The 576716-nt window shown below is 36.5% G+C and overlaps 1 protein-coding gene and 1 pseudogene across 3 annotated transcripts; both read left to right on the top strand.

Annotated features, from left to right (window-relative positions):
• Positions 1–81653: 81653 nt before the first annotated feature.
• LOC111719731 lies at positions 81654–82602 on the top strand (annotated as a pseudogene).
• Positions 82603–149028: 66426 nt separating this feature from the next.
• Positions 149029–549543, top strand: GLI2 (GLI family zinc finger 2). Of its 3 annotated transcripts, none has more exons than XM_031959941.1 (14): positions 149029–149171; positions 254021–254204; positions 432616–432721; positions 474789–474991; positions 475932–476117; positions 504009–504210; positions 507732–507945; positions 511193–511306; positions 519328–519459; positions 526263–526412; positions 534494–534658; positions 540866–541147; positions 543285–543621; positions 544710–549542. In XM_031959941.1, exons 2-14 carry the CDS (start codon positions 254054–254056, stop codon positions 547154–547156), a joined length of 4689 nt encoding a protein of 1562 aa, XP_031815801.1. In that variant the 5' UTR covers positions 149029–149171; positions 254021–254053; the 3' UTR covers positions 547157–549542. The 3 variants fall into 3 exon arrangements, with proteins under 3 accessions (XP_031815801.1, XP_031815800.1, XP_031815802.1); XM_031959940.1 differs by having other exon boundaries at positions 149029–149377; XM_031959942.1 differs by lacking the exon at positions 511193–511306 and having other exon boundaries at positions 149029–149377; positions 544710–549543.
• The last annotated feature ends 27173 nt before the right edge of the window (positions 549544–576716 follow it).

Below are 576716 nucleotides of genomic sequence, written 5' to 3'. Positions count from 1 at the left end.
CAGTTTACTTTGCTTTGTTTGTCCAGGCGCTATGCTTGCTGCTTGAAGGGACAAGTTATCTTTTACCAAGGATAACCACAGACTCCTAGAATCCCAGAGCTGGTAGAAACCTCAGGCTTTGTCTGGTCTACTCTCTACCTAAAATATATTCACTTCTGTATCATTTCTGACCAAAGATGTCAGTCTCCATTTAATTTTCCACACTACCTCTGCCCATACTTCACTGCCCTACCCTACCCCCTGACACCAGCAATATAAAGCTTTGGAGAAAGTGGGAAGAGAACTGCATCAGAAGCCAGAAATCCTGAGTTCAAATCCTATTGCTTCTTAATTACATTGAACAAGTCACTCAACATCACTGTCTGAGCCTCTATTTTCTTATGTGTAAAATGAAGCAGGTCAGACCTAGAGTTAGGAAGACCTGAATTCATATCCTATGACACTTACATATCTTCAGACACTTACTGACTGTGTGACCACTTAACTCTGTTTGCCTCAGTTTCCTCATCTGTAAAAATGAACTGGAGAAGGAAATGGCAAACTACATTAGTATCTTTGCTAAGAAAACCCCAAATGGGATCACAAAGAGTCATAAATGACTTAAATAACTGAACAACAACATAAAATGAAAATAATTGGACTAGATAGCCTTTAAATCCCTTCCAACATTAGATCTATGCTCCTGAGCTGAAATGGACAACTCAAATGTTTAAGCAATTATTACTCAGAGTAAGTCTGAATCTATCTCCCTGTAACTTCCACTTGTTAATTCTACTTTTGTCTTCTGCAACCATACAAAGTAAGTCTTATTCTCCTTTCTCATAATATCACTTCAGATATTTGAAGATAGAGATTACATTTCCTATTCCTCCATCTTTCCCCAATCTTAACATCCTTAGTTCCCTCTATAGATTTAACATGGTTTCCAGACCAATACTTTCCAATTTGTATTTACTATTCCTGGGTTGAAAAGAGAAAGTGTTTGTTAGGAAGGCCCACCAATTCCAGAATGGCCTTATTCTCAGATTCATGATTTTTAGTATCTTATGTCCACAGGACCTCATAGGAAAGCAATATAGTACCAGGAATAGAAAGAGAGGAGGGAACAAGTATTTGTTAATGCTTACTATATGCCAAGGCACTGTGCTGATCCTCACAATAACCTTGAGAAGTAGAAGCTGTTATTATTCCCATATTATATTTGAGGAAACTGAGGTAGATAGAAATTATGAGACTTGTCCAGAATCACATAACTAACAATTATTTGAGACTGGATTTGTTCGCGGATCTCCATGACTCCAGGCTCAGCATCTACCCACTATGACACTTAATTTTAAAATTAAAAAGACTTAAGTTCAAATTCTGCCCTTGAAAAATACTGGCTATATCACCTTGGTCAAGACATTTGACCTTTCAATATCCTGGGTAAATAGTAAAGGCTCAAAATTGCAAAGTGACAACCTTCATTGATAGAGGTTTCCTAATCTAGTAGTTCTATATACTAATGAAATCATAGGTCTAGTCTCTGCCTTTTTTCCCAGGAATTTGCAGTTAAATGACTTGCTTAGGGTTACATCTAGGAAGTATTAAGTGTTTGAAGCCAGATTTGAATTCAGGTCCTTCTGACACAAGGACTGGTACTCTATTCACTGTGCTATCTAACTGTCCCTGGGCAGCCCTTTTTTTCCGAGGATCATATAGAGGTGATTATGTTCTAGATAAAGGAGATTAGGCAATTCCTAATCACTAGTTCATCTGTATGACTAGAGGTATACCAATCACCAATCTTTTCTCTTCTTCTTTTCTCTCTTTCTCTCTCTCTTTCTCTCTCTCCCTCTCCCCTTTCTCTTCTCTCTGTTTATCTCTCTCACTTTCTCTTTCTTTGTTTTTAACTCTTATTTTCTCTGTTTATCTCTCACTGTATTTTTAGTTCTTTCTTCTTGATGTTTATCTCATTTTCTCTCTATTTTTAAGTCTCTCTCCTTTTACCTATGTTTATTTCTCTCACTTTCTTTTTATTTTTAACTCTCTTCTTTTTTGTTTCTCTTCACTTTATCTCTATTTTTAACTCTTTTAACTCTTCTTATCTCTATGTTTATCTCTCTTTTTCTTTATTTTTTAGCTTTTTCTCTTTTTTCTCTGTTTTCTTTCCTCTCTTGTTTTCTCTTTATTTTTAATTCTTATGTTTCTCTCTCACTTTCTAATTTTAATTCTCTTTATCTTTCTCCTTTTCTCTGTTTATGTTTCACTTTATCTCTATTTTTTAAACTATCTCTCTCTTATGTTTCTCTCTCTTTATTTTTTAACTATCTCTCATGTTTCTCTCTTTCTCTTTATTTTTATCTCTCTCTCTCTCATTCTCTCTCCCTACCTTCCTTTCTCCCTCCCCCTTCTTAAAAACTTCATTAAGGCTTTGCTTTAATTTTAGGATGTTCTGGTAATCTTTATTAAACAAAGAAAGGAGATGGTCAGTTGTTTTGTTTTGTTTTTCACAAGCAGGGTGGGTTTCCTTAGGTTATTTTGTCTTATTTTGTAGATTACCTAGTTGGCTGAGTTTGTTTCAGACATTCTACTTTCCACTGATAGGCAGATAAAGAATAAACTTCTACCAAAGGAGAGTATGCATGGAATGTTGTCAGATCCTTGAGCCTCCATCTTAACTTATGTCTCTCAAATCACACCATTATAATTTTTATATGATCAGAATGAGAGTCATTGGTATTAAGGGTCAAAATAAATAGGAGAAAGCTAGTCACTTCCAACACATAAAAATAAACAGTAAAATGATTATTGAGAGACAGAATAACATATTAGATAGAATGCTGAGACTTAGAGTCAAGAGACCTCACTTCAAATTTTGTTGCAGATGCTTACTAGTTGCATAACTATTTGCAAGTCTCTTTATACCTGAGGATCTCAGCTCTAAAATAGGGATCATAATACTAAAATTATCTACTAACAGGGCTGTTAGAAAGACACTTTGCAAAACATAAGGCATTTTAATATAACTATGAGCTAATATTTAATTGTTAAAACAGTGGTTACTTGGTTAGAGATATTTGTGGCCCTTCCCCTAAACTTGACCCAGGGACTGTCATTTAACATTAGGTTGTGATGACAAATGAGTTTGAACAAATGTTCTCTTCTCTTATTCGGTCAATTGTCCCCAGAACAAGAGACAATGGGGTAAGTCTCCCTAATATACATATCTTTAAAAAAGAAGCCTGAATAAGACCATTCTTTATGCTAGCATTCAGGTCTCTCAGGGTGCTTATACCAGCTAACATCCATGGTATGTTGAATAGGGTTGTTGTTTGTCCTTCCTTCTTGAAGAGGACCATGACATCAGGGAGGTGATGCCATGACATGCAAGTGAATTGGATTTAAGTGAGAGAGGGCTGTGCAAGGTCACCTGCATCACTTTTCCCTCCAGAGCCATCTGGGTCTAGTGGCAAGATATAGATCAAGATGACTGGAGATGGCCCTCAATGAATAGAGTGCACTGCACTTAAGAGTTATGAAGGCAGTTCAAATTTTGCTTCAGACACTAGCTCTAAAAGATCACCTGATCTTTCAAAATCTCAGTTTCCTTCCTTATAAATTTCTTATCTGTGATAAATATAAAAAAAGTATGTATAGAAAATTGCACATGTTTAACTCATATTGGATTACTTGCTGTCTAAGGAAAGGGATGGTGGGAAGGGAGGGAGAAAAATTGGGAACACAAGGTTTTACAAGGATAAATGTGGACAACTATCTTTGCACTTATTTTGAAAATAAAAAAGTTATTATAAAAATAAATATTTTTTTTGTTTGCAAAAAGGAGAAGATAGGATTAAATGGTCTCTGAGATTATTTCCAGTTCCAGATCTATTATCATATGATAAAATAGGAATAAATAGGTTGTTGTGAGGCTCAAATGAGGTAATATATAGGTAATTTGAGCCCCACAACCCATTGATAGGGGACTCTCCTCACTGGGTAGATCAATTCCCTGTACTTGCATCAGGGGCAAGGAGTTATGAAAAGTAGAAGAAAAGAGAATGCCAGGCTTTTGAATCACCAATTTCTTATGGTTTTAGAATTGCTTTAGGTTCTATAGTAAATTTGGACAACTCTGGTTCCAACTTTGAGAAAGATGGACAATACTAATTCCACTTCAGGTTACTGAAGAGAAAATAAGACTGGGAAGAAGAAGAGAGGGCTGGCAGTCTTAAACATGTCCCTATATCCAGTTCATTTGGATAAATGGATTGCTTTTCTACTTACTATGCCATTATGGAACTGGCATTCAGTGGGAAAGGGATCATGCCTTGGGGTCCTCCTTTCTCCCCATTAATAAATGGTTTTCTGAAGGATAACTTTGAATGTGGAAAACACATCTGCTATACTAATATTACTTAAGGGAACAATTAAGCATAATAGCTCAGTAACCCCTCTCTGAAGAGAGCAGACTGGTCAAGATTGTGGCCAAAGCCTCTTACTTCTGCCTTGGAGAAGAAAGGGAGGTGGGGAGAGAAAAGATTGAGAATGTGTACTCTATCTTTGAGCTACACAATGATACCCTTATGCTACATGTGGGGGATATCCATTACTACATCTATAAAGAAATTTGTTAAGTTAAAACACTATATAAATATGAATCATGAACAGACTATTCAGAAAACCATCAAACTCATTGAAGATATTTTGGAAATTAATTTTCAGATTAGGAGGTGGGATATATATACTTTTCTTTCATGCTCCCATAGTAGCTGGCATATAAACACACATGTATATACATGCATATAGATATATATGTTTATGTGTATATAGATATATGTGTATACACATGTGCACATACACACACATCTGTTGTTTCAAAAGGCTTAGTGCATTTTTGGTTTTAATAATATCAGAAGTATAAATACCAAAAACTTACAAAAAATATTTGAGAGTTTAGTTATTTAGTTTTATAATCAGTTTTATTAATTTTAATATTTCATTTCCCCTATTACAATGTAAAAATTAACATTTGATTTTTTAAAAAAATTTGAGTTCCAAATTCTCTTTTTTCCTTTCTCTCTCCTATTCCCTTCCATGAGACAGTAAACTATCTGATATAAGTTGCATATGTGTAATCATTTAAAACATATTTCCATCTTAGTCATTTTGTGAAATAAAATATAGACCAAGAAATACACACACATACACACACACACACACACACACACACACACACACACACACTGAAAAATAGTATCCTTTGATTTTCATTCAGATTCCATTAGTTCTTCCTCTGGAGATAGATAACATTTATCATCATGAGTTTTTTTGTGATTATCTTGGATCATTGTGTTGCTGAAAATAGCCAAGTCATTCATAGTTGATCACTATACAATATTGGTTTTACCATGTATAATGTTTTCCTGGTACTGTTAACGTAACTTTATATTTGTTCATATGCATCTTTCTAGGATTTTCTGCTCATCATTTCTTATAGCACAATAGTGCTATATTTAATTACAATCATATGATATATGCTATAACTTGTTCTCTCATTTCCCAGTTGATAGACATCCCCTCAATTTTCAATTCTTTGCATCAATAGAAAGAGTTGCTATAAATATCTTTGTATAAATAAGTTCTTCCTTCTCCCTTCTTATTTTTCTCTCTTTGAAATATAGAACTGGTAGTAGTATTGCTGGATCAAAGGGTACACAGGATTTTTTAGCCCTTTGGGCAAAGTTTCAAATTGCTCTCCTGAATAGCTGGAACAGTTCACAACTCTACTAACAACTCATTAATGTCCCAGTTTTCCCACATCCCCTCCAACATTTATTATTTTCCTTTTCTGTCACTTTTGCCTATCTGATAAGTGTGGGGCCATACCTCAGAGTTATTTTAATTCACATTTCTCTAATCAATAGTAATCAACAGAGCATTGTTTCATATAATTATATCTTTGATTTCTTCATCTGAAAACTGCCTGTTTACATTTATCAGTTGGATAGAATTTCTCTTTGTATCTCTTGTTCCTGGGGTTTGTTGGTGATATCAGAAATATTGATAATTTAAATGTGTTTAGCTTATGTTCTGCAACTTTGGTAAATTTGTTAATTATTTCTTTTTTTTTTAATTTTTTTTTTATTTAATAGCCTCCTTTTATTTACAGGTTATATGTATGGGTAACTTTACAGCATTAACAATTGCCAAACCTCTTGTTCCAATTTTTCACCTCTTACCCCCCACCCCCTCCCCCAGATGGCAGGATGACCAGTAGATGTTAAATGTATTAAAATATAAATTAGATACACAATAAGTATACATGACCAAACCGTTATTTTGCTGTACAAAAAGAATCAGACTCTGAAATATTGTACAATTAGCTTGTGAAGGAAATCAAAAATGCAGGTGGGCAAAAATATAGGGATTGGGAATTCAATGTAATGGTTCTTAGACATCTCCCAGAGTTCTTTTGCTAGGCGTAGCTGGTTCAGTTCATTACTGCTCCATTGGAAATGATTTGGTTGATCTCATTGCTGAGGATGGCCAGGTCCATCAGAACTGGTCATCATATAGTATTTTTGTTGAAGTATATAATGATCTCCTGGTCCTGCTCATTTCACTCAGCATCAGTGCATGTAAGTCTCTCCAGGCCTTTCTGAAATCATCCTGTAGGTCATTTCTTACAGAACAATAATATTCCATAATATTCATATACCACAATTTATTCAGCCATTCTCCAACTGATGGGCATCCACTCAGTTTCCAGTTTCTAGCCACTACAAAGAGGGCTGCCACAAACATTCGTGCACATACAGGTCCCTTTCCCTTCTTTATGATCTCTTTGGGGATATAAGCCCAGTAGTAACACTGCTGGATCAAAGGGTATGCACAGTTTGATAACTTTTTGAGCATAGTTCCAAATTACTCTCCAGAATGGTTGGATTCGTTCACAACTCCACCAATTTGTTAATTATTTCAATGAGTTTTTTAATTGATTCTCTAAATATACTATTATATTATCTGTAAAAATTGGTGGTTTTATTTTCTCATTACCTATTCTGATGTTTTCATTTTTTTTCTTACTATAGCTATATAGTATAACATTGAATAACAGTGCTAAAAATGGGCATCCTTACTTCACCCCCAATTTTGTTGCAAAGACTTCTAGCTTATCCCCACTACAGATAACGTTTGCTGATCATTGTAGGTAGACGCTACTTATCATTTTAAGGAAAGCTTCATTTATTCCTATTCTCTCTAGTGTTTTTAGTAGGGATGGTGTTGTATTTTTCCAAAGACCTTTTCTGCATCTAGTGTGATATGATCTCTGTTGGTTTTGTTATCAATATAGTCAGTTATGGCTCATAGTTGTCCTAATATTGAACCAGTTATAAATTCCTGGTATAAATCCCATCTGGTCATAGTATATAGTCCTTGTGATGTATTGTTGTGATGTTCTTCCTAATATTTTATTTAAAATTTATTTAAATTTTTGCATCAATATTTATTAGGGGAATTGGTCTATACTTTTCTTTTTCTGTTTTCACTCTTCCTGATTTAGGTATCAGCATCATATTTTGTTGTAAAAGGAATTTGGTAAGATTTCTTTTTTGCCTATTTTCCTAAATAATTTATATAGCATTGGGATTAATTGTTCTTTAAATGTTTCATAGAATTCACTTGTGAATTCATGTGGCCCTGGGGATTTTTTCTTAGGGAGTTCAGTAATGGCTTATTCAAGTTCTTTTTCTAAGATATTAGGTTTCTTATTCTAATTCCTTCTGTTAATCTAGGCAATTTATTTTTATAAATATTGATCCATTTTGTTTAGATTGTCAGATTTATTGCACATAATTGGGCAAAATAGGTCCTAATAATTGCTTTAATTTTCTCTTCTCTTGGTAGTGAATTCATTCTTTCATTTTTGATCCTGGTAATTTGATTTTCTTCTTTCTTCTTTTAAATCAAGTTAACAAATGGTTTATCTATTTTTCCTGATAAAATCAGCTTCTAGTCTTAGTTATTAGTTTCTTACCTTCAATTTTATTATTCTCTCCTTTGCTTGTTAGGATTTCCAATTTAGTGTTTAATTGCTGGTTTTTATTTTGTATTTTTTAATTGCATGCCTAGTTCATTGATCTACTCTTTCTCTATGTTATTAATATAAGTGTTTAGAAATATAAAATTTCCCTTAAGTACTGCTTTGTCTGCATTCCATAAATTTTGGTATATTGTCTCATTGTAGTTTTGTTAATTTTGAGTAGCATTTTTAAAAATGAACAAAGCAGGGCACCCTTTCATTACATAGTTCATGTGCTATAGTTTCTATGAAGACAATTTCTCAAATCAATAGATTAGTAGAGGAGTTCCTTAAGAAAAAAGCCAAATAGTCTATCTCTATCTGGCTTTGTTTTTGTAGGTCATATCAAAGTTATTGTATACGCATCAAAACTTCATTCCTTGGATGATCCTACAACTAGGATTATAAATGCAGTTCTTTTAGTCATTGAGCAGCAGCCGATGAAAGTCTTTACAAAGGTCAAAATCAGCTAGAGTGATGGATAGCTCAAGACATAAGAATTTTACCATGTTGAATTTTAATAAGAAAGATATCAATATTTTAAAATTTTAAATAATTAACCTTTCAAATGTTGATTTATGGAAGTTTGGAGCATTTATTCTGAAATTATTAAAGTTTAAAATTTCACCAAGACTTTTGGGATATTCTCTATGTATGTGTATGACTCATGTGTATTTTTATATATGATATATTCATTCATGTAAAATGCATATATATATATATATATATATATGTCATATAATATTTCTGGGATACAGTTTCCCCAAATGTGATAAGAGAAGGTTAGACTATATGATCTTTAAATCCTGTGATCTTAAAAGAGTAACATGATTTTTTTTTTCAGAGAGCCAAGCTGAAAACTCTAAAAAGCAACATAGGCTTAATCTGCTAGCTAATATCTTGGAGCAAATAATATATTTGTTATGAGTCATGGAGGATAAATTCCTTCATGAAAGGAAATGTAATGAGTATCAGAAAAACCAGAAGAAGAAAGCTCTGACGATCAGAGACTCATCTCCAGGCCTTCTGCAGGAAGCATTTCTTGAACCCACTCCTCCCTATTGCACACACCAACCATCACTGCCAGGATCTTCTCTCTAAGCTTACATTCTAACAACTATGTATATTTTCATATTATTCCCTCATACCAGAACAGAAGCTCCTTGAGGCTAAAATACTTTAAAGACCTTTTTTTCTTTTTATCTTTTGTTTGTGGCACAGTCCCTGGAACATTGGTTGGGAAGACATATCAGAATGCAGACTGAATTTCAGAAAAGTATAAAGTAGTTAAATAACTATCACCTCTCAGTTCCAGATTATTTCTTGTTATTATAAGCACATTTTCACACCCATAGTGAAGTTACATGTCATAGTCATAGGTATCTCTCACAGTTACATTGTCCCACTGAAATGCCACTTATTTCCAGAGGCTTCAATGTATTTAAACCATGTCGGTCCATTTCCTTCTGCATACTTTTGTATTGACTCTCTATACATCTGGGATACTTTTCTTCCTTACCTCTACCTCTTTTCAGTTAAGAGGCAGTTCAGGATACAGTAACTTGGTGTTTGATAAACTCAAAGACCCCAGATTTTAGGGCAAGAACTCACAATAAAAAAAAATCTTTCAGAAAAATTGGAAAGCAGTTTGGCAGAAACTAAGTATTGGCCAATATCTCACACCATACACAAGATAAATTCCAAATGGTATATGACTTATACATAAAAAATTAAATCATAAACAAATGAGAAGAATAAGAAATTACCTGTCATATCTATAGATGGGGAAGAGTTTATGACCAAACAAGAGATACAGAGGGTGACAGGAGGTAAAATGGACAATTCTGATTATATAAATGAAAAGTTTTGCCCAAACAGAGCCCAATACAGCTAAAACTATGAGATAAAGATAGATGGGGGGTAAAGTCTATGTAGGAAGTAACTCTGATAAAGGTCTAATTTCTAAGATATATATGGAACTGATTTAAATTCATAAAAAATAAAAGCCATTCTCTAATTGATAAAGGGTCTGAGTATATTAATAGGCAGTCTTTAGAGGAAGAAATTCAGCAACCATACAGAGAGTGTTTTAAATCAACAATAAAGAAATGTGATTTAAACAATTCTGCAATTCCCTCTCACACCCATCAAATAGGCAAAGTTGATAAAAATAGAGAATGTCAGATGTACTATTATGGAGCTATGATATGATCCCAACATTTTAGAAAATAGTTTGAAATTATATTCCCAAAGCTATTCAACTGTGTGCATTCTTGACTCACTGATACCATTACTATGTCTATACCCCCAAAAACATCAAAGAAAGAGGTAAAGGATCCATATATACAAACATGTTAATAGTAATGCTTTTTTGTGGTGACAAAGCGTTGGAAACTGAGGAAGTGTCCATTATAGAATGACTGAACACATTATAGCATTTTAATTAATATGAGAGAAAACTATACTGTTAAAAATGGTCTAGGAGATGGCTTCCAAAAAAGATTTTTATGAACTCATGCAAAATAAAGTAAGCTGAGTCAGGAGAACAATTTGCACAATAACAATAATATTTAAAAGACAATCCAATTTGAAGGTCTTAAGAACTCTGATCAATATCAAGGACCAACCACAATTCTAGAGGGCTCATTATGAACCATGCAGCCTACTTCCAGAGAGGTGAGGGATTCATAGTATAGAATTTGAAACATGGACAATGTTGCAATTTGTTTCTCTTGACTATGCATGTTAGTAATGGGATTTTGGTTTTCTTGCTTTCTTGGGGGAGAAAGGAGAGGGAGAGAGAAAAGACAGATTTTTATTTGAATTTTTAAAAAATTTAAATAAAGTTGCAGCTCAAGCACCAATTTCTGAATGAAACCTTTACTATACACACACACACATATTGCAAGAAAACACTAACATTTGGGAAAATCAATAAAATTTAGTTTGGAAAATGAGGTTTGAGCTGTAACTCTTAAAATTTTTAAAAATTCAAATAAAAATCTCTCTTCTTACCCTCCCTCCTCTTTTCTCCCCAAGAAAGCAAGCAAAGTAAATTTCCATTACAAACATGCATGTCTCTAGATGTGCATGCATATATACATATAGGTACATATATGCACCTTGTATATTTGTGTGTGTGTATATTTAATTTATCTTATATAATATTATCCCTCTCATTCAAATATAAATTCAATGTGACTAGGAATTCTAACATTCTTTGTATTTATGGTCCTATTGCCCAGCACAGTAGTGCCTGTGAGAAGTCAATTTTGGAGATGTTTTCAAAATACAAATACACAATTGTATTGTTGGTAAAACTATGAATTACTACAACCCAATCTTGAAAGGAATTTGAAATTATTCAAATAAAGTAGCTAAAATGGCCATATCCTTTGATTCATTGTATTGCTAGACATCTACATACATACACACACATATATGTGTATATATATATATATATATATATATATATTATATGCATGTATGTATAAATCAAGGAAATCTTTGACAAGAAAGGCTCCATGATTAGTTAAATATTTGTAACAGCCCCTTTTGTGGTAGCAAAGAATAGGACTCAAAATATTCATTGAGTAGGAATGACTAAGCAAATTTTGGTATGTGAATATCATGGAATAATAATGTTCTGTGGCAATAAATATGATAAATACACTGAAGCATGAACTACTTCAAAGTAAAGCAAGCAGAAGCAGAAAATCAATATACAATAACTCCAACAATGTTAATGGAAAGAACAACCACAAAACAAAGAAAATTAGTTGTTACCAAATTATCAGTAACAAACTTTGTACTAACAAAGAGACATGAGAAGACATCTCCTCCCCACCACTCTTTTGTAGAGATCAAGATTCACAAGGGTGTTACAGTGTATATAACATCAACTTTTCCCCTCTCATGTATTTACTAGTTTTGTGAAATTTTTTTTCTACTACTTTTTTTTTCATTTTTATCATCATCATTATTATCTAACATTTAAATATTATTTAAAGTTTGTAAAGAGTTTTACATATATTAACTCATTTGATCCACATCATAACCCTAGAAGACAGGGCTGTGGGCTCCGTTTTACAGGTGAAGAAACTGAAGCAGGCAGAGATTAAGTGACTTACTGATGGCCACCCAAGCTAGTAAGTGCCTGAAGAAGGATTTGAACTCAGGTCTTCCTGATTCCAAGTTCTGTGTTCTATCTAGTATGTTATCTCAATTCATATTCTTGTTTTTAGGGCTTTCTAGGAGGGATGAGCAGAGGAATACAGGGAGGAAATTATAGAGAATATAAAAACAAAAGATGTAATTAAAATTTACTTTGTAAAGTGTACCTTTCTAAATGAATATCTCTTTCCTGTTATCTTTTCCTCTTCTAGTATTGACATAAGCATAGACTTCCCATATTTTCTCCCTAAATTATCAGTTTCTAGCCCCAACTCCCCTCATAGTGATCACCAAGTAACAGAATCCCATTGGCTCATATTTCCATTTTTTGGATTGAATTTGTGATTTCATGGGTATAGGAAAATTCCTAGGGAAAAACTCTCTTTATGGGTGCAAATCTGCAATTGTTTTGCAGTCTTAGGGGATTGCCTTGGTCCCTGCCAGGTTAAATTATCATGACACTAGACCCAGAAAGGACCTTATACATCGTCTAGTCCAAATCCCTCAAGTTAAGTGATTTGCCTAGGTTCACACAGGTCATAAGTATCAATATTTGAACCTTGGACTAGAAGCCTGTGCTCTTTCTACTGTATCACATTGTCTCTGGGTAGATTTTCATGAGCTGAACCCAAGCTCCATCTCCCTGACCTAGCCTGGAAGCATATGTCTGAAACCCCATAAAAGGTTATCCCAGGTGATGAAGTCCTTGCAACAGATTTCCTCCCTGTAAGGGCATGTGCTTGCACAATAAATACTGCCCTTCGCATAAAGACGGTATGTACTGGAAAGATCTTGTTCTCTTTTTATCCTTATCTCCAAATTCCCTTATACTGTGTGTGTTTTGCTTGTATTCCTGATTTTCTCTGAGGGAGATCTCAGACTTGCATAAGCATTTGACTCACCTCCAAACCCAAGGTTTGTTCCAATGGGCTTGACTTTTCAACCTCTCTGTGTCTCCCAGCAAAGATGGACCGTGTTTTTGTACTGTGGAACATGCCAGGAATAGCTTACATACAGTACTTGCGGGAGAGTTCATGAAGAAGAGACCCTCAGATCTAGCCAGACATCTACAAAGGTACCATTAAGATGATGCACGTCTTTTTCCATGGAGCCTTGGGCAAGCCATTGAGCTTCATTATTCATTTTTTTTTCCTGAGGGAGTGTCAGGATGTGTGAGGGAGTGTCACATGTTCCTTTGACCAGTAAACAAAGACTGGGGCATCATTCAAATCTACAAGACTCAGGAATACTGAAATACAACCCCCATGTTCTTTTAAAACAAGACAGATCAATGGTGGGGTAGTTGCAGCCCTGTCTAGAGTCACATCCTTTAGGCATCCCTTTGAAGCTAGTGATTCTGTTACATTTTGCTCTTCCGACCCTCTTACATTAAGAAACTGTCAGATTCTCTCTAACTACAAGATCCTCTTCCAAAGAACAACAAAATACAAAGCAGAATAAATGACTGATTCAGAGCAGCACCAAATGTGAGACATCACAGAGTTCACTGTAGCAGAAACAAACAAGATTCATAGTCTACAGCTCAGAATTAAGTAGGGTCTTGGGCATAAATAGATCAGAAGATAGAATCTTTCTGGGCTTTTTGCCTATCAGCTCCCCCCTCCCCAATTCAGAGAACTCAGGGATGAGGTCCTGGAAGAAGGAAAAGGAAACCAAGGAGGCAATAATACCTTCCCCTGGTCCAGGTTTGGAGTCTCAAGATAGCAATCTGAGTTTGAGGACAGGCAATCCTCAATGGAAAGGAAAAATCTGAAGTATTTTCAAAGCCATGTGTGAAGACTTCTTGGGACATAACTTGAGTTTTTATGAATGTGGGTGACTTCTCTCCTCTGAGAACTTGATGCCTTCTCTCTCTTGAGAAGATTTTGGTTTAGAGGCATTAGGTCTATCAGAATTCCAGACTTTTCTTGAATGTGAGCCCACAATTCTCCCACAATTATTAGACCCTGAAGAATTTCATTCTTTCCCTTTTGATAATTTCATCCCTTAACACCATTAAGGCACCATCACCAAAATAATGAAACACTTGTAAAAGAAGCCCTGCTGGGTTCTTCCCCATTTTGATCCTTCCCAACTCTCTTTTCCCATTATTTGATAATTCTGAGGCAGCTTCTCTTAGCCTCATCATGTCAGAATGTGCCCAAGCCTAGCAAACTTGAATACATGAATGAGTGAAATCCCCCAAGTATGGGATAAAAAAATGTTTTCTTAGAGAAGAGACTTAGATGAAAACTGAATATAGTCAAGCATAGATAAAAACCAAGTCAGGTTCCCCTTGAGACAAAATCATTTTTCAGAGTTATTATTACTGATCTGGGCTAACTGGAAGGAGTAATCTAAATTAATGAGAAGCCTACTTTACTGAGTGATTTTAAAGACAGACCATTTTGTTACTTTGAAAGGCATACATTAAAATGACATTAAAGTGTGAAAGTAGGCAGCTAGCTGGCACAGCCAATAAAGTTCAATGTCTAGAGTCAGGAATATCTGAGTTCAAATGCAGCCATAGATACTTACTAGCTGTATGATCTCAAAAAGTCACTTAATCCTCATTTGTTTTCTCAATTTCTTCATTTGTAAAATGAATTAGTGAAGGACATGGCAAAGTAATCTAGTATCTTTGCCAAGAAAATCCCAAATAAAAATTAAATCAGACACATGACTGACAACATCCTTGTATTACTTCCTTTTATTTTGATATTGCTTAAATTTCTCCCCTTATCCTTTCTTTGCTCTTCTACCAGAGAGTCATCAAATATAACCATGAATATTTTAAATGACAAAAAAAGAAAAAAATCAACAAACCCAATCAATATACTGAAAACATACACGGTATTCCACATTGTGGATCTCCCATCTCTATAAAAATAGTAGTAGGGGAAGAATGTCTTCTCATATCTTTTCTTTGGGGGCAATGCTTGTGCTTTATAATTCTTCAATATGCATTTTCAATTAATTTATGATTAACCTTTCCATTTACATTGTTGTAGTTATTGTTTATATTGTTTTTTATTCTGCTTCCATCACTCTGCATCAATCCATATAAGTCTTTCCATTCTTCTATATTTTCATCACATCTTGCTATTAATAATTATTATTGTTGCTTATAGTAATCATTTGTTTAGCAAGGCTATTCTTTATAACAACAATGCAAAAGCGAACTTCAACCTTCCCCTTGAATCATTCCAAATCCTATACTGACAATGTTTAAATGAATGAGATATTATTGTTTTAGTTTACTTAGTCCAAAAATCCATTATAATTGAACATTTAGAGATGCAGTTTATCTTCAAGCTATCATGGTGGTCACTAGGGAAAAGCCTGACAGAGTGGACTTTTATAAATTTTCATTTCTACATGCACTATTTAGCACCCAATCTATGACATTCTCTGAAGAATGGAATGAGGAAAGTGTTTTGAAATATATCAGAAACAGCCCTCATATCAAACTTCTATCCCTGGACATATCTTAATTGAAGGTTAAGGCTGAAATCTGGTGCCTTTTCCCTGTGAGCACTATCATGATGAAACATCTCTTCACTCACTTTTCCTACATGCAATGCTTTCTCTCATCTCTACACCTTCACTCTTGTTGTTCCTGTTACATTTCAAGTTCTCTGAAACATATCCTGAGGCTGAGGCAATCTCAGTACAATCACCACATAAGAAATGCAACTAAGACTATATCTGAATAGCCTTCATCATCATAAACTCAGCCCATCTCAAATACAAATACTGAGCATAGCTACATTGCATAAGAAACCTGGGAGAGAGAAATGTGGATGTAAAACCTGCTCCACAGCTGCCTCCCCACCAGTCAGCACATCAATGAGAACATTTAGTGATATGCCATGTCAAGAAAACTTCCTAGGAGACCCAGATAATGAATGTAGCCATGCCTTTCCTAATCCCTGGAGGTTAGAAGTATAGATAGAAGTCACAAACTGTTTCATGTTATAGATGAGGAACCTGAGACCCAGAAAAGTTAAATAAATTGTCTAAGTTAATATAGTTAGCTAAGTGAAAAAAGCTAGGATTTGAATGCAAGTCTTCTGACTCCTTTTTACTATATTACAGGACTACTAATCAGTCCCAGGGTTTTCACTTTAGAGCCTCATTAATGGTAACTAACTCCTAGATCGAAAGCTTTTTCTAAGCACTTCCTTCTGGACATCTCTTCCTTCTTTCTAGTGATGGTTGCTTGATTCTCATGCTTTCAGGAGGCAGTTTTGAAATAGTCTTCTCCACTATTTTATTCTGAATAGCATTCAAAAATAGGATTCCTGTTGATTCTGTAATGCTACCGAATTTAAATTGCACATGGCCTCAGGAACTGACTTCTTCTCCCACCAAAGGACTCAGCACATGGGGAAACTATGCAGCAATCAGAGGAAGTCCCTTTCTGTAATCAATCACTCCTTTTTCCTCTTCCTATAGGGTCTTCATTCTTGTTCAAACCCAATCCTCTTTGGCATATCTTCTCCTTTCACCCTTCTGCCCCATTCTAAACTGATTAGGTTTTTCCTTTTCTCCCTTTGGAAATTCATGGAAGGAATGAAGAAATGTCTTGTGGTTTAATTATCTCCTTGCTATCAGTTTCTATCTTTCTTAAATGGCCAGCTAATTCTCCTCTACATGGCAGCAGTTATCCACAATATAATTCATCTGATCCTCCAGTTTCCATGAATCTTCTCTAAGTAAAACTCAAATAGACTTCCCAAAAAGGATATGTCATCTCTCCTTTCAATATTTAAAACATGTAAGTGTACATAGATATAGACTTAAAGATATATATATATATATATATATATATGTATCCATATGTGAATATATGTGGGTAGGTATAGATAGATAGATATAGATATGCATATTTATATCTATATATATATAGAATATGTAGATATGTACTTATAAGGATATGCAAATATATATCTGTGTACATATAGTTACATGTATATATGTAAATATGGACATATATTACGAGTAAAAAGTAACAAGTAATGTGTAACCAATCAATCCAGTCAATGACAAGGATTTGGCCACAGGCCAAAAATCATAGTTTGGATTTATTAAAGTCTGGAAGGACAGTACTCTCAGGTATTAAATACTGGAAAAATATTGAATTAGATGTATCTCTGTGACTTTGGGCAATAAACTAGACCTCAGAATAAACTAAATCTGTTTCCTCATCTATAGAATAGAGATTATAATAATATATTCCCTCATTAATTGTGAGAATCAAGCATCATAATAATGGGTATTATACACCTCTGGAAAGTCTAAAATGCTATATAAAGTTCAGTTCAATTAAAAATATTTTTACAACATCTATTATATACAACACACTATGTACTAGGTGATCAAGATACAAAGACAAAAACAAAGTAGTCATTGCCTTCAAGAAGCTTACACTTCACCATTATAAGAAAAAAAAATTCTATCCTTACTGGCAGCTTACAGATGGACTCAGAAGAATGACATAGGGAAACTCTAAATTGTATGATTCCTTTGTTCTTTTGCCATCCCAATGTCAAATGCTCCATTTTGTTTTTTATTATTTTATTACAACTTTCTTATCATCAGAAGATGTGATGCATTTTTTCAGTCAAAAATTCTGAAGAATATATATTAACATGTTTAAGGACTGCAATCCATATGGTGAAGGGCATTCGCCCCCTACACACACACACACACACACACACACACACACACACACACACACACTATCAGAAGCCTTGATCTTTGAAATGTTTGAGTAAATATTAAATCTTCGGTTTTCCAACTTCCTTTCACAACAGCAATCATGTGGAAAAGAAATTGAACTTGGTCAGGGTGGTCTCAGAGGGCAGAACTTCCACCAGGGTGTGGAAGCTTCACAGAGTCAGATTTAGACTTCATGGAAGGAAACATTTCCTAATGATTAGAGCTATCCAAAAGTGGAATGGACAGCCCCAAGGCTCTTGCTACCATCAGAACAGTGCATAAGGGGAAACACTGATTACTTTCTGCAGGAATATTAGGGGTCCCAGAAGTCGGAAAGTTATTCACATGTGGCACATGTTGGATATTATAACTGATCTTAGAATAGAAAGAGGAAAGCAGTGATGGTACAATCAAAGGGAAACCAGTGAATGTTATTTTGAGAGTAAAAAGTTTTCATTGAGAATTAGAAGAACCTAATAGATATAGATTATATTCTTTGCATTGCATCTCCATGCCATTTGAAAATGGCATGAAAGGAAAGAAGTATGTGTGTGTTCCCATATAGGTTATATATATATATATATATATATATATATATATATATATATATCCACCCAGACTTAAATAGTCCCTAAAGGAAGACATTTACAGAGATCTCTGGAATCTCATCTGCCTCTTTTCAAGAGAAACTTTAATCCTGCTGGAAAGTGGTTGAAGAAAGGGGGACAAGCCTGGATACTCTGCTCTCCTCAGGGAGTGGAAATAGGACTAGAATTTTTATCTCCATAAATATCACTAATTTGGGGGAAATTATTTTTTAAGATCATGTTACTTTCTTAGTCACTATCCCTCAAAGGAGAAAGTAGCATTTTTTGTACTTAAAAGTTTGGTCCTTCTTGTTCCTTCCCATTCCTGCCCCTCTGCCCCAAAAATGCCAATTAAGCAAAATTATCACAAATAATGCGTAAACTCATCATCCAAACAGATGGCAAATAGAAATCAGTGGCACAACATATGTTCTCTCTTTAAAGAAGGAAGGAAGATGGACTTCCAGAGCCAAGATGGTGGAGTGAGACAGAAACTCACCTGAATTCTCCAAAATTCTCTTCCAAATAACCTCAGAATAATACCTCAAAATAAGTTTTTGAATACTAAAGAGGTTTCCCAGACCAGGAAAGCTTGGGGAGCAATTGGATATCCACAGTGGGTAGGATACAGCGCCTGAAGTCAGGAAGACTAATCTTTATGAGTTCAGTTACTTACTAGCTGTGTGACCCTAACAAGCCACTTAACCCTGTTTGTCTTGGTTCCTGATCTGTAAAATGAGGTGGAAAAGGAAATGGGAAACCTCTGCAGAAATGACCATAACAATTCCAAATGGTATGATGGAAAGTCAGACATGACTGAAAAATAGCATGGACAAGAAGGGGAGAGGTTTAAAATCCCAAATGAGATATACATATTTCAACATGACTAATGTAAAAATTTGTTTTGCTAGATCATTAGTACTTACTGTGAAAACTTTATTTTATTCTTCTTTTTCTTTTTTCTTTTCTGTTCTTTTCTTTCTTTCTTTCTTCCCTTCTTTCTTTCCTTCCTTCCTTCTTTCCTTCCTTTCTTCCCCTCTTTCCCTCCTTCCTTCCTTTCTTTCTTCCCCTCTTTCCTTCCTTCCTTTCTTCCCTTCATTCCTTCCTTTCCCTCTTCCTTTCTTTCTTTTTTCCTTCCTTCTCTCCCTCCCTCCCTCCCTCTCCCTTTCTCTTTCTGTATATCTGTCTCTTGTTCAAATTTTCTTCCACAAAATGACTAATAGGAAAATGGGTTTACATGATTACACATTGTATAACCTATCAGATTGCTTATTGTATTGGGGAGGGGAGAGAAGAAGGAGAGAGGGAGAAAACTAAGAACTCAAAAATGTTTTTTTTAATGTTAAAATTATTTTTACATTCAATTACACAAAAATATTATTAGGGAAAAAAGAAAAAAGGAGTATTTCTCCTCTCCCAAGTTCCCCTGCCAACTCCATTGCTCAGGTTTTAGACATATTGGACAAGTCTCTTCTTCTCAATTATAAAATTGGGATATAAGACTAGAGTAGAGCTTCTTGTTCTTGTTCTTCCTTTAAGAGTTTTTTTAAACTAAACTTATTTGTACAACCATTTATTTCTCCCTCTCACTAACCTCCCCTCTCCAAGGGAACAACAAAATAAAATCTCTCACAGTAAGTACTGATGATCTAGCAAAACAAATTTCCCCATTAGTCATATCCAAATAAATATATCTCATTTGGGATTTTAAATCCTTGTCTTCCTGGCATGAGTAGATGGCATTATTTGTTTTCTATCCTCTGGACTCATGGTTTTATCATTGTATCCATCAGAGTTCTAAAGTGATTTCAAGTTATTTTTGTCTATAATATTGTAATATATATTGTTTTTCTAGTTCCATCCACTTTACTCTCCTAAGAACTTATTTTCCCAATTTGCTCAAAAACCATCTGTTTTATAATTTCTTATGAAATAATATTATTTCACTCTATTTATATATGGCAATTTGTTTAGTCAGTTCCCAATGAATGATTACCCTTTTTACTTCCCCATTTTGTGCTACTACAAAAAGAAACACTATGAATATTTTTGTCCATATGGGTCCTCTTCCTTTATATTTAATCTCTTCGGGTATATGGACCTATGAATGATATCACTGGATCAAAGGGTAAGTGCAGTTTACAAACTTTTTGGATAGAGTTTGAAATTGATTTCCAGAATACCTGGACCAATTCACATCAATTAATCAATCAATAAACATTTATCCAGCCCAAGCTCTGAAAACACAAAAAAGAGACAAAAGACAATTCAAATCCTCAAAGAGCTTATGATTTAATGGGGACAGTACATAAACAAAGAAAGTTATATATAGATAAGTGAGAAATAATTAAAAGAGGAAAAGTACTGGACTTAATCGGGGTTAAAGAATGCTTCCTATAGGAAATGGGATTTAATTTGGGATTTAAAAGAAAGCCAGAGAGATCAGTAATTGAAACAGAAGTGAAGAGAATGCTCCAAGTTTGGAGGACAGGTGGAGATAATATCTAGAGTTAAGAGACTGAGTGTAACTATATTGAAGACTATGCAATGAGGAATAAAATGATAGAAGACAGGGAAGTTAGGAGGGGTATATATTATAAAATTGAATGCATTTTTATGTTCCTAGAGTGGTTGTGGGGTGGGGATAGCGTGAAGTTTGAAATGATTAGGCCTATGTTTTGGGAAAAAAAACTGTAGTGGTTGAGTGGATTGGAGACAAAATGGATTGGGCATACTAATACCCTAATAATGTGTAAGTATGCCTGATTTTTTCTCTTTTAATATTTATCATTTCATTCTGTCATTTTTGCCAATATTATAGGTCTGAGGTAGAATTATTTAAATACCTATTTATTTATTCAATTATTAAGAGTTGTTTAAATATTCATTTATTTAAATATTAAGGATTTGGAGCATATTGTTTTTGATAGCTTGGGTCTCTTCCTTTGAATAGATCAGGACTTCTTAACCTAGGATCTGCAAACTTAAATATACACACATACATATCACTGTATTTCAATATAAGTAGTTGTCTTAGTAACCCAAAGTATTTATTCTATTCATTTAAAAAAATTATCGGAACTGCTAAGGTTTCATATGGATAGAGCATCAGACCTGAAGTCAGGAGGACGCGATTCAAATCCAGCCTCAAATATTTGACCCTACTAGCTATATGATCCTGGGAAAGTCACTTAACCTCAATTGCCTTGTCAAAAAATAATTATTATTATAGCTAAACAGAAGAATGGTTCATAGGTTTTCCTTGAAGAGAAAGAAATAGTAAATCATTTCTGCGTCTTTCTCAAGAAAACCCCAAATATAATCACCAGGGGTTCCTCCAACACAGGTCATTTTCATTTTTTTGTCATATTTGCCCAAGTGAGAGATGTGAGGTGGAACCTTATCTCTAATTATTTGTGATTTGGGGCATTTTTTCAAATGGTGGTTGATTTTTATTTTTTCTTTTGAAAACAGATATTCATATACTTTATCTATTGGGGAATAATTCTTAGTTTTGTGAATTTGAATTATTTATCTATTGAGGAATAATCCTTAGTTATGAATTTGAATCAATTCCTTCTATGTCTTAGAAAGGAGATTGTTATCAGAGAAAATACCTCAACGATTCTACCCAGTTACCTGCTTTTAACTACATTAGTTTTGTTTTATGAAATCTTTTAAAATTTTATATAATAAAAATTTTCATTTTTAGATAGATGCTTTTAAGTTTGAAGGTATCAGCACTGTTGTTTAATTTTTTCATTTAATAGTATATTTTTTCCTAATTACATTTAAAGATAATTTCCAACATTCATTTTTGTCATATTTTGAGTTTCAAATTTTTCTTCTTCCTTTTCTTTTTTTACCCCTCCCCAAGACAGCAAGCCATTTGATACAGGTTATACATATACAGTCATGTTAAACATTGTTCCATATTAGTCATGTTGTGATAGAAAAATCAGAAGAAAAAGGAAAAAACACAAGAAGGTTTTTTAAATTTTCAATAATCTCCACAAGGCATAGTTTTAGCAGTCAGATCACTGGGTCAAAAAGTATCTACAGTTTTGTACCTCATATGGTATAATACTAGATTGTTTTTCAGGAAGATGATGCCAAATCACAGTTCTTTGTAAACTAAATCATTAGACTATTCAATCAACCTAGCAAAAATTGTTTTATTTTGGACTGATGCTGGGGCAAGGAAGGAGTGCTGCCCTGGATTGGATACTTTCTCTGGATCACTGGAATGCTCCTTCAGGTGATATGTCAGAAGTTTTGGTTGTCTTGGGTAGATGTGTCACAAATTATACATAATTACCATGCTGGCGATCTTTGATGTAAGAACAGCAGGTGGTTATGTTCACATAATCTGAATAGGCTCATTGACACTGAACACAGGAAGGAAGATCAGAGCTCAGTCTTTTAGAATATGGCCTGGGTTCACCAGGACAGGTATTTCTAGTATAGGGACCTTAGTCCCTTGACCCAGAGGCCCCACCATTCAAGAAATGGTAAGGAGGTATCCGTATTAATCCTATTCAAAGGAGTGTTTTCCTGGGTCCAGGAGTTAGATCAGACCATTGAGACAAAAACCTAGAAGGAGTCCAAGATCTCTAGGAATTTAATTGTCTGAAATAGGACCATGCCTTTTGAAGGAACATTTTCCTGGAACAAGTCATTATAGCTGAAGGGAAAGAGAATTCTGAGGGCTGGGATGATAAGAAAAAAGTACTCCTGGAGTAGCAGATAGGAAATAAGCATGGATTGGCAAGGTGGACTTTTAGATACTCAGGAAGCCTAACTTCTGTCCCATTTGGAAGGGTGGGATCTTTGAGCTGTCATCTGTTGTCAGTGGTCTTAATAATGGCCCAGCCTCTCATTATCTCTGAGGTTATCTAAGCTACCTATTTAAGTAGCCTAGGGAAAACCCAAGCTTCTATGCCACGATTTAAGTTTAGTTTTGGGCAAAGGTGTCATGACTTTTGAGGTTTGATGATTCTAGCCTTGCTGTTCTACAGATAATTACTGTAAACTTTCTCCCCAGGTATTGTGGAGTAGTGGAGAGAGAGATGGCTTTGGAATCAGTAAGGCTTAAGTTTAAAACCCAAGTCTGCCATACATATGGCATATGACACTGGGTAAGTCATTAAATTGTTCAGTGAACTAGTCAACCCTCTGAGATATTAATTAGCCAAGAAGGTGACGATTTACATTGGGAAAGGGAATTTCCTCATCCAGGAGTTTCCTACACTAGTGAAATGGGTCCAAGCTCTATCACCCCTTCTTCTAAGGAGAGGAGAAAGGGAGCAAACTCCCAATGATGTATGAAGGCCCAAAGAGCTTGTAAAGGCTAGTAATCACAATTAATTGCTCGTTAGTCAAGTGAGAAAGCAACCCATTAGTACCAAACTGAAAATCTGTCAAATGTCACCTTGGTTGTGGAAGGCCTGACAACCCATCCTTGTAAAAATTATTATATATTATATCATAGAGATAGGAGAAGAGAGAGGAAGGAGAGATTTGATCTATAAACTTCATAGCTGCATCAGATAGGTGTTCCCTTGATATTAAATGGACTAAGGAAGCACTGGGGAAACAGAAAGAAAAAAAAGTGGGGGATATGGGGAGGAAGTATCAATCAAGAACTTTGTTATTTGTTTCCTTCTAAATCTGGATCAATAACTTTTATTTTGAGCTTCTTAAAAGATGGAGCAAAGCTTTGTCAAGGCCTTATTCTTGGTTGATGTTTAGATATATATTTTTTTCCAATAAGTAAGCCTTCCTGAGTAGAGATCATTTTAATTTTTGCTAAATATTTTACATCCCTTACAACCTGGTGAGATAGACACTCATCTATTTTATAGATGAGCAAGTTAAAGTTCAGAGAGTCTAAATGTCTTACTTAGGGACACACTGCTAGTATCAGAGATGGGACTGAAATATCTTCCTGAGGCTAAATATAATATACTACTCATGATCAGGAAAAAAAAGATAAATCAGGAAAATATATTTTAGTCTTTTTTCATCTGTCCTACCAGTAAACCATCCTATTATGTATTGAGATGAATGCTGTCATATCTTTCCCACAATGCTTTGTACATAGTAAGTATTTGATAAATATCTGTTGATACGGCATGAAAATCATAAGGAAAAAGTGAATTTGCAAAGGAATTTAGCTTTATAGAGCATGGGACTTAGAATGTCTCAAGGATGAAGAAAATGAGAAAAAAATGTTCTTTCCATACCTTTGGGGCTCATGCTGCCTCCCCCCCCCCCCAGCTAACTTCCTGAAATACCTATCCCTACTCACTGTTTCTAAATCCCTTCTTTTTACCCTCTTCTTGTCCTTCACACACAACCTGGAATGCCCTCCTTCCATCTCTCTGCCTATTCAAGTCCTACCCACTCTCTAAGGCTTAAATGAAGCCTTCTCTGTGAATCCTTCCTGACTGACTATTTAAGACCCATGATTTCTTTTTCCTGAACCCTTCATGGGACTTCCCTTTATAAAGACATCATTCATTTAGAATTTAAATGCTTTCTTATTTTCCTTCTCAGATTATTTTTATCTTCTTTCTAAATTCTATTTTTCTTGTGCAGCAAGATAACTGTATAAATATGTATACATATATCATATTTAACATATACTTTAACAGATTTAACATGTATTGGATTACTTGCCATCAAGGGGAGGGGGTGGGGGGAAGGAGGGGAAAAGTTGAAACAGAAGGTTTTGCAAGGGTCAGTGTTGAAAAATTACTTATGCATATGTTTTGTAAATTAAAAGCTATAATAATAATAATTTTAAAATAAAACAAAATAAATTTAAAAATTTAAAAAGAATTTAAATGCTAAATTAGGCAATGTTCTACTTAGCTGTGCTTTCTCCCTTAGAGTTTAGAATAACAATCTTCATATAGTAGGATATAAATATTTATTGAGTGACCATACTAAGTACTAAGTATATATGTGAACTAGCACATCATCTCATCAATTCCACTGAGTTAACACCTTGTTTCAAATACACTTCTCCAGAGTTCCAGCCGTCTACAATATTCAGTAACATTTTGTGATGGGTCTTTAACCATTGGTGAATCACTATGTATGTCTTGCATTGTTATATGACTTTATATCTCCATTTCTCATCCTCCAAACTACATTGCAAGCTTGAATAAAAAGCCATCTCTTCTCTTGAATGCTCTATGCTGTTCATTTTATTTCTGAGCACAGATATTCAAAATTATTTATTAACTGATTACCTTCCTACCCAAGTTTCTAGGGATGGCACTCTACTATTATTCACTTCTCCACTCCAATTAATTTTCTTTTACATCCATCTTTATTATAATAGTGATGAAGGATGGCATTGGTTCCAATGGCTCCCCATTGTACATAAAGTCCAGACTCCTTAATCTTCTATTCATGGCTCTCCACAATTTGATGCTTCCTTATTTTTCTAGGTTTATCTGTCACTACTGCCTTGATGTACTCAAGCTAAACTAGATTACTTGGTGTCTTGGATGAATCCAGTACTTTCCAAATTCTGCACCAGCTCAGCTCACACTTTTCCCTGTGCCTGCAACCCAACTACACACTTGTTGATATCTTAGCCGTCATTCTAAACACAGCTTAAAGGAATTTTCTTTTAAGCCTCTTCTCATCCTTCACTAGTGGAAAATTATTCCTTCTTAAAACTCACACAGAGCTTGTCCCACCTCTGACATCTTGGGTTCTAAGGGCCCTCCCACCTCTGACATCCTATGTTCTAAGGACCTAATTTGTATTTAAATTATTATATAACTATTTGAAAAGCAGTGTATTATTATGAGGAGTAGTACAGCATAATGAGGGCAGCTAAATGGTGCAATGGATAGATTACTGGGCTTGGAATCAGAAAGACTTATTTTTGTGAGTTCAAGTCCAGCTTCAGATACTTATTAGCTGTGTCACCCCTCAGGAAACCCACTTAACCCTATTTACCTCAGTTTCCTTATCTGTAAAATGAGCTGGAAAAGGAAATAGAAAATCACTCCAAGAAAACCCCACATGGGGTCACAGAGTTGGACATAGCTGAAATGACTAAACAACAACAAATAACATAATGAATAGAGAAGTGGTCTTTGTTGGAAAGATTTGGCTTCAAGCCCTGCTTCTGACAAATAATGGCTCTGTGGCTCTGGCTAAGTCAATTGAATCTCTAAATGGCAGAAAATGTCTGTAATGTACAAGGGTAGAAGTTTCTCAGTGAGAGCTTCTCAGACTTATGAAATTAAGATCAGTCCCCTACCCAAAATTAATATATTCATATACATGGAAGGATATATCTGATATAGAAGTAAAAATAACCAAGGTTATCTAGTCCAACATCCTCATTATGCAGATAAAGGAACTATGCATCCCAAAGAGATTAAGTGATATGCCCAAGTTCATACAGAGGCAGCAGAACCAAGGCTCAGAACCAGGGATCTCAAAAAATCACATGTTTTGAGATCAGGAATCCTGACTTGTATCTCCTCCAGCTACTGACAGCATCGTTCCTTCCATAGTAGCCTCTGGATATATGAGTGAAGGGCTCATGGAATGTGCTGAGACAGCTTATAGAGGGAAGCTGTTGGGATAGTAACTCGGAATACAGGATTTCCAGAGGCATCACAAAATTTACTAGCCACAAAGTTTTAATTTAATGCAAGTGATAAATACATGCCCAAATGAATTTTTTTTTTTGTATGGGGCCAACAGACTGTAAGAAGGTTACTAAATCATATAGCCTTAAGATAGGAAAGGAACTGATCCTTGGCAATAACTAAATCTGTAGTATCAAAGATTTAAGATGGGAGATGACCTCAAAGGTGAGCTAGTCCCAAAGGTGTGTTGGAGTCAGCCAACTGTTAATTTTTACTGTGAGCATTTACACCTAGGAAATCTGCAGCTCAGGGCTCCATTTAATTTATTGTTTGTTAATTTTATATAGGTATATGAGTTTGTGTATGGGCAGCTAGGTGGCAAAGTGAATAGAGGATCAGTCCTGTAATCAGGAAAACCTGAGTTCAAATCTGGTCCAGGCATTTACTAGTTATGTGACCCTTGCCAAGTCATTTAGCCCTATTTGCCTCAGTTTTTTCCTCTGTAAAATGAGCTGGGGAAAGAAATAGTAAAACAATCTTTGCCAGGAAACCCCCCCAAATAGGGTCATGAGTTGGACATGACAGAAAAAGATTAAATGACCAATATGTATATGTTTATGTGTATACACACTATATAGATTATGATGTATATACATACATGGTATAATAGTATATATATAGGTTGTGAGTAAATATATGTGTATTATGTAAATATATCTGTATATATACACATGTATGTACATACATTTATATACTGTATATATAATGGTTATATGTAATGTGTATACATATACTATATAGATATGGTGTATATATAATGTGTGTATATATATATATGATATAGATATACTATGTATTCCTAGTATACATGTAGATTATATATGAATATATACATGTACACACATAGACACATGTAAATACACACATAATATATGTGTAATGTGTATATGTATGCATACACCATATAGAAATACTATATTTATATTATGTATACATAGTATATATATATATATATATAGGTTATATGTGAATATATACAGATACACATATATTATATATATTTATGTATGTGTGTATGTTTGTGTTCAGGTCTGTTGCTCAGGTACTAAGTAATACAGGTGATAGTTGAACCCAATTTCTGATTCTAGATCCAGCTAACTTTCCTTAACCCGTATTGCCTCCTGGCAAAATCTCTCTTCCATGCATCCTCTGTCACCTTCCTCAGTTCTCCAAATATACTCTTTGCTCTCTTGACACCCCCTGTAACCATTGTTCTTCCTGTGCCTATCCTTATTTAACTAGTCTATGTACCACTCCTTCAAGGCCATGCTATGATAGCCTGACAAGCTAATTAGTGCTGAAGTATTACTTACTTTTTTCAAATAACTAGCATTTATTTTTCTCTCACTTCTATCATCTCCCCTCATTGAAAAAAAAAAGCCCAACATTCAAAAATGATGTTTAAAAAATCTTAATTGCTTAAACTTAACTGCTCCTTCACTCAATAGACTTTAAAAAAAAGTCTTGTGGACATAGTGCTTTCAGGAGGTGTCGGGATGAGATATAACTACCTATAGAGAGCTGATTGTTAAATTTTCAGTGTGAGCATTTATATATTGGAAATAGACAAACTATAAATCATGGCTTACTTTATCACTTAAGTGATAAACTATAAATCATGGCTTATTTTATCACTAAAGTGATAAAAAGAATATCAATAACATAGATTTAACTTAAAAGCATCTTTTATATATGTTTTCCAGAGAGCTGGTTGTTAAACATTTACCAGCATCTCTTTTGGCTTTACATATTTGAGAATATTGACAATGGTGAGCATTTCAAACACTATGACAAGTCAGTGGATAGAGATATTTTTGTTGGGCCTAAGCACAGCTCACCAGAACCTTTCTGCTACCTGTCTATGAAAGGAGAACCCCTCCAGGAATGCTGTTCTGAGCACTAGGGCTGCCTCAGATTGCTGCAGTTCAGTCTCCACAGTGTCTGAGAAGTAGCCATTGGATTAGAACCACGGTTCCTCTGGAAACTTGGAATGAAAGCCAGAATTCCAAATTCCAGGTGAGGCCTCCCTCCTGGGAGCCATGGACCAGCATACGCTCCTCGTTAAGTGGAACTAACATGATTGTCAAGAACACAGGTTTGGGAAAATGCCCTCTCTAGGGAATTCGGCCCACGGTTCTTTTCCACTTCATTTTTCTCTGGCCGAGAAACAGGTGGTCAGGCCACAGAGGGATCCCTTTGATTGCCGGCCTCCCCTGTTCCTGGAAAAAATATGAGCAATTGGAAGTGGGAAAGGGGTTCAGAAGAGGGAACAGAAAGAAGAGGCAGTGTTTGTAACCTGAGTAAAACCAAAACTTCTACCTAAACATTTTAGCCTGTAAATAGCTTAAGGGCCAAGATGAAGACTGACCTTACACTTGCGATTTGAGGAGTCCTGGAAAAGTCATTCCCTTAAATATTTCTATCACAGCTTGAACTTCCACCATTTGTTATTCATTTCTTTGAATTAAGCAGTCAGTGAGTTACCAGGCATTTATTAATGTTTATTGTATACCAGGCACTGTGATAAGCACTGGGGACAAAAAGAAAATTAAAAATGCAATCTCAGCTCTCAAGGAGATAGGGTCAGAGGCAACATGCAAATAAATATATACATAATGGATATATATATATATATATATATCAAATAGGAAATCATCTCTGAGAATAGATGTTGACAGTAGAGAGGAATGGGAAAGACTTATTTTATTTTTAATTTGTGGAATAAAACAAGAATTTCCATAACATATGATGTTTGTACATGATGATTGTACATGAAACTGCAAACTGACTATGTACAACTTGCTAAATAAATACTCATTTTTTTATATACAACAAAGTTATCATGTAAATTTCCTTTTTTACTTCCCTCCCCCTCACTTCCCAGAGATGGCAATCATTAGACACAAATAGGTATTTATCTATATAGAGAGACATATACATATACATATACATATACATATACATATACATATACATATACACACATATATAAAATTATTCTATACATATTTCTATTGATCAGTTCTTTCTCTGGATACAGATAGCTTCTTTTTCATGTGTCCTTTATAGTTAATTTATGTGTTTATAATAGTCAAAATAACTTATTTGTTCAAAGTCATTCTTAAAACAATATTGCTATTACTGTATACAATGTTCTCTTGGTTTTTCTTCTTGGGAAAGGCTTCTTGAGGAAAGGAGATAGATTGAATCTTGAAGGAGGCCAAAATGAGGAAGAAAACATTTCAATCATGGGGGATGGCCAGTATAATGCTCAGGGATCAGGCATATTGTGTCTGAGGAACTTCAAAGTCAGCTTAACTATATTATAGAGCAAAACTTCTTAAATTGAGGGTTGCAACCCTAGATAAGGCTATGTAACTGAGTGTGGGGATTGTGAAATTATGACTGATAATCAGTAAATGTTTTATTTGTATACCTATTTTATATATTTATATACCTGGGGTTATGTAAAAGTTTTTCAGGTGAAAAGGGGTCACTTTCAAAATCCCTTTGGTAACTGAATGAAGGACAGATTAAAGTAAGGGGGAAAGAAACTTGAGACAGGGAGAATAACTGAAAAGCTATTGCATGTCCAGGCATGGAGCTATCAGGGTGTATACAGAATGGTGATAATGTCAAAGGGGGAAAAAAGACATGAGAAATATGGAGGAGAAAATGAGAGGACTTGACCATAGTTTAGATATGTGAGGTGAGAGGTTAAAGATGATCCTGAAGCTTTCAGCCTATGTGACTGGGAGGGTGGTGGTGCTCCTAGAAGTAATAAAGAATTTGGAAAGAGGGGAGGGTTTGGGGGAAAGGATATGGAAAATTCTCTTTTGGACATGGTGAGTTTGAGATGCCTATGGATAGCCAGTCTGAGATGTCCAGAGGGTGTCTATGATTTGTAACTGCATCTCAGGATAGAAACTGGAGTTAAATATATATTTAGATTTAGGAATCATCTCTTTAGAGATGAAAATTAAACTCATGAGAACTAAAGATCAAATAAGATAGTTTAGAGAGAGAAGAGAGCCTATTCTCACCTTCCTGTAATTCTTCTTTCAAAATGTGAATATCTATGAGAGTAAAATCCCTGATAATTTAGTGTAAATAACTTGTAAAAATTATTTTCCCCAATAGCAGAATATCTCAATAGAATATAAGGTCTTTGAAGACATATAGTTCAGTAGAATATAAAGTTGTTTTTAAAAAAAACTTTGATTCTGTATTTCCAGTGTCTGGCACATATTAGGTGCTTCATAAATGCTTATTTTTCTTGAGATAATTGGGGCTAAGTGACTTGCCCAGGTCATGCAACTAGTAAGTGTTAATCATCTGAGGCTATATTTGAACTTAGGTCCTCCTGACTCTATCCACTGTGCAATCTAGCTTCCCCCTTCATAAATGCTTATTGAGGAAATTGAAGTTGGGGAATGGCTGAGAAGTTGGGAAATAACAGTTGGGGAATAGCTGAACAAGTTGTTGTATATCATTGTTAGGTGCTGCTATTGTATTACATGAAATGACAAGTAGAACATTCTCAGAAAAACCTAGGAAGACCTACATGAACTGATGCGTAGTGAAATGAGCAGAACCAGGAGAACACTGTATACAGTAACAGCAATATTGAATGATGATCTACTATGAACAAATTAGCTATTCTCAGCAATTAGATATGAAAAGTGACATCCATTTCCAGAGAAAGAACTAGGAGAGACTGAACACGATAGAAAATCTTTTTCCTTACTTTTTTTATTGGGGATGGAAGGGATGGAGGAAACTTGTCTATGTTTTCTTTTATACCATGACTTACATGGAAATGTCTTTTATATGACTACATATGTTTAAACTTTGTCACATTGTTTGCCTTCTTACTGGAAGAAGAAGGAAGGGAAGATGGATGGGAAAAAGTTTGGGACTCAAAATTTGAAAAAAAAGAAATGTTGAAAATTTTTATATGTATTGGGGAAAAAATAAAATATCAACTAGTAAAAGATTTTTAAATAAATGCTTATTGCTTAAAAAGAGAGAGAAAAGCATACAAAGACTAAGGTCAGACAAACAAAGTCAAATTTCAACAACTTCACTATTTTTTTCAGTCCCTACCTGTAAAAGAGAGACAATTAAATAGCTTGTTTTCATAGTCTCCCAGTGACTGGTCCCTCTGTTTTATATAATGAAAGCTAGCATTTACATAGCAAAATAGTCTACATATATTAATTCATTTGATCCTCACAACAGCCCTTTGAGTAGGTACTAATATGATCCCCATTTAAATAAAATGAGATGGAGAGGTTAAATTACTCAGATTCACATAACTAGGCAAGTATCCAAGGCAGGGTTTGAATTTAAACAATCCAATCCAGCACACTAGCCAATGTGCCACCTCTGTACTTGGTGAAGGCTAAGCAGCAAAGGCCTATTATGCATGGCCAAGGGCAACACAAGCTTTGAGGGAAAAAACTGGGACCAAGAGAGAACCTAATAAGTGGTCAGAGTTCCACATCCCCACCCTAAGGTTTCACGTTCTATTACTACCTGAAGTTAGATACAGTCCTGGCCACCAGGAGCAAGGAATCATTGTTCCTAAACAGAAGCAAGCAAAAAGTCTGGAAGCCAAGAAGAATGAGCAGAAACAAAATGTTTTCAGCAGTCCAAGCAAGCAAACATTCACAAGTTAAGAAGTGTGATCAGAAACCTATAGAAAGTTTGTCTAAAGGGTCTTCCATGCTTCCTGATGGGAGGCAGAAACTGATAGAGACTGGACAGAAAGTGGACTGTGCTGATCCTGTCAGGGTCTAGTTCTTTGAATTTAAGCCAACTGGGGGCTGCTTCTATCTTCTCCATATCAATATCCACTTCTTGCCAAGATACAGTGTGACCCATTTGTTCAATAGATTTTCTACAAAAGAGGCACTTCCAATTGATAACGTTCCACCAGCTTCCTCTTCTCACCTAACACTCTCCTTGTGTTCTCTGTTTTTTCAAAGACAACAATATCATCCAGCTACACCAGCCCAACCATGTAATTCATGTCAACAAGTACATTCTCCATCAGATACAAAAAAAGCAGCAGGTGCTCCAGACATACCTTGGGGCTTATTCTCAAAATGGTAAAATCCTGATTGGACATTTGAAATCAGTCTTCTTATCTCTTGTAGCCATCAGAATTTGATTGTTACTACATATATTCAAAACAGAACCCCTTGTTGCCTAATAAACAGGTCCTTTCTGTATATTCCTCTAAGAACAGGCTGTATTTCTTCACAAGTTGATTTTTCTCAATTTTACATGTGTTCTTTTTTCCACCCTGCCCCTTTCTACAACCAAACTGTTCACATAGGAATGGGCAATGATGTATGCTAGGGAGATTCTTGCAGCATACAAGTTTGAATTCCAGGCTCCGAAACTAAACTTTATGATGAGACTTCTCTGCTCTAAGAATTCCTAAAACAGCTTCACCTTTCCCCCCATTTTCTTTCTGCCCCATTCACCACAAGCCCTATACTTGAGGAGGCTACAGAAGCAGTGATCATTACCTTAGGGTAAATACTGCCAGAACCTCCTGAAACACTGCCTGATTTTATTTAGGCTTTTAGCAAATAGACTTGCTTATTTTCATAACTGATCCAATAGACATTTCCATTTCCCAAAAGGATTCAGTCTAAGTTCCTAAACATAGACAGATGTCCATACTTACTAAAACACATAGGAGAGTTACAGCAATTTCACCTGGGGACAGATTCCAAGCTTTCAAAACTTAGGTAAAGATAGCATTCCTAGGGAATCCCAATCTAGGAAATCCTCTGATTTAAATCTTTCTTGCTGCTGAACTGTAAAGCCCCACTCTTCCAGTCATACTTTATACAACTTCTTATAATGTCCAAGACACTGTAATGATTCCCTTGAGTATTCTTCTCTCCACAGTCAATTAGCTTCCTCTCTCCTATTTTGTCCAACACACTAAAGAGATGTTTTGAGATCCAGATTGACAGAATATGAGATAAAGTCTGACCAGAGAAGAAGAGACTGTAGGATCTATCCTTATGGGAAAACAAAAGGCCCTGAAGTCAAGAAGTTCCATGCTGCCCCTGCTTCTTCCATTTGCTGGGTAAATCAAGCCAAATCACTTTCACCTCTTTGAGCCTCAGTTTCCTTAATTGTAAAACAGAAGTGATAATACTTTTCTTAATTATTTCTCAAATAAGATCATAGTTGTGGGAGTGTTTTGTAACCTGCTTGACACTAAATGACTAAATTTCTTCAGTATTTCAACCTGTGATTTCCTACTATGGATGCTGCCTCCTCTTATAGATAAAACTTCATAACTTAATAGATGGTCTTTGAGTTGCTGTGGCTGAAAAATCTATCTCCTTGTAGCTGACCTGGTGAATCTCTTAGGTTGGTTTTCAGGTGACAGACATAAAAAGACTTTCACATATAAGAGAATTCCTGTTTTCAGAACAAAAACAGGATGGTCTGATAAAGTTTGTCTGTCTGGTTTTTTTCTTTCTGATTTATGAATAAGACAGAGTATTTGAAATCAGTATTATCAAAAGATGTACAATGTACATAGTGTATCTGGGAACCCTTAATGTAAACTCCTTGAAGGAGGGGCTGTTTTGTTTCTGTCTTTGTCTCTTTAGTACCCAGAATAGATACTTTTACATACCTAGTAGGCACTTAAATATTTGCTGTGGAAACAGTACAGGCCCTAGAGATAGGGATTCTGGGTTCAACTCCTACCCCTGATACTTACTATCTGTGACACTTTTTGGATTTTAGGTTTCTCATATTAAAAATGAGAGGGTAAAGCTAACTGACCTCAGAAGTTCCATTTGCCTTTAGAGTCAAGATCTTATGATTCAATTTCTTTGTGATTTCTAGCTACAGGATGAATTTGATTGAAATATATATGTCCAAATTACAAGAGAAACTCCCATTTGGAAATGTATTGGCCACCATTTTCTTTCAAGATGGCAGACTTAAGAACAAATAAAACTTAAATTATATCTTGACAGGTACTATTCATTTTCCAGAGTTGGTCCAAATCAGTTGTGTCTTACAAAAGTTATCATCAACAGAAGCAAAGAGATGAGGTGTTGAGTTTATAAATGGGGACCTGCATTTGTTCTATCAATATTCACTCCATTGAGAGAGGAAGAAGTAATGACAGGAGTTTTTAAGAGTCATAAGTCATCGGAGGAGAGCCAGAAGCTATAATATGACTAACAAGCAGCTGAAAGTTGTAATGGAGCAAAGGAGGAAAGAGGGGAGAAATGAAATTGGCTCTGTCCTCTTACCCACTGGAGGCTGTCTGGTCCAGCTTCACACCTGTTTGGGAGCAACTTAGTGTTACAACAAAATCATTCAGGATCAGAACAAGCCAGAATTTCACAAGCACAGAGTCCTAGCAAGAGTGTCTAGGAGGTGAGAACAGGAGTCAGGAATTTCTCAAGGGACAATGATCCTCAAGAAAATCAACTGAGACAATAAAAAAAGGTACTTAAACTTTCTTTAAAGGGCAAAAATATCAAATCATTCACTTAGCTAAAGTAAAAATAGGAAATATCTACTCAATAAATACAACCAATTACACACACACATACACACACCAGTTCTGTTTTGCCTGGTTAAGCAAGGGGAAAACAAAAATGACAACAAAATAAATGGATGGATGAATGAATAAATAAATGAGGAAGGAAAGAAGGAAGGAAAGAAGGAAGGAAAGAAGGAAGGAAGGAAGGAAGGAAGGAAGGAAGGAAGGAAGGAAGGAAGGAAGGGGAGGGAAGGAAGGGGAGGGAAGGAAAGGGAGGGAAGGAAAGGGAGGGAAGGAAGGGAGGAAAATGAGAGGGAGATGAGGAGAGAAGGAAGGAGGTCTTGGAAGAGGAAAGAAAAGAGGAGAGGAGGAAGAGAGGAAAGGAAGGAAGAGAGAAGGAGGAAAGGAAAGAAGAAAGGAAGGGAAGGAGAGAGGAAGGGAGGGAGGGAGGGACAGAATTTGTCCATGGAGGGAATTTCCATGTCAAGTGTTCTTAATGCCAGTGACATCACAGGTAAGAATTCTCCCTCCACCTATCTTCTCAAAAAAAAAAAAAAAATAAGGAAGCCAGAGTATTTTTAAGTTTTTACTATACACGTATAGTTTTACATGTAATTCCATGAAGTAAGTACTATAAGTATCATTATTTCTGTTTACCAATGAGAAAGCTAAGGTTCAGAGGGGCTAAGTGATTTGTTATACAGCTCACAACTGACTGAGTTGGAATTTAAAATCAGATTTCAGACTCCCAGTGTAGGATGTTTTCCTTTATGTTGAACAGGTTAGGCCCCGAGAGATTAATAATGTCCCCAAGGTCACACGGGTACTTGGTGCTTCAGGAAGCAGTGTAAGAGACCAAGGGATAGCCCAACCTCTGTAACCCAGTGGAAGAGGCCCAGGCTCCCAAGAAGAAATGTGAAGAAGCTTGCTAGCTCAATGGGGAAGAGTCCCACTAAAGATGTGATTTAGATTTCAGGATCCCAGAGGTTATTCCTAGACCTGAATTCTCACCCTGTGGAGGGACAGGCCAGTTGAATATACATGTGATCTCATTGATCTTCTGGAAGGAACAAGCAGTACCAGGTCAGTTTAGTGCCTTAGGGAATTACTGTTCTTTCCCTCGGCTGTTTGGTATGTGACACTTCCTTAGCCCCAAAGTCAAATAATATTTTTAATACCACAGGTAGACTCCACTTTAAGTAAAACCAAAATATGACCATCCAGATCTATACAAGAAAGTCAAAGGGTAGCTTTTTGTTTTATAAAATGACTCCCCGTGAGCTCCCCTTCAGAATTTTTAATCTTATTTACAAACTACCAAAAATATCCATCTACATGCAACCTTTTCTGATCAAGACTTACATATACTAAACTATTTGCTTTATACATTTCAAAACATCTTACATCTTTTACTCTATTTGCTACATAGGAAACATGGTATTATCCTTATTTTCAAATAAGGATATGGTATGACATAAAATGACTTGGTCAAAGTCACATAGTAGCCAAACAGGAGTTAAAATGCAGGTTTCACAATTAGCCTAGTACACTTTCCTTAGTACATGAAGTTCACCTGCATGTGGCCACTTGTTCATTCTGGTAAGAAATCTGAGGCTGTGGGATTAGTGGTCCTTATCTAAGAGACAGAGAACACATTTCTTCAGGCCCCTGAGTCCCTCATCATTCTGCAGCATGGCCTTGAAGGAGTTCAGAATTATTGAATCATTGAAACATATGATGTTAAAGCTGGAAAGGGCCTAAAAGATCACATAGTCCAACTTATGACGTGCTTGTTCCAAGCCGAGTGTTGTGCTAAAGCACTTGACAAACATTTTATTTAATCCTCAGAATAATCCTGGAGGGGCAGGTAAGACAGTTCTATCTGCCTCTGGGTGCTCTAAAAAGATTATAAAATCATTGGCTTCCAAGTTAGAACAAATCTCAGTGGGGTAGCTAGGTGTCTCAGTGGATAGAGTGAGCACTAGCCCTGAAGGCAGGAGGACCTTAGTTCGGTTTCAGCTTCAGAGACTAGACACTTATAGCTGTGTGATTCTGGGTAAGTCACTTAACCCCAATTGCCTGAAAAAAAAGAAGAGATCTCAGAGATCACTAAGATTAATGCCCTGTTTCATAGTTGAAGAACCTGAGGTCCAAGAGATGCAGGTAACTACTTCAAGGTCTCACAAGAAATAGAATAGTAAAGCCAGCTTTCAAAACCAGGTCATAGAAGCCAAGAATTGAGGAGTTACTTAGCTCTATCCATATCTGAGCAAGAATTCCATTGATAAAAGTATTATCCAACTTCAGCAGAAAAGCCTACAACAAGGAGACATCTACAATTTTTGGAAGAAATCCATTATACTTTTGGACAGTTCTAATTTTTTAAAAAGATATTGTTTATATTAATGTAAATGCCTCTATAAATTCTATGCACTGCTTCTGCCCTCTAGAGTCAAGCAGCTTTAATTTTAATCCCTCAACCATAGGTCCATAATTAAAATAAATACTTCTTTCTCTCTTTTAACAAATATTGTCTTATTTAATTCTCATAACAACCCTATAAAATGCGTGCTATAATAATCTTCATTTTACAGAGGAGGAAACAGTCAAGGAATTTTCCCAGGGTCAGTCAGGAAGGTGTGATGCTGGATTTGAACTCAGAATTTCATAACTCCGGGCCGAACACTAACTGCTCTTCCACTTCATTGGCCAAGTTTTGCAGGGTTGTATTTGGTCCACTGCACTGTGCCATCAAACTCTCTTTGCATCTTGATTCAGTCTCCCAATGTATTAATTATCCTTTCCAGCTTAGTCATCTGAAAATCTGACAAGTAAACCCTCTATTACTTCATCCAAATAGTTGATTAGAACATTAAATATCACAGGGACAAAGTCAGGTCAATAAAACATTCTACTAGAGACCTTCCTCTAAATTGGCATGGCCCCATTAGTTACTGGCCATTCAAGTAGCTCTGTAGTCACTGAATTGTACTATCAATCAATCATCTACTCCAAATCTTTCCCTTTTGCCAAAAAGGAAAACATGAGAATCTTTCTCAAATAACTCATTGAAATCTGAGTACATCACATTGACAACATTCTTTTATGTAACCAGGCTAGTGATGAAGTAGTTTGCATTGCCAAAATGAGAAACAATGTTTGTTTAAACAATGCTGGCTTTTAATCACTATTTCCTTTCCTAAATGCTCTTAAACTCTCCTTTCAAAAATTTATTCTAGATTTTGCCAGGAATAGAAATCAAGCTCATTGACCTATAGTTTATAGGTTCTATCTTCTTCTCTTTTTAAAAAAAATCAAGATGATATTTGCCCTTCTCCTGACCTGAAACTAAAGGAACAGTCCTTTTCTATTCTCTATGATCTTTCAGAGATCATCAACAGGGACTCAGCCAGTTGGGGCTTGTTTTCTAGAAGATTGTAATGTGGTCCAATGGGCCTAATGATTTGAACTTAGATAGTATAGATAAATACTCTAGTACCATCTCTTAAATCATCTTCAGTTTCAACTCTCTGTTAACCATATTTATTCTCTCTATATAAGGGATATTATATCATGTTTATAACGTGTTTCTATGTTTCTTTGGAAACTCTCTACTCCAGAATTCTGTATGAGCATGCAGAAAGAGATGACATCACCTAGAAAGGTTCAGGAGGCAAGGGAGAGAAGAAGCATGAAATACTGGAATTAGACATTAGCTATGTGATCTTAGACAAATCATTTAACTTCTCTTGGCCTCAGAAAAATGAGGAGAATGGATGAGATGACCTCTAAGGTCCCTCCATGATTCTAATGCTAAGTGCAAAGGCTGATGAGAGAAGAAAGGGGTAGGGCTGGAGAGAGTGCATTGTGGGACACACCTGTAATCTCTGCTCCTGGGGAAGCTGAGGCAGGTGGGTCATTTAAGCTCAGCTTTTTGTGCTGCAAAAGAATGCAGTGGGATTAGCTCATTGGGCCTTTGTACTGCTTAGTACCAATATGATGAACTCTGGGGGTAAAGGGTCCACCAGGCTGTCTAAGGAGGAATCAATATGTCCAAATCGAAATGGAGCGCATCTAAAATTATGTGTTGCTCAACAGTGGGGTCTGGCCTGTGAGTCACTATAGTAGCCACCTGGTTGAGACAGGAAGATTCATTCTAAAAAGAAAGGAAAGAAGGAAGAAAGGAAGGAAGGAAGGAAGGAAGGGAAAGGGTAGAAAGGTAGAAAGAGGAAGACAGAAAGAAAGAAGGAAGAAAAGAAAGAAAGAAAGAAAGAAAAGAAGAAAGGAAAGGAAGAAAGAAAGAAAAGAAGAAAGGAAAAGAAGAAAGAAAAATTATTTTAATTCTGCTCTCATAATTTTTGCACCATTTCATGTATCTTCCCATATTTCTTTTGATCCTTCATATTTGTCATTTCTAATGGTACAATAATTATTCCATTTTTAAGAAAGAAAGAAAGAAAGAAAAAAGGAAGGCAGGAAGGAAGAAAGAAAAAAAGAAAGGAAAAGAAGAAAGAAAGAAGGGAAGGGAAGGAAGGAAGGAAAGAAAAAGAAAAAAGAAAGAAGAAAGAAAAGAAAGTGAAAGAAAAAGGAGAAGAAAAGGAAGGAAGGAACAAACAAAAGGAAAGAAAAGAAAGGAGAAAAAAAAGAAAAAATGTGAGGAATGAAATATTCACAAAACTCTTCCATAAATGTTTCATGCCACCAGGGTGTGCCGACTCTGAGGATTTTTCTTTCCCTTCCTCTAATGCCAAACTTTGTATCATTGATATAGCCCTGTTGCAATCATAAAGGCTTTTCCCCATGCTTGCCTTTGCCAGCCTTTGGACTTTGCTGTGGATCACGGCTCTAGTTTGAGTTACACTTCCATAACACCAAGAACTACTGTGATCCAAAATTCTATGGAGCAGACCTTCAACAATAAGTGTACATGTTATACATATGCATTTGTTTGTATATATGCACATGTGTGTGTTTTTATATATCTGTATGTTTGTTCTCTGTGTGTGTGTGCCTGTTTATGTATGTGTGTGTAAAAGGGTGTATATCCTTCCCAATCCAAAAGATCATTCTCCTTGGAAGTAAACACTGAAGTACAATAACAAGTCATCTGTTTTCAAGATACTGTTCTTCTTTTGATCTTTCTCTTGTCCTTATGGAAAATGAACAAAGCCAAAGTTCTTTTTATTATCCTTAGCATTTGCCGCAGGCCTCAGATCATTCTGAAGCTTAGTATCTGTGACACTATTCTTCTGGAACCATAATACTCATTTACATTGATCTTTTGTTACTGTCCATTCTTTCATCTTCAATACTCATCTTTTGAAAATGGATTCTGGTCAATGTATATCAGCAACTTCAGTTTGTTTTTTATTATAGCTTTTTATTTACAAGATATATGCATGGGTAATTTTTCAGCAGTGACCCTTGCAAAACCTTTTGTTCCAACTTTTCCCCTTCTTCCATCCTCCCCCAGATGGCATGTTGATCAATACATGTTAAGTATGTTAAAGTATATGCTAAATACAATATATGTATACATGTCCAAACAGTTATTTTGAGCAGCTTAAGTTTCTTAAGGCAGTTCCATATTTTCTTCTAGTTGAAACTTTTGTGCTTATATCTTAAAAATTCCATTCTCAAGAGTTTCCCACAGGGCTGATGTATCCTATATTCTCTCAAATGAAGCAAGGCTTAAAGGAAATGAACAGACAAATTTATGAAATTGTTACAAACCACATGGAAAAAAGCTCAAACTTCATAATGATAGAGACCTACAATCAAGGCAACCTCAATATATTTTATCCATTAGAATAACAAAAACAGTTTTAAAAAGAATGAATCTAAGGTTGTGTAAACTCTGAGGAAACAAGCATTCTAATATATTGTTGATGGACCTGTAGACATTTAGGAGTGCTGACTTTGAGAGACCAATTACAGTATTCAAGATGTCACAAAACTGATAATATCTTTTAATTGTCCCTTTACCTAAAATTTTTCCTTGTGCCTGCTTCCCAGCTTTCCTAGCTTCCTTCAGGTCTCAGCCAAAATTCTACCTGAGGTGTATGGGGTGTTAATGGAGCTCTCTGGCATGTGGGCTTGCTGAGCCCTTTTCAGGGCTGCTCATCCACTTGTGGTGTCTACCTGTCACCTAAATTTTACCTGTGACTCGAAGAAGCTATAGCATGCTCAGTAGCCACACCCCAGTAAAGCTATCAGAGCAGACAGGCTAAATCAGATTGAGGTAGCCCCCAAAATGACATCAAAGATGCCAGGAACATAGACTAGCACTGTTTAATAAATGTCTGACAGTGATTGGCCCAATCATTTTCTTTGTTGTTCGGACTCCATCCCAATATATCATAAAGGAAACAAAAGGAATGATATGTATATAAATATCCATAATTATACCATTTTTAATAGCAAAAAAAGAAAACAACCTGTATGCTCCCAAATTGCTGAATAAATTATTACATTAGTATAATGTGTTATCCTGTCATTAAAATAAGTATATAATAATATATAAAAAGTTGTGGAACTCTGTGAAGGTTTGGGAAATGAAATAGATAGAATCAAAACACACACAAGGACTAATAACTGGTCTTTTAGTTAGTTTTTTTAGTAGAGAAGGAAAGAAGGGAAGAAAAAAAAGATGGTGGGGACCTTCCAAAAAAACTTCCTTTTGCTCATTCTTTTTTGTTAATACTTTGAGCCTATCTCCTCCAAGGCTGGGGAACTTGGATAAGATTATTCCTTTATTCTATGTTTGCTGTTTCTGTTATTAAGTTTATTTTTTAAAATTAAAGGTAATTATAAATATTGTGATTGCACAAGCCATAAACATCCATTGTTTACCAATAATTAATAAAATATGTACATGTTGATTTCGACATGGCCCTTAGAAATTACCCTCTTGGTCTCTTCTGAAATAGTTATCTGTGTATTGTACATTCATTTGTTTTTATTAACTTTGTTTACATGGTTGTAATAAGAGTGCACATTGTTCTTTTAATTCTGCTCTCATAATTTTTGCACCATTTCATACATCTTTCCATATTTCTTTTGATCCTTCATATTTGTCATTTCTAATGGTACAATAATTATTCCATTTTTAAAACATAATTTGTGCAATCCTCCAACCTCTGGACACCTGGTTTTTATCACAAGGGAAAATACATAACCCATGATATCATTGACTTAGGGAGCTCTTGAATGAGGAAACTCTCCCTATCAATGTAAGTTGGCAACCTCTTCTCTGCAAGTCAGAGAAGTTGCCTTATATCGAGAGAGTTGCATACAGCATTAGGTTCAATACTGAAACAAAATGAGATACTCACAAGCTATTCCACAGCTAACAAAAGGAAATGTACTTATCTTTAGTATTATAAGCATTCTTAACAAGGATACCACAAAACTCACAGCTCCTCTCCCTTTCTTATGGTCAGAGGCTCCCAAAAACCTGAATCAATGAAGGAAGGGTTTTAGTTTTAGCTAAAGCTTTGGCTCACTGGAGTATTCAAACTCCCAGAATATCTGTGATGCTCTCAGAGGAAAGATAAAGAAGTGTCCATGCAAACTTGATAGCGTCATTATGACAGCAAGATTCAAGGAGAAATATGGTTGACTTTAGAATGTTTGGTGCCAGTAGAAGTAGACATCAAAGGTAAGAAAGCATGATAACTGGAGTAAAGTGTGGGGAGGTGATGGTACGGAACAAAGAGCACAAAAAGAAGGGTTAGCTTAACTGACAAGGAGAGAAGAACAGGAGAATGGATAAATACAGAGAAGTCCCAAGGTCTAGAGGAGGGCAGATGAGAATGTTCATCTTGGAGGGCTTCATGATATTCCGATATGGCCTCATCTGCATGGGGATCTACTTGAGTCAATAAAAGAGGTGGGAAAATAGAATTAATTTTCCCCTAGCCAAATACACACTACATACCTGCTGAGCCCTTTCCCAAAGAAGGAAACTACATGGAGGTGATCCAGTCCAGCCATTATTTTTATTGGCCTCAGTAGCCTCGGATCATGCCTCATGGCTGGGTTACAACCCTTCGTCATTTAATGAAGCAATTACAGCCACAGGCATGAGGCCTGCAGAGGTGTCCAAGAATTCCCTGATCCCCTGACTGGATGATTGGGCCCAGCTTATGTCCTAAGAGGCTCAGTTCTGGCTAATGTTGGCTTTTGAAAAAGAGGAAGAATAAAAAGGGTACAGGAGAGGTCAGAAGGAATGACTGATTTTATAGCTACAGTGGATCAGCCACCCAAAAAATACTCTCTTTGTCATCTTTGGGGTTCGAGCCAATAATTACATCTACAAAGTTCTCTTCGAGAAGCCATGATGAAGGAAAAGGGTGGATCAGTTTGAAAAGATTTAGGGTTGAGCTGATGGCCTCATTATTAATGATAATCATCCCTCACTTACAAGGTTCTTCAAACTTTTCAGAGCACTTCTGCATTTATTATTATGTCATTAGACCTTCACAATAACCCTTTGAAATATATGGGACAGGTTTCTTTATTGCTGTCTTTGTCAATGGCACTATTATTTCCCTAGACACCCCAGGCTTGAAATCTTAGAGTCATATCTGGCTCCTTTCACTCCCTTTTTCCCTCCCACAAAAATTTTCTTTTGTAATATTCCTTGTTTCTCCACTTTCTACTGCCATCATCCTAGTTTAGGTCTTAATTTTCTCATGCCTGCATTTCTTTATGAGCCTTCTAACAGGTCACTTTGTGTCCATTCCCATTCCCTCTGCATTATCACTACCCCACACCGACTCATCCATCAGAATACTCCCAAGTTAATCTTCCCAAAGCTGAGTTTTCAAAGTAGCATTCCCCTGCTCCAAACCCTTCAGGAGATCCTCAACAGTAGTTAGAGACAAAACTCATAGTTTGGCATTTGATACCCTCCACAATATAATCCAAAGCTACCCTTTTAAGCTTTATCTTATACTACTTTCCTGGGTGACTGCTTGGCTCTAATACAATTAGACTGGATTATTACTACCACTATTTGAAGTTTGAGGACATGTCTTAAAAGAAGTTGTTTGGTTTCTTCTATAAAGCATAAGACTGATTTTATCATTGTTTGCTGATTAGTGGTGTCTCTTTGGGGAGAAAAGTAACAAGTATAGCAGTTTTTAGCATGAACAGCTTTTGATATAGAAGACTGTACGTTCCTTCCATGGACCCCAGAAAGGAGGAACCATTTCTATCAGTAGTTGACTATAATACCTATGTATTGGCTGGTCTAAATTCCTTTGGCATTCCCACCCAGGCTACCTAACTGACATCCAGCTACTACATCCTACTTATGATTACTTATTCTCAGGTTCTACTACCATGTCTTGATATGTTATATTCTGGCCATTTCAGCCTAATAGAGACCTTGTGCTTCATGACCCAAGTTTGCTGGCAGGATACCTGTTGGCAAATGGAGACTCCTAAATTATTTGTCCAAGCCAAGAACTAAACTGGGAAACCTACAGATTTCCTGAAGCTCTGCCAGCACCCATGAGTACTTATATTGATTTTTGTCACCCACTGTTCATGTCAGTCCTCCAGTGACATCTTTGTAATTCTCAATTCATATACAAAAAGAGCCCACTTCTTTCATTTCTGAGGTAAACATTGTACCAAAGCTTCTGTCTTTTACACTGTGAGGTAAATACAAAGGTCATCAATACCATGTGTTTTCAAATGACCAATTCACATAGATTAAGGGGTTTCTATGATGCCCCTAGACTTCAGGATACTTATAAGGGACAGATGATTCTTTCATGATCTTCCCAGCCAGATAATTTCAGACCAGGATCTTCCTGGTCTGAATTTTGGCAGAAGATCTCATGTATATGTCTGATCAAAATCTAGTGTTTTTAGTACTTTGCCCATTATAACACCTGACAGAACTAATCATACACTTCTGTAGTACTCCCCATCAACATCATTGGGTTTCCTGGTCCTTCATCTCTGAGACTGCTTAGCAGTGGTTCTCAAAGTGTGGTGCAGTGAATCCTGGAGGGTCTCTGAAATCCTTTCAGAGGATCTACAAATTTAAAATTAGTTTTTTTCTATTTATGATAAATATCTATTATGTAACCCATATTCTTTGGACATATTCTTAATAGTTGTTAAAACCGTAAAGATACTGAGAAAAAGAGTTTGAGAACCACTGGAGTTATAGCCATCCAAAGCACCCAAACAAATATGTCATTATAAAAGGATATTAAGTTCCACAAATATTTCCTACTTTCCAGCCTGGCTATCCCAGACAAAAATACTTGATGAACTCCAAGGAACATAAACTAAATTACAGGCTGTCCTATCCATGCTCTGTCAGATGATATTCTCAGCTGGAGGAAAGTTACCCAGAGCAGATTAATGAGGAAGAACAGTTTCAAAGCTAAGATCTCAAAAAGTGGGCAAAAGGCTCTGTTATATGACCAGTGATAGAGAGTAGTCTAGCAGAAGAAATAGAATGAAAGCCATGATCTGAAGAAGATAGTCTCTCCCAGAGAAATATGAAGGACGTGAACAGATAGAATTCAGAAACCACAGGATCCAACTCCAAACTTAAATACTTGATCTTTTCTCTCTCTCTCTTTTTTTTTTTTTTTTTTTTTTTTTTTTTTTTTTTTTGTTATAGAAAGTATCAGACACACTAAACTGTCTATGACTCCAGCATTAAGGTGTGATGGAAAGAGCTGTGGATTTAGAACTACAAACTTGCCTGAAGTCATCAGTCATTTCTTAGCCTCAGTTTCCACATTGATAAAATAAGATATCTGATGAAATGCTCTTTTAGAGTATCTACCAATTCTAAATCTTATGACAGGATGGAAATCTTATAGGCAGCTAAGGCTTCCTATGAGAAATAAACCAACAAGAGGAAAAACCTTGAACACTTAAAATGTTTTATTTATTTAGTCAGGATTTATGCCTCTTATAGCTTCCAAAAAAGAATCTGAGGCAACTATTGCTTAAATAATGCATAAATCACTATTATGTGCATCAGCTAGAATAGATATTTAAAGTGGATATTCAATTATAGCCAAACTCTGGAATGAAATTATTCACTTACTCCAGGTGTAATAAATCATCCGAGATATGTTCTCACCATGAGTCTACTTTATAGCTCCTTCCCTGCAGTCAGTACGTGAATAACCTCAGAGGTTAGGGATGGGCCCCCAAACATCCCTAACTTCCCTAAATAACCTGTTATGGAACTGTCACATATGAATTTATTTAAACCCTTCCTGAAGCTATCTGTATATTCAGTCTGCGCTGTTTGGGGTGGGAGGGTGGGGGTGTAATGAGTTCCATAAGTTTACCATCAGCTGTTTAAAATAGAACTTCCTTTTCCCTCCATGACACTTTGATGGATCCATGATTTCCTCAAGGTGGGTTCTCCCTCAACCAATGTAAATTGTGACCTCTCCACACCTTCTCATCCTGTGCAATTATCATCCATGCTATTCCATAAGTCTTCCATAAAGGATTTATTCAAAACACTAGAAGCCTTCTTCTGGTTGTTTTCTTAACCTAGGAATACCAAGATACTACCTTAACTGCCCATTTGCTCTCTTTAATTATTGCCAGATTGTTCCAAGTGTCCACACTATAAGTATGTATTTTAAAACACAAGTTAACCTTTTAGTGTTATAGATCCCTTTGGCAGTCTGTATCCTTTCTCAGAATAGTAATTTAAAAAAATAAATAAAATAAAATACAAAAGATGACAAAGGAAACTCATAATAGTGAAATAGTTTACAAACATGCATATATACATATGCACACAACATATGTATGCATATATACATGTCTATGGATACATTTATGTATATCTATGTATATGTGTGTATTTGTATATTTAAAAACAAGCCCTATTAAGAACCCTATGAATATTTCCTTTAAACTCTGAGGGATAGGAAGAGAGGAAGTATTAGTCATATTATTATGAGATTAAGTGAACATGTCCACATCTCTTCATCATTTCTGGGAACTCATAGAACAAATATATCATCTCTCAACTTTGATCTTTACATCATAATGAGTTATAATTTTAAAAAATCTGTCATAAAGCAGGGTATTCATCCCTATGACTAGTCCATTACTTTTTATAGTCATACTGGGTTCACTTTGACTTCTTTAGCCCCATTCTACTCTTTTCTTCCAAAGCCCCTAAAACTCTCAGTATCCAATGCCATTACATTGTCCCAGGGACTTATCCCCCTCTAACTCTCCTGAGTATCCATGCTATAGGATTCTGCATATGTCCAAAAATATTTCCTATAAGTTCTGGATGTAGGATGAGAGGTGTAATTATTCTCAGTATTATCAGATTAGGTGCATACCTAACTCTTCCATTGTGCCCACTGGAATGCCTCTTCCATAAGCAACAAATTTCCCCTAATCTTGCATCTATTCCTCTCTCATTCCTTCCATCTACTACTTCTTAATGAAAAACTGCTTTCTCCTCATGATATAGCCTCCTCCATGGCCACTCTTTCTAATACTGGACTTATCTAATATTGAAAACTATCTCACTGGTTAAAACAAAGGAGTTGGAGAATTCTGCCTCTTCTTCCATCACTCAATAATCTCTCTTCCTTTGAGGTTCACACTTTTCAAATATGCCACTCAATCAAAATTCCAGGGCTTTTCCTTTCTAATTATTTCCTATTTATTCTGTATGTACCTTGCCTTGCATATATTTGTTTGTTGTTTCTCCTATTATATTATAAACTCTTTGAGGGCAAGAACTGGCTTTTGCCTCTTTTTTGCCAAGCACTTAGTGCATGTACCTGGCACATAATAAACCTTTAATAAATGTTTGTTGAAATACTATATAATGATCAATTCTGATGGACATGACCCTCTTCAACAATGAGATGAAGCAAATAAGTTCCAATAGAGCAGTAATGAACTGAACCAGCTACACCCAGGGAAAGAACTCTGGGAGATGACTATGGATCACTACATAGAATTCCCAATCCTTCTATTTTTGTCTGCCTGCATTTTTGATTTCCTTCACAGGTTAATTGTACACAATTTCAAAATCCAATTCTTTTTATACAGCAAAATAATTGTATGGACATGTATACATATATTGTATTTAACTTATATTTTAACATATTTTACATGTATTGGTCAACCTGCCATCTGGGGGAGGGGATGGGGGAGAAGAGGGTTAAAAATTGGAACAAAAGGTTTTGCAAGGGTCAATGCTGAAAAATTACCCATGCATATAACTTGTAAATAAAAAGCTATAATAAAAAATAAATATTTGTTGATTGATTGATACTCTCCCAACTTTTTCATTGACTTATGGATTTTAACCATATTATATCTCTCAATTTTTGTCTTTTCAGCCTGAGTTTTAATTTTTTTAATCTTTCATAAAGTAGGTCACCCATTTCCATGATTGTTCAAGTTGTTTCTATTTGGGTCTACCTTTCCTATCTAACCAGTAGTATTCGTGAATGTACCCACTGCCCCTACCATTTGTTCTTGAACAAGTTCTCTCTCATGATTTCAGTTTCCATAAAATTTGAAGGTCAGAATAGATGACTTCTGAAATCCCTTCTAAGGCTAAAATCCTGTGAATCCTGCCTTGATGAAATCCCTGAGTCTGTTCTTTCCTGGGTATTCTCATTGCTAGCATTCTTATCCTTGGATCACTGCTGTCGCCACCTAGCTGATCTATTTCCTAAATTCTCTTTCTCCTTAAATTTTCCTATACATTGCTGCCAGATTACTCCTCCTAAAACAGCTCCTACCACATATCATTTGATGACCAGCTACCAATGACTGGGCAGATGAGTCATCCTACCTGAAGCAACAAAACACCCTATGAGAAAGACAGATGTCAGGTGGATCCCTCAGTCTCTATGTAGATAACCCAGGATTCAAAGCCCAAGAGTATCAGAAACAGCATATGCCCCAAACCATTTCTTGGTTCTATCTCCCCTTCCTCCAACCAAGCCATCTGTGGATGCTGTGCTGTGTTTGCCACAGTTATTTAAGTCATGAAAAAGAAAGTTTTCATCACAAAGGTCCTTGATTCTGTCAAATGATTATGCTTCAGAAATAGATATAACTTTTTGTCAAAGAAAATATTAGTGAAGATTCATTCCATTAATTCTGAAGCTTTTTCATGAAGGTTTACCATGGGACCTTCCTCTGACTTGCAGCTGAAACCTGCTGCCTTCCCCATATTTGAATGTGAGCTCCTTGAGAGCCCAGACCACCTAAATTTTCTGTTTCTATCTGCAGTGATCAGCACAGTGGTTGTCATGTGATAATAAATGTCTTATTGCCATTTATTCATTCATCAATCTTTTAGTTATTTTGTTTCCAGAACTTAGCACAATGCTATTTGAATGAATGGGAAGGATTGAAAGGAGGAAGACAGAGCAGCAACAGAGGCTTTGCTTAGTTTCCTGTATGATACTAAATTTTTCTATTGGTTTGGACAGAGGTAGCCAGTCAGATGAAGACATTTTGCATATGCAGGGATGGTAGTTGTCTAGATGAAGTGATTTGAGAGAGCTGAGGTCTCCCCAAGCATATCACTGATATCTGAAATGTAGTCATTAGTGATTCATTCTTTTTAAGCATTGTCATCTGGGAAATAGTTTATAATACTGAATCTCCCATCACCATACTGATGCACTAGAAATTTCCCATGCCTGAAATATCAACCTTTCTTTCTTCCAACTCCAAGAATCTCTAGTTTCCATACCAACTTCATTCAAGAGCCATCTTCTTCATAAAATCTTTCCTGATTCCCTCCCCGCAACCCGGGCTATCTGCTCATGTCTTCTCTGAAAATGTCACTTTTTTTTTCATTTTGTATTTATCTTAAATATAATTGTAGTTGTTGAGAAAATATAAGCTCCCTGAGGACACTTTATTTTTGTCTTTGCAAAATGCTAGTTGATGGATTGAAATGAGTTTGGGAGGAAAGCACATTAAGTTCCCAACATCTTAATATGAATAAATTTATCTAATCAGACCCTGAAACAAGATGAATATTGGGTAGTTATGACAAGTACTTATTATTAAAATGAAAAAGAAAAAAAAAACATGCTCAGAAAGAAGCCAACTGGAGTGCTAGATCCATTCATTAAATAATGCTTACTGAGTCTCTCCCTTGTGTAAGTTATTGTAATGGATGGAGCACTAACCATGGTATGCTGATAAATATTTAACAATCAGCTCTAAGTGGAGGGAGATGTTCACAAAACACACTTTTAAGTTTAAATCTTCATTGTTATCATTTTATAAGTCTGGAAAATCAACAAAACAATTAATCAAACCTTGAGTTGTAGCACTGGCAGATATCCAAAATGTAAATGCTCACACTGAGAATTTAACAACCTGCTCTCTAGAGCAAGTTTGAACTGGTTCCAAATCACTTCTCACTGTACAATTAATAGAATCACAGGATCTAGGAAGTAGAAAGAACTTTAAACATCTAATTGAAACTCTGTATTTGACAAATAAGTCAACAGAGGCCCAGAGAGATTGATTTGTCCAAGGTCACATAGGTAATTAGCAGGATGATCAGCTATAGAACCTCTGGCTTTTGATTCCCAATCCTGGAGCTTTGTCTTGAGCTAGAGATACAATAGCATCATAACTGAAATGCTAAGTTATTATTATATTATTAAACAGGGCTTTTTACAGAGCTTCTTAAACTTTTTCCTCTTGTGACCTCTTGTCACTTGAAAATTTTTTTACATGATTCTAGGTACACAGGTATATAAAATAGATATACAATAAAACAGATACTGATAATAAATCATAATTTTGTGACCCCTACATTCAGTTACAAGATCCCATATGAGGTCACAACCCACAGTTTAAAGAAACTGGATTATATAAGACTTTCTATATTGCTATATAATATAAGGTTTTATATAATAATTACATAATATAACAAATGGCAGTCTATGTTTAAAGAACAAAAGAGAGATGGAAACAAGTGCTAATGAGAGCTCAGAGAAGGAAAAAAAGGTCTTGGACTGGGATAATTAGGACACTTTAAAAATATTGATCATTTTGTAAACCTGAAGAACTCCTTGCATTTTAACTCCCTCCAACCACACATATGGCAACCCAGAGATGACTTAGTAGAAAAATTCTAAGGAGTTGTCCAAGATACATAGAAGTTATGTAAGCTCAGACAGCTTGTCATGAGCAACATTTGAACTCTCATCATCTTCATTCCAGGTCCAGTACTCTATCTGCTATGCGATGTTGTTTCTATAATGACAGGAACTGTTTGCCATTTATATAGGATATTTCAAAAGTCTTAGTGCAGTTTTAAGCAACACTTTGGGGGGATACAGTATGTAGAACTTTAAGATTTAGCAAACCGATTTAAATACATTATCCCATTTAAATATATTATCTCATTACAACAATACTGTATACTCCATATATTGTAATACCCATTTTATAGATGCAAACACTGAGACTTAAAGAAATTAAGCAACCTACTCATAGTTCCACTGCTTGGACTTATAAGAGGTAAAATTCAAATTCATACTTCTTTAGGAAAGTTTTATGGAAGAAATGGGACTTCAACTGGACCTTGAAGATTGGCTCATTTACCCTTTCCTCCCTAGTTTAGTTCAACTCATTTTAATCTATTCCTTTCTATTCATACCATTTTGGAGTGCCCAGCAGAGCATGTTAAGCAGCTGTCCAGGACTCAACATGCAATTATACACAAAGGGATATAATTTTTTTGCTATTACTTTTTACAGATGCACATATTTTAAACATCAGAAAATCCCACTCTCTGTGGCATGTAAGCATATATGTAATGTCATATGAATGGTCAAAGGAATAGTCAGTTCTCAAGGAAAGCAGTCCAAGCTGTTAAAACCACATAAAATGTTCCAAATCAGTAATAATAAAAGAAATTCAAAATTAAAACAACTCTGAGGTTCCCATCAGTATGGCAAAGCAAAAAAACCAATTGATGGAGGGGTTATGGGAAGACAACACAATAATTCGCTGTTGGTAGAAATATGAAGTCATCCAATTTTCATTCTGGAAAGCACTTTTGAACTATACCCAAAAAGTCACTGAACTCTGTGTACTCTTTTCCCCAGTAGTATCCACTAACAGAAATATATCCCTAAAATTTCAAATATGGAGGGAAAAGGCCTATATGTACAAAAATATTCATAGCAGCATTTTCTTGTTATAGAAAAGAATGGAAATAGAGTGGTTCCTGTCAATGGGAGAACAAATCATGGTATTTGAATATAGTGTGTAAAGGAATATTATTGCGTCAATAAATAAGAGGTGAATACAAAGAAACACGAGGTTAGTTGAATGAACTACAGTGAAGTGAACAGCAGAAGTTAAACAGTAACAAAAGCATTGTAAGAGGAAACAAATTTGAAAGATTTAAAAACCAGTTTGATCAATGCAATAACCAATTATGATGACAAACACCTGTTGATCAATTATGCTTCCTGCCATTTGGTGGAGAGATGACAGACTGTAGATACAGAATGAAATATCGTTTCCTTGTTCTTTTCTTTCTTTTTTTTGGGGGGGATGAATTGCATTATTATCATAGCTTCTCTATTTTCCTCACCCACATTAAACTCCCTGTTGTAAGAAGTATCTATATTCAAGCAAAACAAATTCGTTTTGCACTGGGACTGCTTAAGCTACCGAGAGGCAGATTCTGGCTTGAAATGAAAAGCTTCCTGATGATTAGAGAGATCAAACACAGTTACCTGTGTGAAATGCTTTGCAAAGCTTAAAACACCATCTGTGTTGGCTATCATTATTGGAGGAAATAGAAAACAAATTTTGAAGGGAGAGAATAGGGAAAATCTGGTATATGGAGCACTGATGGAGCACAATTTGTAGGGGGAATGAAATGGAAGAGAGGCATCTGGGAAACTAGAAGGCAACCTGAGGATATTCTGTCACTGTTTCCCTTTGTCTCTGTCTCTCTGTTTCTGTCTCTTTCTCTTTTTCTCTCTCTGTCTCTGTCCATCTCTCTCTCTGTTTTCTCTCTGTCTCTGTCTCTCTTGTTTCTATCTCTTTTAAGACTGGATCTCATTATTTTGCTTATCATGGAAGCCAGTGGCTCCACACAGCCCAATCCCATTGCTAATTGGCACAGAAGCTTTGACCTGCTCCATTTCCAGCCTGGGCCAGGTTGTCCTTCCTTAGGCAGCTTAGTGGCTTCCCCCTGGGGATGAGGGGTGGGACACACTTACAATATTGATGCCAGATTTAGTGCAGACATCCAACTGACTTTAGTCTAACTTTAGCTCAAAACTCCTGAACCTAAGTGATCCACAAGCTTCAGCCCCAGAGACTATAGGCACTGGCCACTATGCCCATCTCCTCCCCTCTTATGTAACAGTTATTTTCTTTTCCCAGGTTCATCTCCCTTCCCACCTCCTCCATGAAACCCGCTCAGATCACAGGGACCCATACTCTATTTCCCTTTCTCTTCTTCCTCTGTAGCACCTAGCTAGGGGCTGGGCACATAATGAATATTCATTGTACAAGTGCAGGTCTCAGGGATTGCCCTGAAAATGAAGTTGCCACAGGTAAAAATTAAAAACTGGTATTTTTTTTATAAATAAATGATAATGTATAGGATCTGAAGATAGGAAAACCAGGATTCCAATCCCACCTATGACACTAGCTGTGTGAACATGGCAAACCCCTGAATTTCTGTCTCATCATTTGTAAAACCTGGATTGTAATTATTTCAACATCTCTTTACACATCATTGAGGTTCAAATAAGATGATATTTGTGAAATGCTCTGCAAACTTTAAGACACAGCAAAAATATCAATTATTAGCATCATTCTCCAGACCACTGATTTCATTGATATAGGAAACACCTGGCAAGATCAGTACTTCTTTGCAATTTATAGACTTAAGAGATTTGCCACTGACAAGTTGACTTGCCCAAGATCACACAGTCAGTAGTACCAAAGATGGATTTAAACCCTGTTTTCCTGATTCCCAGAGAAGCCTCTCACTATAACTACCATTAGATGTAATGTACCATGCATAATCTAAGCTTCACACTCCCCACTCTCAATAGAAATACTTATACATCTTTTCTCTCTCATCTCTACCTACTCATATCTTGCCCATCCTGAAGGACCCAGCCCAAGACCCACATCTTCTATGCAGCTTTTCCTGACCTGACCACATCAGTCCCTCCTTCCTCTGAAATCCTACATCACTTTAAACAATCTATACCATCTTTTGGCACTTTATTCTATCCTACATTTTTTTTAGTTGCTTCTTAAGAAAATCATGAGGGAAGAAAAAAAGGAAAAAAGAAATGTGTTTTATAACTTTATTAATTATTTAAAAGGAAATTGTACATAACTGATTTGCAGTTTCATGTGCAATCATGTTTTTATTATACTTTATTAAAATTATTATTTTATTCCATATATTTAAAATAAAATAAAATTCCAAAAATTAATGAAATCATGGAATGTTAGAGTTTGAAAGGATCTCACAGATTATTTAATCCAGCAATTCTCAAAATTTTTGGTCATTGGACCTCTATATCCAGGAGTATGCCAGCAAAATATTTAATAACTAACTTTCTGGGAGGAAAAATGTACCTATGGCACACTTTTAAATTTAATCTAGATTATCAGAATTTTCTCATCACTTTCTAAAAATTAATCAAGCCCTGATTTGTACCATTTGCCAATTTTTGAAATCTAAGTTCTCTTACTGAAAATTTAACAATAAACTCTACAGAGTCAGTTTGAAATTGCTCCTGCCCATCCCTACAAAATTCTTACAATTGTTTATTTGGATTAGAGCTATCAATATTTACAACTTTAGAAATGAAAATTTTGGGGGTTGCATGTAAAAAATAGTTTTGACCTTGCAGACTTAGGATATCCAGATCAGATTTTGAAAACTAGTGATCTAGTCTAACCCCTTCATCTTACCAGGAAAGAGAAAACTGAGCCCTAGAGATCAAGTTCTTGTGATTCTCAATCCAGAGATCTTTCGATTATGTGATGCTATTCTGCTGGCTTCAGGAGATGCTTCCGGTTCCAGTCCCAGTACTGCCCCTAACTTGCCTTGTGATCTTATATAATTCAATCCCCCTTTAGGCTAAATGTCCTATAGCTATTAAAAATCTATAAAATGAGAGGATTTAACTAAACGATCTCAGAATTCCTTTCCATTTCTGACAGAGACCAATAGTGACCAGGCAAAACCTGATAAAGGTCTCTCCTGCCCTCCAGTGGGCATAGTCTTGAAATGCTGACATTAGCAAGAATGCGTTCTTGAAACTAATTTTTTCTACATAGGTGTACATAGGGTTATGGTAGCAGAGGCAAGAATGCACCACAGCAGATTTGTGCCATGGACCAAGCTACTTTCAGGTACCTCTGCCTCCTCTACTTTCAGATTTCCCTTCCCACCTTTATTTTTTTCATCTCCATTACCATTCTAAATATCTAAACTCATCCCTATTAAAAAAAATTATGCCATTTGCACTGAAATGGGAACTCTTAAAGATTCTAAATGGTAATGAAAATTCTAATGATAATGTAACATTGAAGAGGGTGGATTCTTAAGCATAAAATTTACATGGGCAGATTGTTGGTACCCATTTGTGGCATGTCAGGGGTTATGGGATAGAGAACTCAAAGAAGGGAGGCAGAGCTCCTACTCCAGGAATGGAGCATGTGAGAAATTTAATGTATGCATATTCCCTGCAATAAGAAGTTTAGTGATTTGGTACCCACGAGTCATACAGATCTCTTACGCTGAATATACACACATGTAGATATGCATAAACTCACATAGATAAATGATAGATGAGAAAGGGAGAGAGAGAGAGAGAGAGACAGAGAGACACAGACACACACAGAGAGAGAGAGAGAGAGAGAGAGAGAGAGAGAGAGAGAGATGTTCACATTGCATGGTGAAATGATAGAACAACCAGAAGAAGCCAATACTGCTCAAAGATTTAGAGGCCACCGAATTCTATTTTCTACAAAGTAAGGAATAAAATAAGATCAATAAGAGGATAGCAATCAAAGTGTCTATGAAGAAACCAGCAATTCATACTATAGGCTACCAAGATAGAATCAATTTCTCTTTCCGAGGTTAACCTTCTTCCCAAGGGGAAACAAATAGTCTATTAGCTAAATGGAGACATGAACTTTCCATTTGTCCCATTTTAGCAGGTAATTGGGGAGAAACACAAGTTCCTTCTGGTCACTCCACAGTCTCACCAGGCACACTCCATCAGTTCTTGGATGAATGGTAAAGAAAAAAGTTCACTTCTTAGCTTGCGTTTATCATTGTCTGGAGTTTGAGATTTTCAGTTTGTGGAAACAGGTGCAGGAAAGTTAGCAGTCAGAGGGCAGGCTGCACAATCCTGCCTGCCTTCTTTCCACATGGTGAGGAATAAATAAGGTTGCATATTCAAGCTTCTGACTTCTCTTTCCCAGAAGCATCCAAAAACATAATCCCAGAAATATGACTTCCAAAGGAATCACCAACTGATGAACTCTGGAGTTGTGTGACTCCTTTATTTCCATCAGGATGAGGATCCATTGAAACCAGAATTTATAATAGAATATAAAGCATGACAACAGGTGATCTAGAAGATATTTGAAGGTTCACAGTCCTCACTGGCCCCCTCCAAACCATGTCACATGTGTAAATTAAATACACAGCTTAAAACTGAATAAAGATTTTTAGGACACACACACACACACACATATATAAATATATATATATATATATATATATATATATATATATATATAATATGAACATAGTAAGATAACATGGAGTCATTGCAGAGAAAAACAGGGAGCTTGTCTGTGCTTTTCACTTAGTAAATGGGAGACAGCATTGTGTAATGGAAAAAGAATCCAGAGTATTGGAGTTTAAGGCCTGGCTTCTTCATTAGTTAGTTGTGCAAACTTAGATAAATCACTTTATCTCACTAAATATCATTTTTCTTTATAAAATGAGGGTAAGAAAACTTCATATTACCTAGTTCACAATGTAGTTCTGATGTTGCTGTTTTTCCTTTATTTTTGAAAAGGCCCAATGATATCACAGGTGACATCTTGACTTGTGCATGTATTAGATTAATTAAGGCACTGGCAAAGTCCTCAGCCTCACTGAATCTTCCAGAGTCAGCGAAGTCCAACAGAAAGACCAAAACCCTGATGGCCACTAATGACCTAGGATGTCTCCCCAAAACACTGAATCCCTTACCTTAAATAGCATAAATTCTAAAGAGAGGACAACATGTAAATAATTAGGTATACACAACATCTATCTACATCTATATTTAGATATACTATATATTTGATAGGTGGAAGACATTATGAAAGATGGCATTAGCAGTTAGAAAAACTGGGAAAGGCCTACTTTTAAAAGTAAGTTTTAGGCTAAGTCTTGAAGAATGCTAAGAGAAATAAGAAGCAAATGTGAGGGAGGGTAGAAAATGGAGATGAAAGCATCATTTTTGAGGAACTACAGATCAACATAACTGTCATAGAATCCCTGGAAGGAGTTAAAATGTAAGGAGAATATTAAGGTTCAAAAGAGCCAGATGAAGAAGGGTTTTGAAGCCATTGGAGCTCACATGAGGGTTGACATGGTCAGATCTGTATTTAAAAAAATCATCCTATATGAACAATTTTCAGATGAAGAAATTAAAGCTACCTATAGTCATAAGAAAAAATGTTCTAAATTAGCATTGATTAGAGAAATGCAAATTAAAACAACTCTTAAATTACTACTTCACATCTATTAGATTGACTAAGGTGATAGGAAAAGATAATGATAAATGTTGGAGGAGATATGGGACACTAACACATTATTGGAGTTTTGAACTGATCCAGTCACTCCGGAGAGAAATTTGGAATTGTGCCCAAAGGGCTATAAAACTATGCAAACCCTTTGATCCAGCAGTGCCATTACTAAGTTTGTATCCCAAAGAAATCATGAAAGAGGAGAAAGACCTACATGTGCAAAAATGTTTGTAGCAGCTCTTTTTTGTGGTGACAAGGAATTAGAAATTGAGTGGATGGTCATCAATTGAGGAATGGTTGAATAAGTTATGGTATATATGAAAGTAAAGAAATATTATTGTTGTATAAAAAAAGATGAACAAGTTAATTTCAGAAAAACCTGGAAAGATTTATATGAACTGAGGCTGAGTGAAGTGAACAGAAGCAGGAAATCTGTGTACACAGCAACAGCAAGATTGTGTGAAGTTCAACTATAATAGACTTAGCTCTTCTCAGTAATATAGTGATCCAAAATAATTCCAATAGACTTTGGAAGAAAATGCCATCTATATCCATAGGAAAAAAACTACAGAGGCTGAATGCATAATATTTTCATCTTTTTTTTTCTTGTTGGGTTTTTTCTTTCTCATGGTTTTTCCTTTTTGTTTTGTTTTCTCTCCCAACATGACATATATGGCAATGTATTTAAAAACCAGTGTACATGTATAACCTGTATCAGATTATTTGCTATCTTGGGGAGAACAAGGGAAGGAAGGGAAGGAAAAAAATTGGAATTCAAAATCTTACAAAAATGAATGTTGAAAATTATTTTACATGTGACTGGAAAAATAACATATTATTAAAATTAAATTAAGTTTTTAAAAATTATCCTGGAAACTGTGGAGTATAGAGAGACCCGAGGCAGAAAGATCAATAAGAAGGTTACAAAAATAGTCTTACATGGAAGTGGTGAAAGACTGAAGTAGAGTTATAGCTGTGAGTGATCATAAAGGAACATATATATGAAATGTTGTAAAGTATAAGTTACAAGATTGAGCAATGGATGTGGAGATTAAAATTATCACACCTAAAATGAGAGACTGTGGCAGAGGTCTGACCCAATCGCACTTTGTTAAAGAATTCATGGTCCTCTCTAATGAAATGGACCTCATATCTTCTTCATAAGCTTCTTCCAGGGTCTTATTGTTATAGGGAAAAATGTCCAGTCATTCTGGAACAGCTATACCAAATATAGAGTAATTCCACTGAATAAACAAAATAATGTCAGCAGGGTCACAAGTTGGATGAAGCAAGGAAGATCTCCACGTAAGATGGACAGGCTTCTCCTTAATTTGGACAGAAGGAAATGGTACAAGTTATCACAGTCAATGCCCTAAATGGTCATAAGATGATCATCTGCTCCTATACAACAAGTGATTGGTCTGGAGGTACAAAAATATTTTGGGGGCCTTACCATGTAGCTGTCACCTTTGCCCATCTGGGCTTGGTCATCATCACAAGACAAAACAAGGATGGAGAGTCTTTAATTAACTTCCTATGATTAATTCAGTGAATTAAGAATCTGCAGCCCACAGCTCTGGGGCCTTATATACAGAACTCTGATATGATTCATCAAGTTGAATAATATTGATAGAAATAGGGTAGGGGTCCAAAATGGATTATTTCTCTAATGGATCATATATGTAGGTTGAATACAAATGAAGAGGTGAGAAAAGCATCAAAACTGCAAATCCTGGTGACTGGAAGGATACAATTATTCAATACCTACCATTTGTCAAGCCCTGTCCTAGAACCTGGGACAAAAATGAAACAGATTCAACTTATCCTATCAGCACCCTCAGAGTCTGTTTAACAAAAGAGTGCTGCAAATGTAAGTACTGAACATAGCTAAATATGGATAAGAGCACTGATTCCTTTGGGAGACTATGAGAATAATGAAGTGATGGATTATCTGAATTCTTCAATAATACAGGAATCACACTGCAAAAGTATCACTGGCATTCAGGTGTCAACAGTACAGATGTTCACATCTGTGAAATGTTCAGCCACTCATGCACATGTTTTGCTTTGTCTTGTTCAAAAGAGCCTCACCTTACATGTGTAAAGTACATTATTTTTCAGAGTTCATCTATGCCTAATTTCTCATTTGATGTTTATATAAGGTATTTGTATGGCAGTTTATAAAGTTCTGTGTATGTAAAATTTCACTTATCTAGCACTTAGCATAGTATCTAACACTTGGTTAATGCTCATTAAATGCTTGCTGACTTTACTTACCCCAGTTTCCTCGTTAGTAACACTATGTCTAAAATTCACACAAGTATTATCACTTCATTAAGTTAAGAAGTTTAAATTTCCAGTTAAATTGAAAATGCATGGTGCATAATAGTAGTAGGTAGGGCACTAGAGAAGATGCCAGAGTAACTAGTTTCTTGGCAGAGTGCTATTTCTCTGAATTAACTCTCCTCATCTCTCTAGATCTTGGTTTACTCATTTATAAAAGTAGGGGATTAAACCAAATACTCTATGGTCTTTACCTTTTTTAGTTTAATCCATAATTATTCACTATCACGTTATTATTTTGTATCTTTAATGGCACTTAGCAGTCACTTACCAAATGCTTATTAATTGATTAGTTGATCAGAGGTAGACTTTGATCTGAGACTGATCTCAGAAAAATCTTAGAAAATACCTCAGAATTAAGAGGATTGTATGAAGATGGTAGCTTGTAGGACCCACAGAAGCCCAAATCCCATAGAAATTCCCTAGTAAAACTATTATCATGGTGCTTGACAGGCAATAGTAACTAAAAATGAACCAGTGGATACAATGAAAAAGACAAAGCAAAACAAAAGCCAAGACAATCAGGTAGAAATTCCATCCACTTTGGGACTGATCAAAAAACTGCTAGAATCCTGCAGAAGTCCTGAGCAGAGGCAAACCAGGGGAGATGGAAAACAAGGTAAGAAACAGCCAAGTCTTGTAGCAGGAGATAGGGCTAGACATTCCCTACAAAAGACAACACAACACTTTGCCACAGAAGCCAGGATACAGTAGGAGTTGACCATACCATCCCAGAAGTAAAGGAGCACATATCCCATCCTAGAAACTGATATGAGCTGTAAACAAAAGAAAATTATCAACACATTGAAATAATAATACCTTTGAGTTGGAGAAACTCAAGGGATATACCCAGAAGAGAGTAACTCTACAATTTTTAAGTTCAAATAAAGTCTCATGGAAAAGACTGAAGAAAAAGAGAAATTATAACTTAGAAGGGAGCTCAGAAGTCCCATAGTCCAATGGATATCTGAGCAGCAATCTTCATCATCATCAATATCATCCTTATAACTGATAATAATCTAACACTTTTAAGTTTTGCAAAGTTCTTTACATACAGTGTATCATTTGATATCATAACAACTCCACGAACTAAATATCTCGGGTGTCATAATTACCACTTAGAGATGAGGAAACAGGCTCATAGAGATTAATTGACTTGCCTAAGATCACTTATCTAGTAAATGTTGGAAACAGGCTTAGAATTCAAGTTCTCACAGCCAATTCTCATCCAATTTCAGCTTGAAGAGCTCCAGTGAGGGAAACTCATTCTCTTCTGAAGCAGGCAGTTCTATTTCCAACTATAATTCCATGCTAAATTTTTGGAAAATTTTGGTCTTTTATTTCATTAGTCAAAATTTGATGCTGAAATTTCTGCTCACTATCCTGGTTCTCTGCTCTTTAGGACCAATACCTTCTCTACCCCCATTCCTCTGCAAAAAAAAAAAATATATCTTCTTTCAGTTGAAATTCTTTCAAATATTTGGAAGTAGCTACTGTGTCTCTCCCCAATCTTCTTTAAGGGATAAGTTTTCCCAATTCTTTCAAGTGATCCTACTAAGGTGAGTTTTGAAGTCAGTTCAATATTCTGGTCCCCCTCATAGAGATGTCCTCTAGTTTATCACTTTCCTTCCTAAAATGTGGAGTCCAGAATGGATCATAATATTCTAGGTATACTATAACCAGAACTGAGGACCACAGAACCATGTGGTTCTTAATCTAGAAATGATAATAAGAAAGTATCATATTTTTGGCTCCCATGTCATACTACTGACTCATAAAAAATCTATAGTAGACTATAAACTATATAGGTGGTACATTGGATAGAGTGCTGGGCTTCAAGTCAGAAAGACTCATCTTTCTGAGTTCAAATCTAGCCACAGATACTTAATAGCTATGTGATCTTGGTAAAGTCATATACAGTTTCTTCATTGGTAAAATGACCTGGAGAAGGAAATGTCAAATCATTCAAGTATCTTTGCCAATAAAATCCCAAATGGAATTGGACATATTTAACCTATATCATATTACTTGCTGTCTTGGGGAACGGGAAGGGAACAAAAAAATTTGTAACACAAAGTCTTACAAAAATGAATGCTGAAAGTTGTCTTTACATGAATTTAGAAAAAAATAAAATTCTATTAAAAAATTAAAAACAAGTATCAGCCCTGAAATCAGGAGGACCTGAGTTCAAATGTGGGCTCAGGCACTTAACACTTCCTGACTGTGTGACCCTGGGCAAGTCACTTAACCCCAATTGCTTCAGAAAAAATTAAAATTAAAAAGAATAAAAAACACAAACAGTAACAGAAAAGAAAAGAAAGATAAGAAGGAAGGAAGGAAGGAAGGAAGGAAGGAAGGAAGGAAGGAAGGAAGGAAAGAAGAAAAAGAAAAAGAGAAAGGAAGGAAAGAAGAAGAGAAAGAAAGAAAGATCCCAAAAAAGGTCAAGTAGAGTCAGACATGAATGAAAAACTACTGAACAACATGAACAAACTAAGTTTTCCAGGTCCTTTTCATCATAAACTATGGCTAGTTTCACATGCCCCACTATGATTATTTTTTTTTAAACATAGGTGCACAATTTTATTTTTATCCCTATGTAATTTTTGTCTTTAGAGTCACTATATTATTCAAGTCATGCCAAGATGTTTTTGAATGCTAATTCTATTATCCAATTTTATCTGTACTCTTGATTAGCATGTCATATATGATTTTACCTAAAAAAAAGTAATAAAAAAAAGAGTTGAATAGTCCAGGGATATAGGTTGATCCCTGGTTCACTTCACTCGAGATATCTCTCTAAGTTGACATTGATCCATTAATCAACATTCTTTGACTTTAGTTATTTAGCCAGTTCTAAATCTATCTACTATATTATCAATAGAGGGAAAGAGGGAAGTGGGAAAATAGAAGATTAATGAAGTACTAGAAATTTGGTAATTGAAATCCCTCTTGGAACTAATTAAATATGATTCCATAAGTCTAAAAGGTGATCTCTTAGGCTTGATCCCCATAATTCTTTCTCCTACCCCATTTCTCCCCTCATGAGATATTCTTAATATCTCAGTAACTATCCCCTGTCCTGTCATGTAGCACAATTGGTGCACAAGCTCACAGAGCTTATCCTTAGATTTCATGGAGTTTCAAAGCATTAGTTATTCATGTAGAGCAAGAATTCAAATACCTTTCCTGGAGCTCTGGTGAGGCTTGGGAAATCCTGCAGCTCAAAAGGTCCTATTCCTTCTGAACTGAAAATTCTGCTCCTTGAGTCCAGCTGATTTATCCCCCTGGACAAGCCTGATCTCTAGAATTCAAATATATGAAGTCAACCTGACTTGATTGGAAAGTGAAGATGATTACAGGGAAGGAGAAAAATGATTCGGAAATGCCCATGGGCATTCAGTAGCCAACAAAGTTGGGTTAGTACAAATTGTGTCATCAGAAAGGCTTAAAATGATTCTCTCCCATTTGCTTATCCAAATATTTCACATCATTCATGGTTCAGTTCAAATCCTGCCTTGAAACAATTTTCCTACTCTTCTTGTTGTTTAGTTGTTTATATCTGACTCTCCATGATTACATTTGGGGTTTTCTTGGCAAAGACTCTAGAGTGATTTGCCATTTATTTCTCTAGCTCTTTTTACTGGTGAGGAAACTGAGGCCAAAAGAGTTAAGTGACTTGCTCAGGATTATATGACTAATATGGGTCTGAGCCCAGATTTGAACTCAAGAACAGAAGTCTTCCTGATTCCAATCCAAATGCTCTATCTACTGTACCACCCAGGCCCACATTGGTGTTTGCCTTATAAATTGATATTATTGAACATGTTAGAGCTAGAAAAACCAAGGTCATTTCTTCAAACTCTTCATTTTTGCAGATTTAGAAACTAAGACACAAAGTGAATGATCATAGATAATAGGACTAAAAGTTTGAAGAAATATTGAAGATATAGTCCAATTTTTTTTTGAGATGATGAAACTAAGACTGGAGAGTTACAGTAACCTGCTTAAAATAACACAGTAGGTTTTCAGTGGAGCCAGAACTAGAAGTGAAACATGCTGGATCCCAGTCCATGGAATCATACTGTCTTCCAGAAGATAGTCAACCATGAATCAGGAAGACCTGAATTCAAATTTTGCCTCAAATGCATTCTGGTTGTGTGACTCTAGATTGTCTTAGTTTCATCATCCTTAAATTAAGGATGATAATAGCATCTGCTTCTCAGAATTGAGGATCACAGGAGATATTTGTAAGCCATAAAGCACCATATAAATGTTAGTTATTATCTCCCATAACACTACTCACCTCTTATTACTCATATATCTCTTTATAGTGTTGCTTTTGTTTGTCATTTCCCACAGCTAGATTGAAAGTTTGTGGAAGGTCCTACAAAATACCTATGAAGGAAGATACCATTTGCATCCAGAGAAAGAACTGATAAATAGATATATACAATGGTTTTATACACAGACATATTTATGTCTAATGATCACTATCTCTAGGGTGGGGGAAGGAAGAAAAAACAGGAAAAATGTTATAGGATGACGATTATATATATTAAAGAAATAGCACAATAGAGTTGTAGTTTCATGTGCAATCATCTTTTTTTCCTGTACTACTCTGTTATAGAAATGCTTCTTTTATTTTTTAGGTTCTGAATAAATACATTTTTAGAAAAAAAAAAAGGAAAAAGAAAGCTCATGGAGGATAGAAATAAGGCTGACATTCCTTTGGTATTACACATAGTACCTAGCACTGGGCTGTACACCTAGAATTCACTCATTGAGTACTTTTTCAATGAATGAATGAATCAATAATGAACAAAAGAATAAATGGACAATAAATCATAGATAGTATAACAGTAGAAAGAGCATTCAAAAAAGGAATAAATCCAGCTGGATTTTAGTTCACCCCTAAATTGCTGCATGGGCTTTGGCAAATCATTTAACCTCTTTGAAACTGTTTCCCCAGCTGTCAAGGGGACATAATAATGCCTATTCTTGCCTGTTTCACAGGATTACTAAGATGATTAAATGGGATAATGTATATATGTATGAAAGCTCTTGGAAAAGTATGAATTATTCTATGAATGCAAGGGATTACTATTATAATGACAGTTTTCATTTATACAGTGCCTAAAGGTTTATATAACATTTTCTTCTCAGAAGTTTTGTGAGGCAGGTAGAGCAAGTTTTAATACTCTCATTTTATGAATAAGGAAACAGATGCTTCTGAAACCTTAAATGACTTAATTAAAGTCTCATAGGTATTAAGTGACTTACAAGAATTTGAATTCAGGCCCTCCAATTCTGAATCTAGTACTTCATCCACTGCAAATCTACTAATCAAGGGGCTACCACTACACTCTTGGAATTATCAGGTCCATAATTAACAACTATTGTTTTAAACCTTTTTCCATTTTCAAAACTTCTCCATTCATCTTTTGGCTGTCTCTGAGACTTCCTGTTGATGCTGCATTCATGGCCACCTTTTCCAGTGCTGGCTACACTTCTACTAATATCCTTGATTTATAGGTCATAGTGGGGGAGCCGGACTTCCCCTTGCTCCCTATTGTTACTTCCAGATTCTCACTCTACCACTATCACATAACAATCTCTACTATTTTAATATTCATTTAATTCATAATTTGTCATCCAATCAAGATTCTACTAGCTGTTATCTAAAGACCTCCAGGACATTTTCTTTGCTTCCTCAATGAATTCATTGTTCAGTTCACATCTATTTATTTTTTAATGTTGGGTTTTTTTTTTTTTTTTGGCATTTTTGATTTCCAATTCTCTTCCTCCCCACCCCATTCTTTCTCCACTCATTGAGAAAGCAAGAAATATCATAGTCTATTTCTTTACCTCAAATCTTGTTTTCAACTAGGGCATTTCAGCTTGTATATTGATGTTCCTCAAACACTCTAACTTTCAAATTCTTTAATCTACTCGATTCCAGTGATCTACTCTTCCACTCCAGCTCAACTTTACAGAGAGATTGTTATGTGCCCTTAATACTCCATTTCCATATTTACAAATTTATCTGATAATATTTTATTATTCCATCTTCCTTATGCTTTACAATCCCTAAACCTGTCCCTTGTTTTTAATGACCTCCATTCCTTCAAACTCTCAGTTCTTTCCAAGGCACCATACCTGAACTGGCTATATCCTCCTCCCTTCCCTATCTTGACTCTGTAGTATGTCAGCTCTCCAAAGCACTTCATCTGTACTTGAATCCCTTTTCCCCCTGTCTGAGTACCATTTAGGCCTTAATAAGTTCCACGTTGGATGAATCCCACCATGGCCTTTTTCACACTCATTTGTATGCTGCTCAGTGGAGCTTGGGAACAATTATGAAGTCATGTTTCCTGAGTCTACTTCAAATTTATGTTACCTCATAAACATAAGGTGCACTTTTTTCTCAAGTGTACCTTTCCTATAGCAAGAGAATCCTTTTAAATCCATTCACTATCCTACTCATTATAAAAAGTATTCCATACTTTTTAATTTCTTCTCAAACTTCATCATGGCACCCTTTTCCCTACTCCTTCAGCTGAGGACCTTGCCTTATACTTTACCAAAATATTAATAATAATAATAATATTCACCAAGAGTTTCCTCTACTCACTCTTAGTTTTCCTCTTACCTCTCTGAACTCTGACTCCACTTCTCAGTATCCTTTGCTGGATTTTCAACCCACTAACATGGGTGCCCCCAAAGCTACAGCATGTGTTCTCCATATTATCTTATTTAGCATCTCATCAACTCCCATGAGTTTGCTTATGATTCCCATACAAATCTAAACATCTAGCCCCAGTTTCTCTTCTGAGCTACAAACTCATATCACAATTTCTTGAACATCTCAAAACCAACATATCCAAAATAGAAACCATTATTCTTTTCCTCTAAACCTTGTAAACTTTCATAATATTTATGGAACACCACCATCCTCCCTTTCAACCAGCTTTACAATTATAGTGTCATTCTTAAGTCATTATTCTCATTTACTTCACATGTATTATCCCTTGCTATAGCTTCTCATTTCTCCTTTTATAACATTTCTTGTAAGTATCTCTTTCTCTCTACTCCCTCATCTGCCTCATTTAAGTTATCACAATAGCCTTCTGATTGAACTCCCTTTTTCAAATCTCACTCCATTCCAAGCCATTCTCCACTCAGCTGCCAAAATGATTTTCCTAAGGCGCAGTTCTGACCATGTCATCTTCCTACTCAGCAAATGTCAGTGGGGAAGCAGAACCAAGATGGTGGAGGAAAGACAAGGACTCACCTGAACTCTCTCCCAATTCCTCCAAATACCTTTAAATAATGATTCCAAATAAATTCTAGAGTGGCAGAACCCACAAAAAGATGAAGGGAAACAATTTTCAAACCCAAAACAATGTAGAAGATTGGCAAGAAAGGTCTATTGCACCATGGTGAGAGAGGAGCACAGTTTAATTGCAAGCCACATGGGTATATACTGGGTCCCAGGAAATCAGGAACAGGCTGATTGAATCAGTGGCAGTTTCCATATATTTTAGCCTAGATAGTAAGGATAAGTGGGTCAGAAGGAAATTTTGAGGAGCTCCTTTGCTTGTCCAAGGTGCAGGACTCTCCTGCATTGCCTATATATATTTGGATCTGCATCACAATCTTGGGTCTTGGTCCTAGTGAGAGGAAGAGCTATTATAGCACAGCAGAGTTTGCGGCTATAAGAAAGCAGAGCTGCTGGTTACAGTTCCAGAGTTGGAAAGAGTGCTTGTAGTTGCTCACAAAGCAGTGCACAGTACAAGAGAGTAGTAAACACACCTCTTCCTAGATTATATCACCTTGGAAGAGTCAAAAACTTGAGTTCCCAGAATTACCTCTGAAAACAGCTGCACAAAAAACCCTGAGATTTGGGACATAAACACTCCACTTGGGAAACAGAGCTCCACTTTACCAGAGAGTTCAAAGTTAAAAGATAGACTGGGAAATGAGCAAACAGAAAAAAAAATATTACCATAGAAAGTTATTATGGTTATAAGAAAGATCAAAACATACACTGGAGAAGAAGACAACAAATTTCCTGCATTCTACATCCAAAGTCTCAAAGAAAAAATATAGATTAGTTTCTTGCTATGGACAAGGTCAAAAAAGATTTTAAAAATCAAGTAATAGAAACTTGGTTCTCAGATTAATAAAAAGAGGTTGCGAAGTATATCTTCCACCTGGCCTTGGACATTCACTTCAGATTCATACTCTTGGTTTTCATTAGAGCTGGAATCCAACAGAAAAGAATACCTTGAAAAGAAGAATTGGACAAATGGGAAAAGATATTCAGAAATTCACTGAAAAGAAGAACTCTATTAAAAAACAGAATTGGCCAAATGGTTCACTGAAGAAAATTGGGCAAGTGGAAGTTAATGACTTTATGAGACATCAAGAAGCAATCAAACAAAATCAAAAGAATGAAAAAAAATAGAAAAAATGTGAAATTTCTCATTGAAAAAATAACTGATCTGGAAAATAGACCAAGGAAGGATATTTAGAAATTACTGGATTACCTGAAAGTCATGATCAAAAAATTATCAAGGAAAGCTTTCATGATATTATAGAATCAGAGGGAAAAACAGAAATTTAAAGAATTTACTGATTACCTCCTGAAAGAGAAGTCAAAATGAAAAATTCTAGAAATATTATAGCCAAATTTCAGACCTTCCAAATAAAGGAGAAAATACTGCAAGCAGCCAAAAAGAAATAATTAAAACATCATAGAATCTCATCATAGAATCATCATAGAATCTCAATCAGAATAACACATGATTTAGTAACTTTTTCATAAAAGAATCAGTAGATTTATAATACGATATTCGGAGGATAAAATACTTAGAAGATTACAACCAAGAATCACCTACTGTGCCAAACTAAATCTATAATCCTTCAGGAAGAAAACTGAATATCCAATGAAATAGAGGATTTTTAAGCATTCTTGATAAAAAGGCCAGAACTGAATAAACAATTTGACTTTTAAATACAAAATATAAAGGAAGCATAAAAATGTAAAATGAAGGGCAAAATCAAAAGGGATTCAATTAGGTTAACTGTTTATATTCCTACATGAGAAAATGATATTTATTACTCCTAAAAACTTTAACATTTTTAGGGTTGTTAGGAGTATACATAGACAGAAAGCACAGGTGTCAGTTGAATGTGATGGTATGATTATCTTTAAAACATTAATTAAGGGATGAGAAAAAAAGAATACTTTGGGAGAAAAGGAAAGAGAGATGTAGAATGGGATAAATTATCCGAAATAAAAAAGGCCTGAAAGAGATTTTACAGTGGAGGGGGAAATGGGGGAAATGGTAAAAGAAACAAATGAACTTAACTCTCATCAAAATTGTCTCAAAGAGAGAATGATATAGACACTAAATTGAGTGTAGAAATCTATCTTAACATACAGGAAAATAGGCAGGAAGGGAATAAGGGTGGAGAGTCGATAAAAGGAAGGGCAGTTTGGGGGAGGTAAGAAGTTAGAAGCAAAACACTTTTGATTAGGACAGGGCAAACAGAGAGAGAGTAGGATAAGTGGGAGAAAATAGAAAGGAGGAAAATATGTAGTTAGTAATCATTACTATGAAAAAATTTACCATGAGTTTCTTTATTAATGAATTCATTTCTCAAATGGAGTCAAATTATAGAAATGAGAGCCATTCTTCAAGTGATTAATGGTCAAAAATAGATCTTAGCCCAGTAGCTGGTACATAGCAAGCATTTTAATAGGTTTTTTTAAAATTGGCATTCCTGAAATGTATCATAGATTTAAATCTGAAAAAAGCATTAAAGATCATATAGAACAAACCCTTCATTTTGCAGATAAATATTTTAAGACCGGGAGAGAAATGAAACCCCCTGTCTAAGATCACAAGGCAAAAATGGCAGATAACAAATCCAGAATTTTTTCCAGTGCATCACAGGGTCAAGTTTATTGAGCACTTCTTTGTATTTAGCCCTAAGTAATAAGTTCAATTCTGGCTTCATTGCCCAAATCTGGACTGATCCAAGTGAAATGAATCCTAAACAGAGCAGCCAGGCTCGAAGCTGAATCCACTTGTTCTCTTTCCCACACTTGGAAGGCTCCAAACTTCAGAGGCAAGCTAAGGCTTTCCGTTTGATCCCTTAGCTGACCAAATGTGACATCATGGCGCCATCTGCTGGCCATTTGCATAACGCCGTCATAATTCAGGGTAGGTTTTTGCATGTAAAACATCAGGAATACATTTGTGCCGATCCATATAAATGGATGTGTCCCCAAACTCCTTTACATGTTTGAATTGGATAACATTCATGGAATGGTCGCTGTCCATCCTTGAAGCCTTTTCCAAACTCCATCCATCAGCTTTCCATAATCTCCCCCTTATGGAAAACGGATTTATCTCCGGCACTTAACTGTCTAATTTCTACCCCTCCTTTTGCTCTTAACCATTCAGCATATGCCATTTGTTATTTTTCTGGGACCGGGACTGGGAGTCAAAAGCTAATAATTTAATAGACTACAAGTTCAATTCTCAGTGGTTTGGGCAAGCATTCCTTCCTCTCTACCTAAAATTAAAAGTTGTATAGGTGACTCTTTAGGTCCCTCGCCATCCCACATCCTCTGGTCCAAAGTCTTGTTTCCCCAACTAAATTAACTCCTGTTGGGTAGATACTACACTATTGTCTTTACTGTTTCCAAGGATCATGTTTTCCCCTTCTTTGTATTCAATCCAACTATTAGACATTCATTAAGTAGCTACTTCCTAAAGGGCACTGTTTTAGATAATGTTAATAAGATGGAAAATGACATAGTCCCAATAAAACCAAGGTATGTACAAAAAAAAACCTATCTTATAGAGTTGTTGTGAGGAATTTGCTTTGTGAACTGTTGTATAAATGTAGATGTATTTTATCATTGTATAATTCTGTGATTAATGAAGACTTTCATCCTGCTCTGAAGAGTATTTGCCTTTCAGGAAATCACCTGAGGAAAAAGATCGCGATATTGTCTATCCAACTTCAATGTAACAAAGGAAGATTTTATAGATGTCATGTGTCCAGATTCTGTCCAAATTATCTTGGGTTAAAAAATATAAATGCAGGTCCTATTGTATTTTGCCCTTGTCAGGAACATCTGGAGTAGATGTAGTCATTTTCCATTGACTATAGTCAGTCTTTCTTCTTCTTTTTCTTTTCCTTTTTTTCCATCACCTACTCCTAATAAGAATAATAAGAAAAATGATGATAATAATAACTAAAATTTATGTAATGCTTTAGGATTTACAGAGCACTTTACATTTATTATGTTATTTTATCTTCACAATTACTCTGAGAGGTAAGCACTATTATTATCTCCATTAAACAGATGAGGAAACTGACCTATGTTGTAGCCTGCACAAACTTGTTTAATTTTCATTGTGAACATTTGCACCCCAGAAATTGGCAAACACTACAAATCAGTTTGATTTATTGTTTTGTTGACTGTCTAGACTTGAGAAAGTGATGGAGAAAATGTTAATAATGCAGATTAAACTTAAAGTGTTTCGCGGTTGTTTTTTATACCCACAACTGAGGCTGGGAGGTTAATAAGAGACTTGTTCAGAATTAGCAGAGAATAAATGTCTCAGGTCTTTCTGTCCTTTAAGCAAGCACCAAAAGATTTAGAACTCAAAGGTAGCTCAGAGGTCATCAAATCCCACCTCTTCACTTTATTATTACAGGAGGGGAAGGTAAGAGGATGATGAGGGCTAAGTGGCTTACCCAGGATCACACACAACTAGTAAGTGTCTGAAGCCACATTTGATTGCTGGTCCTCCTGACTCCAGTACCTGTACTCTATCCACTATGCCACTTACCTATTGCATATCTTTTCATATTAAACTGAAAACACTATGACCTCAAGATTTGAGTGATTTTTTCCCCCAGGTCACACTGGTAATAAATCAGAGTGCACAATTTGAAACTAGATCCTCCGGCACCAGATCCATCACTCTTTCCACTGCATACTCTCAGTCTTCTAGAATTCATATGCATCATTGCATTGATCTGTTCTGATATCCTCTACTGCGTCTCTCCCTCCACCAAGACTGTTTCTTCCAGGTTCAAGGAGGTCTCCTTCTTCCAACACCTTGGGGATTGTTGAATAAGTCTTTGGTATTCCGCCTTCTCAGTCCTTCTCCAAGTTGAAGCCCCTTCTCCTTCCCCCATCCTTTGTTGTTACAAACTGAAGTGCCCCAAGTATCCTAGTTTCTTCTTGAGCAGTATCTGAACTATCTCCAGGGACCTTCTCCAATTTACAAAGACTTTCAAAATCTCACAAGAGATGACTAAATGGGTTCCAATCAAGGAGGAAAAAAAAGGGGGGGCAGAACAAGCCGATGTTTTTTTTTTTAACAAAGAAGTTTTGTTGATGCCTTTTTATTTTGCCTCACAGCCATTCCCAGACATACAGTATCTCCTCATACTCCATGAAGCTACCAAAGAATTTTCCACAGCACAGGTACAGATCATATCATGCATACCCTCTCAGCTCGAGAAACTCCAAAGGCTTCCTCCGGCCTCCACGAGCAAATAACAAAGTGCTTTATTCACCATTCAAAACTCTTCATAACCTAACTTCCTCCCACCTTTCCAACCTTTTCACACTTCACTCCCTGAAACATACTTTTCAATCCAGTGACACTCACATCCTGACTGTTCTAAAACACGACACCACATCTCTTGAGCAATGAGTATTTTCTATGGCTGTCCCTCATGCATGGAAAGTTTTCCCCCCTTCATTTCAACTACTGACTTTTTTGACTTCCTTCAAATGCTACCTAACATCCTACTTGCTATAGAAAGACTTCTCAAGGTTTTCTTAATTCTAATGCCTTTCCTCTGTGAATTATTCCCTATTTATCCTGTATACTACTACAGCTACTCTGTATATATTTATTTGCATGTTATCTTCCTCCAATAGATTGTAAATTACTTAAAAGCAGGGACCATCTTATCCTTCTTTTTGTTTACATAACACTTAACTCAATGTCTGGCCCAAAGTAAGTGTTCAATAAATGTTTATTGATTGATAAGCCTTCCCTTGAAACAAAGAAAAAGTTCAGTAAAACCAAACAACAGAAGGACTGTATCAGATGAATTTGCAATTTTTCTTTATTTCTTGAAAGGAGGACAGGGGATCATCTCTTCTAGAGGAACATGGTTCTTGAGTTCTAGTCTCTTCTATTATTCTAATCTTTATCATTACAGTTAATGAATCAACAAATATATATTAAGCCCTTACTCTGTACCAGGAGCTGAGAATAGAAATAAAGGGCAAAACTAGTCTTTACCCTCAGGAAGTTCATTCTGATGAATGATAATATGTAAAAGAGTATTTACATACAAAATCCATATAATGCAAATGGAAGTGAATTTCAAAGGGAAGATGGAGTGGAGAAGGCCTCTTAAACAAAGTAAGATATTAGGTCATCATTTTAGCTGTGGTATTTTTTCATTTACTTAATTTTAGTTGTTGTATCCATTGTTTTCATGATTCTGCTTGCTTGATTATATAACAAATATACATTTCTTATAACACACTAATGTAGTCCATATTACATTCATCTGCACCATTTGTTTTGTTTTTCCACAATCAATGGACATGTCACTTTGTTTGCTATTAAAACAAGTATTGCTGTGAATAGCTCTAAGCTCATTCTTTATGGTTTTAAAGTGTGTTCTATTTTCAAAGAGTAAATTAAAAGATTATTTTTTGAAATTGAGAACTCATTGATTTCTAAATTCCTGCCCTTTGAGAGCAATTGGGAGCTGTCTTCCAGGCAGTAATAATTTAAAGGAAAACAGTTATCACAAGCCCCAATCATAAGAGGTTTGGATCTAAAGGTTAGAACTAGGTTTTCAATTTCTCTATTTTTAAAATTCCATGAACCAGACTTTCGTGGCTTTATAGAGGGGAAAAAAAAAAAAGAAAGATTCCCATTAAATTTAAAGATTCTAATGAAGAATTTAAGGAATGCCTATTCTATATTCAGTAATGCTCTAGCCTCAGTGGGAAATTATTATTATTATCATTATTATTGACATTTACATAGGCTTTAAAGTTTCCAAAGTGATTTATACACATCTCATTTTCAGTACACTAAAAAAGAAAGCCAATGTGGTCCTCAGCAAAGCATGAGAATATAAATATTCAAAATGCTTCTAGAATTTTGAGAGAAAGAGAAGAATCTAGGATTAGGGGACTGGGAGGTGCTGTTATTACTAGGAATGCTGAGAGTATAACTCTTTTAATGAAGAAAAACATTTAAGCAAAGCCAATGGAACAACCTACCATATCTGATTAGAATGGATGCCATGTGTCACATGTTTAGTTCCTTCTAGTACCAAGAGAAGGAAGATATATTTCCTTATCAGTTCTCTTGGACAGAGAATTTTTTCATTACAGTTCATCAGAATTTAGCAGCTTTTTTTTTTCTATTCTTAAAGAAAAAATACAGTATTAATGAATCCTGGACTGGGATTCAGTAGTCCTGGGTTCTTAGACCAGCTCTGTCACCCTCAGTGAGGGCTTGGTAAATCCCTTCATCCTCTTCAGCTTCCTCTATAAAATAAGGGGGATTAGATTATATTAGCTTTTTTTAGTGATAGGTAACTTCTTTTTTTTAATTAAAACTTTTTATTTACAAAACATATGCATGGGTAATTTTTCAACATTGACCCTTGCAAAACCTTTTGTTCCAAATTTTCCCTTCCTTCCCCCCAACCCCTCCCCTAGATAGCAGCTAATCCAATACATGTTAAATACATTAAAATATATAGTAAATCCAATATATGTATACATATTTATACAGTTATCTTGCGACACAATGAAAATCGGATCAAGAAGGGAAAAAAACCTGAGAAAGAAAACAAAAGGCAAGCAAACCACAATAGAAAGAGTGAAAATGCTATGTTGTGGTCCATACTCAGTTCCCACAGTCCTCTCTCTTGGTGTAGATGGTCTCTTCATCACTGAACAATTGGAAGTGGTTTGAATCATCTCATTGTTGAAGAGAGCCAAATCCATCAGAATTGATCATTATATAGTCTTGTTGTTGCCCATGTATAATGATCTTCTGGTTCTGCTCATTTCACTTATATTAGCTCTTTTTTTAAAAGCCTTTTAATTTAAATTTTTTAGTTAATAAAAATCTCTTTCCCATCATCATCCCATTATGAAGGAGGGAGAGACAGAAATAGAGAGAGAGAGACACACACACACACAGAGAAAGACAGACAGACAGAGAAACACAGAGAGAAAAACCTTTGCAATAAGTATTCATAGTCAAGAAAAACAAATTCCTGCTTTTTATGTCTAAAAAATGTCTTGTTCTGGTCAACTCAATAGTTGTTTTAAGATCCCTTCCAGCTCCATGATTCTATGAAATCTAAGTTTATACTTTTATCTCAAATTCTACAGCTAATTTTTTTTATTCTCCTATCTTTGCTTTCTCTCCCTTTCCTCCAATGCCTCTTTTCATTTAGCACAAGTCAACTCTGACCAAATAGGCCAGCCTTGTCCCTCTTTCACTTGCTGACATTGACTTTCTGGCAAAAATGAATTTGGGATTTTAAAAACCTGGTGTAATGGAAAGAGCTCTGTATTTGGAGTTAGAAGCTAGATTTGGCATCTGGTTCTTGTTTGCTAACTCGAGGTCAGTCATTTTACTTCTCTATGTCTCAGTTTCTTTAAAAAATGAATGTTCTACCTTTGCCTCATAGAGTTGTTGAGACAAAGGTACTTTGTAATCTATAAGAGTTATAGAAATATGATGTATTACTAATTTAAATCTTTTCCTATGTACTTCATTATATTTCCTGTTTTAAAAAATCTTTATTTTTCTTTTCCATCCTTGAGCTTTTACTTCTTGGTTTTCTTTACACAAATACTTTTTTTGCCCAAACCCTACCCCCAGTGGTTTTAACGAATCCTTTATATCCTTCCCTCAGGAATCACAGTTGGTATTCTTTTTTCTGATTCATTGACTAGCTAGGGAATTAATCTTTTCCATTTAGTAATGGAAATGGCACAAAGTTTGGTCTCTTGACTTTAAAATACTTTAAAACTTTCATTTTTTGTTCTCTTTAGTTCAGCTAGGCCTTGTGGTTCTCTGCTCCTATCCCATTTGCAAACGCCACCTCAGTTTATATTCAATTCAATTTAGCACTTACCAAATACCTACAAAGTATAAGATACTATACTTATTCCCCTTAATGGATCCAAGACATTTCTCTGGCACTTATTAATTGTATGACCTTATCCAAGTGACTTTTCTCTTTCCTCACAAAACAAAAGAGTTGGACTAGATAGAGCAAGGATTCTTACTCTTTTTTTAAGTCATAAACTTCTCTGAAAATCTGGTGAAGTTTATAAACCTCTTCTTTGAATTATGTTTTCAAATGCATAAAATAAAATAAATAGGGTTACAAAGGATATCGAGTTTACTGAAATACAATTATCAAAATATCTTTTAAAAACAAATTTATGGCCCACAGCTTAAGAATACTTGGACTAAATGATCTCTGAGGTTCATTCTAGCTCCAAAATATTGGAATTTTGTAAGGGTATGTCCAGCTAAGGCTATGTCCAGATAAAGACAATGTTTCTTTGAACCATATTTCCCACAAGGCTTTGAGATAAGCAGCTTCTAAGAGGGTGGGACACAATTCTAAATGTAAGCTCTTTAAGGACAGGAACAGGACAGGAATTGTGCCCTCAAGGAACTTATTGCCTAATAAAGGTAATAACACCAAATGAAATTAATATGGAAATACTATAGAATATATAATAAATGCATAAAATGGACTTAGAGATAGAAGTCAAGTCATTATCTTACCACTTCATTTTACAGATAAGGAAACTAAGACCCAGAGAGGCTAAATCACAGAGTCACACCTTATCTCGGGATAAGGGATAAAGAAGGGAATAAATATTTGGTAAGCATCTACTATTTGGCAGGCACTGTACTAAGTGCTTTATAAATATTGTCTCATTTGATTTGAGGCAAAATTTGAATTCAGACCTTCCTGAATATAATAAGTATCTAGGGTTAGGGAAGGGAACAGTATTTGATAAGCACCTATTATGTGCCAGGCACTGTATTAAGTGTTCTACAAATGTTGTCTCATGTGATCTGAGGCAAAATTTGAATTCAGGCCTTCCTGGCTCTAGTACAGTGCTCTGCTATACCATATACTCAGTCCTCTTTGGTAGATCTAGTTTCTTAGCTCAATACTCTCATTACTTAAGGACAAATTTCTTTATTAAAGGCTGAGCTCAAGGATTTATCCTTCACCCCCAATTTTTCTTCTATCCTTAATGTTCTTTCTGAATTTTTTATTCTACTAACCCTCTCTAGCTACATTTACATTACAATGGCCACCTAACATGTTTTTCTACCATTCCCTACTTTCTTGAGTTTATCCTTCATACCATGTTAGTAGATTCATATTTGTGTCAGTCTTTTGCTCAAAAAATCTTCCACCACTTGGTATTGTATCCCAAGTAAAATCCCACCTCTGAGCACATCCTTAACTTTTCCAATACCTTGCCTTTGCCCAAGCTACAAGACTATAAACTTCATGAAGACAAAATCATTTTATATAAAGTTTTATCTAAAATTTCTATATCTCTCAATATCTAGCATAGTGTTCTATGTGTGCTTGCTAGGTAAAATGAATGAATAAACAAATTTACATTTCTAGGTATAGTATTCATTCACATGAACATTACTACCACAGAACTACAGCAGACCACCAAGCCCTGGGCCAGTTGTTCAGGCTAGTATAACTAAGGCAAGACTGGGAACTCAGATGGGCCTGGAAAAGTGATCAGTGGTCAAGGATGTCCAAATCTGGAAATTAAGAAAAGACTGCTGATTAGAAGCACATCCATCTGAGCAGGAAAGTAAGAGCTCAAGTACTTAGTATTAGTTTTTTTCTTTGCCTCTGTTAGCCAGCAGTCCTGCTTTTAGTAGTCTTGCTGGGGTCCAGATCTCAAGAGCGTTCCTTTTCAAAAAAAAACACAAAAAAAACCCAAATACCAAGTGTAGCATTTGAACCTAAGGAATGTGACCCCCCAAGTGTGGTTTTACATGACATCAGGCTTTTTTACATTGCCATTGAATTCTCTATTATATTGCTGTCTACCCCCAAAAAGATTTCCAGCTGATAGAAGAGAGTGAGTTATAATCCTTTAGAGAGTCAGATGCTTGAGTCTCATCATAATTCAAACCCAGAGACAATTTTTGAACTTGTTTCTAGTCTAGTCCCCAGTAATATCCCCTAATGTTAAGAAATAATGTTTTGTTTTGTTTTTAGTTTTTTTTTGTGGTCTCTTACAATGTGCTTCACTTTGGGGGACCTCTTTCTAAGTTCCTCATAATGCTTTCTTAATCTTTCCGGTGATTCTTTGGGAATCTTCAAGGTATCTTCACAAGCAATACAATTCAGAAAACCCCATCTGGTTCATCCTTGTTAGTCTCAGGATTTAATAAGTAAGAGATCCAACTGCCTATTGTATTTAAAAGTGATCATGACTTAATTGTGGAAATATGTATAGAAGAATTGCACATGTTTAATATATATTGGATTGCTTGCTGTCTAAGGGAGGGGTTGAGGGAAGGGAAGGAAAAAAATACAAAATTTTGCAAGGGAAAATGTTGAAAACTATGCATACATTTTGAAAATAAAAGCTAAAAGAAGATCATGATCAAAACTAAACTTATTTTTTCTCCTCAAACTTTGTCTGATTCTAATTTCCCTATTAGCAATAAGAGTAATACTATTCTATCAGTGCTTCCCCTTCACTCCCCTTCACCTCTTCACTTTTTAACTTTGTTCCTATCCATATCCAAACTATTCCTAAAATCCTATCAATTTCTACCTTTGCAGCATTTTCAAGTAAATCCTCTACTATCCTTTGAGACTGCTACCACCCTGATGCAAGGGCTCATCATCTCTGTGCTTAGACTATTACAATATTTGCCTCAAGTCTCTCCTCATCCCAGTGCATCTTTCACTTAACTATCAAAATGATCTTTCTAAAGGATGACCAGATCATTACCCTATTCACTAAATTCTAGTGAGCCCTTATTATCTTCAGGACCAAATATAAAATTCTGTTTGATCTTTAAAATCCTTAATAATTTGGCTCCTTTCTAGTGAGAGAAACTATTTTACTATTATATTAATAACTAATTTTTAATTTGGGATTGAGGCTTTTCTCCTTTATTTCCTCATTTAAATCCCAATTTGTGAAGGAGAAAACCAACCAGAGTTGTCGGCATGGAAATTTATTCCCTGTTCAGATTGCTGGAGGGAGGGGACTCTCATGTCAAACCACATTCTCAGCAGAAAGAACTGCAGACATTTAGCCCACCTCCTCATTAAATATCTACCAAGCAGAGTTGATTTTCAATAGTCTTTTTGAATACCTAGTACATATCTTACCTAAAACATATAAAGATGTTGTTCAGATACTACTCTTCCATCTTTTGTTTGAATGATTCTTATTAATCAATCAAACAATCAACAAACACTTATTTACTAAACATTTACTATGTGCCAGGCACCCTACTAGTTATTCTGGATACAAATATTGAATGTGAAATAGTTTCTACGCTTAAGAACTTGAAATTGAATTATTCCTTGAAATGAGAGAACATGTATCGATATTGGTAGATACAAAATAAATATATGCAAAATAAATATCAGAAATACCAATTCACTCTTTTCCAGTCCTTCCCTTTCCTTTTTTCAGTATTTTACATCAGTGTGATCTCCTTCAATGAAAGTAGTCCCTCAAATTTCCAATCTGTATTCTCTCAATGAACTTCAGAAAATATAATATTTCTAAGGGACAATCAACTTGTCTCCTCCTTAGAGCATGTAAACAATGAATTGCCATTTATCTTATCCTATTTGGACTTGAAAAGTTTCTTTGATTTGCTGAATTTGCACATCATCTCACTCATATATGTATTCTTTGTAGAGATTAATATTTTCTCATAAAACTGTGTATATTTTTTCATGTGCTAGATGATTTTCCTTTTAGGGGAGGAATTACATCATTTTCCATTTTTTCATACTTCATCATGGATTAATAATAATAAATTATTCTAGCTGATACTTTTTAGCTAGCAAACTGTTTCCTTCTGGATGCTTGCAAGAGTTTCTCATTGAAATAGAAGCCCTGGGACTTAATAACTACACATTTGCATTGGTTTAACTTAAGGTTTTCCTCTGCTGGCATCCCATAGATTTTATTCATCTAAAACTTCATGGATTCTCTTTATCCTATGTTTTCAATATTAAAAGAAAATTTTCATACATGATTCCCAGTGACATGGTATTAAGTCTCTTTGTTTCATTATGTTTCTCTGGGACTTTAATAATTTTTAAATTGTTATAGCAAGTTTTACATTCAAGAACTGTTGCTTTGAATTACAGATACTTTTTGTCCTTCTAGTTTAGATATCTTTTGATTTTGCTCTAATATTTTTCTCCCATATGTATTTTGTGTTCTGTATTTGTATTTTTTCCCAAAATCCAATGCTTTGTTAATATTCTTCACCAACTGCTCTAATCAATAAATTCTCTTATTTAACCAGGATTTGTTTCTGCAGTCACATCCCTGAAACAAGATGGTAAAAGTCAGAATTAATGAATTTAGCTGGGTGCCTGGTGACCAGTGCTCCATTCAACTCAGATGGAAGACATATTGCCCCTTCATTGATCACTACTATATAGTTTATATATTTCAGTGTGATTCTACCCATGGCAGGTTCGAGGGTACTGTCAAGTCTGAGAATGAAAAGGTGGTGATCAGTGGAAATGCCATTACCATCTTCCAGGAGCAAAATCCCACAAATATTAAATGAGGAGATGCTGAAGCCAAGTATATGGTGGAATGCACTGGTGTTTTTATCATTATGGAAAAGGCCAGGACTCACTTAAAAACTGAAGTCATTGGGGTAATTATCTCTGTTCTTTCTGCTGATGCCCTAATGTTCTTGATGGGAATAAACCATGAAAAAAGGATAACTCCTTTAAGATTGTCAGTAATGACTCCTGAACTGCCAACAGCTTGACCTCCTTGGTCAACTTGGTGACAATTTGGACATTGTGGAAGACTTGTGAAGATAATAAATTGCACCTTTGGCAGGTTGTGGTATGATGAGCATATGCTACCCAAAACGTCCTTATTTCCACTTATGTTTTTAAGGGTGTAGTTAAGGTCATACTTGAGCTGAATGGGAAGCTTGCAGGCATGGCCTTCCATGTTCCTATTCCCAGTGTATCTATTGTGGATCTGACCTGCTGTCTGGAGGAATCTGTTAACTATAATAAAATCAAGAAAGTGATGAGTGCTTGCTTCATCAAACACCAGAAGGACCCTTGAAGGATATCTTGGTCTACCCAGAGGACCAGATTGTATCCTGTGGCTTTAATAATGTTATCTTTGGCTTTAACAATCATAGATCTTCATCCCCAATCAAAAGGGAGTTCCATGACTGGAGACTCCACACACACAACCTATGCCTTTATAGTAGGGGGAGAAGCACAGAGAACTACATTGTTTACCATCAATAAAGTTGCTATATTTAGTACAAAAATAGAATAAATGTAAATCATATATGTGTGTATATATATTTTACAAATAAGAAAGTTAAGGTTCAGAAAGGAGAAGAATCTATATATAGACCAAATAACAGAACCATATTATCTCCTGATTCCAATTCCAGGGCTCTTTCTACTACATTGCATTGCCTCTAGAAATCTTATTTTTTTGTTGTTATTAAAGTTCTTAATAAAATTTAAAAATGGCTTGTTGAGAGAAAAATAAGTTTAAAAAAGTACTGAGTTAACAACCATTTAACAACAGTTAAAATAAATCTAAAATTCCATCAATTTACCAAAAAAGAGTAAGACTATTTTACTATGATTGCTTTTGAACATATTGCTTTTGTAGTTTTAAAAATTAACTGCTTATCCAGCTCATGGTGCTTCTATCTACTGTGCCTTATATACATGTTTAATTATTTCCTTATATTTTTGTCTGATTATTTCCTACATACTAATTGTGATAGTATTTGCAAGTTTTCATTCTCAACTCTACAGACTCTCAATGGGTTGGGTTTTCTGGAAGCTAACTGAACTTGTTACAACCAGCCATGCTGTATCAGCCATACTTGTAGGTAAGTGAAGACATGCACTCATCACTTTTTAACTGGTGCTTTAGAGGAAATACCTGAGGCCAGTAATTTATTTTTTCAGGGCTATAAAAGCAGATTTGTTCTTTGAAATTTCGAGGCACTTGAAAAATAGTATCATATGACTATGGTAATTAGAAATATGATTAGTATTCAAAATAACCTATAGTCTATATACAAAGATATTATCATGGAAAGGTTGGAGAGTTTTTTTGGTTTTGTTTTTTGGAGATTTTTTTGTTTTTTAACCTTTGGCTATACAGATTTATTCTTCATTGCATAGAGCACATAATTTCAATCAGCTTGTAATATTCTAGTTAATTTCATATTTTAATGACTAAAATTAGTATTATTCTTGTTTAAAATACTTTAAAGCAACTCATTAATCGTTAATTCATGAATATTTAAAGTTTTTATTCACCTAACAGCATCATTTATGACACTTTCAAGTATTAATTTATACATGTTTTTAATAGGTTTCGCGTAAGAAATAAAAACAAAAAATAATCAAACTCCCAACATAATGTATATATTAGAGCATTAGCATTTAAATATGATGACATGAACCATTTTGCCTACCAAATTGCCAAAGCTCATGATACACATCTATAAAGACTTTTGTAACAATTAAGGTGGTTTGAACTCATCTTTTCTCTAGCATGATTTTTAGTCTCAAAAATAATGATAGAATTGCCTTTCTAATATTAGATAAATTAATAGAGCTTCGTATTTTGTAGAAATACAAAAGCCTGGAGAAAGGTTTACTTTTCAATGTGAAAGTAGGTTGCTTTCTTCATATGAATTTATATTTCTTTAGTTCTTTGGTGGCATCAATCTGCCTATAACTTCTATTAACCCAGATAACTACACATTCACATCTTCTTATTCTATATGATTTTCCACATTGTTCATCTATATGTCTTCTATAGAGGATCCAGCCAATATTCTTGGGGGCTTTTTCTATGTATTTTTACACTGAGTGTTCCATAACCAAAATTCAGTGTTTCTGGGTTAATTAAAAAAAATACTATATGCAGCCAAAAAAACATGTGTTCAATGTCAAGAAGCCACAACCAGGATCATATAAGATTTGAAAACTACAATGATAACTGAAAGTGTAAGATAGCATTCCTAAAGGTCAAAGCTTTACATGTACAATCAATCGAGAACAACTTATCCAGAAAAACAGAGTATTATCTCACAGAGGGAAAAAATAGACCTTTCATGAAATACAGAACTTCCAAGTATTATAAAAAAACAAAAGCTGAGTTGAAACTTGAAATATAAACAAAGGGGCCAAGAGAAAGATAAAAAAAAATACTAGCGAGAAATCAAAAGAGATTGTACGAGGATGAAGTGTTTATGTTATAATAGGAGAAGACACATTTTTCCTCAGAACCTTCATATCCTCAGAAATGAAACAGAGACAGAGAGACACAGAGAGAGACAGAGACACAGACAGACAGACAGACAGACAGAGTGGGGAGAGAAAAAGAAACAGACAGATAGACAGAGATATAGAGACAGACAGAGAGACAGACTAGGGAACTAATATAACTGACTGCCGGATTAGAAGTAGTTTTATTATGTTTTTATAATCTTAAGAAGAAAAGAAAGAAAAGAAATATACTACAGGAAAAGGGGGCACTTATCTCATGTAATCAAAATGCATAAATAAAAGAATACACAATAAAAGAATACACAAACCAGAGGGAAGAATTTAGGGAACTTCACTTTGATTTGAACCAGTCAAAAGAAGGTAGACTACACTCGCACATGCTTTTCCGCATGTGTGTGCGCACACACACACACACAATCACTTTGGAGTTGAAATATATTCAATCCAACAGAGAAAGAGGAGGGAATGAAGAGAATTGAGAGGAAATAAGAGAGAGAAGAAAGTCAGAGAGGTTGAAAGTACAAAAAAAGTTTTTTTTAACCTCAAGGGGTGAATTATGAAGAAAGTTTCTAAAAAAAAAAATGAATAAGAATCTGTGCTTATGGTCTAGTAGAGAAGGGAAAAAGGCAGAGTAACAGAAGCATATTGAATAAAAGCACAGAGCATTAAGGATGATCATACTTTTCTCTCGCCATCCCCTTATTCTTTAGGAAAAGATGCCTAGTATACCTTATCTCAAATTATACTACAAAATAAAAATCAGCAAACAGTTTGGGATTAGTTTAAAACATTAGTAGGACAGGAGCAAATTAATATAGTAGCCTAATGTTTGATTATCCCAAAGATATCATCTACTGAAATGAGGACATACTATCTGACAAAGATTTCTTGGAAAACTAGAAAGCATTCTAACCATAAATTAGAGTGAGAACAACATATGTTATACTAAGATAAGTTCCAAATGGATACATGAAAAGGTCATATCATTTAAAAAAATGATAGAAATAAGGGACAAATCACTTTTTAGATCTAAGGATAGAAGAAGAGTTCATGATTAAACAAGGGATAAAAAAGGCTACATAAGATAAAAATGACAATTTTTGGTTAAATAAAATTTAGATTTTTTTGCAAAATAATACAGATAAAATTAGAAATGAAAAAGCTAACAAAGAAAAATCTGCATAACAAATTTCACTGATAGATGTTTCATTATAGATGAATTAATTATAAGATTAAGAGGCACTTTCCAATTGTTAAGTGGTAAAAGGATATGGACAAGTAGGTTTCAAAGAAAGAAATCCCAGCCACAACTAGGCATGTGAAAGAAAAGTGCCCTAAATAACAAGAATTTTAGAAGTACAAAATAATGCAACTCTTAAGATTCCACCTCACATACATCAAATTGGCAAAGTTAACAGAAAAACTACATAAGTTAAAGGAGCTGTGGCAAAATATTTGCTTTCATACATTGTTGTTGAAGCTATAAGTTGGTCCAACATTTGGAAAGCAATTTTAAACTATGTCAAAAATTTACTTTGACCCAGCAATATCAAGACAGGTGGAATACCCTTTTAAAAAAAATCAAAGAAATAAGAAAAAAGACTTATATATACAAAAATGCTCATAGCAGTTCTTTTATATTGACAAAAAACTATAAATCAATTGGGATACCCTTCAAATGACTGAATGATGAAATGGAATACTAGTATATACTAGAGATAACAAAAGGAATCATTTCAAAGAAGCCTAAAAAGACGCGTATGAACTAATATAGGGTAAAGTAAGCATAAGCAGGAGAAAAAATTATACAATAACAAGTAAAAACAAACAACTTGAAAAGACTTAATAACTCTGATGAATACAGTGACCAACCATGATTCCAGAAGACTAATGATGACCTACCTACCGTGAGACAAAGAGGTAATATAGTCATGTCAAAATCAGTTATTCTTTTGTACAGAGCCTATTTGTCTTACTTGATTATGCGCATCTATTTCATGATTTTATTTTTTCTTTTCTTTTTTTTATAAATGTGAGGGATTTTTCACTTTTTTCATGATATATCTAAAGATTTTTGACCTTTTATTTTTTCCAAGTGAATTTTTCAATTATGTTTTCTAGATCCATAAAATAGTCCTTTTGGTATTTTGATAGGTTTGTCACTGAATAAGTAAATAAATTTAAATGGGGTTGTCATTCTTAATATTGGATTGGCCTACCCATGAACAATTAATGTTCTCCAATTTCTATAAAAAGTATTTTATAGTTGTATTCATATAATTTCTGTGTGTCTTGATTACATAAGTGATAAATAAATGCATGTTAATTGAAAAAAAATTTAAGAAAATTTAAACATACTCTTCTTCACTCCAGATAACAGAAACAGGACTATTGGCTAGAAATTGCAGAACAGAAGCTTTTGACTAAATGTCAATAAAAATTTCCTAAGAGTAATTAGAATAACAAGTAAACAAGCTGCCTTGTGCCATAATATATTTCCTGCCACCAGAGAAGTTCAAGGAGAAAATGAATGATCACATACTTAGTATATCAGAAAAGGACCTTATGCCTCATACAAGGGATGGAAGGGGTTTTCAACAGAAAAGTTCTCAAAGACAGGAAGGAAGAAATTATTATTGTTATTATTCACACTTGCATAGCATTCTATGCTTTACAAGGGGTGGATAGGGTGCACAGTGAATAGGTTAATGGGCTGGTATTCAGGAAGACTCACCTTCTTGAGTTCAAATTTGGCTTCACTCACTTACTAGCTATATGACTCTGGGCAACTAAGTTACCCCTGTTTGTCCCAGTTCCCCAATTTTAAAATGAGTTAGAGAAGGAATGGCAAACCACTCCAGTATTTTAACCAAGAAAACCCCAAACAACAGAAAGCTTATAAAGTAAATTTTCTTTACAATACTCCTAAGAAATAGATAGCTAAGATTTTATTAATTTTACAGATGAAATATAGATGAAGATGAAGATACTAAGTGACTTGCCCAAAGTAATAAAGATAAAAATAGAAAAACATGGGATTTGAATAAGGAATTTTTTATTACAAGTCCAATGCTCTTTCAGTGGTACAATGCTGTTGCAACTAGTCAAGATTTGTGTAATAATCTAGAAAATGGATAACAAAACTTGAATTATCAAGAGTTGTTTATAACCAGCAGTATACTGGTAAATGTTTAATATTTGTTTTCCAAAATTTAAAAAATGTCATTATGAAACACTTAAATTTAATATACATGATTAACATTATGCTGGAGCCAGCTTTCACCTGCTCATCAGAGTTGATTACTTATGCTTCAGAAATGATTGCTACAAGTTGGTCTTGATTTAGGGTTTTGTTGGCCATCCAAGCTTAAGAAAGTGTTGGGGAAAATGTTAGTCATGCACATTTGGTCACCCAAAACATAAAATGCAATCTTTGTATTGGTTGGATGAGCTGTATAAAACTGTGCTTTTGTTTAGTGCTCCTGATGACCAGTGATATATGCCTTTGAAGAAACGAACAAAAACTATTTATTCACTCTTTTATTCTGGCAGGAAATGTTTATCTTCTGAAAGCCAACTCATTCAGGAGAAAAGTTGAACTCCTAGTCTTGCTCTCTTTAGCAGTAACTCTTGGATTACACTAGGTGATGCAATGGATAGAACGCTGGACTTTGGAGTCAAGAAGACTCATCTCCCTGAGTTCAAATCTGGTTTCAGGCACTTATTAGCTGTGTGATTCTGGGCAAGTCACTTAAAACTGTTTGTTTCAGTTCCTCATCTGTAAAAATAGCTGAAGAAAGAAATGGGAAACCAATCTAATATCTTTGCCCCCCCCAAAAAAATCTACATGAAGTCATAAAGAGTTGGACACAACTGAAAAACAAATGAACAATAACAATAATCCTTATACCAACTCCTTTTGCAACATTATAATATGTAAAGTAATACCAAAGAATCTGTAAGCATTCTGACTTGATGCTGAATATCTAGGTTCAAATACCAGCTCTGTTATGAATGTGACCTTAGGTATGACACTTCTGAACTTGTTTCCCCATAAGTTAAATGAGGGGCTTGAACTAGGTAACTTCTAAGGTTACATAATGCTATGATTTTAGGATTTTGTGTGTGTGTGCGCGTGTGTGTGTGTGTGTGTGTGTGTGTGTGTGTGTGTTTATTTTGTGAGGTAATTGAAAGGAGCCATAACAGGAGAAGAAAGAGTTTGGGAAGGATATAGTATTTGAATTTATGTTGGTCACTCGGAATTTTCCTGTGAGATTATCTACAAGATTGTGTGATGGCTCTAGTTTTATCCACCACAAGGTGGCAGGACAGAATTAGGAATTGAAATGTTCAGTAGCTTCCAAATTAACAACTTGACAGAAGTAAAATGTTCTCACTAAAATTCTTGGAGAAGCAATTTCAAGCATCCTCTTTAAAAGAACACTTTAGTTTTTGCAATATATTAATGGGTTTTGGTTTTGTTTGGTTGCTTTTCATTTTTCCCCAGAATCATTAAATGACAGTATTTGTAACTTATAACAGAACAAAGGCAACACAATATATATTCAAAGATTATGTAATGCTGAAAAAATTATGGCATGTGAGAGTAATGAAATATTTCTGTGTTACTGTGCATTTTTATTAAGAATGGCAAATATGAAAACTGAAAGAAATTTAGGGATTCTTTAATGGAAATAATACATTGTGAAGAGAGTAGAACCTAAAGAAGGACACACACACACACACCATGAATATAAAAATATAAATTAATTCAATAAAAAAGTAATTTTTTTCTCATGTTAGCATCATATCTGATTTAAAGTCCATCTGTTTCTTCTACTAATTGTCTTTTCACAAATATGGAAATGTGGTTAGAAGAACTGCACATGTTTAACCTGAGGATTGCTTGCTGTCTTGGGGGTTGAGGGGAGAAAAAGATTTGGAACACAGTTTTGAAAAATATCTCTGCATAAGTTGGAAAAATAAATATTATTTAAAATAAATAATTTTTTAAAAATAGTCTTGTCAGTTTACACACACACACACACACACACACACACACACACAAACCAGCAATACCCTGAATGTGCTTTGTTAATATACACTTACTCAATAAATTTAAGTGCCTTTTATGTGGTAAGCATAGTGTCCAGTAATGGAGGGTTACAAAGACAAAAATGAAAACAACTCTATCTTCATATAGTTTAAATTTAGTTGACATGGAAACAACAGGTACACATATAAATAAATAAATACAAATATATTCAAAGTAAATATATCAGAGAGGGAAATACTTGGTGTGTTTTTTTTTTTGGGGGGGGGCACAATGTAGAAGGGATTGGAGGCAGCCAGATTGTACAGTGGATACAACTCTGGAGCTAGAGTCAAGAAGAATTCAGTTCAAATTTGACTTCAGACACTCACTAGTTAGGTGACTCTGGGCATGTGACCCAGACCCTTAACCTCTGTTTGCCTAATTCAATAGAGAAGGAAAAAAGCAAACCTCTCCAGTTTCTTTGCCAAGAAAATATCAAATGGGGTCAAAAAGAATCTGACATGACCAAATGACTGGGGGGGAAAAAACAGAAGGGATACAGGCTTATGTCAGCAGAGGTCCCTTCAAACCCTATGAATAACCAATGATAGGAAGAGAGAATTGTAAAGCCGTTAGTTTGAGGGTTTGTTGGGAAAGTATCTGTGAGGTCAAAAGAAAATGTGTTAACAAATAAAAAGTTAAATAAAGCTAACCAAGTTTATTTAAATACATACATATGCAATTGTGCGTTAGGACAGGTCTTCTTAAACTTTTTCAACACTGATGAACATTTTTTGCCTGAGAAATTTTTTACACAACTCTGAGCATATAGGTATATAAATAAAATATTTACTGATAATAAATCATAAAGAAATTTATTTCAAAAACCATTCTTTAGTATACACATGATTTTACCATTTATTAAAAGCAAAAGCAAATTTTCACACTGAGATGAATGTGCTTGTTTCTTTTTAAATGAGGAATTAATCTTGTTGGAATATGGACATAGAGCATCTTCAACATTTTTCAGAATTGATGGATATTTTGATTTTATAATTATCAATGCTGAAAATTCTGATTGACATAAATATGTAGAACAAAACGGCAGAAGTATGTTTAAGGCCATTTCAGAAACTGCTGGAAATTCTGTTCTAATACTAAATTAAATTTCATTTAACAATTTTTTTAAGGAAGGTCAAGTTTTAAACATGAGTCACTTGATAATTTGGCAAATTCTTCTTGAATTTTTAATGACAGATGACTGACATTTTTTATTTCAATTGAGTATAGTTTATAAACCCCACAATTTTTTTTAAAATCAAAACTTAAAGTTGAAGAAAGCTTAAATTCAAAACTTGAAACTGTGTCTCCAGATACTTCAGATGATCAATTATAACTTTTACAATTGGAAAGGTTATTTTCAATTACAAAATCATCTGTAGCCATAAACATTTCTCAAGAACTATTTTCCACCTTATTCTTACATATGTTAATTTTTAGTAAAACGTTCAACTTTATCTTTTAAAATAAATATATTACATTTTTTCTTGAAGCAGCATATTTAAATCATTGAGATTTTTAATATCCAGAGTTTTGAATAACAGTTTTGAAAAACATAAGTTATGAAAATATTAACAAAATAACATTTCTGTTTAATCAAAAATACTTTATCTTTCAATTTCAATAATCTGCTTAAACTTTGTCCTCTTGAGATCCACATTGGCTCTGCATGGAATAATAAGCTTTTATAATCAGAGTCCATGTCCTTGCAAAGATTTGAAAACATATGATTGTCAAGGATACTACTTTTAATGAAATTAATGATTTTGATAAAGTACATTATCTAACTCTGGTGATTTTTTTGGCTACAAGTTCCTCCTGTTGGATCATGCAGTGAGTAAAACTAATATATTCATTGAAGCCAGCTTTAATTTTTGCCACAAATCCAACTTTTTCACCCATCACAGCTCCAGGACTATCTGTACAGACTCCAGTGCAATTTTTCCAGTTTAACCTTTCATTCATGAAAAATTCTTCAGCTTTAAGATATATATCTTCCTCTCTTGTGTATCCTTCCAAAGGGCAACAAAACAATAATTTCTCATTTGTCCTTCCCTCATAAAACATATCTACATAAAATAATAACTGTGCTATATTAGAAATACCAGTTATTTCATCTAACTGAATCTCAAACTTTGGGCTGCCCTGAGCTGGTAATAAGCTGCTGGGATTGGTCATATTAATTTCAGAAATTCTTTTGGAAGCAATTTCATTTGATAAAGAAATTTTTATCAATTTCAGCCCCATATTTTCCCCATGAACTATATCTGACATTTTAATTATAACAGTGTCCAGTAATAGAGGGTTACAAAGACATTGTAACCTATTGCATAGGGCTTTTTAGTTTTTGCAATTAATTAAGAAGTTTCATCAAGATTCTAGTAAATCCTTTTTGTTGACAGTTACAAATTTCTCAAAATTTTGTTTTTCTTCATTTGAAGATTTTAAAACCCATTCAAAATCTCCCTTTGGTTTATTGCAGTATGGCAGGTATTAAGATATCATTTTAGTTTGACTGATTTCATGCACTCTGTAGCCAAAGCTTCATTACAAATTAAGCAGAGATTTTTCCATGCCATCATCATTGTTAAAAATAAATCTACATTACAAAAATGATTCAAAATATTTGGTTTTTCTTGTCAATATAGTATACTATAACTTGGTAGCAAATACTCTATATTTGTCATCAGTATTTTTACATCTTCTAAATTTAGTCATTTATTCATAACTGAAAAATATTTTTGTCCTAAAAGATAAATAAATCTTGCTAATAATGTTTTTAATAAATGGTAGCTTCAGTTTATGAAATTATATTTGTTTTTGTTTAATTAAAAGAATTTATATTCACACTTAGACATATAGCAGTGATGGTGGGAGAAATATTAAATGGCTTTTATTTTTTCTTGCTGCAATTAAATACTTATGTTTCTGTAAAAAAAAAGAGATAAATAGCAACTTTTAAAATCAAACATTCTCATACAATACAATTCAAAGATAATATTTTGATAGTTACATTCTAAGAAACAATGGTAGGAAAATATTAAAAGTCCTTTTTTTGTAATTAAACTATTATGTTTCTGTGATAGCAGAAAACTTCTTATGTACAATAAAAATACTACAATTCATAACACACAATAGCCTCGAATCTGAGCCAAGGTGTTTCTGGCAACATTCTCTGGCATTGCATGGTATGGTGAAATGTGTAGCACAAAGTACACTTATTTATGTATTCAGAACCAAGGCTACAATGAAGTAGCACAGTGCAAGAGGGACAGACATTACTGAAAACACATCAGATTCATTAAGTATCTTCTTTTCAATTAAATTTTGGTCATTACATTTTCAGAAACTTTTCTACTTTTGCCAAATTTTTGTAATGCTCCCCCACATTCAGTTACACAACCCTGCATGGGGTTGTAACACACAGCTTAAGATGCTATGAATTAGGAAACTTTGGATACTATAGTCCTACCTTTGCCATCAAGTAGCTATGTGACCTTGAATAAGTGATTTCATATCTATGAAAATCTTGGTTGCTTTATCTATAGAATAAGGTCAATAGGATATACTACAATAGGTGGTTCCTTCCAGTTATGTTTCTATAATTTAATACTAAGAAATGGTTTATGGAAACTGAGTGCATACCCATCAGTTGAGGAATTGAATAAAGTATAGTATATAAATGTAATAGAATATTATTGTTAAGAAAAAATCAACAGGCTGATTTCAGAAAGGCCTAGAGAGACATGAGTTGATGCTAAGAGAAGTAAGTAGAATCAAGAGAACATTGTACATAGCAACAATAAGATTATATGATGATCAACTCTGATAGACTTGGCTTTTTTCAACAATGAGTTTATTCAGGCCAATTTCTGATGGACTTCTGATGGAGAAAGCCATCTGCATCCAGAAAGAGGACTATGGGGACTCAATGTGAATCATAATGTAATATTTTCACCTTTTTTGTTGTTGTTTGCTGGTTTTTTCTTTCTCATTTTTTTTCCCTTTTGATGTGATTTTTCTTGTGCAGCATGATAAATGTGAAAATGTGTTTAGAAGAATTGCACATGCTTAACTTGTATTGGATTGCTTGCTGTCTAGGGGGATGGGGATGGTGGGGAGGGAGAAAGAAAAAATTTGGAACACAAAGTTTTGCAAGAGTGAATGTTGAAAACTATTTTTGCATATATTTTGAAAAGTAAAAAGTTATTATAAAAAAATCAAAAATGGTTTATACTCTATGGAAGCTCCAGGTTCTAAATTTACTCTAGAAAACTGGTCAAAATTGCAGCTGAACAAATTCAGATTTTCTATAAGAAAGGGCTTCCAAAAATGTAATGGCATCCCAGAAGTATCATGTATTGTTGTTGTTATTCAACTTTCATTTTTTGAAGAGCTATATTAGTATAATATATGTGCCTTGGAGGAGATTCAGTTTTGCTTTGTTTTTCAGAGTATGCCAATATATTTATTTTATTGGCACCTTACCCTTAAAAGGATACACCTATGATTTTCATCATATTATAGGACAGAAAATTAAGAGACAAAAAAGTGATGTGAGTTGCTTAATGTAATATTAGTTATTCTTACTAGTTAGTACCTAAACAGGAACTGGGATCTAATTTTTAAAATTCATATTTATACTGTACAACACTGGGAGATAAGTAACAAAAGAATTACTAACATTTCTACTACCCCTATTTTACAGATGAAGACATTAACGCTCAGAAAGAAAATAAATTACTTGTCTATAGACAGAATTAAAACTTGGATCTAAGACTTTTTTGGTTCTGGGTCTAGTATTCTTCTCTCTGAATTATATTGACTCCTTTTTCTTTTTTTTTTTTTTTGACTCCTTTTTCTTAAACTCCTGTCTCTCCTGTAGCATGTTATTCTCTTGAGTTGTTCAATACTTGGCTCTGCTGCTTTAATTATCTAGTCTTTATATCTCTAGACCTCAGTTCCCCCATTTGTAAAATGAAGGAAGTTGAGTAGATGAGTCCCTTTCATATCTAAATCTATTCTACTTTTCCTGTAGTACATAAATATTGGAAAACACTTCTGAAAAGTACCAGAATCTCTGAATTTACTGATAGTATCTTTGGTGTGTGTGTGTGTGTGTGTGTGTGTGTGTGTGTGTGTGTGTTTTAATTGAACTCTATAGTCATGAGCCTCAGACAGTTTGGTTGCATTTGTCTGGAGGTAAGAAACAGTCCTTAATAGATTTTGGCTTTATAGTTCCATCCTCATGAGACTTGGGAGACTCATTTTGTCATTCTAAAGTGGGTAGGTCTCTTGGACTTACATACAGCTCAGAAAGATGCCTTATCTTGGGAGTTAACCTTGATTCCAAGACAAAACACACATTGTTGAGGTCTGATTCTCCTGGTAACTCTCTGTCCTGTGACTGTTCTGTCACATGTCATGTCAGACATGACACTCAGGCTCTGCCCTTCTGAGCAGGGTTGACCCTGAACAGATGCTCTCCCAGCTGTTAAATAACATCCATAGACTAGTATTTGCATACAGATAACTTCCTTTTTTGCTTTGATCTCTCAGTAGGAAAAAGGAATGACCCTGAACATGGTCATGTAGGTGACAGACAGAGGCCCAGATAGACAGACATAGTATGGGCTGCAAGTAATCAGTCAATGTACTCAACTCTATATTATTTCAGCATTCAATTGAATGAGTTGTTTAGATTTTTTGCTTTTTTTTCTTTTTTCTTTCTAACTTCTGATGTAGTTACAAGAACATATTAGTTAATGGCAACATCTCAGATTACTCCTCAAAAATCAATGCTTCAGCTAGATACTTCTACATGATTCCTGAATATTACTCTTATAATCCTCAGATTATTCTGCACATTTCAACTAAAAATATTAGGTCAAGAATTAATTTACATTTTCTCTCCAGACAACATTGTTAAAATTCCAGAATTACCTCTTCTTTGAGAGAAAAAAAATAAACAAAAATATATTTGCCCCATTCATAGGTGTTTCAACTTTACCTTTAAGTATGTGTTCATGCCGTTCCCTGCAAATCCTTTTTATTATCTCTCAATTTATGCTCATTTGGAGCGTTTGAGATCCATCTCAAAACTTGCTTCTCAATTGAAGTCTGCCCAAATTAGGCCCTTCCACATTTCTGCTCCTCCCTCCAGTATTAATCCTTTCTTCTCAGTTCCCCAGCACTTACATAGTTTGTATATTAGAGCTGTAAGGAACTTTAGAAATTATCTCATTTTTACAGGTGAGGAAACTGAGAGAAAAAGAATGGAAGGAATTCTCCCAAGATCTTCCTGACCTGAAACAGTATCCCAATCCAGAATCCTTAATTCTTAGTCTTCTTTCCATTATACCACATTCTTTCATCTGTAACTATTACTTATCTCACCAGGTCTAATTACAATGTCCTTAAAGTCTAGATCAAACAAGATGATAGACTCACTGTATTCTGTGCTGGGTACACTTGTATGCTACAATGTACAGAGAATGGACTAAGGAAGGAGAGTGAATGGTATGAAGAACATGAGTCTATGGCTAGAGATAAACTAGAGAAGGACATTATTATGTAGAAGCTAAAAGACTGTGGATCAATCTGTATGTTTGTGGGATGGAATCCCAGACAATTTGAGGGGTGTCCGTTGTGGATGCTTGGTAATTTGAGGGTGATTTGACACGGATTCCTTGAAAACTGAGTTCACAGCTAGGATGAATATTGTTCTGTGGTCTTTTAGGAAAAATAGAGGATTGAATCAGAGCATTGAAGTGGGTACCACTCTGTCCCAGTCCTGTATAGCTAGCCAGCACTGCTGTCTCAGTGATGAGGTCCTTCCTATCATCACCCAATTCAGCAATTCTATCACAGAAAACAAACATTGGCTTCTTACATTAAAAAAAAATTAATAAATTAAGTCTTCTAAGGTTAAGTCTTGTTGTCTAATCAGGTCAAATCACCTAACCTCTCTAGGTGTCCACTTCTTTATCTATACAATGAGAGCGTTGATCTCCATAATCTCCATGCTCTCTTTCAATGCTAAATCTTATGATCCTATTAAGATGAGCATTGACAAAAGAGAGTGTGTTTAGAGGAAAACAACCATGGTATTAAATGACCAGAGCAGGAATTATTTAAGAGTAGATCCCTACTTTGGGAGGAAAGTAGGTTATATAAACCCAAAGTAGCCTTTAAATCTAAGGTCATGTTGCTATCTATTTATAGAGAATAAATGTTTTGTTAAGATATGACTAAATGCTGTGTATAGACTTATGAACATTTTACCCTTTCTCAAACTATTCATTACTTAGTACTTTCATTTAAAAGTATGCCCCACTCCTATTTGGGTTCTTTATATTAATAAACTGATCTGTTTGTGGCATTCAGAAACATTCAAAAATGTTGTTGGTGTAATATGGTGCTTTGGAAAGCCCACTATTGCAGGAGTTAAGGAATCTGAGTTTGAATCTGGATGTGCTACTTCTGTACTGTGTGACCTTGAAAAAGTCACTTCATTTCTCCAGATCCTACTTTCTTTATCTGTGTTATGAGGGAGTTATATTAGTTGACCTCTAGGTCCTTTCTAGCTTTAAATATACGATCCTATTCTCTTTTAAACGGATCTGTGGTGATATTTAAAGACAGCCGTTAGGTGGCAGCATTGACTAATGATCCAACTAGAAAAAAAATCAGTTCTTTCCCCTCTTTTTCCATCTCCATTAGCCAGTTATCTTCATTTCTAGTAACCAATTCAATATTGTTTTGACTTTTGTAAACAAGTAGAGACTATGGTTCTTTAGTTTTTCCAATCAGGTTGTCAAACTTTTATTCATTTCTCTGTCTTAAGGGCAATTTCTCATTAGTTGCACACTTTGGATTACATTCTACTATAATTACCCCTGCCTACTCCCTGCCCCTAGGAAAAGCTCATCACCAAGAAACTCTTCATCCTGGAGATTGGATCACGTTTGATCAAAACTCAGTAACTTCTGTCCCTCTGGTTGAAGGATTAGAAAAGGAAGTAAAAAATGTCCAAAGTCTCCATAAAAGAAGGCTCAGAAGTCCAACCAACCCTCCATTCCCTATCAACTACACTCTTTAGAATCCACTACACGATCACCATGCCCCCATGCTAGGTGTCTTCTCCCAACATCTTCACTTACTCTTCCCTTTTATAAAGCTTTATTTTTATGTGCAGTCTTCCTCAATCCTTTGATTCAGCAGTGCTACTACTGGGCTTATACCCCAAAGAGATACTAAAGAAGGGAAAGGGACCTGTATGTGCCAAAATGTTTGTGGCAGTCCTGTTTGTAGTGGCTAAAAACTGGAAAATGAATGGATGCCCTTCAATTGGAGAATGGTTGGGTAAATTGTGGTATATGAATGTTATGGAATATTATTGTTCTGTAAGAAATGACCAACAGGAGGAATACAGAGAGGATTGGCAAGACTTACATGAACTGATGTTAAATGAAATGAGCAGAACTGGGAGATCATTATATACCTTAACAACAATACTGTATGAGGATGTATTCTGATGGAAGTAGATTTCTTCGACAAAGTTATATAACTCAGTTTCAATTGATCAAGCATGGACAGAAGCAGTTACACCCAAAGAAAGAACATTGGGAAATGAATGTAAATTGCTTGCATTTTTGTTTTTCTTCCTGGATTATTTCTATCTTCTGAATCCAATTCTATCTGTGCAACAAGAGAACTGTTTGGTTCTGCACACACATATTGTATCTAGGATATACTGTGACATATTCAATATATATAGGACTACATGCCATCTAGAGGAGGGGGTGGAGGGAGAGAGGGGAAAAATCGGAACAGAACTTAGTGCAAGAGATAATGTTGTAAAAAAATTACCCTGGCATGGATTATGTCAAAAAGTTATTAAATAAAAATAAATTAATTAAAAAACAAAATAAAATAAAATTTGTATCCCCAGTGTTTGGTCCAATGCCTGGTACATAGTAGGTGCTTAATAAATGTTAGTTGCACTGTATTGATTTAAGGAAATAAGTCTTCTAAGAAAGTGAAAGCCAAAAGGATGTTGCCAAAAGGAAACACAGGTCAACTGCTCCATAATCCTCAGTGTACAAGTGAGGAAACTGAGACCCAGGAAGAAGTGAAATAATTTGTCACACTACTCCACCTATTGAAGAATCTCTATGTCAGTCCCCTTCTCTCTGCTTATGAGGTGACTGTCCTTGCTCAAATAAATCTTTGGCATCTTTCTCCCAGAAAGCCTCCTAAGTGTTACCTCTGCTTTTAGTCTCTCAGTTTTCTAATCCATTGTGAGTGTGTTTAACAACTGGGTTGGAGAGGGTCGGAGTATACATAACACACTTTTAAGTTTGATATACATTACTGAAAATTTCACCATCACTTTCTTAAGTCTAGACAATCAACAAAACAATAATTTAAGCCCTGGGTTATAGCGTTTGCCAATTTCAGAAATATAAATACCCATGCTGAAATTTTTAAAATTAATTCTTAGAAACAACTATGAACTGATTCCAGAATCCTATTCTCAGGTTTTATATCACTCTACTCAAAATTTTTCAGTAGTTCCCTATTGCCTTGAGAATAAAATACAGATAAAATACAGCCCTTTAGCTAAAAATGCCCATCTTAAGCTGATCTCTGAACTCTGAAATCCATCTCTCTTCTCCCACTCTTTGTACAGGTAGTTTTTCATGACAGAAATATCCTTTCTTCTCACCTCCTATCAAACCCTTGCTTTCTTTCAAAGCTGTATTCCCTTATTTGGCTGAACTCCTCCTTCTTCAAATTGCTTTGCATTTACCCAAATGTCACACCTGTCCTCCCCATCCAAAATAGAAGTTCCTTAAGAACAGTCTGATTTCTTTTTTTCTTTGCATCCCCAGAGGTTTGCACACAGTAATCAATCCATATATGTTTACTGAATTTAATTTAATTTAATTTAATAAATTGAAAATTACTACCTCCTTTTCCATAATTCCATGCCTCCCATTTCCCATTCTGTCCTTTTCCATAACTCCCTCATAGAGAAGATAAGGAAGAAATGGGAAGGAAACAGAGAATCACAGACCCTAAGCTGTGGGAAATGATAATGTTGTGGTTATGATAGGTCATTTCTCCCATAGGGACCAAAACTGGTGAAAAATGTACATTCAAGATGACAATGCTTGATTTCTCTGCAATGGGATAGCAGTGGTTCATTTTTTCCCCTCACATATATGGTGATATGAGCACTGAACAGCTAAGAACGTTCAAATCCCAGTTTTGTTATTTTTTGGTCATATAACCTTCAGCAAATTATGCCATCTCTATTAGTTTCCTTCTCAATAAAATGAGGGAATTAGAATAATTTCTTTTTTTTAATTTATAGAATAAAATGAACATTTCCATAACATAGTACAATAAAAATATGATTGTATATGAAACTGCAAATCTATTATGTATAACTTCCTATTCCTTTTAAATATATAATAATCATATAAACTTTTTTGCTTTTTTTTCTTTCCCTTCCTTCCCCTTGATCTTAGAGATGGTTACCATTAGATACAAATAGGTATATATTTATAAAATTGCTCTATATACTTTTAATTATCAGTTCTTTCTCTGCATGTGAATATGGTTTTTCTTTATATGACCTTTATATTTAACTTGGGCATTTAAAATTGTCACAATAGACTTCTGGGGGTGGAGCCAAGATGGGGGAGATGACACACATTTCTCTCTGACCTTCTCCTACTACCCTGACTAATTAAGCAAATTTAGCCTCTGAATTAGCTCTGGATCCGCAGAACCCACAGATATTAGGAATGCAACAAATTACCAGCAGAAGATAGTTTTGAAGATCGCCAGAAGATTTGTTTCCATTGGAACCAGGAGGGAGGCAGCCAGCACAAGCTGCAGAATACAAATGCCAGCTCAAACAGCACAGAGTCCCAGGGTGGTGCAGACTCCACAGGGAGGTTCAGACTCTTCATGGCAGAGAATCTATGGGGAGGAATCTACACCAGTGTTGGCTACTCTGCCCTGCCAAGCCAGTAGATAAGTAGAGAAGTTAGAAAACATGCAACAAAAACACAAAGATTTTTTTTTACAATGAACCCTGAAATGCCTGAGTCTCAGGGAACCTGGCCATGCCCACCCACCACCAGGAGTGAATCAGCACTGCAGCACAGCACAGATATATATATATATATATATATATATATATATATATATATATATCCGCTGCTTGTAGAGGAAGCTTGAGTTAAGGTCTAACTTTTTTTTTTTAAAAAATGAGTAAAAGTCAAATGAGCAGGACCAGGAGATCATTATATACTTCAACAACAATACTATATGATGATCAATTTTGATGGATGTGGCTCTCTTCAACAATGAGATGAAACAAATCATTTCCAATAGAGCAGTAATGAATTGAACCAGCTACACCCAGCAAAAGAACTCAGGGAAATGAGTGCGAACCACTAAATAGAATTCCCAATCCCTCTATTTTTGTCCACCTGCATTTTTTATTTCCTTCACAGGTAATTGTACATTATTTCAAAGTCCACTTCTTCTTGTTCAGAAAAATAACTGTATGGACATGTATACATATATTGTATTTGAACATATACTTTAATATATTTAACATGTATTGGTTAATTTGCCATCTGGGGGAGGGAATGGGGGGAAAGAGGGGAAAAATTGGAACAAAAGGTTTTGCAACTGTCAATGCTGAAAAAGTACCCATGCATATATCTTGTAAATAAAAAGCTATAATAAAAAAAAATAAAAAATAAAAAAAACGAGTAAAAAAAGTAAAGAGAACTCTTGACAATAGACAGCTTCTATGGTGAAAGAGAAGAACAGATATCAAGCCCTGAGGAGACTAAAGACATATTGTCCCTAGATGAAGCCCCAAAAGGTGATATAACCTGTTCCCTATCAGACAAGGCTCTCCTAGAAGAAATTAAAAAGGAATTTAAAAGAGAGCTAGAAGAAAAACGAGGAAAGGAAATGAAAAAATTGCCAGAAGGTTCGGAAAAAGCATATAACTCATTAAAAGATAGATTTGATAAAATGGACAAAGAAAACAACTCCCAGAAAGAGAGAATTTGTGAAACAGAAAAAGAAAATAACTCCTTAAAAACAGAATTTGTGACATGGAAAAAAATTCCATATAACAAAATAACTTATTTAAAAATTCAATTGGACAATTCAAAAAGAAGTTTTAAAAAGTAAATGAAGAATATAATTCACTAAAATTCAGAACTTAACAAATGGAAACGAATGACTGAAAGAGACAACAAGAAACAGTCAAGCAAAACCAAAAAAATGAAAAAATAGAAAAAATGTAAAATATCTAATTGGGAAAACAAGTGACCTGGAAAATAGATCTAGGAGAGACAATCTAAGGATCATTGGACTTCCTGAAATCTATGATGAAAAGAAGAAGAGCCTAGACACTATTTTTCAGGAAATCATCAAAGAGAACTATCCGGATGTCACAGAAAAAGAAGGTAAAATGACCATTGAAAGAATTCACCAAACATCTCCTAGAAGAGACCCCAAAATTAAAACCCCAAGGAATATTGTTGCTAAACTTCAGAACTATCAGACTAAGGAAAAAATATTACAAGCAGCCATAAAGAAACAATTCAAATACCGAGGAGCCACAATAAGGATTACTCAGAATTTATCAGCTTCCACTTTAAAGGATGGAAGGGCCTGAAATCTGATATTCCGAATGGTGAAGAAACTTGGAATGCAGCCAAAAATAAATTACCCTGCTAAACTGAGCATTTTCTTTCCTGGAAGAAGATGGACATTCAATGAAATAAGTGAATTCCATTTATTTTTTATGAAAAGACCAAAATTAAACAAAAAAATTTGACCTCCAAATATAGAATTCAAGAGAAGCATAAAAAGGGAAAAAGGAAAAAAAAAACTCTTGAAAACTGTTTCTGTTATGGGTATACACAGAAAATGTATGATCTGATTTTACTGTTATAATATAAAAAAGAAACTAGAGGTGGAAAGGGGATTGTAACAGAAAAAAAAGAGGGAAAGTGGAGGTAAAATGAGGGAAATTACATGTCAGGAAGAGACAAAGAAAATCTATTATAATTGAGGGAAAGAAGAGAGAGTGACGGATATTGTGTGAATCTTACTCTCATCAGATTTGGTTCAAAAAATATTAGCTATATTTGGGTTCACTGAGAAACATCTCTCACCTTATAGAAAAGGGGAAGGAGAAAGGCAAAAAGGGGAAGGGTAGGCTAACTAGAAGGGAAAACAGAAATAGTAGGGGGAAGGTATAAGAAAGGGAGAGGACTGCTTGAGTCAAGTAATGCTCATAAGTAAAATACTGGGGAGGAGGAAAAGGGGAAAAGGAAAGAGAAAAGTATAATTTGGAGTTAAGATGGCAGGAAATACAGAATTAGTAGTTTTAACTGTAAATGTGAATAAGGTGAACTCTCCCATAAAACGTAAGCTAACAAAATCCAACAGCAAGAGATACAAAGAGAACTTCCATTTAAAATAACTGTCAATGGTATAAAATATTTGGGAATCCATCTGCCAAGAGAAAGTCAGGAATTATATGAGCAAAACTACAAAACTGACAAATAAAGTCAGATCTAAGCAATTGGAAAAATATCAAGTGCTCTTGGATAGGTTGAGTGAATATAATAAAGATGACAATACTCCCTAAACTTATCTATTTATTTAGTATTATACCAATCAAACTCCCAAGAAAATATTTTATGACCTAGAAAAAAATAACAACAAAATTCATCTGGAAGAACAAAAGGTCAAGAATTTCAAAGGAATTAATGAAGAGAAAAATAAATGATCTAAAATTTCACTTTATAAAGCAGCGGTCATCAAAAGCATTTGGTACTGGCTAAGAAATAGAGAAGTTGATCAGTGAAATGGGTTAGGTTCATAGAACAAAATAATCAATGACTATAGCAATCTAGTATTTGACAAACCTAAAGGCCCCAGCTTTGGGGATAAGAATTCACTATTTGACAAAAACTGCTAGGAAAATTGGAAACTAGTATGGCAGAAAGTAGGCACAGACCCATACCTAACATCCTATACCAAGATAAGGTTGAAATGGGTTCATGATCTAGACATAAAGAATGATATTATAAACAAATTAGAAGAACATAGGATAATTTACCTCTCAGATTTGTAGAGGAGGAATGAATTTGTGAACAAAGAAGAACTAGAAATCATTATTGATCACAAAATAGATAATTTTGATTATATTAAGTCAAACAGGTTTTGTACAAACAAAACTAATGCAGACAAGATTAGAAGGGAAGCAATAAACTGGGAAAATACTTTTACATCCAAAGGATCTGATAAAGGCCTCCTTTCTAATATATATATATATATATATAAATATATATATATATATATATATAAATATATATATATATATAAATTGCCTTGAATTTATAATAGTTCAAGCCATTCTCCAATTGATAGTCAAAAGATAAGAACAGACAATTTTCAGATGAAGAAATTAAAACTATATGTAGTCACATGAAAAGGTGCTTCAAATCACTATTGATCAGAGAAATGCAAATTAAGACAACTCTGAGATACCACTACATACCTGTTAGATTGGCTAAGATGCCAGGAAAAGATAAAGCCAAATTTGGAGGAAATGTGGGAAAACTGGGACATCGATACATTGTTGGTGGAATTATAAATGCATCCAGCCATTCTGGAGAGCAGTTTGGAACTATCCTCAAAAAGTTATCAAACTGTGCATACCCTTTGATCCAGCAGTGTTTCTATTGGCCCAAAGAGGTCTTAAAGGAGGAACATAACCTATGTGTAGGACTCACATGTGCAAAAATGTTTGTGGCAGCCCTCTTTGTAGTGACAAGAAACTGGAAACTGAATGGATGTCCATCAGTTGGAGAATGGCTGAATTAAGTTATGGTATATGAATGTTATGGAATATTATTGCTCTATAAGAAATGATTGGCAAGATAATTTCCAAGAGACCTGGAGAGACTTACATGAACTGATGCTAAGTGAAATGATCAGAACCAGGAGATCATTGTACATGGCAACAGCAAGATTATACAATGATCAATTCTGGTGGACATGGCTCTTCTCAACAATGAGATGATTCAGTCCAGTTCCAATGATTTTGTGGTGATGAGAACCATTTACACCCTGAGAGAGGACTAAGAGAACTGAGTGTGGATCACCACGTAGCATTTTCATTTCTTTTGTTGTTAGCTTGAATTTTATTTTATTTCTCACTTTTTCCTTTTTGATCTGATTTTTCTTGTGCAGCAAGATAATTGTATAAGTATGTATGCCTATATTGGATTTACATATACATTTTACCATATTTAACATATATTGGATTATTTGCCATCTGGGGAAGGGGTGAGGGGAAAGGAGAGGAAAACTGGAATACAAGGTTTTGCAAGAGTCAGTGTTGAAAAATTATCCTTGCATATGTTTTCAAAATAAAAAGAAAGAAATGATGAGTTCAGTGATCTTAGAAAACTATGGAAGATTTGCATGAAATAATGAAGAGCTGATGATTTCTAAAGCATTTTCTTTTGCTCCTTAATTTTCATTTTCTTTGCCTTTTTTCCTACTTCCTCTGTCAGTCTCTGTCTCCGTCACTTCTCCTCCCTCCTTACTTCCCTGCTTTCTTTTCTTTCATCCTCTCCTTTTGTCATTGAAAAAGAACAGATTTAAACAATTTAAAGGTCAACTTCCTTTCCTGAAATGAATTTCTTCCTCACTTTGGTCTGTTAGAATTCACCATACTCTACTAGAATTCATATACTTTCTCTTCCACAAAACTTACTTTTATTCCACTCACCACAACACACTTGTTAAGGAGATCTCTCTCCTCAAACCACTTTGCACTATACTTTTATCAGAAATGATTTCATGGAACATGTTCTTTGGATCCTTGGGAATGGACAAACAGACCCACTGGCTTACTTTGCTGAAATGATGCAGCAACTCTTTTTTTTTTAAATAGTTTTTTATTTAGAAGTTATATGTATGGGTAATTTTACAGCATTGACAATTGCCAAACTTTTTGTTCCAATTTTTCCCCTCCTTTCCCCCTCCTCTTCCCCCAGATGGCAAGATGACCAGTAGATGTTAAGTATATTAAAGTATAAATTAGATCCACAATAAGTATATATGACCAAATCGTTATTTTGCTGTACAAAAAGAATCAGACTCTGAAATATTGTACAATTAGCCTGTGAAGGAAATCCAAAATGCAGGTGGGCAAAAATATAGGGTTTAGGAATTCAATGGAATGGTTTTTAGTCATCTCCCAGAGTTCTTTCGCTGGGTGTAGCTGGTTCAGTTCATTACTGCTCCACTGGAACTGATTTGGTTTATCTCATTGCTGAAGATGGCCAGGTCCATCAGAAATGATTATCATATAGTATTGTTGCTGAAGTATATAATGATCTCCTGGCCCTACTCACCTCACTCAGCATTAGTTCGTGTAAGCCTCCCCAGACCTTTCTGAAATCATCCTGTTGGTCATTTCTTACCAAACAATAATATTCCATAATATTCATATACCACAATTTATTCAGCCATTCTCCAATTGATGGGCATCTACTCAGTTTCTAGGTTCTGGCCACTACAAAGAGGGCTGCCACAAACATTTGTGCACATACATATCCCTTTTCCTTCTTTATGATCTCTTTGGGATATAAGCCCAGTAGTAACACTGCTGGGTCAAAGGGTATGCACAGTTTGATAACTTTTTGAGCATAGTTCCAAATTGCTCTCCAGAATGGTTAGATGTATTCACAATTCCACCAATAATGTATTAGTGTCCCTATTTTCCCACATCCCCTCCAACATTCCGCATTATCTTTCCCTGTCATTCTGGCCAATCTGACTGGTGTGTAGTGGTATCTCAGAATTGTCTTAATTTGCATTTCTCTGATTAATAATGACTTGGAGCATCTTTTAATATGGCTAGAAATAGTTTCAATTTCTTCGTCTGAGAATTGTCTGTTCATATCCTTTAACCATTTATCAATTGGAGAATGACTTGATTTCTTATAAATTAGAGTCAATTCTCTATATATTTTGGAAATGAGTCCTTTATCAGAATCTTTGACTGTAAAAATATTTTCCCAGTTTATTGCTTCCCTTCTAATCTTGTCTGCATTAGTTTTGTTTGTACAAAAACTTTTGAATTTGATATAATCAAAATTTTCTATTTTGTGATCAGTAATGATCTCTAGTTCTTCTTTGGTCATAAATTCCTTCCTCCTCCACAGATCTGAGAGATAAAACTATCCTGTGTTCCTCTAATTTATTTATAATCTCATTCTTTATGTCTAGGTCATAAAGCCATTTTGACCTTATCTTGGTGTATGGTGTTAAGTGTGGGTCAAAGCCTAGTTTCTGCCATACTAGTTTCCAATTTTCCCAGCAATTTTTGTGAAACAGTAAGTTCTTATCCCAAAAGCTGGGGTCTCTGAGTTTGTCAAACACTAGATTGTTATAGCTATTGACTGTTTTGTCCATTGAACCTAACCTATTCCACTGATCAACTAATCTATTCCTTAGCTAATACCAAATGGTTTTGGTAACTGCTGATGCAGCAACTCTTGATTGGTCTTCAAATGTCTCCGTAATAGGTAGATTGTTTGGATGAATGGTCATGAAGTCAAAAAGAATGTCCCCCTTCATAAGTTAGAAGAGCTGTAGAAAATGTTTATCCTCTTTCTCTTTGAGGCATCTCTCTTTTTACCATCTCTCTCAGGACAAAAATGTCATCAGCTTTCCCTTGAGAAATTGAGGGAATTCATCAGATAACAATAACTCTCCCACAATATAATTGAGTTATAGACTCAGTTTTATTCTGAGGGTATATTGAATTCAAAGAGAGGGATCCAGCCTTTTTCTCATACTCTCTGAATTGTTATGCCCATATGCCAGAGTAGAAAACTGGGGAAAATTTCTACAACAAAACTTAGTTATGGCTCACATTTAAGGTCTCCCTGGTCTTAGCCAAAAGATTTCTAAGCATGCTTTTAACAAATTGTTAAAACAAAATGACCCATCACATTTATACTCTCCCTGGAGATAAATACAACTTAGTTTGCTGAACATTCTCTCTGTCATATGTCCAACTTGTAACCATTATTGCTTTGGGGGGAAAGGGGATTTCCCTCCTTCTCTTGCTGGAAATTCAAGGTAGAACTGGAGGTTTTCTACAGTTTTTATAGAAAATTCTTATAGGAGGGATATTTCTTTTGAAACTGTAACCAATCATCTTTCATACAATAACTGCCCCCATTCCCAAGTCTGCTGTTTGTGAATTTAGCCATGCCTTTATGAAAGTTATTTGCATTCTCAACCTGTTTCTCTGTGAAGTGGGAGAGTAGGGTGAGTTGATTTCCTGTAGTGTGATGGAGGATTTCATAGGACTTTAAGGACCCTTAAAAATTATTTAGGGCAGCCCCTTCACTTCATATCAGGAAACAAAAGAGAAGTTAAACAACTTCACTATGGTTATGTAAATAAGTAATAGGAAGGAACTCAACTAGGATTAAACCCAGGTCTCCAGACATGATGCTGTTTCCACTATAGCACACTGGTTTTTTCTTATTTGTCCTAAAACCACCTCTGACTAATTTGTAGAGAAATAAAACATCACTGAAGACATTGGTTCTGTTTTGCCAGAAGGATGACAAATGCGACTTTCTCTTCATTCTCCTCATCTGGCCCCTAGTTTCAAGGTTTCTCAGTTCCCTAGTCAAAAGAAATTTTCTCAGAGCCACATGTTCCTACCCAAACTCCATCTGATTCTTTCTCAGACTTTCTGCATATTCTTGAATAAACAAAAAGAAAATGAAGAAATAAATAAGCCCAAAGCAATCAACAGAGCATATACAAATCTAATTATTTCCAACTGAGGTATATGAATCTATATTTCTCTCTGAAAGAAACTTTCTACTACACATTCAATTTCCAACTCTAACCTAAACCTTGATATTCCACCATTTTCCCAATCTATTACCTGGAATGAAGCTTTATGAATATGGAGACAAATGATTGCTTATCTTTCTGATTTTGTCAGAAGTTCCTCACAGCTTTCTTTAAACAACCTATTTCCAGAAATATTTGACTAGAAAGAATGGGTCAGAAAATGGATGAATAGGATTTGCTGTGGAATGGTTCCCATCGCTCTATTTCCCTCTCTTCAAACCTGGACTAGCCCCCATCTCCAAAGTGAACAATCTATTTTCTATCCAACTCTCTAATTCTCTATAATTCCCAATCCAACTATCACAAAAGCTAGGTTTACTTATCTCCGAAACAAATAGAGAAAGGCCTTGGTTTCATGAGAAACTTGGAAATTTCTGCAATCATTGAGCACTGAGGCAATATGGAAGACAAGAGAAAGAAAAGAGAAGTGAATGAGAAGTGTGGCTCTCCAGCTGCTCAGTGTAAACTAGCAAAAAGAATAGAGAACATGTGGCAACCTTTCCCTCAATGCCGGCAAGCTCTTTTTTTTTTTATTATTTTTTTCATTTTCTGCAAGCTCTTTAGATGGCTGTTGGTGCCCAGGCAGTCCATTATTTACTTATTTTAAACTAATCACCAATGACATGATTCAAGTTTCATTTGCTCTTCCTCTGTATTTAAGCCTGGCTTATAAATGGATCCAGAAATTGGATAAGCCTACAAGCATTTTTCTCTCATTCACTCAGCTCTTTACTCCCATCCTCCCAACCTTCTGGAAGAAGTCAGAGAGTGAAATAAAGAAGACTTTTTCAGAATGATACCAAATTGAACCACTAAAGAAGATTATGCAATTCCTCTTTTCTGAAATATTCATTGCTGTGCAGTTTTTTTTTCAGTCTTGTCCAACTCTTCATGATTCCTTTTGGGATTTTCTTGGCAAAGATAATGAAGTAGTTTGCCATTTCCTTCTCCAGTTCATTTGACAGATCAGAAAACTGAGGCAGACATGGTTAAGTGACTCATCCAGGGTCACACAGCTAGTAAGTAAATGAGACCAGATTTGAATTCAGGGAGATGAGGCTTCCAGACTCCAGGCCTAGCACTCTATCCACTGTGCCACTCAACTACCCCCCAGAAAGAGAAAACATTCACTAAACTATAATTTGAAAAATATCAGGAGAATTTGCTATATGTAATACACATATCCCTTAAATGGTGGTTGGCAGCTTCCAATTTCCATGAATCAAATCATCATCTCCCATGGACAATCATTCTAGCTATGTACTCTTCTTCATTTTTTGATTAATCTTTAACAGGTGGGAAGTTCTAACATTTTACTATTTCCTCCTTGCTAAATGAAGAGTGGCTACTGGGGATATTAATGAATAGCAGTATAGGCTAGAGATGAAAGAACAAGACATCAAAGCTGAACTAATGTCACTGTTAGTGATCTTTGAAAGTTTAAGGAAAAATGGGAAAAGTAGCATAGGCTTGAAGAAAGTCAAGTTTCCAAAAAGAGAAAATGTAATTAGAAAACAATGGTCTTGCTTATGATTCCTGGAAAAAATTAAAACACATTATCAAAATGGATGGCTTATAAAATGTCTAAAATGCACACATGCACACACATGTATGCACACATATACACACAATTACAAAGAGCCAACATGGGTTCATCAAAAACAGATCATACCAAACTAGTCACATTGTCCTTTTTTGACTAGATTACTAAGCTGAAAAATTAGGAAAATGTTATATATTGGTTTAACTTAGATTTTATCAAATCAAAAATTAGGAAAATGTTATACATTGGTTTAACTTAGATTTTATCAAAGCATTTGATAAAGTTTCTCATGATATTCCTATAGAAAAGATGGAGAAGTATGGACCTGGGGTTAGAAAACTACAGCCCTCAGGCAAACTGTTTTTGTCACAATACATAAGCAAAACTATTCTTAATTTATTGTTGCTTAGTCAGTCATGTCTGAATCTTTGTGAGTCCATGGACTATAGCTGTACATAGGGTTCTTGGCAAGGACACCAGAATGGTTGGCCATTTCCTTCTCCAGTGGATCCAACATCAGAGATTAAGTGACTTGCCCAGGGTCATATAACTAGGACATATCTGAGGCTGTATTTGAACTCAGAACTTCTGGACTCCAGGTTCAGTACTCTATTTCCTGAGTCACAGCTGCCTTACTTTGAGGACCATATGAGCACAATCAGTGGCTAGATTTTTCTTGAAAGCTGAGGTTTGCTGATCCTTGGACTAGACAATAGGTGGGTTCCTAACAGAGTGAATGATAGGACCCAAGGAAAAATCATCCATAGTTTGATGTCAACTTGAGAGGCCTTCAGTGGAGTCCACTAGGGACCTGTTTCTTGTTACTTTTGTTGTTCAGTCATTTCAGCTGTGTTTGAGTGCTTGTGACCCATTTAGGTGGTTTGCTGTTTCCTTCTCTGGCTCATTTTATAGACAAGGGGTTAATTGATTTAGACAAGATTCCAAACTATTAAGTGTCAGGCCACATTTGAACTCAGGTCTTTCAGATTCCAGATCCAACATCCTATCCATTGTACCATATAGTTGTCCTAGGACTGTATTTGGCTGAAGACTTTTAAATATTTTTACTAATGATTTGGATAAAGATAAAGATAAAGATAGTATGCTTATCAAATTACAAATGATACAAAACTAAGAAGGAGAACTAATATATTACATGAAAAATCAAAATTCAAAAGGGTTTTGACAGGCTAAAACATTGGACTGAGTCAAATGAGAACATTTAATTGAGATAAATACAAGTTTTATACTTGGGTGTAAAGGTAAGAGAGACAAATTTCAGTTCAGCATAAGGGGATTCTTTTTTTTTTTTTTTAACACTTAGAGCTATCTAAAAATAAAATGGGATGCTTTGGTGAGTGAAGTGAGTTCCCCATCACTGGAGGTCACCAAAGATAAATTCAATGAATACCTGTCCAAGATGCTGTACACAGGATTAATAATTTAATAGGGTTTATAGAAAATGACCTCTGAGATTTCTTATATTTCAGCTAATGATTTTGTGATTCTTTGTCAAGTAGTTAATTATTTTGCACCCTGGAGAGCTGCCTATTTAACGGAATCTTTGGTGAGTTCTTTCAAAAGGCAGAGAATCAATTAAAAATATAGTAAAATGATAAAAATCAAGCAAGATTTGAAATAAGAGATATAAGATGACACTTCCAATGCATACCTTCCTGAAGATGGAAGGTTTACAGTTGTTATACATTGCACGTATTTTCTGGCTTTTCAATGCACTGATCAATTGTGCTGATTTTTTTCCCCCTTTTTTTTTTTTTTTTTGCTTTACTTTTTATATGGGATAACTCTTGGGGAGTAAGAGAGATACTGTAAAAAAAATCCAGGAGAATGTAAAAAATAATAATAAAATTTTAAAGAAGCAAAGAATCATTTTGTAAAGCAAAAAAAAAATCACATCATAAATCACAGAGAGAGTTCTGCAAGGGACCTTAGAGATCATCTAATTTAATCCCCTTCTTTTATAGATGAGGAAACTGAGGCCCCAAAAGTTTAAATGACTTGGCACCAAATGAAATAGTGGCAAAATGAAACTCAGTCCTAAATCCTTTGATTCCAAAGCCAAGGTAATTTCCACTATCCCAAGCACCAGCTCAATTCTTGTAGCTAGGCAGACGTGGCCAGAGCTACATTGAATTGGCAGTAATTATGGCGAACATTTTCATAGCACTTTAAAGTTTACAACTTAAAGTGCTGTATGGACATCATCTCAGTGCATTCTCATAATGTTGTGTACTGTGGGAATTCTCCCTCTTTCAAAGAAGAGAAACCTGAGAGTCAGAGAAATTCCTTGACATTCCTGTGACCACAGAATTATTAATTGTCTAAATCAGGATTCCACAATAGATATCTAGTGATTGTCTTTCCTCTAAGATTTAGATGATAGATAGATAGATAGATAAATGTAGAGAGAGATAAACAGAGAGATAGATATAGGTAGACAGAGAGAGATATGTAGACAGGGAAATAGGTAAACAGAGAGATAGATATAGATAAATAAAGAGATCATAAGTAAATAGACAGATAGACAAACAGAGAGGCAAATAGACAGCTATAGTTAGACAGATAAGACAGAGAGACAGACGAATGGATAGACAGAGAAACAGAGAGACAGATACAGGTAGACAGATAAATAGATAAATGTCTTGTGTGTATATGTGTATGTGTATACATATATACATATAGCATGTAATAACTACCATTTATATAGTGCTTTAAGATTTGCAAAGTACTTGGAAAATATAATCTCATTTGTTCCTCACAATAACCCTGAGAGGTAGGTATTATTATTATTATTATTCCCATTTTAGAGGTGAAGAAACTGAGGTTGAAAGTGACTTGCCCAGAATCACACAGTTAACAAAATTTTTAAGGATATTATTTGAACTGAGGTCTTCCTAAGTCTAACATAAGCAATCATATCACTCAGCTGTTTTCTGAACATAATTATTTGCATGTTGTCTTTTCCATGGTCCTTCATGGAAGGGATGATGTTTTTTTGCCATTCTTTGTACCTCCAGAAATTATTACAGCATTCAGTAAATGCTTTGTTTTTGGTTTTTGGTTAAACCATACATTCTCTTAAGAACCCATGGTTGCCTACATGTCATAATGAGACACTGAGTAGCATTTTCACAGAGAAAAAAATATAAAGACAATAAAAATGCTTCCAATTTCTTTGAAACCTTTTCTTGACTTAATGTCCAACAAATTTTCATGTGGAATAGCTCGAGGATTTCATCACAATTCTGATTTTACTACATCCAGGAGGAAGTTCATTACTCCTCTGATACCTGATTTTTTATTTACCCTCATGGTACTATAGCACTGTGCTAAATCTTAGAAAAAGAAAGAAAAAAAATTAAGTAATCCATGCCCTCAGGGGATTTACAGGTAGGCACTAAGGGGGGAAAGTACAATATGGACTCAGACAAATAAATACAAAATATATTCAAAGTTGTATACAAAGTAATTAAAGAGGAAAAAAGCAATTGTACTAGGGCAGGGAAAGAGAGATCAGAAAATGTGTAGGAGGTGGCACCTGAGCTGGACTTGGGTAGATGTTGAAGGTAAAAGTGGAAGATGGAATGTCTTTGACAGGGAACAATTAAGAGGTAATGAAAGGGTTTAATGAAATAAAACATGAAGTAGGTGAAATCCAAATTGAGGTGAGCTTCAAATGATAGGCTGAACATTTTATATTTTAACAATGGAGGCAATAGGGAACTACTGAAGACTATAATTTGAAATATTTTTTTTAAATCTATACAGTTATGGCAAGCTTTATATTAAGAAATGTAAAAGGAGATATACAAGCACACATACATACATACATACATACATATATAAAAGAAGTTAAGTAAATAAACTAAAAATTATAAAGATCATGTGCCATTTCAGGAAATTGTTTTGTTTTGGTTTTTTTTTTTTTTTGTTAATTTATTTGGTTCTGCTTTATTAAAATGCATAGTAAAGAATGTGAAGAATTCAGAGAAACATGGGATAATTTGTATGAATTGATAAGGAGCAAACCTGAAGAAAAATATACAAAATGACTACTATATTGTGTTCATAGTTAGTATTTATGTACAGTTAGCATTGTACATGTTATCTTCGATGATCCTCTCAAGAACCTTGAAAGATAGGTACTGTAAATACTCCTATTTTACAGAAGAAGAAACTGAGGCAAACAGAGTTAGATTAATTGCTCAGAGTCACTAAGCTAGTAAATATCTGAGGCAGGATTTGAGGTCAGGTACAACACTCTAAAGTGCGAAGCCAAATACTGAGTAATTATTATGACCAGTTTCAACTCCAAAGAAGAAATGCTTCTCTCCTTCCAATAGAGAAATGAGGGATTATAGGGGAAGAATATTTTGTAAAATGTCAACCATAGTGTTGGATATTATTGTTTAAATGTGTTGCTTTGCTACAAGAAAGGCATTTGGAGGGGATGTATCCAGAAATAATTATGATCTAAAAAGGAAAGTCATCAATAAAGTTTATTTTTTTAAATGAGAGAAAGAAAATCTATAGTACAGTATATTAAAAATTTATGTGTGTATTTCCTTCTTATTTTGCATGTTTATTTGATTATTTGTTTAGTTGATAGTTATTAAGTTCATAATAAAACAGGTTTTAAATCTTTATTGTGGCAAAGGCCAGAAAGAACATTCAATTATGCTGGACATTTTATGACTCCTATTTTAATTAATGTGATCAAGAGGATACTTTTCTTTGCTCTTTCATTCAGAGAGAATGAAAGGTGATGGTCTCCCCATAGTGAATGCACTTCTGTTTTTTGACTGTCAGGATTCTGAGTTCTGCATGACCCTGGATGTTGACAATCTGCAACTAGGCAAGATGTTATCATAATGAAGCCCTGAATTGCATGGTTTGGTTTGCATCACTGAGTTTTGCATTATGTGTATTTAGCCTCTTGTGACCAAATGTTCTGAAGTCACAATGGACACAACAATTTTTTTTTGGGGGGGGGGTGATTACCTTGATTTATCCTTTATCTTTCATTTTTCTCTTTTTTCTTCAACCAAAAGATAATGAGAACAAGAAGGCTACCATTATATAGTATAAAGAACATTAAGATCTAAGTTCAAATCCCCCTTCTAATGACTGTTATCTAGATGGGTCCTTTTTGATCTAAGTTTCCTCATCTGTAAAATATTGGATGATGAGCTGGATAATATCTCAAATCTTTTCAAGTTCTATATCTGTGATCCTATGACTATGGTCTGGCCAACCTCTTGCTTTCCTCCCTGCTACACCAGAACAGACACCATGCTACTCTGACTTAACATTTTAGTTCTGGAACTCCTGATCTGGGTTTCTAATTGATAAATGCTTTATGTGGTTGTTATTATGTTTGATGTTTTTTTCCCAATTGTTTCTGAATCTTTGTGACCTTGGCAAAATACCAGAGTAGTTTTCCATTTCTTTCTCCAGCTCATTTTACAGCTGAGGAAACTGAGAAACAGGGTTGTTACTTGCCCAGGGTCGCATACCTGGTGTCTGAAGCCATAATTAACTTCAAGTCTCCCTGACTCCAGGCCTGGAGCTCTATCCACTTTATCATTTAGTTCCTCTGAGTGCCGTTCATAGACCACTTTAGCCAATCAGGGCTCACTTTACACTTTACACTTAGTACCACATGTTCATTCTTTCTCACCCCACTCCCAACTCCTTGTAGCTCTACACACACACAAAAAAAATCAATATAGCCATTGTTATAGAAAGGGATGTATCAGTTTCCAAACTAAAATATCCCTCTTAAGCCACCAGTATCCTATGTCTTTCCTCCTATTAAAGTATAAATACCATGAGGACAAAGACTTTATATTGTATTTTTATCCTCTCTTTCTCTCTTCCACTCCTGCACTTAGCACAGTATTTGCTATATAGTAAGTATTTAAATAAATGTGTATTCATTTATTCTTTTGGGAATTGAAAAATTAAAGAGAATCCAAAATAGGAAGGATATTAGACAAAACTTTTTTTTTACATTATCCTGCTCAAAGAAAAGTTACATTCAAAACTTAACAAAATGATACCTCTCATCTTTTTTTACATCAGCACCAGTACCAAGAAGATCCAGTACCTTCATGAGGTGCTATGGCCAAAAAATCATATTCTGCAAGTCAAGTTTATGATGAGCCTCTCTGAAGTTAGAAAAGCTTGTCCACAGATGACAGAAGATCCATAATCAGGGGTATATACTTGAAGTCTTCCTAGGTTGATAGAATCCATAAAAATATGTGCTGTGCTTGAATACTCTTCAAGAACGCTAGGCAAATTCTATATTACCATAAAGCATTGAAAAACATTAAATTTAAAATGTATATTTAAAAATTTATACTAGAGGATGTATAGCCTCATTAATAAAATACTATTGAAATGTACACTATAGGCATACCGTTATGTTTACATGTCATATTTAAATGTTTTCAGTTATCAAGCATTTTTCCCCCTTCCCACTTTTCTCTACCCATCATGGAAGGAAGGAAGGAAGGAAGGAAGGAAGGAAGGAAGGAAGGAAGGAAGGAAGGGAGGGATGGGGGAAGGAGGGAGGGAGGTAGAAGGGAGAGAGGGAGGGAGAAACAAAGGGAGGAATAAAAGAAGAAAAGATTGAAGGAACAAAGAAATGAAAGAATGAAGGAAGAGAGAGAGGGAGAGAGAGGAATGGAAGAGAGAAGAAGATAGAGGAAGAGGAAAGGAGGAAGAAAAAGAAGAAACTTTATATCACATAAGCACAATCAAACATATTCCCAAATTGGCCACATTCATAAATGTGTTTTATATCTTACATATGAATGCATCATATCTCCATTAAGAGGCAGGAAGAATGCTTCTTTATCAGTTCTCCAGAACCATGGCCATAATGCTTTTATGAACATATTCACCTTAATCACATAAATAATTATCCCATAGCTCTACTGTTAAGGAAATTATATTGAGGAGCTAGGTTTAATTAATCAATCAGTGAATTATTTGAGTCCCCTTATTTTTCTTCACCCTCTCTCTTTCCTTGTGCCTATCCTGGGTATTTTTTCTGCTCTTTGGCACTTCTACCCATAGGTGGGCAGGGGAATAGAAAGGGAGAAAATTCACTTCCACTAATTTGTTTCTTGGTACTAAAGGAGGAACACGGGCAAGGGAAATCTCCAAGTTCCCGAAAGTTTTCATTAAAGTTTCATCCCTCAGGATCAGAGATTCTTAATCTTAAGTTCATGAACTTTTAAAACAATAATTTGATGACAATATTTCGATATAACTGGCATCCTTTGTGATCACATGTATTTTATTTTATGCAATTAAATGCTGTTTTTAAGAATCAGTCCAAATGCTTCATCAAATTGCCAAAGGTGTTAATGACACAAAAAAACCCTGATCTGATTTAAAGCTAACTTGCTAGACTTCAAATTTCCAGCCACCCACTCCACAGAATGGCACACACCTGAAAATATTGGTAGTCTTTTCCTGCTTATGAATTACATGGAACTGAGAAATCGCACTTTTATAAAGAAAGAGCATGAGTCCACTTGGCAACTGTAGCATGAGAGAAGAAAACCAGTAAAGTCCAGAATAGAGAGGCAGAGTAGAAGACATAGTTCCCCAAATTTATAATTCTATGAACGCTAACTCTAAAGAGGCATAAATTGAACTTATTAATAAAATGGAGATACAAGGATTATCTGGGATCCTATCCATAACTGATATCTTCAATCTTAGAATTAAGAATTCATTGTCATATGGAAAAGACATTGATTATACATGCTTACCTATTTGACCTTATTCTAAGTCTCCTAAGTCTCCTCATCTACTTATTCCTTTCTCTCCAATTCATTAGTAAATAGGATTAATAATTCTTTTCATATGTTCTTTTTCCAGGAAATTTGTGTGATAACATATAGAGTACAATCCAAGAAGTTCCCACGTAATAATTCCCACACCCTAAATCTGTTGAGGGCCAAGATTTTTCTTAGTAGTAGCCAATAAAGTATCTAATAAATGGAACCCTGATAAATAAACCAACATTTTTTTTTTGGTCTGGAAAAAGTTAGTGGGAACTATTAAATATATTAACTGTCATGGATTCCTAGTAGAAATTCCCGAGTCATTAGATACACATAAAATGGGTACCATATGATGAATTTACAATTCTTGAAAAAAAATCTTTAAAATGTGAGGTACTTATATACTTATTTCTAAATGGCAGATGATAAGGATATATCCCCTCTACTCAATCTATTTTTCTTTAGCATGAAGGCACATGGATCTCTCAACTACTAGCAGAAAGAGAGAAAGAATTCTGGTCACTTTTCTTCTTTTCAGAAAATCAGCATATTCATTTCTGTCCATAAAGAGAATGCAAAGAGTCATTATGATTCTTACTGCTTTAATCTAAAGGGAAAAAAAGAGAAAGAAGCATGACAGAAGTATCATTCTCCCTTCCATGAGGTAGAAAAAAGAATAAGAAAAGTCCCAAATACTACTTCTGGTCTAATAAGATCATCTTTTTACCAGTCATGTTCCTTCCTGCTAGAATCTAGTGCTACTTGGTTCTGCCTTTTTGAGGATTATAGGCAACAGATTGTATGAATCTCATTCCATTGAATATAGATGAACAGAAAGAAAGAGACTAAAAAACAAGGATGATTGAAGAATGAGACATTAACTTTTTCAAGATTGGAGTCAGATTCTCTCATTCTGAATCCATCTTGATTTGAATAAAACACCATGTTTTTTATGTCGTCAGTGGGTACAAGAACTATTTTTAAAGAGGAAGTACAAAAACATAGGGCATCTGAGGCAAGAATGAAAGGAATACATCATTGAGATCTAGAATTGTGAGGTAAGAGAAGGAAAACTAAGTTCTGCACTCTCATTTTTCCAGAGCCAATTCTAAGTAGGAAGAAGTTGAACATAGTAAAACTTGTATCTAGGAATTACTTATGGAGTTGATTTCTCAGTGCTACTCCTGTCCTTCTATTCAAGGGATCAATCAATCAACAAGCATTTAGTAAGCACTTATTATGGGACAAGCATCCTTCCAGACACTAGAGATTCAGAGAAAAAAGGAAGCAGCCTCTGTTCTTGAGGAGTTTACATTCTATCTCCAATCCTGGAATCAAAGGGCTAGTGTCATATAGAAAAGACCCATAATAAATGTTTTCTTAATCGAATGCAGTTGTATTGAGAAGAAACCATGTCATCAACCTTTTGGGTTTGCCAAAGCAAGGACAGCTTAGAGTCCCACTGGTATGCCAACCATGAATGACAGATGGTATGTTGCACTTAAGTGAAAAAAGAATATACCAGAAAGGCATCTGGGCATGCATCATTCTTTTTCCTTCATCATGAAAGAAACATCAAGCCAAGAAGCTCCAATTTTTAGAAAAGCACTTAATGCCAGCCATAGCTCCCATCTCTGGCACTTACACCCTTTCATCAACCATATTTAGTTATCCGTTGCATGATATATTAGAATTGAAAGCACCAAGGGGGAACCAGGGGCAGAAGAAAAATATTTAATGTGTGCCCACAAATAATACCAAAGTGTCCACTTTCTGAAAATACAGAAATGTCATTCGCTGATACCAAAACAGATTGTCATAAAAGGAACTCCTGAAATGACCTGAAAACTGAATCACTATTTCCTATGTCACAGGTTAGTGAGAAATTACTTCTTTACAGCCTAACAATTCAAGGAATAATGACCTAACATTGCTCCACTGTGAATTGGGTCCAAGAGATATATTTTTGCAGGTAACAGCAAATAAGAGCCAGCCCGGCACAGTGGAGAAATGTATAAATCTCCGGGAACCCTGGAGAATTCACACATTTTGACATAAGCAATCTATAAGCACTATATCCAGGCTGAAATATCTGAGATCAGATTGGGAATGTTACTCGTTGCCCAGGCTTATACTTAGATGGAGCCAGAGGGACTCAGTCTAAGTACAATAGCAGGGTGTTTCCAGGTCTTTTCTGTCATTTAAGTACCTGCTATGGATAGAAATTTAGTAGCAGTACAAAGGATGGACTTCAAATCAGAGAGTCATAGGGCATCAGAGCTGGAAGGTACATAGAGTTCATCTCCATCAACCTCCCCATTTATAGAAGAGAACATTGAATCCTCAAGAAAGTAAATGAGGTGTCCAAGGTCTTCTTAGTGAATGAGATTATTCTGGTTCCTCAAAAGCAGGGAATGAGGAAAGGTAGTATATTATTTGATTGGTAGTTTCTAACAAGCCCCAAAGAAGAGGTATCTAGAACTAATTAGTCAATAAGCAATTTTAAGCATTAGAGAATATGGAAGAATACAAAAAAAATTATGGTGTTATCCACTCTTCAACAAACCTACAATGTAGTTGGAAATACATGATATAAGATATATGCTAATATACATATATATATAAAATTTTGTATGTATAGATATACTATGTGTATATATATATATGCATAAATTCACATTTGTGTACACATATACATATACACATATACACATATATACACATACATAAAACTGCTAATGGAGTTGTCTGGGGAGATCAGGGAAGACTTAGTGGTAGAGGTTGGATTCAAGGTGATCCTTGAGAAATCTGAAGGATTTGAAGAGGCTAAAAATATGGGGACAATTGTTGCTCTGTGACTCTTGGTAAGAAAAAAATCTCTGGGCAAAAAAAGGACAAAAAAAAATGTGTCACGTGTGTTCAACCCAATTTTGTAAAGAAATGAAAAAACCTGTCAATCTTCCAACATACACTCAGCAATATGTATGCACACATGTATATATGTGTGTGCATGTATGCTGGTTAAACCATGTTTGCTCAGTGTTAGTTTATATATATATATATATATATATATATATATATATACACATATATATTATGTATATGCTATTGGAGCTTAAAAAGGAGAAGGAATGGGTCAGTGAATATCACTTGGTTTTTTTCTGGAAAACTACTTTGTTCTGTTGTTTCTGGATAAACAAAGACTTTTCAAAAATACTCTTCCCACTTTATCTCTCTCTGCAATTCAAAACTATACGGGAAACAGAGTTGCCAACCAGCACTAGCACCCAGTGCCAGCAAAGGATCCCTTGTACTCTCTTTCTGACCAGTTGTCAAATCCTTTTATTAATTCTGGACAGAGAGCTCTCAAAGCTGCTGCTTTGCTGCCCCTGGCCTGCCCTAATCCTGGTGCCACAGTGCTTTCCTGCTGACCTCCCAAGTTGCCTTGGGCTTGAAAAATGTCTCTGTCCTTTTGCTGGCTCTGCTACTCCAAATGATTTGAAGAATACTTTTAAAGTTGGCTAGACAAGAATTCTGGAAAAAAATGTGTCTGCGCTGCTTCCTCTACTCCACCATTTTTGTTCTATCTTCCACTATCTCTAGAACATCCACTACATTAGCTGATGCCTTCATCACTTCTTAGCTAAGTTTATGGTAGTCTTCCTTGCTTCCTTCCTTTACTCTAATCCTTCATATGGCTGCCAAAGTGGTTTCCCATAAGCAGAGATCTTCTACTTTACAAACTCTAATGATGTTTTATTTCCTCTAAAATCAACTACAAAGTATTCCAAAAGTTTTAGTTCATTCTTAATGTATTAAGGTTCAAGATGGCACCAAAATTTTTAGAAAACCCTGTATAAACCTCTCACTTTAACATGTAAAACCCTTCACAGCTTGGCCCCAAATTGGTTTTCCAGTTTCTGCATATTGTTCCCCTTTCTTTGTGTTTCAATGCAGTTACTGACATTCTCTCTGCTTCTTATTCCATCTTCCATTTCTGTACCTTTGCCCTCAACTTTTGTCTACTCTTTCTTTATCTCTACCTTGAAAAATCCCAAACCCCTCACTTCAAGTTACAATTATATACCACCAGCCTTTTACAGCCTTTCATATTTCACTCCAACTGCTGTCTCCCCTTTCCATAACTACCTTTAATCTGCATTTATTCTTTTTTGTTTACTTTATACATACTCATATAAGTCATTGTTCTCTCTCCAGTTATTATGTAAATCTCTCCGAGAGTGGAGGAATGGTGATATTCTTTATATCTCTATCACCTTTAGATAACATAGAACCTTGCATATAGTAAGCACTTGATACATATTTGTTGAATTCTTGATCTTCATGGTTTTCCTTCTCTCTCCATTTTCCTTCCCTTTTTCTCCTTCCTTTTGCTGTGAATTTTATTTCTTGTCATTTTTCCACTCTTTAATTGATTTGTCTTTAATGAATGCAAATACATGCTTACTAATTTGCAAGGGTTTGTGGAGGATAGTGGATATATAGTTCATTAGCTATGCCCCTAAAATACAAGGGAAACAAAATAGTGATGGTGATGAAAAATTCACATATTTCCAATAAACAATCAACAAATTGTCATTGCTGGGGTAATGTACTTCCACACCATCTCTTATATCCATCTCCCTTCTCTTCACTCATCCACATTCAAGAGCCAGGCTCTTGTCATTCCTAAACTACTGTAAATTCTCTCCTAACTTCAATCTATCCTCCACACAGCTTCCAAACTGGAAAGCACATTCCCAAAGCTCATTACTCTCCTGCTCAAAATCCAAGGGTTTCTTACTTTGGGGATAAAATACAAATCCCTCTTTGGGGCATGTAACATTCTTCACAATATGGTTCTGACCTACCTTTACAGTTTTATTGTATCTTAATTGTCTTCACACACTATATGTCACTAAAGTAAACTAGTTTTCTAGTTACTTCTCATGTGAAATTCCATCTCCCATCTCTCAGTTTTTGAATAGGCTGTCCTCCATTTCTGGAATGGACTCCTCCCTCGCCTCCATCTCTCACCAAAACTCACCTCAAATGTTGCTTTTGTTCAGTTGTTTCAATCATGTCCAACTTTTCATGAACCCATTTGGGGGTTTCTTGGTAAAGATACTGCAGTGGTTTGCCATTTCCTTCTCATTTTATAGATGAGGAAACTGAGGCAAATAGGATTTTCCCAGGGTCACACAGCTAGTAAGTATCTGAGGTCAGATTTAAACTCAAGTTTTCCTTATCACAGACCTGGAGCTCTAACCATTGTGCCAACTAACTGACCCTCAGCTCACATATTATTGCTTATAAGAAACTTTCCCTCATTTCTCCCACCCTGCCTCTACCCAAATTACCTATTTTTTGTTATTGTATATATATTTGTATATGCCTATCTTATTTCTCCCAATAGAATCTAAATTGTCTAGGACAGTAGTTGTTATATTTTTGTCTTTACATCCCCAGAGCCTAGGAGATTGTCTGCTACATAGTAGGCACTTAATAATAAATGCTTATTGCTTGTTCACTAGATAACATTCTGATGCTAAACCAAGTTCAACAGAAATTCAGACAAGGAAAAGACCCATGTGTACCAGAAGAATCTCTTTTTACTCTTCATCTACTCCCTCCCTTATTTTAACTTTGTTGTCATCTTTCTTCTTCTCTTTATTTTCTCCTATTTATACCTGCCTTAATTCTTCCCCTTTCTCTGTCTCTACTTCTCTGTCTTTCTGTCTCTTTCTGTCTCTATTTCTGTCTCTGTCTTTCTTTTTCTTTCTGACACTCTCTCTCTCTGTCTCTCTCTCTCTCTCTCTCTCTCTCTCTCTCTCTCTCTCCGTCTCTCTCTGTTTCAGTGTGTGTATGTGTGTGTCTCTCTGTCTCTGTGTCTCTGTCTCTTTATCTCTCTGTTTTTGTCTCTCTCTCTTTTTCCTTATAGGAATAAGAAAAAAATTTGTTCTTGATAGGAATTAAGTAAAAAAGATAGCAATGTAGAACAAAGTAATAAAGATGTAATTATCCAACTCTGCCAGAAACACTGATTTGCTGAACCAAGGAACTACCCCATGTAGCCAAAGTTCACATACCTACATCCATAGGAATCCAGGAGATCATGGATTTCCACTAATTGCCACTGTAATACCGAAAACTAGGAATATATTAGAAGTTAAATGGAATTTCAGACTATAATGAAAATTACATTTTAAACCTTGAGCAATAGCAGGAAAGGAGTAATAAAAAATAGCAACTGTTTAACCTATGGTTTCTCAAGTTAGTTGGCTAGGTGTGAATGGAAAGTATCTGAATCATGAAAGAGCTAATAAAGGTCCTTATAGGTATCAGACCATAAAAAACTGAGACTCTTTCACTTTGGAGAAAGGTTAAACATAAATAAAAAACCAGCAGATGGTAGCAGAGAGTAATTGCCGCATGAAGGATGTCCAACAGAAAAAAAGCCATTCAATAGAGAACCTTCAACACTCAGAAGAGAATAGCAACAGTAGCAAGAAGACATCAGGAGAATGTTTCCTTCAGTGGAAACATTGTTTACTTAGCAATTAGAGGATGTATGTGGCTCCATAGATTCAGAGCTTTGAACTGCACTGAACATATATATTTTTTATGAATTTGTAAATACATGATACTTGGTCACATGTTCACTATATGTATGCTACTCTACATTTTTCTTAGTCACAGTTTTTTTTTTTCCCATTAATGTGTCATCTCTACCACAAATGATGTGATAATTATGATAGAAGTAACCCCTCAACTTTTTTAATAAGGACGTGAGATGGGAGAATCTAAGTTTCTCAGCCAATCTCAATTTGGCTGAGAAAGAGAAAGTTATGGAATAATAGCTTGAGGAAGTAGTGGTGAAGTTTTTGTTTGCTTATTTTGATGTTTTTAAGGGTGGGGAGCTTTGGGAATATTTGAAGAGAGAGAGCATATAGAGAAAAGCTAAATATAGGAGGGAGGGAAGAAGGGAGGGAGGGAGGGAGGAAGGAAGAGAGAGAAAGAGAGAGAGAGAGAGAGAGAGAGAGAGAGAGAGAGAGAGAGAGAGAGAGAGAGAGAGAGGATTGAAGGGAATATCCATTGGAGAAGAAAGATGAGATCAAAACACCTCATTACCTGGGATTTAGGAGGAGAGAGTGGGAGATGATGTCAAAGTACTTTTGGTTGAAAAGAAATGAAGATTAAGGAATTCAAGGTAAATGACCTCAATTTTCTCATTGGATAATGTAACCTTAAAATTGCTTTGAATAACTCGGTTTAAAACATTATTTATTTGCACTATGGCTTATGCTCTCTTTTCTTTTATGAACAGATACAATGTAAAGTGAATAAAATGAGAGCATTTAAAGGACCGAGACTTGAAGTAATGCTAGACCATGATGGTTTTTCTTTCTTCTCATTATTCATTCAAAGGAATGCAAGTCAACATTACTTTGCACATATTTACTTAGTTTTCTTTAGGAAAATAGGATCATGACAATTTGAGCTAAAAGTGACAAATGTTATCTAATACAATTAGTTTATTTCATAGATAAGGAAACTGAGATTCGGAGAAATTAAATTACTTGCCCAAGGTCACACAGGTAAAAATTTAATAAATAATGACAGTGATTCTGTCTACATATCCATCTGTTTTAAATTCGTACATATCTAGACTCATTAGGCAAGAGATGTCCTATTTAAATAAAAATAATAAAACCCCATTAAAATTCTTCAAAAGAGAGTTTTTGAGATCAATCCTCAGAAAAACTGGCTTTTTTTTGTTTTGTTTTGTCCATTAATAAGTCAGCTAAGCAAGAAAGGTTGATTAAAATACTAATGGGCTAACTTTCAAAGGAAATAAATACATTTATTATCTAAAAATCATAGATAGTCTATACATTACCCAGAGTCTCTTTGCTCAGCCACCATCAATGATCTCCAAAAATTTATGAAGAACAGGAGAGGCACTACAAAAACAGAGATAAACAAAAATGCTCTTTTTTTTTTTTTAAAGTAGACCCTGAAAACTATATACCAGTGATCTCTGGACTCATTTTTCATTCTTGAACATATTGTTAAAAGAATGGTTTGTGAACATTTGGAAGGGAAATAAGAAGCAGATAATTATTAAAAGCCAGTGTGGCTTCAAGAACAGACTAACTTCATTTCCTTTTTTGATAGGGATAGTAGACTGGTAGATCAAAGGAATACCATAGATATAATAGACCAGGATTTCAGAATAGCATTTGACAAAGTTCTTCCTGCTGTCTTTGGAAGAGGGGAGTGGAATGAATAGATTTGAAGTAGATAATTGTTTAGTAGATTTAGAACTGGTTAAATTACCTAAAGAATAGTCAATGATGGATTGAGTCAACCTGGAAAAAAGTCACTAGAAGAATATTCCAGGGATCTGTCCTTATCATCATGGTTGTTTAATATTTTTATCAATGAGTTAGATAAAATGATTGATAATATGTCTATCAAATTTTCATAGATCACACAGAGTTGGAAGATATCATTAGTATGATAAATAACAGTCAAAATCCAAAAAAATCTTGACTCTGTGATGTTGGGCCAAATCTAGTAGAATAACATTCAATGGGGACACAGCTTTACACTTGTGTAGTAGGAGAAATATTTACTAATACTGGAAGATCCCTATCACATGGGGTACTTCAAAAGGCAATGGAACGGTTATTTAAGACTTAATTGCTTCAGGGGCTAAGATTTGAACCACTGATTTAGCTTACTGGCTACTAAGACCAGTGCATGAGAAGTAGGACTTCCTCAGGTTGGGTGGACTTTTCTTTAGTCAATGAGTCAACACTCTCTTCTGACAACTGAGGGAAAAGAAGCTTTATCCTCCTGAACCAATGCTATACCTTTGCTCATTATGCTTTTTATGCAATTTTTGAAAAAAACTTCCTTTTATTAAATATTACACATCCTATTAGTGTCTCATTTCATTCTAACTCAAAAATTTATATAAAAATGAATATTAAAATTGCTTTGCATAAATTGGAAAAATAAAACACTATCTTCTGAGGGGGGAAGAAAAAAGGAAGGAAGGAAGGAAGAAAGGAAGGAAGGGAGAGAAGGAGGGAGGGAGGGAGAGAAGGAGGAAGGGAAGGGAAAAAGGGAAGAAGAGAGGGAAGGAAGCAAGGAAGGAGGGAAGGAAAGAGATAAAATAATCTTTATTCTGAAATAATTCATATTTTAAAGGGAGAGATAATGTGTAAATTACCTGTTATGTATTATACATTCATTGGATGGCTGTATACAGAGCAAATAGAAAGTTATTTGATAGAAAAAGCATTAGTGGCCAGAGATTGATGATGAAAGATTAATTTTACCTCTCAATAGAGAAGAGGTGGACTAGAAGTCAAGATAAAGCATTTTAGCTAATATGTACTGATTTGTTTTTGATTGCCTGTTTACCTTATAAAGAAGAGTGATACTGGTAGTGGAGGAGTAAAAATATAGGAAAAAAATAAAATACTAGTAAACATTTTTAAAAGACAGAAACTTCCAGGGATTGTTGTTTTTTAAGTATAAATGTGAAAAGCAAGCAAGTGCTCTCAAATCAAAGAAAGGTAAAGGACCACTGGTTTAGTTTATCAGTTGGAAAGCTGGCATGCAAAAGAACAGGAACAGGAGAATGGCTGGATTGATTGTCTTGTCCTCCATAAGTTTCAATTATTCATCTGTAAAATGAGGGAGCTGGACTAGATGAGCTCTGAGATCTTTTTCAGCTCCTAAACCTTGATATTGTAATCCTAAAATTTTATGAGAGTTTCTTTTAAAAATCATTTACTTTTAATTAAATGGGATCAAAGAAACTGGGGAGGGGGAGGGAAGAGGAATCTTCAAGACATTAAAATATGACAAATTAATTCACTATTTCCTTCTCCAATCATGATTCATTGTTCAGAAACAATCTAAATCCTGACTTTGGAGCCTGGTCTTTTTGGTACCCATGTTACAGAGCTCTCAGCCTGATAATGAGTTCCTTTCTTAAAGCATGGAAAAGAAAGAAATTCCAATTCTATTTCCATTTTCTCTCCCCAAAAGCTCTGTGGACTTCAGGATTTTTTTGTTTATGACCCAGAGACAGAATCAGAGAAGGTTGTTACAGCTGTAAGTAACCTTCTAACATATCCAACTTTGGGGGACCATTTTGTAGATGAGGAAACTAAGACCAAAGTATTGGATTGATTTACCCAAAGACATGCAGTGAATTATAGTGACCAAGGTTAGTGTGGATTAAAATTCAATCTAGTCAATTATCTATCATTAAAAGCCTGATCTGCTTGCTTCCTCCAGTTAAGGGCCCTTTAATGATAGCAGTTAATCAAGACCATTGCTCCTTTTTAACTTCTGTATCAATTAGCCTACCTATATGATGTAATTTTAAATTTAACTATATGTTGTCTTGAATTGTGTCATATTTATTAATCTTGTGTATTTTTTCATGCACATCAATCTTATCTTTTCAACATAAACCAATCAGACTTGAAATTCCTTAAGAATAGGAACTATGAGATCTTTTTATTTGTTTCAATAATACTTCTTTAAGACATAGCTATCACTTCCCAATAATAGATCCCTCTCTTGTAACAAAAACGTTGTTGGTTATTTTTATGATTTGTCCTTCATTTTCAAAGAGGGCTGGTAATATCATAGGTGATATCTTGAATCATGGGTAAACTGGATTTAAGTGAAGAAGGGTTGCATAAAGTCATCAGCTGTACTCTCTTTTCCAGAGTTATCAAAGTTCAGTGTCAAGACAAAAAGTCAGGATGACTAATGATGGACAGGGAAGCAATGAATAATCTTAGCATCTTTGATTTTTGACCAAGCTATAAGCCCTCCACAGTGGTTGATGCAGGTTCCTTCTTAGCTATTGGAACAAATTTTTCTTGTCTGCCCATTCTACTGGAGAAAGTCTTTAAATGCTTGGTATAGACATCCCTCTAATCCACTGACAGGTTTGAGGCCCACTGGTCACCCTCAACCCAGTTTAACCTGCCTGCTGAAATGTTTTACTAGAGAATGAACACTGTGCATACTACTGTTTCTTGGAGTCACAAATGAAAGCTGAGTGACAGATTTTGTATACCTGTATACCCCTGGATCATGAAAAATTTCTTGGGCAAACAGGGATCTCAAGTGGAAAAAGTTTAAAAAGCCCTGTTCTAGACTTTGAATCTTCTAATATAGATGGAAGCTTCCTCCAGGGGAATACAGGGTCCAGTCACAGTACTAGGAGACAAAAAACTGCTGTCCAAGCACCTTTAACTAGATGCATGATTCTAAGCAAGTCATTTCACCTCTCTAAGACCTAGTTTTCTCAATTATAAAAAAGACATTGTTGTCTTTGGCTTTTGAGAGTGTCATTAATGTCTTTTATTAATTAAATGATAGAAGAAGAAGAAGAAGAAGAAGAAGAAGAAGAAGAAGAAGAAGAAGAAGAAGAAGAAGAAGAAGAAGAAGAAGGAAGGAGGAGGAGGAGGAGGAGGAGGAGGAGGAGGAGGAGGAGGAGGAGGAGGAGGAGGAGGAGGGGAGGAAGAGGAGGAGGAGGAGGAGGAGGAAGGAAGGAAGGAAGGAAGGAAGAGAAAGAAAGAAAGAGAAAGAAAGAAGAAAGAAAGAAAGAAAGAAAGAAAGAAAGAAAGAAAGAAAGAAAGAAAGAAAGGAAGGAAGGAAGGAAGGAAGGAAGGAAGGAAGGAAGGAAGGAAGGAAGGAAGGACAAAGAAGGAGGAGAAAGAAGGAGGAAGGAGAGAAAGAGGAGGAAGAAGAAGAGGAGAAGGAGGAGGAAGTGGGGGGGGGGCAGTGGATGCTGCCCTGTCTCTGAGGTCCTTTCTAATTCTAATCTTGGTTTGACTAATTTGTTGTGTTTGTTGTTGTTGTTGCTTCTGTTGCTCCTGTGACTTGGAAGTTGTGGTACAAGGTGAGTCCCAGGAGAGAAGTAGAAAATAAGCTTTCTGAATGACCTCTGGATTCTCATTCATCTAGCTTTCCCCTGTCCCTTAGGATAGTTGATAAGAGAGAGAGATGGCTGCACGAAATCCCACAGGATCCTCATGTTTCAATTATAAGAGCAGGCATTGTTAGGAGTCCTTGGGTTCTGACAGAAGCCTCCTGAGATAAGGGATCAAGCTCCCATTGCAAACCTAGGCAGTCCTGTGTGTCTTTCCTTTCATTCCAATTGAGTAGGGCGGGGAACCCAAAAAAAGTTGGCCTCCCACACTCAGCTTTGGCTCAGGGATCTTTACAGGAATAGACAGGGAAGACCAGAGGGCATGTCAGCAGCCTGCAATGGGATAAAAGCAAATGGGGATGGGTGGATGCCAAATGTGGGGCTGCAGAGCAGAGGGGCTGTCTTTGTTTAGGGGGTTGAGAGCCAAGCAAAATTTCCTAGCAAAGAAATCCCTCCTCATACTTGCCTTTTCTCTTCTCTTGCCATCCTGAGCAGAGCTATGGAATCTGGGTGGAAGGACAGGGTTATGGCATTGATGAGGTAATTAAGCCCCTTCTTTGATGATGTATACTTGCCAAGTGGAAAGCTGCCCACCCCAAGCCTTTACTCATTCCCTGAATCCAACGTCTTTGGCAGCCAACTGAATTGTGGAGATGGCGATGAATCGATGATGAGTTCAGACCCTGAGCTCTCTGTTACCACCAGCAAGACGTTTATGTTAGCAATTTGATCTAGAGTTTTCTTGAAACTTGGAACTGCAAAAGGTCATTACTTGATTTCTGTAGACCAAATGTCTTTTACCCTGATCCCCACTATCAACTGTACCCAATTAAAATTAAATTATTGGAAAACTTGCTGGAACAAGAACATTCTACTTCCAAATTTCTAGTCAAAGAAAGTACACATACAAGACACATAAAGAATAGAAAAAAGATTTCTAGAAGGGGATGAAAAGATCAATTAGTCATAATTTTACAGATGAGAAAAAGAAGGCCCAAAGATTAAATAAATGCAAAATCTACATAGCTAGTTAATAACAGAGACTGGATAGTAATAGTTAATGACTAAAACTCTTGGTTTCTAGTCCAGTGGTTTTCTGTAAAAACTGGTGGGCATCTCATATACCGGCTGTCCTGAAAGCTCTTGTAGATTCAAAGCTCATTTTTAGTTATTTACTAACTCCCCCCACAACCACTTATACTTACATATCCCCACCAATATCTCTTTTATCACCAACCAAAGGATACATGACTCCAATACAGAAAACACTGATCATCTCTCTTGTCACTCTCCCTCTCCCTCTTTCCCTATTCCTCCCTCTCCTCCCCTCCTCTTTCCTCTTCCCCTTTCTCTATCTCTGTCTTTGTCTTTCTTTATGTCTCTCTGTCTTTGTTTCTCTGAACCTCTCCTTCTTTGTCTGCCTCTCTGTATGTCTCTCTCTCTCTGTCTTTCTCTGTATGTGTGCCCTTTTCTCTTTCTTCCTCCTTTCTCTTTCTATCCTTCCTTCTATTTCTATCTCTCTTTCGCTGTGTATGTTTCTATCTCCTTCTCTCTCCTTTCCCTTTCTCCTTCCCTCTCTTTTTTCTCTCCTTCCTTGTTTCTCTCCCTCTCTCCTCTCCTCAAATATTGTTTTGCCCTTAATATAAAAACAAAAAAACAAAAACAACTACAAAATTTGCCATCTGTAAGCTGTTACTTGCTTCAGAAATAGAAGTTTGGGGATCTGGTTGACTTCAGCCTTACATACAACTTCTTAATAGATCCCAGATCTCTACGAACCCTCCATTGTGGTAATAAGTACTGCCACTTCAGAGTCTTGAAATGTGGGGGTGGGGAACTTGTCTATTCTGAGTAGTGTTTGGGGAAGGCACATCAACCTGAGTTCCTGTGTAGGAGGGGCTTGAACTATGTCTCGAATACCATAGCTATTCACATACATTGAACAAGAGGCTATAAAGTATAACAGTAAAAAGCAGTGTTTGGGATTAAGATGACCTGCATCCAAATTCCTATTCTACCAGTTTTCACCTGGGGTTCCCCACTAGTGTATCCTTTTTCCCTAGGGGATTCCCATAATTAATTCATAGGATCACGGATTTAGATCTGGAAGGGATCTAGGAGGCCATCAGTCCACTTTCTTCCATTTACAGATGAGGAAATTTAGGCACAGAGAAGTGGTGACTTGCTCAGGGTCACATAACTAGTAAGTGTCTTAGGTCTTCCTGACCCTCAGTGCACTTGTCTATTTATTATTGTTAGCACTATTAGACCTAATAGTAAAATTATGATTATTATTTTCTTTCCCACAATTGTTTATCTATACTGTTTGGAAAATGATACAGGAAGACACACCAAAAAATCCAGTAATAATGCTTTGTTTAAGACTATCATGCTCTGAGAAACCAAATCCTACAACTAGAACTGGAAGTTCTCCTACCATCTTCAAATATCCCTTTCTCTGAGTCCCCTATTCCCTATTCTTTCTAATTCAAAATCTGACTTCTCCTCAAATGTTCACAAATTCATAAAAGGAAATGATCTTAAAGTCATTAATTAGCCCCAGTAAGTTATTCAAAAAGAGCTATTCTTCTAATCGGCTTTTCTTATTTATTCTTCTTCTAATGATTTAAAGGCAGCTGGGTGGTACAGTGGATAGATTGTCAGGTCTGGTGTCAGGAAGCTTCATCTCCCTGAGTTCAAATCTGGTCTCATCTACTTACTAGCTGTGTGAGCTTGGGCAAGTCACTTAACTGTTTGCCTCAGTTTCCTCATCTGTAAAATGAGCTGGAAAGGTAAATGGAGAGTTATTCCAAAATCTTTGCCAAATGGATAATCACTCCAAATGTGATCATAAAGAGTAAGACACAACTGAAAATGACTGAACAACCATACTGAAAGATTTAAATGAAGACCAATGATATCCAATGCAATGAGATGAACAGTAGTTTGGATTTGACCCTTTACTCTGTGACTATGACACAAGGAAAAGACCAATGACCCTGGATTCGAAGGATCTGAGTTCAAATCCTGCCTCCAAAATTTAACATTATGTGGAATATTATGAAAAAATCACTTTAACCTTTCTGGGACTTAGTTTCTTCATCTGTAAAAATGAGGGTATTGGACTAAATGACTATGTAGGTCTTTTCCAGCTGTGAACCTCTAATCCTATGATCTTTTTGGCAAGTTACTTAATCTCAGTTGACTCTCAATTCCCTCATCAACAATAACAAAATAAAGGCTGGACCACATATCTGGGATATCTCCCATTCTAAAATCTTGCTCCCCTCCATTTCTTCTCATCCCAAGGCATATAATGCTCACCAACAGCAAATGAGATAATATTTGCTTTGCATATAGTGGGCACTTAAAATTACTTATTCCCCTCAGCACATCCCCCCATATGTTCCATTCATTCTCAGCATTGTATATTCAATACAGAAATGGCAGGGTCTCAACTGCTCTAGGCTATATCTAAGAACTAGAAATTCTGCTTTGGAACACTGATAGTTTTCCAATAGATAGTTCCTTTTTTCCATTAAAACTTTCCAATCCAAAAGTGACCTCTTCCCACCAATTTCCCCAAAATGTAAATTATTCTAGGCTAATGCATTGCAAAGGTTTTAAGCACGAATTCACTCTGACACAGAAAATCAGCAATATCTCATACAAATGCTCCATCAATATAAATAAAAATGAAGCCTGGAACCAGAAGGAATGCAATAATGCTGCTACAATTGGAAGCATGGACAGAACCATGGCCATCTCTGGTGGGGGCCTCTCCCACTGTACTATCATTTGTATGACTGGTCTGGCAAATCTTGGCAATGACTTCTGTACTTTCTGTAACAGCCCACCTAAGGTTCTAGATAACTATTTTGTGTTAGTGATATTATGACAAACTCACATTCTTCCTGTCTTTGGATCTTAGTTGCATTGCTTCCCCCATATAGTTAGCATAGAGACTGCATCCTATCCCTCTTCTGTTTCTTTCAGCTAGCACAGTGCCCTCTACACTATAGCTCTTCAATAAATATTGGTGGCTAATGTTGATGATTTTTAAGTAGTTGAAAAAATAAAATCTAAAAAAATAATATTTACAATGTTGCCAATGCAACAATCAGATTTGGGTATTGTTGAGTAGATCAGATAGATTTCTGTGTCCAAAAAAATTTACCTGCTGTAGCTCCTTTTTGGAAGATTTACAGGAGGATAAAAAACAAAATCCAATAAATGAGAAGATAGAACAATATTACTGTAGATATTATTGATATCTAAACCCAGGATGGGGAATCTTTTTCCTGCTAGTGGCCATTTGGATAAATATAATATCATTCATGTACCATACAAAATTATCAACTTATAGAACTCAAGTAGTGAGAGGTTATTATGCCTAGATTTCAGTTCACCATCACCTGTGGTTGCCTTATGTTCCCTACCCCTGATCTATACTGTGCAGAGTTGTTATCCAAAAAAGGGGGGTACTCCGTATAAGATTGGCCAAAATTACAAGAAAAAGATAATGATAAATGTTGGAAGGAATGTGGAGAAAATCGGAACATCAATTCAATAATTGGTGGAGTTGTCAACTAATCCAATTATTCTGGGGAGCAATTTGAAACTATGCCCAAAGGGATTTAAAACTGAATCCCTTTTGATCCAGCAGTGTCACTACTGGGTCTCTATCCCAAAGACATCATAAAAGAGGGCAAAGAATCTACATGAGCAAAAATGTTTGTAGCAAATCTTTTTGTGGTGGCAAGAATTTGGAAATTGAGTGCATGGCCATAAACTGGGGAATGGCTAAAAAATTATGATATATGAATGGAATGGAATATTATTGTTCTATAAGAACTGATGCAGACAGATTTCAGAAAAGCCTGGAAAGGCTTATATGATTCTGAATGAAGTGAGTAGAATCAGAAGAACATTGTACACAGTAACTGTGAGATTATATGATGACTAACTTACCCCTTCTCAGCAATATAGTGATCTAAAACAGTTCCTTGAAATAGAATATGTCATGCTCATCCAGAAAGAACTATGGAAATTGAATGCAGATTGAAGTATACTATTTTCACCTTTTTTCTGTTTAATTTTTTTTCCTCATGGCTTTTCCCTTTTGTTCCAATTTTTCTTTCAGAACAAGACTAATATGGAAATGTGTTTAAAAGAATTATACATGTATAACCTAAAAGAAGTGGGGGGGGGGTGTTCTTCTAATCAGCTTTTTAAAAAAATTTTTACTCTATTCTGAAGATTTAAATAAAGATCAATGGAATGATATTATGGAATGACCTGGTTTTGGAATTACAGGACCTGGATTTGAACCCTGTCTGTTTGACAGTGGCACAGTGAAATCATATCCATGATATCATAGAACCATCAAAGTAAGAGAAAATGTGAATGCATGTTTATTTCATCAGAATTTTGAATCAGATAGTCCTAGTAGAAGCCAAGTGTTTAGAAGCTAAGTTTTTTTTTTCATAGTTATAGATTGGCCCAATGAGTAGTGGGGTGGGGGGAATGCTGTGTCCAAACAACAACAATAACAACAACTTTAAGAGTTGCAAAGTATTTTACAAGTATCTCATTTCATCCTCACAATCCTTTGAGATAGGTATTTTTATTTTTCCCACTTAAAGATGAGGAGATTGAGGTAGGGAAAAGCAATTGATTTGCCCAGGATCACACAGATAATAAGTCCTTGAGGATGAATTTGAACTCTCATCTTCCTGACTCCAAGTCTAGCACTATATCACGTGCACCACTTAACTCCCTCAAAAAAACCCAGATAATGTACCAATCTACTTCTTGTTAATCAGTATAGAATAGGAATGATTCATTATCTGGGTAAACTCAATTCTGCATGGATTCTTGAATTCTTTAGGAAAGATGAGGTAAGTCCTACCTCCAGCTTCAGGTTAGGGCTGAATGTAAATTTCATTCTCTTTAAATTAATTTATGTTCTGTTCTATGTGAAGTAAGGAGGAAAAAATAGGATGGTGAATTTTTCGCTTAAACTTCCCTTTTATGGCAAAACCATCTAGCATGAGCAATGAATTTTACACATAGAATTCTTCATTTTTATAGTGGTTTTGTAGCTCTACAATTTTAATATTGCATAAATTAACATGGAGCTAATGGAAAGGAGCCCTATATTTGGAATCAGGAGAAGCAAGTTCAATGGTTCTTAACTCCAGAAGTCCTATAATGAAATATCCTTCCCTCCACCACATCAATAGGGGGTAAACTATAGGATGAGGCCTATATTGCCACACATACATAGTCAATATTTATGCTTGTTTTATTTAAATGTATTTCTGTATTAAAGAAGAGTGTTATTTTGGGGGAGAAAGATGTTAGAAAGTAAAAATAAATTTTTACTGGGAAAAAAACAATGTGAAAATGGTTTCAGAATCTGCTATTTATTTTAAGCATGAAGTTTATAAAATCACATTACTTGTTTCCTCTTCTATCAGATGAAGGGGTTAGACTAGATGATCTCTAAGGGATGCCCTTTCAAGCTCTGGATTCTTTGAATACCATATAGTTTCCCACAAGAGCAAGAAAAGAAAGGAAACATGAATGTATTAAAAACTACTATTTGCCAGAGGTGCTAGTTGTCACTGTAAACCCCTCGCGCACCTGTGAGGGCTTGTCGGGCCTTTTCAGGGCTATTCATCTACCTGTGGTGTCCAAATGTAACCCATCTCTCACTTATGGTTGCAAGAAGTTGTAGTATGCATAATAGCCACACCCCCAATAAAATAGTCCTGGCAGACAAGCTAAGCCAGGTTAAGGGTAACCAGCAGCCTTAAAAACTGTCAGTAAGTTAGGATTATGTGGACCTATGGATGTAAAGGCTTTCCTCAAAGGAACAGGCAGATGAGAACAATTTGTTCCAATAGCCATGAAGTTTGAGCAGACACTGAAGATATCAAGATCATCCATCTCATCCTGGACCATCAGCAGCAGACTGACTTTTGTCTTGACACTACCTTTGATGAGTCTGGGAAAAAAGTGAGACTGATGACTTTGTATAGCTCAGTTTCACTTAAATCCAATTCAAGTCAACCCCATGATGTCACTGATCTTCTAAATCAAAGGTCAAACAGCAACTATGTGTAAATACTGTACTAAATGTTTACAAACATTATGTCATTCCATCTTTACTGCACCCTGGGAGGTAGATGTTATTATTATCATCTCTGTTTTTCAGTTGAAGAAACTGAGGCACATAGAAACTTAAGTAGTGTATATGAAATCACACAAATAGTATCTGAAACTTGTTTTGAACTCAAGTTTTCATAACTCTAGGCCCAGCACTTTATTCACTATACCACTTAAGGTCCTTCAGGATATTTCTAAAAACAACAACAACAACATTTCAACTCAAATATTAAAAGTTTAGTATCTTACTTACAATATTGATCTTAATAATTCTTTAGGCAAGGATATTATTGTTCTTAGCTTAAAACAAATTAAAAATAAGTGTACTAAAGTGTATGATTAAGACAACAATAAACTAATTTTCCTCCTTTTTAAAAACAAGAGCCACATTGTTGCAGATTGTCAGAGTTGGTGGGATCTTTGCTGTCCCCTTTGCCTGGAACCCTCTCCCTTCTAATCTCTGCTTCTTGGCTTCCCTAGCTTTGTTCATGTTTCAGCTGAAGACTCAACTTCTGTTAGTCCTGTTTGATCTTAGTGTCTTTCTTCTGAGACTACCCCTCCCCAATTTATCCCTTTTATATTTTATGTGTACATATTGGTTTGCATGTTATGTCTCCCATTATTCTGAGAGCTCCTCGAGAGCAGCTATTGTTGTTTTGGTTTTCTGTATCCAAAGTGCTTAGGACAATGCTTGGCACATAGTGGACACTTAATAAATGCTAAATGGTTAAATCACTAAAGAAGAAAATTTTAATCTGGAAATGATAATTATGACTGAAAAAACCCTATCCATGACAATCAAAGAACATACACGTTAATGAAATTAAATATTTTAACGATACTACTTTAGAGCAACTTTTAAAAGAATAAAGTGCAATTTAACTTTCTTACTATCACGAAACTTTTTTGAAGATCTGATTATTCTGACCTCATTTTTGTGAAACAGAAATTTCCTTTCTAATCCACATTGCTTTGTAATTGGGAACTTCTATGGAATCCCTATGATTTAAGGTAGTTTGGCAGAGATAGTCCCTCCATGGCTTCTTCTTCAATTTACCAAAAGAAGAAATGATGAAGGATTGGCAAGTAGGAGAGAAAAGGTTGACCCAAGAGAGATAAGAAGTAGAGGAGAAACAGAATCACACATCTGGATTCTCGTCCCTGATGGGACTGTGATTGTGTCTTCTTGGACAAATCTTTAGTCTTTTCTTCTTTGTTAAAAAGTAAGTAGTGGGTAACCTAGGGACCCTATATACTATGAGAATGAAAGCATCATGACCAGGTTCCCAATAGATAGAAGTAACTTTCTATTTTGGCCTTTTTAGAAGGCAAGTGAAATTGTCTCTCTCTTTTTTCACTCTTGTAGCAGTTTAAGTTAATTTGCATATAATACTTATTCATTTCATTATTAGGCCCTCTAGGTAAGTTGCCCTAGCAACACTCTGCAATCGGCAACTTTTGCTAACCCCCATCCACTATGAATCTCTTCAGTGAAAAGGATCCTGTTATTCAGGTAAGAATATTTCTAAGAAACCAAGGAGATTCCCTAGATTTTTATAGCACATCTCAAAAAATGGATCCCAAGAAGTCGATGCTACTTTGGCCTGTAAATTATAACTAATTCAGACTCTTATGGCTTGAGGGAATCCAGAGAAGAGGACAGCAGAATAGAAGTTCTAGTGTAGTGACTATAAAGACTGGAGTCCTGAATGTGGAATTAGGAAGATCTGGGTCGAAATGCTGCCTCTGACACTATCTGTGTGATTCTTTGATAATATCTCTGAACCTATTTACCTATCTACAAAATGCGGATAATAGCTCATACTTACATAGCCCTTACTACCTGCCAGACATTGTGCTAAATGCTTTATAATTATTATCTCACTTGATCCTCCCAACAACTCTGAGAGGTAGATATTATTATCACCATTTTATAGATGATGAAACTGAGGCAGAGAGTGACTTGTCAAGGGTCACCAACTAGTAAGTAACTAAGGACAAATTTGAACTTGTTTTGACTTCAAACCCAACACCCTTATCCCCTGAGCTACCCAGCTGCACTTGCCTTACAAGGTTGTGATGAAGCCTAAATGAGATTATGTGTGCGTGTATAAGTACAATGTAAACACATGTAGGTGTGTGCATATGTGTGTACACATTTGTACATACATGTGTGTGCATATATATATTCTAAAATGAAATATAAATATCAATTATTTCTAATTCTACCTTCTCATTCACAAATAAGGACAGGATTCTTCTTCCTTCTATATTTGCAATTTTCCCTTCTTGTCTGACTTAATTTTTTTTCCTTTGAAAATTCAGAGTAATGAATAGGTATAGGTGCAGGTACTACTAAAGTGGCTTGATTAGGGTTGATGTGACCAGGGACTCATTTCGGTTTCCTAATTTTCTCACCTCAAAGCTTGTCCCCAGTCCCATGTATAGGTAAAAGATTGGAAGCTACTCTCCAAAGACAATTACATTTTAACTTTTGAATAATGTTTTACCTCCCTTCTTTGCTCTTGAAAGATGAATTCCAAATCTCTACTTATTCCATCAACAGGGGTCTTCAATGAGTAAAGTGAACTACCCCACCCCCATCTACTTTCTTTGGGGTTTGCTCTTCTGCATTCTCAGCACATCCTTCTCAGGGATGATGCTGTTCCATCCTCCTCTTTTCTCCTCTGATTTATTCAACTGTATTGAGACATTGTCTTTCCCCTAATTGACCTAAGTCAAAATGAAGCTTACCTTGTAACCCAGGCACAAAACAAACCTCTGACACCTAACATTTAAAAAGACAAGCCGAAAGGTTAATGAAATAATGGATAATGGAAGAGGTGCACAAAGGAAAGAAAATGAGAAATACCTATCCACAAAGCTGAGTCAGATTCAACTCTTTTTTTTAAACTTTTTTACCAAGCCTACAAGCATGAGATTCAGTTATGAGAGCCATACCTTAGAGAAAGCATTGATGAGCTTAAAAGTGTTCAGGGAAGAAAGAATGTGATAGTCACAAAAAAATACAAAAATTTCTTGAATGTGGCTAAAGCAGTCCTCAGGGGGAAAATTATCCCCTTACAAGAATAAATTAATAAAATAGAAAAGAGAGATAATTAGTGAATTGAATTTGAATTTTAAAAATTAGGAAGTAACAAATAAAAACAAAAAAAAAGCACAAAAGGGGAGATATTAAAACAGAAGAGAAACAGGTAAGCTAAAATAAAGAAATGATAAAACTAGAAACAACTAAAAAGACTAATAAAGTTGATAAAAATTTTATCTAGTCTGATTTAAAAGAAGAGGGCAAAAATGAACAAGATAAAGTCACAACAAAACAAAAAGGAATAAAAAAATTATTAGACCTGCTATAAACAATTGCAGGCTAACAAAACTCAGAGCACAAAAGAAGTAGAGGATTACTCAAACTAACCGAACATGAATTAGAGATATTAAATAATCCAGTCTCAAGAAAAGAAAAGATAAACTAGCTATAAAGATACAAAAACCTGTGGTCCTTATGAATTCATGGGAGAATTCTATCAAGCTTTTAAAGAAGAATTGATATCAATAATACAAAAACAATTCTCAAAAATTGAAGAGGAAAGCACTTTACCAGATTCATTTTTGAGATAAATATACTCCTAATATCTAAACCAGGATTGAATAAGGCACAGAAGAAATCTAAATAACAGATGAATATTGATTCAAAATTTTAAAAATTAAAAAATTAAAAAAATTTTAAAAATATATTAAGCAGACTATAGTGATTCATCCAAAAAACAATTTATCATGACCAAGGTGGATTTATACCAGGGATTCAAGGATGATTCTCAATTGGAAAAAAATCAGTATGAGTAATCATAATAAAAACAAAAATATTCAAAACTGCATGATTATCTTAATAGACACAGACCAAAAACCTCTATGACAAAGTGTATCTCTTATTTACACTTAAAAACATTACAAAGTGTAGGTGTAGAGAGATCTTTTTCTTAATATTATAAAAAGTATCAAAACTGAAAGCAGTATCACATGCAATGCGGAGATACTCGACCCTTTCTCAAAAAAATACAAGAGTAAAGCAAGGATACCTACTCTTCCCATTATTAAGTCTCATAAGTCTTCTTTAGAGTTCTCTCTATACATCTCCATCTTTCCTTCCCAGACTGATTCTTTTGTGAAGTCAAATTAAGCCATCTTTTGCCTCAATTCTTATTTAACTTTCAATTGCTAAATGGGTATTGCTTCAGATAAACTGAGACTTGAAAAATACTTTAGCTTAAAAAGGTCAAGATCTCCTGCATCTGGGGCCATCTGCAATTGTCCTGACTTGTCACTAGTTTCCCATGACTAGGAGGAGGAAGTGATGCTTATGACTTTGCACAGCTCTGCCTCACTTAAATTCAGTTCATTTGCAAGTCAAGATATCATCCTCCTGATGTCATTGGTCCTCTTCTAAAACAGAAGGTAAACAACATCCTCAACAAAGTCCTGTACTTAATGACTCATCATGGTAAGGAAATATTTTCCTATGTGTTCTAGTGCTATAACAATGAGGTCAGTCAAGTCATTCTAAACTAAACCAATTTAAAGTAAGAATCTAGTAAATACATGTACAATTGATAATGGAGAACCAACAATAAATACAAAGAGGCTCATAACCCTAGGTGAAGTTTTTCTGTGATAACAATGCATGAGCATCATAAACTAAGGCATAGAATAGTTGAGATTTGTATGAGTGGGAGGATTATCTTTACAAATGAAATTTTAGATTCATTAAGCATTGATATAAATATATTATATATGTATGTATGTATGTATGTATATTATATATATATATATATATATATGAAGGAGTTGTAATTTGTTTAGTTGCTATAAATGGCTCTCCTGGTGTAGGAATTCCTTCTACTGATGAAGGTGACAACCGGACTATAATGGAAAGTCTTGGAGAACCATCTGAGAATCAAAGAAACCAGTCAGTGATGAAGGTTATTTCTCCTACCTCATAATGCCATGTGCAAGTATATTAATAAATTGTACATATATGCATGTAATATAGACATACACATTTATATTACCCTAAAACATATTTGACAATACTTAAATGAAAAAGGAATGGTAGAAAAATGAGAAATTTTGAAATTTTATGTTGATTTGCCTTAGAAACTTCAGATGAGGCAAATAAAATATTTTGTAACTTGTTATATTTAATTACATGATCCTGGAAAACATAAAACAAAGCTAAGCCAATACATCCATAGGATTTCAAAACAAAAAGGAACCTCCATACCACACACTAATGAAAGGAATTCCCCACTATAATATATTTGATATTATTTTGAAAACCTCCAATAAAGGAGAGAATCTGTGACCTTCTGAAGCGACCCATTCTACTTTTGGATGGTTCTGATTGGAAGTTTTTCCTGACACCAAGACTAAATTTTCTTCTTGGCAACTTTGACCCTTGTTCTCCATTCCACCAGTAGGAGTCAAACTGAGGAAACATAATGATTCCTTTTCCATTACTACCTATTTAATTGCTAAAAGGAATGAAGTTGGAGAGAATGGAAGAAGGGATGTTCAAGACAGACAGTTTATAACAAAGCCAAAGAACAGAAAATAATCTTTTGAACTTGCCCAGATATACATTCCTCTTTGATGCTGGGATCTACCCTTACGGTAAATAGATACAATATGAAGCACTGATATGAAACTTTGGACAGTTTTATCACTAGGTACTGACTGTTTGCTGATGTGGACACTGAATACAACCTGCAATGAAAAGTGTAACAGATAAAGAGAGAGAGAAAGGCAGATAAGGCAGACAGACACATAATCTCTTAAGTGTGAAGTTGAGATTATATGCGAATGGATATTCCCCTTTTCATTTGGCTAAGAAAATGTAATCTGTTTGGACAAGATCCTTGAAAGCAAGAATTTTCATTTCTGTTTTCCTACTTTGTAGCTTGGTGTCTGCAGCATAGTAGAGGCTTAATAAATATTTGTTGCTTGATTGAAAAGTCTCTAAGTGAATGAGGATGAAAAGGGGGAGATTTAGATTCAAACAAGCATTATCCTATTGTTCTAAGCATGCCTTTCTCAAGCTTTGTCTATATATTCTATTACTACATTCAAAGCATGTTGCTGGTGGCTTCTTTAGTGGGAAAGTCAGTGTTCAAACCCTGCAGAAGCCATGTAGGACTTCTCCATGTAGGTTGCCATGAGTGACAGAGTAGAGATTCAAACTGCAAAGAGAAGTCTATAAGCATGCAAAGTTTATCTTTGGTGCCTCCAGCCATGTTTTTCGAGGTTCTTAAGTTATATATATTCTTCACTTCTTGTCCCAGTCCCTCTTCTCTATGTCTTCATACTCCTCTATCTGGTTTCCCATCAAAATCAGTTACCAGAAAAGGATCTGATAGACTCATTAATAATGATAAGTTTTTTCATGAAGATAAAGTTTAATGTTGTACCCTTCCCAAGGGTATTTACATTTTAATAGAAGAAGAAGCCTAAAGCCAAAAGAAAGACTCTATGGAATTTCAGACATCAGCCAGACATTTGGGAAGACTTTGTGTGAGTGTGGGTGTGGGGAGAGCATAATAATTCTTGGCACTACTAAAATCCCACCATAACAGTGGACCATTTGCAGTCACTAATCTACTCTTCAGACTGACCCTTCCTGGTCTAATTGCTCTGTGCATGCGACTCTTATAAAATATATGACACTGTTAGATTGAAATTAATTCAAAGACTTCTAATATCTGGTTGGATTATATTTGCTTATTACACTTTAAATAAATATGACTTTTACCTGTACATAATTCCCTTCTCTGTCCTCGGCAATACCCCAGTAGCCAGCTTATACTCACTAATTGTTTCTTCAACTACACGTGTGGATCCTAAGTGGGGTATAAATTCCTTAAGAGTGGAGAGAGAATCTTTCTATATTTCTTCTTTCCCTTCTTGGTTCAGGACTATGTAACATGGTGTAGTGGAAAGGGCATTAGGCTGATAGCCAGTATTATTTACCTTACAATCTTGATTCTGCCACTAGCTACCTTTGTAATCTTGTGTAGGTCACTTTCTCCTAGCCTTTATTTCTTTCTTTCAAAAATGAGTGACTTGACTAAGTGACCTCTAAAATGTCCTCTAGATCTATGATTCTGTGAGTTCAAAGGCCTTTTAATTGAATTAACTTTATTTCAAATGACCGTTTATTTATTTGTTGCATTTTTATGGATTTTTTTTTTGTTTTTACATTAGTCTATCTCCATCCCTTATAACCAGCAAAAACAGTTAAGCAAAGCTACAGACTCACAGTATACGTATGCAATAGTGAATTTAGTTACAAAACAACAACAAAATAAACCCAAGACCAAAAACAAAATCCAGTAAAAACAACTTAAGTCTTCTTCATGATACCAAGTAGCTATTTCGTTGAATTTCATTTTTCAACTGGTTACTCCAGCATTATGTAGACCAGTGTAAATAAAATGGTGTCTGGCTAGCTGTCTGCCTTTCAGCTCATTTGAAAATGCAGGGACTTCATTTAGGCAGGCTGTCTATGATTTTAAAGGTCAGATTATTGTATTGCTTTGCTTTTAATATCCAACCCAATTCATTTCTGCCATTTAGTTAATGCCAAAGTGATACTAAGGTTGGTGGTACATGAAACCAAAACAGCTAGCTGATTTGCTAAGTGTATTCAAATTGTCAATTCAGGAGAAAAATAAAAGACTGATCATTTGTTGTTATATACACAGAAAGTTTCAAAATGTTATTTATTTTGGTCACCTCACATTCAAGCACCTTGGCTTCTCTATCCCTGTAATGGGAATGATGTTGATAGTTCCTCTCCAACCCCACTCCCACCTCAACTAACTACCTTCCTGGTAGGATTGTCAGGCTTGCTGGAGAACTGGCTGAAACTACTTCTTTCCTTCAAACTTCAGTTCCATGCTGGAACACCTTGTTCCATGCTGGTTTGAGAAAGCTCAACAGAGAAAGGTGAGAAACGAGCCTATTGTTCACAAAAGTGCTTTTTGATCCTGAGATGAAAGGTGCAGCTGTTTACAAAAAGGAAAATGGTTATGACTCAAATCTTGATTAACGCTTGGGAATGGCATGTTCTGGTTAATAGAAATTTCTGAGTAACTGAGGATCAATTACTAAATACCTTTTTCTTTTAATTTTTTAAATTGGTGCATTTTGATTTTATATATATGTATATATAATGCATATTATATATATATGTATATTTCTGAATATATTCTTATCCATTTGCCTACTTATTGAGCCAACCCATGTAACAGATTTTTACAAAAAAGCAAAGAAAGAGCAGTTCAGCAAATCAATGCATTGAATGCATCTGTTGTAATAGGCAATAATTTTCATCAATAATCCTTTACTTCTTTTTTCAGTCTTTGTTAGTGAAATACCTTCAACAATATCCAAACTTATTTTTTGGTCAGAAAAAGTAGTCTAGATATATGTATTGGGATAGACAATAGGTCTAAATTCTCAAGTGTCTAAATTCTCTACTGAGGATAACTCAGTGCTCCATAGGCATGGTCTTGGAGCTCAGAGAATGAAGAAAAGGATCAGGTCTGGAAGCCAAGGGAGAAGGAGTCGTCAGTTTCTAAAAAATGCTTACAAGTTTTTTTTTGTTTTTTTTTTTAACTAAGGACTTTTGATAAAGCTTTTTGAACCAATAGGATGCTTTATGCATATTGACTAGTGTTATCAATGCAATTTAATGTAATCTTTCCTTGATGACAAGATTTTTCAGTGACTCAGGGCAATCAGTTCTAAATATGAAATCTACAAAAAGGGAAAGAAGATATTGGCCTGAATTTGTAATAAGCCCAAGGCATTAAGCAAACCTGTGATTTTTGTTACATATATAAAACCCATTTATGCTTGTATAACAGTTTATAGAGTATTCAAACTGTTTCACTTTCACATACATCTCATTTTATCCTTATAATTTTGTAGGGAAGATATTATCTTAGTTTTATAGAGAAGAAAACAGAGGCAGGGAAAGGTGAAAATATTTGTCAAAGATCAAACATGGAATTTGAACTGAAGGTGGATTGAGCTAAAAACAGAACTTAGATTTTTTTTCTCTTACATGAGTTTTTCTTCCTTTATGCTGTGATTTGACCCATCCAAAACTTTACATACTTTTCAATATCAAACCTTTAAACTCTTAACATTAACTTTTTACTAATAGCCTAATCCCAAGAGGAAACACTTTTCCATTTTAGGAAAAGTTATATGAGGTGGCAATATTCCATTAGGAGTTGAACTTCACTAAGTATAGGAGAAAAACTGGTATCAATCCCAAATGGTGGGTTTTTTTAATGTCTTCACAAAAAACTAAGTAAAGAAAGCAAATGGGGAAAGTAATTGGAACAATCAGTCTATCTCAGTAATATTCCAACAAAGAGGAAGATGTGTATGAATAAGTACGAAACAGGTCACTGAAAAAAGAATGGGTCATAGAATGAAGGTTCTAGTTTACTTTTTCTGACTCCTTGGAGTCTGTATTCTGAAAGCTCAGAAGGAATTTGAATAAATACACTGGAAAGTGGTGAGTTTGTTCATATGTATTTTTAAAAGCTATTTCTCAAAATATGTTTTCTTCTTAATAAATACATTACCTTTATTCAGTACACACACACACACACACACACACACACACACACACACACACACCAAGAAGAACCAACAAAATATTTCTGGTTTTGTTCTAGCAAGGTCCAGAACTGAATTGTGTGTTTAAGGAAAACATATTTAGTATCTAATCATTCTAAAAATTTACAACACATTTTATCTTAGGCTCAGGGAAGCCTATTATTTCCCTCTTCTTGTGTTCTTGTGAGTTGGAGTCATTAAAAATGTTTTCCTTTTTAAATAAAATGGTTGAACGACAGACACAGAGATAGAGAGACAGAAACAGAGAAAGAGAGAAGAAATGAAATGAAACATGTAGAAATCTACTTACAAAAAACAATTGGATCATTTTTAAAAGTGTATATGAAGGGCACATTTATAGTTGAGAAAGCTGAATTTGTCAGGCTTTATTGTACTTATAATTTAAAACAACATACAACTGTAGAAAAAAAGACTAGAAGAAAAAATAGAAAGCCACCAACCAACACATTCTGAAAAGGTTTTCCAGAAGTAAGGAAATAATAGGTTTTATTTCTCTGGACCAGTTTTTTTTCTGCCGCTATTTTTGAAGTCACTGATAAACTCAACTTCATGAAATTAGAAAAGACAAGCATGAGAGGCCATGGAAAAGGTTGGTGGCATACCTGGATGGAAATGAGAATTCTTCACAGTTGCACAAACTTTTAGGCAGTTTTATGACCTGAATTTCCAAGCTGAGTATTTGCAATCTGTTTTTTAAAAATCAAACTAAAAATTGGGTGTAATGGGGATTCAATAGAACGTCAAATTACAAAGTTTGATTGAAAATGTCCCCTTCTTTTCCTGCTTGCTTCCCACTGCCATTTAAAAAATATTAATCAATCAGATTTTTCTTTTCTGTTTTTCCTCTGTTGTTGTTTTCTGATTATTTCCATCTGCTTGACATAACTGGAACTAGAGTATACTATCTTAAAAAAAGACACAAAACAAAATCTTGAAGGATTTCTCTTCACAACAGATTTCAGATGACAATATGTCAAAGATACTGATAGAGGAAGCTGGTAAATGGGGGAGGGGAGAAGAGAAAATTTAGAGACTCTCACCCCTAAAGGTGAGAATAAAACAAACTTCCAAGCACCTGTATCTTCCTTCTAGTGTCCCCTCCCTAAGGCTCTCAGGAAATCAGAAACTTAGCAAAGGTTGGGAGGGGGTTACATGACCCAGTGTTGTCCATTTCTACTTCTCCATTCCGATGTATTAAAAAAAAAAAAAATGAGTCGGGCCCATCTGGAATAGCAAATGGTGCAACTGGGGAGTGGGGGTGAGGGGAGGAGGAGAAGTAGAAGGAGAAGGATTAGATTGAAAACAGATCAGTTGGTGGATTTCTGCTCTGGAGATCATCTGACTTGAGTTAGCTACAACACCCCACCCCCCTCATTTAAAAAAAATGAGAGAACCCTTTTTCTTTTCTTCCTTCCTTCTTGCTTTCTTTTCTCTTTCCTTTTTCTTTCTTTCTTTCCTTCGTTTATTTATTTTTTTTTAACTTTTCCTCTGTGTTACACCATTCTCTTTATTTTTTTTTTTCTGTGCTTGGAAGAAAAGGCTTCTTTACTTCTCCGCTCCTCCTCCACCTCCCATCCCGGCTCTGCTGGGCCTCCTAAACTTCAGCCAGTGTATGTCTGTGCGAGGAAGTGTTGTTGTATGCGCGCATGATGTGTGTGTGTGTGTGTGTGTGTGAAAGAGAGAGAGAGAGAGCGGTCTTTATCTTAGATGTAGATGATGGATAGCAGAAGTACAGGAATGAGCCAGCAACAGCAGCAGACTTAAAAAAAAGAAAGGAAAAAAAAAAAAACCTCCCATCAATGAGATTTCGGAGAGGCGAGGGGGGTGGTTAGAAGAGGAGGAGGAGGAGAAAGAGGAGGAGGAAGACGAGGAAAAGGAGGAGGAGGGAGGAGGAAGAAGAGGAGGAGGAGGGAGTAAGAAGGAGAAGGAAGAGGAGGAGGGAGAAGAGGGCAGGAGTAGCGCGGCAGCCTCTGCGAGAAGGCGAAGGAAAGACAGTAGGATCTTCCACGCCCGCCCCCTCCCCGGTTCCCTCCTCCCCCGTCCCCCGCCCCCCGCCCCAGTGCTACCCCCGCCCTCTAGCCACCCAGCCAGCCAGCCTGCCTCGGATCGCACAGCAAAGTTGGGATGGGGGGCAGGAGCTGCAGCCCTACGCCAGAACAGACACCTGCATTATAGAGCAAACTTTTCTCTTCCTTGGTAAAGTTACATTTGCCTTTTTTCTTTCTTTAAAGAAAAAAAGAAAAGAAAAGAAAAAAAAAAAGGAGCCTTTTATTCTGTTTCCCCGGCTGTGTCCGGGCGAGGCGGAGCAGAAGAGCGCATGGAAGGGATGCTGCATTTCCCCAAAGGGTTCTCGGGGTAGACGGCCCCGGCCCTCTGAGTCCTCACTCGCTGCGCTCCTGCAGGTATAGGGCAGTAGGGGACCGGAGTAGAGAGGGAGGGGGAACGGGCAGGAAGGGACTAGAGATTGCTTGGGGAGGTGTGTGTGTGGGGGGAACTTTGTTGCGTGCTCTTTGAGGTTCCGGCGTGTTTAGGGCTAAGGTTACGCTGGGCGGCTGAGAGTTGAAAAATGGAAGGGGGAACAAGGAGTTGAAATTCTCGGACGAAGTGATGACGGGGTGGTCTGTATCCCTCTTCCTTGCGGGCCGGTTTTCTTCCCCCTTCCCCAATTGTTTTACCCCTCTTCTGAGAGATTAGAAAAACGGGGCGGGGAAGCTTTCATTTATCACTAGTCCTATTCCTTTACTCCCTTTGGAAGACACCCCCAGTTCAAGCCCTCAGCCGTTTAAACCACAAGCATTGCTATGTCCGTGTGAGGTTTTTGTCCCGGAGAAGGAGGTGGGATTGGAGGTTTGGGGAAATCTCTCTCTCTTCTCCTCCCCCTTACTTTCTAAGGTGATGAAGTCGCGGGAGGCGGGGGAGGGGGAGAGAAAAGAGGGGCCGAGAAACTTGGAACTTATGAGGCGGAGGTGGTTTGGAAGATCTGGAGCATGAGACTTGTGTATAGACTTTTCGCAGAAACTTCCAGCCCTCGGACCTTCCCCTCCTTCTCCCTGCAGTTTTCCTTGCTTTCTTTCTCTTTAAGACTGCTTTTCGTTCCCAAAGGAATCCCGTAGGAACCTGGCCACTCAGTCCCATTCCCTACTATCCTGTTCTGGCTCCCCTCACCCCCCCATCCATCCACACTTTCTTCCCTTTTGCCCCCATTCCCCTTCCACCTTTCCCACCCCCGGGAGGGGCAGTCTTTCAACAAGTATATTTGCTGAGGAATTTGAAAAATCCACTACTGCAACTTGATCTCTGTGTGATGGGGAGAGTCTTGGAGAGAGCTGGGCGCCAATCCTATTAAGGATTTAGAGAATTGAGTTTTCCCTGGACCTTGTGGCTTTAAGACAATTGTGAGGAGAGGAAAGTGTGTGTGTGTGTGTGTGTGTGTGTGTGTGTGTGTGTGTGTGTGTGTGGTTTGGGGGGGGCGTTGTAGAGCGGGGTTATGTATGGGGAGGGGAAGAAAGGGGGAGGAAGAGGAAGGGGGGGAAAGGGTGGGAAGAGAAGAAATGCGAGGAAAGCCAGCCTAACTGGGCGCCTTTTTTTTTCTTCGAGTAATTGCTGTCATTTCCTAGGAAACCTGACTTTACAGCGAAAGAGATTAGGACGAATCCCCTTACTTTCTTAACCCTACCTCTCTACCTCTAGAGGTGCAGATAGTGCTGAAACCCCAGTCAGTGTTCTTAGAACCCTAGGTTTAGGAAAGATTTTTTTTTTCTCTTTTCATAGAAACGAACACTAGCTGGAAAAGTGGAGAATGTGCATTCAGATAGTCTCTAAGGCTCCCAGAAATCATGTCTATACAATTGACCTAAATATGGCATATATTTGTACTCGCACCCATTTCCTTCCCCCTCCCTACTTTACCTAGTGTATATACATACTGCTAAAGGATATTGAAAAACCTACGCTCAGCACTGTGTAAGAGACCCCCCCCCCTTCCCCTGTTGAGTTTGTGAAGTTTTAATCCTGACAGCTTCTGATAAAGGGAACAGTTGTAAAACGTTCATATACTGTTTGCCGATGAGGCTCTTGGGGGTGTGCAAGAATTTGAAAGTAAACGTTTCCCTCGCTCGCTGCATAAAATAGTGTTTAAACAAATATTGTATTGGCATGCTCTGGGGGCTTGGTGCCAAAAAAGTAAAGTAAATAAACCGTGAAATCCAAAATATACAGCAGTGAAAGGCAGTGGAATAGGCTGATTTGTCATAAGTCTCACTGATTTGATCTGTTTGTTCTAGCTACCTAACATAAAAAGGTTTTCTTCTTCTTCCTCCCCCACCCCTCCTTTACTAGCACTAATTTACTTAGCTTTGCTGGGGGTTTCCTTTTACTCTATCCATTTTGACTGTGGACAGAATCCCTCTGTAGGCAGGGTTGGTAGCTCTGTAATTATTCCATTTGGGGAAAATGTATTATATAGCCAGAGGAAGGACTGGCGACTTGTGTTTAGGTGAAACTACACTATAGTTTTGAGAGTATGGATCTTAAGGTTTCGAAATACTGAATGATTGGATAAATTATTCTAAACCATACAAAAATTTTCCCCACCTCTTTATTTCTTTACCAATTTCTTTCTCTGTCTTTCTCTTCTTTCCTTTATCAATTTGCATAGATCAATAGGACTCTCTCTCTCTCTCTCTCTCTCTCTCTCTCTCTCTCTCTCTCTGTGTGTGTGTGTGTGTGTGTGTGTGTGTGTAATGCTATCTTCAGAGTTTTAATTTCATCCAGATACCACACATGATTTCCAAATGTTATCCATTTGGAGAATTTTAAGAACAGATTTGAGAGGGAGGGGGAATTATTTTCTCAGTGAAAAAGAGGAAATTTTCAGAAAGTTATCTAGTAATTCAGTACAATTTTTTTAAAGCATGATGTTCTCTTGGGGTCATGATTCATGCCTTGTCTGTTGTGACATGTATTCCTGCCAAAGAGATTATTCCTAAGTAAGTGGTGTTTTACCTCTACCCATTTCACATGCTTACGAGGAGCAATCAACAAATTTAGCTTTGAAATAATCAGGTTGTAGGTTACTCCTGTACTCATGGAATACATCACTTAAAAGATGGTCTTTTTTTCAAAGTAGGTCAGTGGGAAATGATTTCAAACAAGAAATTATAATTTCTTCTTCCAGAGGAAGAATTTAAAAGCAATTATCCTGAAGCTTCTAAAAAAAATTTTAAGTGAATTTAGTTTAGACATGTCTGTGCTTCTCAATCCTGAATTTTGGAACTTGTAGTTTATTTTTCATGTGAAGGATAAATTTGATACTAAAAATCCAGCTGATGTGGTTGAGACTTGAAAAATGATCTTTTTAGTCCAAGGCCATTTTAGCCTTCCTTTTTTTGGATTACACTGAACCTGAACATGCTCTCAGAGTGCAATGTTTGGTTTATCCAAACTATGCATGAAGTTGGGAGAAGTTTCATTCCAAAGTAGATTTTCTTTTTCACTGGAATGCCACCCCATTTACTTATATGTCCTTTAGTCCCATTTTGGGAAAGAGAATCCTTTTCAGGGTCCAATGGATTGAGTGAACATGAAGGGTCTGTTGGTAGTTGCTTATTGATTGGCTCTTCAGATAGTTGGTGTCTTGGGTACTGTAGCTGGGTTGTTTGCACTGCAGACTGAAAGATACACAAATACTTCATGCTTTTTGTATTCCCACAAGTGCCCTGTACACAGTGAAGTCACCCAATGCTGGATTAGTGAAACCAGTGGATTCAATGGGCAAGCAGACAAAACTGGATATTTGCCTAATAAATACCTTTCCAGTGTTTCTTCCCAGGAAAATCTCCATTCAATGGACACAAGAGATTCTCTTTAAATGGGTCTTAAAAGTTATAATACATACTTTTTAAGTGCAACTTGAACATATCCATCTGGCTTGTTAATGCTCAAAACCATAGCCTTGAAATTTTATTTAGCAAGAAATGGCAATACCTGGGTTTTCCTGGGCAAAAGTTTGTGCTTAGGTAGTACATTTATGCATCTGTGTTGCACTTTAAGGAAATGGAGCAAAAGAATTTTTGTGAAAGAAGCATAGCATGTTGATGGATTTTCTACTTGTTAAAAATAAAAGCAACTTTAGTTCAAATTACTATACTACTACATAAACAGTCTGAGTGGGGCACACTCAGACTACTGCCCTGGGGATTGATCCACAGCTCTTAGGAAACAAGCTATAGGAGGATCCTTGGGTTTTGTAGGAATTTGTTTGTTTTTTCCTTTTGATTGTTTATTGTAGACATAATATACATATATGTAATGTGGAAATTTTCCAACTAGAGAAATAATATTTTCAGATTCTAAAAAATATCTAGGCCAAAAAAATCATGAATGCATACATTTAGAACAATGATTAGAGCATGGAGAACATGCAGACACTGCTGAGAAAAATATTATGTAAATTTGAATGGAAAAAAATTTTAATTGTTTCAACAGATTTGCTTAGCTCTGGGGAATAAAGAAAAAGTGATTTGATGCAAAATATATAGATTTTTTAAAAAGCATGTAGTATACTGAGAATATTTAAAGTGGTCATTGGATCTTGTCTTTGAAAAGTGATAGTAGGTGCTCTCTTTAAGAACATATATATTAAATTTGGTAAAGTGGCGTAAATAGTATTTCCAATTACTATATTTAGAACTTAGAAAATTGCAAATAAAGAAATACTTTTTCCTAGTGTTCTTTCTTATACAAAACCATCATGAAATATTGCAAAATACTCTCACATTAAAAAAAAATCTGTCTTGGGGAGGAAGGAGAGGGAAGATAATTTTTGGAGAGTGAACAAATACTTTTGCAAGCCATTTTTGACATTTTGTTTTAATTTGAATAAGTTAATGTATTATGGGGTGTTTTTTTTTTTCCTTAAAGAAAACAAGTTACTGGGAAGTGTGTTTTAACTCTGAGTACCCGATTTCACCATTAGCATAAGAAAAAAAGTTTTAGTGCATTTACTATTGTATTGAATGAAGAGTTTCAACAGTCAGGCAAAAGAATGTGAAAGGCTGCAAAGAAATGATGGTCTATTCAGATTATTCAGCAGTCCAGAGCTCTGGTCATCTGCCTCTGAAATCTCTGATCGGGATATCACTTTTATCTTCCTGTTCCATTCTCTAGCCTTTTTCACACGTTCACTTTTGTCAAGGTTTATTGATCACGTTTTCTTCTCTGTAAATCTGTGGAAAATTTAATGAACCAAAAACAACAGTGGAATAAAAAGAACTTTTTATTCATTAGCACTAGATTGATTTTTCCCCCATTTTTCTTCAGAGGGCCCCTTACCTCCCCTGTGTGTGTATGTATGTATGTATATGTATGTATATGTGTAGAGGGAGAGAGGGAGAGTATTGTGTTATTACAGTTGTTACAGTAGTTCTTATAGTAGGCCCACTTCAATTTTGTTGGGGATGAGTGAGGAGAAGGGTAGGGAGAGTTTGAGTTCCTTTGAATGAGTACTCAGTTGACTTGGAAAGGGTTAAACGTGGTTATCTTGGTGATGGTAGCTGGAGAAACTGCTTTAAGAGATAACACCTCCTGCTGAAATGAAACTTTTTTTTACAGGTTGGTAATTAAAGACAGATCTCAATGATTACTGCCTACTAGTTTGTATTTACTATGTAAATATGTTTGGTTCGTTCTCTTCCCTCCCTCCCCCCAAATTCCCACAGGATTGATAGGTTCTGTGCTGCTACAGAGGGTCTGGTAGGGTTTTTTTTTTTTTTTTTTGACCGGGGCGAGGGAAGGGAGGGCGAGGGAGTTACAAATATTTGTGTTCCTCTAACTTACAAATAGTTTGAGTGTCTGGACCTTTCCAGGTGACACATTTAAGTATCTCCTTTTCTCTAAACTGTGCTTTAAAACCTGTAATTAAGCAAAGCTCCTGGCGTGATTAAGTTTTGCTGACATCCCTGTGTTTAGAGCAATTTACCTTTATGAAATCAGTTGAACTCTTGCTCTTTTGATGCTGGAGGCATTGTGCTTGAGTCTGGAGTGCAATTCTATTGTATATACTTAGTGCATTGCTGTCTCCTTTTTTTCTACACACACCCCCTTCCCAACCCCCACTTGGTTTTCCGTTTCAGCTTCTGGGAGGCACCCTACAGAAGTCTTGAGATTTGAGAGAGCTAGGAAGAGAAAGTCAAGGGAGAACATGTGCTAAAGAGATTTCTCCACCATCGATTGCCTTCCATAGAACATTTAATTACTTAATCGTCCGACTCAAATGCCGGTGAGCCCGTGGGTTAATAGCAAGGACGTAAAGCCTCCCGGTGCCAACATTCCTCATAATTTGCAACACATCGAGTTCCCCTCTTGTTATACGGGGACTTGCACACCCAGATTGTTTTTACAGTATACTAAACAATACGCGCATTGTTGCAGCTTTCAGAATAGGCTGCCCACCAGCAACCTTCAGCAAGTTGCAGGAATGGCTCAAACCTGTTTCATGGAAACTAAAGAATAGACAACCAGATCAAAATCTATTCAGTCTAACTTGTCTTTGTTACCTTGGTGTTGTGAAACTATGTGTAAGCGGGATTCTGAGACCCATTCAGCCTGGAATCCCGGCCTCTAAGGGGGAAAAAAAATCATAACTCAGCTACATCCCAGGCTGGAAGAGTATCTGTAAGAAACCAGGCTGCAAGACTATTAACTTTTGAAAAGGCGGGTTTTCTAACCCAGGCAATTGCTGCCTGCCGTTGGGCTGTATTCTTCTAGTCTTTCCTCCTTTCTAATGGACCTGCCCCAAGGCCCCTTCACTGAGAAGGGAATTAAATGTAAGTTTTCAAAGAGATTAAAGGAAGCATATTAAATGACAAATTTCAAGTGGGTTGGGTGAGCTGCAGCTGTGGGGCAATAGGGAACTTTTGATTGAGTCTGAAACTTTCTCTTTAAGGGACAAGTTATTAAGTTTCTTCCAGAAGACACCCACTTTTTAGCCCTCCCACCTCCCCACCTCAAAAGCACAAAAGGAAGGATTTCAGCTAAAAAAAAAAAAAAGGCATATTTTCCTCCGTTGATGTTGACCTGGAGGGTGCTATTAGGGCCCTCTCTCAGCTCCCTCAGAAAAGAAAGATCTGTTGATGACTGGGATGTTAAAAGAGCATCCGTTCAGAAGACCCAAGATAGTCCCTTTTCAGAGAGATCCTTAGCAATGCCTCTTTGTGTGGTGGACAATGCAATAAGTCAGGCCGACTTTTGAGCCACATTTATAAGGAACTGTAAGGGCCGCTGAAGTACACTTGTGTTAAGTTGAATTGATTGAAATTTAATGGCTGTTAGTGGCTATGAATGGTAATGATTTTCCAGCGTATCTTTGGCATACTTGACATTAATAACTGGAGTGTGTGTGAGTACATGCGCGTGAAGCAATAGCATTACTCATTTTTGAAGATGCCATTTCTTTGCCGCCCCCTTCCTCTTTTCCTTCTTCCTCCCCCTCAAACCTTTTTCCTTTTCCCCATAATTCAGTTGTTTAGATGATTTAAAAAAAAACAACAAAAACCTTTCACCACTGAACACGTACATCATGTCAACATAATTTTAAGCCCATGATTTTTTTCTCAATTCCTATATAAATCAGCCTCTAATATAGTGAATGTGATGAATTTGTTTTAGCTGCCATCATGAATTAATGTTATGCAAATAGAAGCTTTGCAGGTGCAATGATTTACTTAATAATTTCAAGTTTCTAATATTTAAGCTCATTCATTATGTTAGGAGTTAAAAAAAAAAAGTCTATATTTTTAAGCCTGGAATGGGAGATTGGTGTGCTTGTGTTTGCTGTGTAAGCAAACCTTGATGCCTACAAAACAGTTCATAGGACTCTGAGGGCTTCATCTATTTCTCCCATCTTTCTGGCTATCTTCTATTACCTCTCAGCTTCCCTTTGGTTGCCAGACACCCTCAGATGCTAACAGGGATCATCACATACTTACTTTTGCAGTGGAAGTATTAGAGGAGGGTGGAGAATTTGAATATCTATTATTTAGATGATTTGAGAGGGGTATTTGGAGGCACAGATTATGAATAGGTTCAAGAAAAGTTTGGATAAATTCATGGATGAATAACTATGATGAATGGTTTATTAAAGATCCATGATGAATAGAGATAGTAAATGCTTATTCATTCATTCATTCATTCATTCATGGAAACTTGGGAAACATCCCTGACCTTTGAGGATGAAATCAAGGACAACAATTTTCCCTCTAACTAGCTATGGGATCTTACTTCACTACTCCATGCCTCAATTTTCTCATCTGTGAAATGGAAAGTTGGACCATCTCCTAAGCTCATATGCTCTGTTAAAACATTCTTTGGTATCATTGTCAGAGGTAATAAGACATCTCAATCCAGTGCTCCAATTTTTATGTTCATTCTTTCCTTTTTCCTTGGCTTCTACTTTGATGGCAAGTATAGTGAAAGCTTATTACTAGAACACTACCTGTCCCCCTTTCTCTCCTCCCAGGACTTATACTAGCCAGATAAGTGAAGCAATGTAACTTTCACAAACTAATTGGAAAGTCTTAGGAGAGATTTAAGGAACATGTTTAAAAACCGGTATGGACTGAAGGTCTTCACTGTGTGATTGTGTTTTTAGACGACTTCCCAAAGGCTAAGGACAATCGAGGGGGAAGGCTGACACATAAATAAGTCTTGCATCTCAGAAGATAAGAATGGATTTTGACTTTATTTCTCAAAAAATTGAGGTCACAGCGGTCTGATGAGAGGTTGAAGGCACATCAGTCAAATTTTTCCAACAAATAGATGTGAGTTGCTCTTGTTTGATACATTGTGTGTGTCCAGTCAGTGACAGTATATTTAGGTTTGGCAATTACTGGCTCCAGGGGTCAAGGTGTGGTTAAATGTCTGTTCTTCACTGACCAAATGTTATGTATGGATCCTATTATTAAAATAGGGCAGGAGTGGGGAGAAATCCAAGCTAATATTATTAATACAATCCAAAATTTTCAAATGCAAGAATCAACAATTGAATTATTAAAGATTAAACATCACAGTTTTAATTTAACTCTAGAAAACCATGTTAGCTCACTCTTCATGCTTTTCAGTGTGCTTATACTAGAAATAAATCAACCCAAGTCATTAGGACCCTCAGTGAAATGAGATGTATTTATTTACTTACTACTATAATACACTTTTAGGAGAAAATGATAAGAATGAGAAAATACATTCAAAATTAGGAAGTTAATTCTTCAGCATCATCCCCATCCCTCACAACTCAATATCCCATACATACTTTCCCAAGCAACATTAAAACTTTCAGATATATTTAGTCCAGTATCTTATAGCTTCTGCTTCCACACAAACAGTTGAGGACAGTGAGAATTATTATTTAAAATAGTGGCTTAGGTGAGCTGTATTGGAGGGAAAAAGGCTAATCATATTCATTAATATGATTAATGACGGAAAATAGCCTTTAAAGATCTTTAAAAACTTACCAGTTACAAAGACTGAAACAAATAGAAATTTGGGGTTAGTTTTTGGGTATCCAGAATTTTCAATTAACCAATTCCATGAGTATTGTTTTATCCAGGTTTGATTGTTGTCAGTTTTTTTTTTCTATAAATACATGGATGGAGGGAAGGAGGGAGAGATGAATGGAGGATTGGATGGATGGATGGACAGATGGATATAGGGCAGCTAATGGTGCAGGTGGGGAAGTTGATAGAGCCCTAGGTCTGGAATCAGGAAGACTCATTTTCCTGAGTCAAATTTGGCCTCAGACACTTAGTAGCTGTGTGAGCCTGGGCCTGTCCTTTCATCCTGTTTGCCTTGGTTTCCTCATCTGCAAAATGAGCTGGAGTAGGAGCTACTCCAATATCTGCCAAGAAAACTCCAAATGGGGTCTAAAAGGAGTTGGAAATGACTGAAGACCAACAATAGATGAATGGATAGATACACATATTTAGACATATATGAATATATGAATGCATTTGCATCATATAATCACATATAAACAATCCATATATATATATTTGTATACATATTCATAACAAATATGTATATAGAGAGACACATATTGTCTATTCTACATATATGTGTGCTTCACTAGCAATTGCACACTTTCACATGTCACATTGCTTAGAATAGGTGTAAATTTGAACATGTAAACGTATCTTGGTCTTCCACACTTAAAGTATATCTATACAATGTTTATATAATACAGTATATATATATATTATATGGTAAATTTAAAGAATAATCTCTGAGTTGACATTTTATTGGCTGTCAGATTGCTTCTAAACCAATGAGTACTGCCTCCTTCAGATGTTGCTAGGAAAAAAGCAATAAGTAAGTTAATTAAATAAGTAAGTAGTGAAGAAAAGATTAAAAAGAAGGCTGTTAAAAAGCTGGGGGGGGGGGGGAGAGTGGGGAAGAAAAAATGTAAACATATTCCCTAGAAAGTCCCACTTTCATATGGAATTAGAGGTAGGCATAGTTTTGGGATGGGAAGGTAAGAGAAGGGACTGAGGTCTACATGAAACAGTTAAGAAATATTAGAAAAAATAGACACAACACAGATAAATTACACATCCATATAAATACATATCTACACACACACACACACAAATATACAGTTTGTTTCCTTTCTCTCCCTTTTTTCCTTTTTATCCTTTATTTTCTTCCCTTCTTTTAATTTATCTTTTTGCTTACATTTACACATATTCTGCCTCATTCATATTGACACAGATATCAAGCCACAGATAGTTATGTTCATGTATGGGCTCACTTTATGCACTCATTTAACTACCATGACTACAAGGCAAACATACATGTATTCTCATGGGTATACAAATACAGATACACTTGTACAATTTCGAATATATATAACAAAATACCACATAGATACTCAATACATTCAAATAATCAAATACATTGAACAGTGACAGGCAAAGGAACACCTGAATTCAAATATGACAGCATTTAGTAGCTGTTTGACTATGTCATATGTTTGTCTCAGATTTTTAACTGGAAAATAAGGATAATAACAGTACAACATCTATCAAGAATTGCATTGAAGACGGGGTGCTTATTACCTTCTATTTCCTTCCTTCTTTCTATGCCTCATCTTCTCAACAAACAGAGCTCACTGAAACTAGAGATTTTATCTCCAGAACTTTTACTCTAGGGCTCTATTGTCTTGAATGGGGTCTAACTTATCTAGCCTACTATACTGAAATAGTAGAAACATTGAATGTGTCAATTACTCTATTTTATTTACTATTTCAGACACCTCACTAGTCTGGAAGCCTTCACATCAAAGCTCTGATGCTTATGCACCATTCCCCTAAGTGTATTGTCTCCCCTATTTTGAATATAAACTCTCTGAATTAGAGACTGATTTTGCTTTTGCCTTGAACTTTAATATTATATTTGGCATGTTGTAAGGTTTAATAATTATAATGATAGGAACATTTTAAGGTCGGCAATATTCTGTACATGTATTGTCTCATTGGATTCGTCTCATTGGATTCTTATAAAATCCTATGAGATCAGTGCTATTATAATTTTACAGATGAGAAAATAGAAGCTGAACAAGGTTGCCAGTGACTTGCTCAAGGTCACATAGATAATAAGTGACTAAGGAAATATTTGAATGCAAACCCTCCAGACTGCTCTGACTCACTGCACTACCTAATTGTCTATAATTTATCTAATAAGTGCTTTTTCATTTATTCATTTATGCATATCTAGATCTGTCCCAGTCCCCAAGACAAGAGCACATTACACAAGAAAACAGAAGGTATGATCATAAAGTAATGAGACTCAGGTGAAACACTGATTAAACTTTAGCTTCCTAATTTCATGGCTACAACTACAACACATCTTAAAGAGGAGAAAGGGAGTTTAATGCTTTCTCCCAAATACTGCTTCTTTCTAATTCCACTTGAAAGTTAGAAGTTAGTTTTGAATGTTGGCTCTGCCTCTTATTGGCTATATGACTTTAGATAAATATTTGAACTCTGAATTTCAGTTTCCTGATCTGTAAAAATGGGTATAAGTATTTGCTACATTTAATTCCAAAAGATCAAATGAAATAACTACATTAAGTATTATAATCAGAAACATGAAATATGTAAATATGAGTTATTCAGATTTGGTTCAGAGGAGATTCTGTTTTAGTTTTATTTGTGTATGTGTGTATACATATATGTATACATGTGTGTGTGCATACATATATGCATATATATTCAAATATACAGTTTGGTTCAAATTATACCAAAATGGTTTTTGAACCATGAATTTGTTTTAAAATTCATGGAATATAGTCTTGCATCATCAAGTAATATAAGTATTTTTAGAAAGTGAATAATTAAAGTGAAAGTGAATAACAAAAGTCTATGTTCTTTTAAAAAAAAACTTAGTCTATTTTTTCTTTAAGGATTTTGTGGAAATCTTTCCAAAATGCATTAGAAACTTTCCTGTCTTTGAAAACAGAAAAACTAATCTTATTCAACTTTTTTCCTTGATGAATCAGGACAGGGGAAGGAGTGGAAAGAGCCCTTGACATATCTAGAAAAGCTATATTCAGACTCTGCCTTTCTGTTTAGTGCCTGTGTGACTGTGGGCAAATCACTTAGTTCCTCCTTCACAGAGTTGTTGAAGTGGGGAAGTATTTTGAAAATCTTAAAACCTATGTCAATTATTATTGAGAACAATTGTTGTAATTTCATATAATGCAGCAATGCCCTCAGATGTAGACGGGATAGATGACTTACATTCATTAGCCCTAAAAACTGCTGTTGTTTTTTTTTTTTTTTTTAGTTGACATTTTTTTTTTGCCTCCTCGTTCTCAGATGTCATTTCTTGCTGTTGTCACTGAAGTAGCCTTCACTACTATTTCACTCTTGTTGACTGCTCTATCCTAGGTCAGACGGCAGTTTGCCAGAGGAAAGCAGATAACAAGCTTGTTAAATCAGTACCTTCATTTTACATGGAATACAAAATCACTAGACTCTCTCATGAGTATCCAAGAATGACATTTTCTATGTAGTAAAGTGCATTGGCTTTTGACACCCATTTTCTTTGTTGATAAGGAGTAATTTTTGATTCTTTGAAGCATATATCTATGTTCTAGATAAATGAAGTTCTAGAAATCTGGTTATCATTGATTTAGTTCAGGTTTCAGAAAATTAGCATAATTCATTTAGAATTTTGCTTTATAGTATGGTTTTCCTAGAGTAGGTTCAGAAGATCATTAACTCAGAACTGAAAAAGGGAAATAACTTGGCAACAATCATATAGCTATTATGTGTCAGAATCAGAATTAGAATCTGTGTCCTCATTACAAATTCAAAGCTTTTTTTTTTTAAGAGAAAACTCTACAAATGAGACTCAAGAAGCTGTAGAGTGTGAAGAGGATGAAGCTTCATTCTCTATTTAAGAAGGGATAGAGTTTACCTACCAATGTTGCTGACTGCTAGCTCTTGCCCATTAAATGGGAGATTTTTAAAAAATGTATTACTTTTATTTTTGCTTTTAATTTATTATTGCTTTTATTTAAAAAACACCAATAGAGAATTCACTCCCCCCCCCACTCCTCATGATTACAAGACTTTTATGTTTAAAAACATAGGATATGAGGGCTGTAGATATTGAAAGTAAGAATCACCCCCATATTCTCTTTTAAAAAAGTTTGTTGCTGCCTTCTGTTTTACACTTCAAACATTCTTCAGTATGCCTCTTGCTCCCCTTCCTTATATCCTCTCCCACTGAATTTTAAAAAACATGGAAAAGTAATTAAAACCAATGGATAAAACAATCATATCTGATAGCATTTGTAATATTGTACACCCATAGCCCTGTCCTTCTTTAATAAGAATAATAATTATATGTAACATATAAAACTAATATTATATACAATATAATAATAATGATAGCTAGCACTTACAGAGTGCTTTAAGATTTATGAAGCACTTCACAAAATAATTCCATTTTATCCTTACAAAAACCTGATGAAGATAGATCCTATTATTATCATTCTTTTTTTTTTTTTTTAACAGATGAGGACTTTCCCAGGGTCACACAGCTACTTAGTGTCTGAGCCTGGATTTGAACTCAAGTACTCCTAACTCTGAGTTCAGAGTTCTATTCACTGTGCCATAAAAAGAGGAAAGTGCATTTCCTTATCTATTCTCCAGCACTCAACCTTACCCTCTGAGGAAGGTTCTCCAGATAAGCCATTTCACCCCTAGAGTAAGCTCTCATTTGGCATCTCTCTTTAGGTACTTTGTGCTCTGGACAATTTCCAATATGGCACATAACCAAGTCCATTTTCAGTGCAATTCATACAATCTGGAACTCACTATTCATGCTTTTGTCTTCCTAAATAACATCACCACAAAAGATTTTGAAGCTGGGTACATGTGTCCTGACTTGTTAAAGGATGGTAGAACTGAGATAGGAAAATAAGGATCTGTTTCCTCATCTGAAATAGGAGCAATGGACTCACAAGTCCCTTCTAGCTTTTGGAAATCAATGATATTCTTAGACTTGATGTAAACGGGTATATTATGTATCTCAATCTTCTATCGACTATAGCTCAATAGAACAATGAAAATTAGTGCCCATAATTATGAGTCTGAGGCCCTTGCTTTCAAAGTCCTTTTGAATTTTCAAAGGAAACCTATTCTGTTTAATATTTAGCATCCCTGCTGAATTCTATTCTACTCTGAATCATCTCTGATTTTATTAGCCTGGATTTTCTTATCACTACTGTAGATCATGACCCCTCAAAGACTTAGGAAGTCTTTCAGAACTGTTGTGGCTGAAAGATTTATTCCTATATGATCAAATAAGATCATATTTGTGAAGTGTTTAGCACAGTCCTTGGTCATAGTAGGCATTTCATAAATGTTTGTTTCCTCCTCCCTCTCTTCACTCAGTTTGAAAATCTCTCTAGAGTTAACTAAACTGATGCTTAAACAGTCTGTCTCTAGAAACAGTCTGTGCTCAAAGCATTTCTAGCTCAGCATGTAATTGTGCACCATCAGATAACAGAATATATATTTAGTGCTAGAAGGGATCTCTCATTTTCCATATGTGGAAATTGAGCCCTAAAGATGTTAAACACCTCACTCAGGATCATAATTTAAGTAAAGGTCAAAGATAGGATTTTAAGCCAGGTCTTCCTATGTAACTCATTCCACTGTGTCACCATAGTGTGGTGAGAGAACAAAGTAGGACTTAGTAGAATCTCTATAAAAACTCATAATCCATTTCTGTTGTCTATGACAGTTCTTACAGAGTTAGAATGTTCCATTTCCTCACCATTCTGGATAATGGAAAGTGTAGTACATTCTTCCAAGAACAAGAGTTTGGGTTTATCTCAGCTTCATAGTGGTATGGACTGGTCATGTATCCAGAAATCATGTGGAGTTGGTTGATTGGAGTAAGACATGACGTCACATCCTATTTCAGATAATTAGCTATGCGATTGGCTAAGTCACTTAAATTCTCTATGTTTTTCTTTATTCATCTATAAAATTAACAAGTTGGACTTGATGGCTTTCTGAGGTCCTTTCCAGATTTAAATCTACAACCTTTCTACAAATTCACCCACACAGAAATAGTATGCAAAAGTTAAGGCAAAAATAGATCTTCTCCACCAAAGTCAGCTTTTGTTTATGTGGGTTATGGCTTTGAATATTTTCCATTTAAAAATTTAATGTGATAACACATTTTAAAATATGTATTTATTAATTAATGTGGGTTAACAAGAATACCAGATAAATAAGAGAATAGATGTGTATCCATAGAATGGATTTGAAGGAATTTGTTGGCTTCAGTTGTTCAGGGTGAATAGAAGGAGCCTTGCATGAGGATTGGAGGACCGGTCATCTACACACAGAATCACCAAAGATGGAAGAGAAAATTGTGATAATTAAGTTAAACTGCTGTATCTTAGATAAGGAAACTGAGACCTAGAGACCTTGGATTCTAAATCAATGTTCTTTGCATTGGACTAAGCTGCTGTGGTTCCTGATCTTCCATTAATTCACTCTATGGTTTTAGATGAGTTAATTCATCTTTTTGGTGCCTTAATTTCCTTACCTATCAATTGGGGATCTTAATTTCTATCTGGTCCACAGGGATGTTTTGAGGATTAGATGACATAATAGTTTTGAAAGTACTGTGGAAAAAATTAAAAGCACCATTCAAAGGTAAAATATTTTTTTCCCTCTACTCAGAGGTCAGTAGTCTAAAGCCTCTTGGGCTTTTCCTTGCTACACCCACTACCTTTAATGTATTAACCAAATGATATTGCTCCCAGGCATAGGGGATAGTTCATGGTGGGGAGCGGGGTAATACTTATCCTCTGAGAGACAGCAGACCTGTAACTTTGCTTCCCATTAAAATGCCAGAGCATCATTGTAGAAGTTCATGCAAAGTTCAGTGTTTACTGGTGCCATTTGCTATTGTAGGACTAGGGTTTTAATAGCAGCCCTTCCTGTTTTTAGCTAGTTAGCTTGGAATCACTGAATCAGTCTCAATTCCTTGTAGTATGTTTCTGGATGTTGTGTTTTATCAATAACTGGAAGCCAGGCTTTTAGTTTCCTGAGATAAAAATTTAGATTTTCATCCTCTTCATTTCTCCTCCCTCCCCCTCTCTGTCTCTGTCTCTGTCTGTCTGTCTGTCTCTGTGTATGTGTGTGTGTCTTTCTCTCTATGTGTGTCTGTCTCTTTGTTTCTCTGAAAAAGATTTGGGGATTCTTGGCCTTTAAATGATTTTTAAGGTATCTTTTAGCTTTCTAAATTTATGACTAATTTTACTAGAGTTAAAAAAACATACACTATGTGCCAACCAATCTCCAAGCATTTATTAAAAGAAATTTTTGTGTCAGACACTGTGGTGGGTTCTTAAGACAAAAATGAAAACATCTAGACTAGGAATGTGATGATGAAAAATGACTCATTTCCTGCCTGAAATCCAATATGGAGGATATCATCTTCCCTTGTGGATCTCTTATAGTAGTTTGTTCAACTCTGAAATGCAAATTGTTGAGTGTTACTATTATCTGAAGTTTTCTTTACAGGCAGTAGTGTATAATGTAATAGTTCTTAACCTTTTTTTGACCTCATCATCTCTTTACACTCTTAAAAATTATCTAGGATTCCAAAGAGCTTTTGTTTATGTGGATTATGGCTATGAATGTTTGCCATATTAGAAATTAAAAGTGATAACATTTTAAAATACATATTTATTAATTAATTCAAAGATAATAGCAATAAACCCATTACTTGTCAGTGAGAATAACTTTTTTATGAAAAATAACTATTTTCTATAACAAATTTAGTGAGAAGAATGGCATTGTTTTACAAATTTTTGCAAATCTCTTTATTGTCTGGTTTAAAAGAAGTTGACTGAATTCTTTTTATGCTTCTGGATTGAATATGTTTCTATGTATTGTTTTGGTTAAAGTATGTGAAGAAAATCTGACCTCACATAGATATGTAGTTGGGAAAGGGAGGAGTATTTTAATTGGCAAATAATGTCTTTGTATTTAAATGAAAATAATCTTGACCTCATGGACTTTTAAAAGAGTTTTGGGCTGAGCTCACTTTGAGAACAGCTGGTATAATAGTTAGCATGTTAAAGTTGGAGCCAGGGAAGCCTAATTCATATCCTGCTTCTGATATTTAGATAATCTGTGTGACCCTAGACAAGTCAGAGTCTCAGTTTCCTTCTCTGTAAATGGTGATAATACTACCTTTCTTGCTAGGTTAGTTTGATGTTAAATGTTATGTTTATAAAAGCTTTTCAAACTTTAAAGTGCTATATCAGTGTCAGTTATTATGGATCATATTCCCTTGTAATTGACATGAGGGTAGAATTTAGATAAAATAGCATATTGATTAAACTTTGTCCCCCAAACCCTAGCACAGTGTACCACATATGATAGATCTCAATAAATAAATAAATACAGGGTCCCAAAAGTTTTACTGCAGTATAAACTTTAATAAGTTCAAAAGTATAAATGCAACAAACTTTAAAAATCATTTGAAATTTTAATTATTTAAATTTCTTGCAGTTATTTAGGGTTTTTATTCTGTGACACTTTCTGGGTGACCTTTTCTTAGATCTATAGGTTGCTCGAGGGGGTCTTCATTTATCCACTTCAGTCTCTTGGTCAAACTTTATTAATTTATTGTGGGATCATATCAGAACAGTTGTGTATTCTTCTAAACCTTATTCTTTGGATGATCTGAAGACCAGCATTACAAATGTTGTTCTTTCAGTCACTGAACAACAATTCATGAAGTTATAAAGTTCAAAGCTGACTAGGATGATGGATTTTAAAGACAGTGCTTATGTTAAATCTTAGTAAGAAATATTTTAACCTCTTAACATTTTACATCATTAACTTTTTGATTTTCTAAAGTTTGTAGCAATTATGTCTTTCAGTTATTAAAGCATAGATCTGCACTAAGTCTTTTGGGACAATGTGTTGAATGAAAACAGGCCATACCAATAAATAAATGTTACACAGAACAAGTAGGATATAAATGAGAGGGAAATACCAAAAGATAATCTCTAAGGTATTAGGAAAAAGAAGAGATCATTCCTTCATCAGAAGGATCCCATCAGGGGATGCTTAAGGAAAACCCAATAAAGCTATAATCCTTGAATAGAATCTTGAAAGAAGAAAGGAATTTCAATAAACAGAAAAGGAGGGATTATCTGCACCAATATCCAGAGATGGTAGAGTGTGGAATGAGGCTGGGAGACAGTTATTTGACTGGAATGTAAGATGTATGCCTAATATATAACAGGTACTTAATAAATGCTTATTGATCCATCCATTGATTATTAAAATAATGGGTCACAGATTAGAATCAGGTATAGAACCTTAGGTCACAAATTTAGAAATTTACCTTAGACCAATGGAATTTAATCTTGGAAAGGCGACGTATAGATATTTTTAATTTGGCAATTTATTAAGTGACTACTGCATGCAAGTACTACATTTGGCATTCAGGATCAAAGGATAGTAATCTAACCTATGATTTCCTTGCTTTAGGAAACTTGAATATGAGGAAATGCTGTACCAATGCAGGTCTAGTTGCCTGGGGCCCAAGAAAGTTAAATGCCTCGCCCAGGATTACACAGCTAGCATTTGTCAGACAGAACACTTAAAGCAGGTCTTGCTGACTCCAAGGCTTTATACACCATGACAGATATGCGGACAAAAGGAAAGCAGACCCTGACCTCAGAGCTTACATTCAAAGGGGGAGGGTAAAATGTGTATATACATAAGCAGTTTTAAAACATTAATTAGAATGGCATAATCAGAATAAACTTTGGGAATATGAATTTAACAGCATGTAGTAAGAGAGTTTGGAATGGGGAAAACAATGGCAACATAGAAATCCATTAGAAGGCTATTGCTTTAATTCAAGCTGGAGATAATGAGGGTCAGAATTAGAGTAGTGGCAGTGGGAATGGTATAGAATAATGACCATGGGAGATATGGGGAAATTACATTGCAAAGATTTTATGTCTCTGGCAAGATACCTAACTATAGGCATCTACCTCATGTGAATAAAATGAATAAGAAGTTATTAATATTTTTTATTGAAAGAGAGATTTTAGAATAAGAAGGTGGGGAAGGGTTAAATTTTTCTCACTTTATTTTTCATATTATATACACATATATAGATATGTATAGAGCACAAGGTATGAGGTCAAAAAGATCTGAATTCAAATCTAGCCTCAGATACCTAGTAGCTGACATCCTCTTCCCTATCCCCTCCCTCCCCCCTGGAAGTCACTTAAGGTCTATTTGCCTCAGTTCCTCATCTGTAAAATGGAGATACACTGGAGAAGGAAATGGCAAGCCACTGCAGTATCTTTGCCAAGAAAACTCCATGGGTAACAAAGAGTCGGAGAAGAATAAACAACTGAACAACAAATGTGTACATGTATGCATGTGTGTGTGTGTAATACATCTATATATACACACACATATAACTCATACATATACATAGAGTATATGTATATATATATATGTATATATACACATACATACACATAGAATATATACCTAGGTACATAAATACACACACACACACACACATATATATATAGGGAAAGAGAGAGAGAGCATGCAATAAGTTGCATATTAGAGGGTGGAGGAGTTGAGAACATAGCCTGTGATTTATTGAATTCAAAGGATGGAGTAGCAAGGTACTAAGCTTTTTCTCTCCCCATCCTCATTTCCCACAGGGAAAAGCTGCTTAATTTATTAGTCTTGAAATAGCTTTGATTGTCTACCCAAGGGCATGTGGAATTCTGTGTACTGTTAGAGATGAAAATTTTACTACCTCCTACACTGCATGCTAAGTCAATACAGATAAGACTGGCATCAAGATGGGAGTTTTCTACTTCACCCTGCTGGAGGCTGTGGTTATGTTTTTCCTTTCAGTCTCTTTCTGGCCAAGTTAACAGTCAACAGGTAGAAGTACTGATCAAGATTTTAAGTCCCAATTTTAGATCATAATATCATAGCCCTTAGAATCCAAAAGTATTTTAAATGTCACCTAGTCCAGAGTTTTCATTTTATAAATAAGGAAAATGATATCTATTTTGCCTAATGCCATATAGTCAGAATTTGAACTCAGGTCTCTGTCTCTAAATGCAGACCTCTTTGTACTATAGCACATTGTTTATGGAATATTTTAATTGGCAAATAAGACTCTCCATTATCTGGTTCTAACGTTATTTCATATTTTTGTCCCTTGATAATCAATTAATCAATCAATAAGCATTTATTATGTACCTGCTATTTGTTAAGAACACATCCTACATTTCAGTCAAAGTCACCACTAATTAACTATTCCCTGCTATCATTCCATACTCTGCCATCTTTGGATATTGATTTAGACTATTTCCTCCATCTCTGCTTGTTGATATCCTTTTCTTCCTTCAAGTTTCTATTTAACTGTTATATCTTCTACTGTGTTTTCCTTAAGCCTCCCCTGAAGAAAAGTGATCTCCTTCTCTTCATCCTATTTCCTTGGAGATTCTCTGTAGTAATCTTCTCTTAATTCCTATCCCATTCTGTTTTGCGTTATTTAAGAATATGGCATGCCTTCATTCATTCATTCACATACAAAATGTCCTAAAAGTGTTAGTACACCTTTATGCTTTAATAGCTTCAAAATATAAATGATTAGCTTGGGGGAATTGTAGGAAGTAAGGGTAGTAGACATGTGGCATGTAAATCCCATTTTCACCCCCTAATTCTTGGTTCTAAACTCCCAAGAAAAAATTCACACACTATTCCTACCTTTCAAATTTTTTCTTTCCCACTTTTTGTGCTCACTCCTACAAAGCCTCTGCTTATAGCAGCCCTTTTATGATAGGTATCTTCTCAATCAGCAGGTGATAGGCATCAGTCTTTATTGGTAGGGGCACTCCATTCTTTCCCAAAATACAAAGGCCATGCATCTAATTGCCTTATTAATAAGGGAATCTGGGCCCATGCCTTAGATGCCAGTCTTTTTCATTTGCTGCCTTCCATGCAACACTGTGTCCCTAAAGACACTGGCCTAGGTTAAATTAAAATAGAGAAATTTAGCTGGGATGGGCATAAAAGCTGATGAGAACAAAGGCTTGTTTGGGACATAGGAAAGAGATTCATATTCCTTGTTGGTCTCTACCCCCTTTCCTTCCTTATGTCCCCTAAATAGTGTGTGGGTTTAGAGTTCACATGCTTGTAATGATTTCAGAAATGAAAAACAGAGCCTTTGCACTACTGCCAGACCACAGGCTCCTAATAAGCGAGACTCAAAGACGGGCCTCCCAGGCCCTGGAACAGCCCAAACATGTACCATGTGGTGCCCTTCAGCCACCGATCCCCTCCCTACAGATCTAGCATCTCCTGCTCAACCAATCAGCCCATTAGCTTTAATGAAATCAACTTATTTTATTTGGCTTCTATGACATGGCAGGTTAGAGGTGATGGATACTGTGTTGGGCCCATAGCCAATCTCTTGATCCATCACTGTGCTGTGTTCCTGTTTTGGAGGGGATTCTTGCTTGTCTTTCCTGGAGATAACCTTTATGCAGGGTCCCAACTCCCTCATCTCAGTGTTTCCCCATTCATATGAGTGAAAGGACAGCAGAATCTCCAGTGGCCTTTGACTCCTAATTGAGGAATATCCTTGACTTTAGAGGAAGGGTGGCATAGTACGGTTGAATCTTTGGTGTTTTTAGATTGGTTTCCAGTTAGCACATAATACTGAGTTTCTTCTTTGTGTCCACTGCTATAATGTGGAGGATATATTTAGCTTTGGAAAGAGCATTGGTTCTTAAATTAGCAGACTTGGGTTCCAATCTCATCTTTAACACTTAACATCTGTACTGTCTTGGGATGGTTATTGAATTTCCCTGGCTTTCAGTTTGCTTATCAAGAAAATTAATTGATTGGACTAGATGGTCACTAAAGTCTCTTTCAGCTCCATGGTATTTGATTGTATCATTGGAAGAATATAACATGATTAATGAATAAATATTAAGTAACTACTACATACTAAACTCTGCTCATCATTGGGAGTACAAAGACAAACTGCATAAAGCCCTGGTTTGAGAAAGATCTGAGTTAGTTGGTCTAGGTGAAAACTTGTTAACTATATCACATAGGGGCTCTGAATAAGAAGAATTTAGGTACAGGTTGGACTATATATGGTTTCTGATTCTGGAGTAATGTGATTCCATGATTTTAGTGGATTTTAGGTGTAGTGGACATCCAGGCAAGAGGGTAGATCTGTATGTTTGAGTAGTTGGAGAAAGCTTCAAAGGATATGTGTGGGAGCCCAGAAAATTAAGTTATACCTTGGAGCAGTGGTGTCAAATTCAAAGAATTATAGGGGCTACTAAACTGAAAATAAGGATCCCTGTAGGCCACATATTGACTTAGAAAACCATTTATATTTGATCTATTGTATTTAATCAATTTTGTTAAATATTTCCCAATTACAGTTTAATGTAGTTTGACTGCATTCTGGAGTGTTGTGGGCTGCAGTGCTGAATTTAACACCCCTGTCTTAATGGATAGATAGATTGTTGGACAGGTGCACAGGAAGAGCAAGGTTTTGGGGGAAGTGGCAACTGCATGAAAAGAGATTGATTGGGGCTTGGTTTTTACTCTTAAGGGATGAAGAAGGATGGGGAGGGAGCTAAAATAAAGGTCTTTGAATTTGGGGATTGTTATTATATTTTTTGTACCCCAAGACTTAATATGATGTTAGTTTAGTAAGAGTCATAGTAAGAGTTAAATATATGCTTACTGATTTATTGCTTGATTTGAGGATGTGTGTTGGGGAATGGTAAAAAGGTTGAGGAATGGAAAGACACATAGAAGTGCTTTATATTCCTTTTTCATCTTCTTTCCCTTGAATCTTTTTTTTTTACTTTTCTGCATCTTAAATAATAAACTTTGCTAACAGCCACCATTAATATGATCATAGAGTCATAGATATAGATTTGAATTGGAGTTCCTGTAACTCAATTCCTTTATTATACAGATGAAAAAACTGAGCCCAGAAAGTTTACATGACCTGCCTAAGATTAAAGAAGATTTGAACTCATCTTCTCATTCCAAAAATAATCAGAAATATTGCATTTGTAGATTTATCAAACAATAATTATTTATTGAACATTTGTTATAAACCCTGAACTAAAGAAATGTTGAAGAATATTACCCATCATACCTTGCTAACTTGGTCATTAAGAGCAGGATGACTTGAAATTTAACAAGACTTCCAAAATATCTGCTTAGTGCAACATATTTAAGTCTTCCTAAATATCTTGGTTGGAATTTCCTTTTTGAGACTTGTAAATTGTTCAGGATAACAAATAATAATGTAACGTTCTTACCATTCATGTTGATATCCATTCAACTGTGGGCTCCAGATATTCATTTCTACTTGCCAGCTTGCTTTGCTTTACTACTCATTCTTCCTTGCATTAGGAAAGAAGCCTCAATTTCCTCATCTGTAGAATAAGAGAATTGAACTAGAACTAGATACTTTCTCTAATTAGGGATGCTAAACCTTCGGTCTATGAATTTTCTTTAAAAATACATATTTTGATACCTGTACTTTAGTAGAATAGGTTTCCTTCTTATATTTTATTGATTTAAAAAATTCATTCTGAGAAGAGATCCATAGGCTTCACCGGACTGCTAAAGGTATCTGAAATACAAAAAAACAAAAACAAAAAACAAAAAAAAAAAAAGGAATAAGAAGCCTTCCACCTCTACCACTCAGTTAGTGAGGGAGTGACCCACAACCAGAACTGTAAGTACCTTCACTGTATGAGTTGTTGCTATTCAGAAAAGAGAATGCAGTTGACTGAGTACCAGGTTCTGAGTGTCGGAAACATGCTCAGCTGGTGGAGATAGGACAAAAAGGGATGAGGAAAGTGATTTCAGCTCTTTTGAATGGTCCCTGCCTTTTGAGAACAATAATACTTATATTTGTAGTGTCTCCATCCATTTTCTTGTTTGATCATTAATCTTTGTTTTTGTGGAGAAGATATACTTATACATAAATGGGTTTTCAGAGAGTTGTGACTTGTCCATTGTCATGAAGCTTATTAGGTCTTCTAATTCCAAGTCTAGAACTTTTATCATATATATCCAGCATCCCTTTTGAAACCACAGGTTAAAAAAAACAACAACAACCTCAAGTTATTTTTTAAAATTCTGTGCTTCCCTGGACATCTCTAGTCTATTTGGGTTGCTGGGAAGGACACATCTGCATTTCACAGATATCATTATCTTATGTGGACAAATATTAGCATATCTAAAATGTAATTATACTTCAGTTCCCACTGGCCTGTGGCTGACAGGTAGGTTTCTAATCCACAATGATTTAGGGAAGGAGGAATTCCTCTCTATTGAAACTGAAACCTTAATATGAATAAATGACAATCTGGCATGGTAGAAAGCCTCACTATTAATCTGTTAATAAGAAGACCACCCTGGGGAATCATCCTTTTGATTTTGGTCTCTTCATTCAATCAATCAATTAACCAGGAAGTGTTTCTTGAGCCCTTACTATAGGAACAACCAGGGTGCTAAGTACATTTGGTGCACTGGGTAATTAGGAGAGAGGGAAAAAAAAGGAGAGCCGAGGTGAAAAGAGTTGGTTGGTTACTAGAAGAACATGGTCCTTGACCACTAGAAGCTTACAATTTTGTTGAGAGAAATAAAGCCTGTACCTGTGAAATAGAAGATAGTTGGGAAACAATTCTGAAGGAAATATATTGACTAAACCATAGGTATCAGTACAATTCAATGTTCCCTGTTTCAGGAAAGTTATAAAATGGTGCTAGTACTGTCTTCTTGAAAACCTTCTTTCTGTAGATTTTCCCCTACCCATATAATCCATAAATTTTAGTAGATTACCTGGATATAGTATAATGGAAAAAGACTGGAGTAAGAGGTTTCTGTTGTTTGGTTGTTTTTTTAGTCATATCTGACTTTTAGAGACACCGTTTGAAATTTTTATAGCAAAAGAATACTGGAGGGGCTTGCCATTTTTTTTCTGGCTCATTTTATAAATGAGGAAACTGAGGTAAACAGGGTTAAGTGACTTGCTCAGGTCACATGGCTAATAAATGACCAAGAGCAGACAAAAAGTCAAGAATATGAATCTTCCTGACGCTAGGCTCAGCACCTTATCCACTTTGCTACCTACCAAAATCACAAAACATGAATCCAAATCCTGGCCCTGCCACTTTCTACATGTGTGACTATTCTGGAAAGAGAAGATTAGGCTAGAAATATCTAATGCCCCTTCTAGCTTCTGAGCTCTGATTGTATATTTCCTTTGGACTCTACATTTATATTCCTTAATAGCCAAACAGAAGTTTGCACAAAGCTTTCTAGAACCTCCTCCTACCCTTTCCAAGTGTGAGGATTCATCAAACCTCACAATATAAAAGGGTGGATTAGTTACAACAATAAGCTTTAAGTTCAGTTCAATCAATGTATCATCATCATCATCATCTTTAATACTTAAAGTTTGCAAAACACCTTCCCTATATTTTTATTTTATCCTTAAAACAACCCTTATAGACATTCTGAGGCCTGCTACATGCAAGGCATCTTGTTAGGTGCTTGGTTCTAATCCCAGTTGTTACATTCTGATAAGAGTATGAGCTCCTACTAGGTGGGTTTGTCTCATTCTTGACATTGTATCCCCACAGCCTACAACAGAGCCTGCCATTTAATAAGTACTAATAAATTCCTGTTAATTGATTGATTGGACTGTTAATCTTACTGTGTGAGATTGGTCCAAGGGATTTAACCTCTCAGGCTTGGACTTCCTGTAAAGTATGGGGAAGAGACCCCCTTCATCTCCTAAGAATTTACATTTCTTTGATTCTAACTACAAAAGAATTGAATTTGGAGAGGCAGAGATATGGAACTATGTGCTTTGGGAAATATCTGCTGGTATAAGGGAAGAAGGAAATGCAGATGGGATAAAGAAAGCTCACATTGAGAAAGAGAGCTAAGCTGAGGATGTGTCTAAAATGGTGGAGTGGGGCCTTCCATAGAAATTCATTTTTTTCATCAGAAATTTATTCATTAATCATTTATTATATCTCAGGCAGGGATAAAAAAGACAAAAAGGAAGCAGTTTCTGCTTGAAAGGAGACCGTATTCTACTGGGGAGTAGGGTGGATAGATACAATAGTACATATTTAGTAATACAAACAAATTTCAAGAGAGAAAGTAAAATACATTTTGAGTGGGAAAGTGAGTGCCAGATTGGGAAGCAGTAAGATTAGAAAAACCTTTGGAAGGGGAAAGCTGGTTGGCTTTATAGGCTAGAAAGACAATTTACAAATACCTAGTACTTTATTGGGAGGTCACAAAAATAAACATAAAAGAAAACACACAATCAAGGACATTTGAACTCCTGATGTGCAAAAAAAATGATAACATGGATTTAATATTTTTTTTCTTTTTCTTCTGGTAAGTTGTGTTCAGACTTAGCTTCCAAAGCCACATAGTTTACTTAGCCTTGTAAATGGACCACCATCTTCGTAACTGGAAATTTTAGATTTTCTAGCATCTCTCTTTCTAGTAAGTAGGTCTTTTCTCTAGAATGTTCTTGGTCTTTGAGGGAGACTGTGACCTCAGATGGATGAAGGACACTGAGGTTTCTTTTAAATGCAATCATGAAGCCAGTCAGATGGTGGACCCCAGGAATGGCACTTCATAAATGTCTCCTCTCTCTCATCATTCCATTATTTGAGCTAGTTTCTTTTGTGTATTCAGCTTTGCTATATGTACACCTCATGCCAATTGGCTGAGCTTTTGAAGTTTTGGTTTTCTTTCAGTTGGCCCTTTTGACCAAAACCTCAAGGTTCAGTAAAATTACAAAGTCTATAACTAGATTATAATATTATTGAGTTGAGTTCAGGGCAGGAACCTTTTCTATCCTTCAGAGAGAATAGAAGATCTCCAGTTCCATAGGAGATCCTTGATAGTAGAGGTTATATATTTTATACATATATACACATAAAATGTCCAAGTAGAGGCCAAACTGGTCCAATTTGGAAAAGATTAGTGACGTTTATAGTTATAACACCTTTATTTTTGTTATATATTGTATCTAATGACTATTTGTGTCCAACCTGTGGCAGAGCATTCCGAGCTCATATTCTGATCAGTCACAGTTGGACACGCTGTAACTCAACCCTAACATAAAGTGCTGTCATTTTGATCTTCTTTGAGAACAAAGAACTACAACCAACTAACCAATTTTATCTAGTCATCTCTATGATTTATGTGATATGAAGTTTTTGGTCGGGAGCATAAACTCCATTTATAATATTGTTCCTGTAAGACAACAAAAGCTTTTGTTCCAGTTGGTAGTGGGGTTGAGCCCTTGAGTGACTGTTTACTTCCAGCCTGGGTGAGATAGAGAAATTCAATCTCAAAAATAAATTAAAAATAAATTCTAAGAAGGCAAGCAAAATGATTTAAATTGAATGCTTAGTTAATGTACTTTGACCACTTTGATGCTCTTTCTATCCAACAAAAAGTAGAACTTATCATGTTGTGAGAGAGCTTGGGTTCTTAAAAGTTACAAAAGTAGCTTATATCAATCTGGAAAGGTGTTGAATCAAGATTCAAGCCTAGGTAAGTTCAGTAAAGCTCACCACTTCAAAAGGTTGGCTACGAGGTAATTGTTTTTGTAGACTACACCAAGTCATATAAACAAATTTTTGTTAAAGAGTGAGAGGTTTAAGACTTGTATTGGTAAAAGAAAAATCCACCGTAATAAAAGCTAGTAGATAGGCAAAGAGATTAAGACAAAGAATATTTAGATTTAAAAGTCTGTGTGTGATTGACTTTTGTCAAATTATTTTTAATTTCTCAAGGTTTCAGTTTTCTTATCTTTAAAATTGAGTCCCTCTCAACTCTATGGAGTTTTGAGATGTGGCTAATATATTAGCTGATGTTATATTTATATTTTAAAATATAGTGGTGCTCTTTGTATAATTAGTATGTAGAGCACATTTGTATCCAATTTTTAACTTTTATAAGGGAAAGATTTTGATGTAATGTAGAAGGAACTAGTCTGAGATCAAGAGTCCTAGGCAATAAACAGCCCCTGCCTATTGTTAGTGACATATGACTCTGGAAAAGTTCTTTTATTTCTCTAGGCCTCAGTTTCCTTATTTGTGTTTAAAAAAAAGGGGGGGAGAGGTTTGGACTGATTTCTTAGGTCCTTTCCATCCCTAAAATCTTTTGACTTGGAGCCTTAATTTTATAATTAAAAAATTATTAGTGAGATTCATTGTTACCACATCTTTGTGTTACCTATTGCTGGTTATCTCTTTGATTTATTTGATACCAAGTTATTGGTCAGTAACATAACCTCCACTTATAACATTTATTCCTATAGAACAATAAAATCCATTTTATGATGATTCTTTTTATGACATTTTTTGGCAAAGTATTGTGCTAGAAAGCTAGAGAATACTTTCTCTACTTGATTGAATAGAGACAGAAGCTTATCTGCCTGCCTCTCTAGCCAGAAAAAAAAAAAAGTAAGGAGAATGACAGGCAAACAGTGATGACTCGTGGGAGAATGTTGCTACATGGATCCCTGTGTCATTCATCCATTCATTCAGCAAATGTTTATTGAATAATTACGCCCATCATTGTTGGGGATGGAGAGAGACATGAGATAATTGCCTCAGTTTTTAAAAGTTTATAGTAAAGTAAGAAAAGATGGACATTGGAAACATCCTTTAATTTTTGTTATTTTTTTTTAACTTTTTAGTTTACTAGGGTAATTAGGGTATTATTAGGTTAATATACTTTCCAATCCTCTCTTCAAGGCTAACTTGAAAGAAGACTCTTGACTTTTAGTCATGCATGTAGTCATCACTCCAGCCTCAGACTAGCTTGCTTGTCTGACACATGAAGTTTGGGAATATATGAAGAAGGAGGCAGGGTCGTTCTCCACTACTGCTTCCCTCCCATACCTCCCACCCCTTTCCACGTGGCTAGATCAGAGATCAGGGTATGGATGGTGAACATGGTGGCACTTGGCCAGATTCAAAAGATTGTATAGAAATGCAGAGTTGCAGCTGGCTTGTTTGTGTTTTGGTGGTGGTGTGGGTGCAAGAGAAGAGGAGGGACAGAGAGAGGAAGGATAGGTGATGATCCTGTTGTAACAATGAGTGGTCCCAACCATTAAATCACTATATTCTCTCCTGGGCATTGAAACAGAGTGTAAAGTGTAGAATGGAAGAGAAAGAGCATGAATCTGGATTCTAGTCCCAATTCTGCAGCTTACTGGCAACAAGGTCTAGGCAAAGTCATTTAATATATCTAAACTGAGGGGGGTGGTTGTTTTAATCTGTAAAATGGAGAGAATATGCATTTAGTTTACCTCATGAAGTTTTTTGAGGGGCATATTAAGTAATATTGTGGTAATGTGTTTTAGACTATTAGATAAATGGGAGGAGGAACTAAAGCTGAGATTTAATTAGTATAGGAAATTGCTGGATGAGGAAACTCCTTCTAACAAAGCATATTGGCATGCTCTCTGAAACTTAGAGAATTACCTAGACCACAGATTCAACTTGAGGCCAGAGGACTACCCAGACAACCCTCTGCAGTGCTACCACTCAACCAGATTAAGTTGTGAAATATTTCACAAAATGAATAATAATACGATAGGACAGTTATTTGGCACAACAAATAGAATGCCAGGCTGTGAGTCAGAAATATTCAACTTCCTGAGTTCAAATCTGGCCCCAGACACTAACTAGCTGTGTAACTCTGGACAAGTCATTTGATCCTATTTGCCTCAGTTTCCTCATCTATAAAATAACCTGGTGAAGGAAATGGCAAAGCATTCTAATATTTTTGCCAAATGGACCCAATGCCAAATGTCCAAGAAGAGTTGGACACAATAAGAAAAATGACTAAACAAGAAAAGCACATGGTCTCCAAATTAAGTACTTTTTTCCTCTTTTCTTTGTATTCCCAAAACTTAGTGAAGTATCTAGCACATAGTAAGTGCTTTATAAATACTTGTTAACTCAAATTTTTCCACTGTACCATGCAATCTCCTAGGTTTCTTTACTCCTGCTTCCTTAGTTTTTAACTGGTTTTATGGAGGATAGAATTAAAGACAAAAGGGAGAATGGTTGAATAAACACATACACACACCTACATACACACACACACACACACACACACACACATGAGCACGCGTGCATGTATGCATATATACAGGGCACAGGGCTAGTTAACTCTTGTCAGTAAAACCTTTGCTATTGAAACCAAAATCCCTATTTAGATTCTGTGTGGCCAATTAGCTTTCCTCTGTTCCATTGTTGCAGACCCATTCCCTAATCCATACCATTCTGTACATTCTTGTTTGGGCCACAAGAGAAACCAGGGGAGAGGAATAAGGGTTACCACAAAGGGAATCATCTCTACCCCAGGTAACACAGCTTCACATTCATGGCCCCAGAATTGGTAGGTGAAGAGCATCATTGTCATATTAAACAGACTGGGTATAATATACAATATGGTGGATAAGGTTGTGGATAGGCAGATGGCTAGCCTGGCCCTGTGCAAGAGGCTTTCTTGACAAATTATGTTATAAACACCATCTAACTAATTTTAATAGAGTATTTAATTACAATATGCAGTCTCAAATGGTTCCAGTGATAATATTTATGTCCTTCAATATACTTCTGATTTTAAGTTTCTTTAGTTACCATTTATCTCCTGGTCTGATAAATCTTGACATTCACTTGGATGTTTAATTTGTTTTCATGAAGATTTGATTTTCCTTCCTGAAAAAGGAGGCTGGGTCTCTAGACAGTTGTCTGTCCAGAGTCCTTTGTGATCTCTCTTTAAGGTAGGATGGGAGTGAAAAAGTAGAAAATGTTTATTTTTCAGGAATTCCAGTAATCTTGATCCTCTAGAAGACAATTGTGTGATCTTGGACAGTGAAGGTGGAATGTTGTAGTGTGGGAGATAGAGTAGAGAAAGCATGGCTATATGGAACAAAATTCTATTTCTATCTCTAAGGTAACCAGCTCATCTTTAAGTTATCTTTAAGATTTTTTCTAGCTCTAAATGTCTCTGATCCATGTAATTTGACTCAGGATAAGTTAACTTCTTTCTCTATCTAAATAAAGGTATTTGTGTGTCACAGTGTAGTACAAAAAGTGTGAATCTGTGCTAAGAAGACCCAGTTTCAAGTCTTATCTCTGATGTGAAAACAAATCACCACTTTATTGGGTTTCTGTATTGCTCACCTATAAAATGATGGTGTTGAATCTGGTGACCCTCAAGGTCCCTGCAAGGGCTAAACTCTGAATTCCAATGATTCCCTAGGCACAGACAACTACAGATCTCACCTTTCCTGAAGTTAGAATATTCAGTTACAAAAGGCTCTATGATTTGAACAACTCAGGAAGACTATCTTATAAAAAAAAAATATGCTCTCTCCATACGTGCATGGTCCATTGCCTAAATTCCTTGGTTCAGGACCTGAGTTCCTTGGGGATAAAAATGAACTTTTTTGAGTGATTCTCTCAAAATGTAAATAGCCTTGAGGAGACTGGGGGTAGAGGGGGAGCAAATAAGAGTAACACCTTAAGTCATTAATATCACAGAGTAAATAAGTTCAGTCTTTCCAGCTTCTTCTACCCCTAGACTTAGAGGGCTTCTTATATTTGAACTGATATGATGAATATGGAAATGTGTTTAAAAAAATTGCACATGTTTAACCTATATAGAATTGCTTGCTTTCTAGGGGAGGAGGAGGAGGAGGTGCGAAGAGGGAGAAAAATATGGAATATAAGGTTTTATGAAAATGAATGTTGAAAACTATCTTTGCATGTATTTGAGAAAATAAAATACTATTAAAATAAAAAAATTAACTGACAATTAAATTAAATTGGTCCAACTAGAGTTTCCTCTTCCTCCTCAAAATATTTTTACCTTTTCCCATCTTCTTTCTTGTCCAGATAAAAAGTAGCTAAGGCTTATTATTTATGTTTTTGATCCCATTTCTTCTTACTTCTTTCAGATCTTAACCTTTCATTCATTCTCTCTTTTTAATTTTCATTTTCTCTTCTACACTAGTTTCATTCCCTTCATTCTCCCCTCAACCAAGAAACATGCTCTGATCTCCCCTGCCCATAGATGCTTCAACACCCCTGAACTACTCAGAGACAGATTTAGCCTTCATTGTCAATCTTTTGGAAAGAATAGTTTGCATGTCTCACCACCCAGACATCTTTCAACCCTACCACAGTTTGACTGGTTCACTCTACTGCAACTCTACTCCACAGGGCAAAGTGGATAGAGTGAAAGTAATAATAGCTAGCATTTTACAAATATGATCTCATTTTATCCCCATAACAATGCTGAGAGGTAAATGCTATTATTATACCTATTTCACAGATGAATATAATGCTGCAGAATTGCTAAGCCCAAGCTAAGAAGCTTGCCCAAGGGCACAAAACAAGTGACTATCTGTTGTCTGACTTAGACTCATGTTTTCCTGACTTCAGGTCTGTCTTTTTGTATTCTGAGGCACATACATGTATCCCTTGGTGTATAGGGCTGAGTGAGAAAGATTTTGATTCAAATTCTGACTGACAATAGCTATCTGACTCTGTGCAAGTCACTTAGCCAATCCTCATGTATAAAACAAGAGAGGAAATAATTATTCACTTATTCTTGTTCTATTCCAACTCTTAGGAAAATCAACCAATAAAATTGGTTAGTTGTAAAATATCATAGTAGGCTCCCCATATTTCCTGGGAAGAAGTTGTTCAGGAAGCTGTCATAAGAGAAAAAAAGAAGAAAGAAAGAGGGAAAGAGCCTTGTCCAAATTCTTGTTTCTTGGATCCATAGTCAGCACAGATTCAGGCCCCCTCCCCTTAAAGGGATGAAGCGGCCCAATGGGCAGGGGAACCACTCTCTTCCAGAGGAAATGTAATGTGACCTTCCTAATGTAGGATCCTTTAGTGTTCAACAGAGGACAAACTAGATGCGACAATATGGGAGCGGTCTCAGAATGGAGACCCTAATGTAGGGAAAAAGAAGGGAAGAGAGAAAACTGGCCTGGAGCCCCAAGGCTAGAGTTAGCTTCTTACCCAGCATTATTACCCTTTTAAAAATTATGAATTCTTTTGTTCTGGTGGAAAACATCTGCTGGACAAACGCTCTTGGGAGGATTGGGGTCCAGGATATTATAAATCATTTGCAGCCCCAGAGCCTGCGCATCCGAATCTGTACAGGGCCTTGACCTCCCCAGTGGTGGGGGAGGGCCAAGAGAACACAAAGCATGCAAACTTGGTTCTCTTGGGGCCCATCCTTCCACAAGCTGGGTGGGGCCTGCATTAACACTGCCTTAGAAGAGAAACTTGGAGAAAAGTGAGCAGGAGGAGGGCAAAAGAATAAAAGACAGGAAGGAAAGAAAGAACAGAAGAAGAGAGGGAGGAAAAGAAGCACAGGGAAAAGGAGAAAGGGTAAAAGGAGTCAAGAGATTTGATGACGGGAAGAAGGAGGAGGAGAGGAGTGTTTTGGAGAAGAGTCTAAAAGGTAGAGAAAAAAGAAGAGCTCAAAATCATGGGAATTTTTTTTAAGCTCTAAAGGACTTCAGAGATCATCATTCTAATCTTCTAATTTTATAGTAGGAGAACCTGAGGTATAGAGAGAGAAATAATTATTTGCTCAAGGTCATATTACTGTATTATTGATAGAGCTGCATCAAAAAAAACAAAACAACAACAAAAAAAAAAAAACCTGTCCCAAAGCTAAAACAAAACAAGTCTCTAGATGGAGTTAGAGAGGAATAGAAGAAAAGGAGGAAAGGAGGGAATGAATAAAGGACAAAAATGTACTCTTGGAAGGGTGCTGTAAAGACAGCATATTCTTCCTGTTATGTCCCTTGTTGAGTTGTTTTTCAGATGTGACTGAATTTCATGATCCCATTTGGGGTTTTCTTGGCAGATACTGGAGTAGTTTGCAATTCTTTCTTCAGTTCACATTACAGATGAGAAAACTGAGGTAAATGGGGCTGATTAAGTGACTTGCCCAGATTTGAACTCATAAAGATGAGTTTATTTCTAGACCCAGCGCTCTTTACTGTGCCACTTAGCTATCCATTATATCTCTAGTTAAATTATAAACTCTTAAGGAATAGGTACCATATATCTAAAATTTCTTGTATCTTTTAATATATACATATAATATATATATATATATATAAAATCATTGCACAGTTGGTAATTGATTATAGATTAGATTTTTCCTGCATTTAATACTTGGTGGCAGGATGCCATAATGTTTATTAAGTTGGAATCTAGAAGCCCTGGCTTCCAATCCTAGAATAACTGTGTGTCCATGGGCAAATTTTAATCTTATGAGTCTCAGGCAGCTCTCTTAAGACTGAACTGTTTTAGATGAATTGCCATTTGTACTCATGGAGGGAATTCCCTTGGTTATGAAATCATAGATCCTTGGCAAACATATGAACTCCTAATGTATATATTTTTAACACTTAGTGGCTAGATAGTTCTGGTTAGGTTTCTGGTTTAGGAAAGGAAGAGGCTTTATTTTAATCTTTTTATAGGTTTTATGTTCAGTTCAATTTAATTCCATAAATATTTATTGAGCCCATCTCTGTGGTAGTTATGGGAAAAAAATATATATATATATGTATATATTAGATAGTTGAATAAAAAGGGTTTGGCTATGTTATAAGAACATCACATATATTCTTCTGCTGCTGCTGCTGCTGCAGTGCTGGTAGCATTCAGATATTCAGTTTGACCAGTGGAGAAGTTCTGCCAAGAAGCTCCTCAAGAGTGGCTAATGTCTATTACCAGTAGTTCATTCAGGCTCCAACTTGTAGTTCTCTAATGAGACTATTCCACAAGCAAGCATGAACTGCATTAACAAATGGATTAAGTATACTATCTGAAGGGGTTAACTGGGTATTATTGCGGTAATCAGGAAAATCATGACAATAGCTAACATTTATATAGCACTTTTTATGTTACAGGATCTATACTAATCGCTTTATAATTATCATCTCAGTTAAGTCTCACAACTGCCCTGGGATTTAGGTGCTATTATTATTCCCATTTACAGATGAGGAAACCAAGGCAAACAGAGAATAAGATATTTGCTCAAAGTCACACAGCTGTTAAGTGTCAGAGGCTGGATTTAAACTCAGCTCTTCCTGATTCAAGGCTCTATCCCTGACCCATTAGCTTCCCCCATAAGAACTTACCTACAAAACAGCCCAGTGAGATTGTTCATTCAGAGGCTTGAGTGAAACCTGCCCTTGAGATTCCCCTGATATGAGATGACTACATGTCCAAAAACAGGCACCTTGCAATTTTAAAGGACCCCCCCAGCCAAAAACTATCTGAAACATCTCAGCTGTGAGAGCCTTACAGCATCATATGAACACTATGTTCTTTCAATGCCTTGTGAGTTTTTCAGCACATAGCTTTTCCATTACAAAAGGGCCTTCCCTCAACAGCCATTCATTAAGAATCTACTATGTGCCATTTGCTAAGCACTAGCCCATCCTTATATTAATAACTTTCTAATATTATATGAGCTATCAATGTAATTCATGACCACATATATGCACAATATACATATGTGCAAGTATTTGTGTGTATGTGTACATGAATGCTCCATCCACTAAGCCAACTAGCTTACCTCCACATATGTGTATATATGTATACATGCATATATACATATACACATAAAATGTTTTGGGGATTTTAAGCTGAATCTTGTTTACTACTGTTGATAACAGAAACCCAAGTACAAGGTAATAAAACATGATGGGAAGATACAGAAAATATGAATTCTTCATTCAAGAATCTTTTAATCTTGCTGGGATGCTTAGATTTAAACACATGAAACAATTATAAATCAATGTTAGACATCCTATAACCAACACTCAGTGGTGTGATTCAGACAATACAGGTAATGGAAGTTCAGTGAAGGGAGAGAACAGAGATGGCAGAGTGGTAAAGAAGGGCTATGTAAAGAAAGGACTAACCCTGAGCCTTAAAGAGTATGCTAGATTTGAACTGGATGAGAAGAGGGAGGGAGTATCCCAGATGAGGAGGGGCATTGTGTGAAAAAGTAGAATGAATATATTGTGTTTTGGAGAAAGTTGGGGAAAATTTAGTAATAAAAAGTTAGGAGTAAATTAAAAATTAGGAGACAAAGTTTATGGACATCCCTAAGTATCATAGAACAGCTAGCTAGGTGGTGCAATGGATAGAATGTTGGAACTCCTGTGTAATCCTGGCAAGTCACTTCATCCTATTTGTCTCAGTTTCTTTGTTTGTAAAAATAAGCTTGAAGAGGAAATGACAAAGGAACCCAGTATCTTTGCCAAGAAAATCCCAAATAGGATTATGAAGAGTTAAATATGATGAAAAACAACAATGACAATAACAAATCATATTGAAGAATTTGGATATGCTGTATTGGGTAATAGGAAGTCATTGCAAGTTTTGGAAATTAAGTAGCGTAATTAAAAAGACTATCAAATATTAATGGATAATAAGGATTAGATGTGAGAAAAACTAGAGGCAGGAAGACTAGGGCATTAAATAAAAAAAGGGAGGTGGACATGAGGGCCATGTTCTTGATATGATGACTGGATTCTGGAGAAAATTGTTCAGACTGAAACTTTTTGGGGAAAAAAGGGCAATTGGATCTTCAAGTTGTCCATACATATCGGGTTTGTTTTAGCTTCCATTTTATTACCAGGAATGTTGTTTTGCACATCTCAAGGGGAGGGTCAGAATGCCTCTGCCTGGTAGGTTGCTCAGATCCCAGTATGCCAAGCCAATTCAGTTCAATGAAATTTAATTCAAACAAACATTTATTCCAATGGGCAGAACATCAGAGGCTTTCCATATTCTGTTACCAAGGAAGCAAGTCCAAGAAGCAGTTCCCTCTAGGCCTACTTGAAAAAGGAATAACTAACCTGTGAGCTAGGACACAAATGTTTGAAAACCCTTAATAGTCCCAGTCTGCAGAAAGGTAGCTATGCTTCCCGTAGCTGTGGCTTTCACAGCATCTGAGAACAGAGTGGAATTTATTCTTCCTAAACCTGATAGGTTATTTTATAGGAGATCACATTTTCCCCCTTGAAACCTGATTTATAGAGAATTGTCCTGAGGTTATATGAGGTAATGTCAAGTCTTTTGACAATTATCCCATTTTCTTTAACCTTTCCCCTTAGGTGTTCTTTTCTAACCCCATCATTATTTCTATTGCTCTCCTCAGGATCTTTTCCAAGTTCTACACAGCTTTCTGAAGCTGTGGAATTCCTCTCCAGAAACAGATTAAAGCCCCAAGAAGTGCCAAGGAAGGTGGGAAGATTACTTCTTAATTCTTATATTCTTGCCCTATTTATGTTACTTGTATTTGACTTGTAGAATTTAATAGAAACACGGGGTCAGTGAAGTTTAACAATGCCTAAGATGGAGATTCTCTTGACACCACATTCTATCTCTACCCCCGACTTTCCTCATCATGAACTATCACATTATGTTCCACTCACACCCCTGTTCTTACCCTGTTCTCCCAACTCATTTGAGACAGAGAGAGAGGGCAAAAGAGAGACAGAGAGAGAGAGAGAGAGAGAGAGAGAGAGAGAGAGAGAGACAGAGACAGAGAGACAGAGAGAGACAGAGACAGAAACACAGAGAGAGAGGCAGATAATGATTAAGTCCTGTTGGAATCTTTAATTCCTACTTATATACTATCCTTCCTATCTTTAAAATTCAGTCATTGGTAGTATTTTCTGGCCCTTATCTTCTGGTACTGCTTACCCTGGGAAAATAGAATTAAATTTCTTGGAGTATAGTTGCTCTCTTCTCTTATAAAGCACAGAATAGGCTTTTGGACTAATCACAATCCAATGCTCGCTCCCTTAGACAAAAGTGGGGAATAGAATTTTCTGTATCTGGGATAGTAAACTGCCTCAATTTACTTAATTTTAGTGCTTGTATCTGCCTCAACACTTGTTCTTGACCTGCAGCCCTATGACTGATGACATCTTGGTTTGAAATATATGCTAGACTCTTCTATCCACCTTATACTTAATTCATTGATTTTTCACTTGCCTGACTCCAAATGTCCTGATCTTGCTTGTGTATATTCTGGGATCTATTCTCCTATATCTTGGAATCTGCTTATTTCCTTAGTTTTTACTGTGGTTTCTCATATTTGTCTTGATTCCTCAAATCATCTATTAATCACATATGGTTCCTACCTGTGAAATTTATAGTAATAAAGTCAATCAATAAAAAAGTGCATAGAATTTAGTAGCAAGGTAATCTTCAGAAATGGGAAGTAGAAGATATCATATAATAAGCACTTCACTTTATCAATGTGAATATTAGTGAACAAGAGGAAAAATGCAGAAGGTTAAAATAGAGTAGGGGAAACAACACTAGATTGTGTTGTTGAATTGAGGTAGAGCAAACAGAATGATGCTCAGGATGGACTTCATTCAGCTTAATCGTCAGAGAAACTAGGAGTTACATACCTGGACTCAGTGGAGTCCGGTGGAAATTACTGTCTTGCTTCCAATGACTTGGGGTTGTCTGTGAAAGTTGTAATTTTACCCACTTAAATGCAAGGACCTTCAGGCTGGAACTGTAGTTTTGGGACAAGGTCAGAGGGAAATTGGGCACCTGCTCTTTCTCTATCTTCCCCTTTCCATCCACCAATCCCACCAAGAGGGTCATTATATTTGTAGGGTATGTTTAGATTTTGTTCCATCAAAGTTGTATGTGGACTCATCCTGATGGAGATGTAATAAAAGAACCTGCTCCCCCTTCCAGTTTCAAAAGGAGAAGGATGCATTTTAGAAAGTAACAGCCCCTTTTAGGTTGTTTCTTAGAAACTGCCTTTTCCTCTATCCTGCAGTTTCCTTCGAATGAAAATTAAAATTTAAAGAATCTCTCTCTGTGTGTGTCTCTCTCTCTGTCTCTTTGTCAGTCGAGTTGGGAGAACAGGGTAAGAGTAGGGGTATGAGTGGAACATAATGTGATAGTTCATGATGAGGAAAAGTTGGGGGTAGAGATGGAAGAGGTGTCAAGAGAATTTCCATCGTCACAAGATGATTTCTTTGCCCAGCCAAAGAGAACTGTTCCTAGAAAGTGTTTGTTTCCTTTATCTCGAAGGGGCAAATTAGAAAATTAGGCAAAATAGCAGAGTAAATCAAGGCCCAATGTCTTGACTAAAGCAGCAGTTTATCTTCTGCTCTGCAGAGGATGGCAGAGATTCATGTAATTAGAGGAGCCTGATGCTGTTGTGGCACTTAACATGTTCGGGTAATTCGGGGGATGGGGGTGATGGAGGGCGGCAAACTCCAAGCTGTCACTTTGCTCTGGAGCACAAATGAGATGGAATAGCTAAAGCCATCTGGTGTAATAGTCTTTAAAGAGCCCATGTATATCACCCTAATCCAGGCTTCCTCTCCCCAAGTCAGGCAGGGTATCTGATTTTCCCCACTGAGCACCAGCCTTGTTCAGGCATATGGAAGGCTTCTGGGCTGGGGATAGTTTCTCCCTTGGACCAGAACCGGGCCAAAGCCTTTGACGTATTCAGCAGCAAATATACAATCAAGTAACTTTTAAATCAGTAGCCAGGGCAGTGCTAGGTAATTGGGCTAGATACCGAGACAAAAAGATAATTGTCATTAGCCTCAAGAAGCTTATATTATCCTAGGGGAATACAATGAGCACACCACGTTAGCATAGGAAATCTAAGGAGGATGAAAGTGTCAAGGGGCCCCAAGATCAAGGAGAGTAAAAGTGCTAACAGGACCCAAGATCTGGGAGGATTTCACTGAAAATTTGACTGGGAAAGTATTCCTTAAAAGAAAGCTACAATGTAAAAGATCTCTCTTTTTCCCCCTCCACAGTACCTAGCACAGTGCCTGGAAAGTAGGAACTGTTTAATAAATGCTTGTTGATTAAATTTGAGAGGAGGTGAGGTTGTATTTTATTTTATTTTATTTTTTATAAAGCTTTTTATTTTCAAAACATATGCACGGATAATTTGACAACATTGATACTTGCATAGCCTTGTGCTTCAGATTTGCTCCTCCTTCTCCCCACCCCCTCCCCTAGTTGGCAGGCAATCCAGTATATGTTAAACATGTTGAAATATATGTTCAATCCAATATGTATAAGCATATTTATACGATTCTCTTGCTGCACAAGAAAAATCAGATTAAAAAAAGTAAATGAGTAAGTAAACACAATGCAAGTGAACAACAACAAAAAGAGTGTGAATATTATGTTGTGATCCACATTCAGTCCCCACAGTCCTCTCTCTGATTGGGAATGGCTCTCTTCATCACAAGATCATTGGAACTGACATCAGTCATCTCATTGTTGGAAAGAGTCATATTCATCAGAATTGATCATCGTATTATATTGATGTTGTATTGATACATTATATTGATATACAATGATCTCCTGGTTCTGCTCATTTCACTTTGCATCAGTTCATGTAAGTTTCTCCAGTCCTCTCTAAAATCATTCTCTCCTGATTATTTCTTATGAAACAATAATATTCCATAACATTCATATACTATAACTTATTCAGCCTTTCTCCAACTGATGGGCATTCACTCAGTTTCCAGTTTCTTGCCACTACAAAAAGATCTGCCACAAACATTTTTGCACATGTGGGTCCCTTTCCCTCCTTTAAGATGTCTTTGGGATATAATCCCAGTAGATATACTGCTGGATCAAAAGGTATGCACAAGTTTTGGCGATAAGAGAGGAAAGAGATTAAAGGAATTAGAGTAGGTAATGAGGAAACCAAATTATCGCTCTTTGCATATGATATGATGATATACTAGAGAACCATAGAGAATCAACTAAAAAGCTATTAGAAATAATCCACAACTTTAGCAGAGTTGCAGGATACAAAATAAATCCACATAAATCATTAGCATTCTTATACATCACTAACAAAATCCAACAGCAAGAGATACAAAGAAAAATTCCATTTAAAATAACTGTCAATAGTAAAAAATATTTGGGAATTTATCTGCCAAGGGAAAGTCAGGAACCATATAAGCAAAACTACAAAACACTTTCCACACAAATATAGCCAAATCTAAGCAAATGGAAAAATACCAAGTGCTAGTGGTTAGGTTGTATGAATATAAATGTAAAAATGACAATACTCCCTAACTAATTTATTTATTTAGTGCTATACCAATCAAACCCCCAAGAAACTATTTTACTGTCCTAGAAAAAAATAACAACAAAATTCATCTGGAAGAACAAAAAGTCAAGAATTTCAAAAAAATGAAGAGAAAAGCAAATGAGGGTGGCCTAGCTGGTATGAGATCTAAATCTATATTATAAAGCAGCAGTCATCAAAACCATTTGGTACTGACTAAGAAATAGAGAAGTTGATCAGTGCTATAGATTAGGTGTACAGAACAAAATAGTCAATGACTATAACAATCTAGTATTTGACAAACCTAAAGGCCCCAGCTTTTGGAATAAGAATTTACTATTTGACACAAAAATTGCTGGGAAAATTGGAAACTAGTGTGGCAGAAAGTAGTTATAGATCCACACCTAAACACTATCTACCAAGATAAGGTCAAAATGAGTTCATGATCTAGGCATAAAGAATGATATTATAAACAAATTAGAAGAACATAAGATAGTTTACCTCTCAGATTTGTGGAGGAGGAAGGGATTTATGACCAAAAAAGAACTAGAGATCATTATTGATCACAAAATAGATAAATTGAATTATATTAAGTTAAAAAGGTTTTATAGAAACAAAACTAATGCAGACCAGATTAGGAGGAAAACAATAAATTAGGAAAACATTTTTACATCCAAAGGATCTGATAAAGACCTCATTTCTAAAATATATAGAGATTTGACTCAAATTTATGATAATTTAAGCCATTCTCTAATTGATAAATGTCAAAGGATATGAACAAACAACTTTCAGGTGAAGAAATTGAAACTATTTGTAGCCACATGAAAAGGTGCTTCAAATCACTATTGATCAGAGAAATTCAAATTAAGACAATTCTGAGATATCACTACACACCTGTCAGATTGGCTAAAATGACAGGAAAAGATAATGACGAATGTTGGAGGGGATGTGGGGCACTGATACATTGGTGGAGTTGTGAATGGATCCAACCATTCTGGAGAGCAATTTGGAACTATCCTCAAAAAGTTATCCAACTGTGCATATCCTTTGACCCAGCAGTGTTACTACTGAACTTATATCACAAAGAGATCTTAAAGGAGGGAAAGGGACCCACATATGCAAAAATATTTATGGCAGCCCTCTTTGTAGTGGTAAGCAACTGGAAACTGAGTGGATGTCTATCAATTGGAGAATGGCTAAATAAATTATGGTATATGAATGCTATGGAATACTATCGTTCTGTAAGAAATGACCAGCAGGATGATTTTAAAGAGACTTGGAGAGACCTACATGAACTGAAGCAAAATGAAATTAGCACAATCAGGAGATCATTTATACATGGCAACAACAAAACTATATGATGATGATCTGATGGACGTGGCTCTCTTCAACATTGAGATGCTTCAAACCATTACACTCATGCTGCGATGAAGAGAGCCACCTATACCCAAAGAGATAATCATGGGAACAGAATGTGGAATGCAACATAGCATTCTCTCTCTCCCTGTTATTTGCTTGCATTTCATTTTCTTTTTCAGTTTTTTTTTCTTTCTTCTTGATCTGATTTTTTTTGTGCAACAAGATAACTGTATAAATATGTATACATATATTGGATTTAACATGTATTTCAACATGTATTGGCTTACCTGCCAGCTAGGGGAGGGGAGGAGGCGAAGGAGGGGAAAATTTGGAACAAAAGGTTTGCAAAGGTCATTGTCGGAAAATTTACCCATGCATATGCTTTGTAAATAAAAAAGTTTTAATATTAAAAAAAGATATGAACAGTTTGATAACTTTTTGAACATAGTTCCATATTGTTCTCCAGAATGGCTGGATCCATTCACAGTTCCACCAACAATGTATTAGTGTCGCAGTTTTCCCACATCCCCTCCAACATTTGTCATAGCCAATCTGACAGGTAGGTAGTGATATCTCAGAATTGTCTTAATTTGCATCTCTCTGATCAATAGTGATTTAGAGCACCTTCCCATATGATTAGAAATAGTTTTAATTTCTTCATCTGAAAATTGTCTGTTCATACCTTTGGCCAATTAGAGGATATATTTTAGAGAATCACAGAACTTGAGAATTTGAAAGGACTTCAACATCTACCTTATCCAATCTGTACATGAAAGAAATTCCTACTGTATATTATCTGATTTCCATCGTCTCCTGAACAGCCCTTTTGAACTATTGGATAGCACTAGTTGTAAGGGAAGTTTTTCATGAACAAATCTGGTTATTTTTTTTTCCCATTTCTGTTCAATACTCTTTGAGGACCATGACATCAGGGAAGTGATACTATGACATACAAGTGAATTGAATTTAAGTGAGGGAGATCACCAGCCTCACTTTTTTCATTTAGAACCATCTGGATTCAATGGCAAGCTCAAGACAACTAGAAATGGCTGGATTCCATTGATGCACTGTCCACTAGGAGTACATATACAATTAAAAGGATAGTCCTGGTTCTCAAGAAGTTTACATTTTAATGAATACATAAAAGGAGTTGAAAATTAGGAGTAGTCCTAAGAGTCATAAATCAAGTTTGAAGTGAAGATGATTGGTGTTAGTACTTCCTCAAACGGATTCCAGGCAGTAGTGGTGAAGATATGACCAGTTGTTAAACAGTGACACCCAGTACTACAGACAATACTTACTCCAAGTGAGTGTGAAAAGGTAAGAGCACCAGGTTCCTAATTTTATGGTTCATGACTTCCCAAAGTGTCTGTGAATAAATGTCAGTGGGTTTGTGAACTTGGGTAGAGAAAAATAATATGCCTTTATTTTCACTAGCATCTAAATGAAATTTACATTTCCTGAAATTATGAATTTAAAAAATATTCAGAAAATACATAGGGTTGCTCCATTAGGTCCATCACACAAAACAATTTAAAAACTTCTGTTCAAGATCTATGATTCTGTAATGGACTGGGCACCAGGTATATGCTTTACTATATTTATTTGTGCATTTATTTATTTGCCATTAATGAAATTCTACATTTTTTTTTTGATTCTTTGTGAATCTCAAGAGAGCCAAATAGCATCAGTGTATATGTTTGGAATTTATCCTTTCAACTCAATGTGTGCAAATTCTTCTGAAGACAAAGAGTGCCAGTTTCTAATTATATCCTTGTGAGTCAAAATGACCAACCCCCCCTTCCCCAAACCACACAACCTGGCGGCTTGGGAACACATGTGCCATCTTGTTACTTGGGAGGAAGTTTTGATGAACTTCAGATGCTTTTGGTGCTGCTTATGGTTAGTTGGAACAGAAATTTGGCTTATTAATAAAGTGTCTGTAGGGTGGAGCTGAGAAAAGACAAGTCTGGGCCAAAAAAAAAATCATTTTAAGAGGTACTTTTCAGCAGGTCTTACTCCAAGAGTTGGAATCGTCAACAAAATTGCTTTTTGAGAATTCCAAGACTCCCAGAGGGTCTGGCCAGCCCCAGCTTTTCATACCCCTGTCTGGTTTGTCAGGTGAGATAACAGTTTATCTGCATGATAGTATCTTGGCACTTAAATCACTTTCCCAGAAAAACTCCAATTATTCCTATAAACCTGTAGTGTTTTCAGCCCTTGTGATCTATTAGGTTCTGCAGGCTTTGCTTACTATGCGCATCAGGCCTCTATTGAATACCTATTGAATCCCCATTCCTGTCAAGGCACTATGGGGAAGTAAGAAAATGAAAAGTAGAAGGAACAGCTCCTACTTTAGAAGGGTTTATAATTTAATAGGAAAATATAATAAAACAAAGCAATTAATTCCTGTGAAGCGGAAAACAATCTGATTAGATGTGGTTTAGAATAGACTGTATGTGTATGTATGTACATGTACACAAAGTTAAAAATGAACTTTCCATTGAACTCGAAATCATGAACGGATCTAGAAATTTGAGTTTTAACCTTAATTCTGATACTTATTTACTATTTTAGACAACTCACCAAATCTTTCAGGACTTTGAGGAACTTTGAGGTGACTTGAGAGAAAACCTCTCAGCTTTCTATCTTTAATCCTTCAAAGAACAATATATGAGACAGAAGTACTGCCTCTGACACTTTCTGGTTCAGTGATCCTGGGCAAATCACAGAACTGCTCAATACCATCCCTAGGCCTGTACAGTATAAATTGTTGATGTGTATTAAGGCTCTTTCCTCCATTGAGAATTCCATACATCATCAGTGAAATAACAGATCTAAATCAAACATACCATATATAGTGTATGTACACATACACATATACATACATACATATATATACACATACATACATATATATGTACTGTGTGCATATACATGATGCAATATGGCATGAAGCACTTAACTGGGTAGAATGGACTAAGTAAATTGATTTCTTAGAAATTGCTTTGTTTTTTCTACTTTGTGCCTCTTGAGAAGAAAAGGATTGATACAATGTCTACTTTTATTGTAAGCAGAATTAAAAATCAGGAAAAAATTACATAGACAAAGTTTGTTTTTTTTAGAAAGGTCCTAATTTTGAGAAACCAACTCCATTTAAGTAATTCTTCTGTTTGCCTTAGTTTACTCCATTGTATTCCTGCCTCTCTTGGCTTCTGGGTCTGATATGCTCCCTTCTTCTGCATCAACCCCCTTGAAATTTCCCAGTTTTATGTCTCATACTCTCAAGGCAATGACAGCTCTTTATATAAGGTGACAGCCGGTTCTGTTAATCCAATGTTGTGTGCTCTGTCACAAGTCTAGAAGTCTGTGTCCTGAAAACATATAGGTATTAAACTGAAGCCTTCCTATTCTAACCCATTCATGACTGCCCTGTCAAACATTAGTTATTAGTAATAACTCTAATTATTAGTGACTTTAATTGGGGTGAGAGTGGAATGGGGAGAGGTTAGATAGTTCCCATGGGTAGGGAGGTAGGGGAGATATTTCAGGGCAGAAGGTGCCTTGCGGTTTCCCTCAGATCGGTGTTTAGGCAGCCACCCACTTCCCCTACTTGCAGGGCCAAACCTAATTGCAAGTCTAGTTTACACTTTGGTTTTTATGGTGTTTGCCAGTCTGTGGCTAGAGTGATTTTTGATTAAAAAGCAAAGAAGCTTTTTGGTTCTAGAACAATGAAAAGCTACCTTTCATTCCTTTCACCTCTAGGCAATGTTTGCAAATAATGCCCTGGGCTAGGTATTCTTAGTTGCTTGAAAATCTCCTGGGAGAAATCCTGAAGAGGCAGCCCAAATTTAACTATAATGAGTTGACTTTGATGATGAGATGCTAATTTGGGTGCCATTCAACTTGGCATTCTTTGTCCTAAGTGACTCACCATTCACGGGAAGAAGCGACCTTTGCCATAACACTTGGAGTTAGAATTTTGAACCCAACAGACTAATGCATTGCAGTTGATGTTATTCTCTTGCTTTTAAGAGCATGCTTAGACACAACCATACCCTATAGATATAAGGCCTGTCTGATCCATTTGAGTGATGGGATTTTGTGGAAAGAAGACCAGATTGAACATGAGAATTTCAGGATTTTCTGATATTGTATGAATTGATCATTTCTTATATTCATTTCTCTAAATTCTCATTGCTTGGGGTTGGGGACATTCTGATTTTTCTTTTAACAGCTTTTCATTCAACTCCTTCCCCTATTTCTTTTTTTTTTTTTTTTTTGAAAATAGGATCCTAAGACATTGTAAATGGAAGGAATGAGTTTATTTTTTTAAATAGTGATTTTGAATGAATGAATAATGAATCCTTAAGTTACTATATGCCTGGGTACTAAATACAGGAGAAACAAAACACTAACCTTGATAGCTCCTGCCTTCAAGGAGCTTACCTTATGATGGTGGAAGCATACACATAAATAGTAACTATATTGGTGAATGGGAGATGAGATATGAAGGGGACGAATTAGTTTGGAAATGATGGGGAAGTTTAACTATTAGAACCCACTGTCCCAGGGACAAATTCCAAGATTTAAGTGGAAAAGACTTGAAGAACTAAGGAGGAAAATGACCAGAGTTCAGGTATCATGTTTTGGAAACGACTGAGAAGTAACTTAGAAGTGGAGGCTTGATTGAAAAACATCTAAATTGTAATTTTTAAGTCTCTTTTTATACATAGACAGAATCTAGTCCATTGTACCTGTGAGGAAACTGAGGCAAAGACAGATGAAATAATTTGACTAAATTTGCAAGATAGTAAATAGTAGAAATTCATTTAAAACCAAGTTCTATGATTAAAATTTCATTCCTTTTTCCATTACACCATATTTTTCTTTCTCTCCCACTTGGCTCCAAAAAGAACTGACAATTGGTATCGCTCAATATAGCATTTGTTTATATTTTATTTTGTTTTCTTCTCTGATTATTTCCTCTGTGTGTGTGTGTGTGTGTGTGTGTGTGTGTGGAGAGAGAGAGAGAGAGAGAGAGAGAGAGAGAGAGAGAGAGTGTATCCTGTAAAGACAAGGACTATTTAATATATTTCTTTATTGTTTTGTTACAGTTTTGGGGAATATTTGTCTAATCAATGAATGGAGGGAACCATTCATAAGAAAATTATTAGTTTCTATTTTCTTTTCTTTCTTCCTCTCTACACTTCTGTTTTAAAACTTCAGTGAAAACTCCCAATTCTTTCTTCTTTAGGCCCATTTTGATATCAGAGGTTTAGAAAAAGAGATGAAGATCTCTAGTACATTTGAATATTGGCTTTGAACCCTGGTTGGTGTTAAGCATAAAATTAAATTCTATTGAATTGAATGTGGGACTTGGGGGCCCATTTTTAGTTTTTCCAGTTAATATATAGATGAATTACAAAATTTTAAGATACATTTTAATCATTACAATGAGGTGTTTTTTGGTGAGTCACAATTTTCCCAAGCAGGGGGATGGGCACCAATTGAGTCAGCACTTTGGCAGGACTGGTTATTCTTTTGTCCTTTCAGTTGGAGAAAAATAGACACATCAGTTATTTGTTGATTTATGATCATTTAAATTTTCTTTTTCATTATGAACTTAGCAGACATTAACATTTCAGTACACAAAGAACAAAAAAGAGGATTGCACAATTGCATAAATAATTGTGAACTGTTATTTATGCTTTTAAAGTGTATTTTAAATTCAATACAATAGTACCAAAACTGCCTTGCTTGCCTGTATCCCCTTCTGAACTTATTTCTATGTATTATTAATTTTTTTCTTTTTAAAAATCTCAATTCCTGCCAATATCCCTACTTCCCCTCTCTGCACCTCATCCCCAAGCCTTCCATTTTAACAAATATGTATAGTCAAGTAAAACAAATCAACATATTGATCATGTCTGAAAAATGAACATTTATTTCTGTACTTCTAGTTATCACCTCTCTCTGCCAAAAATTAGGAGGCATGTTTCATCATCAGTCTTCTGAAGTCATGATTGATACATTGTTTATTGTTCTGATGGCTTTTAGAGTTATTATTTCTTACGTTATTGTGGTCATTTTTATTGTTCTCCTGACTCTATTCTTTTCAATCTGCATCAGTTTAAATAGCTTCAGATCATTCTTCTTTATTTTTAAACTCCAGAAATGATTGCATAGACTTCTTGGTCAGCTCTTTCCGAGTGGCATGGTACAAAGGGCTGTACTGTTAAGGCAGGAGACATGCATTCTATTGCTAGCTATATCTCTTTACCTCAGGGTTTCAGTTTCTCCATCTATAAAATGAGAAGTTTAGACGATGAACCCTTCTGACTCTTAAGTATCTAATCCCATGATCTCCAAGATACTTTTCATCTCTAACATTGTGAAAGTATTTCTAGAATATGAATGACCTGAAAATTTGTCTGATTAACAAATGTGTGGCACTCATAAGGATCAGAATTCTTAATTTTCTGGTTGGCTAGAAGGAATGGGGCTTCCTGCCAATCAGCAAGCTTCCCTAGTGGGAAGGTTGCATTCTATTTATTTCATATACATATGCTAGTAATTCCATATAAATATTAATTTAGTTTATATTAATATATGCAAAATCAACCTATAGAGGTTACATATCCTGTAGATTCATTGCAAAGTTACAGCAACATCGACATTTATGTTAATGGTAATGAGCATTGGCGGAACTTTTTTTATTGCTTGATAGTAATGACGCCTAACTTAGTATTTATTATGCATTTTTTCATATGGTGCATTTGAGTTTTGAAACAGTCTAAATAAACCTATTCCCTATGTCTTAACTATTTACACGATAAGGAAGATGAAATAATCTGGACTTTTTCCTTTTTTTCTTGTGAGTGAGCTTTTTGTTTTGTGGGATAGATGACCCTAATGTTTTACTTTTCATAGTCTCAATGATATGCATTGTTGCTGTTGATGGTGATGGTCTGCATAGTTAGACTTGCTTTTTCTCTCCATGCTTTTTATGACTTCTGTGTCACAGGAACGACGGGAGTCACATACTGGGACCCAATATGTGTAAAATGGCTATTAGTATATCCATAATAAGAAGCAGACGATGACCCTAGAACTGAACAGAAATTGATCCACACAGAAATTGAACTAGCAACAGAATGATTGGGCAGTCTTCTAAGTTAAACAGAACAGCCAATTACTAAACTGCCTTAGGATAGGGGAGGAAGGTATCTTGGTCACACAGTAGAACCTGAGATGAACCCTTGAGGGTTCCAGTAGCCCACATGCTCATCCCCATTTTGGATCACCAGAAAAGCTATTGGGTTATTAGGCAACATGAATAGAAGTATAACTATCAAAATGAGGAAGGTCATAAACCCCTCTGGTTCCCTGCTCTGGTTAGGCCAAATCTAGAGAAGACTTTGTTCTTGACTCCACATTTTAGAAAGGACTTTAATAAACTGGAGCATACCATAAAAAAAAAAAAAAAAAAAGGATATGACAGTTGTCTTCAAGACATGCTGAAGAGGAAGTATGCTTGTTTTGTTTTGCCCTTGAAACTCCTTTTAAGGGTAGAGACAGTGTTACTATTACTATTTGTGGTTATACTTATAGATACAATTGATATTTGTCAAGTTGAATAGTGTCATGGTAGCTACAGCACTGGATCTGGAGTCAGGAAGACCTGAATTGAAATATGATCTCAGATACTTAATAGTTGTGGGACCAGGGGTAAGTTACTTAATTTCAGTGTCCTTATCTGTAAAATGAGGGTAATAATAGCATCTAACTTTGTGAGGATAAAATGATATAATGTTTATAAAGTGTTTTGTATACTTTTTTTGTTTGTTTTGTAAAGTTTAAAACAATATTATTATCATTGAATGGATTAGACTAACAACAGGCATACTCTAGAATCCTCCCTATTTCCTCTCCCAATCTTGCCTCTGAAATTTTAGTGTTCTACAAAAGGAGAAAAAAGTCTATTGCAATTTTTATGAAAATTGCTTTGTAGTTTTGATATTCATTGGTAGATTTACTTTAGGAATGCCTTAATTTCTTTTAGATCACAATTATATTAGCAAAAGAAAAGAATTAAAAAATGACACTGAAAAAGTTATTTTGAAAAGCAAACTGTGATTTTAAACAACAAATTTTTTAAAATCCCTTTTTCAAAAATTCTAAGCAACATTCATTTCTGCTTTTACTGTATTTTCAAAAGTCCTGTGTGGACAAGGTTTTAAGTATATTTCAGTATAATGCCCAACTTTTCTGGATGATGTTTCTTTGCATCATGATGTGGAGAGTTCAGAAGTTCACAGCATAGAGGGAAAGAAGTTGCTGATGAGTTATTATTGTTGTTCTTAAGTATGTCTGGAACTGAGCAAGCCCAATGAACTTGTAGCCTACAGTCCAGCTGCAGCTCTTTTAGCCTCTATAAAATCAGGAAACAGAGTACTGTGGGCCTGAGCTATGAGGACTCCTGGCTGTCCCCAGGGCATGGGCCTCTCTCCCCCATACAGTCTGGAATGCCTAATGAGCAGGTCCACCTGCAAACCTTAAAAAAAAAAAAAAAAAAAAAAAAAAAAAGGCTCTAAACTAATCCTCTCCTAGGAAAAGGAAAGACTTAGGAGTGCGTCCCAATTCATGGCCACTCTGAAACCATACTCTCTGCTAATCTGGCTACTATAGAATTAGTATGCTTTGATAATTGCTTCACTTAAAGAAAGACTGAACAATGTTGGAGAGGGTACCCAGTAGGACATTGAAATGATCAAGGGCAATGACAGGAGAAGCTGTTTTTTGAAGGCAGACTAGAGATTAGGATATTTTGGTCTTCAAAGACAAATGCTGAGCAGGGAAATTATTGAAACTTGTCAAGTCAAGAAGGACCAGAAACAGGAGAGACATTTAAGGAAAGAAAGAAAGAAAGAAAGAAAGAAAGAAAGAAAGAAAGAAAGAAAGAAAGAAAGAAAGAAAGAAAGAAAGAAAGAAAGAAAGAAAGAAAGAAAGAGAAAGAGAGAAAGAAAGAAAGAAAGAAAGAAAGAAAGAAAAAGAAAGAAAGAAAGAAAGAAAGAAAGAAGGATGTTTTGTTTCACACTATATATAGAAAACATATAATTTAGTGCTTCTTATAGATGATTTGGATTGAGGGTATAGATTTTTAGAAGGTCTAGTGAAATTCTTGGATGATCATTCCATAATGGCTTATTAAAGAAAAGTAGGATGTTTGGGTCATGTTCCTAACGTTTAAGGTTTACAGGAAAGATGACAACCAGAGACAGAAGTGACAGCTAAATGGACTCTTGAGTGTGGTGGAGCAATTTCTATGCTCTTGTGATTTTAAAATCACGTCATTCTACCTGCTAGCTCTCACAAAGAAATGGAATCTGGTTATGGGCAATTTGACATCTGATCAGTCAAGAGGTATTTACTTTTAAGGCCTACTGTGTGCTAGGTACTGTACTAGGTCATGCATAGAGACAGAAAGACAAACATGAAATGGTCCCTACTTTCAAGGATCTTCCATTTTATGGGGGGGAAACCAATAAATATAGATCCATTCTTTTTGGACTAGATTAGTGATTTCATCTAAGTAGAAAGACTCTCAAGAGTCTCTCTTAAAATGTGTGTGTGTGTAATAAGCCTGAAAGGGTAGGTTAAAGTGAGATTGGGAAGTGTTTCAAATGCCAGAAAGCAGTTTGTAATCCTCAATAAAATCCAATGGCTTCTAATCACCTCCCAGATTAAGTACAAAATCTTCTTTGGGCATTCAAAGGTCTTCATAACCTAGCCCCCTCCTACCTTTCCAATCCTCTTACATTTTCTTCCCTAACATGTGCTCTTTGAACAAGAGATACTGGCCACCTTGCTCTTTTACAAAGATCTCAAGGCATCAGACATTCTCCATGTCCAGAATACTCTCCCCTCTTCACATTCCATATTTCATATAATTCCATATTCTACAGGAAGCCTTTCCCCACTCTCTCTTAATGCTTTTCCTCTCTTAATTTTGTTCTATTTATTCTATAGATAGCTTATTTGTACATATTTGTTTGTCTCCTCCATTAGATTAAGAGCTCTCTGAGGACAAGGAGATTGTCTTTGATCCTTTATATTCTGTATCTCCAAAAAGGTGTTTATTAAATGACTGACTGATTATACTCCTAGTGTAATAAGGAGCCACCTGATTTTATTGAGGAGGGGATTGATGTGATGGGACTTGTGCTTTAGAAATATGAATTGACAATTGTGAGGAGAAGGGATAGGATACGTGAGGCAGGGAAACAAATTAGGAGATTATTGAAAAAAAGGTTATTGATTCATTATCTAAGTGCTAGCTATAGTGGAAGAAGGAACAGCCATGTTAAGTGACTCTTAAAGCTACCAAAGCACCTACCAAGAGGAGCGAGCTTGCTGGTAGTTGGTTCTTACTAGACACAGAGTGGAACATGGAGAAGAGCTTTATTTCATTTTGTAGTGCTTTCTAATGATTGGGGAGAAAAAAAAAGTTCACTAGGGAAAATGATAACTCTTCTTTGTACTCAGATGAGCAAACCCCCCTTTCCCCATGTCTGGCTGCCTGGTGAGAGAGGTCAAACAATTACAGTTCCCTTCGTTTCCTAGCCAATTGGGAAATTAAATAACATTTCCGTCAAAACTTTATTAGTAATTTTCAAGAAAGAGGTAATTGAAATTAAACTTTTTAATACTCTCACCAAATTGGTGTGGAGGCAGGGGAAACGATGGATTGTGTCTCCCCTCCTCCACACTTGCCATGTCTATTCCTTCCTGGATTGAGATGAACAATGGGCATGCAAAACTCTCCTTGATTTGACCCCACCCTATCTAGTCTACTTTAGGTCCTACTCCCTGATGCTAATACCTTTCTAGTCAGTTCCTTCACCAAGCTTCACTTTAACCTGCTTTGGCACCTAGGCCCATCCTTTCCCCTTCTGGGAAATCCCTTCTTCCTCTAAGAATCACAGATTAATAAAATTTGAGACCTGGAAGGAACTTCTGTGGCCCTTTCTTCCAACTCACACTCATAAGAAATCTCCATTATAACATACTCATCAAGCTTCTATTTGAAAAACTCCAAAGAGAGGGTACCTAGCCCTTCATGATGAAGCCCATTCTACTTCTGGACAGCTCCTAATATCATTCTTTTCATCAAGCTTAAATTTTCCTCTTATAACTTCCACCCCTAGTTCCTTGTTCTTCTCCTTGGGGTCAAAAGTCTAATCCTTTCCTGCATGTCACCCCGTGAAATAGTCAATGATAGTTATCATATCTTTCTGCCTCTCCTTGCCACTCCAACTCAGTCTTCTTTTTTCTTGGCTGAACATGTCCAGTTCCTTCAATAAATCCTATATGTCATAGATGATCCTAGCTGACCTTGTGTTCCAATGTGTTCCAATTTATCAGTGTCTTTCTTAAACCATGATGTCCCACTCTGAAAATAGTATTCCAAGTGGGGTCTGTCAAAACAGTGGAACTATTACCTCCCTCTCTTTTTGGAAATTGTACCCCATCTTCTTGGGTTCCATTATCATATTATTCCTACCATGTATTCTCCAAATTCTATGTTATGCTTTAAAGTATCAAATAAGTCCATGAAATCTTCCCTGACCAATCCAGGCCACACTGTTTGAGTTCAACAGTGGGCATGCCAGGCCTCCCTTAATCTGATCCCACCATTATCTAGTCTACCTTATCTTTTCCTTTAAAACTCAGAACACTTACTGTCCACACAATGCTGATTTGCCTTGACTAGATAAGTCTTGAAAAAACTCCTACTCCAGTTTATCTTTGTATGTATTTATCTCTCTTCTCAACTAGAGTACAAACTACTTCAAGGCAGGAGCCATGCATCATATTTATTCTGTCTTCTCCCCTTAGCCCAATCCAAGCCAAAGCAAATACTCATTGTAAATGATAAGCAAACATTTTTTTTTCACATAGATATTTGTTTAATAAATTAATTAGTCTTTTACTAATTCCTCTGACCAATGGCACACATTTAGAAGAAAGCTGATCAAAGTTAGCCTTGCTATAGTTATTATCCAGGCTAATTGTTCTACCTAAAGATGGAGAATGAAGCAACTTCTTTGACCTAATTAGGACTGTTCTCTAACTCTCTAAGTGACCAGCTATGTTATGACTTATAATTAATAATAAGACAGTTAGCTAGATAGTGTACGGGGAAAATTGAATTCAAATCTTCTTCAGACACTCATCAGTTGGATGACCTTGAGCAAGTCCCTTAACCTGTCTGTGCTTCAGGTTCCTCATTTGTAAAATTAGGAGTAATAATAGCATTTACCTCATAAAGTTGTTCAGAGCATCAAAGAAAACAACATGCACAAAATACTTTTCAAACCTTAAAACATCATAGAAATATTAATTAGAAAAAGCAGTAAGAGGTGTTGGATTTGTATCATTGTAGTATGCATTTTCTCAGTCGTTGGTGTTTGGAGAAACTGGATTACTGGAGGATGAAGAAGAAGGCAGAAATAAACAGACAACATATCTCTCTCTCTTGAGCTTCAGTGTCTGCTGCATTTGTTCTTCCTGAATTCAGAGAAGTTTGTGTGGTGGAATGAGCTCATTCCCACCCACCTAGTTCAGCTCTTCCTCTTGCTCAGGCCTGCAGCTTACACATTTGTCCTGATGATGTCACAATCAGGGTTAGCAGAGGCCCCTTTTAAACACATAGGTTTCCAGAAGGTGACCAGGGAACTTTCTCCATTCTCTCCAGTATACACAGAAATACTGTGAAAGTTAAATTGTGTCTGTGTGATGCTCAGACATCAGTCCCTTTTCCAGTGAATAACTATTCTGGAAATTTGGCATCATGTGTAGTGGAAGGAGCCCTTATTTTGTAGTCTGAGGATTTGGATTTGATTTCCTGCTATATTATTTGTCATCTGTGGGACTTTAGGCAAGTCACCTGCCTATACAGAAGAAAGGGCCACATTAAATGAACTGAAGTCTTTTGCTAGCACTAACTTATGAACATTTTTTTACTGCAGCCTGACCTCATTCAAACTTAGTTTAGACTTGGAAAACAGGTTGATATCAAGTGATAATCTCTCCAATTTGTCAGTGGGGAGACTGAAATCCCAATTGGAGAATTCCCTGATTAGAAATTCAGCTGACTGTCCCCTAAGTCACTCAGGGATCAAATGCCAAAGCAGGGTATTCTCAGCAGATGAACATGTCATCCAAGGGTCAACCCTGGTTGACTTAGTTTAAATACTAGGTTTTGCTGCTGCAGAAACAAATGTAAACATCTTTTTGGAATCCTAGTACTACTGCTGAATTCCAGGAAATCCAATTTTCCAGAGTTATATAAAATGACTACAGATGATTTATAGCTGAAGTGTCTGTGTACATGTGTATGTATGTGTATGTGTGGTAAAAGGGGGGAGTCTGTTTTCATAAACCACTAAAAACACACCTGCAGTTGGCTTTGTGTCCTCAGTATCTTGGTGGATACTTCCTGCCCAGGCATCTTTAGCCCCTAATGAAGGAATAGCCCACATAAATCCGATTAGCGGCCAGCAGAAGTGGTGGGGTTTTGTGTGTGTATCGTTTTTGGGTCTTGAAAGCATTGGAGAGACCTTTATTTTTGTGGGGTTTGTCTGGGAATGTCTCTGAGTCTGAAGTCCTTTTGATATTTGATCTAAGCAAAGGAGTATGACTTACCACTTCCTTCCCTTGCAGAAGCATTCAGTTCAGAGAATCACTCAAACTAGAGGAGGTATATGTAGAAGGATGGAAATGTTGAAAGGTACTGGGACTGAAATCCTTCCATCTGGAATGTGGAGGCAGGAGAACTATAGTGACTTAAGCAGAAGCCAAATACAAAGTAGCCTAGAATGCTGCTGGACTCTGCAGTCAAATGGTGAACCCTAAAGTTGGCCAAAAGGAAGTAGAAAAACTTTTTTAAATTCCCTTTAATCACACACACAGCCCCAGGACATTGAACTTTCTCTTATTTCCTTCAGATGTCTGCCTCAAATTTCCATATTCCCAAATTACTATATCCCTAAATTTCTAGCCTTCACCAACTCCTTACCCCCATATACCCAAATCTACACTCTCAACTCAGGTGTCTCTCTAAACTCCACATTTGTAATCCTCTTCTGTCCTTTAAATCCATCTACCTAAACATGTATATCCTTAGCCCTCAAATACTCAAATCTGTGTCACTGTCATACATACACTGACATCTAGCATTCATCTCAGACCCCCAATATCCTCATTTCTATGTTTGGAAGTTTGCATTTTCAGGAATTAACTGGAGGTTGTTGTTTAACTACAGAATGAAGATAACAGTAATAAGCACACAACTATAAGCACCTATTTTTCAAAAAGCAAAAAACGTATCTTCTACTTCCTTTGGTATATATGTTTGTAGTGCTAGAGGAGGTGTTAATCAGCATTTAAGTGCCTATAATGTGCCAGGTGCTGAAGATACAAAATCAAAAAAGAAAAATAATATTTATCTTCATGGAACTTACAAATTAAGGGAAAGGGGCAGGAGGGAAATATATACACACATATAAATAAATATAAAATCTGTGCAAAGAAGATATAAATTACTATGTAAGCAGGGCACTTGATGTTAGAGGATCATAACACTTGAGATTATAGGATCATAGATTTAGTTTTGGAAACACTTTGAGAGAACATCCAGTCCAGATCTTCCTTTCTTTTTACTATGCAGATGACAGAAGCTAGAAATTTTAAGAAGTGTATATGAGTTGAGAGTGCATTATGGGAAAGGGACCATTCTGAGAAAAGTCTTTGATTCAAGAGGTAGTTTGTTGTGTACTAGGAAGAGCAAATAGGACAACTGGTGAAGAATTGAGGGTATGTGAGGGAAATAACATGTAATGAGTTGAAAAGGGTTTGCTAGAACCATTGGATACAATGGTTGTTCAATGTTTAGTGTTTCTAGGATGGCTGGGGTTCTTTCAAGACAGATTGTGGTAAAATTAACTGTTATTTTCTTTCCCCTTTATCTCTCTTCCCAATACTTTAACAATAATCATCACCAATCAAGATGTTTAAATCATATCCAGGGACTCATAATATTCAGTGGAATGGAGAGAAACAGGAACTCCTGGGAAGCTAGAACTATAATTAATATCATTATTATTATTCAATATATATTAGAATTCATATAGAGTTTTAGGTTTCTCAAAGTGTTTTCCCAACACCAAAAGTTTGATCACACAAGTGTTGTTATCCCTAATTTGCAAATAAGGAAACTGAGTCTTTGAAAGGTTAAGTGATAGGGATAAGAGTCAAATCCAGGTCTCAATACCAACTTTAGATCTCTAACTACTATTTCACTCTGCCTCAATTTAAAAAAAAAAAAGCATTTTATCCTAACATCTGGGAAAAGTTGCCTGGTTAAATGTACTTGGCTTGCTCACCTTTTCACTGTGTGTGTGGTTTTAAGTCTATAATTTTGCACAAAAAAATAGACAGGGCAGAGAGAGCTGCTTCAGAATTCATTGCTTAGACCACTTGGCTAGAAAATGTTGGCAGCAACATTCAATATTGATTGAGCACTTACTACTGTGTTGCGTTCTATGTTAGGCAAAGTGATAAAATTGAAGAAGGCCTTTATTGTAAAGAAGTCTAGTTAGAAAAACAAGATAAATGTGAATATTATCAGACATACTATACTGTGACTTTGTATAATTATTCACAAGGGCAACTAGGCAACACAGCACATAAAGTGCTAGGCTTGGAGTCAGGAGACTCATTTTCCTGAGAAATCCAGTCTCAGACACTGTGTGACCCTAGGCAAATCACTTTACTCTGTTTGCCTCAGTTTCCCCATCTATAAAATAATCAGGAGAAGGAAATGGCAAAGCATTCCATATCTTTCCTGAGTATCCTAAATGGAATCATAAAAAGTTGGATATAACTTAAAATGATTGGAAACAATAATTATACAGTCAGAAAGGTTCATTGATCTAAAAATAGAAGGGACCTCATTTAGTTCAATACCCTTCCTTTACAGATAAGTAAATGTATTGTGGGATTCGAACCAGGGCATCTAACCCAGGCAAAGTTCCACTCTATAATCTCTCTGCCTTTGTAGCAGTTTTTCATGTGGTCCAATTTTAACATATAGTGGCCAATCTTTTGCTGCTAAACTTTCCAACTAACTTTCCAACTGGTCTTTAAAAACATCTGATTCCTATTGAAAGCTTTTGCAACTTAGTGGGACCTATTTTTTTTAACTAAATCTATGCTTCAGTGGAAAGGATTCCAGAGTCCAAGGACTTGAATTCAAATCCTCCCTTTGATTCATGTTAACTTTGACCATAGGCAAACTCTCCTGTTCCAAGCAAACTCCTTGCTCTTCCAAATGAAGAAATGGCGGCCTCTGAGGATCCTTTGAGAACACAGGATAACCTCTAGAACAAAACAAAGAAAGGCAAAGTAAAGTTGTGTTAAATTATATGGTGCAGACTATGTACTTATGAGTTCCTTTGCACTATGTTGTAAAAGGCTGTTTCCCCAAAATGAAGCTGAATGTATCTGTTTCCTGATATCTGTTAGGTGTCCTTGCCCCACTCCATCAAGAAATCTGCTGGGAATGTCCACGTCAGTGTTACCAATGTTCACAGTGAAGCAGATTTTGCCATTGGGAGGGAAAAGACAGATTCATTATATTTTAAGAGTAGTTACTTCTGAATTTCATCAATTGGAGTTACAGTGCAGGAGAATTTGCAAAGGTAGAATAAGCCAGAGGTTGTACTTGAGCTTATATTCTTCTGTAACCAAGTAGTTGGAACTCTACCCCTCCCTTCACTGCCTGCCAAGACTTGCAGCCAGGGTTGTATCTTCCCACCCCCATTTTCCCTTCAAGCAGATGACTTCATACCTACCTACAGCAGAGGAACTAGCTCTCCATGCCTTATGGCCATGATGGCCTTGCTTATAAGGTAAAGATGGCATTGTATGTCAGATATTTTGTTGTAATGTTACACCTACAGAAAAAAAAATAGATAACTCTGAAATCTTGGGGAAGAGTGGGAGAGAGTACATTATGTTTTGACATTAAAGTAGTATTCTTTAAAAAGCACCCTACAGCTAATGTTAGGGTTAGCTAATTAGAGGATGCCTGACTCATTGAGTGGTCCTGAGCTATGGGTCAGTGGATGGAGAGTCATGGGGAGGAGAGGAAGGGTGGGAGTGGAAGTATCTCATGTTGTTGGGAAGAAGTGGTTGGAGGTAGGTGTGTTGTAGATCTTATTGAAATTCTCAACAAAACAAAAATAATTTCTATTGTTCATACATCATATAATTCACAATTTGGGGTAGCATTATGAAGTTTTTGTTTTTACATTTCTGAAGGAAAAAAGGAAAGAAAGGAAAAATCTTTCTGGTCTGTTGCTATCAAGGAAAGGGCCAGGTGCACTTTAGCAAACTTAAAAGCATTCATTTATCATATGGGGCCTCAAGAGTCTATATCCAGTGACAGGCATGAATTGGGGCTCAAAGCATCAGATGAAAGAGACAGGAAAGCCCTTTAGATTCTTGGGATTCAGTCTGGGAGGATCCTGGCTGCCTTCTGTTCCCTGGGCTATCCTAGGCCTAGCCTGCTCACTTCTCTATGCTATCTATATGTGGCTGTGACTGCTGCTGCTCCTGGGTACAGACTGAAATTCTTATTTAAAGGGAGATTAGCAGGTGTTAAAAGAGAAACTTTGAAGTCTATCAGCACTAGAAAGGGACTGCCTCCCAGATCTAATCAGAAGAATTCCAGGAACTCTAGAAAAAAGAATGCTCTAGAGAAAAAAAAGGGGCCAATCTCAGAAGAATTTTACATTGTTTTTGTTTCTGAGCAGTTGACTTGGGATCTCTGAAACCCGCTATCTAAAAATGGGGAGGCTTGGAAGCACCCCATCCATTCTTCTCTTATATTGGCAGAAAGACCATTTCTTGGCCTCTGTGCCCAAAGATAGGATTGGAAATCCTCTGAGATTTCATCTGACACGTGGTTGGATTTTGAGGAACTGACCAACAAGATCAATTCCCCAAGAACATATTTCTCAAACCTAAGTTATATAGTCTGGCAAACCTGAGAATGGAATGGCTTCCTTTCAAACTGAGAACATCCTTATCACAATGGACACAAGGTACATCAGTATTCCAGAAGCCACTCTTTTTCCCCTTCGCTTCCCTCCACATGCCCCCCTCAATTTCTTCAACAGCTCCTTCGTTAGACACCAATTTAAGTCTTGTATAGTGATCAGCCATCTCTTCATTTGCAGCGGTTTTAACCTGCTGCGTCGGAAGCTGTAGCAATTAAATTTTAATTGAGATGCACGCTGCTTAAGCAGACACAAGACAGCTACAGCTATTGCTAATTAATTTTCTTCCAAAATGACAACATTTAATAATTATACTGCATGTTGCTAGTGTTATTTATATAGTATTAACTTTTTTTTTCCCTTAAGGCACATCCAATGTAGATGTAGTTGGCTGTGTTTTCATGCATGGCAACTGTGATTAGCTTCAAAAGTTGACTGGACATTTATGCTTAGTAAGTTAGTAAGAGTATAACAGGAATTGGGGGGAATATCAAACATTAGAACCAAGGTGTCTTCATTGCTGTGTAGACCAAGGACTTCATTATCCCACCACATCTTGATTCTGTGAAAATGGGCAAAGGCACTTCATCTGTTCAAGAGTCAGTTTCCTCATCTGCAAAATGGGAATACTAAGGATTGCCCAATGAGTTGCTAGAATACATTTTTTTGGTGAGGTAATTGGGGTTAAGTGACTTGCCTAGGGTCACATAGCTAGTAAGTGTTAAGTATCTGAGGCTGAACTTAAACTCAGGTCTTCCTGACTCCCGAGTCAGTGCTGTATCCACTGTGCCATCTAGCTACGCTGCTAGAATACATTTTTAATGTATTTTTATATTTTTTAATACATTTTAGTTTCACTGAGAGAATACTAAACTTGAAGTAGGAGATCTGGGCTAGAACTCCTGATCTGAGCATGCCTGTGTGACTCAGCAATTCATTTACATTCCTGAGTCTCACTTTCCAAATCTATAAAATGGGGAGGATATAAATATTAATACATATACTATCTTCCACATGCAATGAATGTAAAGCACTTTTATATAAACTATGGTGAGAGGGAGGTATGTGGTGCATATCTGTAATTTAATTAGTGTAGAGAACACTTGAATTAGAGAACTATCAATATAGGTCAGATGCTTTTATGTAATTTTGCAATTTAGAATTTGAAATAGTTGCCTAAAGAAAGATTAAATGACTTGTCCAGTCAATAAGCTAGAGACCAAAGTTAAAATTAGGACTTCTTGGCTCTGGATTCAGCTCTGTAGATTCTATCCATGAAATCACACTTTCCTTATAGGTCATAAAACACTATATACAAGCATGTACTTATAGTTAACTCTGCCTTCTCTCTCTTTCTTTGTCTCTCTGTCTTTGTCTGTTTCTGTCTCTGTCTCTGTCTCTGTCTTTCCCTCCCTCCTTTTCTTCCTCCCTCTCCTTGTGTCTGTGTCTCTCATCTGTCTCTCTCTTTCTGTGTCTCTCTGTCTCTGTCTCTGTCTCTGTTTCTGTCTCCCTGTCTCTGTCTTTCTCTTACAACATACACACACACATATATATAGTCCAGTATGACTATGTACATGCATGTGTATGTATATATGTAGTCTGACATTACCTGTTTTTGATAAAACCTTAGCAATTTTAAGTGATTGCTGCAAAGTATTCACAAATAATACTTTTAATAACATATTTTGGAGTTTTTCCAGGAGTAGGACTCATGATCACCTGTTCATCATTTGCAGATTCCATTCTTTTTCCTGTTTTGAAAACTGGGATACTATTTGCTTTTCTTTAGATCTGTCTTTATAGTTCTGGTTCTCCTCTACCTTTCCAACATTACCTTCAGTTAATTGCTCCACAATATCATTCTATTCTTTCTTTAAATACCCTGTCATGGCTCTCAGCTGAGTCTGGTGACTTGGGTTCACAGAGGAAAGCTGTCTGCCCATCTCTTTTATTATCTTGAATTTCCAGTCTTTGATAACCATTTTTCCCCTTTTCTATTCTTTCTCCTTGGAAGAGAAAAAAAAAAGAAAATGATAATGGACTAATTCAGCCTTCTTATTGTTATTATAACAATCTCTTCCAACTCCTGCTCCCCAGAAGCAGTTAAGTTCCTTTTTTAATCTTCCTATTTCCCCTAACAAAGCAAAACAACAACCCCAATTCCCATTTCCATTTTCCTTAATATTCAGTCTGCCTCAACTTATTTTGGTTCTTACATCATTATAGGATTGTGCTGTTCTTTTATATTTATCATTATCACTGATAGTAGATTAGTCATCAAGATTTATTAAATATTTACTGTGAGCCAGGCACTGCATTAAGGTCTTGAAATACATGTTAAAGCAGAAGGAAAGTTTTTTTCTTTAAACAGCTTATGTTTTAATGGGGTAAGATAATATGTAAAGGGAAGCTGAAAGGGTCTATCATTGGTCTATCCTTGTAGACATATTGATCTATCATAGTAGAGCAAAGTCTATGGAGTTGAGTCAGTGGTAGCCTGAAAAGGAATGGAGACATGTTTGCCGTGGGTATCCTCCTTAAAATGGAGATACTTCCAAGAAGAAGGAAGGGTAACATTGAAGTACAGTGAGCTTCCAGGGCAGAGAAATGTCTATGGTACAGTATCCAAAGTCCTCTAGAGATAATCAGTGTCACACAGCTAATAAAAATCAGAGACCAAATTTGAACTGGGGACTTCCTGATTCCAAAGCCACTATGACATTTATTTAGTTCCATCTATCTGTCATTTGTTTGATCTGGCTACTCACAGCAATCTCTTTAATAGGCTCTTTCTTTTCAGCTTTTTACTAGAACCAGACTCTCAGCCTGGGACTTGGTCAGTACAGTAACTGAAGGAATATTTTGCAGATGACATGGTTGGTTAAATCCAAGTACAGGATCAAGAGTTTAAAACTGTGGAATAGATATTTTGCTTTTCTGGGGAAGAGTTGCTTCTTCTGTAAAGAGAGGCAAAAAGAAGATAGCCCAGTGAAGCTTAAGATGAAATTCCTGCGGTACTTGGTCTAATTAAAATGGTCTACTTGGAGATTGAAGTCTATCTTCCACCATGTCCAGATTTTGGTGGTCAGATGAACAGTTTTCTTCAAGAAAGCTGACAGTAGGGACAGCTAGATGGTGTAGTTGATAGAGCACCAGCTCTGCAGTCAGGAGGACCTGAGTTCAAATCTGTCCTCAGACATTTAACACTTCCTAGCTGTGTGACCCTAGGCAAGTAACTTAACCCCAATTGCTTCAGGGAAAGAAAAAAAATAAAAGAAAAAGAAAGAAAGAAAGGTGACAATAAATGATTTTGTATATGGGAGGTGGATGAAGAAAAGGTAAGATCAGAGTGGGAGGTGCTTATGTGAAAGGGAGGAGCTAATTGCACCAATCACTCCAGATTCTGGAACCTAAGAGAACAACCAAATCTCTTGGTTTGATCTAGTCATTGCTTGTTCATAACTAACCTTAGGCCAAATTAATTCCCTTTTTTTTTTCACCTTTGCATTCCAACCCTTTCCTCTGTATTTCCTCTGAACAGTTTTCTTCAAGAAAGCTGACAGTAGGGACAGCTAGATGGTGTAGTTGATAGAGCACCAGCTCTGCAGTCAGGAGGACCTGAGTTCAAATCTGTCCTCAGACATTTAACACTTCCTAGCTGTGTGACCCTAGGCAAGTAACTTAACCCCAATTGCTTCAGGGAAAGAAAAAAAATAAAAGAAAAAGAAAGAAAGGTGACAATAAATGATTTTGTATATGGGAGGTGGATGAAGAAAAGGTAAGATCAGAGTGGGAGGTGCTTATGTGAAAGGGAGGAGCTAATTGCACCAATCACTCCAGATTCTGGAACCTAAGAGAACAACCAAATCTCTTGGTTTGATCTAGTCATTGCTTGTTCATAACTAACCTTAGGCCAAATTAATTCCCTTTTTTTTTTTCACCTTTGCATTCCAACCCTTTCCTCTGTATTTCTTTTCCTTTTATACATTGTATAAGTATTGTATGAGTGTTTGCATATTGACTTCTGTCTAAAACTTTTTAGTGTCTTATTTATTCATTCACTCAACTATTTGTTAAATGCCCACATACTGGTTATGTGACTCTATACAAATCATCTTTTATGATTGCCATCTTTTATGACTATAAGTTACAAAGCAGGGGCAGAACTTCTTTGATAGTGAGTTTTTTAACAATAATAGTAATTGTCATTATTATTATAGCCAACATTTAATAGGATTTTAAAGTTCGCAAAGTACTTTACATATATGTTAACACATTTGATCCTTGAAACAATCTTAGGTGATAAGTGACATTATTAGCCTCATTTTATAGATGATGAAACAGGCAAAGAAGAAAAGAAGGAAATAATCATTATTAAGCACTTACTAGGTACCAAGTACTATATTAAACACTTTAGAAATGTTATCTTATTTGATCTTCACAACAATCCAGGAAGATAGATTCTATTATTATTCCCATTTTGTAGTTAAGGAAACTGAGGTGGACATGGGTTCATTGGCTTTCCTCAAGTCACATAGCTAATAAGTGTCTTATCTGGATTTGAACTTAGGTCTTTATGACTCCATGACCAGTGCTCTACTACTGTGCTACCCAGCTGCCTCTTGGAAAGGAATTTTACTATTATGCCAATGAAGTCACAAAAAAAAGCAAAAGAAAAAATGTTTATTTTGCATTAAGCCCAAATTCATTCATTAGTGCCTAACTCTGGCACTAACTGGTTGTTTGACTTTGTGCAATTTCCTTAGTCTAATATAGAAAGAATAATAGTTTTAGTACTTCTTTGTAAGGTTTTTGTGAAGATTAAATGAAATAATTTATGTAAAGCAATTTAAGGCCAAATTAAATGTGACTTCTTGTTAGTGTCAGCACTTAGGTAGCAAAGTATATAGAATGTTGGATTTAAAGTCAGAATGATTTGAATTCAAATCCTGTTTTAGATACTACATGTTTGACTCTGTATGAGTCACTGAACTTATGTGTTTCAATTTCCTGACTCTGTAAAATGAAAAGATTGGACTCAATGGCCTCCAAAGTCTATAATTTGTACCTATAAATTGGTGATCCTATGTCTAGCAATGTCCTGTGCTGGAGATAGTACAAAGATAAGTAATAACTTACACTCGTGGTGCTTTGATTTGTGTTGTGTATTCTTAAATACCCTCCCTTCCCCCCCCCAGTTTTTTAAAACATAGATTAATTTATTCTATCCTCTATACCTTCAGGGTGCTGATAAATTATCTGATAAATTAAATCCTTGCTGGTAATGACCAATAATATCTTTATAATGCATTAGCCCAGATGAATCCAGAGGAAAGCTGTGATTTTAGGCTAGTTTGCAAATTGGGGTGGTATTTAGGGGCATGGAAAATTCTTCTGGACCTTTTAAAATTACTCTATGTGGAGTATGTGTGTAAGGGTAGATAAAAGGAGACCTATTGATTCTTAAAGAGGCCACTATTTTTTCCCTTGTAAAGGTTTACCTTTCTAGTTTCTTCCCTCCCACATGGCAGCAATGCAGCTTTGTGGGTGTCATGCTCTTGACTTAGCTCTTCTGTTGAATTGATAGATAGGAGGATGTCAGTAGCCCCAAACTCAAGGGCAAGATTGCTTCTTCTTCTCTCTTGAGTCAGTTCTTGAGAAACTGAGTGTAAATTAAATGTTTTTGAAAAGCTGTTTAGAGGGGAAAAAATATTTCACGAATCTTTTCCTAAATCAAAGAATCTTTTTTACAATTGCATGATCTCTGCAATTAGGTGCCATTGAGGCAATCAACAGACACTATTGGGGCAGCTAGGTGGTTCAGTAGTTAGTGTGCCAGAGTGGGAGTCCCGAAGACTCATATGTACTAACTGTGTGACCCTGGGTAAGTCACTTACCTTGTTTTCCTCAGTTTCCTCATCTGTAAAATGAGCTGGAGAAGAATATGGCAAATCACTCTAGTATCTTTGCCAAAAAAAACTCCAAAATGGGTTGTGAAGAAAGACAACTGAACAACAACAATGGAGCAGTCATAGAACCTTGCAAAAAAAAAAAGGGACTGAACTTGGAATTGCAAGACCTGTGTTCACATATCAGCTTTGTTGCTTATCTCCTGTGTAACTTTCGGCAAGACTCTTAACCTCTTGGGGTCTCATTTTTCTCATCTGTAAAATGAGGGAGTGTTTGTTAACATGATCTCAAAGGACCCTTTCCTCTCATATTCTAAGTTCTTTGAATCATTTCCCTACTTTGTGCATCTGCCTAGTTCTTTTGAGTCTTGTAGGTTTTTTCTAAAGCAGGACATGATGATATTATTATTATTGTTGTGGTAATCTATAATAGAATTTCTTAACCTGGAGTCCATGGACCCTTTAGGAGGGGATGTGTGGATAGATATCAGGGGGTCCATGACCTTGGATAAAGAAAAAAATGACATCTTTATTTTCATCAATATGTTACTGAAATTTAGCATTTCCTTCAATTATTTAAAAACATTATTCTGAGGAAAAGACCATAGACATTCCCAGACTAATATTGATGTATGATACCACAAAACCTAAGGATCCCTGATCTAGAATATTAAATGGTAAAAAAATCTTCATCAGTTTCCTTTCTATTGGTCCAGTAATGGGTGGGAAAGATTGTTGAATTTTTTAGAAGGGAGACATGGAACATTCATCCTACTTTATCCAAAATCATTCCAGACCTAGAACACATAGAACAACAGATAGTTATACATGGGTTGTCAATTTGAAATTATTTATAGTAAGTGTTGGCCTGGTGGTAGACATTGAGGAGAGTTTAGCCAGAAGATTTAGTTTAAGAAGAGCTTGTCTTATTAAAGAGCACACACACTGACATAATTGGAGAATTTTGCAACATAAAAGATGGGAAAATACCAAATCTGGTTCTGAGAACTAGGAATGATTGAATAAGGCCTAATGTAGGAGGAAAAAGATAAGGTTTATCTTGAAAAATTTTTTTAAAGATAATTAACTTATCCTTGAAGGGTAGACTAGATTTAAATATGTGGAAAGTAGTGTGTGTGTGTGTGTGTGTGTGTGTGTGTGTGTGTGTGTATGTGTGTTGGTGAGGAAGTATTTCATTCAAAGGAAGCCAATGGCTGAAATGGGTTAAATAAGCATGATATGTTTGGGGATGATGAAGAGACTAGATTGATTGGAGTATAGAATTTGGATAAAGAAATCAACAGAAGAAAACAAGATCAGTTTAGTAAGTCAGTTTAGTAGGGTAGTATTAGATTAGGGAAGTCCTTACTGAAGGACATAGACTTAATGCACTAAGCAATAGTCATAAGTGAAGAGTAGGAAGATGACATGATGAAAGTAGTATTTTAGGAACATTATTTGTAAGAAAAAATTCCAGGTATTTAATTGGACATCCTGCCTGTGAGTTGATTTTCCTTAGGTAGGCAGGTAAGAAAACAGTATGGTGTAATCATAGCCTCCTACATTCCTTAGCAATGTTTAGAGTTTGGGGGAAGAGGGGAAAGGGCTGCTTTTCACTGCCTTCTATGGTTCCCAGCAGATTTTTTTTTTGCACTCTGCAAATACTATGCTTTCTCCCTGGCTGCAGATGCAATTGTTCCAGGGGGAACGACAACCTCAACTTTGACGACCAAATTTGAGCCTCTGAGGCATCCCTGGAGCTAGAAGCACTGAGGCCACACATGGTGACCCTGGTGGAGGCTTTGAGGTTGTGTGGGTGGGGGCTGAGGGAAGAAAGAAGGCCAGGCCCAGCCTCATGATTTATCATCATACTCCACTGGGAGCTATGTCCAACCCGCTTCCGTGGGAGGGGAGGATGGATGCTGCAATGTGGAGTCGGGGAGGAGATTGTTGACAGTGCAATGGTTTGGGGAAGGGTTCTGTGAGAGAAGAGGTGAAACAAAGTGGTGGGAGAATCTTGGCAGGCCTTCTTCCCAGGGGGAGGGGGAGGAGAGGGGCAGACAAGGAGAGTTGGATGGGCTGAAATTCAAATGAAAGAATGTGCATAATGTTCCAGTTGTGCTGCAACAGGTTTGAAGAATCCAAGCTTCCCAGGGCTACTTTATGAGGAAATCAAGGGCTTATCTGAGTGAGGAGTACGCAGGGAGCTATAAAGTTTCACAGCCGATTCTTAAAGGGATACTCTCTTTAACATCACATAACTATACCCTACCCCTGCATGCAAGCCCCCTTTTTCCTCATCTGAATATCATTCCAACTGGAAATGGATCATAATAAGAAACTAAGACATTGCTCCTATAACGAATCCTATTCAGAAGATTTGACCAATCTGTCAGCTTGAAGGAAATGGCCATCTCTATTGCTCTGATTGAGGACAGCATGATGGCTAAGAGTTTTAGATTTGAGCAAGCCTTTCAAATGAGACACGTCTCATCTTGCACCCTTATCCCTTAGAAAGGTGGAATGAGGGCAGCAAGCTGCATTCTTCTGGGTTGGGTGGTAAATTTCCAAAAATGTGGGTTTGTGATGAAAAATTCTGACAGTCCTTGAGTATGGAGGAACACAAACTAGTTTGTTTTTAATGCCAAGTGAAGTGAAAAAACAGGCATCTGTGAGCACAGAGATGATGGTAACAGAAAGGGAGATGAGGAGGGAAATAAGAGAAGTAAAGGAGGGAGTGTTGGTATAAGTAAAAATTTGTACTTCCAAGCAAACTTCCCATCTAACTGGTTTTATTAATTGTAGAAGAAGCAACTCTGGCAGACAGAGGACTAATAGGTTGGTATTTGTGTTTGTGGGACCTAAGAGTCAGAGATCGATATAAAGACCACTGAAGGGAGTGTTGGATTAAAGATAGTTTTAAAAGAGAGGATGATCTAATATAATCATTAATGGGGGAGGGAAGGGAGAACAGAGGTACAGTAATAAACAGCACCAATCTTTGGCTAAGTAAGGCAAGACTCTCTTTAGCAGAGAGTCCTGAACTAGGAGTCAAGAAATGGGTCCTCTTCTTGGACAAATCACTTTTCTTTCTTTCAGATTCATATAAGATAACCTAAAATCTTTCCTGATGCGTCTGGAAGTGTTTTTTTTCCCATCCCTGAATTTTCCCTGAGCACTGTATATGTTTCTCTCTTTTGCTTCTAAAGCCTTATACCAAAAAGGTGTAATGATACATATTTCTGTTGTATTGCTCTCCCCCAGAAGAATGTAAACTTCTGAGGGCAAGGAATGTGTCCTTTATATTTTTACATCTCTGGTCTGGCTCAGAGTAGGTATTTTATTACTATTTGTGAATTAATTTCAACTTTTTCCTTTTGGTTATCTGTTTCTTCACGTGTAAAGCAAGGTGAAGAGAGCAGATGATTTTATAAAATTTCTCTTATCTCTTAATAGTCTGATTCTATAATCAATTCAGTCATCTAGCAAGCATTGATTAAATGCCTACTATATGTATGCCAGGCACTGGAAATACAAATATAAAGAGTAAAATCACTCTATTCTCAAGGAGCTTGCTTATAATTCTAAAGTAAGAGATCCCACAAAGTAGGGATTATAGAGTCCGTGTTTGTAACAGGATAGATTTGGAATGCTCCATGAGGATGAGGTACCCAGTGTTGTATGCAGCTCCAGGAAACAAGTGGGTAATCTGTACTGAGGTGTCTGTTTGGCTTTCAGAGATTTCAAGAGGGAGCAAGATGAGACGTGTCTGTAACATAGGCTCCTGTTGAACACGCATCCCGGAGGGAGGGAGGGAGTGATGGCACAAACTAGAACCATAAACATTACAAATGCTCCAACTCAGCATATTTGTAACTGATGGATTTTTCCCCTCCAGGCTTCGGTAAGGAGGACTTTTCCTACCATTGAATAAAAGATCACATTGATTATCATCAAAGACTGAATGACTGCCTATTAATTGATGTTCATTTTCCCCTTGATCTGGGTGGCATCTGCTAACTTTGTTAAGCTAGTTCATCAGCCCATCTCTCCTGGCAACAGTGTGAGGCTCCCTCTGCCCCTTGTGGCATCTCTGAGCTGCTAGTTATCACATTAAAGCATCATTCTTCTCCAATGACTCCAAATGCTCCTGTTGGAAACCCTGATTTAATCTTCACAATGCATAAGAGCAGCCCACAGAGTCAGAAGAAAATAATTAGAATTGTATGGGGTGGGGGTGGGGGGGAGAGATAGGAAGGGCAGGGATTTAGTAACTACTAGGTGTATGACCAGATAGGTAAATGTCTTTGTGTGTAACATAATGTCTCATTTAAATTTTATATTCAATCAATGAAAAAACATTTATTATATCTGTACTATGTGCCAGACACAATGCTAAGCTCTAGCAATACAAAAAAAGGGCATGGAATGGTTTCTGCTCTTAAGGATCTCACAGCTTAATGGGAGAGATGACAACATATATAAAGAAACACAATAAATTGAAGTTATTGGTTAATTACCAATGTTCTATGAGTATGATTTAACCAGTAAACAAAATAGTATTAAACACTTCCTGATGGTTAAAGTAAGTATAGGACGAGGTATTTGGGATGCATGTATTTAAATCATAGGCTTTTTTTTTTTCAACAGGCAGAGTGAGATTCTGGTATTTTCTACAAAGACTTAGTGGCTCAATAGAGCAAAATCTTGGCCTGTTCTTTGAAGCTTTGATAGAGATCCCATGAGAATCTGGTTGCGAACACCAGATTCTTTATAAAGAATATGCTTGGCTTTAACGGGGATAATGCCGCTTCAGCCCAAGTAAAAAAGGAGATATCACCCTTGGGCTCAATTTCATGTTTGGCCTGAACACCAAGGATGTCTCAGCAAAGCCAAGAACATTATCTGGGCAATTCGGGGTGTGTAGGGGGGAATCAAAACTTGCTGCTGAAGAAAAAACAAGGAGTTTGAGCTTGGACTGTTGTGAGAAATTATCTCTATGGGCCAAATTTTCTGGCTAATTATTTTATTCTTTGACAAAATATCTACTCTTGGCTGAGGCTGTTTTTTCATAAAGCTGCCAAAGAAATGGCTTAATCCCATTTTAAAAAACAATTAGCCAAACTGGTTGTTTGATATAATAGATTATAAAGTTTAATATTAAAAGTTACTTCAGAAATCATCTAATCTAATCTACTTGTTTTGCATATAAGGGAAATGAGGCCTATGGAGCCTCACAGAAATAAATTGTGTAAAGTGGTTACAAAAAAAAAAAAAAAAGATAGGATTTAGACCTAGTTCTGTTTTTAAATTTCAGGTCCCTGTGCCATTACTGCTGACTAATTACAGCCAGCTTTGTTCAAACAATCTTGAGTTTTAGCACCCTAAAGGAAAAGGATCTTAAATATTGTTAAATCTAGCACTTTTATTTTACAGATGAGGAGACTAAGACCCAGAGATAACATAGATAATGATTAGCTGAGTCAGAATCCAAACCCAAATTCACTGCTAGTTTCTCTGAATGGTACTAGTGAACCAGAGATCAGGCACACATTCCGTGAATGTCGTATTCTGCCTCATTCTTGACTTGCTAGTGTGGACACTGGGTAAACGTTTAGCAAGAACAAAGACTGTAAATGGGCTGTTTGCTTCCTCACTGCCCGATATGGTTCTGTCCCAAGAATTCCGCCCTAACCAGGACAGTTCAGCTGTAGAGGGTTCATTCATTCATTCTCTGGCCAGCTTTCTAAACTTGGTAGGGATAGAAGGACAGAGTTTCAATTCTGATGATATATCAGAATATATAGTCAGAATATCTTTTGTCTCTCTTTGGCCCTCAGAAGATCTGTAACTGTGGGGGTGGGAGGAAGAGGTACACCTTTGTTTGGGGTAGAGAGAAAAACATCAACAAAAAAACAAACCACACTTCTTCCCAAACACTAGACATCACTACATGTTGAAGGAATGTGTACTTGGCAAAATCTATCCCTCTTCCTCTCATCCTCTTACTTTTCCTTTTTACCCTTCTCTCTCCTCCCTTTCCCTCTCAATTCATAAATTCCTTTGGATTTATCAGAGGTATGGAGTGATATTGATTACGTGGGACATACTTAGAAATTATTATTTAAAGAGAAAATATACACACACATACATATGCATACTGCCATGCTTTAGCAATAGGGAGATAGATGCTGCTCTTATCAGGTGAGGCAGATATGTTGGCTCTAAAAAGTTCTAATTGCAAAGTTTTGGAGATGGACTAGTAAGGAAATCCATCAGATAATTTACTTCTTTATTATTGGAAATAAAAGACAAACACTTTTATCCTTATGTATCACCAAACAAAATTTCAGTCAATCTTTACATTTATCCTGTTATATGTACATATTTGAGAATAACTAAAAATAGATTCCATGCAAGACCACCTCATTTAATGTCTTGGGGTATGGGAGAGGAATGATGTAGTGTAATGAAAAGAATATGATTATGGAGTGTTACAAGGCGGGCTTGAATCCATGCTCCAGTGTTTACTGTTGTGTTTCTATGGTCAAGTCACTAAGTCTCAGCCCCAATATTCTCATCTGAAGCAAGGAACCAGAACTAGGTAATCTCCAAAGTCTTTCTTTCATTATTTTTAAGCCAGGAAAATCTTGAATTCATCTATCTTCATAGAACTGGTGTATGATCCCTGATCCAAAGGAAGACAAAATAGCATAACTTGTTAAGATTTAAGAACAGCCAAAAAAGCAACCCACTTCAAAATATCTCCTCTACCAGTGCTTAACATTATAACCTTAGGGATTAATTTCCCCTGACTATTACAGCATAGCCTTTTCCTTACATGTAAATGCTCTTGAGAGAGATAACACTCAGTCCCTAATAATACCCTTAGTGCCCATGACTTTATTAAATCTCTACTCCAGATAGGAGAAAGCTATGCAATATAATATACTAGAAGAGGTTGTGTATAATTTAGGAAGGTGAGATGGGGGACATTGAAATTAACTTTACAAGTCTTTCAGAGCTAGTCCTGCCTCTGGCCTTCATGTAAGATGGGACTGAACCTCTTATATAAATGTAGTAAAGCTCATTAGATTAATATGGAAACAAATACACACACACACACACACACACACACACACACACACTCAGAGAACCAAACTATGTGTAAAATACCCTCAAATTATTTGACAAGCAGGATTGGTAGATAGTTTCATTTGGCTTCCTTTAATACCACTGAAAATCCTATCTTTTAGTGGAAACCTTTTCAACCCCTAATAACTCAAATGTCTTCCTTTTGTTTATTATTTCTTCTTTGTCTTGTATATAGTTAGCTTGAAATATCTATCTACTTGTCTCCTCCATTAGATTGTGAGCCTCTTAAGGCCAGGGACTTTCTTTTGTTTCTTTGTATCCCTAGCACTTAGCACAATGTGATCTAATAATAGATACGGTGTGCCTGTATACAGTGGGCAATTAATAAATGTTTGTTTATTGATTGATTGAAAGTTGAGATGATCTAGTTCTGTTTGTCCTGTATTCATTCCAAGCTTAAATAATATTTTATAGGCTAATAGAATTGTCTCAATAATGGCCTTGATTTCTCTTTCCAGTGGTTATCTGGTTAAGCTGTAATTTCAAATGATTTCCTGATTGATGGATTAAACTTTTATGCAATCTATTGGTTCTCTCTGTTTCCAAAAGTAAAACAAACTAATAACTGCTGCTCCTCAATGGGAAAGAGAAAAGAATGAGTAGGGAGAAAAATAAAATTTTAGAACAGAAAGGGTCCTTAGTTATTCTCTGAAAAGGGACTTTTCATATGCAATGTGTGATATGGTCTAACCCTTCACAATATAAGCCTTAACATGAGGCATGCTTGCTAGTGTGAACCTCCTTATTTGCTTGCTTACTTATCTTAACATGCCCCCACAATTACAGGCCTAGGGTCCTATAGAAAGATGACTAGTGCATTGATGTATTCAAGTTTTCACAGGACCTTAAGAATAACCATTGTCAGTGTGATTTCCATTTACACAAAACCAACCACATATAAGGATTTTTGAATAATGAGCATAATCATTTATTTAATAAAAGAGAGCAAGAATAAATTTTAGGTTTGAAATTTGTAGAAAAAATTAGAAATTAAAGAAAAGCAAATACAAGAATATTATAATGATCATAATTCACACATAAACTTAGATCACATTTTCTCACCAATGTATTCAGTATCTGTGGAGAATAATAGGCACACACTTGCAAAAACCTGGCAGGGGGAACAAGAATGAGAAAAATATATGTATTTGGGCTAATTCACAACTCTGAACTTAAAGCCTTGATGTCATTGCAGAACATCTGCACCACAAGAAGGTCCTTCTTTGCTCTCCTGTTGCTATTATATGCAAATCTACTAATGGGAAAAGTTTTATTCTCCTCTCAAATTGATGAGGCAGTGACCAACTCTTTTAATTGACCACTATCCTTAAGAGGGCGTTGAGAAAGTGTATGCAGTTCTTGTTCAATCTCATCAATATAGCTCCTTCTCCCCATGCAGACAAACCCAGCCAACTTTTCACTACTAGGATTCTGTATGGTCCAATCATTGTCAACCACCTGATCCAACAGCAAATTATCTGGAAAACTTATATTTCTTTCCCTCTTTCCCCCTCACAAAGCAGAGAGGGCAGCAGAGAACAATTCCTTTTTTTCCTTGAAATTCAAAGCCCTTATCCAGTCAATTAGGAACTAGTTGCTGATAATTAACAACAGTAACAGCAACAACACAACAACAATAAGTAGCATTTATGTGGCAGGTTTAGAAAAACATTTTGCCTACATCATTTCATTTGATCTCCATAACCCTGTGAAGGGTGTGGTGTTATAATCCTGAGAGAAGGTTAAATGATTTACCCAAGATCATATAATTAGTTATGTATATGAGGCAAAATTTGAACTAAAGTCTTCCTAACTCTAAGTACTAGTCATGTAGGTAGTCTCTGGTGACCATTATGTTTATTCCGTTCAACCAAAGCTGGCTTTTCTACATCGTACTGTTTCCTTTTCTTGCCCTGATCTTCATTGTCAGTTTTGTCACCACTTTCAATCTTTCAAATAAAATGTTTCTAATAATCACAGACTGATCTCTCCCTTAGAGGTTAAAATATATGACTAACCTGCCCATCTATTTCTATTAGTAATAAAACCAACAGTACTTATTTAATCATCCAGTAGTAAACATCTATCATTTTGTGTTTTAACTTCTTAAACCATAAGAAGTTATATTCAATTAACCTAAAAGACCACAATGTCCATGCCTAAGATTTTCCTCAGTCCTTTTAATATTCCATATCTCAGAAAATGGTTTTTCTTTATACTTGTACAAAGTTTTACTACATAAAAGTTAATTTTTTCTGGCCCTTTCAAGCTACAAATGCTTTACATCCAAAAGGGATATCTTTCATCTTTTGCAAAGTGATTTAATCTTTTTTATTTATGCAAAAGTTCACTTTCTGCTCTTTTTGGCAACCAAAGTGCCTATATCTAATCTGAAAACTATTTATATATATAGATTTTTAGCATTAAAAAATTAAATAAAAGCTTACTTTCTGCTCCCTTTCAGTCAAACTGCTCATCTATAAGATATCTTATATTTCCTCCCAGGTTGATTTATTTTCTTCTTCTTTATGCAAAAATACCTTTTCTGTTCCTTTCAGTCAACAAACTGACTATAAAATGTAGCCACTGCGCTAGCACCCAGGATATCTTAGAATCAGCCGGAGTCAGGATAAGCAAAAGTCCTTGGTCTTTATTCTTGGTCTTTAGGGGTAAAAGTGAACAGGATGGAAGCAGAATCTCTGGGACTGCCTTATTCCTCGTCTACTGCCAAAGTGACTCTGGCTAGTCTTACTCCACCCCCTGGACCCTCCTACAATTCTCTGTATACACCAATCATTGAGTCAGCACAGAATAGTGAGAAGGGCCATTTTCCAAGCATATGCCCATAGAGTATTGTCCAATCAGTAGTTACCCTCAAGTGCTGGGCTGTCCTGACCTAAGTGCATCGACTCAAGAGTTTCAGCCTTCTACATTGAAATAGTAGTGCCTTATATATTGGTGGGGAAACAGACAGAAAATGGCAGTGACTTTCCAATGTCATCCAATGAGTTGATGGTAAAGTCAGAACTGTAATCCAGGTTTCCTAATTCTTAGCACAGTATACTTTTCACTGTATCATTCTGAATCCTTCCAAATATAATTTCAGGGTTATGTAGGTAAAAAGAAATTATCAATAGCAAGAAGCATATATTAAGTGATTACTATGTACCAGACTCTATATGTACTAAAAAAAATGGTTAAACATTACTGGTTTCAATTATAATTGTGATAACTTCTCTTTTTACCTATTAAGTGTCTCAGGGTCATTGTGTTGCCTCCTGATTACCCAGACCTCTTCTTTCCACAGATGGTTACTTCCCCATGCTTGCATCAGGTACATTACCTCATTCCATTCCCCCCCCTGTGATTTCAGCATTATAGGGAACGCCTGCAGAGGACCCTTTTCCATCAAGACAGATTAATGTTGTTTCTCTATTTCAAAGTTCTTAGAGAATTTCCTGGAGACATTGAGAAGGTGTCACTTCCCCAGTTGTAGAATTTGATACCATTCATATCTCTTTCTCACTTCAGGAACAGGTTGGTATCTACTATAACAAGGTGGCACAGTGGATAGAAACCACAGATGGAGTCAGATACCTGATTTAGAGAAAGGAGGGTTTGAGTTTTAGGGATTTTGCTAGATTCTTACTTAGATTAGGGAATTTAGATTCAAATCTGACATTCTGGGTAGGTCACCTATCCTATTTCTGCCTCAGTTTCTTCAATTATAACATGGGAATAATATTGTAGTGTTATTATGAGAATCAAATAAAATAATATTTATAAAAATGCTTAATGCAGTGCCTGGCACATAATAAGCACCATATAAATGCTTAGTCCCTTCCCTTTCCTTTATTCACTTGTTAGTCTTAAAAATGAAGTCTCCTTTGGGAATGGTAATGCAATGGATAGAGTACCAGGTCTGGGCTTAGGAAGACTCATCTTCATGATTCCAAATCTGGCTTCAGACACTTACTAGCTGTGTTCCCTGGCCAAGTCACTTAACCCCATTAGCCTTAGTTTCCTCATCTGTAAAATAAGCTAAAGAAAAATTGCAACCCACTCCAGTATCTTTGCCAGGAAAAAAAAATACCCAGATAGGATCACAGAGTAAACACTATGAACAACAACAACAACACCTTCCTCCAGATCCCTTCTTCTATCCTTTTTCTTTTTTAAGAACAAGTGTACCTTGGAAATGATAGGCAAAATCTTTATTAGTCCCACTTGTGCATGTCTTAACATGGCTCCAGCAACTAATAGAAAGTTGTCTTTTAGTCTCATTGTTAACCACTGTTCTTTCAAGCAATTGGATAGTTGTTTAAACTCACTTGCTTCTTTCATTTTACAAATTAATCTTATTGATGCTGATTGCAGCCATTTTGGTATGGGCAGAAAACCCATCCATTCCATCAGATTAAATCTGCCTTTGTGACAAAGAAAATTAAGCACAAACTTCCAGCATAGAGACTTCATCTGATAACTATTGACATTCTATTTTAAAAGTCCACCTTTCTGCTGGGAGGAGGGGGAGGAATATTTCATTATTAGTTTTCCAGGTCAAGACTTTTAAGTGATCTTTTCATTTATATTATTGTCATCATGCATATTGTCTTTTTGATTCTGCTTATTTTGTTTCTGTATAAACTCATACAAACCTTTCCATGGCTCTTTAACTTCATCGTTTATTATTTTTAGCTGCACAATGGTGTTTCATTATATTTTTATAGTTTCTTTTTTTCCCTCTAGCTATTTTGTGTAATGGGTGAGTACCTACTTTGTTCCCAGTTCATTGTTACATAGTGTTAGTAACTGATAGTATTTGGTCTATTTTTGTTCCTTTTTTTCTATCTTTGATTTTCTTAGAATTAGCGGGTATACCAAAGGGGAATTTCTGAGTTAAAGGGAATGGACAATTTAGGCACTACAGAATTGGCCGTATCTGTTCAATTTATAGTTCCATTAACAGTGTTTTATTGTATATAGTATGTCAGTGTGGCTTCCTTCTTACAGACCTGTCTACGTTGACAAGTACTGATTTTGTTTTTTGCCCTCTTTGCCAATGTGCAGATTTGAGAAAAAATCTTTAAGTTCACACCTTTTGGTCCTCTTGGAACTCTGTGTGACCCCTCATTTCACCAAGTAGAGGAATTTTATTCAGAAGGAATAATTCCTTTCTGGATGAAACAACAACAACAATCTGTTTCCACAGGTTAAATACTTGGCAATTTATTGATAGAGAAGAAAAGTATAGAATGGATGAGAAAACTTGAAAGAATCAGAAAAACATCAGTTTTGGGAAGAAAATGCAAATAAAGCTAAGGCAGGGCTTAGAATGCAAGAGGTCATAACAAAAGAATTGGCAAATCCTTCCAATATTGTCAGAAAATTGGAAATCTCAGAGAATAGATATTTGGGTGCTCAAAAGAAGCTGGAAGAGACCCTTCTAACACCCTCCACTTCCTGGGAACTTGGAAAAGATAATGTAATCAGACAGAAAATGGAATAAAAATGAAAGAGAAAAATTGGGTTGGGTTGCATTTCTCATACTCCTTGAAATATATTCTATTTGAGTTTTCTTTGGCTATGAGATACCACTTATTCTCTGTACTTTGAGAGATCACATATCCTGAAGTCTAGTGAACATTAGATCGATATTGGAGGGTCTGTAAGAAAGAACACACATTGACCCATTATGTACACTATTAATGGAGATATAAATTGAATCAATATAGCCAGTTCTGGAATGCCTAACCTGTCCCAAAATTCCACAGCTATGTATCTGATAATGCTAAGAAATTCAATAAGAAACAAAGATCCAACATATACCAAATACTGACAGTAACTCATATTATACAACAAAGAACTTGGAACAAAGTGTGTACCCACCAATTACAGAATAGCTGGAGGAAAAAGAAAGAAAACTTTTTTGTGCAATTTCCTCATGATCTAGAACTTGAAATGACATGGTTCTCCTCTCATCATTTCTAACAATTCCACTTCTTTGTAGGTCAAAATTGAGTCTTTCTTTCTTCCCTCCCAACATCCATCCTTTTCCCCTCCCTCCCTCCTTCTTTCCTTCCTTCCTTCCTTCCTTCCTTTCTCCCTCTCTCCCTCCCTCTTTCCCTCCTTCTCTCCTTCCCTCCCTCTCTCTCTCCCACTCCCCTCCCTCCCTCCCTTCCTTCCTTCCTTCTTTCCTTCCTTCCTCTATAGAGATGAAATTCTCAGTAAATAGAATTTAAAATTTTACTCTTGTTTTATGTTGAATAAAGTTAAGCACAAAGCTAGATAGATGAAGTTACCTCATCATTGTTATAGTTTGTTTCTAAGCAAGGTCTGTCATCTAAAGTACTATCTAAGGTAGCCATCTGTCCTTCACAGAAATATTTAAGTGGAGATCATTACTTTAAATTGCTTAATATTACAAAGTTAGAGTGAAAATTGGGGCGCATCACTCTTGGATCACTTAATTCTTAGTCTTGGGAGCTTTGTACTGTGCTACACACAGGATCCAGGTGTCAGGTTAACTTTATGTAAAAAGCAAGGAGTGTAGTATTGGTTAAGGACACTATAAAAATAATTGCTTATAAATTGCAAAATTGAATTGCATGATCTCTTGGTCACCCCCAGTTCCAAGGCTATATGATTCTCTGTAATTCCCATTAGATTCAGATAGGATTGTTTCTCCTACATCTGAAACGAACCTCCCTTCTGATAGGGGGTGTATCTCTTACATCTGATTGGAAACTTTGCAGAACAAGAATCATGTCCCTTCATTGATTAAAGTGATAAGAAGAATTAGGAAATATTTTATATAAGTAATTTTGTATATAATTACACACATATATTAGAATCATAGCATTTTAGGGCTGGAAAGAGTCCTCAGATCATTTAGTTTAATGTCATCATTTTACCCAAAGAAGTTAAATGACGTATCTAATGTCAGTACAATGTGACTCTCAGAGTCCATGCTGGAACATACATTATCTGACTCTCATTTTGATGGTATTTCTACTTTATTTCCACTGCTTCTGAATAATCACAAGTTTAAGGTGTGGAAAAGGACAAGGAGAATTCAGTGTGTAAAACCAAATTCACATGGTAACAAATACCAGTATTAAACAAAATGAAAACCAGGACTCTAGTGTAAGGGGAACAACAGAGGGGAATGCCATCCAATGAACTGAATATGCTCTCTCTGGATATGAACTGATCAGAACTCCTGATACTTCCTGGTGATTGTGATTGATTATTCTATTATAACATATTCCCAAAGGTGGAAACAACCCCTCTCTGGTCTCCTATATCTGTCCCCTATCAATTTTGTTTTGATATACTAGTCTATGCTTTGGGAGAAGGCATCTTATAAGCTGGGCCATATCCCAGTAAGTGGCTTTGCAGTCTGTGTGTCCTCCCCCACCCCAACTTTCCCCACTGGTCCTTATCAAATCAAGGGTGTCATCTTGTCCTCTTCATAAAGGTTGTCTGTCACCTTAAGGATATTCTAAGTGACACTTTTGATCAGTGGATAGGCCTGAAAAACAGCTTCCATCTGCGACACCCTAATTCATTAACCCAGACTGACTATGATGGTTTGAAAGAAGACTTTGATTTACGAAGCTCTGTGTAGACTTGGGTTTAAAGAACACTTTTATTCTCTCTCCAGAAGCCTTCAAAAGATTGAGCAAACAAAAGGTGGCTGATTGAGCCCTCATAAGAGAATTTTATTGAGAGGAACGGGAAAAGGAAAAAGCTCACACACAAGTTATCGAATTTTGTGTGTATGTGATGCCGAGTACTTCTCTATAGGATAAAGTTATAAGCTAAAGTGTTCTTTTTTATCCAGGGACTGTGTGTTGAAAGTCAGATATTAAGTCATTTCTCAACAAAATTGTGAATTATGTAAAGTTTGTCTTACATCAACCTGAATCACTTTTCCCCACTCCTACTTGTTTCTGATAATTCTATGTAATGTCCCAATTCCAAAGGGATTTTCACAAAGTAATTTCTACTAAGTCAATGACTTAAAGAAGGACTCCTCTTGAGAAAATTTTAATTTTAATTAGGTACTCTTGAAGGCAAAAAAAATTCATAATCTAAAGGAATATAAATTTGATAGAGGAATTGCAGTGTCATGGCAAAGTTATTGGAAGGTTTTTTTTTTTTTCTACAAGGTATAGATTGGCCATTTCTCTTTAAATAACAGCATATTATTGGCAGTTTATTGATGGTCTTCTTCACCTGCTTAAATGTTTGGCTACGATTAACCCCCAGGGAAATTGAGAGATATTAAGTGTTAGAATAGCAATGCATTAGAAAAAGCATAAGCTTTGAAGTCAAGAAGTTGTGAGTTTAAATTCCTCTTCTAACACTTACTTCCTATATGATTGAGAAATCCCCCTTTACTTCCTGGACCTCAGTTTCCTTATCTATCCTATCTATCTCTATCTATCCTTATCCTTATCTATCTTATCCCTTCTAACTTCAAATTAGAATGAGAAGGGTGGATTGTATTTTACTACTCTTTGAGATATTATATATATATATATATATATATATATATATATGCCTTCTTCAATTGAGGAAACAACTCACTTGTTGGTTTCTGACATCTTTTTGGCCATAATCGGTACCTAAACCTGTAAGACCACCTGTACCTAGAAGGAATTAGAAAACATGATTGATTTACCCTATTTACTAGTACCAATCTTGTTAACCTCTTAGCACTTAGACTGTGAACTCTATTTGCCTTTCTTGGACCTATAGTAACTGCTTGTTTATCTTCTTGACTTAGCTTACCTCCCTGGTCTTTATCAGTTATCTGCCTAGTCCTATCATTCCAGCTAGATCTCTTTACCTTAGCTGAACAGTCCTTCCTCTGCCCCCTTTCTTTGTCCTGTAATTGCTAATTGTTCTTAATATTTCATACTTGAAGAGGACCAATTACATTATCATTATTGGGGTCAAGGTATATTTAATTGTGACTGATCTGTCCAATGTGATCTCAGAAGGCATTACCATAGATTGAGCACAAATAATCCATTTGAATACTTGAGATGAAGATGTCTCTACATTTGTGCATTTCACATCTCTGTAGTACTGTGTAGTACTGTTTTGCTCATAAGCAAAACACATTTACTCTGGAGATGAAGGGATGAGAGTGGGGGACAGAGTAGGTTTGTAAATTGGGATTGAGCAAGATAATTATAAATATGTTGAAATGGATTCTTAAATGGAAAACAGCAAGAACCATAAGGGCATGTGCTCTCCCACCTGCCTCTAACTCTGTTCACGAAAGCAAGTTCACACTTGCAGAAGCAGAGAAGAGCTTTGTAATTCTGCACACTTTATGACCAGGTGAGGGCATAGGCTCATCATGCTTGCACATGTATGTATGGGTATGTCTGTGAAACAGACTACTCCTTTCTAAACCGTGGTCTTATTTCCTTGCAAGGTGAGCTCAGGATCCTCTTGGGAGAACCTACCTTTGGGATTTCCTGGTGAGAGGAGACGGAAGTGTGCTGTTACACTTGGCTTCTTAGGAATCAGTTTATACATCTGCAGCAGGTAGAGGAAGCAAAATTCTGATTTACTGGGAGGTTTTGGATTCTGGGAGAGACTTAGGAGAGCCAGCACCTCATGGCTTGCCAAAGGAAGCCCTAGGCCTGGGTGTCTAGCTGATGTTCTAGCATTTGGCAGAACCCACTGCAGAGGCACACACATACTAATGTGAGCAACATACTAATGTGAGTAACACCTGGGAGACTGAGAGTGTCAGAGAAGGAACCCGCCCAGAGTAGGGCAAAGTGTACATAAACATAGTCAAGCAATTTATGTCAACCACTCATCATCCTCTTATATTGTCTCTCAAACTTAAAAAAAAAAACTGCCAATGCAGTTCAGGTTTTATTTTATTTTTTACCAGCCTCTTTTCTCCTCAAGATACCCAGTAATTGTGAGTATGCGGCTTTCTACCCATATGCAATGAAAGCATGTCCATTCATTGAAATTAGCATTCTTTACCAATCACTAGACTGTTTCATTAGAAAAGGAACTGGTTGAAATCACCAACTTTGTTCACAAACAAACATAGTTTTAGATATTTATCTGAGTACAACCTGCATGGTTTCAAGGACTACATAAGCAGATCCATGGAGGTCCCTTCCAGCTCCAGGACAATCTCATTTATTTTTTCCTTTTTACACCCAGAGTAACATTCTAATGTTTCACCCATTCATCAGTTATTTATTCGACCATTTAAGAAGCATTTATTGAGTTCAAATTTGTACTATTGTGATAATAAGAAATTTTAAAAGTTGTCCCTGCCTTAAAAAGTTTAGAATCTAGGGGGAGTGATAACATACTTACAAATGGAGATGATAGCATTAAAATGTGTTAAGTGTCTTTCCTCTGTTGATTATTTCCTACTAATCCTTTATATAGCTTACTTGTACAAAGTTGTTTTCATGTTATCTTCCCCATTAAACTGTGAGCTTTTTGAGAGCAGGGATTCCCTAGCTTAGCATAATGCCTGGGCACATAGTAGGCACTTAATTACCATTTATTGGCTGGCTGAAATACAATTCTAGAGATCATAAAGATCAGCTCTGACTGAGCTCAGGGAAGATTCATGGAAAATTTGGTTTTTCGGTGTGTTGTTATTTTTCCCCCGAACGATGGCTAAGCTTGAGCAGCAGGTGGCTATGTAGAGGCTTATGTCCCAGGCACCCAAACAGTATGCTTAGATATGCGGAAGGACTAAAGCATAGAATTGTTCCAGGAATGAATTAGTTTCAATGGAGTATATAACATATAAAAGGGAACAATGCCAATAAGACTGGAAAGGACCTTGTGAAGATCTTCAGTCTGTGAAGGACCTTGATTGCAAAGCCCACAAGCTTTTTATTATTATTATTATTCAAGAGGATAGCAAGTGAATGACTTGGACTTTTCTGCTTTTAGGGCTTTTCCTGGGTCACAAAATCATTGGAAAAGAAAAAAGATCCTTTTAAGTACAATTCTCATGTGAAGTTCTTAAGTTCTAGGGATGATCAGCCTTGTAGAAACAGAATGCTTCTGGGAATCTGGTTACTACTCAGTTGCAACATTTTGAATTTGAAAATGTTTTTTATTCTCATCTATCTAGGGGCTCTTTGTAAATAGCAAGATCCTTTGGAATCAAGATGATGATGATGAGCTTGGTAGAGATGGGAAGTAAAACTTCATTTGGAGGGATGTGGAGAGAGGGAAAAGGAATTGAAACCCCCTCTCCTTCTCTAGTCACCTCTACCTTGGAAGTAAGGAGAACTAGAGGAAAAAAGGGGAGGCATCCACTGGCATCCACTCAGGAGTAGGAGACCAGAATGGAAGCCAGAGAAATAAAAACTGCCTGCTCTACCTTCTTGTCACCCCGCTCCCCAGCTGTCCTCCCGTGCCCGGCTTCACTCCTCCCTCATAGTGCTCTGCCGTTATTTCCCTTGTAGACAGTTAGCTGCAGCCTGTGTGCCCACGCTAGGTCTGGCAGCAGCCCAGACACACACGCACACCCCGGGGACCACATTAGTGCCCTCCCCTCTCACGCTTAGCGGGAGGGATTGTTTGACTTAAGCGCCCAGCCAGAGGGCAAGCTGTTTTCCCTCCCCGAGGCAAAGGCGACTGTTGTTTTTCTTCAAGCTCCGGGGCGGGAGGAGCCCCCCTCCTTAATATACAATGCAGCTGTTAAAATATCTAGGGTCTGGCGGGGGCAGGCCGCATAGCTGGCTCCTTGTTCCACTGGCAGACGGCTGCCTTGGAGTGCTGTGGCCAGATTTTATTGCAGCCTTCCTTGGACTGGGGCTGAGTGTGAGTGTCAGAGTCAGTTACCTAATCCCTCTATCGTTGCTGGAGCAGGGGAAACACCTCCAATCAAAGCCCAGAGATATGTTTGGGATTTGTGTGCTTCTCCTAGCACACAACTCCATAGCAGTTATTGAACCACAAGGACAGGAACGAAGGCGGAGTGATGGGAGTACTCGTGGATCCTTTGAGAAGCAGACATCAGGCTAGTTTGATTAGAGCCAATAAATCAATCATCAATAAACGTCTAATAAGTAGCTAGCATGTGCCAGGCACTGTGCTAATCCCCAAGTGGACACATCGAATAAAAAGAAAGTGTCTGCCTTCAAAGAGTTTATAATCTAATTGGAGAAGGCAACACACAAAAGAAAGCAGAAAAGCAGACGGGTGGATCCACAGGGGGTATTTATGGAGTCAAGACCAAGCATATCCTGAAGGAAAATGGAGTTATTTGGAAAGTTCTGACCCTTCTAAGGAAATAAGGTGTAGGTAATAAATTTGCTGTTTCATGTGCAATCATTTTTACTACTTTTCATTATACTAATGTTATGGAAATTCTTGTTTCATTCCATGAATTAGAAATAAAATAAATAAAACCTAAAAAGAAGAAAAATTAAAGGAAAATTTTGGAAAGAATTTATTGCTCTGCCCTCCAGTCCTTCAAAAAAAGGGGAGAAGCATCTGAGGGTGCAGGGGTGTTGAATATCAAAGTTGCATCTATCTGCATGATGATGAGCTTGTCCTGGAGGTGGGGGAGAGGGAGGTATGTTTCCTGCTTTATAGAACCCTGGTAGATAATGAGGAGCATAGAGAAGGCATTGGACTTAGTTGTTTGAATTCTGGTTGAAAGGCAAGGGGTACAAGATCATGGATCTTGAATACTACTCAAGAGAATATGAACATTACTCAGTAGACAATAGGGACCAAATGAAGATTTTTCTCCCCCAGCAGTGACATGATCACATTTGTGCCAGAAAGATTATTCTGGCAGTAACACACACATACCCATACACACACACACACACACACACACACACACACACACACACACACACAAATAGTTTAGAGGGAATACTAATGGATAGAAAGATCTTTTGGGAGGTTAAGTGATTAGTTCAAGTAGGAGTAACAAAGGCCTCTACTAGGGCTGTAGCTGTGGAACTAGAGAGCAGAGATGGATATGGGTAGTGTTGCAGAAAGAGCATCTTCAAGACTTAGTAACTGGATATGATTGAGATGAAGAAAGGGTAAGAGTCTTCAATATCATGTAGAAATTTTTTTTCTCTTTTCATACATCAAATTCTGCTAGGCTTAAGTTGTTAACTTGTTTTAGGTAGAGCAGCAGGTAGAACTAAGAGGTGGAAAAAATCACGGGGAAGAAGGTGGGAAGATTTTTCTAATAGTTAATAGTTTGATTTTGTGGAGCCCAGCTCTCTTTGGATGAATTTCATAACATAGGTGGCCTTGTCTGATATTCATATTTGTATTAATTTTATGTATAGGCAGTATACATAAAGTGTGTATGTATAGGGCAATATAGGGGTAATGTGATTAGAAGAGTGTTGGGGTAACACCTTCATAATAGGGAGAGAGCAGGAAAAAAAGGATTTAGATCTTGGGACTTTGCATAGGGGAGACTGGCTTAGGAAACATGTCTTACACAGTCCTAGGTGGCATGAACATGTCCAACCACCAGATTGGATTAAAAAGGGAATGAAGAAGATAATGTTATCTCCCCTCCCCTGGTTTTATTGTGAACCAATTTTTGTCTGGGTCATTGGGATTTAGATCTGGAAGAGAATTTTGATATCGTTTAGTCCAACACTCCTGTTTATGTCAAAAGATTCATAGAGATGGAGATAGAAAAACTGCTCTGATGTCTTGCTGACTACATGAAGATTGCCTTTCATTGAATGTGCCCTAAGAGTTAGTAAGTACAAAGCCAGGTGGGATCCAGAATTTACATCACTATAGCATACTGTCTCTAGACTGGATTTGGCAGTATAAGCTCATAGGTCCCCAAATGGTATAAATAATAAATTCTTTCTTGAAGTGGTTGCATTATTTGAACTTGCAGTGCATATTTCTAAGGGACTGGGCTTGGTAACCATAGTGTATATAATTATAACTTTGAATTGTGTAAGCTTGATTACTTTGAGAGATTCATTATTTTCATTAATTGAGATTTAGATAAGATGGACTGTGTAAAGTAGAAGGACTGTGGTAGCATTAAACCCTAGAGATCACTGAAACTTGCTGTCTATGGGCCAGGAGAGGAAGAGTGTTTATTTAAGAGAAAATACTGGGGATGGCTACTGGCTGAAGACTCTTCAAATGAATAGATGAGGGCTAGAGAGAGAGAGAGAGAGACAAAGATGGAGACAAAGAGCAGAAGCAGAAGCCACAAAAGATTTCTGGGACTGGGATAGTGACATGGTCATTGTAGTTAGGAGCTCCTGAATATTTTCTTCCTCATCTTAAAGTTTGTGTTGTTGGCCAGGGAGAGACAGCTTGGACAGGAAGTTTGTATTTCTTTCTTGGTTTATCTCTGTGAGGCTGTTATTTTGTATTTGAATCTGGACACAGGTTACACCACTGGGGGAATCTGGGCAGTAATGAGCTGTGTCCCAGATTCAGCCTAGTGTATGAGATCTTTCTGTGTTCTAAATCCCATGTCTTACAGATGTTCCCTAGGGTAATCAGGGACTGCAAAATGTAGAACTGCAAAGAAAGGAGAGAAAAGAAAGGAAATTTTGCCCATTTTCGATTAGTTTTTTTTTTTTTTTTGGTGGGGAGGGAAGGTAGGGGGGAGTACAACAGAATAAGGTGGGCCTTAGTGCATTTCTAGTAAGACAGGCCTAGGAATTCAGTGCTGTTAAGAAAGGACAACCTGATGATAGAAAGTCCAAGCCAGTAAGATTGGAAGACTTTCTAGGCATTGAGAATAAAAACAGGGACAGAAAATATAGGAGATATGTGTAGGAGAGTTGGTAGCCCAGATTGGCTTGAGAATAGAATATGGAGAACAATCATTATGAGGAAGCCTTGGAAGGTTAGGATGATATTCAATTCAGCAAACATTTATTTATCAAGTGCATTGTAAGGCATTATGCTAGTGCTTTAATGATACAAAGATGAAATAAGGAGTGAGTTCTGCCCTTGATACACTCTACTATACTATACTAGGAACAATAACACGATTTGCATCAGTAAATAGAATATGAGGAAGGATGGGCTATGGACAAAAAAAAAAAAAAAAAAAAAAGAGCTTCACACAAAGTACTTGAAGAAAATCTTGGAAGGGATGGAGTATGTTCCACTGAGGAAAGCATCCTGGAAAAATTGTCTCAATTAAGATTAGAAGGAAGAGAAAAACTTCTTTAGAAAGGAATATGACCAGAGTACACTTATGGTGTACAGAATGGTCTGCGTGAATATGTAGATTCTGGATGGGGAAACAGCTAATAGCTAAATTTGATTGGAACATAAATTTATGAAGGAGAATAAAGAGAAATAGTGATGAAAAAGTAAGTCAGACCCAGTTTGTGGAGGGCCTTAAATATTAGGTTAAAGAGTTTGAATTTGTGTTCCAGACCTTTGGTTTAAAGTGTGGGTTGTGGCCTGACCTCAAGAGGTGTTTGATCAGTTTGAGAGTGGGTCACCTGTATTTTATTCTCCTCCAATAGCCCACTGTATGGTTGTCTACAACATAAATATTCTGCCCTCTTCCTTTAGGGCATTTAAAACCCAGTATCCTTAACAGCTGTGTCCCCTATCACCCAGCCTCGCCACATTCTGGTCCTCATCTTAGTTTGTGGCTGAGGCAAAGCATTGCAGAATAACTGTTTTGTGAGGCAGTGGCCAATGAGTTAGCTGCATCCTTCAACTCATACATGCTTTTAGTTTTAATTTAGTGTTTTTTCCCCTGTGGTAAAAAAAAGTGAGTAGCGAAAAAAGAGCACACATGCTTGGTTACAATGTGTATCAAAATATCATTCCACTATCTTTCCAACTTTCAATGCAGCCAAAGCAATTCTTTGGGGGAGAGTATGGATCTTTAAACACTGTCATTACTAAAAGAAATGAGAACACATCAATGAATTGGGCATGACACTAAGAACAAACAAAAAACTAAACTAAACCAACCCCCCCAAAAAATCCAAACTACAAAAGCAACAAGTTGACTCCCCTCAAATAAAAATGAAAATTCTAAAGATTAGTAACTTGTTACATATGACCTCTTCTCCATAAACAAAAAAAAATCCTATTGAATTGGCAAATAAAACTAGAAACTTTTATTTTTTGGGGGGAAGGAGGGAATTATAAAATAGGCTATTAGCTAATTTGACAAAAAGAAATCAAAACTAAATTATCAAAATAAAAAATGTAAAAGGTGAATTCACAACAAATGAAATAAAAATTATTAGAAATCGTTTTGCTTAATTATATGCCAACAAAATGAATAAATGTAATACATGAATATTTACAAAATATAATATCTCAATGAACAGTTAACAATAAATAATTTAAATTCATACCACAGGAAAAGACATCTTATAAGCCAAAAAGATTTGTCTTTCAAAGAAAAACAAAACCACCCAGGACAAGATGAGTTTATAAGTTAATTGTATCAAACATTTAAAGAGCATTAGACTTTATTACATAAACTTATTGCAAAAATAGGGGGAAAGCATTCTACTAAACTCCTTCTGTGTGACAACAATCGCCTTAAATAGCCAAACCCCAGAGAGAAATAAACAGAGAAAGTGTAGACCAACAATTTTAATGAATTTCATGTAAAGCTATTGCAGAAATATTTTAAAAGTGATTACAGTAATGTATCAACAATATTGTAGACTATTATCAAATTGAGTTTAAACCAAGTACATAGGGTTCATTAAATAGGAGGAAAATTTTAAATACCATATTATTAACAAGGCCCTATATAAATAATTTGGTTATACCAATTGATTTTTTATAAAAAGCTTTTGGCAAAATACACAATGCTATATAATTTGTAATACAATTTTTTTAATACAAGAATAAATGACCCTTTCCTTAACGTGGTAGGCAGTAACTATCTAAAAACAAGAAATAGTACTTGCAATAGGGAAATTCTTGAAGCTTTTCCCATAAGATTGGAGTAAAACAAGGGTGTCTATTCTCATCATTAATAGTTGTACATAGAAAATGTTTATGTTTGTTGATATTTGATGAATTCTTTCATTAAAAAAGAATAAAAATCAAAGCAATGAGATCTTAAACTAATGTGGTGGCAGCATTAGTAGAGAGAACGAGTTATGGTAAATGAAATAATGAATTATATTTGGAAATTTAAAAGGCAAAGTTTCACATCTGGGTGACTGGAAGGAAATCAACAGAAACAAGAAAAATTAGGAGAAAGGACGTGTTTAGGTAAAACACAATGACTTTATTTCAGAATATATTGAGATTGAGTTGCATGTAGGATGCAGAAAGTTGAAGGTATGGGACTGGAGTCAGAGGTCCAATTGAGAAGACTCAGATATTGTTAGAGACATGGTATCACAAAAAGGCTAAGTTGATAGAAAGAGAATAGCTTTTGTAGTAAAATAATGTTATTACATTGTTTTAGACACTGAATTTGAGCTATAAACAGGATCAAAATTGAAGTATCCTCACATCATGTAAGTCTCAGGAAAGAGGTCTAGTTAGTCTGGAGCTTGAGAGGGAAGATGGAAGTGGAGATGCAAATTGAGAAATCATCTAGGCAGAAGTGGTAGTTGAAGTCATGGGATTCAATAAGATTGTCAAGGGATATTAAAGAGAGAGAAGTCTAAGAATGGAGCTTGAAAAACACCTTAAAGTATCTGAAAGTGAACGAAGAACCAGTGTATAAGCCTGAGAAAGAGAATGTACAGAGGCATGAGGACAACCAGAAGCATTGGGTGTGTGGTTTCACAGAATCCAGGGGAAGAAAGGTTTAAAAGGAGGGCATAGTTAAGTGTCACATACTGCAGAAAGCTTACAGAGTATGAAGAGTTCAAGAAGATTTTAAGAATTTTGTGAAGAGGAAGTTTATAATGCAGTTTGAATAGCATGTTAGAGGAGAGAAATAAAATTTTTAATGCTGTAATGATGAGTAGGGGAAGAGGAAGTAGAGCATTTTCAAGAATTGTAAAGGTGTAGAGAGTAAATTTTTGCATAGAGTAAAGGAAAGACTTTTTTTTGCCGCACTAAAGAAAACTGAGGAAACTTGTAGGCATCTGAGAAGGAGTCAGTGTGAGGAAGACAAAGTGCAGGAGAAAGAAAGAAAGATTGCTAGAAGGAGTTCTTGGAAGAAATAGGTGGATATAAGATCAAGTGCATAAGTAAAGGAATTGGAAATGAAACTTGACACCATATTTTCTGAGTAGAGAAGGTCTATAGCCAGATGACTTCAGTATTCTTAGTGAATTAGAAAGTTGTAGGAAATCAGCTTTAGTTCTAAGTATGGAAATTAGTGGTGAGAATACAGTTAAGAGATTTGTAAAAAGAAGAAACAAAAGTTGTGTCAATGAGAATAGACTAGGAGGATTTTAGAGTTGAGGGTGCAACTGAAGTTATACACCATAAACTTATGGCAGAGGACAGTATTTTCATGCCATGATTTTTCTTTAGAGATGCTCAGGAATCTCAGATGTTGTTTGTTAACATTATCATTTGTATATATGTCATAGTCTGATATGAGACTGTAAGCTCCACCAGGGCAAGGACTGTGTCTTATCAGACTTTGTCTTTTCTAGACCTTAGACCACATTTTGGCACCCTCAGGAGTAGAAGTAGAGAAATTAGATGATGATAGTTATTTAAGGACTAACAAATTGGGAGCGTACAACTCTAGAGAGAAAGAAATGTAAACTTCAAGGATTCCGGGCAGTGGCCAGCAATTTTGGGAAAGGATGGATATACTGGGGGGAAAGAAGGGTACAATCAAGCAGGGAATTCTTAGTGAAAGAAAATAATCGAGTAGCTTCTACCATATCACATTTCTTTTTCAAATGCTTTGAAAGCCATTCTTTTTATAATATAGCCCTGTAAGATAAGAAGTGAGGTATGTATTATACCTATTTAGCAGGTAGGGAAAATAGAGGAAAAGTGACTAATACTGTTCAACAAGCAAGTTAATGGTGGAGTATGAAAGCTATATCCTTTCAGGCTCCCAACTCCCAGGGGGCTTTCCATCCTCTAATCCTGCCTCCAAAGTCACAAGGTCGTTTACTACAAGCTAGTGGAAGAGAGCCAGGGGACTTTGGGAAGAGCTGGCAGAGCTTGTGCATTAGGAAAGGGGTCCCAAGAGAGTAGAGGGTGGGGGGCATGGGGGCATGAAATGGCACACATAATCTAAACTAATATGGAAAGTAGGTTAGGATACTTTTTCCTTGTCAATTCTGAAGCCTAGGAAGATAGGATCAAGCCTGGAGCTTTCTTCTTTCCTCCTTAATAGGATGTCCACACACACACACACACACACACACACACACACACACACACATATATATCACACATATCCATGCATATATATATACAAACATACATATACATAGAACATTCAGGTATGTGTGTGTGTGAGAGAGAGAGAAAGGGAGGGAGGGAGAGAGAGAGAGAGAGAGAGAGAGAGAGAGAGAGAGAGAGAGAGAATATAGAAATAAATAGACTAGTAATTCGTTCTCTGAGGCTTATTTGTAAAGTGAAGAGAAGCCCCAGCTATTAGATGTTCTTTCTTGGAGAAACTTTCTTTTTTTTAAAAGTTAAAATGTTTTTAATAAATGAACTCAGATCACAAGAGGAAAAATACTTTGAAAAGATATGAGCGCACAGGAAGAAAGAATTACAAAGGAAATTAACAACTTTGAACAAGATGTATAAAACCTTGCACAAACATCAAACTCCCTGAACATTGTTTGTTGTTGTTCAGTAGTACTGTGACTCCATTTTGGAGTTTTCTTGGCAAAGATCTTGAGGTGATTTGTCATTTCCTTCTAGAAGAAATGTTCTTACTGTGATCACCCTACACTAGTCTCTTTCATGATCTAAGTTCACCATGGGTATGTGCTGCTGCTAAACCAATTCCCGACCCCAGGAAATATGGCTAAAGGAACAATTTGCCCAAGAAATAGTTTCCTGTACATTAGGTTCCTAGATCTAAAGCCATAAAGGACCTCAGAAGCCATCAAGTCCAATGTCATCATTTTACAAATGAGAAAAGTGAGGCCATTGGAAAAGTTAAGTGACTTATCCTAAGACACACAAGTAGTTAGCATCAAAATCAGGATTTGAAGCCAGAACCTCTGACTTTAAAGTGAGTGCAGAGTGGGGGAGATGGAGTTCAAAGTTGTATGTGGAAAATAAATATTTTTCCTAGACATGCATATAATCACAAAATCTCAATCATTTCAGTTAAATTCAATAAACATTTATTAAGTATGGAAAGTATTATATTAGAAGGCTTAAACTTTGCTTAAATGTTCTAAATTTGTTGGAAGTACATTTGAAGATCCCCTTTTTACAAATGAAGGAACTGAGTCACCAAGGAGTGAATCACCTGACTCAAGACCACAAAATAAGGAAATAAAACAAGCATTCTGGTCTTGAGGACTCAGACTTCTAATTGTAATTATAAAGAGGTTAAAATTATTGTTATAACATGTTGCCTTTATAATGTACTTTACATACTGAGAATTTTCATATCTAGTATCTCGTTTGCTTTTCTTTCATTTAAAAAAAGTGTTTTAAACAAACATTTATTTTCTTTCCCTTTCATGTTATCTCCTCCTGCCATCATTGGGGAAAAGGGGGGAGAAAAAGGGAAAAAAAATCTTTTTAACAGATAACATTAGCTAGCATTCATATAGGGTTTTAAGGTTCTCAAAGTGCTCCTCACCACCACCTTGGAGCTATTATTATCCCCTTTTACAGAATGTGAATCTGAGAGAAATTACTAACTTTCCCAGAGTCACACAGCGCGTTAAAACAGGATTCAAACTCTTGTCTTCCGATTGTATTTGCTGCATCACTGAGTGACCAATTATGCACAATCAAACAAAACAAATCCTTTTCCTTTTTTTGGTGAAAATCTTGGTAAGTAAAGTAATGCAACATAGTATAATGATAATTATAACCCTTATTATAATTACAATTAGAGCTGAGGTCTGAGTTCTCAAGATCTGAGGTAGGTAGTATATGTTATCATCTGCCTTTTGGAATTGTGCTTGGTCATTGGATAAATTAGAGTTCTTTCTAATTTGATTTTCATAGACTCTGTGAACTACATTTTAGGCTAGATGTTGCCCCATTCATCTTTACAGATGAGACATTATTCACTTGTTGATATGGCATACGTTTTTGATTGGAAGGGGTTCAATGTTGTTTGGTCATTTTCAATTGTGTTTAGCTCCCTATGACCCTCACTAGGGTTTTATGGCAGAGTTATTCAAGTGGTTTGCTATTTCCTTCTCCAGTTCATTTTACAGATGAGGAAACTGAGGAAACCAGGTTTAAGTAACTTGCTCAGGGTCACATAGCTACCAAGTACCTATGGCTAGATTTGAATTTAGGAAGATGAGTCTTTCTGACTCCAGGTCCAGCACTCTACCCATTATGCCACCTAGCTGCTGAAGTCAGAGCACTTGAGTTCAAATCCAACCTTTGATGTTTAGTACCTTTTGACTTTGGACAAATCATATAAATTGTCAGCCTCACAAACAATTGGAGGGGGTAGGAACTATATTATAAGGATTGTAGAAGGATAATTGAATCATAGAACTTAAAGTCATAAGATTGGTAGATCGAGAGAATGAAGTATACCATATATTTGTATCTCACTTTAAGGCAACCTGTTATATGAAAACTAGATTATACAACCAGATAGAACCATAATCCTAGAACTGAAAGAGAATTTAAAGATTATTGGTGTCAACTCCCTCATTTTATAGTTAAGAAAGATGAGACCCAGAGAGAAGTCAAGTTACTTGCCTAAAGTCACATATATAGTTAAACCTAGGAATCAAACCCAAATCTTCAGACTTCATATCTAGAACTCAAATATTAGACACTCAAGTATTTGCTTTACAAATGGATTCTTCACCAAAGAATTTCCTTTAAATAACTGTACCTCAATTGCATTCAAAGTAAAATTTATCTTTTTTTTTTTTACTTTACACAGAATTGTTCAGAGATTCATATTTTACTTGCAAACAGATTAAGCATGTATAGTTGTTATGAAGGGAACTGAGTCAAATTTATTTAAAAAAAAAAGCCATGCCCCCAATTGATAAATGATCAAAAGATAGAAACTATGCTCAAAGGGCTATAAAATAATTCATGTTATTTGACCTAACAATACTAATACTAGGCATGAATTCCAAAAGAGGTTTTTTTTTTTTTTTTAAAGAAAAAGGACTTATATGTACAAAACTGGTTTTAGCAATTCTCTTCTCAAGGGAAAAAATGGAAACTGAGGAATAGCCATCAATTTGGAAATAAATTGCAGTATGTAATTATGATAAAATATTGCTGTTCTATGAGAAATGATGAGCAGGATGTTCTCAGAAAAACTTGGAAAGTCCTCCATGAACTCAAGCAAAGTGAAATGTGTCATGTACAAAATAATAGCAATGTTATGAGATGATGAGTTGTGAATGACTTGACTATTCTCAGCAATGCAATGATCCACAACTACTCTGAAGGACTTATAATGAAAAATTATTTCCATACCCAGAGAAAAACTGATTGTGTTTGAATACAGATTGAAGCATAAAAAAAAATGTGTGTTTGTATGTGATGATGCCTAGATGTATGTTAATGAAATATAGAAGTTGGCACAGAGATAGAGAGCAAAAGACACACAGAAGAAAGAGACAGAGAGAGGAGACACACAGAGAGAAAATAGATGGTGTACAAGCAATGGGCAAGGCAAGGTTGGAAAATAAAAGATGAAAGGATGGAATGATGGGCCACCAATAACTAAATTCAGATGGGAAGAAAGATGATATCTTATCTAAGAAGACATATTGAGCTGGGAAAATGGTGTGTTAATCCTTTGACTCCCTCATTAGATTAATTCAGAATAGTTGAGTGTCTGGGATTTTAAGTTCTATGATAATTCTTATTGTGCTTCTCAGGTTTGTATTTCTTTCTTTGAACTGTAATCATAGAATTTTAGAACTGGAAGGGGGAACCTTAGAATTTCCTGAGCTAATCTAACTCTTAATTTGACAATATCGATTTTCTATAAATTCCAAGGTCACAAAACTAAGGTCTTACAACACCCAGCCAGGGTAGGCACTGTCTTTCCTTCTCTTTCCTTGTTGATTTGTTGCTGTTGCTCTTTTTTCCCTCTTCCCCAGTTACTTTTCTAGGTTTTCCTCAGTTGGTAATTAAAAAAAAAAGTACCACTAAAGTGCTTTTCCCAGTGTATGGGGAGTTTGTTTATTTCTGTCACTTTCTGCTGATTAACAGTCCACATCCAAATCTCTTTTCTTTTGAAGCTTATCTTCAGGACCTGTGAGAAATGAAAATACAATAAACTCACACCTGGATCACAGTACAAGGAATCTAAAAAAGCTAGGCTATACAGTGTCCCTGGAGGGAACTAGCTTTAACATCAAAGGTCTGGGGTGTAGAGTGTCCCCTGGAGGGAGCCAGTCTTAATATCTCCCTTTTCTCCCCTTCTCCAAATAGCTTCTTAATAGACACAGAGAAATCCCTGTTTACTAGGGGATAGAGGAATTTCAGTCAAAGAAGCTTCAGCTAGTGAAAGTGGCCTGAACCTCTTCCCTGTTTACCCAGAAATTGTGTTAATCCCCTTAATTCCTGCAATTTAAACTGTCTCTCCTCCAGTCACTTCTCACCTCTCTGGGATTTGGAAGAATTGTTGAATCAAAGGGAAGGGTAAGGAAGGAGAAAGTGAGAGGTTTAGGGATCAGTCTGGATTGCAACTAGGGAAGATTCCTGAGAGAATCCCATATGGTGCAGTATTGTAATGACTTTCATTAGCCATTGAATAAGCCCATACATTTAGCCCAGAACTGAGTCAAATGTTAGTTAAACTAGAATAAAAATGGATATCTTTGGGCTGCATATTGACTAAAACCACAAATTAACATTATGTAAGTTGTAGAGTGTTTTTATTCTATTTTGTTAATCACTTCCCAATTACATTTTAATCTAGTTCTGTTTGCTGCAGCCCTGGGGGCAGTGACTTTGACACCTTAGAGATTCACACAGCCAACTTTTTTTTTTTTTTTTTAACCTAGTGGAGAGAAGCTAAATCACTTGCCTGAGGTCACACAGCCTACAGTTGTTAGAGCCCTGACTTCCATTGTAGTATCCTTTTTAGAGCACCATATATCAGAAGAGTGACTCAGAAAAAATTCATGCAATTATTCAAAATAATTTATCAACATCAATATGTATCTGGCTCAGGTAACATGTTGTAATGAAAAAGTGGATTTTGAAGTCAGAAGAACCAAAGGATCCCGTGGATCCTGGATGTATTTCTTACTATTTGTGTCATTTTGGATAAGGCACTTCACTGCTCTGAAGGCAGTGGGCAGCCATTGATTTTTTTTTTCTTTTGCAGTAATATTTTTTTTTCATAATTATAACTTTTTATTGACAGAGCCCATGCCTGGGTAATTTTTTACAACATTATCCCTTGCACACACTTCTGTTCCGATTTTTTCCCTCCCTCCCTCCACTACCTCCCAGATGGCAAGCAGTCCTATACATGTTAAATAGGTCACAGTATATCCTAGATACAATATATGTGTGCAGAACCGAACAATTCTATTGTTGCACAGGAAGAATTAGATTCAAAAGGTAAAAATAATCCGGGAAGAAAAACAAAAATGCAAACAGTTTACATTCATTTCCCAGTGTTCTTTCTTTGGATATAGCTGCTTCTGTCCATCCTTGATCAATTCAAACTGAGTTAGATCTTCTCTTTGTCAAAGAAATCCACTTCCATCAGAATACATCCTCATACAGCATCATTGTTGAAGTAAATAATGATCTCTTGGTTCTGCTCATTTCACTCAGCATCAGTTCATGTATGTCTCTCCAAGCCTCTCTGTATTCATCCTGCTCGTCATTTCTTACAGAACAATAATATTCCATAACATTCATATACCACAATTTACCCAAACATTCTCCAATTGATGGGCATCCATTCAATTTTCCATTTTCTAGCCACTACAAACAGGGCTGATACAAACGTTTTGGCACATACAGGTCCCTTTCCCTTCTTTAATATCTCCTTGGGGTATAAACCCAGTAGTAGTACTGCTGGATCAAAGGGTATGCACAGTTTGATAAAATTTGGGGCATAATTCCAGATTGCTCTCCAGAATGGTTGGATTCGTTCACAATTTCACCAATAATGCATCAGTGTCCCAGTTTTCCCGCATCCCCTCCAACATTCATCATTATTTTTTCCTGTCATCTCAGCCAATCGGAGAGGTGTGTAGTGGTATCTCAGAGTTGTCTTAATTTGCATTTCTCTGCAATAGCGATCTGGAACACTCTTTCATATGAGTGAAAATAGTTTCAATTTCATCATCTGAAAATTGTCTGTTCGTATCCTTTGACCATTTATCAATTGGAGAATGACAGCCATTGATTTTTATTTATTTATTTATTTTATTTATTTTTTTTTTTTTAGCAGAGGACGAAGTGACTAGAGCTGTGAATTAAAAAAAAAAAAGTTTTGTATAGAAGCATGAAAGATGGTGTGGAGGGTAGGTAGGTCTAGGCTAGGGGCTAGTTGGGACTTGGAGGCTACTTGGGAGTCTATTTCAAATAGTCCGAGATAGTCCTGATATTTTTCCATACTTTCATATACTTGCTCATGGTGTTATCTTAGATTATTTTCTATCAGTCTATCAACAAGCATTTATAAGGACCTACTTTGACAGACACTAAACTAGGCCTAGAAATACAAGTGAAAAGAATAAAATAATCTTACATTTCATTTTTATAATTATATAAAAATCCTTTTCTTTTTCAAAATTTTTTAGTTTTCAACATTCATCTTGTGTTTCGAATTTTTTCCCCCTCCCTCAACCCCTCCTTCCTCTCCTAGGCAACAAACAATCCAATATGGCTTAAACATGTGCAATTCTTCTAGACTGTCTGTCTAGAAGACAAATTCTTCTATTTGTAATGCTGAGCAAGAAAAATCAGATCAAAAGAGAAGGGAAAACACAAGAAAGAAAAAAATCCTAAGCAAACAACCAACAAAAAGGTGAAAATACTACGCTTTGACTCACATACAATCTCCATAGTTCTCTCTGGATGCAGATGACTCTTTCTATTCCAAATCTATTGGAATTGCCTTGAATTACCTCGTTGTTGAAAAGAGCCAAGTCAATGGCAATTGATCATTACATAATCTTCTTGTTGCTATGTACAATGTTCTCTAGGTTCTACTCATTTTACTTAACATCAGTTCATATAAATCTTTCCAGGCTTTTCTGAAATCAGCCTACTCATCATTTCTTATAGAAAAACAATATTCCACAACATTCACATACCATACATAACTTATTTAGCCATTCCCCAACTGATGGACATCCACTCAATTTGAATAATTACATCCTAATCACTAAAAAAGGGGCTGTTACCAATATTTTTGCACAAGCAGTTCATTTTCCCTTTTTCATGATCTCTTTGGGATACAGACCTAGTAGACACTGCTGGATCAAAGGGTAAACACAATTTTATAAAAGGATTACATTTCAAAGGGAGACACAAGTACATAAAAACATGTATATGGCATAAATATAAAATCTATAAATTCAAATAAATACAAAATAATGAAATACAAAGTAGAAATTAAAACTTGAAAGCATAGTTCAAGTCATCTAGCCCAATTCCTTATTTTTACAGATAAAGAAGTTGAGCCCAGGAAGTAAATGACTGAACTGTGATCACATAGCTAATGAGTAAAAGAGCTGAGATCTATAATAAAGGCATCTGACTCGAAATCAACTTTTATTTGTTCCACTATAGTCTGCTTTTCATTTCCTTTAAATTTTCCATAGTACATAGTACACTGTGTGAAGCACACAGTAGGGGTCCAACAAACACTTGTTGAAAAAACAAAGAATAGTTCTCTAAATGCTTTAGTTTTGAAAGTAAAGTACTCTGCCTTTCCAAAGTATCCCCCACTTCTTTCAGAATTTGTACCCTTTGCTCCAACCAGACATGTTTTTTTTCACATAAAACGTCTTCCTGTCTTTGTTTTGCACCTATTATTCTCTATAAAGATGATGATCTGTATTCCTTTCGTATGTGAATCAAAAGTATAAAAGAATGCTATACACATTGGAAGGGACAGGATAAGCAAATACTTAAATGTGCCAGGGAATGGTGACTATTTGGCTAAATTGCCAAATTCTTTTCACTGCAAATAATTATCTCCTATTTTGATTTTTTGTGAAGGTTTGGATTTTCCTTAAAATGGGATCCACCTGATCAGGGCCATCAATAGGGTGGGATGATTGAGCACCAATATCTATGAGTATACTTCCTCTAATGATGGTCTTCTAGCTATTGGACCCAATCTTAAGGTCCTTTATTGATCCATACGCCTGTAGCCATTAGAGAATCCCATCCTTCTCCCATTACCTGTCAGACATTACACCATGAAGGGCCTGAGTCTTTCTGTCCTTCTTCTATGTCCTTTACATCCTCTTTTACCATCCAGATAATTGCCTGGCATGGTTATACCTGATTGAGGCAAAACTTTTCTCTGCACAATCTTTCCCCAACTTCCTTGGCTCAGTGCTGAAATTCCTAATTATGGCCCTGATTTTAGTCCTACCTCTGTGAACTTCAGTTTAGTCATCTGTAAATTTATTGTTTTGGGATAGTTGACCTTTAAAATATGTTCTTGAAATAAGTCAATTGTAAAAAGGTTTACTAATTAGAACTTTGTTTCAACTTTTCAGAAACATAGTTTCCATAGCAAGAAGCTCTTCTGTAAAATCTTCAGCAATGAATAGGTGCAAAAGTGTGTGGGGAAGGAGGAAGGAAGAAGGGAAAAAGAAAGACAGAGACAGAGATACAGAGAAAAACAGAGACACAGAGACAGAGACAGAAAAGAGAGCTATAGAGACAGAGACAAGGACAGAGAGAGAAAGAAAAACATAAGAGACAGAGACACATACAGGGAGATACACAGAGATAGGAAGAAAGAGAAGATAAAGAGTGAGAACGGGCAGAGATAAGAGATAGAGAGACAAAGAGAGACAGATTGTTGAAAGGTTAGCTTTAACTCTAGTTTAGACCAAAGAAAACCAGAGAAACTCACTTTAAAGAGTCTCACCAGGGTTTAGGTTTCACTGATTTGTTTGAATTTTTCATTCTTTAGACAGAAAGAACTTTAAATATTTGTGGAGACAGGGTAGGTTAATGCGAAGAGAAAAAAAAATACAACCAAAAGGAACCAAGAGGTCTATAACATGTCTGGAAATCTGAAATATTTGAGTATCTTTATAAGTCACATGAGTCTCATTTGCTATTTGCTCTCAATTCCTTTTTTTACCCTCTATGGTTAGTCTAAAAAGAGTTGAGCCTATTGCAGGAATTTGAAGACACTAAATTTTGGTGACTCAGTGATTTCTGGATTTATTATATCGATGGAGGAGCAGAATGGTTTCTCCCTCCCTCCCTCTCTCTCTCTCTCTCTCTCTCTCTCTCTCTCTCTCTCTCTCTCTCTCTCTCTCTCTCTCTCTCTGTCTCTTTCTCTCTCTCTCTCTTTCCTCCAATTCTCCTCCAATTTCCTTACCACATATGCAGTACACAATAGTGGGAAAAAAGTATTAGGGGAATCTTGAGCTGGGGTTTACACTACTGGGCCTATCTCTGTGTGCTTGCAGGATCTTAAATTTATTTCATCCCACTTGGGCTCAATTTTCATATATATTAAATTAGGAGACTGATATTGCAGCTCTAAAATTTTGTGATTCTATATCTTGGATTTGTAAAATTTCTTCCTTGGAATTAGAATTAATTTGTCCCACTGAAGTTTGCTTTGCCTAGTAATTGGGGTCAAGGGATGGTTTTGTAGGGAGAGGAGATGGTTGAGGGAAGACCTCTGGACTGAAAGAGACCAGCTGTTTTTTTCTCTCCCAAAGGGAAAAAAAAATTAGAGGAAATTGGCTTACTTTTTGATTAGATATAGGAAAGAATTTCCTGACCATTAAGTACTTTTTAACATTGGAACTAGTGTCTGTGGGAGGCTATGCTATTTCCTCATTTTTTTTTTCTTTGGAGGTCCTTGAGAAATTTAGAATAAAGTTTAACTATTTTGAGTGCTCTAGGCAGAGAAATGGACTACATGACTTCTTGAAATACTTTCTATCCAGGCAATATGACAAGACTTCTGGGTAATTTATATAAACTCTGCCATAATGTAATATTCATAGTAATACCATCTCAGTAACTGGGTATAGCTCCAGCTACATTCTTCAAAAAAAAAAAAAAAAGATGGAGCTTGGAATAGAAGAAATAGAAGGGAGAAAGAAGGCTAAGAGGTAAGGGACCTAAGTTCTAGTTCTGACCCTGCTAATAATAAGCTTTGTCAATAAGTTATGGAATTAAAAGAATTTTAATGTTCAAATAGGTCAATTCTCCTATTTCATAGAGAGGGAAACAGAAACTAAGAACTTAAATTTTTTCTAAGATCATGTATCCAGTAAATGGCAGATCCCAAAAGGTATCCAGGAGTCTAGGAGGAAAAACATTGGCTTTCAAAGTGGATGATCTGGTTCCAAATACTAGATCTGTTATCAGCTGTGTGACTATGGGCAGTAGATCAATCCATTTATCAACAAACATTTATTAAGCACTCACTATTTGCTTAGTACAATGCTAGGCCATTTGGGGATACAAAGAAAAATTTTAGTTTCTCTGGGTCTCAGTTCTCTCTTTTTAAAGTTGAGAATATTGGTCTACTATGGCCTGGGGAATCCTCCCCCTCTTTCAGGAAAGATGCTTTAATTTCTAATATGGTAAATACTGATAGGTATATCCCCTATAAATTAATGTTCTCTGGGGAGTCCTCATTTTTTTAAGAATATAAAAAGATCCTAAGACCAGAAATTTTGAAAACTTCTGATTTGGATACCTAAAGTCTTTTCACTTGTGAATCTATGACTTGCTGACTCCTAAACCCAGTCTTCTTTCTACTCTGCCATGATGACTTCAAACTCTATATAGACCTCAGCTTCTTCATCTGTGAAATGAAGAGGTGTGGTTTCTATGATCCCTAGGATTCACTTTATGGTTCTTTAAATATATTTCTCTCTAAAGAAGCAGCAAGGAAACCTAAGAAACTCAAAAACAGTATCATCAAAAACATTGATCTCTTTGAAGATTAGAGAGATTTGGCAGCAACATTCAACATTTATTTAGACACAAACTCATTTATAAAATGTTATGGAAAAGGACAACAAAAGATTGTGAATGAAATTACCACACAAAACAGCAAAAGGCAATTTCAGAAGATGCTTCTGCACGGTATCCTAGTGCCACAGACTCAGAAACTTGGTAGTTGGGTCCTACAACCTCAGCTAAAAATGATGGTCCTATCCAGTCGATGTTCCTGGGGTGGTTGTTCAAGACCAAATGGATTTGAGAAGTGATAATAATTGTAATTAACTAATGCTACCATCCCAGTAACAAGGGAATGAAGTTAGTTACTTTAGAAACAATGAGGCTATAAATCTGGATTAGGGTTTCATGGATGGGGTTTTGGAGGCAACATTGCTAATCATTACTTTTCCCCCTTTTAGTCTTGACACAGAGAAATATGATGAGTATCTAAGATGGAAACTTCCACCTCAACCACTGCTGCTGAGAAGAAAGAAGCCAAAAGTGCAATTCTGGAGGGGAATGGTTTTACCAACACAGGAAAGAAAGCTTCTCCTTTAACTGTGGCAGCAGCGGCAGCGGCAGCAGCATCGACTGCCCAAGGAGGTACTTTATCCTTTGCACACTTTGAGAGCAGCAGGGGTGTTTTTCATTAGCCTGTTAGAATTTAATTAGAATGGTGGCAGATGTCATCAGGCCAGCATGCTGATTTTATTGAGAGAAAGAGAGAAGGAGGGCTCTGCTCTGGGGATTCCCAAGCACCCTGACTGACAGTCTGAGAATTTTCCCCCTTCATAGGAGGCCATCTGTGATCTAAGAGAATTGGGCTGTTCCAAACTCCCAGGGGGGCTCTGGGACATCAGAAGGTTGGGAGGGCAGAGGGCTGGGTGTGACACTCAGAGTTCAGTTTGCTCCTGAGATGTTTTTAGGGAGATCTGTGTTTCTGTGCTTGCTGGCCAGCCCTTGACTGTTTTGGAAAGTAATTGTCTCCTACTTCTCCAGGCTGTAATGAAAGGGTCAGGTATGGGATTCAGTATCTTTAGGTGAGTTTCAGGCCAAGCTAATTATAACAGAAGGACTATAAGAACCGCAGCCTCTTACTTTACTGCCTAAAAGAGAAATACTCTATGGTTTCCACTTGTCGGTGCCAGTATCCCTTTGGGAAAATTTGGCGGCAGTTTGGAGACCTCCCCTTGTTTCTGGGTAAGTCCATCTGGAAGCCACAAAACTATTTCTGTTCTGTCAGGAATGGAACGACCTAGATTGCTTCCACTCTCCCATTCATTTTGTCACGCTGAGACAGAAGAGATGCATTAAGAAGATTGCTTTAAACCGACCAAATAGTGGTCACGTGATTTAGGTTGCATGCTTTAAAGTGAAGTAGTTCTAGGCAAGTATTTGCTTCCCTCATCCATCGCCTCCCCTACTTCCTGACACTTTGCTTGAAGAACAGTAAGTTGAACTTGGTGATTTGAAGGACTTGTGTGTAGGGAAAACCTTCAGAGGTTCTCTCAGTTGTGATAGCTTTCTTGTTGGAATACATGCATACATGTATATGTATATATGTATTTTATGTGTATATATTATATATAGACAAATAAATAAATGTGTTTATATGTGTGTGCATATATATATTTATTAGAATGAGCAGGAGAAAAGAGGCTACTACAATTATAGAAAGTCAGCCTTGGAGAAAGGAAAACCTGATTTCAAATCCTGTAACTGACACATATTATCTGTATGATCCTGAATAAGCTATTTAAACTCTTGGTGCACCTGAAAGCTCTTTAACTGGAAGTAAAGTTACAGATTCACTTTCCTTCTTTTCTTTCAAAACAAAAGGGGAAAGAAAGGCTAAGATAAATGTCTCATGCCAATAAATGATAATTAGCTATAACTGACTCAAGACAGGGGGATATAAGTTAAAATTTCAAAACTGGAGAGAAAAACTTCTCAAAGGGTTCTCTCAAAACAATTCTCTCCCTTGCCTGAAATGCCCTTTCATACATCATGGTGTGGGGATTCTTAAACCGTGTATCTTCATGGCTTACATATTCTTGCATCCCCTTTGTGACCCAGAACAGATTTATTTAGGTTATACAAGTTAAGTGCTATAGATGATAAAGACCTCCTATAATGCTAGAGTTCTCCAGAAATAGGATAAAGGTAATGAAAAGGTGATATTTTCCCATTTGTCGTCATCCATTGGTAGTCTTTGCTTGTCTAACTCTGGATTGGGGTATTTCTGATAAGATTGTTAAAGTGGCAGGTCAAAGTACATATGAAATCTTTGAGCTGGATTCAAGTTAACCAAGGAAAAGACTTTTTGTGTATGTGAAGCAATTGGGGTTAAATGATTTGCCCAGGGTCACACAGCTGGGAAGTATTAAGTGTCTGGGGCTGAATTTGAACTCAGGTCTTCTTAACTACAGGACTGGTGGTCTATTCTTTGTGCTATCTAGCTGTCCCAAGCAAAAGACTTTTAAGGGGGGAGGGAAGAAAGCATTTTTGGTACTAGATACTGTATTGTCACCATCGCCACATGTAGAATATGGATCAAGTGTGGAATGAAAAATAGAAAATATATAGGAGTTCTTTGAATTAAATCATTGACCAGAAGAGAGATCTGTTTTCCTCCCTTTCTGGAAATCCAATTGATGCCCTTGTATTTTGACTGACAGTGGTTCAAAGAATGGTTATACACTGGAATATTTATACATGTAATAAAAATTTTACTTAGTGCTTGTTGTATCCAGGCATTATATTGTGTCCTGTGGAAACTGTAATCTAATGAGAAACCACTAAATTACACATACTTCATATATACATATGTATACATATATAGATACCTCTATTTATGCACATATATCTATCTCTACATCTATATGTCTGGTTGGATAGATATGTATGCACATGTAGCTTCATTGTAACAAGTGTCATTGCAGTTGTACAAAATGCTATTTAGAAGTCAGAGGAAATGTCTCTTTTGTAGGTTTTTAGGGGTGATCCAGAAAGTCTTCAGGGCAACATTCTTCTCAATGATATAGAGAAGGGTGTAGAAGCTGAACTACCTTGAGAAGGTAGAGATAAGAACTCTTATCTTTATTTTTCTGATAGGGATCAGAAAAGAAGATAAACTAATATGTATAGACACTGAATGAGAGGTTCAAAAAGATGATAGAATACTATATTTAACTAAGTGCTATGAAACTTAGGGAAAAATGCAAAATTCCATGGTGAACTTACATTCAGTAGATTAGCTTCAAATATAAAAAATGTGAACAAATATATAAAATGTGAAGGAAGTATGACCATATAGTAATTAGTAGGGAGAAGGTGTAGGAACTTTTGTAGAATGGACTGCAAGCTCAAGTTAGAGCTAATGTTGTCACTCTAACAGCCAAGCAAGATAATGTAATACTAATCAGCTCTGAGAGAGGAGTAGTGTTCAGAACAAAGGAAGTAATAATTCCGCTGAATTCTGTCCTAGGCAGATGCAAGAATATAGACAAGCTGAAGTGTAACTAGAAGAGGACAACTAGGAAGGTGAGAGCTCTTGAGATCTTGGTATTTGATGTTTAATTGAAGGAATTGTGAATGTTTAGCTTAGAGAAGAATAGGCTTTGGTGGGGGGGAGGGAGGGAGAATCTGATGTCTGCCTTCAAGAATTAGGCAATTCGTTAAGGAGAGAAAGGATTCGATTTTTTTTTCCTGCTTGGGTAAGAAATGAGGGCAGGAAGCAAAAGTTGAAGAGAAGCAGATTTGGATTCCATTTTAGGAAATGTTTCTAACAATGAAAGTTGACTCCAAATAGACCCCAAATAGGTTGGACTCTCTTGGGATGTTGGGGGTTCTCCCTTCCTGTTGATCTTCAAGGGAAGGTTGGATGACCACTTGTCATGGGTGTTTTAAGGAAATCTCCAGTTTGAGGCTGCATTGGTTAAATAGCCTCTGAGGTTCCTTCTCATTCTGTGATGCTGTGATTCCCAAGAGGTAGTGATTGAGCTAGATTATGAAAGAAGAATAAGATTTTGATCCACAAAGATTCAGCAAGGAGTGTATTATAGGTGGGTGAGACCTTTTGAGCAAGGGCAGGGAAGTAGAGAGATGCCAGGTGTATTTGAGAAATAGTGAGTAGATTAGTTAGGTTGGAGCATAGATTTCAGACATTTCGGAACAAGACACAGTAATTACTACTCTCTCTACAAGAGTGTGGATAATGTTTGCCTGGAGGCAAAGACTTGGACCAGTCAATTTTCATGATTTCGATGTTAACCTTTTAGTGTCCCTTTGGTCCAATTTTTCTATGATTCGCAAATCTTCTGATTTCTGCATTGTAACACAGTTGATTTCTTCAAAGTGTATGACATTGTCTCCTACATTTGCATCAAGCTGTCTGCTTTAGAATGAATGATTTACAAGCCTAAGATTTCTTGTCTTATTATCAACCAGTCTAAAAGTCAGAAAGGGAGTGTTTGAAGATGTCAGTAGAGGTGTGATGAAAGTATTATGTAATGAGATATAAAGAGCAAAATCTACAATTCAGGCAGGAGAAATGTGTTAATAAACTTCTTTAAAATACCCAGAGGTATAGTAGACCCTACAACCAGGATAGACCTTTTGCGTAGGTGGGTTTCTACATGATGGCATGCTTTAAAGGAACACTGCACCAGGTCATCCTGTCCCCACAACCTTCCTCCACTGTCTGTCATTGAGCCTGACATTCAACTGTTCTTTCCTTTTTTTCCTTCCCCCTATTAAATTGAAAATACCCCCTATGTGGGGTGTATTTTATCAAGGATTAGTTCAAAATTTAGTGTGATCATTTGGGTGAGGGTTAAATGTATTGCAAAGGTGACCACGTAGCTCATCTACTACATAGTGGAGTTGGGATGCCCATATAAGATTGATCTAATTAATGTAAAGAAGAAAAGCAGAAGATTTGGAGAAGGGGTGTGTTCTCTATGGTAGGTTCTTGTTACAGTCATAGATGCTGCCTTTATTAACTCAAAGAAACAAAAGATCCTTAGATCCTTGCCAGACATTATTTTCCTACATATAGGTTTCAACTTTGAAACACAAACTCTAAGCAATTATGTCCTCTTAAAACCTTGTAACATATTTTCTCAAATAGAATGCCTCTTAAAATATAGCAACACTTCCTTGTATTTTTAAAATGGCTTTACATTTATGATTTGTTTAGATCCTCACAATGTCACTGTGAAGCAGGTTGAAGATCTAATTGGCAAATACAGATGAGAAAACTAAGGTAGAGTGATTAAGGTTAAGAGACTTGCCTAAGGTCTCATAGCCAATCAGACAGTACCTGTGCTAAGAGTAGAATCTAATTTTCCCAAGCCTAGGCTTACTCCTTCTGATCATTAATGTTGTAACATATTTGAAAGTGCCAAACACACCAGAGTTCATTTTCCCTGGTAATGAAAATAAATATTGAAAGAATAAAGTACTATTGAGTTTAAAACTTAAAACATACATGCACACACACACACACACACACACATCCTAAAGTGTCTGTTAAAAGTAACTCCTAAGAAGAAAGCTGGACAAAGCCCTCCATGGTAAGTATTTCCCCAGGCCTTCTCAGCTGCTGGTCCAACACTCTGGATTCCATAAATCCTTAAAAACACATTTTGACCCAAGGTTCTTTCCCCCTTTAATTTTAAAAATTGTGTAATTTTAAAGGCAATTTGATTCAGATGTTTCCCATTCGTTCATATAGAAACCATCCAAATGCTGTCGTGCTTTCACCCTGGAAAAGGGTTTCTTCTTGCCAAAGAGATTTTGGAAACTCTTTTTTATTGAATTCTGTGTCCCTCAGCTGGGAAAGGGAGAATTAGCTATTCCAAACTCCCAGGGTTAGGGATGATTCAAAACACTAAGGCTGTGAATTGGGGATGGAATCTTGACAAAATGAAGACTGAATTTTCTGTTCTCTGTGAATTAGACTCCCAGCAGAGAGATGGGACTTTAAATCCCAACCTCAAATGAAATTTCAGAAAGCACACTACAGATCTCAAGATAGGCCCTCCCATGAGGATGGTTGATGGGGAGAAATATTCTCCTTGATCCCCAGATCCAGAAGATGCTGACCAGGTGGTAGCTAAGTCTGTGTCCAGGGGTAGACACTGGAACAGAATTGTTTACACTGGGCAGTTGGTGGTAAGGTATAAGCTGAAGTTATTTTAGTACCTGTGGGTCTGCTATATGGCAGGATTAGTTGCATGGGAAATTGCTTAGGTTTGAGTCAAGAAGTGAGTCTGTTATTTGTACGTATAACTCAAATGAATCTGATGCTGTTTTCATAATGGCCTGTGCTTATTGATCCAAGTACATCATTTATTTGTCAGTGTGGAAATCGCCTGGTGAGATGATGACAATGGGTTGCAGTTGATGCCAAAGTATGTACAAATTCCCAGCTCTGTAAGTTGTCCCACCAGGGTGTTTAAAACTTGCTGTGCTATTTGCTTTTCCCTGAATAGTCCTAGATTCCAAGCCTTTCTTTAGTGTTTTCTGCTATGCTATACGTTTCTTCTTTTTGTAAATGCACTTTCTTTCAGGTTTTATTAGGTTGGAAACTATTCTTGGAACCAATTTTCTCCCTTAAGATTTTTTTTTTAAATCTTGCTTTGGCAAATGACCAATTCCTGTTATACATCTTGATAGGATTGGGGCTGTTGCTTCAAAAAGGTCTCACCTATCCACAGAAAATTGTATCAGTGCTTCCCTCATGACTATGATTTCAAAGGGAGTGCCTTGGTTTGAAATTATATAAAAGCTCTTGTGTCTGGGATGATTGGAAACTTAGTGGATAATTTAAAGTTTTAAAATGACTATTGCCTAGCTTATCAATCTCCTTCTGGTCTTCATGTTACTTTATGCTGCTTCTCTCATGTCCCTCTACTGATTAGGACTTCTACTAACTTCTCTAGCCAGACTCATCTCTTTCAGATTTCTCATGCCTTTCCCCCCAAAATCCTGGAATGCTTCTCCTTTCCAATCCAAATGACACTTACCCATCCTTCAAAATCCAGTCCAAGTTTTACTTTCCTCCTGATTCCCTTACCTCTCTAGCCTGGGATAATAGAACCAACCTTCCAGAAGTATTTGAGGATAAAAGCAGATATTTGTAAAGTGCTTTGCAAGCTTTAAAGCTATGTATAAAAGCTAGCTATTATTAGTTTTTCTTTTCTCCATGATAAAGTGATCTCCAGATACCCTGTTTTCTAATTCTCTCACCATGCTGGCCACTATCCTCTACAGTTATTCAAATACATTTTTTTTTTGTGATAGATCGAGAATATGGAAATGATTTCAAGATTTGAGAATCTCAAACACTTAAGATACCAATGACTTAAAAAGTCTAAGGAAAATAATGACTTTCAGAGAGCCACTATTAACTTAAACTTCATTCAGGTAGACTAATGTCTCATTCATACAAATAAAAAAACTGAAGCTAGGACAGGTGAAGTCACTTTGCCCAAAGCCAAATCGCATAGACCATTGCTTTTACTATTACCCCATGGTAACTGCCCATGGTGACTAGAACTGGTGTGCTCCCCTACACTGACACCCCTTCCAGCCCAAACACCAACTTCCCAAATTGATGGTGTTTATGTTGGGAACATTTTTTCTGACGTCTGGCTCTGTCAAAACTAATTTTAGCATTTCTAAAGCTTGGTAAAAATACAGCCTCATTACTTTGATGTCAGAACATAGTTTACTATTAGTATATTCTGGGGTTTATCATTTTAGTCATGTTTAACACGGCTACACCAGGCATGCACTATTAAATCTGGCTTATTTTACATTCCTGTCCGGAATTATTTATTTGTAACAATTTCCTCTCTATCAAAAGACACAGCTAATGCTGCGTTTTAATGTGTTATTTACACACAAAATAACCTATTTACAACTCAGTATGCGCCGGAGGGAGAATAGATGGGGCCCAGCTCCCTCCGTTCTGTTATATCGGAGTTTAACAATCTGGATTGCTAATAGAACCATTTATCATGGGGTGGTAATTTATTTTATGTTAGTGGCCCAGGTCTCACTGCCTCTGATCTATGGAAATACTTTGTATATAATGAAGTCAAACAAGTCACTTGGCATGAATGCGGGAACTCCTGAGGTAGGCCAAGAGGAATTCCAAGGCTAGAGCATCTTTTCTACATAAATGGGTGGGCTTTATGAAAGGCACTAAACTTCACAGTCCTGGGATGTCCTGTCAGGGTCAAGAGTCAGTGCCAAGGGACTACTTTGGACAGAGGCAATAGAAAATCCATGAGACTTAGGTTAAAACTTGATTTAGTTCAGCATTTCCTTGGGAGGCAGACACCTAGAGATACAAATGGGGCAAGGGATAACAGGGCATAAGGTTCAGTGAATCCTGTTTACTCCTACCATAATTCATTTTGGTCAAGACCTTGCTAGTTCTTCTGAAGTGATGGAGGATATGGAGAGTTAGCCAGTCAAGAAATGCTTACTATATATAAAGAAGGAAAGATGGGAAAGGGTGAGATGGATGACCAGAAAAAATTTAATAGATGAGATAGGGTTTGACATAAGGGTCATAGGATCATAAATTTAGAGCTGAAGGGTACACAAGGGGGCTTCTAATTTTGCAGAGGAAAAATGGATGCCTAGAATTGTTAAACAGCTTGGCCAAAGCCTCCCATTGAGGAATTGACTGAAGTTTGGCTGGGAGGGCAGAGAGCACCAGAGAGGAGAGAAATCATGGGAGCCAAGGTACAGAGGCACTCAGGTAAGAGATTTAACTTCAGTTTCCTCATCTGTCACATGCAGAGTTTGGAATAGATGGTGTCTGATTTCCTTTCTAATTTTGTCTATAGTGTTTGAATTTTCTTGCAGGAGGGTGACCCTCGATGCTTTTCAGTTTCTAACATTCATTTTTTTATATGCTATGTGCAAAGCCCTGAATTAGGTACAAGGGGAAGCATTTTAATAAAGTGTAGTTTTTGCCCTCTAAGAGAATATAGTTTGGTAGTATAATAGAATGTATATAAAGATAAGTACGTTGACTTTGTAAAAACCATATAAGTGAACCAGTGAAGCACAGATAAATATAAATTAGGTGAGGTCCTAGAAGAGAAAATTCATTACTGACCCTCTCAGGGGGATTAGGTAAGACTTAGGAGGACAAGCCAGGTGGATCAGCTTTTAAAACAGGTGTGTAGGAATTCAATACATACAAAAGATTTAGGATATTCCAGGCTTAGAAAACAATGAAAACAAAGAAGTGGAGGTTGCAAAGTTCAGGTCAGCTTTAGAGGAGAGACTTCCACTTGGCTAGAGCACAGAATGTGTGGAAGGAACTGATGTGAAATCAAGATGGAAAGGTTATGTGGTGACATATGGAATAAGACCTTGAATGCCTGGTGAAGACATTTGAACTTTACTAAGTAAGCAGTTTGTGAGCAGAGGAGTGATACTACCAGATCTGTGTATGTATGAGATGTCAATCCTCCTTATTTCCAGTCTCTTCCCACTGAGATATTTTCAATTTGTCCTGTGTGTTCAGGTTGTTTGTATATAGTTTTTGTATGCTCTTTCCCATGTTGGACTGTGAGCTCCCTGAGAGCAGGAGGGATTTTTTTGCTTGTTTGCTTTATTTTGTTTTCATTTGGATATCCCAGAGTTCAGTATAGTATCTAATAGAAACTTAATAAATGCTTAGTGATTTGATTTGTCTTGGGGGCACGGAAAGGGAAAGGTTAGGACCTGGTTCCACCAGTATCTGTAGAAGAAATCATTGGAAAGAAATCTCCAAGAATTAGTCCTAGCATTCATGCTGTTTGGGGTCTCTGCTTCCCTGCCTTGCTTATTTCCCTGTCTGGTTTATTAGGATTTTCTCCCTCTATAGCAATAGAGCAGCTTAGGGGAAGTTTGCCTTTTTCTCCTGGGTGGTATGGCCATGGTTGGGACAGGAAGGAGAGAGTTGCCAAAATGGCTTGTGGGAAGGGATTTTTATCTTGGGAATGAAGCAGTTGGCTCTTGGAGCTCTGCATTAATCAGACATAACTGGGGTTTTGCCACTGCTTACTATAGGTGCAGAATTTCTCAAACTCTGTATTTATGAGTAATCTGGAACTTTGAAACCACAAGAGGCAGCTAAACCTCCTAGATCAGATATGGGATTCATTTGCAATGCCTTATTTTTTTTCTCTTATTTTGGGGAAAATGTATGTATTATCTTGTCTTGAAGAAAAGGAATGATTTGGAATGGGAATTCTTAACCTTTTTTGTCTCTGGTCTCCCTTTGGCACTCTGATGAAGCCTATGAACCCCTTTTCAGAATAGTTTTTAAAATAACATATGTAGGATCAGAAAAAAAAAACAATTATATTGAAATTTTTTCCTCATTCAAGTTCATAGTCCTTTGTCCCTGTAATCTTTCCACACATCCTTTGAAAATCTGATCTAGAAGAGGACCTCTTAAGTCCTTTGAGTTACCCAGGAGGACCCATGATCTGACCTTACACCTATGGGCTGCTGAGAACACTGAATCTGCAGTTGGAATACCTGCAGTACAATTCCGCTTTATTTACTTAACCTTGGGCAATTCCCTTGAGACCTCCAGCAAATCTTTCTGCTCTGAACCTCGGTTTCTTCATTTGTTTTAAAAAGTGGAATTGGACTTTGATCTGTATGGTCCCTTTCAGCTCTATATTCCATGATCCTAAGGTGGTATCATCTATGGGTAAACCCATTGTACTTCAGAATGTCTCCTTCACTCAGGGGTCTCCAAACTATTTGGCAATAAAGTTTTTTTTTTTTTAAAGCACAGCCTCTTAAGGTTCCTTTTTCAAAAATGCAGATACTCTAGAAAGGAAGGACATACTAAAAAGATGGGAAAGAACCCCTAAAAGATAGGTGGAAAGGACCAAAGATAAACAGGCAGTTTTACAACTTTGTTCAAGGCTGGCCCCACAAATACTTTTGTGCCTACCTGTGTCTCAAGCCCCCCTCCTCCTGCTGGGGAAGGCATGGTCTTTTCACTGACAGTCTTGTATACTATTTGACCTAGATGAGGGCAGTGTGGAAACCTGGAGTGAATCCCCTTATCTCTAGTAACGCTGGGCAAATTATTCACTTCTCAGGCATTTATTAAGTACCTTCTATGTCTCAGGTTGGGAGCTAGGTGGCTCTGTGAATAGAGCTCTAGGGCTGGAATCAGGAAGACTCATCTTCCTAAGTTCAAATTTGACCTCAAACATCTACTAGTTGTGTGACCCTGGACAAGTCACTTAACCCCATTTGCCTTGTATTCCTCATCTGCAAAATGAGCTGGAGAAGGAAATGGCAAACACTTCACTATCTTTGCCCAAAAAAAACCTCTTTTGGGGGGTTATGAAGAGTCAAACATGACTGAACAATAATAACAACAATGTCCCATGCACTCTAATTAATGGGCATATAAGTGGGCCTTTTACTGAGAATTAAAGAAAACTGGGGTGAGGGGAGAGGGTAAGAGTGAAGGAGACATAGATGAGGGAAACAAAGTTCCTAGCATGGAGACCAGGCAATGACAGTGCTTGAAATCTGAAAATGGGGTGTCTTGTTTGAAGAGAAACAGAATGCAGTATCATTAGATTACAGAATAAATACATGGAAAAGATTTTCCTGGGTTTTATTTTTCTTGTCTGCAAAACTGCAAACCAGTTGAGCTTTAAGGTCCCTCCAGGTCTAAAACTTAACTGCCACGCTCCACTCAAGTGCATGCTCCAAAAAGCTTGAAAATTTTCAGCTGATACGTGCCCAAGACCTCCAGGGAGTGAATATGACATCAATTTGTGTTTCAGGGTAGCCAGACAATAGCTGGGCCTCCCAGCAAACCACAACAGTACAGAAAATACTCAGCTGGCCAGACCCATTCTTTTTCTGTTCCATTCTTTTGATTTGGCTATATAAGGACAGAACTTTTGTGTTCTTGCTTCCTAGCAGGTGGACCAAGGACAGCCAAACCCGTTCTGATTCCTGCTTTCCCAAAAACCTTTGCAGGCCACCCATCCTTTGGAAAAATTGAAAAGGGAGTGTCAGTACTTATTTGAAGAGGACCAGGAACTGGGAGCTACCTTCTCCCTTCTCCCTTGCCCCTAAAAATCCAAACCAGATGATTCTACAGGTTCCAGAAGGCTCCTAAAAATAGCTAAAGTAGAAGGCCATTACTGAAAAAGTAAATAGTTACATTAAGGGAAGCAAGTTCTGGAGGCAAATTGTGTAAATCACTTTAAAGGCGAACAAGCCTCTAGTAACATCTAGTCTTTTATCACATAGATTAAGCCTTTTTTGACACTAAATAATTGATTGAATCCGGCTGAAAGCTTTGCAGCTGCATCTGGCCAAAACACTGGGACTTCTCTCCAGGTCAGGCAGGTGGCAGGGGGGAAATGGCCTTGAATGCCAATGCCTTAACCCAAGCCTTGGGCTCAGCCCCTGAAGAGTAGGATTTAGGGTATCAGAGAAAGCAAGGATGAAGTCTGAGAGCCCCCTCCTATGGAGAACTCAATTTTCTAGGCAGTAGAAATCTCCTTTTTGTTTTGACTTTTTTTTTTAAATTCAAGAATTTCCACACCCCCAACCCTTAGCCTTCACTACTCTGTTGATTTTTTTAAGGGTAAAGCTATAGACATGAAGGGCATTGTCAGAATAGTGGGGGATGGAAGGAAAAATGGGAAATTATTCATCACCATCATTATAATGGAAAAACGGTAACTTTAGAGTCATGGACTTGAATTCAGATTCTTGGTTCTGCCACTTTTCTACCTCTGTGACCTTGACTTAATCTTTTTGAGCCCGAATGTCTGCATCTATAAAATAAGAAGGTTGGATTAGATAATCTCTGTCAAAGATTCAGCAATTTTCATTGTGGATGACATTTGTGAGGGGGTTCTACTTTGCAATATGCTTTACACACATGATCTGACTTGGATCTGACTTCCAAGATCTCTTTCAAATCTCCATCTATGTAATCTCACAACTGTATATCCCAGGAACCCTTTTAGTCACTTATCATGATGCTCATTTTTTTGGATGAGGAGACCAAAGGTAAAGGAAATGGAATAAGGGCATAGGAACACATCTGAACCTTGAACCCAGTCCTTCTGACTCCAAATCTAAAGCTCTTGTAATTCATATGGTTACCACTTTCATAGGAAGGAAGGAAGAAAGCAGACATTTTAAAAGTGCCTACTAAGTGTCAGGCACTGTGTTAAATACTTAACAAATATCACATCTGATCTTCACAACAACCCTGGGAGAGAAGTGCTATTATTATCCCCATTTCACAGTTGAAGAAACTAATGCAGTCATGGCTAAGTGACAAGTAAGTATCTGAGGTTGGATGTGAATTAAGTTCTTTTTGATTCCAAGTCCAATGCTCTATCCACTGTGCCAGTTAGTTGTCTCTATAGAAAGAAATAGAATATTTGTTTTGAAAAGGACTATAAAGATCACTTATTCTACCATCCTTACTTTAGAGACATGGAAATGGAGGTCCACAGAGGGGAAGTGACTTGCTTAATATCTGTCACTTAGTGAAAATATGACTCTAAAAATCAGGGCTCTTGATTTTATAATGTCTTTTCCTCTATACCATGGTACACGGTATTTCTTGACTGTTGGTGCCTTTGACAAATTCTTTTTATTTATTTGGAACCTTATTGGAGTTTTCTTGGGAGTATGGAGGAAAAGATTTTGTTGTTGTTCTTGTTGTTGTTTTTGTTGTTTTTATCCAGACCAAAGGAGTGGAGAAGACCATAAAGGAGGTAGAGTGGAAGGAGGGTGAGAAGTTTCTGTTGTTATGCAAATGGTTACTGAAGTTTAGAAAATCTTGGTTTTCTTTTTTCTTCCCTGATAATGGAAAACTCAGAAGTGGAACCTTAAAAAGAACTGGAAATTGAGTGGATGCCTACCAGTTGGGGAATAGCTGAATAAGTTATGCTATGGATGTAATGGAATACTATTGTTCTATAAGAAATGATGAACAGGCTGATTTCAGAAAAGCCTGCAAAAAAATTACACGAACTAATGCTAAGTGAAGTGAACAGAACTAAAAGAACACTGTACACAAGCAACAACAAGATTATATGATGATCAAATGTGATGAACTTGGCTCTTTTTGAGAACAGATAATTCAGCACAATTCCAATAGACTTGGGATGGAAAGTGTTATCCACATCCAGAGACAGAGCTATGGAGACTGTGTAGATCAAAAAACATCCTTTTTTGGTTGTTATTTATTTGCTTGATTTTTTCATTTTTTTTCTTTCTCTTTTTTCACCTTTTGGTCAGATTTTTCTTGTGCAGAGCATGAGGAATATGGAAATATGTTTAGAAGAATTGCACATGTTTAATCTATATCAGATTGTTTTCAGTTTTCAGGAGGCTGGGGCAGGGGAGAAGGAGAAACAATTGGAACACAAACTTTTGCAAAGGTGAATGTTGAAAATTATCTTCGTATGTATTTGGAAAAATAAAATATTATTAAAAATTTTAAAAAGAAGTAGAACCTTAGCAATATTGTCAAGTTTAGAAAGTTTATCTTCGATCAGTCAGCACATATTTGTTAAATGGCCCCATACGTGAGGAATACAAAGAAGCATAGGTGATATATGAGCCTGACTTTTCAGGTTCCAATCTAGCTGTAAATAAAGGAGTTATTTATCATGTAATGGAAAGGACAGAAGATCAGGAGTCATGGAAGACCTGAGTTCAAATCTAGCCTTAGGCACCCACACTGTATTACCCAACACTACTCACTTACCTCAGTCTGCTGTAGTTTTCCCTTCTATAAAATGAGGATAATAGTACTACCCAGGGTTGTTGTGGGATTAAAATGAGATAACCTTCATAAAGTGCTTTGTGAACCTTAAAGAGCTAATAAATTCTAATTCTAATTATTATTATTATTAAAGTACCGATACAAAGATTTTTTTTTTTTTGGTGAGGAATATTACCATTAGTAGTATAACCTCCATCATTGTTCAAGATAATGCATGTGTGCAAAGACTGCCGCATTTAACGTACAAATGAGTTCAAAGGAGAGAGGGATCCCCAGTGACTCAAGTTGGCAAATCTGTGTAAAAGGAACATAAGTTTAGAGGTAGAAAAACCTTAGATATATCATCCTAATCCTTTGATTCTATTAAAAAAAAAAACTAAAGATAAGCTTAGGTGAACAGCTAGTAAATGGCAAAGCAAGAACTTAAAATGTGATTGTTTTCCCACCACTGCCCTGTAGTTTGAAGTGAATTGTGAAAGAGAAATAGATAAGACTCAAAGCCTTTTAGGAATAGGCTAAGGAAAGCTAAAGATTTTGGACTTTTTTCTATAGACTTTGGGGAACCACTAAAAGATTCTGAGTAGGTGTGATATGATAGGAGCAGGATGTCATTTGTAGATTTTCCCAAGCTTCTTTGTTACTAATGAACTGATGAACAATAGGAAGGGCTTGCATAGCAGTTCCTGAATTAATCTGCAGCCTGTACTAGCAGCAGGCTGCAGGTCATACATCAATATGCAATTAGCAAACTTATTGTACTTCAGGTATTGTGCTAAGTGCTAGGGATAGAAAGAAAAACAGAACAAAGTCCTTACACTCCATGAATTCCCACTCTAGTGGAGGAGACATTATATATATATATATATATATATATATATATATATATATATTCATATATTTATTATATATGTCTATGTGTACATATTTATTATGCATGTATATATGTGCACATACCTTGTAGCCCTTGATTATTCCACTGGACCATATGACAAGTGTCAAAGTTGGTTCCCTTTATCTATTTTAGGGCATAGATTTAGAACTAGAAGGGAACTCATCCAGTCCAGCCTCCTTATTTTTACAAATAGGGAAACTGAGATAGGTAAAGCAATTTGTCCAAGGTCACCAACCAGCACTGAACTCCTGTTCTTTGATTTTATATCCTATGCCCTTTTCAGTGTGTACTGCCTCATCTTTTAGCCAGCCTTACCTTGAGATTCTCCCAACTTATATGGGATGGTTCTTGAATAGGAGAACCTTCAATGATCTCATGATCAAAACATTTCAAACTTAGAAGGACCTCACAGAGTTTGCTTTCTGCTAAGATATCCTTGGAGAACACAGGATTATTTTTGCTCTATGATAAGTTTCCAGAGTAGGATTTAGTGAAGAAAGGCAGTATACTATCATAATTAAAAGTTGAAAAATTATACAGTACTAAATACATTATTATTACATTATAGTATCTCTTTGGCTAGGTAGAAGGGCAAAGTGACATTCTTTTTAATATTTATTTGTATTAAATGTTCAGTGGAAAAATTGTTAAACTAGGCAATTCTAAGACTACATATGAGTGTTTGCTTTTCAAAATAAATCTAGGGTTAAATATATACTTTACATGTTCTCAAGGGCCTTAGATGATAAAAAAAATACATCTTTAAATCATAAAGAGAATATTGAATCAACAGACATTTATTAAGCACTTGTTATGCTAGTCACTGGGGAACTTTAAGAAGCAGAAAGTTGAAGAATCATCAAATTTCAGAGCAGGAAAGGACAGTAGAGATCACATAGTCCAACTTTTTTGTTTTATGGCTGAAGAAACTGAGATTCAGAGAAATGAAGGGGCACTTGCCCAAGAATTTGAAGCCAATTAGAACCTAGACCAGCAATAGAACCAATATTTCCTTCCTCTTAATTTAGTGTTCATTCAAATCTTTCCTCTGCTTTACTGTTTCTATATGTTCCTTGTCCACAAGGGACTTTTTAAGAGTATGGAGCATGTACACAAAAATAAACTAATATTACAAGGTTGTTTAAGATGAATACAATAAAAATGATAAGTCTGTCCTAGGTATTGTTGCCTCCTAGAGAAAGGAGCTATTACTGAGGTCAGGGGAATTAGGGAAGGCTTTGGAAAGGAGGTTAAGACTTGATCTACTTCTTGAAAGAAGCATTATATTTTAAGTCATGGAGAGAAGGAGTTAAGTGTCTGCAAGAAATAGGGAATACAAAATGGCCAAGTTTTAAATACATATATGTTTAAGAAATTTGTCAAAAGGGAAGGTGTGAAGGAGGAGAGGAGTAGAAAATCAGGTCAGAGATGAGAAGTGGGGCCAGACTCTAAAGGACCACCAGTGGTAGGTGAAGGAGTTTGTCTTCTTTCTTGTAGACAGTGGAGAAATATTGAAGATTTTAGAACATGTGGGTTATTGCAGCTGAAGAGGGTTTGAGGAACGTTATGTTGGCAATACTGTGCCAGATGGCTTGGAAAATGTCTTATGGGATGAGTGGTATAATGTACTGAAGCCCTGATTAGGGTCATAAGCCATGAACCCCCTCTTTGTTCCAAACATAAGTGGGACATGTGAAAACATGATGACATCTTATTTATTATTTCAAAAACAGGCAGCAGAATTGCTGTGGTACTGTAATAATGCTAATGCTAACAATAATGATGATGACAACAATAATTATAATGTTAATATTTGATTAAAAATGCTTTGTTTCCTCCTACAAACTCATGAGTCCCCTAGTAACATTTCTGAGAACTGGGGTAGCAAGCTCTTGCTTAAGAGGTGAAATCATTCCCCACACATTAGTAGAACAAAGTAGGTTTAGCATTTGAATTCAATGTGCTGTGATGCTATTTAAGAAACACCACCTGAATTTCACTATATCCTCCAGCACTACTCATGAATTTAGGATGGAGAATATCTGGCCTAAATGCACAATTTAAATGATTTCATCTCTGTATAAGAGTAAAGAAATCGGGTTCCTTTGGTCTGGAAAAATAAAATAATGAAGAGTATGAACAAAAACTTGACCCCAAATATAAGGACACAAGAACTAGCTTCCCTCTCCCTATGAAGCATGAAAGAGGTAATTTTAGGAGCTGCCACCCTAAAGAGAAGGGGGAGAGTGTTTTACATGCCAGGGCATAAATTGTATTCTTCTAAGATGTGATACAGTCAGAAAACATAAATAAATTCAAAAAGGGGTTTTGATCAATTTGCAGATGACAGATTCATGACAGGCTACTAACCTAAATTCGTCATGATGCTGTCTGTGTAAACCTACTTACTCTTGTTCCGTCTTGTTCATCATTCTCTGTGTAAGGGTCTCTTTCTTGTTCAGTCAGAGTAAGTCTGAATTTTCAACCTTTAGGTCGACTTACCAAATCCCTAATCTTTTGAGGTTATTCTGGTTGAGTTTTTTCCTTTCCAAGTACATCTGAAGACTCCATCATTGTCCCCATTTGCTTAAAAAATAAATTGCAGACCTGGACAAAAACTTTGAGCACTTCTAATATACATTATATAATTTTTATTCATTAGGGTATTGTAGAAGGAACATCAGTTAAGAATTGAGATCCTATATACTGTGACATATTTAACATGTATAGGACTGCTTGCCATCTGGAGGAGGGGGTGGAGGGAGGGAGGGGAAAAATCAGAACAGAAGTGAGTGCAAGGGATATTGTTGTAAAAAATTACCCTGGCATGGGTTCTGTCAATAAAAAGTTATAATTAAAAAAAAAAAAAAAGAATTGAGATCCTAGTTCCAATCAGTTTGGATAGGGGGTAGGGATTAAGCCTGTGACATCACTGGTATTGAACTCTCAGATGAGGATGATCTTTCTACCATTGTAAGTCAGCACCCTATCTAAAACACATAATCATGGAGTGTTACCTAGAAAGTGCTATCAAACTCAGATAAAAGCAGGGACCATTAAACTATATATAAGCATCCCAGCAGGCTACATTTTGACTTAGTTTTAAAGTATAATGTTTTCTATGTTTTATTGTATTTTTTTTTGTTTTGTTAAATAATTCCCAATTATATTTTGTTCTGGTTCAGGCTGTTCTCTGAAGTATTGTGGGCCATGTTTAACACCTCTGGCCTAAACCCCAAGAGAATTAGGCCAGGCTCACATAGTTAATATGCATCAGAAATTGAGGCTGAATCCAGGCCTTCCTCAATTCAAGGCCAACTCTCTTTCCATTATATCATGATGTTCCCCTGGATATCAATAAGATAGCAAGAAAAAAAAAACCTCATGAATGCTGTATTCTGGTGGCAGATAGTATATTATATATTCCCATTTTACAGATAGAAAAACAGAATCTTAGACTTGTGTGATTTGCTCCTGCTCACAAATCTGGGCTTGGATACTATTTCTCTGACTCTAAATTTAATGTTCTCACCATATTATGCTGCTTCCCACAGATAATACTTTTAAAAGAACTTTGAAGAATAGAAAGCACCATACAATTGTAAGGGATTAGAAGTCATCTGATTCACTGCCTGAGCATCAGCAACCCTGAAAGAATTTCTGCCAGTGAAGATGGTTAAATGTTATTATGGTGGACCTTCAGAGAAGAATCTCTCAATACCCTTAAAAGCAATCATGATGCCATAATGTCTCTCTCTGTAAGGATCCTTTCATTTTTAATGTAGACTGGGGGATGGATGACAAGACCTTTACAAGTCTGATCCAGAAGAGTTTCCATAAATGGAAGCATTTAATGAGAAGTTGGTGCAGGGTGTTCAGGATAAACAAAAGAATATCCTGTTCACGTGTATGGCGTCCATATGTGTCCTTGAGCATTCTGTTCTTCGAGACTTCCCAGCTGCCCATGTCAGGGACATTGTTATCCTATTCAGCTCAGCTGTTAGAATAAAAGAGGAAAAAACAAAATACTTATAAGTTGTAAGCACTGCTTCTGTTAAAAAAAAATGCCTGATACTTTAACTTAGATGAAAATTTCTTACTTGTCTCGTACATCATTTAAAAATAAATTTTATTGATATCTTTTGTTTTTTTCTAGTCTCTGAATCTTTACCTTTCACCTCCCAGAGAGGCATCCCTTACAACAAATATTTTAATAACTATATTTCAACATTTTAATTTCCTTTGTAGTTCTTTGTGTTTTATGCATTTAAAATATTCTGAGAAGTGGTTTCATAAGCTTCATCACACTACCTGTTTTGCATCCATGATACAAAAAGAATTCCTTTTTTAAATAGGATCCCTTTAGATTTTTAATCAATGATCCTATAAATAAGCAAAATGATAATCAATGAAGTTTGTCTTTAGTGATTCCAGCATGAGACAGTGAGTTTTGAATCTTTTTCCTTTGAAGGAAAACCTGGGAACCACAACTGATACCTTAGTTAAACACAATCACTTTTTCAAGAAGAGCTAGCCTGAATAGAATGGGAAGTGAGAGGATGGTTGTTGTTAGATTTTGAGAGATGATATAAGGGAGTTTATTGATTAAAATAAACTGGTAATACTTGGGAGATAAAGATCAGCACAGATTCATTTTGATATTACTAGGTGACAACCATTCTGTAGAACTATTTAAAGTTATGCAAATGATGTGAAAATTCAACTTTGATTTATTTTTGTCACTTTTAAGCAGACTTTCTGCTATTAAGCAAATTCCCTCAGAGGTCACAGAAAAAAAAGAAAGGTTCCATATATGAGTAAAACACAGTAGCAATTTTTGTTGTAGCAAAGAAAGTGAAGCAAAGTAGATGAACATCAACTAGAAAATGGCTAAATAAACAAATTGTGATAGATAAATATAAAGTTCATAAGACCACAGGTTAAGAATCAAATTTAACCCAACCTTTTCCAACTCTGCCATTTTCCTTTCCATGATTTCACAGAATTAGTGTTCAAGAAATGATTGCCCTGTAGATTATGATAAATTGAGATAATCTCCCTATAAACTGATGCTGGGTAGTGATTTGGGAAGGCAATGAATAGAAGAGATGAAGGAAATTCTACCAGCTAGTTTTGGAGCTGTTTCAGTTAACATTAAGGGGTATCTTCACCAGAGTAAAGTATAGGACTCAATTCCATGAACTCTTCTGAATGCTTTTATTTTGTTGACTTTGCCTACTTTAATGATTCCAGACACGGGTTATTATTACGTTGGTGGTTGTTATTTTAACCCTTAGCAATTTTACCCTTAGCAAAATGGTAGAAGGAGGCCCAGGGATGGGGGGAGATATGTTCTGAGACAGGCCTTACACTTCCTAATGAGACCCTCCATCCTCCTCCAAATCCTCTAGGGATGATGATCATGATGATGGCATTTTAAAAAATCATAGTACTTTAATAATTTTAAAAATGACACTGCACTTACCTGCCAGTCTCTTCCTCTGCAAGCCCAGTTCTATGAAACAACAGATTGGAACGCGCATGTTCAGCACAAAAGACTACTTTTAAAAAGGCTATCAAAAAGCTTGTGCATTTAATTATCAGGAGATAACACTTGAGATCTTAAACAGTTCCTAGGGAGGTAGCATGCAGGCAGCTAATTGGAACAGTGGTTAGAAAATCTGGTCTGGAGTCAGCAAGACTCATTTTCCTGAGTTTAAATCTGGCTTCAGATAATTATTAGCCATGGCATCCTGGGGCCCTATTTGCCTCAGTTTCTTCATATGTAAAATGAGCTGGAGAAGGAAATGGTAAACCACCAGAGTCTTTGCCAAGAAAACTCCAAATGGGTTCAAAAGGAGTCAGATATCAATGAAATAACTGAACAAGAGAGGTAATGTGGCTTAGCAAATCTGGAATCAAAAAATAGGGTTTAAATTCTACTTCAGAAACTTTCCAGCTGTGTGATCATGGACCTGTCCTTTACTCTCTCTAAGGAGGGATGATAATATTTGTACGACCTAACTCACAGGGTTATTATGAAGAAGTAATTTGAAAACCTTAAAGCAACATACAAATGTGAAATATTATTATCCAAATTTTGAATGCATTGCTCAATATCTCGGTCATTTGCTTTCCCGGTCAGCAGCATATTAGAAACATCATAAGTAGTATTGTGACTTAGTAGAAAAGGGAGTGGAATATGAAGTTGCAAGAAATGAATTTGAATCCTGCTTCAACTGCTTTGCTGTGTCACCTTGGACAATTTACCATCCCTCTCTCAGCTTTGGCTTATTAATTTATAAAATAAGGATGAGATTGTTTTTACTACCAAACATAAAGCTTTTTATCAACAATCATATTATATATAAAATTCTTTGTAAACTGTCAAGTATTTACAAATTTGAATGATTGAATAATCCTAAAAAAGTCATTTCACTTCTCTGAGAATGTTTGCTTATCTCTCAAATATGGAAATTAAAACTTGTATTACCTACCTCAGTATTAATGAACGGAAAATACTGTAAACGCCAATGTACTATAGACATGTGAGCTGTTATTGTGATGTTATCAAAAAAGTATATTCAGTAATCAGTCAATAAACATTATTAAGTGCTTACTAAGTATCTGTTCTAAGTGTTTGAGATACAAAGAAGAAGGAGGAGGAGGAGGAAGAGGAGGGAGGAGGGAGAAGGGAGGAAGAAGAAGAGGAGGAGGAGGAGGAGAAGAGCAAGAATAACAAGAATAAGAAGGAAAAGAAGAAGAAAGGAAAAAAAAGAATGCTCATATGAGCTCACACTGAGCAAGAGACAGCAGGCAAAGAACTTTGTGCAAGAAAAGTTTTGTACAGGATAAACTGAAAACAATCATCAGAGAGAAGGTATTCACATTAAGGAAGATAAGGAAAGGCATGTCCTAAAAGATGTATTTTTTGCTGGGACTTGAAGGAAGCCAAGAAAGATAGGAAATGGATATTAGGAGGAAAGGTATTCCAAGTATGGAAATACCCAATGAAAATGCCCAAAGTAGGAGATGGAGTTTATTTGAGAAACAGCAAAGATACTAATATCACTGCTTCACAGAATATTGGGAATAGAATGGAAGAGAGGCATAAGAATATTGGAAAGGTCTGTAGTGGGGGGGGGGGCAGGTTGTGAAGGACTGAATGTTGGCAGAGGATTTTATCTTGATCTTAGAGACAATGGGGAGCCACTAGTCTTTGTTGAATAGGAGTGGTATAGTCGTACTTATGCTTTGGGAAGATTTAATTTGATAGCTGAATAGAAGATGGACTGGAATAGGAAAAGACTTGTGGCAGGAGACCATCCAGTGGTTTTGAGACAGTGCAAAAATGAAGTCCTGTACCAGAGTGGTGGTTGGTGACAGAGGAGAGGAGGGGATGTAAAGAGAGATTTTGTAGGTAATATCAATAGGACATGGCAACAGATGTGCTGGGGTAGAGGGAATGAGGAGTCAAGTATGACCCCTAGATTGGGAACGTGGGTAATTAGGAGAATGCTTTTGACATAACAGCAAAGTCTGGAAGGAGGATTTTTAGGAAAGAACATTGATTCAGTTTTAGACGTACTGAGTTTAAGATATTTATGGGACATATAACTTATGGTATCAGATAAACACAAAATTTCTATTAAAAAGGAGGACTACCCTGTGCAGCTAGGTGGAGCAGTGGATAGAGCACCAGCCCTGAAGTCAGGAGGACCTGAGTTCAAATTTGATCTCAGACACTTAACACTTCCTAGCTGTGTGACTCTGGGCAAGTCACTTGACCCCGATTGCCTCGGCAAAAAAAAAAAAAAAGAAAAAAGAAAAGAAAAGAAAAGAAAGGAAGAAAGGAAGGAAGGAAAAAAGAAAGGAAGAAAGGAAGAAAAAAGGAAAAAAAGATTACTATCTAAAACAGGGGGGAAGTCCTGAGTTCAGATGTAACCTTAAATTACCTACTTATGTGACCTTAGGTGAGTAACTCTGTTTGCCTCAGTTCCATCATCTATAAATAATATTATCTACTTTTCCTGAGTTATTGTGAGAATCAAGTGAAGCTATTACTACAAAGCTTTTAATACAATACTTGGCACCTATAGGTGCTATGCAAAAGTTAGCTACTATTATTGTTATTACCACTAAAAGACATATCCCTCCACGTTTTAAGTCTAGTTGTTTTCATCTGTTTCGGAAATGGTTGGTGGAGAAACTACTTCCACTGATGGACATCTGCTTTTTAAGAGTTGCCTGGGTTACTTGTGACTTGTTCAGGATCATAGAGAAACTTGGTAGAAATCGAACCCAGATTTCCTAATTCTAAGGCTAAGTACTCTATCCATTATACCACATTTATTTGAAAAATTCAATCAGTGGAAGACTTTATTTTCCCTTGATTCTGGAGGCAGAGAAGGTTTGCATTGCTCATGAGCTTCCTGAAAGCAGAACTCTTATTCTCAAGCTGTGCCCAGAAAGATACTTAATAGAGATAGTTTCATTTTCATCTTGACTTCATTTGCTTCAGCTTAGCATAAAAGGTCATTCCGATATGGAGGAAGCTACGAAGGTAGAGGCTGTGGCAGAATCCTGGATATTGGGGACGAGACTAATTTATAACCAGTCAGTAAAAATATATACAGTGAAATGAAACCCTCAGACATGGAGCCCAAGTGTGCTGACCATTGTAAAGATAAGTAACGGCTGTTATAAGATCACTTAAACCCTTACCTTTGGGATATAAAAGGGGTCTCTGCAGACAGTAAGTCTTTATCTAGAAATGTTTACTCATAAAAAAAACACATTTAGAATGGGGAGGAGAAAAGCATCCCCTATTGACGGGTGGTTTTCTGCCTTTTACAGCAGATGGACTGCAGCAGGTCCTTAACCTGGGCTGCAAATCACCAGCCGTTGAGATGTCCAAGCCTGACTGAGGCAGTGCAGTGCAGTGCTTCTGAGGATGGGAATGCTTGTGTGTCCACCCCTCCCACCTCCACTCCCCAGATCCTCTTTTGTTTCAGCTGCAGCCCCTCACATCCTCTATAGCCCAAATAAAGTGATCAAGAAATATTTATTTATCTTGCAAAGCATTGTATCGGATGTAAGGGAAACTGCAGGTTTCTTCTCTTAAATGTCTTATAATCTGGCTTTGGAGAGAAGATGAATACTCATGAAGGAAGATACACACGAAGGCCATCATGTGCCAAGCACTAAATAATTGGTTTTAAGAGCTTAGCTTTAGACCTGAAAGGATCTATAGAGGTAAGTAACCGAGTTCAGCTCCTTTATTTTATAGATGATGTAACTGAGGCAGAGAGAATATGAGACTTGCTCAGGATATAGATGTACCTGCTTTGGGAGTTCAGAAGAGAGACCCATCACTGAACTAAGAGAAAATGGGACATCAGTTAGGCTTTAAAGGGTAAGGAAGAAGAATACTTTGCATACTGTAGGTACTTAATAAATACATGTTGAAAGAATAAATGCTGAGATCTAAATGGATGGAACATTTCAGGCAAAGGCTAGATAGAGATTAAGAATGATTGGGGTATGTTCACCCTAGTGTGGTTGGAGTTTGCATCAGATAGTAAGGAGAGATTTTATACATTTCACCAAATTGAAGTCTGTGTGGAAGCAACGTCACCTATCAGTCTAGGAGAATATGATAGCAGAGTCTGTCTCCTTTGGGCTACAGGACTGCATCCTGTGTTTTTCTCTAAGTGTTTCCTGTTATATGTCTTGTTTGACATATAGCTCCTGACAAACCAGTGCTGCTACTTTTGGAAGAAAAGTTGGGAAAACCTTGGATTTCGAAGTAGTTAGTGAGTCAGCCAGGAAACATTGTATCTCCTATAAGCCTGGCACCTTGCTAAGCCTTGGGGATACAAATATAAAAAAGAAATACATCCCTTACCTTCAAGAAGCATACAGTTTAGTGGGAGAAAACAACATACATAAAAGGAAGCTGAAAAACTGAAAAGGTTAGGGGAGAAAAGGTTCCCAGTACAGACATGATGGAGAAAGCATGATGAAAAAATAAAAAAGAGGATAGTTTGGTGGAAAATAGAGATGGCTTACCTCCTTCTTAAATGGAGGTTTTAGGAGAAGCTCTTCTCTCTATCCTCCAGTCAAAGTTGTGGAGAGTATTGATGAAGTCTGAGTACCAAGGCTGATTTAGCTATGAGATGTGAGGTGGGTGGAGTAGGGAGTATATGGAGAAATCTAAAGGAGTGTGGACAGGTGAGAAATAGAAGTACATTCTACTCAGTTGAAAAGATGACTTCAGGAAGTCCTGGACTTCTTTTTTCATTTGTAAGAGTCTTAAGTTTCAAAATAGGATGAAGAGTTCTTGGAATGCCAGGCCATTGGATAGGTATCTTAAAGCATTAGATCACCTGCTTGTAACCTGTATTTTATGTCCCACACAGAAAAATGCCAAAGGAACAGATTAGTCCAATGCTACTAAGTATAATACTCTTTTTTGGTTGATGGGATTTAGAGCTGAAAAAGACTTTAAAACAGCATCTATTTCAATGCAACCATTTTGCAGATGAGCTAATTGAGGCCCACAATTTACTCAAGGTTACATGGGTAGTAAGTTGCAGAACTCAGTATTACTTTGTCAAAAATTAAAATTTCACTTAATGGTTACCAGCCTTTCTCAAATTCCTTTTCTTTTTAAAAAAAAATATTATATTAAATCTGCAATCATTTCTTTTGTTATTTTCTGACTAAATTTTTTCTTTTACAACTTTAGAAGTTCTCATGTTCTAAAAATAATTTTAAAAGCATTTTATATTTCAAACCTAAAATATGTTAAGACTTAAGAAAAACTTGGAACAAATTAATAGTCTGTTTTCTGTTTTCAAAGTATTTTAATTTTGAAAAATAAGCTTGACATAATGTTTTTAAACAACACAGGCTGTGAGACAAGACTAAAATTCTGTGGTGCCTGGGTACCCCAGAGGGACCTAATTAGTCCCTGATATGAGGCCAGTCCTGTAGTAGTTCCCTGCCTGGATTTCCTCCTCTCTAAAATGCAGGTATTCACATGGCTGAGTTAAGTTCAAACACATAGACAGGGTTGCACTTTGGTAAAGTAATTTCTCTCTTACTGCTGCTGATCATGGGAGAGAGCAGGCAGTTAGTGAATTGGAACCCAGTGATCATGGGACTGAGAAGCAGAGAGAGATGTGCTGCAAATACCCCAAAACACATGTGTGGTGGGAGAGAAGTCAGCTCCACCAGACATAAATTATGAGCAGCCATTTGGATTTAAACAACCTCCCAGTCTCTAGCCTGTCATTTGGTGTTGCCATTTGGATGAAGACTTCTTTCTTAAAGAAGGAAATATGATTTGCCTCTTCAGCCTGCCCCTCTGAGCTAATGTGAGCAGTGGTTATGATGAATGGTCTGGGCTGACCTTTTTGACTAGCAAGGACTAGTCTGTCTCTCTCTGCTCCAGGCCAAATGTCTCAGACACTTAGTGGAGACAAAGCCTGGACTAAGGCCAGGCCAGAAAAGGTTTGTCTTATTATATGTAGAAATTAGTTAAATGCTTACAGATTTGTGAGATAGGCACTGGGAAAATTAATGGGTCTCCTTTGCTTCTAAAAGAGACTGGGTATCAATACTTGTTGGAAATCCAGTGCTTCATTTTCTGTTCTTTCTGGTTTGCTGTTGCACAAGTGCTACTCTTTTATCCATAAAATATTGAAAGATGGAGGCCAGAGGGTCTCCAGTACATTGAGTAGCTGCCTCTTGCAGGATTTATGGCAGGCCTCAGTCAGGATGAAAAGGCTCAGCCATCTACCACAATGGAGAGAGTAACTACATTAAATGAGATCATGGCCCTACCTAACTATCACAGTGAATTGTTTATCTTGGTCTCATCTTCCCAACTAGATTTGTAAATTCCAAAAGATCAGGCTAGATGTGAAGACAGTTAATCTTGATGGATTAATATTTCTTAATGATCCACCTCATTCCAAGGGTCTATAGGGAGAGATGAATAAAACTCAAGATTAATCACTTTCACAAAAACATAAACTTCTAGAGTTTTAAGCAAATTTAGAGATTATTTAGCATAATCTTCCTATTTCACAGATGTAAAAAACTGAGCTCTGAGAGGAAGGTCCTTGGAGATGGGGCACAGAAAAGATACTTATTAGCTAGAGTTCTCAGATCAGACCTGGAGTTCCCAGGACAGAGGAAGAGAAAAGGGAAATGCCAAACTTTAGTTGCTTCATAATTTTTTCCAAGGCTAGTTTTGCTAGTATTCACTGATAAGAATAGAAATACCTTAATTTTATAGCTCCTTAACTATACATGACTTCATTTTATTCTCACAAATCTGTAAGTAAAAATAACAATAATAATAATAATAATTAACATTTATATTGCACTTATTATGTGTTCCAAGCACTGTGCAAAACATTTTGCAGTTATTTCATTTGATATTTAAAACAACTTTGAGAGGTAGATGTTATGATTATCCCCTTTTTTACAGAGTAGGTTATAGAAGTGATATAATTAGAGGAGTGCTGGCAAATATTTAGTAACTAACTCTGAGGGTAGGGGAAGAGTGAAAGAATGTATCTATATCAACACACAAGTTTAACCTCCATCATTAATATTTTCTCCAGACTTTTCTAATTTAGAAATCAACTAAACAATAAATAAAACCCTGGTTTATGGCATTTGCTGATTTCCAAATATATTTAAATACGCTGAAAATTTAATAATCAGCTCTTGTGAACACGTTCAAGCTAGCTTCAGTACACTGCTGGGTATGAAAGTAATATAACCTCATTTTACAGATAAAGACACAGAGGGAAAGAGAAGTAACACATATTTTCCAGGCTTACATAACTGGTGCAGGTGGTAAGGGCAAGAATTTTGACTCCAAGTACTGAATTCTTTTTCATTCAGGAACTGTATTACTCTCATCTTTGGGTCTTCCTCATCACTTCTCTTCTAAGACACTTTTCCACAGACATAGTATTAATTTAATAAAATTTCTGAAGACTAGTGCTGAATTATTTCCATAAAAGAGATTTCCCAGATAATTGAAGTTTACTTTTAAGTACAAAACCTTAAAAAAATTGTTTTATCATAAACTTTGTGGCCTTCTTCAATAGATAATCCAGAATATAATGAAATCCTTTTGTTATCCAGGTTTACCATTATGAACATCAATGATTATTCTGTGCTATAATATAATGATACCTTTTAGAGCTACTGTTTTGTAAAACTGTTTGTCCTAACACTGAATGACTTCATACTACTGTGGTTTTTTATTTCTTCTGTCTAGTTTTTATAATTATTCTGTCTCCTCCCTTATTTTCAAGCTGTGACTTTATTTCTCACCACTGTTTAAGTGACTGTTTCTAAGTTTTCACTTTTTCTAATTTGTGACTTCTGATATGAGACCAGATTAACAAAACTTGTTAGAATGAAAAATGAGTAAACAGTTTCTGAATGAAGGTCTGAGGGTCTTGTGAATAAAGTTCCTGAACTTGATCAAGTTAACTTTTTGACAGACATTTTGTGTGATTATAAGATCTTTTTTTATTTCTTCTAAGGTTTTGACTTTGATGTGGCTATATAACTTCTTAGTTCAGTGTCATTGTCATCATTTGCTATATTTGCAGGAATACTAATCAACATACAATTCCACTTGACCAAATGTAAAATAACTGATGCTCATTTCTGAATTGTTTCTCTTTCCTTTGTGCTGGGGGGGGGGGGGGGGGGGGGGGGGGAGGTGTAAATCTGTGTCAGGGGTAGAAAACTGTATATTTATTCACAGATATTAGTTATGTAATTTTTTGCCTGTTCACCATGAGAAAGAAAAAGGAATATAAGACATGATACTTTCCTTAAGAAAAAAAAAAAAAAAAAGATCCACATATTTAAAAAAGTGTGTGTGTGTGTGTGTGTGTGTGTGTGTGTGTGTGTGTGTTTGGATCAAGTTGTTTTCTTTGCCTAGTGAAATTATGAGCAACAGTAGGGGGAAACTTTGGCAATGGGGTAGATTTTAGTAGAATGTTTTAGCATTTTGATGAAACAAATCATTTAAAAAAAAATATCCACTGAGACTGTACTTAAAGGTGTTTCCAAGGCATGTTACCATGACCACATAGCACTGGTTTTCTTTCAACTCAGTATGAAAAATTTCTCAGTATAATAATCAACAAGTATCTCTTAAGTGTCTACTATGGATCAACCATTGTTGAATCTCTGGACATACAAGGATAAAGGGTGTAACCTGGTCCTTTCCTATCTTTCCAGCCTTCTGATACTTTATTCCCCTCCACTTGTGATCCCCAGTTACTAGCCTTTTGCTAGTTCCTTAAATCAGGGTGCTTTATCACCCATCTCTGTTTTGGAGTTGGCTATGTCCTTGAAATGCTGTGTTGCCTCCTCACCCTCACCTTCAATTTTTCCTAACTTCCCTGAAAGAATCCTACCTTCTGAAGAAGACATGTTCTGGTCTCCCTCCACTTCCACTTCCACCCTCATTCCTCATGTCTTATCTATAACATATGCATTTAAGTATGTATGTATTATACAAAACAAAGTAGATATATATATATATACATGAATATATTAACAAAATTTTGTATATTTATATATTATTTTCTCCATTAGAAGGTGAGCTCTTCAAAGTCAGGGATTTTTTTTTCAAAGTCACCAGTGCTTTACATTGAGCCTGGCATATGGTAGAAACTTTTTAAATGACTGATGGAAATGATTCTTGCTCTCAGAAGGTTTCCATTCTACAAGGGGGGAGAACACTCTAACATAAGTTGAGTTTGAGAATTCTCTTTTTCCAGCTCTCCCCTACTTTATCTCCTCACTTCTCCATTTCTTGTCTTGTATAATATCTTAGTTTTTTTAATATCTGCCAACTTAAAATTAATTGCATTTCTTGGTTCTATGAAGCCCCTCTTCAAGGGGAAGTAAGGGTGAGGGACAGCCTTCTTTTCTGTTATAGTTAAAGAAACAGAGAGCCCTGAAAGCTGGAGAGGGTTAAACAACTGAGCCAGCTGGTGAGCATTAGTTCCCCCCCTTCACAACCCCCCTTTGCAGTCGATAACGTCATCACCATGATGCATAAGGCTAGGAGAAGGGTTTGTGGCACGAGAAGGTTTGGAGCCGCCTTGAGGATCTCCTCAGGGTGCCCTCACGGCTTTAATCTCCTGCAGTCGCTGGCCCTAGCCTCCACTCCTCCACAGAAAGTGCCAAGGTAGGCTGGCTGGAGGGGGTCAGGAAACCAGGAGGCAGTCCCTATGATATCTCGGACAAAGAGATAATATCATATTTTTTGCCCTTCTGTTACATTCTGGCTGGAGCTAAATAGTTCCCGTTCAGGCTTGAGCATGGCCAGAAACAACTTTGTGAACTTTAAGCAGCCCAGCATGTGGGTGGGGGACTAAGGGGGTAAAACTTCTCTTTCTTGGGCTCTAACTTTTTAGCTTTCTTTGTGCAAAAAAAAAAAAAAAAAAGAATCCATAAGTAAAACAAATCTGGCTTTTTTTTTTTTAAGTTTTAGTATTTCCCTTTAAAGAAAAAAAAACACAGTTAAGAGTAGGAAAAAACTTCTGGTTTCAGGGAAGATGGTGAGATGACTCCCTTCTAGGATGGCCTCTTAAAACTTACAGCCCAGAATGCCTGCAGAAACAATTTGCTTAGGTGCTTTAAGACTATCTTACTCTAAAGCTGTTTGTGACCATAAGGAGTTTGAAAGAGGATGTCATTTGCTTACTTGGTAACTTGCGTGTGGCCTGTGAGTGGTTTCAGATGCTTGGCCAAAACCAAATGATCTCTCCTTAAGGAAATTTGAAAAGTGAGCATGCGGGCCAAAAAAGCCTCCGCTGAAATGACATGTTCCTTCCTGACCTGTTATCTCTTGGAGTAAGCCTGTCTGAGGCTGCTCGCTGGCTGTGAATCAGGAGAGAGGGAGAGGTCTCCAATGGGGAGGGGGAGGATGAGGGAGCCCTCCCCTGTTTGCTCAGCAAGATGCTCCAATATGGGTTTAATTGCCTCTTGGACTTAATGGATTGTGTTTTGATAGGAAGAAAGAAGGCTATGGTATGCAGTGTATTTTCTGATTTTGATTGAATGCTTGGAGGGCAAGGGGGGAGGGAATGGCCAAATTAGGACATGAGCCAGTGCTTCAGCAAAGTTATACAAAGAGTGAACTTCCATGGTGAAAGAAACTTGCAGATAAAACTGAAATTTATGAGGGAGGTAAAAGGAAATTTCAGCTTTTTGAAAAGGGTTTGGCCTCTCTCTCTGGTACAGAGCAGCCAAACCCTGCTGACAGGTTTATAAACAACAGGGGTATGACTCTAGCAGCTTGCATGTTGGAATTGGCGTTCTCTTCTTGCCCCTTCTTTTATGGCTTAATAGGCGTGTGATGGAAATCACCTGGAAATCTATGTTATGTCCAGCAGGATGGAAGAATTAGGAAATTGTCTGTATGGGCCCTGCTGAGCAGATCCGGTGACTCAGCCAGGATTTTGCCAGGATCCTGCCAGGTGGAGGCCAAGGGGCAGAGAGAGATGGGAGCCCTGGAAAGAAAATGGAACTCATGGTGAGAGGAGAAAATTGGAGATATGGAGTGAAATGTCTACACCCCCCACTTCCCCCCAAGTGAAATCATTTGGAATACTTGTGCGCAAGCAAATGAGACTCGAGCTGTGATTGACTGTAAGGCAAGGTAAATCCATTTCTCAGTAAACCAATGTGACTTTGTGGTGGTATGGGTAAAACAAAGGAGTCTTCAAGGAGACTATACAAAGAACACTTTTAGCAATACTTATTCCAACAAAATAGTGAAATGAAGTTAGATTAAAATAAAGGACATTGTCAAGAAATAAACAATCTGTAGTCTGGCCAGTAAATGTCCTTAGGGGAGGGGTCAATGTGGGATGGACAGATGAGATTGGGATAGGAAGAGAAAAATGGAGGAGAGGACATTACAGGTGAGGGATACACAATTTTGGAGCTAAGAATGAGCTTGTTACATTTGTGGGACTATGAGGACACCAGTTGGGCTGGATTAGTACTAAGAAGGTTGGGGAAGGGTTATTGTTTATGCTCAGATTATGTGTCTTGGGAAAGTGGAGCTTTGAGGTAACTATTCCTCTACTTCTACCTCACGCATTTTTGACCCAGAGGAAAAATCAATATTTGTTGGGAGTCCTGACTTCTCTTGAATCTCAATCAATTTTAATTCACTCAATAACACTACTATTCCCTTCTGCCTCTGTAGAGTGAATCTTGAGTTAAATTGGATTGCATTTTGTGCCCTCCAAACTTACATTCTGGGGGTTAGAAATGGCTTTTGAAAAGTATGCTTCTTCCTCATTGGTTCTGTGCTGTCGTGCATGCATTGATGTGTAGCTGTAAAGAGCGATTAAGGGGAAAGTCAACCTTCAATTCTGACTGCAACCCATTCTGATGTTCTTTTATGGCACCATGCCCTATACGTAGTAGGCTCTCAGTAAGTGTGTGTGGGTGATGAATTACAGATCTGGACTTTATGAATAGTCCTATCTGAATGACCATGAACTGGCTGTTCAAATGTCTGGAGGCATTTGGATAAAATCAAATCTTGCAAGGCACATTGGGAAATTGCCCAGTCTCCTTTACTCTGACTGGCTGATACTGAAAACCACATGTTCTTCTAAAGCCTGAAAAACATAACCCATCATCTGATGCACATGTGCTTAAACTGGTGTGGGGAATCAGATTTTTTTTATACCTCCCAAGTTAGTAATGATTTTAAAAAAAAATCATATCCTCATTTTAGCATTAGAAATGACCTTAAGAGATCAAGTTCTAAGACCTTGTTTTATAGACAAGGAAACTGAGGTTGATTGATTTGCCAGAGGTCACAGAAGAGTATGTGGCAGAGTTGAAATTTGAAACAAAATCAGCTGACTCAAAGTCAAAAGCTCTTTTTATTCTTCCATGAGAGATTGTCCTACCTTTCCCTTGTTCTTGTTCAGTCATGTCCTACTCTTTGTGATCCATTTGGGGTTTTCTTAGAGAGATACTGCTATGGTTTTCCATTTCCTCCTCCAGCTTGTTTTTTTTGTCCCGAGGCAAACAGGTCTAAGTGATTTTTCCAGGATCATGCTGCCAATAAGTGTCTGAGGCTAAATTTGAACTCAGGAAGATGTTCTATCCACTGAGCCACCTAGCTGATGTTGAATATTTGAGCAGATCACCATGGACTATTTGATGATAGTCTTCTTACAAAATAGATATAAATATATTCTGTATAATATTGCTCCTAAACAATGTTGTTTTAGACAAACAATGTCAAAACATCAGAAGCAAATGGTAATGTTGTAAAGCATTAGTGTTAAGATCATTCCACTGAACAACCATTTTTAAACATTGTTCTTAATGAACCGACTCCTTTAATGTCATTTTGCTCAACTATTGCCATTTCCAGGGGCCAGTTAATGACATTAAGTGAACCATATCTATATTGCTTAATAAAAGGGAAAAAATCTTAGGTGTAAATGGAGAAAATTTTGAAAATTTGGCTTGTTTTCTCTAATTTTTTCGTTAAATTCCAAAGCCACCATTTCCCTTCCCATTACCCCCACCCTCCATGCTGTTTCACAGAATCTACCTTAAACACATACTCCATTCCCAAATTTATTCTACACAAAATGGCCTTTGTGTTGAAAGTAAGACAGGACATTTGGGGGGGGGGAAGTTATGGGCAAGTGCAAACAGTGGGTTGAAATGAAAAGCGAGTTGCTACCTTAACTCCTGTGTTATATGTGCTATAAAATGCAAGGTGAAGAGAGGTACTAGGCATCCCAGCAATGACACTATTATATTCCCACCTGATTCCAGTGTAGTTCCAAGGAGAGGTATTTTACGTTCAGTTTGGCCCACATGGTCTTTGGTATGCCGTTTAATCCCCAGACTTAATGAGTTCTGTGGGGAAGCACCACAGTAGCTAAAGATCATTTACCTGAATTGCTTTTTAATTTCTCCAATGGGAAGCTTCCAGTGAAGCAGTATAATTACATTATAATTTACAGCAATTCCAAATCTATAAATTAAACCATAGTGTTGGGGGAAGGGAATGGGGGGAGGGAAAAATTCCCCTATCATTAAATTATTCTCCCATTCCTGGGTAGATTTTGTTAGAGCTCAACAAGAAAGTATGAGAGGAGCAATGATGCTTCTTATCTAATAAATACTGAAATCTGACCAAGTGACTTTTAGTTCGGGGGGAAGCTCTGGTATAAGCTGACCTGTGGGGGGGGGAAAGAAAAATACATAATTTAATATCCCCTTCTGATCTAATCAGGATGTAAGTATTTATCATAAAACACTGAATCTTCACAGGGATATTAAAGTATAACGTGAGATATATGTATAAATATATGCATATATAAACATATAGGATATTCATTATTTGTACATAATATTTAACAGTATTTATCAGTGGTCAGCAACATTGATAGAATGCACCTTTGTTACCATGTATCTCATCCTATCTTTTGTTTATTGATTTTAAAAATTACTCAGAGTTCCTATTCTACATACAGAACAGTGCTAGCTACTGTAACACTTCAGACTTTAAATGATCTGTAATCTTACTGCAGTGGGTATTACCTCCAGTGGTACTGATTATAACCCAAGCAGACTTTATCCATTCTTGTGAGTAATTTATTCCTTTTACAAATTTTCCATGGAGATATTGGAGATGTTATTCTATGGGATATCTTCCATAAGAGCAGTACAGGTCTTGGACTTTGCATTTGTTATCTTTCTATCTTGCATCATGACATCCTTTTACAATCACACATTTCCTTGATGTTATCATTTATTCCACTTCTTGTATGCTGGTTATTTGGATTATGCCAGAATGTCTTTATATCCATTGTGTGTTTCTCCTTTGACTTATAATTTGTTTACTATTTTGATTCTTTGGAAATAGTGAGGTTTCATGATTTAGAGTCATGTAACATCATAGAGAGAATATTGATATTACAAATATGGATGGGGGGAAGACAATGTCTTTGGATTGTTAAAACTATGGAATTTTTCCTCTGAAATCTCCACCTTTTGAAATTCTTTCCATCCCTGACTTAAATGCTACTTCTTTCAGGAGATTTCCTTAGATTATTTTATTCAGAAGTGATCTCTCCCTCCTCTTAATTTCCTTAGCTCTTATAATTTGTTGACACTTATCCTGTCCTGCATTCAGTCATGGTTATTTGTGTTATCTCAGCCCTAGAGGTTCTTCGATGCTAAGACCTGTGACTTTTACATTTTTGTATTCCCCTCTCAAGGGCAGCTAGGTGATGTAGTGGATAAAGTGCTGTGCTTGGAGTCATAAAGACTTACTTACTAGCTGTGTGGCTCTGGACAAGTTGCTTAACCCTGTTTGCCTCAGTTTCCTCATCTATAAAATGAAATGGAGAAAAAAATGGCAAGCCATTTCAATATCTTTGCCCAAAATACCCCCTCAAATGCGGTCATGAAGAGTTGAGAACAACTAAAAAGTGACTCAACAACAATGCCCCTCTCTGGTTTGCCCATAGCAGGTGACCAATAAGTATGGCCTGATGAAAAAATGAAGGTTGAATGAGGGACAAAAATAATGTCATGTTATAATAGTGAATAGATTTTTGGGAAGAGGCACACAATAAGTTTCATAGAGGAATGGAGAAAATGATCTAAGATGGTGATCAAGTTTTGACCATTTTTGAAAAGCATTTGGTTTTAAGAGATAGTTTGATGGGTTCACCAAAAAAAGAGAAGCTTGAAAAGTATGTGTTTTTTTCTATTTTTTGTTTGTGTGATAGAGTTTTATAGTACTTTCATCCTTTTTTGTTTTTTTTTCTCATGTGTTTTTTTCTTTTGGTCTGATTTTTCTTGCACATGACAAATATGGAAATATATTTAAAAGAATTGCATTGATTTAACTTGCATCAGATTTCTTGCTCTCTTGGGAAGGGGGAAAGTAATGGAGGAAGAAAGAAAAATTTAGAACACAAAGTTTTACAAAAATGAATGTTGAAATCTATCTTTACATGTACTTGGAAAAATAAAATACTCTTTTAAAAAGTCAAAGCTTTGACCTGGGAGCCCACTGATACATTTCATAGAGCTTGTTCTGGTCCTGATTCATCACTTCAATCTCTCTGTGATTCAATTTTTACAGAAGTAAAAGAATAAAAATAAACTCTGTCTCTCTACTTTGGAATACCAAGAAATAAAATGAAATGCCATGGTGAACCCTGCATTAATTGGAATAAAACTAACCAAGAACCTCAATCAGAACAATTTTTTATTCAACTGTTGGCAGAAAGAAGCAAATTAAGGAAATGGACTGATATCAGAAGAGATTGAAGAGGATGAGATTCTCCTAGACCTAAGAGATGGAGAAAAGAATAGAACCTCAGTTATTTCTGAAAGATTAAAAAAAGGAGAAATTTTCCCTTAGAAATTAAACTGAAAGATATTTGGGGTTTAAGCTCCATCAGAAAATTCCATTGCCTTTATCTTCCTATCCATTTTTCTAGTACATATAGTTGGCAGGCATGTATTTAACTATAGATGCGAGAATAGTTCATTTAAGAAATGGCAAAGGCATTGCGGGGGTTAGGAATGTTATCATTTGAGCAGGTATAAGGTTGTTAAGTGGGAGGAATGGATAGAGTGAAAGAGTGTACTTAGCCAAAGTGGTGAGTAGATGAGTGGGAAGAAGTGAAATCTTTCTGTCAGCCAGACATTCTGATACTCTCCATATCTAGGCTTGACAATGAACCATTGAAAATGGGAAAAAAGAATATTCATTCTGTGGGGCCCATTTTGCAATATTTTACTACATTTTACTATGAACTGCCTATTTTGCCCTGCTATCTCATCCCCCAACAAAATACTTTAAAACTCTGCTCTCAAATTAAGGCATTTTCCCCCATCAGGCAGCTCTAAGGCTACCCATGATCTCTGTGACATTTCTGCCCATGAGGGCTGACACTCTGAGATTACTGAACATCATTTGGAGGATGCCAGGCTCCTCACCCACATCCTGCCCTTGGGGTTTGTGACTTGACTCCCACTGATTGAAATAAACCACATCTGCAATCCTGCCTGGGAGGATGCTGGCTTTCATAGTATAATCAAGGCTAGGGAATCTCAGAAATCAGATTCGAATGCTTCTCAGGCACATGTCTCTCTGTTACATCTGAGCACTGTTACTTTGTTTGTGGTGGTCCAAGAATGGACCAGGAGGGAATTTTTTGGAAATAGTGGAGGTGAAAAGGAGGGCCCCGCCAATGATCCCTAACTCTTGAGCATGAGACAAAGCTGCCCAAAGCAGCGATTGGATATTATTTTCCAGTGAGACTGTGGGGCTCAATCCAATTTGTTGAGGGCAGCAAAAATACTCAAACCAGTATTAGTGGCTTAGTAAGGAAGGAAATTTTGGAATACTATGTCTGTGTCAAAGGGTCACATTAAATGAAGTTATATCTTGTGCCCACATATTTGATGACTTAGAACCAAAAAAATGGTTCCTTAATTTGTAAAAAAAAAATTTTGCTGAGAAAGCAAAAAACTGACAGTCATTTGGCAGCATCAACATCATCCCTTTTATTTGTTTGTACAGTATGTTAAGTTTTTCAAAGCAATTTTATATCCATTATCTCATCAAACTCTCACGACAGCCATAGTGAAGGAAGCATACATTAATATCCATAGTTTAGTGGATAAAGAAACAAACTCCCCAGGTTTGAAGATTAGTGTATCAGAACTGTAATCCAGAGCTCTTGTACCAAAGTCCAGTGTTTTCTGGGTTTTTTGCTTGTTTTTGTTTTGTTTTTGTCTCTGCTCTCATTCATGATCTGAATGATGGCATTAAACCATATGGAATTGAAGACCTGGGTCCAAATCCTGGCTTGTAGGACTGAATTTCTCCTACTCTCAATCTTTATCTATAAAATGGAAATAATAATGCTTGTCTAACTACCTTAGAGAATTATTATGATAATGATTAAGATGGTGGCTTTCATCTAATTTAATGCATTATTAAGTGCTACTATAACTCCCCCCCAAAAAAAACCCTACTAAAATACTTTCTTTTTAGGAGATAGATTCTGCTCTGGGCATCTGTTCAAGTTGTTAGAATTTGGGAAGAGAAAGTCACTGCTTTCTAGAGGCCAGAAAGTCATCCCATCAGCCAGTATATCAGGCATGTTTATTAGGTACCTTCTGAGTAGAGACTCTATTGTTCTAGCTTCTATGAAACATTATAAAATTATAGGTTATATCCAGAATGAATTTTAGCAGCAATCTAATCAAATCTCCTCATTTTACAGATGAAGAAACTGAGACTCAGGGAGCATCAAATAACTTGCTCAAATTTACCAAGGTGGTGTGTACTCTGCTGTTCTTTAGCAGTATTGACTTGTCCGGTGCCTTTGGTGCCCTAGTTCCTTTTTACAGATGAGGAAACTGAGGCTAATAATGTCAAATTACTTTCCCAGGGTCATATAAGTGTCAGAGGCCAGATTTTAATTCAGGAAGAGTCTTCCTGACTCCTGGCTTCTGTTGTAGCCTTCTATAATCACCCTATCCCAGTTCCTTTCTCTGGCCAAATGAGATAAAATACACTAAGTGCTTTGCAAGCCTTAAATTGTAAATTAATAAAAATAAATAAATTAAACAATAAAACCAAAATTCAATAAGTCAAATAAATCTTAAATTATAAATAAATACTAGCTATATATATATATATATATATATATACTTTAATACTTTAATATAATAGCTAATATAATAGGGTCTGCATCACTCATCTGTAGCCTTTAAAAAAAATGTTTCTTTTTCCTCTCTAAGTAAATTAATGGGGTCCTTGAGAGGAGGTGCAGTGTCTTCCACCTCTGTGTATCAACCAAAGTGTTGTATAGCAGAGCACTGTGATCTCATTATATGCTTAGTAAATTATTTGTTGTGACTACTGTAGAGATAGTGAGTAGTAACTAAGTTATATAGATATTTAAATTATAGTTTCCCATTGTTAGAATATAAGTTTCTTGAAGGCAAGGGATATTGTACTTTTGTATTTGTTTCCCCATTGCTTAATATGGTGCTTGGTACATGTTAAGTACTTACTAAATGTTTTTTCACTTATTCAGGCAGTTTCCTCACAAAAACCATGTGTACAAATAGATCATGTTCTGTAGGAAAGGAGATTGAGCCACAGAGAAATTAGCGGATTCTTATAGGTTATACAACTACTAAGTAGCAGTTCTTGAGTTCTGGTTTTCCAACTCCAAGCCTAATATTCTTTTCAGTATATTTTGAAGAGTGTGTTGGAGCTAATGATGGCATTTTGAGGGAGGTAGGAATTGAGTGGCTTCTCATGTCATATTATTTTCTTATCCATTCATGTGTCCTTTTTGTTGTTGTTCAGTTTTGTTTTTTAGTTCTGATTGTTTCCATTTGGAGTTTTCTTGGCAAAGATAGTGAGTTGTTTTGCCTTTTTCCTTGTCTAGCTCCTACAGATGAGGAAACTGAGGCAAAAAGGATTATGTAACTTATCCAGGGTCACATAACTAGTGTCAGAGTTGAACTTAGGAAGAGTGATCCTGACTCCAGGTCTAGGACAATCTGCTTGCGCTATCTAGCTGCTTCATCCATGTAAAGTTTTCTTGCTTCTTGCCTTTTTTTCTACTTCCCTTGGCTTTTAATTTATAGTTGGTGATTTGTGTGAAATAAAAATCAGTGTACACTGATGTGCAGATATTTATACCAGTTAAGAAGCCTTGCTTATTAACATTTATAAATTTAATTTAAAAAATCCCTTTACTTTCTCATTCTTCTTCTCCCTACAGTCTGCTTCTCCTGTCAGAACTTCTTCCTCTCTTAGGATCTTAGTCTCCACCCTCTGAATAAACAAGTACACATCTTTGAGGTAGTAGAGGTTGGAGGAGTCTGCGGTCCATAATTTATATATCTTTCTAGTCTGGAGGATTGTTTGGACTGGGAAGTATTGCTTTAGACTTCACTCTGAGATGTCATGGAAACATGTAGTGGACTAAGTCCTTAATGAAGTCTAAAATGTATTTTAGTTGTATGTCAGATAGTCCAAACTCTTTCAAAATTTATCATGATAAGGACATTTGAAATGCATATCGTCAAGTTGACATGGTTATTATTTGATAGGAAGAACTTGATAGAATAGACCCCAAAGAATGAATCCATTCCAATCCATCAATAAGCATTTGTTAAGCCCTTAAAATGTCTTCTGCGGAAGGTTCAGAGCAATAAAGATTTAGGTTCCTTAAGTTCCAGGAAGGAGATGGTCTCTTAAACTATACAATTGCTTAGAAGCTGGAAGGGATGGAGATAATCAGGTCCCACCCAATTCTTTCAACTAGCAGGTGAAGAAATGGAAGCTCTTCAGAGAAGTAAAGGGGTTGAAGTTTGCTTTCTTAGTTAGTGGTAGAGCTAGCACTCTCTTAAGGCTTTTGCTCTTCTTTCTACTTCAGGGCGCTGCTCTGAAACCAATTGTTATCCAAAACAGAACCCTACTATTTTGGCAAGGAGCTCCTCCTTTCCTTTTGGCTCTCTTTGGTCCACTAGCAGAAGACTGTCAACAGCAGTGGAAAATTATGGCCCTAATTCCCTTACATTACCTATTACTTCTACTCATTTTTACCACCGGGCTTCAGGCTGACTTTTGAGAGCTACACCCAAGAAAAGATGTTATTCTTCCCCTACCTTTTTTTTGAGCAGACTATTTTTTCTTCTGTGTAAAAAGAATTATGCTCCAGCATAAGCTCATTATGGACTAGAGGAGGTTATTTCTAGAAATAGCAATTAAAGATTCCCCCCCCAATCCCTTTTGCCCTTCTAGAGTTTGTATAGGTTTGTAAAGCCATTACCTTCACACCAACCTGCAGCTCAGAGGAATTTAATTTTTTTTCCTTTTTTTCTAACACTGCTTTTTCTTTTTTTGAAAGAGAGAGAAACAGAGAAAAAGATAGAGATAGAAAAGAGACATGTAAAGACAGATAAGGGAGAAGAGGGGGAGAAAGAGAAAGAAAAATATAGAGGCAGAAATTGATAGAGAAGAGAGACATAAAAAGAGATGGAGAGAAGAGGAGGGAGGAGAGACAAAGAGAAAGAGACAGGGAGAGATACTGAAAAGCAAAAGTTGGGGGAACAATAAAGGAAAGAGAGGGATAAGAGGGGGAGAGAAGGAGAGAGGGAGAGAGAGAGAGAGAGGGAGAGAGGGAGAGAGAGAGAGGGAGAGAGAGAGAGAGACAGACAGACAGACAGACAGACAGACATTAATAACAGCTGAATCTATTCAACAAACATTTAGTGAATTGGAGTGGAGATGCGGTTTTTAAACAGCCCTCTGACAAAAATGAAAAGATTTTTTTTTCTTCAGACACTATAATTTGACTAATAATTCCAGTTCTCTTCTTACTAAAAGAGGCCCCAATCAGAGGCTTTTACATCTAGCTCCTGAAGCTCACAGTCTATGCTCTCTATGCTACCTCAAAATTCTCTTAAACAATAATATTTCAGTTCCTTGTGGTGAATTCCTATATGAGAGAGAGAGAGAGAGAGAGAGAGAGAGAGAGAGAGAGAGAGAGAGAGAGAGAGAAGCTGTAGATTAAACAAAAAAACCTTATTTTATTTTACTTTTTGTACTGTATATACACTGTAATAATACTCTGAATGTATTTCTAATCACAGTTAACCTAGTTTCTTGGCTCTGATTTTGCCAGTTGCTTTCCAGAACTTACTCTTCAGGAGGACATGGAATTACTATGAAATGGAAAGGCCACCAGAGAAGGTACAGCTGGAGCTGTCATCTAAGAACTGGATATTCTGGGAGCCAAGCTCAAACTTGGATAAGGTTTCCTTTGTAGAATTCCTTAAGTCTCAGTTTAGAAAGAATCTTCCATGAGTTGAAAAGACAAGAGCTTTGCATGACCACAATAAAAAGAGAGAGCATTGGTTCTGGATTCAGGTCTTGGTTTCAAATCTGACATCTGATGCTCATTCCAGAGATGATCCTGGGCAAGCCATCTAATATCCCTGGACTTCAGTTTCCTCAACTTTAAATAAGAGTTGGATTAGTTGGCCACTGAAGTCCCTAGCAGGAGAATTCCTCTTCTCTCTCCCAAGAGGATTCTGTTCCTCCCTCTCCCCTTTCCCTCTCTTTCTTCTCTCTCCTTTCTCCTCACTTAATCTTGCAATCAGATAGATTTGGGTTATTTCTGGCCACAATCGACTATTAGAAAAGGGAAGGAGGAGGGAGAAGAAAGCTAGAACCAGTAGGCCAAAACTCCCATGCTGACCAGCAGAGGGAAAGCTGTGCTTTCAACTGAGCAAGTTAGGGATACTTTGTCTTCAAATAAAATAAAAATAAAAATGAATGGTTACAAAGCCCCATGCATACACTTTATATATTTTTAGCCATTTGATCCTATATCAAACTGATTAGATAGAGACCACTAGTGTTGTAATTCTCATTTTATAGATGAATAAATAGACTCAGAGATTTTCAATGACATGCAGAAAATCACATAGCAAGAAGCAAGTCAGTTCTCACTCAGGATCCAGTGGTGTTCCCATTGTATCTATATTGCCTCCTGAACATGTTTGTGTATGTATCTGTGCTCGTGTGTGTAACTACATTAATTATGTGGATTAATTATATTACAAATATAATCAAAAGAGAGGGGAGGGATGGACTGAAGGGAACTGAAGAATGAGACCTACAGTTTCAAACTTGACACATGTATTGGTTTATCTTATTTGAATATGCTTATTTGTAAGAAGAGAGGGCTTGTATCTCTCTCTCTCTCTCTCTCTCTCTCTCTCTCACACACACACACACACACACACTTCCCTGAGATTGGGAGTAGGGGAGGAGGAGGTGTGATTTAGTAGATAGATTTTTTTAAAAAAGGAATGAAAACCGGGTTATTTCTACCTTCTGAATCCAATTCTCCCTGTGCAACAAGAAAACTGTTTGGATCTGCACACATACATTGTATCTAGGATATACTAGGACATATTCAATGTATATAGGACTGCTTGCCATCTAGGGGAGGGGGTTGAGGGTGGGAGGGAAAAATCGGAACAAAAGTGAGTGCAAGGGATAATGTTGTAAAAAATTACCCTGGCATGGGTTCTGTCAATAAAAAGTTACTATAATAAAAAATAAATAAAAAAATAAAAAAAAAATAAAAAGGAATGAAAAGAGTCAAAGTAGAAAATTTAAAACATGACTGAATAAAACAAAACAAACAAATAAAAAAAAGAACATGATTTTCCTACTATCTTGGTAAATTTAATATTCATTTAAAAAACATTATATAAGAACAATTCATATTTTCATGTGAATCCTTTGGTTCTTCTTTGAATATTTAAATATTTGTGAATGATTGAACTCATAATAGAGGGAAAAAAATTTTTAGATGAACACCTTCATTTATTGGATCTTGAATAGTGTTGAGAGCATGTTTTCATCTACATAAGTATACCCAAGCCTTGTTAGCTTGCCCTTATTAAATAGATATAAGCATAGTCCAATGGAAAGAAAACTGGATAAGGAGTGATAGGAGCTAAGTTCAAATCTTCAGTCTTTTACTTATTACTTTATATAACCTTCAATAAATTATTTACAGTCCTAGTTTACTCATCTGAAAAACGATGGAGATGGATTAGAAGACTTTTAATTCCCTTCTAGCATTGACCCTGAGTAAGATGTGGGTTTTAGCTCTTGCTATGTGACCTTGTATATTTCACCAAAAATCTCTGAACCTGTTTTCTCATCTATAAAATGGGAATAATGAATTCCTATAATAATAATAACTCTGACAAAATTTTGCAGAGTTTGAAATTAAGAGCTCTTCTTAAGTCTTTAAATGTTGTTATTCATTCATTTTCAGTTGTATACAACTCTTTGTGACCCCATTTTGGATTTTCTTGCTGAAGATATTAATTTTATATTTTCTTCTCTGGCACATTTTGCAGATCAGGAAACTGAGGCAAACAGGGTTAAGTAACATACTTACACAGCTAATAAAATGATTTGGTACTAATCTCATAGACAAGAAAAGAGAAAACATTTGACTCAGTTTATTCTATAAGCACGTTTGCTCAGTGTTTCAACAAATTCTCCTCACAGAGGACTAATCTAAGGACTTCTTTCTTAAGAGTCTACAAACAAACTTACAGAAATAGTTGGAAGGAAGCTCATGGTAGGGAAAAAAGAGGTGGAAATCTTGGCTTAATGTCCTTTTCTTTGTATTAGGCTCTTGGTCTGTTGAAATATGTTTTTTAAAAGATGCTTCAAGTTATTATGAATCATTTCCCCTGTGGCTTGCACAGAGTTTGGTGTGATTGGGTATTCTCCCTCTTCATGAGCAAAATCCTTCTGCTGTTCTGAGTTCACTCTGAAGAAGAATAAGACCTCCCTGAAGGTTGGCAGAGGTTAAGGTGGTAGGGAAAACGTAGGAGATGAGGGATAGTAGAAGTCTGTTATATTGCGGGTATGTTGTGAATAAGGAAATACCTGTTACAATTTTCTGTGCTAGTTTAATACAAGACTAAGTTCCAGGTGCACAAACTGAATGAAATATTGGTTAGGTCCAGAAAGTTAATAAAACATTAATCAATAAAACATTGAAAAATGCACATCAAAAAATAAATAGAAGTTCAGAAGAGGATACAATCAATATTTTGCTACAATCTTGTTAAGTTTAATAGGCACTTAAAAAAAAACAAATCCAGAATCATGTAACATTCATATTTTCAAATGTAATCCTCCTTTTGAATATTGGAAGTTTTTTGATGATTAAGTTAATAATTTTTTTTTCTCATACAGGAAGGTGATGATGTTTCAATGCTCAGAAGAGTCAAAAAACTTAAGCTTATTTATTATATTAATTATAATTATACACATTCCTTGCATTATTTCCATTTTACTTAAACCTAGTCATAGAATAGTTGAATCCCAGACCTTCAGAGGAAGTTAGAAGCATGAAATCCCATTACGCTGTAATAGGTTTCTTAGAAAAATATTGAGTTCATCAATCAATCAATCAGTAATATTTATTACATACTTATACGTGCTAAATTCTGGGGATACAAGGACCAAAAATAATAGTTCCTGCCTTCAAGGAGCTTATATTCTATCAGTAAAAGAAATTAATATTTTAATTTGGTTCATACTTTAGCAAAACAATTTAGTTTGGGGCTCAATTTTCTGTTTCAGGGTTTTGCTCTGGAAATTCCTTGCCTGATTTCACCAAATTTTTGTTCCACCAAGGCACCTGCCAACAGAGTTTTACTGTATTCCCATAAACTTTACATTTGTTCATAAAGCCCTTAGAAAATATCAGTGCTTAATCTATGAAGATTGAAAGGAAGAAGTGTTTTGTTTTCCTCTGAAGACTCAGAATTTTTTTTTTAAGAAAATTGAGGTTGGAGGTTGATGGGGAAGGACAAAGAGAAGTAGAGTTACAAAATGTCTCCTAGATATGTGAGTCATGGCTTAATAATTTTGAGTTTAAGGGGGTCCAGAAATGATTAAGGAAGGAAAAGAGAAAGTGTAAGACTCTTACAACAAAGGACTTGGGTTCTAGAGATTCAGGTGGAAATTATTATCTTCCTTTTGTTGCTGTTTAGTTATTTCAGTTGTATTTGACTCTTCATGACCCCATTTGGAGTTTTCCTGACAAAGATACTGGAGTAGTGTTCCATTTCCTTCTCCACTTCATTTTACAGATGATGAAACTGAAGCAAACAGGTTTAAGTGACTTGTCTTGGGTCAAACAGCTATTATGGGTCTGAGGCCAGATTTGAACTCAGGAACATGATTCTTCCTGACTCTAGATCTTGAGCTCTATCCATTGTACCATGTAACTGCCTTACATTATTATTCTCTAGGCAAGTAGAATTAACTCAGCCTGGCAGGCCACCATTGGAGCAGAAGGTCATTTCCTCAAAATTGAGATAACATGAACTCTTAATGTAATATAGGAGAAGTTGGCAAGTCTTTGACATCTTCGTGTGTTTTTTCAGTGATAGTAAAACAAAGAAATATTTTGCAGTGTAATATAGTAGAAAAAAGTACAAATTTAAAAGCAGAAGTGATTATTGTTCAGTCATTTCGGTCATGTTTGACTCTTTTGTGATCCCATTTGGGGGTTTTCTTGGAAAAAATATTGGAGTGGTTTTCCATTTCCTTCTCCAGCTCATTTTACAGATGAGGAAACTGAGGTAAGGAGGAATCTGAGAACCCAGGTTCAAATTCTGGCTTTGTTACAAAGAGCTGGACATAACTTAAACAACTCAAGAACAACAACTTCCCAACTCTAGGCTCAGTGGTCTATCCACTGTGCCACTAGATGCTTTTGTTATAATCAGATTGTAGTTCTGGAAGATAGTACTGAGTCTGCCACATAGAGATTTTTCTGATGCTTTTCATGAGGATCATATGTTGAAGGAAGCTGCTAAGTACAACCCAAATGTTTTTGTTAATGGTGGTCATTCCACAGGAGAAAGCAAGCTTGTACTTCTGGCCCTTTGTTCAGCATTAGCACCATGTCCTGGTCATCACCTATAGGCTCAGTGCCCTTAGTTTCTTGTGTATCATGCCACTGAAACAAAATGAATTTCAGGCTTGATGGTTATTGGAATTGGTGCTAAATGTCAGCTTTATCATCATCCATTGCACTTGCACTGATGTGGCAGTATTTTCTCTTGCAGGGTTTCACATAACTCTCTTGAGTTTCCTCTTCCCTCTTTCTTCTATTGCCAATGCTATAGATCTGTTGAACTCCCATAGACATGACTTTCCATTAGGTGGGATTTTAAATTTTCTTAGATTTCCTTAGATTTGGGGTCAAAGAGAATGTTGAGCTTTGGTCTGAACATTAGAAAATCACTTTGTAATTAATGTCTGTTAATACTTAAGTTTGATTATCCGTGATTGTTTTCTTGATAAATTTATTGGAAAACACCCCAGGTGACCTGGGGTTATCATTTTGACTCTGACACTATCTTTGTCATATAACATGACAAGTATTAGAGATATTTTGGGGTAATGAGACAGTTTCCAGCACACCTCAAACTGAATGATTAGGTAGTCATTTATTCAGGCACAAGTTTGTTCTTGAATGAAATTGAAGTAGGATGATGTGCATTTATGCATATTCACATAGAGTTGTATATATGATATGTGGGTTTGTGCATATTTGATTGGGATATGTTTCTGAAGTCTTTGGGAATAGTGAGATTTATTTAAACTGTTGTGTACTGTTGGTGGGTTGAGAAAAGTTCTCAATTAAAAATCAGACTACCAGGTGTTAACAAGAAAGATAAATGCCTATGGACTGTCTGCTGCCCTGGTTGAGTGGGTTGGCATGGTCCACTGCCAATATTCAAAACCACAAATTGCAAAATCAAGAATTAGAAGAGTTTTCTCTCTACAGACATGTACACACACATACATACATACTTACCCACCCACCCACAACCCATCTGCCAATTTCCTTTTTTTCCAATGAACTATATTCCTTTTTCCTATTTTTCTTATATTCCAATGAATATAGACACCTTTATTGTCTTTATTTGATGCCAAACATAGATTGACCAATAGTGTAAAAAGACTCAAGATACTACCACAGGAAAGAAGGGCTGTGATGACATAACAAAAGTATCCCCATTAATAATGAGAAGCTGATGAAGATGAGGATTGTCTTAGACAGTTCTGGTAGTCCATCTACTCTATTGTATTTGTCAGACTTCAATTATATAGAACTATTCTAAATAAAATGTTTGGGTTGAATCTAGAGAAAGGGAATAAAGATTTATATGGAGTCTACTATATTATTTCATTTCATCCTCACAAAAACCCAGGGAGATTGATTTTATCATTAGCCTCTATTTTAGAACTGAGGAAACTGAAGCAGACAGAGGCATCTGCCTTTTCCAGAGGCAACTTTTACAAAAAAAAAAAAAAAGTAGGAGGATTATTTTTTCAGTTATTGACAAAAAAGTGTGAGGAGTACACACTGTATATTTTAGAATATATATATGTATAAATTCCTTTGCTAAAGGAAATACCATTCCTTGAGGAGTAGGTAGATGATTAGGGTGGAAATCGGACATGATAAATAACTGCTGTAATGATCCAAGTTTTTAGACATTTAGGACAGAAGCTGAACTAGCAAGGCTTTCCTAGACTATAAACTCCCTGAGGATGCCACTTTGTCTTATCTATTTTTTATCTCTTCACCCAACACCTAACATAGTGCTTTATTGAATGAAATTGCTCACATCTAAAGTTCTGATGATTCTCTACTACTATATTATACATATATGTCCTACTGACAAGATTCCCTCTAGCATAATGGTCGGAGGGTAATATCTTAACACAAACTGAAAAGAGAAAGCTTCTAGGACCTTCCTGTTTCTCATAGCATAAAGTATAAATTCCTTCACTTGGCATGCAAATCCTTTTACAACTTGGTTTCAGCGTACCTCTTTAACCTTATTTAAAAAATGCTTTTCAAGGAAAAAGAAGATAGGAAGGAAGATAGGGAGAGAGAGAGAGAGGAAAAAAGGAAGGGAGGGAGGAAGGAAAGAAGGAAGAAAGAAAGGGAAGGAGGAAGGAAGGAAGGGAGGGAGGGAGGAAGGAAGGACACACACGCTTATTCACTTTCAACTTGCTGCCTAAAATTTGAAGAGTCATTTATAACTATTCAAAATTTAAATGTCAGATTATTTCTGGTCAAACAGAATAAACAACTATTGCCTAATTCTTATCCTTTTCACAGCCCTCTGAGTGAAGTGCCTGAAGTTTATATCTATATCATTATAAACATCCTTCAAATATCTATATCATTATAAACATCCTGTTTGAGTCTGCTTAGTTCAAATATAATTAGTTTGATTTTGCATTATTATCATGCCTCTTTCAAAGGGCACTGATGGGATGATAATTTTGAATGTCCCTAAGGTTTCTTCCAGGTTCTGTGATTCTACCTCAGGTAATTATCTGAACTAAGGCTCTACTTATGGTTGTTCACATATTTCTGCATGTGTGCCTACATATATTTCCTTAACTTTGCTATGGCATATTCTCAAACCATACTTATAGCTGAAAGAGATGTGTTCTTTATCTAGATAGTTCAGCAAATTCTTGCTCAATAGATCCCATGACTGGCTTCTTTAGTGTATTAGGTGTATTAATTTATTAATAATATTATTGTATTAAGTCTGATATTCTGTCTCCTGAACATCAACAACTTTCCTTCAAACTCCAGCTTATATACTGTATCTCCTTAAAATTTTTCCTGATCTTTCTATATGATCTTTCTTTCCCAGAATCTTCATAGTTTAAGATTTCTTAAATCTTTCTAACAGCATTTATATTCTTCCTTATGTTATAGCTGTGTACTTCCTGTCCTCTTCACCAAACCTGGCATTTTCCTTCCTGAATTTATGCATTGGTGAAGTTATCCTGCATCCTAGGGATTTACTCTCTTCTTACCTCTATCCCCATCTTTCTTCAGTGTTCATTTACAGTATCTATGACTAATGAAAACTTTTCCTGATCCTCCTTAATTGTTGCTAGCTCTTCCTTCAAATGATCTTGTACTTATATCTGTTAAATATTGTATCCTCAATATAATGTAAGCTTCTTTACCATAGGGATTCTTTGTAACCCTCAGTCTTACTACAGTGCCTTATACATAGTAAGCACTTAATAAATACTTAGAGAATGGAATTGTCAAGTGTATTTTACTAGCCTGAAAGTTCTTTGGAGGATAGTGACTATCTTATTGATCTCTGCTTCCCCCAGTATTTAATTAAATACTTTTCACCTAGTATTAGCACTCAGTACTGATTGGATCAATGGATCAAAGAGATAATATTTGTAAAATACTCAATATGGTGCCTGGCACATAATAGGAGCTTATTAAATGCTTATTTTCTTCTTTCCTATCTGATGAACATACTCTTCACAGTATATTTTTATAGTATGCAACCCCATGGATTTCATTTTGTTATTATTTTCTTTAGGCCTAAGGAAATTACATACTTACCATTTACATTTGGTGGTCTTGTTGACATTGTCTTGAGGCCAGAGAGTAGAGAAAACCTATAAAAGCTGTGCTGGGCTATATATCCCTCTTAGGACATTGACATTCAGATATGTATTTGGGATACATATATATATATATATATATATACATATATATATATGTCCTATTTGTTCACATTGGAGAGACCTCCTTGACATTCCATGAGAAATAGATTTTTACCAGTTATGGCCACTCAGTTATAACATAAGGAAGAATATAAATGCTGTTAGAAAGGTGCTGTATGGATGGATATATATATATATATATATATATATATAAATGTAAGCACATATATGTATATACATATTATACACAGAAAATTATTAGACAATATATGATCAAATAATACTGCACCAAAAATTGGAAGATCTTTTTTTTAAAGTTCTGATAATTAGCAGTAGTGAATGAACCATTTAAGTGCTATGAGTTTCAGCTTTCCTAAATGTCAAACACATATAATAACATGTACCCTAAATAACTCTCAGGAGCATTATTAGTATATATAAAGCATTCTAAATATAAAGTGATATTTTTATTAATGAAAGGTTATTACAAAATAATTACTTAATCTTGTTAGATTTTTAATTTTTGGATGTAACAAAATGATTGCAAACACACAACTCTGAAGGTGCTATTGTAGTTGTTCTAAGGTAAATATATTTGGAGGTTTATTACATTTCTCCCTTTCCTACTCCCACATGCCCTAATTAAACTCTTCTTCCTCCAGAAGTCTTTTCTGGACATTCTAATACACCTTGATATCTTTTCTCTCTAAGTAACTATAATAATTTCTTTTACTACCTTTCATTAATTACATATATATATATATATATATATGTATATATATATATATACATATATATATCCATCCATACTTGCACATATACCTTTAAATGATCAAGAATAGAAGTAGGTTTTCATCTTTAGTTGTACCCTCTAAAGTGAGGAAAATGGAGCTGGGCATACAGTAAATACTTAATAAATACTTGTTGACTTTGACTTAAAAATCATAGGACTTTTGGAAACTAGATCATTATCTAAGCAAGAGTCCCTTTCACCATATCCCCAGCAAGGGGTCATCCAGCCTCTATTTGGAGACCTCCACAATGGGAAATTGACTACCTCCCAAGACTGAGTTCTGCCTAGTTTTTATTATTAAAAAAGCTTTTCCTTGCATCTGTGTCTTCACAGCCCTCATCCATTGCTCTTTCAAGCCAAATAGAATACTGCTGAATGTGAAAGATGTGATACTAAGTACTATAGATGCAGAGGTAAAAGTAAGAACTTTTCAAGGAGCAAGTCTGCTAGGGAGAATGTTACATGCACTCAAGAAAATGTTATTTGAGGAAGGAGAAAGAGCACAAATAGCTGGGGAGAACAGGGATGACTTCCTGGAAGATGTGGTCTCTGGGCTGAACTTGGAAGGATGCTGAGAAGTTGAATTGATGAGGGAATACTTTCCAGGAAGAGAGATAACATGTATGAATATAAGTGAGAGATTGAATGACAATGGAATTAGATTAGTCTTCCAATCTGACTAGATGATCACTTATGTGAAAGAAGTGAAACAATATCATAAAGATAGATAGAAGATAGATTGTGGGGCAGTTGGAGTACCAGGTTAAGAATTTTGTTTCACTCTTGAGGTAAGAGTTAACTACTGAAATTTTTTAGCCTAATAAAAGTTTAGTTTAGTAGTTAAATATTTTGTATGCTGTAAGGACTTGATATTGATTGGATTGTGGATCAAGTAAGGAAACATGAGAAATTATATATTTACCATTTACATGTAATGGTATCCTTTGAACTAGAGAGTGATATGGTCAGATGTAACTTAATGGAGGTCATTTTAACAATAGTGAGAATAGATTACAGAGTGAATAGGAAAAAAGTTTTCCAGTGATGAGTAAGCCCTTGGGAAAATAATTATTATATCTTGACAAATTTATCAGTTTTGTTTTGAGAGTTCAGTTTTAAGTGTTTTAAAAAAAAAGCCTTCAATTACTATCCTTGAGTTTTACAGCCAGCTGTTTTTAGCTTTTTGCATTCTCCCAGGATGCTGATGTTAGAGAAAATGTGGCAGTCCTATAACGAGGTATTACTCTTTGCTGAACTTTTATACCACAAAAGAAGGTTGGTTAGAAAATGCTGAATATGTGCTCATGACTTTTCCTGGGGCATTATTACAAAAAATCTCTTAGGGAAGAATGAGGGGACTCAGAGAAACTTGTGATGTAAGGATTTTTATATCTCTTGAGAGGTCTGTGAAATTCTAGAATAAATGATATATTCTGGGCATACTGCAGATTTTAGACTCAGATCTTCCAAACCAGTCCATGGGCTTAGTAATTTTTTGTAGCTCTTTACTTCATGGCTTATTACTAGGCTTAGAGAGATTCATTTTAGAGGTTGCTTAATAATTGTTTCTAGGACTTGTGTCCCCATTTTGGTTTTCTCCTGGGAATATGGGAATTTGCCTTGATACCTAAGTACTTAGAGGAAGAACACCTTGAATATTAGACAATTTAAATTTTATCCAAAAACATACACAAGGTATTCAAGCCCATGAACACTTAGGAAAACTCTCCAATTCTGATTGGTTTTCCCCAGGGACCTATCTATACCATCATTCTGACTTATAATACTACTCTGGGTGGCTTCCTAACCAGTCCCTAAGGGAAAATATTGAGGGTTGGCAGGGCATCGAGCAACACTTCCCTCTGGTGATTCTGTCTCCTGAGCAACCTATATAATCTGATAGATGAATAGTACAATTCTTTGGGGGGGGCGGGCGGGGGGGGGGGGGGGGGGGGGGGAGGAGGCGGGACCTTATAAGAGAAGTTGAGTAACCACTCCTCTTTTAAGTGGACTAATTCCTAGTCTTTGTGACATAGAGCAAAGGTGTCCTGGTTGTTCTACATCCTGACTCTCTAATAATCCCTATTCTGCCTTCACTTCTCTGTTTGCCATTGGTTCCTTCTCTGCTTCTGTGTCTCCATTTAGTGATAGCTCCTTATCCTCTCTGGGACATAGGGAGAATATCCATGTCTTCTTTTAATGTCTTCATGTGAATCTGCTGTTGAGCTCTGATAGGAATGTGCCTTCTTCCTACACTGCTCTCTGTACGTATACTGCTTTTGAAGGGTATGTGATTTCCCTGAGGACCCTTGTAGACACAGAGTCATTCTTCTGAGAACTGAGTTTGTATCTTGGAATAACCATGGTTTTCTCATTTTTTAAACATTAATTTTTGAATCTGACTTCCCTTTTAAAGGCAAGCCCCAAAATATAGCTCAGCTATGTACACTTGAACTTGAACCAGTGTTCAAAGACCTTATAGTCAATGGACAAGAATAATTTTCCCTTTGGGAAGGAAACACTAGGGGGAGAAGGAATATACCCAATTCCTAGAGCATACTTGGGCACGCCTTCTGCAGTGTATAGAGAACCAGCCCTGAAGTCAGGAGGGTCTGAGTTCAAATGTGGTCTCAGACACATAACACTTCCTAGCTGGGTGACTCCTGGCAAGTCACTTAATCCCAATTGCCTCAGAACAGCTTACATTTGAATAGCCCTTTAGGATTATAAAGAGCTTTGTAAGTATTATCTCATTTGATCTTCATGAAGTCCTCCAAAGTACTAGAGTTAGTATTTCCATTTTATTGAAGGGAAAACTGAGACTCAGAGAAATTTTTAAATCCCCATCCTAGCCTATCTGTTAGAATTTCAATTTAAACTTTTATACCATTGTATAAACATTGAGTATAAAACTCAATGTTTTGGGGCTGTTTTACATTCTACTGCCATCATCATCATCACCATCATCATCATCATCATCAGTATCATCACTAACATTCATATAGCACTTACTATATAACAGGTTAAGTGCTTTATAAATATTATTTCATTTGATCTTAAATATATGCTAAGGTATACTAGGACTTTAAAAGTAAAGTTTGGTAGTGATTTTTGTTCTTTTGCATCAGAATGAGAAGAATATGCTCTGATGGAAAGAGGGCTGCTCTGAGAAAAAGTGGGAGGCTTAACTATCTGAATTCCAGGTTTGCCACTCAGTAACTTATTTAACTTTCCTTCACCTTGCTTTCCTCATCTGTAAAATGAAGGGGTTGGACTAGACAGACTCTAAAATCCCTTCCAAATCTGCCACATGCTGAAATTAAATATACTCCTCAATGGTTTGGCTTTTGAATTTTTTCCCTGTGCGTAAGCCGAAAATGGATCCAGGCCATGTCTACACAAGGCAAGTGTATCCAACCATACTGTACCAAAATAGCATTTTTCCTGCTCTGTTTCACTTGTCTGTGTGGCATGTAATGAAACAGAGAAAGACAGGAAATGCTCAGCCTGGGTGGCCATCTCTTTTTGCCCAGATAGCTCAGTAATGTACTATGGGAGTGCAAACTTCCTAGAATTGAGCATCAGAAGATCTGAACTTAAGTCTGAGCATCCTCTTGATTGTATGTGCTGGGGAGGGGAGGAGAGAAGGAGCTGGGCAAGATCTTTGCCCTCTTTGGAACTTAATTTGCTCAAGTATGTTATAAATTGGTTGTATTGGATAATTTCTAAGGATCTTTCTAACGCTGTATCTATGATCCTATGCATGATTGGTTTTGAGTAGACAGTTACTCAAGTACACATTTTTAGTGCTCTTGACCTCTAAAAATCCTGGACATGCACATTATTTTGTTTTCTAGGCTCAAACATCCTAAAAAGGTTGCCTTTGCTATGGCTGGAGAAAAGAGAAAAGACTGTAGGTATGTCCCATACCTCTCCTGTGAGGAGAAGGAAATAGCCCAAAGAGTCTTACATTCTTAGTCCCTGTCTGCATAGGGGTCAAATCACTAATTCTTCCAGCCTCAGTTTAGTTATGCTTTAAAACAAATTGCTTGTATAAACATTCCCAAGTCTACTTTACCCTCTGAATCTCTTTAGAATAGAGAATATTCTACTTCTTAGTATTCTGATGAAGTTCTAATAAGGTAACGCATGTGATATGTCCTCTAAGGTTTTCATGTTTTTATAATTTGACTATTTGTTTCCAGGAACTGTGCCCAAGGAAGGCCCAGCTTCAGAATGAGTTTTTGTTTTTGTTTTTATTTTTTTGGTAAAGAAACCAATCCCCTCCTTGCTCCATAAATTAAAAACCACCTGAGTGGGAAGTTTGGTAGAAAATTCTGGGGGAGAAGGTGGTGAGTTCCTTCATAAGAAGCAAAAATTTTAATGATCGATTCCAAGAAGCTAAGACCCTGATCTGGGCCAGATAAATTAGACCTGTTCTAACTCTGTAGATTTGGCATTCCATCGCAGCAGGTAGAGACATCTCCCTCAGAAAAAGAAAACGGTGTACACACCTGCCCACAGAAGAGAACTGGGAACTCCCTCAGGTGGGACTGATGGACCTTCCTGTCAGGTGCTGGGCATGCAAGAGCTACAAGTTGGCAGGGTGGAAACATGCCTCTTGTCTTCTTCTTGAAGATACTCCACCTAGTTTTGTGTGGCCCCAGAACCAGGAGAGGTATTTAAATTCTGTCTCCACTTGTATGACCTTGGGCAAATAACTTAATTTTCCTGGGTCTAAAGTTCTCTTTGTAAAATGGGGGACTGGACTAAATGGCCTTTAGGATCCCTTTCAGTTCAAGATTACAAGACCTGAGTTCTCGTCCCGCTTTTGCCGCTCACTAACTATAATACTTTGAACATAATATTGAACTTCTCTGAATCTTAGTTCCCCATCTTTAAAGTAGAAATAATTTCTGCCGTATTTTCTTTTTAGGTAAAAATCACTTCATACAGTATACTTAAAGTACATTGAAAAATATATTGCACATTAACATAAGTGCAAGTTATTAACATAAATTACTATTCCTTTTTGGAAAAAAAAAAGTTACCAGGATGCAAACTGAAAAACTAATGTAAATGGAAAAAATGGAAACTAGGAAACACACCATAAAATAGAAGCAAGACACATGTCCAGATTTTTGAAAAAGGAAAGAGAATTGTCTGCAAAGCATAAATCAATAAACTTGACTTTGGTTCTGGGAAAAATTCTAGAAAAGATCATTAAAGTGATGGTTGATGAACATTTTGGAAATAAAGTTGTGATTGTAAAGACTCAACTTGGTGCCATCAAGAATAGCTCACTTAGTACTAAATCATTTGTTGTTTGTTTTTACAGGATTTTTATAATATTTGAAGGAAATCCTGAGCATATAATTTACCTAGGTTTTTAGCAATTTTGGGGGGACAAAGTATCTCATATTATTCTTTTGGAGAAGATAGAATGATATGAATGATAATGAGATGAATTCAGAACTGGTTGGGTAACTTGACTCAGGAGTTATTAATGACTCAATGTCAACATGGAATAAAATCTCCAATGGAGCACCCCAGGGATTTGTGCTTAACCCTGTGCCTTTTAACATTTTATCAATGACTTGTATCAAAACAGGGATCCCACACTTATCGAACTTTCAATTGACACAAAGCTGAAAGGGATAACTGACACGCTGGATAATAGAGTCAGGATCTAAAGTAATATTAACAATCTAGAGCTGAATTGTAAGATGAAATCCAATGTAGAGTAATTTAAAGTCTTGTAGTTGGGCACAACAGATTTATTTAACAAGTAAAAGATGGAGAGACTTGCTTCAAAAGCTGTTCTGAAAAATATCTAGATGTTTTAGTAAATTTCAGTGTCAGGATAAGCCAGTAGTATAACGTGACAAAGCAAATAGACTAAAAAAATGAATGCATTAAGATGGCATGGGAACACTATTCAGTTCTGAGTGCTATGATTCAAGGAGTGTGAGATTATAAGATCATAAAAGTGTTCTGATGAGAGACATCAGGCTAATGAGGGGTTCGTGTCATATGAAAACTGGCTGAAGGAACTGGTCAATTTGAACCTGAAGATGAGAAGATTGTAGGGGGAAGTAATTGCAGTTTAAGCATTTGAAGCCCTGCCATGTATTTGAAGAGGGAATAGATACGTTCTATTTGGTTCCCAAAGACAGAACCAGTAATAACTAAAAGTGGCAAACAGGCAAATTTGTTTTATATTAAAAGAAAATACCCTTTCTAACAATTAAAGTTGTACAAAAGTGGAATGGTCTACTTAGAAAGGTAGTGGATTCCTCCTTTCTCAAACAGTGGCTAAATGTTCACTTGTTGCATGTGTAATATAGTAGGAATTTTTTTATGGATTGCCAATAGGCACAATGGATAGAAAGAATCCCTGAAGACTCATCTTTTTGACCTCAGACACTCATTAGCTATGTGACCCTGGGTAAATCATTTAACCCTGTTCGCCTCAGTTTTCTCATCTGTAAAATGTGCTGGAGAAAGAATTGGCAAACTACTTCAGTATCTTTGCCAAGAAAACCCCAGATGGATTCCATGAAGAGTCAAATGTGATTGAAAAGGGGATTTCTTTTATGTATGGGTTAATTTAGACGGCTACTGAAGTACCTTCTAACTTTGAGATTTTATGATTCTGACTCTTTAAACTGGCCTACTGCCAGAGTTTCTTTTAATGTAGAGCTTCAAGCTTCTGTCACTTATCCATTCAACAAAAATCAGATGCCAACTATGTGCAAGGAACAATGCTAGACTGAGCATACTGAACAGACTGTGAAGTTAAGGAACTTACAGTTTTAGAGGATGAGTTGATGGGAGAAGCATGTACGTCAGTAATCTTGAAGAGGGAGAGGGAGAGGGAGATAAAGGCAAAGGAGAGGTCTAGGTAGAGTGGATATATATGGCTTTGTATGGATAGTCCCTGCCTATACATTGTGACTTAAAGGCTACTGCAAAGTTTTAATAATAGCCCCCAAACTTTCCCTCTCTCATTCTGTCATGATTTTTGCTTTTAGGCCAGCTAACTGGCCTAAAATTCTCACCTTTGAAATCACTAAGATATCTCTGGAAGATTTCTATTAAAGTGCATCTGTGCTCCTTAGCTGTAGGTCCTCTAGCCTTCTATCATTTATGTAGTAGTCTGAGAAGGCAATGCATGCTAATGTATAGAAAGCTGTTCAGAGTCAGAAAAATTTGGCTTCAAGTTCAACCTCTTCCACTTAATGACTATATGACCTGAATAAATTAACCCTTCATTGCCCCAAGCAACATTCTAAGGTTTTAAGGTATAGAGCAGAAGGGATCTTTTTAGAAGAGGGCATTTTTACACTGGGAGTTGCTAATTCTGTGAAGTCACAAGGCTATCCCCTCCACCCTCCAAATATAAGAGTTCAGTGATAGTATATACTTAAATCTTGCCAAAAGTCCCACTACCTGCCAATATTGGCAAATAACCCACATTTTAGGGATTGTTGAAAGTGTAATGGTCAATATAGTCCTTCTTAATCTCTTTGAATACATTTTCCATCTTGGTATATAGGAAAGAGCACTGAACTTGAAAGAAGATACTCTTGACATCAGAAGACCTAGATTTGGGTACAGCTTTGCCTTTATTTATTTATGTGATTACAGGCAAGTCACTTTAAACTCTTATCTCTATTTTCTTGTTTGTAGAATGAGGCTAATTCTATAAAGGCTACCCACAACGCAGGATTTTTGTGAGGAAAGCTCTTATCAAGTTTAAGATATTACATAAAGGTGTAAAAGTGATTCCCAGCACTTGCCTGCCTACATGCCTAAGATGCATTTCCTCCTTGCCTTTCTATCTCAGTCTCTTTTGAGACTCATGTTCATTATTACCTTTTACAGCTCTTTACTGATTCCACTCTACCTTTCTAAGTCACTTTCCATTTATTGTGCATACATTTACATATGTACATAAGATCAAAGGCCATCTTGTCCAAGACCCTCATTTTACAGCTGAAGAGACTGAGGTCTTGAAAAATAGTGTCAGAGGTAGGATTTTAAAGCAGGCCTTCTTATTTTAGAGCTATGTGCTTTCCTACATGCTATCTTCCCCACCCCCAGACTTTAAACATCCAGAAGGTAGGAGGGACTCTTCATGATTTGTCTTTATATCTCAAGCTCCCAGCACAGTACCTAAAACATAGTATGCCCTTAATAAATGTTTCTTAGTTTGTTTGATGGTGTCAGTGTTGCCAAGAAGCAGTGCTACCTGTGCTGGTTTGGTTCTTGATTTAGTTCTGAGGACAGAATTAAAAGAGCGTTTGGAGACTGAGCACTAGATATTAAAGGGAAAAACAATCTCAATTTCCTGAGCTTTTAGGACTGATTGAAGTAATGTGTGAGGAGAACAAAAAGGAAAGATCCACATCTGCTCTACCTGTTAGGGCCTTAGGACTTCTGGGTACTTCCCTCCCTTTGGGTGCTCCATTTCCGTAATTAAAGGTATGGTGGTCTCTAAAGATGATGAGCTACTCCCTGCTCATTCTGCAATGAGGATGGGTAGAGAAGAAGGGGAAGGAAAGGAGGAGGAGACAAGAAAACTAGGAGCATGAAGCCACGTGGAAAACTCCGGCATCGCTCAGATCTGCAGAGCTTCAAGAGAGCAAAAGGAAGGAGACAATGGATGTGTTTTTTTCCTGACAGTTGCCAAAACATATAATGATGATTATGAGCATGATGAATAGTCGGAGGAATGCTAGCATTGTAAACCGCGGATCTCCTGGTGCTGAGCAGCCGAATTTTGGTTCTCAGATGTCTTTTTGGAGTTGCTGTGTTTCAGAAGGATGTTCCCCATTCAGAGCCAGGGAGTTTATTTAATACAGCTGAAGCCAAGACCCAGCATGGTGGCTCGGCTTACAGCTGCATACCCTCCCAAACCCCTCCTCTCTTTCTCTTTGCCTTGTGTGGTTTGAAAAAGAAGAAGAGAGGGGGTGAGGGGTGGGGGTGGGGAAGGAGACTGCGAGTGGATGTGTTGGGATTGGGGGGAGGGAGAGCCGCAGATGTAGCAGAGCGATGTTTCTTGTTTATCTTTTATTTATGGCAGACACTTAGATGGGGGCAGCTCTCAGAGCAGAGCTTACAAGTTTGCAGCGGCAGCAGCCACAGCAGGCCTCCCTCAGAAGCTGTGGGGAGAAGGAGAAAAGGGGCATGAATAATACAGGCCTGCATATTGATGGGCCTTGTGGAGCAGAACCCCAGACTGGGTTGAGCTCACAGAAGAAAGGGCTTTGAATTTTGCCGTCCTCTGAGCGTGGAAAGCCATTCTTTCCCAGTCGGAAGGCTGCGAGTTATGGGTGCCTGGGTTTTTGTACAGCCACTATCTTTGGCACGGCAGAAGCAACAGAAAGTCTTGTAAATAAGCTCCCTGGGTTTGTTTGCCAAGGCACAGTCTCACAGAAGAATCCTAGGCTCTTTGGCTCACCTTAGCGACTACTGATTTTATACCAATGAAGAAACCAGAGAGTCACAAGAAATTTGGCCAGGTTAGCAGTACAGTCAGGACTAGGATCCAGATTGCCTCCATGGTGGTGGACATTTTGGAGCAATACTCTCTACATGGGTTTTGAATCATTAGGATTAAAATTATCACTTTATTTTAGGTTTGAGGGCAAGATTTAAGGGCCCAGACAAATGTGCTTTAGGTCTGTTTTCCATTATTCACTGTGTTTAGGTCATTTTTTTTTCCCCCCAAAGAATCCCATGGGCGGGGGAGATATAAAAATTCTCTTTGGCCCTCTTCAGTTTTTTTCTGACAGAAATGGTGGCAAATATTCTTTGCCGCTAAAAATATTCAAAAAAGGAATACCACCCACACTGATGGTTTGGGAGCTTTGGGAAAATGAATATTTGGGCCATTGTGTCCCACCCACAGTCTGTGGAACAGCTTGGCAACACAGAGACACGATACTTGGGGAAGAAGTTATAGAGTGGAGCAAAGACTAGTTCTGTATCTTGGAATTTCAGCAAAATTGTAGGTAGCACGGCCACTTGTAGAAGATACTGATGGTCTATTTGTATGTGCTTCTCTTTTCTTCCACTGAGAGACATTATTGTGATTTGGTTTAAGACAAAACGGGCATTAATCCTAGCAAAAAAAATATAACAAGTTAGACTACAGGAAGGACTATCTTACAATTTAGAATAAAGAAGGCCAGTGTCTTCACAATGCCAAGGATGTCTATGGAATCTTATTCTTTGGAAATTTTCAAGGACAGGACAGAAATATTTTAATAATAATGACAGACAACAAAAACTCAGCAACAATAAGTGATATTTTGTATAGCAATTTAAAGTACAAAGCACTTAATAGAAATACCTCATTTGAGTCTTTTGAGCAGAATCTATGTTTCTGATCTTACAGATGTGGAAACCGAGGCTTAGAAAAATTAATGACTTGCCCATATAGTGTCATGCTAATTGTAACTGTTGGAGCCGAGATTCTAACCCTGGTTCTGTATGTTCTAGCATTCTATTCTCTGAGCTATTCAATTGCATTCATACTCATCCAGGAGGAAAAAATGTTCAAATGAATAATCTATAACATCAATATTCCAGACACAAGTTGGAAGAGAAAAGGATAATCAAACCAATTAACTAATGAAATTGTACAATTAACCAATTAATTAATGAAACTATACAATTAACCAATTAAAAGTGCCTCTATAGGTGGCATCTGTTAACTATAATAGTTATTAGTATTAGCATAATGCTATTATTAATTTAATACTATACCAAACATCAATTAGCTCATGAAAAGTACTTTTATATCTTTAGCTATAATATATTATATATATATATATATATATATATATATATATGAACCACTTTGAAATAGATTTTCCTTAGATGGTTGAGATAGGAGATTGCATTAGATAACCACTTGACTTCTAAGCTCTCAAATTTATTAAAGTTTTGTATTTATGTAATTTATGTAAGTTTTCTTTACATAAATCATCCAAGTTATTTGTGTACCTATAGAATAATTTTTAAACCTTATATTTGTACACACTTTCACATATTGATTGTGACTTATAGCCCCTCTGAGAATTGGGAGAATAGAAATAAATATTTAGCTTTACTAAATAAGAAAACCAAAGTGCAAAGTAGCTTTCTTTAAGTGGCTGTTCTCCGCTTGGCAAGCAAGGACCTGATGAACAAATGAATGAATGAAAAAAAAACCATTTATTAAGTTTTACTCCCTATAGGGCAACCATTGCTCAAAGTACAAGAAATACAAAGAAATAGTAAAAGACAGTTCCTACTCTCAAGGAGCTCCTACTCTAGAGGAGACAATATAACAAAGAAAGTTTAGCTACACGGTAGGCAGAAAGTTTTGGAAGTTATAAAGGGCAATGTTAGGGCTAATGGCAAGACTCAGAGATCTTGGGCTGTATGAGTAGGGCATACAGGTAGAGCCTGCAGTAGATTTAGTGGTCTTCCATCTCACTGGATGACAATGGCACTCATCTCAGTTAAGTTGTATGAATAGTCTTGTACTCTTCTCAACTGACTGCCCTTGGGATCCCCATCAGAAGTGTGGTATAAGTAGAAGGAAAAGCAAGGAGGGGAAAGCACCCTTGGGCTGATGGTAAATCTTTTTCTCTCTCCTCCTCTCTCCCCCCCATAACTTTTATTCTATCTTTGTGAGACAGGGCCCAGAACAAAATAATCATCCCTAGTCAAATCTGTACACTCATTCCAAAGACACTGATAAAGAACTACTAAATCCTCAGAATCATAGATTTTGAGCTAGAAGGAATTTTGGAGGTCAGTCTAACTCCCTTATTTGACAGATAAAGAAACTAAGGCACACAGACCATTTAAATAATAGCCTGTTACTAATTGCTGAAACTCAATTATTAGAGGTTCCTTAGTGTCATGTGTTTAAAGCTAGAAAAAGTTTTTTAAGACCATCTGTTTCAACAGATAAGGAAACTGAGGCCCATTGAAATTAAATGGCTTATTGAAGTTCTTATAATAATGCAAAAAAATCTAATATTTACATAACATTTTTTGCAAAAACGGTTTGCAAAATACATATTTATGTCATGTAAATATCACTACCTTTCTAGGAGAGAGAGGCTTTTATTGTTCCATTTTAAGATAGGAAAACTGAGGTTAAAAAGAGTTAAGTGAGTTATTCAGGATCGTATAGTCATTAAGAATGTGAAGTAGTATTTGAATTCAGGTCTTCCTAATTCTAAATCTAGTACTCTATGGAATATATCGTCTGACTGATAGAAAAAGATCTAAGAATTTTGAACCCATGTCCTCTGACTGCAAATAATTGCTCCTTTTCAATTAAGGCATAGTTTTGCAATGAGATGTACATAGTCTGGGAAATAATAACCACTATGATCAAACATTAACACTTTAATATGCAATAATTTATCAGATCCTTTCCTATAGGACAAATAACTAACATGAGGGCAGTTTGGATTGGAGGGGAAGATGGTAGAAGGTTAAATTCAGGACAATACACACCTTGTCCTGGGGTTAGAGGTCCTAAATAGCCAAAGTATAGTAAGAAGAGACTCTGGACCGCCTAAAATAGATGATTTGGGAAAGGGAGAGAAGTCTTAAGAGGACAAAAGTTCATGATCTTATTTACCTTACTTAATTTCTTCTAAGAACAAGCCTGCTGATGAGAAACAAGTAGAAAATACCATTAGCTTGTGCAGTGGGGGTTCACTATGTATGATTAGAAAACAGTCTGAATTGACCTTTACAGAGCTGGGCTGAATTCCCTACTCTCCAGCCAGGAGTGAAAGGCATTGTGTCTCATTAGCTATCCATTCCCCACTCCAGGACGGAGGTCTTTAGAATGGAAGAGCATATCTTTTTTGGTCTCAGTGGAATGGGGGATCTATCTGCAGTGTCAGCTGCTTAGTTGTTGTAAGAATTCAAAATCACTGAGCCATTGACCATCATGGGAAAGAAAAGGCAAAGAAGAAACCCAAGAGATCCTCCTCATCATGTTTTTCCATATTAAAGAAAGAAAAATAAAGAAAATGGGTCTTTTATCCTCTTCCAAAGAAAGGGAGAAAACATATTTTCCACAAAACAAATACACCATCATTGTCTTTACAGATCACAAGGGAAACCTGAGTTGTTCATCTCTGATCCATATTGCTTATCTTCCTGAGATTCTGTCTTTAGCAATGGACAGTGGGTATTTTTATTGTTCATGGTGGCACTCAGTCCAGGATGAAGAGACCAAATAGTTCATGGTTGACTCTACCAGTAATTGTATAGTGGTAGAGAGGAAATAGGCTTTTGAAATGACAATGTATTCCTGAAGTGAATGAATCCTAGGGCATTTCCAAGCTAAGTTCTCTAACTTTGAATCCCCATGCACAAGATAGACAGTTCTGTCTGGAGCTAAAAATGGAACAAAAATGAAATTTTTGGTGTTATTCAGTCAGCAAATCTTTATTAAGTGCCTATTTATGTTTTAGGCTATCTGCAAAATGAGAGGAAAAATCGCCCCTGTCCTCAAGAAGTTCAGAGTCTAATGGGGTGACAATCAAATATGTACAAACAAGCATTGCATAAAGGGTAAATAGGAAATAGTTAGCAGAGTGAAGGTATTCGAATTAAGAAGAATTTGGGAAAAAAATTCCTAGAGAAGATAGGGTTTTAGCTGATGTAAGATGGCTTAACTTTTAAAACATTGTGTGTGTGTGTGTGTGCATTTGTATGAACATATAAGGGAGGGAGAGAGGTATGATAGATGACAGAGGGAGAGAGAGACAGACAGAGACAGAGAATCAGAGACACACACAGAGAGACAGAGAGATAGAGAAAAAGAATATGATGTGATATTATATACATTTTCCCATAGAGTATTCCTTTGTCCTTCCTTTCTTATATAAATCTTATCCAAATTTCATACATCAGTCTAAATTATGCTTTTTCCATAAAGCTTTCCCGGGACTACCCAAGCTTCCCTTGATTGAATATTTATTATCTATACTATATAACAGGGTATATAGATGGCACATCCCCAGATCTGGAGGCAGGAAGATCTGAATTCAAATGCAGCCTCAGAATACTTACTAGCTGTATGACTGAGCAAATTATTTAACTCTATTTGCTCATTTCTTTATCTGTAAAATGAGTTGGAAAAAGAAATGGCAAACTACACCAATGTCTTTGCCAAGTAAATCCCAAATATGATTGCAACGAGGAACAACTGAAAAATGACTAAACAAAAATAAATATACAACTTAACATTTGATATATTAGTTACATAGTTTTCTACAAGTTTCATGTTTGATTTTTTGCTAGATTGAAGCTACCTGAAGACAGGGACCATATTTCCTTTGTGTTTTTTACAGATCCTTTTATGGAATTTAGTCATTTATTTGACCAAAATTAATGAATGCCTATTATGTGAAACACACTGGAGTGTGCACTTTATAAAAGATAAAATGAGCCAATCTCTGCTACCCGTAGATGGTTCTAAATCAGACACTTATTTGCTTAAAAACATTGTTATATGCATTAACTTAGCTTTCAGTTCTGTTAACAATTATTTGCTGAGTACTTAGTTAAGTTTCCAGCCCTATGCTAGGCACTGTGAAGAATAATGAGTAGTCCTTGTCTTGTTGACCTTATCATATAATTGAGGAGATGATACTAATACACATAAAATAGTTAAATAACTTGTGAGACAGTTTGTAGCATTGATTATTACTACCTAGGCATTCCCCAAAGGGCAATTATGACAGTAGAGGGAAAGCGGACATGTGGCATGACATTTTTGAATGTGTTGGGAGAATATAGGTAGGAATTGGCTTAATTTTTTTATTTCTTTTAAAAATATTTTTATTAGTGTATTTTTGTCATTTATATTTTCCATTATATTTCTTCCCCGTCCCCTTTTTGAAAGCCATCCCTTATGATAAAATATGAATAAGGGAAGAAAGAAAAAAGTAAGTTCTGCAAAACTACATAATGTATTTTTAAAGTCTAAGTGATATATGGTGGATAATACCCATAATCCCTCACTTCTGCAGAGAAGCAGGGGGACATGTTATCTCATATCTCTTCTTTCCATGTACATTTTTCTAATTAGTATATATACTGTTTGCCTGTTCTGCCTAATTTTCATAGAAAAACCAAGGATCTCTGAGGTTATTTTGTCTAACCTTTCTCTTTTTACAAATGAAGAAGCTGAGGTCTAGGGACTTTCCTGGGGTTAAGTGATTTGCCCAAGTAGTAAGTTAAAGAAAAAAAAAAGACAAGATTTGAATCCAAGTCTACAGACGTCTCTGGAAGGCAGCATTGTATAATGGATGGAGAGACAGACTTAAGAATCACAAAAACCTGGATTCAAGTCCTATCTGACACTATTATCTAAGGGACCCTGAGCAGATCATTTAATTTCCAAGTACTCCAGGCCACACTGTTAAATTCCAGAGAATGTACTAATTGGCACTGGTAGTAGTAGCAGCCATAGTTTCTCCATTGGGAAATCTCTGTGCCAATGAAATGAAGAGGGTCCAGATCCATCCCCTCTAAACCCCCCAGTCAGCACTTTTCCCTTTTTATGGAAGCTATGGATGCCCTCCCAAGTTGGGTTTTTCTTTTAGGCAAGACCAGAGGAAATGTCTCCTGAGAGTGTCACTCATCTCTCCCAACAAGGGGTTGCTCATTGGTCCAACTGTCTCTCAGGCTACCCTTTGTGGACATTAAGCTATGGACCCCTGACCTCTTATACTTCCCAGAGCTCCAGCCAGGAAAATGAACCTTATTCTTTGGGGCCAAGACAACATGATCTAATGAAAACCAGGCAGCAGGTCCAATGAGAATCAGATGATGGGAGCTAGGAGTCATGTCATGGCCTCAGTCTCTACTGCTATTTAATCCAGAAGTATGCATGTCGACCTTCCAATGTGTCCAGCCCTCTGCTAGGTGCTGAGAGGACTGACTATAAGGAGGAGCGGCTTCTAGCTCTTCAAACTTCCCAGGGTGGTCTGAGAAGACAAGATGAATACATATGATAATATCCAATAACAGTGCTGTAACTAAGGAGACTGATTTTCCCCTTCTTTTTTTACATTCACACACACACACACACACACACACACACACACACACACACACACACATATATATATATATTTCTCCTAAGAAGGCGAATGTGTTTCTTGTAATATTATTACTGTTCATACAATAATTTTTGGAACTCTTGTTTGGAAAAAGAGGTAGGGTAGTGGAGCAGAAAGAGACATGGATTTGGAATCAAGGGACATGATTTCAAAATCTGCTATTGTTTCCTCTTTTGCTCACTTTGGATCGATCATTAAATTTTTTAAAGATCTTATTGTTGTTTGTGAAATGAAGGTGTTCAATTAAAGAATCTCTAATGTCCCTTTCTTTCAGCTCTAAATGTATTATCCCGTGGATTCCCTTAAAAGAACACACAGACACACAGACACAAACACAGACACACACATATACACACACACATACACACTCTAATATCATTATCTTGTACTTATTCATAGATTCATCCACTCTGATCAATCATCTTTTCCTTCAGACTTAGCTCTAAATAACTTTTGATTATTTTCAAAGCTCAAAACTGTCCTTGGGAGACATAGATTTACCACTCCTGGGAATAATCAAAATACCATGACATATGTTCTGAAGGCCATTCCAAAAGACCTCTGAACCTTTGATTGTTACATTTAATCTGTTATTTCTTCACTCAGAAATCTTTGTTGTATGTTACTTCATGGCTTTTTTTGTTTGAAATTTGTACCTTAGGAAATGAATTTCCCTTAGGAACAAAATAGTCTCAAGCAGCTACCAAGGTAATCATGCTACCTTGTTGTAGGAAGATGTTATTGATCAGTTCTTTCAGTCATGTCCAATTCTTTGTGATGCTATTTAGGGTTTTCTTGGTAAAAAAAAAAAAAAACAAAAAACTGGAGTGATTTGCCATTTCCTTCTGTAGCTCATTTTACAGAGGAATAAACTGAGGCAAATAGTATTAAGTGACTTAACCAGGGTCACATAGCTAGAAAATGTCTAGGACCAGATTTGAACTCAAGAAGGAACATGAGTCTTGTTAACTTCAGGCCTGGCATTCTATCCACTGTACCATCTAGAAGATGTAAGAAAATTCAAAGGGTCTAGAAGGGGCCAAGGATGACATGAGGTGAAGTGGGCATTTAATGCTTGAAAGAAGATGAGTTCTGATCAAATGCAAGAAGTTTGAAGTCACTGTTGTTTATCTCCCCAGCTTCCCAGGATGGCCTCCTCTGATTAAGTGCATAGCAGGACAAAGAAAGTGGTGTCAGCAATTTCCCTTGTTGGGGAGAAGTCCCAGAAAAGTCTGAAATTTGCAGGGACTGAGGGGAGCTCAGGTGGCCTACAATTAAGGGGCTGTCTTATAATTTTACCTGCCATTTCCTATTTTAAAAAATAATTTTATTCCCACTCATGTTTAATTTGGTCACCTTCCCTAAGGCAGCTCATTGAATTCCTGATGAGCCACCCTGAGAGAGCTTCAGTGAAACTCCATTTGAGATGAAAGCCAGAAAAACATATCAGCATCTCTAACTTTGGTTGTATGAGTGTGTGTGTGTGTGTGTGTGTGTGTGCACATGTGCAGCACTAGCATGTGTGTCTTGTTTCCTAAATAATGTTGCAGCCCTTCCTAGGTGGGGCTGGGAACTGGATTTCCTGTGGAAGGGCTGGGTTAGGCCTATGGTTTCTGTGAGTCAGTTAAAAGGCAAAATATTGCCTCAGCAGACAAAATAAATAAAAAACATGTGTTGAGGTGGGACACAAAATTGAGAGAGAAGAGAGAAGAGGAATCATTCTCATCATGATATGCATAAGTCCTTATTGAGCACTCTCCTAATTTTAGTGAGGGTGGCCAGAGTGTTATAAAGTCAGTAATGACGTTAAATCAAGAATCTTGGCCAGCTGTCTTGGACAGAAACAGAGGAGAGAACAAGAATTATTGGGCCGAAATGGGAGGAAGGGAGGGACACACACGAGAGAGAGAGAGAGAGAGAGAGAGAGAGAGAGAGAGAGAGAGAGAGAGAGAGAGAGAGAAGAGAAACTGGACAGGCAGACAGATAGAGCTATCTCTATCAGTGTATCTATCAGAGATACAGTTCTTTATTTTGAGAATCATGCATTTCAATCCAAATCCTACCCAGCATTCCAGTGCCACCACTTCTATGAAGCCTTCTTTGACCATTCTGATTCTCACTGATCTCCCCTTTCTGAAAACTCTTTTTATCACTTAAAATTCAGACTATATTTGTGTCTCTACTACTTAGTATGATGCCAATAATTTAATAAATGCTTGTTAAATGATTGGTTATATGCTGTCATATCATATTTCCTAATTGTTTCATTTGTGTCTGTTGTACTTCCCCAAGTAAGACTATAAACCCCTTGAGAGGTAGGTACCATGGCTCTGACTTTTGGGTTTTCCTGGTAGCACTTTGTATGGAGCACTGAATAAAGGGCACAGTCAATATCTATTGGTTGACTGATGGTGTTAATGAAGAAGGCTTCAGAGTCCTCCAGAATAGGATTGACTAATAAAGTCTTTTGAGGCTGGTTTAATCGTTATTTCTACTTGAAGTCAAGGGGAAATTTTGAAGATTACCTAAAGCAAGGCTTTTTCATCTTTTTTATTTCATGGTGTCCTTTTGCAGTCTGGTAAAGCTCATGAACTCCCCAGAATAGTAGTTTTAATGCATAAAATAAATTAAGTAGGATTCCAAAGGAGATGAAAGTTAAATGAAATAAGGTGGTATTTTTTTCCCCATCCAAATTTATGAATCCCTTGAAATCTATCTTCAGACCCTTTGTGGATCCATAGAGTGAGCCCAGATTAAGAACCCCCACCTTAGGCCTTCTTCCTTTGTACCTCTCTTCACCTTTCAGTGCTGCTGGTTAAGAGAGTCCCCAAAAGTGGACAGGGGACCAGATGAGGTCCATGACTCATATAGCCCTTTTTTCTGCTTTTGGGCTTCTCCGCTGAATTTTTTTTTTGGGGGGGTGGCAGATATGAAGATAAAAGAGTTTTTGTCCTTCACAATTCACAGAGTGTTTTTTCACCACAGCCCTTGGACAGAGGGAAAGGGGGAGGTAATTCAAGGATTATAAGTTTCATTTTACAAGTGTAAAGCTGAGACTCAGAGAAAACCATTGACTTGCCCACAATCTCATGGTTAGTATATAGTGGAGTCTTAAATTCAGTACTTTCTCATTGTATTACGCCTTAATAGCACAAACTAAATGTAGGGATTTCCCTGTAGATTGGAGGGCAGCTAGGTGGTACAGTGGATAGAACCTCTGGAGTCTTGACTTCCATGAGTTATGGCATCATCATTATGACAGTTTATGTTTGCATAACACCTCCTTTTAAAGGAATGTATATGTTATCTCCATTTTGAAAATGAAGCTGCTGTCTCAGAGGGTTGTGATTTCCTTGTTGTACTCATCTTCTTGAGTTCAAATCTGGCCCCAGACAAGCCTGGGCAAGTCTGTTTGCCTGCCTCAGTTTCCCTATCTGTAAAAGGAGCTGGAGAAGGAAATGCTAAACCACTCTAGTATCTTTGCCAAGAAAACCTCAAATGGGATCTCAAAGAATTGGACTCAACTAAAAATGACCAAATAACAACATAGATTTTGCTGGTAAATCATGGAAAATCAATATTTGACTATTTGGGAGGGAAAGGGTAGTTGATTAAGACAAGCCAGTGCAAGATCTGAGCAGTGAGGGAAGAGGGAAAATGGGGAGGGCAAACAAAGATTGGGCGAGGGGAATGGGAGTGCTAGGAGCTGCATTTTATTTCCTCCCCCCTTCGATTTTTACTTATTAAACAATTATCTCTTTTGAAAAGTACTTCATAATATAGAACTCACTCCACCCTGGGGGCCCATCTATTTTGCAATTAGAGTGTTTTCCTGTTCCAGGTTTGGGCAGGATAAGAACTGCATTGCCTGGTTTTGCCTCCACATGAGTATTTTGGATGAGCTAGCCCAGAATAACCGGGAGGCACAAAGAGAGAGCTGCCTTCCCTTTTCCCGGTGATGTTCTGGCTAATAACTTCATTAGAAATGCTCTCTTAATAGTTGTTATAAAGTATCTTGTATGTGGGTGGCCATGCAGGCTCTCGGAGTCCCAGAAATGACTAGCTTGCTTCCACTGGGCACTTGTCCTTGGCTGCCCATCTATTGTGCCATCATAATTATAATACCTTACATTTGCATAATGCTATAAGCTTTCTAGGACCCTTGTAGGGAGTATAAATATTATTATCCCCATTTTGCAGATGAAGAAGCTGCTGTTTCACAGAGGTTAAGTGATTTCCTTGTTGTACAGCTAAGTAAGTATTAGAGTTAAGATTCAAACTCAAAGAGCTAAAAGAACATTGTACACAGCAACAATAAGATTATATGATGATCAATTCTAACGAACATGACTCTTTTCAACAGCAAGGTGATTCAGACCACTTCCAATGGTCTTGTGATAGAGACAGCCATATGCATCAAGAGAGAGGACTGTAGGGACTGAGTGGGGATCATATAGTATTTTCACTTTTTAGGTGGTTTGCTTGCATTTTGTTTTTTTTGTTTTTTTTTTTTGATCTGATTTTTCTTGTACAGTATGACAAATGTAGAAATGTATATAGAAGAATTGTGCATATTAAACAAATATTGAATTACTTGCCATCTAAGGGAGAGGGTGAGAGGAAGGAAGGGAGAAAAAAAAATTGAAACATAAGATTTTGCAAGGGTGCATATATTTTGAAAATGTAAAAAAAAAAAAAAAAGCTTAAAATAAAATAAAACAAAAAGATTCAAACTCATGCTTCTCCAACTCCCAAGTTCAGGATTCTTTAGGCTACTGTTAGAGCTGGGTAGAAATAATCTAGTTCAACCTTCACTTTTTAGAGTAGATACTGAAGCCTGCAGAAATGGAGCAAATTGCTCAGTGTCACATAGGTAATTAGTGGCAGACTAAGGAATAGAATTCCCATCTTCTAATTCCTAGGTAGTTCTTCTTCCAATTACACCCAAATGTCTGGGTCATTTTGACATTTGTAATGTTACCCTATCTTGTTTGAATGACCCAAATATTATTCCTTTCCCTACTCAAATAAAAATTCTCTGTGGGAATAAGAAATGTGCTGAGTTTTCAGTATCTGTATAACTGGACAAGTCACTTCTCTCTGGGGCTTCACTCTTCTCATCTAAAGAGTACATGGACTACATTGTTGGTGTTGTTGTTTTTGTTGTTGTTGTTTGAGATAGTTGGGTTAAATGACTTGCCAAGGGTCACACAGTTTGGAAATGTTAAATGTCTGAAGCCACATTTGAATTCCCAAACATTTGACTCCAGGGCTAGTTCTCTATTCACTGTACCATCTAGCTGCTCCTGATTATATTATTTCTAAGGTCCCTTTTCAGTTCTGTCAGTTTTAAATTGTATCTGACTCTTGGTGACCCAATTTAGGGTTTTCTTGGCAAACATACTGAAGTGGTTTGCCATTTCCTTTTCCAGAAGGTCTCTAATAGTTCTAAATTTAAGAGTATATGACCTAAGGAAATATGTAACATGATATGGTTATTCCACTGAATTCAGCAAGTGTTCATTGAGTATCTCTTATGTGCTTTGCATTATTATTAACACTAAAATAGAAAAGAATTAAAAAATATATACAATCCCTACCCTCAAGATACTTACAACCTAATTAAGGAGGCAAAAAAATGACAATCTGAGAATAATTGAGTGCACTGTTATGTAGTTCTTGACTATAAATGCAACCATAATCCTAAATTCATTGAGAAAAGATGACTTGGCATGGGCTCAAGAAGTCCATGAAGGCTTCATGGAGAAAGGTGGGATTTGGATTATAACTTGAGGGATGAGTACATTTGACAAATTAGTGTTGTATGTGGTGGTGGTGGGGTATCAAGAGCAAATCAAAGAGAAGAGAATAAGAGTGGAGTGTGAGTGTGTGTATGTGTTTATACATGCATGCAGGTTCACATGTATGTGCTCTCATGTTGGGTGAGAAAAGTAGCAATGCATTTGCCTTCTCAATTGTAGTAGAGATTACTTATTGGGAAATTATTTAAAACAAAAACAAAAACAAAAACAAAAAAACAGTTCAGATAGTCCATTTAGGCCAGACCTTGCAAATCCTGAAAATCAGTTCAATATCAATGCAATGGGCAATAAAGAGTATGGGTTAGCAATGTTAGTACACCTTGAGTGAGAATTCTATTGCCAAAAAGATCTAGAGAAGATTTTTGAATAGGGGAGGAATAGGTGATGTTTTGAAGTTTAGTCTGACAGTGGTGTGAATGTTGGAACATTTGGGGAAAGACTAGATGGAGACATCTAAGAAACTGATACATTAAGATATGTTCTCTGCCCTCAGGAAACTTAGACTTTTGCTGGGGAGACAATGATGAAACCCATAGAAATGTCAGAGAACTGCAATACTATATAATCAAGTGGCAAATATAATAAAACATAGTATAATTCATGGTCAAAATTCATTATACAGACACTCTGTGATGGTTTGTACTGAGACAGAGATCTTAGGTGGCATTAGGAGGGGGTGAGAGAGGCTGCTATTGTTGAAAAGGTTTCCTGGTGAAAAGATTTTCAGGCGTGTTTATTTTATTATCTAGCCTCGATTCCTCAATGATCTCTGTGCAGTGGAAATACAGAGTGGAAATGCAAAGGTAACCTCACTCATCATTTTAGAGTGACCTTCAAACTCAGTGCCTGAATCCATTCTTTACTTCCCTCTTGTCCACTTTTTCTATCTGTTCCTTCTCTCACTTGCTTAAAGAAAATTATTAAAAAGAAAAGAGATATTCAAATGGGTCATGTTTCCAAATCAGTTGGCTTTCAGGACATCTTGGGAATTTGGAAGCCGTGAATAGCTCATTGCTATGGCCCGGATTAGCTCTCGCCTACCCCATGACATTCTTATAACTTGGTGACCTTGTTGGTGAGCCCCAGCCAGGCCCCTGATCTGGGTCCTTTTGTTAATATAGATGAAAAAGTCATTAAAATTAAAGTCCTGTGACTGTAATGAAAAGGTTACTTCCTCCTGCTGCAAGTTAAGCTCTATTCAGCAGCTCACTTTTGTCCCGTCCACCCCAAAGCCTCATTACTGCCTGACCACAGAGGAATTGGAGAGCAAGGCAGGGATTTTGTCTGCAGGCACTTCCAGCACACAGGATTTCAATGAGATGATAGCTTGTCATTTTTTATTAATGAGAGAGTGCCTGATTCATTATACATCTGAGGGGTGAACCACCCCGAAAGGAGGAGGGAGGGGGACATAAACATGGCATCTGCCAGAAAAGGGGCCATTTTCCCCCATGTGCTTCCTCCTGTGTCCCCCACCCCTCCACTTCCCAGAGAAACAAGTTAGAAAATTTTACATTGGTCCACATGGCTCAATAAATATGGTGATATGGAGGCAGAAGAACGGATGAGATGATCTTCCATCTAGATGTAGATTACAAGTAAGCATATACTAGGAAGGTATTGTTTCCAGCTTCTTTCTTCTTTTCTCTTTCTTTTCCTCTCTTAATCCTTTCTCTTTTTATATCATACATGTGATTCCCTTTATATTTGAGGGGGAAAGTGAATGGAAAGCCACCTCCCACAACCTAGCCTGTAAGATTTGATAAGAGAGTAACCATAGGGTAGATTACTAATGAGAAAGGCTTATGAGTAGAGAAGAGTGTACATAGGGGCAAAGGCTCATAGACTGAGGGCTAGAAGGGACCCTCGGGCCCAACTAGAGCAGCTCTCTTTTTATAAGTGAGAAGACCAAGACCTCCAGAGGTTAGGTGACTTGTTCAATCTAACACAGGTCTCACCTGAGGTGGGTTTTCTGACCGTATAGCCAGTCTTTTTTCTCTTTGTTAAGAATATATTGGAAAGATTTCCTCTTACAAGAGGTACTAGATCAGAAGACTCTTATTCCAGTCTTTTCTCTGTCTACCCAGGTTATTTCACTTCGTTGTGGACCTCAATTTCCTCATCTCTAAAATGGAATGTCTGGGTACTTCCCCATTTGTCTTTATAGATCGAATAAGACTAATAATGACAGTAATAATAATGACCCAGATTTATGGGATACTTTAATTAAAATTTGTTAAGTGACCTAGTACTTTGAAGGCAATAACAATAATAATAACAGTATGTTTAGAATTAGAAAGAGGCTTAAGGGCTCCTTATTCCTTATTTTTTTTTTTTTTTGTATTTAACATATACTTTATTAACATATTTAACATGTATGGGACTACCTGCCATCTAGGGAAGGAGATGGGGGGAGGGAGGGCAAAAGTTGGAATGGGAGGTTTTGCAAGAATCAATAGGGCTCCTTATTCCAATCCCCTCATTTTATAGATAAGGACACAGAGATCCAAAGAGGCTTTTCCTTTTTCCACTTACACCATGTTACTAAGAATTGAAAAGCATTACACAAATGCAATCAGTCTGTCAGGTGTTTCTAAGGTATCTCATATGTGAAAGGTACTGAGGCTAGGGGAAGGTGGAATAGTCATCCCCTCCCAATGTTTTTCTATATCGAGGGTAGAATCTAAATTTGGTTCAATCTGCTTTACAAATGCTGCCCTGCCTGGTTTCAGCTCTGTAAAACAACATACTTTCTGGGATTCTGTCCCTTCCCTCCCCTCTCCCCTCCTGCTTATCTGTCTTCTATTGTGTGTTGTCTCTTCCTTTAGTTTGTGAACTTCTTGAGGGCAGGGACTTTATTTTTACTAATTATATCCCTAGCACTAAGCATAGTATCTAGCACATAGTAGGAGCTTAATGAATGCTTATTGGATTTGTTGTTTATTGGAACTATGACCCCCCCAAAAAAAACAAAAACAACAACAAGATTTGGTACTTACTCAAGGAGCCATACTTGATTAGAAGAGTAGAACTTCTAAGTAAAATACACAGTGCCAAAGGGCTCTACTCTTAATCTTATTGTCATTTATATAAAGATAGATTTTGAAACATTTGTAGCATAAAGTTAAACTTAGTTTCTCTATTCACACAATTCCTTCCTACTCCTCTACTCACATCTCCACCTCCCTCCTCCCCATACAGAGATACAGATTTGTAGAAAAACAATGGTGTTCCTTGTTGCCCTTGCTTGCCTATTGGCAGTGAGAGTGGAATTAAGTTCTTCAACTCTGCTCAATTAAAAATTTAGCAGTTTGGTTGATAGGACGTGAAGGTAATGGGCACATATGGATAAGAACTGGTGGAATATAAAGCAGGAAGCATTGATTAGTCATCCATCATATACTCAAAACTATATATGGTAGACTTCCTAGGGGATTGTAATAGCGTATCATACCTGAATCCTGTCTTCAAGGAGCTTACAGGTTAGTTGGAGAGAAGAGAAAACAATAAGAAATCCATTCTTTATTCTTTATAAGTAGCCCCACATACTAAGGGCTGATTTTTTTTTTTTAAACCTTTCCATCTGTCTTGCTTGCTCATTACAGTAAATAATTTCCCCTTGGTCAAGACCGAGGTTTGCATTGTGTAGTGGAGAAGAAAGGTTCCCATTATGTTGATATTAGAAAGGACTTCAGAGGCCATGAAAACTATCCAGCTCCTTAATTTTAGGAACGAAGCTGAGGATTATGGTTACACATTCTTAAAGCTTGGAGATCTTCAGGTCTACAGACAGTCGGTAATGATATACCAGCATAGCTTCAACCCTCCTAAGAGGTCAGAACCTGCTGAATTTGAGGCAGACTTCCCTGCGGGGAGGGGGGGGGGGGGGGGGGGGGAAGGGAAGACAGCTTCAAGGTCTCTGAATTCATCCCTAAAAGACTGCTTTGGCACAACTTGGGATCACTCTATTTTAAAGGATCTTCTTGAGTTTCTTTAGAGCCAGATTCTTACTTTTACAGATGTAAGAAACTAAGACTAGACAAGTTAAGTAATGTTTTCAGTTTCATGTGGGTGGTACTTGCTCCCTTTTGGATATCTGATCTGGATCTGATTTTCTGATTGCATATGTTTATGCTGCTCAGATATTATCACCTTTCTCTACTGAGTATGGAGCTCTCTTTAGCTTCTTTTTGGCCCATCTTGAACCTGACTCACTACTCATTTCCTTTTTAAATTCATATCTCTTACCATTTTCCTTTCCTCTATATTAGCTTCAGTCATCCGCTAATAACAAAACTAATGATTAGCAATTATAAGGGCAGCTAGTGAGTGAAGTAGATAAAGTGCTGGGCCTAGAATCAGGGAGACAAATTCAAATCCAGCCTCAGACATTTACTAGCTGTGTATTCTGGCAAGTCATTTAACTCTGCCTCAGTTTCCCCAATTGTAAAATGAGCTGGGAGGAAATGGCAAGCCACTCTAATATTTCTGTCAAGAAAACCCTAAAATGGATCCCAAAGAGCTGGATACAACTGAAAGACAACAGAAGAACAACAAAATATGTATGTAATGCTTTAAAGTTTGCAAAGACTCTTACAAAAATAACCTCATTTTTTCTTAAAATGACTCAGGGAGGTAGATGTTCCCTAAAAGGAAAAACTAAGGTAAATGGAGTTTAAGTGACTTACCAGGGTTATATAGCTAATAATTATCTAAGGAAAGATAGCATTCTAGTCAGTGTACTACCTAGCTATCTGATTAAAGATCTGCACAAACTGTATTCTTAATCACAGGTAATGTTATTTATTCCATTGTCTCTGACATCCTTGATTGTAGCAATAAGAGATTAGATTGGAAAAATAGATTGGGGCCAGATCATAGTAGCCCTTGAATGCTACTATCAACAGTTTGTAATTCATCAGGTAGACAATGAGAGTTTGAATAAAGGGGTTGCATAATTGAATAATTATATGGAGAGGGGTTGCATATGATTGAAAAAGGTTGGTCTAAGAATAGTGTGCTGGATAGATTGAATGGGAAGTGACTAGAAGTCAGGGATAGTACTGGGGGAACTGTGTGGCCTATCTAAATCATATAGTTCAAAAAAGGTGACTTCTAGGTTTAAAACTTACGAATACCTTGGCCTTTGGGTCCCATTTGCAACAGCCAATGACTCAGATGCATAAAAAGAAGTTGGTTTTGATTTTATTTATTGGGCTTAATGTTTTCTACTGACTAAACCTTTTATTGAGCTAAGATTTAACAGTCTTAAAGAAGGTTATTCTGTTAAATTGATTTTTTGGAACCTCTGAGAGTTTGTGTGGGAGAGCATATTGTGATAAAAGACAGAGAGATTGAGAGAAATTGAATGAGAAATAAAGAGCAACCAATCTTATGAACAAGCTGGAGATAATCCCTAAATTATTTGAAATTCATTCTATGGCTAACAGCTGCCACATTCTACCACAAAGTGTACCTTTCCTGGCAGCTCTACAGAGCCTTCAGGGCTAACTTGGCATGGCAATTATTTTTACCTTTTAGTAGTATGGAAAACTGAAGAAGAAAAAAACTCATTGTCTTTCCCAAATAAGAATCCCTGACATTTCATTGCAGGGACATATATGTCTGGTGTTCCTTGCCTGTGAGCTTCTTAAGAGCAGAATCATCTTTTTGCCTTTATTTGTATCCCCAACACTTGGCACAGCACTTGGCACATAGTAGGTACTTAATAAATGCTACATGACTCCTGAACTGACAGCTCACACGCTGTGTTAACAACACACATGCTTAACCTTATCATTGGCCTGCTTTGTGGCAGTCCAGCAAGCAAAAATTTTATTGAGAAGAGGTTACTGATTGATATTTTTGTCATCCATTTTAGAGTGCTCGATTCTGTTTTCCTTTTATCCCCATCACTCTTAACTCCTTACCTTTCTTTTCTTTAAATTAGCGTGGTATTCTCTCCATGGCAGGGGGGAAAAAAGAGGAAAATGGATAGTGATTTTGAATCATTATGTCTATCAGTGAGAGAAGGTTTGGGCTGAATTAATTCCTAGTTAGGAATTCAGAATTTTAAAATGTTTTGAAAGAAATTCAACTTTTACCGTCATACTCCTTCTAAATTCACAGGATGTTCTGTAGTTCATTAATAGAGGATCAGCAAAACACACCATAGTGTCCTGGAACATCATTGTCTATTCAATTGTCTGAGGTCATCCACTCTCCATTCCTTGGCTGGCTCAGCTAAGCCAGTCCCCAGAAATGTTTATCTCTCGTTTATAATATTGCTTTTAGGTTACTAGGTCTGTTTTCCCCACCTTATATCTTGGTTGTTCCAGAGTCTGTTTCTGAGGAATGAATTAAAACAACTTCAAAGGGATATGTCATCATTGTCTTGTCCCCATCCAGCTTAACAAAATGAAGAAAACTGAAGATTAAGTCAGAGCTGATTCTGAGACTAGATAAATATCACTTGTAATTAGCATGTTGTTTATATGTAAATGAAAGCTCTTAAAGTGTTTGAGTACTATTTCTTCTCCCTAGGGGGTTAAAACCCCTTCACCATCACTCCCAGCATGTTTTATTTTGGTGATTAATTTTTCTAGCAAACTTTCTATAGTCATAGACAATATAAACTGATGTGAATGGTGGCTCTGTTCACAAATTTGGAATTATTGGGTGTGTGAATTAAGGAGGCTTCATGGAGCCCTTAATAAGCATGACAACAATTCATGGGAAGAAAATTTTATGAGTTCTGATCACAAATACGGCAAGTCAAAAGTTTTGCTAAAATATTTAACTCAAGCCTCACTTTTGTGGGTATGTATATAATATGGTGTATGTGTTTTTTCTCTCTCTTTTTGAGGTTTAGGGGAAGTTTAGTTAAGTTCCCTTGTCGTATTTTTGTGCTGCCTCATTGCTTTTGTGGTACTGGCCGAGAGCAGGAAGGCTGAGGATGCCACCCAAGAAGGGGGTCTGTTCTCTAATTTTGCTGACCCCATCGATTTCAGGATGGCTTTTGTGTGGTTCAATGAGTCAAACCTCTGACCCCTTTGCAGTTAACCAGTACCAAAGGGAGAGCTACTGAAACATCATCTGGTTTGGCTATCGCCTTCTCTTCTTAACCTCTCACCACCACCACCTCCCCTCTAGCTGCCCTTCCAATCACCTGATTGATCTAAGTAGGGTCCTGCCTGGTTGGTGATTGATTGGGGGCAGTACGATCTAAGCAGAAAGAACTGTGGAGTTGACATTAGGAAGTCTGGTTTCTAATTTTAATCTTTCTGGCCATCGGCCAGCTGTATCTTTCCTCTGGGATGGATCCTTTCTCAGTATTTTCACACTGAATGAAAGGACTGGGTTAAATTATGTTCAGGGTTTCTTTCAGCACTGAAGTTCTATGATTCTGTTTACCCAGCATTTGATAGGTTCAACTGAGGAAATGTGTGTGTGAAACATACTCAATCTGAGATTTTATTGAGTATTAGGCAATGAGTTCTCCTTGTGAAAGTAAGAGCTGTCCATGGGTTGAGCGGTTATGACCAAGATCTGATGAAGGAAAGAGTCTGGGGTTCTCAATGAACCTCTCATAGCATAATAAAATAGAATCATGATCCTCCATGAAAAGAGTTAGATGAGGTCCTGACTTCTTGGTTTTGTGATTGCAGGCAAGCAGCTTCAGCCTTTTGAATTGTAGATCCCCACTGGTAAAGCAAATGATTCTTGAGGGCCTGTTTCCTTGGATTGTTATAAGGAAAAGGCTTTGCAAACCTCAGGCTGCTATATCAGAGTGAGCTATTATTATGGTTTAAGAATGAGTCTCTCAGGATTATTCTGTAGTGGAAAAGTTTACTTCCCTTTCACCTTCTTTCTCTCTGGGTCTTGTTTGTAAATTTTTAGCAGCAGGAAATTTCAATGAGAGAAAATGAGGAATGGAGAATGGGGTGGGTGAACAGAACGTAGATTTATAACTAGAAAGGATCTCAGAGGCAATCTTGGCCAATTTCCTATTTTTATTTTTATCTTATTTTGAATTATTGATGCTTTGTTTTTATTTAACTTTTCTAAATATATTTCTTCCTCTTCCGAGTAAGCATTCATTTGTAAGTTTTTTTTTTTTGGGGGGGGGGGATGATATTTTTATTAAGTGTAACAAAACCATCAGTCACACTCACTGCATTCTAACAACATCTGAAAGAACATGCAATATTTCCCATCCATAGACATCCACCTTTCTGGAAAAAAGGCACAAGATACATTTTCTCTCTCTTTTCCAGAGTCAAGATCATACCTGGAATGTTTTCAAGGCTGTTCAGAAACTTTTTTTTATATGTGTTTTAACATCTCCTATATCTTTTTTGTCTCACAATCCCCCAGGGGGAAATAGGTGGTACTCCAGTTCCTGGAGCACTGAGTCTAGGAGAGGTTTTGACTTGCCTGTGGTTACACAGCTGGCAAGTGTCAAAGACAGAATTTGACCCCTGACATCCAGGCTCCAGGTCTGTTAAGCCAAGATTTTGGCCACCCAAGCCCCTCATTTGACAAAATAGGAAACTGAAGACTAGAAAAGAAATGACCTGCTCGGTGTCACATAAGGCAGTAAATGGTAGAGCTAAGATTTGAATCCGAGTTTACTGCATCCAAAATCTGTCACTCTTTCTTCCCTGGGATTATAGTCTGACTCCTCAGGGAACCAGGCCAGGGAAAAATAAAAAGAGAATCATTGAAAGTGAATAGACTTGGGTTTTCTAGAGTAACACTTGGAATGCTTTTATTTTTCAATCAGTTTATAGAGAAGTTCAGGATGTTTTCCTCTCCTTTTTATCTCCTTTACCTACACTTATGTATTTATTCTGTGTCCCATCTGCCTTCCCCAGGGCAGCTGTCTCAGCCTTTTTGGTAGAAGAAACTATTTTTTTAAAAATTTTCCAAACTAGGATAGTGGAGAGGGGGGCGGTTAAGAGGGGAAATAAGGAGAAGGAAGTGACATTTACTCACATATATATCAGGTCTATCTTAGCTAATATACTGTGAATTTCCTCTTTCATGGGGAAATGATTAGCTGTATGATCTTGGACAAGTTAGTTTTCTTCTCTGTTTCCCATCCTTCCCATCCTTCTGTATTAACTAAGGGTTACAACTAGAGAAAGTGCCCCAAATCCCCAAGGCCTTCTGTGCTGCTCTGAAGAAATCCAAAGGTGATGGGAATAGTTTGGAAGGCATGAGGGCACTCTATAATCTCCATAATCTTTAATATCTTTTCCAGCCCTAAATTTATGATTCTTTTATGTATATCCCACCCTTACTCCTAAACCCACAAACTCTTTTGATTATCCTCTGTTTATGACTTAGTCATCTCCTTTACCTCCTCTTCTGTGTGGTCTGTGGAGGGGTATGGAGGGGAGGAAAAAGGAAGACCCTAGGGATTGAGGGGCCCCTTGCTTGTCATTCTCATCCTTGAAAGATTCAATTGGGAACGACTACAGCACCAGGATTACCCAAGAAGGGTTAACACCACTGATGAACCTCAAGGAGAGCTATTCCCCCAGAGAGGAGGTGGGGAAGGGAGTGGGGGGAGGAGGATCTTCAGCCACCGTGACAGCAGTATTCCCCAAGTCAAGTCATCCTTTACATTAGTGAGTGTTGTTCCTAAAGCCTTAGCTAGGGTAATAAATGATTCATAATAACCACGCCTTTGTAGGTGAGGGGACCACTTGATGTTCAGTCCATATTGATATATCAAGAAACCACCTCTTCTGAGTTTTCTGACTGGAGTATTGCAGCTTTCTCCCAGCGATGGTGACAGGGTGCCACACATTCCAAAATAACAAATGGTAAGTAGAAGGGGAAAAAAACAAAACAAAACAAAACAACAACAACAACAACAACAAAAATAAAACCTTCTTACCTGACTGCTTAAAGTGTAAATTAGGAACTGTTGTTTGTATAGTACAAGCTTTCAGCTGCCTTTTTTTTTTTTTTTTTTTTTTTGAGGTGGGGAGAAGACTTCAAGTTTGTAAGTAGCATTACTCCCTTCTCCCAATAACTGAGTGAAGCAAAGGCAGAGATTGGTAGCATGCCTTAGAAAAGAGGAAAGAGGATGAGCCTGAAGACAAGGGGAAGGAGATCTTGATGAGGGAAAACCAAGGAATATTACACCCAAATTGTGCTGTGCATTGGAGAAAGGTTGGGGGTGGAAGGAGGGTGCAAGATGATTTTCATTACTCTCTTTGGGACCTGTCCAACCCTAAATACTCATATCCTCTTAAAATTCTGAGGCAGTGACCTGAAAAGAGAACTGGGAGCCCCAAACCTCTGTTTGAAGGAGTTTTGAGTCCCTGGGTGTTTCTTGCTATTCTATTCCCCCGGTGGTCCCAGAAGAAGGAAGACTCTAAGACAAGAATCTTTATTGTCTGCCTACCACCAGCTCTGAGTTACTTAGAAAAACACGTGTGTGTTAAAATTAAGTTTCCCTGGGGGAAATGTTGTTTTCACATGAGGAACATATTTGGGTAAAGTTGAGTTTAGCAGTGAAAGAAACAAGTTTAAAATAAAAAAAAAAACAACGTACTGAGGGTTTGGCAAAATCTGGAAGACACTTGATTCTCTAGCCCTTTTTAAAAAAAAAAACCTTTTTCTTCTCCTTTTTAACATCTTTTGAAAATTCTACCTCTTTTAGTTACCTATTAGTCCTTACCAGGCAGAACATAGAGTTTCACACCTCCCTCCCTCCAAAAAAAAAAAAAAAAAAAAAAAGCCATATTCCACTTCTCCTTTGGCATTTGGGAAATATTGAGGATTCTGGGAGGGTAGGGTACATCCTCATCCTCCTATTGTAACAAAAAGTTAGGTTTTGGAGACAGGTCCCCAAGTCCCCAAGGCTTTGTGTGCTGCTTAGAAGAAGACTAAAGTGAGGAGAACAGTTTGACAACCTGAGGGCTCACCTCCAAATCCAACAGTGCTGCCCTCCAAGTTTAATGCTTGAGTCTGAAATAAGAGATTAAAAAAAAAAAAAAAACCTTCTCAGAAAGAAATAAACCCTAAGAGATGAAATATCATTGAGAATTATCATTGGGGAAAAGTAAAAGTAAAAAATAATAAATTTATGTATCAAGGAATATCATAAAGGGAAAGTAGGAATTAATGAGGGTGAGGATTTGTGGAAAATATGACAGAGAACAATTATGCCTCATGGTAGTCAATGAGATGTTGACTCAAAAAACTATTCTATTTGCAAAGGCCTTCATTACATAGATCAAAAGAGAATCAGAATTACTTTTGAGACAGAGGTATTCATCTGTCTCTTCCCTCTTGATTTTTCAAATAAGGGGAGAATCCCAGAAAGGAACAAGCCCTTCTTAAGGCCAACTGGTTTTTAGTGTCAAAACCAGCAATGAAACTCAGTCTATTGACTGTCCCTCATAATTTTTGTTTTGTTTTGTTTTATGGTTCAATATTTATTTTCCAGCAATTGATAGAGATGAAGAAGATATGGTCACTCAGAACCTTCTGAGTTCTCTAGTTTGAAGTTTGTTACGCTGCACAGTAGATAGAACATGGGGCCTGGAATCAAAATTATCTGAATTCAAATTTGGCCAGAGACACTAGCTGATTCTGGGCAAATCATTTAACTCTGTTTGCCTCTGTTTCTTCATCTGGAGAACAAACTGGAGAAGGAAATGGTAAACCACTACAGTATCTTTACCCAGAAAGCCCCCAAATGGGGTTGAAAGCTGCTAGGTGGCTCACTGGATAGAGGCCTAGAATTAGTTTGGCCTCAGACACTTATAAGCTGTGTGACTCTGAGCAAGTCATTTAACCCTGTTTGCCTCAGTTTCCTCATTTGCAAAATGAGCTGGAGAAAGAAATGTAAAAAAAAGAAAATCCCATGAATGATATTGGTGTGCTATGCTCCATGTCACAAAGAGTTGGACATAACTGAATGACTCAACAACAACATTCTATTCTGATATCGTACCTCTCTAAAAAGGGTCATTATTACTCTTCTTCTTCTCCCAATTCACTGCCCTAATTGCATAGCTTAGGACCAGAATTTACTTACAAAGGCTAAACTCTCCCCTTGGGAAAAATTTAAAAGGAAGATGAATTGTAAAATCTTAACACTTAAAGATTAGAAGGGGTCCATTATTGCACCAATTCTGTTAATTTTGTAGTTAAGAATTGTTCCCTACTGGGCAGTACATCCACAGCCACCTTTGGAGGCCAGGTTTTTCTGGGGTATGGGTATGAGAGGGAGGGCTCACTTAGCCCTTCTAAATTAGGTGCTTGTTGACTAAAAACCATAACAAATGGTCTAAACATTTAGGAAGTTCTCAGAATAATCAACCAAATATCCCTTTGGTCATTTCTTCCTACCTCTTTCTCTTTCCCCCAATATGCCAGATTTTAGCACATCAGGGCAATATGCCTTGCAAACTGTGGGTCACAGCACCTTTGAGCTTATGCCTTCAGCCCAACCATTCGTGACTGATAAGCCCATGAGCAATCATGCAGGAGTGAGGGGCAGCATTGGTATGGTGCTTAGTGCATTTGAGTAGAAAGTGCCACTTGCTATAATTGACACAACTCCATCTTAGGCATTTGTGGCTTTTTTTTAAACAAATTATGATTTTCACCTTCCAAACAATTTAGTTTTTCTAGCCAGCCCAATCACAAACTTTTGAAGCATGAAATGAATTTTGCTGGCCCTTGCCAATAAGATCCTTTCCTTAGATAATGGATTTTATGAAATGGCTATAATCTTCCCAGGTAATGAATGAAAGCTACACTCTCAAGTTTGGCTTAACATTCCTCTTCCTGATTTATGATAGATTGGTTAAAATAGTAAACTGATAGCAATTGCAGAATACCCATAAATCACCTTGCATTGTTGCTTTAAACTATAGAAATCTTTCCAGAAGTGAAAGGATGTAAGTCGGTAAGAGAACAATTTGGCAACCCCAAAGGCAATGAAATTCTCCCCTCCATACACATACACACACACTCACATGCATATACATATATGGATATACACGTATGGAGAGAGAGAGATGCATGCATGTCTGCACACACACATATATACACACAAAATATTCTGAAAAAAGGGACACAGGAGCTGGCAATAGTAAGTTAGGAAAAGTCATAGCCAACATATTCCAAAAAGTCAAATGGTATTCTGTTTTCTCTCTCAGATATCATGAATTTCAATCATAGTTGGCAAAAATTACTCAAAAGTTGACTTTTCATTCTGTCTTTTCATGAAAGTTTTCACATCTCATTTTCTACAATTTCTTAATGTGTCCATCTTATGAATACACATTAGTATTTTTCAGATGAAAGATATTAAGAAATTGTACAATCATATCAAGGCTTTTTCATTAGAGGTTACAGTGCAAAGCTAGATAACTTTTTATTAGTATTTTTATATTGTTTTATTTTTCTGGTTATACATGTACATTAATTTTTAAAAACATATTTCTTAATGAATCATGTTATGAAAGCTAGCCAACTTAAGGATTATGCAGCTAACTACCTGTAATGATAGCCAAAGATATTTGTCAAGTCTTAATTTTTGGAATTAACAAAGACAAATCTGCAAAAATAGCCATTACTATTTGTCATTGGCCACTCTCCTTGATTCCTACTCTATCATTACTTGCATGCATCCCAATGCCAGGTAGCCTTTGGCATCCCCCCTTTTGCTTCCATCCATGTATTGTCTTCTATTATTGAACTCTAAGCTCTTTGAGGATGGGGTTGTCTTTCTTTTTTTTTTTTTTTATTTGCATCACAGTGTCTGGCACATTGCAGACATTTAATAAATATTTATCATCTTATATCATACTATTTGAAGAACAAATATTTTAGGTAGATGAAAGTAGTTGATAAGCATTTCTTAAGCACCTCCTCTTGTGTCAGTCACTAGGAATTAAAAACAAAACAAAACAAAATAAAAGACAGTTCCTGCCTTCAAGGTATTCACAATTTAATAATATACTATCTCTTTGCTTGGTTCTTAAATAAAGGCTAGTCTTCAATAGAACACTGATGTTAAATTGTTTGGAATGTAGCTGTAGTATCTGTCCAATAAGAATAAATGTACATGTATACATGCTCATAGTTTGCATGCACATGCAGAGATACCTCTATATTACATGACTGTACTGTATAATGTGGTGCAAATGTGTTTCATCTCAAAAATTGCCAACACTTGGCATTTGTGTTGAAGATGATAAATGAGCTGATTTTCTTTCTTTTTTATTGATAGTATTTTATTTTTCCAAAACCCTGTCTCCAAAATTTTCTCCCTTCCTCCTTCCTTCCCCAAGCAATCCAACATAAGTCAAACATGTACAGGTCTTGTAAATATATTTCCATATTCATCATGCTTCATAAGAAAAATCAGATCAAAAGAAAAAAAACACAAGAAAGAAAAACAAACAAGCACACAAATAACAACAAAAGATGAAAATACTATGCTTTGATCAAGACCCAATCTTCATAATTCTCTGGATGCTGATGGCCCTTTCTAGTCACAAGTCTATTGGAAATGCCTTGAATCATCTCATTGTTGAGAAGAGCTAAGTCTATAACTTGGTTTTGCTGTGTACAATTTTCTCTTAGTTCTTCTCATTTCACTCAGCATCAGTTCCTGTAAGACTTTTCTGAAATCAGCCTGCTCATCATTTCTTACATAAAACTCCATTCACATATCATAACTTATTCTGCCGTTCCCCAACTAATGAACATCCACTCAATTTCCAGTTCCTTTATGGGGTGATTTTCTTTTAGCATACAGAACAGTTGAATTTTCCACTAAATGCTGTATGTTTCTTACCCCAGCTAAACAAGTGGCTAGTCAGTGGGTACTACAGCCTTGTCCCCACCTTCACTGACTAGTATATTTCTGTATGTTCTTCCTTATCTCACCTGTACCTGAGGTACAGATAAGTGAGAGGTAAGTGATTTAGAATATAGCACAGTACTTTTACGTTTGTCGACTTCTATTCTCTCTATATATAGAACCTTGGTTCATTTGCTTAGCAGTAGTAGGACTTTAACACATTATATCTCTCTGAGCCTCAGTCCCCTCATTTTCAAAATGAATTCATATTACCTGAACTAGCTATCTTATGGGGCTATTGTGAGATTCAAATGAAGGAATGATAACCATCAATTCCAACATAAATGTAAAGTGATAATTATTGTTAAACTTATGCCTAACAAGTTGCTAAGGAATAGTTGAATTGTGCCATTTTTAAAAATCCTTGGATTTTTGGATTTGATTAAAGAAAATAAGATTAGGAATAAAAGAGAAATATGACCTCTATTGTACTCAACACATTGTGATATTCAGGTTGGGGGCGGGGGAGAGAGTCTCACATGATTCTGCTGAAGTTTTACTCAACTCTAGGTGCTCAGTGGATGGAGAAGTGAGGCTTGGAACATGGAAGACTCATCTTCATGAATTTGAATCCAACTTCAGATACTTATTAGTTGTGTGACTCTGGGCAAATCGCTTAATCCTGTTTGCCTAAGTTTCCTCATCTTTAAAATGAGTGGAGAAAGAAATAGCAAACTCCATTATCTTTGCCAAGAAAACCCCATTTGGGGTCATGAAGAGTCAGACTTGATTGAATAACTCACCTGATCATTATCAGTTTTTTTTTCTTTCTACTTTCACTATCATCCCCTGCCCCAGCCCTCTATTTTTTTGATTTGGTGACACTTTACCATACCTTGTCCTGTATTAGGAAGTTTTTCCTGTTTGATTGGGGTTGTCATACTGTTAGGTGCTAATCATGCTCCCCATTCTACAATTGATAGGTACTGGTTTGCAAAGGGCGTCTTTTGTTCTTGTTAGAGTCTCTAACATCTAAATCTATTTAATACTCTTTCCCTGGTTGTCCATCATTATGACACATGATTTTCCAAAGGATTTACTATTAGTTAGCAGCACAGGGCTTTCTCCCTGGGGTAGCAGCTACTTGCGGTGAAGAAAATGCATGTTCAATGTAGCAATTTGTCTTTTTTTATATATTTATTATAAGAGTAAATGAGTTATTGTTGGAGACTTCAATATTATTGCAAATTAGATGCTGCAAATGGAGCTGTGCCCATTTATTATGTTTCCCTGCTCTTGCAGCATTCATACCAGTTCAAAAATCAGCTATGGTGTTCTGGCCTTTTCCAGGGCAAGCAATAAGGTAGTCTTAGAGCCTGGCTGCTGTGTAACTTTTCACAGTCTTTGAAAGAAAGAAGAAAGTGCAATTTTATTTAGACAGAGTACCTCAGGAAAGATGAAAATGGGCAGAGAAGTCACAAGATGTAGAAGCTCTCACCTGGAGCTCTTAAGGGGGAGCAGGTAGTCCCCAGGTCTAGGATGCTGACTTTCTGAGACGCTTGTTAAAGGGACCAAGGTGAGAAGTATTGTCCTAGAGAAATGCCTGAGCTGCAAAATGGCTAAAATACTTGAATCTCAAGCCTGTACCTTCTTTGATTAATCCACTCTAAAATTAAGATTGTGGAAATAAAACCTTGAACCAAAGCTATGATGAAGTGATGGAAATATCAGGGCACTGACTTTCCATCCTCCACTTTGATTGACACTAGCCTCTATCACTGTTGACACTGGTGATCCTTTAATAGCCAATTAGCAAACATAATTAGGTTGAATGTCTACTAACAGTTAAAGCTTCATGTGTAGCACTGTGGGATACATGGAACTCTGACACATCTCACCTGACCTCCGGAGCATTTAATCTACTTGCAGATATAAAACACACATAAAAGATTAAAGTTATATTATGAGAATTAAAGAAAAGCAGGATTAGAGATAACATTTTACAAAGTACTATATAAGTGCCAAATGAGGACTATGGTTGTTGAAAGCTATAGAAAGAACAACAAATGATAAGGATGAACAGATTCATATTTGCTAGTGGGTAGCAGAAAGACGATGACTTCATTTATTTATTGATTTATTCATTCAATAAGCATTGTATTGTGTACAGAGTACTCAGCTCCCCTTCTGGTATTCCCTGAGTTATGAATTCTTATGTGTGATAGAATTGAGCCCCCCATGAAGTAAATGGACTTGGGTCCCAGAGAATAACATATTGACCTTAGTTATACTCGATATATAGTCAGTGTGAGACCCAACAGCCTACAATCCAACAGTGTTATCCTACCTTCCTACTTAATCAAGGTCATGTATATGATGTATCTCAGGAGACTTCTTCCTCCAATGAGACCCCAAATCATAATCTCGTATGTTTTTACATTAATGTGTATTTTCCAAAGCATTTTTTATCCCATAAACCCATTTAACCTGAGCAGCAATTCTATGTGGTATTAACAGGGAAGTATATATCATCCTTCTTTGAAAGATTAAAAAAAGCCTTAAGTTTTTAGTTTTAAATTTTTTAAATTTTATGCTTGCCAAGAGCACATAAGGTACGGTTAAGACTAAGACTCAGATCTGACTTCTAACTGAAGGTTTACTGAACTTTTGGCAGAGGCTTTTGTACTTGCAATAATGAAGTAAAGTTGGTTAATCTCTATAGTCTGTTGACAATTTAGTTCAACAAGTATTTATTAATTGCCTATTACATACAAGACACTGGGGATACAAAAACGAAAACCACTTGGTTTGCTCTTAGGTCTGTTTTCCTTACCCTGTCATGGAGGTGCTTTTTTGAAATCAAGAGAATATACTTCTTTCTATTCAGCCCTTAATAATAAATCAGATATACCTAAAAATATTCATAAATACATAGTCTTTCAGTTGCAGGTTCCTTAACCAGCACCAAGTTAGTCTCAACTTTTTCCCTCAGTGAAGGATTAAGGAACCAAAGGGAATTTTTCCCCCTACAGTTCCCTCTTCTTGGTAGTATCCCTCCCTCTTGAAACCAACAGACCCTGGTTTGTGAGAGCTCCCAAAACCTGCAGGTTACCTATTTGACTTGGCTTTCCCCACTTGCTCCATCAACTGCCCAGTCCTTTTCTTTGTTTGTCTGTGGTGGTGATTTTTTTTATTTTATTTTTCAAATGGTAAAATTTATTACCTTCTTCCTCACTCCCCCCACCAAACTCCCAGCTTTGAGTAGTATAAAGGGAAAAAAGTAAATAAAGTCAAGGAACCTGTAACTAGGAGCATCATCAAGCTATGGACACGTTAAATGGCAAAGAAGAAAAATACTTCTTGTTCTCTCTGGAGAAAAAGGCAGACCTGTATATGTAGGGGAGCAAAGGCAACTTGTGCAATCCGGGCCATGTCCACTCGTTGACTGTGTCAGCATTTGGGAAAAGACCGATACACTAGGGAAGTCAGACATGTTCCTATCTTTTTAAGAAGAGCCTGTGTTGCATGTATGCTGGCAACATTTATCATCTGTGACCTGTATCATTTGTACTTGTTGTTTATAGTCTCTTGGCATGCATTGTTTTCTCAGGGTTGAAATATAGCACATTAATGAGGTATCTATCTGCTCAGATGAATGTAGGCAGTTCATGAAAGATGCCTTGGTAGCACTCAGCCTAGTTTGTCAACAGCCCTGCACTTTGGCAGCTGTTGGTCCAGAAAAGAAAAAAAGGGGGGGGAAGAGAATCCAGGGAGTTAGGGGGGAAATTGGTTGTCTTCAAAGTTGGAACTTTGGGTCCCTGAGCTCCAATTGTATCCTCTAATGGTTTCTCTACCAACCTATCTGCAGGTCCTGGAGCATGTCTCTAGAAGTTTATCTCAAGAAGGAAATTACCAACCAGAAGTATTTTTGTTTCATTTTGGAAGTAAAGTCTATGTTAAAACATGACAGTCTTGAAGACCCTGTTTAACTTCTTCCTTGGCCCCCAGCCTCCCTGCCACACACACACACACACACACACACACACACACACACACACACAAATACACACAAACATACGCATTGCATCTTTATATTATAACCATCTAACTCAAAGCCTGGTTGTGTAAGACTTTCCTTATTAGCAGAGATTGATTATTCAATGTTGCATGTCTTAGTCAGCTCCAGTGGTGGAGTTGAAGAGTGCATGGGAGAAAAGGCATCCTAAATTTCTAGTTTCAAGCTTCAAAAAGAATATGCAAGGTTTCGGATTCTCAGGCATGGAGCTTTGAACACTTAGTCTCCACCAATGAGGAGAGTCTTATACAAATGGACTTTGAGGTGAAAGTTACAGTAGGTATAACTGAAGCTCTTTTTGTAGTGCCCTAAACATCTGTTGCTTATAGAGGTAAACTTGAGGTCACTTACTGACAAATCAATATTTTTTAAAAGTTGATTTACTATTGTATTATAGCAGTATATTCTCTGCCAATTATAGACAAAATTAATTTGATATGCTCACATTTAAAAATAAAGGATACAAAAATTGTGTTGGAAGAAAAGTTTTCAGTCACTTAATATTATTTAAATCCTGGTATTAAAAATGAATCGGGCAGTGACAGACACAAGGTGTCTAAACAAGGTGGGAGGGGGTTTTCATTTTCCTGTTAGTTTTAAAAGATGGATAGAGAAGCCAGCAAGACACAGAGAGATGCACAGACACGTTCCAGATGGTAGAAGCTGAAAGAGAAAAGGCCCCTTTCAGCAACAGTGGTGTGACTGTATGAAGGGCTAGAAGGAAGCCGGCCAGTACTGGAGAGTGGAAAGGGGTGGAGAAAGAGGGAAACGGTCTGTGAGGCTAGTCTCAGGAAGGCTTTTAAGGACAAGAAAAGTAGATTCTGAGCTGGCACCCAAAATGAATGAGGGCCCAGTGGCGGAGTTGTTTGAGGTCATGGGTGAGGTGGTTGTGTGTTTTGGGCCAAAGAAGAAGAAAGACTGTGGTAGTATGTCGGAGGGCCCAAGCTGTGTGAGGGCTTGAGGGAGGAGGAGCAGAGAGAGCCAGCAAGCTGCAAACAGCCGTGGAAAAGGAGGGAGTAGGGGCCTGGAGAAGATTTTTGAAAGAAAGCCAAACCCCAAGGCTGCTGCTCAGGTGGAAACTCCCAGATACTAACTTCATATATGCTTCTGACTTATTGGAACCAAATCAGTTGCTATGAGGAAAATCCAGATGCTTCACTGTTGGCTAATCAGTCAGTTTAACAACAAAATACCCAGATATAACAAGACTTTGATGCACTTCTCTAGATCTTACTATTTCATTATTGGATCTATTCATTTTGTTTTGTACATGGTAATAATATTTACTTCTTGCTTGATAAATGTTTGTTGATTGATTAATTGGTCGATAAAAGTGCCTAATGGTGTTACCAGGTGAGTAGTAAAAATTATGGATATCATTTGTTTTTAATCCCTGTAGTTGTCATTTGTTTTAGTTCTTGTGGAGTTAACATAGAGCATATTTGACAGTTTCCCCCTAGGCTGGGTCATCTTTTTTGTTTTTAACTTTTTTACTTTGCAAAATTATTTTAAAGTATGTAAAAGATTTAATGCCTGCTAATCTTTGTAAGAAGGAGGGAACAATTAGCAAACTCATTAATCAGGATGCTATTTATAATGCTTTTGTAAAGGCTGATGATCATTTGTTAACATAAACAATATCACAGAGCTTGGTATCATATCAGTAAATTAAAGTGATAACTGGCCCTGTTTTTTTGCAGTGAAATGGAAGCTAAGTAAAAGTCAACCAATGCAGTCAATTATTCCTGGGCACTTGTATACTTTAACAGAGTAATCTCCCTTAAACAAATGATTAAGTTGAAGGATGGAGGAAACTCCATTGTAAAGTGGAAAGGGGACAGACTAGAAATTAGAATGTCTAGACTCTAACTTTGGGCATATAATTCTGGGAAAATGACACTGTTTCTTTGGTTTTTGATTTTTTTTTGTATCGTTTTAAGGTTTCTTTAATTCCCTAAGAATATCTTTGTTTGACAATCTTACATCTTATATTTTGGAATTGTTTTAAAATGACTCATTCTAGAAGCAATGACCCTTTGCACTAATTGATGAATGTACTACCATATCCTGTCCTGCAGATGTGTAGGCTAGTGTTCAATAGTAGCCATGCATGTGTGTAGGGGAAATGAAAAGTAAATATCTATTGAGGGGCCCATTTCAATGATGGAAAAAGGCCATTGATGGATATGGAGACTCAAATATATAAAAAAGGGAAAGATTTCAGGAATAATAGAATGGATGCCTGTTTTAAATTTGAAACATTTAAATAATGTACATTTACAAATCACTAATTATAAGAGAAATATGAATCAAAACAACTCTGAGGTTTCTCTTCACACCCAGAGAACTAATCAAGAAGACAAAAGAAGGTAAGAGGAAATTTTAGTGGATCTGGAAAGACTGGTACATGTATGATGTTGGTGGAATGGTGAATTATTCTACCTATTCTAAAAGCAGTTTGGAATTATATTTTTAAAAAAAATTTAAATGTCAACATCCTTTGAGCCAGAGATCCCACCACTAGGCATTTCCCCAAAGAGATAAATAACAAAAAGTCTCATATAAATAACAAAATGTCCCATATACACAAAACTGTTAATATGTTAATAAGTTAAAATGTTTCAATAATAGTATAATGAATACTACTTGGCATATTTTCCCAGAACTCGGTTACTACACTTTTCTTTCAGATTTCTAGGGATACCCTTAGAGGTTTGGGGCTAATATTAGCCAATTTCTTGAGCCTTCATCAGATGTATATAGACACCTGAACTTGTATCCCAGTTACTTTTAACTACTTAGCAACAACTAAGTTTTACCAGAGAGTATTTACTTACTTAGAACATATAGAAAGAAAAATGTACAAATGTTTTCTCCCAGTACCTCAGGTGCATATTCACATTCCTGTCTCATCTGTGTCTTTAGAGAGAGTGGGCTCACCCTTAGCTCAGTTTCTTCCAAGTTCATATTCAAATGAGGGATTGCTTTTGGGTGAATACTTGTTTCAACTATTGCTGAGCTAGATCTCAAAAGTCACTCTCAAAACTCATTCTTTGTTCCTTGGGGCATTGATGTTTAGCTGACTACAAAACCCAGATCCTGAGATGCCAGGACACCTAGAGATTTGCTCTCCCAACTTTTCAAAATTTACAAGGTTGGAGTCTCTAACTTTACTTACTTTATCTAAAACACAAATAGTAAATGCAGAGGCAAGAACCTTGGAATTCATTTCTATGGGACATGTATCAGCATTAGTTCCTAAAAAGTCCAGAGTTTTGTTACTGGATCTCACTGTTTGTGGCTAAAGAGGAGAATGCCTGAAGCTAAGACCTTTCAGAAGGCACCCTCAGTTCTATTTTTGCAATGGCATACAACTTTTTAAAAAATGGATTCTCCCAACCACGAGGTTAGAAGATTAGGACCATTTACTGGATGTCTACTCGTGCTCCAGGATCTCTGTAGTGAAAGTCCATTAGACACCATCACGATTCTTTGGGAAGCAGGCTCTCCAGTCTTTTCCATGTGGGCAATAGTTCAGAGTCAGCCTTGCGACAAAGAATTAGAATGCAACACATGCTGATTGATTAGCAAAACAAATAGTGGTACGTGAATGTAATGGTCTTGGGAAGCAATGAACAGGAAGTACATATAGAATCAAATGATTTAGATGAACTGATGGAGAGCTAAGTAAGCAGTACTAGGAAAAGAATATATACAATTTCCACAACAATGAAAGTGGAAATAATGTATTTCTTTTCCTTTGCATGGGGTGAGGAGACTGGGTATGGAACATGGCATAAACTGACAGATTAGGCAGATGTGTTAATTTTGGTAAAAATTGCTTTTTTTCTCTATTTTGTTAGAGGAAAGAAGATTGGTGATGGGTGCAGGGGAGGAAGGGATACATGAAGGAATAAAGGTTTTGTGAAAACAAGAAATATTGGTAAAAACTTAAAAGTTTAAAAAATAATATTCTGATGGAAATTAAAGGCTTTTATTCCAAAGACTGTGTCCCCTTATGTTTATATTTGCCATATAAGAAATCTTGCACTTACTCTTCGCTTATCCAAACTTGGTCTATCATTTAAAGATTGTCTTACTGCCTCACACTCATCCTCAGTATTTTTTTTCCTTCCCCAGTCTTGAGGATTGATAACCCATTTCTTCTAAACTCCCAAAAGGCCTTCATTGTTGGTCTTAATAATTTGTGATATCTCTTGAATTGCTGTACTCTATTTTTTTCCACTTTAGTATTGTTGATTGTCTCTTATGTTTTTCTTTTACATGCTAAAATGGATCATAAACATTTTGAGGGCAGAGACCATGTTTCTATTTCTTTTATTTTTATCTTAAAACCTAAGCAGTATTACCTATAATGTGTCAACCATAAGGAATGATTGATAGTTTGAAGTGGGTTGAATTGAAAGGCTGGAAAGGAATGGTTGCATCATGGATGTGCTTAAGAATTGAAATTCTGGTATAAGACTGCCTGCCATCTAGGGGAGGGGATGGAGGGAGGGAAGGGAAAAGTCCGAACAGAAGTGAGTGCAAGGGATAATGTTGCAAAAAAAATTACCCATGCATATGGTATGTCAATAAAAAGTTATAATAAATTTGGGTTCAATTCCTCTTTCTAAACTGTGACTATGAATAAACGGCCTATTTACTTTCTCTAGAACTTTTGAAGGTTTTTTATTTGTAAAATAGAAATGATAATAAAACCTTCAGAAGGTACATCTTAAAGTTAACTAATCTAATCCTAACCAAAAAGCATTTGTGCTTGTCAAAGTGCAAAGCACTGTGTTAAAGGGGGCAAAGATAAAACAAAACGGAGCTCCTCTTCTCAAAGAGCTTACAAAACTAAGCCTAGAATATTTGCATAGGAGCTATGAAAATTGTGGTTTATTATTCTTATTAGTGGGACTAGCCCTGCATTAAGAGTAAAAGTCAGGAGATTTGGGTTCTAGTGTTAGCTCTGCCACTAACCAACTGTATGACCACAGGCAAATCACTACTCTAGCCTCTGTTTCCTCATTTGAAAAATTATAAGGTTGGATGAGATGAGAGTTCTTTACATTCTGTGATTGTCTGTGGTCTGTGTGCCAGCCTGGGCAAAAAGCAGTTCAGCAGCGATCATCACCAGTGGTGCACATTTATTTGACTGATTTCTCTTAGTTGGAGCTCTGCCACATATGCTTTATTCCTGGATGATTTTAAGCCTGCAGAATGAAGAGCAGTGCTCACTGCAAATTCCGTTCCCAGAGTAAACTAACTGCCTCGCTGTCACCCTGCAATAACCCATAATTACTACTTAGGAGTTGTGTGGACGAAAACCGTTAGATGCCAATTCAGTGCGTTAAACTTTGTTTGTATGTGTCTATTCTAATGAGAAGGTTTTAACCTATAAATGCCTGTGCTCATTATATCATGTTAAACAGTACTCTCAGCCTGCAGATCAAGCCAATAATTTTATTCAGCATCCAGCTGTGTTTCTACAGTAAGATAGATTTCAGGATTTAGGATTTTTAAGTTCTTTTACAGAATATGTGGATATTTATTCCTATACATCTACAAACAGTGGGTGAATATGAGGGGTTGAGTTGAGAAAGCAATGCAGTATCAAGCTCTTTTTTCCCATGATTTAACAAACACACATGTTGTAGTTTCTAGGTGTGGGATTGCAATTTCTCTTCCATTATCTTTAAGAACCCTCAAATATATCTTAACATATCCTCTTATAGAGTCATAGCACCATAGAATAGTGAATCTGGAAGAGATTTTTAAGGGTTATTTAGTTGGAAAATCCTTCATTTTCCCAAGTGAGACTGAGTGTGAAAAAAGAGAACCTGATTTTGTCCATAAACATCTCAATAGCAATCAGGAAACATGTCCACTTAATCCATTAGCGTGGGTTAAATTTGTGATGGGTTCTCCTACTTTCTTCACTTTTGTTTTACATGAATTTCTAGTGAGAGCTACTGGAGTTTTGCAAGTGGAAATTTTAATTAGAGAATGGGTGAACTTAATTACTTTCTATTCAGGTTTAAAGCAAAGGGTCTGATTAATTCCCCAGTCTTTTCTAGTCTTTGCATGGCCCCTTTATCTTGCTCCAATCTTCATGGTTTTAGCCCAGTGTCTTAAAACTCAATCCCTAGGCATCTTTCATTAAGCTCTTATGCCTACACAAACAAGTACTCTCTTTCCTCTCCTTCCATACCTGCCTTCTTTCCAGCCCTGTACCTCCAAAGGAAAAAGAAAAATAAAGTTATTTTATATTGAATGGGTCTTTTTTAAAGCATTTTTTTTTTCTTTGTTACATGTAAAGTTTGTTGGATTTCTTTCCCTTCTTTTGTACTGGCTTCTACAGAAAACAATAAAATAAAATAAAATAAAACACTTGTTGGCTGGGTTAAGAGGCATAGAATACCAAACTGTTTTGAGTTAGAAGGGACCTTAGAAATTATTTAGAATAACCTCCCTCTCAGTATAGGAAAACCCTCTTCACAGCATCTCTGACAGCTTCCAGGAAAGGTTCCAAATACAGCGACAGCAAAGTTATTTGCATATTAGCAGAAAGATTTTAAATTTGTACCTCATAGCTAATTTATGTAGCTCTCAAGGGGAAGCATGATTTGAACCAGTTGTGAAAATTAAGGCTTTGCTGTGTAGGGGGTAAAATTGAGCTTAATTTGTAGCTTTGAATAAGCATTTTAATCTTCCTAACAAAGTCTTATAGGAACACTTTTAAAAAAGAGGCCTTCAAACTAACTTTAAACATTAAAGTACAGATTATTTTATCAGAATGTTTACATGGGTGAAAAATCAGATCCCTAGGGGGAAAAAAAGAAATTAGTCTTGATATTAGCCACTCCTGCATATACTTACTACAACAGTCAGTATTGTTAAAAAGCCTTGTTGAGAGGCCAGACAAGTTTCTTTTTGGAACGGGGGGGTTTAAATTTGGAGCTTCAGATTTGTATTCCTAACCCTCCAATTGAATTTAAGATTGGTCCCTAAGTTATTTAGTTGTCTTCTCAGCAGATGGATCCAGCAAGACCAGTAAGTTTAGATAGTTTACACATTAGGCCAATGAGGCTAATATTTGTGGAGTTTGATTCCTCTAGAGGTCATTTGTTTCTTTTGAAGAGAAAAGAAATTTTGTGAATCTAGACTGAATTTATTTCTATTCCTGATCATTAGTCAAAAGTGGGAGGGAAGGGAAGGGAATAAGGATTTGCATAGCACATACTTTGTGTTTCACACTGTGGTGCTTTACAAATATTACCTCATTTGATCCTCACAATAACCCTTTGATCTAGGTGTCATCATCCTTATTATTTTATTTTATTTTTTTGCATTTGAGGAAACTAAGGCAAACAGATTTTTTTTTTTAAGTGTCTGAGGTCATATCTGAACTCAGGTCTTCAGATTCCAGACTTAATACTCTATTCACTGAGCAATCTAACTGAGTAAATTTCATGGCCATAATCTTGGAGAATAAGGATCTAATCTTAATTATCAGTCAGAAGAATAAATAACTCAATATAAACCCTACCCCAGAACTTATTTTTTCCAATTTAATTTTAATAGCTTTTTCTTTTTCCAGAGACATGCAAAGAGAGTTTTTCACATTCATCTTTGAAAAATTTTGTTTTCCAAATTATTTTCCCTTCCTCACCTCCCACAGATAGCAAGCAATTCGATATACGTGTACAATTTTTCTAAATACATTTCTATATTTGTCATGCTGTGTAAGAAAAATCAGACTAACAGATAAAAGGGAGAAAAAGAAGCAAACAAACAACAACTACCAAAAAAAGGTGAAAATACTATGCTTTGATCCACATTCAGTCTTCATAGTTCTTCTCTCTAGATGAAGATAGCTCTCTCCATCACAAGTCTATTGGAATTGTCTCAAATAATCTCATTGTTGAAAAGAACCAAATCCATCAGTTGATCATCATATAATCATCATCTTGTTGTTACATACAATGTTCTCTTGGTTCTGCTCATTTCACTTAACATTAGTTCATGTAAGTCATTCCAGACTTTCCTGCTCACAGAATTAATTGTTTTTTAAACAGACTTTATATATTACTAGAGATGAGCCTATGCATCATTTGCTATATGGGAAGCCCATTTTTTTTTCCCATGAAATGGGCTCAGTTGCTTTATTTGTAGTTTCCAAGTCCAGTTTCCCTTTTTTCTCCTTTCTTTTTTGCAAGGCAATTGGAATTAGATGACTTACCCAGAGTCACACAGCTAGTAAGTATTACGTGTCTGAGGCTGGATTTGAACTCAGGTTTCCTGATTTCGGGGCCAGTGCTCTATCTGTTATGGCATCGAGCGCCTGCAAGTTCAATTTTAAATTTCCAGATGTGCAGATTTGCACATAAGTCTAGATGGCTTTAAAGATTTTTGTAAGGTACTGGCAGATTGTCAAGTTGCATAGTTTCAGAGGGGGGAAAGCTGAAGGGATAATTTAGACAGAGGAAATAAAAACACTGAAAAATTAGTTAGGTCCCAAAATACAATGGCTAGAGAATGGAGTAATGCTATTAATACTAACTTCATCAGGTATCTGTGGTGAAGTTAAGAATGAATGAAAGTGGAGGTGGTAAGGGGAGTGATAGGAAGAAGCACTTTATGACTTCAATGCTAAGATTTTCCAAAATTCATATTGCTAGAATCCACCAAATCTGGATAGAAGAGTGGCTAAGGGAATGTTGATGGGCTTTGTGTTCAGAAGAGGGTTGTATTTGAAATCAGGATATGAACTTGTGTTCTATCCCTACCACTTAATAACCATGTGACTTTTGAAAAAAAAATTATTTAATTTCTCTAGATTTTAGTTTCCTCCTCTGTAGAATGAAGGGATTTGAACTAGATGAACATTCCAGGTTGCTTAGAGCAATAAATCTCTAATCCTATACTATATACAAAAACCCATGCCAAAGGCTCAGAGAAATACAAAGATAATAAGACCTATGTTTTTCAAACCTTGTGGAGGTTATCATTTAGAAAGACAATAAGCTCTGTATTTATATGAACATCTATAATAGAGAACAGAATGTAATATAACTGCAGAGGGAAGATATGAAATGCAAGAATTAAGGGAGGGATCAATCATTTGAGGGGAATGAAGGTCATGGAAGAAACTCTGAAATGACATTTGAACTCAGGATGAGTAAGATCTTAATGGTTGGTCACAAGAGGGCCGTTCAGAAGTAAGGAACAACATGACCAAAACCCTACTCTGAAGGCAGTACATCGAGTGCTGAGCTGATTTTGAATCCTGAGTCCAATTATTTCTGTCATTTGTTATCTCTATGACCTTGAAAAATCACAAAAATTAAATTGGAGGACTCAGCTTCCTTTTCTGTAAAATTATGGGATTTAGACTTTTTTGTTGTTGAGTTGTTTTTCAGTCCTATTTGATTATTCATGATTCCATTGGGAGTTTTCTTGGCAGATATTGGAATGGTTTGCCATTTCCTTCTTCAGCTCATTTTACAGATGAGGAATTGAAGCTAACAGGATTAAGTGACTTGCCCAGGATCCACACAGCCAATAAGTGTCTGAAGCCAGATTGGAAACTCAGGAAGATGAGAATTGTCAACTTTAGATCTAGCGCTCTATCCATTTCACATCTAGCTACTTTAGGACTCTACTAGATGACCTCTAAGACTTCTAGCTCTAACCTGTGATCCTGTAGTCGTATAGTAAATAGGAGAAAAGAAACTCAATATTCTTAGATCTTGAAGTTATACTCTGTTCAGCATATTAGGTGGTTTCAAGAAATGTAACTGCAAACACAATTGCCTAAGATAAAAAGCAAACTTTCTTTATATGGACCTCCAAACTTAGTACTTACTGTGTGTATGAATTTTTGCTGTCTTGACAGTTGAGACAAGGGATCACCAATTAAACATCTTTGTGATAGTACCTGGGAAATGTAGTTTGGACAGACTAGAGGAAGTTCCTCTTGCAGATGAGGCTAGAAGGATAAGTCTTAATCTGCTGAAAGCAATATGATGGCCATTTGGAAGGTCCCTTTCCAAAAGGCCTTTGGAAGTTTTAGTGGAAGGACAGAGACAATAGTAGCAGAAGAAATTAGGGGAAAATGGATTCCAGTTCTTACCATAGACCATAGGAAGTAAGTGAGTAGCATTGATGTCTGTAAGTAGATTAAGGCATTTGAGAGATCAAACCAATGAGAGAGTGGGACAGAAAAAGTACAAATATATGGGTGAACCAGCACAGATTATGCCAGAATGTTGTTGTATATAAAATAGACAGACCTGTGTGTACTGCTATGGTGTCTTATGTTTATGCCATATCTTTCTGTGATCCCTGCCACAATACCTTTCACACAGTGAACATTTAATAAATGTTTGTTGAATTTGAGTGTGTTTTGATTCAGTTGCCCAGAGCCAAAGGTGTTGAAAACAGCATTTAGTAAAGAAAATTCTTTTCAATGGAAAAGGCCAGAAAAATATAAATTCTGTGGAGAAAACCAATTAGAGGGTTCAATGAAATCAAAGTATCAGGCAACTGGTAGGAAACTGGAAGGGTTTCAGGTGCAATAACCCACTTCCTCTAAATCATTCAGGACAGAGGATCATCTGTACCATCTGTTGAAGATTACCAGAGATAGGAGGCATACAATTTTACTCAGTTGCACATTTGTGTGAAATTTGTATTACCTTCTTCTCACTGGTCAAGAAGATATTACTGAAATCCATCCAGCTCTTCTAGATTTCTTTCTTAAGGACTATGCTTTAAACTGAAACCAATCTGATTCTCATTGGCCATCAAAAGATCCTAGACCAATCTCCATTTGGTCATTGTTTGGGTCATATAAATAGACCCAATATAAATTTGGGTCTATATAAATAGACCCAATATAAATAGAGTCATTTCTGCTTTGGCCAGAAACTCTGAAGGTCTTCCCTCATTTACTCGTTTTATTTATTTGGATTTTTTTCTGATGATGAAAGACTAGATTCTTCACGGTCAAATTGAGGCTTGTTGAAGACTTTAGTTTAAAAAGGCTAAGGGGTCCCACCACATCCAGGGCTATGTCCATCTACATCTTGCCAATGGACTCAGACAGCTCTGAAGAATAAAAGTGGGGGTAGTTGATTTTGCAGTCCTCCCTCACTTAAATCCAATTCACTTTCATGTCATGGCATCACTTCCCTGATGTCTGGTCTTCTTTCGAGAAGGAAGGACAAACAACATTTTATACTATTTTATCCTCCACAGATGCCAAGAACACCTACTCAGAATCTTTATGAAAACCTTGCTTATATTTGGCAAATCATCACTCTTTAGTTCTTTTTCCCCCACAAATGAAACAATTTGTGGGTGGGACCTCAGGGAGCTCTTTTCTTCATGAAGCTATAGGGAATAAAAAACATTTTCATTCAAAAAGGTTGGATTCTGACTAGGTGGATGATGCAGAAAAGGCCTTTTTGTATGACCTTTTTGCATCCCAATCACAGGTAATAAGTTGATATTACAGAGAGTGTAAGAAAGACCTAGAGAGGAATGAAGCATGATGCTTCCATTTCTTGGATTGTATATGTCTCCTGGAAGAGAGGATAAACTAGTAGAAATATTTGGCTATTTGCAAATCCTGGATTCATTTGAAAGGCTCGGATAAAACTCAAGTTGCACAAGCCCCAAGACCTGATTGTCTTATCCCTTTAAGAAGGCACAGGGCACAGGGCTGGGCTTTCAAAGAGCTTAAGCTTAAGCTCACATTGAGCATAGCAAATTGTCCCTCAATAAAAACCTTTGGTGTTGATTTGATTTGGTTTTTCTTAGCTTTCTTAATGCCTTTGGCTTCTCTTGATGCTTTGCTACCAATCCTAGTTTGGCTCCTGACTACTGATTTTAGTGATAATTAGATTAGACCTGCACATCTTAATTTCTATCCCTAACTGTCTTTCTATTATTATTATTATTATTATTATGCTAAGACATTTGGGGTTAAGTGACTTGCCCAGGGTCACACAGATAGGAATTGTTAAGTGTCTGAGATCAGATTTGAACTCAGGTCCTCCTGACTTCAGGGTTGGTACTCTATCTACTGCTCCACCTAACTGCCTCTCTTACTGCCTTTTTTCTTCCTTCTGACCCTCCAGTTTTTGATCCAGGTATTCTTTGGGTAGAGATGCATGTGAGTAGTATCAGGAATTTAAAGTTCAACATTATTATCTAGAATGATCTTGGAAAATAACTTAATCATAGGATCATAGAATAGAGAAGTCATTTGCCCCAGGTTCTTAAACTGTGTTTTATAGCCTATCTGGGGTTTTGTAACTGAACCCCAGTGGGGGTTGAAAAATTATGATTTGTTACCAGTGAATGTTTGATTCATATATTTTTTTTATATACCTGGGGTCACTTTAACATTTCTCAGGTGAAAAGTGGTCATGAGTGGAAAAAGTTTAAGAAGCCCCTAGGTCTAACAATATTATTTTGCTGATGTTGTTCAGTCATGACTGACTTTTCATGACTCCATTTGGGATTTTCTTAGCAGAGATACTGAAGTGGTTTGCCTTTTTTTCCCCCCAAACTGAGGCAAACAGACTTAAGTGACTTGTCCAGAGTCACACAGGTCAAATTTTAACTCAGGTCTTCCTAATTACAGGCTCTGCACTTTATGTACAGTGCCAAATAGCTGCCAATAACCTTATTTTTACAAATAGGCAAATTAAAATTCCATGAAGTTTTGTGATTTGCCTCAAATCACACAACTAAATAAGTAGCAAATCTAGAATTCAAACTCAGATCTTCTCATGCTGATTCTAGGTTCAATCTTCTTTCCACTACACCACAATGCAATCAAATAATCAGTGAATATTTATTGAGCATCCTGCCCTGTGCTAGGAGAGTTATACAACATGCATTACAAGAAAACATAAGTTCTTTTACCTCAAAAAATGTATAATACTATTGGTGAAATTGATTTATTTATTCAACAAACATTTCTTGGATATCTGTTATATTCTTATCAATGTGCTAAGCATATTGGAGATGCAAAGACATATAAAACTCAGGCCCTGTCCTTTAGAAGCTTATATTATACTTGAAAAGACAAGAAATATATCTGAAAAAAACTTAAAAATAGTTAAATAAATCATAAATAGTAGATAAATTATGTCTTCTATATAGAAGAATTCAGATAAAAGGAAAAGTTGTTTCAGAAATGAAACAATTAAAAAAATAGAAAGCAATATTTACTCATGAGCCACTTGGAATACACAAAAATGTTATCTAGAAAGCCAGGAAAGGAAGAAATCAAGTCATCAATTGGCCACTGGGAAAGAAGACTGCCTGGAGGAAGTGGACAAAGCAGGATGAAGTGAATAGCTTAATCACTGTCAATACCATGGTGCCATAAGAATGTTTTCTTAAATCACAAACAACCATATGGGTATTAGAGATGGGAGGAATAAAGGTCCCTAGTTTAAGTATCTGAAAAAAGGTACCATAAGCTTCACTTTTGTTCTGTGTTCCCTAGTGTCTGTCTGAGGCATAATTATAGGACCAGTCCATTATAATCCATGTCACTGGATACCCATAGCAGTGGGGCTACAAAGTAAAATTGAGTGAAGTCAACAATGGTGGGAGTGGTGATAATGGAGAGAGATTGGGGGAGGTAACAATAAGTAAGTACACAGAGATAAGTAAATATAAATTATACATATAGTGAACACAGAGGAATTTGGGGATAGCATAATAACAATAAGGATTATCAAAGACTTTGCTGCATTTGAGTTTACCTTTAATGGAGTTAAGGATTACAAGAGAAATGGTAAAGAGAAAGAGAATTCTAGTCTTGGGGATATAGCCTGCTTATAGGTATGGGATTAAAGATGTTGTTTCCCATGCATTTCATTTCATGTATGTACTTCTGGCTAGAATGCAGAATAAGTAATGGTGCATTGGGGTGAAGACATAACATTATTCTCCACCTCTGATACATTAATGCAATGCCATCTACCGCCAATTTTTCCTGATTCTAGAAGTTGTTTCTGCCTTCATCTCCCCTTACCAAAAATAACTTTTTAAAAAAACTTTGTGTTCTGGCTTTACATGTAGCAGGGTTAATCTCAGAGACTGACTGAAAATCACTTGATTTTTGTCCTCACCCAGAGTGTACTTTGGGAAGTCTCAGAAAATATCTCACCTCTAATGATGCAAATAAGATCTCATTAAAACACTTGAAATACCATTGTATTTATTGAGTAAAAGATGACCTTTTACTCCTCATAGGAAATATAAAAGACTAACTAGAGAGCCCATAAACAAATTTTAAAACCACATGAAGAACTGACTCAATAGCTCACAAGAAGTCTGCACAACTCTCCCAACAAAGTTGAAATTCCTGACTCTGTCAGTAGGAGTGATATTTAGAATTATATTTCTAGTAGCAGAGATGAATTTGCACTGATGAATCCACATTCTTTCAGTGGGTTCTTTTTGTGCCTAATGACATATATTTGCAAAGTTAGGATTGCTGTTTATTGCCATGGAACCAAGTCAAGCTAACTGGCCTACATGGATATAGAAATTTTATTAGTATGGTTCTTTAATATTCTGAACTGTCAATAACAAATCTTTTCAGAGAAATGAAAATAGGGAGTAAAATACAGTAGTTGGAACAGAGATATGTACTCTACAGAATTATTTCTTATTCTGTGTACTAGATTCTAGTAAAATAGCCGTTATCATTGACATAACGTTTCATAAATCTCTTGACTTGCTTTTCATGGGAAACAACATCTCTAACCCTGATGTCTATGACCAGGCTATGCCCTATAGTTGGAATGCTCCCTTTCTTTACTTTATCTCTTGTAATCCTTAACTCCAATCAAAGAACCACTCAAATTAGCACATATATGCATACATATATATATGTCATTTTTAAGGTTTGCAAAGCGCTTTACAAATATTTTCTCATTTGATCCTCACAACAATCTTGGGAGGTAGGTATAATTATATTCTCCTTTTTTTTTTTTAAACAAATAAGGAAACTGAGACAAAGAACATGTAAATGACTTGCCCGGGGTCCCAGCTAGTATCTAAGGCTAGATTTGAACTTGGGTCTTGTTGACTCCAAGTCCAGTATTATATCCCATTTAATATTTAGCTGTTTCTATCAAAAGCATCAGAATTCGAGCATCTGGGTCTAGTCTCTCTGTCTCAGTTTTCTCACCAAAAGAATGAGAGAATTGTACAAGATGGTTTCCATAACACCTATCTGATTGATTAAGATGAAAGAAAAGAAAAATGACAAATGCTAGGGCTATATAGGAAAATTGTTATGCTAATGCCTTGTTGTTGGAGCTATGAACTACTCCAATCATTCTAAAAAGAATGTGATACTATGTCCAAAAGGCTATAAAACTGTACATGCCCTTTGATCCAGCAATAACACTACCAGGTCCATATCCCAAAGACATCAAAGAATAAAGAAAAAGATCCATAGGTACAAAAATATTTATCACAGCGCTTTTTTTGTTATGGCAAAGAATGGGAATGTGATGGAATAGATGAACAAATTATGACAAATGATTGAGTTGGAATACTATTGTGCTATAAGAAATGATGAAGAAGATGATTTTAGAAAAACTTGTGAAGATTTATATGAATTAATGCAAAGTGAAATGAACAGAAAGAGAAAAACAATATATACAGTGACAGTAATATTTTAATGATGATCAACTGTTTAGATAGCTACTCTGGTCTATGTAAGGATCCACTACATTTCCAAAGGACTCATAATGAAAAATGTTATCTACTTCCAGAAAGGTAATTGATAGACTCTGCAGATTAAAATAGGGTTTTTTTTTCCTTCCTTCCTTCCTTTGTATTCTTCCTCCTTTTCCTCCTTTTTCTTCTTCTTCTTCCAACATGACTAATGTGGAAATATGTTTCATTTAATTCTATATGTGTAATGAGTAACATATTTCTTGCTTTTCTCAATGAATGGGGAAAGGATTTAGATCTCAAAAAGCCCCAAAACAATATATTATCTCTAAAGCTTTTTCCTAATCTAAATATGTGATACTATAACTTCTAAAATGAAAGACTAAGCAAATTAAGGACTTGCCAGTGAGTTGTTGGCCCAGTATAGCTTCAACTTAAAGGATAATATCAGAGCCCTGGGGGCCAGTCTACTCAACCTAATGTGGTCAACAGAGTTTCTTATCCCCCTGAGTAATAAGAGACACCAAAAAATGAGGACATTACTTAGTTGAGTCCCTCACCTATCTGGCCCCTTTCAGCAAGCTCAGAGTAAGGACATTGCCCAGCTTAGAGCAGTGGGTGTATTTAATGGAGTTTCCAGCTAAACCTTCCATCAAATTTATGACTGTGCCTGTCTTCTGACCTCCCTTCTCTCACACATTCTTTCCTGAAATGAAGCTGTGTGTGCAAGCTGTGAGGTGTCATTCTCACCAAGGAAGAGATATACGGCTCACCGGCCAGTGTTCAAACGATGGATTTAATCAGGCTCAGCACTGCCAGGCTGTGTTCCAGCAGCCTGACCCAACTCATAATCCAAGTGACATTGGGGAAACCGGCAGGGTCTATCTGGCTTAGAAGGCAAAAGGATCAATCACCCCCACAGGGTTCCCAGACCTGCTGTAGATGCTAGGAGTGGGGGAGGGAAGTTAGAGAGAATGATAAGATTGGGGTCTCTACTTTCAAGTTGTGGACACAAGATGAAAAAAACCTTTAAACAATCAGAGAATAATTAAGTGCTAAATTGTATGATAAGGACTATAAATATTACTTTTAGGCATTTCCAGGAAAGAGAAAGAACACTTTGAGTTGGATTTGTTGGCGATAACTTCATGAAGAAAGTCAGACTTTAACTGGGGTTTTGAAGGGAGAAAGTGGAAAAGCAGAAGGTAGAAAAGACAGCAAAGATATTTCTGCCTTTAAGGAGCTTCAAAATCTAATAGGGAAAGACAGCACCTATTTGGGAGTGGAGTCTAGAATATGTTCAATTTGCTCTAAAAATTAACTGGATTTCCATCTGAGGAAAGAGGCAAGAGTGAGTATGAACTATTCGGGGAGAACAGTATCATTAAACTGGTGGAGTGGATTGGTAGGAGATTATTGAGAAATAAATTTAGATAATGGAGATAGGAAATTATTATAAAGGTGTTTCTGGTCATTTGGAGGAGTTGGAGCTTGGTAATGTAAACTATTACATAATGTAACTGACTAAAAAGAGTAATGTGCAAAAAAAAGTTTTAGAAAGTCTTAGAAATAGTCTTAGAAAGATTTGTTTGTCAGTGGCACATAGGGGAGATGAACAGAGACAGAGATAGAAAATACTATAAATAGGAGACTATTGTTCTCAAGGGACAGTGATCTGGATATTTTTAAGTGTAAGGAGAAATAAGAAGAAAAGTTCTCATCCAAGACACATTCCAAAGGAGGAATTGACTGGACTTGGTGACAGATGGGAAATAGAAGGAGGAGTCTGTTAGCTGATGTAAATCCCCTCAGTCCAGAAATCCTGAGTAAATAGCCTATTATTTGCTCTGAATTTAGACAGATAGGGGATCCCATAGAAGAAGCTTCTATCAAGATAGGTTGAACACCTTATGTGCTTATGTTTAAGTCAGTCTATAGGGAGGATGGGAGGGAAAAGTCTTAGACTGAGGGTTAAGGGGGCTATGTTGGAGAGATCTGGGCTAGGCCAGACCATTTGATATAAATGATCATTTAATTCTTAGTCCTACTCTATCCCACAATTGATCATGACACTTACATATAATCAGAGTAAATCTATTCTTGGCTTGATGGTATCCCAGTCTCATATAACTTAAATCCTTTTCCTTTACCATTAATTATTCAATCACAGAATGTTAGGGCTAGGCTTGCCTTTGGGGATCAGAGTCTATTTTATTTTATACGGGAGAAGGCTGAAGCCCAGAGAAATTAAATTCTTTATATAAGGCTAAAAATCTAAGCAAGGCCAGGATAGTATATTCATAGTAAGAGAACTGGAAAGCATTCCAGCTACCATTCTATTTTTTTTTTTTCATTTTATAGGTAGGAAACTTAGATCCAGAAATGTAAGTGACCTTCCTAAGGTCATTCAGAGAATAATTTGGGGGGTAGGATTTGAATCCAGGTCTACTGACTTTATAGATACTATATTTATTTTTTCCATTTTTGTTCTTTCTACTTTATGATACTGCCTCATTCTCATTTCAGTTTTTTTTCTGTTGTACGTCTTTGTTGCTACTGAATATTTTTAACTTTAAATACCACATGATTTCATCCTTTAAAATAACTTCAAGAAATATAAGAACATTAGACCACATTTTGTCAGACCCACAGTTCACTGAGCCTAGTATCCTGTAGAAAAGTTTGTATAAGGACACTTTAGGCTCAATGTCAGCCAAAGCTTTCTAATAATTAGATCTGACAAACAGTGGGTAGAATGGACTCCCCAGATAGCTTATAGGTTCTCCTCTTTGGAGGTCTTCAAGCAGAGGTTGCATGACTACCTGGCAGGTAGATTTTAATGGGATAGTCAGGTAGATTTAGTCAGGAACGATTGGGCTAAATGAATGAATAAATAGAAAGCCATTTATTAAGTATTTAATACTTACTAGTACTAGTCACTGACTCAACATTCAGTATACAAATACAAGAAAGCAAGATAGTTCTTGTACTCATGGAGCGTTCTAACAGAAGGAGACAATACATAAAAGGGAGGTGAGGGATGGAGAGATTTGACACATCCCATTGGTATGATTTGGAAATGGGTGGAAATTGTGGCTACCTGGTTCTAGAAAATAATCACCCTAGGCCAGGGTGATTCTAGGGGAAGAATCCAAGGTAATTGTGGGAGGAAGAGGAGGAGGATGACTAGAGGAAAGGTGTCATGGTTTAGAATTGTTACTGAGGTTTCTTCCAACTCTCAAATTCTATGATTAGTTGTTCTCTGAGATTCCTTTCTTGGCTCTAGAGCTATGATTCTGTGATCCTAACACAAATGTGATTCTATGCTTAAGTAAGTATTTACCAGTACTATTGTGACTTGAAAAAACTTGGACAATTGTTCAGTATATACAGTTTATGGAACAAGTGCCTGTTTCCCCCAGAGAATAGCTGATGGTTCTGGATCAATGAAAAGAAAGAATAAAACATTACCATTTTATATTTTGTAGTGGTTGTTGAAACGATGAATTAACTGTCAGGCTCAATGAGAGATGGATTGGCCCCAGCCAATAGCAAGCTTTGAAGGACTCCAGTTGGGGGTAGGGGGAAGAGAGTGCTTTAAATCCCAAGTGCCAATTTGAAGGAACATCGTATTTTGTTGCTTTTAATCTCTCTCTATAAATATACAGATCAGTGGCCATTTGGGAGTATTTTCCCCACAGTGATCCTTGAATTGATACTCACCAAATTAGATCAATTCCAGTGGGGTCTTATAGCCTGTGATTATCAAGATCTGAAACTACTCCTTTGCTTCCCAACGCTGGGTGTTCGTTTTCAAAAGGGCCTTGTAATAAACAGCAGCGGGAGCTATATATATAGCCCAACTTCTCTCCGTTTGTAGAGCTCAGAAAGCCTACTGTTTGAGGTTAGTCTTGAGTCAACTTCTACCATTTACTTTGGAGCATTTCAAAGGGAGGGAGAACACAAATCATTATGAGCCTAATAAGAAGTTTGGGTATTTAGTTTAAATGTGTACACAGCAATCATTGTTGCGGAAGGCCCTTCTTCCTTGCAGCACATTATTCCAAAGCAGGGTGCTGTTTGCCTGGTTTTGTCTGGTCCCCAATTTGCATGCACTTGATGGATTGCCAGGGTCGGGAGGTTCAGTACTTGGGAAGCTGTGGAGTGGCGTCTCAGCAAACTCTTAAGAGGAAGGGAACACTAATACCAGCATTTGCCCAAACTCCTTGAGTGCTTTGAGACTTCCTTAGGCAGTGCTAGATCAATATGACAGCTGACTAAGAAGCTTTGGACACACATTCACAAACTCTCTTTATTGGCTTATTCTATCCGGAGCGTCTGAAGGTGGTAGCAGAGAGGAGAGCGCTTCTCAAGAACTCCAGCAGCTTGAAGGCGGGTCTGCTAGGGCTGATGCAGGATTGTTTTGCTGCTAGGCTCGCCAGTTGCTATGGCTCTGCCTCTACTGAGTTCAAGTTTACAGAACTGCTTTATGTTGGCTCTTCACCAGTCCACCTCAGAATGTGAACATTTAAACGATTCTGTTCCTTATCTCCACTCACCATTGGCCTTCTCTCCTAAATGTCCAAGAGAAAACATGCTTCAGAGGAAATTTGTAGAGGGAACATTAATCAGCAAACTGGAAAGAAAAGTTGCTAAATTTCTGGAGAATACATTTTCTATAAAGTGTGTTTTACTGTTGTTTTGTTTGCAGTTTTGTATCATTTATAAGACGTTTTAATTCCATTTCCCTTGGTGAGGAATTGCTGCTATTGTGAAATTTAAAAAATCAGAGATTTCTAAATTATCTTGTTCTTCGTCATCGTCACCCTCATCATTATCACCTCTGTATTATTTCCATTCATTATTATTATTGTGCTAATTGAACTGCAGCCACTAATGGCAGATCATAAATTAGACATAACCCTAATAAAGGACCTGCTCTGTAATAGGGAAACTGAAGCAAGCAGTATTTATTATACACTCAGAAGAGGTTAGGTAGATGCCCTCTTGGGAGAGTGGCTGTTAGTGCTCTTGCTCAGCACCTAATGTTAGTATTTCCATAGATTCCGTCTCCTAAGAGCCAGTAGTAGTCTCAGAGTAATTAGCAGTTTGGGTCAATTCTAGTCGCCTGAGAATTTGGTCAAATCTTTCTCAAAGTTTACAAGACAATTAGCAGACATTCCTTTGGAAGTTTATTGATGGTGTGATGATTCACTCCCTTACTTTCTTTTCCAGGAGATTCTGGCTAGAAAGAAGGCAGACAAGCATTAAGCACCTACTATGTGCCAGGCACTAGGCTATGTTAAAGATAACAAAGATAAAGTATCTATGTAGCCAAATATTCAACTGCTGGAGTCGTTTGCTGTTATAGAAAGTTAGTGTAATGGGAAAGGAGGAAGAAGAAAGGATAGGATTCAATTTAGAAAATTTAGACCAACCTCTGGACCTGTCACTAGAAACCAAGAGACTCTAAAAACATTTGATTTCTGTCTGGAGGGGGAAGAAATGGGAGCCATATATATAAGAAGAATCCCCATCTTCCTCTCTTTATATAAGAAAGCCAATTTATTCTGAAGTATTCAGGGGTTCTTGAGATATATTACCTAAAAATACTATGGGAAATGTTAAATGACTTGCTATTTCATTTTCCTGTCAAGATTTTAAAATTTGGTTTAAATCATACTTCTTTCTACTAGTACCTATTTTAACAAGAAGTCAGAGACACTTCAACTGGGGGAGAGGGAGGAGAGGAGGAGAGAGGAACGGGCAGTGATGAGATCTAACAGATGTGTGAATTCCCTGATATATCCACTTATTTGCCAAGTTAGATAGGGGCCTCGAACAATGTCTAGGTCAGCCCTTTGGGCAGAATACCCCAGGTGACCAGTCTTCTTAGAGCTGGCAACCCGGCAAAAGTGAAAGGAGAAGTTCCTCGTTACGTTCGGAATATGTGGGGTGGGAGGTAAGGATATGTGGGGATGGGTAGTGTTATAAGCTCCTTCTGGTTGTCATTTCTCTTCTTTCAGAGATCTTTCACCCTCTTTTAATTTTCTTCTGTGATCCGATGCTTAGCCAGGGCTGTACAGGGAGCTCTTTCTGCCTTTATATTGGGGTAATTCTTTCTCATGGGTGAAAACTACTTTTCACTGACTGGGGCCAATCATTTTCTCCCCTTATAGGAAAGTAGGAAAGTCGGTGAATAGAAAAGGGGTTGTTTCTTTCCCTTTCCCTCCTTCCGTTCCTCCCCTCCCCTCCCCGACTTTGCAATACACGTTGCAATCTGACTCCAACAGCAGCTAGAGGATGCAGGACCAAAGATGTGTTTTTAAAGCTGGTCTTTGACCAGCCAGACTGAGTTTAGAGAATTAGCTGCCTTGCTGGTCTCCCGAAAGGAGCCACGTAAGCAACGTGCGGAGGAGGAGCTCCCTCCCCTTCCCCCTTTGCACGTGCGCCCGAGGGGGATAGGGTTTTGTAGTGTTACAGTATCTGAAGCCCCAGGATGCAGAGGGAGGAGCTCCAGCACAAAAGCCCACATTGTGACCTCCAGCTGGGCCATGTAAATGATTTGAATGCCCTCACATTACTCAACTGCTTGTATATTTGACACTTCACGTAAAAGAAAAAAAATGCCAAGCTTGACATTTGAACTAGCATTAAATAAAAATAACTCCCTTAACACCCCTCCCCCAGAAGAAGGAAGAACTGGAGAAGTGAAATATTTTGGCTAAAATCTTGAGGATTTTACAAAATGATTCCGTTTCCTCGAGGGTTTTTTCTTTGTTTTTGTAGTGGTTGATTTTCTGGTGTTTTAGCCCAGGAAAGATTGATGGGGGGGGGGGAGGGGGGGTTAGGAGACCTTTTTTAATGATAGTGAAGCCTCTGCTAATCTGGAGACCTAGAATGGGGCAGAGGTCTAAATTTAGTGGCAATCTCTCATTGTGTTAAGTAGACAGAACACTAGACTTAATGTGAAGACATTTTTAAAAGTTAGTTTTGTCACTGATTTCCTGTGTGATTTCAGTCAATAACAATGATAATAATAATAATAAAAATAACATGTTTTTCTCTTTTGAACCAGAATTTGAATTTAGGTTAACTGATTCTAATGACAGCACAATTTTTAAAATATGAAACTCATTTTATTACCATTTGGAGCTCATCCACTGATCTTAGAGATCCTTTATTTTACAGATGAGCCACCTTTTATAGATGGAGAAGCTATACAGCAATAAATAAAAGAGACTAGATTTGAACTCAAATCCTTTGGTTTTAAATACAGTGCTTTTGCCACTACACCCTGACTCCTATCTGGCCCCAAATTCCATAATGGGGGGGAGGGGGATGGAAGAGGATATTATGACTTTTTTAATATAAGAAATTCCTGATAAAGAAATTCCCTGTGTCAATGGAGATAGATTTCTTCTCTGCAACAAATCTTTTAAATGGAATTAATAAAATCTTTAGGGTTATCACAAATTTAAAGTGAGGCAGTTTTTGAAAAAAGCATTGTGAAAAGTAGAAAGGCTAGGTCTGTGTTGACTTCTCATTCTATTGGAAAAGAGTTGAATTGCAGGCATTGTTTAATATTTCCTTGAGTTACTGTACTTTGGATACTTTTCCACTTCCCTCTTAAGAAAATTGCCATATTGACAATTTTCCATTTTGAAATTAAGAAGCTAGTTCTTTTAAACATTTTCTTTTTCTTGTGAATTTAAAAAAATCAATTTCAAATTCTCTTCCTCCACTTCCTCCCCCACCCATTGAAAAAGCAAGAAATACGATACTCATTATATATATGAAGTCATCTTTAAGGCCTTTTCCAAGAAAACTCTTGTAATTCTGTTTCATCTAGGATATTTAAATAGCCTAGCCCAATTGCCTTAAATTCTTTGCCCCTTAGTGTCTTCCCACCTGTCCACACTTGACTTTGGGCCTCAGTGGTTTACTATTTAGGTTAGGACAAGATGTATGTATTTGTTTTGTTTGGGTTTTATGAGTGGAGGGGGTGGTCAAAGGGATCTACATAGATTTTGGGACTTGACCAAATAAAATTGCACTGAATCAGTTGACTCTAAGGAACCGGTGGGATCCCTTTGCCCTAACACCTCCATGAGCTGAAGGTATAGAGTTGTTTTCAAAACATAGTCACTTTACCCCCTTAACCCTACCCCCACCCCACGCAGGGTATATGTGTGTGGCACCCAGTACAATTAAGATTCTTTCCGAACACTAGCAAACCCCGACTTTGGGGCTAGTCTTGAAGAATCTTCTGAGAACTCATTCCTTTCTGGGGGAGTTTATAAGAGATTTATCATGGCTGAGTTCCCCTATAGAAAACTTGGAATTGTAAGTCTTACGTAGCCCAAGAAAGAAACTGAACGGGAATTAGCAAGAACCAGACAAGAGTAAGTTAACAGTATTCATGGCAGTGTCTTGAGTGGCATGACAGGAGAAGAAAAAAAAAAAAAAAACCTTAAGAAAGAAAAAAAGAAAGAGAAAGGCAGGGGAATAAAAAAACCTCCCAAACTTTGTCTCCTAAGTAGTCCAATGTGGAGGGGGGAAAAAACAAGTTTGCAGGGTGCCCAGTGCAATTTGCCTCCCTAGTCCGTGCCTTTGTTGACCCTCTTTTTAGGGGGAATGTTTAGCAAAGCTGTTTATTTTGCATAAACCCAAGTAATAACCCGGGGCCTGAAGGGAGAAGAATTGTGTGGGGATGACAGCAGTTTGATTTAATGATTAGCCACCTGACCTCCCTGCACCTTTTGAGCCTTAACCGAAGAATAAATTCTCATTCTTCTAAGCCTGGCCTGCATGTTAATCACTCAAAGAAAAGCAGAGGAGATTGAAATAGGCCCATTGTGGAGGGGAGAAGTTTTGAAAGGGGTGGTCCTGGCCTGCCCCAGCTTTGTGGCGGCTCCGTGCTGGGTCGGGCCACTCACGTTTCATGTTGCCCCTTTCTTTACCGCTCCAGTGAAAATCCCGCTTTCCAGTAAGGATTTTATTATGATTGTTTTTTGCCATTTTACATTCCTTGCTCTTCTCCAAGACTTGTCCTTTCAGATCTGTGGGTTCTGTAAGAGTAAAATTTGTTCTCAGAAAAATGACTTTTTGGATGGAAGTCACTACATTTGCCTTCGGGAGATTCCCCACCTAAAACTGGGGCTGGGACAACTGCCTGGAGTACAAGAAGCTTGGATTTTGCCTGCAAGACTCAAGATACTTGGAAAAATTGGGGAGTAAGTTATCTAGGGCACACCTGATTATTAGAAACTTCCATGGTGCTTTTTTTACCTATAAGCTTTTCACTTCTCATATCTCCTCCTATCCCCCAATCTACATTTACTCTCCCAGGTTATGAGATTATATTACAAGGATTGACCACAATCAGTATTCATATACAGCTCAGCCTTCTAGCCTAATGATGTGGTGGAGATAAGGGAAGGAGGGCATTTTCTGTTTTTTTCAGGATAAGCAAAATTAAGAAAGACAGGAGCAAAGTTGTTTAAGAAAAGTCATTTTGTCTAACCTTTTCCCTAGAAAATCTTTTCCATTTTAGTGGTACCTGAATTTTGAGTCCCAAGGACAGCAGTTAAGAACTGGAATTGAGGTATCACAGTAGAATTATTGTATATCTATCAATAACCATCTTACCAGTTTCCCTAGAAAGTGGGACTTAGGGTTTAATTCTCTCTTTGTGAGTGGGGAAAATGAGCCTGATAGAACAAAGACTCCAATAGAATAAAAATGCAATAAGTGCAAAAATGCTACAAAAGTTTTTTCCTTGAAGATAAAGCTAGAAGAAGGAATAGGTGAAAGGAAGTGAGATGATAGGAGAAAGGTAGGGGAATTTAATTTTTTTATTTGAGTGGAGAAGTTTTTTGGGGGAGGGGAGGAGTCTAGTGATAAAACATTTCTTTACCTGTACTAGTGTGATCTAGGGGGAAAAACAAAAACAAAAACATTTTAAATGTTCTCATTCATCCCACTTCTCTTCCTCCTTCCTCCTCTTGATTCAATGATTCTCTTCCTGGTCCTTCATTTCTATATTTCATGATCCTTTGTAATTCTTTGTTCTTTGGCCCATCCTAAAACCCTTTCCTCTTCTCATACAGCTAAAATGTTTAACTGAGAATTGATTTATTTTCATGGTACAATTTCTAGCAAATTTGGTGAGGGATGACTGTGAGCAAAGTTTGGTATCCTGTAATGGAATTCAGAAATTTTGGGTCCACATCCTAGCTGGGTCATTAGATTGCTGTGTGTCTTTGAATGAGTTATGTATTTTCTTTTAGGGAGGAAGATTTCAGTTCAATATATAGAAGCCCTTCTTTTAAAATCACCCCCTCTACTAGAATGCAAATTCCTTCAGGCTAGGGGTTATGTTTTGTTTCATGTTTGTATCTTCAGTGCCCAGCACTGCATATTCAATCAGTATATAAGCTTTTGTTAACTGCCTTCTATATCTGATACAATGGTGCTAAGTGATAGAGATAAAATGAAAAAATTTAAAAAACTGAAAATAATCCATGTTTTAAATTAGGAGATGCATCATGTATACATATGTATATTGCCAAAATAGACATATACTCTATGTATATACATACATATATATGTGTATATATACATATATAATACACACACATATATATGTATATATACACACAGAGATATATAATTTGGGGGGATAGGCATAGTACCAAGGGGGAAATCAAAGGCCTAATCACATGACACTGTGATCCCACATCATAGGCTTTTAAAAAATAGTTGAAATGAATTTTTAAAAAATTAATTAAAGGTGTCTGAATGTGGAATGGGATGCTTCCTATACCTTGTGATGAATTAGCCAGTTGTAATAACTAGGAGTGCTCAAGCTAAGGATGGACAATGCATTGTTGGTGACCATACATCAGCCAAACGGTTAGGAAGTACTATGATGACAATGAAAGACTGCTGCATCTGAGTTCAAATCTAGACTCTGTTATTTACCTGAATGACTTTAGGGAAATTATCTGATCTCTTTAGGCCTCAGTTTCTTTAAAATGAACTAAGTCACATTGAAGTTTCCTTCTAAATTGGTGCACCTTGATGATTTTGAATACATTTCCTAACTGATCAATTATTCTTTGAACCTTTACCTTTTTCATCTGTGAAATAAAAGTTCAAAATCTGATAGTTTCTAAACTTCATTTAAAATTAAAATATTGAGTTATTTGCTATTTAGATTATTTTGTGCATGGAGAAACAAAATTGCATGTGGTCTCTTCAGATAATCTATGCAAGCCTGCATATTATTGTGTCTCAGAGATTCCTCTGTATTCTGTAAGAGCTACAGCTGAGATAGCCACTCCCCTCATACCCATCTTGGTAAACTACAGGGTAGAAAGAACATTGGATTAGGAGTCAGGAGATGTGGTTTTTCTATTATTTGTCATCTTCAAGTCACTTGACCCGATTCTCTCTTTCCTTACTAGTGAAATGAACATATTCATCACTATCTCAATACTTCAGAGGTTTTTAGGAAAATTCAAATCAAACGAGATGAAGCAAGGGGTAACTATTTTAAAGTTGCATAAATGCAAGATTTAAAAAATCATTGGCAAAATAACACAAACTACTTTTATTTGTCATATATATGTATGTATGTATGTATGTTCCAGCACAGGTAAATGAAATCATTAGATAGTTTAAAAGTTGGCCCTCCCTTCTTTTCCTTCTTGCTTTTCCTTTCTTGCTTTCCCCTCCCTCCCTTCTTCCTTAACCTCCCTCTATTGCTTCCTTCTTTCCTTTTCTGATCCCTTCCCCTTAGTTCTCTATTTGCCTTATCCTAGCACCTCCCAACCTTAAGAGTTACCAGCCAGGAGCTAAAATGATTGATTTTGAATAGCACCTCTTCTGCTTTAGGGAATCTGGACTTTGATGCTGGATTACAGCCACAGGATTAGAGAAGTAGGATTATTGGAATAATCCCCAAGCTGGATAATCATCACCTGAATAATTGAGAATTAACTATTCAGCCTGGTTTATTGAGAAGACCAGATCTCATTTTTAGTACTTTCTCTACTTGTGACTAAGCTTGATGTTAAAAGAAGTTGTTTGACTTTCTATGAGTTGTTTCCTTCCTTAAGGTACATGACATATTTTTGAGCTCTTGATGAATAGGTGGTTTAAGGGTAGAAGGTCTATATACAGTTATTCTAGATCAGACCATAGCATTTCAGTTCAATATTATTCTGTCTCTGACAGACATTTAACCTCATGTACCTAAGGAGCAAGCTATCTTCCCATAATACTATTTCCAAAGAATAGGAATATGTTTCAAACATTTTTAACTTGTTCTAATTGTCTATTATGTTTCTTTCATCTATATATCAGTAGAGCTGTGATCTTATTGATATTGGTGCTATCTACAATGGTACAGATTGCAACCCATCTAAACCCTCTCATCCTTTGCTATTGTGAAACTCTTGTTCATGAACTTCCATAAAAGAGCAAAAATGGAGATGGGGATAGAGTGGGTGGAGAGGTGTTTAACATCTATGCTCTCAGTGAACCATTCATCTGTTATCTCTCATTCTCTCTATATCATTGGCCCATCTCTTTCTGCATTGTGTATCTCTTTGATGTTAAGTTTTATACTATTTCTTGCACACTCTTCATTATTGATAATATATGGCAGCTTATTTATACTCACCCCACATCTTTCCGTTGTCCTTTTTAGTGATGCGGTACTTTTGGTTCTTCAGATGATGATATTCTATGATTTGTAGCCAGAGAGTAAAATTGAAAGACTGTTCTTAAAAGAGTGAATTTAAATTTCAAGGAAAAGCTTGAGGTCATTGAAAACATCACACAGTTGCCCAAATGCAATATAGATCATCCTTTTTCTCTGATTCAATTTTGGGCTCAGTTGATTGTCTATGTTAAATATCTGTCCAAGATACAGCTATAGAGAAAAAAATGATATAAATATATGCACATGCACATTTTTTTAGAATATATATTTATGTGGATATCCAGATACATTTATATTGATAGACTTAGCTCAATAGGCTGCCCATTCAACTGGGTACCATATTCTGGACACTACCCATTCTCTTATGAGCAGTTGTGAATCACCTTCAGAAGTCTTTATGATATTTTTTCAGTTTAATATAATAAGCATCATATTATCCATAAACTGAAGCTGAAGGGTCTCACCATCTATAGGAAATCTTTCTTTCATTTGGATGGTGAACTCATTTTCTTTTATTTCAGAACAAGCACCTTTGGTGAGCATGCATCTATCTCCCAGTTATTTACAATGGTACATAATCATAATCAGAAGATTAATTATCTGAATCATCTCTGCTGTTGCATCTATCAAGAATTTTTCAATGAAATTCAAAAGAAGATTTTCAAAACCTGGGCAACTCCGCCCCCCCCCCCCCCCCAGTCCATTTCCCATATTTACTCATAGTGTAGCTGTATCTTTCTTCCTGCTTTACAAGCCCATTACAAGGGCAAAGTAAACACATGTGGCCTTTGCAATGGGAAAATTTTCTTCCCCCCCCCCCCTCCCCACAAAGCCAAATTCTAGGTGCAGCGGCAGTGTCTGCTATGCAAGTATAATCGGCGTGTTTCTTAGCCGGGAGAGAAAGGAAAAGGATCTCATGTTGAGAAGGTAAAAACGTTAGATTCTCTCCACTTCAGCCAGTGGCTGGACACTCTATGCTCGCACATTTACACCTCTCTGACAAACACTGCTGTCTTTTACTGGGAACTCCGCCGGCATCTCCTCCAGACAGGCATGCATCCTGCACCCTGCCAGGTTGTCTACTTTCCTGAAGATCCACGCGGCGCCTAAAGAGACCGGGTGTATTGTGAGCAAAGCTCTGCAGCTGGTCCTCATTTGTGTTTTACAAGCAAGTCTCTTGGTGGGAAATGGTTTTTGCAGATCTCTGTGATATAGAAGCACCCCAGGAAAGGTTGGGGAGGGGGCACATATTTGACTAAAGGGGTTCATTTCCGTTCACTTTCCTTTTTTGGAAACAAAACAAAACAAAAACACAGGCTGAACTATTCTTGATTCCGTCTCAACTCTTGCGATGGCTGCAGCTGCTGAAAAAGATTTCCCAAGAAAGGCGAGTGATGCAACGACGGAACGTTAAAAACAACTTTTGAAGACTGTTCTTTGGCTTGTAAGTGGGTCTCTGTTTTCTGTTTTCCAGGGCCTAGAGAAAAAGGTGTTTTGCCGCTTGGAGTGAGTGACTATATGCTCAGTTGCCACAACTTTGCTTTTAGAATACAGTAACACGCTTCCTTGTAAATGTTGATCTGAGAGTGATTGTGTGGGAATGGCTATGTACATTTTAATGGAAAATACAGTAATTTAGGACTCAGGAGACCTCCATGTTCTTTCATACTTTGCCACTAACTTCTGATGTTTCTCAAGTTAGTTCTGGACTTTACTTTCCTTATCTGTTGAATTGGAATGATGACAATTTATTATTATTAATTATTAAAATTAAAATGAAGTATGATTGGGAAAAATAATTGTTTAAAAGTTATGAAAAGTTTGATGCAAGTTTGTTGTTGTACTAATATAGTTGGGTAATAAGTGCTCTTTTAAATATAATTGAATTGGGCTTTAGGTAGGAAGCACCAGAGTGGGGCAGGTTTTGGTACTATATAAAGACAAAATTTTGGAAGGAGAGCTGTCCCAAAGTAGAGTGGATTGCCTTTATTGGTAGGGAGCTTCCTGTCACTAGATATTGTAGAGCATAATCTTTTTTGCTGGAAGAGTAAACTATGAGCTTTCTGAGGTCTTTTACAACTCAAAGATTCTGTGATTACAGTACTTCACTATCTAAACAGTTTTTCCTTTAAAAAATCTTTTTTGGTCAATTATAGTTTAGTATTCCATAAATGCTCCTCTCCTGTTAGATAAAGGTTGGTACCCTGGTGCTGTAAATTTCTCTGCTCAACTACTATAATCCTTAGTCCCTAAAACCTGTAGTTACTTCTCATTTTCCATTTTTCTCATTTCCTTTCATTCCTAGTTCTTTTGTATCCAAGCCTCTCCACTGAGAACTTTTTACACACTAACAATACAATAAAACCTTGCTTCCTTATTGACATTTTAATTTTGAAGAGCTTAATTCATTTCATCTAGCTCAATTTTGTCTGCTCGAAACATCTTAGAAAATACCTATAAAAGATGGCAATTATCTTTCCTGTTTTAAGAAAGCAAATGAAGTTCAAAGTTAAGTGAATTAAATAATTCAGTCACCAAACGTGGCCTAATTCCTTTGACTTCTTGTCCAAATTTCTTTCTGTTAAATTATATACAATTGATATTAATTGACAAGAGACTTGAACAGAAACCCATACAATTCATTTTGATTTTTATAAAATTTGAAATTGTACTTCCATATAAGTGAAAAGTTAAGATGTACTCATTGCACAACATTTGAGTTGCAGAAATGAAGTATGATTTATTTATCTCAGGTTATGGAGATTTTTTACTTCACAAAGTCACACTCTTAATCTCTTTTTTTGGTAACTTTTTGACATTTGTATTTTCTTAAAAAAAAAAAAAAAAAAAAAAAAAGCCAATCACATCCCCTAAAGGAGAAGCTGAATCCCTAGTAGAAAAACCCTAATGGCCATTCATATTTTACTGATCCTGTTCTAATGTAAATTAACTGAAGTCACCCATTACCTTTTTAATGCAATTAAGTATGCTGGGATGATGTTGGGTGGGCTAGTCCAATAAGGAAGAAACCAGTACTATTAGTTCTGCCCCTTCTATAAACTGGCTACAATGACATTTCTTTAAGACTATAAGTTATAGAGGACTTGGCATATGTGCATCAGGTGCAAGTAATTTCTATACTGGGAGTTCCCTATACTAAAGAAATTACAGATCTAGACCTAAAAAGAGAGAATTTTAAAACATAAAATATGAATTATAATTGAACTTAGACATGATTATTAAATCATTCCATTATAAATTGAGTGTTGAAATAAAAAGCATGTAAGTAAGATTGCTTACACAATGTGAAGATGGAATGGAGGAAAAAAAGGAGTCAGAATAATATAACATACTATATAGGGTGTCTGGATCAAAGGTCTTTTGTATTGTTTTCTCTTAATTATTTTGCTATTAGTCTCTGACATGGATAAAAGGAAGCAGCTGATGAGAGTGTGCATTTGCCTTAAATGGCTAGCACCTATTTAGTCCTAGTTCTGTCTTCTAAATGAGTAAAGATTCTATGCAAACCAGTATAGAAAGGCTTAAAACTTTATACAGAATTCAATGAAGACATGGAATGTAGATATGGAAGGTAGGAAGAAAAGCAGCCAATCAGTCAGATTATTTTTTGAATATTTATATTTATTAAATAAAATATATATATTCAGTTTATTTATTGAATGCCTACTCCATGTTAGACACTGGAGATATAAGGGCAAAAAACAAACAAACAAACAAACAAAAATCCCTGGCTTCAAGGAGTTTACATTCTTCTAAAATAAACATTTTATTTCAAAGAAGACATTATTACAGATGAAACATTACACATATATACATATATACACAATATACATATATGTATACATATACACAATATGTAGATATATTTACATTTATTGTGAATTTTGTTGAACATTTTGAGGAATGCCGAAGTATGAGACAATGGTCTTACTCCAACAAAAAAGACCAACACACAGACAAAGTAAGCAGTGTCAAAACAAATAAACACACACACCAAAAAAACCAGTTTATAATTAAGTGCTCAATTATGTGATATAGACTCTAAGTACTATAGGAATCTATGAGAGAAATAAATTAGTCATAGAAAATTTCACGGATGTGGCTATAAATTTAAGATGAACCATGAGAATGTATAAAGCTTGGGTAAATGGAAGGGAGGAATGAGAACAAGTCATTTCAGACAAGAATGGGCATTGTTAACAAAGTTGTAGAGACAGGAAACAATACGGTCTAATGTAGAATCCATAACATGTGTGTGTAATGGTTGAAAACTGAATTGTGGCTAATGCCATGAGCTTCTAATTTTAATGTCAGACAGACTTGTTCCAGGTTACTTTGCCTTAGATTTCTGGCATTTTGCCTTGATAACTAATTCGTGATTGGAAGATGTTGTGCAAATCAAACGTTTTGGCATCTGGTTCATATCTTGTCAGAGGTTGAAGTTCATTCTCAGCAATCTACAATGCAGATGCATTTCAAAGAGAATGTTTAATTAATGCCCAATGCTGTTCTTCTTTTCATCTCCTAAGTAGAAATGATTTTTTTTTTTTGGTCTTGTTGCATAAAGGAGGATGAGCAGTATTTTATGTGGATATTTGCATGTGGCAAAAGATGGTCATTTTGATGGATCCAAAACACTATAGATAATAAGACTATTTTTTAAGTTTAAGGGATGAGATGAAAGCAGGAAACTTGCTTGGGCTAGGTTCCCACAGCTCAAATAAGGTGCAGTTTTGGGATAAAAGACAGCTAATCAGAAGAACTCAAATAAGAACACGTTTCAGACTATTGCTCAAAACTAACCCAATTCACAAGCTTCTCTAAAACATTGAACTAACTAGATAGATTTGTTCTTAGGGAGTGCTCTTGTTGCTTATCTTCCAAATTTCTTGAGCCTATTCATATCTGGGTCTGGATATCAGTAAGAATGTAGTGACTTTATCCTTTAAACTTAGCAAAAAATTCTTCAATATCCTAGAACCTGTTTATTTCCCTGACCTGTAAGTCTCTTTGATAAAAATTTAGAGAAAAGTTGATTCATTCATTAGAGAATGATGGGAAATTTTGATTACATAATGAGAAATCAATCTTGCATCAACCACTGTTCATTTATTTAGCAAGTGTTCCTTAAGCATCTACCATTGGGTGGTGATGGTGGTATTCAGTTGTATTAGTGATCCCCTTTGGAGTTTTCTTGATTAGGATACTTGGCAATATTTGCCATTTTCTTTTCCAGCTCATTTTACAGATGACATAAATGGGGTTAAGTGGCTTGCTTAGGACCACATAGTTAATAAGTGTCTGGGACCATATTTAAACTCAGGGAGATGAGTCTTACTGACTCTAGCCCTAGTGCTCTATCCACTGTGCCACCTAGCTACCTCAAAAGTAGAGAGAGCTTGATTATGCCTCAACTATATCTATGTTATTATAGAGTCATATCCAACTCTTTATGATTTATTACTGCATGGACCATACCATTTGCTGACAGTTTGCCATTTCCTTCTCTAGTGTATTAAGAGGTTAAATAACTTACTCAGGATCACACAGCTCTTAAGAATCTAAGGTCAGATTTGAACTCCACCCCATCATTGACTCCAGGACCAGTGCTCTATTCATAGAGCCTCCAACCTGCCTCCTATCTACCACATGCCTAGTACTATTCTTTTATTTTCTTCTACTATTTTATTTTATGGGGATTAAAAAAAAGATAGTACTTTATGTCTCTCATAAAAGGAGTTTACATTCTTCTCATAAGGCACATGTAATAATAGTAGTAATAGCATAGGGGTAAGTACCAAAATGACTCTTAGGAGATATTAAGACCTTAAAAAGAAAGAGAGGATTGATGTTACTTGGATGAGCAGTAAACAAATGAGGAAAAGCATTGATCTAACATTTACTGTATGTCAGGAATTATGTTAAGCACTGGAAATGCAAATATAAAAAGGAAAATTTCTGCCCTCTAGAAGCTTACATTTTTATCAGAAAGACATCCCAATGGTGTCAAGGAAAGAGAGGTGTTTTGGTCAGAGAGTCATAGGACAGTTGGTTGCCCATGTCCTTTCTAGGAATGGTAGCCCTGATTTGATGACTGTTCTCATCACTGGAGGTGGACAGTAATAATTAGAGGCAAAATAATGAGTAAGAGAGATAGACCAATTATGCATAGCTGGTGGCATGGTGTGAATATCATTTGATTCCAATGGTGAGTCTGGATCTTTGTTAAGATTTGTGAACACTAAGGAGCTCAGGGTGGAAGGCAGAGGGACTAAGGTAAGCTAGAGTTATAAGAACATGGTAGCAGGAAGGGATCCTAGAAGAATAGCTCAGTAGGTGTGGATTTTGCTGAGATAGTGATCTGTGATTTCATCACAGAGTAAAACCTTCTTATGACTTAAAGTTTAGAGAATATAGAAGTTTAATTAATTTGCCCAGCTAGTCACACAGAGGTGAGATTTGATTCCCTAGATCTTCCTAATTCAAAGTCCTACCTTTTAACTACTCTGCCATACTGTCTATTTGCAGGTATTAAGTATTATTATTTTAAATATTATTTATTAATTCTAATTATTAATGCTATTTATTATTATTTATAGTAATAATACTGGTATTAGTATCAGAAGATTTCTTATATTCTGCCAACAATCTTCCTCTTTGTTCTCTTCCTCTCTGAACTCATCCTCCTCCCACTATATTATCTAGAACCTTTGGAAAATCGAAGGAGAAATACTGGACTCTTTAAAATGGGATAGAAAATTGTTCTTCAAAGAGAGAAAAGGAAAGAATGGAATAATTTAGTAAGGAAAAGATTCTTTAAAACATATTCTTAACTGTTTTATTTTTGTTTTGTGCCCGTCATCCTCTCTGGGAAACTTCTCTGCTAGTTTGGGCAAGGAAAGCATTTTTACCCTTTCTACTATCAAGTCTGATGGCACCTTTGAGTGCTTTGCTTGGAGCTCTCCCTCAGCCATTAAGGTTTATCGCCACCAAAGACAGTGATTGAAAAAGGCTTTTTGCAGGACTGAAATGTGAGCAATGAAACTTGCCAGTTGATACCGACACAGGGCACTTATCTAATAAAAATATCCTTTGTGTCAAAAGGTTTCAGTAAATGTGCCTGCAAGTATTAGCAGTCATTTATGTCACCTTTCACTCCCCCCAGGGCCTCTAGTGATGGGGCCCATAAAAGGGGGTTTTTTAGTTCTTGGTAGGAGGGAGTAAAAAGGCTTGAGTATTTTTTAGTTGAAGCAACATTATAAGATTTTCAAAGCAGGGTTATACTCAGTCTTTCCTCACCTTCCTCCTTTGTCTTGAAGTTCTAACTTTGAAAAGTGGAGGCACTCATGTGTAGAGATTCTAGGGATTATGAGTTTGAATTAGGATGAATTGGTTGAATTCATAAAAGTCTAAACTGATTTTGAGTAGCTGTCAATATTGGTTCAATCTCAGGGTTTTTTGTTGTTGTTGTTGTTGTTTGTTTGTTTTTTGTTTTTGAGTTTTTGACTTCTCTTGGATCTCATGGATATGACATTCAAGCCAGAGGAAAAGTATTTTCCATATCAGGTACTCATCCTTCCTTTCCCCTCACCTGAACACACACACACACACACACACACACACACACCCCTTATAATTACCTATCCTAAACTTAATTAGATCACATCTGCCTTCTAGCTTGACCAATAATGGATAGGGTACAGAAAGTGCAGAGTAAAGTGATTTTAGATCTCAAGGAAATTGTTCATCCCATATCCCTCTCCCCCAAATTCCTACACCATCTGCTCTTTGAGAATACCAGAAATTCAGACCAGGGAAGGAAAGTCGTTATTTAACATAGAAAGTTAAATAAGGTTTAACATTCAAATACTCCTAAAAGAAAGGAAGGAGTAACTTAAATTCATGCTGAGATGTAAATGACTGGTATCACATGTTTTCCTGAGAGTTGGTTTTGTAAGAAGGAAGATGCTAGGGTCCTGAATAGGAAAGGGGAGGAAGCTTTTCAAAGAGTAGAATGCTACTTGGAAAAGAGAGCCTACCATTAATTAAGGCAAACTTTACTGACCACAATTTTGCTAATACCAAAGGCTGAGAAATCTTAAGATGGTAGAGCCAGAAGGGACTTTATAAATCGTTTAGTACAAGTTATAGTTATAACATGTATATCTATATAGATAGCATAGATTCACATGAATCTATACATATGACATCTAAACATATAGGTATAGACATACATACACATACGTATATACACACAGAAGGAATTCCTAGATAAGGAACATCCCTTTACCAATACATATTGGTCCTATGCTATGGAACTTAGAGTCTCAGAACATTGCATAGAGCACTGAGGAAATAAGTTACTTGGGAGGGTCTGTTACAGCCATTATATTTTAGAGATAGAATACAAACCAAGGTTTCCAAGGTTTTCCTGATTCATATTATGGATATATATATATATATATATATATATATATATATATATATATTGCATATACAGGCTCAAGGTGTATGACTTTTCAAAATTTATATTGTATTTGGGCTAAAATAATCTGTTTACTCTTTTAGTCCAGTGCTTATTCATTCAGGACATTTCTACAAAGAAGTATATCATAACCTCTTAGCCTACCTCCTAGGAAGGTTAATGGAAAGAAACCTGGTCTAGTTTAGGAAACCCCAGCTCTTCCATTAATCCACTCATTAAATTTTCTGGGCCTCAGTTTCCTTATCGATAAAATTAAGAGTAATCGGATTATGTGACTTCTAAAGTCCCTTCCAACTCTAAAAAGCCATTATCTTTATGTGCTTTCAGTATCCATAATCTCAGGAAGTTCTCAGAAAAAATGAAGAATACTAAGTTTGGTATTTCTTTGGCCTCCTTAGCACAGTGTTCAGCACATAGTAGATTCTTGATAAATGCATGTTGATTGATTGACTTTTAAAGCTACTTGAAGTATTAATTGTACATTTCTTTCTTGTCTTAGAGAGGATGGCATAAAGTCAATGATGTATTTGTTTTTCAAAGTCTACTTTTCTCACCTACAAATGAGAGGCTGGGGATTTCAGAAAAACTGGACTTACATGAACTGATGCTAAGTGAAGTAAGCAGAACCAGGAGAACATTGTACATAGTAATAACAATATTATATGATGAACAACTGTGAGTGACTTGGCTCTTCTCAACAATACAATGATCCAAGATAATTCCAAAAGATTCATGGGTAAAAATGATATCCATATTCAGAGAAAGAACTATGGAGTCTGAATGCAGACCAAAGCATAGTATTTTCATATTTGAGGGTTGTTTTTGTTGTGGCCTTTCCCTTTTGTTCTATTTCTCTCACAATTTGACTAGTATAGAAAGATGTTTACATGATTTCACATGTGTAACCTCTATCAGATTGTTTGCTATCTTGAGAAAGAGAAATGGAAGAGAGAGGAGAAAAAACTTAAAACTCAAAATCTTATTTTAGAAAATGCTCAAAGCTATCTTTACTGGTAATTGGAAAAAATAAAATACTATTTTCTCCTCTCAATAAATAAAATTAGGGACTTTTGAGAAGTCTTTTAGACTTAATTCTGTTTGTTTCTGAACTGTTATGGTTCCCAAGATGATCCCATGAAAATGTGCCACAAATGTTCCACTTAGCTTAGAATAAATATATATTTTTCAGTTTGGTATATTGTTGACATTTACGAAGTAGGACTGTTTTTTGTTTTTTGCAAAAGTGAATGATTGCACTCCTGGATTTTAAGAATAAACAAAACTATAATCTAGATCAAAGTTTTAACTTTGAGACCATGAATTCTTTTTAAAACTATATTTTGATAACTATCCCAATATAATTGGTTTCCTTTGTAATCCTTTAATTTTATTGATTTATTTATTAATACTTATTATATAATGTTATTTTATTATTTGATTTTTATTCATTTAAAAACTTTAGCCTGATTTCACTAGACTATCAAATGGATGCATTAAACAAAAAAGTTAAAACACAAAAATGTAAAAAAAAAACAAAAAAAACCCTGTGATTTATATAAATGATTATATTGTGGTCTAATAGGATAACATTTTTTCATCATAATCCTTGAGAATAGTCTTGAATCATTGTATTTTTGAGAATAGCAAAGTCATTCATAGCTGATTATCCCACAACATTGCTTACTTTGTACATAGTAGATTTCCCTTTAATTGTGCTCATGGAGGACTTTCCAGGTTTTTCTGAGAGCATCCTGCTCATCATTTTTTAATGAAACAAGAATATTCCATCATAATCACATACTAGATTGATTTAGCCTTTCCCCAATTGATGGACATCCTGTAGTCATCTAATATATTGGAGAAGATATTGCAGCGAATGTTGAAGTCACTTTGCAATGGCTGAATATAATTGTGTTCCGTGGTCTTAAAATAGGGTATTGAAAACTAGGCAAAGTGTAGTTGATGTAAATCCTGGATCTGGCAAGTTTAAATGAGCAAGTATGTTTAATCAGATCAAAGCCTAGATAATATTACTGATAGGACTGAAGCTGGAACTTAGGTTAAATGGAGTGGTATCTTGACAGAAACTAAAATTAAAGCAGATTTAAGACTTGCTCAACAAATAGACATCTGGACTAGATGGACCAGACAAGGCAAATTGGGGTCAATATGTGAGACAAGCACCAGGGATAGCTCCCAGAGAAGCCTGCTACTTGGAAGGGAGTTTGGAGTAACTATTTATTGCTTTTTAAAATTTTTGTTAGCTCAAATAGTCCTTAGTCAGGCCCATCCTGAAAGTAAGCCTTCTTAGAAATTAAAGGTCCTGTGGCTATTAAAAGGGTCCTGATCTTCAGTGAAAGAATATATATCCTCATCTGCCCCATGAATCCTTGGCACTTGTATTGATAGCAGTTCTATATTCTCTAAGGTAGTGGTTGTTAATCTGTGACCAGGATCTGTGGATAGATTTCAGAGGATCTGAGAGCGTAGATGGGAGGAAAGTATAATTTTATTTCAATATAATTGGTTTTCTTTCTAATCCTGTGCATTTTGTAAGCAGTTTGAGACCAATAGGATTCATCAGATTGTCAAAGAGGTTCATGACACAAAAAAAGATTAAGAATTTCCGCTCTAGGGTCATTTTAGTCACAGCTCTGTTGTTCTCTCAGTTATGGACTAAGTAGGAATTAATTTCCCCTTAAATTTTCCTTCATTTTCCCCTGTTTTTGTAGTCTTCCTGTAGAGTGTTTTTCTCCTCTATACTTCTCCTATTACTTACCAATTCGAGGGGTCTTAGCAATATATCCTTGGATCCTATGAATATTCCTTTTGTACTAGATTGTAGTTTTCCTAAAGGTAATAGTTCTATATTTTATTTCTTTTTATTCACTACAGTGCCTGTATATAGTCCAGTCAAGTCAACAAGCATTTCTTAAGTATTTACTATGTACCAGGGATTGTGCTGGGATACAAATACAAATAAAAAGACTGTATCTCCCCTCAAGGAGCTTACATTATAATTAATTTTTATCACATAAAAAAGAGTTTTAAAAGGGAAACAAGAAGATGGCAAAGTCCATGGTCTGGGTCCTTACTTAAATGGTGGTTTCAAGAGCATTCACTAATGAAAGAAAGGAACATCAGAGGTGGAGGGAGAAGTCAGCTGATGCATGGTGGAAAAGTCAAGAGAATGAAAATAGGTACTATATATTTGTTGAACGACTTATCCATTCCATAATCTTCAGGATCATTCCATGAATGATTCTAGTACATGAACAGACCAATTCAGATTTCCTTGTTAGTGTCAGCCTATGGCAACATGTTTTTCCTTTTGCTCATGTCTTTGTGTTTGTGATGGTCTGCACATCTGGACTAATCTGTGGCACATCACTCTGGGTAAAGTTCATTTTCTTGGCTCAGCCCCTTGATTGAGGGCAGATGTTGTATCATTTGACAAGACATTTGATAGCATATTGTTCACCACAGAGTTGGATGTAAAAAATATTTTCAGGATTCTGATTTGGCAATGATATTTTATAAGAATATATATAAAAATATGCCAGCACCCCTCTGACTAAAATTAATAAAGGTATCTTATGCTTCGTTAGACCTTTAAGTGCTTCTCATTTTTTCATTTGTTCTTCACACCAGCCCTATGACTTGCCCATAGGGCCTGATAGTGGCAGAACCCAGAATTTGAACTCAGATTTTCTTTTTTTTTTTTTTTTTTTTTTTTTTTTTTATTTAATAGCCTTTTATTTACAGGATATATACATAGGTAACTTTACAGCATTAACAATTGCCAAACCTCTTGTTCCAATTTTTCACCTCTTACCCCCCCCCCCCCTCCCCTAGATGGCAGGATGACCAGTAGATGTTAAATATATTAAAATATAAATTAGATACACAATAAGTATACATGACCAAAACGTTATTTTGCTGTACAAAAAGAATCAGACTCTGAAATATTGTACAATTAGCTTGTGAAGGAAATCAAAAATGCAGGTGTGCATAAATATAGGGATTGGGAATTCAATGTAATGGTTTTTAGTCATCTCCCAGAGTTCTTTTTCTGGGCATAGCTAGTTCAGTTCATTACTGCTCCATTAGAAATGATTTGGTTGATCTCGTTGCTGAGGATGGCCTGGTCCATCAGAACTGGTCATCATATAGTATTGTTGTTGAAGTATATAATGATCTCCTGGTCCTGCTCATTTCACTCAGCATCAGTTCGTTGTAAGTCTCTCCAGGCCTTTCTGAAATCATCCTGTTGGTCATTTCTTACAGAACAGTAATATTCCATAATTTTCATATACCACAATTTATTCAGCCATTCTCCAACTGATGGACATCCATTCAGTTTCCAGTTTCTAGCCACTACAAAAAGGGCTGCCACAAACATTCGTGCACATACAGGTCCCTTTCCCTTCTTTATAATCTCTTTGGGATATAATCCCAGTAGTAACACTGCTGGATCAAAGGGTATGCACAGTTTGATAACTTTTTGAGCATAGATCCAAACTACTCTCCAAAATGGTTGGATTCGTTCACCACTCCACCAACAATGAATCAATGTCCCAGTTTTCCCACATCCCCTCCAACAATCATCATTATTTTTTCCTGTCATCTTAGCCAATCTGACAGGTGTGTAGTGGTATCTTAGAGTTGTCTTAATTTGCATTTCTCTGATTAATAATGACTTGGAGCATCTTTTCATATGACTAGAAATAGTTTCAATTTCTTCATCTGAGAATTGTCTTGAACTCAGATTTTCTTACTCCAAGTCAGTGTCCTATATTTCACAAACGAATGATAGTTCTGAGCTAGGTTGATGAGAAGGTAAGGGATCATGTAGGGGCAGGACCCTTGTTTTTAGAATAGATGTGGTGGTGATAATGGACATTGGATAGAAAGCAGAATACTCACCCCCTATTTGGTTTCTGTTTTCTTTACCAGAGAGAGTGAGCATTAGACTAATAGTATATGTGTGTTCGGAGTTTGAGGGAGCAGGAGAGAGAGAAGAAAGGCATTAAATTTCAAGATCAGTAAGAAGAGAGCAAGAGAATCACTCAGTGATTTTAAACTTAATAAGACATTAAACTTAAAGCTGAAAGGGACGCTAAGTCCACCCTGCCATTTTACAAATGAAGAATTTAAGACTCTGAAGGAAAGAATTAATATTATACCCCCAGGGACTGCAGGGAAGCATCAAGACCAGGTTTTAAACAGATGTTTTCTTTTGTTATTTTTTAGTATATAAAAACCTTTAGAACTTCCATACTAAATCTCTACCACAGAACTCCTCTTTTCCCTAGTCTAATAAGGCATCAACAAGTTATGGGAGACCATGGTTGTGTTCTCTGAAGATATTTCAAAATTAGAGGCTATTTCCTATATATTCCATATTTTCTGTAATTGCCTAGTGGGGTTCAGGTATTTATAGATTTCTCTAAACTTACTTTAAATTCTATTTTAATCTCTTCATCTCTTAGGGTCATAGATTTAGAACTAGAAGGGACCTCTAGTTCAGTCTCCTCATTTCACTAAAGAAGAAACTGAGATAGATTAAGTCATTAAGTTGAGTGATTTGCCTTTAGTTATTTATGTAGATAGTCTTAGATGTGGGACATGAACTCATGTCTTCTGGCTTCTATACAGAATCCTTTCACTGTAGTGTGTAGATAATTCACTTTTGTTTACCTCCAATTTTTCCAATTTCAAAGAGAATGAACATCACTTTCTACTATCCTAGATAATGCCTAGATAAACAGCATTGCAAGGTGCTAAAAGAGGTTGTGGATGTGATAACTAAGTCACTGTTGGTGATTTTTTGAAAAATGTGAAGAAAATGGAGATATGAAAGACTTAAGATAGACAAATAGGATACTTAACTTTTCAACAAGGGGAAGGTGAAGTCTTTGCACTAGGGAGTGGAGGACTTGACTTTGATCCCTAGGCAAAATTCTTTAATGCATGGTTCTGGTTCTGGTTCTGATTCTGATTCTGGTTTCTTTAAAAGGGAAGCAGTTGCCACTTTGAGCCAGTATGGGGTTATTAAGGATAAAGTATATCAGGAAAAAGCAAATTTCCCTTTATGATGGAGTTGTGCTAGACTAGCAGATCATGATAATACAAAAGACATTTGGCTTTCATCAGATCATTTGACAAAGGCTATCATGATAGACATACACATATGACCTGGATTATATAAAGTGATTAGATGATTTGGGAGTAGGTTTGATAATCAGAACCTTAGAATGATGATTAATAAATCAATGTGAAACTGGGAGGATTGCCATAGGACGTTGTTCTTGCTCTAATTCCTATTGATATTTTTTAATCAGAAACTTGTTTGAGGGTATGGATGGCAATGCTTATCACATTTCTGAACTCCATGAATCTTGGCTGGAATACTAATATGTTAGATCATTTTTATAGATGAAATCAGTGGGCCCAATCTAACAAGATGGCATTTAGTAGTGATAATTTTACATGAATACAAAGAAAATGGATGCAGAAGTATGGAATGGCTAAGACATTGCTGAAACAACAGTTTACTTGATAAAAATCTGAGTAATTTAGTGGACTAACATACCAGAATTAGTCAATAATTTAATGTGGCAGTTAAAACAACAAAGTAATAGGACCTTGGGTTTCACTAGTAGAATTGAAATTGTAAAAATAAAGTACATCATAGTTCTTTTGTGGCTGGCCTTAGACCACATCTGTATTCATGTATTCAATTCTTGGCAATATATTTTTAGTCCATACATTGACACACTGAAAAGAAACCAGATAAGGAAAAGCAGGAAAGTGCCATGAGTACGAAGCCTATGATATACCGGGATCAATTGAAATCAAGGCTACTTGATTTGGAGAAGAAAATAATTAAAGTGGAGGACGGGCTTAGTTGTCCTTAAGTTTGGGAAAAGTTTTTATGTAGAAGAGTTTTGTTTTGCTTTGATCCCAGCAAGCAAAACCAGGATCAATGCACAAAGTTATTGAGAAGCAGATAAAAGGAATAGCTTTATAATAGAATTATGCTTGCATAACTCATATAGGTTGCCCAAGGGAGAAGTGAGTTACTTCACTGGAGCTCTTCAAATGGAGGTTGTCTTTTCAACTATCAGCAGATGGTGTAGTGGATAAGAGTGCTGGCTCTAAAATGAGAAAGACTCATCTTTGAATGTTCATATCTGGCCTTATTCGATTACTAGCTGTGTAACCTTTGCCAAGTCACTTAACCATATTTGCCTTAGTTTCCTCATGTATAAAATGATTGGAGAAGGAAGTGGTAAACCACTCTAGTATCTTTGCCAAGAAAATCCCAAATCTGGCTGTGAAGCGTCAGAAACAACTGAACAACAATAAACTATACATTCTGAGTTCTTTGAACTAATTTTTAGAATTTCTCTGTCATCCTCTTCACTGTAGACCAAAAGCTCAATGCTATTAATATATTTGCCTCTCTTTTCCTTTTTATTCTTCCTTCCTCATATGTAATCCAGTTAGCTTCCATTTCCTCATCTGTAAAATAAAGCATGTGGTTAGATAATTTTACAAGTTTTCTTTTAGTTTTCAGGTTCATTGATTTTTTTGGTTAGAATTATGCATAAAATTAGAGTAAGTAATTTCCAGCAAAAACTTAAAGGGTTAACTTTTTTTTCCCCTGAGGCAGTTGGGGTTAAGTGACTTGCCCAGGGTTACACAGCTAGGAAGTATTAAGTGTCTGAGACCAGATTTGAAATCAAGTCCTCCTGACTTCAGGGCTGGTGCTCTATCCACTGTGCCACCTAGCTGCCCCTTGGGTTAACTTTTGAGCGGACATTGAGTGTAAATGTTTTGTCCCTTTAAAAGGACTATAAACTCTTCAGGGACAGTGACTATATTTCTATTTATTTTTTATTCTCCTTTAGTAAACAATACAGAGCTGAACATACAGTTGGTACTTAATAAACAGATGATACACTGGCTGAGCTTTGCTGGAAATCACTCCCTACAAAAGTAAGGGTGGAACCCAATATTCTCCCACACCTCCTGTTCTACTAGTCTAAGCTCTCCCATCAAGACAGTTATTAAATACAGCTGATCCCTTTGGGGTTGTTTGCTGTCTAGTGAACATTCCTTTTGTTGTGCTAATTAAAACCATTTAGCCAAGTGCCAAGGCACAGATGAGATGCCAGTTGGGCCTTGAAGATGACTCTTATATCTGACAGGAAAAGTGCCATCATTTGTCAATCTAGTAAGAAGCTAGCCCAGTTAGACTGCTTATTAAAATGCCAACAGATCTTACCCTTCAGCCAGCCTCCTCAGTCCTTTCTACTGTCGGATGATCTAATACAGCGCCAAATAAAGGGTCTTGTGCTAAGCTGAGCTCAGCAGAGATGTGCCATTACTGATTTTTGTTGTGGTGGTTGTTGCTGTTATTGTTATCAGTTTAAGTTGGGCTCCCAAGGGATGCTGTTTCCTCAACTGTAAAATGAAGGGAGCAAAGCAGAAGACCTCTCAACTCCTTCCAAATCCAAATCTAACATCCTATGATCCTTAAATACTCCAGTGAGATGAATAATACCACACTTGAATTTATGTTCCTTTTCTTGGTTGTCTTGAAGCATAAATTAAGCAAGAGGCAAGTGAATGGGGCTGCTAGGTGGTGTGTGATGATCGCGTATTTTAAAATCAGTCGGGAGTCAGGTATTCAGGTTAGGGGAAAATCGTCAGTCTTTATTCTCAGTGAAGAAGGATCGGAGGTGTAAGAGAATTGGCGATAGCAATGTGTGCAGCTGAGTCAAGAAGCTAGCTCGACCAGCAGCCACACAACCAGCAGCTTGGAGTCTCGAACCCAGGCCCAATCTCTCCCAGCTTCTCTTCCTGTCTCTCTCTCTGCCTCCACCCACCAAAATCGTCATTTCCTATACAACACATCAGGACTTGCACGGAGAGTGGGCAGGGACCAATCTTTATCCAATGATGTATATTAATAGAGTATAGCCCAATTACTATTTAGCCTCATGTACTTGGGACCTCAGTGCATCAACTCAAACCTCAGCCCATTACAGTGGTGGAGTGGATAGAACATGGGACTCAAGTTCACAAAGACTTGGATATTTTATGAACTGTGTAATTCCAGGCAAGTCACTTTAACTTAGTTCCCTCATCAGTAAAATGGGGATAGTAAGAGTACCTATTTGATAATCTTATTGTAAGGCTCAAATGAAATAACATATGCAGAGTGTTTTCTGAACCTCAAAGTGTTGTAAAATGCTTGTTTCTTTTTTTCCTCCTTTCTCTCCACCTCCTTTCTTCTTTTTTAGACAGTTTTGCTAAGTTTTACCATAATTTATTTTCTCTTCTTGTCAGACAAAGCATGTGGATAGATAGGGGTGGAGCAGAGAGTTAACACTTATTAAATGTATCAGGATTTTGCTAAGTGCTAGGAATACAAATTTTATTATTATTCAGTTGTATCCACCTCTTCCTGAGCCTACTTGGAGTTTTTGATTGTAATGGTTTGTCATTTCCTTCTCCAGCTTATTTTAGAGATAAGGAAACTGAGGCAAACTGTTTAAATGACTTGCCCAGGGTCACATATTAAATAAATATTTAAAGCTGAATTTGAACTCAGGTCTTCCTGACTAGTTCTATCCATTGTGCTACCTAGCCCTAAATACAAGTTGAAGGTTGGCTTGGGAGCCTTCTTTAAATAGAGGTTTGGAGAGGAGCTCTTCACTCCAGCCTCCAATCAGAGAGGTCTTAAAGTAAACTTCATGGCTGATGGGATCTTGAAGGAAGAAAAGGTATGATGGAGATATGGGATCAGAAACACACCAAGGTTTCCATTACCATATGGAACATGTCAGAATCACAGCATTTAGAACTAGGAGAGATTTTGGAAATCGTCCAGGTCAACTCACATAGCTAGTAAGTAGTAGAGCAAATCACAAGTCCTCTGACTTTACATTTAGTATTCTTTTCCCTAAAACTCTTTGCCAAGCTTTATATACTTACTGTTTACCAGCTCCTCTAGCCCAAATGTTGTTGGGGAGAAGGGGGCAGTTGGCCCAGGAGCACAATGATTGTACAGCAGCAGTTTCTAAAAAACAAATCCTGCTATGTCAATAAAATCAGTTTTCCTCTTGCTTCTGGAATGAGAAGGACTAGTAGGACTCAGTTATATTCCAGCATCTTTGATGTTCCTGAGATAGTACATGTCTTGAGAGCTAGGGTAAATATCTGTTCTGAAAAGGGAAACAAGCTCAGTTTTGCAACCTCAGCAAGCTCAAACTGTACTTCAAGAAGGCCTGCTGCTAATGGCAGCATTAGGTCACCTGCTATAATCACAGTGGAAAAGAACCCCATCAGAAAAGGCTGAGCCTTGGCAATATTGTAGAGCACAGGTGTCTCCTAGATGTCTTTTTTATGCTTACCCTCACCCATCCTCAGCCCTTACCAAATGCCATTGCCTCCTTTCCGCCTCCCTAGGGCACCTAGATCTTAAGTTTTCTCCATTTCCCCAAAACTGCTCCTTGGAAAGGATCTGATAGCCCCTTGAGGGATAAAATGTTTTTATCTTTGTCTTTTTATTCCCATCATTTAATTCAGTGCTTGGAATATAGTGGTCATTTAATAAATATATTTTGATTGATAAATTAATACCCAATGGGGATATGCCTTCTATTCTCATTTCAATTGAAATCTCAGTATTAAGACAAAGGAATTAATATCAAAATATGGAACAATCAGGTATTGGGACCCATAAGTTTTCTAATTTAATGCAATAGTATGTGCATTTTATGAAATTAATTCAATTAATTTCCCAGTTTAAAGATCTTTCCAGTTTTCATAACTAATTAAAAAGAAAACTTATATACTGCATGCTTAAACAATGCTAGATGAATATTTATTGAGTGCCTTGTATGTGCAAAGCAGGAATCTGGAAGGCATTCCAGAGTTTGTAGGTCTCTGGGCCTGGGGATTTCTAGCTCTAAAATTCTCTTCAATCAGAAGATTGAACTTCTTGCCCTGGAGGGGAATGCAAGATTTCTTCTACCCTATGCTAAGCTATAGACCAGACCAATGGTGATCAGATGTGGGTTCTCTGTAAGTAGTTCACTTCTGCTAATGAATATGTGCACCTCTTGGCTCTGGGCCCATGTATAAAGCATTTGTGCTCCATAAACAAGGTTGAAAATTGTGCTTCTAGTGTTTTACTGGCCACTGTAAGTTTAGAGCCTTCATTGTTATACATGCAACATGATATTAAAAAATATGTAATTTTCTGGTATAATATGTGCATTTATGAAAAACAAAATGGGCTCTCATTAAAAAGAACCCTCAAGTTAAACTCTCTCCATTCCCCTGTTACATTATATCTGCTTTGCCTTCTCCTAGTTCTGTTTGTTTTTAAAAGAAATATAGTTGAACATAAATAAGTTAAACTCTACTTCTTGTTATATTTTGGTTAAGTTCTCCTGAAAGTGTGTTCTCTGCATTGGATTCTTTGGGCCTAGTGATGAGGAAACAGTAAGAAATAAAAATAGTGTTCATCACTGGGCTTGAGCTATTGCAAAACTTTGCAACATAGAGAAAAAAAAATTTTCCATAACATAGAATCTGCAGGGATGAACTTTGCATAAGTAATGGTGGTAGTCATAGTACTAACCCAGAGAAGATTTTCTACTTTAAAATTGGAGTGAGACTCTAGATGACCTTGAAGACTTAGATCTTGAAATCATAAGACCTGATTTTTAGTTACGTCTCCCCACTCATGAACTATACAATCTTTTTGGGCCTTAGTTTCCATAGCTGTTAAAGGGCTGGCCTAGCTCTAAAGTTCTGGGATGCTAAGGTGTTGTGGTTTTAGGCTTAGGTAACTAAACCCCTTATCATGTTAGCAGAAATTGGAACAACTATGGAAATTTTCATTTTGAAGGATCTGTGATTTCATCTATGTGGTTATTCCTTCTACTGACATTCAACACAATCTTCCTCCACCCCAGAGTAAATGGGTTAATGAGCTACTGCAGCAAAAAAATAAAATAAAATAAAAAAAAAATAAACAAAACAAAAGGGCTGGTGGCCAGCTCTTGGTGATGACCCTCTGTGCATAGAAAGGCTAGTTTCTTGGTCTAGAGACACACTCCATTCCTAGACTGACATTCAAAGCCTTTTCAATTTGACAGAACTTGTTGGAAGTTTATTCTCTGCTGGCACATCTTTTGCAACGTCAGACCTAGTCTAGCCAATACAATGTGGCCTTTGAACAGGATGTCTATTGAGAGCTTTTTTCATACCAATATTTTCAGATTTTTATTACAAAGGAAATAGCATAAAGACTGCCTCATACAGGCCAGAGATTCTGGAAGAGATGCTCTTCAGGCTGTACTTACCAGTAATATGTTTGTTTAATTTCTGGCAGTTATTAAATAATAACAGTGTTGCAGTCATGAGGGTTTTGGTGACTTAACTGATTCAGGAAGCAAGGGAAACCTCTTATTGACTCACCTATGCAGTTATTTTCTCAGGAAGCCCTTCTTGTTAAAGCACTCACATGCATTGGAATGGGGTGGGGGTAAGGGGTGACAGCCTAGCTGTGAGGTAGGGTAGGGGAATTAATGAGGAAGTAGAGACCCTGACCATGATACCAACCTTCTTATTTGCATTTTGTTTTTGTAAACAGTAAAACATTCCATCAAGAATCATGTATTCCATAACTCTGTGGTTTTTTCCTCCTTCTCTTTAAAAAATAAAATAACTCCCCAAACCAAACCACCTACCTCATAGCCACTGCCCTGATGCAGTTATATCTGACCACAGCTATGAAACCATCCAATAATATTCCCCCTCTCCCAATTCAGGATTCTAGAACTACCAAGTAGTAAGACAATATGTTTATATGCTGTCCCATTGCTAAATGCTAGATATGTGTCTCTGTGTGTGTGCATGTGTCTACTCACAATACACACATAATATAGTGTATATATACACATATATACATATGCACATACATATATATGCATATATGTGAGTGTGTCTATGTATATATCCATAGTATCAAATGGGACAACGTATCTAAGGAACTTTGTAATTATAGAAGATAATATAAATTATTCATATAATCTCATCTATTATAGCACCCAAAGAGCTCTTGTGAAATGACAAATAGTATTAGTATAGAGAATTCTCAGGTGAGGAAACTTCCTCAACCATTGCAGATTGGTACCTTAGTGTTAGAAAATTACCTGGAGCACTGAGATACTTACCTTTGGTCACACAGCCTAGGGTGTGCCAGAAGCATGTCTTAAACATGGCTTCCTGGCTTAGAGGCTTTCATGCTGAATTTATGATGGATTTAAGAAAGGAAAAATAATTTCTAGCTAGGAGGATCCTAAAAAGCAGGAAGGAAGGAAATAGGAAATAAGTCGGGCTTTAGGAGAAGGAGATAGAGAATGTCAATAGAGGGAGAAAGAGTGAGTCCTTTCTAGATACAGGCAGGAGAAAGGGATGAGTAGTTAAGTTTGGCTCAACTTCAGGGTAAATGAAGAATAAAACTACATTGGGAAGGACTTTGAATGCCAGGTTTTATTCTATAGATATTAAAAGTTTTCGAGAGGCAGTATGGTATAATGGGAAGAGTGATGAGACAGAGTTTGGGGAAGGGTATTTAGTTTTGAACATATTGAGTTGGAAGGGTAGCTGTCTAACAAGCATTTGAAGTTCAAGGCCTGCAGTTTAGGGAAGTATTTGTGCTTAGAAATAGAAATTTTGGAGTCTTCTTCCAGAAGTGATGGTTGAACCCATCAGTTTCAAGGGCATTGCTTCCCTGTTGTGCTAGATTGTGAGAAAAAAATTGACACATCACTCAGAATGAGTTAACAGTGCCATTTCCACTACTCTGTTAGTATGCTTAATACATGCTAATAGATTCCTGCACAGTGGTTTATATGTATTGTACTGAACTGAGGGTAATTGTGTTGAAAGCAGCATTGATTTAACTAAGAGTACAAGAGGCTAGACCTGATTGGGACTTGAATGATTAAGGTCTGGGCATTGCCACTAACCAGTTCAGTCTGTGATTTGAGCAAATCACAAAACATCTCTGAATCTCATTTTCACCATCTGTTAAATGAGAATGATAATGCAGATTCAATCTTCCTAAGATAAGGGGTTCTTTGAGCTTAAAATAAGATTTAAAAAAAAATAGTAAATTGGAAAAATAGTTTCCAATTTTGTGCAAATGCAAGCTACTGTGCCTGAGCTAGGACTAATGGCATAAAGGTACTTTTCAAATGGAGAAGACTTGGGAGCTAAGAGGTTGCAAACATATAAAGAATCACTTCTTAAAAGATGAACCTGATCAAAAGTGAAATAACCTGCCTGAAAAGATAAGAAAGTATTTTGTTAGTTCTTTAAGTGGGGGCTAACAACTACCTCTTGGAAATGTTGTAGAGAGAATTTCTTTTCAGGTATAGTTTGGACTCATTTATCTTGGAGGTCTCTCTCAATTCTGATATTTTACCATATGTTGGGTGAATTCATCAAGGGAGGGAATGGAAAGAATAGAAGAAAAAGGGTATCAGGATGAAGAGGAAGCAGTGGAGGAAGCTTAAGAAAGAAGCTTAGAGAGGAAGAAGTTCTATGGTAGAAGCATTTCAAAGAAGCCAAAGGAAGAGAGTAGCAAGGAAAAAATAGTCAGTAATTTCAAATATTATGACAATCAAAGAAGATGAGCATTGAGTAAAGATCATTGTCTATGATTGTTGAGCTCACAGATGATCTTGTAGAGAGCAATTTCATAATAGTAGTAGAGATGAAAGCCATATTGCAAGAGGTTGAGTGATGAGTGGGTAGTTTGAAATAGAGGAGTAGAAGACTTAGGGTCTCCTCATAGGATCTCACAGTTCATTGGGAAACAAAACTGGTGTGTATTGGAGAACCCAAAAACTGAAGTAAATTCATGCAAATTAAATATAAATTAAGGGTGTACAAAGCAAGAAAATGATTATAGAGAGGGATAAAGTTGCTCAAAGAAGTTTTGTAGAATTGATTTTTGACCTAATTTTTGAAGAAATGGATGCATGTGGAATAACAGGGAAGTGGTGAAAATGGCTAAGAACAATTTATATGAAAACCTAGGCATAGAAGTGGCAACAACAGAATTACATTATAAATGAGTACCTTATCTAAAGTAGAGAAATAATGTTTTCATTAGATAGATATAGAGTTGGAAGTAGGAGAATAAGGAAGTTTATGGAAAGCTTTCAATGCAAGAACTAACCATACATTGTTCTGGGACTGCAGTTTCTATATAGGCCCTATAGGATTGTATATAGGATTCTTTTGTACTTTTTGTACTTCATATTTTCATTCAAGAGGATATATGGAAGATTGACCACTTGAGACAGGAAGCATTTGCCTAGTAAGTTCCTTTCTAAGTCTATCCCAAGGCTTTCTTCTTCATATTTAGCATTCCTCAGGAAATATGGCACCTTTAAATAAAGAAAATCAATAGAAACAATTGAGCTGATTTGTATTGAGAAGTGATATCAAGTCTTTCTGTCAAAGATGGCCCATTTTGTGCTGTGGAGTACCTTCAAATTTTTGACTTATCAATCAGCTCTGCATTCACTTGCCCAAATCCCTCTTGGTGTCCTTAAGATAATATTTTGTGGTCACTTCTTAACCTCATCAAATTGCATATTTTAATTTATTTAAATGTATGTGTAGGGTGGAGTGGGTTGGAAATCACAGACCATCTATCACCTGATTTCCTCAACATTCATCAGCAGAGTCTTAAAGATAATAAACTTTTGTTTAAGGCAATTACTTAATCTCGACAAACTCCTGTGTTAAGCAGGGCTATTAACCAAGCAGGCCATAAATCAGCGCAAAGCCAGGTGGGTGATTTTTCTGAACTGCAATCACTCTTCAGGACCTGTGGTAGACCCCATACAATCTTAACCACCCTAATTACACAAACAGCATGCTAACAACAAGCTTTCTGCACATGCTACAAAGGGAATGAGCCACAAACTATGCAGGGGCCCATTTTTAACACCAGTCAGAACGTTTTCCTAGCTGAACAGGATGATACATGGGGGTTATTAGCAGCCACCAGAAACACAGCTGGGGAAAACTGATAACTCTACCCCCACCCCTTTTACCTCCCCCCCCTCCCCCGCCCCAGTACAGTCTTCACCTTTATTTCAGATTTTACTGAAGAGGATTTTAAAACTACCACATCTAGCACCTAGCCTCTAAATCTTTGTGGGCTGCACTCACTTTTGAGAGGCCAGAAGAAAATTAGTTAAATAAAACTCAATCTCATCCTTTTTTATTTTTAAGAAATATTTGTCCCCTTCTTGCCTCATCTAGGGAACCCTGAGGCAAGTCACACTGTGTGCTTTCTGCCCCCCCCCCCCAAAAAAAATTATATAGGAGAAATCAGGTTAAAATGAATGTCAAGAGCAGCCTTGAAAGGAAAGGAATAGTTGCAAATGGTCAGCCTGAGGGAGGTGAATAAGAGGGAGAGATGGGGACTTTGTGCTATGATCTTGTCCAGAAAGGTTAGTGATAAGTGATATGCCAGGAATATATCTTCCTTTTATTAACTACTATGGAATTGTCCTTTTTGAACCCTCCTAGAATCTCTTTGTACTTTCAGGTTGTCCCTACCTCTCACTGTAGGAAATTTGCCCATGCATGCGGCCTGGTTGCCTTTTATTGTGCACAAAAAATATTGTTATATGCAGACTCTCAGACCTATAATTCCAAGGTCCATGATTTTCAATATTTCTGATTTAATTTGCAGAAATAAAGATATAAGAAGGCAGCATCACTCAAACCATCCATTAATGAATATGTCCTTTCATTCTGTAGTTGTTTGGCATTCTGCTGGGTATACCTGAAGGAGAGGGGAGTTAGGTCTTTCTCTGAAGACACCTTTTAATTAAGAGGAATGGGTTAGATTGTAAGTGAGGCTACTAAAATGGCCTGGACTATTTGTAAGTGGTTCCATGTTCACCAGACCCCAAACACATTTTGTGTGGGAGTTTTCCCCTTAATTTTAACTCCCTTGTTTATTTTAAAGGAAATAGAATCCATCTGCTTTTAATTCACACACTTAGCTCATCAAAATGTTGTTTTGCAAGGGCTTTTTTGATGTTCAGGAAGCCTTTGGAGTCCTACTCCCCCTTCAACCCTCACCCAGCCCCCTGCTTTACAGACAGTCTTATTCTTAGAAACAAGATGCTGTGTGTTGTCAAGAGTGAGTTAGAGTTCTGGTCAGATTACCAATACTTTTCTCGATGCTCTGGTCTCTCCATCTGTAAAATATGCAAAATGGGTGCTTTATGTTGGATGTATATGCTGCTTTGGTACAGTGGCAGTACCACTATGTCAGAATCAAATTTCTCTGAAGTTAAAAATCATTAAATGATTAGAACATTGTATCCCTTAGCAAGAAGGGAAAATTGACCAGTTGCATTCCTCACAATGCATTTTACTACTTTGGTTTCATAGAGAGTTGGTCATGGGATAAGAAGAGAAATGACATTTCAGGAAAATACAGTTCCAGAGTATCTGGCCAGTCATTTTTCAGAATCAAGAAATCATCTAATTCCAGTGCAAAATTTATTTAAACCATTTGGTTGCATGTGGACCAAACATCGTAGATCTCTGAGTGAACTGATTGGCATTTTGAGGCATTATAAAGCCATTGGTAACTCTTAAGAGTTTGTCTTCTGGAGAACAGCTATGTACCCAAACTTCCAAGCAGTAAAATCTATTGCCTTGAGTGACAAATTTACCTACCAGAAAGGCAATTCCATTGTGAGACTGGAAGGGGGACCACCCAAATGAAGTCCCCTGATGGGATCCAGTTAATCCTTTCATGTCTCACCTTCTTCAGGAAGCTTTTCCCCACTCTTCCATTTCATGATGAACTCACCCTCAGTTCTTCATGTACTTACTATTACTACCATATAATTTAGCCTTGTAATTGATGAAATCAGAGGTGCAGGTGGAAGAGTAGATAGAGGTTTGGACTTGGAATCAAGAGACCTGAATTTGAATTTGACTTCAGATATTTGGAAGGCCAGAACTGAATGTTGCTCCAATTTATAGTTCATTTATAAAATATGGATAATGTGGATTTTTGTGCTGTCTACCCCAAAGTTGTTTTGAGGAAACCAAAAAGCATAATAAAAATGTGAATTATCATTATTGCAGTTGTTTCAGACAAGTACATCTTCTCTCCCAAATGTTACTAGGTTCCAGACCAACTAGGTCATATGTTACTAGTTCTAGAGGTAGCTAAATTACTTTATAATGGAAAGAGTGCAGAAGATGAGAGTTCAGATCCAGGCATAGACATATACTAATTGTGGCTCTGGGTAAATTACTTAATTTCTGTCTGCCTCAGATTCCTCATTTGTAAAATATGAATAATGGGAGCACCTGCCTTCCAAGGTTATAAGAATCAAATGAGATTATATTTTAAAAAGGACTTGGCAGTCATGAATATAATCTTCTATTATATATGCTTTCTTGAAATGGAATTTTATTGCTTCATATATTGAACCTTCCTGATATGCTGCTGGGCACACAACATTGTTTTGCTTTCTTCTTGTTTTTTTTTTTTTTTTTAACTTTGTATTTAGTATTAAATAAAAATTTTAGAAGTACTTTATAAAACTTAGACTGTTATATAAATTCTAGCTATTATTATGGATAGTGTTTTTATATCTTTAACTCATCTTAGATCTTTCATTAAGTTCACAGCAGTATTAGGATTTAATAAATGATTGACTTTAGAAGCTTCACAAAATTTTCCAAAGAAAGATTCTCCTCAGTACTGGATTCTGTATGTCTCTGGCACTTTGTTCATACTAACAGCAGAGAATTCCAAGTCAAACCTCCTTTAATTAAGTGGAGCTGTGGGAAAGATTTGAATTGTGGAATTTTGGTAAAGAAATATAGTTATTGCTTCCAAGTACATAGTTATTGGAAACAGACTAACAAAAGATCCTCCTGATTGGTAACAGTCTTCCCCCTGAGACCTCATTCAAGAATTTATTTTGTATCTCTCTAATTCACTTATCATGTTATATTGTGTGTTATTCATCTCTTGTCTCCTTGCTAGACTGAAGACAGAAACCATATCTCTTCTAAACTTTGTATCTCTTCCAGTACTTAGGACAGTGCTCTATGCATAAGCAGCTCCTTTGTGGAATGAACTGTAGGAATCTTTGAAAAAACTTATTTGGATAAAAAAAAAAAAGATCTCTGAGTTACTTTGTGAGTTGTTGATAAACAGGTAGTTTTTTTTATGCTAATTGTTGCTCAAAAAATCTGCTTTCTCATTCTAAATATGTGTTTCTTTTCCTTATCTTAACAGTATGGAAGTGTCAAAGTAGAGAGAATACTGGGACTGAAATCAAAGGATTCGAATTCAAATCCTAACCTTTTTATTTCCTTTGTGACTTGGAAAGTCACTTAAAACAGCTCTAGGTTTGAATACAATGAGGAGGTTAGATTAGATTACTGCTAAAATCCCTTCTATCTCTCATGATCCTATGATCCTCAGTTGTTTCAGCTAACTCACTTTTTCTCTACTAAAGACCTTTTCAGATTACAGGGTATGGAAGTGGATTGAATTTTTCAAAGCTATGTGAGTCTATTAGTCTTTGAAGGTAGTATCTGATAGATTCTTCTGAACTAAAAAAATCAGATTATTGAATGTCCAAGGAGAGGGAAAAAGGGGAAGAGACAGAAACAGAGAGGCAGAGACAGAGATAAAGCATACATGTAAGAACACACTAGGCTACTTTACAGAGTATATACTTTATAATTTACATACGTGTTATACACACACACACACACACACACACACACACCTGTAATTTAACTCAGAGGCAGCAGATGTGCTACAAGGTGATGATTTTTTTTTTTTTTTTTTTTTTTTTTTTTTTTTTTTTTTGCCATATCATACAATCTATTGCATTGGGTCATTCAATCTATTGCATTGGGTCATAAAAGGGCCATCCTGGCCCTTTCCCACTGTGTACCTAAATTATATGAAATTTATATTTGCTGTTGTATACATGTGTGCAAGTCTCTTAGTTCTCCCATAGCATTATCAAGTAAATCACCAATTTAAACATTCACAATGCTACAATTCCTCACAACAAAGAATAAAACTGTGTCAAGAACAAAAATAGTTTGAGAACCAATAATCTTTAGAAATAGTCTGCTAAGGTAACAAGGGGAGTTATCCACACCCATAAAATGAGGAATCTTTTGACCCTGCTTTCTTAGAGACCTCAAAAGTCATCTTGAACCAAATCGGTGCACAAGTGATTAAAAATATTAATTAATAAAGTTCAAATTGTTGAATTGTTTTTAGTTGTGATCCCATTGGGATTTTTCTTGGCAAAGATACTGGAATGGTTTGTCTAGCTCATTTTACAAATGAAGAAACAAGGCCATCAAGGTTAAATGACTTGCCCAGCAAATAAGTAGATGAGACCTGATTTGAATTTAGGAAGATAAGTCCTCCTGATTCCAGGCCTAGCACTCTATTTATTGGGCCTCCTTTAAATTAATTAAGCATAATTGAACAGTATTATGTTAAACATAAATTCTTATGTCTCAACACTTCTTATACTTTGTGCTATCTTGACATATGGTTTGATTATAGCATTTCTAATACTATCTTGCACTATTATTCTGACAAATACTAATATAGTAAGGAAAGAGCTATTTATGTTGCCTTGTTGAGAATAAAGTGAGACCAAGAAATACTGAGAAGTCTTTTCTTAAAAAAAAAAAAATTAATTGTTAAGATCGTATATTTTAAGATCAGCACGAGACAGGAATTCAGGTTAGGGGAAAATCGTCAGTCTTTATTCTCAGTGAAGAAGGATCGGAGGTGGAAGAGAATCAGCGATAGCAATGTGTGCAGCTGAGTCAAGAAGCTAGCTCGACCAGCAGCCACACAACCAGCAGCTCGGAGTCTCGAACCCAGCTCAATCTCTCCCAGCTTGTCTTCTTCCCTCTCTGCCTCCACCCACCAAAATCGTCATTTCCTATACAACACATCAGGATCTGCAAGGAGAGTGGGCAGGGACCATTCTTAATCCAATCATGTATATTAATAGAGTATAGCCCAATTACTATCTAGCCTCATGTACTTGGGACCTCAGTGCATCAGCTCAAACCTCAGCCCATTACAATTAATAACTGTGCAAAATAAGATCTTGTAAGCTTTGAGGATAAATAAAATATACTAAGGACTGTGGGATTACTATAATGATTAGGAATGGTTGGAGTTCCCTGATGGATAAAATTAAACATGACTTCCTTTTGATGTTCTCAAATTATTTGTGGGGTCTTGAAATGAAGTTTCATACAGAAATTTTTTTTTAAAGGATTGCATATGTTTAATTTGTATCAAGTTGTTTGCTCTCTTGGGGAGGGGAAAGGTAAAGGAGAGAAAGGAGAAAAATTTGAAACACAAAGTCTTGCAAAAAAAAGAATTTTGAAAACTATCTTTACATATATTTGGAAAGACAAAATACTATTGAAAAGTGAAGGGAAAAGTAGCCTGCTTATAGCATTTCTAATACTATACAGAATTGCTATTCTCATGAATGGACTAGACATTTATACAGCAAGCAAAGTTATTTTGCCTTCTTGGAGATAAACTGAGCCAGACTTCTATTTTATAGCCCAATTTTATCAGGAACTTTGCCTTTTCCTAGGAATCATGATTTGGAGAATCCAGGGAGAAAGTTGGATGATACATAGTTTTCTTAATATAAGCTCTTCTCTGACTTAATGGATAAATCTTGTATATAAAATTGACATTTTAATTTTGGGGTATGAGTGTTCAAGTCTGCATTCTATATTACTGTTCTGTAAGAAATGACCAACAGGATGATTTCAGAAAGGCCTGGAGAGACTTACACGAACTGATGCTGAGTGAAATGAGCAGGACCAGGAGATCATTATATACTTCAACAACAATACTATATGATGACCAGTTCTGATGGACCTGGCCATCCTCAGCAATGAGATCAACCAAATCATTTCCAATGGAGCAGTAATGAACAACTGAACCAACTATGCCCAGAGAAAGAACTTGGGAGATAACTAAAAACCATTACATTGAATTCCCAATCCCTATATTTATGCCCACCTGCATTTTTGATTTCCTTCACAAGCTAATTGAACAATATTTCAGAGTCTGATTCTTTTTATACAGCAAAATAATGTTTTGGTCATGTATACTTATTATGTATCTAATTTATATTTTAATGTATTTAACATCTACTGGTCATCCTGCCATCTAGGGTAGGGAGTGGGGGGTAAGAGGTGAAAAATTGGAACAAGAGGTTTAGCAATTGTTAACGCTGTAAAGTTATCCATGCATATAACCTGTAAATAAAAGGCTATTAAATAAAAAAAAACAAATTAATTAATTAATTAAAAAATAAATTAATTTAAAAAAACAACAAATCTGCATTCTAAAAGGTTTTTAGTAATAGGATCACTATACAAGAGTAAGCAGAGATCTGGTCACAGAGCTGCCATAAATAAATCATTTCTCTTTCCTGTACTCCTTGAGCTTTAGTTTTTTTCAAGCTATAAAATGAGGTGGTTGGGTTAGACTACTTTAAGGTCCTTTCCATCTTCAAATCTCATGATCCTTCTAACTATTAATCTTGTAATCTATGTTTATAATGTATTTTAAAGTGATGGCTTCTTTCCCTTCTCCCATTGACTTCCTGGAAAGTCTGTGCTCCTCAGAGACATTTTCCATTACCTCTTTCTTATACTTTGCATAAGATCAAGAATAGGAGCAGCAGGCTGGTGGAAGTATCTGTTGTTTATGTCAACATTTAATCTTCCTTCATTAAACTGATCTAGTTTTAGTTGTTCTTTCTGTTTTCTAGTTCACATCATTTTATCAAAGAAAGGTTGTCCCTTTAATATTCCTGCATCTGAACCATGTTCACCTATTTATTTATTTGTCTCAGATCTTTCAGTTCTCTCCATATCACCATGTGGTTTAGAAACTCTGCAAGCCTGTGAAAGCATCTTTCCTCCCTCCCCCTTTTCTATCAATTGTGTCACAGCAGCTGCTGAAAGAACATCTCAAAAAGTCTGGCTTCTACTCTGAGTAGCTCAGCCTTGTGGGTGATATTTTCTGGACAAGGCTCCAGTGGCCCCTCTTCATTCAACTGTTTTCTATAAAAACACCTTACTAGAAAAGCAAACTTCTTTCTTCTGTGTTTGTAGCATTGATCTTTTAGTCAGATGGATGTAGCTGTTGCCTCTGCAGCAGATTCTGAGTTGGTCTTTGAGGGTCTGTGTGTGTGTGTGTGTGTGTGTGTGCATGTGCGCGCGCAAGCTGTAGTGCTCCACTTTCTGGAAGAGTTGGCACAAGACTGTGTTATTAGGATATAAGCCAGCTTGTTGTTGTGGAATTTCCTGTCTGTTTTTAATTTCCCACCCCCCCCCCCCCCCCCCCCCCCTTTTTTTTCAAAGTGAGACAGAAAAGCTTTTTTAATTACACTGCCGTGGGTTAGTCTTTCAGGATATTATTATTCTTATTAAGTACTTCCTGTAAGGCTGAAGCACATGGGCTGAAGGTAGAAGGTTTCTCTCTACAGCGTAGGCCTGTGGCCTTGTTATTTCAGAAATAATTGTAGCATTTGAATTTGTACTTAAAATCCAAGTTTGCCTGACACCCTGGGTATTCAATAGTTTTTCTAGCTCTTTAAAATTTTATGGCTTGAAAGCTGTGGCTCTGGGGGCCTGTTTGGGTCACTGTGCTACAGGCATTTTTACAATGTGATATTTTAATACCAATAGTCTTAAAGGTGCCAGGAGAGTGCCGGTACTGTGGAGGTGTTGAAAAAGGGAAAGGAATTACAGCTGCTGCAGCATCAGCATGCCTGAAGATGGGGCCTTTAGCTCTCTGGGTCAAGACCAGGTAGGATCTAGGATAAGTATGTATGCAGCCTTCTGTGGCCCTCCCCCAAACTCTAGGTTTTAGCTTGGCTTTTAGAACATGAAGTAGAAATGAAATTTAGGTGCCTTGGAAATCCCACTTTGTAGCTGGGATTTTAGGAGGAATCTGGCAGTTATTAGATATACCTGTCAGTCGTGGTCAAGAATAAGATAGAATAGAAAATCACCTAGATCAGAACATCATCACTCAGAAGTCATTTTTGTGCAAGTCAAAGGCAATTTATGTTTCTGTATTAGTTCTTAAAATTCACAAACACTCTCCAATAGAACAAAAAGAAAATTTTGTAAAAAGTTAAACTTTGATTTCCAAAAGAAAATTTGAGCTTTGAAAATTAAAGAGAAATTACTTGCTGTTTATTGCTCTATTACTGCAGTTTTATAGAGAGCTAATCAAAATGGATTGGGATAGCAAGTACTAGATTATATATAATAGAATTATCTTTAGCCTATAACCAAAAGGAGACATAATATCCTCCAAAATTGTGTTATAGACATACTATGTTGAACACTTCATGACTTGCTCAAACATATATATATAGGGGGGGAGGGTGTGTGTGTAGGAGAGCTAGAGCAGTTAGACTTCATTGTTTTTCCTAAAAGAGAAAAAATCTCTCACATAAATAACATGTCTGTGGATAAGTGAACCAATATTGAACAAATATAATTGTTTTAAAAGCAATGTGTTGGGACATGTTACTGTTAGTAAGAATGCTTTTGGTAGACTGCTTTCCTCTGTCAATTTTTGGATGGTTCAATAATTTATGATATTTGTGATGACTATGGTAGAAAAAGGTGGGAAAATGTACATTTTTAGGTACCCATTATCTTGCAGATGTACAGTATGTATTTATCAATCAACAAGAATTTCTTAAGTTCTTATGTGCTGGGAATACTTGGAGAAAAATGAAAGTCTCTGTCCATAAGGAACTTATATTCTAACTGTGGAAAACATTGTTTACATGCATAGGTATATACACAAAAGATATAAGGTAATTTGATTTGGGGAAGAACTGTTGGTATTGTAGTTTAAAAAAACAAAACTGATGTTTTCCTCTTACTGAGTCCAAAACCATGTACCCTTGAGCATGAAACACATCTAATTTGATGATGGTCAAAATCAGAGTCACTTTCTCATTCTTACCTCCCAACAATTAGTAAAAATTGCCACAATCTAGTAAATCGCTTCTTTGAAGCATGCACACTGGGAATGTATAGAATAAACATTGACAGTAAGTTGATATCTTTTAAATACACACACACACACACACACACACATATACATAAGTGTATATACACACACAGGTATGTATACGTGAGTATGTATATATCAGAGGACCATTGTATCAATCTTGAGCCCAATTATTCTAAAGAATTTAAAAGGATCCCACCTATTTGATATCACTTGGCTCACTCAATGAAGAAGGAGGGCATAGATTACTACTTTCATCGTCTGAGGCACAGAAAAGTTGAGTATATCACTATTGGACTTTGGACTAAACTTTGAGTGTTATTGCTTCCAACCCCTGATCATTTTTAAGGGAATGGAGCACTGGATGCAGGACAAGAGAACTATATTTTTATTTTACTTTTGACAAAGAATATGTTTCTTGATGTTAACCAAGTTATCTCATTTATCTGAGCTGAGGAGAGGTAAAATGAAAGGCTTAGACTAGAACACTAATTCACAAAGTATGGTCCAGGGCCCCTGGGGTTTTCTGAGACATTTTCAGAGGGATCTACACAATTAAAGCTCTTTTCATTATCATTATAAGTTGTTTTAATTTTAATAGATATAATCCACATAAGCAAAGGTTCTTGGTTGGGGGAGGGAAAGAGGTTCCTTACTAAAGAGATTCCTTAGTAATTTTAATGGCATAACAGAGTTGTGATAACCAAAAGTTTGAAAATGATTGAACTAGAATTTCTTTAATATTCCTTACAGTTCTAGTTTTTTATTTAATTTTAATAAAGTGGGGTATGGCAGTGTTTCTTAATTGAGGGGCCATGAGAGAATGTCAGATATAAAATTAATTTTCTTTGGAAGAAGTCATTTTCCTCTTATCCTCAAACCTGCATTTATTTTGAAATCTTCCCTGATTTCATTGTTATTGGATGACTATTTGTTGCTGATGCTGTTGTTATTGTTTCTATTTCTTGGATGTTGGGGAATCTAGACATAAAGAAATCAAGCCCAGAGGAAAATCTTTCAATAAAATTTACATTAGTTCAATCAACTCCAATCACTTTAGCCAACTTCAATGAAAAACATGAAATGTTCTGTGGATAATAAATATAGTAACATTAGCTGTGTGATTCTGGCAAGTCATTTAATTTCTGCTTGTCTCAGTTTCCTCATTTGTAAAAATAAAGGTCATAATAATACCCACCTCATTAGATTACTGTGATGATAAAATGAGATGATATTTATAAACTATATTAGAAACTTTAAAGCACTATATTAAAATTAGTTATTATTGATCTCAATGAATAAATAATTAGGCTATAACTGGGACCATTTTACATTCTGGAGTGACCAAATTCTAAGGGTTATTTGAATCTGATCATATTTCCACTTAAATTTTCTAATCAGTCTGTATCTCTTTGGTCACATTGAAATAAATGGTAAACAGTAGGATACATGGAAATGGTTGGGACAGAATAGCAAAAATCCAGATTGTATTTAGTAGACTTTTCTAGGATATTTAAGTTGAAATGTGATCAGATTCAAACAATTCTTTAGAAGATTAATTTATGTGGATAGATCATTAACCCTGAAGTCAGGAGAACCTAAGTTTAAATTTGGTCTCAGACACTTAACACTTCTTAGCTGTGTGACTCTGGGCAAGTTACTTAACCCCAATTGCCTTAGCCCCCCCCCCCCCCCCCCCCCCCCCCCCCCCCCGCCAAATATACTAATTTATTTCCTTGAATTTTCAAAACTTTGTCATAAAAAGCTAGCAAAAAAAAGTCTAAATTTGGTTGTTTTTAAATTTTTTTAATTAAATTTTTTGAAATCTTTTTTCCTTTTTATTTTTAATTTGAAAAAAAGTAAGGAAAAAAAGGAAAAGAGAAAAAATACGAAACAAAATAAAAGATAGTATTGTCATGTGCCCAGCAGAACATCAGGAAGAATTCAAAATATATAACAACAAATTACCAAATCAAGAAAGTATATATATTAGTAGAAGAAATTATATTCATGAATAACCATTTTTTCTTTACTTTCTTATAAACTGTTCTTTGGTTTTCTGCTGCTCATCTTATTTACTTTATTCTTTTTCCCTCCTTTCGTCCCCCTTAACTACTCTCAAACAAGCAACATTTAAAAAAAGATATATTTATGTATAGATAGATAGATACATACATACATACCCACATTCACCCCCACACCCTCACATACCTTTCCTATCCTTGCTGCCTCTTTAATAAAATTCTGCTCCATAACTTGCCTTATTACTTAACTTCCCCCCACCCAATGATTCCTCCCTTGTCTTCTCTCACCCTTTGCTTCCCCATCCACCCATCCCTCCGCCCTTATTACTTTATAGATTTTGGAGGATGTTATACCTTTCATGGTATATATGTAGCATTACCTATTGAACCCATTTCTGATGTGAGTAGGTTTTCAGAACTATGAGACCTTCTCCACCCTCTAATGTCTCTGTATCTATTCTTCCTCTGTATCTCATGTGTATAATATGTTGTTATCTTTACCTTAACTCTGCCAGTCTTTCTTTTGAGCTACCCTACTGTTGATGTGAATCTTATCTACATACATACATATATGTATACAAGCACACAAACACATACGTATATATATATACACATACATACACACAGATAATTTATCCATATTAAAACAGTTTGCCCATGTTAAGTTTTTTAAAATTGAGCTTTCATATTGACGGTTACATGTTAATTTTCTGTTGTTTGTGTTTGGTTAATAGGAAGTCCTGACAATCTGCAAATTCATTGAATAGCCATTTTAACTCATTCAGGATAATAGATAATTTTGCTGCATATGATATTTTTGAGTGCAGGCCTAGTTCTTTTGATTGTCAGTAGATATGATTCCAAAAACTGTGGTCTTTTATTGTAGCTGCAGATAAGGCTTGAACAATTCTAATTGCAGCTCCAGCATATTGAATTGCTTTTTTTTCTTGTTTTTTGCAAAATTTTCTCTTTGATCTGGGGGCTTTGAAATTTGGCGATAATATTCCTCTGTATTTTCCACACAGGATCTCTTTGAGGTGGTGATCCATGGATTTTTTTTTTCTATTCCTACTTTCCCCTCATGTTCTATCACTCCAGGACAATTTTCTTGGATTATTTCCTGCATTATTGTGTCAAGCTTCTCTTTTTGGTCAGAACTTTCTGGCAGTCTAATTATTCTTCTATTTTCTGTTCTTGATCTGTTGTCCGGATCTGTCATTTTTCTTATATAATATTTCACATTCTGTTTTATTTTCTCATTCTTTGTAATCAGTTTTGCTATTTCTTGATCTCTCATAGTTTCACTGTCTTCCTCTTGCCCAATTCTAATTTTCAAAGCATTATTTTCATCTTTGAGACTATACCTCTTTTTGTAATTTTTAAAAAAAATTTTTTCATAAGCTTCTTGTTTTTCTTGGATGATCTTTAATTTTTTTTCTTTATTTTTTCCTCAATGTCTCTCATTTGGTTTTTTAATACTTTTCTGAGTTCTACAAATTCTCTCTGGGCAGGGAGCAATTTCACATTACTCTTTGGGGTAGAAGTCTTTTTTTTTTTTTTTTTTTTTTTTACTAAAATGTTCTCCTCTGAAGATGAATTCCAGTTTACCCTGTTCTCATTTGTTTCATATGTTTCAATGGTGGGTTTCTTTTCCGGTTTTTTTTTTTTTTTTTTTTTTTTAAATAAGAGGTATTGGTGTAAGCACCTTTAATTGTGTGTGTGTGGGGGGAGGGGAATGGTGCCTCTAGCTTCCCTTCAGCTCTCCCCTCTGACCAGGAACCCCAAACCAAGAGCTCCACCCTCCTGCAAGTGCCCGAAGCCAGGATCCCTGCTTCACTGTTTCTGAACTCACTCTCCTAGAGCTGTTGCTCTGCAGCACAGCTGAGCCTGATGTTTTCAATCAATAGAGGTTCACTCTGTCTTCCCAGACTCAAAACCCCACTTCACAAACAGTCTGGGAGGTGAAAGTCTCTGTGGTTCCTGAAGAGCTTCAGCCACACCCAGCTAGCCCGAGGGCTCCCCATTTGATGTTTCTGTGGAGCTAGCCTGGAAGTATTTGTACTTCAGACAGGTTAATCGTCAGCCCAGGGCCTTTCTTCAGATCTTCTCACTTGTATTGGGAGGACCCCAGTTCTGCCCCAAGTCTTTTTAATTTTTCACAGTGTCTATGTTCGCCCTGAGGTGCAAATTTGTTCTATTTTGTGGGGGAAATCATGAGAGCTTGAAATTTACTAACCTACCCTGACATCTTCCCAGAATCCTCTTTTCATATGTCTAAATTTTGGAGACTAGAAATAATGATTGTGAATATTAGGATGCTGAGTCTTTTTTTTTTTTTTTTTAATTTTTTTTAATTTTTTTTTTTTATTTAATAGCCTTTTATTTACAGGATATATACATGGGTAACTTTACAGCATTAACAATTGCCAAACCTCTTGTTCCAATTTTTCACCTCTTACCCCCCCCACCCCCTCCCCTAGATGGCAGGATGACCAGTAGATGTTAAATATATTAAAATATAACTTAGATACACAATAAGTATACATGACCAAAACATTATTTTGCTGTACAAAAAGAATCAGACTCTGAATTATTGTACAATTAGCTTGTGAAGGAAATCAAAAATGCAGGTGTGCATAAATATAGGGATTGGGAATTCAATGTAATGGTTTTTAGTCATCTCCCAGAGTTCTTTTTCTGGGTATAGCTAGTTCAGTTCATTACTGCTCCATTAGAAATGATTTGGTTGATCTCGTTGCTGAGGATGGCCTGATCCATCAGAACTGGTCATCATCTAGTATTGTTGTAGAAGTATATAATGATCTCCTGGTCCTGCTCATTTCACTCAGCATCAGTTCGTGTAAGTCTCTCCAGGCCTTTCTGAAATCATCCAATGCTGAGTCTTGAAGGCTAAAGAAACTCTGGATGATTTACTTTGGTGATTTATTGGGCAATCTTTTAGGGTGGATCATAATATTATATTATAGGAGTCCTGGATTTGGAAGTAAATGGCCTATGCTTGGCTACCAGATCTATTACTTAATACCTAAAGGATCTGGAGTTAGTCACAGAATCTTTCCTGACCTCAGTTTCCTCATCTGTATAAGGGGGTGGGAGTTGTACTAGAGCAAAGCTTCTTGAATTGACTCATATGGGGTCACTGTAACTGAAGGTGGGGGATTATGAAATTTTGATTTATTGTCAAAAGTGTTTATATATCTATTTTATATGCCAACATATCTGGAGTTGTATAAAAACATCTTGGGTGAAAAGGGGTCATAAGTGGAAAAAAGATTACAAAGTCCTGGACTAGAGAATCTTGAAGATTACATCCAACTCTGAATCCAGTGATCTTATGAAACATTACTAAAATGAGAACCAAGAGATGGAAGTTACAGTGTTTCCCCAACAAACCTTTGTGATCTTAGACAAATGACCTCTCTGGCCCATATTTTCCTTAGTTGTAAACTAAATTGAATGACCTAAGGGCACCTCTAAGATCCCTTTCAGCCTGTTTCTTTTGTATGAAAACCAGTCTTGGTACAAGGGATTCCTCACTAGTGAGTTGACTATCAAATTATGAAATTTTTTTCTGCCATACATTTCCTTCAATTGACACTGATGAAGTAATAACAATAAATATAATTTTGGCCATATAAATCCATGTAAATCTTTTTCTACAATGAATTCTTAAGTTCAAAGAAGTACTTTTGTCATTTTAATCACTTATCTTCAAATGGTTCCTGTGATATTACAAGCCAACATATGAATCTTCAAAGATTGGTTGATGCAAAATTATTCTTTCATTCTAAAGCAACCAGTGTCCATCCTACATCACAAGAATGCGGAAGAATTCCCTGATAACTCTGGTGTCAGAAAAAATGGATTGCATCTGCTTTAGGCTCTCAGTTTTGTGATAAGAATGAAGAGTAAAATTTAGTATATTCATGAGAGTTCTGATTCAGATTGCAGTAGAATCACCAGAATTTTCAGTTAACTTGAATGTATATAAAGTATAACATCATCATGACTCTCCACTTCCTTTGTGTTGAGTTTCCCTTCCTTACCTCATTCCCCATTTTAATGACCTTCCTTTTCTTGAAGACACTTTGTTTTTTCATATGACCATAGTTAGTTGCTCCTATTAGGATCAAAATAAGAAAATATTCCATTAACATCCCTAATGTGACTTAATTTAATGTCATCTCGTTCATTCCCATAACTCATAGCACCTTGCTCCACGGGTATTTTTTCCCCATCTTAAATCTCTGCCACTTCATTGAATTTTTATTTGTTGTCTACAAATATTCCTACTCTCCCTCATCCTTCAAAACCCTTCCTTTGACTTTAATTCAATTCAATAAATTTTCAGAATAAGAGACAAGGCATTATACTGTTTAAAAAGAATGACATAATCCCTTTGCTTAAGAAACTTATATTCTAATGAAAATGTGCAGAAATATGACAGTTATACTCATATGGATCAAGCTTAGCTATGGTAAAGTTCTTTGTAAACTTGATTTTGTTAATATAATGTCAGTTATTATTTTTGCTATTATCACTAAATATGATACATGGTAGAAAATTATAAGAGAAAAGAATAGAAAAGGTGCTGTTATAATTGTCCAGGCAAGAGGTAATAAGAACCAAGAATGGCCAAAATTTTAAATCTGGGTTACTGGGAAGATGAATGAATTCTAACAGGAATGGGGAAGTTGAGTTGTTTAGGAAAGACAAATTTTAAAGGGTAGCCAATACTTTCAATTTGGGAAAGAATGAATTTGAGGTATGATCAGGATATCAAAATGGAAATGTCTAGCACTGACTAGAAATAGAAAGCTTGAGTTTACTGGATCTTTTTTCCCCTCCTCAATAGTATTTTATTTTTCCAATCGCATGTAAAAATAGTTTTCAACATTCATTTTTGTAAGATTTTGAATTCTGAATTTTTTTCTCCCTCCCCAAGACAGCAACTAATCTTATATAGGTAATAAATGTACAATGCTTTCAAACATTTCCATATTAGTTATATTATATAAGAAAAATCAGAACAAAAGGTAAAAAAAAACCATAAGAAATAAAATAGCAAACAAAAAAAGGTGAAAATAGTGTGCTTTGAACCATATTCAGTCTCCATAGTTCTTCCTTTGGATGCAGATGGCATATTTCAATCTAAGTCTCATTTTACTGAGTCTTAATATGTAGATTTGGGAATTGCCTAATGAATGAGATTACAAATTCCAGCTGAAAAGTACAGAATACAATAACAGAGCATTGCAGAGATTTGGGGAGTGAAAAGAGAAAGTTGAATTATAGGGGGAGATTGAATTTGAGGGGTTAGATAAGAGAAAAACTAGGAATGAACCATGTCACAGAAGCCAAAGAAGCAATTACTTAAAGGGGAGGGGAGTATATCTACCAGTGTCAAATGTTGCAGAAAGATAAAGGAGGATGAGGAATGAATGAAGGCCATTGGACTTATAGCTAAGTTGCAAGCTTGGATAGAACAATTTCCCAGTGGTAGACATGTAAGCTCAATTATGAAGTTAATGAGTGTTAAAGCAGTAATGGGGAATTACCTCTGCATGGAGAGGAGAGATATAGGATAGTAACTCAAGAAATTGGTAAAGTCAAAGGAAGGGTTTTGAAGGATGAGGGAGAATAGGAATATTTGTAGACAACAAATAAAAATTCAACGAAGAGGCAGAGATTTAAGATGGGGAAAAAATACCTGTGGATCAAGGTGCTATGAGTTATGGGAATGTGTATAATCCAGGACATAATCTTTTGCAAGACAAGTGTCATCTTATCTGAAGCTGGAAGGAAGGAAAGAGACTGGGTGAAGACACATAGAAGTTTTGAAGTATAAAGGAGGTGTAAGGGAGCTTCCAGTGGATGACCTTATCTGCTGAGAAAAAGACTTGATGAATTGGGAATCTGAAGAGAGAAAAATGTTCAGAATTCCTTCCTCAAATATTTATATTTCAAAGAAACTCCCAAATGTATCTCCGTTACTTAAATTTCAAATACTTGAGGCACTCAAATATTTGGGGGTCCTTTTTGCTCTTTCTAAAATCATACCAAATAGGCAATCATCTTCAATTTATGTGTAAAGCAGGCCTGAATATATCAGTGTTGTGGAATAGCAAGGTTCTTTGTAGAGGCCCATACACCAATTCAGTTAAAAAAATTTTAACTACTTACAGTGTGACATGCATTATTCCAGAAGCTAGATCTACAAAGACAAAAAAAGAAAGAAAGAATCTTTCCCCTCAAAGCCCTTATATTCCTTCAATATTCTGTATAAGTTCAAATTATTTTTATAAATATGGAATCACCTATACTTTTGCAATCATAAGTCAAAACAAAATTTTAAAGTATGTATGGATTTGCTGTTTTTAACTGAAGAAAAAATCACATAAACCCTCATATTAATATAGTGAAGCTTTCTACCAATTTTGAACTAGGCTTCTAATGAGGCATTTGTTTTTACATTCTCCCATTCCACCCATTTTGCCTAAGAAGACAGTGATTCAGATTGGCGTTCTGGTAGTTACTCTACCCACAGAGCAGTTACTATTCTTTGTAGTAATAATATATGACTTCATCTGAGGAGAATTCCATAGGTTTCTGATGTGATCTGCCTGATCATGTTTCCATGACCCATTTTTCCTGGTTCTTTCTCTGACCCTTAACCTTATTCTCTTCACCAATATTTTACCATAGCCATTATTAATGACATGTTAACTTGAATCCTGCTTTCAGGGAAGATGTTTTTTTCTTGTGTATTTTCTCAGTATCCCAACTCATTTAAACAATGAGATGATTATACTAAAACCATCAAAAACATGCCCTCAGAATACATGTCCCCCTCTCTCAGGACCCTACCAACCAAGGAGATTTTACCATGTAAACTGGGAGCATGATAACAATGTAAAAATTCCCCCAAACCTTACTTTCCTTTTGCAAAAAGAAAAAAACTGACATTTGCCCTGACTTATTCTTTTTTCCATCTTTTTCCACCTTTCCTCCTTTTCCACCTTTCCACCTTCCACAAGAACACCTCTTGTTCTGTATCTCTTAGTCTCTCTGTCTATGAAGGATCTTGAAACAAAATGCATATTTTGTTGGGAGGAGGGGAGGAAGAGGAAGAGTTATCCACTGAAATTTCTCTTCTTAAGAGTTTCTGCTTCAGAAACTTGAAAAGAAAGCTTTTTCCTTTGAAATAGCATATGGTGCTCTGTGTGTGTGTGTGTGTGTGTGTATGTGTGTATGTGTGTGTTTCCTTTCTTGCTAGAAGCACATGATTTAATAAGGATTCTTTTTTATTTAAAATAAGAAAATAATCCATAAAACTCACCATGAAAACAATGTATGAATGGATCAGTTTGACTCTCATTTCATATAAAGCCAACTGTTTTCACTTCTTATTCCTGCCCTTCTCTGCTGCTTCATGTGCTAAGCTTGGTCTCCAAGCCTTCCCTTCTAAGGTTCTAGATACTTTGTTTACCTCAGCCTTTAATTAACTTGACTGCTATGAGCACATAAGTGAAAGACAAAAGTTTTCAGCATGAGTTGAATACACACCTTTAAACAAATTGTTTGTTAAAGATATGATTGAATTCAGGTGAATTTATGCTAATGTTTATGCATTCAGTATAATTTGAATTTAATATAATCTACTGGGAGATGTACCATAGAGCATAGGATTTAAATGTGAAAAGGACTTTAAAGTCATCTAGTTCAATGCTCTCATTTTATAATGAGTAAATTGAGTCCAAGAGAGGTCAAGTGACTTATCCTAAAATTTGGATGGGATGAACCTACAGTTTTATGGTAAGCTCTAGTTGCTGAAAAAATTTTTCTCTCTATTTGTCTGTTTATTCTTTATCCCTTCTCCTTCTCTGACTTGACATCCTCTTCTGTTTCTAGAATCTATCTGGAAACTCTTCCCTCATTCAACCTTCCCAATTGGCTTCTCTCTGTTTCTGACCTTAGAGGTGAGAACCAATCAGTGAGAGCCTGCACTAGCTAAAAAAAACCACCTTTCTTCCTTCAGCATCCCTGAGCTATTCTGATACATGAGTAATGTGAAGAGTCGAAAGAGTTTACAGTAATGATACATTTAGTCCAACAGTCAGACCCTTGCTCTTTCCATTTATCCTAGTACCCCACGGTCTCTATTGGAGTCTGTTGACCCTTGGCCTTCAGCTGGCTATGACTAGACCCTAAATACCCTTTCCCCTAAGTATTCTGGTTATCTTCCTTACTTGACATCTTTGTGCCCTTGACTGCTTTGATTTAAATTACCTGGAGAAGCAATGTAGTATGGTATATAGCTCATAGGACTTGAAGTGAAGCTTCAAATTCCCTCCATCTCAGATGCTTACTAGTTATGTGACTTGGACAAGCCAGTTTATTCACCTTTAAAATGATGGCCTTAGATTTAATGACCTGTCAAGCCACTTCCAACTCCAAATTTATGATCCTAAGTTCCTATGAAATGTGCCAGACAAAAAGATCTGTTACCTTTATCATGGGCTGGTTCCAGTGATTCTTCTATGAAATCTCTTTTAAGTTTTAGTAATGGGACATCTTGATTTTTTACTGAATTTTATATGATTTAATAAGTCACTCTCTTTTATTCACTTATGTTTAACTAGCAATGGTTATGGGTATTTGAAATTAAAAGACATTATAGACACTAACCTCCTCCCCTTACTATGAATTCTATTTTCAGTTTGTAATGCTGCAAGGATGTTTGAGGTGATTTTATTTGACCTTTTCATTTCTCATTAAAGATGTGTCACCTAAGGACCCCAGAGAAGTGTCTTACCCAAAGGAACAAGACTGAGTACTTAGTGGCAGAGCCTTTAGTTTGGTGCTTTATCTATCATATCATACTATCTTGGGCAAGCAAGTTTGTCTCCATTGGTCTCAGTTTCTTCTTTCCTCATCAATAAAACTAAAAAAAAAAAAAAAAATTGGACTTCCTGGCCTTTAAAATTCTTTCCAGCCCTAAATCCATGATCTGAATCTTCCTTAATTCATGCTAAAATTTGTAGCCATGGGCATTTTGATTGACTTTTAGGTCTAACCTAAGCTGTTAAATTCTCCAGATCTCACAAGCACAGACACCATGCTACTTTGAATGACGGATGGAATTATGAATAACCTAATATAATACTCATGTTTAGTCTGAATGAGTCAGAATACAGTGGGCATATCTCTTTATTCTAGGATTAGCTTTCAAGAACAATAAAGTAACAGTCTTATATATTGTCCAAATCAGTTCACATTTGAACACTTATATTTCAGGGTGGCACAGTGCCAGGATTTGTCCAGAAAAAGGTAACCAGTATAATAAAGTGTCTTAATTTTATGGATTGGATGTGAAGATTGGTTGAAAGAACCTGAGAATTTTTACCTGGAGAACAGATGATCCAGGAGACATGATAGCTGTCTTCAAATATTCAGAGAATAGGCTTATAAGGAGGAATAAGCCTCGTTTTTTGTTTTGTTTTTGTTTTTTTTTGTCCTAAGGTTTAGAAGCAAGTGCAGTGAGTAAAAGTTGAAAAGAGGCAGATTTTGGCTTAAGTCCGTAAAAACTTACAATTAGTACTGCTCACAAGTAGAACTAGTTGCTTCAAGAGGTAGTAGATCCCTTGCTCATTGGAAGTCTTGAGAGCAAAGTTGGATGACCATTGTTAGGTGTGTCATAGGGAAAGATTCCATTTGAGTAGGAGGTGAACTAGATGGCCACTGAGACCATTCCAATTCTGAAATTCTGTGATTCTGTATAGGATGTATAGATCCCAGAGTACTAGAATATGTCATTAATAATGTAGAAATTCTTAGCTTGTACTTCGCAAGCCATGTGCCTCAGCAGGGAGACAGGGTGCTATAAACTTTGTCACAATACCCACTTACAAACTTGCCTAACCCCATAAATACCAGGGGGTCAGGGCAGGGAAAGAGGAATCATTTAGACCACACAGTAATCACTAACATATGTTTAGAAGCTTCTCTTGGGATTTAGCTGAAGAAGAGGGGCAAAAAAGAACTGTTTGCATATTTTTCTGTTGTCAGAGGACATGGTGACAGCAGCTGAGAGTCCAGCAGGGGGGAGCAGAAGACATTGAAGGGAATATCCCTCCTCTTTTTGGAAGGCCGCCAAACCATTTTCCCATTCATTATGGTCTTCCAGGACCAGATACATTAGTGGTCTATATCCTAAATGAGAAAGAAAACCCCCAAAGCTAAGTGTGGCAAAATGTGGTGAATTGGGCAGTGATTGATATTTATTGTGGTAATCCAGAAAATCCCCCAAATTCTCAGATAGCACTAGTTATGAGAATGGATGAGCTATTTCAAGACCACTTCTCTTCCCCTGAAACATATTTATCCCTTCATTCTCAAGGATGCCAAGCCTTGAAGATAACCATTCTAGTCAACATCTCTATGGATTTGATGACATTACCATATCATGGTCACCACTATCAGAGAGGCAGGCATTGGATTTCTGATTTTCTTTGTCTAAGAAAGGCCTACATAAGAATATTGCCTTGAGAATGCAATTAACTCTTTCTTTGCAACTTAAAGGCTTGGAGAGAGCCTTAATAATTTTGCATAATACCTTAACATTGTATAGCACTTGACAGATTTTGAGGGTTTTTTTTTTTAACCCACACAGATCTGTAAGATGGGGGGAAATTATATTATCCTCATTTTACAGAAGAAGTTCCCAAAATTCAAACTTATAAAATTGCTTAAGTTACAGCCCTGGAGCTGAGCACCTGTGTCTCTTCAAAGTCTAGTTCAAAGTCAGAGATCCAGTATCTGTAAGTGCTAATTTTAAGTCTGATGACTTAAACTTCCTCTTTCCAAAATTTTAGGGAAAGAAAATTCCAACTTGACTATACCTGAGATAGGGAAAAACAATAGGGGAAGAAGGAGATACAGAGGAAATCAGCTTACCAATTTAAAGGGGAAAAGAAAATTAAAAGGCTTCCTCCATGATTATAAATTCATCCTGGACATATAGGGAATGTAGTTGCAATTTCCCTGTAGAAATGAGAATGTCTAAGCAACCTCTACCCTCAACTTGGGTATTAAAATCCTAAAAGAGGAGAAAAGAGAATATGGGAAAATCAACTTGATACTACCTGGCAGTGGCTTTGGAATCAGAGAACCTTTGCTTACAACTATGTCTGGTAAGATACTTAACCTCTTTAGCCTCAGTTTCCTTATCTGTAAAATGGGCATATGTATACTTCTTCACAAACTTGTGAGGTGACTAAAGGATTTTGTAGTTCAAGTGTTACATAAACATGAGTTGTTACTATATTGGATGTGAAAATACTTTTGAAATCAAAGCATTATATAATTATAATAAATTTTTTAAAACTTTTTTATTATTATAGTTTTTTGTTGATAGAACAAATGCATGGGTAATTTTCAACATTGACCCTTGTAATCACTTCTGTTCCAACTTTTCCCTTCTCTCCCCACTCTTCCCTTCTTCTACCCTCTCTCCTAGATGTCAGGCAGCCTCATACATGTTAAACATGTTAAAGTATATCTTAAACACAATATATGTGTACACATTTATACAGTTCTCTTGTTGCACAAGGAAAATCGGATTTAGAAAGGTAAAAATAACCTGGGAAGAAAAACAAAAATTCAAGCAGGCCATACTCATTTCCCAGTGTTCTTTCTCTGGGTATAACTGGTTCTGTTCATCACTGATCTATTGGAACTGAATTAGATCTTCTCTTTGTCGAAGAAATCCACTTCCATCAGAACTGATCCTCATATAGTCTTCTTGTTGCCATGTATAATGATCTCCTGGTTCACCTCATTTCACTTAGCATAAGTTCATGTAAGTCTCTCCAAGGCTCTCTGTATTCATCCTGTTGGTCATTTCTTACAGAACAATAATATTCCATAGCATTCATATACCATAACTTATTCAGCCATCTCCCATTGATGGGCATCCATTCAGTTTCCAGTTTCTGGCCACTACAAAGAGGGCAGCCGCAAACATTCTTGTGCATACAGGTCCCTTTCCCTTCTTTAAGATCTCTTGGGATATAAGCCCAGTAGTAGCACTGCTGGGTGAAAGGATATGCACAGTTTGATAACTTTTTGAGCATAGTTCCAAATTGCTCTCCAGAATGGTAGGATCCATTCACAATTCCACCAGTATCCCAGTTTTCCCACATCCTCTCCAATATTCGTCATTTCTTTTTCTGTCATCTTAGCCAATCTGACAGGTGTGTAGTGGTATCTCAGAGTTGTCTTAATTTGTATTTCTCTGATCAATAGTGATTTGGAGCACCCTTTCATATGAGTAGAAATAGTTTCAATTTCATCATCTGAAAATTGTTCATATCCTTTGACCATTTATCAATTGGAGAATGGCTTGATTTCTTATTAATTAGAGTAAATTTTCTATATATTTTAGAAATGAGGCCTTTATCAGAACCTTTAACTATTAAAATGTTTTCCCAGTTATAATAAATTATTTTAAAGTGGATTTTGATTTCCTTGATGTAGGAAGATAACTCTTTGGAGAGAAACTTTCTCTACCATTGCTTCTCAGGACCTCCTCTGCACTTTTCAATCTTAGAGAATTTTCTGGGACACTGTGACAATACACAATTTGCCCAGGATCATATAGCTAACATGTTTTAGAGGCAGGTTTGAACTCCTTCTGACTCCTGGGCCAGCTCTATTCCCTATACTAGACTATCCTCCATTGTTGTTTTTACTCTTTATTTTGTGCTCCTTCACTTTTTTGAAGAAGCAATTGAGGTTGTGACTTTCCCAATATCACACAGCTAGTAAATATCTGAGAATGGATCTGACTTCCTGTCCTACTGATTCCAAAGCTGGTGCTCTATCCATGGTCCCACCTAGTTGACCAGCCCCTTTATTTTTCACTTAATTTCAAAGGATCATAAGATGGAGGTTTAGGAGAGACCTTAAGTGACCAAGTATAAGCAGCTACACAAAGAATCTAAAATTATCTTTCTATTGGGGGAAAATAAAAAATTTTGTAAGAAATCAAATCTGATTGGGATGACCTTAGGAATAACTGTGGTGGGTATCATTAGTTAGTCATAAATTGAAGGGCTCTAAGAAGCCTCACCCTAATTATATTCTTTACCCACTTGTGCTCATAATAGCACCAATATAGTGCAATACTTTGTGTAACAAAGAATTTTTAGTCCTTGTGTCATGGTGTTCAACTGCAGGTAGTCCTAGGGAGAATGATACTTTGTCTACTAATACCTGAACAAGAATTATCAAATCCTTTCAACTCAGAACTTTTGACTTCTAGCCATTCTCTGGGGGAATGCCCATGAGGCTGCCTTTTTGAATAGACAGCTTCATCAGAAATGGGAATAATTAAAGAAATGTTGGGAAAGCATTGTAGGATCATAAATTTAGAGCTAAAAGGAGAATGGACATTCTGAAAGTGCTATTAACTGCTTAAGGTTATAGAGGTACTGGTAGAGACTGGATTTGAACACAGGTCCCCTAAACTGAGAAAAAGTGTTCTTTCCACCATACCACACTGAAGGAACTCCAAAGCAAACAGTGCTTACTAACTTCATAGTTTCAGGATGAATCCTTCTGGATACACATATTGTAAGGATAGTACTCTGTCATGAGTACTACATGAGCCCCATCATTCTGAAGTCATACATAAAGCCTCTGATGGCTAGATTGTGAAGAGTTTTAAATACCAGGCAGAGTACTTTTTATTATTTTATACCTCTGCTTTAGGAATTGTATTTTGGTGGTTGTGTGGATCATGGCTTAGTGAGGAGAATGACATATATCATAGAGACAGGAAGCTATTGTGGTGGACCCCAGAGGTGATGATGGCTTACATTTGGGCAGTAACTTTTGAGAGGAGAAAAGGCATGAATATGGCAAATGCTGGGGAGGACAAGACTTTGCAGCTAATTGGATATGGCAGCAGGGGAAGGGGATGTCAGGGGAGAGGAAAAAGGGGCCAGAATTTAGCAATTGTGCTCACTAGTAACCTTGGAAAAAGATGTTTTATGTCAGAAGGAATTGGGGAGAGAGAGAGAGAAGCCAGATTGCATAGGGTTGAAAAGTTGAATAGGTAGTGGGAAGCAAGTATAGATGCAAAAGTCTTTTTAGAGTTTTGTAAGTGAAAGAAAAGAAAAAAATACGATAATCTAAAGAGATAGAAATCTTGGGGGAAGGTTTTTAAAAGGCTGAGAGTAGATATGAATATGTCTTCAGACAGCAGCAAAAGAGCTAGTAGACAGGGAAATATTAAAGATGAAAGAAAGGGAATGCTCAGTGAGGCAAGTTTCCAGAGGAGATGGCTATGGATGGGGCTAGGAGCACATTAAGAGAGGCTGACCTTGTTCATACAATCCCTATATTTTTCATGAGAGGAAAACTGAGACTTGAAGGGTTAAATTCATTTAACCACAGTCACATGGATATAGTTGAGAGCAAAAGTTTGACCTTGGCAAGGAGAAAAGTCACTTCTTCAGGGGAAGGATTTTTTGTTGTTTTTTTTTTTTTTTGTCATGCTTGACTCTCTATGACCCAGTTTGGTGTATTCTTTGAAATTTGCTTTTTCCTTCTCATTTTACAGATGAAGAAATTGAGGCAAATAGGGTTATATGACTTGCCCAGGGTCATATAGATAATAAGAGTTGGGGATCTGATTTGAACTTATTAAGATGATTCTTCAGACTCCTGGTCTGGCAGTCTCTTCTCTGTACCACCTAAGCTGCCAGAGAAAAAAATAAAAGGGTAGGGGGGAGGAGGGACAGAGGGATTGATAGGTTTAATAGACTTAAATTCTAATCAAGGAAATTAGGAAATTAATAAACCTAGGAAGCCAGTTGTTTGAAGGGAAAACAGCATAACATTGAAATTCTCAAATATATGGATGAGAGTTAGGTTGGAGAAAAGTCTATTCCAGATACTAAATGCTTTGATAAAAAAGGAACAGTGATTGGGGTACTGGTATATTACTGGTATAACAAGAATAATTTTTATTTAGTGATATATTTGGATGAAGCAAACCTACAAGGGGAGAGATTGCTGAGTAATGATAGTCAAAAAGAGATAGTTAAAATGTGACAGTAGAGAATGAAGAATATTCCAAATCCAAAATAAAAGAACCACTGATGACACAGAATGAGTTGGTGAAAAGATTTGATTCAGTTCAGCAAACATACATTAATCTTCTATTTTGCGCTAGGTTCTAGAGTTACAAAAACAAAAATTAAACTCTTGCACTGAGTTAGACATTAAATAGAGTAGGGTTTGAGTCAAGATACAGTCACCTACTAGCCGTACAATAATAGATGACTCACTTTCCAATCCCCCCCCCCCCATATATCCCTTTCTATTATTTATTTTTTTAATGACTCACTTTTTCTTAGGACAAAAAAGGTCATTTTATATTGTAAAATAAAATATTATCTATAGCTTGTGAGCTCCTTGAATTCAGGGACTATCTTTGCTAACCCTTAGCACAGTGCCTCATATGTAGTAAGAACTTAATAAATGCTTAGTGACTGATTATATTACCTACCTGAAAAAATTGTTGTGAAAGTTACATATGATAATGCATGGGAAAGTGCTGAATAACCTTAAAGCAACCCACTTTTTAGTTTTCAGACTTGTGATTTCATTAATGTTGGGAACCTCTATGTGTATACTCCCTCTACTAAATAAGTAACTTCATCAATATCAGAAAGTTGACTAAAGCACTGGGATATTAAGTAATTTGCCTATAGTCATACAGAAGCAAATCTTCCAAATTTGAGATGGCATGAAATCCTCTAGGCCATGATATCTCTTGAAAACCCAATTATTAAACTATTATTATTATCATTAACAACAGTTCAGACTGGTATCCCAATCATATAGATTCAAAGAAAACAAGTTTTGAATGCTAACTTTGGTGCTGACTCACAAGGTCTCTTAAGGCAATTCACCTCCTCTCTCTGAATCTGTTTTTTTCATCTCTGAAATGGGCAGAATAATATGTACCCTCATATCCCTCCCAGGTTTGGAGCAAGAGTTAATAACATAATATCTGCAGGGCACCTCTAACCATTCTCAGAAGTGTGTTCTGCAGATGCAAAGGGTCATTATAATAATTATTATTAATTTTCCCCCAGGAATTTAGTCTTATGCAAGAAACGATCTTTTTTAGCAGTCTGGGTTCCTTTGACCCAGGACTGACCTCCATCCTTTTCGTTTGTTGTTGTTTTATTTTTTTAACAACCTTCTCAGGCTATGTAGAGATTTGAATAATAACCCATTGAGTTTAATAAATGAAGATGGCCATTTTGGAGAATGGTTTTCTCTGCAATGGGTTTTGGAACTCTTGTCTTAAGTTCCTTATTAGAAATCTCCATACATGCAGAGACAGGTTTTCTATTAATTCAATTCAGTTAAATTTAGCAAACATTTTTGAAGTGAATATTATATGGAAGTCACTGGATTCAGAACATTCTTATCAGGATCTGTGAATAGGTTTTAGAGAGTCCATAAGCTTGAATGGGAAAAAGATTGCATATTTTCTTACAAAATATCTCTGAATGAAATTTAGCATTTCCCTCTATTATTTAAAAAAGGATTTATTCTGGAAATGGAGTCCATAAGCTTCACCCGTATTGTCAAATGGACCCATGACACAAAGAAGATTAAGAACTCTTGCTGAAGAGAAAAACAATCTTATAAACCATAAAATAAGGATCTATTATTTATTGAATTCTTCCTATATGCATATAACTATTCCAGTGCTGTAAAGAGATGTAGAAAGATATAAGATATGATCTTTGCCCTCAAGGAGCTTACAATCTAATTTGAAAAATAAAGCAAGTCACATACATGTTGTATAGAAACTATTAAACAAACTGATTACAAACATTCTGAGAATTGTCATAGAAATTAAAGATGACAGTGACACATAGACAGTGAAGAGTGAATGTAGAAGGAGGTAGACTCTGAAAACTCAGGGAAGACTAAGTACCTTAAGGAGTAAGTCTTGAAGATGTCTCAAGTTTTAAGTTCCGGAGAGCCCAGGATGCAGGTGGTGACTTGCATGCAGTTTTCCCCCAGAGCTGTGTGAGTGGACTGAATTGTATGATGCTCCATGAACCTCTTTTATGTCTTCCCTGCTTGGTTATGAGCTCTTCAATATCAGATCATATGTCTTATTTCTTTGATCTCCTGCAGTTCAGTTCAGATGGATGCTGCTTTGTTGACTAGCATTTGCTGCTCCAAGCACTGACCTGGGGGACACCCATAACATGTAGGTTTAGTGGGTGTTTAGTCCTTTCACTTTCTGTGTTTTCTCTGATTGGCTCTCTCAGGCATCAGGTTCTCTGCTGTGGCACCCCATATAAATCTGCCCTCTAAGGAGAGCACCTCATGCTCTAGATCAGAGATTTTTAACCTGAGGTCTGTGAACTTTTAAAAATATATATTTTTGATAACTATCTTAATATTTCCTCTGTAATCTTATGTTTTGTTTTATGTATTCCTCTGAGAAGTGGTCTTTAGACTTTACCAGACTGATAATGGGATTTGTGGCACAAAAGAAAGCTAAGAACCCCTTTTCTAAACTTTTACTTTTTCCTTCTCACCATCAAAATGATTTATAGCTTTGGGACTTGGGATTTATAGCCTATGTGACATCAGGATACTAATCCATGCAAATGGCTTGATGTAGCTCAAAATCTATTATGTTTTAAAGGGTAACAAAAACAGTAATCCCAGTAGTAGAATTTCAGGGATTATTAGATCAGCCTGTGTGTGTGTGTGTGTGTGTGTGTGTGTGTGTGTGTGTGTGTAGGGGTGAGCTTTTTAGAGAACAAGACTTGGGAAGCTTTTCAGATCATATTTTGTCTATAGTCAACCCCGGGATGCACACCTTTCATAAAGAAGATGGTGAATATTTCTGTGAAAAACATACATGCATATGTTTTGTGCATGCATTTCCATGTATAGCCATGAAGTTTTGAAGTAAAAGATTTGTTTTTAAAGGCATATCTGTTATGTAAGTAAATAAAGTAGACATCATTTTATTCTGCTTTCCCACAGACCCAGAAGGCCTCATGATTTAGCAGTAATGACTGGCATTTCTGTTTGTTTGTTTTAATAGGTGTATGTTGTGTGGTATTAAACAAGAATCACACATTTCTCATCAGAAGGAGGGGAGAAACACCCTAAAGGATATGTGTTAATGATATTCCATTATTTATTAAGTCTTCCTCCTTAGAAGCTGAACGGTGTCAGTACTGTGTCCTGTTATTTGTCAGGCAGGAAAATTCTTCCATTGCATCAGGTACTCAGAAGTGCCAGCACAGATCCAGTCTGTTGTTGAACCTAGAAGGCTTCCAATATCACCAAAAGTCTCCCTCCTGAGTATTAAATCCAAGGAGCCATGCTGAGTTTTAGTCTCTTTTGCATTTTCTTGCCAGAACTATCAAAAACCTAGTCCAGATTTACCCATTCCATTGAATTCAACGAAGTTTAGATTTGCCCACGGGAAATGGTCTGAATCTCAGAATTCCTCCAAAAGGCGGACAGCAAAAACAGACTTTTTTGTTGTTGTTGTTATTCAGATGGCAAAAGGCTGAAAGGATTGTAGTTTCTGTTTGGGATGCCTGCCTGCCAACCGGTGGAATGTGGACAGGTGGTTAAGAACAAGTCTTAGCAAAGGACTGGAGATGTTCCTGCAACCGAAAACGCAGCTTTTCTAAATCTCCAATTATAGTAAAAATGCAACGGAAAAAAGGGGGAAAATGTGTGTGTTATGTCAACAGGAGCTGCTGACAAACCAGGAGTGAAAAAATGATTTGTGAAAAAACTGACTCACCTTTTGTTTTAGGGAAGAAATAGGAAGCATACCTCCAAAATTCTTTCATTGATTTCATTTTGTTTTGGATTTAATGATCTTGTGAATGAGGGATAAAGGATTAGGGCTATAGCCAGAGCTAAGGACTCAGGGAAGAAATTATCTGTGGAAAAAAAACTGTGACTTAACAAGTCACCTTTGCCTCTTCCAGAGGTAGCAATATTCTTTCAAGCTGCTTGCATATGTTTTGAGGACAGTTGAGAATCGGGCAGTGGATGTCAACACCTTTGTTACCAAGCTTTGTTTCCAACACAACCAGAGATTGGAGGGTCTCTGGAAGGAAGAACAAAGACTTCAGGATCATAAAATGTTAGAGCTGGAATAACTACCTTCAAGATTGTTTAGTCTTATTTACTGCCTCATTTTACAGATGAAAACTGATGATGAGAAAAGTGAAATGACTAATCTAATATCCAATAGCTTCTTCTTACTATACTCCACAGTGATGTTTGTTTGTATTTGGAATTTGTGGACCTGCCTGGGATTTGGCCAGTTGTTTTGTTTTGTTTTTTTTTTTAAACAATTTAGGAGGCTTAACCTGCTTCTTTCTGCTCCTTGATTTTGGTGTCAGATGCCTATAGATACCATAAGACAACTAGGTGGTGCAGTAAATAGGACGCTGGGCCTGGAGTCAGGAAGACTCGAGTTCAAATAGAGCCTCAGACCCTAGCTGTATGATCCCAGGCAAGACAGCAAGTGCTATTTGCCTCAATTTCCTCAACTGTAAAGTGAGCTTGAAAAGGAAATGACAAACCAATCCAGTATTATTGCCAGGAAAATCCCAAATAGGATAATGAAAAGTTAGATAGAACTGAAATGACTGTACAACAGCATTAAATGCCTATAGATAAACCTCACTATTAATCAAGATTTAGGAATTTTGCTAAGAGAGTTAAAGCTGGATGGCTAAAGTTTATACCTGTATTATCTCTAACAGAAGATTCATTAATCAAATGACTAATACAAGTAAGGCTTCAAGGGGAATAATTTAGTTGCCAACTGGAATTATTTTTAATGTATTTTATCAACACTTTCTATTTTCCCAAATGCATGTGACTAATTATAAAGGATTCTAGGAGACCTTGTAGTCCAGAACTTAGAAAAACATTTTTCTTTGAAATTTTTTTTGTAGTTTCTTTTGTGAAAGAGCACTAGATACCATATTTCAAATTATATAGGTTATTTACCTTCTAGACCTCAAGGTTTTCAATTATAAAATGATGGAATTGAATAGAAAACCTTTAAGGTTTCTCCCAATGGTATTTATTTTTGTTCAGTCATTCAGTCAGATCTGACTCTTTGTGATTCTGTGTGTGGTTTGCTTGACAAAGATACTGTAGTGTAGTCATGTGTAAAAAATGAGAAACTTTTTAAATAAGGTAAAATAACTTGTCCAGGGTCACGCTGCTAGAAAGTGTCTCAGGCAGATTTGAACTCAGGACTTCCTGAGTCCAATCAGGACCACAGAACCACCTAGATACCTAGATGATAAATCGTACAATCTCATAAAAGATCAAGGCCCAATTCCTAGTTCTGTTACTCACTGAGCTGTTTTTAAGCAATAACTTAAATATTTGGGTCCTCAGTTTCCCATATCTGTTATAGGCAGGGGTGGACCAGACAGTCCCCAAGATATCTTCCAGATATAAATCTTTGAATTCTTTAAAACAATAAAACAATTGGATGTCATTGAATGTTTTCAAGAATTAAAACTTATCACTCTTCAGACTGTGTCCTTTATCTGTTAATAATATGTTACCAGTCATAATTAAAGAAAAAACTTAAAACCTTCTTGTCCAAGAGTTCTTAATATTTGTGTGTTTGTGTGTATCTGTGTCTATGATGGATGTCTTTGCCAGTGTGGTGGAAGCTGTGGACTCCTTCTCAGAATAATGTTGTTTTGTTAAATTCATAATTAAAGGAAATCTAATTTTTAACTAGAGGTTAGTGAAAATAAAGATGTCATTTTTTTTCCTCATCTAAGTTTGTAAATCTTCACTGAAATCTGACCTTAGATTAAGAATGCCTGATCTAGTCCAACCCTGTCATTTTTACTGTTGAGGAAACTGAGGCTCTGAGACTTCAGTGGTTGAATATTAAAAAATTATAATTATCCTAGATTGCTATTCCAGGGTGTTTTCCAAAGATTTAATAAGGTTTTTAATTATACTTTGTCCATCTAGTTTCCCATCTGTTTAAAATAACAAAACAACAAAATTTCCCATTATTTTTAAAATGCCTTTTTATATTAAAAAACCAAAATTATATATTAATTAAAATTAATATTTTATATTAAAATATAGATTATATATAAATGAAAAACATATTAAAATAGGGGGAGCATTTTTCTTTTTAGCAAAAGATATTCTCAAATAATCTTTGTGATTAGAAGGAAAGGTGAGGGCAAAGATAAGCATTTGAGAGAATAACCTTTGGAATATCACCTGAGCCTGTTAGCATTTTCCTCCAACAGGTTCCCAACATCTCATGTTGGGTCAGTAATAAATATTAAAACTCACAGAATTCATAAGTCAACGTAGGTGTCCTGGGCCTTTGGAGACCACTTTATCTCTCCATCAAAGATGAAGAGAGCTCCTCAGATGAATAAGAAATAGAGCTGCGAATGCTGACAAGCAGGAGCAATTTAGGAGCCTTTCTCAGAAGCCAAGCCACAGATTTTTTTTTTTTTTTTTTTTTTTGGCAGCTGCTAATGGGCATGCCATTTATGTGAAGCGGCTTGATATTACAGATGGTCTTAGGTAAATATTTCCAGCCTAATCGCTCTGCTGTGTACGGATGCTGGAGAAGGGTGCTGCTGAAGCTGCTCCCAGCCAAGGCCAGCTTGGGTTGGAGGTCCCCAGAAATGGGAATCTGTCAGCTCTGATTTGCGTAGGCAGTCTAGTGTTCCATGGTACTTCCTATAATCTCTCCAAGTTCAAAGAGCGCTTAGCTGCTTGTCTTTGTCAGAAACATGGTTGGAGATCTTTTATGTTGAAGATGTAGGATTTCTCGGGATGTCTTTGATTATTTATTTATTCCACTTCTCTGGTATATGATAGCACCGGGATCCTGAAGCCCCCTTGTCCTGTATTGCACTTGCTCTGAAATTCAAGGAGTTTTAAGTCCCTTTGAAAATTGCTTTAAAAGGGAAGGGGGAAAAAAAGAGTTTTTGAAGTTCCTTTTTTTTTTTTTTCTTTTCCTCTTTTCCCCCCTCCCCTTCCACAGTGCCACAACACCTACTTCCAGCGTTCCACGCTCCCTTACCGATTGACATGCGACATCAGGAGGGAAGATATCATTACGAACCTCACTCTATCCATGCTATTCATGGGTAAGTCTTGCATCTTGGCTATGGACGGCTTGCCACCCCCCAACCCCCAACCTCCCCACCCTGAATTTGCAGTGTGGTCTCTCCATCTCTCTCTATGCTGTCATTAAGGTGTCCTGAATTAAGACAGTTGCCTGACTTTGAATACGTCCCTCTTTGCTGTCTTTGAAGGAAAAAACAAAGTTAACAATTTTTAAAAAGTATTTGTTTCTATCTGCTATTGGCCTTCTTGAATTGATATTACAAATATGTGTGGGTGTATATGTTTGTAGTATTCTGACTGTTTAAGAAACAAGTAGCCTTCTTATGAATCAGCCACTTTCAATGTCTCTAAACTTCCTTGTGTTTTTTTATTCTAGGGCACTAGAGGTTTCTGTTCTATTTCTCCCCATCTGTGAAATGGGATTGCTTTAGATGTGAGATTTTTTTAATCAGAGCCATATGAAGTTTTATATACATGCTATTATTCTCCATTTTTATAACCATAGGTGCAAAAGTATATAGCTGTTCTAAGTGATTTCTCTAACATTGGCTACTTACTCTCTTTGCTTAGTTTTCAAATCTGATTCCTATTTTCTCATAACTCCAAAATTCTGAACCTCCCTGTTTATTCTGTTTGGCTTCTTCATGCAAAAGGTTTCTAAGCAAGTTAACTTAAATGTCTCTCTTTACTTTGTGGAGTCCTGCTAGAAAACTTAAGGTGCCTGTAGAGAATCTAGCCCATTTTCCAATTTCTCCTGATATTTAGGATTTCCTTCCAAGAAGATGGGGGGGGGGGGCGAGAGACATATTTTAAGAGAACTAGGAACCTTGTCTCTAGTTGAGGATAGTATTCAGTGCTATGATATTGAAATTGGTCCAAGTCACAAGCTAGCATTTATATAGCACCTATTGTGATATATATATATATATATATATATATATATATATATATATATATATATCTTCTGTGCTAACAATTTTACTAATATTATTTAATTTTATTCTTACAACAATCCAACCCTGAGAGACAGGTGCAGTTGTAACTCTCATTTTGCAATTGGGGAAACTGTGGCAAACAGAGATTAAACAATTAGCCCACACAATTTGTAAATGTCTGAGACTGGATTTGAACTCATATTTTCCTTACCCCAAGCATGATGCTCTACCCACTGAGCCACCTAATTGCTTGTTACTCTTCTAGGTGAAGGCCTCATTTCACATCTGCCTGGGAAGCCTATAAAGGATTGTCATGGTTGGGAAAAGTGGTACTAGCCAAGAGTTGTTAATTCAGGAAGACTGGAAAATCTCAGGCTGTTAAGTGAGCTCAATTCATTTTGTTTCAGGGTGGACCTTTGAGTCAGTCTATTAAACCCTTCTTAGCTCCCACGGTTTTGAAAAGCTCAGTTGGGGTTTATCAGCTGCAAGGACATGGTAATTAAGTGATCATCTCTGCAGATTTGGCATGCCAGCTAAGCAGGATTCTGCAAGATTGCATTTATTGGGGATTCTAGCCTGAGAGCTGTAACTGGATGCCCTCATCTGGGTTTAGGGGGAGGTTTTTGTTTTGTTTTGTTTTGCTTGGAGAACTTCTTTGGTTCCTATACATGTGATGCTAGATGTGTTCCTTAAGCTTAGCTTTAGGTCTCCCAGGAAATCCATCATAGAAACAGTATTTTTCTAGTTCATTGGGCAATTTGCAACATAGGGCTTGTTACACCAAAGAGCTTAAGAAGGAAGAATACTTGTGCTTTAAGAGTCATGGTGGAGAGGAGAGATCATTGTGGATTTTATGTATGCCTAACATCTAGAAATTGGTTAATGGTCATCATTAGACTTGAGGAGGGGGACAACCTAAATACTTCATGAGTATTTTCAAAACTGAACAATGAGCCTTGGAACAAAAGACCAAAATCATAAATCGATTATTATTTTGGCCCAGTTACCCCATTTTGATGCTAAGCATCTTTAATGAATCCCAGTTAAATAAACCAAAAAGAGTAAAAGCGCAAACTTTGCTTTCAACAGACTGTTAGTAAATCTAAATTTTAAACTTGCGTGTCATTCATGTAGCGATTGTCTAGAGGACTGAGCATAAGTTTGAGAATCTGGAGAACTCAGTTTCATTCCAAACAAACTAACTGTGGGTTCCTAGGTAAAACACAGCCTTTTTGTAACTAAACTTCCTCATTTGCAAGGGAAGAATTTGTTATTGAATCATATATGACTGGACCCCATTGGGAGTTTTCTTGGCAAGGATACTGGAATAGTTTGCCATTTTCTTCTCCAGCTCTTTTGACAGATGAGGAAACAGGAAAACAGGGTTTAGTGACTTGCCTGGGATCACATATCTAGTATGTGTCTGAGATTAGATTTGAACTCAAGCTTTCCTGACTCTAGATCTGGTGTTTTATCCACTGCACCCACCTAACTGCCCTCAAGAGGAGGACACTAGTACCAAATTAATGATCAACTGAGACGATGAAAAGTATTTCTGGAAATCCAAAAGTACCATGTGAACATAAAGGATTATTACTTGCATCACTTTAAACTTGACTTTTGCTTAATAGGAGAGGTTAAATTGTGAATAGAATGTAAAGGGTCTTCTATACCAGAATGTGGTTAACTTAATTGCTCTGATAAGGCTCTGAAAGGGAAGAGCTAAATCTTTCAAGGTGAGTGAATTGGAAATTCTCTGAAAGCTAAGCACTTGAGGCTACCATCAAGTTGGTGAAACCTTATGAAAACTAGTATCTGGGGAATACTTGAAGAGGAAGAGAAGTCAGAACAGGGCAATATTCTAGCTGAAGGTACCTGAAAAGCAGGAGAGGGCCTGGAAGGTTTATGAGCTAATTTTTTATGCATATGGATCTTGGATCTTTTTTTAGCACTAGCTATGAAAACCACTTCCTTCTGTTCTACTCATTTTCACTGAGTCAGTCTAGAAACCCCTACTAGTTTATCCCAAATCTATAACAACAAAAACAGGCACAAGATGATTGGTTCTCTTCAGTACACTATTAGTTATTACTTAGGAACACTAGACTTCTTGCAAAAATAAATCAATAATAACAAGACTAGTTAGCATTTTTATGATGCTTTAACGATTGCAAAGCACTTTTACAAATATCTCATTTTCTCCCCATAACAGCCTTGGGAGGTAAGTACTACTATTATCCCCATTTTACAGATGAGAAAACTGAGGGTGAAAAATGTTAATAAGTGGCTTTCCCAGAATTACATAGCTAGTATATGAGGCTGAATTTGAATGTGTCTTCCTCATTCTAAGTTCAACAAAGTGCTGTCTAGAGGCCTCCTAAATGCCTAATAGATGCCAAACACATCTGGCTGCAAGGATATTATAATCCAACCCAGGGAAATGTAAGATAATATACAACTAGACAGTTGTAGATATAAAAGAAGTCTTCAGGAAAGGCTTTATATAGGAAGAGGTGGTGATTGAACCGAATCTTGAACAAACTCAAGTTCTCAAGAGACAATGGTGAGAAGGGAATGAATTATAGGAATGGGGGCCAGCTAGTACAAAGGTGTGGAATCAGGATCTGGAGTGCCATAGATGAAAAAGAATAAGGCTGGTGTCTTGAAATAAGGCATAGTGTCTGTGAAAGGGAATAATTGTAAATACCGGGATTCATAGTTTAGGGGAAATGTGAAGGAATTTGTATTCTAGAGATGATTTCCCAGAAGATTATAAACAAGGACTTAATGAAACTTGCAACCGTGATTGCCCTGGCAAAGAGAAATATTCAGGATCAAATCCTAAAGTCACTTCAGTGTTGCTAATTCAGGAACCAAAATCCTCTGGGAATACTATTCTAACAAATCATCTCTGGGGTACCTTCTTGCTTTAGATATCATGATCTGGTGATCCTACCTGAACAATATTACATGTATCCTTTACATCCTTTCTATTTCCATAGCTGATACCCTAGTCTATGCCCATTACTTCTCACTTGTACCCCTGAATCAGGCCTTCTGTCTCTGTTTCTCCCTTCTCTAATCTGTTTTTTTATATCATTACTCGTGCAATCTGCTTAATTCAAAGCTCTGATCACATCACTACTTTGTTCTGAAACCATCAGTGGCTCCCAGTTGTCTTCCACATAAGGTTTCAACTCTATGTCTTGGTATTCAAGGCCATAAATAATTTGGATCTAATTTGTCTTTCTAGTTTTTGTGCCTTTTAGATACTTTGTGTTCTAGCCAAACTGAGACTACTCTCCATTCTTGATTCATTTCCCCCCTCTTCTGCTCCCATTTCCTTTGCTTTGCTCATGCTGTCCCCTACGTCTAGAATGGAGTTTATCTTTCTAAAGATAAGGAAAATGATACAGAAAGGTAATATGGTATGATGGAAAAGACTTGAGCTTCAGTCTTGTTTAGATCTTTGATTTTGGAAAAATCATCTTTTGTCTATCTCAATTATATGAGAGAGCTCTACTACATTATTTGAAAGTTGGTTTATAGTTTTAGTATTCTTGGATTCCCTTCATTCCTTCAAGGCCCATCTCAGGTGTTACCTTTTCTATGAAACTTTCTACTGTACTCTAGCTGGAAATGATCAAGATCTCTCTTATTATGCTATCATTTTGCCTTATGTAATAGTAATTTCCATGTGTGCATCTTATCATCTCTGTTAGGATGTAAGCGTATTTGAAGGTAGATTTCATATCTTTTTTTTTTCATTTTTATATTCTTCACTGCCTACCTTAGCACCTGCAAATAGTTGGTACTTGAATAATACTTAATGAATTGAATTATATCATGCTTCTTGTTTCTTTTAAAATGCAGCACAATTTCAAAACTGCTTGTTGCAGCTAATAGGTAAGCAGTCCATCTCATTCAGGCCCTAAAGTGTAAAGGAGAATCACTTTTCTCTTCAAGCCTTGGTTTTGCAAAGGAATGAGATGTTGGAAAATGTTGGCCCATAGAATCTTTAAGGCCCTAATGATAGTATGTGCCTTTTTAATGAATGGCTGCTATCACCTATATCTGCTTAGCCTTTTTTGGCTTCATTTTTCTTATCTGTGGAAAAATTAGAGATATCCTCTGTGAAGCAATGTGTAAAGCCTCTTTTTTTTTCACATAGTAGCTATTTGCACGCAAAGTATTACTGTTCATAATGGCTATTTTTATCATAATTCGCTCCTTAGTTCAAATACTGGCCTTGTCAATTATTTCCTGCCAGTTATTGGCCCTTGGATAACATTATATATTAATAGGAGTAGGAGTATTATATACATTGTCTATAGTAAAAAAAACAAACAAACTAAATAATATCTTTGTTCCTTTCCATCCTTAAATCTGTGATCTCAGGAACCTTTTTTTTTTTTTTAATTATTTTTTTTAATAGCCTTTTATTTACAGGATATATACATGGGTAACTTTACAGCATTAACAATTGCCAAACCTCTTGTTCCAATTTTTCACCTCTTACCCCCCCACCCCCTCCCCTAGATGGCAGGATGACCAGTAGATGTTAAATATTTTAAAATATAAATTAGATACACAATAAGTATACATGACCAAAACGTTATTTTGCTGTACAAAAAGAATCAGACTCTGAAATATTGTACAATTAGCTTGTGAAGGAAATAAAAAATGCAGGTGTGCATAAATATAGGAATTGGGAATTCAGTGTAATGGTTTTTAGTCATCTCCCAGAGTTCTTTTTCTGGGCATAGCTAGTTCAGTTCATTACTGCTCCATTAGAAATGATTTGGTTGATCTTGTTGCTGAGGATGGCCTGGTCCATCAGAACTGGTCATCATATAGTATTGTTGTTGAAGTATATAATGATCTCCTGGTCCTGCTCATTTCACTCAGCATCAGTTCGTGTAAGTCTCTCCAGGCCTTTCTGAAATTATCCTGTTGGTCATTTCTTACAGAACAGTAATATTCCATTATATTCATATACCACAATTTATTCAGCCATTCTCTAACTGATGGACATCCATTCAGTTTCCAGTTTTTAGCCACTACAAAAAGGGCTGCCACAAACATTCGTGCACATACAGGTCCCTTTCCCTTCTTTATAATCTCTTTGGGATATAATCCCAGTAGTAACACTGCTGGATCAAAGGGTATGCACAGTTTGATAACTTTTTGAGCATAGTTCCAAACTACTCTCCAGAATGGTTGGATTCATTCACAACTCCACCAACAATGCATCAATGTCCCAGTTTTCCCGCATCCCCTCCAACAATCATCATTATTTTTTCCTGTCATCTTAGCCAATCTGACAGGTGTGTAGTGGTATCTTAGAGTTGTCTTAATTTGCATTTCTCTGATTAATAATGACTTGGAGCATCTTTTCATATGACTAGAAATAGTTTCAATTTCTTCATCTGAGAATTGTCTGTTCATATCCTTTGACCATTTTTCAATTGGAGAATGGCTTGATTTTTTATAAATTAGAGTTAATTCTCTATATATTTTGGAAATGAGGCCTTTATCAGAACCTTTGACTGTAAAAATATTTTCCCAGTTTATTGCTTCCCTTCTAATCTTGTCTGCATTAGTTTTGTTTGTACAAAAACTTTTCAGTTTGGTATAATCGAAATTTTCTATTTTGTGATCAGTAATGATCTCTAGTTCTGCTTTGGTCATAAAGACCTTCCCCTTCCACAGGTCTGAGAGGTAAACTATCCTGTGTTCCTCTAATTTATTAATAATTTCATTCTTTATGCCTAGGTCATGAACCCATTTTGACCTTATCTTGGTGTACGGCGTTAAGTATGGATCAATGCCTAGTTTCTGCCATATTAGTTTCCAATTTTCCCAGCAATTTTTATCAAACAGTAAGTTCTTATCCCAAAAACTGGGATCTTTGGGTTTGTCAAAGACTAGGTTGCTATATTTGTTGACTGTTTTATCCCTTGAACCTAATCTATTCCACTGATCAACTAATCTATTCACTCTCAGGAACCTTTTAATAGTTCTCTTCAATTTAGATCATCTGAATTAGAACTGGGACTTTTCACACTGAGAACACCAGAGAACTGGACCCTCCCTCTTAAAATAGATGAACATTTGTAAGAAACCTAAATTCTCTCCAAGTCATTGCATTGCTGCCAAAATGCATGTTTTCAGTCAGAATTTCCCTTCCTCAATGAGCTTGTATCATCCATGTGCCAAAAGGAGACACAAGTATTTGACAGTACCTGACAGTCACCTGCTTCAGTTAAAAGAAATGTACCATAATGTACATTTACACACATACACATACGCACACATTCACATATTTACTTACTCATTCACTCCTGAAAAAATAGCAATACTCAGGGGGGAAAAAAGTGTAGTTACTGAGCTTTGGCTTTATGATTAATGTGATCAGAGCTTGATGGAGCCCCAATTTATCAAGCCCATATTTTAGCTATCTCCTTCCTTGTCTGTATCAAATGTATCTAATTACATGAACATTGCACAGCAAATTAAATGCCGTCTCATTTGTCGTCAGCCTGAGTCTTATTATCTGCCTGCTGTTTCATGTCAAAGGTTGGTTTTCTGATTGCTCCAAGTGACACAACCGCACATCCTTCTTGAGTGCTGTTGGGGTGTCACAAAATGAGTGCTTGCTTTTCTGTCCCTGCTGCTGACAGGATGAAACTAACAAGGTTGCTGTCCAGTGGCCTAGTTTGTAAGTTCTGGGCTCCCAACTCAAATCCTCTGAGAAGATCAGCCCTTGGCTCTTGGTTAATTGAAAATTAAGATGTGTTAGCCTCATTTCATGCTGAAACTACTTAGGATCTTATTTCTTACCCTGGACAGGATTAAAAATAAAAAAGTTGTCTATTCTTGCAGCCTCCATTTTCCACCTTTGCTTCCCTCGCTTTAATATGCAGGTGTCTGGTAGCCCTTCCCTGGCTGACTCCAGCCCCAGCCTGAATGCTTCTAGCCTGAAGCTGGGCTTTGAGGTGGTTTGCTCTATTGACCCTGAGTCACCTCCAAAGATGGCAGGTTGTTACTTGCCAGACCTATTTGCTTTCCCTCAGTCTTGTTGTCTCTGTTCTCAAAGAGAATCTGTCCCCAGGAAAAAAGCTTAAGTAAGTGGGTCTGACCTTTCTCTCCCTTCTTCTTCCCTTTCTTCTTTTACATCTCTTCTCCTTACCTTGAAATGCCATTAGTGACTTTATAGAAGGTAAAATGGAAAAGAAGGCATTTAAGTTACAGGTCTTGTAGGAATTAAATGAGGATCATTTCTATGCCTGTTGATCTAGAATATTCATGTGAATGGGGCCAGACTTGAAATGTAAGAGATGGAGACATCTGCCCAGAATATTTCACAGGATTAAGTTTCTCTGACCATATGGGATAGATACTAAGAGATTTTGGGTCTTAAACATGGGTCTTAGAATTATACTCTTTTGTTCCTGGGTACATAGCTAGAGCTAGATTCTTAGAGCTCAGATCTAGTTAGTTACCTTTTAACTTATAGATTTTAAGCAGAATAAATTCATTTCCCAGAAATTAATAATGCCCTAAATCCAGTTCCACTATATCTGCCCAGGAGCTTAGCTCAGAAATAAATACTAAGGACAATTCTCCAAGAAACATTTTAGATTCAATGAATGGGTAGCATAGCACTTTAAGTCACATCTGTTGTATTATCCAAATTGGTGTGTATAAATTATAAGATTTAATGCCTCGTGGACCATAGATTTAGAGCTAGAAGAGACTTTGGAATCATCTATTCCAGCTCTCCCTTTTTACAGATCAGAAAACTGAGTCTCAGAGGAGGTGATGATTTGTTGAAGGGTATCTCAGAGAGTCAGGATTGGAACTCAAGTCCCCTGACTTTAAATCTTCCCATGGTACTGCTTGACCTCCTTCCATGAGTTTAGCATGTGGATGCTCAGTTCCACAAGCAATTTTAATGGATTTCAGAGTATAATTTTTTTTTTATTTTTGAAGGTAAAAAAAAAACCCCACTAAGCCAGTTCTGTCTTCAACCGACATGTTAAAAAGTATGTGTGTATGTTATTATTTGCTGTTCTAAAGTATTTTTTTTTGGTGACAGTTTCTGATCCATGGCTTTGTGCTACTTTGCTTGAAAGATAGAATATCCATATCCTGAGGCAAAGCAAATAAGGAATGGAAAAGGAAGTTCAGTGTATATATTACTAAATTTTGTTTTCCCATTTCATTGCTTCTGGTGAAAGTCAATTGTTTTCCTTCTGCCTTGCCTTCATGATTCCCCACTTTGGAAAATATATTAGGATCGAGTAGCTGAGGACTATTGTATGTTTGTTGCCAGTTGGCATCAATAAACATGTATTAAGTACTTATTCTGTGCTAAGCACTAGGGATACAAAAAGAAGCAAAAAATAATCCTTGCCCTCAAAGAGTTTAAAATCTAATGGGGGAGGACAACATATAGAAAGAATATAGGAGGGGGTGGACTCCAGGAGGTATCTTTTGTTGAGATCAAACCAAGCAGAGCAGTAGATAGAAAGTAGAGTGAGCTCCAAAGTCCAGATTCTGCTCTCTATCAGTAAGATTCTGGGCAGTCTGGTATTCTCTAGTTACCCAAGTGAAGGAGAGAGGATATTGAGGCAATTGGGAAGGTGAATATATCTGAGGCTGAGGTAAAAAGATCATGATGGAGAGACTTCTAGTGATCAACTTATCCTGGGAGAGGAGTATCTTGATGTTGTGGAGTTCAGTCCAAGCCAAGCTGCAGTTGGAAAAAATGTTTTAAAGGCACCTATGACTTATTGGATCTGGATTGGGGGTTGGGGGTGGTAAAGAACCACCATAAAGATAAAGTGATATAAGTATGGGGAAGAGGTCCAGGCAAAGTACGGTGAGCATTTTAAGAAACAACTCTGAGAAGTTGGTGCTATTATTATCCCCCATTTTATAGATAAGGAAACTGAGGCTGTAAAGTTAAGTAACTTTCTCAAAATCACATAGCTAGTAAGCGTTTGGTATCACATTGTACTCAAGTCTCAATGATTGTTGAGTCCCATATTCAGTGATAGAGAAATCCCAATGGACTAGAAAGGCCAGGGAAAAACTCATGAAGTAAATATGATTTGAGGGGGCTTTTGAAGAATGGGTAGAATTTGCAATTCCAGACCCTTTTGGATGTGAGGAATTTTATTTCCTCTGTTCCTAATAAATGATTGGAAAGGTTGTTGATCTTGCTTTCAATGTGCAAAAAAAAAAAAAAAAAAAAATTGCATCAGTTTCAGCTAGACTAAAATTCCTATAAATAAAAATTTTATTTGTCATTTTCCTTTTCTGGGCATTTATCTATTCTGTATAGAATATAATAAATGGGAACTATAATTTCTACTCTTAGAATGATAGATATAGATATTGCTAGAAGAAATGGCCATTGATTTTAGCCCCCTTATATTTGACTGATGAAAAATCTCATCCCAATCTATTTTGTAGTATCATTATTTTTGTTTCTCTTATCTCCCTTAATAGTTTACAGATTTTGTAAGGATAGGGACTATGTATTATATTTATGTGTGTCCCTTAGTGCTGATACATAGAAGGAAGTTAAAATACATTTTTCCCCTTTTTGGTATGAATGAAAGAATAAAATAAATGAATGAGTTCTAAGTGGTATATTAGCTATAACATAGTATTAATGATCTGTGCTTAGAGTCTTTATCCGCAGCCCCCCAAAAAGGTCAGGTAGAACAATTTATCGTTATACAGTTTGATGTTTGATAACTATCCTTTTCATCTTCACCAATCAGTTTCTAGGCAAAACTTCAGGAATTGATTACTTGATTTATTGACTGTGCTAAGTGCTCCTTAGTAAGCGGCACAGTGAGAACTGAGATGGTGCAGAACTATAGACAATCCAGGCCTTTCCCTCCTAGGGATTTTAGTCTAATTAGCTGAAAATGATGCATTTTTTTTTGCACATTGAAAGCAAGATCAACAACCTTTCCAATCATTTATTAGGAACAGAGGAAATAAAATTCCTCACATCCAAAAGGGTCTGGCATTACAAGACAGCCACCACAGTAAACGAACCTTCCTTGGATTGTTGGGGGTATTTTTCAATTTTGAAATCATTAGCAGCATACAAAACAGACATGTATGATCTTTCCCATGGGTGTTATTACTGCTTAGCTTGTTATTCTTCATCAAGAAGGTGGCTTCTGTTCAATTTCTTTCTTATAAAAGTAGGATTTCTCTTTGTTGTTTAGTCATTCAGTTGTGTCTTACTTTTTCTAACTCCATTTGGAGTTTTCTTTGCAAGTTTGGCACCATATCTAATCAAATTTGTTATTTTATTACTAGTAAAAATAAAACAGGAACACTTTCTAGTATAGTACTGAACACAACAGACTCCAACACACATGCATAGCAGTTGATTGACTGATCAATAATTATGAACCCTGACAACTTTTCATGAATTTCAAGTGACTGCCACTTTATAATACAGTTTTAGGTGTGGTTATAACTAAGCCACCTTCCTTTGCATTTTTTCATGAATTCCCTTGAAATTCTTATCCTTTTGTTCTTCCACATGAATTTTGTTATATTTTTTCTTCCTATAAACTAATTTTTTGGCAGTTTAATTGATAAGGCACTGAATAAGTAGATTAATTTAGGTAGAATTGACATTTTTATAATGAGCACTTGATATATCCTTCCAGTTGTTTAGCCCTAACTTTTTTGTGTGAAAAGTGTTTTGTAACTGTTTTCATATAGTTCCTGGCTTTCTCTTGCTGGATAGGTTCCCAAATATTTTATAAAAAGCTCATTCCTTAATCTCTTTCGACCACTCTGGTATCTGATGCATCTCATTGGCAATCCTTTCTATTTATCTTGTATTCCTGTCCCTTCCTGGTATATGAAGGAATTTAGAATCTTATACCAATCATCTTCAGAGGAGTAAACTAAGGCTCATAAAGTATGGTGCCCTTGCCCAAGGTTATACAGTGAGTTAGTAGTAGAATTTCTTTCTTTTGCCTGATATATTCAAAGAGTGGTATTATTATTCACCAAACTTACTGGTTTCACTTAATTCAAGAATCCTTATATTTAGATCTGTAATGAACTTTAGAGATCACCCTCTCATTTAAACAGGTAGGTGGCATGGTAAAGAGAAACCTGGGCCTGGCATCAGGAAGGCTTGAGTTCAAAATCAAGCTCAGGTACTAACCAGTTGTATGACTTTAGGCAAGTCACTTAACCTTTGTCTAGAATTTACCTCTTAACTTTGCTGTGGTGATAAAATGAGATAATACTTGTAGGTACTATTTAAATACTAGCTATTATAATTATTATTGTTAAGAATAATGACAAGCACAGGAGAAAATTGAGATCTTGAGAATCACATAGTCTGTAAGCTGAAATAGGATTCGAACCTTATGTCCCTGACTCCAAATTCAGTATTCTTTCCATTGCAGCAGATGTCATCTAATTTCTCTTTTAACTTATTTTTATCCCCAGACTGCAGAAAGTCTAGGAACAGGTTTATGGGAGAACGGACATCCCTTATATTATCTAAATAAGTTTAGTCACATCTGACATTTCATGACCCCATTTTCTTGGCAGAGATAGTAGATTGGTTTGCCATCTCCTTCTCATTTTACAGATAAGGAAATTGAGGCAAACAAGGTTAAGTGACTTGTTTAGAATCACATAGCTAGTATCTGAGGGTAGATTTGAACCTAGGGAGATGAATCTTCCTGACTCCAAACCTAGCACTCTATCTATTATGCCATCTAATCATCTATGTAAATCATCCCTTCCTTCCTCTTGTCAACTCCTTGATCCCTTCCCTATTTCTACCTGTCCTCTACCACCCACAATCCCACTATGACAAAGAGAACTTGGGGGAAGGGATTCCTGTTAAGGACAGATGGTTGTGGGTCTAAGCTATAAATGTAATCTATGGAAAAGTAGCCCAGGCAGTTTAAAGAGAGCTGTCAGCACTCCAGCTGGTGGACATAAGGGACTCCTCACCTAGACTACCATCAGCACGTACTCTGCACCTTGTCAGGGTGTGCAAATTACCCCTATTCCCCTTTAGAGAGCTATTAATAACGTCCAGATTTCCTGCCTTGCCTTAACGACTGCATATTAATGGAGCTATTTTACCCCAAACATTTGTGTCCCTTACCTCAAGGAGGTAGTTTCTCTGAGCTCTCTGGGCTAAGCACATAAACTTTTTAGTCTGAGGGGATTTGAAAGAAGCTCATTTCAAGGTCAGTGTACCATAAAGACTCCAGCAGTAAGTCGTGAGATTAATAAACATATTAAGATGCTCAGCCCATGATTCACGAGCATTGTTCTTAATACTCCTAACAATTCTGCCCAGAGCCAATCATCGTGGGGAGCAGAAAGAACTTAGGATGTTTTCTTTTCTCTTTCTTTTTATTTTGTTTTGTTCCTGGCACTGATACGTGGGGTCAGGACTTTTAAAGGATTGGTTTTGTTTGGTTTTTGCTTTTAAAAAAAGTTTTTGAAGCCTTTCCCCCTCCTTTGGCACACACGCATTTTATAAAGAAGTGGGATCCATGGCTGACTTCATGAGGTCATAGCATCCATGCCTCAGCCCCAGAAAGAAGGAAGGATCATAGGAGCTTGAAAAGCTGTGTATTAGAGAACATCTAATACAATTCACTCATTTTATAGATGGAAAAGGCTGATTCAAACTCTGATCTTCTAATCCTGTTAGTTTTATAGTGCATGCATTTATAGTTCCTCTTCTATGCCAGTCACTGCTTATCAATATTCTACAATTAATCTCCAAGATTTCTTCTAAAAATTATTATGATGCTAGGTGACATATATTTTTCAATTTAAGGTTTGTTAAGATTTCTTGTTATTTCATTTAGCCTTTGCAAGCAACTCTTCAAGGTAAACACTGCAGAGATTATTATTCCCATTTTTTAGATGAAGAAACTGAGGCTTAATGTGGTTAAGTGAGTGTTTACTGTCAGGTAATATGACACATCTGTTTTCTTGCTCCTTAAAGAATGGGAAGTTATTCTGAAGCCAGGCTCCCTCCTTGGAGTGAGACTGTTCATAAGCTAACAGTCCCCTTTATCTTCCTATCATCTAGGGAAAAAGGACTTTGTCTAATTCTTGACATAGTATTTTTCTTCTAAGGATTTCCAAAAATTTTCCCCATTCTATTGTATTTTATTTATGCCTGAGACATAATATCACTAACTAGAATTGTCATTCAAGTAGCATTTTAAGATCTTGAGGTCCAAAACCAGGAAGATTTCCTTCCAGATTAATGAGAGTATTTAAGAAGCAGAAATCCCAGGATTTAAGAATCAATAAAACAATCAATAATTATCTATTGAGCACCATTTCCCCCCATTTCAAAAGATGTTTATCTAATATCTACTCTGCTTGTAACACTCTGCTCAGCATTAGAAATACAATGATGAGACAAAACAGCCTCTGCCTCCAAGGAGCTTAATTCTATCATGAGATACAATAGAGGAATAAGTATAACGAAAATTTAGGTGGGAGATATTACTAACAGTGTGTGAGGGGAGGGGAAGATCTGACTTGAACATTTGAGGAATATAAGACTCCTGAGATAGAAGGTGAAGAGGGAGCACTCCAGGCATAGGAGAAGAGGTAGATTTAGTGTTGAGGTCAAAGAACAGTGAATAGTCCATTCTGATGAATATGTAGAATTTATGAAGGGCAATAATATGAAATAAAGTTGGGAAGGGAGACTAGAACCAGATTAATAGAGGACTTTAAGTATAGGCTATGGAGTTTGTTTTTTATCCTGGAGGTCAAAGGAAGCATATAGTGCCATGAAAAGAACATTGAATTGGAATGAGGGAACATGGGTTCCAATCTTAGTTCTGCCACTTAATATTTATATGATTTGAGACAAATCTCTTAACCCCTGTGGGCCTCAATTTCCTTATTTGTAACCTGATAGGACTGTACTACATGGCTTTTGAGGCTTTTTGCAGCTTCCAGTCTCTGCTGCTTCTATGAAGCATCTCTGTACTCAAGAAGGATACTGTCAGGTTATTTTGGAAACTATGTGGAGTATGGGTTATGACCTCAAGAATGAAGCAAGGAAATATTTCAGAAGGCTAGTATAGTAGTTGAGGTGTGAGGTAATAAGGGCTTGTACAAGGATGATGACTGAGAATAGAGAAAAAGGGACAAATTAAAGAAATATTGTGTACATAGAATCATCAAGAATTGGCAGCTTATGGGATGTAAAGGGTGAGGGAAAGGAAAGAGTCAAGGCTTTAGACTTTTAAGATTTAGAAATTGGATCCCATGATCCTATGACACTATCCTTAACAGAAATAAGAAAGTTTGGAGGAGAATGGTTTTGGAGTGGTGGTAATAAAATAAAGAGTTCCATCTTGAACATGTTGAATTAAAAACAACCCCTACCTCCAAGGAACTTAATTCTATCCCAAGGTAATAAGATACAACAGAGAAATAAGTATAAGGAAATTTTACATGGGAGATATTACTAACAAAGGGGATAGGAGTACAGAAGGACAGTCAGGTGAAATGACAACAATTAAACTCATTCTAGTAGATAAAAGATTACCAAAAGAAAAAGTGTACACAGATTAGAAGAAAGGGTCAAAGAAATAACAACACTTAGGGCCATTTGCTAAACTATTAAGAAAAAAATATCTAGAAAGGATAGAGAGAACAATCTCTTCTCCCTCATCCTGGCTGCTCAGACCCAATTAGGGAACCAGGAGAGCAAGAACAGTAGCGTATACTTCTCCCTCAACCTTCTTGCTAATCCCCCTATTTTTTCTCCTCTTTCCTTGACACAGTCCTTTCATTCCTAACCCTAAGGAAAAGAACCTAAAATCCCTGCTCTACTTTCAGCCACTGAGTCCTTCCTGAGGCTGAGCCCTTCCATCCTGGTTCATGAAACATGCATGAGCAGATAGTCACTGAACATAGTCCTTCAAGAAAGATGAAGGACTATTGGATTGTACCATCTTCTCTGCCACTGCACCCTAGGGTTAACAGCACATTACCATTTACCCTAATGTTTTTTCTTCAAGACACTGATGCCATATATCCTTAGAACTTGTGAACTTTTCCATTTGTCCAGTAGTGGAATTTTCCTAGTATGTGTTCTCTCCAATTAGATAAAAAGCTTCTTGAGAACAAGTACTATCTTGTTTTCCTGTTTGTATTGCTAGCACTTGGCCCAAAGTAAAGGCTTAAATGTTCCTTTGCCATTCATAATAAGGCAGAAGATATATGATTATCTAGCAAAAGAGACTGAGGAGGGATCAGATAAGTTGGAAAGCCAGGTTTGAGCCAGCCTCATGAGAGGAGGGGAAATAGGAGAGAAGGAGATGAATTGCTGTCTCAAACTGCAAAGCAGTCAAAAAGGATGAAGACAGCCATGAAATGACATAATCCCTAACCTTAAGGAACATACAGTCTGGTTGGGGCGATGATACTTACACAGATTTGCATGTTGCTTATTTATTTCCCAATTAAATCTGAAGATTTGTTTGGAACATTGCCTCTGGAAACTTCAGACTGCTTTATTGAACAACTGTAGCTTTTTGAGGGAAGAATGAGTGCCAAGATCACATTATTAGGATATCAAAAGGTTAATAGTTTTAACTTTAGGTTACCTCCCATGCTTATAACTTAGGTGTTCAGTTTTGTACTGAGTTCTGTAAAGTCCCACCCTAATTAACAGTCGAGTTGAATCCTCATGGAAAAGAGATTTGAGGGAAACCAGTTGTGCCTGGGTTTATAGTCTGGGCCACAGAGCCCAAGTGACTAGAGTTTAGTGATGATTGGGTAAAGGTGAAGAATTTGTATGCCACATGGCTTAAGTTGATTCCCTCAGTTTCTGATCTACAGAGTGTCCTTCCTGCCTAATTTCAACACCAACCCACCATCTCAAAAAATGTGTCCTTGATTCCCAGGGATCCACTTAAGATAGCATAAGCTAAACTGAGCCAAATAACTCTACTGCTAATTTGTTGTGTGATCTTGGGCAAGGCATGTTATTGCTGTAGTTTCTCCTATATTACAAGTCAGACTCTTTATTTATGATGACCTTTTATGATATATATAATATATGATAACCATTTATGATTATCCTTTCTAATAATATGTACACATTTTTGAGATGGTAGGATGGATGTGAACTGAGGAGGTTACTCTAATTTTGAACAAGGCAGAAAGAAAAAAAACAAATGGAATACGCTTTTCTAAAACAATTACTACTTGCTAGCTATTATGCTGAACACTTTATAAATATTATCTTCTTTGCTTCTTATGATAACCCTACAAGGTAGATGTAATTATTTCCCTATTTTACAGATGAAAAAATTCAGGCAAGCAGAAATAAAATAATTAGATTTTGAACTATCATGACACCTAGCTGTCTTTAATAATTGTACTATATGGTGAGTAAATCTTTGACTTGGGGCCATTATTGCCTTAGAGGCTATTGTGAATTCCAGCTCCAAATCCTATGATCCCATGTTTATATACTGTGTGCCCTGCTAATGGCCATAGGGCAGCAGCCTCCTTGTTTTAGAAGAACAGTACATTTATCTACAGTAGCATCGAGTGCCATTTATAATGGAACTGGACCTTTGAAAGTTTAATTTGGGATATGTTTGATAAGACAATCTAGTCTTTGATCTTCCCGTCCCGGGCTACCTTAGCTCTTTCTAAATGATGTTGCTTTTTTGCAGAGGAGTATTAGACTTAGCATCTTACAAGAAAGAAATCTGAATGAAAACAGAAAGAATGAAACAGTAAAGAAATGAAATTTGTCTTTCATATACTTTCATATACAGGGATAGGAATAGATTGGGAGAATAAAAATCTGACTGAGTTTACTAAATAAGATGGCATCCCAGAATTATAAGGTTTATAGTTGAAGGGGATCTGAAAGTTCAGCTATCAACCCTTTTATCTTATATCTAGGAAAACTGAGGCCCAAAAAGGGAAATGAGGTCAATACCATATTAGAGAGTAAACAGAAAAGGTAGAGTCAAAGGGGCCAAACCCAAATCTTCTAAATTCAATATTCTTTCCATTAATATCTCCCCATCCATCTTAAAAGAAAGAGTTGGGGGAAAGATATATATTTCTTGGTTTGATTCTTCTTTGATCCTGACCTATGATTGGTATGGGGAATGCCCATTGTAAAAACTCCCACTACCTTGTGGGAACTTTCCTTCCATGCATATCTGCAACTCATCTGTAGTCTTAAAGAATTTTCTGAAACAGTGAGGCATTAAGGTACTTACCCAGATTCTCATAGCCTCTGTATGACAGAATCTGGACTTGAACCCAGTTCTTCCTGACTCTGAGGCTATTTTCTACTGGCTAGGCTGTGCTGAATTTTAGCTTGAAAATACTAGAAATGTTATATTTTATTCTTTTTTCAGGCTGATCTGTATTTTCAAAGAAGATGATAGATAAAGGATAATATAAATCCAAAGTATTCCCTTTGATTATCTTATTATAGGTATATAATAAATTATTATAACTATATCTAATGAATAATTTTATACTATGAAAGGAGCAAGAATGTTAGAATTGAAACTAAGATATGGTTCAATTTTTAATTTTAAAGATGAAAAATCTGATGTTCAGACTGGAGAAATGACTTGTCTAAAGTCACTGGGCTAGTTGTCTAAACAAGATCCAAACTTAGTTAGGTCTTATGATCCTAAAGTCCATGTTCGCTATGTTTCATTTGTATTGACATTTCCTATCTATCTATTCATCTATCTATCTATCTTTATCAATCCTCTGTGTTTCTCTTTAACATGTATTGGTCAACCTGCCATCTAGGGGAGGGGATGGGGGGAAGGAGAGGAAAAATTGGAACAAAAGGTTTGGCAATTGTCAATGCTGTAAAATTACCCATGCATATAACTTGTAAATAAAAAGCTATAATAAAAAAAACTCTATGTTTCATGAGTTACCATAGCTGAAATATATATCATCGGGGGATTAGATCTTGTATTTTAAAAAAGAAAAGAAAAATACCCAATGATAAGCTCCTCTGAATTGAGTGAAGTTGGTACAGACAACAGGCACACACAGTCCCTGGGTCCATGCACTGAACTTTTCCTGGCTGGTAACATCTGCTAGAGCACTTGTAATTCTAATGGCCAAGTTTTGAGAAACTAAGGTCAAAGCATATGAGGCAGAAACAGTAGAACTTTCATGGAGTTACTGAAGCAATTCTAAAAAATAAGTAAGTCCAAAATTGATATGAAAACCCCAATTTTTATTTAGGACTTAAAGCTTTGCATAGTCATTTTTGCATTTATTGTTTAGTTTGTTTTTGAACTTTGCCATGTTAAGGAAGTAGAGCAGAAATCACTATACAGATAAAGAAATAGAATTAACAAAAGAAACTGTGTAGCACTCAGGGCCAAATAGTGAGTTATTAGCAAGGATGGCAACTACTATTATGTTACTTAAATTTATCTCTTAATTCTGAAAAACCACTGTGAAAACCTAGGGTATAGTTTAATGTCTTCTGGAAAATCAGGGCAAATTTTCTTTAAATCTAAGTTTGGTATAACAGAACTTGGGATTTATAATGAATAAGTGTGTGGATGGATGAATGAATGAATGAAAAAGCATGCACTAACCCTTCTTTCCTTCTTTTCTCTGCCATATGTAGTCTATATGACACTGGACAAGTCACTTTATTCATTGCTCCAGGAAATGCTCTAAGACTTTATAAGTTTAAGAGAAGACATATACATTGACACAGGATATTCCCACACATGGGGATTCTGAATACTGGTGAAGTCACAATTCTAGTCACTATCAATATCCTGAGTATAATGGTAGACAATGAGGAGGAAAAGACATATTGTGGAGACAGTCTTCTAGTGAATGTATAGTCTAATAGGAAAAGCAAAAGTATGTACACTAATAAATATGCTACTTCTTTAAGAAAGAATGAGGAGCTAAAGAAAGATCCCAGCAAAGTCTTTTGAGAATTTTGAGAAGGAAGTCATTACTTGGACCACTAGGGATGATAACAAGCATTTATTAAGCACTTCATATATGCCAGACACCAGGAATCCACATAATATGGAAAGACAGCATCTGTCCTTAAGGAGCTTACAGTCTAATAAATGTTAGCCAAAGGGTGAGGGAAATGGGACAAAGGTACACAGCATAAAACATTGTAGAGAAAGTTCAGAGTATAGGGTGGAGAGAAAGAGATGTGGCTGATTCTGAAACTTTCCTTAAATGGACATTCTAATGGCTGACAATCACAGGGAAGGGCCACAAGGGTGGAGAATACTTCCCCTGTGTAAATTCCAAGACAGAAGAGAGCTTCAGGATTAAAACCTAAGAAGATCTCTACTTCAAAGATGACAGTGGAGGAAATGGAATTTCATGACTTGAAGGAAAAGTGCAACTAAAACAGTCTCGAAATGGGAGGTGACGTGAGCCAAACTACAGAGATTAAAGAAAACAGGACAAGAACAGAACTGAGGTGGTTTGACCCACAATCATATAGAATGTGAGAAGCAAAATGATGGAAGATCACTCTAGATGACAGATGATAGGAGCTAAGGAGCTAAATTTTGGAGGATTTAAAAATGCCAGCCTTGGTAAGCAATAGAGAACCACTGATTTTTAATTTTTTTTTTTAAGGCAAGGAGGGGCATGATAACTATGTACATTCAAAAAATTAATCAATCAGCCCATGTGGTATGAAAAATGGAGTGGACAGAAAAGATCAAATGCAGAATGACTTTAATTAGGAATATATTATGAGGAGGCAAAAAGAAATGATAGTAAGTTAAGCTCTCAGATGTTACTCTTTCTTACATGTTGAAAGAGGAATAATACCAGCACCATCTACCTCACAGGATACTAAAAGGGATCATAGAATAACTTTTTTGCAAAGTTCTTTTACATATATGATCTCATTTGATCCTCACAACAATCCTGGGAGATGGGTGCCATTATTATCTTAATTTTATAGATAAGAAAACTGAGGCAGACAGAGATTAAGCAGCTTGCTGAGAGCTAATCAGTGTCTGGGGTCACACAGTCTTCAGTCCATTGGGCTACCCAGCTACCTCTCACATGAAGCACAATATAAAGTCAATTATTTTTAAATAAATGCAAATAAATCATTATTCTTCCTGTTAAGAACATTAAAAAAATGCTTCAGTAGTTCATACTATTGATCTAGTCAGGCCAGGATTTGTTCTTAGAAATTGAGGGTAAGGGATTCTTGATGGAAATGTATGGTAATCTGCCTTCAGTGTGTCATACATAGTGCTCTGAGGTTAAAGATATTCTCAAAAAATATTCATTTGTCATTATCAGAGATCTTAAAGATAGAATGAATAGAATAATAGGAAGACAGAAATTAGAGATCTATTACTAACACATAAATCTCGGATGTTCTGTGGTTCTGCTCTTTATGATATTTTGGAATTCTTCTAAATCCTAAGTAAGATGTCTCCATTCCTTTTGTGATTGTTTTGTTTTTATTGGGAGAGAGGGAGAGAGAAGAAGGGAGGAAGGAAAATCAAAAAGGCATTCTGATTCCTTCCTTCCCTCAAAAAAAGAAAAACAGATCTAAAGGGAAGGGAAGAGAAATTTTGTTTCTGAACTATTCCATGAGCATCTTGGTTTTGAAAGTCTTCTAGGAAAGGAAGTTTCCATAAACTGCTTGATAATTCCTATTAAGTGTTTCACAATGCCTAATACTGAGATATTTTTCTTGCATCTTACATACCTTCTTTCTGTAATCCTTGTCCACTATTTATTCCTTTTAGGTGTTCATTTAAGACTTGAGAAAGGCAATTTGTCATTCTGCAGGGTATTAAAAGTATCCTGAATTCACTTAGTTTCCTTTCAGGCTTATCTCATCTTAATTTTTCTCCTTTTCATCCCATTGTCCTGTTCTTGACAAAGTGGGTCATGCTTTTCTTTGTGTATGTATTGCTTTTCTACTATAAGTCTCTGGGATCTTCAGAAGGTCTACAGAAAAGAGCTGAATATCACAGTCTTTACAGCTTTTACAGGTGGGCTCCCTGAGGCAAGACAAGGTCAATTGACTAAACTAGGGTCACAATGGAAAAGCAAAATCAGGAACAGGCTTCAGCCCTTCTGAACATTTCACTAAGACTACTTGTCACCCAACTATTCTGCATTCCAGACTTGTCAGGAGGATTTGATCAAAATTCATTCTTAAAAACCAGACTTCCCATGTTCCCCCAAAAAGACATCAATTTGACATCAGGAGACACCTCGATTTCTGTACCCTCTTCTGTTTCACATTTACAAAAAACTTTATAAATCTTTTCCTCCCTTTCCTCCCTCCTTATGCCCTTCATAAGTAGTGGGCAATTGAATTAACCACTGTTGACTATATTGCAGAAGTTTAACAAAGTCCATCTGTATGGATTCCTTTGTAGGCACAATTTTATAACTTAATTTTCCTACCAAAACATCAGTGTTTACTTAGTAAGAAATCTGTCCTTTGTCAGTTGAAAACAGTGATTTCTTTATTACTACACTGAGCAGGAATTGACAGCAAGTCTGGTTGAGTCTACAGGGCTGTAATGGAAACAGGGTGAACTCAAGGTCAAGTATAATTGGTTTTGTATACAGAAATGTGTCTGCATAAGGAATAGGCCCATTAGATAAGGGTAGAGGATTCCAGAGCTCTTTGACTAGCAAAGGACTAGAAATGTGAAGTGAGCAGGTAAAAAATGGATTGAAAGCTTTCTCAGACATCTGAGACAAGTAAGGCCACCAGTCTGGCCATGTCCTGTAAATAAAAAAAAAAGAAATCTGCGAACCCACAGAATATTTACCATCTCTTCCAACATCAACTACATATGACCAGCATTCATGGTCACTTTATTAGCCAATTTATTATTTCATTTAAACACTCATTTACCCTCAAATTTAGATCTTACTGTAGTTCATATAAATCCTATCTTCTCCAATGTGTGCATTTCTTCACTCCCATTTCTAATTTACTCTTTCCTATATATCTTAAATACTCATCCATCAGAGCAGAGAACAGGGTAGATAAAGTAAATATCTGACTGGAGTGCAGCATGATGGGAATTTAGATGATATTGAAAAGAGATAGACCTTTTAATACTGTTTTCCTTTTAAATGTCCATATACTTAATTCCCCCAAATGTCACTCAGGTATTTTTTCTGTGAAAAGTCAATTATGTATATTATATAATATTAATATAACTAATTAATACTGCTAGTTAATTATATATAATATTATCTTATAACTAATATAATTAATTGACTGTCCTCAGTACCTAGAATGATCTACTTTCTCACCTCTACTTCTTGGATTTCCTAGTTTTATTCAAGAATCAGCTCAAGTCCTGATTTCTATAAGAGGTCTTTCCTAGTCTTCTGTCCTCTCCAACTGCATTCCCCTCACCCCCACTTAGCACTTTACCTCTGAAATTGCTTCCCATTTATATTGTATATGTATTGCTTGTACATAGTTGTTTGAATATTGTCTTCCCTGTTAGACTCACTTTTTTCCAGTTTTTCATATAGTCTCTGGCATATAATAGGTGCTTAATAATTGTTTGTGGACTGATATAATGAAGATCTGAACAGAGGAGTGATGATGTGGAACTAATAGCTGAAGAAGTAGATAGCATAGAATAGACAAGAATAAGACAAGCTTCTGAGAAGTAGCTATGTTTTGCATTGGTTTTGTTTTTATTTTTAATTTTGTTTTAGAAATTTAGTTTTCCAATGACTAGTGGTGGCAATGGGAATAATTTGATACACTCAGCTGCCATAATGACCCAAGTCCTTTAAGAAGTGAAGATCTTTATATGGATAGGTATGCAGACAGTTCTGGACAAAACACTAGACCAAAAATCCTTTGCCTTGCCTTTGAGAACATCACTGAGAACCTGCCTAGATTCATTACTGATTGCATCATGCATTTTGGAACCCATCCTGCATACTTAGTTAATGGTTCTGGATTATTTATCGTGGGCATCTCTTTTATTTTAAGACCCCAGCATTTGACCAGATCACTTTTCCAAAACTTTGCCATAACTTAGGGGTGAGTAATGTAAAAGAAAGAATTAAGAAGTGTGAGTGACTGGGTGGTTATGGAGAATGAAGGCAAGAGTCAAGGATGACTAAGGGTTGTAGACTAAGTAACTACAAAAATGGTTTCACCATTGATGAAAATAAGAAAGTTTAAAAGGGAAGATTATGAGTTCAGTGTTTTTCTGACTGTTATGGTAGGAGCAATATACTTCTCCCTCTCCCCCTCATGGTAAGTTAGACTAGTTTTTCCTTAAAAGATAGTGAGACCATCATCAAGATCTAGGCAAAAGAAGTAACATGAGTAGATATGCAAAAAAGAAAGGAAAATTTGGCTTGTTCAGAGAACACTGAGTCATTCTATTTGGCTGTACTCTAATGCAAGATACAGGCTAGAAGTTTAAATCTTCGGCTCCTAAAACAGAGAGCCAGATTTTGTGAATGTCAGGATGAGGAATTGGGATTTTATTTACTGAATAGTGTGGAGTCACTAAAGAATTTCAATCAAAGGGGCAAGGTTGTCGAGTGACAAAAAAGTCTGTTCATAGGGCAGTTAGGTGGTGCAATATATAGAGCACCAGCCCTGAATTCAAGAGGATCTGAGTTCAAATATGGTTTCAGACACTTAACAGTTCCTAGTTGTGAGACCCTGGGTAAGTCACTTAACCCCAATTGCCTCAGCAAAAAAAAAAAAAAAAGAATTTCAATCAAAGGAATTATGTGACTATATTTGTCTTCTAGAATTATCAATTTGACATTTGTGAGACAGTTTAGGAAACTATAGATAATAATAATTTGACATACATTTATTTTAATAACTTTCTTTCTCAAAATATACACAAAAAGTTGTTAACATTCACCTTTGCAAAATCTTGTTTTCCAAATTTTTCTCTCTCCTTCCCCTACCTACTCCTTCCATAGAGAGCAAGTAATTCAATATAAGTTAAACATGTGTAATTCTTTTGAACATATTTTCATATTTGTCATGCTGTGCAAGAAAAATCAGAACAAAGTGAAAGAAAAAAATGAGAAAGAAAAAACAAACAAGAAAACAAATAACTACCACCAAAATAAATGAAAATACTATGCTTTGATCCACATTCAGTTTCCATAGCTCTCTCTGGATATAGAAGACTTTCTCCATCACAAGTCTATTGGAATTGCTTTGAATGACTTCATTGTTGAAAAGAACCAAGTTCATCCCAGTTGATCATCGTATAATCTTGTTTCTGTGTGCAGTGTTCTTTTGGTTCTACTCACTTCATTTAGTTTATGTAAATCTTTTCAGGCTTTTCCGAAATCAGTCTGCTCTTAACAAACATTTATTAAGCACTTACTATGTGCAAAGCACATAGAGTAACATAGCTATTTGATCCCTATCCCTTTTTAGGTGGGTACTTTGACTACCTATGTACTATAGATTAGTATAGTATCTTTCTTGTAGAGAGGAGAAAACTGAGCCTCAAAAAAAAAAAAAATAAGTGGCTTGCCCATGATGACATAACTAGAATGTGAGAAGCAAATTTCATAGTTAGGTCTCAAATACTTTTCACTATCCACACTCTCTCAAGGAGAAGATCTTTATTAAATAGATAAGAGAAATGTTGCTATGAAGCACATGAGATGTTCTCATGTGCTTCATGGCACAGATTGGGAAACCAAGGTGCAGAGACATTGTCATTTGTTTAAAATTATGTAGTTATTGATAGAGTTAGGGCCAAAACCTAGGCTTGCTACTCTAGTGTATTTTCTGCTTTATTACAACTGTTCATCTGTAATGATAGTAAAATCTTCAGTGGCAGCATATTCTAAAAGAAAGAACATCATTTTTCAGATGGATGAAGTAATTTCCACTTGGGTTTATGCCAGATGACTCCTCATATCCTATCCCATGACCTGCCACAGTCAAAATTCCCCAGGTTCTGTGATCCTTGTGGGAGGCAGGCATCTTGCCTGAAGGTAGAAAAAAACACACCCTCGTAAGTAATCTCCTGGCACCAGGATGGGAGAAAATTTTAAGCCAGAGCTATCATCCATAGCATAGCTTCAACTCTATGTAAAGTCAATGACCATGTAATCCAAGAGAGGGCGGGTGAGCACATGTGCGTGTGTGAAAGCTAGGAGACGAGAAAGGAACAACAAACTTTTCCCCTGTTACCATGAACATTTTGTTTAAGTGGACAGATCAGACCATTTAGAGGACCTGATCAAGAAGCTCTCCCCAACACATTATAACTCTTTAGGGGATTTATAACATGATCTAGCAGTTGCCCAGTTCATATTTAGAGAGCTCTTCCCATGATCAAAGCACTATGGTAGCTGCTATGTGGAGTACCAGGCAGTGAAAGACATGGTGCCCTCCCCTCAAGGAGTTGAAAGTTTAGTTGGGATGATTAGAACAGATCAAGCAACACAAGACAAATCTATAATTAAGTGACATTGCTTGGGGACTATACCATAAATGATGTCGGAGTTCAATGATACAGATTCTGAAAGATGGAAGAGATATTAAAAACTATAGAGTTCATAAAATTCAATATAATACCTTAACAAAAGATTCAGGCAAGTCACTTAACTTTACTGGGGCTCAGTTTCTTCACCTATAAAATGAGGGAGATGGTCTTTGTGATCTATTCCAGCTTTAGGCTCATTATCCCTTCATCCTTTAATTTAGAAGCAAGAAAACTGAGGTTCAGAATAACTTCTTCAGTTTTATGGCCAGTTAGAAGCCAAGTTTTGTCTAGAACTTGGTAGTTTCTTGTTTTCTAGGCTAATGGCTTTTGTTCTACATCATGATACATACATCATTTTGGATAAAAGGAACAGCAAGTCTGATGATCAAAGATAAGAAAAAGCATTCCCTGTAAGGTCAATGGTGCAAATTTTCCTAATACCAGAGGATCATTGCATCTGTATTTAATTGGAGTAATTGGAATGTGAGTTGACAAAAGACTGCCACCAAATAGGAAGCTAGGTAGAGTCCTGAATCAAAAGTTAATTTCTTGGTTGTCCTCTATTTAAGAGAAGTGATGTGATATAGTGAGAAAAAAATACCATTGATGATGATAATTGGAAGTGGACCTCCAATTTAACTTCCAAGTGAAAACACTCTCTTTATTGATGCAAGATGGCCCCCTCTCTGTAAATTATTATCTTAGGGACTATAGAAATTCTAGCAACTCATCTAAGGTCATAGAGCTATTACATATCAGAGCCAATTTGAACCCAGTTCTTCCTGGCTCAGAGACTGCCTCATAATAATATGCTGCCTCATAATAATAGTTAGCTAATATTTATGTAGTACTTTAAATTTTGAACATCACTTTTATTTGAACACACCAAAGGATATCAAATTGGGAATCAGGAAACCTGGATTCAAATTCAGTTCCTATTATGGATTTGCTCCATGTCTGAGCTCTCCACAGACTGTCTTCTCTGATGCTTTATCACTGAGTGGTAGTGACCATAGCTTCTAGGAAGCCAACTTGTAGAGCATATTGGAACAATTCCTACAAACTGATGAGGTTTTACATATATGCCTTGGTATCATTTCTCATTTTTGGAGAAACTTATTGCTTATGATTATTTTTTTGACCAAAGAAACTTATGAAAGTTAATAGGCACAGAAGAGTTGTAATCTGCATCTGTGGAAGCAGGCACTCAGAATGAATACAAATACACATAATTTGAAGTATCTAGCTAAGTGACCTTGGACAAGATGCTTTACTTTTCCAGGACTCAGTTTCCTCATTTGTAAAATGAGAAGTTTGAACTGGATTAACCCCTGTGAACCTATCTAAATGATATCATCCTCTCAATATTTTCATATCCAAAGATTAAAGTATTCATCCTTTCTGGCATATTAAAGACAAAATTACCAGTTCCTAGGTTGGGAGAGCACTAAGAAAGGGAATCACAAAAATCTAGAACCAAAAACAAGGGTATGCTAGAGCTACCTCAAACTGGTTCTCAAGAGCTGATTATTAAAATTTTTGGTGTAAGCATTTCCACCACCCATAAATTGGGAATTGATTTATTGTTTTGCTGATTGTCTCTCAACTTGAAAAAATGATGAAGAAAATGTTATTAATACAGATTAAATCTGACAGTATATCCTGAGTACCATACTGTCCATGGGATTTTCTTGGCAAATATACTGAAGTAGTTTGCCATTTTCTTTTCCAGTAGATAAGGCAAGCAAAGATTAAGTGATTTGCCCAAAGTGACACAGCCTGAATTTGAACTCAGATTTTTGACTACAGGCTCAGTATTCTATCTCCTGAGTTATCTAGCTGCCTCTATTTTGCAGGAAAGTCAATTGTTAAAACATTTACCAGGACACCATTAGGAATTGTAATACTATTGGGGACTATTTCATCCTTCCTGCTGCCTTTTCTGGATCTACATCCCAAATTGACAGTTGTCTATTTTCTGGAAAGCAGCTGGAAAAAGAATATTGTTTGAATTACAAAATCAAAATGCACATCTGGTAGACATCTAGACAAGATCAGAGTCAACAGTGTGACATGGCAGCCTCTAAAATGATTCTTAATTATCTAATCTAAACATCTCCCATTAATTGAATCCTCCCCATTTTTCTTTGAGGATGTAAGGAGATATCATTTTTTAAAGTTACAGTCTCTTTGCTTTCACATGCAAAAGACCTCTTTGCTTAATGTACTAGGTATAAGACAAGATTTTTATGTTCCATCCTGAGTTCTGCTGTATGATTTTATAGACTATAAGTTCTCTGGACCTCAGCATATGTATAGAAGGAAAAGTGCTCTCCAAATCCCAGCCCTGACACTAATTGTATGTCTATAGTTGAGTTTATTTTCTGATCTGCAAACTAAGGTTAATAATAACTCTACTGCATACCGCACAAGATAACTGAGGAAAAATGCTTTGTAATTCTTAATATGAGATTCATCTGAAAAGACTATGGTCTAGTTCCCAGGAAGTCTGCCCCACAGAATTTTGAACAAAATTGTCACTCAGTGCTTTTTTTCAGCCCTTTTACTGTCTTCTAACACATATTCTTGATTAGAGAATTTATTTTTTTTAATCTCTGTGGAGCTTCATTTATAAAATGGGTACAAGCAGGAGTGTGCTGGAGCCAACTGAAACTGGCTCACAAAAACTGATTATTAAGATTTCAGTGCAAGAGTTTGCACTTCAGAAATCAGTATATGCTACAAACCCCGACTTGATTTGTTACTTTGTTGATTATCTAAAGTTAAAAAAGTTATGGGGAAAATGTTAATGTAGATTAAAATTAAAAGTGTGTCATGTATTCATTTTTCTCCTTCTGCCCCAGAGCCAGTTGTTAAACAATTGTCAGAATTCTTTTAGGTACAAGAAACCCTCCTCCTATAGCTTTTTTTTTCCCCAGAGGAATGTATATAAAATCAGTGAGGACTTAAAATAACCTTTGCCTCCACTAAAGAAATCCCAAAACAAACCCTTACTGATAATATACCACCCTTTATTTATGTGATCTGAGAATCTGCCAGCTCCATCCTCAAAAGAGAATACACTTAGAATTGTTTTTCCAATAGTGATAATGAGAATCCCAAAAAGTCTTCAGATCTATAGATATTTTTACCCCTCAGAAAAAAAAATCTGTCTTGGACTCCGCCGATTTTCATTGAAGTTTATCCTTTTCTTCAATAGGTTAAAAGTGATCTTAGGATAACAAATTATTTTTTTCATTCCTCTGCTTATGCTGATATCCTTAATTGGGAAGCTTTCCCTCAACTTTTTCACAAATCCTAATCTTATACATCTTTCAAGACCTAATTTAAGTTTATAGAAGCATAGGACTGTGGATGTTAAAGCTGAACGGGCTTTCAGAAGCCATCTGGTCCATCCTTCTTATTTTACAGATGAATAAATTGAGACCTTAAGAGGTTAAGTGAATCAAAGTCCCACTTTTTCCATGAAACTTTCCCTGGCTCCTTGAGCCTCCACTAATTTCTTCCCTCCTTTAAACAGTCATACCATTTATATTCTGTCCCACAAAGCCTTTCACTTTGTCATACATTGACTTTCATTGCTCTCTTAGGGGAAGTATGGTATAGTAGATGGAGTGCTGGGTTTGGCATCAGAAATCCTGCAGTTCACATTTCACATTTGAAACTTACTAGCTCTGTGGCAAGGCAAGTCACTTAAACTCTGAATGCTTTAGGCAGTTCTCTAAAATTTAATTTGCCCACTTTAAGGAAGGTAAAGGGATTTTTCTAAATTAAAGTCACAAATTTTTTTTGTGTGTACTGGCATCTGAAACAACTTACGTTGTTAGAAGTGGGAGGGACCTTAGAGATGCTATGGTTTGTGGTGCTCATTTTATAGATGAAGAAAATAAAAATCAGATAAATAGTATGACCCACACATGATATATAATTCTTATTTTAAAAAATCTGTTTTTATTGTTATGGGTCCAAATGAAATGACTAGTCATTTCAACTGATTAGTGGCAGGATTATGATCCAAGTCTCCTGATGTCAAGTTCAGTACTCTTTATAGAACCCTACAAAAACCTGATGCCTTAGGCTAAAAATCGAGGTCATTTGACATTATGCTGACTTGATTATAGATTTCATGCATGCTGGGATGTCTTTATTAGCAATGCTAAGTAATTTTGAGGCTGACATTATATACTCTTCATCCCTAGCTGAAGCATGTGGAGTAGAGTCAGTTATCCAGCCTCAGTAAAAGGGAAGTGCCCTGGATTTCACCTGAATGAGACCCTGCTGGGTTTCATTTTCTGTTCACTTAGCCTTTTTCATCTCGTTTTAACACCTGGATGGGAAGTTCCAACATGAAGGCTTTACATATGAGTCACCATTCTTTCTGTCGCTATTCTTTTTCATCCCTTTGCCTACTTCTGGGGCACAGACTATAGCAAATGTGCCTCTCCATTTCATACAAGCTTCAACTTTTTGCTTTCTCTCAAACTGTACCATATGCTTGGAATGTTACCCCCCCACACTTAGAAACACCAACCCAGCTCACTTCAAAAAGTTCCCAAGTTCTTATGTTTTCCATAAAGTTGACAATTTCTCCAGCTTATGCTGTCTGAACACCAAACTCAAAATGTTTCTTCCCAACTTCACTTTAACAATTATGTGCTTATCTTTAGTCATTTCCTACCAAATCTCAAAACATACGCAATGTCATAGAATGTTAGAGCTGGAAAGGACCATGGAGATAATTTTACATAAGAAGAAACTGAGACACAAAGAAGAAAAGTGATTCAAAGTCTAATTAGTAACTGAGCTATTGAACCTAAGTTACCAGAGTTTTAGCCCAGATATCTTTCCACTATAACACACTGTGTGTCTCTATTGAGGTAGGCATCTGGTGATACAATGGATAAATAGCTCTTGAGTCAGGATGACTAAAGTTCAAATTTATACATTTATATTTATTAACTGTGTGACCCAGAGCAAGTTTCCTTAACTTTAATTTATAAAATAGAGATAATAGGATCACCTATTAAAATTGATGTAAAAATCAAATGAGATAATATTTGTAAAAAAAGCACTTTATATAGAGTATGGTACACAGTAGGCACTATTTAAATGCTTATTCCCTCCACTCTGTCTTTATATGTATATAATGTATATTGTATATGATGGATTCACTTTACTGTTACAGTGCTAGTGATTGCTTTTACTTTACCATACTCACATCTTCCCCCTCACCCCATCCCGAGACAATTGGGATTAAGTGATTTACCCAGGGTCACACAGCTAGGAAGTGGTAAGTATCTGAAGCCAGATTTGAACTCAGGTCCTCCTGACTCCAGGGCTGGTGTTCTATCCACTGCACACCTAGCTGCCGCTGTACTCACATCTTTTAATTGATCATCTCTACCAGTGGCTCTACTTTTAAGTTAAAACTCCTAAAAAGCAGGGATTTTGATAAGGTTGATTTTCTTTCAAGAGAGCTTAGCACAGCACTGAATTCAGGTCAATCCTTAATAATTCTACTGATGAGCTTTCATTCAACAAATATTATTAAGTACCTGTATTGGGAATGAGGTCTATGGTAGAGGATGGGGGGAGATGCAAAGATGAATAGGACATAGTTTCTGTAAAATAGTATCTAATGGTACCTGAGCCTCCATGTGAAAGATGGGGAAGACCATTGTTTGTCCTCAGATGTATTTTAGGTTCTTCTCCTCTCAGCCTCACAGAGACTGGCTAGATTATCTCATCTTCCTCACAGGCAACCATGTACATTTGGGTTGAGTTGACGAGCTGAGAGGCATTTGAAGGCAAGCAAGGAGATGAAATATAGAGTGCTGGGTTCCCTGAACTGAGACCATTTTTATGACACTCCCTCCCCTTGCCCTTGCAAAGGGAGTTGAGGCCTTGCAAGTCAGGCAGAACTGACTACCGACTCCGACTTCCAGGCTCCCAGTTCATGTCATAAACAACTCTTAGGAAATTTGGGCTTCTTCCCAGAGTTGTTGCCATCAGTTTATTAAAACATAAATATATTATATATACACACACTCAGAGCATAGTCATGTTGGCTAGACACATCTCTTTCTTTATAGAGCAGGGTGACTAAAGTTTGAGATATCAATTAATTGAAATTCTGCCCTCTAGAACCCAGATCCTCTGTTTGTTCCTTATCTATTGGGTGATAACATCAGACTCCTCACTGGATTTAGTCTTTGCATTCACAAGCTATGTCCCCTGCCCCTGGATCAAATGAGATAATATTTGTAAAGCAGATCATAAAGCTGACATATGTTGTTCAGTCATTTAGTTGTGTCCAGTGCTACATGGACACATGAGCTTTTCTTGACAAAGATACTGGAGTAGTATGCCTTTCCTTCTCCAGTATGTCCCCATACAGATGAGAAATTGAGACAAATAGGGGTTAAGTGATTTGTTTGGAATCATACAGCTAGCAAGTATTTCAGGTCAAATTTGAACAAATCTTCCTGACTCCAGGCCTAATGCTCTGCCATCGAGCTGTCCCATATGAGCTGGCACATAGCTCTTATTAAATGTTTGTTTCCTTCCCCCTTCCTCTCCCCTTTTCCAAATCAAATTAGGGGAAGTTTGCAAAGGTCACTATCAATAAAATTCAGGTCCAAAAACTTGGTTAAGCACCTACTGTGTTCAGTGAACTTTGGCAGGAGTTGAAAGGGATAAAAAGTTTAGGTAAGACTTAGTACCTGCACTCTTGGAACTTTATAGTCATATAAGGGGATGAGAAACTTACAGAAAATTATAATAAGTGATTATACTAAATAAGTAGATTAGAGAGTTGTGAAATAAGGTGCCACGTAAGGTTCAGAGGAGAAAGTCAAGATTTAGGCTATCAGGGAATACTTACTTAGTAAAGGAAATACCACCTGAGCTAGACCTTAAAGAATATTGTCTGTCTATTGACCCAACAAGAAGAAAGAAGGAAGACATAGTGTAAGCAAAGGCACAGAAGCAGAAAAGCTTTTCCAGATTTTGATCAGGTGTCAGTGAGTAATATATTTTGGCTGGAGTATCGAGTGCATGAAGGGGTAGTCAAATAAGTTTGAAAATATAGGACTGCATCAAACTTGGCAAAGCATTGAATGTCAGACAGAAGGAAGAGTTTGAATTTTACTTGATAAACAAAAAAAAAAAAATCACCAAAGTTTTTTCAAGAAAAGGAACAATAGGAAAACTATGCATAGGAATGACAGGTTTGGTGGCAATAAAAAGGATAAGAGAAGAAAAAAGGGAGGAGACAACAGAGCTAGGAAAACCTCTTAGGAAGCAATCAATAGACAAGGAAAGTAGTAATAACATGTTCTAGAGGAGATGAAAGAGTAACAGATATATAACAAAAAGATTTCAAACATGGGAGACTCCATAAGTGGAGGTCCTAGAAAGATAAAACTAGAACTATCTTGTCAGATATATGGAAGTTAGAATTTGGGCCATTTCACTAGGGATTTCAGGAATTTTTAACCAAGAGCCTTCTCTCTCCTCCCCTCATTGTCTCTATCTCTCCCCCCACCTTCCTCCTTCTCTCTCTTTTCCCTCCTTCTCCCTCTCTATTTTATATAATAAATTAATAATAATATAATAATATTGTTATAATAGTTCCTATGTAATACTATTAATTTCCTTTATAATATATTATCTAATATAATTTTCCTGTATAATAAACATAAAAATAATATAAATATAATATAAGAATAAACTAAAATAAATACTAAACACAGACTTTAAAGAGAAGAGTTCAAGGAATATGTTAGGAAGGAATTAAGGCCTTTACCTAAATTTGGAGAAGAGAGAATAAGCTAAAGTAATTACAATTGTAGCTAGAGTGGTCCTCTACTCTGGATATTCTTGCTATCCCAGCATCAATATAAGATGTTTGCAGTAATATTTACTATCTAGATTATAGCTCAAACCCTCATACCAGTATATATTATATTTGTGAAGCAGACAAGAATCAAATATCCTGTAGTAAAGCATTTAATGAAGGTAAATAACAAGAGGAAATAATTGGAAAATAAAATCATTCTTCATCCTACCCACTACTGCACTACTGTCTCCCAACAGATTATAATTTAATCGTTTTAAAGGCCTCATTAATGCCATGGTGTATTAAGGGATGGACACAACCTCCTTTGAGACTCTCATACCCAGTATACAAATATGTTCTATTTGGCTCATGGTGATATATGGCACTCTATCAGGGAATAGAATTCCTTATTCCAGCTCCTGGTAAATGGTCATCTGTAGATGTTTTTGATATGAGTTCTGGGGTTATCAGAATTCTACCAAGCCTCCTGGTGATGCTATGCCATGGAGGCCCACTCCATGGACATTTCATCTATTCCTCTCTTCAGTCTCATTCCTGATTTCTTTCTCTCTAACTTTGCTGACAAATCTTTTCCTATTAGTCATTGTTTTTCATATAATAGCCTTTTATTTTTTTCAAAATACATGCAAAATACATTCACCCTCGCAAAACCTTGTGTTCCAAATTTTTGTCCCTCCCCTAGATAGCAAGTAATCCAATATAGGTTAAACAGATGCAGTTCTTCTAAACATATTCTACATTTTTCATGCACTCAGTTATCTTTTAAACTTCCTTTCTGGGGTTTCCCTACAATTAGATTCCTCACTTCATAACACAACCATTCTACACCCAGGAGTATATTTGGAGGGTCAGGGGAGACTCGCTGCTGTTATTTACTGGAGAAGAATATTCCTTATTCTCTGTTCAGACATGAAAAATGAAGTGATATGGAAAAGTGGAATCATATCTAGAGGAATGACAGTGGAAATAGACAAATTTGAGATTTGTTGTAAGAGCTAGTCCAGAATCTCATGGAAAGAAAGATCCAGAAGAAAAAGACTAGCTTTTCTAAGAAAAGTGTTTTGTTATTCTCTCCCTCTTCTTTACAACACTTCTCATACCCTCCAAAATTCCTAAACCTCTACTAGGATTCAACAATCCTTATGCCCTTTGGACATTCCTTAATTTCTAAGATCTAGATTCCATTACCCTTCTTGCTGTTTGTTTATGGGTAATATTCAATAATGGGTACCAAATCAGATTAGAGAATTGGTGATAGAATAATAGAGTCAAAATGGATCTGAAAGATCATACTGTCCACCTCCTTAATTTTAAGATGAGGAAACTGAGGATTGTTAAAGGGAAGTATCTTTCCCAAGGTCACATAGCTAGGTCAGAGACAGAGCCAGGACTAGCTGGAAACCAGGTTTTCAGATTGCCGGTCCAATGCACCATATTGCACTGAAGTTTAACTATTACCTGTAAGAGAAAAGGACAGTGGACAAAAAGCTCATTTTACTTGTCTCACTGGTTCTCAAGTTTGGGGAGTGATTTCAGATCAATGATGGCCTCCTCATTAAAGCCACACATAAACTATGGACTAGAGGAATTGTGTTTAACTCAGGGATCAAATGCACAAGAAATGAGATCTCAGAAACATCAACTGATTTCAAAGAAATCCACAGAGAAGAGAATGCAAGAATCACTGCATTTTTTCCTGAAATGTGTGGATTGCTAATGATATGGGTATCCCAGCCATCTTATACATTAAGTGTCTAATATATTATTGTTTTTCCACTGGGGAAGTAGTATGGAAAATCAGGCAGTTTCAGCATGCATCTAATAGAAAAACATGGTCATTTTTTCCCCTTCCTCTTGCTTCTATCCTAAAAAAAAGTCTCCCAGAAACAGATTTTTTCTAGTAAATAAACCATATGCATAAGCCAGTTAGAGGCCGGGGGTTGATAACCAGTAAGGTCCCTTCCAGAGCTGGAGTTCTACAAATAGCTTAATTCCACTCTAGTCAAGCTGATATTCCCACTGACCTGAGCATGACTTATTGAGTCTCTCATCTCTGCCTTTGCTTTTGCTGTTCTGTGTCATCCTACCCATGAATGTTTAGTCTCACAGCCCTGATTACTCTAGTCTATGGACTATTTGATTAATAGTTAACAAGTCTACCATTTTTAGAGCTTGTTCAGGCAACACATATGTTACATATGAGGATCTCATTGTTGGTTCCTGATTAAAAGGAAATAAATAATACTTTTATGAAGTTCTTATGCTAGAATTTACCATCAGCTCTAATGGGAGCCCTGGACAACATATGCTTCCTGATTGCTAGCTGATTTCTATTCAAGTGTCCCATCAGAGCCACTTAGACCTTCTTAGATCACATAGATCAAGAATTCAGTTAATAAAAGAACATTAATAGGTGTGGTATGGGATACAATGTAGATACCTGTCTTTGAGGAGCTCATAGTCTGGTTGAGAAGATGATACAAATGTATCCCTGTTTAAAGAAAGAAGAAAAAATCTTAAAAAAAAAAAAAAGGACAAATAGTAAATATGTGCTAATGAGTAATAGAGTCAATTAAGTGTTTTAGAAGTTCAGGAGAAGAAAAAAAATTCTGTGGCTTAGTAGGAGAAAACACTGAGCTGGGATTCTCTAGTTCTCATTCCAGTACTGCCACTAAATCACTGTGGAATCTTAGGCGAATGGACCTTAAACCCTAAACATAACCACTTAATTCCAAATCCAAAGCTTTCTTCATGGTATAAAATAGCTTCTTCTTAAACCTGGTCATCCTCTGTAGCCAATGCTTGTTTATTCTATAACCAGTTACCAAAATTGGGAGTTATGTAGACCCTTTATTTCTTTGCCTGCTCCCCACGCTGCCATTCCATTCCACCATTTTGGTCATTTCACTTGATGTTGGGGAGGGGATTGGACTACATAGCCTTAGGTCTGAGATTCTGTGATTTTGTGATTTTAGGCACAAGGCCAGATCTGACAACAGTCCTTAGGCCAAGCAGGATGGAGACCAAGGAGCTTCATGAAAGAAAAGCATTTCTGCAATGTCTTCATTAGAAAAAAAAAATTAGCTAACTGTTTTCTTAATGACAACATTGGAGGGGAAGGAAGAGGAAGAGAAAAGGGCCAGTTTCATTTTTTCCACATGGAGCTGTGTTGATGCAGAAACAAAATTCCCAACCAATCTATAATCTAGACTCTGACTCCTTCCCTCCCTCTTTTCCTCCCTCTTTCTACCTACCACCTACCCTTAAGACTTCATGAATTGATGGCTTTTCATACAGTCTTGTCAGAAGCCCAGAGGCAAACAGCTTCAGGAAATCTGGTCTCTGGTTCTGCTGTCAGTGGCAGGCCCCATCCCTGGGATCCTAACTACAGTCAGGGTGGTGCCATGAACTCACTTCATTTCAGGCCATCCCATTTAAAAATGGGTCATTTGGGAAGGGCCTGAGTCATCTATGAAATTCCAGGGCTTTAGAGTAACACAGACTGAGGTTAGGTGGCTTTAAATCACCATGTAATCATCAGCTTGTCATGCGAAAGCTCTTCTGTGGTTGTTGAGTGCTATTGGTTAGAGCCCTGGGTTAAGGAGGCCAAGATTCTTGGGTTTGATTCTTGTGTGGGCCACTTAGTTCTGCTCTGTTCCATAGCCACAGATTGCACCCCAGATCCCAGCCAACTATCTCACAAACACAGAACCATGGTCACAAGGGAAGCCAGGAGATTGGGAATTGATCACTGTAAACCCTCTTCCTTTACTGGAGACTGAACCATAGAGTTTGAAGGTTATCTACCCCAAAACCCCACCCTCTTCAAGAATATCTTTGATAACACCTCCTAGAGTTGACCACCTAACCTTACTTGAATATTTCTAGTAAAGGGGAATTTATTATATCATATTATATTATTTGTCTCATTTCTGACCATTTAAATTTGTCATATATTAAGAGGAGAATATGGTATATAGAGGGATTCAACCTAAGAATACCTGAGTTCAGGCCCACCCCTGACATTGATAGTTTTACTCTGAGCACCTACTCTTAACCTTTCAATGTTCTAGGTCAGTGGCTCAAAATCAAAGTAAATCAAAATAGAAAAGGAGAAAGAGGAATCCCTGCAGGCCACATACCCAGAATCCACATTGACTTAGAAAACAATACTTATGGAGGGGATGTGGGAAAACTGCATAGTTGGTAGAGTTGTGAAATGATCCAACCATTCTGGGAGCAATATGGAACTATACCCAAAGGACTATAAAACTGTGCCTGCCCTTTGACTCAGCAGTGCCATTGTTGGGTCTGTATCTAAGGAAATCATAAAGGAATGAAAAGGACCATATATGCAAAAATGTTTATAGCAGCTCTTTTTATGGTAGCAAAGAATTGGAAAATGAGTAGATACCCATCACTTGGGGAATGGCTGAACAAGTTATGGTATATGAAGATAATTGAATATTATTGTTCCATTAAAAATGATGAAAAAGCTGATTTTAGAAAGGCCTGGAAAGATTTACAACAAAAGATGATGAGCGAAACAAACTCAACACATTGTACACAATAACAGCAAGACTGTGCGATGATCAACTATGAAAGACTTGGTTGTTCTCAGTTGTGCAGTGATCCAAAGCAATCCCAATAGACTTTGGACAGAAAATGCCATCTACATTCAGAAAAAGAATTATGGAGACTGAAGGTAAATCAATACATATTATGTTCACTTCTTTTTTCTCCCATGGTTTTTCTTTCTCTCCCAACATGATTCATAAAGCAAAAAGAAGAAAAGAAAAATAGATTTATCTTGTAAGTTCTTATAAAGTTTGATATGAGGCAGTACTAAGCCTGATTATTACAAAATACAAATCAACTCTTCCAATATTCCATGGGAATTGGTACTTCAACTTTCCATGTCTTCTGGCTTGGGGACCTCTTAGGAAAACTGACTCACTAGCCTATTGGTTCCACTGCTCCAGAACTTAGAGAATAGAATATTGCATTCTTATATAGTAGGTTGTGGTAGAAATATGTTCAAATTTTAAAACTGTAATAAGGAACTTTGGAATCATAATAAAATGATGCTACTTGATACACCAAGCTTTAGTATTTTGTAATATTTACTAATGCAGGGGATTATGAATGTGGAATACTGCTTATACTGTCAGATCAAAAAAGATGAATGTCATCATAGTTATTACTGAGATTTAGTGAAAAATACTTTTAACTAAAATGTGGCTCCAGGCTGATATATCATAAACAAATAAATATAATAGATAAATAAAAAATCCCCACCCTTTTATATATTTCTTTTTTATTAATATAGCAACACATGATAATCAGAAAATAGACTTTTATCTGGTTCAGGCTGCACTCTGGAGAGTTGCAGGCCACTTGTTGCTGGTATGTGTGACACCTTTAACTTGAGGCAATTTCTTAAGATCATAAATTAGAGATAAAGTACCATTAGTAGATGGAGTTTTCTCACTCAGGAATTCTCTGTTCCAATGAAAGCATAGATCCACTTCCAGGCCTTATCTTTATCCCTCTTTATATTACCCCATCCCAATCCATTGAGATCTAACTAAAGTCCATTGTTTGTGCTTCTGCCTTTGGAAGCCACGCAGAATAAATCTACTTCCCTATCTACATGAAAGCCTTTCACATGTTTGAAGATAGCTATTTTGTTCTCTTTAAGTCATTTCAAAATAAATGTCCTGTTGATTAGTGCTAATATTATCCTCTGCAACAAATTATAGAAAGAGGGTGCCATGTTTGGCAAAGATATATATTAAGTTTTATCTTTAGCAATGTCTATTTCCCCTTTCATGACCCTTCCTTTCTTCCTCAAATCCCCAATTAAATAGAACCCTAAGGTTAAAAGGCTGGGAGATGGGGAGGGTAGTGATACAATTAGCAAAGAGAGAACTATAAATAGGAGTGAGTTAGTGGAAATATGATGAATTCAGTTTTGGATTTACTCTGTTTTATGTGTTTGATGTCTAGATGTCCATCTAGGTGGAAATATTCCTCAGACAGTTGTAAACATGGGCAAAAGCTTTGGAGAGAAGGTAATTTAGAGTTTAGGATCTTGGAGGAAGAAAAGTTTCAAGAGATCTAGGGTGGGACATTCCTGATTGATAGCAAAAAATTGAGTGAAGTTAGAAATCATAGAAGTTGAAGAATTCAAGACAGTAGGATGATATGATATGAGAAGAATCATCTATGTAAATGTCAACATTTTTGAGGATAATTGTAGGCTCTCCTTCCTTCCTCCTCACTATAGTATGTTTCATACTTAAAAATATGCAATCCATATGTAATGTCATAATTTAGGAAGAAGACTTTTTATGAATACCTATGGCACAAAAGGTTTACAAAGCAATAGTGATAACTCATATTTACATAAATTACCTTGAGGTTTGCAGAGCACTTTCCACATAATTGCCTTGGGAAGCAGATATTCTACTATTGTAAAATATTTTGAGACTTAAAGATACACCTTGGTGAGCAAATGTGGAAGAAGTAACTCACTGGGCCTGGTCTACAACTGTGGACAATGTTGAAGGAAAGCTAGTTATTATTAGAACCCTTAAAAATATTTTTGTAAAATATTACAGTGACTGTCATGTTTGCTCACATCTCATGTTCAGAACCAAGAAGAAACATGGACTATATTGAGAGGCAGCATGGTGTGTGTAGTACTAGATTTGGAGTAAAAAAGACCAACATTGAGAGTTTGTCTTAGATACCTATGACTTATCTGACTCTACATGAGTTACTTAATGTCTCTGGACTTCAGTGATCTCATTTGTAAAATTAGGTAGTTGGTATCTTTTGACTTTTTAAATATTCCATTTAATTTTTATTTTCATCAATTGTAAAAAGTTTTTCAAATCATTCTTTTTAAATTTTGTTCCAAATTCTTTCCCTTTCTTCCTCTCCTCTTCACTTCCTGAGAAGATGAACAATACAATTTAGATTTTACACATGTAGTCATGCAAAAGAAAATTCAGACCAAAAAAAAAACCCTTAAGAATGACAAAGTTTTTAAAAATTGTGCCTCGATATGCATTCAGACTTTGAGAATTCTTTCTGTGGAGATGTATAGCACTTTTCATAAGTCTTTTGGAATCGTCTTGGATCTTTACATATTTGAGAACTTTTGTTGTTGTTGGGTTGTTTCAGTCATTCTGACTCATCATGACCCTATATGGGCTTTTCTTGGCAAAGATACTGAAGTGGTTTGTAATTTCCTTCTCTAGTTTATTTTATAGATGAGGAAACTGAGGCAAATAGGGTTTAGTGATTTGCTCTGAGTCTCACAGCAAGGAAGTGTATGAGGACACCTCACCACTTTGCTGCCTCTGCTGAGAATAGCTAAGTCATTCACAGTTGATTATCTATAGGATTGCAGTTACTGGATATAGTGCTCTCCTGGTTTTGCTCATTTTATTTTGCATCAGTTCATGTAAGTTCTCACTGACTTTGAAAGTCCTTTCCAGTGCTGCATAATCCCTTTATAGTGAAAATAATTAACCTTTCAATTACAAGTTTTGTGATATTGGATAACTCTGCATCAGTATTCTCTCAGTTGTGGGGCAGGGGAGAACATATATCTCTTTTCCCTAACCCCCTACTATGTCACCCAATATATCAAGACAAAGCTTTCTTATCCATTTTTTTGGTCTTCCTACAGGCCTCCTACTCTGAGTGGCAGCCCTGTTATCTCTGACATCTCCCTCATCCGGCTTTCACCACATCCTGCAGGTCCTGGAGAGTCACCCTTCAACCCCCCTCACCCATACGTGAACCCTCACATGGAACACTACCTCCGCTCCATGCACAGCAGTCCTACCCTATCCATGATTTCAGCAGCACGAGGCCTCAGCCCAGCTGAGGGTGAGTAATGGGCTAAATTGAGGGGTCTTGAGGTAGTCCCTACAAACATAGAATCATACTGATTTCTTTCTGAGATAGAACATGAGTAGTTAAAATGCTTCCCACACACATATACCTTTTTAAATGGGAGTGAACAGTTTACTGTCTAATTCACAATCCATTGGATTAGTAAGGAGACAAGCTCAGCTGGAGTGGTGGATTGGTTAGGGGAGTAGAGGAAGAGGTTAGAATGGTGGGTTGGACCCTTGCATACTGACTCCATATTTTTTACATGAATTCCATCATCTGCTTTGATAAACGGAGTTTTGCCCTCTTCTCCTCCTCCCTGATCAGCCAGGGACTGTAGGATCTGGGGAAAGCAGGATTGAAAAACTTCAGCTGTGGAGAAAGAGGCCATAATGAGTTTTGGCAGCCAAGAGGTTTTATCTAGCCAAGAAACTTAACAAGCACTAGGCATTAGGTCTCTACTCGAATTTTCAGACACAGCTATTGTTGACCGGGCTACAATCGTCTGGTGTCCACAGCACTTTCTTTTTCCTTTTCTTTTTTCTTTAGAAACCAAATCAGTTAGGATGTGGATGCTGACAGCCCGCTAGCTCCCAGTTTCTACTAGAGCCCTGGTTTTCTGAGGGTGGGTAGAACAGGGAGCAAAAGAGAGACTGTTTATAAATTTGAGGAAATGGAGGAATGTGGAAGGCCAGGCCTGGTCTCTTTTATCCACAGAAACACACCACATATGGAACATCAGCAGAGCACTGAATTGGATGCTTGAGATGGGGAGGAAGGTATTGGAGGAGTTCAAAGAGAGAAAGAGAAGGAAACTGAATGGAGACTACTGTGTTCCATAGACATTATTTTTTGCCCTATTTAAGGGGAAAAATTAGGGTTGGTGTCAGATTTTAATTAATTTTCTCCCTCCCTTCTTTCTCCCTTCCCATAGTGGCCCATGAGCACCTTAAAGAGAGAGGCCTCTTTGGCCTCCCCCCTCCAGGTGCAAACCCTTCAGATTATTACCATCAGATGACACTCATGGCGAGCCACCCAGGCCCTTATGGGGACCTCTTGATGCAAGGTGGAGGAGCAACAGGTGCCCCCCACCTCCATGACTACCTCAACCCAGTGGATGGTAAGTACTGAGACTAGAACAATACCATGGATATGGGGAAGGTGGGAAGGATGTCTTGATGTTTATGGCAGAAAAGCGGCTGAAGCATGTTTACCATTGTTGATTCAGGTATTATAATCCTATTTTTGATGATTTTTAAAATAAAAGTTCATTTTTTTTAAACTAAAACTTGTAGATGATTCTGAGATAAATTTGGTTGGTTACCCATGACATCCTTGTGAAATTGCATCCATTTTCAAGAAGAAAACTTAAGATGCAGAGAATTATCTGTGCTGAGAAACTAATACTGGTGTTTATAATTTTGGGCTAAATTTGGCCTCCTTTGCTTAGCTCCACTCAGAGGGTGATTTTTAGAGACATTCCCACAGGCGTTAATGAACAGTTCAGGTTAGCACTGGATCCACTTGCTGATGAAAAGAGCCACATGAGTGACTTCTTGGATTCAAGTCACAAGATGCTAGAGTTGGACAGTACCTCTGGAGATCATCCAGTCTAGCCCCCTGCTTCCAGTCAGGGGAATGTCTAAACCATCCAGGAAAGAGTAATTGGCCTAATGTAGACTTTGGCTATAGGCCTGCAGAGCCTCAGTTGGTGAGTATTTGATTTGTTAAATCTGGTCACCTTCCCAGCATTATTGTGCCCTACCCATTAGCTGGAGAATAAACCTTAGGAGAGTTTGCAGTTCTGGAATTTCTTTTATTCCTTCTGTTCTGTGCTGACTCAGATACTATACATTCCCAGTTAATTTCTATGGGTCTGTTGAATTATGGGATATTAGAGATGTTTGGGCCTTTAAAAATCATTTGTGGCTACTCTACCCCCAACTATCAAAGGGACCTTAGGTAAATCACCTAACATTTCTCAATTAGTCTCATTTGTAAAATGTTGGATTAGGTGATTTTATAAGTGAGGAAACAGAAACCTAAAGAGTTTTAAGTGACTTGAACTCATTTTCAGCTAGAAATGAAAGCTTAGTCTTTTTTGCCTTATTCTTCTGCCCCCAAATATGATTGTGTTTAGGGGAATCTGAGCTGATTCTGACCCCATTATTCCTTAGAACAGCTTCATGTGCCTTTAGGTCTCTGTATGATTTTCCTTAGAAGGAAAAATAAAAGAGAGATTTTGTTTTCCCTTGTTAAGAGAACCAGTAGATCAGCCAGTGGGGAGATGTAAACATCAAGGCTATTAATAAATTGTGTAAACCCTTTGTAAACAGTCCATAAAAGGCAATTCCTACAGAATATCTTTTAATTAGATGAAGCTTGGTACCTCAAGTTAGATCTCAGAGTATGGAGCAGAGCAGAAATCACTAACCACATTTGATGCTTCCATTTTCTTTGCCCTGTTACATGGATTAAAGGCTCAGAACATTTATTTCATAGATGAAGAAAATAAGACCACAAAAGGTTATTCTTTTGGTCATATAATACAAGATCTAGCCTGATATTCCAGCCAGGATTTAGATCTTTGAAATCTCACTTCTCCTTCTGTTGTTATTGTGGAATGGCTTTTTAAGGGGATAAAGAAAATTCTCTGGGAATCAATCATGAAACAACAATAGCAAGAAATAATTAACCCTGTAAATATGGGAACATTATCAGAAATCCTTCTGATTTCTTGTTTCTGTAGGAGAGAATTTGGATCATTTGATGCCTAATATTATTAGATGACTTTCACATGATGCTTTACATATATTATTCCATTTGAACCTCACAGCCCCATGAGATAGATAATACAAGTATTACCATACCCATTTCACTGCTGTGAAAATCTGAGACTTCAAGATATAAAGCTACTTACCCAATATCACATAACTAAGTGATAAAGTAAGACTTGAACTTGTCCTCTGATTGAAAATATACATCATCGGAGCCTCCTCCTGTCAGTGTTGTTGGTGTTCAGTTATTTTCGTGTTTCTGACTCTTTTTGTCCCCATTTGGGATTTTCTTGGCAAAGATACTGGAGTTTTGCCATTTCCTTCTTCACCTCATTTTATAGGTGAGGCAGAGTTAAGGGACTTGCCCAGGATCACACAACTAGTAAGTGTCCGAAGCTGGATTTGACTCAGGTGTTCCTGACTTCAGAGACATACTCACTCTACCATCTATCTGTCCAAAAAGCCCCATTTCCTTGGAGTGGTGAATCTGCTATGCCCCTCTTCTTTTTTCAGTTTTGTTGACAAAATCTTGTTCAACTTCCCATACATAAGACATCCAGATGAAGCAAAGCAAAGCTTTGTATACATTGCTTCTGTGGTTATAGCAATGTTGTGACCCTATCTGCTCCTGGTAGATGAGCAAAAGTACTTCAGGGAACTAATCATTCAAAAAGGAAGTAGCCAGCTCTGACAGTTGGTGGTCCAATGACACCAAACTCAAACAGAAATGGATCTCTGTGGGTAACATATTGACTTAGAAAACAACAAATTAACATTATCTACATTGTATTGTATTTTTATTTATTTTTCTCAATTTTGATCTATTTGGCTATACTTATAAACTGGCAACTAAGGGTTTGAGCCTTTAGATTATATAGCTTGACAATGTGAGATGAACTAAAGAGAAACAGAGGCTTGAAAGAAAAAATTGTGACTGATTTTACATTCCACATATTTTAGAATTAAAAATGCTACTCTTCCTACCAGCCCCCTGACCAGTAAGTAATGAAGTTAGCACATAAAATCAAAATATTTTTCTTTCTTCTTAGAATACTTTTCAGGATACCTTGCCCTTATAGGGGAATCTTTTCATTCCCTTCTACCTAAAGCCTCCATTAGGGTGGTATCCCCAGTGGTAAGATTAGTAAAATTGTCCACCAAACCAGAGCTAGGGGAGGAAGCTGCCTGTCATCTGGAGAGCCAGTAAGTTTTCCCTGAAATAGGACAAACTTTTTTCTATCAGATCTGACCCACTATCAGACCAAGGAAGTTTGGCTACCTCTGCCTGGCATTATAAAGGGGGCAAATGTTGGGACTGGCAGTGAAACAAATCTCGTAGAGGAATCTTGGCTTGTTCTTTACTACACACATGTTGCTGAACAGTAGCCAGTTCAAGAGCCAGAGGCCATGGCAGGAGGTCTGAAACAAGGGATTTATGGGCTGTCAAGCCTTGTATGATCCTTTTGATGTAGCCTGACTATTCTACTCACTGAAGTCCCTACACGTGCATTGTCTGTTCTTCTCTTAATATTTTTGCTCATGTCTTTCTTTGGACCTAGAATACCTTCTCCCTCTAGCTCCCACTATATCCCCCTTTTCTGATTTGTTTTATAGCACTCATAGTTTGCACCATGTAATTCACTTTCTTGTATACTATACTCTCTGATTATCAGTCGATTATTCTACAAGTACTTATTACAGAGATCCTTTAGTATGTTGGTGTCGGAGACCACTGTAATTCTCTGGAGAAACCCATGAATGCCTCCTTAGAAATAGTGTTTTTAAATGTATAAAATAAAATGCAAAAGGATTTCAAGGAAAATTAATTTTATTGGAATAGAATAATTGAAATATAAAAACAAATTCATGGAACTGAGGCTAAAAATCTCTGAGTTATTAAATACTTCCCATATGCCAGACATTGTGTTAAGAGCTGAAACTCCACAGAAAGATAAAAACAGTCCCTGTTTAAGCTTCCTGAAACTTGCTTTCTAATGAGGGAGGCAACACTGTTTATAAATAGTTACACATAAGATATATGTAGAGAAGGTAAAATGTAAATTTAGAGGAAAATTCTGGAGGGTGGGGGGAGTTGTGTTGGGAAAACCTGACAGAAGCTGGCATTTGAGATCTATCCTCCCAACCATACTGTATACAAAGATCAAAAATTGTTATAATATTTTCTGGCTTCCTTCATGTGTGTAATGTATTGCTGAGAGTGCCATATAAGCTCAATGATGACATTCTGAATTGAATCTTTAAATGGTTATTCTAGATTCCTGTCTTATCTAGAGGAAAGGGAGAAGATGAAGGTCTTGACTTTTTTGCATCTGGTTGCTTCTTTGTGAGGAGGCATGGATCAATTGATAGTTCTGCAAAATGTTTTCCTGTCATGTTTGTGGGTTTCATTTAGTTCATAGTCTAATGGAATTTCTGTTTTACTGGGAAATTCTACCATCTATACCAGTGACATTCATTCATTTATTTATCATAGTAAACTAATTGATCATTTACTAGATGCATAGTAGTAGGTAAGGCACTTTAAGGATACTGTAGGATAGACAGAGTCCACACTCCTTCTAAGAGTATTCGATCTCACTGGGGCCACTGAACAGGAGAGATGCCCTCTCACCTTATCAGAATCAAGCCTTAGTGGTAATTCCAGCTATTTCCAAGCCATACTATTGTGTATTTCCTCTCCTTCCACTCCATAATGCTCCCCTTTAGTGTCTGTCTTCCCCCTTAGAATGTAAGCTCCTCGAAGGCAGAGATTGTTCTTTTGCTGGTATCTCTGGCACTTGGTATAGTGCTTGGTACATAATAAGAGCTCTTGTGGTTGTTCAATTGTTAATCATGCCTGATTCTTTTTGACTTCATTTTGGGGTTTGTGGGGGAAAGGTATTGGAGTGATTTGTCATTTCCTTCTCCAGTAGATCAAGGCTAAGAGCTTAGTAAATGCTTTGTCTTTAATTCATTCATTCATTCATGATATATACATGTAAAATAGTAAAGTAATAGTGCAGGATAAGTTGATTTATATAGCATAGAGGTAATAACCCACACTAGGAACTAATCTCTCCCACTAATTAGCATTGTCTAATAAGCACTTGAATGTAAATAGGGTTTAGGTTTTTAGATCCCCTTTAGAATAGGGATTAGGTTTTTCTCTGTATTGTGTTCTCAGTATGTAGTACAGTGGCCAGCACCTAATAGGCATTTAAGAAATACTTATTGACTGTTATATGATCTCAAGAAAGTCACTTCTCCCTGAACCTCATGTGGATTAGATCAGGGTTTCTTAAACTTTTTCCACTCACAGCCTCTTTTTGCCTGAGAAATTTTTGTGTGACCCCAGGTGTATAGGTATATAAAATAAGTATACAAATCAAACATTTACTAATAATAAGTCATAATTTTACAACACCCACATTTAGTTATGAGATCCCATATGGAATCATGAACCATAGTTTAAGAAGCTGGGGATGAGATGACCTCGAAGGTCCTTTTCTGATCTAGACACTGAAACAATTCTACAAACATGTAAGTGCTCTATACTAGGTAATAGAGTTATAGAGACAAAAACAAATCAATTCCTGTCTCTAAGGGGCTTACACATTTTCCTGGAGGATATGGGCATATAGTCAGAGAAATAAACATGTAAATTCAGGAAAGATGAAGTGGAAGTAACAATTAGGAAAGTCAGGAGGTGGCATCTAAGCTGAACCTTGAAGACAGCTGGGGATTCTAATAGGAAATGAAGCATGGGCAATAGACAACTTCTTCAAAGGTATGGTGATGGGAGATGAAATAATTAAGCTGTAGTTGCTTAATAAATACTAATTGATTATTGTTTCATAGAATGTTATTTATACATTCATTCAAAAGTATAGGTGCCATTGAAATTTCTGGAAAGGAGAGAGCCCTAGAGATTTGGGACGCACAAGGAAAGCTTTCTCCAGGAAAAAATTAGATATGAGCTGAAATTTATAATCACTGTTCATAGCACACAATGTATGAGGAATTGAGATAAAACATATCTCATATTATCATGTTTTTTTAGATATGTTTTATCTCAAAGAGTCAATTATCAGAAGATATATCCCCCCAACAGGAACATGAGCAGGATCTATTAAGTTTCTTTGTGTCCCCAGCACTTAGCAGAGTACCTGACACATAGTAGGTGCTTAATAAATGTTTATTGAATGATTGACAATTGCCAATCTCCTTGAGTATCATTTAGTAGTCTAAAACATTAAGAACTCTAAAAAATGGAGATGTGCTAATATTATAGTAATAAATCACCCTACCAAAGGTCACAGAAATAGTCTGCTAATCATATAGTTTGGAATGATGGGGTAAATGATAAAAGGTTCAAGTTAGACATCCATAAGATGTTCTCAGGGGTCAAACACTAAAGTAAAGCCACCAAAAAAAAGGTTGCTGACATTTGGAATAAAATAGAAAAACTTGATCTGAAATAGTTAAAATATAGTCTTCTAGCTCAAAGGCAGCTGCTTGAACCTAGCCAAAAGGGCCTCTCAGGTGCATCTAGCCCTCAAATTCTGTAATAGAATTCCATGTGCTTTCCTCCATAAATTATCCTATATCAACCAGTTGAATTCTAGTTTCTTGGACAAGGACCTACTGAAAGTTTCCTTCCTAATTGGTTTCACATACACAGTGGCTGCTTTTACCATGTCTGGAGGATATTGTTCACAGATCAGCCAAAGAGATTTGTGTTCAGTAGTCCCTTCATTGATCCCCCAGGTTTGTTTTCAGCTGGACTAGATTTTCTCTGATCTCAGACTTAAGAATTAAAACTCCTTGATTCCCCCAAAAGAAAATAAGGAAACTTATTAGCAGTATTGCTCTGGTTTCTGATCCCCTACAGAAAGTGATACAAATCATTCCAGGAGAGATTGGGTGTTGGCCAGCCCAATCAAGCATTCATTTCCTTAGCACTTAAACCCTGCACAAATTTCCGAGAAATCAAATCCTGTGGTTGCTCTATGTGACACCAGGATTCATTAAAGAACCCCTTTCAGTTACCATTTGGTTTTTGTGACTCCTCTGACACTAAGGGTTATAGCTTCATAAGACTTGTCTGGGGGCCAGAAAAGCAAATGAACCCTTCATCTTGTGAACCAGGGATTGGTGTGCCAGCAAAAGGACCTAAGAAATCCAAGATTCCAAAGATCTGAGCTTTGTTCCAGATTTAGAAAAGAATGGGTAACTTTACTGTATTTTAAAGGAACAGCAAGTTATACATAATAGATTTGCCATTTTCATGTATGATTATCTTTTTATTGTATTGTGTTATGGAAAGTATTGTTTTGTTTCATAAATTAAAAAAATAAATACAAGTTTAAAAAGATTTAGGAAAGGAATAAAAAACCTTTATCTTTTTGAGGACTGCTAACCCTAGGGAGAAATCAATACTACATACAAAAAGTCATTTGATGTGTGTATTTTTATATGTGTATATGTATTGTTTCTCAGTCCTTCATTTGTGATTCCATGGATCATAGAATCCAATCTCATGTTCTTTGCTTCCTTGGTACTGTCTATCTAGTTCATCCTCTGTCATTCTCTTTTCCTTTCCTTTTCAATCTTTCCCAACATCAAGGTCTTTGCCAATGAGTCCCATCTTCTCATTGTGTGTGTGTGTGTGTGTGTGTGTGTGTGTCCCCATGGAACAAATGTTCTCATTTGATCCTTACAATATCCTTGAGAAGGGATCCCCATTATCTATTGTTACTACTACGCAATATTTATATGGTGACTACTATGTGCTAGGCACTGTGCTAAATGCTTTACAAATATTCTCATTTGATTCTTATAATAACCCTGAGAGGTAAATTTATGTTATTATCCCCATTTTACTATTATTACTACTAATAATATTTATATAGTGAGTACTAGGTACTAGGCACTGTACTAAATGTTTTACAGATATTCTCATTTGATTCTCATAATAACCCTGGGATGTAGATGTTATTATTGCCCTCATTTTATAGACAACAACAACAAATACTTAAATAGCACACAATGTGCACCAGGCACTGTGCTTTACAATTATTATTTCATTTGATCATCCCAACAGCCTTTGGGATGTAGATAGCACTCTTATCCCATTTTGCAGTTATTACTATTATCCCATTTTACAAATGAAGAAAATGAGGCAAGAAAAGGTGAAGTTACTTGACCAGGATCACAAAGCTAGTGAGTTTCTGAGGCTGGATTTGACTTCTTCTTGTCTTCTTGCCCAGGGCTCTGTCCATTGATCAAGAAATCCTGCCTCCTCTGCATTCTGACTTTGAGATCTTGGGCAAATCACTTGCTCTCTCAGAGTGCCAAGTGGCTCTCTAAAACTGCTAGTTCCCAAGGAGCTGATCTGCAGTGACAGCTGGGAGTTCCAGTAGAATCCAAGGTCTAACCCTTATTCTCCCTGAGGGAGCTTTAGAGAAGATGTACCTTAGCCTCTCCTGGTTGAGAGTAGCTTCTCTTTGAGTGACATTAGCTCTTTTTAGTTTTTTAACAAGATCATGTAAACACACAAATCAGAGTGACTTTAGAGAGAGCATTTCTATGTCTCTGTTGCAGCATGAGGAATTCAGAGCCATCATCACTCAAGGCACTATCTAATCAGCCCAGTGGGAGTAAACAGCTATGTGAAGCAAGTCATTCTCATAAAGACCTAAATGAAGGTTGCTATCTATGAGAAAATAAGAAATACAAGGCAATGGAAAGCAGTAGGAGAAGCAGGAGACGGAGTGCTGAACTTGGGAAAGGAAGGAAACATTTAATTAAGCACCTATTATGTGCCAGGCACTTTGCTAAAAGTTTTACAAATATTATCTCATTTAACCTTCCCAATAACCTCTTAAGTAGGTGCTATTAATATCCCCAATTTGCAGCTGAGGAAAACCAAGGCAAATAGGATTAAGTGACTTGCCTAGGGTCATACAGTTGGTAACCATCTGAAGTCATATTTGAACTCACATCTTAACTCTATGTCCAAGGCTCTATCCATGGTACTACAGCTGGAAGGCTAAGATCTTTCAGATCTAAATTTGTGATCCTAAGAGATAAGAAATATCTGCTTTTTATTTGTCAAGTGACCAAGAAATGATAGAAAGATAAAAAAAAATGAAAGCTGTAAAGAGAAAAATGAGGTTTAGAAGAGCAGAAAGGTCAGAGAATACCCCTGACCTAGAATGATTAGAAGTTGTTTCATGGAAGACATAGCTTTTGCCAAGGCCTTGAAAAATAGATAGGTTTTAGATAAACGTGAACAGAGTGAGGAAGCTGGAAAGGTGTTCTAAAGGAGGTGACAGTGGCAAAGGGGGGAAACTACGAGAAAAAGGCTGGAATTCATGAGTGGCATTCATAATACAGTCAGTGGACAGGTCTGCCTGAAGAATAATGTGGATATAAAAATAAGAGCTATTTATATTAATAGCACTTCAAATTTTGCAAAGCACTTTATTCACAATAACCCAATGAGGTAGGTACCACCAATTATTGTTTTCCAGGAGGTCCATGACATCAGGGAAGTGATGCCATGAATGCAAGTGAATTGGATTTAAGTGAGGGAGGCTGTGCAAGATCACTTACCTCCCTTTCCTCTCCAGAGTCATCTGAGTCCAGTGGCTAGATGTAGATGAGGACAACTGGAGATGACCCTGGATGTAGTGGGGAGACTGGCCTTTTTAAGTCTAAGGTCTTCAACAGGTCTCAGTTTTATTGAGACTAAACACATTCAATGATTAAGGCTAGGTAGGGATTGAGGTAAAAAATGGCTTCTTTCACCTAGTGAGAGAGAGGGGTGAGGGAGAGGGAGAGAAAGGGACAGGGAGAGGAAGGGGGAGAGATTAAAGAGAGAGAGAGGAAGGGAGGAGGGGGGGGGGGGGGGGGGGGGAGGAAGGAGGAGATTGAGAGATTTAAATAAATAAATAAACAATCTGGGAGGGAGAGGCTACCACGAATACCACTTTGCAGATGAATAACTAAGGCATTCAATGACTTGCACAGAATTACACAGCTACTAAGTATCAGAGCCACGATCCAAATCAGATATTCTAACTCTTACATTTCTTGCTCCCTCCTGTCTCTTTCATAAGGGAGAAGTGGGAAACAGACTGCATGATACCAAGAAGCTGACACTGTATCCTCTATGTAGTAAGGAAACACCAAAAGACAGTTATAAGAGAAAAAGTCCCTGAAGAAGATGCCTGCAGTGATGAAAACTAGGGAGAAAACTGTACTTAACAAAATAAAAAAGTGCAGAAAATTGTACTTAAAATAAAAAAGTGGAGAAAACTGTACTTAAAAATAAAAAAGTAAAGAAAATTATATTTTAAAAAATTAAAAAGCAGATGTCTGTTTCAGGTGGGACTTGAATGATACTAGTGGTGATTCAGAGACTTTCTAGGCAATAGTAGATAATACTTTTGACAATATTACTACTTCAAAGAGAGGAGATACAATAAGTAGCTTGATCTGCCCGAGGGATTTGGGATTCTGGACAATGCTTACTTTCTTCCTTTTTACCACCCCCCCTTTTTTTTATGAGCAGTCTTCTCAGTTTAAGGGATAAGGATCGAGGCTGAGTCTATGTTTTTAATGGTAGAGAGAACTCCCTGATAAATTACCTCTGACAATACAGGTTGGTACCTTCTTTGTCTTAGAGTCACCTAAAGCCCCAAATGATTAGCCAGAATCACAGAGTTATGTCAGAGATGGAAATTGAATTTGGATCTTCCTACCCTCAAAAACAGCTCACCATCCACTATGCCATGTGGTCTTTCAATGGTCTTTTTCTTTGCTTTAGCCTCACATCCCTTCCTTACCCCCTTATCTCCCATATTATTGTTAGATAAACTTATCAAATTACTATGAAATTTCACTAAATTTCAGTATTGTCCCTTATTTATTTGCAAAGATTAGAAAATTGGTTTATTTTTCCTAACCATTTCATTGAAATTTCTAAAGCATTTCATTGTTCAAAAAGAAAACCTTTTTTCCTGTATTTCTGATTTGTTGCAAGTCAGAAAAAAATAAAAGAGAGAAACATTTGTACTAATTAAAACATACATTTTAAAAATTGTAATTATGATCAGGACCCTTCCTTTGGCTTTAAAAATGTAAGTGATACATTTTTGTTTTGGTTTTACTTGTACATTTATATATTATTCATGAGTATGTTCAGGAAAAACACACATAAACCAAGATGCTGATTATATATAGGCAAGAAGAGATAAAACTAGTAGCCTGGGAAACAAGGAACTTGGATTCTAGTTCTTTCTAATTGTTAGACGAGTCACTTTATTTTGAGACTTAGTGCAGAAATTCTCAAATTGAAAAAAAAAAGAATATAGAGTAATCCAATCCAAACAAATAAGAAACTCTTCTATCACAAGCTAACTTTGCTTGGATATTCTCTATTGATGGGAAATTTATCCATATACAATACAGACTTATCTGGTTTGAACCCTACTAACTACTAGAGCATCCTTTCTTATTTTGAATCTATATCTCCCTCCCTGTAACTTCTAAGCATAAATTGGTGCCCATTTTGTCCTATGAAGCTGCACAGATTATTTCAGCTCTTTTCAGAGGATAGTCCTTCAAACACCTTCTTGTCTGGGCTCATTTTCTGCTTCTTTAAATCAAATAACTTAGATTAGGTAATGTATAGAATTTAGAATCCATTTCTTAATGTTCTGTAATGCTGTGCTCTTGAGTCCTATTTGCTGGTCACAACTGTGCTGCTCTGTGGGTGTTCTCTCCTTGGAAATTTTACTCCTGCTTACTTGAAGGAAATGAACTGTTTTTTTTCCACTGAGTCAATTTTTCCTGAGGCCTTACAAAGTGAAAATAATATAAGCTGTCATAGAGACATGATATGGAAAAGTATTTGGGTGAGCAACATGAATGAAGAAAAGCACAGACCTATAAAATTCTCATATGCAGAATGAGAAAGCAAGTTTGGTGAAATTCATTAGATTTTTCTTACATATCTGCCCTGTACTATTCAGTGTGGAAACTTTAAGACTTGGTTCCTTATCTTAAGAAGCTAATAGAAGAGAAGATGGGCAATTAGGACCTCAAGTTTGACACTTCCTGGCTGTATAAAATTAAACAAATTGCAGCATTTCTGATCCACAGTTTCAAGATCTATAAATTAAGGAGATTGGACTAAATGAGGGGTTCTGTACCTGGGGCCCATGAACTTGGTTTTAAAAATTACTTAGATAACTATGTTTCAATAAAATTGGTTTCTTTGTAATCTTTTATGTTTTATTTTATGTATTTAAAAAAATTAAGGGGCCCATGACACAGAAAGACGTCAATAACCCTTGCACTGAATCCTGATCCTAGGAGCCTATAAGTATTCTTATAATAAAAAGAATATGCATTTTTGTGCAGCATAAATGTTTGTCTCATAATAACCCTATGAGGTAGGTAGTGCTAGGATTAGGTGAAGAAACTAAGAACTAGAGAGGTAAAAAGTGAGTTGCCTGTGAGCATAGCTAAGATCTTTCAGAGCCAGCTCTTAAACTCAGCTCCTCTAAACTCCAGGTCCAATGATTTATATCTTGTCACATACAAAAACATTATGTGGAAATAGATGTCCATCAATTGCAGAATGGCTGAATAAGTTATGGTACATGAAAATAATGGAATATTATTGGTCCATAAAAATTGATTAAAAAGATGATTTTAAAGAGGCCTGGAAAAATTCATATGAACTGATACTGAATGAAACAGGTAGAATCAGGAAAACATCGTATACAGCCACCGCAAGATTGATGATCAACTGTGATAGATTTGGTTCTTCTCGGGACTTCAGTGATCCAAGGCAATCCCAATAAACTTTGGATGGAAATCACCATCCGCATCCAGACAGAAAACTATGGAGAATGAATGTAAATCAATACATGTCATGTTCTTTTTTTGTTTTCCTCCCTCCCCCGTGGTTTTTTCCCTTTTGTTTTGATTTTTCTCTCCTAACATGACTTATATAGAAACATATAAAAAATGAATGTTCATGTGTAACAAAAAAGAATTTGTTTTATATGTAAGTGGGGAAAATAAAAAAAAATTATGTGAAAGAAAGAGAAAAGTTAATTAGTGCTGGGATAGCTAGGGGAGTCTTGAAATAGTTTTGAAAGCTAGACAGGAATTATTGGTCATATCTCAACCATAGAAGAGCATGCAGATTGAAGTGATAGTGATGGTAGAGCATTGTTGGAACTCTGTTTGATAATGGAAGGAGGTTACAAAAGGAATGAGGGGAGTGGATTTTGAATCCTGTCTTTGTTATTTACAATTATGTGACTTTGGGTAAGTCACTCTTTGGGCCTCAGTTTACTCACTTGTAAAATGAAAAGTTTCCAATAAATGGCCCATTTAGATCTAAATATAAGATCCTATGAAATTACAGGTTGATTTTGAATCAATTATTTCCTAGTCCAGTGGTTATGGGCAAGTTATTTAAATTCAGAGAGCTTTTATCTTCTTATATGTAAAATGGAGATAATACTTTTACTGCTTAACTCATAACTAGCTGGAATGGATACTGGATGGAGTATCTGCCCTAGAGCCACAAAGACTCATCTCCCAGAGTTCAAATCTGCCCTTGGGCACTTACTAGCAGTGTGACCCTGAGCAAATCACTTAACCTTGTTTGCTTCAGTTTCCTCATCTGTAAAAAGAGCTGGAGAAGGAAATGGCAAACCACCCCAGTTTCTTGAACAAGAAAACCAAAGAAAAAGGGGTCATGAAGAGCTGAACACAACTAAAAGTAAACAACTGCTTAACTCACAAAAGCACTGTGAAAAATATTTTATACAATCTTAAAGAACCCTCTATCATTAACCATGCTTGATCCCTTCAATGTTCACCCTTCCTGAACTATCTTGAATTTACTCTGCATTCATTCTGTGTATAGTGTATATACAAATGTTGCTTCCCTGATAGAATGAAAGTTCCTAGAGAGCAGGGTCTAATTTCTGTCTTTATATTTCCAGGACCTGGCATACTGTGAGAACTTATTAAAGATTTCTTGATTGATTAATTATTAGTGAGAAATCATGATATATGTGTAAACTGGACCTCACTTTAGAAGGATCTCAATTATGGAAGGCCTTGATTATGTAGGGTTTGGACTTTTTTTCTGATGAGCAGTAGAATCATTGCAGATTCTTAAGCAGAGATATGACATAAAGAAAATCTGATTTGAGGGAAACATAGAATAGTAGAGAAACAAGGTAAAAATCCTGTTATATTACATAAACTCCCCAAAATCTACCTTAGTCCATGGAAGGCAAGATTTTTGTTGTACCATAATTTTTAGTTGTGTAATAATAAAGGTTATTTACAATAACTTCACTGAAAACTAACCTTTCTACCAGTTCCTCTAGTCTTTTAGTAGTTGGAGAAGGCAAATGTTCTCTAGTCCATAAAAGGTCATGATTTATGGTAAAAAAAAAAAAAAGAATATGGAATAAAGCTACATTATAAAGGTAATAGATAATCAGACAGGTAATCCAAGGTGATAATTTCACTGAGTAGTTCTCTGGAGAACAGAGTATTTGCAGTTTGTCATCGGGGCCCTAAAATGGAATTCCCTTATATTATGCTGTTGAACATTGGTGTTTTAACAACCACAGCAGTACTTCACTACCCCCGCCAATCCATAAGATTGAAATGTTTCCGTTTGAAATGTTGTCTGTTTACATCCCATATTTCCTCTAAGTCTTATATTTCATTGTCATATTGACACTAATTCGACTCAGGATGTCACATCAATACTAATACCGTTCTTTATTTGGCATGCTGTTCCAGGGGATTTTTCAGAAACCAATTACATTGATCACAGTGTAGAGAGAGGCATTGCACAGCCAGAGAAAATGGCTACCCATGTATCCCAACTCAGTCAGGTAAATCAAGCTACAATCCTGGCTGAAAAAAAAAAAGTAGGCTATCTTTGTTACCTGAAAAAGTTACTTGAATTCTGAGATTCTTCCCTGTTAAGATTTTCTGTGATTCTATCATTCTAAGCCAGATCTAAAGGAAATTAGGTTTCAGATCTGAAAAAGAATATAATAAAACCTGGAACTACAATGGACTTAGGAAGATTATCATGTCTATCTCATTTTTCAGAAGAAGAAACTGAGATATAAGTGCAGGATTTGAACCCACACCCTTTCAATCTAAATTCATTATTCTGTGCTACCATGCATAAATCGGTTTTGTTTTCTTATTCTTTCAATATTTGGTCACAAATCAATTTGCTGGAGAACAAGTTAAGCATCTCTGCTGTGTTCTATTAACACAGTACATGGAATGGAGAGCTGTAAGTTAGAGTGAGTATTTACAGTACATGCATTGGGGTATTAAATTTGGTGCTAGACCCAATTCAAATAGGGCAAGTTACAGATTTTTCAGATTATATCTCCAGAGTGAGTCTGCAGTATGTGACTGGGAAAATACATAGCAGGGGGAGAGCAAGCTGGTCAGTAGAATGAAATTGCTGTAATTGACTGTATGATGTTAAACAGATCACTATCTTTTGAGTCTCCATTTTCCCAATGGTGAAAAGGCAGTTAGACTAAAGAGAGTAGCTAAAGTTTCTTCCACACTTCTGACAATCATGCATTCCTCTTGAGATAACTTTCTATTTACTTTGCAGAAAACATGTATGTACATAGTTATTTGCATATTGTTCCTTTAATTTGAATGTGAACTCCTTGAGGGTAGATGGAGATTTTTGCTTTTCTTTGCCAGCACTTAGCACGCAGTTCCTGGAAAGTAGAGAGCAGCAAATAAGTATTTGTTAAATAACTAGACCAATGCAGCTATGATTAATCAGAATCCAAATGATCAGGATGCTCAATTGTCTAGCATTTTGTTGTTGTTACCATTTTTATTTGAAAAAGAAAATGTCAAAAAAGTAAGTTGGCATCATATTTAGCAACAACTTATTTGCTAGGTTGGCAGAATGCCTACAAACACTACCTGCACTGGAGCATAGAAGGTTAGCTAAAAAGATATCCTGGTTCCATATTCTGAACCATTCTTATAGTTGTTTTATATTTATATTTTTGTTATTCAGTCATTTCAGTTGTGTCAAATTCTTTGTGACTCTATTTGGGATTTGCTTGGTAAAGAGATTGAAATGGTTTGCCATTTCCTTTTCCAAATCATTACAGATAAGGAAAATGAGACAAACAGGGTTAAGTGGCAAGTGTATCAATTTGGCAAACCACTTCAGTATCTTTGCAAAGCTATATGCAGGACAAATAGGAAGTAATTACAAGACCCTGCTATGCAGAATGTAAAAGTGATCGAGACATATACTCGGGGAGTTAAATCATGAGAACTATCTTCAAATAAAAAGGACAGTGTCAGAATTATAGACTGGAAAGGTCTCATTGATCATATACTATGTGTCTTACCTCCAGACAGATCATATCACAAATCATCACTACTGAAAGGATCTCTCCTTCTGCTTGTCAGCCAGTATCAGGGTTTCCTGCTAAATGACACCTTTTAAAGTTGTCTTCTTTCCTCTTTCTTTGTTTGTGGAGAAAGAGGTCAGAAATCAAGTCCCTAATATGCATGTTTTCCCTCAATGTCCTCTCCCTGCCTCTCTGCCCATTTTGCTCACCTGCATTGACATCTTCTTCCTCTGAACTTCTAGAGCATAGACATTATTATTTAACTTTTCATGTATATTCATCCTTTCACATCAAATAGACTATATGCTTCTCATGGGCAGGAACTAGGATTTATTCTTCTTTGTATTATTCTTCACCCTGTCAAGTTGGGACCTTCTTTGTATATGGCAGGTATTCAAGAAATATTTATCGACTAACTTTAGGTCAGAAACAGAAAACAATTTCCCATTCTGTTTTCTATTTACTTAACAGTGTTGTAATTAAAAGAATACAGGCTGGGAGGGCAGGGACCTGGATTAAAATTCTGGCTCCATCAAATCCCCAGTTAAAGGAACATGAGTTTGGAACAAGTCACTTAATCTCTTCAAGCCTCAGCTTTCTCAACTGTAAAATAAAATTAAAATGTATTACCTATCCCAGGGTTTTTATGAGGAAAGTATTTGATAAACCTTTAAAGAGTATATAAATATAAGCTTAGAATGCACAATTGAACTCAAATGCTAATGAAAATTATTCTTTATGTTCAGGGAGTCCAGGAGCTTCCAGCCCAGGACCAAGTAGAGAAAAGAGACTGTGAAGTTGTACCAACAAAACCCAGGCTGCTGTTAGATATTAGAAATGGTTTCCCTCCACAAATTAATAGGGACCAATGGCTGAGCCAGCCCTGGGGATATAAATCATGAGAGAAGCAGCGAGAAATGAGTATAAGGCTTTTCTTTCTATTTAGTAATTTATCAAGGGAAGTGGCACATTAATAAACATATTTCCCTTGAGGTGTGGGAGTAACAGAGATAAATATCACTGTCAGATCTGGCCTGTTTCCCCCAGTTAAAGGAGCATGAGACTGTGGGAATCCAAAGGCAAGGAAGAAAATCTTAATAGTTTTTGGATTTTAAAATGTGCTTATTTCCTTACTATGCCTAGCCATGGAGTAGGGGAACGAGTATGTCAATCTTTCTTCTTTTTCATATTTCTCAGCAGATTGGTAATTAAAGATCAGTAGAAGTTATCAGGTTTTTTTTTTCCTCATAACATTTTAAAATTACTCAATGACTATAGGTTACATAGGTACTCAAATATTTGTTGAAAGGATGGATAAATGAATCAGCAAACAATTTGCCCCAGTCTTATGTCCTATTGCTCTCTTACCTGAATTCTCCTTAGTCAAGGCAATCTATTTATAGTGTGTGAGCATACCATATATCTCTATGGTATATGGGCTCATTTTTTTTTTTTTGGCTTTTCCCACTGCTCTCTATATAAAGCATATTGTAGAACAACCTCTCTACTGCTCTCTTCCTGTCCAAATGTCAGTCAGTCAGTCAACAAGCATTATTATGAGTTTACTGAATGCCAGGCACTCTGTTAAGAATTAGTAATAAAAAAGAAAGGCAAAACACCATACTTGTTATTAGGAAACTCACATTCTAATGTAGGAGACAACATACAAACAACTGTATACATATACAAGAGATATGTAAAGTTAAAAAGGATTTATTAAGGACTCTTATAGAAGAATAAATTTGTACTGAATCTTGAAAGCTAGAAAAGCCACGAGGGACAAGTGAGGGGAGAAAATAACCAAGCATGCAAGATAAACAATGAAAAAGTTGGAACAAAGTCAAGACAGAATAATCTATATGAAAAATAGTAAAAAGACCAGTTTCACTACATAGCAGAGTAGGTGGAGAAGAAGAAAGTAAAAAAAGACTATAAAGATGGATGTAAAGGGTTTTAAAACCAAAACAGAGTAGTCCCCTTTTTAAAAAAATAGCATTTTATTTTCCCAGCAAAATTTTTAGCTTTTATTAAAGCTTTTTATTTTCAAAATATATGCATGGATAGTTTTTCAACATTGACCTTTGTAAAATCTTGTGTTCCAAATTTTCTTCCCCTTCCCACCACCCTTTTTTCTAGGTGGCAAGTAATCCAAAATATGTTAAATGTGTTAAAAAATATATATGGTAAATCCAATATATGTATACATATTTATACAATTATCTTGCTTCACAAGAAAGACTAGATCAAAAAGGGAAAAAAAAATGAGAAAGAAAACAAAATGCAAGCAAACAACAACAAAAAGAGTGAAAATGTGAAGTTGTGATCCACACTCAATTCCCACAGTTCTCTCTCTGAGTATAGATGACTGTCTTCATCACAAGATCATTGCAATTGGCCTCAATCATTTCACTGTTAAAAAGAACCACACCTATCAGGATTGATCATTGTATAATTTTGTTGCAGTGTACAATGATCTCCTGGTTCTTTAGCATTCATTTTAACAATATTTTGGGTTACACATTTTTCTCTCTCCTCTTCCTCTCTTCTTAAAATAGTGGACATTGATATGTTATACATATGCTGTCATGAAGAACTTATTTCCATATTAGTCACAATTGTGAATGAAAAGATCAAAAGAAAGAACTATGAAAAAGAATAGAGTAAGTGGGAAAAGTATGCTTTAAATTTCATTGAGGGTTCAGCAATTCTTTATCTGGATGTAAATAGCCTTTTCCTCTGAGAGTCCCTTGCACTTGTCTTGGATCATTCTGTTACTGAGAAGGACTGAGTAATCATTGTTGATCATTTGTGCTACTGTTACTGTGGACAATGTTTGCTTGGTTCTGCTCATTTCATTTTGTATCAGTTCACATAAGTCCAGGTTTTTTTCCTGAAATTTGCCTGTTCATAATTCCTTATTGTACAATAATATTCCATTACATTCATGTATTACAGCTTGTTCAGCCATTTCTCAATGATGGGCATTCCCTCAATTTCCAATTCTATGCCACTACCAAAAAAAAGCTGCTATAAATATTTTTCTAAACGTAGATTCTTTCCCCCTTTTTTTTTTTAATTCTCTTTGTAGTATAGATCTGATTGTGATATTGCTGGATAAATATATGCCCTTGGGATATACAGTTTGATTGTCCTGTGGGCATAGTTCCAAATTGCTCTTCAAAATAGTTGGATCACAACCATTCTGGAGAGTAGTTTGGAACTATGCTCAAAAAGTTATCAAACTGTGCATACCCTTTGATCCAACAGTGTTTCTACTGGGCTTATATCCCAAAGAGGTCATAAAGAAGGGAAAGGGACCTGTATATGCATGAATGTTTGTGGCAGCCCTCTTTGTAGTGGCCAGAAACTGGAAACTGAGTGGATGCCCATCAGTTGGAGAATGGTTGAGTAATTGTGGTATATGAATGTTATGGAATATTATTGTTCTGTAAGAAATGACCAACAGGATGATTTCAGAAAGGCCTGGAGAGACTTACACAAACTGATGCTGAGTGAAACGAGCAGGACCAGGAGATCATTATATACTTCAACAACAATACTATATGATGACCAGTTCTGATGGACCTGGCCATCCTCAGCAATGAGATCAACCAAATCATTTCCAATGGAGCAGTAATGAACTGAACCAGCTACGCCCAGAGAAAGAACTCTGGGAGATGACTAAAAACCATTACATTGAATTCCCAATCCCTATATTTATGCCCACATGCAGTTTTGATTTCCTTCACAAGCTAATTGTACAATATTTCAGAGTCTGATTCTTTTTGTACAGCAAAATAACGGTTTGGTCATGTATACTTATTGTGTATCTAATTTATATTTTAATATATTTAACATCTACTGGTCATCCTGCCATCTGGGGGAGGGGGTAGGGGGTAAGAGGTGAAAAATTGGAACAAGAGGTTTGGGCAATTGTTAATGCTGTAAAGTTACCCATACATATAACCTGTAAATAAAAGGCTATTAAATAAAAAAAAAAAAAGAAATTAAAAAAAAATAGTTGGATCAGTTCACAACTCTATCAATAATGCATTCTTGTCCTAGTTTTTCCATATCTTTTCCAACTTTTCTCTGGAATACTAATTTATCATTGTGTTGATTAGAGTTCCTAAGTCTTTCAAAGTATGCTTGTACTTAAAATAGTATTGTTATTGTTCTAGTTCTGTTACTTCTCTTTGCATCAATTCATGCAACTGTTTTTAGGTTTCTCCAAAACCACTCCCTTCATCATTTCTTAAAGCACAATAGTGTTCCATTATACTCACCTACCACAACCTACTCAGCCTTTTCCCAGATGATTGGGTAACTCCTCAGATTCCTAATTTTTTGGCATAACAAAAAAAGGTACTAAACATATTTTTGTGCATCCTCAGAGTTTTGAAGATTTTTAAATTTGCTTTTGTAGATGTTGTTTTTGCTTAGAACTAATTCCTCCTTTAATATATTCTTTCTTTTATTTTCTTGGTTTCTTCCTTTCTATCTTGCTTTCTTTTTTGCTTGCTTCCTTCCTTCTTTCCTTTCTTCTTCTCTCCCTCTCTTCCTCCCTTCTTCCATCAGTCTTTTTCTTTTTCCCTCCCTCCCTTCTTTCCTTCCTTCCTTCCTTCCTTCCTTCCTTCCTTCCTTCCTTCCTTCCTTCCTTCCTTTCCTTTTTTTCTTTCTTTCCCATTTCCCTCTGATTCCATGTTGAATGAAATTTTTTTCTGTATCTGTGTCTGTACATGTACATTCTTCCCTCCTTTGACCAATTCAGATGAGATTCAAGTGTCACACATTTCTCTCCTTCTTCCTTGTCTGTATAGACTTCTAATTGTACATCCCAATTATGTGAGAGGACATTCCCAGTTCTCTGTCTCCCTTCTCTCTAGTGTATTCCTCTTCCTTTCCCTTTCTATTTCTCTTTTATGATGATCATACATAATGGAACCATTCCCAGGGTCTCAAAACAAGATTTTGTATTTCATCCTGGTGGCGATAGTAAACCCTTATAGTTTATTGAGTAGAAGAGTGACAATGTCACTTTGGCAGCTGAGTGGAGGATAGATTGTAACAGGGAGAGACTTGAGACAAAAATACCAAACACAAAGCAATGGCAATAGTCTAGATATGAGATAATGAGGACCTGCACCAAAATAGTGGCTGTGAGAGTGTAGAGAATCTCCACAATCTCTGTAATCCTGAAACAACCTCCTTGTTCCTTCTCACACCACATCTAGGCCTTTTCAATGGTTGTCCCCCATACCTGGAATGGCTTGGCCTCCATAGCTTCCTTCAAGACTCAGCTTAAATCCTACCTTCTCCAAATACCTTCTTTCTGAGAAAAGCTTCCATTTACATTGCATGCATCTTGTAATCCAGTTATATGTATGTTTTTTCCCCAATTATAATGTGTCCTTTGGGAGGGCAAAGGCAAAGGCTAAAAACCTCAAAGAAGGGCAAAAGAAGTTATCCCTAACATTTAGCATAGTGTTAGGCACACAGTAAGCACTAAATAAATGCTTGTGAGTGACTAAGTCCCTATTGTGTACAAGACACTATGATTACTATTTGTGACTATTTATTTTGTCATTCAACAATGAGGCATAGTTCAAAAAATACTAGGTTTAAAATTTCAGAAGGTCTGGATTTGATTCCTGCCTCTGCCACTTAATAATTGTGTGTTCTCAGGCAAACAAGTCATTTAATCTCTTTGGGTTTCATTGTCCTCTGTGAAATGAAGAGTCTAAACTAGATGATCTTTAAATCTTTTTTTAGTTCTAAGCCTGTAATCCTAGAAAAATGGTATGGCCTAATGGATAGAGCATGGGCTTAGTGTCAGGAAGATTGAAGTTTGAGTTTTACCCAGCTCAGATACCAATTAGCTGTGTAGTGTGGGCAATTCATTTAACCACCTCTGATCTTCAGTTGCCTCCTCTGTAAAATGTAGAAAATGAGATATAATAAATGAAATTCTGAAATGTAAAAAGTTCTATGAATGTAAAAGTAAAAAGGGCCACTGTGATAGGTTCAGTGAGAGAGAAAATGAGGGGAAAATATAATTTTTATAATGCTTTAAGATTTGCAAGGCACTTTGTAAATAGGATCTCATTTGATCCTCCCAATAACTCTGAGAGGAAGGTGTTAATCTTTTTATTCTCTATTTTATAGATTAAATTACTTGCCCAGGATTACAGAGCTAGTTAAATGTCTGAGGTCATATTTGAACTCAGTCAGTTGTTCCTGACTCCAGGAGTTTACAGGCTATTTGGAAAGCCAAGACAGTGGAAGGGTCAAATAACAATCCCAGAATTGAAGCTAGTAATGTATTATTGCCCAAAGAATAGTAAAAGTAACAAGTATCTATGGATTAAAAGGAGAAAGGAATGAGTATGACCTGGGTGAGTTGAGGAAGATGTCACAGAACTTGAGCAGAACTTGAAAGGATAAGGAGGATTTCATTGCATAAAAAGAAAAGAAGTTGTTTACTTGGGTGGGTGGGAGGTGAGCGTACACATGCATTTTTGCACACTCAGGAATTTTTATCAGTATCAGTAGTGCAAAGGTGAGAAGAGAAAGTAAGAATCTTATTCTTAGTGAAATGGAATGTGTATTTAGGGATTCAGTGAAAGATATATTGTAATTTTTAGAGAGGTAGAGACTTTTCCTGAGAGCCTGGGAATCCTGGGAGAAAGAAAGAGGTGAAAAGTAGACAGGAAACTGTGCGAAGGAGATAAAGGCATAAATGTGGGAGGTTAGGGATAGAGAAAGGGAAAAAGGGAGAAGAACAAAGAAAATCCACTGGGCCAGTTGGAAGTTTGAGAAGGTCAGCATTATACTTACAAATTATTTCAAGGCTGCTTAGTTTTCCAAATGAGAGAAGCAGGAATAAAACTTGCCCCTCTTGAAGTAAAGGAAATATTCAAAAGTATAATATGATGATACTATGGGAGTCACAGCAGAGCTGGAGAGTAGTATGGGGAAAAAAGGGTCAACAACTTTTTTCTACAGAGTAACTATTGATAATAGCCACAAACTGCAGCTGATGAGAGATGAGAGCCTAAACTCTGAGCTGTCAGATGTGTCACACAGTGTGTGTGTGTGTGTGTGTGTTTAAATATACTTTTATTTCCAAGTTCCCAGAGTCTCAACATTCTCATGAATTGATTACTCAGCATAGTGCAAGTACTTCCTTCCCTTTTTATTTCTCCCACACAAGCTCATGCAAGTCTTCAGCAAGTCCCAAATGCACCTTGTGTAAGTTGGCTTCCTTTCCCAACCTCTCATTCATAATCAATGGAAAGGCCTTTTGTTGTCCTTCTAATTCTCTCTGCATCCCTAAAAGGGCCAACCGTTTAAAGGCTAAAAACCTCAACCATTCACCCAATCTGCTGGCCAAGAGCATCGGGAGGCCAGCCAAAGCTCTTGATTAGCTGGTGTTTTTAACAATGGAACCCATGCTAAGAGCCATGTGACATCTGCTGTCCCTGGGTGCCCTGCATACCCACTTTTATTTCTGGAGGTGGGAGCAACAGGCTAAGGAAAAGTTCTCTCTCTACAGGATAATCCTAGAATGACTTATTCAAGTAGCACTGAACATTCCTTCATTAAGGAATGATATAAGTACCCTGTTTTCAGCAAAGCACTCTGCTAAATATCCAGGGGAATTTACAAGGATAATTAAAATATACCTGCCTTCATTGAGTTTGTCATCTAGCACTGAGGCACAAAACATGTTCAGAAACATAATGTAGTAGAAATAAAGGCTAAATCTTGAATTTTAAAACCTAGATTTGAATATAGGTTGTAATATTTACTTACTGTATAACTTGGGTTGGCACTTGGCTCTCTGGGCTTAAATTTCTTTATAAAGCTAGGGGATCCAATAGCATGCTTTAAAACATTCCTATGAACCTATATATTACCCTAAAAACATAATTAACTATATTATAACCCCCCAATAGGATATGAATAAAAGTCAAATTGAATCAGCAAGCATTTATTAAGTTTTTGCTAAATAGTAGGTACTTGCAAAGTACTGGGGACACAAAAAAAAAAAAGAATCCTTCTTCTCAAGGAGCTCACGTTCTAATGGGGAAGGCAATGTAAAGACAATATAAAAATAAGATATGCGAGAGCAAGTATTAAGGAGGACCATGAAAGACTTGTGAAAGAAGCTGGGATTTTAGCTGAGTCTTAAAGGAAGCCAGAAGGCAGAGATGAGAAATGAGAGTATTCTAAGCATGTGATTCAGCCAGTGAAAGAGAAGAACCAAGTATTAGCTTTGACTTGTTTAAGGGGTGGCTGTTTCTGGACTAATTATCTCCTAAGGTCATTATGAGTAAAGAACCTATTTAGAAACCAAATTTTATTAGTTCATTTAAGGGTAATTAGGTCCTGGGAAGTTGATTCATGATAACCATAGTCACATGAGATGGATTTATAAACCAAAATACCAGTTTATTAATTTATAGGGGGAAATGGTGCTGTTTTCATGGGTATTGGAATATACAAGTTAGTCAACTATCTCCCAGAGGCAGTCACACAATGACATAAAAGAATCTGGGTTCAAACCTGCTTTCAACACTTACTACCTATGTGACTTAAGTGGGCAAGTCATTAAAATTGTCAATTTTCTCTTCTTGAATAAAAAAGGAGTTGGACTTGATCTCAAAGAATCCTTTTACCTCAGTATCTATAAACTACTTATATGAAGAGAGAAACCTTTTTGGTAAACTGAATGAAGATCAGAAGGTGGCTTAAGAATCAAGAGCCAGAACAAGGAGATATAAATGATATAAAGATAATGGTAATCAAACTAAGGTGGAGGCTTGGTTAGCCCACCTTTTTCTCTATAAAGATAAATGTGCTAACACATCTCTATATTTGTCAGTGGGCTATATGGCATATATTTTCTCTCAGGAAGAGTGATTCTGAAATTCTAACTATTTGTATTCCCTTTTTTTTAAAAATTCCATGCAAACCCTAAACTCTTTTGTTCGCAGTTGCTATTATACAATACCCCTATCATTGTCTTAACTTTCTTCTATATGTAACAGTTCTCAGGTTACTGTTTATTTTATACTGATCTTAGGTTGACCATCTCCTGATGGAACAATAGCAAAGCACTTTATTTCTTCTCTCATTCACTCAGTTTTTTCTAAGGTATAATCAAACATTTATAGCATCAGTAGCCACTAAGTTATGTTCCCCTCTGGGTGAAATCCATAGGAGTTAAAAACTTTGGTTAACTAAGTCCAAAAATGGTAGATCCAGAGGAGACCAATTCCTTTATTTGATATATGAGGTGCATTAACTTGCCCCCAGTAATATATAGATCTGAGGAACTAAGGTCACCTGATTCTTATTTCCAGGGGATTTTTACTAAACCATGTTGTTTCTGCTTTTCCAAAAAAGCATCAACAAAATCATGATTAAATTAAATTAAGTTAAATAAGTGTTATTATAGAGAAAAGGTATTCAAATTATTGAGAAAGTTTCAAATATTCAATAATATGATAAAATCTCTGCCAATTAGGGCTTTTTAGATATGAGAATATTTTTAAAGATAGACTAAAAAACATAAATTGTATAAGCACAATTTAATAATTGACAATGATTTAGTGAGTATCAATTATGTATATACTGAGTGTTGTAGCGGGTCAGAAAAGTCAGCATTTGTTATGGACCTTACTCTCCAGAAATTTTCATGCTGGATGATGGTGATAGCACTTATTAGTTCTTAAAGATTGGGAAAGCACTGTACAAAGATTCTTTCATTTTATGCTCACAAGTCTAGGAGATAGATATTCTCATCACCCTGAGATGAGAAAGCTGAAGCAGGCAGAGATTAAATAATTTACCCAGTCCTACAACTAATAAATGATTAAGTTTGAATTTGAACTCAATTTTTCCTGACTCCAGACCTAGTATTCTAATTCTAACTGGGAAAATTCTAACAGAGAAAAACTAAACCATTTCATTTTGCTTCTTTTAACACTGTTTTCTGCCCTTTAAGCAGAGCAACCATCAGAAGAAATTGTGGTAAAAAGGCAAGAGTCCTTGATAGAGACTTGGGAGAACAATGTTCTGGTCTAAATTTTTCTACTACCTTGATACGTGGCCTTGGGGAACTTTCTAGTCAGTCAATCAGCCAATAAACATTTATTAAGTACCTAATATATATCAGATACCTTGTGAAGCACTGGGGATACAAAAAAGGGGCAAAGATAATCCCTTCACACAATCTAATGAGGGGAGACAACATGCAAAGAAATTTATACAAAGCAAACAATAGATGGGATAAATAGAAAAAATTAATAAATAAAGTCACCAGACTTAAGAATTCTAGTTAGACAAAAAATGGTAAAGTTTCCTGGTGGAAGAAATTTTAATTGAGATTTAAAGAAGATTGAGGTCTCAGTTCTTTTCACCTGTAAAATGGGAGAAACAGGGAAGAAGTTAGACTGAATAATCTCTCTAGTGTCTTCCAACTCTATGAATCTGTGACTTATAAAAGTGAAGTTTTCAGTTGGAAGCATAAGCATTAGAAGTATATTGTACTGAAGCAGGTAGGTGGTGCAGTGGATATCATACCAGTCCTGGAGTCAGAAGAACCTGACTTCAAACAATTGATACTTATTAGTTGTGAGGACAAGGAGGAGGAAGAAGAGAAGGATGATAAGAAGGAGGAAGAGGCAAGAAGAGGGAATAGAAAGAAGGAGGAGATGAGGAAGAAAAAGGAAAGAACAAGAGCAAGAAAGAAGAAAAGTATTGTGCAAATTTTCTCACATTTGGATATTAGCCATGATATTTTTCATCCATTTATGTGATATTATACATGTTATATGTATACAAAACATCACATATGTAGTGCATCTTATTTGCTATAATAAAAAGGAAAGATAGCCTAGAATAGTTCTGGATCCTCAAGAACTAATGATGGTTTAGAGGAGATGCAAAGGATGCTACTAGTTTTCAAGAACCAGAGTAGAAGAGAGACAAGTTTGAGCTTTGCTTAATGAAAATACCTCAACATTGGCAGTTGATATACTTGGATTCAATACTTGCTCCACCATTTAACATCTCTGTAACTATAAGCAAGTGGTTTAAACTCTGAGACTCTCAGGTTCCTATGTGTAACTATACCTAATTCTCAGGGCTACTGGGAAAAAAGGAAAGCATTTTGTAAACCTTAAATGCTATAGAAATGGAAGGTATTATTATAACATATTATAAAAATTCAGGCTATGATCCAGCACACCTGCAGATGAGTGAAGCAGTGCCTTCAACACTATACTTAAAAGCAAGAAGGCTTGAGTTCAAATTCATCTTCAGACATTTAATAGCTATGTGATCCTAGGCAAGTCCTAGAATTTGCCTGTTTGCCTCAGTTCCCTCATCTTAAAATGGGGATAACCGTAGCACTTTTCTCATAGGGTTATTGTGAGATAGTATTCATAAATTATTTTGTGAACCTTCAAACACAGAATAAATGCTAGCTATAACTATGTATTCTTTTAATAGAGTCTCTGTTGTTTGGCAGGGACTGGGTCTTATGCCTTCTTGTATAAGGTAAACTCCATAAGGTCAGGGACTTCTTTGTTTTTATCCTTATATGCCTTGTACTGAACACAGTACCTGGCATGTAACAAGCATTTAATGTTTGTTGAATTTAAGTTAATTGACTGGGTGGTTTGTTTTAAAGGTTCTTTCATCCCCACAGAAAGCATTTCAGACTAACTAGCTCTGCCTTTGCTCTTTCTTCTGCAGTGTCCAGATTTTCCAGTCCCCGGGTGACCCCAAGGTTAAGTCGCAAGCGGGCTCTGTCGATCTCCCCACTCTCAGACGCCAGCATTGATCTCCAGACAATGATTAGGACCTCTCCGAACTCTCTGGTGGCTTACATTAATAACTCCCGAAGCAGTTCAGCAGCTAGTGGTTCTTATGGGCATCTGTCTGCAGGGGCAATCAGGTAAAAGAGAGAGAATGGCGCATATTTGATCTTTGGTTAAGGAATTAATGCCTAGTACCTCTTGAACTTGGGAATCTCCGGAGTCAGGGGAACAAGTTCTCAGGTGCCAGTCTAATTCAGTAAGTTTAACTACTATACCTCAGAGATCAGAAGCTTTGGTCTGGGGGAATTTGGTGGGAGTGGTATTTAATTGGTTCTTTGAACTGTGGAAGATGGACAGCAAATGCTTTTATAGATCAGCATAAAAGTAACTTTTCCCATTAATGTTTCCTTAAAGATTAATGATAAAGAATCCGGTAGCCTTCTGTGGGATTCATCCTCAGTTCTGACTTATTGGGATGGGGGGGGGTGTAAAATCTACTTTTGAATGTATACTCCTCTCTTTTAATGTGAATGGTGAAATTGGTCAACTCCATGACAAGATAAAATTATGAAATAAGGGACACACCCCAGGTGGGTGTTTTAATTTCCACTGAATATTAACTGGGTCATTAAGCTGCCAGGTTTTCTGTTGGACCGTAACCATAGAATTTACACTAAGAAATTCTCTATCCCAATAACAAATATCCCATTGTATTATATAACAAACTACCTGTCCAAATCCTGTTGACAAAATCTTATTAAGAATCCGCCTTTCTTCCTCTCTTCCTGTCTGTGTAGTCTTTGGTCATTCTCTTAGTAAGAATCTCACTCCATAACACATTAGACTAAAAAAAAGTCAACTTATTCTTCAGAGTCTGAAGAGCAGTGAGACAATAAAAAATGCTGGGAACCTTAATGAACTTCTACCCTTTGACCTTAGGGTAAAATCGATTATAACCCATTATCAGTTATTCTTGGGAGTCTGGCTTAGCTGTTATAAATGGTACCTGAAGTAGTGATGTAGGCAAGAATCTCCATCAGCCATGTTCTTCTGTAATATGGGAAACAAGCTATTAGTAGCTAAATAGCTGGAGCCCCCCTCTTTCTGTTCTCACACATAGAATGTCAAGATCTCTATGTTGATCTCACCTAATGCTTTAGAAGAGAAATAAAGGCTATCTCCATTTCATATACATGGTGGGTAGAGGAAAGGACATTTGTGAGAGCTCTGAGGTAGGAACTGATAGAAATGGAATGCTCTGGAAATGGAATGTTCTGGCCACATACCTTCACATCCTCCTACCTAGCTTTGGCCTGTATGATCCAGAAGGAAAAAAAAAATCATATCGCAGATTCTAAGGAAAATTAGGAAGAAAGGCTTAAATAAAACCAGGTAGGGAAAACTAAATTAAATTTAGTAAGTCATCCCTCCCTTCCTTATTCTTTTTTTGTTTGGCTTAATGAAAAAATCGTATCTAGAAGGAAACTTTGCGTACTCAGTATTAGCAGACCTTTTTATACTCTTAGTCCAGAGAACTGAAACGAAAGGAAGAACTAATGTGGCTTGTGGATAGAAGACAAGTGAGAAGTGTTAATGGTTAGATTTTGCAGCCAGGGCAAAACATGCAAAAGGCTGAAGAGGTCTTTTTGGTGTTGTTTATTTGTTTTGCTTTTTAATTAGAGTGTGAGATAAGATAAGTTCCATGCTTACAACCACCTCTGGCACCAACAGTTTATAGCCAGGCACAGAGAACTATGTATTCAAGCAGCTAAAAATTCAAATAATCAAATGTTTGAGGATTAAAAAAATTTTTTTTACTAGTTATGTGAAGTTGTCCAATTTACTTAACCAGTTTCAAAATCTCGGACTAGATTATAGGCTTCTAACATTCCTTTTAGCCCTGAAACTATTTATGTTATTTATTCTGGACTTTTCTGAAAAAGAAAACAATATACAAAGATTTGTACAAACAAGCCACTTTTAGGGGGTGTCAAAGGCAACACAGACCCAATTTCATCTTCAGCAATTTCACTTTTGCAGTGTCATACAGTGGTAACATATTCAGACTGATGGCTCTAAGAGCCTTGAAGTGTCTCAGCAATGAAAGATCCAGTTATCTGGATTATTTAAGAGTGTATTTTGCTTATTTTTTTATGCACTAAATTCTCTGAAACTCAGTGACTCATATAGAATATACAGGATAATTCTGTTTTCTGTGATATTCCATAAAAAGGACCCCTTGGGGCAGCTAGGTGGCACAGTGGATAGAGCACCAGCTCTGAAGTCCAGGAAGACCTGAGTTCAAATATGGTCTTAGACACTTAACACTTCCTAGCTGTGTGACTCTGGGCAAGTCACTTAACCCCAGTTGCCTCAGCAAAAAAAAAAAAAGAAAAGAAAAGGACCTCCTCAATCCCTGGACAATGAAAATCTTTATTTGCAATGTGATTTTTATAGCTTGACATTTCATTTCAATAGTATGCTGCCTGATAACTATGGAGACTAATTGCATCTTCATCATGAGTCAGTCAACCAACCGACAAGTATTTATTTATCATCAACCATGTGTCTAGCATGTGGCATAATCAAAGAGCTATAAAGGATGTAACTTATAAACTGTGTAATTTTGGTCAAGTTATTTAACCTTTGGGCTTTGGCTTCCTTGTCTGTAAAATGAGGGAGAAGAGTTAAATCATATTTCAAAGTTACTTCCAACTCTAAATCTGATACTATCATCCTATATTCTCAAGGCATTAATAATATATTAAAGAGATGAAAGTCACATTTAGAAAACAATTGTGTAGCAAAAAGAATTGAACTTTTTAAAATAAGACTTTAGAAAAGGAAGAGATTGATCAGTATAAGTTGGAACCAGTAGGAGAGGGGAAGGCTTACTGGAATAAAAAGGTCTTGAGCTGAGCCTTAAAAAGAGGATGTAAATAAGATTGTAAGAAGTAGGATATTCCAGATGAAGGAACAAAAGAGCAAAAGACAAAAGGTACGGTGGCATATGCAATCTAAATTGTGGAAACCAATTGCAGGAGGGGTAGGGAGAGACAGGAAAAGAACAGCAATAGATAGGATCAGCAACAGAACATAGAGTACCTTCAAAGACAAGCAAAAGGATTGGAATTTGATTGAGTGGAAAATAAGGAGCTATTGTGGGTTCTTGATCTAAGAAGTGACTTAATAAAAACAGGGTTTGGGTAGGATTTATTTCAAGGGTCCTAGGATAATTCCCATAAGGGAAATATTTCTGCCTTAACCTGGCTGCTATAAGATCAGCTACAGGTTTTCTCCATTGTTCCAAAATGATAACTTCTTACCAAGAAGTATTTCCTCCTCACCACTTCTTCCTAGTATTCCTAGTTGTTTTTTTCAAAACTTAACTTAAGCATGGGACTTTTTGCCTTCCACCTTTCAGGATATTCCCAGCTATTAGTGCTTTTCTCCTCCAAAATTATCTTTTTTAATGTTTAAATTATTGTATTAAATTATGTATTAAATATTCATTTTGAATATCCTTAGATATATATGTTGTCTCTCATAATAGAATGTATAAGTCTTGAGCTGTTTTTTATTTTGTATACTTGGCTTATAGTAGGAACCTAATATTTGATTCAGTAATTAATTGATCAATTCATGTTTTTTGTTGCAGCCCAGCCTTCACTTTCCCCCACCCCATCAATCCAGTGGCCTATCAGCAGATCCTGAGTCAGCAAAGGGGTCTGAGCTCAGCCTTTGGACACACCCCACCCTTAATCCAACCCTCTCCCACCTTCCCTAGTAGGCAGCACATGGCGGTCATCTCAGTCAACCCCACACCAACACAGCCCAGCAACAGCAACAACTGCCTAGCTGATTCAAACCAGGTAGGATGTTGGAAAGGGAGAAGGTATACAAGGTTAAAATGGGGGGGGGGGGGGAAGATGCTTTGTCTTTTTTTTTTTACGTGTAGGAGAAGAAGCCTTATAGAATCAGTCAAGCTTTATTTTGGACTTTTTCTTGGGATGCCAATTACTTAGAATTTCCTGATATAGATGATTTGTAAAGTGTGGAAAGAGTGCTAGACTAGAATCAGGAAAAAAAATCAGATCAAAAAGAGAAAAAATGAGAAAGAAAACAAAATGCAAGCAAACAATAATAAAAAAATGAAAATACTATATTGTGATGCAGACTCAGTCCTCACAGTTCCCTTTCTGAGTACAGATAGCTCTCTTCAACACAAGACCATTGGGACTAACCTGAATCACCTCGATTTTGAAAAAAGCCATGTCCGTCAGAATTGAACATTGTCTAATCTTGTTGTTGTTGCTATGTATAATGTTCTTTCTTCTGTTGACTCAGATTTATAAGAATACAAGCTATTCCCTAAAATTCTTAGTTATGGAAAAAGAAAAGAGAGAAGGAAAAGTATTTTGGCATTTCAAATCAATGTGGGGAGGTAAGAAAATAGAAGAATACTGATACTTTATTATTGAGGTGGTAAAGGTATTGGCTGGCAGATAAGTGTGGAAGTGGAATGGGCAGTTAAGTGGCAATTTGAGCCAAGAACATATAAGTTTAAACCCCACCTCAGACATTTTCTCATTGTGTGACTTTATATCAAGTCACTGAAACTCATTCTCAAATGAGATAACATTTGTAAAGTATTTAGCATAACATCTGGTACCAGATAGGTACTTAAATAATTCTCTCTATATTTCAGTTTCTTTCTCTATAAAATTAGAGAATCGGACTTGGTAGTTTCTAAAGTCACTCCCAGGTCTAAATTTATTGTCCTTTATCTGCTGGCCCTAAGATCAACCTAATGAAGCTTGCCAATGGATTGGTGAGGAACTTTTTTGATAATGGGTCTATGGGATCTGAGAGGCAGCTAAGTGGTACAGTATAGTAACTGATCTAGAGTCAGGAACTCATCTTTGTGAGTTAAAATCTGTCCTAAGATACTTTATATGGTGTGTGACCCAGGTAAGTCACTTAACCCCATTTGCTTCAGTTTCTCCATATATAATATGTGAGTTAGAGAAAGAAATGGCAAGCCATTTCAATATCTTTGTCAAAAAAACATCATATGGGGTCATAAAAAAATCTTGATATGACTGAAGCAGTTGAACAACAAGCAGAATCTGATCTTATTAAAAATTTGGGGGATTCAAGTGAGCAAGGAAAATTTGGGTTATGTACTTAGTTCGGGTCCCAACCTACACAAGAATTTTCCTTACCTTCATTCTGACAGTCTTTCTCTCTATGCTAAACCAGAAAATATCTCTCTGAAACTCAAAATAGAGATAGACTGCCTCTATTATGTGAATCTCTATCAATATTTTCGATATATCTTTGATATACCATAAGTTTGAATGCCACATGGGAAGAAGCTAGTGGGCTCTTGGTCAGTTCTACTCAGTACTGAGTAAAGACCAGGATGGACTATTTTCTTGCTTTCAAGGTCACTCTCGGAACTCTGCAAAATTGTCAAGATGTCTGTAAGGAGCTACTATCATCTCTTCACAGCTTACCCTTTAACTAATTTTTTAAATTCCCATGGTCATGGGAGAAAAAAGCTTGGGAGTAGAGATGTGGAGTGGACAGGAGCAGAGACATTTGCCTTAATTTTCTCATTTGTCCACCAAAATGGGATATGTTCATTGGAGGAAAGGTAATCAAAATGTGAGATATCTGGACATCATGACATTAGAACTGGTTTTAAAAAACTAGGGATGTTAAGCTAAGGAAGACTAGAATGAAGGGAAATATAATCACTATCTTCAAATATTTAAAGGGCTGTTATATGGTAGAGGGATATACCTCGTTCAGTCTTGCCTCAGAGAACAAAATTAAGAGATAGATTATACCATGATTTAATTTAAAAACAGAATACTGCTTCCTAACAATTAGAAATGTCCAAAGGTAGTAGACTAAGCTACCTTGAAAGGTCCCCACTCACCTGACATTTTAAAATGGATAACCATTTCCTGAGGATGTCATAGTGGAGACTTCTGTTCATATCCAGGATTGTCTAGTCAGGACTTCTTAAACTTTTGCCATTTGCAAATCTTTTTCACCTGAAAAATTTTTACAGGACCCTAGATATATAGATATATAAAATAGGTATACAAATCAAACATTTATTGATAACAAATCATATAGGGTCACCAACCATAGTTTAAAAAACTGTGATCTAGATGACCTCTGAGGTCACTTTCTAGACAAAGGTGGTATATTAGTTAAAAAGAGAATGGGAAGGAAGGAAGGAAGGAAGGAAGGAAGGAAGGAAGGAAGGAAGGAAGGAAGGAAGGAAGAAAAAAGAAAAGAAAAACAGAATGGCTTTTTTGTCATCTGTCCTTTGATTTACTAGTCTCTCTACCTTTCTCTCTTTCCCCTTTTCTTCTCTTCCCTCATGGACATTCTTGAACAAACATGGAGACACACACACACACACACACACACACACACACACAGAAATGCATGCATGGGCTTGGTTATCAAAGGGACAATTCCAAAATCCCGCTTATGAGTTCAAAGGGCCCCCCCCCCATTTCGTGGCTCACAGGTCAGAGCATGAATATTGTAAAAAATTATTATTAAAGCTTTTTATTTTCAAAACATATGCGTGGATTATTTTCAACATTCACCCTTGCAAAACCTTGTGCTCCAAATTTTTCCCTTCCCTTTCCTCCACCCCTTCCCCTAGATGGCAAGGAACCCAATATATGTTAAACATGTTTAATTCTTCTATACATATTTCCACAATTATCATCAGAGCATCGATTTTAAGAGTTAGACATGGATTATCTTTGATTTTTATGAGTTCTGTGACCTTGAACAAGTCAGTTCTACAGTCTGAGTCTCAGCTTATTCTTCTGTAAAATGGGAATTTTGATACAATTTGATTGTACTTCCCATTTCATGGGGATTGTTTTGAAGAGAGTACATTGTAACACTGCAGTCCTATTTAGAAACAATATTGATGATCTGCAAATCTCCCCATCCCTTCTTCCATTCACCCAACTCTATCCACTGCTGACAATCACCTCTTGCAGCCAAACAGTCGTTGGCTGCATTTCCTGGACTTTTCAGAGTTTGACCCTGACATGGGTTCTCCTCTGCTCTCTCCAGAACAAGCAAAGCAGTGAGTCAGCAGTGAGCAGCACGGTCAATCCTGTAATTAACAAGCGCAGCAAAGTCAAGACTGAGACTGAGGGGCTGACACCAGCATCCCCACTGACACAGGTAACCCCTTCTTCCCAGGCTACAAAGCCCTTTTTCTGCCCCCCTGCCCCAACAAGATTCCTGAGATTGTAGCAGAGTGATATTTTACCAATAGCACCTCCCACCTCAGATACACTGCCCCTCCCTTCTTGGTGGGTTGGTTTTATATTGATTTTCAAGAGAGCTCCAGCTCCTAGTGGGAATTACACACAAGCATGCTGGTCAAAGACTCTTACCCGCTTTCATCCATTAAATGAAATGCTATTTCTTTGGGAATTTGGATGCCTGATGTGTGGCCCAGGAAGGAAGAGGAATGGGACATTTATGTGGGTAACCTCAGAAAGTGTACTACTTGACTTGACTTTCCAGGACTGCAAAGCTAGCAGTTCTTGCGTCTCTGAACAGACATAGATCATGGAGGAAAGGAAACATGGGTCCCAAGCTCTTAGTCAGGGTTCCTTCCCAACTCAGGATGAGATTGTTTGTCACACCAGCCTTTGCAGTAAGGACACCACATTTGACACCCAGAAGGCCCCTCTAGCCTCTGCTTTCTTTCCCCTGCTTTACCACAGAGAGCTACTCTGCCGCCAATTGCATCCATTGGACCATCCTTTATCACAACTGTAAACTATCAGGCGTGCTCTGGGCACTTCATTTTCATGAAATATTGGGCTGTGTTATTGTCAGGCGAACAGAGGTGTTTGTGACAAATTCCTCTTCCCTCACGGAATCTAAAGTGGGTCTCAGCATGATGCATGGGTGCAGTGAGGCTGGCCATCATCGAGGGGCTGGCAAAATTGATGAAGATAGCGTATCAGTGAAAGATAAACATGCTAGAGTCAGCACGATTAGGGGAAGGAGGCAAGTCTCCTGAGGGAAATCTCAAAACACATCAGAAACCATACAACCTGGCAAATTCATCCAGCCAACTTGGGGCCATACCCTTACCAGGACCTTTTCTTACTACTCCCAGGTCCTTCCAACCAAATACAATCAAAATAAGACCTGAATCCCAACCTTCTCTGTCATCTAATCTTCTAAAAGCTCAGACTCAGAAGGAATGGTCACTTTTCATTTTAAGCATTTGTCAATAAATCGTGACAAATTCTTGCTTGAGTTTAGTTCCAGGTAAAAATTTTGCTTCTGAAGACAAATTTGTGGGGTTTTTTTGCTTAAAGAGAAAAAGAAAGTAAAAGAAAATTTTCCTCTTTTTTTTGGGTACCAAACAAACAAACCTGGGACAATTTTAACACTGAGGCATTAGGGAAACTCAACACATGTGCCTGAGTGCTTCTATTTCTCTCTGCTATCTTGAGATGGACTAATATCCTTTCCTGAAACTGTATTTTAATCTATAAACTACTTCCTATCATTTCAGAATTTTAAAAAATATAATTAAAGTTATTTACAATTTTCTTGGAAATCCATAAAGTTAAATCTATAGAGGATTTTTAGAAGTCATCTTGTCATTCTCTCAGGCAGCCTGCACTTAAGCCATCCTAAACACATGGGCATTGATCCCTTCTAAAGACTTTGGAGCAAGAAACTCCTAGAGCTTTCTCCTCTCACCAGTCCTGTTTAATAGCAATCCAGTACTTTCTACTTTCTTGCCAGTTTTTCTGGTATTGTTTTTTGTTACATATCAGCATTTTGTCTTTATAATGACACTTCTTGCTTTCTGCTTTCTTATGAGTTTTTCTGGTTTTGCTTTTTGTTTTTTAACATATCAGCATTTGTCTTTATAATGACACTTCAGAAAGAATGCATCAACTAAAACAGGCTCTTTTGAAGAACTAAGCAGGAATGAATCTTAGAAGATCTGTTTTTCTCTATCATTCTGCTTAAAATCAATGCTCACTAAAGAGACTTTAATTTCAATATCCTTTCCTTTTGAAAGCAGAAACTGAACATTAAATGTGAGCCAATGAATTTTGGCAAAATAAGATCCTGGGTGGTCAGATCCTGCCTTTAACTTCCATTGTTGGTCCCAGTGGAATCAGTGGGAGTTATGGATTTAATCTCTTTTGGGAGTTGTCCTCTTAAAACTCAAATAAATGCTTCTCCCAGGAGGCTATTCCAAAAGCAAAACATTTTTTGGTTGTCATCTGAAGATCATTTTAAATTTAATACAAGCTTTTAAAACATCTGTCCCTGGAGAGCAGGAGGTAGCTCCTTGTAGTGCTCTGGACAGAAACTAGCTAGCTCACTTGGCTTGAGTGAAAAAAGCAGGTCTAGCTTGCAGAAGTGCCTTTTTCTCTACTTTGATTTTTTTCCTCTTCTCCCCCCCCCCCCACCTTCAGCCACTCAGTGGTGTTAAGTTCTATTCTCCTTTTTTGCATCAAAACATGTGCCTAGGAGAGGCTCTGACATTACACTTGATTGGAAATTTTATGTCACTGTATTAGGGTGTTTGAATCGAGCTTCCTTTCTAGTTAATATTATAGGATGAAAGAGTCAAAAAGGAACCTTAGAGATTATAGATCAAGCCTGTCATTTTTCAGAAGAAGAAATGAGGGCCAAAGAGAACTAATGACTTAATTCATAATTACATGACAAATTAGTGATAGAGCAAAACTTCTTAGATTCCTATACCAATATTCCATTGTCTATACCCCATTTGCCTAAAAAGATAATTGGATTAAATCACTTTTCTTTCCATTTGATTCTTCCATGAATGTGAAATTAAAGATATTTCCCCCCTCTAAAACAATTTCAGAAGTCAGTAAATAGAGGAAATAGTCAAGGTAACAGGACGGGGAGGATGTGATGACAAAGATCTTTTTTAGCATTGTAACTGATTATATATATATATATATATATATATATATATATATATATATATATATACATATACATATATACATATATATTCCTGTCTTTCCTGCCTCTGTTTAAAGAGTTACTTGGTTTATGTAGTCCTGAACATCTTCCAATAACTTCCTTGATGAAACTGGAGAATTCTAAGTGATAACAATTTTCTCTGTGCCTCCTATTGCTTCCCATGAGTGGAGATTTTCAGAAATTGGATAACCACTTGTTGGGGGTTTTGTAAAACAGATTCTTGCTTAGGAATGGATTGAATTAGGTAACTTAAAAAAGTTTCTTCTAGATCTGAGGTTCCACAATACCCTTCTCATCAACCTGCCTATCCTGCCTGTGTTGTAAGGGTTAAGACTAACTTTGGTGAAAAGCACATTGCTAACAGTTATAATAATATCTTTTTTTGAAACCAAGTTAAAAAGTTTAGAATCATTTTCATTTAGGTGTCCTCTTGACCAGTGAGAAAATGCACCTGTTAACATTGCAGACAAATCCAAAATCATATTTCTAATCAGAGATCATATAAGAAAATAAAAATAGTCAAATAACATAGCTACTTCCTTTATTTAATGGCTATTCAAGCAAGTGAAGAAAAATCATCTTTAAATATACTTTCATAATGGGAACTAGACATTAAAATGGAATGTTAAGCTCCAGGATGATTCTATGATTACATATGTATATAAAAGGCAGCTGACTGATAGAAAGGAACTGTGACCAAATGTCTCAGTGAGTTTGCCATAAAGGATATCCAGTGTCTTTACTTTTAAACTTAACCTATCAGTGGAAAAAGAATGGCACATAAGGGGATGGAAAAATGGGTGGGTGGGTGGGTGAATGAATGGATATAGGGAAAGAGACCAAGGAACTCTGTAACAGAAAGGTAGTTGCTCATTCTGAAGTATAATAACTATGATCAAGTGGGATAACATAAGTAAAATTTACTTAAAGCACTCCATGCCAGAAATTGTGTGGCTTTAAAAAAAAAAAAGCAAATTCATGACTCTTTTTTCTAAGTTAAATGACCAAAAATTGAGCACCTGCTGTGCCTGAGACTCTGTAGATATTTGCTATGATGGATTGCAAAATAAATATAAGACACAGCCTCTGACCTAGAAGAGCTTGCTTATCTAATCTATTCAGAATAGTAGCAACATAAAACAATATATTACCAAATACCAAATGCAATGTTACAGACAGTGAGAGGATTGAAATGGAAGAGAGCGATGTGGGCTGGAGTGATTAGTAAAGGCCCCAAAGAAAAGGTGACACTTGAATGAGGCCTTGGAAGACTTGGCTAAGGAAAGACAATTTGGAGGTAACATTTTAGAAGGAAAGAATAGCATCAGCAAAAGTGAATAGCTTATATACTGAAGTCCATAATGGGCTTCTTTCTCCAATGAGCTCTCTTCTGTCTTCTCTGCCTCCCATTCCACAGAAATATTTAGCCTCATTGGACTATGCTTTAAAAAATAAAAAACAAAATAAACAAAATCTCCAAAGATCCTTGCTTCTTTCCTTGGAGCTGTGACTTGGAATGGCTTGACCCATTTTATTTCCTTTAGCTCTTCCTTTTCATTCCAGACAGTTCTTATATGGTTAACCTGTTATCTATCAGTGACAAGCAAACAGAGTCAGACCACAGAGAGGGGAATTATTGATTTCTATTCACTTGTAGGCTGCTAGATTTCCCACATGTACACACACACTTCACCTTTGCTTTTAATTGGCTTCTCATCATGCCTTTTAGTTTTGTTTCCACTGAACTTTTCCATCGTCTCAACACCCAACCTTTGTTCTAGGGGTAAGGGCCTTTTCTTCCCACCTGTGGTCCTTGCCTTTCACAGGACTGTTTTTGTCAGTCCTTTTTAACATCAGTCAGTGTTGCATCATTTGCAGGTTTCATTAACATATTATTTGCAACCTTCTATCTGACCCCAATCCGCATAGCATTAATCAGAGAGATAAGAGGGAGTAGACCTATCCACCAACCCCTGGGTCACCACAGTAGACACCTCTTGTCATCATCGATTATTACTCCATGCTTATTATAGTCTTTCAGCTGTCATATGTCAGCCACTTTGAATTCATCTGGTGAACGAATTTTCATTAGATGCTATATCATCAATTTTCCATTCCATAAAGAGAACAGCAACATTTTCCCTTTTGTATTTGTATCACAAAAATCAGACCTTTTACTTCATTAAATTTGAGAAGGGAAGAAGGGAATAGGAAAAAGGAAAATATATACAATTTGTTTTAATAACTCATTTCTTAGAGTTACTTAGGGACTTGGAAAGTAATATTAATTTTTATATGAGCAAATATAGTATATAGTATACTGAATAAAGAATCTGAAAGAAGTAGATTCCAGTCTGATCTCACCTCTGACACATACTGCACTTGTGACCTTTTGCCAATAATTTAAGCTCTGAATGCCCTAAGCAACAATCCAAGATTATACACTGCAAAGCAGTTGACAGTTTTCACTGAAAGATGAAGTCCCCTTATTGGAACCTCCTTATACATTTGAAATGACAAGGTCAGACACAATTGACTATAATATTGTAATATTAATATCACAATGAATACCTGGGGTGGCGAGAAGTTCAGGGGTACATTTTTTCTGCCCCCCCATCTTTTAGTCTCATGACAGTTTTCCTTTTGTTCTTTACTTATCATAGCCAATTCCTTCTTTGTGTAAAAGTGCCCTCTTTGCTTCTCAATTTCTCCACCCAATTCCACCAAGCAATCAAGATTACCTTGAGACTTATTACTCCCTTGTGTACTTATAATCCACAACTCCTATCTGCTTCAGTTTCTTAAACCTTAGAATGAAGATAGCAATAACACTTATCTCCCAGGTATCCCAAATGAGATAGCATTTGTAAAGTACTTGATGAACCTTAAAGAACTATATTAATCACAGACTTTGAGGGGACTTCCAAGATCTTTTATATAGTCTAAACTCACATAAAGCCACCCCAAAGAGTGGCTTCCTTGGCTAGAACCCAGTATAGTTTTAGGCCATAAGACTGGACAGCTCAGTTCTATTGACTACAAAATGTTAGCTACCTTGCCCTTGTCTAAATTTTAAGCACTTATATGTCATGCTATTTTACACTTGTGGTTGATTTCATTTGTTTTTGATATTCATTTAAAAAAATTTTAAGTTCCACATTCTCTCTCTTCCTCCCCTACCCAGGAAGATGATGAGCAATATAATACCTATTATACATGTGAGTCATGTAAAACCTGTTTCCTACTGTGTTCTTTCAATAAACAAATTTATTTTCTCTTTTTACTAATGACATTTATTTTTTAAAAGATCTTTAAAGAACACAGTCCACCTTGCATCTCTGCCAATCTTATACTTCCCTTCTTTCCTAAGTAACTAGTTTTCACTAAGAAAAGTAAAATTTGTCATCGATGATAAGAAAAACTTCATATCAACTTATTTAGTGACTTTAGGCAAGTGTCTTGATTTTTTCCATGCCTGATTATTTTTCATAATCCAGTAGCCTACTTGCCGCTACAATGGAGCTTAACCAAAGATAGAGATAATAATGCCTCCTAAGCTACTACATTTCTTACCTCTGAAGCAAAACTGAATCCTCTAATCTCAATCAAATTTGTCCTTATGCAGGCTAAATGAAACATGATATTTAACCAGACTCTAGACAGCTCTGGATAATAAGTTCATCACTTTCATGGGTGAATATTTCCTCATCTGTAAAAGATGGAGTTGAAACATAAGACATTGGAGCTCCCCTTCTATCTCTAAGTTTATGATTAATAATAGCACTTTAAAGTTTGCTAAGTACTTTACAAATACTGTCTCATTTGAGGCTCATAACAATAATGGGAGGTGGGTACTATTATTATCCTTCAATTTATAAATGAAGAAGGAAGACATAAATTAAGTGACTTCTCTAGTGTTCACACAGCTTGTTAAGTGTCTGAAGTCATCTCTGAACTCATGAGTCCAGGCCCCGGACTCTATTCATTGTGCTACCTAACTGCCTAATTTACCAGATTATGCATGGAGACCCAAGTAGACTTTAATATTGTGATTGCGAAAAGCATTTAAAGTTAGCCCAGAGTTTCTTAGGCTTTTTTTTTCTTTTTCCAGAATCCCTAACTTATAAATGGTTAAAATGAGTGATGACATTACAACATCTCCAACCATAAAGTAAAAACTGTTAGCTTTTAGTGACTTGTGTTTCTTATTTAAATGAGTCTTTGCTAGAACAGGTATACAAATGCTTATGATTCTGGAACTTTTTAGAGTGTTTCAGGGTCCTCAGAATAATACATGTGTGTTTGGCATTTACATATATATATAGAGGGAGAGACAAGTGTAGTTATAAGTTCTATCATGCTTTGAAGGAGGTTAGACTTATTCACTTGGTCAGTACTGGGAATTTTCAGTATGAGAACTTCCACTATCAATGCAGATTATAATTTATAGCAATTTAGAATCAGTAAATATAGTAACTTAAAATCAATAATTTACAATCTTAAATGGGAACTTTCAGTATGAGAACTTCACTGCCAATGCAGATTATAACTTATAGCAACTTAGAATCAATAATTTACATAATTTAAAATCAGTAATTTACAATCTTAAATTAGGAGTTCTTAATTTTTCTTTTTTACTTTTGGTCATAACCCCTTTTGGCAGTCTGTTAAAGAATACAGATCCCTTCTCAGAATAATAACCAATTGTACTAATGCAATTACAATTAAAAAACAAAGTTCATGGACCTCAGAGTTAAATTTAGTTTTCTTAACTATAAATTACTCCTGGATTGCAGTAACCAGGGATACTAAAGAATAAGATACCCACAGTAACATGGAGATTCTAAATCAGAGAGGACCAATTTAGCCCAGATGCTGTAGATTACAAAGCCAGCTTCATATCCATTCTGATATTTTGCTTGTCTTTTTGTGTTAACATAAAATACTCTGAAATGAAAATGGGAATAAGGATCAGAGAGGCTCTTCTGCAGTTCAGTGACTCTGTAGAATGCATCCCCTATCCTTCCACCCACCCATCTTCATATTCCAGATGGGAAAGGGAGAGGGCCAGGTCAACACCTTCTTTTCCTGCTGTGGACCAAGGGTGACCAGCTAGTCTTGATGAAGTCATCTCCACAAACATTATTCATGTCTCCAGGTGAAACAAGCTCACTTATGTGTTTTTTACCCTCCTCCCCCAGGAGCATCTGACAGACCTCAAAGAGGATTTGGATAAAGATGAATGCAAACAAGAGCCTGAGGTTATTTATGAGACCAACTGTCACTGGGAAGGCTGCGCGAAGGAATACGACACCCAGGAGCAACTTGTCCATGTAAGTGATGGCACAGAAAGGCCCTTGGCATAAATCAGGACGACCACAGCCGGTCAGCTCTTTGTCAGAAGGCTCCAGACAGCACCAGTCTGAGCTAGGGACTTCAACATATGCAAAAAAGAATTATGTCATGGAGTCAATATGACATGGCAGGGATGAACTTGTCTGCAGAGGGAGACATTGATACATTCATATTTCATGATGTTAACAGCATTTTCAGTGACAGGCTGGGACAAAATTACCTTCATGTACATGTACACACATGTATGAATGTTTGTATCAGAATAATTGGAACAGGGAGAGAGGCTGCCCTACCCCCAGGAAAGCACCTGCCATTAGAAGATGACAGATTTGAATCACCTGATGCTGTTGAGCTTCCAGGAAGGCCACAGGATGAGGGAAGCATTCAGCACCTGGCCTTCTATTTGATTATCTTATCTTATCCATAGGAGTGCTGTGGGCATGGAGAACATTGATCCCAAAATGGTTTTCCCTTCCTCACTGATTTTCAATTTCAGTAAGATACTGCAGAAACAGTGCTCTTCCAAAATGACACCTTATTCAACATTACTGGCTCCCAAAACTTAGACCTTAATAAGTTCTTGAATAGATATTCCTCTTGAAATGAAATTAATCACGATTATTAGGCAGGTGTGGCTTTGAAGATTCTTAGGCTAAAGTGATTCTTATTGAATGAAATATTCACTCAGAAGGTTTCTGTTATCACTTAGAAGAAACTAGGCTGTTCTCCCCAGACCACCTCCATAAGACGTAATTAATATTTTTAGTTCTATTAATTTAAAGCTATTAAATAGCAAAATTTCCAAGTTTTTTCTGATTTCATAAAATTATCCATTCCCTTTCTTTTTTCTCCTTTCCCTTCTTATGAAAACTCTAGGCTTGTTTACCTTTTTTTTTTTTTTTTTTTACAAAGACTTCATCATGAAAATTTTGCCCAGGAAAACTAGAACTTCTCAGTAAAGACATCTTTTCCACTCCTGAGAGATATAAGAAAGGTTAATTAATGGATCTAATACCTATAAATTATATCTACACTTTTGAAAACCAAATGTGTTTTGGGTTTATCCCACATTTTTGTACAGTAGATTTCCTATCCACCAGATAAAGTAAGACTTTCTATTCTTTGCCTAAAATTCATTCTCAAAGGCTGCCCCCATTCCCCAACTTTTCAATCTCCTCTTTCTACAATTTGCTTAACTTCTCCCTATGTGTGAGCTTGAAACCTAGAGAAGCAGACTTAAAATTTTCCCAAAGGCATCATGTCTGACAACAGCTATTTTGGGGGTTTAGTGAGCAGAGTTATGTTTGAGTAGGGAGAGACCCACTATCATTCACAGAGTAAACTAGCCAAATTTGAAGATCATCCCCAGAATACTGGCCAATAGCTAATGATTTTCTTGGACCATAACAGTTCCTACAGTATTGTCTCCTAAGGTGTAGAAGAGATGTAATATGCATTTGTTAGAGGAAATACCCAGTCATGAAATAAGGAATCTTTTGAAATTATTAAAGTCAGCAGAAAAATCCAAGTGAGATATAGACAGTTCCTCCTTACTCACTGCAAAGGAAAATGATCCAGGAGGATGTGAGAATTAATCTGAGTTTTTAAAATGTTTTTGCTCTAGGTTTTTTCCCTAAACTCAATGTCATTAACTTATAAAGGTACCTTTTTATGCTTCAGAAATAGGTCCGTCTCTAGGGAAAATAGAAAATAGACAGTTAATATTTCTACATATAAATAGGCTTTTGCCCCATACAAGGCAATGTTTCAGGTATTGTGGGAAACAAGAAATATAAAATGCAGTCTCTGCCCTCAGGTAGTATAAAGCATAGTTAGAGACACAAGGCACATGAGATTAACAATAAAGAATGCATAGTATAATCACCCAATGAGTAGTGTAGATAATAGTAAGAGAAAAGAGAGAAGAACCTTATTGGCTGAGGTGATTGGGAAGGACTTTATGGAAAAGGTGGTTTTAGACCATTTTAAAGAATAGGCATATTTGAATAAACAGAGGAAGTCAACAGAAATCAATTCCATGTGATCAAACAGCCAAGATGTAGTTGTAAGAAAATCCTAGATGAGTTGGGAGAATAGAAAGGGCTTACCTTGAGGGATTGCTTTTCTCTGTATATTCCTTGTATCTAGATAAATGTCTGGCACATAGTAGGTGCCTAATAACTGCTTGTTGATGGACCAATAAAGATGAAAGCATAGGCTAGAATAAAATAATAGAAAGCCTCAGATAATCAGAATTAGAGGTTAGTTCCTCATATAAGAAATTTCCCACCAGACGGCCTTTAAATGACTATGGAGAGGAAAAGGAAGAGAGAACTATCATTCCTGATATATGACAAGACCTCCAGAATTCCCCAGGGTTTTCTGATGGGCAAGTATTAGCCTTTGCATGATAACATAGTGGCCCATTTGCAAAACTGAATTTTTCTTTGCTTCCAAAAATGGACTGTGATTTAGTTCAGAGTAAAAACATGGCGAACAGGCATGGGCACTGGGCAGATTATTAACAATTTGTTGCTAAGTAAACCAATAAGAAAAAAATGTTTAAAGTTGTCAAGAAGCATTTTTATCATTTGAAAGGCTTTAAAAATGGAAAGTGGGGCTAATATGATGAGATTATCTGCCATAGTTCAAAGTGTTGTAGATTTCACTTGCCAGGGATGCCCATATTCATATTCATGAAGTTCAGTCCTATACCATAGAAAGCAAGGCTGCTTTTCATTGCTTTTTTTCCCTCTTCACTGAAGCCATAATACTTTTCAATGCCTATGCTTTCAGTAGGGTAATAATGGAGCTCTGAGTGTGGGAAGGTCCTCCATTCATCCTCAGGGTTGCAAAGTTATAGAAGTTGTAGAAGGGGGAGGGCAGAAGGGAGAGGATGGAAGGCTGAAAGAGGAAAGAAAAGGGAGAAAAAGTGGGGGAAGGGAGACACAAGGGACAGGCAGAAAAAACTAAAAAGGGAGAGGAGAGAGAAGAATGAGGGAGAAAAGATTTTAGAAATCCAATAATTCAGTGTTCCTTAATTTCAAAACAATATAATTAGACAATCTATGTAAAGCACTTTGTAAACCTTAAAGCATTATATAAATGTTAGCTATTATCATTATTATCTAAGCATTATTGAGCTGACAACTCAAGCCTCATCTTAATGAAGAAATAAGCTTCTTTTTAAATATAAATTTTTAATATCTTTGTTTTCAAATTGCCTAAATTTCCCACAAAACTTTCTCCATGCCATTTCCCAGTGAGGCATCTCATATACAAATAATTTTTTAAGAGAAAGAGGAAAAAACAAACAGCAAAATGAATCAATACATCAAAACCAAATCTGACATGTGCAGTGTTCCACATCTAGAAAACCCTTCCCCCAACATCAGCAAAGGACTAGGGAGAAAGGTGTTCTGATAGCTCTTATTTGGGACAAAACTTATTCTTGTAATTTTGCAACATTCATTTTTGTTGTTTGTGATTATTGTTCTTTTGATTTACATTGTTGTAGTGCTTGTGTATGTATTTACTTGCCTCTGCTTAATTCAACTTGTATCAATTTCTTTGTCTCTCCTTGCTTCTTTTCTTTGTACTCATCATATTTATCATTTCTTATAGAACAGTATGCCACCATAGTCATATAATTCAGTTTAGCCATTCATTTCCCAGTGAATGTGCATCTGTTTTGTTTTCAGTTCTTTGATGTCACCAAAAAATGCTGCAATAAATAATTTAGTATATTAGGCCTTTTTTTTTTTTATCAGTAACCTCTTTGGGATATATATATACCTTCCTAGCAGTGGAATATCTGAGTCAAAGGATATTGATATTTAATCATTTTATTTTGCATAATTCAAAATTGCTTCCCAGAATTATTATACTAAATGAATAAATTCTTAATTCAAAATGAGAAAGCAGAAACATTATTTATATGACAGAAGAATAAACTTTCAGTGTGAAACTCCTGGTGGTATGTGTACATGTCAATGGGTATAGGAAGTGGGAATAGGAAAAGGAATTTGCTGTGGCAATGACACCACTCTCATCACCAAGGAAGAAAAATCACAGAATGGTGTTGCAAGAGGTACAACAGTGCCAGCAAGTTTCTCTCTTTTCTTACATCTCAGTTGTGTAAGTCTGTGGCAAAATTATGAAGCTGACTGAGTCTGTCGTCAGGGTACCAAACTCCTTGTTCTGCACCCTTACCCTTCCCTTTACCACTACCCCAAAGTAGTCCACCCATGGCCTCAGGGCCTTCCTCTTGCTCTCTTCTTCTTCCCTTTCTTTTATCCTTCCTCTACTTGTTCTGGTCAAAGGATTTGACAAACTCATCCATACTAATCACTCTTGGGCAGTGAACCTCCCAGTGGAATTTATATTTTAACTAGAAAATAAAAAAATTAACTCTAGAAAGGCAGAATTTTAAAAGATTAGGAAAGGTTGTTTTTTTTTTTTTGGGGGGGGGGGGCGCGGAGGAGAGAAGAACAACATGGAGTAGGACTCCCTCAATATACATAAAGGAGTTGAAAGATGAGAAAGAAAAAAAAACTGGGATGGGAGGAGGAAAGTTCCATAATACTTTAATTTGGTATAGTGTTTTACTTTTTGAGAATTGCTTTCACAGATCTCGTTTCATTTGGTCTTCTTAATATCATCCTATAAAATAATCTTATAAAATATTTATAAAAATTATAAAATATAAAATATTTATTAAAAATTCAGACCAGAGCCACCTAGGTGGCTTGGTAGATAGAGGGCTGGGCATGAAGTCAGAAAGCCTCATCTCTCTGAGTTCAAATTTGGCTTCCAACACTTGCCAACTCTGCAACCCAGATTAAAAAAGAATTTAAGTGAGTCACAAATAGTGAAGATCATAAATAGGATGAAAACCCAGGTATTCTTATGTCCAGTCAGTTTTCCTTTCATCACACAATGAAAAAAGAAAGTAAAACAAAGAAACATGGGTAGATACTCATGTATTTTATGGTTTTCCTATTGAGTATAGTCTTGGCTTTGAAATGACTATTGAGTCACAGAATAGAGGAGCTAGGAGTGGAGCTTCTGATCCAACTCTTTCATTTTATAGTTAAGGAAATTGAGTCCCAGAGAAGTGAAATGAATCTATTTGAAAAGAGATAAAAGATTTAAAACAATGACAGAAAGCTCGGGCAGTGATATGTCATGCATCAGCAAGTACAGGAGATCATGTCGGGGATGATATTTTCCTAATCTATATCCCAGATATTGAGTGAAAGGGAGCTTCTTTTTCCCTTTCAGAGAAAGACATTGATAACAGGCTGTACAGATGATAAGTACACAAATGGTACCATGCTTATCACAAACACTTATTAATTCACTCAATAAGTTTTTATGTTTATCTATGTGAATCAGAGCATATTCAAGGTCAAAGGGATCTCAGAGACCCCTCCTGACTTTCTCAACCAATAATAATCTAGATTTCCTTTAAATATTAATAGTGATGGTGAACTACAGAAGGAGTTCATCCCCTTCTGGGATATCTTTTATTATTTGGATGCTCTCTCATGTCAACTCTGAATCAGTTGCCATATAACTTCTACCCATTGCTCTTTGTTCTGCTCTCTGGAGCTAAGCAAAAAAAAAAAAAAAAAATCTAATCCCTTTAACACATAACAGCTCTTCTGATAAAGATAGCTATTATTTCCCCAAGTATTCTCTTCTCTATGTAATAAATATCCTCATTCTTTCAGTTAAACTTTGTGTGATATAGTCTCAGGTGCTCAAATCAGCCTAATCACCATCTCTTGGACCTGTGCCAGTTTATCTCTAGAAATGCAGTCCCTAGAAATGAACTAAGTATCAACCAAAGTAGAAGATAATTATTAGAAATTATTATTTCTCTCTTGTATTTAATAACTAATTATTGCATTAAGACCAATGTTTTTCCCCTTTTCAACTTTCTTATCCAGAAATCAATCAGTGTGGGAAATTTTTCTAAAACATTTCCCTACCCAGGATAGCTAAGGCCTAATCAAAGACAGTAAAATAAATTCTATGTTTAGGGTAATAGAAGCATTTCTGCTCACTGGGTATACTTAAGTCTAGAAAGTGTTGATTCTCCCTTTTGTAAGACAGATCATATGGAAATTGATGTCTCTTTGACCAAGATTTGGGTGACCCAAATCACATACTCCCAGACCTTCATTGTTATATAACCTATCCTCTCGTTGTAATATTCATTCTGTCATTACTTGTTAGAATTGATTGCCACTCCCAAGAATACCTACTCTTTAAAGGGCATATAAACTTGGAGCCCACCACCATAAAGGATCTTTGGTTTAAGAGAGATGGCCATTTTTTTTATTAGTATACATTTTATTAGTATACATACTAATTATTATTAATAAAATTATTAAATCACCCAGAAATTATGTTTCTTAAACCTTTTAAAATGCAAACAATAAAACTTATTTTTTTCTGGTTTTTGTTTTGGTTTGGGTTTTGGTATGTTGCTCATAATTTAGTTTAAGATAAAAACTACTGTTCCTTTTATGGCTGTAATATTGTCCTGTTGAGTCATTTTCAGTTTACAGTACTTTAAAATATCCAGGTCTTTTCTCCATGAACTGATGCATTTAATGAGTGCAACTAATGAGTTGTTTTAAGCACAAGTGTAGGACTTGAAATTTATCCCTATTAAACTTCATCTTATTATTCAACCCATCATTCTAACTTGTCAAAAAAAATTTATTGGACTGGATTTGAGTCATCTTAATCATCTTCCTTATTTTTGCAGCACATTAACAACGACCATATTCATGGAGAGAAGAAAGAGTTTGTCTGTCGCTGGCAGGACTGTACCCGGGAGCAGAAGCCGTTCAAGGCTCAGTATATGTTGGTGGTACACATGCGCAGGCACACTGGCGAGAAGCCACATAAATGCACGGTAAAACTAATGGTCTTCATAGGCAGATTTTTCCTTTTGCTGTCATATAATGTAACTAAGATGTCTTAAACTATTTAGGAGTCTTACCTCACTAGAATGTTTTAAATTTGTTACCAGAAATTATCTACACAAAATCTTTTGAGTTTTTAAGCAAACAGAACTAACTAGAAATTAAGAATGCTTTTGTACTTTGAAAAAATTTTGTTTTCTAGACTTTTTTCCTTAGAAATCTTTTATAGTTTTCCTGATTCTCCCACTCTAAGTGCCACTTGAGTCACTTCTTTTACGTCTTCACCTGCTGCTGCTCAAATCATTCCCTTTTCCTCCTGTTCAACAATCTATGAATCAACTGAACCTATTATTCATCCTAATCTCTTAAGGATATCTAATGGACTGTGTATCAGTGCAATAAATATATGGAAAATGGAGCACATTTGCCAGTGGTTTTATAGCAACCCTTCCCATAACCCATGACAGTCAAACCATCACATTTAAGACCAGCATCTTGCTTCCCTTCTCAATGGGTGGGAGAGGAGTCAGAGGGAAAAAAGAACTTAGAATTTTTTTTTTAATCAATGTTTAAGAAAAACACATTTAGGCTCCAAACTTTTCATTCTCTGGTGTATTACACAAGGAACTAGAAATGTTGGTTAAGAAGATGAAATTTTAAAAAAAGAAGAAGAAGAAGGGATATAAAAGAAATATGCCCTGGAGGCAACACAGTTTTGGAAGTACTGAAAGATCAATTTGCAAACTGTCTCAAAAAAGAGAAAATACTTAATTAAAAAAAATCATAGATGGCATTTTAAAAGGCAGGGCACAGTGTTAACTGTTGCAAAATGAGCCCTCCTTTGCTTCTATCTGGCCAAGATATCTTCTGTAGAATGTATAAAAAAATAATTTGTACATAGAGGAAGGAAGGGAGGAAGGAGAAAGGAAAAGAAGGAAGGAAGGAAGGAAGGGAGGTATCTATTAAGCACTTTTCATAGCACTTTACAAATATTATTTCATTTAAGCTTCACAACAACCCTGACAAGTAGGTGCAATTATCCCTATTTTACAATTGAGGAAACTAAGGCATACCAGAGTTTAGTAATTTGCTCTGGATTACACAGCTCCTAGTGCCTGAGGCTGCATTTGAATTTGTTCTTCCTGACTCTAGGACCTGTGCCCTATCTACTGTATCACCTACCTGCCTAATACTTGATGAAAAATGTGAGAAAAGAACAGAGAGATGCAGCATATCACAGTTTTCTTTTGATTCAAAATTTACAGTTGACTGAAAGATGTAGAAAGTATGAAATTCCACTGTATTTATTGTTTATTGAATGTAGGGGGAAGGAGAGAGGCATTTCACCCTTTAAAGAAAAATATAGTTTAAAAGTAATTAAAAGTAAAAGTAAAAGAAATTAAAAACATACTTTTAAAAGTAATTTAAAAGTAAAATTTAAAAGTAATTCAAAGTAAAAAAAATTAAAATTTAATTTTTAAAATTTAAAATTTAAAAAGTAAAACTGTATATCCCATGCATATGTTAAAGCTCATCGGAGACTATAATATGAAGTGAGGCATAAAACCAAAAGACCTGTGTTTTCCAAAACTGCTTAGTGCTACTTCAGAGGATATCTCGCAAAAATTACCAGTGGGAAGAGGGATTTTTCTAAGATAGGTATTCCAGATTTTCTTGTTCGCAGATAACAATAGTCACAGAATAAGATAGGGCCTCCTCAGTGAAATCAGTGCTCACAGTGAGATTAGATTCATCATCTTCACCAAAAAAAACTAAATGGAAGAAAAATATTTATTTCCCAGATTATACCATGCAAACAAATATAAATCTCTCAGTATACACATATCTTGTACAGTCATGCCAGATGGCCATAAAACTTAATAAGGAGCAAGAAAGTAGATTGCATTTCATCTAAGAAATTGTTCAGTGTTCTCAGTGATTCCATGCTGTTGTCTTACACAAAATCCCATCATTTAATGATATCATTCTCCTAAAAATGGGGCATAGCTAGTACAAAAAAATTAAAAATGAAAAAAAAAACACAAGGAAAGAGGAAGCAGATTGCATCAGAAAAGACTGGGGGAGCGGCTGTTTATTTGATGCCATCATCAACTCATGGGATTGGCCTGGATGTGATACTTTTTAAGAGGACTTCACACTATCTTATAGGAAAATATAGTCCAAGCAAATAAAAAAAAAATTGAACCAAGTTGAAGTTCTCTACCCAAAAGAAAACAGAGATATTTTACCTTAGATCAGTGGTGCCTTTGCATCCCTAGGTCTCCTACCAACCCTCAAATAAGTCAAGGATAAACAAGGCTTTGCTCCAGCGTGATGATATTGGGGTGGATATATGAGGAGACAAGAAATGATGTCATTCCTCTCTATAACAACCCCCATATGGCCCGACCCCACATCTCACCTCATGTTTTTCATTAGTCTAGCACTTTCTTGCAGTTGGACTGCAAGAAGTCAACCAACTTCCCAACATTCCCTCAGAAGACTTGCATTCTTCCAAAGACCCCCCCCCCCAATCTGGTGATGGAGGAAGCTAAAGTGTACCTTCTTGTAGCCCACCTGATCTGGGTCACTGAAGTTCTTCCACTCCATTACTCTTATCCCCCCTAACTAAGGCTCTATGGATAGAGTTTCAGCCTTTTAAAGAGGCAAAATGTGAATTGTTAAGAAGACCTATTGACCAAAGCTTCTGGGTGAAAAACTCTTAGCCTGATATTACCTTCTCCTCACACATTACCGGTAGCCCTTTGTGCCACAAAGTCATTTCCTTACAAACAGAGGTGAAGTCAATCAAGCCCAAGGTTGTCAGTCTAGCCAGGTATCCTTCCTCGCCCTGCCCTCTTCTCCTTTCTCATATTTCCCTAGTAGCAGTTTGCTCGGCCCCTTCATGCTGTCCTGCACCCCCCCCCCCACTGTCCAGAAAGATTCACTCCCCACCTTCCCCACTAGCTGCCAAAGGCCTGCCTCTCTGGTGACTAACTCACGTTCCAAAGTGACCTTTCTCCCTTTCAAAAATTTCCACTTGCCCAGGGCTGTGATTTCCTAGTTATCATTAAGGAAAGCATCTCATAGATTAATTTACATTTAGGTTTAATGAGGGACAACTTGAGTTCATACTCTAAAAATAATTAGATTTTAAATTTATTTATTTTTAACAATATTTTTAAATTTTGAGTTCTGAATTCTTTCCCTCCCTCCCTCTCCCCCCCATATCACCCACTAAGAAGGCAGTATGATATTAATTATACATGTCAAATCATGCAAAAACATATTTCCATATTAGTTATATTTCAAAAAAAGCAAGACCAAGACTTTAATTTGTACTCAGTGTTCATCAGTTCTCACTTGGAGGTAGATAACATTCTTTCATCATGAATCCTTTTGGACTGTCTTGGATCATTGTATTGATCGGTGTAGCCAAGACTTTCACGGTTGATCATTATTACAACCTTGCTGTTACTGTGTGCAATGAAAAATGATCATATTTTAAAAGATGCTTCCTAGAGGCCCTGAGTTAGTTGTTTTATTGTACTGCTATCTTTTGTTTTTATATCACTTTCATTTATGAAACTGTCTTTTCTTCCTTTACCTAGTGAGCTATGCCTTTTTTTAAAAAAATTAAAAATTTAAAATAAAGAGAAAAAATACATCAGCAAAATTAACCAACACATCAGCCTTTCCTGATATGCAGTACACCACACAAAGTAGTAGCCCCCATCTCTTTACAGAAGATATAGAAGTTAGGCATCTAGACATCAAATGGAGGGAATAAATATTTAATTTTGAAACTTCAAGTAGATGAGAAGAATCTGTTGAAGAAGAGGTTCCCAGCCCTTTAAATATCACCATAGTTGTTAATTATTCTGTCTATAGGTAAGAATATTCTTAGTGTCAGACACTGACAGAACAGACTATGTTTTGAAGTAGGGATTCCCAACTTTTTCATTCTAGTTCCTCTTGGCTTCTAGTTAACATTCCTATGTCTCCTATTAAATATGTAAGGAAATACAGTCTAGAATTTATTGTTTAAATGTTCATTAAAAAAAGATATTAATTTCACTGAGATACTATAATTATCAGACATCCTCCCTACCCCATTGAGAAGCTTCTCATGCCATCCCTCCCCAGGTTATGTATTATTATAGGTCGGGAACCTCTATTTTTAATTTTAAAATAACTAATAATAATAAACATTCTTATATTGATTGCTTTGTATCAAGCACTGTGCTAAGTGCTTTTCATTTATTATCTCATTTGATTCTCATAACAAGCCTAGGAGAAAGATACTATCATTATTTCCATTTTATAGTTGAGGAAACTGAGGCAAGCAGAGGTTAAGTTGCTTGCCCAGAATCACACAACCAGTAGTGTCTGAAACTAAATTTGACTCAATTCTTACCTTCAGCTCTGACTAAACTACAAATTGAGATGGCTAAAGACAATTCTTCTGAAGTTTCTTGCATTTTAAAGTGACACACACTCTCTCTCTCTCTCTCGTTCTCTCACTCTCTCTCTCTCTCAGACACAAACACACATACTTGAGCTGGGGGATAGATAAATAGATTGATGCAAGATTTGGTGGATCTGTTATGTGAGATGAGAAGAATCAAAAAATCCAAACTTACTAAATAGACCAAATTGGAATGAGGGAGAGAATGGAGAGGAAGCTCTATTTACACTGCCAAAATAATTCACTTTACAAAAAAATCAATCATGCAATTTCTTCAAGTGATAACTTCCTGGCATATTTTCATTAAAATATGTTTGTGTGTTATTCTTCTTCTAGAAAGAGGGAAAAGATTCTATCTTATCTAAATTTCGTATCTAAACCTATGAAACCAGCCCAGTGACCTGTATACCAGAATAGTGAAGAAGTTGAATTTTTCTCTCCTAATAAAGAATATTGGGATGTGGAATAAATGCTCAGGAGAGCTTTCAGAATTCTCTTTAAGGGAGATATTTGAAAAGAAGAGTGAGTCTCCTGTCTGTCATAGTTTAATTATGCCCTTCCTAGAAACTTAGCCCTGATTATTCTATATTTGCCACATTATGACCCTATGATGTACTACATTTTGGGAGGGACACTAAGAAGCCAGAAGTTATCCAAAAGAAAATTGTTGGTGGTAAGGACTCAGAAATATATGCTTTTACATGGGCTGCCATCTTTCCTTCATGACCCGGGGGCACCTCTCCCTCCCCACCCCTTCATTTTAAAGGACCAATGACCTCAAAACTTAGTTTCTAATCCCTCAAATTTCTAATACCCTCCATCAGAAATTTATATGTAACATACATACATACACATTTAATATTTTTTGTTCATGTTATTTTCTCCCTTTTGCACATAAGCTCTGGAAGAAGATAGTGTTTTATTTATTTGTCTTTGTATTTCCAGTATCTAATGTAGTGTCTGACACACAGTAGTTGCTTAGTAAATGGTTGTTGAATAAATGTTCTAAAGCAACTCGGTATACATAGTCTATAGAGCAGAAGACTTAGCAGGAGTTGTTTTATCTGTCTTGAAACTCTTGAAATTCTGTGATATTGAAAAGGGAATTAAACTTTTTCCCCAGGAAAAGTTACTGGGGTAGAGATTTTGGTTCACTATGAGGATGTAGTCTAACAATTAGAGCTGTCAAAGAGTGGAACAGGCTGCCCTGATAAATACTGAATTCTCCATCCCTACAGGTCTTTAAGCAGAGGCTGTTTCAAATGTTATAAAAGGGAATTTGTGCTCCAGAGCAGGATGGACTGTATGACCTCTGGGGTTATCTGACCTCTGACAATGAGATTCTACAGTTTTTAAACAGAACAAAGCACTCTCCATATGCAGAAGCTCCAACTCAGGTCTTCCTGACTAAGCTAATAATTAAAAAGATTGTGGTTGAAGAGAATTCTTATAAAGATTTTTGTGTTTTAAAATCTCTCTGTCTCTGTGTGTGTGTGTGTGTGTGTGTGTGTTTCTCTCTGTCTCTCTCTCTCTCTCTGTCTCCTTGTCTCTCTTTCTCTCTCTCTGTCTGTCTCTCCTGGTCTCTCTTTCTCTCTCTTTCCCTCTCTTTCTCTATTGAGAGTCAAGAGAACCCAGGTTCTAGCCTCATCTAGTCTCACTTCTGCTTGTGGGACTTTGGCAGAAATTCAAATTTTCCCAGAATCTGCTAAATGCAAGGCACTAGATTAGGTGCTAAAGATGTATAGAAGAGTAGAGGTGGGGAAAAGAGGACTCCATCTCCCTAGGCCTCGGTTTTCTTCTGTAAAAATTTCCCTTAAAAAGACAAGCTTGAACAAGTTGACCACTAAAATCCCTTGCATCTTTAAATCCAGTAATCTGAAAAATGCTAAAATAGGAGATCTGATCACTTCTTCAGTCCTATTCAATTCTTCTCAGAATATACAGTTTTCTCTCCCCCGTCCCTTCTAGGACTAAGGAATTAACCATCTTCAGTTTTAATTATTCTTTTAGTCAGTCACATGAGGAAATGAATCCCAGTGGTAGAACAGGCTCATAACCAAAGAAACTGAAAGCTACTGTTTATGGTCAGAACAGCTGTAGAAAATTTGAAAGAATAATAGATATGACAAGCAATAGCTAATTTATCAGGCTATTCCTGCATGCAAAGCTCTATGTTAGATGTTATGGGAGACACAGGATGTAACAAAGCCTCAGTTTCTGTCTAAGATTGCTTTCAGCTCTGATACTATTTTTTTTTTAATTTAATAGACTTTTATTTACAGGATATATGCATGGGTAACTTTACAGCATTAACAATTGCCAAACCTCTTGTTCCAATTTTTCACCTCTTACCCCCCCACCCCCTCCCCTAGATGGCAGGATGACCAGTAGATGTTAAATATATTAAAATATAAATTAGATACACAATAAGTATACATGACCAAAACGTTATTTTGCTGTACAAAAAGAATCAGACTCTGAAATATTGTACAATTAGCTTGTGAAGGAAATCAAAAATGCAGGTGTGCATAAATATAGGGATTGGGAATTCAATGTAATGGTTTTTAGTCATCTCCCAGAGTTCTTTTTCTGGGCATAGCTAGTTCAGTTCATTACTGCTCCATTAGAAATGATTTGGTTGATCTCGTTGCTGAGGATGGCCTGATCCATCAGAACTGGTCATCATCTAGTATTGTTGTTGAAGTATATAATGATCTCCTGGTCCTGCTCATTTCACTCAGCATCAGTTCGTGTAAGTCTCTCCAGGCCTTTCTGAAATCATCCTGTTGGTCATTTCTTACAGAACAGTAATATTCCATAATATTCATATACCACAATTTATTCAGCCATTCTCCAACTGATGGACATCCATTCAGTTTCCAGTTTTTAGCCACTACAAAAAGGGCTGCCACAAACATTCGTGCACATACAGGTCCCTTTCCCTTCTTTATAATCTCTTTGGGATATAATCCCAGTAGTAACACTGCTGGATCAAAGGGTATGCACAGTTTGATAACTTTTTGTCAGCTCTGATACTATGAGATAAGTGCATGTAAATCTACATTCAAAGAACTTAAAGCCCAACTGGAGAAAACAAGGCTAACATACACAAAAAGAAAGTTTAATTATCAAAGGAATTATAACGACATTATTGGCATTCACAAGAGAAAGCAAGATTATTGAAGGCAAGGTTATCATTGAAGGATTCATGGAGGAAGAAGAAATGTGTCTTAAGCTTTAAAGACTTTGAACTTGCAATCCAATGTAACCTTTAAAAAAGTTTGTAAGAGATTTGCATTAGAGAAAGGAGTAGGGAAAACCTTCTCAGTTAGAATCCTATAATATTAGTGCTATAAGCCAACTTATGGATCATTTCAAGCAGTCCCTCTCATTTTATATCTGAAGAAACAGACTATTTTTTTTACCCATGCAAGGATCAAACTAGAGAGTTCCTAGAGCTAAAACCCAATAAATACTTCTGACCCTTTCAACTGTAGCATACTGCCTCTCCTTAAACAGGGTCCCTGTTTTTCAGTTTAGTTTCAAATTATGGGTTTATTGATTTCCTCATCATTTATTCAATTTTTATCTTTTCAATTTCAGTTTGAAGGATGCTCAAAAGCCTACTCTCGACTGGAGAACCTAAAGACGCATCTGAGGTCCCACACGGGCGAGAAACCTTATGTGTGTGAACATGAGGGATGCAATAAAGCCTTCTCTAATGCTTCTGACCGGGCCAAGCACCAAAACCGAACTCATTCCAATGAGGTATTTCTTTTAGGTTTGGGCTTTTGGAAAGTATATAGAAAAGTGGGTAGAGCCAGAGTAGGGAGAACACTAAGGTTAAAGAGCAACTTCTCCAGATGGACTTCTGAGGCTTCTATACTCAAAAGCCTTTAACTTTACTGTCTGATCCTGAAAGGAGCAGAGTGGAGAAGGGGAAGGGAAGTAATGGTGTTCAGAAGAAACCCAAATTAATAAAGTGAAGTACTAAGGTATCATGGGAAAAATACTTTGCTTAGAGTCCCTGGACTTCAGATCATGGCCAGCCTCTTGCTGCTGACTTCATACATGATATTAAATAAGCTACTTAAACTCTCAATTATGTCATCTATAAAATGGGATTTCCAGAATTTGTCTCTCAAGATTATGGTAAAGACAAAGATTATTTAAGCACTTTGCAGATGTATTCTATTATTCTGAATGCTACCATCAGCTTATTCAATGAAGGTGTGATTCAAATTGTTACACTATAGGAAAATGACTGTCATAATGATTTAACTTTGCATTTAACTTTTCTGTGGAACCTTTCTGCACCTGGTAGTGACGCTCTACAAAAGCAAATAATGCCTTGACCTTTTGATGTAAAATGATGAAGCACAATACATGCTTTGTTAATTCCAGTTAATTTAAGCCCACTACTAGTACTTAGGGAATCCAGAAAATTGGCTTTATTAGAATGAATGTGATGGTCTGCTGCAACAAGTGAATACCTGTAGATTGAATTTTATATTGCCATTAGTCTAACAGACTAAAGAAAATCTCCTAGTGTTTAATAATGGTTTTGACCATTTAGAAAATTTGCTATTAGACTATAACAGGTATTTATCATTCAAGAAAGAAACTTAAACTATAGCTATTAAATTCATATGAATGTGGAGCTACATACCTATGCATATGTGATGTATATTTCAATCATTTCATTGTTGTGTCTGCTCTTTCCTTGAATAGAGCTTGCAAACCTAATCAAATATTAGAAGATGGTCAGTCAATCAACAGATTAACAATCTTTGTTAAGTGCCTACTGTGTGGTGAGCACTCTGCTAGGTCCTAAGGATACAATACATACAAACTTTCCTTGCTTTCTATTAAGGGAGATAACATGTACATATTTAAAATATACAAACTATTCAAACTGTACAAAAATAGAATATGCAAACTAAAAACAAGATAACAAATGAGGGAAGATATAGGCATTATCAACTGAAAGGACCAAAAAAAAAAATTGTGTAAAAAAACTTTGTGTAAAAAAAACCAACAACTTGAAGTTTAAACTGAATTAGTAAAGAAACAAGGGATTGTAACAAGTAGAAGTGAAGAGGAAGAAGTACATTCTTGACATGACCAGAACAAAGGCATGGAGACAAAGGATGAATCAGGGGAATCACTTCCTAGTGTTTTTTGTTCAAAGGAAAGGAAAATTTTGTTCAACCATGAAGTGCAGGAAGGGAAGTAATATATAATAGTAGGCATAAAAAATCTGGATTAGTATATTGAGGCCAGATTGTAAAAGGTTTTAAATACCAAGCAGAAGAAATTGTATTTGATCATAGAGGCAATTTGGAGTGATTGGAGTTTTTTTTTATTTTGTTTTTTTTAATAGAGTAGTTACATAATTCATTTTTATCAGATGATTGGAGGATAGATTAGACTGAGGAAAGATGAAGCAGGAATGGCAAATGATACATTAGTACAATAACCTAGGAAAGATGAAAGCTATATGAGTCGAGAAAAACTGACAGATACAAGAGATGTTACTAATGTCAGGAAATGGCCAGATAAGGCAAGGTATATGGGAAATGACAAAATGTATTCAAGTCGCAAATCCAGATGACTAGAATGATGGTACTGCCCTTAACTGAAATGGGAAAATGTAAGAGGTGGGAATTTGTAAGGAACAATATTTAGTTGTTTTGGATATAATGAGTTTGTGATATCTATGGGCTATCCAGTTTGTAATGTCTAATAGGCAGTTTGTGATTTTGAACTAGAGCTCAAGAGAATGAATGTGATTGGATATACACATATGAGTAGCATCTTCATAGAAATTATACTTAAGTCCATGGCAGTTGATGAAGTGATCAAGTGAAAAAAGAAGTAGAGAGAGAGATGAGGAAAGAATATAGAGACTTGAGGTCTTCCCACAGTTAGAGAGGGTATGTTATGGATGCGGAACCAGTGGTCATAAAGACAAGCAAGAGAACCATTCATTATTTGCTGTGAATCAAATAGTTCTTCACTTGATTGTTGTGGAAAGCATTGCAGTTCTTAGTAAACTAATCCTTGGAAGCCAGATATTATGGCCCATTTCAAAGCCTTTCCTGGTCTACAAGGCTTACCATAGTTATACCTCTACTGGCTTAATTGTTGAGAATGGAAGTTCACTCCCATGCCAGGATGAGGTATCAAAGAAGAAAGATGGCATGTATGGATCATATAAATCCATTTAGAAAGCTTTAACAGAAGGAATCCTAGACTTAGAATCCAAAGGCTTAAGTAAGATATTACAGTAATGGGTGGGAAAGTTCTTTGTAAATTCTGACAGAGGTTTCATCTGTGTTTTATAGTCATAGGGAATGAAGGTGCACCTGTGGGATTATTGGTACAGGGAATCCCAGGGAGAGGCATTTCCCTCTACCAATGTAAGTCAGCACTTTCTTTGCATTTATGACCACAGGTTTGCTTGATAATAGCACCTACTTTATAGGGTTGTGAGAGTCAACTGAGATAATAAAAATGCTTCATACAATGTCTGGCACACAGTGAGTGCTATTATAAATGTTAATCATAATTTTAAAAAATTTTATTGGTCAGAAGGACTACTTAAAACTAGATCTTTCATTTCTGAGGCCAGTTTTTCATATCCTAATTATTTGGGTACACTAAGGCAAATTGCTTCCTTTCCTTGTGCCTTACTTTTCCCATCTATTAAATGGGAATAATATTTGCTTTATGTACTTTACTGAGTTATTGTGAGTCAAAGGAGATAAAACATTTGGAAAATTTTGAAGCTAAGACAACTCCGGGACACTTTTATTTTTCTGCAAGGCAAACAAAAAAAGACAAAGAAACTGAAAGCAGTTGGCATATGGATACAGGGAATGACAGCTGCAGATGGCCATGTGACATTGATATTATGGCTCTTTTCTCTTAGATCTTTACTCTCAAGGATTATTTTACAGAGTTCCTCCTGGGTGCTCATGTTTTGGGTCTAAGGCCCTCAATTCAACTGTCTATGAACATATCAAGACACTGAGGTCACTGCATGAGCTACCCCAGGAAGTCTGAGTCAAACTCCTACTAGGAAGAGCCACAGCTTTAGCAGGAATTAGAAATTAGAGGAGTGATTGGTCCTAGAAATGTTTCTTTCTTGTCAGAGAATTCATGTCACCATTTTCCCCCTTGGAATATTTTAATGACTTCTCTAAGCAGTTCCAATGTGCTCATCACCAGTATTTTGGCTTTAATGAAAGGATCTGGCAAGAACAATGGAACTTCTCAATTAACTAAAAATCCCCACACATCATAAATACCAACATGAGTTATCACCTTCTATAGAATCGATTGTAGTAAGAAATAGCTCCTGACATTTACCATACCCCAAACACTTCTTTTTCTCTGGGTCATACCAACTAAGAACCCCTGCTTTCACGCTTATATCTATTACTAACTCCCTAGCCTGCATTTTCTAACCATATTTCCAAATGATTCCTCTATTAACCATCCACTCTGGCCATGTTGATCTAATAATTGACAGAGTGTCCCCTGAGGTTCCAGAGCAGAAAGATTATGATAAAATGTTTATAGTTTCCCCAAACCTGGCATGTACATTCCAACATCTGCTTTTTTGCTCATCACCTTTTCCCTTACTCTCTACTGAAGTAAATCCTACATGTCCTTCAAGGCCTATGACTTCATCATAACACTGAAGCTTTCAAGGTTGTGTTTGGAGAAAGTAATGAGGGAAAATAGTTGATATAATAATGTGAAATATATTGTGGACCTTAAAAAAGTTATTCCTCCTCCCCTACCCCACCCCGAAAGCCCAGGTCAGGAATTCATTCAATTTAGCAAACATTAAGTGCCCACTTTGTACATAGTATATTTCAGTGAGTAGTTGTAGCTAGCTCAGAATTAAGAAGACCTAGATTCAAGTCCTCCCCATGACACTGACTGTGTGACCCTGACCAAATTACCTAACCTCCCAGATGCCCCCAGAAAACTCTTTAAAATTCTCAGTTGCCAAGAAGGTACTGAACTATCTTCATTGAGGACTTTTTATTAGGAAATCAGGTGAGGGGGAGAAATGATCCAGACACTATTCTAGGTGCTAGAGATCTCAAGGTAAAAATGAAAGTCTCTTCCCTCAAGGAATACCTAGGGCCACTTAGGGCATACATTGACTGGCTAGTCTTAGACAACAGACCACATCATCTTCAACTATCCTTCCTTTCCTTCTACCATCTGCTTGCTACCCTCATCTTATCTACCTTATGCTTTCTACTTCTCAAGAATAAAACATGCTTCCCTTCCTGGTCACCTGTCTCCTAGAGTATCATCTTCCCCTCTTAGAATGTAAGTTTTAATATATTTATTCTAGCACATAACACAGTACCTGATGCATAAAAAGTGATTAATACATGCTTTATTATTTGTTCATTTGAAAAGCTTACATTGAATTTTGAAAACTTCCTATGTTAGCATATAGAACAGTAGGGTTTAATTCAAATAGAAACAAAAATAGATTAGAAAAGCACAAATGAACATTATCTATGTTGTAGTATGGTTTTATTTATTTTTGTTAAACATTTTCCAGTTACATTTTTTCAGTTATATCTTAATCTGGTTCAGACTTCAGAGGATGGTGATCTGTGGCCATGAGCTGGATATCACTACCCAAGAAATCATCACTTGATAAGAGTTTGTTGGATGAATTATTAGTTTCAATATTTGAGAAAGAGGAAAGGTGTAATGGCAACTAAGTTTAAATTTAACAGGCTTAACAATGTAACAAATGTAACAGTTTAAATGTAATCACTCTTGGAACAGTGATGAGCTTACTAGACTGGGAGCTATGATCTCAGTCATTGCTCAGCCATTGTCATGGCAGATGTGATCTTAGGGTGAGTTGCTTGGCTTGAATTTCCTCATCCATAAAATGAAGATATTGATAGGATTAGAATAAATATGTGATTTGTCCTTGGGAGCCTAGTATGACCAAGTCTGATAAATTCTAAGATGTGTTGATTTGAGGTTTAGGTTTTAACTGGCTTGTAGAGGATAAAGATAGTTTTGTTCTTGTCTGCATGTCTCCAGTTCCTAGCCCAGTGCCTGGCACATAGAATGAACTTACTTCTTACTGATTGCTTACACATGTGCATAGTAAAATTTAGAGAATGACATCAATTGCAACTGTTGCTGAGATACTGGTCATTTCTGGATTATGGGAATACATCTGGAACATTTGACAATCACCTAAATAGTCGTTCCCTTCCTGCATCCATTCAGCTAATGGTCTTTGTGCCCAGCACTGTGCTAAATCCTTGGGCAAGAGCAAGGAGGAGGTAACCGAGAAGATGTGTAATTCGTCAGGTTTTTCTTTTTTCTGCACTTAATAGTATTTGTTTCAAATTACATGAAAAAAATAGTGTTCAACATTAATTTTTATAAAATTTTGAGTTACAAATTTTTCTCCTTCCTTCTTCCTCCCTAAGACATCAAGGAGTCTGATATAGACTTGTATATGTATATGTACATGTACAATTATATTAAATGTATTTCCATATTACTCATGTTGTGAAAAAAGAATCAGAACAAAAGAGAGAAAACCTTGAGAAGAAAAAAAAGTGAAAATAGAGATGCAGTCTGTTGAAAAACTAATACCACACTTGGTATAACAAGATATACATACATAAAACAACTAGGAAAACAATATAAAGCATTATACAATCATATATTATAATTGCGTGGTCTGGACCTTACAAGGGAGAACCAGAGTCATTAATAATTATCTTATAGAGAATGGCTTGAATTTGGAAAAGGTGAAGCAGGGAGACTAATCCAGTCAGGGAGAACACCATCTCCAAGAGATTGTTATGGGGAATAAGCATGGCATATGAGAAAGGCCCCTTTTAATAAGACCATGAGGATTTAACAATCTCTTGTATCATTAACATCAAATTCCCCTTTCCCTAGAAACCCTATATCTGCAAGATCCCTGGTTGTACAAAGCGATACACAGACCCCAGCTCCCTCAGGAAACATGTGAAGACAGTACATGGTCCTGATGCCCATGTCACCAAGAAACAGCGCAATGATGTCCACCCAAGGGCACCTCCACTCAAGGAGAATGGTGATAATGAAGCAAGTGCCAAACAGGGCAGAGCAGGGTTGGAAGAGAATGCTGAGGCAAACAGCACCAACCAGGCAGTGGAGGACTGCCTGCATGTCAAAGCCATCAAGACCGAGAACTCGGTGGTAAGTATCAACATAGCCCTTTCATCCTAATACCCCTAAATCTTATGCATTTATTCCACTAACTGGCCAGATCACAAAGCTAAGCAATATAATTCAAGGAAGTTTTGTCCTCAGCTTCTACAGAATGGCTTGAAACCTATGAGCTTTGGTAAAAAAACCTGTCAAAGAGTGCCCCAAATCAATTCCATATTTTCATCCATGCCCTTGCCAATAAATTCCATTTCTTTTCTTTTATAATCTTGACTTATAAAATTATTTGACAAATTTTCATATGATGGGCCTGGGACATAAGAACCCAACTGATTATTACTTTCTGGGACAAAGAACCCAGTTAATTAAAAAACAAAATAAAATTTAAAAACTGGTTGCTATATTTTCCTTAACAGACTAAGACCATGAGGGTGTCCTAGTGAGACATGAGCCAAAATACCTCCAGACAGGCGTCTCTCCATGTTTCATGTGATGATAAAAAAAAATAGTTTTAAATATTTTAGAAGCTATGTATCTCCTTTTTTATGTGTTGCATAATTAACTTTTAGCTGTGACTCCTTAATTCTAACCACTTGTTCTTTGTTTCCTCTTCTTTTTCTTATTATACCTCTCTAAGGATAGTCGGTACTAAGGTGAGCAGAGTATCACTTTGTGTTAGGCTGTTGTATAAGTGCTGTCTGTACCTTAGATGTGATGTACTAGAAATTGGTTGGTTGTGTGTGTGTGTGTGTGTGTGTGTGTGTGTGTGTGTGTATGTATGCATGTGGGATCTCAAAGGATTGATTTGATTAACCCATTTAAGGTCTTAAAATAGAGGCAGCAGAGAGGAATACAAGTAAATAATAGTTCTTATTCTTTTTCACTTGATATTCCTTGAAGAGTACCTGCCTTCCTTCACTAATGCCATGATCTAGTCAAACTAGCCTTCTTATCATTTCTCATACCCAGTACTCCCTTCAGTGTCTCCATTCCTTTAACCTGCCTGCTCCATATGCTTGGTATACTTATCCTTTTCAACTGTGTTTCTGAGTCTCCCATTTCCTTTAAGACTTAGCTTAAATGCTGTCTTCTCCATGAAGACTTTCCTGTTCTCCCTAGGTGCTACAGTTCTTTCTTCCAAAATTATCTTGTATTTATTCTTCAACATATTTTCAATAAATCTATTTATGTGCCTACTGTATCCCTGATAATATACAAGCCCTGATAGTATACAAGGTAGGGAATGGTTAGCTTTTGCCTTTGTATCGCCAGAATTTAGCACATTGTAGTGCTTAATAAATTCATTTTTGTCATTTGATCAATTGATAAAGCAAGGAGCTGCATCCCTTACTGCTGATTCTTAGACAAACACAAGAGATGTTGTTAATCCAAATTAATTATCATGGTCTCTATTCAGTGGACTCAGAAATCTTGCCCTGTTAGTTCAGGTCCTCTGATGCATAAGGTGGAGAATAGGAATTAAAATGGGCAGAATGTAGGTAAGATGGCCCTTCTGGACTAGGATCCCTTCTACCTCTGAACTTGACAGATCCAGTTTGGTCATCCCAGCAATCACTCTTTTAGCAGGAGAGAAAGCAAAAGCAAAGTCCAGAGGGTCCTAAAACCACAAGCCAGCTTAATCCCTCCATTCATTATATACCAAAGTCACAACAAGGAAGCCAGGAGCAGGTGGGGAGTAAAATTTCCAAGAGATCAGTAGCAGCCCTTAGTCAACCAAGGAGATGTAGTAAGTACTGAAGTTCTTAGCAAATACCGGTTAAAACTGAAGGACAAGGACAATACAAGGACTCAAGACTATAGGAGTCATGTGTAAAATACATTAGGAGGAAAGGACACAGTCCCCATTCTTAAGAAAATTATGATTTGGCTAGAATGATAAACCTAATGGGAGATGAAACAACTTGTACAAGATACAACCAGTCACTAGATGATATATAGGTGATAAGTGCTAGAAGAGCAAAAAGGAAGAGATCACAGTGTTTGATCCTGGCTTCTCCTTCCCTTGAAAGTTCTCTCATGAATAAGAACATGTATATAGGTGTTAGTCAGTTTGTACATTGATATGGGACTTTACCTCTGGTTTTTAGCAGAAAAGTACTGGTCCTTGATTGACTAGCTCATGATCCTTTGGTTTATTTTCCTTCAGTTGTATCAGTCCAGCCCCGGGGGCCAATCATCCTGCAGCAGTGAGCCCTCACCCCTCGGCAGCGCCAACAACAATGACAGTGGAGTAGAGATGACCATGCACAGCGGGGGTAGCCTGGGAGACCTGACCACACTGGATGACAACGCTCCTGTCGCTGACTCGACCGTCCCCTCAGGTACGTCAGCGGTCAGCCTGCAGCTGCGCAAACATATGACGACCATGCAAAGGCTTGAACAACTCAAGAAGGAGAAGCTTAAGACAGTCAAGGATTCCTGTTCATGGGCAAACCCGGCTCCTCAAGTCCGAAACACCAAGCTGCCTCCTATTCCGGGAAATGGTAAGCTGTCAACTCACACTTTCTTTGCAACCTAGGGGCAGGGACATGACATAATAGAGATGAATGATGGAAGGAATAGGAATCAGGAAACCTCAGTTTTAATCTAGTTCTAATCGTGGGGACTCAGTTTGCTCCTTCATTCTTCAAATGAGAGGTTGTATCAGATGATCTCTAAAGCACTTTAATATCTTTAAAACTACATCCCACCTTTCTACTATCTTACTCCCTTCCACATAATCTGAAATCCAGTGACATTTTGGTGTCCTTGAGGTTGTTTGTACCAGATGCGCCTCCTGACTAGGCACATTCCCTGACTATCCTCCAAGCCTTATCTCCACCTCCTGGCTCTCTTCAAGTCCCAGTGACCTCCCACTTTCTACAAGAAGCTTTCACTAATCCCTCCTCACCTTAGTGCCTTCCCTCTGAAATTATCTTTGATCTATCCTTAAATATCTTGTTAAATAACTCTTTGCATGTTGTTTCCTTCATTATACTGTGAGCTCCTTGAGAGCAGGGATTTTTTTCCCCCTTTACTTTTCTCTATAACTCTGGTACATAGTAGGCACTTAAAAGCTTGTTGATTTGACATACCCAAGCTGTAGAGTGCCTTCTCCCTCATTTACTTCCTAGATAGGGGAAGTTCCTAGTGAACTCAAGTTTTTTCCTTATCTATTAAGAGACATTTTAATTCAGCATGCCTGGAACTCAGAACTGGAAAAATTTTTAACTGGTTAATTTTTGAATAAGAATACACTCTACCTCATCCCTAATAGCCAGTTATCCAGCCTCTGTTTGAAGACTTCCAGTGAAGGGACCGTAAGTAACATGTTATGTTTTCCACAATTCTTTGACATTAATTATCTCATCAGAGTCTCACAAAAATCCTGTGAGGCAGCTGTGGCTAAGTTGACAGGTAAGGAAAGTGAAGGAAAGAGAGCTCAGGTGACCTCAAGCTCCCATGAATTAAGAACCAAACAGAAACGGTGACACCGTTTTCCTTAGCCTTAGCCAAGGAGTCTTTCTAGCGGATCCAGTGATGCAATGAATGAAGTTACTACTTGGGTTTTTGGTTTGTTTCTTTCCTCCAGGCTCTATTATGGAAAACTTCAGCGGGCCCACAGCCCCCCTGCCCAACCCGAGGATCATGGAGCTGTCGGTGAACGAGGTGACCATGCTCAACCAACTGAATGAGCGAAGGGACAGCACCACCAGCACTGTGAGCTCCGCCTACACCGTTAGCCGCAGATCCTCCGGCATCTCCCCATACTTGTCTAGCCGCCGTTCCAGCGAGGCTTCTCCCTTTGGGAGCCGCCCCAATAATGTCAGCTCGGCCGACTCCTACGACCCCATCTCCACCGACGCCTCCCGCCGCTCCAGCGAGGCCAGCCAGTGCAGCGGAGCTCCAGGGCTGCTGAACCTCACGCCGGCTCAGCAGTACAGCCTGAAAGCCAAGTACGCTGCAGCCACCGGCGGTCCCCCACCCACTCCCCTCCCAAATATGGAAAGGATGAGCCTCAAGAATAAGATGTCTCTCCTTGATCCATCAGAGCCTTCTCTGCCACCTCCCTTCCAGCGTCCACTAGGACCAAGGCGTGGGAGCGATGGACCAGGGTACGGGTATGGTGCCGCCCCCACCTTCCCCCATGAGGTTACTGGCAACGGGACGAGGCGAGCAAGCGACCCTGTAAGGAGACTGGCTACTGAGCCTTTGTCCCTCCCCCGGGTGCAGCGCTTCAACAGCACCAACAGCATGAACCCGCCTCATCTGCCACCCTGCACAGAGCGGAGGAACTTTAGCCTCCAGAATTACACCCGCTCAGATGGAACCTTGCCCCGCCACATGTATTCACCTCGCCCTCCAAGCATCAGTGAGAATGTAGCTATGGAGACAATGGTAGGCGAGGCCGATGGCCCCAGTGGGGAGGATGACATCATGTTGCCTGATGATGTAGTACAGTATATCAAGTCACAGAGTACCGGTGCCCCTGAAGAGAGTAATTCCCTGGCTTACCATGGAGAAGCCCCAAGTTTCCCTGGGAGCCTGAAGCTGCCAAGCCCGGGTCTACACGGCCCACGCAGAATGGTGGCTTCCAACTCTCCTGGGAGCCAGCCAGCCCCCATGATGGCTGATTGCCAGCTTGGCTATGGTAACCCCACCAACCTGAACAAAAACAATATGCCTGTGCAGTGGAATGAGGTAAGCTCAGGCTCTGTGGACGTCCTTTCCAACCAGCAGGCCAAACAGTTTGCTCAGGGCAACTTAGCTGTGGTACAACAGAAGCAGACCTTTGGGCAGTACCAGAGCTACAATCAGCAGGTCATGCAGACAAGCCCCAGTGATCTCGACAGCACTCAGTCCAGCCTCCTTCCAAGAAATGGGGTTGTTCCTGGGCCCAGGGTCAATTACATGCAGGTCCGGCAACCACTACAGGCCAATCCCTGCCCCAACATGAACCCAGATTTGAGCCCTGACACCGCGTATAGCCAGCCTCACCCCATGCTGAGCCCAAATACAATGGGGGCAGACATTAGCCAGCTCTCTCCATCCTGTAGCAATATGGGAGTCAAGGCAGGGCACCTGGGCCTCCCTCAGCAAATGGATGTTGCCTCTGACCCTTCCCTAATGGTAAACAACCGGAGGGAGCACACATTACCCAACCCAGCTATGCATATGGTGACCCCACAGAACTACTCACAGCAAAGCCATCACCTGCCACCTTCCATGAGCCAAGAAGGCTATCACCAGTCCCCGGCTCTTCTGAGCTCCCACCAACCCAATTTTGTTGACCCCCAGCAGAACATGATGGGGTCAGTGGGACAGAGCTTTGGACCAGGCCTAGTACAGCCACGTCCACCCCCGGAGCCAAGCCCAGCCAACAGACACCGAGGGGTACGCTCTTCACAACAGCTGGGATACATGAGAACCACGGCATATCCTATGGCCACTGGAACCCCCAGCCAGGAGACTGGGGAAGCTATTCCCAAATCAATAAATGACATGGTCTCGCCACCACAGCAGCAGCAGCAGCAGCAGCAACTGCCACAGCAGAATACCAATGGGCCCCGGGATAACAGCATGATGTACTACTACGGGCAGATCCACATGTATGAACAGAATGGAAATTTTGAGAATCATGTGGACTGCCGGGTAATGCAGCAGCAACAACAGCAGCAGCAGCAGCAGCAGCAGCAGCAGCAGCAACAGTGTCCATTAAACAGCATCAAGCCACATGCCATGGCCTCCCCAGGAGCCAATCAGGTTTCAAGCACTGTGGACTCCCAGCTACTGGAGCCCCCACAGATTGATTTTGATGCCATCATGGATGATGGCGATCATTCAAGCCTAATGTCGGGGACCCTGAGCCCCAGCATTCTTCAGAATCTCTCCCAGAATTCCTCCCGCCTCACAACTCCACGGAACTCCTTGACCCTGCCCTCAATCCCAGCAGGGATAAGCAATATGGCTATTGGGGACATGAGCTCCATGCTAACAACATTAGCAGAAGAGAGCAAGTTCCTTAACATGATGTCTTAACACAAAGCACAAGGAGGCAAGGAGGGAGGGGCTGTTTGCCAAGCAATCTGATGAATGTGCTTTTGAAAAATAATCACTTCCTAGAAAATAGAGATTTTTTTTCCCCAACAAGTATTAAATACATGAAAGGGATTTTAACAAATTATCTGTACAGACTTCATGAACTTTTTAGAGGCATTTTTGTACCTCTGTGGTGTGTCTCTAGTCGTTTTTTGACTTCTTTTACAGAACACTGAGAAATGTTACAATGGAGAAGGGGCTGGGGGACTCCTACAAGCATTTTCAAGCCTTCCATGTAAATGCACAACTATTCTCTGGCTCCCTCCCTTGTGTTATTTGACTAATTGAAAACTTCTCATTAGCCACAAGCTTTTTCCTAAACTATTTTCCAAGCAGATTTGGGGAGGAGGAGTGGTGAGGAAAGGAAGTTGTATTTTGGTGTGAATTTTAAAGCTATGATGCATATTTAGCTCCTATGAAATTTGGTGATCCTTATGGTGCCAGTGAGGTAAAGTATTCTTTACCCCCAGTCCCCTCCCCAATTCTTCTTTAAGAATACTATAGTGGATCAGTAAGTACCCTGGCACAGAGGAGAAACCACCAATCCCATCCAACCACTCCAAAAGTGCCTTACTATGCTCTGGTAGGGAAGTATCAAAATATAGGGCCTGATGTTAGGAAGGCACCAAATTATAGGGCCTGCAATCTTTGTAAGATATGTGTGCATTAATAAAACATTCCAGTGTTGCTAGAATGACATACCCATGGGCTGAGTTCAGAATGGTGGCTCCCTTGTATCCAGTGTGTTTACAGTGTCGTTGACATTGTATTTAAAATGAACCCCATCCAGAAGAAGAACACTCATTTTTATATACCTCTAAGGTAATGATGATCCTATATATTAGGGATAGACCAAACTTGGTGTGACACATTGGAATTGTACTTTCCAAAGGAGGTGGGTAGGGGCAGTGATACCTACCATTGGTGGGAAACCATTCTTTTTTCCTTCCTAGGATTGTCATCCTACTCAAGAAGAATATTAGGAGTCTACTTAAAAATCTGGTGTCAAGAAAGAGAGAAATATGCATTTACCAAAAGCTTCTATCTTTTCCTAATACATTATCCTCTTGCTTTGCTATGAAAAATGCTGTAGGGCTTTCTCACAGCCCCTCCCTACCCCACCCCCCAAGTCTCTGAAGGGCACTTATTCTCCCAGCAGAACGATAGCGTCCAATCCTCTGACAATGCTCATTACTCTCAGCTGAGTTACAAATGGGTTATACCAGCTGTATCTCCAAAATACCCCTTCCTCCTCCCACCTCCCATTCATTCATAAAGGAATGATGAGTATTGCATGGTACGCCAGCTCAGGGGCTGGGCTGGACCAGCCCTTGGGAGCACTGAGGGACTGTCACTAAATTCTCCTGCTCAGAGGGGCTTGGCCCAATTTGGAATATGAAGAATGCATTTGGAGCTTGGATTTCCAGGGGTAACACTTGTATCCCCCAATTTTTATAATGGGGTTTGCAGCTGTCAAAATCAAACCTACTACTCCGTTATCAGTGATATGGGATATTTTCTCATCCTCTGACATGACTTAGGCCTTTTTATGTCCTGTGACTGCTGAGGGGATCAGTGGACAAAGTCAGAATGATTAGTCCTGTGCTTCACTATCTATCATACAGTGCCCTGAACTCTTACTTTTAAAAGGTCAGCTCTAAATGCACAAATCTTGGATGTTCCAAAGGTCCCGAAGAGTCTCTGGCTTCCTAATGGTGTTCACTCATTTACTGAGATAGTATTATGATAACCATACCGAATTTGTATATATTCTGTATAGAAGACACCATTACTAAAAATACTGTAGGTGAATGTTGGGTCAGATTTATATCTCAGAAACATTTTTAGCTGTTTTCTACATCCTACAAATTGAGATGACACACTCAACTTGTAAATAACTCTTTTTGTACATTAAAAATAATTTTTCATAATTTATTTTGTCTGTCTGCTTACTCCTAGGCAGTAGTTAATGAAAACCAGGACAGTAATTTTTGCATTTGAAATGAGTTTAGACTATATTTTTTCTTTGATATTGACATTGCTTTCTAGCCAAAGAAACATTTTAAATTGGAGTGTTGGCTAACCAATTTGGTTCCTGCAGCTGAGAGCTTGGTGGCTCATCCGGGCATGATTCTAAACACTAAGTAGTTTTATAATCAGTTTTTATAACTGGGTCAATTTGTAGATTCTTAAAACTGGAAAAGATCTGGGAGGTAATCTACTTTCCTTTCTAGAGAGGAGGAAATTAAAGAAGCCAAGAAAGGTAGCAAAGCCAACTCAGGTTTCCTCATGTCCAGACCAATATTTTTTTTTTCTGAAGCAATTGGGTTCACGTAGCTAAGGAAATGTTAAGTGTCTGAGACCAGATTTGAACTCGGCTCCTCTTGACTTCAGGGCTAGTGCTCTATTCAGTGTGCCACCTAGCTGTCCCCACACCAATATTTCTACTAAATTGTGCCACCTTCTTAGGATCCCTAGAGCTTTAAGGCCATAGACTGAGAATGGGACTTTTCTCTGCCAGTAGAACTCATTCATTTACAAAGATTTTGGCTGAAAGGAGATAGAAGAAAGGAGAAGAGAATAAGCATTTATATAACACCTACTATGTGCCAGGCACTGTCCTCCATGCTTTTGCAAATATTCTCTCATTTGATCCTCACTACAACCCTGGGAAAGAGGTGTTATTATTATCACCCGCATTTTGTAGTTGAGGAAACTGAGGCAGTAGTAGGTTAAATAACCAGCTAATAACAGTGACTTAAGTCAGATTTGAATTTAGTTCTTTCCTCCAGACCCAATACTTTGTCTATTGCATCACTAGGTATAGAATCACAGGAACAAAGATGAACACGGGCTAAAGAAACAAAAGCCCAAGCATGTGAATTGGAAGGGGAAGGGAACTCTTAAAACTATAAGGGGCAAGTTTACCAGTGTTAGTATAAAACAAGTAAGACTGAACTTTCATGATACCTAGAGTGGTCTAGGCTGAAAACAGAATCAGGTCAAAGATGCATGGTTGACATCGATATTGGATTATTAAGAGAGGCTAGGGATATTTGGAACGTGTCCCTACTTTTTAAAAATAGATATCATGGAGGGCAACCATGCTTTGCCACAATATGTCTTCTAATGGTTTAATGAATTCAGCACAGAAAGCACCCTCAGACACTTAAGAAGCTTTTTAATAGTATTTTATTTTTCCAAATACATGCAAAGATAATTTTCAACATTCACCTTTGTGAAACCTTGTGTTCCAAATTTTTATCTCTCCCTCCCTCATTCCTTCCCCAAGATAGTAAGCAATCCAATATAGGTTGAATATGTGCAATTCTTTTAAATATATTTCCTTATTATTTATGCTGCACAATAAAAATCAGATCAAAAGGGAAAAACCATGAGAAAGGGGAAAAAAACAAGCAAGAAACAACAAAGTGAAAAGACTGTTTTGATAAACATTCAGGCTCCATAGTTCTCTCTCTGGATATAGATGGCACTTTCTCTTCCAAGCCTATTGGAATTGCCTTGGATCACTTCATTGCTGAAAAGAGCCAAGTCCAGGGGCAGCTAAGTGGCTCAGTGAATAAAGTACCAGCCCTGAAGTCAGGAGGATCCGAGTTCTAATGTGACCTCAGACACTTAACACTTCTTAGCTGTATGATCCTGGGCAAGTCACTTAATCCCAATTACTTTAGGAAAAAAAAAAAAAGAAAGAAAAGAAGCAAGTCCATTACAGTTAATCATCACATAATCTTGTTACTGTGTGTGCAATGTTCTCTTGCTTTTGCTCACTTCACTCAACATCAGTTCATGTAAGTCTAAGAAGTATTTGTAAAGGAAGGGATGTGGAATTTTACTTTCCATGGTACATCTGTGAAACTGTAAATGCATAGATGTGTGTAAATATGTAGGTGTATATATATATATATGTTTATACATGTGTTTATATATTTATATATTAAATGTATGTATTTCTATATACATGTATATATACACACATGCACATATGTGAGAATACATTTAGGTATAGTATGATAATAAATAGCTGACCTTCCTAAAGTACTTTTCTTTTTCAAGACATTTTATATAATTTCTGCAATTTGCTCTATATACACTCTTATAGGTGAAGAAATGTAGATTAAGAGAGGTTTCCTTACCCAGGGTTGCACAATCATTAAATAGTGAACTATAATCAAAGGCCTACTGAACCTCATCTTTTTTCTACATCATGCCACAAAATAATAGTGCAATACTTTGAGGATATATTTTTCCAGGGGTACAATCTTGAATTTTTTAGTCCTCAACAAATTACTGCCATGCATATAATTGATTCTTAATTCCAGGGATAGATCATTTCCCCTTTTTGTTCACTGCCATCCCTGTTCCTGAATCACTGTGGATCTAAACCAGTTTCTAGTTATCCAGTCCCATTCCCTTATGAAGGAAATCTTTTTTAGTTCCTTAAGAATTTTCATGGCAAGTAACTGTTGACAAGTTGTAAGATAAGTGGTAAAAATACAGGTGGAGTGATGGAAGATTTAGCCCATTAAAATCCATGCCATGGATTTCATTCACACCCTGGGTTTCTCTAGAATCCTTTCCCTTCAAAATTATGAACAATGGTATCAACAGCTCAAATAACACAGCTAAATTTTACTTCTTTGAGGGAACTGCAGAATCATCATGGTGCAGAGGACAGCACTGAACTTGAAATCATAAGACCTAAAATTTAATCCTGGCTGACCTTAAAAAGGTCATTTAAGCTCTCTGGGTCTCAGTTTCCTAATCTGTAAAATGAGGGGATTGAACTGGATGATTTCTAGGGTTTCTTCCATCTCAAAATCTATGATCCTATTTCTAATGCTAATTTCTGAGCTCCAATTTAATATTACTCAGTTACAATACCAGATCTCACTCCAGATTATAGCTCAGCTTTAAAAAAAAAATTAGTCTGAAGGTCTTTCTTCTAAGATCTGACCTTTAAATTATGCTTCTTTTGAGTCCACTTTCAAGTTCTGTTTTGAGCATTACTCCCTCCTATGATAAAGTTCTTCTGTTTACCACCACTGATCACTGGGGCTGTTCCTTAGCCCCTGACTTCACATTCATCATCATTTCAATTCAGTATCATCCTATCTCAACTTTTTTTTTTCAAGGCCACATTTTCCTGTTTCTCTCCTCCAATCTCCATGTTTTCTCCAAAGGCTCTGTTAGAGTCCCTTACAATCCAGTTCCTTGGACAGCAACCACCCATCTAGTCAAGCTGAAGATTCCCTGCCTTTTCTCCCATTAGAAGCTGTCACACTCTCTTAAAATACTTCTATAGAAGGCTTTTCAATATATATCTTCATTTTAAAGGTGATCCTCATTTATTTGAATTGTACTTTACAATACTTAAGGAAGAAATGCTTAAGACTCTTTGCCAGCTCCCCCCATACACTTTTATACATAATTTTGACCATCACAAAGTAATAGAGTGAGGTAAAAAGCTAGATCTCTCAATCAAGTACAGGTTGGATTATATGGCCTAATCAGAAATTCTGTGACTTTAAGTTGAAAGACCTTCATGGCCCTGCCCATGCTAATCAATACCTATATGATCTTGAGCAAACCACCTCATTTTTCTAGGTCTCATCTCCTTCTATATTAAACTGAGGAGACTGGGCTAGATGGACTTGGAAATCCTTGCTGTCTCTAGAGCTATGATTCTGTGAGAAAAAGAGAGGTGGACTACTTTTCCAGCTCCAAATTCCATGTTCCTATTACCTCTTCTTCCACAAACCCTTCTCCTGTTGGCTGATTTAAGATTTACCCTTTGGATTGCCTGCCATCTAGGGGAGGGGGTAGAGGGAAGGAGAGGAAAAGTTGGAACAGAAGTTTTTGTAAGGGTCAGTGTTGAAAAATTACCCATGCAAATGTTTTGTATGTAAAAAGCTATAATAAAAAAAAGATTTACCCTTTGGTGAAACTTCTATAGCCCCTAGTAGAGATGGGAAGGAGACAAGTCAGTCAGTCTCCTACTGAATTGTGCAGAGAAAAGAAGATACTTTGAAATCAGGATTCTGGGTAATTCATAGCTTCTTGAAAGCAGCATGGGAAAAAAACATTGTTCAAAATCAAATGATAAATAGGAATATTGGGATACAATCAAATAGGACCATCCAGAGATTTTTAGGAAAAACTTCTACTGGGAAATTTATTTTTTTCCCATGATAGAAAAAGGGATAGCAGGAAGACAGAAGACCATATGTCAGACAGCTAAGCAGGATGAAACCAAAAAAAATATTATAGGGAAATAGAATAAAGCCCTTCTGTCATAAACTTGAATAGCAACAGTGCAGAGGTCACAGGTAGAGGGTAGAGTAGGAAGCAAGCCAGACAATAGTTTTCCTAGCATAAAAAGTAGAGGTCAGAAATCAGTTAAAGTCAGACAAGAATATCAGTATCAGGTACTAGTCATCAGTACCCAAAAGTAATCCTGATTCTAAATCAAGGTCCTAATTATAACAATAAAAATATACATTGATACAATATTTTAATGTCTTAAAGTTTTTTTCATACATCATCTGATATGGATCTCACAATAAACTTTACAGTACTTACTTATATATCCATAACAGATATGGAAATTGAGGATCAGAGAGGGTAAATTTTCCAAAATATCAAAGGCAGATTCTGAATTTGGATCTTTCTAGCTAGTCAGTATACTACATTGCTACCCATGGGGCTTTTTCATAAAAGTCCTCTTAGGATAGAAACCAATTCTAAAACAGTCTTAACCCTAAAGGTGTACTGCATTTGCCTACAAACGTTTGTAAAAGTCGATCTTGATAATTTTACTAATTCTTTGCTATTAAACTGAATTTGAGATCATAAAGCAATCTTATCTTTGATTATTTGCATCTGAGATTTAAAACACTTTTTTGTTTATTTTTATCAAAGAGTCTTTTTTCCAAATTTTATTTAGCTCTGACAGGTTTCACTGAATCCGAGACATGTAGAATTGAAAGAAAATTCCAGGCTCTTCTAATCCAATCTGTACTTTAATGAGAATTTCCTCTATAATATGCCCCCTGAGAGGTCATTATCTTTGCCCACAGTCTTTCCCTTCTGAACTTTCCTATTCCTATTAATATCCAGGATATCATCCTGCAAGCCCTCCTATCTCACAACCATCCTCACTCTCAGCCCAGATATTCAACTTATTGCCAAATCTCATTCTACTTTCACAACATACATCTCCTTCACAATGCTCAGAGAGCTGCAGGCGTCATCATTTTCTTTTTGAACTGATGGAATAAGAACCTTCTCTCTGATTTCCCAGATTCAATTCTCTCCTCTCTCCAATTCATCCTCCACTCAATTGCCAAATGATATTTTTCTAAAGCTCATGTCTGGCTGTGTCACAGACCACTCCCATCCTCTAATCCTCTGTTTATTAAGCTCCAGTAATTCCCCATCACCTTTAGGATCAGCATTCACATGTGGATTAGAAAAAGTGATGCAAATACACTCTCAAGTTCTCTCTGAAGACTTGGGAATCAATTGCATGATATGGGAAATGCTGGCAAAAGACTACTCAGCTGAGTATGTCTGCATCGAAAGACTTTGCGGCATTACGTCAACTCAAAAGAAATGTGAGATTCACAAATTTAGAGGCAGCTCTACCTCAAATTTTCATAGGGACTATGTGCTCAACTTTGGGCAGAACCTTCCAAGCTCATCTTGGTCTGATTAGACATAGTGTGATTGACTATATATCTTAATTCCAACATAATATATAATAATATAACATACCAATCCAACAGTGATCTCATTTTGGTCCTCTTTGAGAACAAAGGATAATAATCTACCAACCAACCAGCATCAAGAGGAAGGGTTTCTGTTTCACATTTGAAACTCTTCATCTCCTGACCTCTTTCTGTTCTTTCAGCCTGCTTATACCTTCACACACACACACACACACACACACACACACCATCATCATCATCACCACCATGAACTCTACAATCCAGGTATCCCAATTTACTTTCAGCTACCTGAACAGAACATAGGTATCCTTTTGCTGCTTTTGCATTTGCTGTTCTTTACCCTCATATCCACTTCATAACTTCATTCAAGATTCAAGTTCTACCTTCTATAAAAGTTATTTTCCAGTCTTTCTAGCTATTAATGCCATTCCATTTCAGATTACCTTATTAAACCTGTCTATATCTTCAGTGTAAATACTTACATGTTCTTTCTCTCACTAGAATGTACACTCCTTGAGGGCAAGACTTATTGTTTTTTTGCTTTCCTGTATCCGTAATATTTAGCACCATAGTAAGTGCTTGATAATTGCATGTTCATTGACTAATTGACTGCGTGACTCATTAGCCATCCAATCTTTACTAGAAGATTTTTAGTTTATTCCACATTTATAAATCACTAATTAATCATTAGTAAGTTTTTTTGTACATTGAATCTAAATGTGTCTCTCTGTACCTTCACCCCTTTGCTTCTAGTTTTGCTATTTGGGGCCAGACAGAACAAACCTCCTCCCCTTTCTGTGTGACAAATCTTCAAAGACAGCTGTCTTGTTCCCCTCTACATCTCTTCTCTAGAGTTAACATCCCCTGTTCTTCTAACTGGTCCTCATGGCACAATCATTATATTCTCTATTTTCTTGGTGCTTCTCCTCTGTCTGCTTTCCAACTTATCAATGTCTTTCCTAAAATGCCCCAGATATGGACTAACCTGGATGGGTTACAATAAGACAATAACCATCTTATTTCTAAACACTATGCCATACTCCATGCTGCCTAAGATCACATTTGTATTTCTATTACCATAGTGCAGTGATAACTTGTATTGAGTTTTCAATCAACTAAAAAGCCCAAAGAATTTTTTCAAATGGATTCTAACTATATCTTATATTATGAAGTTGATTTTTAAAACTCAAGTACAAAAGAAACATTTATTGTTAATAAATTTCATCTTATTTGATTCAGCTTCTTCTATACTGTTAAGGTCCAAATTGCTTCTATATTGTTAAGGCTACTGATCCTATTATCCAATCATGTCCTGGCTTCCCCTTCTTTTCTCTTTATGTATTTTCTCATTTGATGATTTCAACAGCTCCCATGGGTTTAATTATGATCTCTATGGAAATGACTTCCAGATCTATATATCTATTTTTTTTATTTTTTTAAGCATTATATAAAATGTTATACCACATGACTGTTTTCTGACTCTCATATTCTTTTTTATTTATTTTTATTAAAGATTTTTAATTTTCAAAAGATATGCATGGGTAATTTTTAAACATTACCCTTTGCAAAACTTTATGTTCCAATTTCTCTCCTCTCCCCTCCCATAGCAAGTAATCCAATATATGTTAAACATGGTAAAATATATGTTAAATCCAATATAGGCATACATACTTATACAGTTATCTTGCTGCACAAGAAAAATCAAATCAAAAAGGAAAGAAATGAGAAAGAAAATAAAATGCAAGCAAACAACAACAAAAAGAGTGAAAATGATATGTTGTGATCCACACTTAGTGCCCATAGTCCTCTCTTCATCACAAGACCATTGGAACTGGTCTGAATCATCTCATTGTTGAAAAGAGCCATGTCCATCAGAATTGATCATCGTAATGCTGTGTGCAGTTATCTCCTGGTTTTGCTCATTTCACTTAGCATCAATTCATATAAGTCTCTCCAGGCCTTTCTGAAATTATCCTGCTGATCGTTTCTTATAGAACAATAATATTCCATGACATTCATATACCATAACTCATTCTCCAATTGATGGGCATCCACTCAGTTTCCAATTTCTTGCCATCAAACAGGGCTACCACAAACATTCTTGCACATGTGGATTCCTTCCCTCCTTTCAGATTTCTTTGGGAGATAAGCCTAGTAAAAACACTGCTGGATAAAAAGGTATGCACAGTTCGATAGCCCTTTGGGCATAGTTCCAAATTGCTCTCCAGAATTGTTGGATCATTTCACAACTCCACCAACAATGTATCAGTGTCCCAGTTTTCCCACATCCCCTCCAACATTCATCATTGTCTTTTTTTTTGTCATCTTAGTCAATTTGAGAGATGTGTAATACCACAGAGTTGTATTAATTTGCATTTCTCTGCAGATCTATATATCTAAATCTAGCCTCTCATCTGAATTCCAAGACCACATCACCAACTGCCCATTGAATATTTTGAACTGAATGTTTTATATACATTCTAAACTCAATGTCTCTTTCCCCCAAAATCCAACCTTTTAATAAACTTTCTCTATTACTATCAAGAACATAACCATACTTCTGCTTCCCCTTGTTCTTTATTTTTTTTAATGCTTTCTTTATTTTATTTTTGATTTATGGAATAAAACAAACAATTCTATAATGGTGTAATAAAGAAAGATGATTGCAAATGCAATTTATGAATGCAAATCTATTATGTACAACAGTTATTTCTAATAATTTTTTTCATTCCTTGATTTCTTTCTTCTGCAATCCAGTCAATCTTCTCTGTAGTGTCCTTTGTATGTGACATTCCATGTTCTGTTTATATGCCTTTGTATTTATCATCTGTCTTGTCTCTTAAAATTCCTAGTTTCAGTCAAGCCTGTCCTCAAGCATCACCTGCATGGAACCTTCCTGATCCCCAATGACAAATATCTACCTCCATAAAACTTCATCTTATATCTTTTATACACACACACACACACACACATACACACACACACACACATTTATGTGTGTGTGTGTGTATGTTGTCTCTTACAATAGAATATAAATTCCTTGAGGTCAGCACCTGATTCACTTCTGTCTTTGCATCCCCAGTACCAAGCATGATGCTTAACAGATTATAAGTATTTAACAGATGTTTATTGATTTTTTAAAAATTATTCAGCAAGTTAATACAAATATATTATTTATATAATCTACAAATTTGATGATTATGCCAAGTTTTTAACTCAATCATTGTTAAAAAAAAAAAAAAATAGTTATTACAATAGAACCATGGACAGGTCACTCCACTAGAGACCTTCCAAGCTTTCTCTGAGCCATGATTACTCTTTATGTATATTCATTCAGCCACCGCTGAATACACCTAATTCACAGTATTCTCATCTAGTCCATTAGTGTATCATTATTTGTTCCTGATGAACTTTTCCTAAGGTTCTTTTCTAAGTGCTACTTCCATTTATAAATAATGTTCACTCACATGCTCATTAAACATAGGTTGTAAAATTTTGCCAGAAATTATAATCAAGGCACTGGATTGTGATTTTCAGTCTTGATTCTCACTCTTCTTGTTTTTTTTTTTAAAGGTATGTTTTGTGTCCCAATTATTCTATTCTCCACAATCTCATAAAAATTACTGGTGGTGCTTCAGCAATTACCTACACCAGTTGTTTCACTAAGTTGCAACATAGTTTAGCTATGGTTTGTGAACTGAAGTCATTGAAAGCAACAAGAACTATTCTTACTGGCTCCTTATACTTCTTATTAGGCATTTTTGGTCTGTCTTTTCTATTCTTCTTAGCATTGAGAAAAAGAAAAAGAAAAAAAATAAGCAGAATGAGAATTGGATACTTCTGCCTTCTCTCTATCATCAGTAATTCTGAGAAGTAATTCTACCCTTTCTTTCATCTCCCTTTCTTCTTCAAGATAGCTTTAGAGGCCCCTTTTATTGCCTTTATCCTTCATCTTGGCTTCTTACTCCACTGCTTAACTGAAACTTATCTCTTGAAGATTAAGAACCATCTATATGGACACTTTGTGTGTTATTTTGGTATGTAGTATCAAAAGATTTAGAGGAAGTCACCTAGCTTGTTGGTTGGACCCCCTCTGGAGATCCCTATGAGACCCTCTATTAGCAGATATAAACAAGAATAGTTCATGATGGCTTGTGATCTGCACCTCTGGAGACATCACAGATTGAAAGTCCTTTTTTGAATAAGCAAAGTCCTTTTGAATAAGGCATATACCTCTTGGGACATATTCCAACTACCTATCTCATCTCCCCAGTTCTCAATGAAATTTCGCTTAGTTCCAACATTAAGATCTCTAATGTATTTTGCTTGTTACCCATATTTTGTGTATTTGTGCAGAAGAATTTGAGTCCATTGGTTTTATTTGCTGGCTACTTTCTTGAATTTTTGTCTCCTATCATTTTCCTGGATATTTCTATTCTTCCTACATTGTAGTCATCTCCAGGGAATCTAGCTTAGTGGATTTCGTAGTATTGCTATCCCTACCTCTTCTTCTTCTTCTTCAGTTTAAGTCCCTTTTCTTTATATTTGGAGGACTCCAGATAGATTCTTAACATATTTGTAAGATGCATTTTGTTCCTGATCAGGAATTTGTTGTTGTTCCATTTTAATTCATAATTTAGAAATCCAAATTCCATTTTCAGATACCATCTCTTGCTTTTCACATCTACCCTTTCTACACAGACCTCGTCTACCAGACCAAGTTCTTAATAGGGAAAAAAACACCTCATTAATAGAAACTAAGAGCAAATACCCTCACTGTTGAAATGCCAGCATGACTTTAGCTGCATCTGGCTTGCAATGACAATACCTAAAAAGAGCCAGGAAATCTGCACTGAAATGCTGATGGCTTCCCAGCAGGCATATCCCCTTCTCCATCAAGGAAAATACCTATTCCAGGGTGGCTTGCAAATATATGAAATTGCCTCTTAAATGCTAGTTCCCACTGGCCAAGCATAATCAGCATATGTTTCTGCTTCCCCACAAAGATAGGTGGCAATAGTTTGGTGGATTAAGGAAGAGGTGGAGCTACCATAGAAAATAGTAATGAAGAGATAAGTAAGTAGGGGTTGTGAAAGTTAGCCCCAAGTAATCCTGTACTGATATCCCTCAAAGGGTAAAATCCATCCCAGAATAAGTGAGAATTGCCTTAAATGAGTTCAAAAGATAAACTATTAAGCTAGCACATGAAAGTCATTAGGGAAAATAAACAAATGAATAAATAAATCCTTGAAGGAGAACTTAAAGAATGCCTTGTCTTTCCATTTTTTTTTTTTTTATTTTCTATTTTTTTTCTCCTAATTCTTAGTGGTCCTATAATTTCTCAACATTCCTAATCCCATGGCACAATGATTTTTAGGGAGCCAGATGCTCTGGTAGAATCATATAAGAACCAATCCTAAACTCCAATAAGTGGGAGTGATGGGAGAGAAGGGATTAAGCTTCTGGTGGTTGGGCAAAGATTCAAGTATAAGATTAGGATATCAAAAGGTTTGTATTTTTGTCAAGCTTCTGCCACTGATTTCTCTCTAACATGAAAGAAATTACAGTTTTCTCATTTAAAAAATGATCATTGGACCAGATTACCTCTGATCCAGTGCTGATATTTAATGATCCAACAATGAAAATTTAAGAAAATAAGTCTTTTAGCTCTGTAAAGTAACAATGGCTCTCTGCTCTTTCATTCAACCCAAACTGACAAAAACAAAGCTAAATCTTAAGATTCAGTAACTTAATTTATAACTGCTGGCCTAATCTTCTGGGAGGCTGATACTTAAATCTGATCAAAACATAAAGCAATTTATGATATTGCTGTTCAAGTATTTTACATTTCACCTTGGTTTTACACAGTGCAAGTAATTCATGACACATATCTGTTTGTAAAACTAGTGTGGGCTAGTGTTCTTGTCAGCAGCTGCCCTCACTGAGGCAGAAGATTCCCATGGTATACCTTGCTCTACTCTTTGGACCCAGGACCTCAACCCTCTGGAACTCACAAAGTTGCATCCCCAAATCCACAAAGAACAAACACAAAGTCAGAAAAAAGAAGCCAGAGGCTCAGGTGCAAGCTTGCCTGGTTGAATTCACCCAGGGGGAATCATTATCATAGTATATTCATCTACAATCTTGAGCTATATGATGCCATCAGGAGAATCAAAGGAAGAGAGCCAGCCATAAATTGTGCATTGCTTTTAAGGCTTTAGCACTTCACACTGTTGCAACCCAGGGATCTGTTAGGGTTTGCTCATCATACTAAAACTAAAGTCCTTTCAGGGTTAGGGCACTAGCAGCTAAAGAATCTGTGACCAAATGCTGAGACATTTGTGTCACTGAAATCTCTGGAAGTTTCCAGGAAAATCCTGGACAGACACTCCCTAAGAAGGCCCCCTTTATACCAGTTTATTGTGCACTATGTAGATATTGGTTGAATCAAATTGCTTGTTGAATCCAAAGCAGACCAAGTCCAGTTGATTGAATCCCTGTCCTACCAACCTTATCACTATAGAAGTACTTTGTCAGCTGTGAAACAATTAGGAAATGGGAGCCCTTTAATGCGATGACCTTACAAAGCATCTCCTTCTTTTACAGGAAAGGATATAGTACATGGAGAGGTGTCATGATTTGCCCACAGTCACAGGAGGAATGGGCCTCTACCCCAGGAAATTGCCTGTTCCCCAATCTGAGGATTTTTCCTTGTGATTGTTCCTGCCTCCAGGAAACTTTTCTCACCTAATAGCATCTAAGCCATTAATAGCAAAGTGCTTTGAGCTTGAGGGAACAGAGATTCTACCTTTAGGTTACCAATCTAATTTTCAGCCTCTGAGACCTAACAGCATTTTACAACCAATTCCCCATGACTTATTATCCAGTCATAGCTTAATAGGGCTCCTTTTCCCCTGAGCCTCCTCCTTAGCCTGCCTTTGAGCCATTTTAGCCCTGCTCATTAGCACCTTGGCCAGGAAAAAATGCTGAAACTCAAGCCAGCCTCCTTGGCTCATCATTAGCTGCTCTCCTGCCAAAGCCATTCACTTGCCCTTCCCCACATGTAGTTCCATTGTTCCTGGAATTCCCTCCCCTGCCCCATAACCTCTTCATTCCTCTGCCAATTCACATCCCTTGCCCCTGACCATACCCTGAGCCAAATGCACCTTATCTAGGAGGGCTTCTGCACTTTCCCTTTCCCCAACATTGTCCCCACTTGCTCTGTATTGCTGGGTAAACTTGGTCATTTCTTTCTAGAACAGTGATTCAATTATGAAGTAGAAGACACTTATCTCCAGCTTATTGCTGAGGAAGGAGTACCAGGCTTGGAGTCAGGTTGAATCTTGGAAAACATTTATTGAATAACTAGCAAACATTTATTTAGCGTCTTTTTTGGTCTGGGCCAGGTGCTGTGGACACAAAGGTAGAAATGAAACAGGTCCTATCTTCAAAGATCTTTCATTCTACTGGAACAGTACTGTAAGAGTACTGTCCTGCATTCAGAAATCCTGAGATAAAGTTGTAAATCTGCCATTTACTAACTGTGTAACTTTGAGCCATGAACTTAGCCTCTCTGAGTTTCAGTTTGTTCACAGATAAAATGGGTATATAAGGCTGTTATCTTACTAGGTAGATGTGAAGAAAGTAATCCAATCTAATGCATATTTATTAAATGCTTATTATATGACAGGCACTGTTCTGAGTGCTGGAAATACTAGTAATAAAAAGAAAAATGGTCTCTAGTATACAGTCTAAAGGGGGAAACAAGGCCGAAAAGTAGTAGGCGTTAGGGATAGTAGGGTCTTCTTGTTCTAAGGATTTAAAACCAAGAAAGTAAGTTGTAAAGTGGAGTAGCTGAGTCTAGTTTCCACCTTCTATAGTCAGAAACAGCCTCTGTGAGCAAAGTTGGTCAGGAATTGGTCAGTTGGGAAGAGACTGCTTCCTTCCTTCCTTCCTTCCTTCCTTCCTTCCTTCCTTCCTTCCTTCCTTCCTGCCTTCCTTCCTGCCTTCCTTCCTGCCTTCCTTCTTGCCTTCCTGCCTTCCTGCCTTCCTGTCTTCCTGCCTTCCTTCCTGCCTTCCTTCTTGCCTTCCTGCCTTCCTGCCTTCCTGTCTTCCTGCCTGCCTTCCTGTCTGCCTTCCTGCCTGCCTTCCTGCCTGCCTCTCTTCCTGACTGCCTGCCTTCCTCCCTTCCTGCCTTCCTTCCAATGCCCTTAAAATGATCTTTTTGTCTTTTGTACCTCTGAATCCTCCCAAGATATGTTGGGGTTTGCTGGCTAGATTTCTTTCTTAAGAACTAGGCCTTAAATCAAAACCAATCTGATTCTAATTAGCCACCAATAGGTCCTAGGCCAAGCCCCATTTTGTCATTGTTTGGGTCCTGATTAGGTCAGATTAAATGTAAATAGCAGTCATTTTTGCTTTGGCCAGAAATCCTAAAGATCTTCCCTTCCCAAATACATTTATTTATTTAGATTTTTTTGGCCTAGATGAAAGAGGAGATTCTTTGCCTCAGTTGCTACCTAACCTTAATCACTGAATGGGTGCAGCCTCAGTCAAACAGATCAATTGAATGTCTTAGTTTAAAATGACCAAGGTCTCCCATTTCATTCAGGACCATCTCCAGTTGTCTTGATCTATAGCTGGCCACTGGACCCAGATGCCTCTGAAGGAGAAAGGGAGGCAGCCTTTCTCACTTAAATCCAATACACTTACATATCATGGCATCACCTCCCTGATGTCATGGTTCTCTTCCAGAAGGAAGGACAAACAGCAAAGAAAGTCATCGGGAGGAGTTTGGTATTCTGCCTTCAATCAGAGAAAAGAAGAGCCTGTGGGAGGCAGTCAATCTAGGCTTTACTTAGTTGAAGGTGAGTTTAGAATTGGTGAGCTCAACCTTGGAAGAATATCTTATTCTATAGAATTAAAATCAAGCAAAGTAAAAAGCATTTTTTTAAAAAGTTGAAATGTTATGTAAATATAAACTATTCATATTTTTCAGCTGGAGAATTTTTGACAACCATAGACAAGGAAAGTCTTTGCCATAGACAAATCAGGCAGTCACCTACATGGTATGATTTCTAGGATCTTCTCCTCCAAATGTTTCTTGTGAAATTCCATTATTAGAAATTCTCTTCTTTGAATCCACTTCAAAAATCCATTCCTCTGGATCAACAAACTATTTTTTAAATGTAGGTACTCCAAAAGGTGACCTATAATATCTCATACAATTCACCATTATATAGCTTGCAAAATATTTTTTACAGTACTCTGTAAATGGGTAATGCAAGTAACATTATTCACGTTTTATATTAAAGGAAATAGAGGTTGGAGGGTCAAATAACTTATCTATAGTTATATACAAACATTAAGTGGTAGAATCTGGGTTTAAATGCTGTTTTCCTAACTTATAATTTATTTGACAGCACCATAGCTATCTCATGTGACACCACTATTAGACATTTACACACTAGCATGAATTAATTTAGTCAAATAGCAACTACATGGAATCACCTTCCCTGAGAGAAGAGAGTTTGTAATGACAAGGGAGGGAGGAAGAGCAAGCTGATGATTCTGAAACATGGCCACTTTTTAGGGGAAGGCAAACCTAGACAGGATGTTATTATAAGGGAAATTGGAGATTAGTGAGGGGTAGGACAGATGAGCTCCAAGAAGCCAATGAGAACTACAGGAGGAAAGGTGAGAATTCATAGTAATTCAAATTTACAAAGATTTACAAAGACAACAGCTTTCCTTAATTAACATGTGAGCTAGGTAGTGCTAGTAGAATAGTTCCCATATTACGGATGAGGACACTAAGACGGAGAAAAATGTAGCAATGCACTCATACCCAAGACCCCACCCTGCAAGCATCAGAACCAGTTTTTGAACTCAAGACTTTCCTGACCCCAAGTGTCAACTCTCCTTCCACGATGCTAAGTGGAAGACAACTTGGAACTGGGCTAGCCTTAACCCTGAATAATGCAAAGGTAATTGTCTTTTTCCAAGACATTTTCAAATTGTCAGTATACATTTTCTACACAGTACGTCTTTGTGTAGCCCCCTAAAGCCCTGCTCATGGGGGCGGCTCCAGCATGGCGGGACCTGAGTCGGCAGAGTTCTGCAGAGCACCTGGCCAGAGACTCTGTCATGCACATGATTCAGTAAGCAGTCATAAATAATAATAATCCCAACGATACGTTGCTGTTATAAGGTGCAGGGGAACCAGGGCTGCTTTATTTATTTATTTATTTCACTTGAGTATTCAGGATGAAAATTCCAGATGTGGGCTACGTAACCAAGGATAATAACAGCTCCAATTCACATCTGGATTCCACGCTCACCTTTTTCTCTTGTCGCCTCTATCACCGAAGTAAACTGTTATGTGGGGATGTGGAGGGAAGACTGGGGTGGAAGAGGAATTATGTCCGCATTTAATGCTTTTTGAGGGGGAAAAAAATCCATTAAGTCAGCTTCTGCCTTGGCGGTGCTGTCTCAGTCGGGCAGAGCGAAGGTAATTCCCCTGCGCCCTTTATTGCTTCAGCCTCGGTGGGAATGACACGGGAGCCCAGTGCTTTACGAGCAGTTGGAGCTACTTGGAAGAGAGTACCCGCTGTAAATAAGTGGTGTGTTTTATATTATGGGCAGGACAATTTATGACCAACCACGGCCTTCTGCAGACAGCCATTTAGCTGGTAAGGAAAATGACCTAACACTTAAGAAATTTGGAAGCCACAAAACAACGTGTGTGTGTGTGTGTGTGTGTGTGTGAGAGAGAGAGAGAGAGAGAGAGAGAGAGAGAGAGAGAGAGAGAGAGAGAGACTCAAAGCCCAAACTTCACCCACCTGATATATAGTGTGTATAAAACCAGGAAAGGCTACTTTAAATATGTTTGCTATAAAAATGAAATGAATTGAAATAAAATACTCCCCCCTTTCACACACACCTCTAAACTCTCTTTGTATTGCCTACTGAAAATAAGATTATTTCTGTAGTCTGCTTCTGTTATGCTATCTAGTATCATCTTGATAGAAGTTTGGAACTGGAAAGGACTCTTCCCCCCTCAGTTTACAGGGGAGGAAACTGAGGCACAAAGAAGTTAAGTAACTTGAATAGTTAAGGGTACACAACCTAATTTTTTTTAGCATTTTTCCCTCTATTCCACACATAAAGTTATGCTAAACTAACTTCATTTCTTCTCACCTCCCCCCCCCTTTTTTTGACAGGACTACTAGAATGGTAGAATGTCATAGGCATATTACATCTTGTCTTCAGCAAAGCATAGGACAGCATTATAATGCTCTTGTGGGCAAGGTGTAAAAATGTTAGATGGTTCACAAATGGCTAAACAATTCATACTTTAAAAATTGCTGATTAATAGATCAATGTCAGCCTGAAGAAAAGTCTAGTTATGCTACCAGACTGTCTTCATCCCTGGCCGATTTCACACATTTTTTCAATCAAATAAATGGATAACAGCAATTTGTTACCTTCTAGCTTTTTTAATCAGCAGATCATTTAAATCTAAGAGGGGTAGCTAAAACACTGAATAGCAGAATTATGATTCTGTTGGAATGAGAGCCTAAAATTAATATTTTGCAGAAACTATCCTGGGGTTAAAAAAAAATCAGTTGCCTAAATATGGAGGGAGAAAGACTTAATTTGGCAGAGTTCATATGAACCTGTGAGTGTTTTGTTAGCCCACAAACTCATTGTGAGCCAATAGTTTTGTGTGGCTGTTGAAAAGTTAATGTGATACTTGATGCATAAATAAAGTATAATTTCTAGAAGGGAGGTACTGCTGTGCATGGCCCACATCAGACCACACCTGGAATAATATTTTCATATTTTAAAAGGAACATTAAGAATTGTGGTGTGTCCAGAGGAGAATATCCAGAATGGTAAATAGTTCTGAAGTGCTTACAATATAAGAAATGAGTAAAGGAAGATGGAATGTTTACCCAGGAAAGCTTTCCCCCCAAAGATAACATAAGCTCCTTTAGGGAAAGGACTGTTTCATTTTGGTCTTTGTATTACCAGAGCCTACCACAATATCTTCCACACAGAAGGAACTTCATAAAATGTTTGCTAAATTTAACTTGGTAGTCAGAGGGTTGTTTTCACATAGTTGAAGTGCTGTCCCATAGAAAAGGCATTATTTAGTCTATACAGTTTCAGTAAGATAAATGGCACCCAATGGGTTAATGAAAGCTTCAGATTAGTAAACTGTCCAAAGACAAAAATCCTTCCATTTCATTGATGGAAATGGTTAAATGAATGGGTCAAGGTAAGGAGAAGTAAGGCATGGATCTTGATCTGGGAACCTGGAATGAGCAAAACTGAAAAATGCAAAATAGCCATATCTTGTTCCTTATTTCATTGAAAAGAGACAGCATAGCATCTGAAGACTTGGGTCCAATCACCTACCCCCTGCACAGCTATGTAACTTTGTGCAGATCAGGTTAAATCTCTAGTTTTTCTGTTTTTATAATTAGTACAACAGAAATGTTTTTATTTTACTATCTTATCTCTAAGAACTACTCTGAAGAAAGTGCTATGCAAATATAAAGTACTCTAGAATTGTGATTCATTGGCATTATTGTCCCTCTTCTCATCCAATAGGCATAACTACTTGAACTCCATGAATCAACAGTGTTACCAAATACAATTCTTTCATAAGATGGAATAAAAGAGACCAGGTCCTTCCTATGGGCCATACCATTGGATTCTAAGTCCAGTAGGTCTTACCAGCTATTTCCATTCCAATAGATTCTATTGGATTCCCTAGACACTGTGTAAAGGAAGACAAGAGAACAACAATTTATTAAGCATCTACTATGTATGAAGAAAAACAGCTAGACTCAGTAAATAGCACATTGGGCCTGGAATTAGGAAGTTGTGAGTTCAAATCCAGCCTTAGACATTTATTATCTGGGCAAGACACTACTGGAGAAGGAAATGGCAAACCATTCCAATATCCTTGCCAAGAAAATGCCGTGGATATTATGATCCACAGAGTTACAAAGACCCAGACAAGACAGAATGGCTAAGCAACAAATGTACCGGACACTGTATTAAGAGCTTTGCAAATATTATTTCATTTGATCTTACAACAACCCTAAGAGGCAGGTGCTATTATTAACCTATAAAATAATTAATTTTACATTTGAGGAAACTGAGGCAAAGGCTAAGTGAATTGGCCAGGATCACATAGTTATGAAGTATCTGGGGCCAGATTTAAATTCAGATTGTCCTATCTCCAGGTACAGCCCTCTACCAGCTGGGCCACCTAGCTATTTGATCTTCCAAAGGTACTTTAAAGCCTCTTATCTTGCTTTTCTATTTCTATTCTTGTGATGACCGCATATTTTAAAATCAGCTGGAGTCAGGAATTCAGGTTAGGGGAAAATCGTCAATCTTTATTCTCAGTGAAGAAAGATCGGAGGTAGAAGGGAATCGGCAATAGCAATGTGTGCAGTTGAGTCAAGAAGCTAGCTAAACCAGAAGCCACACAACCAGCAGCTAACAGAATGGAACCCAGGCCCACTCTTCCCCAGCCTCTCTTCCTGTCTCTCTGCCTCCACCCACCAAAATCGTCATTTCCTATACAACACATCAGGACTTACACAGAGAGTGGGTAGGGGCCATTCTTTATCCAAGCATGTATATTAATAGAGTATAGCCCAATTACTATTTAGCCTCATGTGCTTGGGACCTCAGTGCATCAACTCAAGCCTCAGCCCATTACATATTCTCAGTGCTCAGCATAGTTCTTGGCACATAGTAAATACTTAACAAGTGCTTTTTCATTAATTTCTTCATTCGTACATTAATTCATTCACCTGTGTTGTTCTCATCTCCCCCAATTGAACTGTAAGTTCCAGCAGGGCAGACATTAGATCTTATGGGCTGAGCACACTGTAATTACTTGGGCAATATTTGCTAATTGAATAACTAATTGCAAGAGTTAGGATTTGCTCCTACCAGAGAGCACCCCAAATGAAATCCACAACATCTAAATACCAAGTTGTGTTTGGCTAAGTGCCTGAAGCTGTGTTTTATTCCTATCGCCTGCTATTATCGGTATTGATTTAAGAATTTGGAAATTCAATAAAATAGATTAAGCCGCCAAAAGAATGAACACCCAGAGCATCAGCACAATTTACCAAGGAGAACAAAAAAGATCACAATGGATGGATATTAGACACTAGGGCTACATAAATAGCTGCAGTAAAACAATCCCTGCCATTCTGCTCCATGAAGAAAAGTCGTTAAACCAAGCACAGGAATTAGAAACTGTTTCTTTCTTTTGGATTCTAGGACACCCAGGGCTCATCTCTACTGAATTCCTCTCAGTCTTCTTTAAATATAGATAAATATAAAAATTCTTTAAATGACCCCTCCTAGTCATGGAGTCACATCACAGGGCCATTTTGGAAATAATATCTCTGTCCCAGGAGACTAGATTGGTAATTTCTCCTATCTCGGGAGTGCCCACTAAGGAATTTTCTATGCCTGTATAATTATTTGCACCTTTTCTGCTGTTCTGGTGAACTCTAGAATTCTAAGACATTAGGTGATTAGCCCAGAGCAGAGAGAATGCATCAAAAGTAGGGTTTGAATTTGGCGACCCTAGCTCTTAGACCAATTTTCAACCAACTCCACACACTCCCTCTCTTCCAGTGCAAAATAGTGATACTCATAGAGGAATTTTAGGTCAGCAGTATTGTCAGTGGTCATTTATTGGTCAGGTGTGACCAACTCTTCATGACCCTATGGACCATAATTTCCATGGGACTTACCTGGCAAAGTTACTGGAATAGTGTACCATTTTCTTCTCCAAAGGATTAAGGCAAACAGAAGTAAAATGACTTGCCCATGTAGCTAATAAGTATTTGAGGCCAGATTTGAACTCAGGTCCTCCGCACTCTGGGCCCAATGCTCTATCCACTGTACCACTGGATATCCATAAAAACTGAGCATACAAAGTAAAAGTGAATATAGTCAGGGATGGTGGTAGTAGTCTAGCGCTCTATCCACTGAGCCACTGAGCTGTCCTTGAAATTTATATGATGTAAGACATTGATGACTGTCTAAATTGCTCACTACTAAGGCTAAGAGAAGTAATAAAAAATTCAGGAGTACCATTTTAGCAATCTTAGAGGTGTGAATGAAGCCAAGGAAGAGGGAGAAATTAAGCAGCCTCAAGGGACTGAATGCAGACTCTTTTGTTCTATCCAAACTAATCACTTCTGCTTCCACTCTGAGGAAGGGGGATAAAAGTGGAGTTGATGTAGCAATTGTTTAGTATAAATTGGATCAGACCCAGATGGCTCTAGAGGGGAAAGTGAGGCAGGTAGACGACCCTGCACAGCCCTTCTTCACTTAAATCCAATTCACTTGCATGTCATAGCAACACCTCCCTGACATCATCGTTCTCTTGCAGAATGGACAAACAACAACAAAATCACAGAACTTCAGAAAGGGATAGATCCTTTGACAATGAATTCCAACACACACTTGGACAAGAACTCTCACTTCAACAGAACAGAAAAGTGTTCATTCAGTCTTTACTTCATTTATTTTTAGTTTATGGGATAAAACAAGAATTTCTATAACAAAGTATAATAAAAATGATTACACGTGAAACTGAAAATCTATTATGTATATCTTGCTAGTCCATTTACATATGTAATAAACATATATATATATATATATAATTTCTATATAATGACCTTTTTCTTTTTTTTCTCATCTGCCCACCTTAGAGATGACTACTATTAAGGACAAATAGGTATATATTTGTAAAATTACTTTATACATATTTCTATTATCAGTTCTTTTTCTGAATGCAGATAGTATCTTTATTCATATGTCTTTTATAATGAATTTGAGTTCTTATAATAAACAAAATGACTTATTCTTTAAAAGTCATTCTTAAAAAATATTGATGTTACTGTATATGATATTCTCTTAGTTCTGCTCATTTTGCTCTTCATTTTTGCATGTAACTCTTTCCATGTTTTTCTAAAATCATTGACCTCATAATTTTTATACCAAAGTAGTCATCATAACAATAACCACAACTTATTAGGCCATTCCACAGTTGATAGGCATCCCTACAATTTCCAGTTCTTTGCTACCACTTTTGACTCTTCCACATGGTGGCCCTTCAGAACTTGAAGATCTCTATCCCACTTGCATCCCACTTTTTGCATTTCCTTCAGAGTATATCTATATTGCATTAAATTGAGGTTATTCACCATTATAATTGTTCTCCTGCAGGTGCTCTTCAGCTTATCAGTGCTCTTCATGATGCCCAGAACTGAACACATTACCCAATACTTTAAATGTATCTAACCAGGGTAGAGTACAATAAAAATCACCTTGTTTGCTAGAAACAGTTGCTAGAAGCCAAGTTTCTCTAAATGTATAATTAATGTGATATTACATCTCACTCCCCTCATGTGCTCAGAAATCTGAGGACCCTGGCCTTTGGGCTATTCCCTAAACACCGAATCTGTGAGATTTCACTAACTATCCCTTCATGCCTCGAATGCTCTCCTTCCTCATCTCTACCTCCTGTATTCTTTAGTTTCCTTCAAGTTTCACTAAAATTCCACTTTCTTCAAAAAGCCTTTCCCACTCTTCCTTAATCTTTGTGTCTTCTCTCTGTTATTATTCCCAATTTATTCTATATAGATCTTGCTTACACATGTGATCTTCCCCCTTTAGACTTTGAATTCATTTTTATCAGAGACTATTTTTGCCTTTATTGAAAACTCTTGTCCTTAATACAATGCCTCTACACAGGAAGTGTTTAATAAATGCTTGGTAACTTCACTTAGCATTAATCTTTTGGATACCATGTAACCCTATTGATTAATATTGAACTTAACACCTACTAAAATTCCCAAATCTATTTCAGACAAACTGCTTTCTTATGTCCCTCTCTTCTGATAATAGATGAAATGTATTCTCATATGAGGCTCCCTCTCTCCTGCCATGATGAAAAGGGAAATGAGCTCTCTGGAGGACATCTCTGAATTTATTAAAAGGAACATGTGCATTATAGAATTTAGAGTTGCAAGTAACCTTGGAATTTATCTAATCTAACCTTTATTTCATAGAGGTATGAAATGATTTGCCAAAAGTCATAAAATGATAAGAACAGGGACATGTCCTAGAAACCTCTTCATCCTAGATCACTTCAGTCCTGGAATTCACCCCTTAGAAATACCCTCTTTGGCCTCTGTGATTGGAAGGCTCCTTCCAGAAACTCCATTTAAGGAGGATTCTCCAATGAGATATGTTTTCATTTTTTTACCTACAGACTATATTCTGGACTTTTCTACTTTTTCCTCCCACAATATTTTGTCAAGTATCTTCATCCCCTCCTCTATTTCCCCACCTATTAACTTTTCAGATTCTTTTTATGTGTTGCCTTTCCCCATTAAAATGTAAACTCCTTGAGATCAGGGGATATTTTTTTATTTGTTTGTACAGTTATCCCTTCCATATTGCAACTTTACCATCATAGTTTCAATATATTGCAGGATAGCATAAGAAATTAAACAGGGGAAAAAAAGAAATTAAATAGGAATTTTGATGGTGGTGAATGTGAAGGCCAGCAGATGACACAGAAAAAGTTTAGAAACTCTCAAATGCATAAAATATATGTATAGTATTATGTAATGCCAACATATTTTATCTCTTAATACCATAATAATAATAATTCAGTCTTCTTATCTGGTATGAGGGGAGGATCAAAAAATTTTGACTCAGATTTTCCAGATGGTAGGGTGCCCCATTCCTAATCCCTGAGATGCAGAAGGAATAACTGTGATTGCATTTCCAGCTCTTATCACAGTGTCTGGTACATAATAGGTACTTAATAAATGGTTATATTCTTTTGAATATAATATACTTCCTCACTCAGGTTAACTAAGTACTACTTTTCTTTGAGGCCCATCTCAAGTCCTACCTTTTTCAGGAAAAGTTCCCTAAATTCCCTAACCACCACCTGAATGATTCTCATCTCTACCCTGAACTCCTATAGCACTTATTTTAATTTGACAAATAATATATTGTATTTTTAATTATCTCTTTTATATAAAAGTGTAGTGGCTCCAACAAGATTATAAGCTCCTTGGAGGTAAAAAAATAGTCTTTTATCCCTTGATATTCCTGATAGAGTCCAGTATAATACATGATGCAGAAGTGTTTAATCAATATTTGTTGATTCTGATCTCAAAAGAATGGGTTCCTGTGCTTTTTTGAACTATTCTAGTACAATTCATGAAGAAGAAATTGGTAATAAGGATTTAAAAAAGAAAGAGATGTTGTAATCAGATATTCTCTTCCTCAAGTCTCCCAAGGGCCCACAGCTGGAGAGGTTATTTATATTAACCTCTTATTTAGAAATTAAGCTCTGATTTGGAAATTAAGGATTATAATTTAGTGTTAACCCATGTGCCAAGAAGTAATGAGACACACTGTGGAGGAAATTGAATTCCATATTGCCAAAGATCTATTTTATTCATAATGACCAGCAAGTCACATCATGCCAATATTGATAGATCATACTTTAAAATTTTTGATAGCTCATTCATTTTTTGTAATTGCACTTATTACAAATTAAATATCTTGCACACCCTTGATATACAAAGAGATAAAATTAATTTTCAAATCAGTATTAATCTGTCATCTAACTCTACTTTCTGGCAGTCCTTGGAAAGCAATGTTGTAGCATTTCAGAGGAGGAGGTGTTCAAGGAAACGAAGCTGAAAGTTGACTCTATGGAAAATTTTATGTCTAACCCTATGGGACATTTTACTACGAAGTTGTAAGTATAATAACTATTTTTCCTTCTTTCTCAAAGAGGACCAAGACATCAGGGAGATGATGCCATGACATGCAAGTGAATTGGATTTAAGTAAGGAAGGGCTGGGCAAGGTCACTTGCCTCACTTTCTCCTACAGAGCCATCTGGGTCCAGAGGCCAGACATAGATCAGGACGATTGGACTTGGCCCTGGATGCAGTGGGAGAACATGTGCATTATATATATATATATATATATATATATATATATATATATATATATATATATATATTTCTTTTCCTTGGCCCTTTTAAGTTAAGGCCTTCAACAGGCCTCAGTCTAACTGAGGTTGCACCAAGTCAGTGACTAAGGCTAGATAGCAACGGAGGCAAAGAATCTCCTCCTTTATCTAGTCCAAAAAACCTAAATAAAAAAATAAATGTGAATGAATGAATGATTGAGTCTGAGAGGGGAAGGCTTTCAGGGTTTCTGGCCAAAGCAGAAATGATTGCTATTTGCATTCACTCTGAGTCAATCAGGACTCAAACAATGACCAAATGGGGCTTGGCCTAGGACTTATTGGTGGCCAATTAGAATCAGATTAGTTTTGGATTAAGGCCTGGTTCTTAAGAAAGAAATCTAGCCAGTAAATTCCAAGATTGATATCATAAGCCTTAACATTGAAGCCTACCAACAGAAACTACTCCAATGGGTAAAGAGTTGCTCTACCTGCAAATTGGTACATGAGTTTAAAAGCTTCCGCCCTCCCTCCCTTTCTCCTTCGCTTCCTTGCTCCCTCCCTTCTTACCTTCCCTCCAAATTAAATATCTTGCACATCCTTGATATACAAAGAGATACAATTAATTTTCAAATCAGTATTAATTTACCATCTAACTCTACTTTCTGGAAGTCCTTGGAAAGGACTTCCTTCCCTCCCCTCCTTCCTTCCCTCCTTCCTTCCTTCCTTCCCTTCCTCCCTCCCTCCTTCTCTCTCTTCCTCCCCCCTCCCTCCTTCCTTCCTTCCTTCCTTCCTTTTTTCTTTGCTTCCTTCTTTCCTTCCTCTCCTCTTTCCTTCCTTTCTATCATTATTAGCACAATCCTCATTTCCCTTCAACAACAAAAAGCCCTCCCTTTTAACAAATTAACTAAACAAAACAAATTTCTATTGTATTGGTCATATCTGAAAATGTAGGTCCTGTTACAATCCATCATCTCTTTACCAAAAGAAGGGAGACTTTCCATCAGTCTTTTGGAATCAAGATTAGTAACTGCATTAAACAGAGATTTGTAAGGTTTTTGAAGTTGTTGCTCCTTACAATGTAGTAGTAAAAATATAAATTTTTCTCCTATATCTTTTCACTCAGCTTAAGCTCATAGAGGTTTTTCTAAGTTCTCTAAATTTGTTCTATCATTATTTCTTATAGTACAATGATATTCCATTACATTCATATGCTGTAATTTCTTCAGCCATTCTCCCAAATGATAAGTACTTACTTGGTTTCTAGTTCTTTGCTAAAAACAACAAAGTGCTACTATAAACATTTTTGTACTTGGGGGTATTTCCTTCTGTCTTTGACCTTTGGGGATGGGGGGAAATAAGCACTATAGTATTATAGCTGAGTACAAGGGCAAACACAATTGAGGGTTTTTTTTAAAAGTATAATTCCAAATTGCTTTCCAGAATGGTTAGACTACTTCACAATTCTTTTAACAGTATATCAGTCTGTCTGTCCTCCCAGAAATATTTCAGGAATTGTTATTTCCTTTTTTTGTCATTTTTGATAATTTTATGGTGGGGATAGGTTGATGTAAGGTAAAAACTTGATAATTGTTTTAAGTTGCATTTCTCTTATTAATGATTTGGAACATTTAATAAATGATTGTTGATAGCTTATATTCTTTCAGGATTATCTATTCATATCTTTTGAACCTTTTTTTTCTAGTAGAGAATGGCTCTTAGTATTATATATAATTCCCTAGATATCTTGGATGTTCTTTATGTAATTTTCTAGATACCTCGGATATCAGAGTTTTGTCAAAGAAATTTGTGACAAAGATTTCTCTCTCTCCCCTCACCCATTGAACTGTTTCCCTTTTCATCTTAATTTCATTGATCTTATTTGTACAAAAGCTTTCCAATGTCATGCAATTAAAATTGTCATCTTATTTTCTGTGATCTTCCCTATTCCTTGTTTGGTCAAGAATCCTTCTCTCATCCATTGCTATGAAAACTATCTATCTCTTTCTCTGATTTGTTTATGCTACTTTTTAATCTAAATTCTGTATACATGTGAAGTTTATTGTGGCATATTGTGTGAGATGTCAATCTAACTCAGAAATGTGGTTGAGTCAGCCTGCCTTGCTTGAGCTAATTGCTAAATGTCCAATGTGGGCATTTACACTCTGGAAATTGGCAAATCCTACAAATCAGGGTGTGATGTATTGTTCTAGGCTTAAGAAAATTATGGAAAAATGTTAATAATGCAACTTAAAAGTATGTCAGGTATGCTTTTATTTTGAAGATTATACTATTGCTGCTTAACTTACTTTTTTCCTAGCAGTTTCACCAAATTGTTCTTAACTCAGGAGTTGTCCTTAGATTTATTGAACACTATCCCATTTTATTCAACTGCTCCTGGTTCTTATGTACCTAATCTATTCTTGTGATTAACTTTTCTCTTAATCAACATAAAATTATTTTAATAATTATTTTTTGTGATATTGTTTGAGATCTAATACTGCTAGGTTACCTCCCTTCCCACTTTTTCTTTGCTACTTCCCTTTCTTGACCTTTCCTTTCACTAAATGAATGTTACACATTTTTCAAAATTCCTTAAAGTATTCTGATTGTTGTTACCCTGAAATTTGGAAATTAATTTAGTTTTATCCTTTTTTCTTGTATTGTCATGGCATATCATGAACAATTCATTCTTA

The sequence above is a fragment of the Sarcophilus harrisii genome, chromosome 3 (assembly GCF_902635505.1).
Source record: "Sarcophilus harrisii chromosome 3, mSarHar1.11, whole genome shotgun sequence".
In the NCBI taxonomy this organism is placed as follows: domain Eukaryota; kingdom Metazoa; phylum Chordata; class Mammalia; order Dasyuromorphia; family Dasyuridae; genus Sarcophilus; species Sarcophilus harrisii.
This window is presented reverse-complemented; position numbering and strand designations above follow the sequence as displayed.

Coding starts and splice junctions, on each gene's coding strand:
- GLI2 (XM_031959941.1), top strand. CDS start 254,054: ATGGAAACTTCCACCTCAACCACTGCTGCTGAGAAGAAAGAAGCCAAA. Junction 504,211..507,731: donor CTGTCTGCAGGGGCAATCAG/GTAAAAGAGAGA, acceptor TTTTTGTTGCAG/CCCAGCCTTCACTTTCCCCC. Junction 541,148..543,284: donor TCAAGACCGAGAACTCGGTG/GTAAGTATCAAC, acceptor ATTTTCCTTCAG/TTGTATCAGTCCAGCCCCGG.